Source organism: Pteronotus mesoamericanus, unplaced genomic scaffold (assembly GCF_021234165.1).
Source record: "Pteronotus mesoamericanus isolate MK-2021 breed Mesoamerican mustached bat unplaced genomic scaffold, CSHL_Meso_final contig_181, whole genome shotgun sequence".
NCBI classification, from domain to species: domain Eukaryota; kingdom Metazoa; phylum Chordata; class Mammalia; order Chiroptera; family Mormoopidae; genus Pteronotus; species Pteronotus mesoamericanus.
In genome coordinates this window covers 4,604,833-5,181,548 of record NW_026555077.1, presented here as the reverse complement: position 1 = coordinate 5,181,548, position 576,716 = coordinate 4,604,833, and the positions used below count along the sequence as shown (strand labels likewise).

Sequence of the window (576,716 nt, the reverse complement as noted above, 5' to 3'; positions counted from 1 at the left end):
CCCTTTCCTATTTTCCTTAATTCCAGTAGATGAAATTAGAACAAAATTAGAAGTAAAATTTAAAAAATAAAAATAAAAAAGAACAAATTTCTGAACTTGAAGGCAAAAGAACTACAAAGACCAAAAAGTTCAGAGATGCTATTTCAAATGTCTTTTTATATTTTTTTAAAAGGACATCAACTACTAAAGAGCTGAGAATAAAAGTAGGGATTTGATAAAAGTGGTGATGGTTTGGCATAGCAATTATGAGAAATAGGGAGGAAAATAATCAGAAACAAGTAAAGAATTACTAAGTCTCACTGACAACTCAGCTGAAACCAGAAACCATGATGAATTGATATTCATTTTATTCATTTCTTCATATTTTATTAAGGACCTTCCATATGCCAAGACACCTTTTTAGGTACTGGGAATACAGAAGGAACAAAGATCCATGCCTCACATACTTTACATTCTAATGGGGAAGATAAAATTTTAATTTTTTTAAATAATTAAAAACATTTTAAAAAATATCAATACTATATAGAATGTTTGATGGTGACGGGAGTTAAGTAAAAGTAGGGAAGGGAATTAAGGAATTAAAATTTTAAATGGGGTGACCAGAAATGGAAAGTTGAGAAGTGACATTTGCACCATGACCTGAGAGAAAAGGGGGAAAGCTATGTATATATGTGAGGGTAGAATATATCAGGTAGAGGGAAATTTTTAAAATGCTGGGCATCTTTAAGGTGCTGCTGTGTCAAATGATGTAGTGGGGGAGGTGAAAAGGTTAGGAGGTAGTCTGAGAAATAACAGGTGGCTAACTTGTGTAGATATGAGGGAAGGTGAGAAGCCACTTGAATTTTATGCAGAATGTCCGGATAGCTTTGGCTTCTCAATTAAGAGTAGAGTGGGGAAGGAGAGTAAGGACTATGAAGAATGTAATTGAAGCGGTTTGGACCATGATGCAGCAGCGAAGGTACTGTTTTATTTATTTTAAAGGTAGAGTCAATAGGATTTCCTGACTAATCATACATGGAATATGAGAAATATCAATGACTCCCAAGGTTTTTCAGCTTCAGAAAATTTAAAGAACAAAATTGCTATTTACTACAATAGGAAGATACAAGAGCTGGAGAGGGAAATTGAGTTTAATATTGGGCCTATTGCCTGATCAGTGTAGCTGAGTTGGTGGAACCTAGTTCTGCAAAGTAAAAGGCCACCAGTTCAATTCCTGGTCAAGGGCACATGGCTGGGTTGTGGGTTTGAGCCCTGGTCAGGGCATGTATGAGAGTCAACCAATTCTCTCTCACCTCAATGTTTGTCTCCCTCCCCATCTCTCTAAAAATAAATATTTTTAAAAAATATTGGACCCATTAAGTTTAAGATGCCTATTAAACTTAAAAATGGTAATATTTATAGGCAACTGGGCATAAGAGTATGGTATTTAGAGAAGCAGTCCAGACGGAAGATAAAAATTTTGGGAGTAGAAATGATCTTTAAAACCGTAAGACTATAAAAGATTATATTAGAGTGAATGTCGATTTAACAAAAAAAAAAAAAAGGCCCAAGGACAGAATTCTAAGGGTCACAAATGTAGTAATAACTATTACTAAGAAGATGGGGTCTCTCCTTTTAGCCCCAGATAAATCTTAATTATTCAAAACCAAGTATGATACTTGCTAGTGTAAGACTGTGTGATTCAGCTCTGAGTCCAAGCAGTATCCAGAGGAAGGGGGTCAAAGAAAGAGAAGAAACTTTCTTTTTCCACTTACAATTATGACTGCGTAATACTGGGAACTGTGGCAACCATTATGCAATCATTAGTGGTACTAAACCACATACTAAAGATGAAAAAAACACTATACCTTTTATATTGTTGAGCTGCTAAGTCAAACAGTCCTAGAGGCATTCTGCATTTGGATTTTCTGGTTATTATTTAATAAGGATTTTCATTATGTACAGACAATAGTATCTGGATACAATAATGTCATTTAATTTTCATTACAATGCTTAGGGTATGAAAGAACAAGCTGAGACTCAAAAAAATAAAGTTAAACTTGGTGAAGTTAATTAACTTGCACTTACATAGTCAACGGTGAATTGAAACTCATCTAACTCCAAAGTATTTCAAGTGATTAATAGTAGTGGATTTAAACAGTAGACACAACTAAAAGACAAAAAAGAATTATCTTTTTAACTTTATTTCTTTATCTTAAATGTTTTATTTATTTATTTTTAGAATGAGGGGAAGGGAGAAAGAGAGGGAGAGAAACATCGATGTGCAAAAGATACACTGACTGATTGCCTCTCCAACATCCCCAGCTGGAGACCTCACCAGCAACCCAGGCATGTGCCCTGACTGGGAATCGAAATGGCAACCATTTAGTTTGCAGGCCAGCACTCAATCCACTGAGCTACACCAGACAGGTTTAAAAATAAATAAATTGTATTTATTTTTAGAGAGAGGAGGGAAGGAAATAGTGAGGGAAACATCAATGTGAGAGAGAAATATCACTAATTGACTGCTGTATGCACCCAAACTGGGGAAGGAACCCACAACCTAGACATGTGCCCTGACCATAAATTGAACCAGTGACCTTTCGTTTTGCAAGATGGTACCGAACCAAGACACACCTGTCAAGGTAGGAGCTGAGAATTTTTTTTAAATTATATTTTATTGATTATGCTATTAAAAGTTGCCCTGATTTTTCCCCTTTTGTCCCCTTCCACCCAGCACCCTCCACTCCCTCAGGCAATTAACCCACCATTGTTCATGTCCATGAGTCATGCATACAAGTTCTTTGGCTACTCCATTACCTATACTCTACTTTGTATCACCTTGGCTATTCTGTAACCACCTATTTGTACTTCTTAATCCCCTCACATTTTCACCCATTCCCCCGCACCCACCTCCCTTCTGACAATATTCAAAACCCTCTATCTATGATTCTGTCTCTATTCATCTTTTTGCTTAGTTTTTTTATTCAATTGTCGATCGGTATGTATTTTTTGCCATTTTATTGTTCATAGTTTTGATCATCTTTTCCTTAAGCAAGTCCTTTTAACTTTCATATAATAATGGTTTGGTGATGATGAACTCTTTTAGATTTTTCTTATCTGTCCTTTGATTCTAAATCATAGCTTTGCTGGGTAAGCAATCTTGGCTGTGGGTCTCTGCTTTTCAAGACTTTGAATATTTCTTGCCAATACCTACTAACCTGCAAAGCTGCTTCTGAGAAATCACCAGACAGTCTTATGTGAACTCCCCTGTAGGTAACTAACTTCTCTTCCTGCTTTTAAGATTTTGTATCTTTAACCTTTGACATTTTAATTATGATGAGTTGGAGGGGACCTCTTTGCATCCATATTGTTTGGGACTGTCTATGCTCCCTGGGCATTTGCATGTCTATCTCCTTCACATTAGGGAAATTTTCTTTCATTATTTTTTCAAACAATTTCCAATTTCTTGCTCTTTCTCTTCTCCTTCTGGCACCCCAGTGATGCGAATATTGGACCTCTTGAAGTTGTCCCAGAGGCTGCTTATACTATCCTCATTTTTTGGATTTTTTCTTCTTGTTTGATTGGTTGTTTTTTGCTTCCTTATGTTCCAAATCATTGATTTGGTTCTTGGTTTCATCCAATCTACTATTGTTTCCTTGTATGTTGTTCTTTATTTTAATTAGTGTATCCTTTGTTTCTGATTGATCTTTTTTATGCTGTTGAGTCTTCACTAAGTTCCTTGAGCATCCTTGTAACCAGTGTTTTGAACTCTGCATCCGATGGATTGCTTATCTCCATTTCATTTAGCTCTTTTTTCTGAAGTTCTGATCTGTTCTTTCATTTGGTCCATGTTTTTCTCCTTGTTTTAGCAGCCTCCCTGTTTGTCTCTATGTATTAGGTAGAGCTGTTTTTACTCTGTGTCTTGGTAGTGTGGCCTAATGTCATACGTGTCCTGTAGGGTCCAATGGCACAGACTTTCCCATCACCCAAGCTGGGTACTTGAGGTGCACCCTTTGTGGGGGCTGAGTACTCTTTGTAGTTGAGCCTTGAGTGTCAGATCAATGGGAGGGATTTACCCAGGCCAGTCAGCTGCGAAGATTGGCTGTGGCCACTTACCACCAATCTTCACCATCCATGGAGGATCAGCTGTGCAGGGGCAGGGTGGCCGTGCCCCAGTGTGGTCTGTAGCTGTGCACTGGATGCGCTTGCCTTGCGGTTTCCTGGGTGGGGCAGGTTGAAGTCAGGTCCCACTTGTGTTCTGCCCAGGACCACCCTTGCCTGAGCTTTCAAGCAATCTGAGGTGGCTGCTGATTGTGTTGGGCTTGGAGATTTCCAGGCAAAGCCAAGTTGTGAATCTAGGCTGGCTGCTGCTAGTGCTGGGCCTAGGGCTCCCTGAGGCCAGTTGTTGCTTGTTTGAGAGGATTTAGGAAGTTGTGTACACGAGCCAGGACCCGCCACTCATATGGAAAAGCAGTTTGAGTGGGACCATAAGTTGGGTGGGGCAGAGTCTTTGGGGAACTCCATGGAGAGTCAAACAATGTTGGCCAGGTTCATGGAGTCTCAGAAATGGCACTAGCTTGCTGGTTCTGTGGGGGGAGGGTTTAGAAAAGTAACAATGGCTTCTGCTTGCCTTGATGCCAGTCACTTCAGTTGCTTCCTTTATGCTACTGCTGCCTTTCAAGCTGCTTCCCCAGTGCAGGAGCTCAGAGGGAGTCTGTAGATGAGGCCTATGTAGGTGGGTTCTTTAAGAGGAACTGCTTGGGGTTCCAGAAGTTTCTTCCACTGGCTCAATGCCTGCTGGTTTTTGCAGTCACTAGTTGTGGGGACTTACCTTTCTGGCACTGGAAGCCTGGGCTGGGGGGGCCTGGTGTGGAGCTGAGACACTCCACCCTCGCGATCTCTCTCCCAAATCTTTATCCACCAGGTGGGTAAGGAACCAGCCCATTCCATGTCTGTGCCCTCTCAACAGTCTGGATGGATGTGGTTTCTTTAATTCTCTAGCTGTCAGACTTACGTTCAACTTGATTTCTGAATGATGGTTGTTCTACATTTTAGTTGTAATTTTGATGTGGTTTTGCAAAGAGGTGAGCCATGTCTGCCTACACTACCAGCTTGACCAGAAGTCCAAGAATTCTTGAAGTGACTGGCAAAGTAAGGGCAGGAAGTAATAGAGATTGAAAGAAAAGGGAAGTGCCAAAACACTAGAAGAACGGACGGAGTATATTAGTAAACAACTAAAGTGATAATAGGTCTTTTGAAAGAATACTGGAGTTGAAGATTTTTTATAATCTTCAACTAGACTAGAATGAAGACTAGATGTAGGCTGTAGCCATGAGTAGGGGAGAAATTGCATTTTGAATGGTCAAGGGCTGATTAATATTTACTAACATCTACTATGTGTTACATTATTTTATGTACTTGGTATATAGGGGTGACTACAATAGACAGGTGCCCTGTGAGCTCACACTCTGGTGTGAAGAACAGACAATAAACAGTAATAATTATAACTTTTTGTGTATGAAGTTTTAGGCCAGCACAGACACATTCAGAGATACGTTTTCAGAAGCAGATCTCTGTTGGTGGCCTGGCTACAAACTGAGGCCTTAACTTGAGGTTACAAACAGAACAGAAGAATGAATGACCATTGGGAAGACAATAATTATTTATGTAATTTCAAATAATTTGACATACTTACACTAGGAAAAAATGTTTAATGAAAGAATGAACTAATTACTAAGTTTCTCCTATTCTAACTCTTCAACACATTGCTTAATAAAGTACAGATTATTCTTTTTTAGGCTGATGCAAGGAACTATGTGAAAACAAATTCAGAGTCTTTGAAAAGTGATTCATGGTTTTATTCAACACTCACTAGAGTAAGTTCCATGAGGGTAACGATATCATCTATTTTGTTCTCTGCTGTATATCCAGCACCTAGAACAATGTCCATCATTTTAATTGAATTGAGTAAATGAATAGATTAATAAACACCTACTGGATGCCAGGTATTATGTTAATCTTAAAGGTAAATAATCCCTGCCTTTAAGGAGATTAGCATTTAAAGACTCTTAACTAAAATCTCTTGATCTTCACTTATATCAAAGCACAGGGTAGGACAAAAGTAGGTTTATAGTTGTTAAGTAGGTGAAAGTTTATTCTTGTATCGCTATTTATTAATTATTGTATGATTTTCCATATGAACTGTAAACCTACTTTTGCCCAACACTGTATATAGTTAAGGAGCAAGGTTGTTAATGTAAAAGTAGTAACTGTCCTCAAAAAAAAAATTTATTTTAGACTTCATATTTTTAACTTAGAAAATAAACTACCATTCTATTTTGATAAATTAGTACTTGTATCATTAGGTACCACAACTGGATAACCTGTTATAAACAATGATTATGATAACTCATAGGAAAATCATAATTTCAGGTGCTGTTTCTAAAAATTTTAATTCCTTCTTTTCCTTCTCAAGTTCTTTCAAATACATTTTTTAAAAAAAGGAAATGAGAATATCAGTTAACATGAAGCAACATAAAAGAACAAACAGAATCAGAAGGCAAATTCCAAAGAGATCACTGCTATAAATAGACATGGAAATGTCAGAACAGAGAGGAAAAGTTCCATGAAAAAACAACAACAAAATCGTATGCCAAGTGAGTTTTACATCTCATAACTGTCCATTATTAAAGATTTCATTTGCAAATAATCTAATACTCTACTTCAAAAGCTAAATATGAGTAAAGATAGATGTCTTGATTACAAAAGTCAAGATAATTTTGGTTCTGCATAGATTTTTCTTCCCCTGGTACCTAAGGAGCAGAAAACCTCCATCTGAAACTTAACCCAATCACTGCCGTTTCACAGAGAATTTATTTCATGAAATAAAGAACACTGATTAGGAACCTAGTCTTGACTCTGCAATTACTCTTTTCACTTTTACATGACACTCAGGCAATCTGGGTCACAATTTCTTCCACCACAAAATGAAAAAAATGAACTACTTGATCTTCAATGCCTTTCTGAGTCTGATATTTTTTTCTACATATTTTAAATACAGTTGACATACATTATATTAGTTCCTGGTGTACGACCCAGTGATTAGACATTTATATACTTATGCAGTGGTCAATCTGATAAACCTACCTGACACCATATAGTTATCACAATATTACTCACTATATTCCCTGTGCTGTACTTTAAATCCCCGTGGCTATTTGTGACTACTTTGTACTTAATCCCTTCCCCTTTTTCACCCATCTATCCATACTCCCTCCCATCTGGCAACCATCAAAATATTCTCTGTATCTACGAGTCTGTTTCTGGTCTGCTTGTTCATTTATTTAGTTTTTAGATTCCACGTATAAGTGAAATCATATGGCATTTGTCTTTCTCCATCTGACCTAATTTCACTCAGAACAATACTCTCAGGTCCATCCACATTGTTGCAGATAAGTTTTTTTTTTGTTTTTTTTTTTTTACCTGCTGAGTCATATTCCATTGTATATATGAGGTCTGTCCAGAAAAAGCCCAGCCATTTTTAACTTAACAAGAACAGTGTGTGTGACATTGATGTAACCTGGAAGCTGAGGAAAGGGGACTGGAATGCATAGGCCTGAACAATGACAGCTTCACCATACTAGTCAGTGGAAGTGGGAGTGGGAGTGAGTCCCTGTACTGTGTCGCCACCTTATTCAAAATGACTGAGCAAGCAGAGCAATGAATCTGCATCAAATTTTGTATTTAGCTTGAACATTCCTCCACAGAAACTATCCAGATGATTCAGAAGGCCGCAGTTATGGGCAACTGGCATTGGCAGCTTCATCACGAAAATGTGCCCACGTTTGCATCACATCTCATAGGGTTTTTTTTTGGTGAAACATCAAAACATCCAGGTGACTCAACCCCCCTACAGCCAAGTTTTGGTGCCCTGTGACTTCTAGCTTTTCCAAAACTAAAATCACCTTTGAAGGGGAAGAGACTTCAGATCGTTGATGAGATTCAGGAAAATATGACGGGGCAGCTGATGGCGCCTGGGACAACTGTGTGAAGGCCTAAGGTGTCTACTTTGAAGGGGATAGAGACATGTATCACATAGGTGCAGTGTTTTTTGTATCTTCTTCAATAAATGTCTCTACTTTTCATATTATATGGCTGGATACCTTCTGGACAGACTTCGTACACATCTTTTCTTTATCCATCATCTATTGATGGACAGTTAGGTTGGTTCCATAGCTTGGCTATTGTAAATAATGATGAAATGAAGATATGGATGCTTATTCTTTTCAATCTACAGTGGAACCTCAGTTCTCAAACTTAACTCATCCTGGAAGGCTGTTTGAGAAGTGATTTGTTTGAAAACTGAATCATGTCTAACAAACCCATGACTAATAATACAGGTATCAACATTAAAGTGTTGTCAGGTCAAAAACTGCAGTTTTGTTTTACAACTTAGACATATTCTCCAAGAACAACTTGGTCAAGAACCAAATTATTTGAGATAGGGAACATTCAAGAACTGAGGTTTGGCTACAGTGTTTGCATTTCTTTGAATAAACATGCAGAAATAGAATTGCTGGATACTTTATTGTCTTGTTATAGCCTTAATTTTAAAGCCTATTATGTCTGGCATAAGTACTGCTACTCCAGCCTTTTTAAAAAATCCATTTCCATTTTCATTACATATCTTTAAACATCCTTTTACTCTCAATCTGTGTGTCTTTTGATCTGAAGTGAATCTCTTTGTAGACAGGGTATGTAAGGGCCTTGTTTTGCTATTCATTCAGCCATGTGTCTTTTGATTGGAGCACTTAAATCTATTTGCATTTAGAGTAACTGTTGATAGATATTTATTGCCATTTTGTAACTCAGCTTTTGATCTTCTTGAAGATTCTTTAACATACTGGTTTGGTGGCAATGAATTTCCGTAGCTTTTTCTTGTCTGGGAATCTTTTATCTGTCCTTCAATTCTGAATGCTGGGTAATAATCTCAGCTGTAGGTCCTGGATTTTCATTGTTTTGAATATTTTTGTGCCAATGCTGTCTGGACTGCAGTCTCAGTTAACAAATGAGCTGCTAGTCTTAGTGGAGCTCCTTTGTAGATAACTGCTTTTCTGTTGCTGTTTTTAAGAGTCTCTGTCTTTTAACCTTTGGCATTTTATTTATGATGTCTCAATGTGGGCCTCTTTGGATTCATCTTTTCTCTGCATTTCTTGGCATTTTTCACCAGGTTAAGGAAGTTCTCTGTTATTACTTTCTCGAGTACGTTTTCAATTCCTTGCTCTTTCTGGCACCCTCTTGGTGCAAATATCAGTACACTTGATGTTGTCTCAGAAGTCCTTTAAACTATACTCGTGCTCAACTTTTTTTCTTTTTGCTAATCTGATTGGGTGTTCTCTGCTTCCCGATCTTCCAAATCACTGATTTGATCCTTTGCTTCATCTAGTCTACTGTTGATTACCTATATTCTTCATTTCAGTTATTGTATTCTTCATTCCTGATTGTTTTGTTTCCTATCTCCGTTTTTACATTTCCTGTCTGTTGAAGTTCTAAGTTCATCTACTCTTCCCTTAAGTTCATTGAGTATCTTTAAAATCAGTTTGGTTTTTTTTAAGTTTACTTAGAAAGTTATGGAGGTAGCACAAGTAAGCTAGCTAGGCTGCAGAAGCTCAGGAAAATATAAATTTAGAAGCAAAACAAGGGCCCATGGAGCTTAGGAGAGGGAAAAGCGAAGATAAAGCACCTGGAGGGAAGAGGGGGATGGAAAAAGTATGGGATGCTCCCAAGAGGGAGAGCACCTATAACCAGTGTTTAGAACTCTACATCTAGTAGATTGCTTTTCTCCATTTTGTTTAGTTCTCTTTCTGGAGTTTTGTTGTTCTCTTGGGACATGTTCTTTTGTCTCCTCATTTTCACTGCCTCCCTGCATTTGTTTCTATGTATTTGGTAGAGCTACTACCTCTCCCAGTCTTGGCAGAGCAGCCTCATGTGCTAGATGTCTTGAAGGGACCACTGATGCAACCCAGTCACCTGAGCTGAGAACTGCAGGTGCACTGCCATGTGGGCTGCATGCACTCTCCTGTTGCAGTTGAACCCTGATATGCTGTTGAGACGAGAGGAATTTACCCATATGCCATCAATTTCAAAGAATGGCCAAAACCATAGCAGAGCATCTGCTATACAGGCATCGACCCCATGGAGTAGGAATCACCTAAGCAGGTCACTGGTGACCCATGAGCCTGTCCCTTGAGTGTGCCACCCATGGAAGTGGTTTGGTGGTACTCTGGCTTGGTCTGAAGCTTGGTTTCTGGCTCTGGAGCCTCCCAGGAGGTGCAGGCCAAGGCAAGCCACTACCTATGCTCTACCCCAGGCCACCAGGCATGAGCTACAAAGCAATCTCAGAAGGCTGCTACTTGTGCTGGACTTGGAGGTACCCAGGAGATGCCAAGCTGAGAACTAAGGCTGGCTGTTGCTAGTGCCAGACCTCGTGCCGCTTAGCAAGGTACATGAGGCATGCCAAGGCCAGATGCTGCTTATTTGGTGTTTGAGAGAACCTTTGAAAAGATTTTCAGAAAGTCCAGAGTATGAGCCAAAACAGCACACTTGTATTTAAGACACTAGAAGAGGATTGGGTGGTCTCTTGACTTGGGTGGGGTGAGGTTGATGGAGACTCAGATATGCTACCCACCTTTGGGATCTGTGGAAGGCTCGGCAAAGATACAATGGCTTCTGTCAGCACTTCTGTCTAGGAGAAAGCTCCCCCTGCAGCTCTTGCTGAACTATACAGTTTTTTCCTCCTATGTTCCTGGTGCCTTTCAAGTTGGAGCTCAGAGTGAGCAAGTCCAAGTAGGTCAGTGATCAGACTCCTTAAGGGAAATGCCTAAGACCCCAGAAGCCTTCCTTCTCACTCACAATATGAAGACTTCTCTTCCCAGCACTGGTACCCTAGGCAAGGGGGCCTGGTGTGGTGCTGAGACCCCTAGCTTCACAGGCAGACCCTCTGCAGCTAAGATATCCACCCCCGCCTCCACATGTAACTGCCACACAAGTATGGGACCAACCTATTCAGCATCTCCTCCCCTCCCACCAGTCTCTCTGTGGCTTCTTCTTTATATCCTTAGCTATAAGACTTCTGTTCAGCTAGATTTCAGGTATTTCTGAATGATGGTTGTTCTGCAGTTTAGATGCAATCCTGATGGGAGTGCCACATTTACCTTCCACCACCTTGACCAGAAGCATCCAAGTCTGACATTCTAAGAAAAGTTTAAGTAAAGCTGCTCTTCAGTGCCACCCAGCCTCAAAGGCCCCCAATGTTCATAATAACATACTCAACAATTTGTTGATCTCAAGCTTTCAGGAAAGTTTAAGTATAATAACAAAGAACTGAATTTTATACTTATTAAGCTTTTACCAACATAAAAGCACTAAGCCATACTGAGAAAATCACGTAAGAGCTAGTATTTGACCAGCCCTTTCTTGAAAAGTGGAGAGGACACAATCTCTGTATTCAGAACATTTACTACAATGCAGGTTGTGAACAGCATGGTACCAGCATAAAAACTGACTCCATATATATATATATAGAACAGAAGAGTCCAGAAATAAACCCACACATTTATAGCCCATTAATATTTGACAAGGGAGGCAAAAACATACAATGGGTAAACACCGTCTATTCAGTAAGTGGTGTTGGGAATACTGGACAGAAATATGCAAAATTGAATAAAACCAGACCTGATGGGTATGTCTCAGTATGTTGGGAACTGTCCTGCAAAGTAAAAGGTTGCTAGTTCAATTCTGTTGGGGTACACACCTGGGTTGTGGGTTTGGTCCGTAGCTGGGCATGTACGAGAGGTCAATGTTTCTCACACCAATATTTCTCTCCCTTTGTCTCTCTCTCTTTGTCCTTCCCTTCCCCCTCTCTAAAAATAATTAAAATCTTAAAAGAAAATAAATACTGCCCTAACCTAGACCAACAAAAAGCTGATTTGGTTCAAAAGTAGAAAATGTTTCTAGACTAATGTCTCAAGAATATATGCCCACAACTAGGGAATAAACTGTACGTGTTTATTAAAAATATGCAAAAGTCTCACAAAGTATGTAGACTTGTAATATTTCAGTAGTTCTCAAGTGTGGCTCAACTTAGTATCAACCTAGGAAATTTTTACCGATACAGGTATTGATCAATTAAATTACTCTCTGGGAGTAGGGGTTGGGGCTCAACCTTCACATTTAAAAATAAAACGTGACCCTGTATCCAACGCAGTTAACCACTGAATGAAGTAAGAGATTGTGGGAATTAGTCAGTCTGGTTGTTATATGAAAAAAGGTGATTTTTAATCTGGATCTTCAGTTGGCTAAGAATTCATGAAGATAAATGTAACAGAAGTGAAAGAACTGATGTATAAATATATGATCCAAGAAAGGAAAGAAAAAAATAAACATTTTTTAAACCACAAAATAAATGAATAAGAGTACCTATATTAATTTATTTTACTTTTTTTTTTGAGGCAAAATGTAAAATGAGTTTTGGAGGTAGCTGCAAATACTGGTTTGGAAACACATTTGGGGAATAAATACAGAACCAATTTAAAACAAATTATGAAACTATATATATATTCTGCAATTTCATTTTACATTCTGCTTTATTATAAGTTATTTGCATGGTGAATGTTTGCTGTAGAATTAGCTAACACTGCTCAAAAACTGTAGTAGAGGCCAGTTTTTTGTTTTTTTTTTTGAGACAAATGCCTTCTGGAATACCAAATTTTCAACATAGCATTACTTTAAAGTAATGGGAAGTTGGGAGTATTATGACTTACCAGCAAGGGCAGGAAGATCTAAACTTTTCTCAATAAACATTGATTCTCAATTTCTTACATATTCTATGATGCTGCATTTCGCTTCCTATGATCCCGGTCAAAGGACAGATCCTGCTTATAGACAGGATGCCAACACATGTGAGTAACTAGCTAAACAAGCATTCTATATCCATTCAAAGAGGCTCTCTGCATGATATAGTAATGGGAGTACATTTTTTCATTAGATTTTTAAAAACCCTTAAGGTCAGGAAAGGTACTTTGGCAAACCCCTCCCTCCCACCTTTACTGGAGAGGTCCTAAAGGGCAGACAAAACTTATCTTTTAACAAAGAAGCTTTGTCTCCAAAGTTAATTGTTCTAAAAGATTAAATTATAAAGAATTTTACTCAGAATTCTCAGAAGAGTCTAACCTAAAAACTCTTAATTCTTTTGGTAGATGAGCTACTTTGTAGAGAAATCCAATATGCAGAAAAACAGCACAAAGACTACATAGGTGCTGTGTGGTAATACATGAAGAAAATGAAAATTAGTTAATCCTATCCTTGACTTCAAGAAGCGTAAAATCTGCTCAGTGATGTGGACTAACAAACAAACCCCTTGAATAATGTACTTGAAAAATAACACGAATCATCATCAAATACCTATGTACACTTATGTATATATATACATACTATAGGTGTATGTATGTATGCACAACATAAAGTACTATATACCATAGGTTACTAATCCACCCAATGCAATTAATACAAACAGCTTCCATCATGCTATAAAACACATGGGTTCTTTAAATTTTGTAAGTAATCTACATTTATTACCTTACATTGAGAGATGTCTTTCCATGAAGAATTTTGGCCTAAGTCTTGATAAAAACTAATGCAAATGTTTTAAAAATCCAAGTAAGAAATAGTAAGTTGTGAACCATATCCTAGAAATTATAGAGAAACATTCATTACTTGACTTTTTATAAATCTTCCATTCTTCCAAATCAGGCTGCCTACGTTCAAATCACAGTTCTAACACTTACTAACAGGTGATTTTGGGCAACTTAGTTAACTTATTTGTACCTCAACAAAAGGGAAATTATAATAGCACCTATCTCATAAATCCATTGTGAGAATAAATTACATACATGGAAATAAATTACATAAATGGAAAGCATTTAGAACACTGTCCTATACATAGTGCTATTATTAGCTATTGTTATGTTTTAGAGTGTGCTATACAGTAAAGGCACAGAAATAGATGTAGCCCTTACTGTCATGGACCTTACAATCCAGTGGGAATTTCAAATAAACAATAAATGATTTTATGGTATTATTACCATAATATTGTACATAAGAACAAATAGAAATATCTAAATTTGAGAGTTTTAGACAGGCTTTCTGGGGGAAAAAAGAAAAAGTTAATAAGCAATAGTAAAATGGAAGAAGTGAGAAATGTTCCTGACAAAGAGAAAAACAGGCACAAAGGCTCAGGGGCTCTATGGTTAGGAATAAGCGGGAATGACAGGGAGGGTAAAAGGCTGGATAAAGGGCAAATCAACGGTCGCAAGTAACATCCTGGTATTCATCAATCCTCTAACAACCCTTCAGTCAGGACACACCATCAAATCTGGTTTCCAAATCATAGAAGAAATTTCTAATTTAGGGTGAGATGATACTCTGAAAGGGAAAACAAAAATCACTGTAAAACATAACACTTTAAAGTTCTTTACTGTTGGCTACTTTTCAGAAAAGATTAAATTACCTCCTTTTTGGTATACTGGTAATAGGAAGTTGTGTGACTTACCAAAGGGCACATGGGTTAGATTTCAATCTAGAGCTTCTGGAATCAAGTCCAGAGTCCTATATATTATATGGAACTGCCTCCAGTTTCAGATACTAGTCAAATTGTTATTTTCCACAATGTTCCAAAGTTACATTTGTGTTAGCAACTCTGTCCTTTAAAATGAAAATATTTCCTGCTTCCATTCATACCTTAGTCTGAAATAGAATCCTAGGAATTCAATCAGAGGAGATATAAAGGTCATTAAGACCAATGACCAACGTAACGATCAAATATCCGAACAGTATCTTGGACTATTTAATTTGAAGTGGCTACTTTCCTCCTATCTATCCTGAATTTGTTGTGACTATGCACTGAGAAAAAACAGGCTTGGTTTAAATGACACATAGAGTACAGCATGAAGTTACCAGATACTTCTGGCTACAAGTGTTGGGAGGTAGGTGATGGGTGAGTGTAAAGGTTGAGGCAGTAAGCCTGTACAATCTTGCCATTCCTCAAATGCCTTTTTAAAAAGCTGTGTTGGATGATTTTTCTCCAAAAGCTATAAATAAGCTATAAATCTGTTATTACTGCACACAGATTTAGCAAATCCAATAATGAAAAGCTGCACCAAGAAAAGATAAAATGAAAAACCTTGCCAATATATTTAATACCCCAATTTTTACTATCTTTACTAATCTTTTCCTTATTTGGCAAATCTAAATGTTCTCTGCTACACTTCTGTAAGCTCAGAAACACTGACTTTTGCTTCATCCTGAGGATGAAATATGGAATACCAATTTCTGTGATAAGGGTGTGACTATAATATATAATTCAGCTGAGTATTTAGCCAACTCTTAAAGCACAATAAACTAACTTTAGGTCAGTTATGATACATCCACTATTAAGAGAATTTACATTGCAAAGGAAATAAACTGAGTCAAGTCTGATTTCATCAGTTATGAAACTATCCAGAATAATGAGCAAAATGCAAATGGCTTTGAAATTGAGTGGACTCAGAACAAACTCACATGTAGCCTAATCAAAAGTCACTGGTTACAGTTTTTGCAAAACTAAGATTTGAAGATAGCCATTTAATCCCCAAAACTTACAGAAGTAGAGTACCATGGAATGGATTATCTTTTCAACATTATGACATACCAGAAGCCAAATGTATGTTTAGTAATACCAATTTCCATTTGCATAGCATTTTAGTTTCTGAAACGCTCACAGATATCTTTCCAGGAGAGCAAGGCAGGTTATGATTATTATGTAAATAAGATCCAGGCTCAGAGACTAAGTCACTTGCCCAACATCACAAAACCAACTAAAATGTAGAGGCAGATTTTTTTCAACATTCATTCACTCAACAAATATCGATAATGCTAAGACTTTGTTTTAGGGCCTGGTCAATGGTAGGGATATGTAAGGTCCTTGCCCTCCAGGAGTTTATATTCTAGTAGAACAGAGAAAATAATCAAGCAAACACATTAAAACATAAGATTTTTAGATAAATGCTTTAATTTTAGATACATTTTAAATAAATGCTATAAAGAGAACATGTTAATGGGATACATTGGTATCTCTGTGCAAGTGGCAGAATAGTACAACCAGAGGTCAGACATGATCTATGGAGGTGACATCTGAACTAAAGTCTGAATTAGGAAGACAAATCACCCATGAGGTCTATAAAGGCATTCTAGGCCGAGGAAAAAGCAAGTATAAAGTCACAGAGGCAGGAAAGATGATGAACAAAAAGGTGGCCAGACAGCTGAAGTGGAGTAAGAGGGAGGAGGGGAAAGAGGAAAGAGGGCACAGAGACAGTGGGCTGGTTACATGGAGCCCATAAGCCACTCACTCCAGGAGGCAGGATTTAAGGTGAAACTGAAGATACAGGTAGGATGATCTAATCTGCATTTTAACGAAATCATTCAAGCTGTCCTAAGAAGAAACAACTGTAATACAATCAGCAGGATCCCTGAAATTCAAAAATTCTAGTAACAGTCTACTTCTAGCAGAATATTTCTGGAGAGTGGATATGTAGGTGCTTGTTACCTTTGAGACTTTATATGTATATTATAAACTTTTCATATAAAATTCCGTAATTTTTTAAAGTAAATTGCAGAGATGTAAGGGTGGAAGCAGAAAAATCCCCTGAACAGTCCAGGAATAAGGTGATGGTAATTTTGGGAGTACTAGAGGTGAAAAGTTCATTAATTTGCAATATAGTTCAGAAGTATGGTAAATAAGTCTTCCTGATGGATAGAGGTAGAGGCAGGAATCAAAGCTAATCAGTGGTTCTCAATGTGGGATGATTTTGTCTCCCAGGGGACATTTGTAATGTCTGAAGACATTTTTGGCTGTCACAATTGGTTGGAGGATTGGGGAGGTATGCTACTGGCCTTTATGGTTAGAGGCTAAGGATGCTAAACATATTACAATACACAGCAGTACTTCAAAACAAAGAATTACCTGGCTAAAAAGTGTTAATAGTGCTGAGGTTGAGAAATTCTGATCTAGACTGATTCCAACTGGTTCCCATCCTAGCATATTCACACTTCCATGAGAATCTACAAAAAAACAAAAACAATAAAAATAACAAAACACCCATACACTTAGTGTCCTTGCTTATTTTCAATATTTAGACAACTAAAATTGTTCTATATGTGAAATAAAATTTATTTGTTTTTAGATAAATTGTATCACTCTGTGGTTAACTCTATGCTGATTAGAAGGTCTGACTGGAACGTAAGACCAATGAAAGATGAAAAAAATCAAGTACTGATTAATAAATGCCATTTTTTGAACACTTTCTCAAAATGCAACTAGAACACTATTTAGCAATACCACACAACACTGCTTTTTTTTAACCAGCTTGTTTAACCTGTTGTCCAATACATTCACTACTTTTCCAAATAAAAATTCCTCCAAAATCTAAAAGGATGGCTATGAACACTGTATAACACTATATAGTTACATACCAAAACTATATAAATGGATACGATGGTAGAAAAGCTTGAGGAAAATGATAACCCCTTTGTACGTATGTGCATATAACTGTTTAGTTATTTGTCTTATTTTAGGCCTTGAGCAAATGCCTAAGTTTAGTTTTAGGTATCAGAAGACTGCAGCATGCATTACTCTCAATTACTCCAAGGCCAGCAGAAGAAAAGTACTTTTCTTTTAGACCTAATTAATAAAACACAAAATGCCAAATTTGTAAATGTTCATTTTACTTCATTCTTTGTTATCTTAAAAAAAAAAAAAAAAGAATTAGTAAAAAGTCACTGTGATCATCTCCTAGAGCATCCTCAAAATCTGGAACTATTAAAGCTGTAGATTACGTGCCACGATATGCTCGGCAAGGTCTGAAGATATAAAAGTATTTGATAACTGAACTAGATAACAGAAAATGCGGAAAAAATTATCTAGTCCTAAAATGACAGTTCAGAACATTACCTTTCATTTGAATTCCCACAAGGCGGTGCTGGGGGAAATTTTTTCCAAGAAGCTACAAAGTCAATTTGGGTTAAGAAAGGTATGCTGTTCTTAATTATAAGGACAGCAATAAAATTGGACATACGCAATACTAGGTTAAGTCTGGTTAAAACTGAATTTTAGGAACAATTACGTTTTTAACAGGTAAAAGGGAGTGCCAGTCATTTTGCCACAGCCTCGACATCCAAAAATTTATAAATCAACTCCAGCACTAAGTGGCCTCCAGCCTGAATTCAGGCTAGAATTCACCTCCACTTGCGATAAAACTCAAAACTCTGACAATCTAAAAGTAAAATACAGGGACACCTTACTACCCCGAAAGTCATGCCGAGTTCCCACTAGATCAGGCGGACGTTTTCCGGGACATCACCTCGCCGCGACCCAAGCGCGCGTTTCCGAGGCGCACCCGCGGATGCAGCGCTCTCAGGACACCGTAGCGTCGTCCTTACGCTCGTGACGTCACCCTCCTCCCCAAGGATTCGAGGATTTACGCCTGGCGTAAAATTCACCGACACTAACTTCCTTCGGCAGTGACCGTTAAGAAACACTTTTCTTCAGGCTTTCAGAAACTCAAACCTACCGCGGTCGCCACACCAACCTTAAACTCCGCGGCAGAACAGCCACACAGCCTTAACATGCGAACACGCTGTGAAGAGGCGCCAAAATAAGTCATATTATCGCGAAATCTAAACACAATACAATTCTCGCGACACCGCTCTGCCTTTCTTTTTATTTGAGTCCCGCCCCCTACAGAGCCCCTGCTTTAAAAATATCGCGAGATTTTCTTCTTCGAATCTCCGCCCCTTTACGGCACGATGGTCGCACAAGAATGTGATACAGTCTCCACGGCCGCCATTTTCTTTCTTTCTTAGCAGTTGGCTGGGAGAAGGTCTCTGCGAAGAAGCGTTAGCAGGCACAGTAGGTTAGACATGGCAGACTATTCAACAGTGCCTCCACCTTCCTCTGCCTCAGCTGGTGGTGGAGGCGGCGGCGGCGGTGGTGGAGGAGTTAACGATGCTTTCAAAGATGCGCTGCAGAGAGCCCGGCAGGTAAGTCTGGATCGCGCGGCGGGATCCCGACAGCTCATGGTAATTGGCCGCTGGCTGAGTAGGCCGCTACTTCTTCGCGTGAGGAAGAGGAAAGACCTGCTCTTCCGGGCTCTGAAATGTGCGGACACTCACGTTTCTCCACGTTGGTAATACCGGTTAGAGGCTGAAGCTCGGTTTCGTGTTCCTGCTCTCTGAACCAGTTGGAACCCCAGCCCGAGCTATGCATAAATAGATGACTTTAGGTCTTCCCACCGCTGCTGCGGCACTCGCGCCTCTTTCTCCAAGTAGTTAGCATTTCCTTTTCCTCAGATTGAACATGCTCCTTGTAGGATGAAGCGCGCGTAGTTTTACACAATAGTATGGAAGGTTCTAGTAATGAGTTTGGGACAGAACTAGGATCTGCCCTGACGAGCGCTGATAAGGAAAGGTATGTGTATGTCCTTAGAGCAGTCTTCAGAGTTTATATAGCTCATTCGAGCTCCCTCTTTGCAATTAATCGTTTGGTATAGTTCACTTTCACACTTAGAGCTCTAAATCCCGGATTGGAATCCTTCCTCAGGGCGGGATTTACGTGTCAGTGTGTTAAACCAGTCCTTCCCCCTTGTGTCTCAAAATGGCTTCAGGCCCATTTTACTCCAAGTTTCAATTTGAATCTGCCTCTCTGTTCAGAGTCGTAAATTGACCAGACCTCTTTGTATTACGTAGGTGCATATATTTGCCCTGAAGGCCCTTCTTTCACAAACGAAAGCTGTGAAAAAAAGCACGTGTACTTTAGGAAATTTAAAGATGTCTTAATTTGAACTTCATCTTTATTAAATAGTTCTTTATTATAATTATTACTATAAAATATACGTTGGTGTGGACTTGTATGCAAGCAAAAGTGAAAATCTTATCGTTATGACGCTATGCATAATAGATGCTAGACATTTTTTAGACACCAGTGTTATCGAATGGTAATCAGAAACTAATTTTGTGCTATGCTTTGCGTTAGGAGTTCACTTCGTTAACTTTTTTTTAACCCTCCAGTTACAGGATTCGTGGAGTCAAAATCCATAAAATCGGTAGTGATGTAACAAATTGCTTTTATTTTTATAACGTGAACACATATTAGATAAAAATGTGCCTGTACTTGTGTATTATAAGAATATTCAGGAGAGTCAACGAAAAGTCATCATTAATACTAGTGCTTCAGTTTTTTCACTTCATTTTTATGTATTCTGAACAAGTTTAGTGTAGCAACTGAAACATATATGTAATAACCGGACTGCCGTGAGTGGGGTTTTATTAGATTGGGTTGGAAGACTCCCCAGAATTTTTATTCAACCAGTATATTTAATTGATACGTACCACACACTCTACTTAGATAACAGGAGAATATTTAGATGTGTGGAATTGGATTTCTACCTTCTAGGAAGCTACAGTGCAGTTAAAGGAACCAAATGGATATGAATTGTATCTGATTTAAAGCTTTCAGATAGGAGTGGACAAAATACATACATTGTTAGTCTACTCGTCCTGTAAACATTTACAGAGTTAAGCACTGTGCACATCACCAGGGATTTATTGCTTAACTGCCAAAGTAAACGACTGAATTTTTTTTTTAAGCAAGGCATTAAAGAATGAGTGAGTTTGACCGGTGGAGAAAAGATGCAGCATGTGCAAAGGTATGGGGGTTTTGCAATGACAAGAGCCTACAAATGAAGTCATGGAGGATAGTGTTGGATGAGGGAAGAAGGGTGAAAAATGAAGTGAAAAAAGGTACAGAAGGATACAACTTCTAAAAGACTTTGGGTTGCCATGCTTTAATAAAAAAGTGCGCTTCGTTATTTGGCTGAACTGTAATTTCCTTATTTAGACTGCTTGTTTAATAGGAAATTTTCCTCCAACTATGGAACTTTTTGGTACACTCTATATGCCAGTAGGTCAGCTGCCCCAATTGCCCCTGCTGTAATGATTCTTTATATTTGTATTTGCTATAAAAATTTGATTGTTTCTTTACAGAATTGATTTTAATTCTGAGATATCCATATTTAGCTTTTGAGTTGAATTAGCCCTTAGGATTACCTTTGAGGATGCCTATTTGTCTTATAAGTGGGATGTAGGGAAGAGTACTTGGGCTGAAGGAACAAGTTAGGTTACTGTTCAAAACATTTTTTCCTGAAAATTACTGAATTACATTTCTAAAATTCCAACCTAACCTTAAGTTTCATTTCTTTGTCCAAAAGAATGCTATGTCCTTTGCAAGGAAGAAGTGTAAGAACAGCTTCTTGCTCTCAAAAGAGCTGTGTACTAATGGGGATGCTATTGGAATTTTAGCTGGACAGTTAATTATTATTCAGGAAAGCAGGATTACTGATTAGGATCCCTGGTTCCTACCTAGTAACTGGTAGCTTTTACTCTAGCTGATTGTTGCCATCTGGTCATTTGGACCAAGTTGCCAAATCTTTTTTTCTAGAAAATCCTAATTATTTTTAATATGAACCTTACAGATTCTTGTAATACTCTGAGCTCAATCCAGCACAGAGGCACCAGATCATTTCTCTAGTTTAGGGTTTCCAATCTGTACACTTTAGAAATTTGCATTTTTGTGTTTCAAGTAGTAACTCCAGAGTATGAGGTTGGGATTCTTAGATCTTTGGTGATTACAGTAGATAACAAATTCTATCTCTGAAAATTGGATAATTAAAATGTACCTACTTTTTTTTTTTACAAGGCCATGTGAAAATAGAAGTGAATTGGATAGAGGCTAAGACTAGATGAGTAGCATGGTAGATCACAAATTAGCCAAAATATCAAACTTAATCCATTCTGATCAACTAGTAAATTAGTTATTAAGTACTCAGTTATTTTTGAAATGTATCCCTTGATAATTGTAAAAGTGATTCAGACTGTGTTGTGTTTTTTAAATGCAGTAAAAATTTTATAAAGTACAAATGTTGACCTTAAAAACCATTAATCCCTTCTGTGAAAGCTAGCATTTGAGTATTTTTTTTTTAACATTTTGTGATAGAATAGCAAAGTTTGGTTATGACAATAAGCAAAAGTTCCTGTATTGTAGGGAGTGGACAATGTTAATAAAATGGTGGCCTAGTGATATTTCAAGTGTCCTTTACACACCTTCACGTTTCTTGTGCATGGGAACCATCCAAAGCTGGCCTATGGTGTTCAGTATTTATTGAGTTGAATCAAGAAACATCTTTAATGAAGTAGTAATGAAATTTTGTTTTGAAGATAAATTCTTGCAGAAATTCATTTTTTTGAATGCCTACAGTGTGGTTATGTCAGATCTTAGGGATGTAAAGAGAAATTATATACCTTATTCTCCCACAGGCACAGTTTTCACAAACGGAATGTAACTATATATATCCTCAGCAGGACAAATCCTTAAAATTTTAAAATCAAGTATTTGAAGTCAAGTAGATTCCGCTTTATAGTGGAATTATACTAATTTGTTGAAATAACTAGCAATTTATATACTATTTAGCCTTTGTGCTAAACTTGTGTTCATTTAATTCTCATAACTGTCCTACAAGGTAAGTGTAGAAACTCTTTACTCCTTTGTATAGGCAAGGTGAACAAGGCACAAAATGCATAGGAAAATTTGGCAGGGACCCACAGCAGTTGAACCAAAATCACAACCCATCCCAAATCACATTAGTACTTCAAAGACGAAGCATTTTGTGGACTGAAAATTAGAAGTTTATCATCTTGGGCTTTTAGGTAGTTTACTTCTGAGAATCAGTTTTTAATTAAAAAAAAAAGTCTCTAAGGTGGTATGACTAAATTTCTGAAATTTCCTTTCAACTCCAGAAGAAAGGTGGAAAAATGCTAAGACAAAAAATTTTTAAAAATTTAGTCATTTCAGAAGTAACCAAGGTATAAATGGGAAGGTTTGAATTATTGTAAGTTAATATCAAAGAAATGGATTACACTTAATTTTATTAATAAGAATTTTATATAGTTGTAGGTTGGATTTCAGTAACTAGTATTTCTCTTAAATAAATGCTCCTTGTAATGACTTGGGACAGTGATTTTCAACTGCAGTGCCACAAGAATATTATAAAACACGCAATACCTGAGTAGTTAGTCAAGAGACACTGACCTTGTCACCCTTAGATCGTCAAAAAATGACAACAGCCAACATAATCGCCCTCTGGTGTGAATGAATCAAAAGTACACTTTTTCTGTTTGTCAGATTGGCAAAAAATATTTTTTTGTTGTGCCATGAAATTTTGGTAATTAGTTTATGTGTGCCATGAGATGAAAAAGTTTGAAAATCTCTGACTTAGAAAATGTATGTTTCCTGTTTATGTTGGAGAATGGATCAAATCTGTATTGGTAGTATTTTTACTAAAAGCTCTTCTCTGATGTCTTTGTATTACTTCTGAATTTTTGAGATGGTGTTCCTGGTTCTTTAGACTGAACCAAGTATCAACTTTCATTTTCATTTGGATAGTTTTAGAACTATTCAATGACTAGGGAGGCATAAATAAGTCTTTCTTTCTTTGCAGAAATTCCTGCTCTGCAAATTCATGGAGCATTTATAAAAGCTAACTATAGAAAATTATTCATAGCCTAACTAGGTATTACTGTTTTCTCTGACCTGGAATACTTTCCTTAACATCAGTGCTCCTCTACACCTGGAAGTGTATTTAAGTTCCTAGAGAACAATGCTAAATGCTTTAAAGCTTAAGGGTGGACAAAACTGTCTGACACAATTTGAGCTTGGTGTAGCAACAAAGTCTAACATATTCCAATGCTCTCTCCTTTCTGAGACAAGGTGTACACACTTCGGAGGGTGGGGAGACTTACAGAAAGAAAAAAGGCATTGTTTTCAAGTGTGATGAGGAAATCTTTCAGAAAAGAAATAAGATTTTAACTAGGTACTCAAAGATGCAGACAGGCTTTTGAGACGTGAAAGATAACTAAAGAAGGTTAGATTGTTTTATCCAGCATTTTTATACTTAATTCTAATATGCTTTGCTATAGGTGTCTGCATGTACAGATGAGGAAAGGGAAATCTAGGAACGTTAGGAAATAAAGTTGATACATAGAAACATATATATACACACATATATATATATATGAATGACTCGATTGATATGTACTGGATTTATAACTCAAGTTGCTGAATATACTCTTGCTTTCCCTCGTTTTCTAGCTATAATGAAACTTCAGGTATAACGATTTAGTTCCACATTAGGGTATCTTTGGGGGCATTTCAGTCACCAAGTTAGATTTTCCATTTAATATTTTATCGAAAATTTCAGACATACTCAAAATTGAAAGAATAATATAATATGGACTCTTATGAGCCATTCACCCTCCTATAGTAATTCTCATGGAACTGTATAAATTGGAACATTACCGTTTACTTAACTATGTAAATTAACCTATTCAGATTTTTAAAACTGTAAAGTGGATCGCTGTCTCATTCTCTACCTCAAAGGGTTGTTATTATTACTCAATGACAAAATGAGTGTGAACATCTTATAGTGTGGAGTTTGGCCTGTTGCTGGCACTTCGCAATATTCCATATCCTCTTTCATAGAAAAATACACCAAATATCCATTGATTGAGCCCTACTTGTGACTTGAAGCTGGCGTTTCTTGTATGTTTGTTAGTCAAGTGCCAGCAATTACTTGCCTCACTCTAAAGTTAAGTTTTTAAGGATAAAATGACTTCAGGCTTTATTTCTGAGACATCTTGCCAGACTCCCCCACCCTGTGTTTCCTTGGAGCAGTACTGTCCAATAGGAATATAATTCAACTCACATTTTATTTAATCCAACATACCTAAAATATTACCATTTCAATGTGTTCAATATAAAAAAATTTTGAGATGTTTTGCTTTGTGTATTTTTTAAAAGATTTTATTTTCAGAAAGAGAAGAAGGGAGGGAGAAAGAGTAAAAAACATCAGTTGGTTGCTTCCTGCTCACCCTTAACTGGGGACCTGGCCCACAACCCAGTCATGTTGCCTGACAGGGAATCAAACTGGTGACCTTTAGGTTCGCAGGCTGGTGCTCAGTCTACTGAGCCATACCAGCCATAGCTGCCTTCTTTATATTACTTTCAAGTTTTCAATATCTGTATATTTTACACTTCAGAGTACATCTCCAATTTGGGCTGTTTTTACAACCCAAAACATGTGGTTAGTGTCTGCCCTTTTTAATTAGACAGCACAGCCTTAGAGTCTCACAGGGTGTTCACAAGGTTTTCACATCCCTTATGCTCACACATCTTTTGAAGAGTCATGGGAGACAGTTGTGACGAAGACAGAATTAGGAGCAATATTTTCTTCAAAATTGCGTTGGTCAGTCTTCTAAAGGTTCCTAATTGATTACTTCTCTGCTTATTCTTACAGAGATGCATCAGAAGATTAATTTGAGATGATTTTAAGTCTGTGGAGTTACTAGTGGTAGTAATGAACTATATTTTTAATTTGTCTATCAGTAATTTTTATGTGATAGATATTTGGTGCATATATGTATTAGGAATTGTATGAAGAAATTGAATACTGAATAGTGCATAGTAGTTATTGCTATTCTTAATAATAGTATGTTTGTGTTTTCTAAGATTGCAGCAAAAATTGGAGGTGATGCTGGTACAACACTGAATTCAAATGACTATGGTTATGGGGGACAAAAAAGGCCTTTGGAAGATGGAGGTAAGTTTTAGCCATAAGTATTTTAATTGTTTTATACAGTTTAGTTGAAGTAGTTTTTTATTTTTTTCAAATGTTCTTTTACTGAAATACTAGTTTTATCATATGGTTCCCAAAATTGTAAGGTTTATAATGGCCTCAAAAGGAAAGGGGGGAAAAGAGACCTAGACAAGGTAGGTAAAATGTGAGTCAACCAGCCAGTTTTGACTTACTAGAAAAACATCATTTTTCTTCTTTTAAGATTGTGCCAGATTGACAGTTTGCACAGACAACTTGTTAACATACTGTGGGGGTGGGGAGGACAAAAATATAAACAAAATGCTTAGGAGGCATTTCATAAGTTTTTCTCATCATTCATGAATTAATCTTTATATGCTGTATATTCATTGTTTTGCTACTTCAGGTTTCACTTTAAGGGTTGAAGTTGCTTTAGTTTGCTACTCTAGTGTGTTGCAAGTTATACCATTTTTTGTTAATTTTTGTTTGTTTTAGTACCTTGTTTTGTGTTTCAGGTTTAACTCAATGTGGCTTAAAGCAGTAGATTTACAGTGCCTTGTATTTAAAAAATATATATAAATAATAATAGTAATTGTTGAAGCCCCCAAACTTAGAAGTCAGCACATACTTTTGTTTTAGATTTGATGTATGAATTTTGATACAATTTCTTTTTGCCCTTTTATTTTTATTTTTTTAAAAGGAGGATTCTGAATGAGCCTATCGAATGTATTTGTAGCTTTTGAACAGGAGTACTAGGTTTTACTAAGTGACTTTCACATATAGTGAGGTTTTAATATACAAAAAAAATGAGCTAATGATGCTTCAGATGTTGTATGTAATGTATTCTTTTTATTTTATGTGTAGATGGCTCTTGGACAAGTCCGAGCAGTACAACACACTGGGAGGGAATGCCCTCTCCTTTTAAAGGCAGGAATTTTTATTTATTACCTGTGTTTAGTATGTAAACGTGAAATAAACCAGTGGATTCTTATATGGACACAATATTTCTTGGATTATGTGTCTGAATTTTTGCTGCACAACATTCTGATGTTTAATCATTTAAGTTTGAAGGGGGGAGGAGAATGTAGTACTTCGAGCTATCAGTTGTCTATTCTAAGGTATGCATTGTATTCATCTGTGTAAAGGATGTAGATGAAGGTAATTGTGTAGTTGCTTTGAGTTTCTGCTGAAGTTTATGCCTTGAAATGTTTGGTGAAGAACAGCAGAAGAGTTTAGATTGAGATTGCCTTGTAATGTCATTTTAAAATTTATTTTGCATAGCTTTGTGGTCACTGTCAAATACACTCAACTTTGATATGTCAAATATTCACATTTTGATAGGTTTTTTTTTTCTTCCAGTCTTCAATTTCTACAGTGAGAAGCATCATTAGCCTTTAGCATGTGATATTTTGCTAGTAACGGACCTAAATACTTTGTCTTGTAACATTCTAAAGTGCTTAACATACATTAAGGTCAGTGATTTGATACAATCCAAAAGAATGTTTTTTAAAATGTCTGTGCATTTTAAATGTGAAGAACTTGGGCTGAGTTTTGGCACTTTTGGTTCAAGTGACACCATACCCTCAGCTATCTCAATAAATGTTTATATTGATATTTATTCTTGCTTGGGCAGGGGGAACTGCGTCTTATATTTGTACTTACTGGCAAAAAATTAAAAGGCTCTTAATTTTGCAGATCAACCAGATGCTAAGAAAGTTGCTCCTCAAAATGACTGTAAGTATTTATTATTTGAAGCTGGGTTAAAAAATAAAGTAATGGGATTTTAATCAGGGTTTTGTTACTTTTGGGAATATCTTTGAAGTTGGTTGAAAACCATGAATATTATTTTAGAATGAATTTATTTGTAAATATGTACCTCCTGTCTGTGTGATCTCCCACTTCGATTATGACCAGGTATATATTAATAAGGTGTGTCCACTAAATTGTTTTATGTAATTTATTTTATTACTCCCAATTCTTAATCTGTGTTTTGACCCATTGAAAACAGACAGTTTTCTCCTACCTACCTACCTCCCCTCCCACCCGTCTACCCTCACATCATTGCTAGTGATGCCTGCCCCATCACTGTCTTTTTTGCCCACTGGCAGTGTTGATTTAAGTATTCTGCATAAAATTTTACTCTCTTCAAGGTGTTGTCTGTGCATCAGGGAAAGATTTCAGAATTGCTTGATAAGATGTATTATTAAATATCTGTGAACTTAAATTTAAAATTTTCATTTCTTCTTTAATTTTTTGATAGCTTTTGGGACTCAGTTACCACCGATGCATCAGCAGCAAAGGTATAGTCATATGCTCTGCAAAGAGAACATTGCAAGTTTTAGTGTGACTGTATGTAAAAAACACAAATCATGTTGGTTTATGGTGAGCATATGTCTGCCTCTGTTTTTTTTTGTTTTTGGTGGTGGTGGTTTTTTTTTTTTTGTATATATAGTTCATTTCCTTTGGCTTAAGAAAGTAATACAGAATGATCATTTTTGTTCTTGAGTGAGGTACATTTATAGTTTGGAAGGATGGGTGTAACTAGCCATATTTTAGAAGAACTAAGGCAAATTAAAATACCAGTTAAGATAACATTCCCCAAACTCCAACTTTTTTTAGAGAGGGGCAAGTGTGGGAGAGCAACATTGTGTCGTTGCCTTTTGCGCACCCCCTACTGAGAACCTGGCCCACAACCCAGGCATGTGCCCTGACTGGAAATCAACTTGAGCCCCTTTAGTTTGCAGGCCAGAGCTCAATGCACTGAGCCACACCAGGCAGGACTTCACTCCAGCTTCTTTGCATGCCTTCAGACCGTTTAATCCACCATACTCTCCTCACTTGATCTGTGTCACCTTAAGTAAGATTCTGATTTTAACTTCTCAATACATATTTTAATTACAAACATGTTCCTGGAACCCTGGTTTGAGCCATTATGAGCCATCAGACTTCCATTTTTATCAGTACAGCACCTCTTGTAGGTAAACAGATTACCTTTCTTTGAAGGAAAATATTAGTTTCTGTTCTTTTTTAGCAGGTCTGTAATGACAGAAGAATACAAAGTTCCAGATGGAATGGTTGGATTTAGTAAGTAACCTAATTTTTAAAGCCTTGAAAACATAATCAAAATGTACCTTACAATCTTTCAAAAAATAATTTTTTTTCTTATTAGTAATTGGCAGAGGAGGTGAACAGATCTCACGCATACAGCAGGAATCTGGATGCAAAATACAGATTGCTCCTGGTAACATTTTCTTGCTATTTTCATACTGAATAGAAAACTAGCATATTTTTTTAAGCTGCTAGTGAAAATTACGGTATCTGTTAATCTTTTCTTAGCCTTAAACATTTTTTTGTTGTTTTAAATTGTAGACAGTGGTGGCCTTCCAGAAAGGTCTTGTATGTTAACTGGAACACCTGAGTCTGTCCAGTAAGTATGAAAATCGTGCATCTGAGGCCAGCCCATTCTTAACAGAGGGACATTGCCTTAGTAATTGAACCCACTTTCTCTGGCACTATTAATTCCTCCCCTGCCTTCTAGATAATTTCTAATGGCATAAAGATATGCTTGAAATATCTCCATCTTAATCAAAACTATCCCTGGACCCCACATTTCTTCTGTTCCCTTTTACAACAGAACTCTATTGTATTTGCCATATCATTTGCCTGTTTTCATTTTCTCTTGAATTCATACCAGTCAGACTTTTATTCCACTGTTCCACTGAATGATGATGACCTCCTCCTCATGTAGCCTGTCAGCATTATTTGACACAGTGGACCACTTTCCTGGAGATACCGGTTTCCCTGCATCTCTTTCTCAGTCTCTCTTGGTTGTCCGACCTAATCTTCTGGTGCTGTCAACATGAAAGTGCCACAAAATTCAGTCCCCCTATAGTATGTATCTATACGTACTCTTAAAATGATTTCATTTACTCTATTAAATTTCTTTTAATATATAGCTTTATATACCATGGATTTTATGTTTTTCTAAATTTTTATCTTCAGCCTTGATCTCTCTTCCTGATTTCCAGATTCATATCCAACTGCTCAGTGCCTCCACTTGAGTGTCTATTAGGCATCTCAAACTTGACATCATTGTTAAAAAATGCAGTTGTTTTACACCCCATGCCCAGCCTGCTTTTTTTTTTTTAAACTTACTCTGATTTGTATGGCAACTCTGTTTTAATACTTTTATCTTTCTCTTATTTCTCATTTATCCATAAGCAAGTCTTGGTTATTTTTTCTTTGTAATTTATTTGAAGTCCAGCCTCTCTTTGCCACTTCCTTTACTATCACGTTATTTGTGATGCCACTTGCCTGTATTATTGCAATATGTCTCCATTCTTTTTAGTCTTGTTCAACAATAGTCTGTTCTTACAATAGTATAACAAAAGTAATTCTTCTAGAATGTTAGTTTATAATACTACTTTGTTCAAAATCCTCTAATGTTCCTTCAGAGTAGAAGTCAGAATATGTCATGGTCTTCTCACCTGCCACTTTTTACCATTCTTCTTCCACGTCACTCTGTTCTAGCCTCAGGTAGCTTCTTTCCTATTCTTCATCAATCATACTTCTCATTGGACCTTTGCACCTCCTGCTTCTTATCTCTGGAACGTTTTCCTCAGGTATTTTCATAATCCCTCTCCCTCTTCCTTCAGGTCTTGGCTCAAATGTCTTCTTACCAGTAAGGTCTCCATATCTATTTTCCCTGAAGTAGCATCTCTTCACACACATATACATATTTTGTCAATCTTACTCTGCTTTGATTTTCTTTATAGCACTTCCCAATGACATGTAATTTATTTAACATCTTTCTTTTACTTATTGAGTGCCAGCAGAATCTCATTTTGTTCATTGCTATAACCCCACTACCTAGAATAATACCTGGCGTCAGCTGACATTTCTTAAATATTTATTCAGTGAACATTTGAATGACCCAAGTGATGGTTTAAAAACATAAATATATGAACAAAATAAAAATAGAGGCATAGGTACGTGGAACAGACTGACAGCTGTTGGAGGGGAAGTAGATGTGGGGGGACTGGATGAGAAAAGGTGAAGGGATTGACCAAAGAACATGCATGCATGACCCATGGACTAGGACAGTGGTATGGGCATTGCCTTCGCGAGGGGTGCTGGGTGGAGATGGGCAAAGGGGGGAAAGTGGGGACAACTGTAATGACACAAACAGTAAAATTAATTTAAAAAATAAAAAACAAATACTTAGTTTTTGTAGGAATCAGCCTAATAATTGTGATAACTTTCTAAGTTGAGTGCTACTTTTTAGAAATTTGGGTTCTCAAAAATACTGAAAATTGTATACCTAGAAAATTTATTGAATAGTTTCACTCCTTGACACTGATGGCATTTTCTTATAATTAAAATTGTTAAAATTTAGATTTAAGCCACCTACATTGGAATTAGAAGGAATAACTGATTATATTTTGTATTTTTATCTTTGGATAATCTTTGGGGCATGCGCCAACATTTTTGACTGTTAATTTGTTAACAGATCAGCAAAACGGTTACTGGACCAGATTGTTGAAAAAGGAAGACCAGCCCCTGGCTTCCATCATGGTGATGGACCAGGAAATGCAGTCCAAGAAATAATGATTCCAGCTAGCAAGGCAGGATTAGTTATTGGAAAGGGGGGAGAGACTATTAAACAACTTCAGGTATTATTGTTTATAAAATGATGATCTTACATCTGTTTTGAAGCCAGTTTCCTTCCATTCCCCTTTTACTAATATGTATGGTTTTTATGATTAACAGGAGCGGGCTGGAGTTAAAATGGTTATGATTCAAGACGGACCTCAGAACACTGGTGCTGACAAACCTCTTAGAATTACAGGAGATCCATACAAAGTTCAAGTAAACTTAAGTTTATATTTTACGAAGAAGGGCTTGGGGAGGGTGCAGAATGAGCAAACCATGTATGAATACATTGCAGTGTTTTGAGATATGCTTTATAAATCAGGTAATTTTTTTCCTTTTTTTACTTCAGCAAGCCAAGGAAATGGTGTTAGAGTTAATTCGTGATCAAGGTGGTTTCCGAGAGGTTCGAAATGAGTATGGGTCAAGGATAGGAGGAAATGAAGGGATAGATGTAAGTAAAAATACTCACTCATAAATGTTTGTATGCCAATTAATGAGTATACTAGGTTTCCTATTTTGTATTACATAGGCTCCTCTAACATTGTATCCTCTTTTTTCCTTCCACATTCCACCTTAGAATATAGTAGTGTATTTTGCGTCTTATTACCGTATTGTATATAAACAGTGCTATATACATGACTTGAGGTAGCTTGATTTTTCTGGAAATGGCTTTTGTAATACTCAGTGTTCTTTGCATAAGGTCCCCATTCCAAGATTTGCTGTTGGCATTGTAATAGGAAGAAATGGAGAGATGATTAAAAAAATACAAAATGATGCTGGTGTTCGTATTCAGTTTAAGCCAGGTGAGTACATACATTTAGTTTTCTAAGTGTTGCTCACAGTTACTTCTGACCCACATTTAATGCTAAATTAATCCATTTTTGGTTTTGTTTTAAAGATGATGGAACAACGCCTGACAGAATAGCACAAATAACAGGACCTCCAGATCGATGTCAACATGCTGCAGAAATTATTACAGACCTTCTCCGAAGTGTACAGGTGTGATAGAACACTGTTTTGTTTTCATTAAATCTGAGAGTGCCCTCCCTTTATTTTATATCAGAATCTATTTGATGATACTTTATTATAATAATTAAAGTGCTTTGTGGTAGACATACTGGACCAGCAAAGCAGCTGCTTGAGTGCGTTTCATTATTAGTTCCAGCATACAAAGAATAAATGGTGGTTATTATTGACTGATTATTTAGGCCAAGTTTTCTCCCAGCATTTCTAAATTTATGATTTAGGAACATGAAAGTTGAGGAAAATAGACATGTAATAATTTTATTGTGGACGAAAGAGTATATTTTTATGCTGACTTTGTTTATTGTCTTTCTCCTCTTAAGGCTGGTAATCCTGGTGGACCTGGACCTGGTGGTCGAGGAAGAGGTAGAGGTCAAGGCAACTGGAACATGGGACCACCTGGTGGACTACAGGAATTTAATTTCATTGTACCAACTGGAAAAACTGGATTAATAATAGGAAAAGGCAATGTGTTTTAACTCTTATTGTTTTAATGTATGGTTAAAATTTTAATATTACTTAATTTTTCTGGGTGCTATTTCTGTTGCTGTTCTAAACAAGTAGCAGTGATTTTTTTCCCTGCACTGTATTGTAGTAGGAAAGTGTAACATTGATGTGTAACGTTGATGTGTAACAACTAAAATACAAAGGAACTATTCTATATATACTTATATAAAAAGTATATAGTTTGATTCACATTAACTTCTAAGGGAGACAACAGTTAAATTATTACTGAAAAACTTCTTTTGATCACAAAAGTTGTTTGGGTGTTTTTGTTTTACTTTGCTATTTTCTGATCCACAGAGTTTTAAAATTTTGAATTTTTACTAAGTGTGTTAAGTTCATATTTACATTGTAAAGGCAATTTAATTGAAGCAAATATTTTGATAACTTATCTATTTTAAAGTTAGGTAGAGTTATACTAAGTTATGTCTCAAAACATAAATGTATTTTAGAAGCATGAAATGCTTTATATAATTTTAATTACTTGTTTTTAAAGTGTATTTTATTGATTATACTATTCCAGTTGTCCCATTTTTTTCCTCTGCTTTAATCCCCTCCACCTTGCACCCCACCCCCCACCACCATTCCCCCCTACACACTTAGTTCATGTCCATGGGTCCTACATATAAGTTCTTTGACTTCTCTTTTTCCTATACTATTCTTAACCTCCCCCTGTCTATTTTGTGCCTACCAGTTATGCTGCTTATTCCCTGTACCTTTTCCCGCCTTCTTCCTCCCACCCTCTTCTTGATAACCCTCCATGTGATCTCCATTTCTGTGATTCTGTTCCTGTTCTAGTTTTTTGCTTAGTTTTTTTTTTTCAGGTTCAGTTGTTGATAGTTGTGTTTGTTGTCATTTTTTTTGTTCACAGTGTTTGATCTTCTTTTTGTTAGATGAGTCCCTTTAAAATTTCATATAAGGGTTGGTGATGATGAATCCTTTTCACTTGACCTTATCTGGGAAGCACATTAATCTGCCCTTCCATTCTAAAAGATAGCTTTGCTGGATAGAGTCATCTTGGATGTAGGTCCTTGTCTTTCATGACTTTGAATACTTTCCAGCCCTTCTTGCCTGTAAGATTTCTTTTGAGAAATCAGCTGATGGTCTTATGAGAACTCCTTTGTGGGTAACTGTCTCCTTTTCTCTTGCTGATTTTAAGATTCTCTCTTTATCTTTAATCTTCAGTGACATAATTATGTGCCTTGGTGTGTGCTTCCTTGGGTCCAACTTCTTTGGGACTCCCAGAGCTTCCTGTACTTCCTAGAAGTTTATTGTCTTCTCCAGATTGGGGAAGTTCTCCTTCATTGTTTTTTTCAAATAACTTTTCAATTTCTTCCTATTTTTCACTTCTCCTTCTGGCACCCCTGTGATTCAGATGTTGGAATGTTTAAAGTTGTCCCAGAGGTTCCTAAGCCTCTCATTATCTTGAATTCTTGTTTCTTCATTCTGTTCTCATTGAATGTTTGTTTCTTCGTTCTGCTCCAGATCGTTAATTTGAGTCCCGGTTTCCTTCCCTTCACTGTTGGTTCCATGTATATATTTCTTGTATTTCACTTTGCATAGCATTCACTTTTTTTGCAACCATACTCAACCATTTCTGTGAGCATCCTTATCACCAATGTTCCTGAACTACGCATCTGACAGGTTGGCTATCTCTTTGTTGCTTTGTTCACATTTTTGGAGTTTGGTCTGTTCTTTCACTTGGGACATAATTCTTTGTCTCGTGGCTCCTGGTATATTGTAAGGGGCAGAGCCGTACGTATTCACCAGGGTGGGGCAACCTCCACTCCTCCTACCAGTCTAGATGAATTTCTCTTCTTTAACTCCTTGGTGGTTGGACTTCCATTCAGTTCCATTTTCTGGCAGTTCTGGTTTGTTTGTTGGTTTTTTTTTTTTTATTTAAGTAAAATTTTATTTCATTTTTTTATTTTTTAAATTATTTTCTTCTCGATTTTTTATTTTTTTAATTTATAAATCATGTTTATTATATTACAGTTGTCTCAATTTTTCTCCTGTACCCCCCTCCACCCATCCTGTCCCCACCCCCGACTCCCACAGTCAATTCCCACTCTGTTTTCCATGTCCATGGGTCATTCATACGTGTTCTTTGTCTAGTCCCTTCCCCTTCTTTCCACCATTGTCCTCTTTCCCCTCCACTCTGGTCTCTTTCAGTCTGATCCATGTTTCCATGCCTGTGGTTTATTTTTTCATTAGTTTATTTCGTTGAATAGAGTCCACTTAGAGGTGAGATCATATGGTAATTGTCTTTCATCAACTGGCTTATTTCATTTAGCTTAATATTCTCCAGTTCCATCCATGTTGTTCCAAAAGGTAGGCGATCCATCTCTCTGTATTAAAAAATTTAAAACCATTATAAAGACTCAGCAATTAAACCAACAGGACTCCAACACAGAAATAATCAAGTAGAGCAGTGAAATATAATGAACGTTCTAGAGACAAAAACATATATATCTGTCTAACAATATATGATTAAGTCGATATTTCAAATCAATGGGTAAAATAAGGCTTATTCAACAAATAAGGTGCATGGACCACTATTACTTGAAATAAAACAAATATAGAGCCCTATTTCACACATTGTACAAGAAATATTCAGGTGAGTTAAAAATCAATACGTAGAATCTAAGGAGTTTTAGAAGAAAATAGAACTAATATTTTTCATGACCTGAAGTAAACTATTCAACCCCAGAAGCTATAAAGTAAATATTGACAATATGAGTATATTAAACCTTTAACTATATAGTAATATACATATAAAAAAGTTACAGGACAAGGAATAGAAAAGTATTTGCAATACATCTAAAACATGGTTAAAAGGGGGTTTTTTTGTTGTTTTTTTGTTTGTTTTTTAGGGAAAAAATTTCTACAAACTTTTAATCAATAAATAGATAAAGAATACCAAAAAGTCATTTAGAGCTTTTTTTAAAAAAATAATAGAAATAGGCAAGACGTATACTAAAACAGGTTTAGTTTCAACAATTAGTAATGGAACAATTAAAATAACATGATTGTTACAATCAGATTAATGAGTATTAAAAATATTGGTAATATCAAGTATTGGCAACCCTGAAAGGAACTGGTATTTATAGAAACTTTTTCTTCATCTTAAAGCAGCCCCTTTAGCATATTTTGCAGTGCTGGTTTGGTGCAAGTGTAGTCTTTTAGCCACCTTTTGTCTGGGGAACTCCTTATTTTGCCTTCCATTTTAATTGAGAGCCTTGCTCGGTAGAGCAGTCTTGGTTGCAGGCCTTTGCTTTTCATGACTTGGCCTATTTCTTGCCACTCCCTTCTGGCTTGCAGTGTTTCTGTTGAGAAGTCAGATGCTAGCCATATCGGGGCTCCCTTATATGTTACTACCTCTTTCTCCCTTGCTGCCTTTAGGGTTCTGTGTTTGTCTTTGCTATTTGCCATTTTAATGATGATGTGTCTTGGAGCGGGCCGCATTGGGTTCCTCTTGAATGGGACCCTCTGTGCTTCCTGGACTTGTGTGACTTTTTATTCTCCTCCAATTAGGGAAGTTTTCCATCATGACTTGTTCAAATAGGTTCTCTATTCCTTCCTCATCCTCTTCTCCTTCTGGTATCTCTATTATACAGATATTATTACGTTTCAGGTTGTCCTGCATTTCCCTGAATGCTTCTTCATTCTTTTTCAGTCTCTGATTTTCTTGCTCTTTCTGGGAGTTTTTTCTGTCTTGTCCTCCAGCTCGCTGATTCAGTCCTTGGCTTCATTGAGCCTGCTTTTGATTCCTTCTACTGTGTTCTTCAATTCAAAAATTGTATTTTTCATTTCCTCTTGTCTCTCATTGATAGTTTCTATGTCCTTTTTCATGCTGATATAGTTTGCAGTAATTCTCTCTGAGCTCATTGAGCTTCCTTAGAACCATTGTTTGGAACTAAATATGTGATAGTTTACTTGCCTCTATTTCATTGAGTTCTCTTTGTGGGAATTCCTCCTTTCCCTTCGAGTGGGGCGTATTTCTTTGTCTTCCCATTATTTGTGAGACTCTTCTCTTTTGCTTCTGCTTCTTAAGTTGATCTGTCTTGTTTTCCTGACTTTGTGGTATAAAGTTCTATGGTTGGAGACCGCTGTTTTTACTTTCTGGATCTGCCTCTGATGATGTCAGATGTTGATCCTGTCTGACCTTAGGCAGTCTGTTCGAGACTTCCAGGAATCTCCTGTTTGTGGCTGTCTCCTTCACCTCTTAATCTATTCACTGCACTCAGCAGGGCACCTTAGACAACTTAGGGCAGAGTCCCTCCTGGTGGTGGGGTTATTCGGTCCACTCACACTGCTGCCATATGGGGGAGGAGTCAGCACTGGGATTCTGCCAGCTACTCTTTCCGTTCTCTCCCCAAAGCCTCCATCCCCGGCTGCCTCAAGTGTCGCCAGACCACTCTGTACCCGCTTTAGACAGGAATCTACTGTGTGTGGCTGCCACTCTGCACTCAGCAGGCAGCCAGCTTAGCACTGGGCAGGGGGAATCCCACCTGGGGGTGGGGCTATAGGGTCCTTTGATGCTGGTGCCACTCAGGGGGAGTGGTCTCTGCCTGAGCAAGATGGCTGCTGTTGCATGTTCTTTTGTTTCTGTGAGGAGGTAAAGTGTATCTACCTATGCCTCCATTGTGGCCAGAAGTTTCACTTTATATAATTTGATTTAAAGTATAAAACAAATGGAAAATCATAGTATAATATCGGCAGATGGACTACTGGTCAGAACTTAATAGTCTGTTTAATAGTAACTTTTTTTTTAAAGTTTATTGAGGTAGCATTTTTTAATGACGATGTAAATTTTAGGTGTACATCATTATAATACATTGGTATATCCTCTTCATGCTCTGTACCCAAAGTCTACTCTCCTCTATCATTGTTTGACCCCTTTTGCCCAGCTTGCCCGTCCCCTTCCCCCTCCTGTAATTACCATCTTGTTTGTATCTTTGAGTTTGTTTTTGTTAGTTTTTTTATTACTTCCATTTTTTAAATAGTTCCTCTTGTATTTTTTGACTCCTTAGAGAAATTATTGTGTTTTGATTTTAGGAGGTGAAACCATAAAAAGCATAAGCCAACAATCTGGTGCAAGAATAGAACTTCAGCGAAATCCTCCACCTAATGCAGATCCTAATATGAAATTATTTACAATTCGTGGCACTCCACAGCAGATAGACTATGCTCGGCAACTCATAGAAGAAAAGATTGGTGTGAGTATGCCTTAAACTTCAATTTAGAGCATAGATCCTGTTAGTTAAATAAGACATTAATTCAGATGCTCCTGAAAGTGCTGTATAGAGAAATGTCAATTTTTCATTTAAAATTATAGGTTTTATAACTATTGTAATAAATAACATGAAAATAGAAAAGATTTTTCCAGTAATTAAAGTAACCTCATTTGATACAGCTACAGGTGTTCAGGACCTTCTTTTTGGGTATGTGTAGATAAGAGAATAGCATTACTTGCAGATACATTAGGGTTGTGAAACATACTTGAAGGATATAGTTAATGGGAATTCAGTGTTTATTAAGAGCTTATTATAGCAACCCTGGAGAGGCAAAGAGAAATCAGATGCATCCCACTAGAAATTTATAAATCCTAAATCTTATACAGTCATTTGGGGAGTTTTAAATATAGACTTCTTGGGTGCTTTCCACCTCTACACATAACACACACAGTTGTCATTTAGAATGTCTGGAACATAGGGTCCAATATCTAACTTTAGAAAGATCTTTCAGGTCATTTTGATGTCTGGCCACACTTGAAAAATTTTCCACTAGAAAAGTTTGCTGCTGGTAGTACAAAAATGTATGAAGATCCTCGATTGTTTTTTCTAGTAAGTGAGATAAATAGTGCTTACTGTGTTCTTTTTCTATAAAGAACTAACATGTAGTGTGAGCAAGCATCTTAAATTATTACCAGTGATTAGAATTTCTTAGGAAAATTCTTGATGTTTGTCGTGTTGTGTATGGGGCACAAAAGAAATTTGATACTGTTTCTGTCTATCTGAAAAGTCAGGAATAGATATACAAAAAAATACTTGAAAGAATATCATAAAAATAAACAGAAACATTGTTGGTTAATATATAATTGTACAGATATGAAGGAAATAATTGATTTAGTAATTGCATAGGTAGATGCTAGAAAAATGAATAGCACATCCTGGTTTGAAATTTAGTATTAGCATGTATGGATCAGGATTTCCTCTGGATTGGTGGACAAACAAGATAGATTGAGCTAGAGATGCAATTTAATATAGTGGTTAAGAGCATAGACTCGAGTTAGGCTATTTGGGCTCAAAATATTCTGAATCATTTACTAACTGTGACCTTGGGTGACGTTATATCTATCTTTTCCTCAGTTTCTTCCTCTGAGAATGAGGATAATAGTAGCTCCTTTATAAGGTTGTAGGAATTATTTAAGTGTGTATCACTTAAAACAGTGCCTAGCACATATCCCTATAAAAATGTTGCTATTTTTTTCCGTAATCCTGTTTTACTATTTGGAAAGGGTAAGTTATGGATAATAAAAGTGAGGAATAATGACAGAATTAGAGACTGAAGGAGACAAGTTAATAAAGGGGGGGTGGGGGGGGTGTTCCTGTGTGTTCATGTTCGTTCCTACCAAGGCTTACTGATTTTAGAGAGGGGGATTGGTTGAGGGGGGGGAGAGAAACAAACATCAACCGGTTACCTCTTGTACACATTTCAGCTGGGGGGTGAACCCACAACCTAGGCATGTGTCCTGATGAGGAATGAAACCCACACCCTTGTGGTTTACAGGACAGTACCCCAACCAAGTGAGCCACACAGGCCAGGGTGATAAAAAGGGACTTAAAAAAATCATGAAGTTTAACTCTGGATGATGTGCAAATTAGCTCAATTTGCTGGTCTGCAAAATGAAAGGTTGCCAGTTTGATTCCCAGTTGGGGCACATGGACATTTTCGTACAAAATGTCCCATGGTCAGTCCCATAACTGAAATGAAAGGAGTGTTTTAGGATAGTTAAATCTAGTGGTCTTTACAAATTGGATTAATCAAAAAAGGCACCAGGTAGGAATTATTAATTATGTTGTAGCATAATGTGGGTATGAAATATGCTGATTTGTTAAGTCAATTTTAAAGGACGTTTTCATGGTTTTTAGGAAATAAAAGATAAAAGACAAGGGGCAAAATGAGTTTAAAATATTGATTTAAATGGGGTTCTGTGACAAAGTTTGTGAGGGAACTTTAGTTTGTTGAGCAAGAACTAGTTGTTACATTATTGGTAAAGTAGTAAATAGGTCACAATACAAGACCTAAGCAATTTGGGAAATATATTATCAAGATGGCTATAATTATTGGTAGGAGAGTAGATGTGAATGCAGAGAGAAAGAAGAACTAGAAATAGGATCTGATATTTTATAAGCTTTCATGATTAAGATGATAAATACTAGTAAAAGTAAGAATTATGAAAGAGAATAATGTGAAAGAAGAGAAGTAAAATGTTTGAATTCTTTGCTCTTGCTATTGATTTTAATGAATTTTGCATGTCTCAGTAAGGTAGAATTAAGATAGTTTTTGTATTGTTTGTGGCTATATAAGAGCATAGAAACGGAAAATTATTTGAGTTGTTCAGCCATTGCTGTTTTTCTGATTTTTGTGTGTCTTTTTGCTTTTGCGCAGGGCCCAGTAAATCCTTTAGGGCCACCTGTACCCCATGGGCCCCATGGTGTCCCAGGCCCCCATGGGCCTCCTGGGCCTCCTGGGCCTGGAACTCCAATGGGACCTTACAACCCTGCACCTTACAATCCAGGACCACCTGGCCCTGCTCCTCAGTAAGTATTGGGTTTGTTTCTCTGCCTATCCCCAAAGATTCTAGCTTTGGTAAATTGTATTTTTATATTGATTTCTATTTTTTCAGTGGTCCTCCAGCTCCTTATGCTCCCCAGGGATGGGGAAATGCATATCCACACTGGCAGCAACAGGCCCCTCCTGATCCAGGTAACAGATGCTCATCATCCTTCTGTAATCTGTATTATTTGTCACTCCTGTTACATTCTTAAATTTTCCTGTGTTGTTTCTACATTATGTGCTATTTTCTGCACTTAAATTTCACTTCTTTCAGCAGGAGTTTTAAGTTGTAGTTCTACCACAGTATGTAAGATTGGTGTGAATATGGTGTTTTTCATGGAGCTTTTTTCAATCTGCATTTGGCTTTCTCTACTTTTGAAGTTATACAACAGAGTGCTAAAAGCCAAAAGCTACAGGAAGAAGTACAGTGTCTTTAGGTTTTAGGTACCAGTGCCATTAACATGTATATAATGTGTTAAGAGTCTAAATGGGACATTTAACACTTGGGCACTAAACTCCTAAGTTCTTAAATAAGATATAAAAGTTGTTTGTTTTAGTATTCCTGGTACAGTAATTTTACCTGTTAGTAAAAATTAGGCTTGTATTTAATATCTGCATGTTAGAACTCTTAAAATACGTTGTTACTGCTCAGGTTTGGATTTTATATATATTACATTCTATTCAATTCTTCATCTCCCACTGTGCAGTTTTCTTTCCACCAGTAAAAAGGGCATTAATCAAAACCAATTAACATTTCTTTATTATTCTTTTTTCTTACCTACTACCTACCTTTTAGGCCTCTTTCACTGGAGTAGTTTCAAGGAAGGTACTAAATCATGGATTTCTTTTCCACACTAGTTAATAATTATATTTTTAAAACCCAAAATAATTGATTTAGATGAAGTATTCTGGTACTTAAATGTGGCCCCATATTATATAACATGGTTCAGTTTCATGGGACATGTGTTCTTTGGAATATGATGACACATAGCAATCACCCAGTAACCCCACAACATCCACTCATTTGAGAAACAACTTGAGTATGCTAGAAGATGTGTATGCAAAGAGTAGTTTAAATTCTGTAGCAGAAGAATGCACTCCAAGTGTTAGCAATACTATGATAAAAGGACTTACAGAAGAAGAGTCATATTTTTTACTGTATAGTAATCTAAAGTTAGTTTTTTCAGAATAAAAGGACTTTCTTTTCCCTCTTATAAGCTAATTGGGATGGTGTGATAAGCAGAGGGATCACCATTTAAGAGATTGATTAGGTTGATCAAGTTAAGGGACGGGTTTATATTTGGTAACTTGGATCTGTAGAATTGCACCTGTGAGCAGCACTGTCTGGGTAGGTAGCATGATTAAGAAAAATGGGAATAGAGAAGTGGTCTCTACCACAATCTCATTTTCCCACTTGGAGGAGTAGTAAAGTCAGCAACTGTAAGAATTGGTGAATGAATAAGGTTTTCAGCATTGCCTTTGGGAAAGAACCCATTTAACTGAAAGATAGCTATAATTAGATATTGCTTATGTTAGACTTAACCTTATGTAAACATCAAATAATTGATTTAAATGAAGTTGTTTTAGTGAATTTGATTAAACATTCTGGTATTTAAATGTGGACCTGTATTGACAGTAAAGCCAGTGTTCTGAACTAAAACCTGTTTCTATAAAAATCTGATGGGCTGTTAAGGATTTATGTAGCAATCAAGAACTTAGACTTCAAAATGAGGAATACCTAGGTAAATCCTAATCTTAAAACTTACTAATTGTGGTATACAACAAGTTCTTGAACCCCTCCAGATGTTTTCTTATATGTAAAATGGTGATACATAAACGAATGAATGTTATGTCAAATGAATATTGGTAAGTTCTCACTATGTCTTAGGTATATGTAAATATGAGGCCAGTTTTCTTTTTTTGACTTGTATAGCATCTTATTTTCTTTACTGTTGTTTTAATGGACTTTAAGACTGGTTTTCTTTTATAACATTGTTTCAGGAGTACCAGTATCACTTCCTAAAGTTTTTAATCTCACTTTCTATGTCTAGACATGGTGTCAAGTGAAAATATTTTTATTAACTAGTATACAGGTAATGACACTATTGAGACCTAAATATCGAACATAGAAAAGCAGTATATTTCTTACTGAGAAAGGTTAGGAGGGTGGTGTAATGTCTTAGAACTGTATCACATTAGAATTATATCATTCTAAACGTCCTTGCTTCTTTTTTTCCCCTCAAACTTCATTCACTTTTATTAAGCAGTTGAGAATCGCTGCCCATTTGGGACAAAGGCTATAAACAGATTGCATTGTAGATGCTTACTCTGGCTAAGGAAATTACATTCTTCTTGAATGTAATTAATGTAAATTAATAAAGATATGCCTATAATACCATATGATATTTCTAGTTTAAAGGACAGAATCAATAAGAGGATTTCTGTTTCTGACTGAGAGGTCTCAAACTTGTTAATGCATTAGTTGATTTTTGTGAAGATGAATCAAGTACAGAGGAAGCATAACATGCTCAAAGGCCCAGGTGTGAGCATGGTAACTTCTGAAAAGTACAAGCAGTTTATTGTGGCCAGAACATGAGTGTTAGAAAAATGACAGAGGGGAGGTGAGGCTGGAATGGAAATGATAATCCAGGGGGTCCAGATCATTAAAGATACTGAATAATATGCTGTACTTAAGATCTTTGACAATCCTGAGGACTCTAGGGAATAAATGAATTTCAAGTAGGGCTATGACATCAAGTTTATGTTTAGGATAATCATTGTGAAATAGATGAAATATGGCTAATCTCTTTTTCAAAGATTTTTAAGTTCTCTTTTTATTGAAAACGAGACAGGACAGAGTTCATAGTTCTGTAATAACTGTTTCTTCCTTGTACAGGTTAGTCCCTAGAAATCTCTTTCTTTAGTCATTTGCCACAGAGAACCGTTGTGCTTGAGACAAAACTGATTAAGAAAAAACACACACAAGATGTTTTGAGACAAAGCACTGGATTTGGAGCCAAAAGATCTTTATTCCTATCCCAATTCTGCCACCAGCTAGTTTTCTAGGACCTAGGAATGACAATCTCTGAACCTCAGTTTTCTATAAAAGCTAAGGTTAACAGTGAAAATAATAGAATTTGAAAGTTTCCATTTACTATTTTTCATGTCTAGTTAATTTTTGGGTCTGTATATTTACCAGAGGGTGTGGGTGGGAGTGGGAGGGAAAAGATTAGATAGATAGATGATAGATGGCAGATGCAAACATTGAACTTGTGTTTATTCTAGCTAAGGCAGGAACTGATCCAAATTCAGCAGCTTGGGCTGCGTATTATGCTCACTATTATCAACAGCAAGCACAGCCACCACCTGCAGCTCCTGCTGGTGCACCAACTACAACCCAAACCAATGGACAAGGTAACTATGGTAACTAAACAATTTTTTTTTTATATGTATACCTGAAAACCTGTGTTTGGAATTATATATAAGTGCATGTATGATATCTAAAAATTCCTAATATTCAGCTGTACCTTCAGGAAGCAGATTTAAACTTTTTAAAAATAAGTTACTTTGAAATATTTGCAAACTTGCATGACAGTTTTAAGATATATTAGAGAACAAGAATTCCCAGATAACCTAGTTATTAGTGTTTAATCCACGAATAACACCACCATTTTCTGCATAACCCTCTTTATCAGGTGACCATGTCAGTTATCATTAGTCTTTGTCAGGACCATTTTATAACTAATCTGTAGAAATGATGCCCCATCATTTAAATACACCTTTCTGTAATCAACATAACCATCATCAGCCCTCCACATCAGTTAATCATTGATACGTTGTCACTGTCCCAGTACACGGTCTTTAATTCAGACTTCACCATTTGACCCAACAATTTTTATTCTGATCTAGAATCCCATCTAGTAACATGTTTTTCTATTAGTTGTCAGGTCTATTTAGTCTCATCACTCAGGAATAATTTTGTCTTTTTCCTGTTGTAAAGAGTATATTTGTTTTGTGGGATGATAATCAATCTAGGTCCCTTCAACCTTTTGTCATGAACATGAGGTCATGTTCACAAGGTCCTATTAATGGTTTGGCAAGAATGCCTCAGAAATGATGATGTGTGCTGTGCTTAGTGTGTTACATCAGTGATCCTATGTTGACCTTTTTCATCCCTCAAGATGGTATCTATGATAACTTGGTAATACCGGTTTATGCCAGGTTTCTATACCATAAAATCTTCATTTTTATCTTTCAAATTAATATTTTTTTGAGAGTTACAGTGAGACTAGACCACTATTCGGTATCTCATTGAACTTCTACCCATGGCCTTCACCTTCATTGAATAACACCTGCTTCATTCAGCCACAGCTATGGTAATTTCTGTTTCCCTCATTCATTTTACATTTATTACTTGATATATTTACTATGAGGAAGAGCTTTTATTCCCTTCCTGTTTCTATCAGTATGGATTCCTGTTTTATTCAATGGATGGGTTGTATTTTATTTATTCATTTATTTTTACTGTATTTTTATTGTTTACACTATCACAGATTTTTCCATTCCCCTCATCCCTTCCCTCAGGCCATCACCACATTGTTTTCTGTGTATATGGATTATGTATATATGCTCTTTGGCTAATCCCTTCACCATCAATAGGTTGTGTTTTAGGCTGTCTTTATTATTTTGATTACCAAATTATCCTAGATTTGTCCAGTCAGGGGTACCTTCAAGATGGTTCCTATATCCTTTTGACATCCCTGTCATTCTTAAGCACTTTCTTGCTTTCTTGCATAAGATGCTCATTTTGTGCTTTCTGGTCTCCAGCCCTGGAATCAGCCACTTTTCCAAGAAGCCCTGATTCCTTTTAGTAGATGATGGTATTTAGAAACCAAATTCAGCATGTTTACTGAGGCATCATTTCTTCTAGCTCCTTTCAGCATACATAGCTATGTAATTTACATACATGCATTCCTACATAAACATAACACATAAATACCCATATATATTTTTTTTTTTACACTGTACAGTCATATCACCTACAATTATATTCTTGCACTTCAAGGTTCTCTTCTTACTTTTTCCCTTTTAATGTTTATAAGTGGTGAAGGACCTGGTATCCTTGCTATGTTTTCTTATTTGACAAGTGAATCTACTTATATGCTCAATGTAAGTACTCTTCCAAATACATAGACCATCTTCTCTGTCCACAAAAGCTGTAACCCAGTGTACACCAGCAGGGATACCACTCACGCAGCACTTCCCCTCCCTCCCTCTCTCCGTCCTTCCCAATGGCAGACCACTTCCAGTTCTCCCACTCAAGGAATAGGAGGGTAAAGGTCAAAATTGTCTTTTAAAATGTTGATCTTTTTTTGTTTGTTTTTCTTGAACAAGGAGATCAACAGAATCCAGCTCCAGCTGGACCAGTTGATTATACTAAGGCTTGGGAAGAATACTACAAGAAAATGGGTACGTTCTACATTTCTTTTTTTTATACATTAAATTGTTATGCAGTCACAATTAATTAAATTGAAATATTCATAAATATCACCCTAGAAGGTTGAAGATATCAATAAAGCTTGTTTGTATCATGTTTTTATTTCGACTTTCATTAATTTTAAAATCTTAAGAGAGTAATTGAGCAAGAATTCATTCCAAAATCACTCAACTTCCAGGCATTTCAAGGTCATTTTGAATAATAATTCTTAAATTTGTGATTGCATAACAAGGAAACATTTTTATTTCTAAATCCTATTTGTTAACCACTTACTAATTAAAAATCAAAATTTCCCTGCTGGCACATATAACATTGAATATTACCTACGTTTTTGTCAAAAGACAATTATATATACGTTAGTAGCCAGAATAGCATAGGTTAAATTCTAGAATTGCAGAGAAGAATTGGTTGCAATATTACAGTAGTATCGCCCCGTAATCCACAGGGGATACAATACATTCCAAGACGCTCAGTGGATGACTGAAACCAAAGATAGTACTGAACCTTATATATACTATTTATTCCTATACATACATGTCTGTGATAAAATTAATTTATAAATTTGGCACAGTACAAGATTAACAACAGTAATTAATGACAATATAAGTAAAATAAGGATTACCTGAATACAAGCACTTAAAATACTGTGACAATTGATCTCATAATTAAGATGGCTACTAAGTGACTAAGGTGCAGGGAGCATATACAGTGTGGATATGCTGGACAAAGGGATATATTTCACATGCTGGGTGGGAGTGTGATGGCTCTAGATTTCATCACGTTACCCAGAACCGTGTGCAGTTTAAAAACATGGTTTGTTTATTTCTGGAATTTTCCATTTAATATTTCTAACCATGGTTGACTGTAGATGAGGGGGGATATTGTATTTTTGCTCCAAAATAATCAGTGAAGTAACTTAACAGTGACAGAGGAAGTTACTTTAACATTTACATGTATGGAAGAAGAGAAATAATCACCTAGAAAGACCATTTTCTTTTAGTAACTGTAGAAGACCGGTAGATACTTAGAATGTGATTGCAGGAATAACAGCTAGGAATCTTGCCCCTCTGGTTGTTAAGTTCTAGTGGAGCATACAATTATTAAGTATTTTGCAAATATTAATATAAACTGCTGTGAATTAAAAGAACTGTATCTTTACTGACACTTTACAGACTGAGAAACAGGTCACAACTAAGTGGTGGAATCAGACTTTGATTTCTAAGAGGATCTAAATCCCAAGCATGTCTCCAAAATTTGCCTTTTTCACAGACTATTTAGAATGTGATATTTTACTTCCAGACAAGTGGGATTTTTTGTTTTATTTTGTTTTTCAGATGCTTATGCTCCTGGTCATTTACAAGTAACACAACTTATACCATAGCCAGTGGTCATAAATGAAAGCTAATCAGATAAACTTGCCCACCCTTCACTGGTATAGAAAGAAAGTATACAGATAATAGAATTTTTTCATAAGATACAGTCTACTTGTGATTCTCAAAGTAAATTTTAATGTCCTTTTCCACAGAAAAATATTTCCAAAAGGGTAATTATATTAATCTTTATATAAAGGTACATATACCTGGTGATAAGGATTTTTTAAAGAAAGAAAAATAATTGTTCCTGTTAGAATGACTTTTTGGGAAAGTTAGGCTGCATGTTATTCTTGACGCTATAACAGATTGATTAATATATGTTTCTTGACCCAGCTTATTTCAGGCTGTTAATTTTATGAGTAAAGTGGACTAGTGGAGTAATTCCCTGTTGTCGTACAGGAAAAATTAGATTGTCAGATTTTTAATGATAGATACAAGGTCAATTTATTTTTTCCCATTAAAGTTCTTTTTGTAAATGATGGGTTGCTTAAATATTCTAATAACAAGGTGCATTGCTTGTCCTTAAGATCTTTTTAGAGTAACCACAAATAAGCCTTAAAGCATTGAACTAATAACAGTTCAATCTTTGAGATTTTTAAGTGAAATGAAAGAAGGAATGAAATATCAGAGGACAAAGATATTTATCTCCAAACCTAACTCCTTTATTTGGAAAGGCTGAGTTTTACTTTCCTGTGGCAGAGCTAGGATTTCCTAGGATTCTGCATGTCCCAATTCCCAGTTAGTGCCCTCTTGACCAAGTGAGGCAGGCTTTTGCAGCTTTTGAAGTGTAATTTCAGCTTTTCTTGTCAATAGAAAATTTGTCACCAAATTTTCAGCAAGAACACCAAATTTGTCATTGTTGCTTCTTAGTAAATAAACCTCTGTTGAAACATGCAGGGTAACTTTTTAAATTAGTTTTGCTTTCTGAAACAATTTTAAATTTCCAGGCTAACTCTTAAGAGAATTGAGGGGAGAAATTCTTAAGGATGAGATTCTAGAGAGTTAAGAAAGGGAATTTTAAGTCGTATAAGCAATGGCAGCATTCCGGTGGGGGGTTGGTATGGATATTGTTGAAGCTAGAATGAAGGAAGCTATTTAAATAACATTCTAAAGAGAACAAACAGGTTTTCAAAGTAGACAGTCAGTTCCTATTTAGAAGATCGTAAGTGAAGGCATTTTGGAAAAAAGTTTGACCTGAGAAAGGCCTTTATAATGTTAAGGACTGATATGGTGGGCTTGAACTGTTAGCATGTGGTATATCAAGCTTAAAAGTGGGGAGAGAGTAGTTTGGGGAACAATGCTGGTGTATAGAGATAAGTGAGAGTGAAAATCTGTTCAAGGCTGGCTCTTGGGCTATAATAGAATGTTACAAATGAATTGTAGAGCAAGTCTTACCTGTTAAATGAAATTAGGTTAAAATAAAACTATATATTGTGAAGCTATATGTGAATATTGAGTGATAAACTACATTATATAACATCAAAATATTTTTTTGAACTGAGGAAAAGAATAAAGGGGGAGCAAGTTAAGGACATACCCAAAAAACGGCAGAGGGGTACAAGAGACTAAGGGACAGCTAAATCATAATTAGAATAGATAGGAAGAGTTCTTTCCCTACTTTCTGCAGGACAAAAATGAATTACATTTACCATTCAGATCTGAGGAATGAGATAAGTTTTTTTTTCCTTAAGATGGCTTCATTGGAAAGCCAAATATTTGATAGCCTACCATGTGTTTCTTTTTCACGTGGATATTTGAATGTTTTCTTTCTCCCCAATTTTTTATTTCAAAAATTTTTATGCCTTTAGAAAAATCGGAAAAGCAGAACACCAAGTACTCATTTATATTTTCTACCACATTCACCATTTTTTTTAAAGTTTGCCATAGGTATTTTGTGTGTGTGCATGTTTTTTGTTCCTGAGCCATTTCAAAGTAAGTTGCAGACTGTTTGCTCTAAATAAGTTATTTCAATAATAGGAACACACAGACCATATTTATTTTTCCTGGTTGTCAAAAAAGTGTTTCTTGTAGCTATTAGTGTGTAGGAATTTTGTTTAAATCTGGAGCTTGTCTAAGGTTCATGCACTACATTTGGTGGTTATGTTTCTTCAGTCTCTTCAGAAAAGTTGCCCTACCTAGTAAAAATACCTGCTCATGAAAGCTCTTGAATTTTGTTTCATTGATTTTGTTGCTTAGGACCTCTTCGGTAATTGTTCTTTATTCCCTTCATAAGACTATTTTTAATAAAATTGTGTTGTAATTTGAACACACTGTATTAAAACTTTAAACATCTTATTACAGAGTTTCTTAAAGGTTAGTCTTATGTACATAGTTTATAGGTTACTAATCAGGAAACAGAAATCTTAGCCAGATCTTAAAATAATAGTCTTTAAGTAATAGCTTTTAAGTGGATTATTTGGTTCCTTAAAAAATATTTTTTCTCTATTGAGGATTTGCATTTTATATAAAACCTGTACTGTAGCATATCCAAATGAATAAGAGATCAAAAAAATAATGCCCTCCAGTCCACTAATCACTGCGAGGGAACCATAGACTGCTTACATGAATCATGAATGTTTAAAAAAAAATTATAGCTGGCCATGAGGTACTTTTCAAACTCAATTTAGAACATTAATAGTTACATTATGCCTACATTTTTACCCTTGTTAGTTAAAACTATGGATGGTGGATGGTTTTTGTTTCTAATAGCAATAAGTAGGGTAAGGCAAAAAAAAACAAACATTCTAAATTTTTTTTTTTAATTACAGAGTTGTTTTCTGACACTAGTGAATACTTAAAACAGAAGCCATTTTGATCCTCTGATTTTTGTCTTTATCAACTGTACTTACAGTAGATAAAATTTTGTATTAAAATTGAACAGGGCTTTTTTTAGGTCAGCAAGGGCAGACACAGGATTATTCAAAGGCTTGGCAGGAGTCTTACAAGAAGCAAGGTCTTGTCTTTACTAGAAATGAGCTGCTTTTAATTTAGGCTTTTAATTTGTAAAACAAAGTGTTCTGTTTTTTTCAAAGGTCAGGCAGTTCCTGCTCCTACTGGTGCTCCACCAGGTGGTCAGCCAGATTATAGTGCAGCCTGGGCTGAGTACTACAGACAGCAAGCAGCCTACTATGCCCAGACAAGTCCCCAGGGAATGCCACAGCATCCTCCAGCACCTCAGGTATAATAAATTTGCTGATATGTTAAAAACTCCAATCATGTTTTCTGCATGTTTACTGTCATGTCTGTTTGGGATTATGTTTGCCTTTTTCATTTAAATATGGCAAAGTATAACTAAATGAAGGACTGTCATATACTGTTTGGGTTTTTGGTTTTTTTTAATAATGCTTTCTGGCATCTGAGTGCTGAATATTTGTATAATGCCTTTCATTTTAAAAATAAATTTTTTTCCCCCAGGGATTTGCAAATCATGCAAGAAGCCACCACCATTTATATTAACCAGTTTTTCTTTCTTAAAGGATTCACTCCTGAGTTAGCTCCATTTAAAGGATTTTCTTTAACTTTTTGTGTATTTCTTATGTATCTCTTCTGCACAGGGCCAATAATAAGAAGTGGACAATACAGTATTTGCTTCATTGTGTGGGGGAAAAATACCTTTGTTAAATATATGGATGCAGACGACTTGATGAAGATCTTAATTTTGTTTTTGGTTTAAAATAGTGTTTTTTTTTTTTTTTTTTTTTGAAAATGTACAAAAATATCTATCACTACTGATAGGAGGTTAATATTTCTGTGTAGAAATGAAAATTGGTTTGTTTTTAGTATTTAGTGTAGATGTACACATTCCAGCAAATGTATTTGCAACTATTATGTGGTCAATGCTTTGTGATATAAATGTACTTTTTCAATGTATACTTTCACTTTTAAAATGCCTGTTTTGTGCTTTACAATAAATGATATGAAACCTCCTGTGTCGGTAAGTTGGATATGTGGGTATTTGAAGGATTCATAATTTCTTAGCAATGATAAGATACATAAACACAAATATATAAGCTTTCCCCATGAACTATTAATTGAATTTTTAAACACTGGCATGTTTTTTCCCCCTTGCAGTATAGAAATAGATTGGAGACTCTTTTCCATTTATTATATTTGGCTGTTTCAGCACAAGTAATCCTGATATCTTCATTTTTTTCCTTCTGTTTGGTTAAAAACTGCATGTGTGTACAATGATCTTTTGGCATACTTCCATTGCATTAACAGTGAAATTTCCTTTTATACATGGCCACTGTTTCAGACCTGTACTGCTGCTATAACAGTTAACCTTTCTGTTCTTAATTTGATAATTACTTGATTTCCAAGACTGTTTCAGCATAACTAATTTTAAACAGTTTTCAGATAGTGAATATGAGTAGCTTAATAAGAACAGTTCTTTCATGTAAAGCAAGTCTTTCAATGTATACGATATTAGTATGTTTCTTCCTAAACTTAGGGTAGAAAAGTGAATAGTATGCAAAAAGTATAATAGCTACAATGCATCTGCCATTGAAATACTATTGGCGTATGGAAATGTTCGAGCTTTTTTCTTTTCTTTATTTTTCTTTTTGCAGTATAGATAAGCTTTGTTTTGTAAATGCACAAGTCCAGTCATTGAATCAACTTAATTTTTTTATGTATTTGAAATCATTTTATAACTCTAACACTCATGCTGAAGTTCTGATATTTTGTTGAAATCCATTGTTTTACTCTGCATATTTGTTGGCTCTTTGCATATTAATATATTAGACTACATGCAAATACAGTCTGTCTTGCCATTGTCTGTTGAAGTGCAGGTTTGATCCAGCCAGTATAGAACTAGCTCTGTAGGGGTGAGGAGGACTGTGCTGTGTATCATCCTTGATTGTGTTCCTTCAAGGAGCATTGCACTGTAAGTACATCAGAATGACAAATTGATGAACTGCAACAGTATCTTTTTGTCAATGTTCCACATAATGTAAATGCCATACTTTGTGTGAATATTATGTTGGAATACAGTGCTGATATCTTGGAAAACCATAACTGCTTCTTAATTTAACATAGAATAATACATAGGTCTGTTTTTTTTTTTAAAGTGAGCTTAATGGGTAAGTATTTTTTATATGCTTTAGCTATAGCTAAAGAAAATTGATCATTAACAAAGTTGAATAGTATTACTCATTGGTGCTCCTTAAATATATTGTTTTTCAGTGTGAAATATGCATATTTTATATATTAATAATGAAAGAGTTGAAATGTATCAGACAGAAGTGGTTTTCAGTTTGCAAATATTTAAAGCAATGTAGCAGTTATAACACCATTTCATAAATATTTATTCTTTCATTGAGGGGGAGCACCATTTGTTGTTTTGAATATACTGTAAAGGAAGATGTACAAGAAGATTAATGCTGAGATTACCTAGAGTAGAAAATTAGCAGTACAGTTCATTGTGGATAATTTGAAATGTTTTTGATTGTTTTGTAGAACTTAGAGTGACTTCCCTTACCCTTACGTAGATATGGATATGTAGTTCTAGTTTGAAGCTTTACAGTTAAGGAGTTAGTTATCTGTTATCTTTAAAGAGTAGGGTATTGACATGAACAATTTCAGTATTTTGCATGATACTGTTTTATAGATGACCTTTTAGGAAAGTGGTACCTTTATTAATTAAACTGAAGAAATAGTTCAGTTGGATTCAGTATCATAACTCACAAATTGGAGGCTGTTGATTTTGATTCATTTAAGGTTTAAAATCTTTATTAATTGCAAACAGTGCAATTATTTATGCTTCACAGTGCCTTCCCAGACCTTCCACCTTAGGTTCTGCTGCAAAAAGCAACAGGTAAGCACAACCTAAGGACATATATAAATAAATATTTCAGTACATTAATGTTGTCCCTGTGAGGTTTTTGTGGTTGTGTATTCAAGAGCAATCTGCTACTGCTTCCCCAAAGTGTATTTTGTTTATTTATGCTACTATTTCAGTGGAAAGTCTGTAAGTTGTTAAAACAACTGTTTACATTTCTGGGTAATGTTTTTTTTTTTCTTTTAATTTTTTTATTAAAATGAAAGAAATGAGTGGATTGCTGCTGTAATTGAACTACATCCAAACTTTTTGTAATCTTTTCCCAAATATAGTAGAATTGTTAAAATTAAGAAAGGACAATTACATAGATTTTAAGATTTAGGAAGTCACTTGGTCAGAAACTTCAACAGCCTTCACAATCTGTTTAAGATTGACAGGACATTTTCTTTTCCCTCCAAAGAAATGGAGTCTGTTTTTTTCTTATTCTTGAACTAGATTCAGTAAGGACATTATGGGTGAGAGTTTTATTGTGACTCCTTTTTAGACAATTCGGGTTTTATAACTTTTATATACACTGAAAAAGGAAAAAATTATAAAGAATACTGGCAGTATGTTTTGATAAAAGGCATGTGCATCAGTGAAATGTTAACTGTATAGCAAATAACTTTTCATAATCTGTATAGCAACCAGTATTTTTCTGATTTATAATACTTTAATAACTGACGCTGAATTTATTTCATTTTTTTTTTTTCTTTTTGCCAGTTTAAAATGTTTGTGTGTTCTTATAGATGATTTTAACTGGTACATATTTTGAGTTAAGATGAATGTTTTAAAGCAGCATCGTATCAATTTTGTTTATTCAATTTCTAAAATGTGCTGATCCTTTTAAAACTCCTGCTTATCTCTACAACAAAGAAAAATATTCAAAAATACTGCCTTCATTTTCACACACAGTGCTGAAGATGCTGCAAGCACCAAATCATAGCTCATAAAATCAGGTCCTGAGATAGTTACCCATAAAGAGGAATCCTTTGAGTGTATGCCATTGGTGAGCCGATGAGCATGGACCATAGAAGGGCTCAATGTAGAAGGTAAAATTGGCGAATCATAATTGAGAAATATGAAATGTATTCCCATACATAATATGGTATAGGGTGTAATGTACCTGCTTTTGATCACTTCATTTTTAAGTGCTATTCACTTGCTCTTAAATGTTCCATGAACTGTTAAGTTTCATAAGTTATGTAGTTTGCACCACATTTGTGTGTGTGTGTGTGTATGTGTTTTGATAGTCAATGATAGGTATGTTAAGATTGATGATATGAAGGAGCTCTTTGAACTTTAAGAGCTTGTCAAGATGGGGTTAGCTGTAGTTTGCATTTTTACAAAAGAATATATAGATGAATGCTAATAGATATTGGGGCATTGTTTCTGTCTTACGAGAATTTTTTATCATTACCATAAGCCTTCACTGATACTGCAAGCATTTTTTTTAATGGCGCTAATCTTAACCTTACAATAAATGGAAAGCAGAAAAGGTGAGCCAGTCGGTTTGAATGCAGTGGATGTTAGGAGTGTTAGAAACAATGTTTAGTTTAGATTGAAATTGAACTGATTTATTTTATTTAGCACTTAAAAACTTGACAATGTGTTTTTTTTTTCAAGATACCTTAGTGTGGTGGTGCTTAGAATTCTTATGTTTTGATGTTTCTTTTAGAAATGAGAAGTATGCTTTTATTTTTAATTAATGAAAATGGTTTTAATACTAAAACTAGTTATTTAATATTAGTTGTTTCTAAACATTGTAAAATATATCCTTAGACAAATACCTTGGTAGTTAATTCATATGGGTGGGTTTGGGTAGGAGTAGCAGAGTTCCTTAAGGGGGAAGTAGGAATATATGCAGAAGAGATAACATTTCATTTGTGTGAATACTCTGCCAGAGGAATCGGTTCTATCTGCAAAGTTATCTATGTCTAAAATAGGGGTGTAGAAATTGCTAATCAGTGAGGATGTATTTTTATTTTCTGAAAATTCTGCCTCATTTTAAAATGTATTTTAACAATACCTAGTTAATTTTGACTCTGAAAATAACCTTATTTTTTGTTTAGTCACTTGAGTTTTATTGCCACAGTATAAACTTCTGAGGAATTTTTTTAATTGGTTTAAATTGGTGCTTCTAGGAAGCACATAAATCCTAGGGTTTTATTTTCTTCATTGATACCCCTATAGAAACTCTTATATGTATTTGCGCATATATATATTTTTTCTTATGCATGCTCAATGCATTTTCGTCCTGAGAAAAGTGTTCTCTACAGAAACTACCCGTGTGTAAAAAGAAGATTGGCTTAAAATGGCTACTGTGATGGGAACAGTGTCTTAGGGAGATGCAGCTTGGACTTGAGGTAAATTGAATACTTTACAAACTGTGGTTTAGAGTTTGCTTTAATGACATTGTATGTAAAAGTACACATGATTGCTGTAATCTTGTTATGGTTTACTCAATAAAAAAATAAATGTACATTGATTAATATTATAAGGGAGTGTTTTGTCTCTTTTCTAAAATACTGAGACTTTTTTTTAATATAGAAGTTACTTTATTATGGGTTTACATTGTAAAATAAAACTTTCCAGAAAATTAAAATATAAAACAACTTGATAATAGAACATGGTAGCTAATTATTTACAAACTCATTTAAAGGCCAGAATTGAAACGTAAAGATTTTGCCTTTTTTTTCCTTAATCTAATCCTCATAGATCTTGAAACCTTCAATTACGTTGGAAGTGGTTTTTCCTGTATGACTACTAATAAAAGTTTCTCATTGAAATATAACTTGTTCAGGCAAGGTTCAACATCAAGTCTGAATATATGTTACACACATTTGAAAAGTACATTTAATATTATTTTCAACACTCAGAACTGTGTATCAGCAATGGTTTTCATCTAATTTTCTCTGGCATTTGTTTCTTAAAAATCTCTAATTTTTGTGTTTTTCTCCATGAATGATATACCCCATCCACCTCATACATCGGCTTCAGAAAGACTGAAACTATAACAGTCAAAATGATGTGCCTCTGAGGGAAAACTCCTACTCAAATTGATAGGTTCCAATTCACTGTCTCATCTCTTTCAGACTAGGTTTAGGTGTAGATAGCTCATAAAAGGCATTCTTTCATGCAAAATAATGTGTTTATGATTTTTAAACATACTGCTGTGAACTTACAGGAAATGCACAGCTTTTATAGTAGGATCTGATACAACATTTGAGTACATTTCCCCCTTTTCCTGTTAAATACACATTTACTTCTGCTTAATATGATGATGAGTCTGGTACTCATTTGGAAAGGAAAAAGGTGTTCTTTAGATGAGCTTGTGTTTTGAAGACTGTTATGAAAAGGAATAAGAAGTCAACTGGTTTCCTTTTTTGGCCCCGCCACATAAAAGATGGATGTAGTAAGAAAGTCGGAGAGAGAGAGAGAGTTCCAGGCAGAGGGAAGGGGAACTAGTAGTCGTCAGCTAAAAAAGAAGAAGAAAAGGGATTTTTTTTTTAAGGGAAAAAAAACCTTTAAATAGAATGTAAATATTAGATTAAAAGAGTGATTAATTCTTACTTTCAATTGTAAGAATACAGGTACTAGCTGCAGAGCCTTTATTGTTGACCGCTTTACACATATACTCTCCTTCATCTTCTGGGAAAGTTTCTGGTAAATAAAGGCAGTAAGTTTCTCCTCTTTCAATATATTGATAGTCTTCTCCATCCTGCAACATTTCTCCTTCAAACCACCATGTAATTTCTGGTTTCGGTTCTCCTGTTACTTTAACCGTAAATCTGACAGGCTCACTATCTACAACGGATACGTTTTTTAGTGGCTTCTTGAACCACGGAGCTCCTGATCTGGTTTGCTCTTCATCTTCAGTAGTGGAGCCATTCATGATGTTACCCTCTTCTTCTTCCTCCTCTTCTCTTTTCTATATTAAAATAAGTGCATTCAAGTTATCATTTACACTATAACAGCATTTTCTGGACAGTGGTTTAATGAGTCTTGAAGGTAAATGTATTTTTCCCCCAGAGTAAAGAGCATGTAGTATGATTGTGCACCACTTAACATCGGGGTATGTTCTGAGAAATGCATCATCAGGTGATTTGGTTATTGTGTAAACATCTTAGAGTACACTTACACAAACGTAGATGGTATAACCTATTGCTCCTAAGGTACAAACTTGTATAGCAGGTTACTGTACTGAATACTGTAGGCATTTGTAACTGGTATTTGAATATGTAAGCATCTAAACATAGGAAAGGTACAGTAAAAATAGAGTATGAAATGTTTACAAAACATTTCAGTGACTTAATAAAATGGGGTTTTTTAATCCCTCACAACTATGGTTTTTAAGACCATTTTTGAAAAATAAAGTATATGTTTGCCTGGTACCTTCTGTAGTGCTGCATCAATTTCCTTCTGTTCAAACTGCATACGTAGTAACTTTTGTTCTTCAATTCTTCTTTGTTCTTCTTCTTCTCTTGCCTTAGCCATTTGTTCAAATCTAGCTTTCATATTCACTTTATGAGTAAATGGAGCCTCACTTCTTTTTGCAGGCTTGACATCAACATCTTCTTCCTTTACAAAAGTGGGCCAAGAAAAAGAAACACTTGTTTTCCCCAAACCACTAAGAACTAAAGTGTTAATAGTTCTGAAGTTGTCATTTGTAGGCACAAAATAATTAACATTTTGTATGCACATCTGTGCCACACTACAGTCTTGAGATTTTCACTATGCTTTAGTTCGGGAAAGATAAAAGTTTTATTTGTGAAACCTTCTCTTTAATAATTAGAATACTTTTCTCCCAATGTAAAGGCCATACAGTATCCATGGAGTCCCAGTGTCTATTGCCCAAGCATCAGTGCTTGACAGTACTGAGTAACAGAAAGGGGTGGGGATACTATATATTCTAACAGAGGACTCCCTTTCCACGCCATAGTTTTTTTTGTCATTTTACTCAGTTAATTATTGTGTCTTTTAGATGAATTCCATCTAATAAATTTATTGATCAAATGGCAGAGAATAGTGCAGGTAGAATAAGTGGGAGAGTAACTTGAGAGGCAGTGGCAGACTAGGGGAAATCACTGGGATGAAGAATGGTTATGAGTCACCTAGGGGTAAGAATTGGGAACTGGAAATAATTACAATTGAGAGTGAGAGCAGTTTCAACCATCTGATGGCCTTAGAGAGTTCTAGTAGAGTGGTCTCATACAGAGCTTGTTAATTCATGGTTTCTAAAGTACTTTAGTCTTATTGGACAGTGTCAAAACCGCTTAGGTTTTCTGTGGGTCTGTCTGGAGATGTCACTATTTCTACAGTACAGAATGAGGAAATTGCTTCAGGGTTCCACATCCAACTAAAGTTTGAAACAAGCTATAAAATAGGTGCCTGTAATAATAAAAATCTTAATACATGAATGTTTTACATGAGTTTGAGATAATGCACCTCAGTTCCAATGAATTTAGAGGGAGGAATTAGAATAAGTTGGATAGTTTTCTTGTAATTAGATTTTTTTTTTTTAATGTCAGAAAATCCTAAGCATCAAATGCAGCCTGATACCTAGTGGGTAAATTTTATTATATGTGTCATAAAGAGACTACAAAAATAGATGTTAATGATAAGAATTCCTCTTAGGCTAATTGGGGAAAAAGTTATGAAACGTCTGTTATTTAGTACAATTGTTGCCAATCCCTGAAAAGCCAGGTTAAAAAGTGTTTACAGGAAATCAATCTCCTTAAGAGAATCATAGTAAAAATAACTTACTCTCTAGGTGCACTCTTAATAGGACATCAATACTCCCAACATGTGAATATTAAAGACAGTATAATTAGTAAGTACCAGATGAGTGGTACAGGTTAAGAGTGATAGCTTAACCTGAACTGAAATGGGATTCTTTGATTAGGGAAGGTTACGTGAATGAGTTCTTGAAAGATGTTGAACATAAACAGGCGACATTGACATTTTCTAAGGAAAAAGTAGACATAAGGTCAGATGGGGTGAGTTTGGGTCCTATTCTAGGAGTTGATTGCCAAAACTATGCCAACACAAGATTTTAAAGGATATCTCAATGACCGTTAATCTATAGGGATATGATCAGAGGAGTGTCAACATCCATCACAAGGAGCACCATTTAGGACATCCTCATGGGCTATAAATCAACCATGTCCTATTCTCATATCCTTTTACGCAAAGAAGAGCCAATAATAGCAATAAAACAAGTCACTGCCTCATTTCTTTTATTCCTACCTTCCATATTTTATAGGGCTAGGTATTACTGCTCTGAGGTTTCACTACCTTCAACCAAAATAAAAGCGGGGGAGGCTTGGGAATCAAGTACATGCTTATGGAACTTTGCTTTACCTACTATGACACATCTTTCTAAAGAGAATCAACAGATCTTACAGCCAAACATCCATTAAGTGTTCATATTCTCCAGAGTTTTAGCATTCATCTTCAAACTATTAGACTCTGAAGATGGCTTTATCACCTCGATACTTTTCAAATATTCTTAGCTCCTGCCTTTCACCTGACTTCAGTACCTGTTTTTAATGCATGAATCTAAAACCATCTTGAGATTCAGCATGATCTAGCTATAAAAATGCCAACTTGATAGCACTCCATGTTTTTAAAATCCCTTCGATGCACCCCAATGAAAGTTCTTTAACATGGCATCTATGACCTTCCATGGTCAACTCACTGCATACTCATTCGCTGTTTTAGCACTCTGCTTGTCTCAATGAGTTGCTTAGAGTCAAGAATTTGGACATAATTTCCTTTAAATTCACAATCTCTTTGAAGACCCTTCCAACTTCCCACACCTGTTTTACTAGTTGAATATTTGATGAAAATGGGTTATTAGAAGCATATTGGTTAAATGCTGTTAAATATTACAACATGGCAATTCTGGCAGAAAAGTATTCCAGATCTTATTTAAACCAATATTCATAATCATGGAACTAGTCCTCAAACTCGAAGGGACATTATATTACAGGTCATTTAGTGATTGCCTCATTTTACATTTGGAGGTACTTTAAATTCATGTTATTTGAGTTCAATTTTAAGCTCTGCCATTAAGTTACTGCATGACTAGGCAGGTCATATAGGGTTGATGGGCTTATCTTTAAATAAAGTGTGAATAATAGCTGGAATTTAACTCATATACACTGGTTCTACTAATTCAACTAAAAGGTGTGCCAGTAAATACTTTGAACCCCCCCCCCCCCCCCGCCCAGAGTGAAACGTGGCATTCACTATTGTCTTTAATACAAGTATGAAACAATGGTAGAATGGGGAAATAGTTCAGTCTCAAGATCTTAATGTGCTTTTGCTACTTAGTTCCCAAATTATTACATACACCTATGGTTAATTTTAAGTACCAAAACTTATTTCAGTGTTACACATTATCATTACTGTACCATGACTGTTAAATGTAAAATAGTATACCTCATGAAAGTTTTCTGCTTCTCGCTCTTTAATTTCAAGGTCAATAGCTCTCCTTCTTGCTCGTTCTTCTTCTATCTTTTTCTGTATTTCTTTTTCAGACAATTGTCCAATTTTTTCAAACTTGCTTTTTAGATTTTTGGCTTGAATAGAGCCACTCCTTTTCAATTTGATTAATTCTTCATATTCCTTGCTCAATTCAAAGGTTTCACCTTCTTCCTCTTCCTTAAAAAAAAATCGACATTTTTATATATTAAACTCTAGAAAATTAGTTTTTACATTGAACCATTCCAAAAGTGTTCACCATTTTCTATTTGAGACAAAAAAAAAAGGTTAAACCCTAAATACAATACTTAAATTTACTAATTAAAAGTACTGCCACAAATTTAAGACTTTAGGTAATATCTTCATTTAAAATATTTTTCATTAGGGAGTGTGGCTCAACATCTCACTTTACATTTCATTGTAACTTGCAAAAGTTAAAACATGCATATCACAATTAGCTTTTACTTGGAATTGTAGGAACATCTTTAGGGGCAGATGAAGAAAATTGAAAAAGACACTAGACTAGGTGTCAGATACTAAGTTCTAGTTCTGGCACTCATGCTGTGCAGCGTTTGGTTAAATCAATTAACTCACTGTACATGATTTTTTAATCTCTATATAGGATCAGAGTATCTCAAATTCCTCCTTAGATCTGATGAGTCTAATAAAGTAATATATTACACTTAATACTCAAGTTAACTGAATTAAGCACTTCTACAGATACAGTCTGGTAAAAATCCCTACAGCTTCGCTACATATCCGTTGTATTCTCGAGGGGAAGAGAGGAAGAAAAACATCAGTGTGTGGTTGCCTCTCACATGCCCCCTACTGGGGACCTGGCCTGCAACCCAGGCCTGTGCCCTGACTGGGAATCAGACCAGTGACCCTTCAGTTCACAGGCCAGCACTCAGTCCACTGAGCCACTACAGCCAGGGCTCAATTTTGTATTTTGCCAAGAAAGAAAAGGAATCAACCAAAATAGGCATCTAATTTTTTTACACCATTTTATCTTGAATAATATTTTGAAATCAGGTTCCTTTCTGTTGGCTTGTCACAATTTTTTTTTTGTACTTCTTAACACTATACCCTAATTTCACTAAGTGGAGTGGTAAAATACTGCAATTATTCCTAGTATTTCTGGAGAAGACCTAGAGTTCTAGGCTGAGGGGGAAAAAAGCAGGGCGGCAGGAGTTGTCACAGTGGATGATGTGACCTAAGTTATTTTCTTGGTTCAACCTAAGTGGGGAGGAACATTTCTTTACACTACCTAGGCTTTTTCATCGGGGTGTGAAAACAACTCAAAACACCAGAAACTAACACAGTTATGATATACAGCATATCACAATGGTTCCCAAATCATTCTGATCAGAATTATTGAACTAATCAACTACAGTCTAGGTGATCTTGGAATTGGTGTGCTACTTGCTCAAAAACCCCCGGACATGGTGGGGTAAGTCACTCAGTAGCTTCAGAATGTGTAACAGTTATATTCTGCCAGAGTTTATTCTTGCATTGTTATTTGTTTTCCATACAATTATAAACCTACTTTTGCCTACCCCTATGCAGATTACATCTCAATAAAATACTGAAATACACTCATTTATAAATTTTTCTAGACAATTTTCCACTTCATAAAATAAATGCAATTTTTTAAGGTTAGATGTTGGAATTTTTTTTACAACATTTGTATTTTATTACCTGTGTATTTGTACAGCATTTATAGTCTCTTGGTCAGTGAGAGTAAGGAAGTAAATATTCTCACTGGCCCAATGCCCCAACCCGTGACAGGGGAACCTTCTGAGATTGCAATGTCTGCATAGGAACCCACTCAGTTCAGAAACTGGCAAGATGTTCCCACCAAATCGCCTGCCAAGCATACTCTGTCACTGCCAGTCAGACTGGGACAGCCACTGCTCCCCTTGCCCCAAGTGAGGCTGTGTGCTCTTCTCCATCCCTGCTCATGTTGCTGCCAGCCCCTCACATCCTCCATTAGTGGCCAATGGAGAGGGTGGAATGCTGGCGTCCTCTCCTTTCTCTGCCTGTGCAGCTGATTGGCCATCCAGGTAGAGGGCTCTAGCATCCCGGGGTGGGAAGGAGAGAGAGACTTGGGTGGGGGGGCATCAGAGAGTGGGAAGAAGGCTGCTGAGAACCCGCCGTGGGGAGGCAGGGAGACAGCAGGATAATCTGTGGTTGAGCCAAGGGACCAAGGCTTGAGCGCGTGCGTGTGTGGGGGGGAGGGAGAGAGAGTTCGATACTGGAGAAGTCATACTAAAATATGTAACAGCATCGAAGTTCTATCTTTAGTAAAATAAAATCATTCAAAGACTTGCCAACTGATGTTCCTGTTAGTATCCATGGTACTCCTCTAATTTCATTTTATTTTGATTAAGTTTAACAGTTTAATTCTATTTGTTTCAAAGATAGTAGCAAGTATAAATGGGTATATTAAGTACTCCAAAACACCAACTTTCAACGGTGTGCTGGAAGAATTTTTAAACTTGCAATACCTATTTAGTAGGGCACTGACCTGTTTTCCCTTAGACTGTCAAATTAAAAAATGACAACCATCTGGAGTGAATAAATCAAAATTGTACCTGTTTTCATCAGATCAGCAATAGTATAATTTTTGGTGCGCCACAGAATTTTAATAATTAGTTTATGTGTGCTATGAGAGGAAGAATGTTGAAAATCACTGTTCTAAAATAACAGTTCTCAATCACAACTACAGATAATTGTGAGGTCTATAGGAATACGTATTTACTTAAGACACTGTAGTACTATCTCAGTCACTTGTAATCTATATTTTTTAAACTAGCAAGAAGTACAGTGATGGCAGGCTAGAACATGCACATAACTGGGGAAGTTTATGTCAAGTGTCTCATTCGAATATGTTGCATGTCCTTTATGTGAACAATACTAACAAAGTTGTAATGTAATACAGGTAAAATACTTAGATTAATGAGTATTTGTGGAATATGAATGGATATTAAAATCTTACCTCTCCCATTTCTTGCCTCAGTTGTTCAAATTCCTGTTTTTCCATTTCTAGCTTATGCTTCCTTTCCTCCTCTGTTCGTCGTTTTTCTTCTTCCATTTTTTGTTTTAATAATTCTTCAAAATTAATTTCCAGCTTTCCCGGTGTAAGAGATTCTTGAGAGATTGTTTTATACATCTCTGGGGAGTCATCATCTACAACCTATTTAAAATAATTCTTTTATCACTCTTGCCAGAATTATACATACTAAAAAGGAAATTTTTTTTTTTTTGTAGAAACTGATTACTGGAGTACAAAGGTTTCACACTGAACTAAAAACCAGGAGACCTAAATTCTCTTCAAAAGTATAAAACAAAGAAGGGGAATTATTAGAAAATTTAAAACTAATGTATTTTGTGATTACAGAGAAAATGACCATCTATTCTCCATTCCAATGAATGCAAAGAAATATCCAATACTTTGATTTTATACTATGGATAATTTGAATTAGACATTAAGATTTTCTAATATTGAACATTTTTAAATTGGAGTAAAATGAACCTCTGGTAATTAAAGCATTTCAGTTCAAATCACCATTTTGTCTGAATGAATTAGATAGCCCATCATGATCCCTTCATAATCAGGCAAAAATCACTCAATGTTATGATTTTATACTGATATATTTACATTCAGGCTAATTAAATAATAAGTAATAATAGTTAATACTTACAGCTTCCAGGTACAATTTTAAGCGCTTACATGTGTTGACTTATCCTGTAACCCCACGAAGTAGGAATTATTAATATCCCCATCTTACATAAAATGAGGCACTAAAAATAATTTGTTCAAAGTTAACACAAATAACTAAGTGGCAAAGGTGGAATTCAAAACTCAAGAATATTTCTATAATAAAATTATAAATAATGATTTAGACTTTTTAAATAATGAATTTCTTGTCTGCTATTTTTTTCAGGAAAGAACTTTTTAAAATTGAATTTATTGGGGTGACATTGTTAATGAAATCACATAGGTTTCAGGGGTGCAATTCTATAATACATCATTTGTATAATGCATTATGTGTTCACTATCCCCAGTCAAGTTTCCTTCTGTCACCATTTATCCATGCTATACCCTCTCCTAACTCTCCCCACCCCCTTTTCCCTCTGGTAGTCACCACAATGTTGCCATTTAGATGTGACTTCGGGTTAGTTATCTAGCCAACGGCTGAATTTACTAATCTGAGACAACTTTCACAGAGTTGTCATGAGAACTAAATAAAGTTTGGGAATCACTTAGTGTGCCTGACACCATAGTAATAATAAAATGGCAGTTTTATTATTACATTATCATTTTCTGTATTTAGGCAGTCTCTAAATTGCAATTAGAAATTTTGCTTTTAAGTCATTGACTTGAAATACATTTTATCATGACAGAGGCAAAGGGTAATTATTTTAAGATTTATGCATATATATGACAGGCTTCACCAAAGAACCAGTTCAACTCAGAAACAAAGCTTATATGGTCTTATAATCCAAAGATTGCCAAAAAATTTTTTTATTGATATATGGACTAACCCATAATATAAAATTATAATTCTTGACCCTGGATAAGAAAACAATATAAATAAAGGGAAAACTTTCTTTTTCCTGATACAGAAGTGTCTCTAGGAAACTAGACTTTCAGTTTAATACAGTTTTCCTTCCCTGCACTTTTCTACTAGTGAATCATGGTAAAAATGTAGTTTTTGGCCCAAAAATCTGCCCTGAAGATTAGATCTCCTGATCTCACAGCTACTCCTCACCACTTGCTCATTCTACAAAAATTAAGAGCTTTTACAATGTTTGAGGGTTTTGTGTAGAAACCATTTGTGAAGCAAGGATTATCTCATAACATAAAATAGCTTTAATATCACTTATTCCAGAAAAATTTATAGGAAGTTTTTTATTCTAGAATGCATTGTTCCACATGCTTGACGAACTGTCTCAGCCTCACTGAGAGCGAGCGATGACCATAAGCAACAGCACTTGTGCTATGCCGGGGGAGACTTAAATGTCTTAAGAACACAGAAAAGGAACACCTCTTTGGAACTTGGATTTTCAGGAAAGGCTTCCCAGAGAAAATAGAATATATGAATAGGAGATAACAGAGCATAAAGAAAGATCAGAGGGGCATGCTTCACACAACATTTATGAGAGCATAGCATTTGTAAGAACTGGAGAGAAATGTAGTATGTTTGGCGTATTAAAGAATAATCCAAAAATAAGAAATATACAAGGGCAAGATTAAAAAGAAATTTATTTTTTTGTTTTTGTATTTTTGCTTAAGAGAAGTGGAAAGTTTTTAACAGGATTAAATTTACTTTTTTTTTTTTTTTTTTTTTTTTTAAGAAAGATTACTCCTGCACTGCTTGGGTGGCTCGGTTGGAGCATCATCCCATACACCAAAAGGTTGCGGGTTTGATTCCCGGTCAGGCACATGCATAGGTTGCAGGTTCAATCCCCAGTCAGGGTACAAAGAGGAGGAAACAGATTGATGTTTCTCTCCCTCTCCCTCTAAAATCAAACATATTCTCAGGTGAGCATTTAAAAAGGTCAGGGTGGGGGGCAGCAGAGGGGTACAGGGAAGAATGTATAGTAGGCAACAAAGCCAGTTAATTAGGAGTTGGCCCAAGGCAAGGTATAACAGTGACCTGGATTATACTGGTGGAAGGGGGAAAATGGGGAAAAACTGACAGATTTTTAGATTGACTTAGGATGTAGAATTAGTGAGACTTAGTGAATGACTGGATGTGAGGCATAAATGAGAAAGTGGAAGTGTTGAAGGCTCCAAAGTTTCTGATTTGAGTATCTGTGTGAGTAATGAAACCAAATAAACACTTGCATATATGTGTCAGAAGCTCACCCAGACGTAAGAAGAAAGCCAAGTCACTGAAGCCAATTAAAGTGTTTTAAAAAGGAGATGTAATGTTCACATGTCACCTTTCTTTAAAGTTTGTCATGTAACGGTACATTTTACAAACATTAAAAAGGTACACAAAGCATAACTTTGTGAAAATTAAGTTTGGTAGCAACATCCAGCAGTGATGGGTGAGCATTTTGGAGTTAAAGAATTGTGATGAAATGGCGTTGGTCATTTGCTGTATACTGGATGAGATGGAAATTGAAAAGAGAAAAAGGAGAGGAAGGAGGAAAGGTGGGAAGAGAGAGGAGAATGGAGAGGAGGGAAGGAAAGGTGGGAGTAGGAAGCTTTATTTTAGATACTTAGTTCTGGAAAACATGCCTTCCCAGAGAAAGAAGAAAATATTCAACCCTCTATGTCAGGCATAACGATTTAATCAGAACCTTCTCAACACCACATTCAAGCAAACACATTTAACTGACAGGTGTTACGCCCAGGAGATTTTAAAACTTAGTTTCTATCACTACTATTGGCACAAATTTCAGAAATAATAGGATATTTTCCAAAGTTTCATAGTTTCTCTTAACATACACTAAAAACCTGAATGAGTCCTAATGGAATTCTCTAGTTGCATTCTGTCTTACCATGCTTCTTCGTGCTTCAGCGAACGCCTTCTTTTCTTCCTCTATTCTCCTCCTGGCCTCTTCTTCTGCTTTCCTTTTTTCATCTTGTCTCCTTTGTCTTTCCATTTCTTCAAAACTGAGTTTGAGTTTACCAGGGCGGTACTCTTTGAAAATATTTTCTGCCTCTTGGTTTTCTTCCTCTTCACTTACCTGACCAAGAAACAACTCACTACTGAGAACTGAGATTCATCCAAGACAAATGAATTGTCAATCAAAAGGCACAGAATCAACCACCCACCTCACACAGGAATGTCTCTTTGTCCTTAACATACTTAATCAAATCCCCTTCTTTTATAAAATCCCCTTCTTATATGATAACATATTCTAAGTTGGAGAAATTCCAAATAAAGATATACTCAAGAATTCTCAAGCAAGTCAAATTTTTAAATAAATCGGATGAAGCATTTAAAAATTTTACAAGGTCATTTAAGAGTTATTAACTTTCCCAGAACAAATATAATGTGTGTGTGTGTGTGTGTGTGTGTGTGTACTGAAATTGATGTTCAAATTTACCTACACAGATTATCTTTGATAGTAAAATAAAGTTTTCATTCTATAATTTTCATGAATCTTTTATTATGATCTATGGTACTTTTCATTATACTTATCAGATCAAAGATTATTACCTGGAACAATTTTATATAAAACTCAAATTTTATGATTTCATAATTAAAATTCTAATTTAATATTAAGTGAATAAAATATTCGTTAAAAGTTATAATTTGACTTCTGGTCAAGATGGAGGCATGGGTAAATATGCCTTGCCTCCACAAAACATCTAAAGCAAAAATATACAACTAGACTACAAAACAAGTACCACCCAGAATTGTCAAAAAATTGACCTGTGTAGAAGTCTGACAGTCAAAGATTAAAAGAAGCCACATTCATCCAGACAGGTAGGAGGGGTGGAGATGCAGAGAGGCACGGAATGGCATGGAGACGCATAGTGGTGCAAAGAGGTAAGGAGCTGGGAATGGGAAGTCCCACATCCACATGAGGTGGACAAAGAAACGGGAGGGGTACCTTAGGAGCAAGGTATCCCAGCCCCTGTCCAGACCACCTAGCTCAGGGTTCCGGTGCCAGGAAGACAGGTCCCCATAACTAATGGCTATAAAAACCAGTGAGGGTTGGAGTGGTGGTACCATAAACACTGTGGGATTCTCAAGAGACTCCTCTTAAAGGGCAAACAATAGGACGTAGATCCACCCCCTCTGGGATGCAGCACCAGGGTAACAGCTGGAAGGGCACCAGGGACACATGGGGAGAAAGAAATGTGAGTGCCAGGAGAGAGCTTCCTCCCAGGCACAACTCCAGAGGCCAGGCAGCAGCACTGTCTCCTCACTTAAGACCTCCTCAACACAAGCAACAGAGCAGTGACACAGGGTGCCCTGTCCTGGCAATTACCTAAGGCTCTGCCCAATACAACTTAACAGTTGTACTTTTCTACAATAGGCCATGCTACTAAGGGAGTCAAGCAGCTCTACCTAATGCACAGAAACAAACACAGGGAGGCTGCTAAAATGAGGAGGCAAAGAAATATGGCCCAAATGAAAGAACAGAATAAAATCCCAGAAAAAGAACTAAATGAAATGGAGATAAGCAACCTACCAGATGCACAGTTCAAAACACTGGCTATCAAGATGCTCCAGGAACTCACTGGGTACTTCAACGACACAAAAAAGACCCAGGCAGAAATGAAGGTTACATTAAGTGAAATAAAAATCTACAGGGAACCAACAGTGGAGGGGACGAAGCCAAGAATCAAATCAACGGTTTGGAACACAAGGAAGGAAAAAGCATTCAACCAAAAACAGCAAGATGAAAAAAGAACTTAAAAAAAATAAGGGTAAGTTTAGGAACCTCTGGGACAACTTTAAACATACCAACATCCGAATCACAGGGGTGCCAGAAGGAGGAGGGGAAAAGCAAGAAATTGAAAACTTTTTTGAAAAAGTAATGAAAGAAAACTTCCCTAATTTAGCAAAGGAAATAGACATGCAAGTCCAGGAGGCACAGAGAGTCCCAAACAAGATGGACCCAAAGAGGGCCAGACAAAGACATATAATTAAAAAGTCAACAGTTAAAGAGAGAATCTTAAAAGCAGCAAGAGAAAAGCAGAGAGTTACTTACAAAGGAGTTCCCACAAAACTGTCAGCTGATTTCACAAAAGAAACTTTGCAGGCTACAAGGGACTGGCAAGAAGTATTCAAAGTGATAAAAAGCAACGACGTACAACCAACTCTATCCAACAAAGCTATCATTTAGAATGGAAGTTCAGAAAAAGTGCTCCCCAGACAAGGTAAAAACTGTGTAATTATAAATTATAATTAAATGACATTAAATCATGTATAATTATAATATAGAAATGTACAAATATAATTATACATATCATTATATATAAATGCATGTGTGTGTGTGTGTGTGTGTGTGTGTATGCTTGTTTTACCATTTGTCTCCTTGCTTCTTCAAAAGCACGTTTCTCTTCTTCTAAACGTCGTCTTGCTTCCTCTTCAGCTTGCTTCCTTCGGTTTTCTTGTCTTTGTCTTTCTAATTCTTCAAATGTTAGTTTCAGTTTTCCAGGAGAAACTGATTCTTTTCTTGCCTCGTTATCCAGTTCATCATCCTAAGAAAACATTATGAAACCCATCTGTTAATCATAAAGGGAAATTCTGCTAACCAGCTCAACTACTTTGATTTGTTCCTTAAAAAAAAATATTACCATGACCAGTGAAAGACACTTTGCTTCCTTGAGAGATCGTCGTTGTTCTTCATACTTTATTCTTTTATCTTCATCATACTTGACCCCTTCTCTTTCTTCTCTTTCTTTTTCTAGATCCTCAAAATTCTTTTTTATTTTTCCAGATGTTTTATGTGATTTGACAGGCACCACAGTTATAAGTAGTGAATCATCTCCTTCCTGATTTATAAAATAGATAATTAGCATATTTCTTCCATATCAAAATTTAGGTTTCATGGGATTTTACCTCCATCATTGGTGAATTTCATTGCATTGCCATCAATGTTATGAAGAACAAAAATTTATATATTTTTTTACAGGTTTCTGTTAAATAGCACTTCTCCCAAAGTCATTATACACGAGTTAGTTTCATGCAAATCCATTGCTGATAAGGTTCAAGGATCATAAAACAGAATGACATTATCTGAATTTAGCTATCAGCGCACTAATCCCAGCAAAGATATTATGCATATGAGTGTACTCTAAATCAATTTGATGGTGGATGGATTCAGTTTAAACACACATAAAAAGTTTCTCCATATGATTTTTCTCTCCATACAAGTTTTAAAATACTTAGTAAAACTAACATTTAGTGAGGAAAAAAACAGTATTTTCAAGTGATTTAGAAAGCATTTTTATATTATAAACAAAACTCATATTTGATCATAGTAAAACATTCTTAAATTTGTTTTTTTAATGTATTCTAATTACTTCTATGACATGATCTGCTGTTGCCTCTGAACTTTTTTGAAAAATAAAGCGAGAAGTTATAATGTGTAACATATGCCCCTAAAATAAAATTGCTTCCAATTTATGTGGCTGTAGTTTTAGGCACACCATCAAATTGATTGGTTTTCAACTTTCTGTTAGCTAAAAAGGGCTGACTAAAATTTTTGTGACTGTTAAACATTTCTTCATGGTAACAGATAATAGTGCACTCCCTCCAAATATGTGATAATCAAAACAAACTCTCAGGAACTCTGAGGAAAGAAGATAAACAATGGAAAGAAAAGTGTCTTTTTAATCTATTAGCTTTCAACAATCTCTACTACTAGTAACCGTTCAAGAAATACGTAGTCTTGGCAGACTATCTCAAACTGAGACTTACAGTCTTTCTAACTATGAAAGCAAAAACACACTTCTTTAAAAACACTAAGCTACAGTGTTCAAAAGTGCAAAAATATGATCCTGCTTTGCAAAATATTTTTGTCCTTTTTGTTGTTGCTGCTGTATTTATAATAAAAAGAATAAAAACTTAATTCTAATTAAAAGATTGTGAGCCAGATAATTTTAGGTGAATGTTTCATTAAAGTAAATGTCTTTACCTCTGATGTTGATTCAGTTCCCGTATTGTTTATGTCCTCAATCTATTGAATGAGAATTTCACGTCATTACATTACATCAGATTGCTGTTTTTTGCTTTTAAACATACAATGGAAGAGTAATTTAGTTGTGACTTATGGTAAATTTTCAATTTATAATTTTTGATATATTTTTATGTTGTTTCAAATTAGCCAATTATATCCCTTTAAATGGAGATTAAACCTTATGTTGGTTTTTGCATGTTGATATCAATATCTAGGGAACAATATATTAAGAAAAAAATAAAATAAAGCCTACTGTTGTAATTCTGGAATTTGGATAATTGACCATACTCTTATGACCTGACAGTGAGCTTATATAAGTAGCATTTATTAATGAAATTATCCACTTAAACTGAGATACAGAAGCATTTCTTCATTCTTTATCTCTCTGTCCCAGCAAAAGGAAAACCTATCATTAGCAATCAAGTAACCACGATGACTGTATTTTACAAGAGAAATATATAGGAAAAATATATCTGACCACAATAAAGTGCGGTGAAAGCTGTAGGTTTTCACATGACTAGTTTACAAACGGAAAAAAAATTTTGGAAGTCGTAACTGTTTCTATTTTGAACAATTCTAGGTAAAAAAAAGGCTCTCATTCAAAGGGAGGGTGCTGAATTTGGCCATTACTCATAAGAAACATCACTGCCAGCTTGAAGCGCGGGCTAATGTACAAAACAGAGAAATGAAAGAAGATAGGTAATTTAAATAATGCAATGTTTGAGACCTCAGAAAAATGAAACATGAGCAATGGGAAAAGTTATAAAGTAAAAATTCAGATTTTTTTACTATTTTAATTTTATTTTTAACACTAATGAAAGAGCGTGGAAGTAGTTGGTTCCTCACACAGCCTAAGGGAATTCTCGTAAATTGGTGCACACCAGGAACGGGGCTGGCTAAGTCCCTGTTCTGACATCTTCCCACTTTTCTATGTTCCCTGTCAAGGAAGAAGTACGTTTTATTAAGATACCAAATTTCTTGAAAAATAAACTACCTGGAACAAATTATTAAATAAATCTGTTTTATATTTTAATTGTTTATTTTTAATAGCTTTGTTCAGAATTATTTGTTACAGAATTATCACACTGATTTGCTGTGTAAATGGTGGCTGTTTTATTAAACAATGTATTATACTAAGAAAAAATTTAACCGATCTATATTAAAATACCCACTAAATTATTTCCCTTCAAAAGTATGTTAACAATTCCTCTACAACTCCCATTAATTTCAATAAAAAGTTCCAGGAGACATGGTGAGAAGGCAGACATTCAGTGTATGGGAAAATTTTTCCTCAGCCACCCTTCTGACTCAGGAATCCCTTTTATAGCATTTTGTAATATGGACTTGTGCACGTAGATTTTTCAAACAAACATGAAAACTGGTTTTGACTACCTGTGTCATACTTTACTTCTTATATTCACAGATAGATTAATTTTATTAGATTTGAGCAGAAAACGTACGTAATGAGGGTTTAAAATTAGGCTTACTGCATTTGCAACATGAAATTGCTATTAATAATTTATTTTGTTCTGCCTAAATAAATATTCTCAAATAATTTAATAGACAAAAAATGTCATTAACCAAGATTCTGTGGCATCCTGCCATGTAGTATCAAGGGTTACCAGAGTGGTTCTTTTCCACGATTATATAATATTTTATTTCCATCTCCCTCTGAATATCCTATGTATTTTTCCTGTTCAAACGCACCTCTTCAACATATACTAGTTTTGTTTTGGGTTTTTTTTGAGAAACCACTACCTACATGTTCAGTGCTTGGGGTTGTGATGGGTCTTAAAGTCTAGTGAGTAATCAGTGCTTTTTGAAAAAGGACAGAAGACTTAAAAGAGGTAGACTAAGCCCATGTGCATATCCACTATATGCTGCCAAGCACTATGTATTTTAATTACATATCTTACTACCTTATTGAATAATTTATATTATAAATAAAAATTACATATAGTTATTTATCTTACCTTTATAAATTTATAATACTTATGGGATGGGTGGAGGAGGGCAAAGGGGGAAAAATTGAGACAACTGTAATAGAATAAACATGATTTAAAAATAAAATAAAAACATTTATAATATTTATTTGTTATAATTGTATTCCTTTGTGACATTTCATTACAAAATGTATACTAATCTTTGATGACTGGAGGTGGCAGAGGTAAATTACATACCACCCTTTCCTCAGATAAAGTGGTACCTAGTCATAAAATACAGGAATTTTTAACTATTGTCTATAGTTCCTCTGGCATATGTCACTATTTGCCACCATGCAAGTGGTTATTGGTGCCACAGAAGTGGTTATTTGCAACATCTGGGTAAATAAATGTCTTTGACATGCAAGTATGGCAGATGCTTTACTTTCTTTGTCACTTTTCTTTTAGAAAGCTAGCAGAAGCTGAAAGGAGCACAGCAAATAGGTTTAAGGCACTTACAGAGTAGGCAAAAAAAAGAAAGCCAAGTGCAATCTCACAATTAAAAATTTTTTTAAAGACAATATACTGTGAAGACTATGTTACAATATTTGTTAAAATTCTGATGAGAGAAAGAGGGAAATCAAAATGGTTCCATGATGTTTTATCTGTATGTATTATTATTTAGGTGAAATAGTGAATATTTATAGCCCCCATACTTTGTACCAGGCACTGTCCTAAGTGCTTTGCATTTATTAACTCACATAACCTTATTTACAACTCTAGGAATTACTGTATTTGGCTGTGTATAATGCACACCTACATTTTTGGCCCAGACTTTGAGGAAAAAATCTTTCATTTTAAGTTTTTAATTCAATTATTTACTTATTTATTTATATTTAGAAACAAAACAGATTCTTGTATTCCAGGGTATTATTTTGCATACAGATATTGTTATTGCTTTCTGGAGTTACACTTTTAATGCACAAGCATAAATAAAAGAATTAAAAACATTTCTATAGATATGGAATTAGTACTGCCCATGTATAATGCACATCCTTATTTTCCCCTCAAAAATCTGGGCAAAAAAGTGGACATTATACATGGCAAAATACAGTAAATATCACTATTATCTTATAAAACTCAAAACATTGATCATCTCTTTTGAATTCCCAGTGAAATACATAAACAATATAACTATCTTCTGTCATCTTTTCAACTCTATGAGTACAGGTTATTTATAATGTAAGATAAATATCAATATATTAAAAAAATTTTGTGAATCCGTTTATTTAAAATATAATTATGACTATTAGAACTGCAGGTATTTGAGAGATTTGCTCTGTCTGGTTATCAGAGTCATGAGTATTTCAAAAATACTTACCCGCCTCTTCGTTCTCATACTCCTAGCTAAAATACATGGGAATTCAAAGTTCATTAAGAGACTATGTAAAATCTCAGTAATAATATTTTAATTCTAATTTGTCATCTGTGGCTATATGCATCAGTTATATAAAGTAAATGGCTGGCATACATTTGCTCCCCTCTCCTATTACCACCCTCAACTGAAAAAAATTAAACTAGTTAATAATACCATTATTAAATAAAATGTGATTTAACTGGTTTCAAAGTCTCGAGTAGAAAGATATGCTAATTTATGCTTTAGGGTTTGATAATAACTAAGTATTTATTAATTACTATTAGAAGACCAGCATTTTAAGTTCTTGTGGATAGTTTATATGTGAAATTGCCCTATATCTTTATAAAATTCTCTAACATGTCAAGAAAAATAAATAATGTGAACAGCGTTAGGAATATGGAGAGAATAAGAAGAATGATAAGATGGTATGTAACAAAAGCCATCTCAGTATTCAATCTTCATGTAGGCACATTCTGACTTTCCAGGTATTTGGTATTAAATATTTGTGCTTAAGATCTTGTTTACAAGTTATCTGCTATTTAATAGATTCATGTTATATGAAAATATTTTAATTCGGCAACATAATGATTAGTTTTACTCTGTAAAATTAGTTTCTAAGGCAAATACCAACTTAATATTTAGTGTATACCTGCTCAGCCCTTTTGGCTAATTCACGTTGTATCTTCCTCTTTTCTAACATATCCTGCTCAATTCTGCGTTTTCGTTCCTCCTCTGTTCTCTTCCGTTGTTCCTCTTCTCTGTGTTTCTCCATTTCAGCGAATTTACCTTTAACAGTTCCTAAGAATATATGAAATATGCTCGATATCTTGCTATTTTCCTTTTTTCAATTTCACTGACAAATTACCCTTCAAGTTTCTTACCTGTTAGCTTTGGAACATAAGCTTTTTCTACTTTAGAAGATACCTCTTCCTCATCATCAGAAGCAAGCATTTCTTTAATCTAGATGGTTAAATAAATCATATGAATATGTCACAAATTTAGTCTAAACGACATTATATGCAGATTTTGAAATTAGTTTTTAAATACAGAAAACTTTTAATTATAGAAATGTGGTTAATGTGAATAATAAAATGTAAATTTATAAGATGAAAGTGATTATTTGCACAAGAATAAAATATAACAACCTCCTGCTTTCTCCTGTTCCATTCTCTCTCTCTAATATATTGTTCTTTTCTTCTTTGCTTTTCGTCTCTAGATCTCCTTTGATTTCTTTCTTCCCTGGCTCTCTGCATGGCTTCAAACTTATCCTTTACATCACCTTTGCCAAGTTTTGGCACATAGGTTTTTGGGACAGGTTTAGATGAAGAGAGCAGAATCTTTATTAGAAGAAAATAAAGAGAAGAAAGTTAAAAAAATTAGATAGGAAGAAATTAGGTAAAGATAGATCAGAATAAGCAATACAAGAAATACTTGTTGAAACAGAAAATAGAAATGAGTTTGAAACTTTTATTTGAACCCATTAGAATCTGATTAGATACTTTCTGAGTCTAAGTATAAAAATAAATTACAGGAAATATGAAAATAAAAATTTTATTAATATATCGTACAGAACTTCCATTTTATAAGTGCATTCCACTGAAGCTGAAGGCTAGTAAAATATAAAAATGGAATACTGAAGTTTAATTTAAAACAAGCTGTATTTCATCCTACTCTCATCACCTGCCTAAAAGATACCAAGACTAATTTCAATAAATTAGATGAAGTTGAAACTAAAGCAAAAGTTTGGGTTTTAAAGTTTAAAGCTTCATTCACATATTAATGTTCTTACTTGTCCTTTATTCCTCATTTATGACTGAGGTGTGCCAGGGTCTTTGTGCACAAGCAGTGACTTACGTTGTTACTGCTGCTATGCCCATCTAGAACTTCTATAAACCAACATTAAAAATGTGTAAGAATGCTGTATCATTCCCAGTAGGATGAGCTCTAAGAGGAAAATTCACACATTGCAAAAGAGCCCCCCAAAGAAGAAGGCATCTGGTAAAAGACTGGAGAAAAGACTTTCCTCCACTATAAAATTATTTTCATCATTTTTGAAAATTAAGATGATCTCTAAAATAAGTTTCAGTAAATAAAACATCAATGTCTCAGAACACCCAACCCCTGCTAATATTAGTGGCAAATTACTTAATTGATCTGTGACAGACCCAGTCTCTATTTTATCACTTATGATGTCATTGGCCACTTAAGGTTTTTTTAAGTGGCCAATCTGGGCCACTTAAATCTGGGGGTGTCACCAAACTTGGAGATGAGCACTTCTTACTACAACTCTCTGTAACTGCAGCCAAGGATCAGAAAATGGCTACAAGAAGTTTTATTGCAGCTGCTAGGGGAGGTGCTCAGAAGGACCTTCCCCTGACAGTGAATTTATCACTTTTTCCTAAGAGTGTATGTTAAATCCACTTCCTTAATATTGGAAAGAAAAAAAACCTTCTAAGACTTAACAAGATATTAAAACTCTACTCAAAATGCTGCCTATCATATCCACTTAACTATCATCCACAAATTTAACAATCATGATTCCTAGATGAGAACCCAAATGAAAATGCTGGGCCCAAGCCTATGAATGTGCCCTCTTCGTATGTTTTATATCTTGGCATTATGTTACCACGAACTTCTCAATACTAAACAATTGCCCTTCCAGCAGTTCTACAACCAACCTTATGTTTCCCCTATTCTTTTTTAACTTTTGAGACTTACCTCAGCCTTTTGGGAAATATCATTCATGGTCAGTCTGTAGTTTCAGGGTGATTATAAAGCTTTGTATATTTCTGCACCTGAAAAAAATATTGGTATTGAATAAGAATTTTTAATGGCTTGACTTAAAAAATATGCCATGCATTTTTGTAAACAGTAGTAATATATTAATTGACCCTTAAGAAATACTGACATTATCCACGCAAGTACTAAATTGTGATAACCCTCAACTTCTTTTCCTAATATTTAGGGTACAGAAGGTACAAGATGCACGGTATTAAAAGATCTTTATAAGCTTATCATCCAAAATACTTTCCTGAATATATCTAGTATAATTACAAAAAATTTATATTCTGCAGTTATTAGGTGTATTATTCTATAAATATCAACAAGTTCTGGGAGGTTGATCGTGTTATTTAAATTTCTATGTCTTCACTTCTTTTTTTATTTTTTGCCTACCTTTATCGGTCTTGGACTTTGTGGAATTGTTTATTGCTTTTAATTCTATCATTTGTGTCTCATGTAATTTCATACTTGTTTAAGTGCATATACATTATGATTACACTATCTTCTGCTTGAATTGACCCTTTCATCAGTATGAAATTTCACTCTTACCTCATTGCCTTGAACGTATCTGATATATTAAAATAGCCACATTGACTGTAGCTGGTTCTGGCCAAGATGGAGGCATAGGTAGATACACTTTGCCTCCTCACATGACTAAAAAAAGGACAACACATTTAAAAACAAAAAATAACCAGAACTGCCAGATAATTGAACTGTATGGAAGTCCGACAACCAAGGAGCTAAAGAAGAAACGTGCATCGAGACTGGTAGGAGGTGCAGAGACAGGCTGCCAGGGTGGAGGGGACGTGTGGCAAGGCAGTGGTTGGAGGACAAGGCAGGTGAGGAGGCAGCTGGTGGACTGGGCGTTCCCACATTTGCATGTGGATAAACCAGGAGGAATAGCTGGGGAGACAGACTGCACAACCCAGGGTTCCAGTGCAAGAAAAGAAAGCCTCAGACCCTCTGGCTATAAAAATCTGTGGAGGTTACCACAGCAAGAGAAACTCCCAGCCTCACAGGAGGGTCCACTGGAGAGACCCATGAGGTCCTAGAGCATACACAAACCCACCCAGCCAGCGATCCACACCAAAAGGGCCCAATTTTCTTGTGGGTAGCGGGGAAAGTGACTGAAAGCTGGTTGAGAGCAGAACAAGTGGTATTGTTCCCTCTCAGACCCCTCCCCAACAGACAGCATCACAACTCAGCGACCTGGGTTGCCCTGCCCTGGCAAATACCTAAGGCTCCACCCCTTAGAAGGAGCCATGAGACAAAGAAATATGGTCCAAGTGAAAGAACAGACCAAAGCTCCAAAAATAGAACTAAACTATGAAGGGATAGCCAACCTATCAGAAACACAATTGAAAACACTGGTAATCAGGATGTTCACAGAAATGGTGGAGTATGGTTGCAAATGAAGGGAAAAGTGAAGGCTATGCAAAGTGAAATAAATAAAAATATACAGGGAACCGGCAGTGAAGGGAAGGAAACTGAGACTCAAATCAACGACTTGGAGCAGAAGGAAGAGATAAACATTCAACCAGAACAGAATGAAGAAACAAGAATTCAAAAGAATGAGGAGAGGCTTAGGAACCTCCAAGACAACTTTAAGTGTTCCAAGATCTGAATCATAGGGGTGCCAGAAGGAGAAGAGGAAGAGCAAGAAATCGAAAACTTTTTTTTTTTCCCCAAGGGTTATATCTTCTTGTTGGATTCCTTTCTTTATCATTATGTAGTGCCCTTCTTTGTCTTTTATTATTTTTTTGTTTCAAAGTCTTTAAGTCAGATATAAGTAGTCTATCTCAGTTTTTTTTCCCTTTCAATTTGCATGAAATATCTTTTTTCCATCTCTTTACTATTACACTGTGTGTATATTTCCATTCTGAGGTGGGTCTCTTGTAGATAGCATATGTATAGGTCTTACCATCTTATCCTTTCAGCTACTCTATGTTTTTTGATTGGAGCATTTAAGCCATTTACATCAAAAATGGTTATTGATAGGTGTGCATTTATTGTAATTTTATTCTTCTAACTATTCTTCTCTGTTTTGTTGTTGTTGTCCTACTTCTTAAAGCAGGCCCTTTAATATTTCTTTTTTTTTTATTAATTTATTTACTTTTTAAATACATTTGTCTCTGCCTTCCCCCCACCTCTTTCCCTTGCCCCCTCCCACCTTCCCTCCCTCAGCTTAATTGAAAAAATAATGAGGGAGACAAGGAGAACTTCCCCAATCTGGCCAAGGAAATAGGCTTCCTGGAGATCCAGGAAGCTCAGAGAGTCCCAAAGATGTTGGATCTAAGGAAGCACACACCAAGGCACATCATGATTACATTACCCAAGATTAAAGATAAGGAGAGAATCTTAAAAGCAGCAAGAGAAAAGGAGACAGTTACCTATAAATGAGTTCCCATAAGGCTACCAGCCGATTTCTCAAAAGAAACTTGCATACAAGAAAGGACTGGCAAGAAGTATTCAAAATCATGAAAGGCAAGGACCAACATCCAAGATCACTCTATCCAGCAAAGCTAACATTTAAAATGGAAGGGCAGATAAACTGCTTCCCAGATAAGGTAAAGTTAAAAGAGTTCATCATCACCAAGCCCTTATTATTTGAAATGTTAAAGGGACTTATCTAAGAAAAAGAAGATCAGAAACTATGAATAGTAAAATGACAACAAACTCACAACTATCAACAACTAAACCTAAAAATAAAAAAAACAAACTAAGCAAACAGCTAGAGCAGGAATAGAATCACAGAAATGGAGATAAGAGTGGAGTGGGAGGGAGAAGAATGGGGGGAAAGGTACAGGGAATAAGAAGCATAAATAGTAGATACAAAATAGATGGGGGGAGGGTTGTTAAGAATAATATAGGAAATGGAGCAGCCAAAGAACTTATATGTACTCATACCCATGGACATGAACTAAGGGGGAAGCAATGCTGGTGGGAGGTGGGGATGCAAGGTGGAGCGGAATAAAGGGAAGAAAAAATGGGACAAGTGTAATAGCATAATCAATAAAATATGCAAAATAAAATAACCACATCAACTTTCTTAAGTTTCGTTTGCATGGTATATAATTTTCTAGACATTTATTTTCAACCCACCTCTGCCTTTACATGGGAAGGATGTCTCTGGGACACAGCATAAATCTGGACTTTGCTTTTTAAAAAAATCAATTCTGATAATATCTTTTAATCACAATGTTTAGTTTATTAACATCTAATGTAATTATTTATATGAATGGACTTAGATCTACCACTTACTATTTGTCTCTTATTTGCCCCTTCTTTTTTTTGTTCCTCTATTACTCTTTCCCTGCCTAGTTCTGGGTTAATTGAATAGTTTTTAGAATTTTATTTTCATTTATTTGCTTTAAAAAGTTTTTTAAAACCACTTTACTAAGATATACAATAAACTACACTTTTTAAAGGTACACAATATGATAAGTTCTGACATATGTATGATCCATGACACCATCAGCACAATCAAGATAATGAATATATACATCACTCCCCAACATTCTCTCAAACCCCTTACCTCCCTCCTCTTCTTGCCTCTACCACCCCCATCACAAGGCACATATGCTTTGTGTCACTGTAGATTAGTTTAAATTTTCTAGAACTGGAATCATATAGTATGTATTCTATTGTCTGCCTTCTTACACCCACCATAATTACTTTGAGGTTTGTCCATGTTTTGTATGTACCAATAGTTCATTCCTTTTTAACCTGTTTATGGACATTAAGGTTGTTTCCAGTTACCATTACAAATAAAGCTGCTATGAATATCCATGTACAAGTCTTTCTGTGGGCATGTGCTTTTTTATTTCTCTTGGGTAAATAAAGTGTATTGGCTAGGCCTTGTAGTAAATGTTTAACTTTTTAAGAAACAGCTAAATTGTTCTCAAAGTGCTTGTACTATTTTATCTTCCCATCAGTAGTGTATGAGAGTTATACTTTCTCTTCATCTTCACCAACACTCAGTATGGTCTTCTTAATATTAGATATTCTAAAGGTAAATAGTGACATCACATTATGGTTTTAATTTACATTTCCCTTATAACTAATGGTATTGAACATCTCTTTATATGTTCCTTTTCTATCTGTAAAAATTCTTTGGTGGAAGTATCTATTCAAATCTTTTGCCCATTTTACCACTGGATTATCTATTTTTCCATTTTAAGTTATATATTCTGGATACAAGGCCCATAACAGATATATGACTTGCAAAATTTTTTCTCCCAGTCTTTGACTTGCTGTTTCATTTTCTTAAAAGTGTCTTTGAAAAGTGTAAGTTCTTCATTTTGAAAAGTACATTATACCAATATTTACTTATATGATCTGTGCTTTTAGTGTTGCATTGGCCTAACCTTACAACCACAAAGAACAAATCCTACATTTTCTAGAAGTTTTATAGTTTTAGGTTTATGCATTTACGTCCCTGATCCATTTTGAGTTAATCTGTGTATACGGTGCAAGCTCATATGGATAACAATTTTTCCAGGACTAGTTTTTGAAAAAAATGTATCACTTCTCCGCTGAACTGCTTCTTTGTTGAAAATCAGTTAATCTCTGTGTATGTCTGTCTCTGGTCTACCCTCCATTGTGTTCCATTAATCTATTTGTCTCTCTTGATGCCAAAATACGACACTGTTTTCTTTCTTTCTTTGTTTAAGTGATCACTATGCCTTGATTAGTGTACCTTGTAGTCTTGATTAGTATGTTTTATAGTGTGCCTTGAAAAAGGTAGTGTAACTCTGACTTTGTTCTTCAAAGTTGTTTTGGCTATTCTGGGTCCTTTGTATTTAAACATAAATTTTAGAATCATATTTTCAATTTCTATAAAAGTACCTGCTGAGATGTCTATTGGGATTGAATCTGTAGATAAATTTGGGAAGAACTGACATCTTGATAACATTGAGTCTTTTGATCCATGAATACAGTATATCTCTCCATTTATTTACATCTTCTGTAATTTTGTCTCAGAAATGTTTTGCAGTATCAGTTTGCAGGTCTTCCATATATTCTGTGAGATTTATCCCTAAATAGTTTCATATTTGTCAATGGTGTTGTAAATGGTGTCGTTTTTAGATTTCAATTGATAATTGTTTATTGCTAGTATATAAAAATATAATTTATTTTTTATTCTGACCATATATCCTGCTACTCTGCTCAAGTAAACTATTAATTCCACTGGGTTTTTTTAGATTCCATCAAATTTTCTATATATACAATTATATCATCATTGAACCTTTTTTTCCTTTCCAATCTGGGGTTCAATTATTTTTATGGCTGGGTTGTACTAGCTTGAACTTCCAGGACAGTGTTAAATAGAAGAATGAGAGCAGACTTCTTTCCTTGTTCCAAATTTTAGGGGGGAAATGTTCTTTCACCATTAAGTATGATTTTAGCTATAGATTTTTCCTTAGATGTCCTGTATCAGATTAAGTTCCTTTCTATTCCAATTGTGCTGGAATAATCTCAGGAATGGATGTTGAATTTAATCTAATGTTTTTTCTGTGTCTATTAAGATAATCATATGGTTTTTATCTTTATTATGGTAAGTTAACTAATTTATTTTCAAATGTTAAATCAACTTTCTATTTCTAGGATAAACTTCATTTGGTCATGATGCATTATCCTTCTGACATACTGATAGATTTAATTTGATGAAATTTTGTTAAGAAGTTTTGCGTCTGCCCTGATTGGTATGGCTCAGCGGGTTGGGTATTGTCCTGCAAACCGAAAGGTCATTGGTTCGATTCCCAGTCAGAACACATGCCCAGGTTGCGGGCCAGGTCCCTGAGTTGGGGAGTGAGAGAGGCAACTGATCCCTCCCTTTTCCTTTCTCTGAAAAAAATAAATAAAATCTTTAAAAAAATAAACAACTAAGTTAAAGAAAAGTTTAGCATCCATGTTTTCAAGGGATATTGGTCTGTAGTTTTATTTTTTTGTAATACCTGCTATGGTTAACAGAGTAATACTTCTCTCACAGAATGAGTTGGGAAGTATTTTCTCTTCTTTAATTTCCTATAAGAGCGCATGCAGAATTGGTATTATTTTTTCCTTACGTGTCTGCAGTGAAGCCATCTGGGACTGAAGTTTTCTTTGTGGGAGGAGACAAGGTGATGGCAGCGAGTGGGTCTTGGTTCCATGTAACTATTAACAAGACCCTAACTGTCGTTGTTTAATGGGTCTGCGGGTGCTTATACATTATTAACAACAGTTAACTCATAAAAGCAGACCGTACACGGATGAGCATGTGTCACTAACCAACATTTATGAGTAATCTAATTCTATGTGCCTGAGATAAAATTCACAAATAGTTCTAGTCCTGTTCGCTTACCTGAGTCAGTCCTATCCGGAGTTACTTATCAGACATTTCTTGTATAACCAACAAACCTACTCTTAATTCTCATCACTTCTCAAACCTTAGAGTTATTTCCAGTGTATAGCTCCTAAATTTTAACAGATTATCAAGATTTGTGAATGCTGCTTTCAAATCTGTTCTCCCGCATTACCCCGCTTCTGCCCTGCCCCCATACTAACGCAAGCCTTCACCTCGTGTTTTGGTTGCCGCAATCTGATAATCAGCCCTAAATCCAAATTCCAACTCTGTTGCTTCCTAGTTAGGAATAGATGAAATAATGCATGTAAAGACTCTAGAAACATACTTAACATTAGTAGGTACCAATAATTTTGATTCATTTCTTTCCTCATGGTCTCCCTCACTACAATGTATCCTCTTCAGTAAAAACCTACATTTTACTGCAGGTAAGTGTACCCTGACGTATTGTTTGTGTAATTTTAAAAAATAATACCAAAGGGTACAAAGAAAATTTGAGTAATCTCTTATGGGCATATAAGGACTGGTAATTTTAGCCGAATTAATTGGCCAGCGTGAACTTCAGGAAGACTTTTTTCCCCAGCGAAATGAAAGAAAATTGTGAGCCTTGGCGACAGTGAAGAATCAGCCTGTCAATTGGGAGAATGAATGGATCAGCTAGCTCTCTTCATCTAATCTTTTTTAAACAAAATCTTCAAATTATATCTTGATTTATTTGTAGAATTAGAATAAAATGAGATTACTTTTTAAAGTGTACAGAGTAAAACCACTTAGAATAGTTCTTTAAATGTCATTTCAGTATTTTGAGCTCTTGTTTTAAAAGTCTGCGAAAACTTGAACGGGACCAAACCTTAACTTTTTTGGTTAAAATATAAGCAAGTGGCCCTTTGTCACCAATTTGCTGTGTTCTACCTTTTGAGGATAAAAAAAGTTTTAGCAAAATAAGTTTATTAGCTTTTTGTATTATGGAATTATTTTTTAAGGTGTAGATTGCAAACTAATAGGACTCATATCTCCTACACAGTTTTAGGTTGAAGAAAATAATTTCAAAATCAAGCAGAAAAATATTATAGGATTACTTTATAGATAATTTTTAAAAGATGTGACTCTGCCTGGTAGAAACAACAGAGTACTTCAGTTGTTAACTCAGTTGTCTTTCTATGCTAAACCAAGGTTAAAGGTACAAATCATATTGTCTAATCTAAACCCCTATCTCACTAACACACCTCTTGGTCACAATATGAAAAAAATAGACGATAAAAATGATCCACGCTAACATTTATTAAGCATTTACTGTATGCCAGGTAATGTGCCAAATAGTTAACAAGCATTATTTCATTTATTGCCCACACTAACCCTTTAGTAAGATTCTATTTTTCAAACTCTGCCCCCCCAAAAAAAATCCAAGCCTGGTAATTTAAAATTTATTAAAATATTAGTACAAGACTAATGTCTTAGAGTTTATGTAATAGGATTTAAAGTCTGCAAAGCTGGGAAACAGAGACTTAGAAAAGTCAAGTAAATTGCCTAAGACCACACAATTAATGAGCGGCGGACATAGATAACAAGAGTCCGCACTCAGCATCTGCATTCTTACCCACCATATTATGCTGATGCCAAGAAAGCACAACTGATGTGTCTGGTGAGGAAGGGGGTGTGGGGGGGAACAGCAACTAGTTTATAAGGTTTTACCTACTAGTGTAATCGACAAAATCTTTAACCCAATTATTTCAGAACCACAATTCTGAGCAGTAGAAATACATTGGAAGCCCAAAAAAGCATGCTTGATATTATTCTCTATATTTAGTGAATTTGTACTCTTTAGCTGGCAATTAGCAGTCGAACAGGGTGTTGGGTAACTGAGAAACGGATATTTTGCCCCATGTGAGCAGCAGAGTTTTTATTTAAGCACTTTATTTCCTTTTAAATTGATACATGCTGGCAGTTATTCTCTTGGAATTACTTAGAGTTAAGCAGAACACAGAGTTAGGTTTTCAAATGATTCTCAGGTACTAAATGCAATGCAGCTATTTTAGATGGTTGTGGTTCACTTAGTGAACTCATTCATGCTTGATCAAGTTCAGGGCTGTTCTGTCTCTGATTATTAAAGTACCCAAGTCAGTGACATGCAATTAGCACTCTTACTGTTTTAAATAATGACAGTGAAGAATCAAGTAACAATATTCACACATATGCCATTCTTTTGATTAAAACACGATATATCTCATAATTCTGCTAAATTGTCAAAAGTACAGAAAGCTTCTGAATTTCTCATCTAACAGAACATTATTTCACAGTACAGAACGAACATGATTTAACATTATTTAACATTTGGTACTCCTAGAGCAACGAAATTCACTTTTAGTTGTATAATGGCAGTGAGAATTTTAGTTTTATGAAGGCTTTTTAAGGTATTAACTGATTCCAACAAAGTCATGACATGGACTCTGAAATATTCAAGCATTAGTTGAATGTCATACATTTTAGTGAATCTCAACAATAAATCATAAATCCATGATGGAAGTTTTAGTGGAAGGGAGTCACAGACACTGACCTGTGGTCATGGAATGAAACCATAATCCTCTCTAAACTGTAGCTGAAAATTTTCAGTTCCCTCAAATCCTCTGCTGTCTCCTTCTCCACCCTCACTCCACAATGCCCTAAATACTAATGTTTGGCCTCCCAGAATGGTACTCTCAACTTCTACTCTGCTAAAGGTATCTCCCTCTCTCTTTCTTTAAAAAAGATTTTATGTATTTATGTATTTATTTGTTTATTTATTTGAGAAAGAGGGGAAGGGATGAAGCAACACAGAGACAGAAACATCAGTCAGTTGCCTCTCACACAACCAGGGACCCGGCCCACAACCCAGGCACATGCCCTGACCAGGAATCAAACTGGTGACCTTTCAGTTCACAGACCAGCACTCAGTCCACTGAGCCACACCAGCCAGGACAGGTGTCTTCCTTTCTTATATCAACCAACTAGGGACCATGCCTTGGACTAAATAATAGCTGTTTAATATATAAATGACCATAAATATTTGTGGATGAATGTGTATTATGAAATAAAAATTCAGAACAAATGACATATAGTTTCAATCTTGTCATAACTTTTCATAAACCTCATACAAAAATTTACAAACTTTTGCATTTTTAAAATTAATAAAAAAATTTAAAATAATTTGAAATTGACCTTTATAGTAAACTATTCAGAATTATAAATATAGCCTAATAATAATTTCTCCATTAGTTGTTGATTTTTCAAACACATTAAGGTAGCGATGATTAGAAGCAGTGGAGTTACGGCCTGAAAATTCGAAATAGAGTTGCTGTTTAGGTCACTTTTTAGATGTATTGCCAGGTAACTTCTGTGAACTTCAGTTTTATATGTAAAATAGGCATATTACTGATTTTCTCATTACATTGCCAAATAAAATGGACAGTTCCGTCCTGGGCCTCACTGCCGAGCCTCACCGCTACGTCTAACTCTCTCGGTCACTCCTCCCTTCTGGAAATCCTCCTTGCCTATGGCTCCATTCTCTCCCTGCGCTTTCATCTCTTGGACCATTCCTTCCCGGTCTTCTTGGAGGGGTTCGTTGCCTCTCTCCACTCCTCAGATGTGTTTGGCCCGCGTTTCAGTTTTTGCTCTCTTCTCCTCACTCTATACTTTTTCTTCAGTGACTCAGTACACCTTGGCCATTTAAATTACCTCTTTATCCTCATCCCTCCGCTCATCCCTCCCACTCTACCACCCATGCTGAAATACTGGCTCACCTGAGCCTTTGCACAGCTGGCTCCCCCAGCTTAATGTTCTGCCCATTCCCTTAATCCCTTAGCTAGTCCGACTCATCCTTTAGATCTTAGGTAAGTGGTCACTTTCTCCAGAAAGCCTTCTCTAAGTTTACAAGACTAGGTGAGGTGTTTCTCCTGTGGGTTTCTTATAGCACCCCCTGCTTACCCTGATTGTAGCATGTGCCACAGTGTATGGTAATGACACCTCCATTACCAGAGTGTGCGTTCTTTGGTACTAGAGACCATATTTTGTACATCATTGTACCTACAGCACTTAATATGTGCCTGGCATATAGAAGACTCATATATAATAATTGTTTACTGAATAAGTAAATCCTGCCAGTTTCAAGGTGAAGCACTCTATAAACAGTTAAGCAGTGTCTGGATATAATGTATGACTATTATGATTATCAGTATGCAGAAATATGGCAGAAACAGAATATGCCATTCATTACACAAATATTTATTAAGCATATGCCATTCATTACACAAATATTTATTAAGCATCAATTATGTGCCAGGCACTCTGCTAAGCATTGAGAAATACAGCACTGAATAGACAGACACTATCCCTATTCTCATGTTAACAACTTCTTGGCAAAAACTTTCAACAAAAGCCTTGGAACAGGATTTGTATTGGTCCAGTCTGCTTTGCTACCTGCAAATGCAGGTAGGGCTTTAATCCATCACACCTGATACAGATCAGAAGACAACGTACACCATATCCCAATCTTCCAGTTAGATGCCCAATATCAACGAATTCCATTCTCAGTCCACACTTCGCATTTATCTTACTTCCACCCAGACTTTCCTCTGTACATCTGCTCAACTTCATGCTCCCTTCCTGGACTACAGGGGATTGGTTCCTTTCCAGTGCTTGCTCAACACTCGTTTAATAAAAAGCCCAAAAGCCATTGAGGAAAGATTTTCAATATCTACATAGTAATTATCAGAAATGAGAAGTCTAAAAGAACCCATTCTTTTGACTCAACTTTTATTCCCTTAATAAACTGCCTGTACTCTATTTTTAAATCTGTTACTGGACATTTACAGAAATTTTTAAAATTAATCTTTTGGAAACTCTCAGTTTCCAAATATTCAATTTTTCACTCCTTATCCCATCGCTCACTTTCATATTTTTTACATACATTAGTCAACATTTAACCTACTAGTCTATAAACTTATGTAGAATTTGCTGCTTTATTCAGCACACAGTCCCTATCCCCTCCTCCAATCTCATAATTATGCTTGCAAGAAACACTCACATATATATTCATTTGTATCGCTATCATTTTAACAAACTTACAAAATGAGAAGCTATAAAGTTCAAAGTATTAACTTTAACAGTTTTCTTCAGAACCCTGATAAACATTTTTGAATTATGCAACCTTTCAATAGGTACCAGAATCCAAGTGTGGTGAGGATAAAGTTACTTCAATAGCTATAGGGAAGCTATTTTAATGCAGTTCTTTTGAAGTTCTTAACTGATAAATATTATCAGAATAATGATTTTAAGTATGCGTTAGTAAAATGAAGTTTTAAAAGTTCCAGAGTAACTTTTAGCCATGGTTCTTTTAATTTCTTCTTACAGAGAAAACAGTTCACCGCTGTTTCTGCCTTCACCAGGCCCACTAGTCTATCCAGTCCAGGTGCCCTCTCTACCTCTCTGTGCTCCTTAATTCTAGTGTATACTCCAGGTCTGAGGATACAAACTGCACAGTGCGTCATAGGTCAGAATTAAAATTCTCACCTGGGCTTGGCAGGCCTTCTGCATGTTCCTGCACACTCTCCAGTTTCTCTTGTCTCCTCCCATTCCTTCATTCTCTCATGTAGAAAATAGGTATATATGTATATTTCATTGATTGTTATTAGAGTTGTCCCAATTTTCCCCCTTTGCCACTCCTTTGCCTGGTACCCCCTATTCCTCTGGCAATCCCCCCTCTTTAGTTCATGTCCATAGGTCGTGCATATAACTTTGTCGGTTTCTCCATTTCCTATACTATTCTTAACATCCCCCTGTCTACTTTGTACCTGCCAATTATGCTTTTTAATCCCTGCACCTTTTCCCCATTCTTCCCCTTCCCCCTCCCAGCTGATAATCCTCCAAATGATCTCCATATCTATGATTCTGTTCCTGTTCTAGTTGTTTGCCTAGTTTGTTTTTGTTTTTAAAGTCAGTTGATAGTTATGAATTTGTTGCCTTTTGAATGTTCATAATTTTTATCTTCTTTTTCTTAAATGAGTCCCTTTAACATTTTATATAATAACGGCTTGCTGATGATGAACTCCTTTAGCTTTACCTTGCCTAGCAAGCACTTAATCTGCCCTTCAATTCTAAGTGACAGCTTTGCTAGATAGAGTAATCTTGGTTGTAGGTCCTTGCTTTTCATCAGTTTGAATACTTTCTGCCAGTCCCTCCTTGCCTGCAAAGTTTCTTTTCACAAAGCAGCTGATAGATTCATGGTTACTCCTTTGTAGGTAACTCTGCTTTTCTCTTCCTGCTTTTAAGATTCTCTCTCTCTATTTTACCTTTGGCATTTTAATTATGATGTGTCTTCGTGTGATCCTCTTTGGGTCCAACTTGTTTGTGACTCTCTGTGCTTCCTGGATTTGTATGTCTATTTCCTTTGCCAAATTAGGGAAGTTTTCTATCATTACTTTCCCACAATTTCTTGCTCTTCCTCTTCTCCTCCTGGCATCCCTATGATTCGGATGTTAGCACTTTTGGAGATGTCCCAGAGTCGTCTTATACTATTCCCCCCCCTTTTTTTTTTTTTTTTGGAATTCTTGTTTTTTTCTTTCTGTTCTCATTGGATGTTTATTTCTTCCTTGTGTTCCAAACCATTCATTTGAATCCTGGCTTCCTTCCCTTGAGTATTGGTTCCCTGCAGGTTTTTCTTTATTTCACTTAGTGTAGCATTTGTTTCTTCCTTTATGCTGTTGCCGTACTCAAAGAGTTCTTTGAGCATCCTGATTACCAGTGTTTTGAACTCTTAATCTGATAGGTTGGCTATCTCCTTTTCATTTAGTTCTTTTTCTGAGGTTTTGATCTGTTCTTTCACTTGGGCCATATTTCTTTGTCTCCTCAATTTGGTAGCCTTCCTGTGTTTGTTTCTGTGTATTAGGTAGAGCTGCTTCAACTCCCTGTAAAAGGCACCTGTAAACTGTGTGGGGCAGAGTCTTAGGTAATAGCCAGGATGGGGCAACCTGCTTCACTACTTTGTGGCTCTGTGTCGGGGGAGGGTTCAGAGAGGGGACTGGGCCAGTGCCTGTCTTCTGGAGTTTGCCAACCACATACTCCATTTCCTGTCACATTACCCACTCCCCGTATGTGACTGGCCCCCTTCCAGCTGTTGTCCTAGTGTTTAAATACCGGAGTGGGTGAGTTTGTGTATGTTTTAAGATGGTGTGGGCCCTTTTAAGAGACATTTCCTGAAAGTCTGGCTGTTTCTCCCACTTCCCTGCCCGTCTCTGGTTTTTACAGCCAGAAGATAGGAGGATTTACCTTCCTGGCGCTGGAACCCTGGGCTGTGTGGTCTGGCCTGGGGGTGGATCGTTGGCTCCCAGCATATCCCTCCAGATTTTTATCTGCCACAAGTGAATGTGGGACCACCTGTGCCTGCCCTGATGCCGCCACCACCTCTCTGTGCCATACCACATCTCCTTGCCGCTCCGCCCCATCTCCACACTCCACCCCCCTACCCATCTGGATGAATCCTTAAATCCTTGGTTGTCAGGACTTCCATACAGTTCAATTTTCTGACAGTTCTGGGTGTTATTTGCTTTGTGATTTAGTTGTAAGTCCTTTTTGCAGTTGGGTGAGGAGGCGAAGTGTGTCTACTTACATCTCCATCTGGACTGGAAGACCTCACATAGAAAAATATATTCAATAGCCTTTTTCCATCTTCAAGACAATTCTTAAGCCTCTTCTTCACCAGTGATGTATTTTCCCAAACTAATTACAATAGTTATGGTGGCCTTCTCCATTTTTACCTAAGCATGGATATGTTTTCTCCTTCAGCCTCTGATACCTCTAAATATACTTAGTCTTCTAAATGTATCTGGCATAGAAATAAAATATTTTTTGTATCATTAAATATCTCAGATGTATCAATCTTATTTATTGCCTTTAATATTTTATTATGAAATTTCAGATATATACAAATTAGGAAGAGGAAGATAATAAACCCCCATATACCCATCTCCAAGCTTCAACAATTATCAGTATTTTCCATGGTCTTTAACAATACAAGGTCTATTTTTTTTATTTTGTGCAACATCTATTTCAGCATAATACACAAGCACTTTATGATGCTTTAAATCTTATTCCAGGTGCAACCACCATATCCTAGGTACTATGCAATAGATCCTCCTATCCCCTCCCCTAATTATGTCTAGAAGCAAGCCCCATTATCTCTTGCTTTTTTTTTTTAAATTTTCTTTAAAGATTATACCTATCTCTAGAGAGAAAAGAAGAAAGGGAGAAATAGAGGGAAGAAAACATCACTGTGTGAGAGAAACATCGATTGGTTGCCTCTCGCACGCACCCTGATGGGACTGAACCCACAACCTAAGTATGTGCCCTGACCAAGGGACAGAACGGGTGACACCCAACCAACTAAACCACACCACTCAGGGCAACCTCTTGCCTTTTAGTCTCTCTGAGGAAGACTTTAAGGTAACCACTCAAAAAAAAACTGGTAAATTCACACTTGGTGAAGCCTTTAATAAAATTAACTTCCACATACAAATAAAATGTAAAGATTTTTTTAAAAAGCTACAATATATTAGAGGAAAGATCAGGAATCTCTATACTGAATAAAGGAAAATAATAACATTTTTGTACACCTTTTAAAATTTTTTTCTACTTACTTTTATTGTATTTTTTTCCTTTGTATGTTTTTTTTTAAAGATTTTTATTTATTTATTTTTAGAGAGAGGGGAAGGGATGGAGAAAGAGAGGGAAACATCGATGTGTGATGGCCTGTCACACACGCCCTACCAGGGGGACCTGGCCTGCAGGCGTGTGCCCTGACTGGGAATCAGACCAGTGGCCCTTTGGTTCACTGGCCGATGCTCAATCCACCGAGCCACCCCAGCCGGGGCCATCTTTTTAATATCTAGCTTAATAAAAGACAGGTACATTCTCCCAATTTCTTCTTCATTAAAATTACTGTGATATGTTGTTTTGACTGAAGCATATAAAGAAAACATGGCCTCACAAAGAAATGTAATTGGAAACAGAAGGACGTCATGGGCACCTAAAGGATTTGGGGGGGTTCCCAGGCATTCTAAAACCACATTCTGAGACTTGCTCAATTACAGTAAAGAACATTCTATCAATTCACATCAGGTTTCACTCTGAAAAGGGAGTAGTTAGACTTAGTACTCATTCCCTTACTGTATTTTAAAATGCTAAATGAAGATTCTTTTAATAACTTAATTCCTATACTCAGTATCCTGAATGCCAAAGGATTTTATATCTAGAATCTCACAGACTTTTCTTAATCTAGTATTGCGTGACTTTTCTGTCTGAGCAGGCAGATGCAATATTCTTGGCCACCTTAAAGGGGCAGCAACAATGCAATTCAGTCCCCTTGCACTTTTCTAAGTGTCTAAAATCTCAGGCAAAACAGTTGAACTGTTACCAAGAATGAGTGGAGAGAGTATCTAACACTGAGTAAAGTAGGTAGATGTTACACTCACCTCCTCCCAGGACCAAATTGGAATTACAACTAAAATATAGAGCAAGAAACCTGAATAACCAACTGAAGACTAGCTGAAGAGAAGTCTTGTAACCAAGCATTTACAGAAGAAGCCACATCAAGACTGGTCGGAAGGGCGGAGACACAAAAAAGGCTGGCCCTGCTCCCACAGGCAGCGGCTGAGACTCCAGAGGGATATCTCAGCTGAAGAGGTTCCCCAAAAAGTATGGGTCTCAACCCCAAGCCATGCTCTCCAGCCAAGAGTACCAGAGCCAGGAAGAGGTGCCCACATAACATAGCTGTGAAAATCGGTGGGGATTCTGTCTGCCAGAGAGAGACGAAAGTCTGGTACACACAGGTGTACTCTTAGAGGGCTGATGCACAGAATTTCATTTGCAGTCACTCACCCTGGGCTCCAGTGGAGGGAAGGTGGAGTGGACTACAGTCTCATGAGGAGACACTGGGAGACAGCTGAAGGGACGGCCTCCAGGATCCCTGTGCTGAGTTATTCTCTGATAGCCCAAATGCTATCTTGCTTGGATAGCGCATTCCCCTCCATATGGCATGAGCCTGGAGAAAAGCAAAGCCCCACCTTCTGAACTCCTTGCCCCACACTGCAAAGCTTGTGCACTGCTGAGACGTCAGCCGCTTGAGCCAAGGTGTAGAGGTCTGGGCAGGCTCAGTGACTGAGCTCTGTGGCTTTGGGGTAGGGGCCATTCCCCTCACTTTCCTGTGAAACTGACTGATGCCTCCCTCCCTCTCATGGTAGTTTTGCCATGAGGGCTCCCAGTAGCCCCACCCTTCAGAGTCCCGGTGGCTGCACCCTGCCGAGGTCTGGGCAGAATCCGGACAGACTGTCGTGAAGCTCTGAGGAGGGAGCCACTCACCCCACCTTCCCCACGCCTCACAGGCCCCTCATCCTCATAAGAGATTCACTAGCCTCCCTGCCCCTGCTCCTGACTCCCAGCAGCCATGCCTTGCTGAGATCGGTCTCCTGACAGAAACTGAGACAGACTGAATTTGGTGGCTCTAGGATGGGGGACATTTTTTCTTACATGCCCAACCAGTGCAGAGCCCTCCCTTCACATGGCCAAATCTTCTCGGTCTGTTTGAGCCTGATAAACTCTGCTGGCCTCACCCTGATGACTCCCTGTGATCCTGCCCCACCACAAAAGTCTGTGGGCAGCCAGTGGGAGGGCAGCTAAAATTGCTATCCCCTGGGACATTTGCTGGGTGGTCTCAGACCCAGCACTGGCACTGGGTTTGAACCTGTATCAGTCTGATGAATACCACTCGTGCTTATGTGGTGACACACTGAGAACCTACCTCATGCAACTCAACTGCTGTCCCAGGTGCTTTCAGTGACTGAGCCTGACAGGCAGCTGACAAGCGACAGGCAGAGACAGGTGGAGGCAGATCTCAGGGCGCCTTGGGACTTTTGCTCCCAACAAAGCTACTTGATTTCACAGGATATCTCATACATTTTGTATCCTCTCCTTCTCAAACTATTCTAAAACATTGAAGAGGAGGAAAGACTCCCAAGTTCATTTAACAAGGCCAGTGTTATCTTAATTCCAAAACCAGATAAAGACACTACAAAGAAAGAAAATTATAGGCCAGTATATCTGAAAACATAGACACTAAAATCAAACAAAATATTAGCAAACCAGATCCAGAGCTACATTAAAAATATCATACAACTTGAACAAGTGGGATTTATTCCAGGGATGCAAGGTTGGTACAATATCCACAAATCAATAAATGTGATTCACCACATAAACAAAATTAAGAGTAAAAACCACATGATCATATCAAGAGATGCAGAAAAAGAATCTGATAAAATCCAGCACTCATTTATGATAAAAAAGTCTCAGCAAAGTGGGAATAGAGGGAACATACCTAAACATAATAAAGGCCATATATGACAAACCCACTGCCAGCATCATACTCAATGACCTAAAACTACAGCCATTTTCCTTAAGATCAGGAACAACACAGGGATGTTCACTTGCACCTCCCTTATTCAGCATAATACTGGAAGTCCTAGCCAAAGCAATCAGACAAGAAGAAAAAAATAAAATAAAAATAAGAAATAAAACTGCCATTATTTGAAGATAACATGATACTGTATACAGAGAACCCTAAAGATTCCACCAAAAACTACTAGAACTGATAAGTGAATTCAGTAAAGTAGCAGGATAATAGGCTGTAGAGAGATGAAAGTAAATAAAAAGACAAATCCCTTTCTCCAGGGCACTTACATCGTAGTGGGGGCATTATTCCAGAACTTTGGCCAATTAGATTTGAAGGCAGAGAGGTGAGAACAGAAATTCTATAAAGAATTAACCCAAGGTTAATTCTTAGTTTAAGCAAATGGGCTAATCAGATTTGAAGGCAGAGAGGTGAGGACAGAAATTCTATAAAGAATTAACCCAAGGTTAATTCTTAGTTTAAGCAAATGGGTGGACAAGAACACCATTAATTGAGATTAAATTTAAAAGCATGTTTGAGGGATCAGAAAATGAGTGCAGTTTTGAACGTGTTTTACTACGTGTTGGAATTACATTTGGGGTCTGGTTATACACGTATTTTTAGAACTTATTATCTAATGACCGTAAAGGTCACTTAGTCCAATCATTTCATTTATCAAATGAAAAAATGGGAGGCACAGAGAGACTCCATAACTTATCCAAGGTTGCAGGCTGTTCAGTAGCAAAACAAGCAACTAGACTCCAGGTTTCCTGACTTTTAGTCAGCTACTCATTTCACTCTGTCATTCTCCATAATATGTGTATTATGTATATATACAAAATATCCAACGGTAATACTAATTTGTATGAACTAGCATAGCAATTAGTGAGACAGGCTTTAAAAAGTTTTTGAAAATGACTTATGGCCTGATAAAATGTTTCAACAACATAGAATACTATCAGGCTGTTATAAAATAGTTTCCAGGTTGAATATTAAAGCATGAAGTTCAAGGTGTAAGACAATATGTAAGTCCCATAATAGAATACAATATTAAGTACAAGAGATTTATCTAAAAATATATATGCTGATGTTCCTGTTATAGAATTTCATTGAACCTATGTTACACCTCTAAATTGTCTGAATGTAATTAATTTTCCTTGGTTTTTGATATGCAATTCAAATATTTCAAGAGCAAATAAAGCAGGAATCGAAAGAATTTTAAATCACAGCTCTCTGTCATTTACAATAACTGTTTCATTGTATTAAAAATGTATTAACTCAAGGAGAACAGAATTGTCAAGACAGTGACAGATTTAAATCTATTTCAAGTGCACACTTTGTCTCAACTTTTAAGGTTTTAGACAGAACACCTAACTATAAACTACAAGTAACTTAAAACCTACCTCTTCACAATCTGGAACAAACAACATTGTTTTGAGCTTCACAAAATGTGAGCCTAACTTTTTATCATTTTTCACTTGAACAAGAAACATAAACTTAAACATAATGTAATGTTATTAAATGTAATTAATAAAGGTGTAATCTTATACTTTAAAAATTATATTATAAAACCTATCATAAACCTCATCACAATTCAAAAATATGAAATTAGATCCTAGTTTACCTATTAGACATAGTAACAGCTTTTTCCTTACTGATACACAATTCATTGTTGATAACCAAGAAGTTTTCTTTCAACCTGCCTTGACAGTGTTCTGTATTAATAATATATAATACTCTGCATTCATATGACTGTATGTGATATTTTTCAAAGAGCATTCACCATACTTATGAGCCCCTGAAATGTCAAAACTGTGCTTTACTCTGTTCTTTATCCTTAATGTCTAACACAACAACTATGACACAGTACAAACTCAATTCATATTTGAGTGAGTGGATAGATGACAAAGAAATAACAGGACAACCGTCCAATCCAAAATCAACCCAAATAAAACTTATGATTGAGATCTCCGATAGGAAGGCCTGTGATGGGTTTATATGTATGAATGAATGAATGAATGAATGAATGAATGAATAGAACAGAAAAAAATAGAGTTTACGTTAAACTAGATATCATGAGAAACCAGCAAGTTAGGTCTTTAGGAAGTTGGCTTCCCAAGCCAATGGATGTGGTAATCTGTGGAGGAGACTGCGCCTCCTCGCCCTCTCTGCAAGTGGAGGATGGCCTCTTAGTGAAGGACATAGCTGGGAATGGGTGCAGTGGGGGGACAGAGTACTAGCTAACTCCTGTCTGGCCAATCTCTAAACCCTCCTAAACACTTCTAGTGGGGAGAGAGTTATAAGGGGACTAAATGGTAATAGAAAAAAAATACAATAAAGACTTTTTAAAAACACTTCTAGGATGGGAAGGAGTAGGATTATTTAAGAGTTTCTCGGAAAGATTTCTTTCCCAAAAATATCTCCTCTGTGCTTTCTAAAATCCCATCCGTTAAAATATTTTGTTTTCGTTAACAATACATGGTCTTTTCCAATTCAAATTGACACTAGCAATTCGTGTCAATGAATGTTAACTTCTTTCCACTCCTATGATCACACTGTTTAAGAGAAGGATTAGTAACCTCAATATATCTAAGACACTTAAAGTCCGGGTTCCTAATGCAAACTCCAGCAGACTTTCCACCATATCATGACTTCAGACTTGCCCTAATACTTAGAGGGACTTCATCAAGTGTCTAGCGTCAGGTAATGTAAATTAATGTTATGTAGTGGAACTGACAGGTAATGTAACTGAGTGATGACTAGATGTATTGATAACACAACAGGGAATGGTGGAGTTTATGTGAAAAAGGGAGTCTGTGCCCTGTCTGAGCAGGGAGGCACTGCTTAGCTCCAGGGTGTTTTTTAAATGCAGAAATGTGGACCTTGTTTTTGCCAAGTTCTTCCAATTTTTCAAGAGAGGCTGGGAATCCATATTTTAATATAAAATGTACCAATTTTTAAGCATGTCTGTGGCTGAAAGTGGGGTTTGGACTGCCACTTTGTGGCCCCTGAGCTAAATAAACAGGCAGCACTAAGAAAATGAAGACAAAGGAGAGGCCAATTTTGGCCAGAAAGAGGGAAGCACAGTCAAAGTGGAAAGAGGCACAGAAAAGATGGAAGTCAAATCCCACCAACGTCAAACCTGAGCCCCAATCCACCTGTCTGTTAATCTGAGAGCAACAAGGAAGAGATAATGAGGAAAAAATGGGGGTGGAAGGGAGAGCCAAAGAACCAGCTATTGAACAGCTACTAGATGAAAGATATTGCATCAGATGCTTGTACATATGGCAATGCAAGAAAAAGAAAATCATACCCATAGGGTAAAGAGGGAAATACATCAAAATACTAACAGTGGGTGTGTCAGATTTTGAGATACACCCCCTTTCCATTCTTCATAACCATAAAGATAGCATGGTTGTATTAACTTTATAATAAAAAACAAATTTGACTAAAACTTAAATTTTTTAGTTAAATTATTGGGTAAAGATCCACCCATTCTGGAGTGTAGAAAGTATACTACCACAAGTCAAGCCAAACTATGCCCTGAATATTTAAATAGAGAAAGAAAATATAGCAATTCCAAGTATATGAATATGTAATTTTGCAATTATAAAACCAGAAGGAAGAGAACATGACAGAAACCACCACACAGGTGATGTAGATCACAGAGTGATTAAATAAGAACAGAAATATATGAAGTTGTTAGGAATGTTGTAGATAATTTTCCCTTGAAATTACAGACTTCCAAGGTGTTGTGTGTGTGTGTGTCCGCATGGCCTACGTACTATAAAATGTACTGAGTCCTCTCTTTTGTAAAAACTTTTAGTTGCCGCCCATCTATTATATACTTTTCTACATTTACTGCATTGTTTTCTTTCTTTTAGGCATGTATTTTTATTTAAACAATACTTTTATTTGACTTAAGGGTGTTTCAAAGGTAACAGGACATTTTACTTCTTTTCTGCATGAACTGTGTCATTCCTATCCACTCAAGTTCTAAGGAATAAATCCCCAATTTTATATATATATAAAAATATATAAAATCAGTATTCATTTTGTTCACAAATGAAAGCCTAACCTAAATACTTCAAGTGTAATTTCAGGGGAAAAATACTGTTCAAAAACCTAGATAATGCATTCCTTTGTTGATACTAAATATAGTCATCTCAAGATGACATACATTTTGACAATGATCAGTCTTACATATCAGATTTTTTTAAATGGCACAGATTCCATTGTAAGGTGAGCAGGAAAAATGACTATTCACCACATTTCAATCTTTAATGGATTTGAATGTGTGAATCTTCTTTTAAAACTGAATTATGTCAATACTGTATGGAGGGAAATTGGATTTAAATAATTTTGTGGTTTTTGCTTAGGCCTCTTTACGGGGGTTGTTACAGATAAATTATAGAATTGTGCACATTTTTCTTCAAATTGTTCCAGTTGAAAAATAAAATATCTTGAAAAATGAGGGGCTGAATATCTGTGAGGAAGAATCTCAACTAACTACATAAAATAATCAAAGTTAATTTATAGTAAATATGCTTCCTAAAAAAAAACCCCTGTCCCTAAATTTGATTAATTATGCCTTTTTCCACCATACCATGCTTCAAAACTCAAAAGAATTTCAGAGACTTAAGTGTATTCTGAGTTTGTTTTTTTTAAAGGCAGCAATTTAACCTGTAAAAGGATTAGGAGGGAAAATAAATGTGGTTCAGTAAATGTTCTGTGACTAAGATAGTATAAATACTTAACCTTATTTAAACACACTACCCAACACATAGTTATGTTGTGACTCGCAGGCCAATGGGTCTGTTACGTGAACTCATTAACAAAATTTAGCTGATGAATGATGCTCCCATTGCTTTGCTCGTGGAACTAATTTATGTTTTATAAATGGCTTATGCTTTTCTCTACCTGCCTCTTTCCCAAGGACAGACATTTTGTTAGGACATAGCCTTATGCTATTTTTACCTTGTTCTCTCTCTCTCTCCCCCCCCACCCCCCCCCTTGTTCTAGTTATGGACCTTTAATAAATATAAAATAAAGATCTTATTACGCCATTACAATAATCAACTCACCTCTTAACTTATTTTCTTTACAAATGACAATAACAATACATTTTTAGCATTTGTAGAACATTTCATAGTTTACACGATTGGAATGGCTTGGCGTTTTCAAAAAAAAAATATATATATATAGACAACAGAGGTTTCAAGATGTAACTACACGATTCACTTCAACTGCCAGTTCTACTTGCACAGCCCTCAACATCCCACCTCGGACAGAATGGCGAAAGAATAGTTTGAAAGGAGGGGTGGGTTTTAAAATCGCATTTCACTCCCCAGCCTCCACAGGGAGAGAGAAGAATAATTTCGCTTAAAAATTACAGCCACAGCTGGCAGAGACCGAGACCGTGCCTGGGGCACGTGGTGGCGACGACACTGAACTTTACCTGCCTGGACCCCCGGAGTAGAGCTCAAGAACGAGCACCCACTCCGCTCCTGGAGGGCTCTTCCCCTGCGGGAGTGGAGAAAGCACTCCCCGAAACTCAAGGAACAGGGCGCAAGGGGAGCTGAAGCAGGGCAGAACGGGCAAGGAAATCGCCACCAGAGCCAGGGGCCAGTTGACGCGGAGAGACAGCAGGGCTCACCCAGCTCTGCACTCCGCCGAGGCCGCGGTCCTGCGCGTAGCCACACCGGGGAGAGGTCGGTGCGCTCGGGGGCCACGAAGAGGCGGGCCCGGAGCCGTGGCGGGGAGCGTCTCCGTGCAGCCCCCACCACCACTGGGAGACCCGACACCTCCGCCACCCTCCCCCACGCCCCATGCTCCCCCCGCGACTCCTCTCACCCTCCTGGAGCCCGCGACAAGCGACTGCCCTCGTGGCGCGTGGAGAGGCTGTGCGCGTCCTACGCCTGGGTGTGGGCAGGGGTCTGGGCGCCTCCGCCTCTGCTGCTCCAGTCGCTAGGAGCCCTCTGGCTGTCGCCGCCGCTGTCTCCAGCAGCAAGTTTCCATAAAAGTCCTGGTGCGCAGCCTGTTCCCGCATTCCAGGCGGGCCCAGCGCCGGCTGCAGCTGTTCCAAAACACAAGGCTAGTCCCCGCCAACACCGCCGCCCCCCCTCAACCTCCGTCGTATCGCCCGGAGAGGGGTGGAGAGTCGAGGAGGAAGGCAGGCGAGGGGGGGCGGTGGCTGCTAACTTTCCGCTAGACCTTGCCAGTCTCACGGCTCGAGGTCCTCCCCTGTGGGAAAGGGAAGATCCTGGAAAGGAATTGCTAAATAGGCTGAACTGGCTCCCAGTTACCCACAGCCAGTTTGCCCTGGGGCCCCATTCTCTCAGCTATTTCACCAGCCCAGGTTTCTAAGCGTTAACTGACCTCGCCAACTTTTTTCTCTTATTACTGAGAGTGTAGGGCAGCAGTCTGGGGGCCGCTTTATCTGCCCATTGCTCACCTTTTCTTGACACCGGTCTTTAATCCAAAGAGAACGGCCCATAGAGAAAAGTGGAAGAAGAGGAGGAGGGAGATGGGGAGGAGGAATAAAAGGACATAATAATTATATAATCTTCCACCTTTCTTTAATTGAACGCAGAAAGACATCTGAGGGGCTTAGCACCCACAGAACATTTCAACCTAGACCACAAGCCTGTCAATTATACCCATCAAACGACCAATTTGAAAACCTGAAATGCTCATCCAGAGAGGGCATTATTCTGGTGGGAGCGATCAATTGTTTACTCCACGCAGAAAATGAATATAAACAAATTAAATAATTTAAAAATTGGACTAGCATCCACACTGATAAAACAGGGACAACCATTTCTGACTGCCAGCCCTGAGCAGACAGTAGGGCCCAGGTTATATTTTCAGGGATGTTGATAAAAACCTGCTCTTAATTACAACTTTTCCTCTCCAACCCATCCCCATTCACTATTTTCAAAATGAAAATCTTTTGTGTAAGCCATTCCTTCTTCGATTAAAGGTCTAGAATGGTAATTAAAACAGCTGTTTAAGTTTAGTCTAATACAGACAGTGGTAGGTGGCCTGGAAGATCTCCCTCACCCCCTTGCGCCCTTCAGTACCATCACCTTGACCGTCAGTTCACGGAACCATACATGGTCATTCTGGCCCAGGACCTTTGCACAGACTGTTCCCCCTGCATGAAATCCTCCTTCCCCCACTCTTTACCTACCAAACATCAACATAAGCTTCTGCTGTCTTCTTAAATGTTGCTTTCTCAAAGAGGCCTTTCACTCCAATCTATGTGTCTGCTCTGTTATAAAGTCATCCCATCCTTTCTCTCTACTCTTAGCAATTTATAATTACACATTTATGTTTATGATTTAAATGATTGTAAGTTTTCTTAACTGATTTCCTCTCACCAGATTCACCAAATTAAACAAAACTCTCCATTCTTACCATAAAACTGGCAGCTACCCACAACATGCAAGGTCTGTTTCTCCCATCAATCCATCATTCATTCAACAAATATTCAATTCTAGATACTGAGGATATAGTACTGACAAATAAAAAACCCTGCAATCATGGAACATACATTGTGGTGGAAGAGGGCAGACAATAATAAGCAAAGAAACAAACTATGTAGTACTTAGTGATATGCAATATGGGAAAGACCAGAGTAGGGAAGTGGGGAATGCTGGGAATGGGGTGGGTGGATTTTGTACTTTCAGGTAGAGTGGCTAGGAAAAAGTCTCATATGAGTAAAAGTTGAGGAAAGTGAGACAGTGAGCTACGTAAATATCATGAGCTATCTGGGGGAAGAGCAGTCCAGGGAGAGGTACAAAGGCCCCAAGGGGGAGCCTATCTGATGTGTTCTAGGAAGAGTGAGGTGGCTTGTGTGGGTGGAGCTGAGTAGGCTGAGGATGATCTAGTAGGAAGTGGAGCTGGGCAGGAAACGGAACGTGGAGAACCGTTTTTGTACCTTTTTACTCCGAGGAAGATGGGCGGCCATTGGTGGATTTGGAAGAAAGTAGTGACACGATCTGACATTTTTATCATGCTCACTCTGGCTGATGTATTACAAATACACTAAATGAAGCAGGGAGACCAATTAGGAGGCTTCCAAAATAATCAGGATGACAGGTAATAGGAGATTGGATCAAGGCTATAGCTGTGAAGATAATTAAGAAATGCTAAGCACTTTTTTTCCTCTTGATACATTTTTTAAAAAGTAGAACTAGTAAAATGTTGGTACCATTGAATATGAGGTGTGCAGAAAAGAAGTTTTTGGCCTAAGGATCTGGAAGAATGAAGTTGTCACTTATTGGGATGAGGAAGATTGGAAGGAGGAGGCTGAGGTAGGTGTGGTCAGGAGCTCAGTTTTAAACATGCCAAGTTGCAGACCGCTATTAGAAATCCATGATCTGCCCATTTGTATAAACATTCCTTACATATTTATTATGAATCAGTTGGGTTCATTCTCCAACTTGAATATATAAGTTGCATGCTACTGAAATTACATCAAGTAAATGTTACAAAAAAATATAAAAGCTGAGAGTTAGTTTTTTCTTAAAGCTAAGTTAAATGCTCTGAAGACAATAAAGTCAAATAGCTTACAAAAATTGCCATTAAACTAGGTGTGGGGAAGACGAATGTCAAAGATTGGGTACAAAATTATAAAAATCAAGGGGAATCAGCAGTTACCCCTTTCAAGTAAATTTTTTCCTTTTAAAAGGGAAACTGTAAATCACAGATGATTTACAGATGAAATTTATGCAACAAAGATATTTCAGGATACCAGGTAGGTCCATATTCTAAGACCTTGACCTTACACCAAAAGATTAACCAAAGAATGTACACTCATTCACTTAAAATTAAAATGTCTACACTATCTATGTATAATTCATTGACTCCCTGCTGTGGTATCCAGCCACCAAGGTGCCCTCAAAGGCTTTGTCTCCTAGTATTCATGCCCTTGTGTCATCTCCTCTCACAGTGTGTCAGGGTTGGTCTGTGAGACTAATAGAATAGGGCACAAGATATGGTATGTCACTTATAAGCTTAGGTTATAAAAGGTTGTGTGTTTTTTGCCTTGATAGCTCTTGGGTTATTCACTCTGGGGAAAGCCAGCTGCCATGTTTTATTTATTATGTATTTATTTATCCTCAACCCAGGGTGTTTATTGATTTGAGAGAAATGTCAACATGAGAAACATTGATCAGTTGCCTCCTGTATGTGCCCCAACAGGGGATCAAACACAGCAACATTTTGGTATATAGGACGGCACTCCAATCAACTGAGACACCTGGCCAGGACAGCCACCATTTTTTAAAGATACTTAGGTGACTCTGTTAAGAGGCTCTTGTTGCAAAGACCTGAAGTTCCCTGACAACAGCTGTGTGAATAAGCAAAGCTGGGAAACAAATCCTCCAGCCCTAGTCAAACTTTCAGGTAACTGCAATCTTAGAAAAAACCCTGAGCTAGAACCACCAAAACCCGTCATTCCAGGATTCCCAACCCTCAGAAACTGTGTGAGAAATGTTTTAATAAAGAGGTGTATTTGTTGCTTCAAGCTGCTAAATTTTGGGATAATTTGTTATGCAGCAATATATAACAAATACACCTGCTTTAACCCATTTTTTAAAATTATTCCTCTTCTATCACATTAAACACTCAGTCCTGTTTTTAAGTCCCGGGGCCTTTTCTCTCACATAGTGATATTAAATAAAAGAATTAGCAAAATGCTGGGGGTCATATATTTCAAATGTCAAAGTGCTTCTCTATATCCAAGTATTATTTCAAACACAGCAAATTATAAAAGTTCTTCAATCTTCTATATATAAATGTGCATTGTGAAAGGCTTTGCAACACACATAAGAGACAGTTAAAAGCAAAACACTGTGGTGGTGTTTGATGTACCAGTTGCTTTGCTGTGGCTTTTAAGTAAAAAATAAAGTGTCATAGAAGAAAAGTTTGCTTTTTTTTCTGTACCGAAATCAGTCCTTTCTTGCCCAAACGATGAAGGATAACCAAGGGTTCTGACTGTGCAGGTGTAGAAAAAACAAAAAAGAACCTCAGCAAAAGAGCTGCGAAGCCTATCAAAGATGTCAGTAGCATAGGAGAGAGAGAGATTAAAGGCGAACTAGCAGGGTGAAGTATCACAGAATACAGGGTATAGGAATAAACACTCCATAAAAAAACAGAAGTCAAAAGTGGCATAAGAACAGTAAGAATGACAGTGGATAAACTGAGTTTATAAAGATTTCCTGCAAAGTCCCACAAATATCGTTAACAACAGGACACTGAGATACCTGCAGAGAAGTATTTTAAACATACAGAGAGAAATGTTTATTTTTTTTAAAAGACTATTTTCAGAGGGAGGGAAAGGGAGGAAGAAAGAAAGGGAGAGAAACATTGATTGGTTGCCTCTCACACGCCGCTGACTGGGGACCTGGCCTGCAACCCAGGCATGTGCCCTGACCAGGGATCAAACCAGTGACCTTTCAGTTTGCAGGCCAGCATTCGACCCACTGAGCCACACCGGCCAGGGGCAGGGAGAGATGTTTAAAGTGCAAACCATTAAGTTTATGCAGTGGAATCAAAGAAAATGGCATGAGACGACAGAGTATGGCAGATGGCAAAGGAAACAGAAGATGAGATTGAGATTCTCACCTGGTTTCCCAGTCTATTTCCAACCCTGCAGCCTAGCTAGGAAGCGATTCCACTCATATTTGTATGGTTTGCTTATTAAATTACACATTTCAGTTTGTTTAATAGTTTAAAAATATAACCATATATATTTTATCTATGCTGTACATATTTAATCATCCTAAAAAACATCTCTTTATTAAAAGCCCCAAATCAAGAGTGCCATTTTTATATACAGGTAAACCCTTCTTACCATCCAGTGTCTACTGTGTATCTGGGCAGCACTACACTCCTTGACTAAACGTATCTGAATACTAACCAGGCAGTGGTGGGAAAGGGCAATGTCTGAATAGGGATGGATGCATGTACATCAATAGGATAAATTTATATTGTGTTTGATGGTGCTATTAATCAAAACACTTTAAATTATTAAAATGCAAGTACTTTGACTTTATTCATTACAAAACTGTCTTTTCTCCCAGTTAATACATAAAGAAAACATTTACACATGATTTCATTGCTTCTCCAGTTATCTTCGTTCTCTATGCCTGTATGAGAGGCTTATGGCAACTTCAATGCGCAACAAGAATGACCTTGAGATAGATAAGCATTGTATAAAATACTCACTACACCAGCAAGATACATCATCGCTTTTTTATTTGGCAGTAGTAGAAATACATCCATGTTATAGTGCTTATTTCGGATAAAGAGCCAATGCTATCTTTTTCTGCTACTGTAGTGTTTCACTTTTACATAAACTAGTTAGTGCAGTCCTTACATTTAGGAAATAGACAAATTCACTGATATCAGTCAAGTAAAGCTAACACATGGTTATTCTCAAACTAAGCAAAACAACAGCACAATATAATCATTAGGAACAAAAAAAATGGGTGCCTTTATTTCCATTAATCATAGATTATACAAATTCCTAAGTCTCACATACAGAGATATTTCTAAATTTGATTAATCTAAGCAAATAACCAAAATTTTGAATTCAGGCTGAATTGTAAAATACTTTGAAATACTTCCAAATAATTCCATAATGTGTTCACATTAAAATAAAAGCAAATTAGTTTACAAACATAATTTAAAATTTCTGATTATGAGAGGAGTATATTAAATGTTACTTTGGCATTCCTATTCCATATATTTAAAGGAGATAAAGCATTCTTTTGTAATGCAAATAATCATTCCTTAGCTAATCATTTAAGTACAAAATGTTACATATTTAAGGCAAGAGTTTGTAAATATTTTTATAAAGTCAATTCAACAAATTAATATAATCATAGTAAATGGATGCAAATAAAGCATACTGCAGTAGGAGAGAAAGTTCTTTGGAGCTGACTATAACAGAATGAAAAACTTGGCTTCTTTTTAAAAAGATAAGCTCATTTTGACATTTAATAAACATATTGTAAGTCTCAGAGAAGAAATAACTAGCTTTTTAGTTAAAAATTCAGAGATACCAAAATAGAAAAAAAAAAAGCCAAATATAAATCACCTGAACACTCATCTTTATTCTTCCAGAAAACAGAAGAGGAAAAAAAAATCTGTTTTCTCAGGACTAACTCAAGGCCCACTTATAATTTGCATATGGAGGTGGGCGGTAGGACTTACGTGGCAATGGCAGTTTTCTGATAATACTACCATGAGTAAATGTTAAACAGGGTTTATCCTAAAAGGGTTAAAACTAGTTTAAATCATTTTCTTTTCTTTTTAAAAACATTAACTGTTTAACCCAATTTCAAGGCAAATTGCAATTGGTTCCAATGTCTTAAGTGCTCTTCTGTGGTCAAAAACATTTTAAAGAGATATTTCTTTTAAAAAGGTGAAGATTCTTCTCTTATGATAGTTTTTTTCCTATACTTATTACCCTCAAATTCTATTTGGTCACTCTGGACTCTTGTTAAAGGCCACAAAGAAAGCACTTACACAAGCAGTAGCTATTGAACTGACCAGAAACTAATCAAACTCAAGCCTGTAATTAGACAAATCAACCTCTTGAATATGGCCAACTTTTTTTTTTTTTAAGGTGAAATATAAAAGAAAAAAGAAAAACACCTTTGGGAAAGCCATTCATCTCACCTGATGAAATAAATTCTTCAGTTATTTTACATAGTAGCAGCATTATTAAATAGTGCAGTTCTTCAAAATAGATTTCAAACAGTATCTTCCTCAAATAAAAGAGTAATCAAATTTACTTATAGCTTTGTTTATAAAACCACAGCTTAAAACCTTTAGCACCCCCCAAACAGTAAAATTAATATAAACAATAACTGTCTTGCCTACATGATCATGGTAATGTGTGTGTGTACATATGTGTGTTTGTGTGTGTGTGTGTGTGTGTGTGTATCATTCAAGGCCAGTGGTACCTCAACAAGAAGCTAAAAATACAAGATATAAATCAAAAACTAAAATATTACATAATGAAATTTTTAGCTTTGATATTTCTAATAATAATATTCCTCCATCAATAACAAGAATTATAAAGAGCCAATTCTTAAATTAAGAATATATGTAAGAAAAGTCAAGGAGCTATATACTCAAAAATTATTAGAGCAATATGTCATATCATTTAATGCTATAACCTGAAGATTATGGAACATAGTACATGCAAATAGCATGAAGATGTTGAATCTCATATTTGTAACTACTGTTAACTAACCATGGCGTATACATAAATTTAAAGCCTTAGGAGATTATGCTCCCCCTACCACACTTTTCACTTTCTATTCATTAATTAGAAACGAGACACTTAAATCTAAAAATGCATTTAAAAAATATTTTTAAACCCTTCTGGGTAACTCACTCCTAAAATGAATAAAGCCCACTTTAAAAACAAAATCAATCCGATCCATTGACATACTGAGTCAGCCACTCCAAGTAAGTGGTGTATGATTTAGACACAAAATTAATACAACTCTGAAAGTATCTAATATACTCTAACAAACCTTACTTACATGAACAACCCACTTGTTCATATATTCATCATAAAGGACATGAAATATACTTCTACACCATTAAAAATAATTTGTCTCAGTGTCCTTTGATGGAAGATTGGATAAAAAAGGTATGGCACATATATTCTATGGAATATTACTCAGTCATAAGAAAAGATGAAGTACTGCTATTTGTGACAACACGGATGGACCCTGAGAACATTATGCTAAACGAAATAAGTCAGTCAGGAAAAGCTAAGGACCATATGATTTCACTCATATGTGGAATATAAAACTAACACTCCTAGACACAGATGCTCATAGGTAACCCACAGTATGGTGGTTACCAGAGGGAAGAGGGTGGGAGAGTAGTAAAGGGTAAAGGAGGCCAAATACACGGTGACGGAAGATGATTTGACTGGGTGATGGGCACACAGTGCAACAGACAGACCATGTATCACAGAGATGTGCACTTGAAACCTCTATGACTGTGCTGACCGGTGTCACCCCCATAAATTTAATAAAAGTATTTTGTTGTATATTCACAGGGGGAAAAATCCCTTTTTTAAAACCTCACTGAGATTGAAAGTATGAATATTTTTAAAATATGGACATAACATGACAAAATGTGCTACGTTCTCTGTGAGAATAACTAAAAACCAGTTTTGTAGAAGGAGTAAGGAGAAATCGTTTTTCCCATACCAATATTCATAACTTCAGATGTTGGGAGATAGTCTAAAAACTACACAGAAAATATTTTAACTGCCTGTCATAGTTAATAAATGTTATCTTTTTAATCATATTCATTTAAGAGAAAAATGCTCTAATCCATAAAGATAAAAGAAATTTCTTTAGTGTCTCTATTGTAACTTATAGGGCCAATAGTAATATGTTTTGGAAACTACAGTAAATCTAATATAAACTTATAACTTGTAAACTTGTCAGTGTCAATTCATTTAAATGTTTTATAACAATACTCAGCCATTTACAATTTATTTGATTCAAATACATAAGCAAATGCACAAGCTATAATGTAAACAGTACATATTAAACACCACGACTGTCTAAACTTGATTAAACAAATGAGTAACTTCACAATTAAAAATACATTTTCAGGCAAAGTTGAGTTTGTTGACACTGGGAGTAATACATTCCTGTATATGTGGGCCACACATGTCTTAGTTGAAGTGTATAATTGCAAGGTGCAAAGCATAAAAACAGAGCTCTTGAGAATGATACTGGGTATTTCAGACAGCTTCAAGACGACAAATCAATTAACTTCCAAGTACTGGTTTCAGTTCAAGCAATATTTCTGTAAAATATGCAACATCTCACGACTTAAATTATTACCTGAAGACTGTAAAAAGCTGCTTTGGATACACTACACAGGGATTCAATGACAGAACTTCTGTGTAAGTACAGTACGGTCACTCATTCTTTACTAGATTGTTTTCCCTCCCTGAGTCCATATCTACCAATTCTGTGTAATGTTACAGAATCAATAGTTACCTTAAAATAGTTCACAGCACACTCAAATTGTCTGATTTTCATGCTTCTTATAGCACTTTGGCTTCCACTAGGCCCCCGGACAGAACGTGACCATGACTACTTGTACAACTATTTGTATGCCTCAGTGCATCGGCTCCAAGGTAGGCCATTAAAAGTTCAGTGCGGCGAATAAGTAACTGCATGAGGTCTTCAGCCAAAGTCTCTATACTGGAATAGCGTACTTTCTCAAAGTCAAATATGTCTTTGAGAAAGAAAAGAACCTGATTCTGCAAAATAAACACAAAACAAATTGGCACTTATTAAACCAAAATTTTATTAAATCTAAATAGTTATTAATGTTGTAACATGCATTAAATTAGGAGTCAGGAGGCCTGAGTTCCGTGCTAGTTTCTTTAAAATTTTTTTAAAAATTTATGTATTGGTTTTAGAGAGAAAAAAGAGAGGGAGGAAGATGGAGGGGGAGAGGGAGACGGATAGAGAGGGAGATCAATTTGTTGCTCCCCTTATTTATGCATTCATTTGTTGGTTCTTGATTCTCATTTCATCTCCCAACTGGGGACGGACCTGGAATTCTGGAGTATGGGGACGATGCTCTAACCAACTGAGCACCCAATCAGGGCTCCAGTGCTAGTTTCCTATCTCATTGGAAAAGGGACACTGAACAAGAGATTAAATCTTTTGGGGGCCTCATTTTCTTTTTCTGTAAAATAAGGGGCAATACTTCTTGCCTTTTTTTTACTACTCAGGGATGATGTTATGATCAAAAAAGAAATCTATAGAAAATGCCCGAAAACCCTAAAGCACTGTATAAAGATAAGGGACTAATGTTAGTCCTTTCCCAATAACTAAAGTTTTCAGTGTTATCTGTGAGTACTGGTACTACTTTAGGACAGAACAGTAAACTATTTCCAATAATTATAACTTACAAGTTTTAAGTGTAAGTTTTTCTGTATATAAAAGAACTTAAGATACATGCAGAATAATTTCAGGTCCCAAATCAGTGAGAGAATGAAGAATGTTTCATTTCACTACGTTAATACTTATGCCCAGACTCATTTTAAGAAAGTTGTAACAAGTCTCAGGTTGTTATGCCATCATGAAAATAAAAATAATTTTAAAGAGTAAAAAACAGGAATATTTCATTTCTGTCCTAGAAAAATCAAATGTTAAGACGTACTAAGAAGGCACGCCTCTTAAGAGTCACTGGATTTTATAACAATCAACCTGTCAATCTCCCTCATTTTATAGATGAAGAAAAGAAGGACAAAGCATCATTTGCCCAGAGTCAGATTGTTCACTCATGATAGACGTAATCCCCAGTCCAAATTTTTCCCATTAAACATATACTTTAAGTTACATTTGGAGGATTAAGTAAACTAGTCAAAAACTCTATACTGATGAGTTTTGAAAGACAGTACAATAAACACCTCCTAAATCATGTACATAAATGCTACATTAACAGCACATAAACAAAATCTTATTTTTTTAATAAGGTTTTATTAAAGGGTGTAGCGAAACCTCGAAACTTTCAAACATCAAAAAATTTCAAATTCGTACTTGCTTATATTTACATTTTTATTTACTCCTTGAAACTCTGCCTGAACTCAAGGCTATTAAAAGAGTGAGGCTTTTCTTGGTACTGTGCCAAGCAGAAAATTCTGCAATGACCTATATAATGTGTGTTTTGGCAAATTTAAACGGCTAACATTGGGGTACAACTGTAGACTCTCATGTTATTTCTCATGACTGGGATTTTATCATTCATATTGCCTTGGACCATGCACAGTGCCTTCTTTCTAAATTGCCATATGAGGAATAAAGACAAATATTTATTTCATAAATTGCAAAAGCATCCAGGCATGAAGAACAAACTGTCTACAGCAATTTGACTACATCGTAACTCCATCCAAGAACATGCATCTGCCACAGAGGGAACTGAGAAGTTATGGACTTGCATCTATTCCAGGGTAAAGCACCATGTCTATATAATACTGATCCATGGGCATTTAAACACTGAATTTAGGTGACTTTTATAACTTTACCTTTAAATACCATTCTTTCTTCTACAAACGCACAAACAAAACAGAGTAATACCTTACTGGCTTTTTGACTTAGAAAAAAGAGGTGATTCAATTACTGGACATACCTTAAAGAAGCAGCATATATCATAGAGAGAATTTCTAGGACCCAAAAAGCCCCAGGCTAGGACAGGGCTGATATGTTCACAAATGGCATAAAAATGGGCGAAAAATCCATCTGGGATCTGTTGGGAGGTAAAGGAGAATTGAGTTATTTTTACCTTTTTGAATTTTCTTTCTCTTTAGGAACTTAAACTGCTATCCATCATATGACCTGCTCTTTCTGAGGGAAGACCAGGGTCAGTGATGAGCCAGGCTAAGAAGAAAGTTAATAAACTTACAAGTAGCTTTAGTCACAGAATGTTTTCTGTAGATTTCATAACCCAGCCAATAGTGTCAAATATGCTGAGAAACATTATTTCGTAAACGCATCTTCACTTCATAAATATACTTCATAAAAAAGCAATCATATCAATGTTGTCACCAAGAAAAAACAAGAATGGAACAGTGTTCCTTAGCAGCATAATTTTTAGGATTAATGAGACCACCACGGTTTCAGCTATTAAAAAAGTCTGATAAGTCACTTAATTAGATTATCTGAAAAAGACTAAAACAAATTTTAAATTATTAAGCACACAACTGTGTTCACTAGAATCCTAACTTTTAGTTAAGAAATGAGATACTATTTAAGCATTTAATTCTGTAATTCCCTCTTCTTGTGAAATAGTAACACACGCAGTTGTGATTTAGGAAACTCTCTAGGTTTATCAATAACTTTCTGAATGTCCCTGGTTAAATATGATCCCGTGGGATTTGTCATATAGCATTGACTGGGGATAACTAGGCCTTAAGATTTTTTTCTCTTGGAGGGGTTATTTTCTATTTTATAGGCACTAAGATATCTCCTAAGTCTCAACTTAATAAACATATTATAGCAGCAATAGCCATTTAATGAGTACTCATTATATTCCAGATACTGTGCTAGAGTTTATTTAATAAAATGTTCCTGAAAATGTAGGTCATGTCAACATTTTAATATGTAAAAAGTGATACTTCAGAGGGATTAAATAACCTGTCCTAAATCGCCCATAGCTAGCCAGCGAAGGCCAAAAAGTTATCAGTGAAGCACTGAACTTATTACTCTAGTGTAAGAAATGTTCTGCATAAATTAAAATTCTAAACCTTATACAGACTCTAACTATATTAGGAGTTCAGACAGGTAAGAAGTTAGCATGGGCTGAAGAAGAAGAGACATGCTTCACCAAGGAATAGTTATTGAGCTGAACCAAATAGCAGGTAAGATTTATTTTAGTACAGAGGATAGAGTATGGCATTCCGGGTATAGGAAATAGTTCCCCAAGAGGTGAGATACATAGGTTTCTATGGCTACAGAAAGGCTAGTCTAAGGCAAAAAATTTATGCTGAGAAAAAATAAGGTTAGATATAACAATAATATTATAATTATGGAAACTACCACTTATTAAACTTTAAATACTTACTCTTAATTTTGTTTAAATTAAGCGTGTTGATACTATTTCACTCCATCCTTACAGCAGCCCTATGAGGTAGACATTAACTGCATTTTGCATATGGGAAACGTGAACATCAGCCATAATAGTAACTGCCTATCATGCTGCCTGTGTCAGACTCACACCCAGTCTACAAGGCTGTTCCTCGCCCTAAACCAGCGGTTCTCACACATGACAGTTTATAATTATCATTTTAGGGAACTTATTTAAAACACTGGGCCTCTGGAATCATTTTAAGTAAGAACCACTCAAATACATGAACCCTGAAATTACTTTAATTAGCACCTTCTGAAGATGCTGTGAGACTGCTTTGGAAATACTGCACTTGGCAGTGTTACAAAGATCAAACTGAGAAGTGTGGTTATGATAAAATACTACAAGTTGGTGGGCGAATATAGTACCAACAATAATATAATAACCAACACTTGCAAAATGCACTATACCAAACACTGTTCTAAGCACTATACATTTAATCCTCAGAAATCCCATGGGATAAATACTATCCCCTTTTTCAGCGATGAGGAAACTGGCGTAGAGAGGTGAAGCAACTTACTAGAGGTCATGGCTAGGGAGTGGTATTTGAAACCAGGCAGTTTCAATCCAGAATCCATGCCACTGGCTACGGGAGTGAAAGGTGAGAGCAGGAAATAGGGGTGAGATGGGCTGACGGGTGTACAACATGGAGGCAGGATATAAATTTTGAGACTTCTTTTCGCAGAGCCTCTCATTTGAATAAAACAGCTATTAGAATCACATCATTATTTTTCAATCGGAATGCATGAAGGGCAAACCACTATATTAAACAATTGTCTAAAATCTTAAAACAGCATTAAGTGAAAAAGCAAAACTCAAAACCCTATTAGGGATGCTTCCATCCTGGAGCCCCCTCCCACTTAGTAGAAACCCCACACATGCCTCAAGACCTGCTATGCCGAACTCTAAGGGATGTTAAGGAAAAGGGAAAAAAGAATTCAGAAAGAAGCCAACCATGTACCAATAAGACACTCCTCTTGCTTGAGGGACAGTCCTTATGACCTGCCCTTCCCACCTGAGAACTGACTCAGATGCTTCTTAGACAGGGGCCTCAAATTACTTAATGAGGACGTCCAAGGTATTTTACCTTCATCTGCTGCCTCTTCTGTTTCAGCACCGACCAACAACTTGAAGCCACAGCCTAAAAATACGCACAGGAGAAAGACAAGATTTAAATTTATAACTATGTAAACTTTCTATTAGAAAAGAGTGATTTTTATTAGATATTTAAAGTTGATGGGTCTAAATGTTCAAAACAGTAACTACTAGTAAGAAGCAGTCCAGGTGTCTTCTATTGTTTGTAAATATTAATGAAAAGGTATTTTGTTTTTATAAATTTTAAAATTAAGTATAAAAGTCTCTAAAGAAAAAGCTGAACTCTGGTACCAAAAAACTTGGCAGTTAGAATTCAGCTGTCATGGTTCTTAAATTGTGTTCCTACGGGAAAAAAGTAAAAATCTGTATACATAGATGTACATACACAATAAAGGTTTTATGTATAACAATGAAGACTAAGCGCTCCCCTACTCTCCAAGAATAGTACTGCTGGGTAATTGTGGGTAAAGCTAAGTTTTATCCAAATACAGAAGTAAAAAAATAAAACCATAATGATAGGGACAATACACCCAAGTGGATACTGAAGAAATCTGACCCTACTCTAGCATGACCCAACTTGAATCAAGGTCCATTTACCAAATTAGTGATGGAAATGACAAGAACATGTACCTTTTAGGGCTAAAACACACTTTGAAGGAGAAGTGGATTTATTAAAACTTAAAATTTAGTATCAGGAATTTGCAAAATAATTGCAAAACAACCCATTGGAACATTTTTAAAAAAGCATTCAAACTTCATCATGGATATCTATTCCCACCTACTTCCACATATACACTTAAAGCCCAACAAAAAAACAATGTCAAATAGAGGTCTGAATACAAAACCCAACAGAAACGGAAAACATTGAAAGTACAGAACACGGTGTAAACCTGTTTTTGGATGGGGAAGGGCACATGCTTATTTTTTTTCTCCTCTAATTTTTGATAGTATTTAGGAACATAAATCCCCATTATTTTTCTCTAAAAATATAGATTGTCTTTTGACTGCAACTGCTACATTTCAGTTTAGACATAGAGCCATTTCAGTTATGGACAATTTTCTGTTAGGCCTGAACTCATGTGACACCTGAGGTGTTTTGTTTTTGTTGTTGTTTTTGTTTTTAGAGCTAAAGAAATATTGAATATTTCAGGTCAAGGCAAGGACTGACAGAAGAACCAAAAAGGAAATTTCTTCTGAAGACGTTATCCATTATACACAGCTGATCCTCAGTGTTCACGCTAGTTACACTATAGGCAATATACATGTAAATCTTACTAATCTTCCCATTTCTGATTTTTCATTAAATTTACATGGTTGAGAAAGATAAACTGCCACTTACAGTTTCTTTGAAGGAGGAGTTTAGCCAGCGATTATTTACTACGTTCTGTATGGATGTGGGCGGGTTTTCTAAGTCTTCAAAGGAATCCATTAATATAAAATCCAGAACAACATCATAAAAATTTAGAATATTCACCTGCATTAAATGATGAGTTAAAACAGAAATTGTTATTACATAGAGCTAAAATAAAGTTTGAGCCAGGGCTTCATACTTTATAACAGCTGGCTGTTTTTTAGTTTAATCAGATTATATCTCTAACAAAAAGAAGAGGAAGAGGAGAGACAAACATGAAAACAACTCAACCCCAGCAGTTACAATTCACATGACACCTGGTTCTTCCTTGATCCCAACAGGTGGCATTAGGTTCTCCCTTCACTCTACTCCAGGAGTCCTTTATTCGTGCTTTTGCTAAGGTATCCCAAAAATCATTCTGCTTTATCACTGAGTTGTTGGTACATCTCTCTGTCTTCCCCACCACATCATAAACCTCTTGCTCTTTTGTTCATTCATGCTTTATTGGACTACTTGCTGTACCAGGTGCTCAGACTTCTACAGTAAGCAAACTAAATGCTTCGAGTTTAGTGGGGAAAACAAACAGCAACAAATAATCCCACAAACACACAATTACAAACTGTGATAAACACAGTAAAGGAAAACGTACATGGTACACTGAGAGCTTGCGACGGAGCTTCTAAACTAGACTGGATGTCCCAGAAGGCTTTCTTCAGGGAGTAAGGCATGCAGGTAGGTACAGGAAATACCTTGACAAGGACTTGAAGGTAAGAAGGAACACAGTGGCGATGAGTCAAGGAAATCACAGCAAGTGTGCTGTAGCGCACTCTCGCCGAGAGCACAGAGGGGAGACAAGGGGGAAGGCACAGCTCCTGCAGAGTTTATGACCTGTGGTCATGACTCTGGATTTTATCTTCACAGGAATTAGGGGTGTCGTGGTGAAGAGGAGATGGATGATCAGATCTGTACTTTTAAAGATGGGTTGGGTGGCAGTGTGGAGAGTGGAATGGAGAGGAGAAAGAGTGAATGCGGGCATGGGAGGAGTAGGCCGGGAATCAGGGAATGCAAAGACTCTGAGGTAGTCCAGGGAAAGATAACAGCCATCAGGCAATAGGAGGGATGGCAGAAAGGGAGAAAAGTTAAAGAAATTGAAAGATATTTAGAAGTTGAAGTTGACAAAACTTAAGAAAAGAATACAATAAAGTAGGTGAGGACCAGGGAGGTATAAAGGAAAAGCCCCAGGTTTCTGGCCTGCACAACTGAATGGGGACCGATTCCTTAGCCAAGTGAGAGAACACTGGAAAAGGCAAGACTATATGCCTCTATGTCTCTGTACCTACTGCTTTCCCTGCCTAGAAAGCCTTGTAGCCCCTTGCCAACTCATTCCTTAAGATTCCATGACAACAAAATGTTCCAGGCTCACCATGTACTTTCCCTATCCCAGTGCTGAAACCAGCCATTTTCCCAAGGAGTCCTAGTTCCTTTTAGTGCAGACTGGTACTTAGAAGCCAAGATGCATGTGCCCTCGAGGAGTAATTTCTTTGGAGGTGCTGCTGCTGCGCCAGACCCTCTCTGTGAACAGAGCTGGGAAGTACATGTATGTTTGTGTGTATGCAAGCCTTTATATTTATTTCTATATCTATTATAAACTCTGAATTTATACCGAGAGCTCCAAATCCAATCCTAGCTTTTCATACCTCCGTTCTCCAACGGTAAGAAGCCTGGATCCAATTGTTCTCAATGTATTTGTTTGTTTAATCCTGTACATGTAGTCAATGCCCTGGCCCCAGTGAACTGCCCATCTGAAACCATACACGCACAGGCCACCATTTCTGCCCTGCTAGGGCCTGCTCTTGACTTTCAGAAGTGATGGGGGGAAGAAAAAGACTTTTTAAAAAGCAATTATTTTCAACTGTTGCTCCAATGTATAAAAGCCTATGGTTGCTATTATGACTCTGTCATAACCATGACCACACACTGAGATTTTCTGTAAGGAAACAGTGGCCTCAAATTACGTAAATATTATGTGTAAATAACTAAGGGGAATAAATATTATAAAAAATTTGAACTTACTCCTCTAGCAGCAAGTTCCATTTCAGTACTATCCCAGTGGTCAGTCTGCTCTAAAAAATAGATCATTTCATCAAAAACATCTTCAAACTTCTTTGGATTCTGCAGAAGAAAACACACTTTAATACTAAACTTAACTTTTTTAAAAAATTAAATATTTTATTGTTGTTCTATTACAGCTGTCCCACTTTTCCCCTGTTGCTTTCCCCTGCCCGACCCAGCCCACCTCTGCTCCCACAGTCAATCCCCACCCTATTGTTCACGTCCATGGGTCATTCATAGCTGTTTCTTGTTTAGTCCCTTCCCCTTCTTTCCACCTTCCCCCCTGCCCCCACTGTCAGTCTTTTCCTTGTTTCCATGCCTCTGGTTTTATTTTGCTAGTTAGTTTATTTTGTTCATTAGGTTCCTCTTATAAGTGAGATTTTATAGCATTTGTCTTTCACTGACTAGCTTATTTCACTTAGCATAATATTTTCTAGTTCCCTCATGCTGTCATGGAAGGTAGGATTTCTTTGTTTTCTGCTGCATAGTATTCCATTGTGTAAATGTACCACAGTTATTTGATCCACTCATTCATTGATGGGCACTCAGGCTGTTCCTAGCATTTGGCTATTGTAAATAGCGCTGCTATGAACATTGGGGTGCTTAAATGCTTTTGAATTGGTATTTCAGGATTCTTAGGGTATATTCCCAACATTGGAATTGCTGGGTCAAAAGATAGTTCCATTTTTAATTTTTTAAGGAAATTCCATGTTTTCCATAGTGGCTGCACCAGTCTGCGTTCCCACCAACCATGCACTAGGGTTCCCTTTTTTCCACTTCCTCACCAGCTCTTGTTGTTTGTTGATTTATTCCTGATGGCTATTCTGACAGGTGTGAGGTGATGTCTCTTTGTGGTTTTGATTTTCATATCTCTGATGGCTAGTGATGTTGTGCATCCTTTTATATGTCTATGGATGATCTGTATGTCCTCCTTGGAGATGTGGCTATTGAGGTCCTTTGCCAATTTTTTAATTGAATTGTTTGACTTCTTGGTGTTGAGTCATATGAATTCTTTATGTGTTTTGGAGATCAAACCCTTGTCCAAGGTGTCATTGGCAAATACAGTCTCCCATATATGGTCAGTACCCTTTTCATTTTGACGATGGTTTCCTTAACCGTGCAGAAGCTTTTTAATTTGATGTAGTTCCATATTTTTATTTTTTCCTTTATTTCCCATGCCCTAGGAGAGATATTGGTAAAAATATTGCTATGTAATATATCTGAAATTTTCCTGGCTATGTTTTCCTCTAGGACTTTTATGTTCTCACCACTTACAATTAAGTCTCTTCTTCATTTGAGTTTATTCTCATGTATGGTGTAAGTTGGTGGCCTGTTTTCATTATTTTTCCATGTACCAGAACAGTTTCCCCAACAACATTTATTGAAGAGGCTATTTTTACTCCATTTAATACTTCTGCCCCCTTTGTCAAATAGTAATTGACCATAAAGACATGGGTTTATTTTTGGGCTCTCTGTTCTGTTCCACTGATCTATGTGTCTGTTCTTATGCCAGTGCCAGACTGTTTTGATTACAGTGGCCTTGTACTACAGTTTGACATGGGGTATTATGATCCCTCCTACTTTGTTCTTCTTTCTCAAGATTGCTGAGGCTATTCAGGGTCTTTTTTGAGTCCATATAAACTTTTGAAATATTTCTTCTAGATCTGTGAAATAAAATTGGTATTTTAATAGGGATTGCGTTGAATCTACAGCTTGCTTTGGTAATATGGATATTTTAATGATGTTAATACTTCCTGTCCACGAACACAGTATGTGCTTCCATTTATTTGTATTTTAATTACTTTCTTCAGTGCTCTGTAGTTTTTTGAGTACAAATCTTTTACCTCCTTTGTAGAGTTTATTCTTAGGTAGTCTATTTTACTTGTTGTTATAGTTAGACTCAACTTTATAACAAGGCTTAAACCTACAAAGAAAATAAGTTACTCTTCAAGCAAATTTGTTAGTTCTTCATTCTGTTTAGTTACTGAAATTAAAATACATTTTCAAGGTATGCCATATTCATTCAGTTTAATAGTTTGTTGTTCCAACATGTTGAAGAAGCCAAGACTAAGAACATTTGTAAAATGTCATAAGCAAGGAGTCTACTACCGAAATATGCTTATTTAGGCCAGTCCTTAGATAAAAACTTGGTTGCAGAAGATACCCTCTGATGCTTTTGATACAGTTCTATTCCTTTAGGAGGAACTCTAGTTCAAACCACCGGGTTTATCTGCCATGGGAAGGCCACAAAAGCAACATAAAATTAACATTGGGAATGGCAAGTTGTTAATATCACCTTTCACTTATTTTGTACTTTGTAATAAAAATTTGCTTTCCTGCTTATCATTTATTTAATCATCATTAGAACCCTCTGAAACAGGGTACTATAAATATAATTCTATTATATTTATTCAATGGGATTGAGGTTAAAATAGTTTAGGTCTGAAAACCAGGTGTTTGAATGGTTCAAGGAAAGCCTATTTTATTTTGGTTTCCCTCATTATCCAGACACACCTGCATACAAACAAGTGGTTCCTCATAGTCTTAAGGAAGTTCTTTTCATTGCCTCTGCCTTATTCAGTCCCATGAAGATGAATAAACATAAGAGGCAGCTCAATTTGTATTTCCAAATTTCTGAGATCTATACTATTTCCTGGAACCTCCTCACTGAACAGAATTAAGGAAGGCAAGAGGAGGGGTATTAGAAATAATAACAGTTGTGATTGTTAGAAGATGTAATGATGATCCTCACCATGACATTCACAGACTTTATGGCAAATTGAGAATAACATGAAAAACAACAGGATCAAAACAGAGTGAGCTTTATACATAGAAATAATTCAGCCCAAGCAGATATCAATACTCTTTAGAGTATCGATTTTCAATATGTGAACTTTTGCGACTATCTACAAAAACTGTTTCTTCTATTAAAAATTTAATATATTTTAATCTTCAATAAAAACAATAAAAAACTTGCCAACAAAACAAGTTACCTTTCGTGCTTTCACAATTAAGGCTGATAAAATTTTCCTTCCACTCTCAGCAAGGAATATCCTGTTGGCTCTTTCTGAAAGAATGACCTAAAAAAAAAAAATCCATAACCAAGCAAAGAAAAAAGAGACCTGTAATTAATTTGAATGCACATTTAACTTTATAGCACATCTATGCACAAATAACCCCAATGCAGTCAATGCATTGTATGTGGCACTATTTCAGCAGGCAGACCACAGAGAAAGTTCTAATTTACTAAAATGAAATGTGCTCTTGAAACCTATAATCAAAAAAGATTAAAGGGAGATATATCTGAATTTAAATTCTGTTCAATTTAATATTAGAAAGACCAAATTAAATGGCACACTGCCCCTAAACATTAGAAAATAAAGATAATTTTGTTGTCTAATGACCTTACTTCATTTTAGGAAATCAATATTTTACAATTGATTCAAATAATAAAAAAAATCTAGAACACATACTAATTGATAGTTAAAATGGAAGATATTTTACACTGCTATTTGTACACATCTCCAGCATCAAAATATCCTGTTTTGACAAAGTCTGGTGGACATGGAAGCCATGGGAGAGGACAATGACAAATGATGCCAAATGAAGGGAAACAGCAGGCGGGAAAAAATAAACTTGGTAGACTTTATATTTGCCATTAAAAATAAGAATAACAAAGAGCAAAGAGCTGTCCTGTTTATATGCAGCTGGACTCTACAGCATGAGGGTGGGGATGAGTGGCTGGGTAAAGTCACTTAATGTTAGAAAAAAAAGTACCTGAAAAGCCTGTCGAATACAGTGGAGCTTGGCAAGAAAATCACTGTCTCCTAGGCACTCCAGCATTTCAGTTCTATGTAATAACAGGGGAGAAAACTGTTACACTGCATTCAAGAGCAAGCCTACTACAAATTTGGACTCAAACAAGGCTTAACCTCAGGACATTAATATAAAACACATGTCTTTTCAACACTGACAAAATATATTAAAAAAATTTTTTTAGCCTAAAAATATACTTTCCCCTATTCTCATGAACATTTTTAATAAGTATCATACAAACATAGCAACAGCACCTGAATATTTTTCATAAACATAAGCAAAACTGAAATGGTACCTAAGCACTCTTGAGTAAATTTTTCCTTCCTCAACTAAGTGCATGGCTTCTTCGTAAAAAGGGCAGTGGCAAAGAGACTCCAGGCTGTAAGTATGCCGTACTTCTCTGTGTTCTGCAAGCTAAACATTACAGCAGGTTACATAGAACAGACTGCAATGATATATGAAAGAAAACTACAGAAGACAGAAAATAGGATCCCACTAACATCAGAATACACTCCATTTATTAAACCATAAAAATCACACAGTAAGATTTTATAGCTAGTAAAAACTGAATTCATTTATTTCAAAATTTAGGTGAAAAAAGAATAAAAGCTTATAACAAGCTTAATTCACTTTAAATCCAACTACTTAAATCCACAGAGTACACAGAAAAGCAGTTTAATCTTATAGTTCACCAACAAAAATAATTGAAGATGAAGCATTGGAAAACAACGAGAAGATTTTTATCATCCATCCAAAGAATGCTTAAAAGTATTTTAACTCACAATCATAAATGAAATAAAACTTTCTACAAAAACACTGAGATAATCTCAATTTCGCTAATTCTAATGAATTTTGATTATGTGTAGCTTTGACTCACATTTGTACAAATAGTCATGTACCTCTGGCTAGTATAACAACTCTACAAATGCAGTTCCAGTCTTTAGACAGTTTATTAAAAAACAACTGCAAACACTAAACTCTTCGGAATAATTTATTTTTCAATACCACACGATCCATTTAAAAGGCACACCATAGGGTTTTTATTTTTTTAATAACAATTTCATTGAGATATAATTAACATACCATAAAATTCACCATTTTATATGTACAATCTAGTGGTTTTTAGTACAGTAGTTTCCCCTTATCCACGGCTTTGTTTTCTGCAGTTTGTTATTTGCATCAACCATGGTTCAAAAATATTAAATGGCACATTCCACATATAAGCAATCCATAAGTTTTAATTTTTAATCTTCACCCGAGGACATGCTTCTACTGATTTTAGAGAGAGGGAGGTAGAGGGAGAAGGTGAGGAAAAAGGAGAGGGAGGAGAAGAAGAAGAAAGAGAGGGAGAGAGAAATAGAAATAGAAAGAAACATTGATGTGAGAGAGAAACATTGAGTGGTTGCCTTCCCTATGTGCCCCAACCGGGGAACAAACCTTCAACCTAGGCATGCGCTCTGACAGAGAATTGAACCAGCAACCTTTGGGCTCATTGAATGACATTCCAACCAACTAAGGCACAGGCTAAGGCCATAAATTTTAAACTGCTTCCTGTTTTGAGCATCATAAGGAAATCTCACACTCCTTCCACTCTGGACATGAATCATCCCTTATTTTTGTCAAATTCCAACTAATCATTTTTTCCTTTTGTCTGCCTTAACTCCTTAACTTTTACTTCCTGCTTGTGCAGAACATAAAGACACCAAGGTCAGAAGGCCTCCAGTCAAGATGGTGGATAGGTAAATGTGGTACTCACATCCTCCCACAACCACATGGAAATTACAACTAAACTGCAGAACAACCATCATATAGAACCATCTGAAATCTGGCTGAATGGAAGGAAGTCCTACAACTAGCGAATTAAAGAAGCCACAGTGAGACTGGTAGGAGGAACAGAGACATGGAATGGGCTGGTCACACATCCATGTGTGGCAATAAAAATTGGGAGGGATAACTCAGCTGCAGAGGTCCCCCCTGAGGAGGGAGGGGTCCCAACCACATAGCACACCCTCCAGCCCAGGGCTTGAGTGCCAGGAAGAGAGTCCCCATAACTTCTGGCTGTAAAAACCAGTGGGGTTTGAGGCAGAGGGAGATGGAGGATTTCTAAAGGCCCAAACAGTTTCTTTTAACAGGCCCACACTCATTACTCAGACTCACTCCTTCTCAGGTCCAGCACTGAGGCAGCAGCCTGAACGGCACCAGAGACATACAGGGAGCAAGTGAGTTGTCCGGCATCACGACAAGAGATGGAGGAGTGCAACTTTCTCCCAGGCAGAGGTGCTGGTAGAAGCCATTGTCACTGTAATGAGCCCTCCTCCCACAGAGCCAGCAGGCTGGCTCCATTTCAGAGACTCCATTTACCTGGTTCACACTCTTTGCCCTGGTCTGGTGATTCCCTGAGACCCTGCCCCACCCAACTTTTGGGCCCATTCAAGTTGTTTCTCATGGCTTTTTCCAAACAAATGGCCTGTCTTCGCTCATGCTTCATGTTTTCCCTAAAATCTCTCAAATGGTACCTCTTGTGGCCCTGGGCCTGGCTGTAGCAGCAGCCAGCCTCGGTTCACAGCTTGGCCTCACCTGGGCACCTCCAAGCCCGGCACAAGTAGCAGACACCTGCATTGCTTTGTAGTCCATGCCAGGTGGCCCCAGGCAGAACACAGGATATGGCTGAACTTGGCCTGCACCTCCCAGGAGGCCCCAAACCCAGCACACCCAGTGGACAGCTTCAGACCACATTGAAGCATCACCACCCAACCACTTCCACAAGGAACACACTCCAGAGACAGACTCAGAGGGCATCAGAGCCCTCCTGAAGAAGGTTGTGCTCTATGCGGCAGGCCACTGCACAGCTGATCCTCCACCGTGGTCAGAGGTCAGTCAGTGGTCAGTGGTCACAGCCAGTCCTTACAGCTGACTGATCTGGGGTTAAATCCCTTCCACTGATGTGCCGACAGCAATCAAGGCTCAACTACAACAAGAGGGTTACACAGTCCACACAGAGGGCACATTTCAAGTGCCCAGCTTGGGTGATCAGGAAGCTGTGCCACTGGAGCCTATAGGACACCTACTACAATAGGCCACTCTACCAAGACTGGGAGACATAGCAACACTACTTAATACAAGAAACAAACACAGGGAGGCTGCCAAAATGAGAATGCAAAGAAACATGTCTCAAATTAAAGAACAGAACTCCAGAAAAATAAAACAAAACAAAATGGAAACAAGCAAGATTCAGAGTTCAAAACACTGGTTTTATGGTGGTCAGTGAAATTAGTGAGAGCTTAAATAGCAGAAAAAAAGGACTAGTCAAAAATGAAGGCTACATTAACTGAAATGTAAAATAATTTACAGCGAATAAACAGTTGTGTAGATAAAGCTGAGAATGATCAGCAATTTGGAATATAAGGAAGCAAAAAACACCCAATTGGAACAGCAAAAAGAAAAAAGAATCCAAGAAAATGAGGATACTGTAAGGGGCCCCTGGGACAACTTCAAGTGTACTAACATTTGCACCATGAGGGTGCTGAAAGGAGAAGAGAGAGAACAAGGAATCGAAAACCTATTTGAAAAAATAATGATGAAAAACTTCCCTAACCTGGTGAAGGAAATAGACATACAAGTCCATGAAACACAGACAATCCCAAACAAGATGAACCCAAAGAGGCCCACACCAAGACACAAGATAATTAAAATGCAAAAGGATAAAGACAAAGAGAGAATCTTTTTCACCTAAAAGGGAGCTCCCCTTTTAAGACTGTCTTCTTATGCTGATTTCTCAACAGAAACTTTGCAGACATAAGGGAGTGGCAAGAAATATTCAAAGTGATGCAATACAAGGACCTTCAACCAAGATTACTCTAACCAGCAAAGCTATCATTTAGAATTGAAAGACACAAGGAACATGTATAAAGGACCCATGGACAAAGCCAAAGAGGGGTAGGATTGAGGGTGGGAGGTAGGGGTGGGTGAGGGACAGAAATTGGTGGCAGGAAAATGGAGAAAACTGTACTTGAACAACAATAAAAATAAATAAATACAGTAATATAAATAAAAATTTAAAAAATAGAATTGAAAGACAGATAAAGAGCTTTCCAGGCAAGAAATAGCGCAAGGAGTTCATCACCACCGAACCAGTATTGTATGAAATGTTAAAGGGTCTTCTTTAAGAAGAAGAAAAGAAAGATCAAAAATATGAACAATAAAATGCTAATAAATGCATATCTGTCAACAATTGAATTTAAAAACAAAATAAATGAACAAGCAGACCAGAAACAGACCCACAGATACAGAGAACATTTTGACGGTTGCCAGATGGAGGTGGGGGTTGGGGAGATGGGTGAAAACAGTGAAGAGTTTTAGAGTACAAATTGGTAGGTACAGAACAGCCATGGGGATACAAAGTACAACATAGGGAATATCGTTAATAATAATGTAATAACTATGTATGGTGTCAGGTGGGTACAAGACTTATTGAGGTGATCACTTCGTAAGTTATTTAAATGTCTAATCACTATGTTGTACAACTAAAACTAATATAATATTGTACATCAACTGTAACTGAAAACAAAAACAAACCACCAAGGTCAGCCAGAGTTGAAAGGTTAGGGACTTCTAAATTTTTCCTGGACACATGCATAGCTCACCACTCAACCACTTCTACAAGGAACACACTCAAGAAACAGACTCAGAGGGCATCAGAGACCTCCTGAAGTAGGTCCTGCTCTATGCAGTGGGCTGCTGCATAGCTGATCCTCCACCGTGGTCATATGCTGGTGCTTTTCAAAGACCCTTATAAACATCTCATTGCCCTATTTTTCCTATTAAGTTTCTTGGTCAACCTCTTGTTAGCCCCAGCTGGTATCACCATCTCAGGCAGCTGCAAAATTAAACAATTATCACTGATTGTTTTCAACAAAGGCCCTAGGGATAGGACTCTTTGTACAGAGTAAGCTCTAAGTTAGGTCAAATAAAGACAAGCCATGAAAATGGAGTTTTGCAGGTTAAATAGTGGCAATTCTCTAGGGATGGGGCTTTTGAGAAGCTCCAAGGCCACTAAGTTTATTCCGGTGGCTGCCAGGCCTCTGGTTTTCACTGTTACCATAGTTGTTAGACATTGGTTTTAAGACTACTGTGGAGAAGGGGATGGAAATAGAGCAAGTTAAATATTCACAAAGTTCACTATTCCTAAGGAGATTCAGCCATTTTTCTTGAACAAATGCTCTTTGAATTCTTACAAATCTTTAATTAATTATTAGAGTTCTATTTTTTTTATTTGAGAAAGAGACAGATGGACAGAAATTGATTTGTTGTTCCACTTATTTATGCATTCATTGGTTGATTCCTGTATGGGCCCTACCAGGGATCAAGCCTGCAACCTTGGTGTACTGGGACAATGCTGTAACCAACTGAGCAACCCAGCCAGAGCTAAAAATTTTTACTTTGACAAATTTTGCACTTTTGTGGAGATTTTTAGGTGTTTTTACTCTACTACTCTGGAAGTGCTTTTTCATGCTATAGGTCTGGCACTTCATATGCACCCATTGCTGTGCTAGATGTTTTAACCTGATTACCTCATTTACTCTATCCAACAATTCATAAAGTAGCTATTACTATTATCTGCATTTTACAGGTAAAGAAACACAGATTTAGATTAGCTAGCACTTGCTCCAAGTCCCACAACTAAATAGTAGAAGTTAACCCCAGAGAGTTATTCCAGAGCTTATACTCTTAAATATGAAACAATACTCTATCAGCCTTACCCAGAAAGCCAAGGGGAAAGAAGTTTAAGCATCAGCATATATTTAAGATAGTATAAATGTGTCTATTTGACCAGTAGCAAAAGAAAAAAATTGTAAAAAGAAATAAAAATACCGGCCATCATATATTTTCTGCTTTAAATAGTATTTCTCCTCATAGTTTAAGGAAAATATGCTAATGGAAAAGTGTTTTCATTTTATTTAAAAAAGATTTAAAAAATAACATAATGGAAATTTTTTAGATATTAAATAGTCTAAAGTCTGTACCACTGTCAAAACAAATAGGATCTATGTACATTTACCAGTAGGAAAAAATCCTAAGGAGGAAACTGAAGCACCAATTAAACTCTCTATGTATAATAACTTATACTAATAGAAGTGAACAATGCCAACAATGAAAGATTCCAGAGTCAAGTGTTGATTTATTGGTCTACCTTGCTCATGTGTTGGTTTGGCTGTGGTGATCATTTAAAAAGGTCTCTTAAAACAGGCTTGCAGCTGTGAAAAAATATATCATACTGGAGATTTGATGCTAGATAACATCATCAACTCTCCATAAGAGACAATGACAACTCAGAAACATTCATTAAAATCATGAATCTTAAGTTTTTCACACCAAAAAACAAATCACTAAAAATATGACTTAAATTCTCACTTAAGAATATAGTTTATAGGACGGATTTTTTGACAGTATTTCCAAAAACTTTAAAAAGTTTGAGAAAAAGATTAACATTTTATGAGAGCTGAGATGTTACTTAAGAAGCAGACGTCAGTAACGGTTTAATCTCAGCATATGAAAATGGGCAATTTACCATGGAAAATGGTCCTTTCCTTTCCTTTTCTCTCTCTCTCTCTCTACCCCCTTCCCTTTTTTCTTTTTCTCTCTCTTTCCTTCCTTCCTGAGACTTTTGAAATGTCTTTTATTTCTAAGTCATTCATCTACCAACAGGGTACATTTCAAAAACTCATTTTAAAATTTTCAAACAAAAAAGTAATACTATGTTGGTTTCCACCAGAGAGCCACCCCGCCTTATTAGTTACCTCCCATAGTTCACCAGTACCACAAAATGAACATGTGAGAAGTCAAACAAGTCAATCACAACAACAGCAACAATAACAACAGACAAAATAGATAAAACCCAAGATGTACCAACCAGTAAAAACAATGTTTTAGGATTAGCTGAAGATTTCATACATCCCAAATTACTTCTCCCTTGCCCTCCATGAGACGCCACAAGAGGGGCTGAAACTTATCTTCCTTGGCAAGCAGCGATTGTGCTGAATGTAAAGTAATATTTTTAAAGGCTTACTATTTTTAAAAGCCTCTGAACAACCATAAAAGCAAAGTCCAAAGTCTCAAACTATGATAAGCTGGGTCATGAAATAAACTAAGTTCGACTTTAATATGTACTATTTTTTACATTTACATTTTCCTTTCAGATCAACCACCTAAAATTACAAATACATCTTCCAATTAAAGAAAGTAGGCTGACTGTATACCCTATCTCACTAATAGAAAAAAATTAAAAAGGAAATAACAATCCTCCAAAATGACCCTCAATGATTGTAGTGTCTCCTGGCAATATCTCATTCCATGCTGAATAGCGCTACCGTGTGTAACCAACGGGATATTGTAGAAATGATGGAGTGTGATTTCGGAGGGTAGATCATAGTAGTCATTGCTTCCATCTCACTCTTTGGACCACTTCCTCTGGGAGAACCTAGGTGCCATGTTGTGAAGATACTCAAGTAGTATGACAGAAAAGTTAATGTGGTGAGCAAGTTATGTTTTCTGCCGTAGATAGCACCAACATGCCATTCATGTAAGTGAGCTATCTTGGGAACAGGTCTCTGGCTCCAGTCAAGCTTTCAGATGACTGTAGCCCTAGCCAACATTCTTGACTACAGCTGCACAAAAGACCTCAAGCCAGAACCACACAGATATGCCACTTCCAAATCTTGACCCTCGGGAATGGTGAGATAGTAAATGTTTATTGTTGTCACTGCTGTTGTTCATGAATGGGAAAAGAATTTAGTTTGTTTGGGGTGTCCAGTCTCAGAACTTCAGGAACTGCTTTTCGGTGCTGGCACACCAAAGCAAAAGGTCTTGCTCAGGGACAGCACTCACCAACCATGATATCACCCATCTGGACATCCCTGAAACAGCGGGACAGGCACATGGACATGATTTAATAGCACTACTCCCAAGTGTTTGTGCTTTTAGTTGTAGTGGAGGTAGTCTGTGGATGACAGCGGTCCTCCACAGCTTCATCTTGGTCAACACACCAAGCAGGATCCACCCTCGGATGGAGACAGAGCTTGTAAAGGGACTTTTCTTGTCAGTGTAGGTGTCTTCAATGGCCTCCTTGGGCATCTTAAAGATCAGACCAATATTCTTATAGTACTGGGGGAGCTTCGTCTTGCTAGTTTCTCCAGGTAGGACCCTCTTCTTACTTTGAAAGATGGTGGACTGCTTTTGGTAGGCATGTTCAGTCTAGGAGTCACTTCTTATTTAATATATGCGACTTCAGAATTAAATACCAAAGCAACAGGCTCCCTGGATTAGCTCCTAGGACTCAGTTATCACAGGACTAAGTGTAAGGCCCAAGACTCCAGGAAAACAGCCCACAAACCTTAAATTTTAAGAAGGCAACTCCTGTAATGCTTGAGCCTCGATGAAACTCCAAGCATGGATCCCTCAGGACTTATAAATTTTTTAAATGTTTTATTGTTAATGCTATCACAGTTGTCCCATTTTTCCCCCTTCACCCCCCTCCCTCAGGATTTATATCAACACAAAGACATGTACCCTCTGCCTGACAATCTCCAAAATGGAGTGCAAGGTCTCGCTCTCAAGGATGCACCCATGAGACCCAGGGCAGGCACCTCAGCCTCAGTACCAGCCCCAAACCTGCACCTGAACTTTATTATTGGTTTTTTAAAAGATTTTATTTATTTATATTTAGAGAGAGGGGAAGAGAGGGAGAAAGAGAGGAAAAGAAACACCAATGTCTGGTTAACTCTCATGCATCCCCAACCAAGGACTGGGCCTGCAACCCACGCATGTGCGCTGACTGGGTATTGAACCAGTGACTGCTTGCTTCGCAAGCCAGCACTCAATCCACTGAGCCATACCAGCCAGGGCTATTATTGTTTTAAGACACTAAATTTTGAGTACTTTATTATACAACAGACAACTGATATAATAGTAGAAACCATACTAACAGCAACAAAAAGACACACAAATATCCCAAAACCTGGAAAGCAAAAGGAAATGTGTGGAATGTGGACAGATGAAACAGATGAGGACACCACAGTCTAGAATAAATTCAAGAGGAGATATATTTGTCAAGAGTAACACATTTGCTAAGCAGAAGCTGTAAAAAAGCAAGAGGCCTGGAGTTGACAGGTATGCGAGCAGGACTGGAAAAGTGGGACTGAAAATGGGAGGTTAAATGAAAATCTGTTTCCAAATACTACAGTAGTCCCACATCTCATTCTACTCCCTGCCCCTTCCCCTCCATTCCTGAACAGGAAGGCAGCTTGTAAGAAATGTTTAAAAAATCAATCAGCGGACACTTCTTTTTAAAAAGTATTTGAACTGCCTGGAGAAAGTCAGCTGGGGTGAGTGATGGGTCTCCCAGAATAAGGCCCTCTTCATTCTACATCCCGGTGTGCCTTGCCTACTAGGCTATTTCCAGAACATTAATCCTAAAGGAAAGCCTGCCAATTGACATACCTCAGAGAAGTAAATGAACTCAGTTTGCTCTCCTGTTCACCTTTACGTGGGAGAAAAACATAAAACACTGCAAATCCACACAATCTACCTAAGAAAATCATTCCAGTCCTGACCAGCATAGCTCAGGTGGTTGGGTGTCGACTCACAGAGTGAAGGGTGGCCGGTTTGACTCCCTGTCAGGGCACATACCTGGTTTGTGTGGTTTGGTCCCTGGATGGGATGCATATGAGAAGCAACTGGTCCGTGTTTCTCTCTTGCATAGATGTTTCTCTCCCTCTCTTTCTCCCTCCCTTCCCTGCTCTCTAAAGTAAAAAATAAAATCTTTTTAAAAAGGAAAAGAAAGAAAATAAATCCAGTCACCAATCACACATTCAAATTTGAGGAAAAGAAGAAAAAACATCAGCAAGAGAAAGAAAGCCCAAGATAAACAGACAAAATTGACTCCAAAGGAAGTAAAATTATTCAAGAAAAAGAAATTTTAAATGGCTGATATAACCCTCCCTTTTCAGATTATGGGTATTCTTAATGTTTATCCTTGTCTCTTTGTATATTATTGTTAGTGTATTATTTTGGGTTGCTATAAATAAGTGTTAGCAAGTCAGAGGCGAGTGTAGCAAAAGCTTTCCCAGCTTGAGTATGGGTAGATGTATCTGAATTATAAGAAATAAAATTTTCTCTTTAAAGAGCACCCTACAGTTTATATATTAAACACGCACACATCTTAAAGAGGGGCAAATTCTAAGAAAAATGAAATCTAAGGCTAAAAATTAATCTCTCTGCAATATTAAACGGCAATCTCTTTAACAGGTGGGAGAGTTAAGAGAGTGCTGAATGCAGTGGTATCCTAACATTAAAAAGACTTTTCAGAATTTGACAGCATGGTAAGTGAAAGAATGTCAACCACAAAGAAATCACAAATTGTATAATTCTAGTTGTGTGAACTGTCCAGAATAGGCAAATTCATAAAGACAGAAGGTAGACTAGTAGTTGCCAAGGCATGGCAGGGGCAGGGCTAAGTGAGAAAAGGAAGTGATTACTAACAGAGTTTCTTTTTCTTTTAGCAGTGATAAAAAATATTCTGGATTTAGAAAGTGGTACTGGTTGTACAATTCTGTGAATATGTGAAAAACCACTGAACTGTATGCATTAAAAGAGTGAATTTTATAGTATGTGAATTATATCTCAATAAAGCTATTATTTAAAAAACAGACTTTTCCAAGAAAAAAGGCTGTGGTTCCAAACCAATGTTTGGCAAAGCTTATATAGGAAAATCCTGTTAATCACTTTCACAAATGACTGACCTAGCTTAGAGAAAAACCTATGCCAGGACTTGTTTCAATCTAAAGACGCAAGAAATCTTTCTGGTAATTCTGAATAAAGCTTTCAAATAATCACAAACTTTAGCTTCCAAAGTAGTTCTCATCTTATTTTCTTAATAACTTTCTTCATTAAAATAGTTTTCCCTAATTTAAGGGCTTGGCATATAGAAAGTGCAATTAAAAATAATTTAACAAACATTTCTTAGAAAAGAATTTATCTTGGAACATTCATATTCTGAGATCATATATTTATAACCTAGAAGCATTCCTAGGATGTTTCTCAGATATTGAGTCCTTCTTGTGGTATTCATACATTTTGTTTTCCATAAGGATTCTTTAAAAATTTATCAAATCTTTGTGACTTATAACAAGTTCAAAGTTGAGTACCATGAACACTTGGCAAAATATTTTTTAAGTTGTACATTACAAAGAAACTTTAGAGTAATTAGGTACATTGTTCTTCACAGTGAAGAAATGGAACATGACTAGCAATTATTCTCCCTATGAACCATCTAGGACATAAGCATGTACAGAACAAAGAGATAAAAATCATTTGACAAAATACGACATCCTTTTATGACAAAAAAAACTCTCAATAAGTTAGGTATAGAGGGAATGTACCTCAACACAATAAAAACCATATATGATTAGGCCACAGCTAATATCATATTCAATGGTGAAAGGTACATATTCAATGGAGGAAAAGGTTGAAAGCTATTCCTCTAAGAACAGGAACAAAACAAGGGCGCCCACTTTCATCACTCCTATTTAACATAGTAATGAAAGTGTTAGTCAGAGACAATTAGGTAAGGAAAACAAAAATTAAAAAGGCATTCAAATTAAAAAGAGGTAAAACTCTCTGTTTGCACATATGATCTTATATATCAAAAATCCTTAAGACTCCATCAGAAGAACTGTTAGAACTAATAACTAAATTCAGTGAAGTTACAGGATACAGAATCAATATACAAAAATCAGTTGAATTTCTATACATTAACAACAATCAGAAAGAGAAATTAAGAAATTATAATAGCATGAAAAAAGAATAAAATACTCAAGAATAAATTTGGCTAAGGAGGTGAAACAGTCTGTGCACTGAAAACTGTATGGTAAGATGAAAGAAAACAAAAAAAGACACACAAATGGAAGGATATCCCATGTTCATGGATTTGAATAATTAATATTGTCGAAATGTCCATATTACCTAAAGCCATCTATAAATTCACGTGATCCCTATCAAAACTCCAATGGCATTTTTTACAGAAACAAAAGAAACAATCCTAAAATTCATATGGAGCCACAAAAGACCCCAAACAGGCAAAGCAATCTAGAGACAGAACCAAATTTGAGGCATCACACTTCCTGATTTCAAACAGTATTACAAAGCTATAGTAATCACACAGTAGTCTTCTGGCATAAAAACAGACACATAGACAAATAGAACAGAATCAAGAGCCCAGAAATAAACCTTTGCAATAAAGTCAATCAATAATTTTTAATAATTTTTGTAATCCTCACCCAAGGATATGTTTATTGATTTGAGAGAGAAAGGAAGGGAGAGAGGTAAAGAAACATCGATCAGTTGTCCCCCAAAGAACCCCAACCAAGGACTGAACCTGTATCCTGTATCTGTGCCCTGACGTGGAATCAAACCCACAACCTTCTGGTGTACAGGACGATATTCCACCCAAGTCACCCAGCCAGAGCAAGTCAATCAATATATGACAAGGGAACCAATAGGGAGAATGGCTTCTTTAATATGGGAGGAAAACTGGAGAACCACATGCAGAAGAATGAAACTGGATCCTTATCTTATATCACTCAACAAATATTAACTCAAAATGGATTTAAGACTAAACATAAGATCTGAAACCATGAAATTCTTAAAAACATAGGAAAAAAGATCCTTGACAATGATATATCGGATATGATCACTAAAGCGCAAGCAGCAAAAGCAAAAATAAAGTGAGATTACATCAAACCAAAAAGCTTCTGCAAAGCAAAAGAAGCAACAAAATGAGAAGGCAACTTACAGAATGAGGGAAAATATTTGTAAACCATTTATCTGATAAGGGGTTAATATGTAAGGAACCCATACAACTGAATAGCAAAAACAAACAAACAAACCCAAACAATCTAATTGAAAAATGGACAGAGGACCTGAATACATTTTTCCAGAGAAGAAACAAATGGCCAGCAGGTACATGAAAATTTGCTCAGCATCACTAATCATCAGGGAAATGTAAATCAAAACCACAATGAGATATTACCTCAGACCTGTTACATGCCTATTATCAAAAAGACAGGAGACAAGTGTGGATGGGGACATGAAGCAAAGGGAACACTGGTGCACTGTTGGTGGGAATGTAAATTAGTACAGCTAGAATGAAAACAATAGGGAAGTAAAAAAGTAAAAGAATTACCACATGATCCAGCAATCCCACTTCTGGGTATACATCCAAGGGAAGTAAAATCACTATCTTGAAATATCTGCATTCCCATGTTCACTGCAGCATTTTTCACAGTAACCAAGGTATGGAAAAGACTTAAGTGCCCATCAACAGATGAATGGATAGAGAAGATGTAGTGTATATGTGTGTATGTACACATATATACATATATATATATATACACATTTATAGTATATATGCAATGAAATATTATTCATCCATTAGAAAGAAGAAAATCCTATCATTTGAGACAATATATGCTATATGAACTCAAAGACATTATATGCTAAGTGAAATAAATCAGACAGAGAAAGACAAATACTATACACAGCATCATTTATGTGAGAAAATCTAAAAAGGCCAAACCCACAGAAACAGCAGAATGGTGGTTGCAAGGAGCTCAGGGGTGGGGGAAATGGGGAGATGTTGGTCAAAGCGTGTAAATCTCCAGTGAGAAAATAAGTTCTGGGGATCTTCATGTACAGTATGGCAACTATAGTTAATAATACTGTATTATATACTTAAAAGTTGCTAAGAGAGTAGATCTTAAATGTTCTCACCACACACAAAAAAGGTACCATACCTTGCTGTGTATAATATGCACTTTTTGCTCAAATTTTTGAAGGAAAAATAAGGATGTGCATTATACATGGCTAGTACTAATTCTTTATCTATTTACATTTTTTAATTCTTTCATTTATGCTTATGCATTAAAAGTGTAACTCTAGAAAGCAATAATGATATCCATATGCAAAATAATAACCTGGAATTTGATAATTGGTCTTGTTTCTAAATATAAATAAATAATTCAATTAAAAATTAAAACGAAAGATTTTTTTCCCCCCCGAGAGTTTGGGCCAAAAAGGTGGATGTGCACTATACATAACAAAATACAGTAATTATGTGAGGTGATGGAAGTGTTAACCAACCTTACTGTGGTAATTATTTCACAATATGTGTGTATCAAATCTTCATACTGTACACCTTAAACTTACACAATGTTTTATGTTAATTATATCTCAATAAGGTTGGAAAAATAATACACAAAAAAATAAAAAGAAATATAAGCCTGTCTATATCAAATAGTAAAAGGAAGAAGAAATAGCTTTTCCATAAAACAAGTAGATATATTCTGTCAGTTGAAAACATACAAGTATAAAAATATAAGAAAATATACAAACAATTTAGGAGATGATACCGTAAGCAACAGCTAAAATATAAAGAAAAGTCTTGATAGGATGAAAGATTATAGTTACAAAAGTTTAAAAAATAAAGAATCCAGGCTTAGGTCTAGGGTATTATTTAGAATACCTAGAGCTTTCCATGCTACAGCATGAGTTCACACATCAGTTACAGATGTGTGATACTATTTATATGTTAAAAACAGTATTATATCTGAAATCTACCATAAAAAGGAAATTATTCTAAAGTAAAAGTAGCCACATGTGATTTTTAAAACTGTCTTAAATAGAAAAAAGGATAAAAAGATGACCACTCTGTCATCTTTCTCTTTTGATACAAAATTTAAATTTCAGGAAAAAACATTACTCATAAATTTATAATTCAGTGACATACATTGGTGTATATCTAGCCTTTTTTCTCTCCCTAAATAATTATATATCATACATGTTCCTTTCTTTTCCTATTACAAAATCAGAATCATATTGTCTATATACAGCTTTATATACTACTCTTTTCACTTAACACATGTTCCCATGTTATTAAAAATGAATAGAAATATGTTTATGACATTACAATATTTCAAATTACATATGTACTATAATTTGGCATTAGACTGTTTCTAGTTTTTCATTATTATTAAAATGCCAAAGTAATATTTATATATATGAATCTTTGAATCTGATCACTTCCTTGGAATAAACATCTAGAAGTAAGATTTCTGAGCTAAAAAATCTGAACAATTTTTAAGACTCTCGATATAAGGTCAACTGCTTTCCATTAAGATAATTCCATGACTTACCCATAATCCACAGTATATAAAAGTGACCATTTACAGTATATGTTTACATGTCCACCTCTCTAAAGAGACTATGAGCTCCTGTGGGAAGTTACATTCATGTATATTTATCTTTGTATGCTGGCATCTACCCCATGCTAAATAAATAGTCACTGAACTAATATACAGCACAATGGCAAAACTGTACACTCCAGCTGAAAAAGAATGAGAAACTCCCATTAGAAACATGTATGTCTTACCTCTGCTGCTGAAGCAAAAGAATCAGTTGATGCAATGCTCAGAGTGTCTCGCAGGCCAAAGTCATCCACATTCCCCTTCATAGTGATATCCGTATCTTTATCTTAAAAATAAATAGGAAAGATTTAAAAACTGATATTCCTTGTCACTGCCATATTTCATACTCTATAGTTGGTTTTGTTTTTTTACTCCAGTCTTTTTTTATATAGACTACTGGAGTCTAAAAGGAAAACAATACAAACCGATGGGACACAATCTGAGAAGGCTCTCAAAGTGAATCTTTGTTTAACCAATTCTGAAACACTGCCAAGCAGAGAAGAAAGTTCTATAAAGTAGACAGTTTTGCTTTAAAAAGGGATTAAATTCAATTTTGGATTAAAAAAGCTTTTGAGTATATAATAACTTAAATTGGTATACAATAACTGGAGTTAGGTAATCTACTATACATTGTATAATGAGCATATACCAAAATCAGTCTGAAACAGGGCAATTTAGTTGCAAGTGGCCTTGCTCATACTGAATGAACTGGTAGGTTCATTCAAATTAAATGAATTATTAACATGAAATGTTATCCAGCTTATCAGTTGTGGCAAGCTGATCAATTATAACAATTCAAGAAGATATCTCTGAGTTTTTCTGGTCTTTAAGACCACTTTAAAACATTGAAAGGCCAAAAGTGAAGAAATCTAGGTCTTTCACACCTACTGTGCTTACCTGAGTGTCTAATATAACGGTTCCAATAATTTTAAAGGTCTGGAAAAGTTTAATACATTTGCAAATAGTTAATCTGTCTTGACAGGTTAACTGTTAGCAATACATAACATTCTGAATGTGGATGCCAATGTCTTCACATACTACGGTCAGGAATCTATTAACATTAAACTCCAATACTGAGCTTGCTTACAGAGTGACCACATTGTAGCAAATAACTGATACGCTTCAAAATTTATCACAAGTATGAAAAAGAAAACAACAAAATATATTCAGAGTTTTTAAAATCTTTCTAGCAATGTAATATATCATTAAATTGATATTTCAAATCAATGGGGAAAATGAGACTTATTCAACATGTAAGGTGAATAGATCACTATTACTTGAAATAAAACAACTATAGAGTCTTATTTCAAATATTATACAACAAATATTCAGATGAGTTAAAAATCAATATGTAAACTCCACGGAGCTTTAGGAGAAAATATAATATTTTTCTTACCCTGAAGTAACACATTCAAACCCAGAAGCTATAAAGTAAAATATTGACAATATGACTATATTAAACATTTAAGACTACACAGTAATATTCATGTAAAAAAAGTTAAAGGACAAGTAATAGAATAGGAAAGTATTTGCAACACATCTATAAAAGGGTTAATAGTTGTTTTTTTCTTTTTTTTAGGGAAAAAATTCTACAAATCTTTAATCAAAAACATAGATAAAGAATACCAAAAAGTCATTTAAAGCTTTTTTCAAAACATAATAGAAACAGGCAAGAAATATACAAAACAGGTTCAGTATCAACAAATAATAAAGTAACAAAATAATACATCATTGTCACAATCAGATTAGTAAGTATTAAAAATATTGGTAATATCAAGTATTGGGGACTGTGAAAGGAACTGGGTATTCATAGACTCTTTTTCTTCATCTTCTTAAAGCAGTCCCTTTAGCATGTTTTGCAGTGCTGGTTTGGTGGAGGTGTATTCTTTTAGCCTTCTTTTGTCTGGAAAGCTCCTTATTTTGCCTTCCATTTTAATTGAGAGCCTTGCTGGGTAGAGCAGTCTTGGTTGCAGGCCTTTGCTTTTCATGACTTGGACTATTTCTTGCCACTCCCTTCTGGCTTGCAGTGTTTCTGTTGAGAAGTCAGATACTAGCTGAATCTGGGCTCTGTTGTATGTTGCTACCTCTTTCTCCCTTGCTTCCTTTAGGATTCTCTGTTTGTCTTTGATATTTGTCATTTTCATGATGATATGTCTTGGAGTGAGCCTCATTGGGTTCTTCTTGAATGGGACCTTCTGTGCTTCCTGGACTTGTGTGACTTTTTCTCTCCTCTAATTAGGGAGGTTTTCCATCATTACTTTTTCAAACAGGTTCTCTATCCCTTCCTCATCCTCTTCTCCTTCTGGTATCCCTATTATATGGATATTATTACGTTTCAGGTTGTCCTGCATTTCCCAAAGTGCCTCTTCATTCTTTTTGAGTCTTTTTTCATTTTCTTGCTCTTTCTGGGAGCTCTTTTCTACCGTATCCTCCAGCTTGCTGATCCTCCAGCTTGCTGATTTCGATCCTCAGCTTCATCGAGCCTGCTTTTGAGTGCTTCTACTGTGTTCTTCAATTCGGAGATTGCATTCTTCATTTCCTCTTGTCTCTCATTGATAGTTTCTATGTCCTTTTTCATGCTGATATAGTCTGCAGTAAGTTCCTCATAGTTTCCCTGATTTTTGTAATTCTCTCTGAGCTCACTGAGCTCATTGAGCTTCCTTACAATCGTTGTTTGGAACTCAATATCTGATCATTTACTTGCCTCTATTTCATTTATTTCTCTTTCTGGGGATTCCTCTTTTTCTTTGACTTGGGGATGTTTCTTTGTCTTCACATTATTTGTGAGACTCTTCTTTTTTGCTTCTGCTTCTCAAATTGGTCTGTCTTGATTTCCTGACTTTGTGGTGTGAACTTCAATGGCAGGAGACCGTTGTTTTGGGGTTTTTTTTCTTATTTTCAGATTTTTCTTACATTGATTCTCAATCTGCTAACTTTGTCAGATACTTTATCTTCTTTTAAAAGAAACCAGAACTCTTTTTGGCTTTCATTCATCCAAATTTCTATTCCATCATTTTTCCTAAAATAAAATTCATTACCTTTACCAGAAATTTCCCAAGTCTTATTTAAAGCCCTAAGTACTAGAAAACACAGACATTTTGTGATTCTATACTGGTATACTGGAAGTATAAAGTTTTTAAAAATCCAAACCTTTAATTTAGTTTAAACTCAAAAGTTTTGTAACTAATTTATATTCTAAGCTCTAAGCCAATCAGAAAAGCAAATAAGTCATAATTGGTACAAGGCTGATCCCTATTAAGTCTCAAAAATAACCATACACATAGCATATTTTTTTTACTACTTTATATCTGGTGAAACCACAGTTAACATTTTAACCATTTATCTTCTAAGTTTAAGTTTTAATTGTTTTCAAGTGAAGTTTACAACAATCCTTTTAAAATATCTAACTTGTCAGCTTAAAAATCCTTGTAACTACTAAATGACTAACAGAATCTGAGGTTAAGTTATTCTATTTTCAAAAATACGTGTTCTCTTAGAAATTCTAATTTTTCATCAAATTTGTGGACAAAACAACATAATTGTTTTACATTTATAAAGAGCTATAAAACTGGTATTTTTGGAAACTCAATTATCCAGAAAAATTTAAATTACTCTCCTTTCAGTGCATATATGATCTTTTAAAATGTATACACAAACTGAGACATTAAATGTTTATAAAACTGAACTGACATTTACAACTTTCAAACCTTTAACTTCTAATAATTTTCCATTGTTAGCACTAACTGTGCAAAAAGAAATCACAGTATAATTCTCCCTTTGCTAAAGCACTTTTAAAGCAGGATGAAATTACTAGCCAATTAAGTTAAATCATGGTTCCATATGCCTTTTGCTATTTTCAGAATGGAACACAGACATTTATCTCATGTCACTCTACCTTTCAGACATTACCCATGAGCTGTTAAAAGCCTGTTTTACTTCACTCAACAGAAACTAACTACTCAATGTCATCCAGATCAGTTACCATGATTGTACTTTATTAAAAAAAAAAACAAAAAAACGCTAACAAAAGTAATGGCTCAGAAGAACTGGAAAGATTTATTCATTAAATCCAGCTTTGTAAATCACAGATCATACCTCTCATTTCAGTAATAGTGATGACTTCTGGAACAGCAGCTGAATAATTATAAAGAGAAATAAAACATCTGTTTCTCAGATAAGCCAATAAAAAGTATAAAGAATATTGGGCAATATCTCAAACTAACTGCTTCATGAATCCAATTAAAGTTTAAAATACTTTTTGAAACTAATACAAAATAATATTAAATGTAAACTGTAACTGAAAAATAAAATTGAAAAAAATTAAATACTCTTTCAAAAAAAAATCATCAACTCTTGCCCTGGCTGGTGTGGCTCAGTGGATTGAGCACCTGCCTACAAACTGAAAGGTCCCCGGGTTTGATTCCCAGTCAGGGCACATGCCTGGGTTGCGGTCCCAGTTGGGTGCATGTAAGAGGCAACTGATCAATGTATCTCTCATACATTGATGTTTCTCTCCATCTCTTTCTCCCTCCCTTCCTCTTACTCCAAAAGTAAATAAAATCTTTAAAAATAAAATTATCAACTCTTGATTATGTTATTGAAAGACAAGGACAGCATAGGAAATTGGAGACCAAAGGCTTCATCTTAGTCAATATCTGCAGAAATATTCTCTTACCAAATTTTTCTTAGCAGAAAAAAAGTGCTAAAATCACAATGAGATATCATTACACACCCACCAGAATTACTGAAGTTGGAAAAAATTGCCTTTTTTTTTGGTTAAGGATGTAGAGCAATGGAAATTCTCAGATGCCAATGGTAGAAATTTCAATTGGTAGAACCATGGTGGAAATCTTGGCATTATCTATTAAAGTTCAAGACTACCTTCCCTATGACCTAGCAACTCTCATGATTGTACCCTGGGTGTGTTTTACAGAAATGAATGTTTATGTGCATAAGAATGCTCATAATAGCATTTATAATAGCTCCAAAATGGAAAACTACCAGTGACCATCATGATAGAATACATAAATTGTGGTATAATCATACAATGAAATACTATACAACAATAAAAGTGAATGAATTGCTACTATGTGCAAGAACACAGATGAATCTCATAATATGTTGAGTGAAGAATTATATGTATGATTTCATTCATATTAAAATTCAAAACCAGGTAAAACTAAACAGGACCTCACACTAAGTTGGTAAAACTATAAAGAAAAACGTGGAAGTAACTAGCATTAGTAACAGAACACTAGTTAATTTCGTGTGTAAGTGGAAGAGGATTGATTGGGAAGGAGTACAAGGAGATCTGTTAGGAATTTGGCAATGTTTTATTTTTTTGATCTACATAATAGCTACACAAGAAGGTGTGATAAATTACTGTACTTTTTTTTTTTGTTTTGGGCACTTTCCTCTAAGGGTTTAAAAGGAAAGAAGACAACAAATCTACATATTTTGGCTGCAAATGGGTGAAAGCAGAAAAGACCATGAAATACTTTCTGTATTTCAGTGTTGGCAGTAAAGCTTTACTAGACATGAATTTTACACCCTGGTAGATGAAGCATCTATAATGATGCTAGGTTAAAAGCAAAAAGATCTGATGAGTCTGTTAAATGTAACAGCAAAGTGAAAATAATTTATCTGCACCCTATAAAGGAATAACAGTAGTAGTAACAAAATCAAATGCCACACATGTACCACTTACAACCTTTTTTCTAACTCATCAGTCTTTCTTTGCTATTTAGTGATTGATTTAGAATTTTAAATGGGAATGTTTGAGTGAGGATAATCAATTATTTCCAGTAAAAAGACATGGAAAATAAGAGACGCTGACTATTTAACAATAAAAATGTGGCAAAATTAATAATAATTTATTTTGTACTTACTACTTGCCAGAAATATGCTTTACATATATTATTTCATAGTTCTCACAATAATCCTTTGCGGTAGGTAATATTATTCTTTTCATTTTATATATCAAGAAGCTAAGACACAGAAAGGTGAAGCAACTGGTCCATACTCACACAGTTAAGAAATGGAATGGCAGGATTCTAACCCAGGTCATCTGACACCAGAGTCCATGCTATGAAATTACGGAGCTGTGGTGTCCGGTATGGTAGCTGCTAGCAACATGTGTGTATCAAGCACATGAAATGTGGCTAGTCAGAATTGAGATGTGCTTTAAGTGTAAAATACAAAATGGGTTTTGAAAACTTAGTATCAAAATATGTAAAATATTAATAAATACTGGGTTTATTAATAAAATACATCAGAATTAATTTGACTACTTTCATTTTACTTTTTCATGTGACTACTAGAAAATTTAAACTTACATTTGTGGCTAACATTATACTCTTATTTCTATTAGACAGCACTACTCGAGCATTCCTTGCTCATATCTTATCTTCATTGCAAAGAGCTTACAAGTTTTTTAGAGGATTCAGATTCAATTCATATTTTCTGAGTGACTACTATGTGCCCAAGGCATTCTGCTAAGTGCTTTCAAGGACTATTTATTTCATTCAATATTTGTAACTGTTAAACTAGCCTAATTATGTACAAGGATGCTTTATTTTAACTACAACAAAAAAGCCATTTCCTAATCAAAATCTTCAAGGGCTCCTTGACTGGTTTCCAAAGCTTTCCATAATATTTGTCCACCCCATCTATCTAATCTTGTTTTATATTAATTACTAAAAGACCCCTCGGCTTTAGCTGAGTTCATTTACTATACTCCCACTTCTATAGAGTATTGTATTGGTTAAAAGCTTGGGCTTTGCTGTCAACCAGCAAGTATGTAGATTCCAGTCCTAGTTTTGCTGTTTACTATCTGGGTAAACTGGAAATAACAATATTGATTTCATAGAGTTGTCATAAGGATTAAATGAGAGACTTATGGACACACAGTCCTTGCTAACATAGTAAGTGCTAAATAATTTTTTGCTAGTATTATTATTGTCCTATGAATTCTTTACTCAAGCTTTTGGTTCCTCCTGCCTCTTCTCCAACATACAAATTTATCTCCTTCTGATCCTTTACCCCATGCTACCCAGGAACACATATTGCTTTATAATTTGCAGCTCAAGTACTATCCCCTGCAGGTTTCCTCCAAAAATTAGCTTTATTTATCTTCTTCTTCCATATGACACAGTACAGCAAAAGGGTTAAAATCATAGGTCTGGAGCCATACAGCTTAGGTTCAAATTCTGACACTGCTACTTACATTAGCTGTGTGACCTTGGGTAAATTTTTTATCTTCTCAGTTCCTCAGTGTTCTCATTTGTAAAATGGGAGGAAAATCTACCTCACAGAGTTGTTGAGGATTAAACAAGTTAATATATAATGTAAGCATCAATACATGTTAGCTATTCATATTATTATGCAAAAGACAAGTATGTGCCATTTAATATACTATTTGAATTTTTATTTAACTGTTGCCTGATTACACAGCCTGTCTGTCCAGCTGGAATGACACAAATTAAATGGATGAACTTTCTCAGATTTTTTATTTATTTTTCTTTCTTTCATTTTTCTTTTCTGATGGTTTCTACAGTTCTCAACAGAACATGGAACACATTGCAAACACTTAAATATTTGCTCATATAAACTAAATAAAACTTGTTATTATAAACTGACCACTCCCAATACATAGAAATCCCTAATTTATAAAGTTTCTCATGTATATTTCCTCTGGGTCATTTTGCCTGTTACATGACTTTAACCTGTTTTCAGAGCCATTAAAATTCTTATGTTTCTAAAACTCAGATCTAAATTAGTTGAACTTATAATACTATCTTCTAAAGCTAGAATATGCAGCTTAAGCCCCTTAATGACTCATCGTTAACATTCAATTGCCTAAAACAAAAAAGCTTTCCTCATAATTGGATGATTAAATATAAAAAAGGTGCCGTAAGTTACCACACTGGCACTTGGTAGGGTTGCTCTTTTTTCCCCCTAACATTTTTTTAAAAATAAACCTAAAATTCTTAAAAAATACCAATGTCAACCACTCAGATCTTTTAAAACATTCATGCATAGACAAAAACTATGTTTTTCCTTGGAAGAACACTGAAAGTAGGTTTACTTTTAACTAAATAGTTATATATTTTAGGCCAAAAATCTGCCTGGATTCAAGCCTTCTTCCTTCTTTCACAATCTCCTAATTCACATATTACTTAGGCTTTTTCCAAAGCAGAATTTACTTGAAAGTTAAAAAAGGAAAAAGAAAAAAAAAAACCCCGAAAACCAGAAGACACTTCAGCCCTGAATTGGAACTTCAGGCCTAGATCTATTTCTCTAAATCAATGCAAGCGGGTTTTCTGCATGCCCCATTTTGCCATCACTAGGCACATTCTATTTTCTGTCACTCAGAAGACATCAGGTCTATTTTAACCTCAGCAGATTCTAGCAGAGATTCCAAAGATGCCACTCTTCTTTTAAAATCCAGGCTGTCTACTGTGGGTTTTGTAACACTAGCAAGAAGAGGAAGCCTGCCAAATGTCTCAATATCATCTGACTTCTATGTCAGCAGCTATTCTCCAGATGATTTTTAGCAACTTAAATATGACTTGGAACCTTGTCTTTTCTATGACTTTATTAAAAATGGAAAAGTTCCTGCTGCCCACAAGATAAGCTATTTTTCAAATAGAGTCTGCTATAATCTGTAAAAATAATTAAGAAATCTAGAAAACTATTGTTGCCTTTTGGTTATCTTGTATGACTCTGCCCCACCATACTGTGATATTTTTATTCTGATTTGTCTTAAAATACTATAGTATAGTTTGAGAGAGAAAAAAGTAGAATATAAAAATAAAAAATACAATTTCAGAAGGTGAAAGACCTAAGATATATTTTCTTGATTTTCCTCTTAATGTACCTTAATATTGAAAAGAATAGTAATGAAATACACTGAAACAAAAGAAACTGATCAGTTCTTGATGTGTTATGACTTACACAATTTTGCCCATGTGAAATAATACATGTCCAATAGCAGCCTGCTACTATGGCCCTACCCAAAAGGTGCTTGCATAATTTATCACAACTGGCTTTCCCTATTTATCACAACTTTGTATATGCCATGATTGGCCAACATAACAACTATGAGTCTTAACTGGGAAATACAGCTGCCAATGCAAAATGAGTAACAGAAGTAAAGAGGAAGGACTAAAAGCATTTTCTACCTGTTTTTTTTAGGATAAGGAAGAAGTGACTGGATAACCCGAAGGGTAACAAAAAGTAATCAAGGTTAGGTCTGCAGTTATAAAGATGGTAACAGGGCTACTCAGAATAGCCGATCACTCTGTATACTACACACAGGCGCTGGCTAGTATGACAAGTGGCAGCAGAAGTCCAGCCCATACCTCGGACCTGCATCTTTTTCTTATCACAAAGATGCCTTTCCCAAGGGGCTATAAGGGTCTTTTTCCCAAACACACAAAGGCCTTATATGGGTGAATGAAGGTCCTGCACTTAGAAATCCAAGCTGGTAAGATGTAACAAATACAAAAGAGGCAAAGGCAAGCAGCAGGCTTTTCCCTTGTTTCGGACACCCCCACAATTTTCATACTGCTTTCATCTCTGAACCTATTTTGACTTGCATGTAATACCAATTAGACTTTGCTTTGTAGTATTATTAAATACTTTGAAATTATGATTGTAAGCCTTAATGCATGGGAGAAAATTACTAGGCCAAATTTCTCATATGTTCTACAATTTGCACTCTGTATATTTAGAGGTCTGAGTATACAAGTTAAGCCTGTAATTCATGTCACTCCCTAAAAATAAACCCTCAGGGAGTTTATCATCCAGCCACAGTGATTGTGCACAAAAGGCAAAAAGGACAGAGTCTTAGAGCATCCACTCTGGGCTGTCTGACATCTGACTCAAGATGATAGGTTGAGGTATTTGCTCTTGCTGCCAAGCTCTTTCAATATTGCTACATGTTCTATCTGGACGCTTACCAAAAAAGAAAAATAATGTCTCTCTCGTGGTCAGGAGGTCCCACTTTACAGCTTTTCCTATTCTCTGCCAGAGAATTTGTGGCATCAGAACTAGACTGGAAAAATCTAATTTTCTCTTAGAAGATTTCTCTCTATCTCACCTAAATCCTCTTCATCAAAGAGCAGAAAGAAGGATGGATAAAAATATTTAAATTGCACTGGGCAACCGGTTCTTCCACAATCTCCTGCTAACATATAAGTTGATTGACTTCTTATATTTCCCAGTGGCTTGCCTAATGGTACAAAACAAGGACCTTCATGATTTATTTCCTGACACCTTTCTAGATTTCCTTCCCACACTCTCCTACATATATTGTGTTCCCAAGACATATCAAATGATGTACAGTTCCCTAGGCTTGGAATGGCCTTTTCTCGATGGTCTTCCTGGTGGACCTTCTTCCTTCAAGCGTCACACTTGTGAAGCCTTCCTTGAGCCTCCCATGAGTAATCATTGCTTTTATTTGGTGTTTCCATAGCACCTTCTAAAAACATTATTATAACACTTACTCCACTGAGCTATATAATTTTTTAATGTCTATCTCCAAAACTACTCTGTGTTAACTAAAAGCAAGGATGGAATCTTCTTTATCCTTGTCTCCAGTGTCTTATGCCATGTTTGACATATGGTAAGCAATCAAATGTTTGCTAATAATCCAGACCTAAGAGTCTATGAGTTCATTCTGTTAAAAAAAAATAGATTATAAAGAAGCCTAAACACATAACTGAAACATGCAAAGCAATCTTGTTGAGCTACAAAAATTCCTGGTTTGTTTTTAAAGGCTAAATTTGTTTCTACACATCAGTATGAAAGAATCTCAAAGCCCTTTGCTTCAGCCAAAAAAATAACATTCATAAAGTTATGCCTTAAGAAGTTTCCTGCTAATGCTGCTGTTGCAAATACATACTACTCTTTATAGAAAATGTAAGCATACAAACTATAAAGCCCAATTATTTTTAGAAAAAAATCTAATTAAAGTGCAAATTAATAAGACTGAACTTTATGTGTAAAACCATAACAACTAAACAATGTTCCCAAGAAATTGAGCAAGCTTTGTCGTTAATCAGGTTTATTTTTACACTGGTATTAAATTAAGAAATTTCATCTTGCCCTAATAGCCTAACCAAAGTAAGTAGAGAACAATATTAATTTCTGAATGTACTAATATTGAAATAAACTACTACACCATGTAATTATGCATACCCAGCATGTGATAACAGAAGTCTACTGGAGTATAAATCAGTCCTTGACGTTAGGTTTTAATTCATTTTCTACTAGTCTCTCACTAGCATTTATGACCAACTAAAGTCTAATTTTTACCAAAATAATTTTTAAATTTCTATTTAATATGAAAGATATACTTTTATTGTATAAAATTTGATATGTACAAAAATTACATATTTACCATAGATGTATATTTTTAATCAAAATACTAAAACAAACATTTGTGAATCTACCATCTATTTATGGCCACTTTCCCAAAGTTTACAAAATTATTTACTTAAAATTAAAAATAATATAATCATGCAGAAAACAGTACTGTATCTATCTTTTTATCTGATACACGTGATATATGAATTATAAGAAGTCACAGATATTAAGATATGTCAGTAAAAAACCACAGCAGATAACCAAAGATTAACCACAAGTCCCAAACAAGATGTGTTACTTTTAAGTTCTTAGACTCTTAGGCTGAGCACACTTCAGTTAGGGAGTACTCAGTTAGGGAATTGGAAAGGAAAAATTAAAAGAAGGCTCTTCTACTTTGCGGAGGGAGCTTAGGCTCTGAGCCTTATGAGGTATATACCAACTTACATTGCTTTCTGACTGCTTCAAAAATGTTAGTATTGACTGTCCAATCAGACTAGAAGTAAGCTATAGAAAGGGTTTTCGCCCTTATTTCATCACATGTAAGGCACGCAGTATGATTGGGGGTGGGGAGTGGAGGCAGAGGGGAGGGAGCATAAGGGGTGGAAAAGAAATAAAAAATAAACATGTTATCATCCACAAATACGTGGACTAGATACAAATTCCAAAGTAACCTATGATAAATTACTGGTGGCAGAACTAATAAGCGATCAGAAGGGTTGTTAATAACATTCAAATGCAAAGATCAACATTGTAGATACCAGCAACAAAAACTTATAAAATGTAAGTTTTAAAAAGATAGATACCATGACAACAAAACTATAAGGGACATCAGAGTAAAGATATGTAAGACCTCCATGGAGAAAATTTTTAAGAATTATGAAAGATATAAAATATTTAAATAAATGAAGAACCACACCATATTCATATTGAAAACATCAATATTATAAAAATCTAAATTCTCCCACAGGCTGACCTTTAAATGCAATGTAATAATCAAAATCTCAAAAGGGTTTTCATGAAACTTGGCAAGCTGTCCTAAATTTCACATGGAAGGGCAAGGGCAAAAAGAGCCATGGCAATGCTTCAAAAGGAACACAGTGAATGGACTCACCCTGCCGGGTGTTAAGACTCATAAAACCATATAAAACTACACTAATTAAGACACTGAAGCCAGTGCAGGAATAAATAGGCTAAAGGTGCACATATAAGACAACCTGACATGACAGAGGCATTTCAAATCAGTGAGAATAGGATATGTTATTCAATGAATGGTACTGTGGCAACTAGCAATCCAAATGTTAAAAAACAGTTATAATAATATACATTATAAAAACCAGCTCCTGGCAGATTAAAAACCTAAATATGAAGAGCAAAACTTTCTAAAGAAAATACAAAAGAATTCTCTTTATACCTTCTAAACAATACACAAAAAGTGTAAACCATAAAGGAAAGATTGAAAAATGTGGTAACATTAAAATTAAATATCTTGGTATAACTAGAGAGATGTTAAACAAAAGGAGGATATGAGAAGGAACTCTTGTACACTGCTGGCAGAAGTTTAAATTGGTACAACTACTTTAGAGATTGATTTGGTGCTATCTGCTAAAGCTAAAGACAAGCGTAATTGACAATGTATCAATTCCATATCTATAGCAATGGCTATCATTCTTGTTTGTCCATGATCTAAAGCAACAAATGCATTTTGAAACCCACTAGATAAAAACATATGAATATTAACAAAACAGAAGTTTCATAAAACTACTATATATACACAAATATATGTGTGTATGTATCATACAGGTATGCATGTATTATATGTATGTGTATGTGCATATATAATGCACTCACATATGTGTGTATACACATACTATGTATTTTCTTTAATGTTGGCTGCAACCCACTAAACTGATTTCATGACCATTAATAGGTCATAAACACCGGTTTAAAAACCTTTCCTAGAGGAATGTCTGTAAATGTGCACAGAGACGCACACAGGCATGTTCACTGGAACATGATGTATGTAAGTGTAGGTACAGGTCTATGACAACACCAAAATAAGTAACTCTGGAAAGAAGAAAATAATCAGGGAAAGGTTCATAGGTTACTTCAACTATATCTGCAATAATATAGTTATTTTAAAAATCTGAAGAATATGTGACAAAATGTTAGTATTTGATAAAATTTAAAATATCCTCTATACTTTTTATGTTTGTTCATTTTGTAGAGAACAAAAAGGCATGGGAACTTAAAACAAATAACAACAAAACTTACAGCTATAGAGGCATGAGAATCCTCTATAGAGATAAAAAGAAAAGGAATAAAAGTGCCAGAAATTTCTACAATTTTTTATAGAGAGAGATAGACTTATGGGTAGCAGTGCTTTAACTATATATTTAAGAGTAAAATGAAAAGAGTCATGAATCATACATTATATTTTCCTCACATCCTTTAAATCTTTTAATCTTTATTGATTGATTCTAGAGAGAGGAAGGGAGAGGCAGAGGGAGAGGGGTGCAAGAGAGAGAAATATTAATTTGTTGTTCCACTTATTTACGCATTCACTGGTTGACTTCTGTATGTGTCTTGACCAGGGATTGAATACAAAACCCTGGCATATCAGGACGATGCTCCAACCAACTGAGCTACCTCACCAGGGCCTTTCCTCATATCCTTTAAATAAATTAGTTTTGGTTAAATTTCTACTTAACTAAATATAAGCTAAAGTTCCATATTCAATAATAAACTGAAATAATAACACCAATTTACTTAAATGTACTGCCGAAAATCTTAAAGTCACCCATCTTATCGATTCACCTATCCATCCATATATCCATCATTCATATATTACTTGAAGGCCTCTGAAACAGAAATGCACATGAGAATCATCTGCTGAACTATGAAATACAAATGTATTTCACAATCCCAACCCCAAAGTTTCAAATTCAGTAGATTTGGAGCAAAGCCTAGGAAACCATGTTGTTGAAAAGCTAACAACGGGGATTCTGACTTGCTGAGACCCACAGACTTGATCAGCATCTATACTACAGTGCAGCCACAGTATCGGGCATTGAAAAGAATGTAATTAAATATTCCATCTTCCCACAAGGTATTTAAGGTCTAATATAAGGGACTGGATATGTACATAACTATAACGTGCTGTCAAAAGTAACCAGTGCTATTGGTGAAACTTAAACCTCCCATAACTTCATATTTCATTATCAGACTTCCAATCCATCCTCCAGGAAGAAGTTATGCTGGTTTAACACTTAAAGTTGCTCCCTTCACCTTTTCGTTTGCTCCTCCCTTTAGGAAGAGTAACTTAGCTAATACTGAGAGCCTGAGTAGTCATTAGGCAGAAATAAGATACAGTCACTGTTCACTACACGATTCTTGGTGTGCACTAGCTAGCACTGTCTATCCTCTCTCTCTCATATCTTCTAGAGAAAGGTCTAGTTAGGTCTGCAAACCTATCACTTTTGTGCTGGATCTCCCTCTCCTGAACTGGACAAGTGCTGACAGAGATTATAAAGGCAGGCAGAGAACCTGTATGCAGTTGATGGCCTAAGTGTACCAGGAGTTTGCTCTGCACTTTTACCTCTTCTCCAAAGAATTTTTTTTTTTAGGATTTTATTTATTTCTTTTCAGAGAGAGGGGAAGAGGTGGAGAAAGAGAGGGAGAGAAACATTGACATGTGAGAGATATATTGATCGGCTGCCTCTCACACATCCCTAGGTGGAAACTCAGCCCGCAACCCAGGCACATGCCCCGACCAGGAATCGAACCAGCAAGGTTTAGGTTCACAGGCCAGCACTCAATCCACTGACCCACACCAGCCAGGCCTCCAAAGAATTTTTTTGATGGTGAAGAAGTATAGAAAGCCTTAACACATTATCCAATATAGCCATTAGCAAAAAAAAAAAAAAAAAAGTCCAAAATGAAATTAATACTATTTTATAATCAACACCTGGATCTTCTTGTGTTCTCAATTTATTTGCAACCCGGAGAGTCTGATGAATCTTTAAATGGCATGCATAAGACCAACAAATGACGCTATTATGGAACAGAGAAAGGTATGAGTTTTCCTCTGGCTTGAAAAGCAAAGAAGAATGCACAGAGAAGTAACTTGGAAGAGAGCTGTATTCTACAAATGGAAAAACGGTTCAAAGAATGTTTAATTATGCAGTGAAACAGCATCGGCAAAAGAATGCAAAAAAAAAAAACTTACTAAAAACATGAAGGTAATAATACAGCTGAAATCTCAGAGAAGAATTTTAGTTCTAAAAAAGACCTTACTTAGATTGGCTGGCTTATATGGGAAAAAGTAAAACAAACGGTTAGAAAAGTGGTCTGAGAACCTGACAGTGATAAGATGAGAGCTCTGTACTAAGAAGGGAACTCACCCGTGCGGAGAGAGAATGGAGGCAGGAACCCAGTTGGGAGATCATTAAATCCAAGAAAAACATAATTAGGTTGCAGAGGAAAGAGGATGAATGAGAACTACATTGTGAAGCTGGAATCAACAGAATTTGCTAAATAACTTGATGTGCTGGCAAGAAGGTGTATACCCATTATCATTTTTTGTTTTCCTCTTGTCCATATGACAAGGTGAGGGATAGGAAAGCCAATAATCTTAGCTACATCTAGAATACTTTTGCAAAGTATCTGTCCTTCAGATGAGTTTTCTTTTCTAACACAGAAAAAGTGGATTTATAAAAGCATCCTATTTTTTTCTTGAATAAATAACTTTACACATGGCTTAAACACCTTGTTTCATGAAATGCAAATTTATGTTACTACTATGAGAAAAATTTGAAAAATTCACAGAAATGAACGTTGTCTAGAGGACATGATAATATCACTGTAAAACAAATTATGAACATGTGACATTCATCTACCTATAACCATGCAATTTAAAAATAATCTTAGAGCAGGCCTCATAAAAATTCTAGAATATAACTACAATATAAATAGAGAACAAGTGTTTACCATGTGCCCGTTCTAAAAGATGATACATGTTATTTCATTTAATCTTCATAATTCTATAAAGTTGATCCTAATATAGACCTGCACCTTAGAGCTAAGGAAGCTAAGTCTAAGAAAGGTCAAGGCTTACTTAGGTTTCATAGGTAGTAAGATTGGTAGAGCCAGGATTCGAACTCATGTTTTTTTTTTTTATTTTAAAGCCTACATTCTTAACTACTAAACATACTGTCTATAACTGAAATCGCATCAAAGTTTTTTGGTTGAGACTTCAAAAATTACAATAACGAAATTATATATTAACAATTGCAATTTAACACTTCCTTTAAAAACAGAAACTACAAATAAGCATAACACTTCTAGATGCTGTTAGCTAGAAGAACTTGCACACTAATGGAAATCTACACCGATGGTAAGTCAAGTCTCTGTGCAAAACTTCCACGCTCTGTCTCACTCTGAGTTACAGTAGCAGGTGTATACAAATCATGCCAGAAAAAGAGTGGTGACCTAAATTTACCATATTTTGTCATGTATAACGAGCTTCCATTTATAATGTGCACCCATGTTTTTGTGCACATCATATGTGGGATTATTATACCCATGGTATGTAATCATTTATACCCATGTATAATGCGCATCCTTTCCTCCCCCCTCAAAAATTTGGGCAAAAAAGTGTGCATTATACATGGCAAATACGGTAACTTCCAATGCTTGGAGCAGCACAGAATGGCATTTATGAGTCATAGGCATCTAATGAGTATTATAGATAAAATGTGCTGCCCTCTAGTGATTTCAACACCTCCCATTTAACACTGAACAGTCTCATAAGAAAAAAAAAATTATTATTAGAGAACTAATTCAGATCCTCACTTCTTTATGATAAGATAAAAACAGTAAATAACTATTATTTAAGTTATTAAGGAACAAACTTTTGGCATGTAAGACCAAATACAGAAACATACCCAATAATGATTATTCACTAATTAGAATGGTTAAGGAAATACCAGTATAGAAAATGGCAAAAGACGAATTAGACAGAGTGGTTACATTTTATGCAATGGAGTTATGCCTTAAACCGCAATTCAAACCCTGCCTTTTTCAAAGCTTTTTTCCTATAAGAATAAATGTAAAGAGAGGTTGAAGAACATCACAAATATTGTACTGTATTTCTTTTTCAAGGATAGTTTTAAAACAAAATAAATGACTATAATAAAATCTGTTTTTAAGAATGCTTTAAAAACATAAAGTATTTGTAGTAAGATGTTTTGTGCCACTATGATTTACTTCCCAAATATCAAAAATATTTCCTATTTTAACACACATGATAACTTGGCTTAGGGGTGCATTAGAGTGGTTTCAATTTTAGAGTTGGGATGCCAGAAGATTCTAAATTTAACAATAAAACTAAAAATAACAGCAAAATAATCACCAAAACCACATGTGGAAGTTCCCATGCAAGTAAACAATAGTACAGTTCACAGGATACTGACAAATGATGCTCAGTATTTCTGGTTAGCAGCTAAAGTGGTACCACCTAGAGTAGTAAGGATTTATAATTCACCAGGTCTATGAATTCTGAAACTAAATGATTCCTTATGACATTTTTTTAAAATTTGGGGTACTTGCATTATTTAAAATTTTTAGCATAAAGTGCTCTTTTGCACCATTTCAAATTCACAAAAATTCACTTACTTAAAATTAGCTCAACAGAAACATACTCTATTTTTAACAGCCTTTTTCTTTCTGGTAGAAAACATTACCTTTTTATTTGTTTTGTTTTAACAGTTTTATTAAATTATAATTACATACCATAATATTCCCGTTATAAGCATAAATTCAATGAAGTTTACTAAACGTATAGAGTTGTGCCACCGTCACCATAAGTCGGTGTTCGAATCATATTATATGATTTTTCAAACTGTTAACTTTACCTATCAAAGTAACCAAATAACTCATTATAACTAACAACTCAAAAGTTTTTTGGTGCTGCTATTTTTTAAAAAGAATATAGGTATGACTGACCAATAAACACATTGTTATCTAAAGAAATGCTAAGACTATTTTAAGTATACTAAAATAATCATGCTTAAGAGGATTTAAACTGTCCTCCTATAATCTTATCTACAACATTAACTTGGCAAACTACTCTAATATAGAAAACACAAAATGTAAAATTAAGTACAGTTTATATTTTGAATTCCAAATTGGTGAAATAAGTTTTGAATAAGTTAGAAATAGTTACTATTGTCAATAAAACCTGACACTTGCATCTTCCAAAACTAAGATGATTTGCAACAGTGTAAAACCAGCAATGAATACTTGGGGAAAATACCTACCTGCAATAAAGCTCAGCATTGGCAGTATTTCCAAATAAGAATGTAACCTCTTTGAAAAAAAAGTTTTACATTTTCCTAAGTTACTGCTTAAGGAGATAAATACACATATATTTTTAGTATAATATATAATAAAGTATCCCATGACACCTTCATAGTCAAGATAAAAAATGTGAAAGTAAAGTCAATTTAATTTATAGATGGTTGAACAACAAAGTGTTTTCATAACTCTTGGTAAAACTAACATAATATTGTTGTCAACTGTAATTCAAAATCTTTTTAGAAAAATTTTTAAAATAATCATCCTTGGTGACCTAAGATAACTCAAAAGTGTCATGCTGCAGCCCTGACTGGCTCCATCCACTTTAAGATGTGATATTATAATATAGTAAGTAATACATATTTATCAGCTTCCTGACACAGTGTTCCTAAAACCCTTGGAATTTCCTGAGTGATGTGGGTGACAGGACCACCTTTTATTATTTATAATAAGCCCCTTTCAAAAATATCTGACTTTATGTTAATCAGGTGACTCTTGGAGGGTGGGAAACAGTTGCCAAGGGGATTGGAAGATTGGGACTTTAAGCTCCGCCCCTGACTCCAGAGTGGGGAATGGGGCTGGAGATTAATCACCATGGCCAGTGATTTAATCAATTGCGCCTATTTAGTGAAGCTTTCCTAAAAATAATAAACTACAGGGTCAGAGAAGCTTCCAGGTTGGTGAACACATCCAAGTGCTGGGAAGGCGGTATGTCTGGAGAGGGCATGAAAGCTCTATGCCTATTTTCCATACCTTCCTTATGCCTGTACAAGTGAAATTTTTTACTTAAATTCAAAATGCATAGACATATAAACAACTGAAAATGCAGCTACTTTCAGTACTTTATGTTTAGAAATAAATGTGGAAAAACTTACCACTCATTTTTTTTACTAGAAAACAACAATTCTCTTCATTAAAAAAACTCAAATTATTTTAAACAAAAAAGATATAATTTTGTCTTATTTTATTCTTTGTAGCATTTACAGAAGTTGAGAAAGTGATTTTAATCATTCTTTCCATGGAAGACCTCACTTAAGAAGTCTTTTCAAAGTTCTTTTCTCTTTAAAAATAGGAAACAAAGGCATTGGTATATGATAATGTATGCATTGACTGCTTACATCAAAATCTAGTCTGCGTCCTGACTGGTGTGGCTCAGTTGGTTGGAGCTTCATCCCATAAACCAAAAAAAGGTCGCAGGTTCTATTCTCAGTCGGCGACATGCCAGGGTTGCAGGTTGGGCCCCAGGTAGGGGCACATGTAAGAGGCTACTGATTGATGTTTCTCTCTCACATCAATCTCACACCGATGCTTTTCTCCACCCCTTCCCCTTCCTCTTAAAAAAATAAAATAAAATAAAAAATCTAGCCTGTAATTAAAATGAGGCCCAAGAAATATAATCATTTAAAAATATTTTAAATGTATGTCATAAATTACACGTACATTTCTGAGGTGATGTATCTATATCCCATTTTTATATTATTTTTTATTTTTTTCCACCCACTAGCACTTTAAGTGAAATTCATTCACTTAGAATGTAGTTCTAAAATAATGTCACAACCCTACCTACTATAAGCCCTTGAATTTATATCTTAAAGCATTAAGTTCACTTGAAAAATAAAACTGAAAGAAAAAAAACAATGACTATGGTGGAACTTTGCTCTTTGCTATTTCATAAAAAATATATAACCATATTAATATACTGAAACAACTGATCACAAGAAAATTTTTTTTTTTTTTTCATTTTTTGAGAGAGAGGGGAAGGGAGGGAGAAAGAGAGGGAGAGAAACGTCAATGTGTGGTTGCCTCTTGAGTGCCCCCTACTGGGGACCTGGTCTGCAACCCAGGCATGTGCCCTGACTGGGAAGCCAATCAGTGATCCTTTGGTTTGCAGGCCAGCACTCAATCCACTGAGCCACGCCAGCCAGTGCTGATTACAAGAATATTTTTTAAAGCACACATTTAATAAAAACCACATAAAATACCATCTTACCAATATCATTAGCAAGAGAATTAGGATCAGATGCTCCCAGGGTGGCTTCAAACTCCTCTTGGAGACGATATGCTCTTTGCAGCAGAGCTTCAAGTTTATGGATAAATTCAGTACTAATAATATCCTACAAAGAAAGAAAAAGTACACACAACAAATATTATATTCTAATGTTAAACTTCAAAACAATTTTTCACTTTTAAATAAAAGGCAGAGAAAGTGAGAGATTTAAAAATACCACTATTGGGTGCCGAGAGTACTGTGACAGAAGTCAGAAGGCCTGGGTTCTAGCAGTGACTTTGGCTAAATTATCTCAGTCCCCAGGAGTCAGTGTCTTTATCTGAGAAACTGAGTTGGACTATATCAGGGATTCTTAAAGTAAGGTCCCTGGACCAGAAGCATCAATATTATCTGGGAACTTGTTAGAAATGCCAATTCTCACGACCTACCTCAGCCCCACTGACTTAAAATCCTGGGGATGGGGTCCTCAAATCTGTGTTTTCACAAACCTTTGAGACGATTCTGATGCATGCCCAAATTTGAGAGTCACTAGTTTAGATGATCAGTAAGTACCAATCCAGTTCTAACTCTACGTGATTTTTATGAATATAATGGAACTTAATTAAACCCAAAGCACAAAACACTTTTAAAAAATTCCTTCAAAAATCCTATCTGCTTAATTCAATACATACTTAGAAAATCAGAAAACTGAACAGAAAGAGCCCCCTAAAGAAACAGTTCCAAATAATCCCAGGGGAGAAAATAAACAGCTCTATTAAATGCCACAGAAAGCAAGTGCATGGAATCAGCATTAAAAATAGTTTGATTCCTCCAACTATGAATACCACTCTCAAAAAAAATCAATCATCCTTACATCTACACTTTCTTCAGCAATGGCATCTCCTGCACCCAATTTAATGGAACTACAGGCTTCATCTTCAGCTTGTCTATTTCGAAAGGTTAGAGCTTGTTCCCATCGACGCAATGCCTCTTCAAATAATTCCATACCTAAAATTAAGAACAGAACAATTGTAAATAAGCAAAACCAGTACCAAAATAAAATCATTTGGGATCTGACATGTTTTTCATACAGTTATCCTCAATGGTAAACACAGTGTGACTATAATTTTGGTACTGAAGAATAATTTTATGTTCATATCATTTCATAGTAGAACCTTAATTTCCCAATGTATTCCAGGCCTATAGTTCCAGTCAACCAAAAATCAGAGAGAAATAACTAATGTTTCATTTATTTTAAAAAAAATGTAACTCAAATGTATATGATGTTTGGAACTTTTCTAATATAATATCATGTATTCATCAAAAGTGCAACAATAGCAGCTATTTTTTATAGTCACACAACTATCTTTCAAAATAACACCCTAAGTTAAAAAGAAAACTGATAGGTAAATAAAATAAACTAGTTGATAAAAAGCTATGAGCTTTACAAAAGTTCTCAGAAGGAAAGAATAAAGGTAAGAGGAAATAAAATAGCATAGAAGACTAAAATACAGTCTCTTTTATCTCCCCCCTCCCACCACTAACAGGTGTCTTAAACAAGTAAGATACCAACTTGCTGATCTAGATGGATAAATTGCTGGGCCAGAGTTAAAAATCTCAAAGATTATAGGAAGAACCCATAAAGGACAGTTCAAGTAGGAATTTCATATCCCCGACAATGTGGGAAAGTAGGTGAATATGTGCCTCTTTTCCTTCAAATTAAAATGAAATAAAAAGGCTTACCAAAACAAAAATATTTCAAGACTTTAATTTTTCTAGACATGTAAAAGAAAAAGATCTTTAAAAGCTACTTAAGAATCCAGGCAAGTCATTCTCAAGATGTTTTTAAGATATGATAGTTAAAGAATACCTTGCCTCTAAAACCATTTCTTCAATTACTGGAGAACCTACAACTCTAAGAAAATAAAATGTTCTTAAAATGCAATTTAGATCTTTCCTTCTTCTTTTATTTTTTGGAGCAAAGAATCACTACCTAGATCTTCCTTCGAAGAAATTTAAGCACTTAAAAGACAATTACTGTGTATCACTCTCTACTCTCATTTCTCCAAATTATTCTATTCTAATTCCTTCAGCCCTTCCTCACTCCTTCCACTCTCTCTCCATCTGATTATTTTGGATAAACATTAAGGAAGAAATACCTAACAGCAGAGTTGTCTCTCAGGAAGAACTGGGTCTTACCTCACTGAGGAACATGGCCCAAACTAGCACATAATCCTCAGTTTTGTAACAGAATTCAAACATATTTTGGGTTGGCCAAAAAGTTCATTTGTTTTTTTTCTGTAAGATGGCTCTAGTAGCACTTAATTGTCTTTAACTTCATTTGAAACAATTTTGTTAGATTGTATTGTGACAGCTGTCATATCAGCATTCATTTTAAAAAAATTTACCAAAATTGGTGAATTTTTGTGTAGCTATTTTAATATTGAAAATGGAAGAAAATACATAATATTTTGGCATATTATGGTTTATTATTTCAAGAAAGGTAAAAACACAACTGAAATGCAAAAAACAAAAAAGGATTTTGTTTATATGTATATATAAACAAAAAAGGATGGAGAAGGTGCTGTGACTGATCAAACATGTAAAAGGCGGTTTGCGAAGTTTCATGCTGGAGATTTCTCGCTGGATAATGCTCTATTGTTGGGTAGACCAGCTGAAGTTGATAGCAATCAAATAGAGACACTAATTGAGAATATTCAATATTATAACACGTGGAAGATAGCAGACATACTCAAAAATCCAAAATCAACAAAGTTATTGGTGACAATGAAAAATGTGTCTTTTATTTCCTGGAAAAATCTAAATGGAGTTTTTGGCCAACCCAGTATGTCATCAGCCTTTTTTTATGTCATCAGTCTTGTAAAGGGAATTGAAACAATAGGTGGGTGACCAGGTGACCTATAGAGCTCTTACCAATCCTGATTCTATGGTACTCACTCCCAGCAGCTTCTCTAGTTTTGCTCTATTCCTCATCAATATTCCAATAACCTGTGAGGTAGGTTTACTAGACACAGAGTTATCCTGAAGCACATGGACTTATTTCTCTGAAGACCTTTGGAAAAGTTTGCAAAACAACTACTCTTACACCTTTTCCCAGAGGCGGGAGTACCTACTGTGATACTAGTGGAGATGATTAGTCTTCAACTATTCTAGACTGTGGGAATGCATTCAGAGACACATAGTCCTTCTGCAAGTCATCATCCCCTTCACTTCTCATTGGCCAAGCCTACTTGAAGTTTTTTGCTTTGGTTTTTAAATTAGTATGCATTTCCATTAAAAGGAATATAGCCTGAAATAGAGTAGAGAAGAACAGTGATACCCATTTGAAAAAGTATTTGATCTGACTCAGTGTTACGTTCTCTGGTTTTCTTTCTGAGCTCCTGTGAGACTTTCTAGACATGCTCATGGTCAAGGCGAGAGGAATACTGAGATGTAAAACAAAGGCCTTCTTTCTATTTAAAATTTTCTCTGGATATAAGAATACAAATGATAGCTAGTGGGTTCTGGTAGATTCATTAGATAAGAGTCAAGAGATTAGGTTAAGTGAGTATAATAGACTGAACAATGTTCACCCAAAGGTATCAGGTCTTAGTCTCTGAAACTTGTACATATTATCTTATAAGGAAAAGGGGTCTGTGCAGATGTGATGAAATTAAGGTTCTTAACATGGGGAGATTATCCTAGATTACCTGGTGGGCCCTAAATTAAGTCACAGTTTATGAGAGTAAGGCAGAGGGAGACCTGATATACAGAGAAGGTGAAATGAAGACAAAGGCAGAAACTGCAATCAGGAGGCTACAAGCCAGAAGCCACTAGACGCTGGAAGAGGCAAAAACCATACTCTCCTGCAGAAGGAGTATGGCCCTAATAAGATCACGATGTTAATCCAGGGATAAAAGGTTTCAGACTTCTCGCCTGCAGAACTCTGAGAGAGCAACTTTCTGTTTCAACATACCAAGTGTTAATTTGTCACAGCACTCTGAGGAAACTAATATAATAGGTTGGGTTATATAAACAAGATTCAACAGATATAAGAACATTTTTTTAATTACAGTTGTTTCCTTTAGAACAGTTCATAGCTCTTTGGTTTTTACATTAAATGTGAGTATAATATCTTAAAACTTTATTATGTTATTCTTACCCATCAAGTACAAATTCTCAGGAGTAGTCACAGGAATATTAACAAGTTTAAGATCATCTTCCTCTGCTTTGTCCCAGGAATTAGAATTGCCACAAGCACAGCTATGACAAGAATTGACACTCTGGACCTAAAATTAAGATGGACAAAAGTTACTTCAAAAATCTCTTTTTTAATAGTATTTTGTGACCTTTTATATTTATAAATTACTTATATATATTCTATCCCTGGTTAAACAACCCATGTAATTTCCACCTGAAGACCCTAAAAATTCTAAGCCTTTATTTGCTCAAAAATACACAAGTAGAACAATATTTTAAAAGTAAGTCAGTTATTTCCATCAAAAATCTTTTTTATAGTTTACTCTTTTATTAAGTATTTACTTATAAATTTTATCCACACCTACCAAATTTGATATGAGGTAACTAGTGTTTACCTAAAATTAAAAGGTTGGAGTGACAGGCAACAAGCATCTATTTGAGATCCATAAAATTAGCTAACTCAGGCAGCAATGATTCAGGCAGGAGTATCAGTAGTGTTCTGAGTAGGAAAGGAAGGCAAGGGACCAATTACACAACGAGGAAGGCATTTCTGTCAGTGCAGATAAGCTAACTTTATATAATTCAATCTGGCAATCAGCAGTCTGGTAGTCATAATATCTGATTTCTTGTTTTCTTCGCAAACAGTTATTTGGGGGTACAATGCTTCTTTAGGCCTTTAGTACAAAGGTTATTTTGCCCTGGTTTAACATGCTGAAGGTTTGTGGTATAATAAGACTTGCAGGACAGTTTTCTGGGATGGCAGCTCTGACTCCATTTTAAAGTGGCTCTGTTTGTATCATTTTTTACAATAGCTTATTTTCCTTTTAGAATTTATTACAATGTTCATTCTCTACTAAATGATAACTTAATTAAAAAATCCTCTATCATTTTCCTTTCTCTAGCAAGGTCCACTGAGCCAATCATTTCGGTCACCTCTGTGCAGAAAACTCCCAAATCTTTATCGTCAGTTCTGCGCTCTCTTCAGAAATCTAAATGCACATTTCCATCTGCCATTTGGTGACTACACCTGGTTCTTCTGCTGGCATCTCAAACTATATCAGAAAAGTACAACAAAAAATTTTCCTCCTCTCACGTTCACTAGTAGTACATACTTCAATCCCCATAACTTGTACTTCAATCCCCATAATTTCTCAAACTAGAAAACAAGAAGTGACCTTTAATTTCTCTTCCCACACCTCTCAGATCCAGTTCCCAAGTTCTGTAGACCCTGTCTCCTCCGTTCCACTGCTGTTGTCGTGACCCTCATTTAGGCCTTCATCGAGAGGCACAAATCTGGGTTCACAGACCTAGCAATGGACTCGCTCTGTCAGGGGAGGCAAGTGTAGTAAAGTGACTCTGAAGACTTTTACTCACAATATTATCATGAACTTCATTTTCTCTACCTCCTTGTCAAGAACAGCTTCAATTTTCCATTGAGAAAACTTAAAACAGAGGCACTCTGACATAAAAGTCCAAATTATAGAATGGTCATCTACTTCATTATCCTGCTCAGTTTCACGGAGGAACTACAAGTCTGCAAGCCTTTGATCTAGCTCGTACTGATACAAAACAGCCTTCAAAAAATTATCAGATTTTTAGGCATTTAAGAATGGGACAGCTATATATTTCAACAAAATACAGAACAAAATATGGTGTTCTATAAATTATTTTTTAAAAAGTTTTTTTTTAAATCCTCAGCTGAGGACATTTTTGCTTGCTTTTTTTTTTCTTTTTTTTTTTTCTTAAGAAAGAGAGAAGAAGAGAGAGGAACAATGTGAGGGAGAAGCATCAATTGGTTGCCTCTTACATGCACCATCCTATGCGTCCAGATTTGGGGATGTGACCTGCAACCTAGGTATGTGCCCTGACCAGGAACTGAATTCACAGCCCTTCAGTTATAGGATGATGCTCCAACAACTGAGCCACATGGGCCAGAGTTCTATAAACAATTTTTTTTTAAATGAACAGACATGATGGTAGAGGCATGCATTCACTGAAAGAACATTCATAAGAAACTCTCAGTGTTTGTCTCAAGGAAGGGAATTGAAAGGATCAGGAACACATCTTTCACCGTATATTTTTGATTCTTTATTTACTAGCAAGTGCATAACCTACCTATTTTTAAAAAATAATTTTTAAACTAAACTATATTAGATTTAAACAAACAGTAACTTCATTCCTCACTTATCAATCAATACTCCATTAATTCTCCAAAGACAGGTGAGGAACTCCATACTTGGCTTCAACAAGCCAAACATTTTTACCCAAGCAGGCTCATCAAGTGAGTTTTGTGACCTAGGCTGTATTTAGTCTGGATGCATCTTCCGGCTTTTTGCAGAACATTTGGCTTTGAAGCAACATTTCCATATCACCACCATTTTCAGAGGACCTCATCACTTACTCAAAAAACCTGGAAGCAAACTGACTGAATATTTAGCAAAATGGTAAGGTTACCACCTCAATCAGATTTCTTAAGGTTGTTTCCTTATTAATAACTATCTATAACTGTACAACATTTACACCAATAGGTAACAATAGATATATAAACAAATGTAAAAAATAAAGTTTTTTCTTTACTTACAGAGGCCAAACTCTGTGCAGAATCTGAGTATTTACTGAAAAGTCCTCCATTTGCATAGTTACAAGATTGAGATCCTTTGTCTTTGACAGAACTTAAAGATAAAGTCAAATTCTGTCTACTACTGGAACAACTTGAACCTATCAAACAAACATATGAATATTACAAGTATCAGTAAGTCCAATGATAAATTTCAGATAAAATTTCAAAATTATGTTACATTCATTCAGAATTCTAATTTTAAAATTCCTTTCATTCAATTGTGTAAATTATTAAACATATACCATTAAAATCTACTTCTCTATACATTTTTAACACTATTAAAATCTTCTGAAAATGAAAAATAAAATATTCATCTAATTAATCAGGGTATTGATGGTCTACTGTAATTAGTATAAAAATACTACTATGAACATTTAAATTATAACTTTAACAATATAAGCACTTCCTTTCCTGAATTATAGCTAAACCTTATCCATATTGCATTATATTGTAATTATTTTTTTATATATCTGTCTCCCTTAACTATCATTCATCTAAGACATTGTGTCTTAGTTTATCTTAATGCAGCAGCTAAGACACTCTTTGATTCAAATGCTCATATTTATTAGTTATGTGAACTTGAACAAGTTACTTACCTTTTTCATATCTCAATTTTCTTTATGTATAAAATGGGAACAATAACATTAATTATAGTCCTAATTCATAGGATTGCTATCAAGGTCAAATAACAGTGAATCTATATAGCATTTAGCACCGCACCTGCGATCTAATAAAATTTTAGCAGGCATTGTCATTATTGTAATGTTCGCTGTATTTTGCGCAAAATAGTCACTCATAAATTATTTGCTGTGCAAATGAATCACAAAAACATATGATACACTAAATCATAAATTTAAAAATCATTTCAAAATTAAGGAAATAAGTAATCTAGCATGCTCAAGAAATAAATTTTTATTTTTATTTTAGATTTTATTTATTTATTTTTAGAGAGAGGGGAAGGGAGGGAGAGACACATTGATCAGCTGCCTCTCACACCCCCAGTGAGGGACCAGGGCTGCAACCCAGGCATAAGCCCTGACACGGAGAATCACAATAGCGACCTTTTGGTCCTTAGGCCAGCACTCAGTCCAGTACGCCGCACCAGCCAGGGCAAAAAATTAATTTAACTGATAAAATGTAACAACGTGTACTATATTGGTAACAAAAACTACATGTGTTAATAACACAATAACATTTAAAGTTATTGTATTTCTAGAACTTTATATACTAAGGAAATAGTCAGGCAAACATATACAAAGCAAGGAAAACATCCTAAAGGGAAAAATAGGGAACTGGTTAAATAAATTAAGATTTATTTGGACAAATTTAACAACAAGTACATATTAAAAATGATAACACATAGCAATTGTTTTTGATAAAAAATTAATAAATAAAAATAAAAATTACAGAATATATATTTATCGACCCAGAAAGACATTCTTACATATTGTTAAATATTTTAAGAGCATGTTCCAAAAGGTTATGACCAGAACTTATGAAAATATATAAATCATTTTCTTGCACATAATACAATCGTCCTCCTGCCCCTCCCTCTACCCCCACCACCTTCTCTGCCAGGAATACATTCCAAGACACCCAGTGGAGGCCTGAAACCACAACCCTACATATACTGTTTTTTCCTATACATACATATTGAATACTTTATGGTTTCTCTTTGGCATATCCAAAGTGTATCATTATTCTTGTACTTTTGGGGCCATTAATAAGTAAAATAAGAGTTACTTGAACACAAGCACTGTGATACCATGACAGTCAATGTGTTAACTGAGATGACTACAAAGAAATTAACAGGTGGGTAGTGTATACAGCGTGGATATGCTGGACAAAGGGCTGATTCACATCCCAGGCCGGATGAATTAAGATGGAAGGAAATTTAATCACAGTACTCAGAATGACACACAATTTAAAACTTACAAATTGTTTATTTCTGGAACTTTCCATTTAATGTTTTCTATTGCTTGACTGCAAGTAACTAAAACTGCAGAAAGCAAAACCATGGATACAGGAGACCACTGTATAAAATTGTATGTCTCAATATGATATTTAAATGGAAATATAAATGGCTAGATATATGTCAAAGTATTATCAGTAGTTATTTCTGGGATAACAAAGTTCAGTGATTTTAATTTTTTTCTGTATGCTTATCTGCATTTTCTAATTTTTCTAAAATTGATCTGCATTACTTGTGAATTAAATATTAAGGAAGGAAATTTTGGAGACTAAACTACTGAAATCACTGTATTCCAGTTATGATTTACATATAAAATTTCCCTTCTAGACTTAATTCAGCTATTTCTACATACCTTTGTCTGATGCTGCTCTTTTAGTGTATTCAAGTATGAGGTGCTCTGGTTCCCATGGTAGTATTTTTTCTTTCTTCTTTCCACGTCTTCTTTTAAAGTGATGGGCCAGAAAAATTACAGACATGGTAGTCACTGCAGTTACCACAAACAACTTTTTAGCTACTGGCGAAAATCTGATCTGGAAAAGATGGAGTTAGGTTGAAAAAAATCTTTTATTTGTTCATTAAAAGACATAAGAACGAAAATTACTCTTAAGCTTTCTAAATACTGCCAGGTAATATCATTTTATTCATTCAATGCCACTAGCTCAATTTGAATTTTAGAACAAGCCCTCAGTCCCCCAAAATAGGCAATGCTGTAATTATTACCCACTGCTCTTCAGTTCTCAGGTAAACAATATTACCCAAGATGTCAAGAGGAGTATAAAATGATTCAACCCCATTAATATTTACTGAACTAATGACTAATTCATGCAACTAAATATTCTGTTTGAATCATAGCAAGATTTTTAATTATTGGAATGGTTAAATAAGACCTCAATGAATCATTTTTTTTAACTATCTGGAAATTTGGACGAACTCAATTTCTACAACAAATACCATCTGAAAAGAAGCCTTTCTACTTGTGTATTAATCAACAAATACTCAGCATATTACAATGTACCAATACCGTACTATGAAAATTAAAATAAAGCCTAATTGTTCTAATCATATTCATAAGCATGTGGGAATGCCTTCCATCAATCAGGGAGCACAGGGAATACAGAAGATACAGATCTTGCTTGTCTCAAGCAGTGTGCTGATAGTAGAGGACAGATATATTCACAAGTAACCACAGCACTGCAGGATAAGTACAGTAATATTAGTATATACTAAGTACAAATATCAGAGCAAGAGATAACTTTGTTTTAGGGGGCTGACACTATTAATCACCTAAAATGCAGAACTCTAAAATAAACCTACAGCCTTGGGGATGTAGAGAACGGTAAAGGGTGGTTTTCCAACCTTACAGCAACAAAAAAGCCAGACAAATGGCAAGTTCCCAATTTTTCTTTAAGCCATTAGAATGCTGCTGCCAGAGGGTAATCAGCTCACCCCCAAACTAAGGAGACATGAGCATTTGCAGAGAGAGGAGTAAGACATGCACACGGGCCTACAACAAGACACAGCAGAATATCAGTAAGAAGTGTTCAGCTAGTATAGTGGATAAACTGGTAGAGATTGAGTGTGCACTGGTAAGAGAGGGCAGAGCACCCACCTGCAGGGAGAGCACGAATGAGGTGTGCTGCAAAGGTACGGTAACACACACTTTTTGCAGCTTTATCTTTGGGAATCCTACCAGGCACTCACAGAAAAGATTACAAGAGTCCTACAAAAGTCTCCCTAATGTTTCAGAACTGGGGAATGGAATAACACTTTCTGTGGAGGGGTATATATTGTATCAGTACCCTTCTCTATCACCACAAAGGCTGTTCTTTTTATTAAGCCCCAAACTGTGGGATGCAGCGCTGCCTTCAGAAGGAAATTTATACTATTAAATGCTTATATTAAGAGAAAAAGAAAGGCATCAAATCTGTAATCTGAGCTTTCACCTTAAGAAACTAGAAGAAGAGCAAATCCAAACCAAATCAAAAAGACTAGAAGTAATAAAAACTAAACAGAAATCAATAAAGTGGAAAACCAAATCAATATAATCATGAGGTTTTAAAAAAAGATTTATTTATTTTTAGAGAAAGGGAGGGAGAAAAAGAGACAGAGAAACATCAATGTGCAGTTGCATCTTGTGTGTCCCCCACTGGGGACCTGGCTTGCAACCCAGGCGTGTGCCCTGACGGAATTGAACCAGTGACCCTTTGGTTCACAGGCCGACACTCAATCCACAGAACCACACCAGCCAGGGCAGAAGATTTTTAAAAAATCAATAAAACCTCTAGCCAGTGACCCCAATAAATTCAATTTTTAAAAAAAGCCTTGGTAGGATAGCTTAGTTGGTTAGAGTGTTGTCCAAATGCGCCAGAGTTGTGGGTTCAATCTCTGCTTAGGACATATATAAGAAACAACCAAAGAATGCATAAATAAGTGGAACAACAAATCAATGTTTCTCTCTCTCCACCCCCCTCCTTCCTCTCCCTCTAAGATCAATAAATAAAACTTAAGAAAAGAAAAGAAAAGAAAAGAAAAGAAAAGAAAAGAAAAGAAAAGAAAAGAGTGAGAAAAGACATTAACAAAAGCGGAAATGAAAAAGGGGTCATCACTGCAGACCTCACAGATATAAAAAGGATGAAAAAGGATTACTATGAACAGCTCTTTGCCCATAAATTCAACAACTTAGATGAAATGGATCAGTTCCTTGAAAGACAGAAACTATCAAAATTTACTCAGAAGGAAACAGATAACAATTACTATCCACTAAAGAAATAGACTATGAGGTTAAAACCTTCTAACAAAGAAAACTATAGGTCAAATTCTACCAAATATTTAAGCAAGAAATATCAGTTCCATTGAAAGAAGGAACACTTACTAATCAATTTATGAGGCCATCAAGATATTACAACAAGAAATAGACTACGTGTTGATAACTATTGAGGCTGAATGTCAGGTACACAGAGGTTCATTCTATGATTCTATTTTGTATATGCTTAAAATTTTAGAAAATTATTTTTTAAATGAAAAAAAGTAATACAAACTTTTGAACTATAATGTAATAGTAGAATAAAAACATTTATTCATTACCATTTAAAAACATATGATCATCATGTATGCAGAAAAATCCTATGAAACTCACCAAAAGGTACTAGAATTACGTGAGCTTAATAAAGTTGTAGGATACAAGATCAGTATACAAAACTATATTTTCATAAACTAGTGACATATAACTGAAAATTAAAATTTAAAAAATTTACAATAGCACCACAAAATATGAAATAGTTAAGGATAAATCTAACGTAAGATGTGAAGGACATGTACCTTGAAAACTAACAAATAATGCAGAGGGAAAAGAAATAAAGCCTAAATAAATGGAAATCTGTAACACATTTATAGGTTGAAAGATTCAATAAAGATGTCAATTGACCCCAAACTGAACTATAGCTTCCATGTAATCCTAATGACAAACCTAGCAAGTTTTGTTTTGTTTTTGGTAGAAACTGATAGCTGATTCTAAAATTCATATGGATGTAAAAATGATCTAGAATAGTCAAAAGAATTTTTAAAAAAGAAAAATAAAGTTGGAAGACTAACATTACCTGATTTCAAGACTTACTATCAAACTACAATAAATAAGACAGTGTCATATTGGCATAAAAAGAGATAAATAGATCAATGGTACTGAAGAGGGAGTACAGAAATAGACCCACACACATACAGATGACTAATTTTTAGCAAAGGTACAAATGCAATTCAGTAGAGAAAGGATAGTCTTTTCAATAACTGATGCAGGAAAAACATTGGTGATCCATATGCAATGAAATGGAACTTTAATCTATGTTTCACACCATATACAATAATTCTCATGGATTATAGATATAAATATAAATTCTAAACTATAAAAGTTCTAGAGGAAAGCACAGGAGAAAATCTTTGTGATCTTTGTTAGGCAAATTTTTTTTGATATGACATCAAAGGCCTGATCCATTAAAAAAAGTTGACAAATTAGACTTCAGAAATAAAAGCTTTTACTACTTAAAAGGCACTGTTAAGAGAATAAAGATAATCCACAAACAAGGAGAAAATAGCTGCAAATCATATATATGAGAAAGTAATTGTATCTAGGTCATATAAAGAACTCTCAAAACTTAGAAAGAAAACAAAAAAAATTTGATGGGCAAAAGCTTTGAGCACACATCAACAAAGAATATACAAGGATGACAAATCAGCACGTGAAAGTATGCTCAACATTACCAATCATTAGGGAAATGCAAATTAAAACCACAATGAGATTCTACTATACACCTGTTTTAGAATGACTAAAGTTATAAAGACCGACTATGGTCCATCTTATACTAATGAAATAACCACTTTGAAAGAAGTCTGGCATTTTCTTAAAAAATTAAACATATACCTAATTTATGATTTAGACATTCCATTACTAAGTATTTACGCCCAAGAAATGAAAGCATACATCCCTAGGAAGACTTGTACAGGAATGTTCTCAGCAGTTTTATTATTATTAAAAAACAAAACAAAACGGAAAGCAACCCTAATGTCCATCAACAGGTGAATAGGTGAAAAAACTGTGGTACAATAGAATACTTTCTGTAATAAAAATAATTAACTATTGATACACCCAACACACATAGATCTCAAAGTAATTGGGGTGAGAGAAAAAAGCCAGACAAGACAAAGTACACACTGTATGATTCTATTTACATAACATTCTAGGATTTGCAAACTAAGCTGTAATTACAAAGCGTATCAGTGGTTGCCTAGGGAAACATGGGGGAGGAGCGGTGGACAGGGATGTGCAAAGGGCGAGAATACAAAGAGGAATGAGAACTGTATGGAGGTGATGATTATGTTCATATGCATGTATGTCAAAACTTAAATTGCATACTTTAAATATGTACAGTTTAATGTATGTCGATTTTACCTCAATAAAGCTCTTTCAAAAATATAACATCTTGTTTCTGCACATAAATCCAAAAGAACTGCTCATTTTCTGATGAATACAGAAATGATTTACTTCCATTTGCATTAGGATTTGGCCTTAGTAACTGCGATCTAAAAAATATTTAAAATTATCCTTACTCTACTTGTTTTCCTAGTCTATTTAAATTCTTCTAAAACTATCATGAAAAATTAAAATATTCCACACTGCCTCAGATTTTTTTCTTTTCACAAATTATAAGAATTATTCTCTTCAATAATGTCTTTATTACAGGCATTACCAAATTTTTTTCCCCACTTTTATGTTTTTCCCTCTGGAATCATACCTCCAGTGTTCAAAGCAACAAAATGAGGTTTGGGGAGAAAAATAAAAGAGTTCCTTAAATTTAGATGCTAAAGATCCAATAATAAAATACAAACTAAAAATAAGAGACTATTAGGCAGAGCTTACTTTTCATTATATTTTATAAATTGCCACAACTTCACTATAAAAATATTCTTCTTAGCGCAAATGTAAAGATTAGTATTTATTGCATGAGTAAATGTAAGGTAAAATTAAGACCTTCATAAGAAAATAATCTATTAACACAGGCCCAGTTACAGCAAAGTGATCATGTATTTTCAAATTTAGGGTCCTAGGGCACTGAAGTTAGAGAACTATTAGGAAGCATAAATAGAAAATTAAAACTACTCTGTCAGACTTATAATTGCTTTACTAATATGAATTCAAATACAATGTAATTAATTAACTTTTGTTAAGATCTAAATTCTGTTTATGCTGTGTATTATTTTTACATAAAATACCCATTAAAGTTTATAGTCCTAATCTCATGAAAAAAGAAACCTTTTCCATGACAAAAATAAAGTAAATTTCCCAGGGAAAGATGTTTATCTTAAGTAATCTAGACAACACAAGGCTGGAAAGCCTCTAATATTACTCCTGCCTATCGCTTTTCGTTTGTTACTTTTTTTTCCCCATAGGAAAGTCAATTAATGCTGTACCATTTCCTGGAACACTGGAAATATTAATACAGCATCTCAGAATCCCAAAACTCAGAGCAGCTTTTTGAAGTGATATAGTCCATTTCCTTACCGCCAGACAAAATGAAAACTAGTCATTTGTCCTATTCATTCAACATGCATTGAACATCAACTTAATGGGCCACACACTGAGACTATAAAGAAAGGAATAAGACACTGTTCCTTGTGCTCATATTTCACAATCCTCCCCACTCTATAACCTGACACTACTGTTTAATGTTCTTGTGAAGTTTTCCTCCCTCATCTAACACTCTCTGGAAACAGAATAATTATTTAGTTAATAGTTATTACTCTATTCCTTTAAGTCTAACATAGCATTACCACATATCTTTTAATATATTTCATTTTTTGTGATGGTTCTGAGCTCAATAAGGAGAGGGACTATGTCTATATTTTGCTCAACACTTTGTAACTTCACTGAAACACAGTGATGCTTAATAAATATATTTTGAATAAATAACTGATAACTGGAACACACGTCATGTCACATGCTAACTGTAAACTCTGGACAAATGGTAAGATTAGTATCTTTCTCATAGGGTTGTTGTGAAAGGAGATAACATACATAACAGTAATATCTGACACACAGCAGGCGTTCAAAACACATGAACTCTTAATATTTTATTTTAACAAACACCTTATTTTGGAATAATTTTAGATTTACAGAAAAGTTGCAAACATAGTAGAGAAAGTTCCCATATTACTCAGATTTTCTCTGATATTAACATCATACATAATCAAAGTACTCTTGTCAAAACTAAGAAATTAACATTAGCACAATATTATTAATATAGACCTTATTCTGATTTCACCAGTTTTTCCACCAATTCAGGATACCACACTGCAATTAAACAGATTTTTAAGTGCTTAGTTAATTCTTAGTCTCTCTCTCACTTAACAGGCTGAATTTGGACAATCAACTAAACTACTTACCCCTTCATGTGGTGGTTTCCAACTGAAAAAGTTTGTTTTCAATGATACATTGTAATTCCTTAACAAAACCACAGAAGCTGAAGAGACTTAAGTATTTTGTTTAGAGTATGTATTCATTAAGTAAAGAAAAAACACTTGGAAAATGCATTGTTCCTTGAATAAATGAATGACACAGGGAAATGAAATAGGAGTTAGTATTTGTTGGGATGCTCACTCATCTTTACTGTGTGCTGGACACTAGGTTTTTCATCCCTTTTGTGGATGATAAAAATTGGCTTTGAAGAGGTTAACTTGCCAAAGTTACTCAATCAAATAATTCCACAGTGTTGGAATATGAATCAAAATGCATCAGACAAGATATATTTAAATTCATGCATGTTATATATCATGTGTTGAAATTACTTCAGTCACAAGGACATATCTCACTGTGTAATTAATTATACAATTGAATCACACCCAACATGGACTGTCAGTTTTTTGGAGGCTAAACTAATGAACAAAAAATCTCATGCCTTTTAAAAATAAAAAGTCAGTCCAATTCTAACACTACTGAACTGTCCAAACAAGGCCTCTGAGCATGGCCTGACCGGTGTGGCTCAGTAGTCTGGGCATCATCCTGCAAACCCAATGGTTGCTGGTTCAATCCCCAGTAAGGGCACATGCCTGGGTTGTGGGTCAGGTACCCGGCTAGGGGTGAGCAAGAGGCAGCAGATAGATGTCTCACACATCTATGTTTCTCTCCATCTTTCTCCCCCCCTTCTCCTCTTTCTAAAGTGGTCCTTTCTTGGTCCTTTTATGGTATTCAAAAGTATAGGCTGTTTTCTTAGTACAGAGGTCAAAAAACCTTTTTGGTAAATGATAGGTACTAAATATTTTAGGCTTATGGAACATATGGTCTCCACTGCAACCACTTAACTCTGCTTTTGTAATGCAAAAGCAGTCACAAATAATATATTAGCAAATGAACATGGCCGTGTACCAATAAAATTTTACATACAAAAACAGGTCGTAGCCTTGATTAGTCCCATAGGCTGGGTTTACTGACCCAAATGCATTCCGTATCGTGTAATTAGTGCATTTCATATCATGCAATGAGTTTTGGATACTAAGTTCCATGACTGAGAGTAAAGAATGTATCTTTAAATTTACCTGCAATGATTCTATTATTTTAAAAAATATTCCATGGGACAATAGTCTTTGCCTCAGAAAATTATTCCTAGGATTGAAATGCAGGTGGTATAGTCGAATCAGTATGGCAAAGGATACAGAAATAATTCATAAAAAGGAAATATAAAATGCTAATAAAGATTTTTTTATTTCTAGGCTGCAAAAAAATAGGCACTGTCAAATATTACTAGTGAGACTGTGTTGGTATAGTCAATCTTGAAAGCAATTTACCAATATTAAAAAAAAACAAAACAAAAAAACCCCAGCAAAACCTTCAAAATGTTCATACTCAATACAAACTGCTCTGAAATCTATGAAAAGATGCTCTTCCTAACATATAACAGAAATAAAAATTAAAACTATGGTGAAATACCATTCTTACCTATCACTTGGCAGAAATCCCAAAATTTGGGGAGTATAAAACAATGCTATTCCTATGGAGGGCAATTTAGTAATATTTATTGAAGTTCAAATACATATATACTCTTTGACCCAGAAATCCAAGGTCTAAAAATTTATCCTCTACCTATACCTGTATGAATTGAAGTATATCAAGCTTATTTACTTATTCACTATAACATTGTTTGTAATGATACAAAATCAGAAGCAACCCAAATGCTCAAGTATAGAGACATTATATAGCTGTAGGAATAAAAAAAGAAAAAGATCTACATATAGCATTAATATGGTAAGACATACAGGAAATAACAAGAACAAAAACCAGGTAGAGAGGTATGTTACATTATGCTACCTTCTATAAAAAAAAAAAGAGAAAATAAACATATATAATTGCTTTTGCTGAAATTTGGATAAAGAAATCCTGTAAGATATGAAGTGGAAGGAATTAAGAAACAGTAAAACATCTCCATGTATATATATGTATTTGTGTGTGTGGTTTTATTTTTGAGCCACATAAGTGTATGAGTTATTCAAATCATAGATTTTAAAGAATAATATTATTAAATATTTTAGGATCATTTTAATGATTAAATGAGTTGGTAAATGTACCTGATTTAAAATACATAGCACAGTGCTTTACACAGAGTGGGGGCTGCTATATCTTGTTGCTCGTCTTTTTAAATGTCATCCAAATGGTATGATAATATAAACAAATAAAAGAACAAATACCAAACACTTAGACTCAATATTTTCATCTTTAGGAATCTACCTTACTAAAAATCTAAAAATTGGACAAGGATTTATACATAAATAATGAACTGCTGAAACCCCAAAACACAAAAGTAGAGAAACATTCAATAAGCTATAGTATATCTATGTTCATAAAGAATTTTTAATGACATAAAAAACTCTCAAAATATACAATTTTATAATCTTGAACGTGGGTATTGGGGGTAAAGGCAGTGATAGGGGACAGAGAGACATATGCAGAAATAAAAGATGCAAAGAAAGTTAAAATAAGCTTTTATAGAGATATCTTTGGTAACTTTTATCTTCTCCCTAATTCTTTTCCATATTTTTCAAATTTTACTTTAAGCATATAATCCTTAAAGGAAAGGAAAGAAAAAGGGAGAAAATGGGTTTCAGGATCAAATAGGTACAAGCTCAAATGCCCAAATTCCACATTATATGTGCAATTTTACCTTATAAGTTTATTAAGCTCTTGAAGCCTCCACATCTATGAAATGAAGATACCCAAGTTCCAGGGTTATTTTGAGGATTGGAAACATTATATGTATAAATTACCTAGAATTGTCTAAAACATAGTGAACACTAAGCAGTAACTACTAATATTCTCGCACATTTTATCTGTACAATGTCCTTTCCATATTAAAATTACACTATGTACATTTTATCAATCTAAGAAACTATTCATTTTAAGGAGCAAGCAGGTTTTAGAAATGTTGAAATGACCATCTTGGATTTCATAAAACTTGGTGTACTTTTGGGGAACTAAATTAAATGCAGCTTTCTATGTGTATATTTTTATTTAATATAATAAAGTACAAATTTCACTAGAAGTATTAAGAATAAAAGGACTGTTGCCACAGAAGACATAGAAATGGATAATAAGCAAAAGAAATGATGCTCGACATCACTAATCATTAGAGAAATGCAAATCAAAATCACAATGAAATACTAACTCATATCCAATAGGGCAGCTACTATCAAAAAACAGAAGATAACAAATGCTGGTGAGGATGTTAATAAACTGGAGAACTTGTGCACTGCTGGTAAAAATTAAAAATGGTGCAGCCACTATGAAAGGCAGTATGGCAGTTGTTCAAAAAATTAAAAATAGAATTAGCATATAACCCACCAATTTCACTTCTAGATATGTACCCAAAAGAATAGAAAGGAGGGACTCGAATAGGTATTTGTATAGCCATGTTCATAACAGCACTATTCAAAATAGCCTAAATGTGGAAACAACCCAAGTGTCCAGTGATAGATGAATAAATAAACATAATATAGTATATACATACAATCAAATGTTATTCAACCTGGAATAAAAAAAAATTCTGACACATATCTCAATATGAATGAACCTTGAAGACATTATGTTAGGTAAAATAAGCCAGTCACAAAAAGACAAATACTGCGTAATTCCATTTATGAGGTACCTAGAGTAGTCAAATTCTTTAGAAACAAAGTATAGTGGTCGTTTAAGGGGCTGGTGGGAAAAGGAATGGAAAGTTGCTGGTTTAATGGCTATAGAGTTTCAGTTTTAGAAAATGAAAGAGTTCTAGAGATTGGTCGCACAACAACGTGAATATACCTAATGTTACTGAACCGCACATTTAAAAAAGGTTAAAATGGTAAATTTTGCATTATGCATATTTTACCACAATGAAACAAAATTAAAATTAGAGATTGTAAGAGAGAGAACAGGTCAATCTGAATAACAATTTACTGAAAATAATAATTGTAATGGACAGAGCAAATTCACTTAAGATAGGAAGAATTTTTAAAGTAATACAACCCTTTTTAAGAGTTGTGAATATTATAACAAAAAAGAAAAACCAAAATAAAAAGCAAGTAAGTTTAATCTACTTTAATAAACCTTATGACTAAACCATTTAAAACTTCAATTAAAATTTAAACACTATAAACCAAATATGCTCTGAGCAATAAACTTATTATTAAACTTTGTGTTAGTTTCATTATTTTTTACCTGGGAGAGAGAAGAGTACCAAGACAGAGGGCGATCTAACGCTCTTAGTGCTGCTGTCTTCAAGGAAAACTGCGATTCGCTTACTGTTTCTTCTGACATGACTCCTCTTCTAATCTTCGTTAAATGAAACATAAAAATATATTAACCACAAAGATTTCTGGTTATGCTTCCAAATTAAAATTTAACTTTACCAGCTTTTCTTGCAGTTAATTATTTATGGTATTACACTCAACTGAAGAAAATGACATTCTGAGCCAAATGTACTTGAGCTAACGTTTACTTATTAATCACCAAAGCAGCCAAAAAGAAAATGAGTTAGATTTCAATTTTGAGTTCTCAAGTAGTAAATTTTCCTTAGAAAATTGCAGGTTCTCACCCTGACCAGTGTGGTTCTGTTGGTCAGGCATCATCCCATAAGGCAAAAAGTCGCCGGTTCCAACCCAGTCAGGGCACATGCCTGGACTGCAGGTTCAGCCACCAGCCAGGATGCGCTGGGGCACAATGGGGTACATAAAAGAATCACCCCATTGATGTTTCTCTCTCACATCAATGTTTCTCTCCCTCTCTTTTTCACTCCCTTCCCCTCTCTCTTAAAATAAATAGAGGAGTTCCGGTCAAGATGCCACAATAAAATTACAACTAAAATACAGAACAACCATCTCTCAGAACCATCAAAAACTGAGTTGAATAAAAGTCTGACAACAACATAATTAAAGAAACCATATCCATCCAGACTCACAGGAGGGGCGCAGACACAGAACAGTCTGCTCCCATAGCCACATGTGGTGGATAAATTTTCGGGAAGGATGTATTAGGAGCAAGGAGTCCCAGCCCCACACCAGAACCCCTAGTCCAGGGTTCCAATGCCAGAAAGATAAGTCCCAGAACTTCTAGCTGCAAAAACCAGTGGGGATTGAGTCAGTAGAAGAAACTTCTGGAGGCCCGCTTTAAGAGCAGTTCCTCTTAAAGAACCCACACATAGACTCACCTACTCAGACTCACTCACTCTGAGCTCCAGCACTGAGGTAGCAGCTTGAAAGGCACCAGCAGCATACAGGGACAAAATTAAGTGACCGGCATCGAGGTGAGCAGAGGCCATTGTCCCTTTTCTAAACTCTCCCCCTACAGAGCTGGCAAGCTGTTGCCCTATATGAGGCTCCAACAACCAGGCTAACACTGTTTGACCTGCCTTGGAGATCCCCAGAAACACCATCCCACCCAACTTACAGACATACCCAAGCTGCTTTTCCATATGAATGGTTGGTCCCAGCTCATGCTTCACAACTTCCTAAATCCTATCTAACAAGCAACAGTTGGCCTCAGTGAGTCCCAGGCCTGGCACTAGCAGCAGCCAGCTTAGATTCACAGCTTGGCTTTGCCTGGGAATCTCCAATCCCAGCACAAGTAGCAGACATCTCAGGCTGCTCTATAGCTCATGCAGGGTGGCCCCAGGCAGACCACAGGTGAGGTCTGACCTTGGCCTGCACCACCTGGGAAACTCCGGGGCCAGCACACCCAGTGGACAACTACAGACCACATCAGAGCACCACCACCCTGCCCCTGCACAGCTGATCCTCCATGGAGGGCGGAGGTTGGTAGTAAGTGGTCACAGCCAATCCTTGCAGCTGACTGACCTGGGTAAATCCCTCCTATTGATCTGCCAACAGCAACCAAGGCTCAACTAACTACAAGAGGAGGGTGTACTCAGCCCACACAAAGGGCGCACCTCGAGTACCCAGCTTTGGTGACGGGGAGGCTGTGTCACTGGACCCTATAGGTCACCTATTATGTTAGGTCACACCACCAAGAAACAGTCAAAGCAGCTCTACCTAATACACAGAAACAAACCCGGAGACTGCCAAAAAAAAGGAGACAAAGAAACATTGCCCAAATGAAAGAACAGATCAAAACTCCAGAAAAAGAGCTAAACAAAATGGAGATAAGCAGTCTGTCATATGCAGCGTTCAAAACACTGTTTACAAGGATGCTCAAGGAACTTAGTGAGGACCTCAACAGCATAAGAAAGATCCAGTCCAAAACAAAGGTTACACTAGTTGAAATAAAGAACAATTTACAGGGAAACAAGAGTAGAGTGGATGAAGCAGAGAATCAAATCAATGATTTGGAACATAAGGAAGCAAAAAACATCCAATCAGAACAAGAAGAAAAAAGAATCCAAAAAAATGAGGATAGTGTAAGCAGCCTCTGGGACAACTTCAAGCATTCCCTCATTCACATCACAGGGGTGCCAGGAGAAGAGAAAGAGCAATAAGTTGGAAATTTATTCAAAAAAATGATGAAAGAAAACTTCCCTTGTTTGATAAACACACGCAAGATCAGGAAGCACAGAGACCCAAGCAACATGGATCAAAGAAACCCACTCCAAGACACATAATAACTAAAATGCTAAAGGCTAAAGATAAAGAAAGAATCTTAAAAGCAGCGAGAGGAAAAAAGTAGTTAGCTATCCACAGGGGAATTCCCATAAGACTGTCAGCTGATTTCTCAAAAGAAATTTTGCAAGCTAGAAGGGATTGGCAAGGAATATTCAAAGTCATGAAAAGCAGGGACCAACTGCCAAGACTGCTCTACCCTGCAAAGCTGTCCTTTAGATTCAAAGCACAGGTAAAACAGCTTCCCAGACAAGAAAAAACTTAAGAGTTCATCATAACCAAACCATTATTATATGAAGTGTTAAAGGGTCTTACTTAAGAAAAGATCAAAACTATGAACAATAAAATGGCAATACAAATCTATCAACAATTGAATCTAAAAAACAAAGTAAGCAAACAAGAAAAACAGACAGAATCATGGGTAAGGAGAGCATTTTAAGGTGGCCAGATGGGAGGGCAGTGTCAGAGAATGGGTGAAGAGGTGAGGGAGTTAAGTATAAATTCGTAGTAACAGTGTAGCCATTGCGATGTGAAGTACAGTATAGGAAACGGAGTAGGTAAAGAACTTATATGCATGACTCACGGACATGAACCATGGCGGGTGGCGGGGGGATTGCCTGAGGGAGTGGGTTGGTGCTGGGTGGTGGGGGAAAAGGGAGAGAAGTCAGGGCAACTGTAATAGCATAGTCAATAAAATACAATGATGAAAAATAAAATAAAATCACTGAGGAAGTGATTCAAAACTTAATCACTAAAAACTGAATAACTCTTAAAAACCAGTCTTTCATAAGCTTTCATAAGTATTAATTAAAATCAACATGAAGGTAGTTTCATGATTATTCACGTTTGGGGAGGGCCCTAAAACGGTACGAAAAATATTGTACTATGTTAACATTACTCGCTTCTCTCCTTTTTAACCAGTGGAGAATTAAAAATAAATGTGAGAAATAGAGTTTGCGTCTTAAAGACCCTAAAATTCTATTCTACAACTTGGATTCATAATTCAAACAAGAACGAAAGTCTGAAATGCCTCCCAAAATTTGAAGTGAAGCATAAATCTGTACAACCGAACTATGAGAAGGTACACAGCAAAAATGATCAGTTTCCACAATGATGAAAATAATAATAAAAGTCTGTGCAAGTGCAAAACCCTTTAGGAGTCACCCCTCGGTGAAATATTAAATGACTTCATTTACAGAAGGGCTCCGGCTCAAGAATCCTACACAATCCTCCTGACGCCAAAGCATCTTCAAAGGAAGCGGAACTTTCCTATTCAAAATCCCTGCACCAATCCCTGGAATTCAAGAAGCTTGGAGCACAGCGGCTTCCCCACCTCCAGCGAGACTCCCCACCTCCCACAGCGCTCTCATCTGCAGTCTTCCTTTTTCTTTACCAAGAGGAGCAAAAAAAGAAGCTCCCTCTCGGCTTTAGTGACCTGAGACCCTGAGTCGGGGTCGGAGCGGTCGGGAGCTCACCCCGATTCTGCGTTTCCCTTGCGGGCCTTCCCAGGGGTGGGAAGTCCCCTGGCTTTCGGTTCCTCCGACCGGCGCTCCAAGTCAGAAGGCTGAGGCCGGCGCTGGGACCCTTACGCCGCCCCGCCCCCGCTGCCTCAGCCCGGCGTACCTGCCACTGTAGGCAGGTGCAACCGGCCCAAGCCTGCTTCCCCGCCGCAGCCCGGAGCTGAGCCGCAGCAGCCCGGCCGCAAGGGCGGAGTCCTTCCGGGGTCAGGAGTGGGAATGTGGAGAGAAAGTGGCGGGGCAGTCTAGCCTTTCTGCGTGAGGGGCTACGTGTGAAGCAACTTCCGCCATTTTTGTTTAGGGTAGAGCCCCCACACTCGGTGCTTGCAAGATGAATGTAGAAAATAGGTCAGAAGAATTGCATCCTTTCACAATGCTGCCAAAAGCTACCATCGTGGTTCGTAACCTTTTGTGGTATCTAGGACCATTGTGCTAATCTCGTGGAAACTATGGGGGCTTTCACTCAGAAAAATGCACATATACACGCAATTATACATTCTTAAAAGGTGTATGTGTGTTTGTGTGTGAACACTCAGCGGTGTTGGCAGGTGTGCTTTTAAATCACCAATCATGAAATGGGCAAAGGTGTTTGACAGAGTTTAAAAACAAAAGAAAGAAAAAATTCACTGAAGCCCAAGGCAGCCTCTCACAGCAAGCCAGTCTTTTGGGGATGCAACCTCATATACATTCAGATACCAGAAATGAATTCATAGATTCCAGATTAAGAACTTCTACTACTATAGACCCTCGGCCCCTAAACGAATAAATATCAAGAGACATTCGAACCCTGTATCGATGATGAAGTTATTGATTTAAATTCCTGTTTAGCTTTTCTCCACATTTCCTACTGAATTAGACTACCAAACAATATGTGAATATGGCCAACTATGAGCGATGAGGCTCATAGTTCACTGCTCTGAGGTTCTGCTTAATACACAGTAAACTATTGGAGGGGAGGACAACAAAACGAGATGCTGTTTTTATGTGCAGTCCTAAGCCAAAAGATTACATCAGAACTGCAGATTTAAAAATTATTGTGGTGAAAAGCCAAAATAACTTTTGTAAGGATAGTTAAAACATAAGGTCAAATGTTACTATTCCGATCTAAGGAACTAGAATAAACAATTATTTCTGTTAGTTTTCGAAATTCTTATTTAGTCAAAGTGGAAAATAGGGAGAATAACAATACCAATATGTGATGTTACTAGATTAATAATAAGTAAAAATGCACAGATTGAGTTCTATGTGGAAATATTTTACATATATGAAGTAAATAGTTCTCTTGACATTCGAAAAACCTGGAATCTGTAAGGCTATTTTTGTTTATTCCTCCAACTCTTCTCTTCTGCCTCCTCCCTATTTCCCACAAATTCCAAACATTCAGTCTAATAGGAAGAGCAGTAATAATGATGACTACCACTTAAAGCAACTTCTCTAAGAACATTATCCTCTTTAATTTCCAATAAACATGAGAGAGATATTATTACATACTGAGTATGAATTTTACACTTTAACAGGAGAATAAGAAATGCCATATTCTATTTATTTTTTAAATCAATGTAATTTCCTCCAAGCCTCCCTTTTTCTGGGTTGCCAGAATATTTAATTGTATCATTACTGGGTATACCAAGGTGCTGTTAGCTATGAGGAAAAAAAAATAGTGGCTTAAATTCTAAGATAGGCAGCAGCTGGCCAAAGTCTCATATTTGGACTTGAGGTCTTCTGGTATCCTGGCCCGGGGAGAAAATGGGGCTTGGATTAATTATAAAGGTTTGTCCCTCCCCCAGATAGCTAAAGTCATGTAATGTTCACCAAACCAGGGACTGGAGTTCCTGGAGTAGTACTAGTTCTTTCTACAGTCCTAATACTGAGGTACTTGCTACTTCAACCATTAATGAATTTGGAGGATCCTATATGCATATTGTCAGAACAATGCTGTGGGGTCAGATTGCCAAAGTTTGAATCCTTTCTCTGTCACTAAATATGTGGTCTTAGGCAAGGCAGTTAACCTCATTATGCCTCAGTTTCCTCATTGGGTTGTTGGGAAGATAACTGGAAATCACTAAGATTCTTAGGTAACTTTTTAACTTGAATTACTTGTATCCCCATAGACTCTTTTTCCTTTGGTAATCCTATACATTTTGTTTTATGCACATAGCAACATAACTTTGAGAAGGGGGTCCATAGGCTTCACCAGAATGTCAAAGGGCCCCTTGATACTATAAAAATGGTTAAAAACTTAGTACAATCCTGGCAAATACTTTTAAGATATTGGAATTTTAAGTGGGACTTTTTCATGTCTTTTGGCAGACGCTCCATAGTTGAGAAAAACCGATGCCCAGTGTCTTGTGTATTCTAAAATATGATGCTAGACCTTCCACACAGGATACGTTTGGGGAATGTGAATTCCACTGAGCAATCCTCAGTCCTCACATACTTCCAGGGAATGAAATGGCAAGAGTGATTTTTAATAAAAGACTGGAGAATGAAAATGCTTAGCAGGTAGTTTCCTGGAATGCTGTGCATTTTCCTTCTCTTTACCCAAGAGTGAGGAGAAGAGAGTGCTTATCCCAGCCTATCCCTACCGCAAGCTGAGCGAAGGAGCCTTAAGAAACTCAGACAACTCAACCTCTGTGCACATTAATTTATGTTACCTAGAAAAGTCTAAAGCCAATCGACTATCCAAAGAGGTCTTTGATGACCAAGTAGAGAGAGTGTGTTGGCAGGAAAAGTGGCTTGTACTTGTAATTCTGCAAGAAAATTTTCCTGTGGGCCATATAAATGCCACAGAAGGTAGCCAAACGTGAATTATCTTAAAAGGTTGTATTTTCAAACCCAAAGCTAAGTGGACCATCTAAGTGGTCAGCCACAGATTTTTTCCCCCACTGTTAGGAAATGAAACAGAGAGAGGTCCTCAGCAAGGTGAGCTGTCATTGAGGAGCCCACCAAAGGGCGCTGTAAGGAAAGAGCCAGCAGTCGGGAGTGAGCCACAAGAAGGCACCAAACTCAGATTTAACTACACTGATTGGGTGTATTTGATATTTTATTTAGGATATTTAGGATCACTGCTCACTCCAACTGAGACAACATATGGTCACTGTATTTCAAGAATTATTGGAGGAAACACCACTTATCAAGTAATAACATTAAACATGACCAAAGTCTAGCACTTTGAGAAGTTAAAAAACAATTATATCATGTAAGTAGATGAATTCTTTTAGGTAATTCATATATCCAATTGCCTTTTCCATTATCTACTGAAACCTGGCAGAGTCCCCAGAAATAACCCAGAACCTCATTTCAAATCTGCACAATGCTATAGGGCTTATACTGGCTACTATATCTTTGTTCTCATCACTAGACAAAAGTGTTTGACAGGACTCCTCTACAAGACAGTACTAAGCCAACCCAGCCCTTTGAAACTCAGAGTATGGTTCTAGATGCTCATTTAAAACATCTATTCTATACACATCCAAATATTGCAGATTCAGTTACTTAAAATGTTAAACTTATGACCCAATTCCACTCCTAGATAATACCCAAGAGAAATGAGAACATACAGCTGTATAAAAACTTCTAAAGAATGTGCCTAGCAGCATTATAATAGCTAAAAAAGTGAAAATAACTCAAATGTATGTCAGCTGATGAATTGATAAATAAAATGTGTATATGCATTATGGAAAATTATTTGGCCATAAAAAGGAATGAAGTACTGATACATACTACAACATGGGTGAATTTTGGAAACATGTTACTTAAAACAGCCAGTCATAAAAGATTACATATTGTATGGTTGTATTGATATGAAATGTCCAGAATAGGTAAATCTATAGAGATAGAAAGTAGGTTAGTGGTTGGTTGCCTCAGGTTGAAAGGGCTGGGAGGAAATGGAGGTGACTGCTAAAGAGCATGGGACTAAATTTTGGGGTGGTAAAATGTTCCAAACTTACATTGTGGTACTGGTTGTGTAAATCTGTGACTATATTAAAATATTGAATTGTATACTTTAAGTGTGTGAATTATAAAGTATGTGAATTAAATCTCAATTACGCTGTTACCCTAAAATTTATTGCCATTTCTTAGATCAAAAAATCAAGGCTTAAAGAGATTATGAAAATGGTAAAAGCAAGAGACCCGAGGCCAAAGAATGACCTACAGCATGCTCTCCCTGCACTGCATCAGTAGTTGTCAAAATGCTGCGCTACTCCAGTAACAGGCATGCATTCTTTTGGGAAGCATTTATATTAAAATTTAATAGTAAACAATACAAATGTTTTTCTAGTAAGAGCTTAGGTAAATAAGTTTATTCTGAAGTTACTTTAACATAAAGAACAGTAAAATTAAAATTAAACCACATGGACAAGATTTCCTATTGCACATATTTAGAAAAAACATTTCAAAAGTATTTTTCAAATGTGCTATTTCTAAACAAAATAAATGAAAAGAGCTGCCTGCATCTGCCATCTATATATTTAAGTGATGGACATTTTGAAAAGTGTAAGAAAATTACCCTCTCCCCAAGTTAGAAAATAGATTTTATATTTTTTCATATTTTCATATTCACTCATCTTTTTCAATAGCAAGTTTATCAATTTGTCCATTTCCTGCATTGCGCCGTGTGCTAAATACTGGAAGTGCTAGGATGAGTAAGAAAAATCCCTGCCCAGTTTTGTTCAGGAGACGGAAAAGTGAACAAATCATTGCAGTGTGTATAATGCAGTTGCCTCTTGAACAACAGGAGTTTGAACTGCAAGGCTGCACTTTAAAAAGGATTTTTTCAATGTAGTTGGCTCTCCTCGTTCTCAGGTTTTGCAGTCCCAGATTTAACGAACAGTATTTTCAATCCACAGGTGGGAATCCATGTATGTGGAAAGATGCTTGTATGCACTGTTTTATGCCATTTTATATCAGGGACTTGAGCATCTGTAGATTCCCTATTCCTGTGGATCCCCTATTCCTGCAGATTCGCTATTACTCCAGATGTTTAGGGAGGGGGGAGGTCCTGTAACCAATTCTTTTCAGATATTAAGGAATGACTGTAGTTAAATTTTGGGGGAATCAAAAGTTATACATATACTTTCAACTGCATGGGGGGTGGGAAATCCTAATCCCCTCATTTTTCAAAGGTCAACTGTAATGACATTACAATGTACAATTTATTATTTTTTAATCCCACAAGAAGCCATAACTTTATTAATGATAGAAGCATTACACATTTCAAACCAGGCTGAAATTACTCTTTTGAAATACCAAAAAGTTCCTCATTTTTAGATGGTTACATTGTTAATTCCATAATAGCATTTACAATATTATTACTGTTATTCTTCAGGACTTGGAATACCTTTGCTCTGGACACATTCGCTTGTGACATGACCAATTCTATGTCCTTAACTTCCACTCCTGTTTCTTCAACCTCTTTCTCTTTCACTCTCCTCTTGCACATTTGGAGACTGTTTTCTTGAATGTTTGAGATGGCTACACTTCGAGTTTTGAATTTCTCAGTAGCTGCTAACTGTGCTTGCTGGGATAAATTTTCGAACTTGACTTCCCCCCGCAAACCATGTAGGTATCTGAAGCTGGGCTCTTGTAGACATCTGGTTTTGTGATGACAAAGAGGATATTCTCAGATCTCTGGAGAGGGAATCTAGTAATGCCTGTCACCTACCGAAGACCCTGTTTGACATAGCTTTCCGTGCCTTCTTTTCACTCCAGCTATGTTTTGCTTTACTGAATGGTTCTTCATTGATTCAAGCCCTGCTGCCAGCTGGGCTGGTTGTGTGGCTGCCTGTGTGGAAACTTGATCCTCCAGTTCTGGTACTGATCCATCACTGTCCGATTCTCTTCCAGACCCTCTCGCAGCCTGGGGCTGTGGCAACTCTTGCTCTGAAGCAGGGATGGTTTCTGTGGCTATATGGGGCACTTCGTGGGGTGGGGTGAGGGGAACATGGAACCAAGAAAGAGGGCATGCAAAAGCCTGTTGCACACCCATTGTAGAAGGTACAATTTACAATTTATAATCTGCAGTATAATATCACTAGAAAATATGCCATAAAATGCAAGGAAAGGCCCTCAGGTCCTGGAAGAATTGAAGAAGGCATTTTCAAAGTGGTGACTCTTGATGAGTGGAGGGATGAGTGGAGTTCACTTTTAAAAAGAAGCGCAAAGGGCTAAAGGGCATTCTAGGTTTAGGGTTAAGGTTAGGGTTAGGGAAAGCAGCATTAAATAGGAGAGCCACAAGCAAATGTTTTGCCTTTTAGCAAAATGCAACATAGATTAGAATAGTTGAAGGACAGCATGTTTGATTGGGTGTAATGAAAGATGTGGGAGCAGTAAATTTGGGTCAAACTAAGGCTTTGAGGAACTAGGAAGAGGCAAGCAGGTTGCCTAGGGCACACAATTTGAAGAGGTGCTCTCTGATTCAGGCAAGTGCAAGATTCTTAGATATTGCATTCTAGACAACATGCTTGTCTCATTCTAGGCCCCTGGTGAGAAACAAAACAAAACAAAACAAAACAACTCTGAGGCAACAAGGAGTCATTGGGAGTCATAAGATTGGGTTTGTGCTTTAGAAAGAGTTGTGCTCCTAAGTGTGGCATTGAACTAGAATAAACTGAGACCAGAGTCAGAAAGACATGCTAGGGGAGTACAGACGCAAATCCAGGTAAGAATAAAGAGGATCTGTATAAAGGAAACTTCCTAGTTTCCATCCATCATGTAGTATTTGAAAGTCTACTGATTATATAAACAGTGATGGAAAAAATAAATAAAATAAACAGAAGGTCTACTGATTGTATCTCTTCATCAGTTCTCATAGCCATCTCCACCGATAGACCCCTCCTTTCCCTTGTCTGGATTCTATGCCCTTGCCCATAACCTATGCCAGTCTTTGTTCTCCACGTAATATATCAATCTTACCATGTTGCTTCCTTTCTCAAAGTTCTTTTTGGATCTCTGGAGGAAAAAGTTTACTTAGTAGACAAGGTCACCCTGATCTGCCTCTTCTCTCTAGACTATCTTTGCCCCCCTGCCCTCAGTCTCTGCTCTTATAATACTGAATCCTTATAGGTTCCCAAACTTGATACACCGTCTCTTGCGGACATGCCTTTGCCTATGTTGTTTCATCTGCCTAAAAATCCTCTGGCCTATCAGGAATCTTTTTACTCAGCCATTAAGCCAGTATCAATTTTTTATGATATTGGGTTGACCTGACTATTTTCTCTCCTGGAAACTTCCATTTTATCCAGTCACGTAATTGTCATTGGGGCTTCTCTGTTCTTCTATGACTTTGATCCACTGGCTGAATGCGCCTGGTGAAGATAAGAAATGCATTATTTGGGATTTTTTAAACTAGGAACTCCGTTCTTGGAGAAAACTGTAAGGTGGCAAATTCAAGAAATGAGCACCAAAGAGATCATGAAGGAGTTCTAGTAAGGTTTGAGTTCCTCATCCTAGCTATTCTTCCTCAGAGTCCATGAGCCAATAAATCCCCTTTATTTGCCTAAGAGTCTTTTGACTGGTGTGTCTCAGCTCTCTGATGTACTTCAGTGACGGGCTTCCAGGCACTTCACTGATCGGTTTACAGGTAGGCCCAGAGGGTGATTCCTGCTGGAAATTTCGGACTGCAAGCATTCTTGTCTGTTAAATTCAGTGTGTTATCATTTTTTGAATTATCTTATGTAATAATCTGAAAAAAGTTTGAGAAGCATCAGCCTAGGCTAGAGCAGTGATTCTCAACAGGGAGTGACTTTGCCCCTGGGGGATACTTGCTGATATATGAAGACATTTGTGTTTGTCTCCACTAAGAAGAGGTACTATTAGAATCTAGTGGATAAAGGCTATGGATGCTGTTAAACATCTTACAATGCACAGCAACCATAATCCACAACAAAGAATTATTTGGTCCAAAATGTCCTTATTGTCATTTCTGGGAAACCTTGAGCTAGAATAACCCAAACCCTACCCTAACCTAGAAGTGAACAGATGATAACTGAGATTTTTGGTAAAGATTCCAAAGTTCAGAGCCAAATACCTCCACATCCAAATCAAAGTACCACTATGGGGGTGGGGAGGTATATGCATCCCCTTCAACTCAAGCCAAGTGTGAGGGGCCTTAAGAGGACCATTTTGAAAAGATGACTTGTGTCCCCTGGTATTTTAGAGAGACAAGCCTTAAACTGATTTGCATTTGAAAAGTCCTAAGAGACTAAGGCTGCCTGCAAGCAGAAGGTGCATGCAGGGCTAATTGGGAACAGCCTATACTTCTGTGCAAGATACACGTGATTTTTGTAGACTAAGTGAGGGATCCATGTAAGAGAGCTGGACTGGGTCATCTGAGAGAGCTGTCCATCAAGACTGCTTACATACGTGAGATGATTCCACCTAGGGATGGATTCTGGAAAGCAGAGCACTGAGGTGCATGTCATAAAATACACCAGAAGATAAATTGCTGAGCCTAGAGATTGTAGGTGAGGGTTCTCCAGTGATGTATCAACAAAAACACTCCGTAAGATAAAGGGTCAGTTCAGATCTCAGCTACACCCAGAAATTCTGACAGCAGGCTAAAACTGTTCTAGTCAAGAAAGATTCTTTCAATCCCCATCATCACGAACCTGAAGGGACCCAAAATGAAAAACTAGCCTGGGAAAAGGTAGAACAAGATGCAAGGTGGAGAGCTGGAGGTGGGGGATGTCGTAGGGAGGATATGGCAGAGTATTTTTGAACTGTATGAGTCTGGGATTTTTGACATTGGACTAGACAGGATTATGTAATACCAGGAAAAAAAGGCCATTTGTTTATCACTAGAAAATGACTGGAGGACTTTTTAATTACTGGAGAATAACTGGAAAAGCTAAAGGCTTTGTGTAAAATTTTGTCTCAGGAAGACAGAGAGGTCCTCAGAGATTTTTCAAAGAAAATAAGGAGAAAGAATAAAACTGTTTTCTGTCTGCCCCCTACAAATCCATGTTCATCAAATTAGAAACAACAGTTTGACTGAATTTCTATCACTCGTCACCAAAAATATATTATAAAGCCTCATTTTACATCAGAGTTTCTCAAGAGCGGTACTAAAGACATTTTGGACTCTTCTGTCACATTAATGCAATGGACTATGACTAAATCATTCTTCCTCCAGGCCTCCTCAGGGATATTGCCAAATATCCACCATGGGACAAATATTCATCACCCCAGTTAAGAAACAACAAATACCTGAGTCTGTCAATGCTGGGCTTAATAATATTGTGAATAAGACAGTTAGTCACTGTTCTCACTAAGCTTACAGTTCAGAGGTGGTAGGGAAAAAATTAAGTACACATAAAAATATTAAACTAATTAAAATGTATAATACATTTTTTGAAAGAAACAAAAATGAGAACTAATGTGGTAAAGAGTGCCATTTTAAAGAGGAAATATCTAGATAGGAGCTAATCAGGTAAATGAGGGATAGGAGTTTAGGGTATCTGATAAAAGTGTATCTGACTAGGACTTCTGGTCAAGACAGAGATGTAGGTAAACATGGCTTGCCCCCTTTTACAACTGCAGCAAAAATTACAACTAAACTACAAAATAAGTATCACCCACAGTTGGCAGAAAGCAGAGCTGTATGGAAGTCAGACAACAAAGGAGTTAAAAAAATCACATTCATCCAGATGGGTAGGAGGGGCAGAGACACGGAAATGAAAGATGAGGAATGGGGGTCCCATACCCACGTGTGGTAGATAAAAATTGGGAGGGATACCTTGGGAGCAAGGGATCCTGGCCCCTCACCAGACCACCCAGAGCAGAGTTCCAGTGCCAGGAGGATAAGTCTTCATAACTTTGGGCTGTAAAAACCAGTGGGGGTTGGGGGGAGTGGAAGAAACTGGGATTCTCAGGAGTCCCAGTTTCTTAAAGCACGCACAATAGACTTAGGACTTACACAGACTCACTCCCTCTGGGCTCCGCCACTGGGGCAGCAGCTGGAAGGGCACCAGTGGCATATGGGGAAAACTGAACTGTCTGGCATCAGGGCGAGTGCCAGGGGACAGCTTCCTACTGGACAAAACTCCAGATACCAGGCAGTGGCCATTGTCCTTTTTCGGAGCCTTTTCCCACACAGAGCCACAGAGTGGCAGCACCATGTCTGTGACTCCATTAACCTGGTTCACATGGGTTGCCCCACCCTGGCGATGACCTAAGGCTCCGCTCCATCCAACTTACAGGTGCACTTTTCTACAACAGACTACATGACTAAGACAGGGAGTCAGAGAAGCTCTACCGAATATACAGAAACAAACATGGGGAGGCTGCCAAAATGAGGAGACAAAGAAATATGACCCAAATGAAAGAACAGAACAAAACGCTAGCAAAAGAACTAAACAAAATGGAAATCAGCAACCTATCAGATGCGGAGTTCAAAACATTGGTTATTAGGATGCTCAAGGAACTGATTGGGTGCTTCAACATCATAAAAAAGACTGAGGTAGAAATGAAAGTTACACTAAGTGAAATAAAGAAAAATTTACAGGGAATCAACAGTGGAGAGGATGGAGACAAGAAACAAATAAATGATTTGAGACACAGGAAAGAAAAAAATTCAATGAAGACACCAAGGTGAAGAAAGAATCCAAAAAACTGAAGACAGGATAAAGAGCCTACAGGACTTCAAACATATCAACATTCAAATCATAGGGGTGCCAGAAGGAGAAGAGAAAGAACAAGAAACTGAAAACTTATTTGAAAAAATAATGAAAGAAAACTTCCCTAATTTGGTGAAGGAAATGGACATACAAGTCCAGGAAGCAAAGAGAGTACCAAACAAGATGAACACAAAGAATACCATATCAAGGCATATCATAATTAAAATGCCAATGGTGAAAGATAAAGAGAGAATCTTAAAAGCAGCAAGAGAAAAGCAGGTAGTTACCTAGAAAGGAGTTCCTGTTAGACTGTCAACAGATTTCTCAAAAGAAACTTTGCAGGCAAGAAGGGACTGGCAAGAAGTATTCAAAATGATGAAAAGCAAGAACCTACAACCAAGATTACTCTATCCAGCAAAGCTATCATTTAGAATGGAAGTGCAGATAAAGTGCTTCTCAGACAAGGTAAAACTAAAGGAGTTCATCATTACAAAACCATTATTATATGAAATGTTAAAGGGACTTGTTTAAGAAAAAGAAGGTGATCAAAATTATGAACAATTAAAATGGCAATAAATTTACAATGATCAACAATTGAATCTAAAAAACTAAGCAAACAAGTAGAACAGAAACACAGTCATAAATATTGAGATCATTTGGATGGTTATCTTGGGAAGGAGAATGGGGGGAATGGGGGAAAAGGTGCAGAGATTAAGAAGTACAAATTTGTAGGTACAGAATGGACAGGGGATGTTAAGAACAGTATAGAAAATGGAGTAACCAAAGAACTTACATGCATGACCCATGGACATGACCTAAGGGGAGTAATTGTCAGAGTGAATGTGGGGTACAGGATGGAGAGGGGCAAAGGGGGAAATAGGGACAACTGTGATGTCATAATCAATAAAGTATTTTTCAAAAAAGTATATTGACTGAGGAAACAGCAGTTGCAAAGGCTCATTCAGTTTTGGGTTCATGAGCATCAAAATGTATGTTTTATGTGTTGCTATTTTTCCTTGCCATTATTCAGTTACAAAAATGAGAAGGCATTTGTTTTGATATGACCATTCAATTTTCTTCTTTCCCATTCTCACCAACACTGCATTAAGAGAGCTTTCAGTGCCTGGCCTGATGAACACAATTCCAGGGCCTACATTGCATGCCATGTTTAACACAGATGACATCTCTAGAGTTCTACTCCAGAATCATTGTGATTCTGCTACATCTACACTATGGAATGTAAAATCTCTTCTCTATGAGAGGGGAGTTGATAGATTTTCTGATGATGCTATCCTTCCTTAGAGCTTATCTAAATATTAGTGAAGAAAAGTAAGAGATTGAGGATTCTGGATTAGGGATAAAAGGATAAATGCAAACACCCCCAGGTAGGCAGGGAGGTTTGTAATCCATGGAAGTTATAAGCTGGAGACAGACTGCATTGTCAGAGTGCATTTGCTTCATGAGGACTGGTCCACAGCAAGGACTTGACCACATGAGAAGCACTTGCTTAACTTTCAAATTGACAGGAACCTTACCTGTCTTGAGCAGTCACATCATTTTTTTCCTCTGTGCCCTGGAACCCCTGAAGGAAAGATAAGACAAGAAGGACCTTGATTACCAACCAGGTTGGCAGGTGGACTTTGAGGATGAACTAAATTTGCTCCAACACTGCAATAACAGAACATGTCTGATGCATTTCCAATGCAAGAATTTCTGAAGTAATGACTTTTGCCTTTTAATCTCTTTGATTGTCTGTCTTATTAATTTGTGGATATATATACATATTTATATAAGCTCTTTATCAGTTGATACATATTTTAAATATCTGCTCTTATTTACTGGTTTGACTTTTCATCTACTAACAGTACCTTTTGATGTAAAGTTGAGTTTTTATAGGCAACACATAGTTTTTGGCAGCAAAGTTACTTAATAATGGCAACAGTTTCAAAATGCTCTCTTTACTGCACAGGTTTCTTTCAAAAAGCAGCTACTGTCTCACTCAGTTTTAAAACAGTACTTTTACTTTGAGACCATAGGTTAAGTGTATGCATCAGAAATCTTTTGGAGTTAGCATATTGATGAGAGCCATTTGTTGTCACAGCAAAGATCAGAAAATTTAAAACACTTGATTTTTTTTAAGTAAAGGGAGAGAAGAGAACTCTCCCTTTATGTCGGACAGTACTTCGCCATAAAACATGAGGGAATAAATTATTTTCTTGATCACTCTCTTATCTTTTTTACAAAGGAGTATGAATATTTAAAACATTTATATATTCGATTTTTAAAATAAAAATTAACCACATCGCTGACATCCTATAACATGAAAACTGCAATATTTTGAAATATGCTGAAAATAAAGGGAGAAGTGGTAGCACCACATGCAACCTCCAGATTGTGAAGTTTCATTCTTACTCAGTGAACCAGGATAGGTAACCATTTGTGGTGCAAACTAAGGACTTGGTATTTACCCTACTACATAGAATGTTGGCAAAGGTGCACTTATTTAATTCTTTATCGTAAAAACAGAAGTAAAAACTTCCATGTTTCCCTCTTTCTTTTGAAAATCACCCTTATGGATGAGGAATTGGTCATCATCATACTTGTTAAATATAGGAGGCTTAAAAGTACCAATCATTCCCAGACAAGAAAAAGTTAATGGAGTTTATCACCACCAAAACAGTATTCCATGAAATAAATATTAAAGGGTTTAAGAAATGGTAAAGGGTTAAAGGATTTAAAAAGAAGAAAAAGGATAAAAAATATGAACAATAAAATGGCAATAAATACATATCTATCCACAATTGAATCTAAAAATCAAAATAAATGAGCAAGTAGAACGAAAACAGACTTGTAGATACAGAGAAAATTTTGATAGTTTCCAGATGGGAGGGAGTTTAGGGGGGTGGGTGAAAAAGGTGAAGAGATTAAGAAGTACAAATTGGTTGTTACAGAATAGTTATGGGAATGTAAAATACAGCATAGGGAATACAGTCAGTAATATTGTAATAACTAAATATGGTATCAGATGGATATGAGATTAATCAGTATGACCATTTAATAAGTTATACGATGTCTAATCACTGGGGTGGGCATCTGAAACTAATATAATATTGTATGTCAAATGTAATTAAAAATAAAAATTATTTTTAAAAAGTACCAACAATACATGTTTTTCACAAAGGAACCTACTAGTTTCTGATAGAGGCTGAGCATTTTACACAACTTTTGGCTACAATGCTCCCATTTTGGAGACTAAAAAGAGGTAATTAGATGGAAACTAGCAATTCTAACAATTTTTTAAATTAATTTAACTGTTTTTATCATTTGCATAATAGTCAATAGAATGAATTTTAACAGTTATGTAAATTAGAAGGTCTCTTCCAATGCTGTGGGAACTAATCAAATACTAAGGTTTCAATAAATATTTTGTTTGATCATCTTCATTTTGGCCTAGAAGAAAATGAAGTTCTACTCTACAGATGTGGAAAAGGAAATAATAATTACTTTTAGCCCTGCTCAGTGTGCCTCAGTTGATTGGAGCGTCATTGCTTAACTGAAAGGTTGAGGTTTTGAGTCAGAACACATGCCTAGGCTGCGGGTTCCATCTCTGTATGGCCCTAGGGAAGGCAACCAATCAGGTGTTTGTGTGTCACATTGATGTTTTTCTGTCTCCCTTCCTTTCTCCCTTCTTCTCCCTCTCTAAAAGCAATGAAAAAATATCCTTTCGTGAGGATAAATAGGTAAATAAATAAAAGAGGAGAAGAGGAAAATGTGTTGAATTATCTAATATTTCTTTGCACGGTCACAGACCTAAGGCTCTTTGGTGGTCACCCATAATGCAGATTCTGTAATGCATCAGAAAGACCTGCTAATGGTCATTGTTCGACAGTAGAAGAGACGGAGAACACGTGAAAAAGGAAAAGTACCCAAAGTCAAAAAGTGATATGCATGTATACCGTCCATGCAACTACTAAGAAACTTGGAGGTAGGGACAGTCCAGAGTCTCCTCACCTGGGCCTGGACGTCGTGGCCACGTCCCAGGGGCGGAGCGGGCTCTCCTCGGGCTCCGCCCCTCTCCGCCCTCCGGCGACACCAGGGAAGCCTGCAGCTGCTGGGGAGACACCGGAAGGAGCAGCGGCTGCAGCGGGAAGTGGCCTATGCAGGAGGCGGGCATCCTACGGCTTGCGGTGCTGATCCGTTTTCCGCCCTTCCCGACGCGACACCGCCCCTCGCCGAGGCCTAGGGAGGAAAAGACCTTGTGGAGGTGTGGGCCGCAGGCCACTGATGGCCGCACTGGCGGGACCCGTAGGGAAGGCCGTGGAGGTGAGCGCGTCGCCGCTGGAAGAGGCAGGGCCGGGGGCTGGGGGGGCTGCCATACAGCGCTTCGCTTGTCGCTAGCGGCTGATCTTAGATCTCGCGCTTGTGCGCCGGCTGGTGCGGCCGCTGCAGCGGCTTCCTTTGCTAGTATGCTGTCGGGGAGGACGCGCGGGCTAGGAGAAGGCCGTTCTCAGTGCTCTTTGCGTTGCAGGGATGATCTGGTGGCCCCCGCCGTAGCGGTCAGCAGAGGACGCGAGTCCATCGTAGATTTGAGGAAGGGTCCCCAGGGGGCGCTCCAGTAGGGCAGCGGGAGGAGAGAGGGGTGAAGCGAGTGCCCTGAGAGGGGCCAGGCTCCTTTCTTCGAGGTCTCACCCTTTCAGTTTGCCAGCCTCCCACGGTGGGCGCAGGCGACTGAAAGCCCCGCGGCCCTCTGGCTCCTGGTCCTGGTTTCACTTTGCCGCGCGGTTGGGGTGCTAGGACCCATTCGTGCAGCCCCCAAGGCCCCCGTTATTCATTGTTATGAACGGGTAAACCTAGGTGTCATTGTTCCTGCAATTTTTCTATCACTAGTGTTTGATCCGTAGTGTTTCAGAGGTTATCCTTACGGTATGTCCTTTTCCAGTTTTTGTTTGGGTTAAATTTTTAGAGTGTTGTTTCCCAGACCTTTATTCTTACATATTTACCAACTGTAAAAACGATTTCTTTTTTTTTTTTTTACAACTTACATGGTGCAAGTTGATCTGTTGGATGAGATTCTTTTAGGTGGTTTGCATTCAACTTAAGTATGTTTAGGGTTTACGTTCTCTTATAATCAGTATCAGGCTGGAAAATTGGGCCTGTAGGGAATATCCTGGCAGGAGCATAGGCTCTGAGGATGAATTTTATGCTACAAAGATCTCTAGATTTCTTGCTTACTAGGTGTATAGAATTTTTTAGTTTAATCATTATTTTTCTTTAAGAAAAACCTGTTTGAAGAAATACTGAGATTTACTGGTTTCATTTCTGATTGAGAATCATCTGGAAAAGTCTGACCAAATCAGATAATAGGCTATTGGCTTTGAACTTATGCAAACAAATATTGTTAGGCCCTTGCTGGATAGCACAGAGCATTGGATAAGCCAAGCTTGCATCTTGATCCTGGATCAGAGCATCTACAAAAATCAAACAATGAATGCATAAATAAGTGGAACAACAAATCGATGTTTGTCTCTCTCAAATCAATCAAAGGAAATTAAAAATAACAAATATTGTTAGTGATTTCATTTTACTACTATTAATAAATAAGGGGAAAAGTAGAACTTAATTGAAAGGCAATGCTAAATTAAAGAAAAAGTTACAGTAACAGTTTACACCATGCCAGGAGCTTTATGTTACTTCATTTACTTTAGCAGAGTTGGATAAAAAAACAAAAACAAAAAGTACAAAAAGATATTCCAGGAATAAAATATTTGACTTTCTGCTGTATGCAAAAGGAATAGTCTACTTAAGGTTGCTTCTTAGTTTTGATCTGGTTTTTCGCCAACTTTCAGTTCTTTGTCTTTTGTGAGCTCTTTATAAACTACAAATAACTAACATAACAGTGCTATACAAGACAGGTATTAGATTGTATTGTAATAAATAGTTTTTTGAAAAATATTTGAAATTCTGAGTTGAGATAATTCTTACATTTATGTGTTGCTGTTAGAATTTTTATTGACCTTTCACATACACAATCTTACTAGATCTGTATGCCAATCCTCTGAGTTAGGAATGCCAAGAAGTCAAGTCTTTTCCCATGACAGAAGCATTTTGAGATTGTGTAAGGGTCAGAATTTCCTTAAAGCCCAAAATAATCTTGCTGGAGTAACCTTTGATATAAATTGGAATTGAGATAGATATCAGAGCACAGGGAACTATAGCAAATGACAGAGTGAACTTTTTGCAAGAAAATGAAATACCTAAGTGATAAAACATTTTTGGTGAGAAATGTGAGATGTAGTCATTTCTGAAAAAGAAAGGACTAACAACTTTTTAGTGTAATTTTAAATTTTTTTAAAAAATGTCTATATGTGATTGCAGGAGCAGTTTGATAAATAGCATAGTTCCAAAGAGTCCAAGATGAGTACAATGGTTTGTCTATAAAAAGTAGCATACATTTTATACAAAATAGCACATATATTAAGAGTTATAAAAATAAACATCCCTGTAAAAAGTTACTTTGGAAAGCTAATATCTCAGTCTATCAGGGAGAGCCTTTTGGAAAATAGTAAGGATGAAACATGGTTTCTGCCCTCAAATAACTTGCAGTCAAATAGGGTAGGTTTTCTTTCTTTCTTTTTTAAAAAAAAGAAAACCCTGCAACTAAAGTAAGTGTCTTGAGTATAAGAAATTGAGGTGATTGGGTCTTTGTAGAGATGATATTTGAGATGAGTGAGCTTTGAAAGGTTTTCAATGGGTGAATATTATAGGACATTTTAAAAATGAACAGATCTGGCCCATCTTTGCTTGTAAGCCTTTGTTAAATACGTCTGTCTGCTCCCAGGATCTAGCATAGTCCGGAAATATGGTAATATGGTGAAAATATGGGACTGAATGTGACGTAAAATAAGACCATTTTTTACAGTGTTTAATGATTTATAACATCCCAAAGGAGGAATTTGTTATTTTTAGTAGAAGCATTATTTAGATGAATACATTTTTATTCATTTTTTTAAATAATCACCAATAGCCTTGTCTTAAAAATTGATAAAAATTCTTAGAGTGGTTTTCATTACAATATGATGGTCGAATTTGTTTTTCTGTGTTTCTACATAATCTGCATATTTTTAATACCTGTCTTGTAATGATGATATACTGTTAATCACCCCTTCATCTTTCTCAGAAGTAATTTAGGGTGAAAATTACCATCAGCTGGTTTGAACCTCCTTTAGAACTCTATCACATTAATTTATTCTTGTTCTCACTCTTTATTCCTTTTTGTCCCTCTTCTCCTCTTTCCCTTTATTTTCCTCTCTTCCCCTACCTAGTGTTTGTCACAATCCAGCTAGATAAGGTTATGGTTGACTACTTTGCCATTATTGGACTTTTTTTTCTTTATTGAATATGCTAGTTAATGTTCACAAATAAGAAAGGATTTAGAGTAAGGGCTGCCAGATTGGAGTTATTTTGGATGATCTATTGTGGCAGTGTTAAGAATAGATTCTAGAACAGATAGATCGCCAGTAGAGAAATCAGGAGATTATATAATTTTCTTAATAGATTTCATAAGGCTCTGTCATTAATTAGACTGTTAAGGGTCAAAGAGACATGTTTCTAGGAAGAAGGAGATTAGAAGGTTAGTACTAAATTTCTTTTTCTATGTTACAGTTTGAATGAAAATTCAGAATGATTAGGGGAGGATAGAACTGTGAGATCTGTGGAGATTTGAAGGAGTTTGTTTTCCAGAATATTTGTTTAAAGAAAAGAAACAGTTTTATAAGTACTCATAAGTAGATTTCATAGGTTAAAAGTCCTCACTAACACTTACTATGGATTGATTTAAAAGGAAATAAACTTTTCTGTTTGTTACTATACTCTTTTCACTGATATTTCCACTCTTTTTTTTTGTTTGTTTGTTTTTGTTTTTGGCTTGCTGTTTTGGGTAGCAAATTTCTTCTACAGTAAATGCAGAAAAATTAGCCATAAGCTCATTATAGTGTTGCATTTTTGCAATTAAAGTAATTCTAAAGCCTAATATTTAAAATGGTACATGTGGATGAGTCAGATTAATTATAGTGATGGAACAGTAGTGGCTGAAATTACTGATAGACACATCAGTTTCTCTGTAATCAGAATCTTAGAATTGATTTTAGTGCAAAATGTTGTCCTTTGAAACACCGTCTGGCAGTTGATCATTCAGTCTCTATATTAAAAGTGGTAAGAGAACATTCCACTTCCCAAGGTTCAGCCTTCCACTTGTGTATTGCTCTTAAATATTGAAAACCTTTACCATTGATTGGATTTGCTATTTCTAACCTTTTCAAGTTACATAAAGAAAGAAAGGATCCCTTGCTGAAACTGGAATAGTCGGTATTTGTGCTGCCTGCCTCTACCAGACCTGATAAGTAGAGAAAAGGATTGAATCTTTATGGGTGCTTTATTCAGATGGCCGACTATCTGAAAAGATGGTGGGTAATGTAACCTAAAACTAGTCTTATATTCCATCTCGAGCAGACCTGTTTTATAAGGAAAGGAGAAGTGTAAGGGGTTTGGAATTCAGGAAAAAAGTAGGTAAGGGGTTTGTAATTCAGGAAGAAGGTTAATCAGACAAAAGCTGCAGTCCAACAATTTTCCTAGCATCCTTTCATCTGGTGATTCTGTGTGTCCTGAGTGAGGAAGTTGCTTCCCTAGAGCACAATGGCTCAAATACCATCTTAATTGTCTGCAGTCCTCCTGGGGCACTAAGTTTGAATTGCTTGTGGTCTCCTGGAGTCAGGGTGGGTCCTACCTTCAGTATCGCTTTTTATATGCATTAATTACTAAGTTTATTAACTATAACTTAAAACTAAAAATTTTCCAACTCTTGAGCTTCTCCATCATTACTTGGGTCGATATGTTCAAATAATTGGAACACACGTACCAAGTTCTCCAATTTTTGCCTTTGCTGTCTAAGCACGCATACTTTCGATTATTCCTCATAATTACACACACATCCCCACACACCTCTAAACTCCATCAGGTAGATATTTGTAATTTTCTCGACTTTATAGATGAGGGAATTGAGATTCAGGGAAGTAACTTAAACATGGTCACAAACTTAGGATATAGTGGAGTTTGGATTTGAACCCTAGTAGCCTGGCTTTAGAAACTTTACTTTTAGCCCCAGTGTTGTCTTATACAGCTTTCAAATTATTTATTTTAAGGCTTTCTATGGAAGGCATTCTTATTCTGTAGCTTTTACTATTCTTTATAAATAAAATATTTCAGGCAATCTACTTAGTTTATGAGTACAAATAAGACTGGCTACTTTTAAAATTCTCTAACATTGTTCTGTTGAAAAATCCACTAAGGATTGGACTGTTGTTATATTGTAACCAAGCAGCCTGGGGTGAGGCTGCTTGCTGCCCTGTATAAGCATAATGCTAACATTTGTGAGGAAGGAGAGCGATTTATACTTACAGGGTACCCAATTTGAGGGGGCTGGGAGCATTCCTGTTCTGAGCCAACCTCATCTGCAAAGCATATAAATTTACGCATTCCCAAAAAGATTACAATCCAAACCCATTCCCAGAAGTTCCCCATTACTGCTTATCTGTCCTTTTGGAGTCCCAAGATGGCTACACAGATGGGCTCCAGGCGCGCGCTCTCTCTCCACCTCTCTGGTGTGCACTTGTGGGTTCTAGCATCACCATCGCCTTGCGCAGCTCTCTCTTACTCCTGGGATCTGGGGTGCACTGCCGGATCACTCCAGATGATTGCACAGAGGAAGCTCTCCCTGTGGACCCCCGCCCCTGAGGCTATCTGCACCCCTGGGCCCAAAGACCATTCCCAGCTCACGCTGTGTGCTGCTCCCAGCCTCTGCGCTGCTCTCAGGGCTAGCCCAAGGGCTGGTGCCCTTGCCGCACGCATCCGGCCTGGGACTTGACCTCTGCTACTGGCTCCTACCCGTGGGAGGCCTAAGGCCTGAGTGCTCCCCAACCTGGGCACGGGGCGAGAAAAGGGGCAGAGACTTCTGTCCTCCTTCTGTTTTAAAGTCCCTTCCCAAAATCCCACCGCTGTGAGAGTGTCCAGCTTTTCAACCAATATGCGCTAATGTTGGCCATGTTTGTCTTTGCTGCTTTTCTGGCTGCCCTGTCCCAACAAGGGGGCGAGGTCACCAGTCATGGAGAGGTGTGCAAACCTCTCAGTCTGGAATGGGGCGTCTGGCTCCTGCTGTGGCTTGCTGACCTCTACCATACATGTGTATTTTGACCTTTTCCGCTGCACTGCCTCTGTACAAACTCCCTCAGGCTGGTTCACAAGCTGCTTGGCTGCCGAGGCCAGGCCTGATGTTTTCAGTTGCCTCAGGCAGCCTCCTCCTGCTGTGGCTGTTTTTATCTGCCACCTCTGCATTTCTCCCCACCCTTCTGTTGGGAGGTGCTGACTGTGACAGATAGGGATGCCTCCTGGATTAGGGTCTCCCCTGCTCCCCAGGTATCTGGCCTGGCCAGCGTGTTACGATATGAGTCTCCTAGTGTCTAGAATCTGTCCTATCCATTTTTTTGGCCTCACTATATATAGTAGATTCTTTGAACCCCCCAAAGTATGTTATTACATTCATCCTTCTTGATTTTAGCTTAATTTACTAGTTTATTTTTTATTTAAAGACTTATTTTTGGAATTTTAGAATTATTTAAAGACTTATTTTTAGAATTTTAGAATTTCACTAGCCTGCCTTCTGTATCTTTATCCAGACTTCTGTTAAAAATGTTGAACAGTTCTGCCATCTTTAAGTATAGGTATCATTATGAATTCATATTAATCTGTGTAACTATTAAATTAGTTACTATTTCTCCTAATGGATTTTTTCTTACACTTGCTTGAATATGACTGTTTTTTAATACTAAGTATTTTATTTATATGCTGTTGCCAGTGTATGTAAAATAATTACCCTTGTAATACAGAAATTCATGGAAATTCAGAGAAGTAGATATTAAGGACAGACAAAGCAGAGCTGTATAGTGTGGCACATTATATAGAGATAAGCTTATTGTGCAGGCTTCAGTTTTAGCTGCCTTTCAATATTTACTGGTTCAGGAAAAGTGGTTTAGAGCACCTTCAAAGATTAATTTCACTACAAAAAGGAACGGATTTTCTTGGGTCTGAAGGGATTGGTACTTGAAGATATTACAGTCAGCAGAGGGTCATGTTTAGTATTCTGCAGCCAGAATTGTTTCAGACCTGCAGCTGCCTGGGAAACCTTCATGTGGTTAAGCCCGAGGTGGGAGCTATTAAACCACTTTCTTCATAGTGGTGATGCTGAGGGAAGTAGACTTGGTGCACATGAGAGTCGTGCAGATTCATCTGTAGTGGGTCAGTCGGTCTTGGGTCTGCGGGGCCAGGTGATCGGGGCAGGCTGTCTCTTGATAAATAAAAAAAATTGCTATTTGGATTAGACTGAACATTGGAATATGGGCAGTTTCTCAATATTAAAAGGTTCTCATTAGGTTACCAACTATATCCAGATGTGTGACAAATATAACACAGTTCCTATGTTTTTCTAATATTACTATTTTAATTATCTGCTCTCCTGTTATTAGGATGGCAGGATCAGAGTATTGGGTCTGAAACTTGGAGATTGTACTGCTAAGATAGCCCTCCCCCTACAAAAGTAATAACTTGAGAAGCAATTTATATCTATAGTTGGGCAATTGAGCCTCCAAAGTTGTACATCATAGAGCATGAATGCAATCATTTCAATCTGGAAAACTTTTCAGTTGGTATTATTACCATCATTATGGCTGAGAAAATTTAAAATAGTCCTGTTGAGGTAGATAGAGGAAAAAGTTGCCAGAGAAAAGATTGCAAAATAAGGAAAAATTGAAGTCAAATTATGGAAAGCCCTAATTTCCATGCAAAGCTTGAAATTTCTTGTGCTGCCTAGTGATTCCCATCCTGTGAGCCACATCGTCTAGAGGAGTCTTTGAGTTTTGTGGCGTTTACATCTGTAATGAACAAATAATATTTTCATATACAACTATTATTTTCACTGTCTTCATGCTGTATTTTCTAATGTCTGGTACCTATCTCCCCTGAACAAACTGTCAAACCAGAATAAAAGCATGCATGCCTTCTTTCTTTTGGAGTACACTTTGAGAAAAAATTGAAGAAGCTAAGAATTCCTGTTGTCTGACCTTCCTATATCTGAATAAATCTTTATGAATTAACTGCGTAAAAAATTAGGTAACTAGAATATTAAGGGCCTTCTATTTATATAGTATTGCATTTAATTGTAGGGAATATGAAATAGGTATGGTATAAATTGTCGGCTTTTGTTTACATGCATAATTCTCATTAAATTGCTTAGATACCAGAATATTAAGAGCAAAACAAAGCAAACTTTATGAATTTTCCCTTGTCCCCATTACTTTGCTCTGAGGCTACATTCAGTGTATGTAACCTTCAGGTCTGTATTTTTATGCTTCTGCAGTAGATGTGTACATCCAGGTACAACATGCTGTTTTAAATGTTTACTTCACTGGTATCATACAGTATGCATCATTCTGCGTCTCTCTTTTTTCCCATTCAACATTTATCCTTAAGATCTGTCCATATTGATAAATTATCTATTGAGTTCATTCAGTTAAAATGTGTAGTATTCAGTTATGAATAATATAACATTTATATATCCATTCTTTTTTATTGTTTTTAAAGATTTTATTTATGTATTTTTAGAGAGAGGGGAAGGGAGGGACAAAGTGAGGAAGAGAAACATCAATGTGTGGTTGTCTCTCATGTTCCCCCTGCTGGCATGTGCCCTTACTGGGAATCTGACCTACGCTTTGGTTCTCAGGCAGGCGCTCAATCCACTGAGCCACACCAGCCGGGGCTATATAGCCATTCTTCTAATGATGGGCTTAATACATTTTAAAATCAAAAGTGAGATTATAGACTATGTAGAAAGCAATGAGGAGAACATTTCCATTTCATTGGCTAACCTTGGTATTTAAAGAAAAATGTATAGTTTAAATAATTTTATTATTAAGTAAATAAAAATAAAGAATTCAGAACTTATGTTTAGGGACTAAGAAAATAATACCAAAACCAAATAGGACATGGAGATTAAAGATAAAACTGTAATTGATATAATTGGAAACAAAAAATAAATAAATAGTGGAAAGGATAAATCCCAGAGCTGGTTCTTGGCAAAGACCAATGAATTAGAAACCTCTTAAAGAAGGAAAATTAAAATTGGAGTAAAAACAGACAAGGTTAGGAATGAAAAAGTAAACATCATCATAGACACCCAGATATATGAATGATTAATGGAATTTTATGGAAATCTTCTTTAGAATATTACATGCAGTGCTATGATGCTAAAGTTGAAAATTGAGAGGAAGTAGATGATTTTATAGCAAAATGTGTTCATCAAATTGACCCTGTAAGTGAAAAACTGACCAATTTCCACTAAAGGATCAAAAAAAAAGGATTGAAGATCTGTTATTGGAAAAGGAGCAGATGGTTTCACAACAGTTTCATTTAATTTATAAAGAACAAACTATTACTTAACAGAGTGGAATTCGGCCACCTGCCCCTGAACACTGGCAAAACAGATTAACAGAGAAGGAAAAAGGTCTTTATTAAAAGGGTGCCCAATTCGGGGAAGTTGGGCACTCCCCATCGCTAGGCCAAGTCTTCTGCAAAACAGAGAAGCCACTCAGGGAAGCAGAGTCCAGAAACCCTGCTTCATTCTTATCCATCTTTCTGGGTCCCAAAGCTGTTATGTGAACAGGTGTTCTGCTTCAGGCTAACCCTCCCTGGAGTGCATTTGTCAGGCCTGCATCACAGATGCCTTGCCGCGGCTTCTTCCCGTTCCTTAGGCCCAGGGTCACTGTTAAACCACTGCAACCAATCATGCAGCAGGCCTCCGTCTGCAGGGCCTGATGCCCAAGGCTGCTCATGCCTCTGGGGCTGGCAAATGCTCTGTACTGTGTGTCTGTGCACTGATCTCAAAGTGAGAGAAGGAGCAAAGTCTAAGGACCTATGTGGCTCAGCTGTTAGAGTCCTGCAGGCAGCCACTGGTGGGGGGCAGCCCGGTGCGGGACTTGCCTTTGGCTCAAGCCAGCTCACCCCTCTTTTGAGAAGCAAAAAAAGAATGAGTCCCTGCAAGCACTCTCTAAAAGTCCAGGACCACTGACCCCTGGCCAAGATGGAGGTGTAGGTAGATATACTTTGCATTCTTGCACCGCCAAAAGAAGGAATACAACAATTTAAAAACAAAAAATAACCAGACTGCCAGAAAATTGAACTGTATGGAAGCCCTACAACCAAGGAATTAAAGAAGAAACATTCACCCAGACCAGTAGGAGGGGCTGAGATGGGCAACAGGAGTGGAGAGGACATAGGCAAGGCGTGGCTGGAGGACTGTGTGGGCAGGGTGGCCAGGCGGTCCCACATTTGCATGTGGGTAAACCAGGAGGAACAGCTGGGGAGCAAGACAGACCACACAATCCAGGGTTCCAGCATGGGAAAAGAAAGCCTCAAAACCTCTGGCTTTAACAACCCGTGGGTGTTGTGGCAGCAGGAAAAACTCCCAGCCTCACAGAACAGTTTGTTGGAGAGACCCACGGAGTCCTAGAACATACACAAGCCCACTCACCTGAGAATCAGCACTAGAAGGGCCCAATTTGCTTGTGGGTAGCAGGGAAAGTGACTGAAAGTTGGCTGGGAGCCTAGGAAGCGGCATTGTTCCTTCTCATACCCCTCCCCCATGTACAATGTCACAACATGGCAACCTGGGTTGCCCCACCCTGATGAATATCTAAGGCTCTGCCCCTTCCAATGTAACGGGCTCACTGAGATAAAGAAGTATGGCCCAAATGAAAGAACAGATCAAAGCTCCAAAAATAGAACTAAGTGAGGGAGAGATAGCCAACCTATCAGAAACATAGTTCAAAACACTGGTAATCAGGATGCTCATAGAATTGGTTGACTATGGTCACAAAATGGAGGAAAAAATGAAGACTATGCAAAGTGGAATAAAGAAAAATATAGAGGGAGTCAACAGTGAAGGGAAGGAAACTGGCACTCAGATAAATGACTTGGAGCAGAAGGAAGAGATAAACATTCAACCAGAACAGAATGGAGAAACAAGAATTCAAAAAAATGAGAAGAGGCTTAGTAACCTCCAGGACCACTTTAAACATTCCAACTCCCGAATCATAGGGGTGCCAGAAGGAGAAGAAATTGAAAACTTATTTGAAAAAGTAATGAAGGAGAACTTCCCTAATCTGGTGAAGGAAATAGTCTTCAGGAGATCCAGGAAGCTCAGGGAGTCCCAAAGAAGTTAGACCCAAGGAAACACACACCGAGGCACATCATAATTACCTTACCCAAGATTAAAGATAAGGAGAGAATCTTAAAAGCAGCAACAGAAAAGTAGACAGCTACAAAGGAGTTCCCATATGAGTATCAGCTGATTTCTCAAAAGAAACATTGCAAGCAAGAAGGGAGTGGCAAGAAGTATGAACTACATGAAAGGCAAGGACCTACATTCAAGATTACTCTATCCAGCAAAGCTATCGTTTAGAATGGAAGGGCAGATAATGTGCTTCCGAGATAAGGTAAAGTTGAAGGAGTTCATCCTCACCAAGCCCTTATTATATAAAATGTTAAGGGAACATATCTAAGAAAAAGATGAAGATCAGAAACTATGAACAGTAAAATGATAACAAACTCACAACTATCAACAACTGAACCTAAAAAAAAAAAAATTAAGCAAACAACTAGAACAGGAACAGAATCACAAGAATGGAGATCGGAGGGGTGGGGAAAGGGGAAGAATGAGGGGAAAAGTACAGGGAATAAGAAGCATAAATAGTAGGCACAAAATAGGTAGGGGGAGGTTAAGAATAATGTATGAAATGGAGAGTCAAAGAACTTATATGTATGACCCATGGACATGAACTAAAGGGGGGATGGGGAATGCTAGTGGGATGGGGGGGTGCTGGGCGGAGGGGAATAAAGGGGAGAAAAAAATAGGACAACTGTAATAGTGTAATCAATAAAATATATTTTTAAAAAAGGAAAAAGAAAAGTCCGGGACAAAAATCCCATGTGTAGTGGAAGCATCCAAATTCCAAGCCAGTCTAGGCTAGTGCCCATCATGCTTGTCAGCCTGTGCAGTGTTTCTGCACCCTCCTCCTGCTGCCATGATCTGAATCATTGGTGGGGAGGGTTTCTAGCCACATGCACTATCAGGCCATGACTGCAGGTTTCTTTACCCTTTTCCTGGCAGTATGGAAACTTGTCATTTGCCTGCCTCTGGGGCTTTTTGACCCTTCCCCGACTCTGCAGCCTCTCCTGCTGCCTCAGGGCTCCTACCCTTGCTCCCCAGTGATCTCGCCAGATTCTCCCCAGTAACAATTCCATAGTAAAGAGAAAGGAAAACCTATTCTGTGGTATAGGAGATGCTGAGTTACTCAGTGTATTCTGTCAAGCACATATATTTTTATCCCTGATAAAAATGCTGCCCAAAAAGGCCAATCTCGCTTATGTCTAGAAATACAAAATTTCTAATGCAGTATTAGAAAATATAATCTAGATAGGAAGCAGCAGGCCTATAATAGTAGATTTGACCCAATATTACACCAATGTAAGGCTCAGTTTCAAATCTGTTAATGTAATAGAGTATATCAACAAATGAAGCAAAGAATATTGTAAGCCAACAGTAGATGCTGAGAAGACATATGGTAAAGTCTATCAAGACCATTTCTAATTTTCTCTAGAAAAGACAGAGAACATGGAAACGAAAAGATCTGTAATTGCCAGTGTCTAGGAGTGGAAGCAGGATTCACTGCAGATGCACTGGAGGAAATATCTTGGGGGTGATGAAAAGTAAACTGAATTGTGGCGATGGTTGTATGTACAAACTGTGTATTAGTAAAATATCATTGAACTTTCATCCTTACATTCTTACAGTGATAAAGTATGTGTTATGTAAATTGTAATTCAATAAAGCTGTTAAAAAAAGACTATTTCTAATTTTTGAAAAACTTAAGTAAATTAAGAATTGAAGGAAATGATAGCAGATGCTCCAAGTGGCAAAACCATTAAAATAAGGACCCAATCAGGGATGCCTATAATCACTTTTATATTGAAAATTGCTTTAGAAGTTTCAGTAAATGCATTAAAACAGTACGATTAAATAATTGTTATTGATATTGGAAAATAAGATAAAACTACATGTTTTCTGTATACTCAGAGAATAGCCAATGAAACTGTGAAAAGCAATAGTAAAGGATCTTAGAGTTATCAAAGTATTCTATATAGCCTCTGTATCAGATTAATATGGTATTGACATATTTAGATTTTAGTAGAACAAAATGGAACATCCAGAAATATATTGTATGCAAATTTAATAAAGGGTAAAGATAATATTACAGTTCAGTGGGAAATGGATAGATTATGTAATAAGTGACACTGATTCAATTTTCTGCCTATCTGGAAGAAAATAAAATTGGGTTTCTGTCTTAAGATAAACTCCAGATGGATTAAAGCCTTGTAAAAATATATTTAAAGTCACTGTACAATTTTATATATATAAAAAGACTAGAAACTCAGAAGCCATTATAGAATAGGAGGTGTCTTTGATTTTATAAAAATGAAAACTTTTAATGATAAAGGATACCATAAGAAAGTTAATAACAGTATTAACACTACAGCAGACCTATAGACTAATGGAATAGCATTGAGAGCCCAATAATAACCCTTGCGTAGGGTGGGGCAAAAGTAGGTTAATAGCTGTGAGTGCATGAGACATTTTATTCTTATTATTTATTAATTATTGTATTATTTTCCATACAAACAACTGTAGACCAACTTTTTCTTCACCTTGTATGTGGTGAAATGTGTTTTGTTTTTTTTTACAAGAGTGCCAAGACCATTCAGTGGAGAAAGCAGTCTTTTCTAAAAAAGGGTATTGGGCAAACTGTATATCCACATGCAAAAATATAAATTGGACCCTTACCTTACATCACATACAAAAACTGACTCAAATGGATCAAAATCCTATAGATAAGAACTAAAATTCTTAGAAGAAAACAGGGGAAAAATTTTGTGACATTGGATTTGGTAGTGATTTTTTTGGTTATGACACCAAAAGCACAGGCAACAAAAATAAATAAATTGTACTACATCACATTAAAAACTCTGCGTGAAAGGACACAATCAATTAATAGATTGAAAAACAATTTACAGAATGGGAGAAAATATTTGCAACTCATGTATGACAAGGAGTTAAATATACATAATATATAAAGGACTCCCTAAAACTCAACAGCAAAAAAGCAACCAACCCTATTAAAAGACAGAGAAAAAACTTGAAGAGACATTTCTTAAGGAAGGTATGTAAATAAGTGGCTAACAAACACAGTGAAAAGATGTTCGTTATTACTAATCTTTAGGAAGAAGAAAATCAAAACACAGTGAGATACCACATTATACTCATTAGGATGTTTCCTATTTTAGGAAACGAGAGAATAACAGAAAAGTTAAGTGTTGGGGAAGGTGTGAAGAAATTGGTTGGAACCCTGTGCACTAAACTGGGAATGTGAAATGGTGTAGTTGTATGGCGATTTCTCAAAAAAATTAAAAACGGAATTACCATATAATCCAGCAATTTCACTTCTGGGCATATACACCAAAGAATGAAAGGCAGGACCTGAGGAGATATTTTATAGCCATGTTGATAGTAGCATTATTCACAATAAGCAAAAAGTAAAAGCAGCCCAAGTGCCCTGTGATGGATAAACAAAATGTGATATATACATACAACTGAATGTTACTCAACCTGGAAAAGGGAAGAAATTCTGACATGCTACAGTGGAAGTACCTTGAGGACATTATTCTAAGTAAAATAAGTCAGTCACAAGAAAAGATACTGTCTAATTTCACTTAAGAGGTACCCAGACAGAAAGTAAGATGGTGGTTGCTAGGCAGTGGTAGGACAAAGAATGGAGAGTTGCTGTTTAATGGCATTGGAGCTTTAGTTTTGCAAGATGAAGAGTTCTAGACATAGGTTCAAGAGCCCCGGATGGGGCATGTATGGGAAACAACTGATCAATGTCTGTCTGTCTGTCTGTCTGTCTGTCTGTCTGTCTGTCTCTCTCTCTGTCTCTCTCTCACATGCACACACATCAATAAACATATCCTTGGGTGAGGATTAAAAAGTAAGTAAGCAAATAAATGAGTTAAAAAAGGAATTGATAGCCCGATGGAAGTGGCAGGATACTGAGTAAGACTTGAGACTTACTTGGAAATCACTCTGAATATCAGTTAGCTCTATAATTCATAAAATTTGTAGTGGACATAAAATTTAGTGACATTACAGTTTTCCTCTTACTCTTTTTCTTGTAAGATATTTACAGTATTGCGATGTCTTGGACGAAATTAAGTGGATTGGTGTTACAAAACACTTTGCTCTCTGTTTATTTTAATGGCATTGAGGAAACTTCTGAAGAATATAGGGAAAATTGTAATTGGTTTGGGAAACTACTTCAGTATAAAAGTAGTGGTCTCATTGGGGGAAGGAGGTATTAGACCTTATTGATCATGTTAAAAAAAAACACTGTATAAAGAGATGATGCAGAGTGCGTAATAAAATTTTATTTACATGTGTATATGTAGTACTGCATGCACACTCACACGTGGTATGTACTACCTCATTTAATCCTTATAATAACCTCATAAGTTTAGGTATGCCATTCTCCTCTAACTGGTGTCCTAAGTAGTCCTTGCTCTTACCCAGAAGATATATAGATGAATTCAAATACTAATTCTGCCAAAATGTTAACAATGTGAACTCAGTTAAATCTGCCTATTTTAGCCTTAGATGCAAGTAAAGATAACGGTGCCTACCCCAGGGTTGTTGAAAGGATCGTATGATAATGTGGTTCTCAACTTGGGACGATTTTGTCTCCTAGATGACATAATTTTACACTGTGTAGTGATCCGTTGTCAAAACTCTGAGTGGTGGTGGAGGTGTCCTGTCAGGAACGTTGCCACACACCTTACAATGCACAGGACAGCACTCTACAACAAGAAGTTATCTGGCCCGAAGTGGACAGTGCCAAGGCTGAGAAACTTTGATATAAAGTGACCATCCTTGTCTATTGCTAGGATACCAGACACTGTAATTGATAACATTGGAAGAGGCAACTGCTAGTGTGGAAATAAACGTATCCATTTGAATTTTCTTTCTTTTCAATTTCTATTTCAGCCTAAGGCTTAATCTTTTTTGTTTTTTTAGAAAGGATAAAATACTTAAATTGAATAACTTGAATTTTCCCCTTTTATTTATCTCTAAAAAGTAAAATGAGAGAGACAAGGGAAAATGTAGTGAAGGTAGAGAAACAAACTTACAATGATTCATGGGTGTCAACTTTAATAAAATATTTAGTAGAGAAATTTTCAGTGTTCAAGTTAACTTCAATTATGAAAGTAACCTCGGTATATTTGAAAATACACTCTTCTGTATGCTTCTTATTTTATCTATTATTTTAATATATCAGCTCTTCAAAATTAACTTTTGGCCATTTTTTCCACAGGTATTACCTTATGTGGAAAGCCTTGGGAAACAGGAAAAAATTTGCAACAAGATGTCAGGTTTCCGAAATCATTGTCCACATTTGGATTCAGTTGGTGAAATAACAAAAGAAGATTTGATACAAAAATCTCATGTAAGAAAACAGGTTTTCTTCCCTTCCTTAAAAAATCATATTCATTTTTCTCCTGAATATGTGTTTTTTAATAAATTATTATAATACTCTATGTTCTGGAGTTTAAATTGGTTATATGATATTATTAGTGAAATTTATGTGTTTGGCTCTACCAAGATAATGATAATATTGTCTATGTGATTTTTGTTTCATAGAGTACTTGTCAGGATTGTAAAGTCAGAGGACCAAATCTTTGGGCATGCCTGGAGGTATAGTTATACATGTTTCTTCTCAGATGTTTGATTTAAAAAATTTATATCTGAATAAGTATAACTAGAAGGTTTTGTGACACAAAATATTTCATAAATGAACATTATTGATCACAAAAATTAAATTTCAAGCTTTGGGTTTTAACTTAAAGTACTTTCACAGAGTTTTAGGTAAATCACTAAAATATTTTACACTTGTTTTTTATTAGACGTGACATAACTTTTAGCTTAGAAATATTCTGCTTTTATTCTTCTGTACCTCGTACCTTTTAGTTAAAATAACTATGGAAAGTCAGTTAATCATTAAGTTAAAAACGTGATCAAAACTTAGTTGTAAATGTAATTGCAGTGCTATTAATGTAATGTGACATCTGTTATAAAATACTTAATCTTCCTTTTTTGTGTAATTATTTATAGAATAGATGTTCATATGTTGGCTGTGGTGAATCACAAGTAGATCACAGCACCATTCATTCTCAGGTATGTATATAGAAAATTTTCATGCAAGACCTTTTTCTTTTTCTTTTTTAAAGAAAGCCTGAAGGAGAGGAGAAGCAAATACAACATTATTAATTGAAGTTGTAATTGGAAATTTTGCCCTTTCTTATGTAAGATGAATTAAAGCCTAGCTTATACTCTTTAAAAGCTGGGGAGGGGAATTGCTAAAATCAATATAAAATGAGATTATAATTAAGAGTAATGATTTAAGATGTATACTTCTCTTACGAGGATGTGGGGATTGAAGTTAAGAGTGGATGCCTCAGCTTTTAACACTGCTTGGCTAACTTCAAGTTTAAACTCACATTACTTTTTTCTTGCGCACCCTCAAACTTGGAGTTCCTCGCTATTTCACTGTAGTATTTTGGTGCTCCTGTGTAACTCTGGTGTGCCTCGTTTATAGTGTTAGGTAGAGCTCCCATTCCAAACTGTAAGTTTCTTGAGCATGAACCATTTTTTTCACATTGATGTCTACCGCATCAACTGTTCTTAATCAGGGTTTCTCAAGTGAATTAATTAAGCCTTAATACTCCAGTATATCATTGTACTTGATTAATTTACTTCTGTGCATCTAGAATGATAGTGCTATGCACCATTCTTGGGAGCAATGAGAAAATAGTTAATCAAATCATCTTCCATTGGGTATAATTCTCTTACAGAAATCCAGTTGAGAAAGGCTACAGTTTTATATATCTAAGATCATATATTCACCATTACTTGAGCCATTTGGTGCTTTAACTTGCCTGAACTCTGCTCCGGTGCCTCCCCCCTCCTCCCCACAGCTTCCATGAAGCCCCTAAACAGGTCTCTGATGCCAAAAGTTTAAGTACCGCTGCTTTAACTCATGTCATGTGTGTTCTTCTGCTAGTCTGATCTCCTAGAATAGTTACTGTGTTATTGTGAATTATTTTCTTGTATTATGCTTATTTGCTGACTGCAAAGCAGTCTTAAATAGTGTTGTGTTTTATTTTTATGATGAATATCATTGAAAAAGGACAATAAAATAACTTCTAGAGTAGGCTTAGATATTGTTTCTATTTACCATACTTATCAAAAGAATTTTTTTTGGTGTTCGAGTTTAACTCTTGAGTATATTGTTATTCATCAAAGGCCAGCAATTTATCTTCTCTGCTCTTTTGAAATGTTTTCAATTATGCCTAATTATGGTTCCTCTTCTCTGTCCCTGTGAAATTACATAGGAAACAGAGCATTACCTAACTGTGAACCTTACAACTCTTCGAGTATGGTGTTATGCTTGCAGCAAAGAAGTATTTTTGGATAGGAAATTAGGAACGCAGCCTTCATTGCCTCATGTGAGACCGCTTCATCAAACACAAGAAAACAGTGTCCAGGTAATACTCTGAATCCATTTAATTAAAATATTAAATATTTTCAGATAATAATTTCAGAATTTGTCATGTAGTTTGACATTTAAAAGAACTGTACCAAACCTATACTGTAAATGTCTGAAATGTACCTCTTTTTCTCAATTCAAACACTGAGGCTGGCATTTGTCCTTGGTAGAAGGACAGATTAGGGTGAGCTTGAAGCTCATCTCTCTGAAGATGGGAAAACACCAGATGTGTTTTAAAAACTGGTTTAAATAGTATTTATCCTTTTACAGCAAGTCTGATTCTGGGAGAGGCCTTCTTTGATAGGAATAACAAATACTAATTCAGCTCCCTTTTCTTCATTTACTTCCCCTTTCCATCCCCATTTATATTACTATGAACATTTAAAATTTGTTGAAAACCAGGTAGAATATATTAAGTCTTAGCATCAATCTTTGGTTACAAAATATGTGTAGGCTTGCAAAGATTGACCATTTAATTTTGAGAATTTTCCAGTCATAAAAAATAAGAAAAGGGAGCCTTGGCCAGGTGGCTTAGTGTGTTGGAGTGTCATCCAGTACACAGAAAAGGCTGCGGATTCGATTCCCGGTCAGGGCACATACCTAGGTTTCAGGTGCAGTCCCACCAGGGGATGACTGTCAAGCAATGGGTCAGTGTTTCTCTCTCGTATCCATGTCAGTGTTTGTCTGTCTGTCACTCTCTCTTCTCCCACTCTCCCTCTTTCTCTCTTCCTTCCTCCCACTTTCTGAAAATCAATATTCGTATCCTCGGGTGAGGATTCAAAAAAAATAGAAAACAGGAAATGAAAAAATTAGAATAGTTAGCTTCTAACTTACTCTAGGCATCATTTGCTCTGTATGGTTTAATTAACACGTTAGTGAGTTTTTTTCTTCATATCTATTATTGTATTTCTATACTTGTCCTTGATGCTAACTCTGACTCTCGTAGACCTTTTTGTTGTACGTTTGTATAACATTCTGATAGTAGACATGTGTGGTAATAAATAGCTTGCCTCACACATTATATAAGTTAAAGTGACTAGATTTTACACAAAGTATACTTGTTGCATTTCTAGTTTCAAGGCTGAATGGTTCTAGTTAATAAATCACCACTATTACTGTTTCTCTTATTGATACCTATTTGTTATTCACAAATGTGTCTTATTTTCATTTATGTTTTTTGAGTGTCCTAATAGTTTGGAAATATTTTCTTGAACTCTCTTAAATTATTAACAAAAATGTATGTGGTAACTGAAAGCTTAATCACATAAGGAATCGATAACAGTTTTTATGAGGGCAATACTCAAAAGGTGTCTGAAATAATAGGTGCAGGTAATTCGAAAAGAAGTACAAATAAAAACACATTGAGAAAACGGTCATCACTGACTAAAGAGAAGTAAGTTAAAACAGCTATCTGTTGCCATTTCTGCCAAAAGGGATTGTAAACTCTTAGTAAATGTTGAATCTGGTTGAATAAATGTACTGATACTTTTCTGATGACTTCTAAAGAATTCTCTGGTGAGTTAAATATACAATAAACTAAAGACATGAATTTAATTTCATGAAACTTTCTGATGATCCATTGTTGAATAAATTAGTAGAGGAAAAACAATTATTTGTACAAAATTTTTAGAGATAAAGTTTATTGGTTGTTTGAACCCAATTTTATCAGAGCATTAATTATAAAATAACAGTATTGGAAACCATTCAGATATCATTAAGATTTTTCAAATGGAAATTTTTTTCCGGAAGGTAAGATGTTGAATTACTTTTTAAAAGCTTCTGCAAGTTTCTGTATTTAAATACAACAAAATAGGAATATGGGACTTACTCAGATGTTTAGTATATACAGATGCCAGGAAGATAAAGCAGGTGTATGAAGTGGGTCAGTGTAAGTGAATATGCACACATTATAAAGGTGGAATAAAGCTGTAAGTTGGAGAACTAGAGCACATGCAACGTGCATGCTGCTAATCAGTTTCCTTTTCCAACTAAATATACTTTGATCTTCTACTGTTATAAGAGAACTTGCAAAATCTGATTTTTATGTGAGCTTTCCCAATTTTTAAAATTTTAGCTCAAAATTTTGCTTTTTTGTTGTTGTTATTGTTAAAGTTGTTAAATAGGGGAGGCTACCATTTGATCAACAGGCCACCAGTTGCAACCTCTGACTTAAGTCAATTCTTGGGAATTAATATTGGAATATTTTATTACTATTTAAAACAAATGAATTATTTTACATTCACACAAGTGTGCAAAATAAGTATAGTAACAAGTATCAATAACATCCAAAGCTGACGTAGCTCTAGCAAAATAACATACTTACTATATACCAACATTAATATGTTTATATGCCCCCTCCAAAGATTTATTCTAAAGGAATAAAATAAACGGGGAAAAATTTAAAAGAAAAACAGATTGTGGGAGTCTACAGATAAGTTAGTGTGTTATTACAGAAAAGCTTTAGTATTGTTTTTCTGTAAAAAAAGTTAGAAAAATATATGTGCACCTAGGTCTTTTAAGCTGTCATGTGACCTTACTGAATTGGAATTAATTGTGTTTAAATTCAGAAAAGTTACAAATGACTTTGTTATTCAAGTACATATATTAGTAAAGGTAGAGTAACATGCTTTTACCTAGTATAGGTCCTTACTGCTTTCAAAATACAAATTAAATTTTATTCTAATTGATAATACCTTGAATTCTTACTTAAAATAACATCTTTTAAGATAACATCTACTGATTTTTAGACTGTAGATGTATATGAATAAAATTAATTTTGTTTTAACCTAAGGATTTACTTAAGACTGTTTTCTTTTATCAAGGATTTTAAAATACCAAGTAACACAACATTAAAAACTCCTCTGGTAGCTGTATTTGATGATCTGGACATAGAAGTGGAAGAAGAAGATGAACTTAAGGCAAGAGGTAAAATAATTTTCCTGTGTCACCCTGCTTCGTATGGTACTATGCATTTCTTTAGTAAACTATGTAATGTGAAAATTTCAAAATCTAGAGGTGAAAAGAACTAAAGGTGATAATTACAAATTTAAAAAAAAAAAATATTTGACCTAGTAAAATTGTATTTGTAAAAAATGCAAACTGACAACTTCGAGTCATGCTTGGTTTCTCTGGCATTACTAAACCCACAGTTTTTTGTATACACGGTCTATATAATTTAGTACAAATTTTCAGTTTTGTAATTGACATAGCAAATTTTAATCCTTTTAGTGTATATTTAAATAATTATCTGGAAATTAACACTTTGGCTAAAGTCTGACCTGAGTTCAAGTTGTTATTTTGTATTTCCATAATGTATTTTGTATTTTCTTAACATAGTTTGGGATCCATAATAAGTAACATACATAATTACATATTCATTAAACGCTTATGAAATTGAGTCATTGCATTGCTGAATGATGGCATAACTTATACTTTGTCTTACTAGGCCTTACAGGTTTGAAAAATATTGGCAATACTTGTTATATGAATGCTGCTTTACAGGCTCTTTCTAATTGGTAAGTAGATAAATTAATTTTGTTTTGTTCATACAGCTTTTCAAAGTTACCCTGAGCAGAAAACCATGCTGCTGTAGTGTAGCACAGGAACCCCAAATGGGGAACTGCTGCAGTGTTTGTGATATTCTGAAAAAACCATCCAGTGGACTAGCTGATGTGGACGTGCTGTTTTATTACTCACATTACAGGGAAGTGCACTGATGGTGGTGGGTTGGTGCGAGAGAGAACAGACCTCCTCCAGTTTGAGGTTTGTTATTAGGGGTCCCAGAAAAAGGAGGCACATGTCCTATGTGTGGCTCTAAATTACATTACATTAGTGTGTATGTACAGAAAGAAAAGCTCAAGAAGCAGTACTATAGGACAAGAAGCAGCTCCCAAAAGGAGATAAGGAGGGAGTTACAAAACAATACACATCCCTTTTGGCCTTTGTCACAGGTAGTGGGAGAGCCATGTATTGACCTCACACTTTCCCCCAACATTGCTCTTCCACCATTCTTCGCATTAAATCTTCTGGGAAGGGACCTGTGTGGCGTGATGTTGGCACCTTGTATCTGTATACCACAGATACAGTAAAGGCTACACCGGTGTACTAAGAGTAAAAGTGCAATACAGAAGCCAAAGAGACTCAGGAGGAGGGAACACCACCAATAGCACATAGCAGTCAGTACTATAATGTTCTTGCACAAGGTTGCTGGTATTCACTTCATGAATTGCACAGTTTCATTTGTCCCATTTTTGCATTCAATACATATGGGTAGAGGCTGTCATACTTCTACTTGTAGTGCTGACAGCCACCCCACACTGTCCCAAAATCCGTATGTGCACTATGGTGTGGCTCTCTTATGAGGGAAAACACCTTCTCACATGTCTGTTTGAAGAAGAGGTCAGAAGCCTTCCAGCCTTGCAATCAGTCCCAGCGTGTCTGGTTCACAGGGTGGATCCACCATAGCAGGCCAGCAGAGGCTTAGGTCAGCAACTCCATGGAGACCCAACAGTCTGAGCAGTTGTTCATAGCAGCCAACATTACCACCCACTGGGGGAAGGTGTTGCTTCTGCAGAATCCAGACAGTCCCCAAGAATTTGACCAAGAAACCAGGTAAACAAGGTCAAAGTATACATTCATGAAAACAGAAAGAATACAAAGGTTAATGAACACAGCAAATCATAAACCAGTTTCTGAGTCTGCAAGAGTGTCAGATGAGAAGACTTCCAAATGCAAGGCTTTTGTTGGAATGAAATTAAGCAGTGACAGTCTGCTATATCCTCTTTAGCTGTAGGTTAAATGTCTCTGGTGATATCATCAGGTGCTCAGGTAAATTCTATATGTTTGATACTGCATCAGTAGTCCTCAGTAATTCCAAATCAAAGGATAGAAGAAAAATGAAACATTAGTTTGAAAGAAAGCTGGAAAAATTCAGGATCCAGTCTGGTTCATAGGTGAGAAACAAAACTTTATATATAGTTCACTGATTCAGAGTCTACTTTCCATAATTGTATATAATAGATTTTATTAAAAGACAATTTGCCCCATAAAATTGCCCCCGTTTTTATCAAAGAGCCAAATCAAGACTAATTTGTTTGCTTTATTAGGTCCAGTTTCAATTTGGCCTGATTATTCACATAAACACAATAGGAATAGAAATTGATCATATAGGCTTTCTTAATTGTACTTTGCTGGAGTGTTACAAGGAATTCCTAGATTGAGTTTTAACTAGCCTCTCAGAGCTGGGAAGTCAAGCCACAAAGTTGCCATTTGGCTTTGCCTGCAGTACTTGCAGATTTGGGTGAGTTTCTCAAGTTCTTGACATCTCCAAAATGTTTTGAGGTTCTTCCTTGCCATATTTCAGGAAAGTAGCCTTTGCTTCTTACTTGGAAAAATTGCCATGGGCCATGTGACCAAGCAAGGTACCAGTACCAGGCCACTTCTTCCAAGGGGCTTTTATTGGTCTCAAAGTCAATTTTAATTCCTTACGGCTTTCTGATGACATCCAGAGTCCAGGCAAGACTCCTTTGATCATTACATTTCAGACAAAGACTTAGTTGATAGAACACAATTGCAAACTGGCTTTATGCATTCTGTTATGAAGAAATCAGATTCCTATTGGATTTATGCAAATAAACATAGTGCTGTGGAAAGAAAAATACCTACTCATGAAGAGCTTCCAAATTCCAGTGGAATCAGGTAGGGAGAAAAATATAAATGTCTCAATATTCAACATTGGCTTAGGTAGGTATACTTTACCAAATTGCTTTAGGAAACAGAAAGTTGCCCTAGCTCGGTGAGCCACAGGTGTGGCTCAGTGGATTGAGCCCTGGACTGTGAACCGAAGGGTCACCAGTTTGATTCCCAATCAGGGCACATGTCTGGGTTGCAGGCCAGGTCCCCAGTAGGGGGCACACAAGAGGCAACCACACATTGATGTTTCTCTCCCTCTCTTTCTCCCTCCCATCCCCTCTGTCTTAAAAAAAAAAAAGTTATATCTGAAACACAAATAATTAAAACTTAGCAATATTTTTAACAAAAAGCTATAAAAGCCACAATTATCTTGTTTATTATGTCCCATAATTAATTTCTGTTTACCCTGATCATCTGCAAGCAACTCTGTACATCCAGTCTATTCACAGAGGTCCAACAAGCTATACTCAGTTCAAAGACATGATCTGAAAATCCATCCTCAGAAATATGCAATCCAAAACAAGTCAGAGTCCTCTCCATGAACCCCTCCCAAATGCAATACATATTTTTGCATATGCATTAGAGCAAAAACTGACTGTTTATATAAATGACAAAACTTAATATGATTATAGAGTTCAGTATAATTCAGTTTACAAAGGAATTTGCTTGCCTGCAACAACATTTAAGATAAATAAAATTACAAATGGAAGTATATCAGAACTCATAAAATCTCTAGATTTTAATAGTAAAAATATGTGTATACAAATAGAACATATTTATTATTTCTTTTACAAAGCTTCCCTTATACTTTAAACATATTAAATAGGCCTACCTAGTCCCAGAATTTTTCTTACAAAAGAGGGAGAACATATCCTTGAAGTATTCTAGGGGCCCATTGGAATAACCTAAAGTCATTTCTCAATTAAAGTCTCTTAAAATTTGAACTTTGGGAAGGCTGTCAAGCAAACTTAACGAAGAAATTATAAACTTTGTAAAACAACACATTTTTTATGGTAATAACTTTTAAAGATGGTAATTAAAACTGGTTTTTATATTAAATAATTTTTCCAGATCACAGGATCCTATTTAATTTACATGTTTACTTTCTTTAGGTCAATAAAATATTATACCCTAATTATGCCATCTTTAGGCAGAAAACACATAGCATGTAATATACAAACACATATCACATAAAGATCATACAGATGAAGACTGAACACAAAATCTATACACATAATTTGACTTACTAATTTGGGTAGAGCCCTGCCTAGTGTGGCTCAGTGGATTGGATGCTGGCCTGCAAACTGAAGGGTCACTGATTTAATTCCCAGTCAGGGCACATACCTGGGCTGCAGGCCAGGTCCCCAATTGGTGGTGTGTGTGAGAGGCAGCCAATCAATGTATCTCTCTCGTACACTGATGTTTCTCTCCCTCTCTTTTAAAAGAAAAGAAAAGAAAAAAAATTTGAGTAGAGAAAGCGCATGATGTTCTTACTTGCTTGTCTTTTTTGCTTCCCCCTATACAGTCCTTCTGCGACTTTCCTAGTCCCTTTGAACTCATCCAGAAATTAAAACAATTTACTTTTATTTCCTTCAAAACATACTGCTGTAATTTATATCACTTATTATAAAGCCATATATATTTTTTCCAACTTAAACATAAGTAATTACCATTCTTTAGATGGACAAATTCATGAATACATTTCATAAATCTTACCCCGTTTACTAGACCTTTAGCAAAACAATTCTAATTAGTCTAAAATGTGGCCTAAGCTGCTCCTTTCCAAAACAGAAACAAAACAAAATCTAAAGCAAAGGCAAAATTTCAAGAAGAGGTTAGTACTAGACTTAGAATCTTATTTCCTTATTTTTCTCTCTAATTTAAGCTCACCCTCTAACTGCTGTACTTTTGCTTCAGCTGCTCTTCCTTTTTCCCCATGCAGGTCCTCTGCAAGGTCTGTGTGAACATTGGGGGCATTCCCCCAATACTGGCACACCACCTTGGGATTACCCCCTCTATTTCCAGGATTATATCTGGCCTCCGCACCCGACATGTTATCATATGCAGTCTACTCAGCAAGGGTATTTTCCAGAATATCCTGTTCATGACACCAATTGTAATGCAGGAGCCCCAAACCTGAGAGCTGCTTAAGTGCTTGTGATATTCTGGAAAAACCATCCCGTGGACTAGCTGAGGTGGACATGCCTTTTATTACTCACATTACAGGGGAGTGCACTGATGGTGGTGGGTTGGTGCGAGAGAGAACACACCTCCAGTGTGAGGTTCAGTATAAGGGGACACAGACACAGGAAGCACATGTCCTATGCATGACTCTAACCTACATTACCTCGGTGTATACATGCAGAAAGAAAAGCTCAAGAAGCAGTTAACAGGGCAGGAAGCCACTCCCAAAAGGAGATAAGGAAGGAGTTCTAATCCATTCCCAAAATAATACACATTCCTTCTGGCCAGGGGCCCCCTGGCCAGCCCTTGTCACAGGTGGTGGGAGAGCCATGTATTGACCCCACATGTAGTATCAAAAAAAGGAGTGAGAGTAGAAAATAAATACATATTAATATAATATGGGAAAGAGTTGACAATTCTATTCAATTCCCTAGCCAACAGAATTCTCTATAAATCCCTGGCTATACTTTTTCCCTTGCCCTGCCTCAACAGGTAGGTTTTTTCCTCCCATTTTCTGAAATGCCCCTGTTTAGAAAATTGTGTGGATTAACTAAAACTAAACATGTTAATAGTGCTGAGCAGTTATTTCCTCTTGTTGAGTAACTCTTAAGATAGAGTAGGTAAGAAACTGGGTTGGATGGAATGTTCTGTATCTGTCTGTTAGGGCCATCTGGTGTAACATGTAGCTTCGGTCCAATGTTTCCCTATTGATTTTTCTGATTAAATGGTGTATCTGTTGTTGTAAATGGAGTATTGAAGTCCTTTACTATTACTCTGTTGCTATCTATTTTTCCCTTCAGATCTGCTATTATTTGCTTTATATATATATAGGTGCTCCTGTATTGGGTACGTGCATATTTACAGATGTTATCCTCTTAATGAATTGATCCCTTTATCGTTATATAGTGACCTTCTTTATCTCTTTTTACAGCTTTTGAGTTAAAGTCTATTTTTCTATTGGAAGTATAGCTACCCATGTTTTCTTTTGGACACTTGCATGGACTATCTTTTTATGGTAGCTAATTAATTGCAGGCCAGGATCTGGTTCTTTTGCCCAGTTAGTTTCCTGTAACTGAATAGATTCATGGGTGTTTCCTCAAGTTATTTGAGCTCATTGCCCTATAAATTGCTCACTTGAGCCACTGGATATATAGAGAAACCACTTACTAGGATATAGAAGCTTGGAGGAAGCAGATTCACTAGAAAGTTAAATTTTGAGTATGTTAAATTTGAGATGCCCAAGACAGCCATCTGTTAGGCCATTTGATATAAATCTGGAGTTGAAGTGAGATGTTTGACTTGTAAATTTGACTGACATTGGCATATGTGTGAAAATTTAAGATCACCCAAGGAAAAGTGTATGTAGGGAAGAGAGGAAAAGTTACAGAATCAAGTCCTGAGGCTCCTTGGCATTTAGATACCTGGTAAGAGCAGAAAGAACAATGAAGAGGGAAAAGAGTTGTCAGAGAAGTAAAGAGAAAACGTACATTACATTGGTCAAGAGAAGAGTTGCTCAAGGATGAGGGGTTAAGTCACTTGTGACAATATTAACTGGATCAGACAAGATCGTGGACTCTGATATGATGGAGTCAAACCTGGTTTCAATGGGTTGAGCTAGAAGATGAAAAGGATATGAAGCTATAAATGAGAGCAAAAGTAAACTAGATACAGGGCTCTATGAGCTGTCGGTTCATTGGATCAAAAGATGGTAATCAGTGCTAAGCTTGATTACACTCTATTATATTTCTTTTTTTTAAAATTAGCCCACCTTTGACACAGTTTTTTCTTGACTGTGGAGGATTAGTTCGAACAGATAAGAAACCAGCCATTTGTAAAAGTTATCTCAAACTGATGACAGAACTGTGGCATAAAAGCAGGTAGGTACTTAATATGTCTGTTTTCTTTATTTTTAAATGTATATCATAAGTATTAAAAGGATACAGGCGCATTCGTGGAGCTGAAAATTGTAGAGGAGACAGATTTGAGAGCAAGTTCATTCTGGGGCATGTTATGTTTGAAACTGAACTCCCAAATGTTACTAAGCTTTTGAGTTTAAATGCAGGAAAAGGCATTCTCACAATGCTAAAATCAGACCGTAGATACCTCTACAAATTTTCTTTTTTCTCCTTATGTTTATTTGCTCTAAAGTGTGGAAATAGAAGAATAATTGTGTGATATAATATTTTACCACGTTTCTTATAAGCTGTTCAGAAAATTGCTTTTACTCTTCGTCATTTTTAATGGTTCCTAAGAACTACCCAACTTTCCACTAAGGAAACAATCACCAAAGCTGTCTTTTTAAAATCTTTTTAAAAAAACTTTGCTTTTATGTAAGGCTTTTGAGATCTTAATGATTTCTAGTGTAAAAATTTCCATATTTTTCAAGTTTTAACATTCTTATAAGTGCCTCAGTTTTCTTCATGATATTTGACACCCTACTTTAGTATTAAAAAATACTAAGAGTATATTTAAGTTAAACAAAAATTTGTTGCTCCTGTCATTTCAATATTTCTAGGAAAAGAGAAAGATTTTAATGAGTTCTTTTGGGATGTGAAGGTAAATGTTATTTACATCATTGACATGAAAGAGCCAGAACCCTTGATTGCTGAAAGAACCCTGCATAGCTGAAAGAAACCTTTACTTCTATGTTTAAGCTTCTTTGCCTGAACTCAACTGTAAACTTAACATAGACTTCTAAGTAATTAAATCTCATATATTGGTTTACTTTTCATTCTTTCCAGGGTATTTGATGTCTGGTTTAAAAATTTTATTTAGATCATATACTAGGTACACTTACCTGAATTACCTGAGAAATTTTAAGTAATTGTTTTTGAAACATTATATAGTTGAATATGATCATTTTATTAGGGAAGAGAACAATAACATTTGGCGTAAAAACTGGTAATAAGCTGTACTAACAAGCTTATGAAACATAATACTAAGCAATTTTGAATGACTTTTTTAGGCAGTGACACTTTTCAATTTAATACCTTCAATTCTTGATTGCTAATTTCTAAAATAAACAAAATGACACAGTTCTCATTAAAAATGTTTTGTTCCTTAGGCCAGGATCTGTTGTGCCTACTAATCTGTTTCAAGGAATTAAAACTGTAAATCCGACATTTCGAGGGTATTCTCAGCAGGTTAGTCTTGATTGCTTTTTATTTATAATATTAACCTGTAATAAATTTGTTAAATGCCATTATGTATTATGCTATTATGTAGTCATTTGTATTTCTTCTTCTATAATTTATTTGTTCATTTGTTTATTATTTTCCTTTCCTTGTGTCTTTATTTCCCAAGAATAATCTTTTATCTATTTTTTGCTTATATTTTTTCATCCTTATTATAATCTTATATTTTTTCTAGAAATATTTAATTGTGGCATGAATAAATATATCAATATATTTCTTCTAGTGCTTTTAGCTTTGAGTAGTTCTATACCCAGAGATAAATTTTCACCTGTATTTTCTGTATTTTATGCTTTCATTTTTTAAAAATTTAATTCTTTAATGTGTGTTATTTATTTCTCATTACAATATGATCCAAATTTTATTTTTCACAAACAGCTAACAAATTGTATCAAACTACAAATTTAAGACATGTTAAATATGATTTAAAAAATTTCTCATTGAGGTTTTTTTTTTTGCTTACATTAATATGTAAAACAGGGTCTGTTTCTGGGCTTTCTAATTCATTTCATTGACCTGTATTTTTTTGTATTAGTACCAATGGTAGTTTCAATTATTATATTTTTATATACTACCTTTATATTCATACCTGGCCCTCACAGAATCTTCTTTTCCAAAGCAATACCTACTCCCTGTTAATTTTTTCTGGTGCAAATTCCTGGATCATCAGAGACTGTAATTTTGTAGATGTGAGTTGAGGCCTACAAATTTGTATTTTTAATAAGCATTTCAGGTTTATTAAGGATTTCTTTTTGAGATACAGTACAAGATTGGATAAAGCTTTAATTTTAAGCTAAACTAATAAAATTGGATTCAGGACATATCTCTTAATCATCATATGAAGCAAATCCATGTTTTTTAATACCTTCCTCCTCCACTTTTTAAAAACAGCACTGCTAAAGCTGATATCTGCATCAGCTTCAGTTTTATAATTACTTTTCTTTTATTTACCTAACTTTTTAGAACCTGTGCTTTCCATACCTCCAGTGCCTTATATTCTACAAAGTTGTATTTCCACATTCAGTTGATATCTGTTGATAGCCATGTTCTGTGTATTTTTCCTTAAATTTCTACATATAAACATTTTTAATGAATTCGTAATATCTACTTTGCTTTTATGTTAGGATGCTCAAGAATTCCTTCGATGTTTAATGGATCTGCTTCATGAAGAATTGAAAGAACAGGTCATGGAAATAGAAGAAGATCCTCAAACGATAACAACTGAGGAGACCATGGAAGAAGACAAGAGCCAATCAGATGCAGATTTTCAGTCCTGTGAATCTTGTAGCAGCAGTGATAAAGCTGAAAATGACAATGGCTCTAGAGGTTTTTCCGAAGATAATAATGAAACAACAATGTTAATTCAGGATGATGAGAACAATTCAGAAATGTCAAAAGATTGGCAAAAAGAGAAGATGTGTAATAAGATTAATAAAGTAAATTCTGAAGAATTAGATAAAGATAGAGACTCTGTGTCTGAAACAGTTGACTTGAACAACCAGGAAACAGTCAAAGTACAAATACACAGCAGAGCTTCAGGTGACAATTTTAATAATTTGAAAATGCTTAGTGTTTCATTGGTCCACAATTGGTGTAAGAATAATATTTATATTTAAGATTATGTTTGTAATTTCAACATTTTCAGATTTTTTGAGGAAAAATTAGTGTGGCATATGACTAAAATCAGAACACATTTCTAATTTGTATGCTAATGTTCACAGTTTATATTTAGCATAATAAAAATTAAATACAACAATTGATAACTTTAGCTTAATGTTTTGGGTGTAGTATATGACACTATAGTTCAACCATGCTAATTTGAAGAAAGGGTGAATTAAATAGTTATGTTTCAGCTTTCTAACTAGTCGAGTTTAGCAATATATGCATGGGAGTGTTGAGCTAATGTTATTTTAAGGAGATTTTGTTAAGATCCTGGGAAAAAGCAAAATAATCCAATTGCTGTTTGGTGAACTCATGCACTATTAGGTTTAGATTGCTGTCATTGGAGTCACATAAGCTACAAAATATTTAGTATATGTTTTAGTGTAGGAGTTTAACTATTGTGAACCTCATTACGATATATTTTACTACTAGTCAGTGTTCCTTTGAGAAAGGGCAAGAGGTTCAATGAAAGATGTTGAGCTAAATCGCTTTGCATTTTATATTTACTTCTTCAAGAGTTAACTTGTCTTGGCTTAATGTGGTCTTTAGTTCTTCAAAACACATAAAATTAAACCATCAGAGGTTCAAATCTTCCAATCTTAAGTGGCAAACAAGTTACATAAATAGTTATTATCTTCTGTAATTACTGTAGAGTGAGAACTGTTAAACAATTTATTTAGATACTTGAATGAATCCAAATTCTTTCTTAAGAAAAAGGATATATCCTTAAACAGGGGAATATTTTGGGTTTACCTATGTTCAGTGCATAAATGCCTTCTAGTCAGGAAAATATGTTAGGCTCCGTAATTATACTGCCCTTATGTTTAGAAGTTTAGATGTTTTTAGAAGTTGCATAGTTAATAAATACATGAAATATCAGCATTGTAAGACAGCTTAGACGGCTTTCTAGTGCTTCCTTGTAAAAAGCCTGGTTAAGGAACAGACTTGCTCTTCATTGTACGCTAGCAGGTCTGTTCTTATACATAGTAACTTATTGATGACCTAGAACAGGAATCTGAGCTTTTGCATTTTTAAAGATCTGATTTTTAAAAAAAGTGACAAAGACCATATACAATGGGAGACCCAAAAAAAGATTAGAATTATCTTCTGGAGGGTGGTCCCCTTGTAGTATAGGCTTCCTCCACTAGTGAGTGCTCTGGAAACCCATCTGTATCAGTGCACCAGCTGGTGGTGGTGTGAGAAGCTGCATTGGGCTTCAGTGAATTTTTTTGAAGACTCTTTCAGTGCTTTTGCCCATTTCATAATGGGTGGTTTACAAGCACATCTGCCCACACTGCTCTGAGTGTTTAGCAGTTTTTGACCAAAAAATGGCAGGAATCCCATACCCCACCCTCCCTATTCACCTGATTTCACCCTGAGTGACTTTTTTATTTCCCTGGATGAAAAAAGTCCTCAAAGGGAAACTTTTTGCTGATGTGGAAGAGGTGAAACAAACAGACAAACAAAGGCAGAAGCACTAAAAGGTATCAAAATCCGTAAGTTCAAAAACTGTTTTGAGCAGTGGAAAAAAGGTCTCTGTAGGTTGTATTGCATCAAATGCAGAGTACTTTGAAGGTGACTGAAGTTTAAACATGTAAGAATACATACACAATTTTTTATAAATTCTGGGGGGGCGGTATTTGGGTCTCATTGAATAGCATACAAAACGGAAAATATTGACTATCTGATCCTTTACAATCCCTTACCTAGATCATATTAACTTTATTGCCTAGAGTGAGTGTCCTCCCTCCTGTGCCCCTAAAATTATGCAGTCTACTTTTAGTCATGGTAGAGATAATAAGAAATGCCTATGTGGAACTAATTTATTTTGCATTATTTGGAAAATCCCTGAAGTTATTCTGAATCAGGGTCTCTTAAGAACAATTCTCTTTTCTTTACTCAAATACTTATTGAGCACAGTCCCTTGGATTGCATGTTATATACTGAGAATCCAGCAGCAAACGATCAAGATAGTGCTCATGGCGCTTATATTTTCCTGATTCATAATTTAATTCCAAAAAAGGTTCTTTCCTAACAAAGGGGTCAATTTTCTGCTAGCATAGTAAGAATAAAATAATTTATGATTATTTCATGCCTAAATTCCCTTTTAGATTTTGATTACTTTAGATTTTAGATTTTGATGTTCATTTGGGAAGATAGTCTTTTTTCCCACTTTGTTTTACAAGCTTTAAAAAAAAAACTGTCCTAAATCTCTTTTTTAAAAATACTAAATTAGGACAAATATGATTCTCTGTGGCTTTATATTTCCACTGCTCACTTCCTGAATTGTCTACAACAGTAATGTGTTAGAAACCTTAATTGGAGTTCTAGGGGGAAAATCACTGTTACTTCCCTGAGCACTTTGTCTATCAAGTATTTCACCTGGCATTTATTAATGTGAATTGTGTTAAAAAATCTCAAATGAAGAAACCTTTAACATAATTAACATTATTTAACAGGTAGAATAAAATTACTATTTAAGGTAATAATACAAATTTTAAATATTACAGAATATATTACTGATGTCCATTTGAATGACCTGTCTGCACCACAGATCCTTCCATCAAATGAAGGTGTTAATCCACGTTTATCAGCAAGCCCTCCCAAATCAGGCAATTTGTGGCCAGGATTGGCTCCCACACAAAAAAAAGGTAGATGTTTCAGATGTTTCATTTAAAGTGTTAATTATGAAATAGTATTCAGTCCTTTAAAATTGACAGCATGATTTTACACAACCATGATTTAAAGTTTTTTTTGTATGTGTGGCACAGATTTACAATAGAGCTTACTCTGGTGTAGACTTCTGTGTTTTAACACATGCATAGATTCTTACTACCACCCCACAAACAGAATGTAGAACAGTTCCCACATCCCAAGGAATCCCCTTATACCACTCCTCGTAATCAGGCCACCCCCCCACCGCACCGTAACATTAGTCCTGTTGCTCTCTCCTTTGTTTTAATTGTTCTGCCTTTTCCAGAATGTCACATAAATAGAATCATACAGTGTATAGTCTTTTGAAATAGGTTTCTTTCACTCAGCGTAACGTATTTGTGATAATAGTCACATTGCATGTCTGAATAGTTCCTTTTTATTACTAGTATTTCATTGTATGACGATACTACTGTTTACTCATTCGCTCATTGGAGGACATTTGATTGTTTCCTCTTTTTGGTAATTATGAATAATGCTGCTATAAACATTTGTGTAGAGAATTCTGTATGAACATAAGTTTTCATTTGTCTGGAGTAAATGTTTAAAAGTGGGATTATTAGGTTTTATATTAGTTTCATGCTTCTTGTCATATGAAATGGTTGTCAAGAGTGGCTGTATCATTTTACATTTCTACTAGCTATGAATGAGAGTTCCAGTATTATAAAATGTAAAACTATTAAAAATCTTAGAAGAAAACATAGGAAAAAGGCTTAACAACCTTGTGATAAACGAATAATTTCTTAAAGACATCAAAATCATGATTCATAAATGAAAAAATTTAAAACTTTTTTGGTAGAAGAAATTATTAAGATGGGTAGGAAATATTTGCAAATCATGTAACTGACAAAGAACTTATATCTAGAATATATAAGGAACTCTCAAACTTAATTATAGAATTATTTTTTCAGATATAGCTTTACTTGGAATCAAAAACAAAAAAGTAAAAGCAAAACTGTTCTGATTAAAGTCAAGATGGGGAGACTGAACCCCTATTTCACTTGGTTTCTCTTTTTTTAAACAGTGCTCTTGAATGGTATTTTGACAAATTTCTTAAGCATAGTAAATTTTACTGTTTAAGATTCCAGAGAAAAATGCTAAAGGAACTACTTAGATTTTTAAAAAAATTTTTCAACACTTGTTTCTCAGTCCTAGCTCAATCTGCATCATCCCCAAAGAGAAAAAAACAGCATAAGAAATACCGAAGTGTTATTTCAGACATATTTGATGGAACAATCATTAGTTCAGTGCAATGTCTGACTTGTGACAGGGTGAGTATGAAGGAATTATAATACACAGGAATTTTTTGTCAAATGCTGGTTTAAAAAAAACTGACAAAATGGTATGAAAAGTTTAACTCTTCATTAGTAGCAAGGAGCTGCTGCTGATTATACATGTGTTTCTTGTGTTGATATCAGTAAAATTGGTTCTAGGAGTAGAATTTGTTTTTTGGAAGTAGTAGCAACATAGTTCTTTAAAGATGAGTCTTGACCCATCATTGGATAAGCATGCATTAGCAGAAAGAATTAACTCCATTCTTCATATCTGGTCACAAATATAAAGATTATGCATAGCTCAGCACTAAGAATTGATAACATGCATCTTCTTTTAAGGCTGATGAAATTAATATGCTGGGAAACTTGCTGTTCACAGGTACTAGATTGTGATTGCATCTTCTACATTAGGTTGTATGGGTTGTAAATATTTTCCCATGTTAAGTTTGGGGCTCAGATAATAAAAGTAGTGACAAATTCATGCACAAGGACATACATTAAAATTATCAGTAGTTCTTCATTAATACCTCTAAACTCCTGAGTTCCTTTGAATTTTTCTTAAGAGTGGTTTTACTTCAGTGCAGGAATGAACATGATTACAGAAATTAAAATGACATCTCAAAAAAAAAAAAACCCAAAAGTAAGTTTTCAATTATTGTGTTAAAATCTTAAGTCAAACCTAAGGGTTTTCAATAGAGTCATTTTATGTATGCTAATTTGGTACCAAGTATTTAAATGAACTTATCCTGAAATAGTTTCAGCTATTTTAAAATTACATGCTAAGTTTTACAACTTTTTTAAAATAATATTTAAAAACTATCATGAGCGGTCATTTGCAGAAATAAATGCAGTAGTGCTTGAGAGTTTGGACCTCAAGCTGCAGTGGCTGGAGGTGAGGTGCTTCTCTGTGCTGCAGTATCTTGGACTAATAACATGTTAGTAGTTATCTCATAAGGTATATGCAAAGATTAAATTTAGAGGAACGCTTGGTACAGAGCAAGTGTTTTGCTGTTATTACCATAAAGCAGTTTTATGTTTTAGTTTATTATAAGTTGATTTGATCTTTGCAGTCTAAAATCTATCCTCATAAATATTTGTGCTGGATTATTTTCCATGCCATTCTTAAAACACAAAACAATTTCAGGTGTCTGTAACCCTTGAGACCTTTCAAGATCTGTCCTTGCCAATTCCTGGCAAGGAAGACCTTGCTAAGCTGCATTCATCGAGTCATCCAACTTCTATAGTCAAAGCAGGATCATGCGGCGAGGCATATGCTCCACAAGGCTGGATAGCTTTTTTCATGGAATATGTGAAGAGGTATGTATGTATTCTTTTTTAAATCAATTGATTGTTAAAACTGCTGTTTCTGCTATACTGGCAGAACACTTCCTTTTTTTTTTTTCTATCAATAATGTTTCAGGTTTGTTGTCTCATGTGTTCCTAGCTGGTTTTGGGGTCCAATAGTAACCTTGCAAGATTGTCTTGCTGCCTTCTTCGCTAGAGATGAATTAAAAGGTAAGAAACATAAAAGTTTTCATCTATGGCTAAATTGTGGTGATCTAAAGTACTAGTAGGACTAAATATACAATGCATACATAAAAGTTAAGTTTTAAGTAGCTTAAGTAGTACTTGCCCATATTGGCATGGTATCTACCATGCAGAAAGAGGGGGTGGAGAGAGATATGAATTTGTATTAATTTATTTCAGAATATGACTGGTGGCAAGTCATATTCTGAAATAAATTAATACAAATTCATATAGAATACAACAAGATACTATGTTGGGTGTCTTAAAACTGTTCAGGGATTCAAAGAAGGGAAAATTTAACTAATGTAAAAGACCTTACTTATATATCTGGACTAGTCTGTGAAGTCCTCCATAATATTAAAGATCCTTTAGTATTTTTACATGTCCAGCACCTTGCTTGGACATATCATAGACAGTCTGTAAATTTTGTTGAGTGAGTAAATGGGCCTTCAAGATTGAAAAGAAGGGGAGGTGAAGGGTGCTTTAGGCAAGATAAACTCGAGGGCTGGCTCCTGAGCAGAGACTAAAAAATGCAAGCCTTGTGTTACTGTACTGCCAGGTAAGCACGTGGCAAACTCAAAAGAATTGCAAAACCAAAAGAAAACGCCTGCCTTTTATTTTGAAAGGAATGACCAGGTCTGTTCTATTTTCAGGTGACAACATGTACAGTTGTGAAAAATGCAAAAAGTAAGTGTCATTGACAGTGCTTTCAATTGCATGTTTTTTGTTTTAAATGGTATTTTTTTTTTTTTTTTTGTTATTTGAATTGGGCATGTGGAGTTACAATTCCACTTTATTTAGAAAAATAGAGGCTAGTGAACTTTGTCCTAACAAAAATAAAGAGGGTGGTTGTTCTGCCAAACAAATTTGAGGCAAAAATTTAACAAATTTAATAGGCTTATCTAAGATGTCAAAGTATATTTTGAGGTTTAAAATAAGTACGTAATTCTCCGTAAAACATTTTCCAAACACATTATAAAAGATATGGGGATGTGTAACATACATTTTCATTACATAGAAGTTATGTCATCGTAAATAAGAGGGTGTTCTCCATGTTAATGGACTAGCTTCAGGAAGTGAAAGTGGTTGTAAAGGTATATAGTTTCAAATCTATATAGAATTCAGAAAGGTTGTACCAACTTTGATATTACCTGATGTGTGATGGCAGAATAGAATGACAATTAAGAAAATATGATTTTGTTTCTTTATATCTACTAGTAGTTTTCTTTTTCTGTGTTGTAATAAATTCAGGCTTTGAAGGCTTCTTGGTGGTAAGTTAGAAAAGTAATTGGTGAATTGAAGGCAAATATGTTTGAGATAAAGTAAATTGGTAAGTATCTTTAAAATCTCTGTAGTAGAAAAAAATGGCCTCCTAATAAGATGTAGAATCTTTATAATACAAATTTCTGTCTGTTGGCAGTAACCACAGGGCAGTGTTGATCTGCAGCTATTGGTCCTCTACATGAGAAACAGGAATAGTATATTTGGTCAATAAGGATGAAAGGCTGCCTTGTACTTGAAAAAAATTGCACTTTTAGAGAATTGGAAAGCATTGTCAATTTGTCCTTGAAGCAGTATCTAGCTGAAGAGGGTGTTGGCCTAGAATGGGGCACCTGCTTTGGAAAAAAACCCACAGCTAAGACAAAGATAATGCTGATAAAGAAGGAAAAGAACCTTGCATCTACTTCAGCCTTTATTTATCTCAAGTTCTTTCCACATTTTAAGAATAAAGGTTATATTTGTGAAACATGGATGGATCTTGAGAGTATCATGCTAAGCAAAATAAGTCAGATGGAAGAGCACAAGAGCCATATGATTTTTCACTCATGTGGGATACAAAACAGAAAGCAACAAATGTATAAACAAACCAACAAGCAAATTCATGTCAGAGGGGAAGGAGGAAGGAGGGAGGATGAAGAGGGTGAAGGGGGTCAGATACATGGTGATGTCAGGAGACTAGGGTTTGAGTGGTGAGCACATGATGTTTTATAGAATTGTACACTTGAAACTTACGTAATTATCGACAGGTGTTATCCAATAAATTTAATTTTAAAAAAAGTTATACTATTTTGACCTGATCAACCAAGTCTATGAAATTGGGATTTTATTTTACCCAGTTTTGCTTGATAATCTGGATGTTACTAAAGGCATAGCCAGGCCATAAATAGGACTTCTGTCTTAAAAAAATAATTTTTTTTCAATTACTGTTGACATTCGGTATTACATTAGTTTCAGGTGTACAGCATAGTGGTTGGACAATTTATGTAATTTATGAAGTGATCACTCCATAAGTTAGTATCCATCTGACACCATTCATAGTTATTACAATATTATTGACTATATTCCCTGTGTTATACTTTACATCCCCGTGACTGTATCTGTAACTGCCAAATTGTACTTCTTAACCCCTTCACCTTTTTCACCCAGTCCCTTAACCCCCCTCCTCTCTGGCAACCATCATTTTGTTCCTTGTGTCTATGAGTTTGTTTCTGTTTTGAGTGCTCATTTATAAAAAATTAATTTTCATCAAAGAACCACCAAACTCCCTAAATTTTTATTACAGATATCTTAGTTTAAGTAATTTTTTACAATAAGGGGCTCCAATGTTTTACTACTGTGTATTTTTTTAATGTGTAGCGTATAATTCAGTAGTGAGCATTTTTGGTGCAATGCCTATTGTCTCTGCATTTTCTAAAAGATCTTATTGAATATTTGAATATACTAAAGCTTTTGTCGAATCATATGGGAAATTGGTTTATTTTAATTGGTTTCCTCTTTTTTCCCCCCTTAGGTTGAGGAATGGAGTAAAGTTTTGTAAAGTACAAAAGTTTCCTGAGGTATGGGCTTTTTTATAACTCAGTTTATTTTATTTGGTAGGAACATAAAACATTAGTAGTAAGTTTTTTAGCATGGGTAAAGAATGGACTGGTTCCTTTGACCAGATGATACATATGCCTTATTAGGATTATCCGTTTTTAAAATACTGAGTTACATACCAAGTAAGTGACCTTACCTGTGAAACTATGTTGAGCACAACTTAATCAAACATTGTAGGATCTTGCAGATATAAAGTGTAAAATTAGGAAACCCATTAGCTGTAAACTTAGTAAGTATCATGTTTCCTTATTTCCACATTTTAACATCTCAGGAATCAGATTATCATAATTGCAGCATGTTGAACCTTGACACTTAATTCGCCATGTATATTTAATAGACAACTTTGTCTAGCATGTAAACAATAGAATCTTAATCTTGCCTTTATCTTTTAGATTTTATGCATCCACCTTAAAAGATTCAGACATGAACTGATGTTTTCTACCAAAATTAGTACCCATGTTTCATTTCCATTGGAAGGCCTGGATCTTCAGCCATTTCTTGCTAAAGATAGTCCAGCTCAAATTGTTACCTATGATCTTCTGTCAGTCATTTGTCATCATGGAACTGCAAGTAGTAAGTATACAGGTTTGACATATGTTCTTAGATTAAATTAAAAACAGTAGACATCTGAGTTGATCTTTCAAGAAAGACCTGATTGAACAAAAGAAAAAAATTGTAAAAATAGATTTTTATTACTTGTTTTTATTTTATTTTGGTTATTAAAAATGTCAAAATTTTAGGAAATTGAATAATTTTACTTTGAAGTTTGTAATACTGGAAATTAAATTTTGTGTAAAGTAAAATAATAAGGACTTTAACATGATCATTTTTACCCTGGGTATTTTAAAGATTCCATTTTCTATCCATACTTACATTTCCTTAAATGGTAGTTGTGAGGATACATACAATACAATAATAAATACTACCATAGTTCTTGCTATTATCTCAGTCTCTGCTAAGAACTTGGAATATAAAAGTAGTTTATCTTCCATTCTTGTGTTAATTGGTATTACTGAAATGATTTAAATTTTTTGCTCTTAAATTCAGGTGGACACTATATTGCATACTGCCGAAACAATTTAAATAATCTCTGGTATGAATTCGATGATCAAAGTGTCACTGAAGTTTCAGAATCTACAGTACAAAATGCAGAAGCTTATGTTCTTTTCTACAGGTAAGGAAGTAACTCACAGATAGGCTATTTTAACACATATGAAATTACATCTCACTTTGGGGTTATCAGTGACTTCTAAGACTTTCAAAGTGGATTGCTGAATAAAAATTAGAAATTGTTTTACTCTCATTTTATTATGTGAGTAAAATAAAATGAAAGGTTGCATGCAGAAAGATCCTTTAAGAAAATGTTAAATCATTTAGTTGAAGGGCAAAGGAATATACAGTTAACCCTTAAACAACATGATTTGAACTTCGAGGGTCCACTTATATGTGGATTGTTTTCATTAAATACCTGTACTGTTTTCAGTCTGTGGCTTGGAGTCTGTGGATGTTGAGGGGTGACTGTATGCATTGATCTATGCCATTTTATATAGGGAACTTCAGCATTCACAGATTTTGGTATCTGCATGGGGGGCTGGAACTAATCCTGTGTGGATACCAAGGGGTAACTAAATTTCGGGGAGTCAAAAGTTATATGTGGGTTTCTGAATGCACAGAGGAGGGGGTGCTGGGTGCTTTAATTCCTTGTGCTGCTCAAGGGTCAACTGTATTTTCTTTTAGGAATGTTGGTTTTAATTTAAAAAATTAGGCACCGATGGTAGCAATTAAGTACAAAATTTTCTCCTAAAATAGGTAATAAGATAATACCATAACAATAAAATCTTATACTAAAAACTACCAATTTTATAAAGGATTAAGTGTTAGCTAATGAAACAGCAAACAGATTAACTATTTAGATTGATTTTACTAACATTTGATAATAAATGTTTATGGAGATACCAGTAGTTAAGATACAGTATTGCCCCTAGGGTTCTATAATGTAGTGTTGGGGATTGATACAAAGTGTATTTCCCTTGAATAATTCCCAAGATCTAATGTGATTCAGAGTATTAATGTGTATGCTAAGTCTAATAAGAAAGAGGAAAAGGCCACTTACTAGTCTAATGGAATGAAATGCATATTGAATTTAAAGAATCATTGTTTTTAATAGGAAGAGCAGTGAAGAGGCACAAAAAGAGAGGCGAAGGATATCAAATTTATTGAACATAATGGAACCAAGTCTTCTTCAGTTTTATGTTTCTCGACAGTGGCTAAATAAATTTAAGACCTTTGCTGAACCTGGTCCTATTTCGAATAATGATTTTCTCTGTATTCATGGAGGTAAGAAATTCTGTAATGGAAAGTAGTGGTAGGGGTTTGCTGTTAAATAGTTTACATATTAGGAAAGACCCAAGAGTTTTCCTCTTCCATTTATTTCTGATTTCCTCATTTGCAATTGAACTTAAATATGTTTAATTTGCTATGCTTTCAATAATATAATATAATCTGTAGGCTCTTTGTAGATCAGATATTTATTTATTAACTATTCCAAACCCTGTTCTAAAGACTAAGAATAACAAAGACATGATTTCTGTTCTCAAAGCTCTTAATTTCATAGTAGAGACATATATAAATTACACATTTTCCTCTAAGAGACACCTAACTATCAACTGTATTTATGGCTTCTGCCCCTTTTGTCTAGATGAAAAAGCTGGCTCTTCTCCTAAGTATAAAAATGTACTGAGAATTTAACAAAAAACCTTGTAGTTATTTGATAAATATAATTTATGCCTTTGTGATTGACTGTGTTAGTGTTTGTTCCCATGAAAAAATGACACTTTACTGTGACACCTTGATTACATTTCATGGTTGAAGGCTTTATATTCTCATTACTTTTTTCAGTGAAACTAAAAGAGATAGTAGGAACATCCTGTATTGGATTTAGAAACCTAAACCTTGAAAATGTGTATGTGAAGTTTTCTCTCATTTCCTAACTTAAACTACTAACATACGGCTTCTCATGTGTTTGAATTTCCCCGTAAACCATTCTGTCATTTACTTGTGCCTGCCTTTTATTCAATAAGGTTATTTATATAAGTGCTTCATTTCTTCTGCTACCAAATAAGCTCCAAGAAGGAAAGATTTTTTTCTTATTTATCTCTGATTTCCTCTAATATTTAGTCAAGGCTTAGTAAAGATTTGCTTAAATCAAATCCTTGAAGATTTTGGTTTACTAATTTTTCTCTATTTCAGGAACTACATGCATCTTTAGGAATATAATCACTAAATGTGCTTATACTAATTTAATTTTTCACCTTTTTTGGAGGGGTTTCAAGAATAATGGTTGAAAGATGCTAGCGATTAAACATTTAAGAAATGAGTATAACCTTTGTGAATAATATAAAGAAATTTAAGAATGAGACAGGCCCATTTAAACTTTTTTCAGGTGTTCCTCCACGAAAAGCCAGTTATATTGAAGACCTGGTTTTGATGCTGCCCCAGAACATTTGGGATAACCTATATAGCAGGTTTGTTTTTCAAATCAGACAATATGATATTGTGAAAATCAGTTTGTAAAACTCGTTAAACGGGGATTGGATTATTTCATATAGTATGCTTCTTGTGCTTTATGTTACTTAAGTAGAATATCCCCTTTTTCCTTCATTTATTCACTCCGAGTGTGTCAGTAGATTCTGTAACTAGTGTGTCCCTAGTTGAGATAATTAATTCTAATTCTTGTGATTATCTGTATATGTAAAAGTATTCTGTGATATTTAACTCTTAAAGTTTTACATTTTATTTTAAAGCATTTCACACAATTTCCTTATGTTTTCCTTAGTGAAATATCAAAAATAACTTATTCCATAAGTTTTTACTTGAGAGGCCAAGGGAAGCCTCTTTCTGAAACAAAGTCGATGAAAAATTTGGCTGCCTGACTAAGATTTATAGGTTGTATGCCAGTTTTTGAAAGCCATTTCTTTTATGTTGTGTTGTTCTTGCCTCAAACATATTTTGTAGTAGAAGTAATTATAAGGGAAAGTTGAAATATAGGTAAAGCAGGTTAGTTAATAAACCGATAAAGTCATTGACTCAGACAAACAAAGTCAAGTCCTTATGATTATTTGATTTTTACAATGGTTTAAATATGAGTGAGAATTTTTCTGTGACGATTTATTTGCTAGGAACTTAGCCATTGACAAAAAGTGGGAGACATTTTCCAGAGCATCAGCTTTTTTCAAGATTGTCATAATTAATAAATTTTTACTCTTTAGGTATGGAGGAGGACCAGCTGTCAATCATCTGTACATTTGTCACACTTGCCAAATTGAGGCAGAAAAAATTGAAAAAAGGAGAAAAACTGAATTGGAAATTTTTATTCGGGTAAAAACATGATGCTTTTCAAGTTATAAATATGATCTAGGATAAAGATAAAGAACTTACAATTATCAGAACTATATTATATAAATGAAACTGTTGGGATGAATGAGTTGTAATACATTTAAGTGCTCTGAGTATATAACTATAGGTCACAACAATGTAGTGAGTTAAGGTCTCTTTTTGTGGGTTTTTGTTTTAATGGATTAGTAATAAATTTTGTTTTATGGATTGGCACTGGCAAGAAATCTCCTTGTTGAAATTGTAAATTATAAATTTTCTTAAGTTAGTGTTTTTCTGTAATCATTTACCAGACCGCATTCTCTATTTCCATTATTTTGTGAAATATAATATTGTTTTGTGGGACTCTCTGTACTTATAAATATACCTAGTTTCTACAGAGTGAATTTATTATGATGTGTTCCTTCATTGCAAGCAACAGAAAGTCTGCTCATAGAATCAGTCAATAGGGAGAGGTGAACAACCAGGTTTCATTGACAAAGACTAGTACAGTCCTGTTTGTCTAGGGTGCAAGAAGTAAGTCTCAAAGTCCTGCTGTCAGTAACACAGCTTTAGCTCTTTACTTTGTGATTCAAATTTGTTGATTATTCCACACACACACACACTCCCCCTCCTTTTTCTTTTCTTTTTTTCTTTTCTTTCCTTTTTTTTTAAGCAAAGGAGTGTGTTGGCATAAAAAAATAACACTAGAGTACAAAACTAGGTGCCTTTGGTGGACTGGAAATTAAGTAGAGTTTCTGAAAAATTATAAAAACAGGATCAGATTGAAAAAATAAACCAGAGTCCACAGGAAATGACCACACAGGCTTCAGGCTTGGAAGTGGCAGATACAAATAACCTCAGCATTCTGCTCCCTGCATTGTGTAAGGTACCAAATATAAAGGTGTCTGTTTGTATAGAGCAGTGAATGTGGACACTTGGGTCTATTAAAGAAGGCATTGTCCTGGCTGTGTGGCTCATGGATTGAGTGTTGGCCTATGAACCAAAGGGCCGCTGGTTCGATTCCCAGTCAGGGCACATGCCTGAGTTGCAGGCCAGGTCCCCAGTAGGGGGTGTGCGAGAGGCAACCACACATTGATGTTTCTCTCCCTCTCTTTCTCCCTCCCTTCCTCTGTCTCTAAAAATAACAATAAAATCTTAGAAAAAAAAATAAAGAAACCATTATCTTAGGTAGGCTACAATACCTAGAAAGGATTATGATTTCCTAAATTATGCACAAAATAAATATTGGTTCTCAGGAGGTGCATAAGGATGTTGTACTCTGAAAACAAAACTCATTAGATGGATTGATTGAATGGCTCTCAAATACTGCTGGAGAACAAATTAATGTACTGAGATCTAGCAAAAGGTTTCTTTCTAAAATGCAGTGCAAAGATAAACAGATGGAAGACAAAAGTTTCAGCGTGTTGGATAGATATAGAGTCCCATGTCTTTCTAATGGGCATTTTAGAAGAGAATAGAGGGCAGGAACTACTTTTAGAGCACCATTTTAGAAAGATTTCTTGGAACTAGAGAAAAACAGGTGCTTTTAAATTAATGGGGTGCTTGTACCTAACTAAAATGTAAAAAATCCTTATCCAGACACATTAAGGAAGAAACATTCTGAAGGTGAAGATAAAGGAAGTCCTAAAAGTATCCAAAACTCATAATGCTATGAATTAAATGGATTTATCTGGCAAAATTAGTCTGACATTATATTTCAGAAATCTCAGTTCTCTATGGATAAGTTGTACATCACACAAAGCCCTAACTTTAATACTATACCTTGAGACAAAAATGCTTTGATTTCTTTGCTAACCATCAGAGACAGCCACATTTTTTATTGCCTTTCATTGTTCTATGGAAGCAGCTACCTCATGTCCCAGAAAGATCCTTGCCCTCAAAGAACTTATATTCAATAAATAACTAGTACATTATATATAAAAAGGTGATGAGTTCTATTTAAATTATCTAAAAATTATCTAAAAGGGTAAGAGAGATCAGAAATACAGTGATAGGTGGGGAGTGAGGTGCAATTTTAAGTAAGGTGATAAAGACAGACCTCATGGAAGAGGTGATATTTAAGCAAAGACCTGAAGAAGGTGAGGGAGATACTCATGTTTGCAAAAATGAAGTAATAGCCATGCAAAAGCTTCGAGAGAAAGGAATGTATCTGCTTGGTCCTGGGCATAACAAAGGTCCATGTGACCACAAGTGAATCAATGAGGAAGAGAGTATTAGAAGATGAAGTCAAATCAGGCCAGATCATGGAGGTACTTCCGGGCTATAGTAAGGATTTTTGAAGACAATGGCAGGGTTTTTATTAGATTTGATTATAGGAGAGACATGATTTGAACTTGTCTTTGTCCACCAATAGTATGTAATATGTGCATTTAATTACTCATCATGAAATATCTTTAGGCTGTCTTTTCACACTATTACAATTAGATGAATTCCAAATACCCTTCGTATTCATCAGGCACTGTTGCCTCTACCTCTCTTTCTATACCAAATTTTCTGCCAGTTGGATTTCTTTAATTGAAAGCAGCAGAAACCAGATGTGGCTAACTTAAGCAAGCAAAACATTTATTGAAAAGAAAAATTGAATAGCCAGACATCCAGGAATTCAGCAACCAAGGTATTCCTAGTACAGAGCTGACAAAATTGACATTGGAATGACACCATTCTAACTATTAGGTTAGTTCTGTGAAGGTTTCCATTTCTAACAAAGTTTTGCCTTGTTTGAATCACATATTTAGGCCTTAGGTCTAGAGGAAGGAATGGAACATGTTCAGGGACTGTGTCACCACTTGAATTTTTATCCTATACTTACATTGTATGCGAAAGGACATATATAAGATTATTCATTGCAGCATGTGTTTGTAGGAGCAACATGTCCATCAATATCTTAAGTAAACACAAATAATATGTAGACAGTGGATATGGTATGTTTAAATAAGTTGTATAATTCAGATTTTTAATAAATATGTGAAGTATTTATTTTTTTGAAGATGTTACCTTGAATGTCTTCACTTATTGTTTTATGTCCCTTCTGTGTGTACTTGCTAAAACTTGAGACATAACTTAGAATTGTTTTTTTTAATAGGTGTTACCATGTATGCTAGTGCTAAGATAACTAAGCATCAATGTACATCACATTCTTGGTGTATGAGAAATTTGCCTTGGCGCCTCTGCTGACCATTAGAAGGAATTAAGCAAACAAACAGACACCCCCCCTTCCCCCCAAAATACGCATATGACACATAGATACAGACAACAATGTAGTGATAGCCAGAGGGAAAGGGGGGTGGGGGAGGTAGGTGGAGGTGGGCAAAGGTGGGGAAATGGGGACAGAAAGGGACTTCGCCTGGGGTGATGGATGCACGATGCATTGTGCAGATGACCAATGATGTCTTATTGAGTTGTCCACTTGAAACCTGTATGGTTTTGTGAACCAATGTCACCCCAATAAATTCAGTTTTAAAAATTTGGCCTTATCAGATGCTGAAGTAGGATGAGTGTATTGTTTTGCTACAAAGCAAGTTCTAAATATTAGGTGACTGATTTCTTCCACCCTATAGCTCAACAGAGCATTCCAAGAGGAGGAATCTCCAGCTACTTTCTATTGCATCAGTATGCAGTGGTTTAGAGAATGGGAAAGTTTTGTGAAGGGAAAAGATGGAGGTAAGTGGTTAACTGAAAAATGAAATTCTTTGCAGATTTTTTGTTTATATAACAAATATTTTTTGAATATCTATATACACTTGGGATTACACCAGTGAACAAGAAAGAAAAGGATCCCTGCTCTTAGGGATCTTACATTATGCATTCTAGTTTATATTCTGGTTCTGGAAATTTTTAATTTTTAAAAACCTATTTCATCATTTATTCATAGAAGGAATAAAGGAACTAAACAAAATTAGTCTGTGATCTTAATATTGAAGAGTTAAAAAAAAAACCCACCAAACAAGATTGGTTAAATTTTGATTTATCCATTGTAATGGGATATTATGTGTACTTTACAAATAATTTTTGTGACAGTATTTAGTAATTTAAAAATAATTGTTCTTGATATATGAAAAAAGGTCACGATGTAGTATTCATAGTTTGAATCTTTTGTATTGAAAAAATAGGCAAACATATGCAAAGACTAAAAGACTACACAGATACTGAAACAATTTGCCTTTAAAAAAAAAAGGTTTTATTTGCTCTGATGGGTGTGGGTCAGTGGGTTAGGTGACAGTCCCACAAACCAAAAAGGGGTTCCCAGTCAGGGCACATGCTTGTGTTGCATGCCAGGTCCCTGGATGGGGTGTGTATGAAAGGCAAAAGATTAATGTTCCTCTCCCTTTCTGTCCCTCTCCCTTACCCTTTCTCTAAATATGAATAAATAAAATCTTTAAAAAATAAAAAAAGGCAACTACAAAATACACCAGCCCATGTGCTTGTTTTAAAAAAGAAAAATTTATTTATTTTAGAGAGAGGGGAAGGGAGGGAGAAAGAAAGGGAGAGAAACATCAACCTGTTGCCTCTCCTAGTACCCCGACCAGGGACCGAACCCACAACCCAAGCATGTTCCCTGATAGGGGAATTGAACTGGCAACCTTTTTCCTAGTGGGATGACACCCAACAAGCTGAGCAACACTGGTTGGGGCTGCCTATTTTTTTATAGCAGGATACATTATATATTTTTTCCTTGTACCTTTTTTTTTTTTACAGATCTTGATAATAAACATTGCACTGTTTGTATATTCAAGGGGGAAACAATAAGGTGTTTTCGTAAATTAAAAAAGCGTGCATTTCGGCTGGGTGAAAAAGTGACACAATTAAGTAAAAAAATATATATATATATAAAATATAAACAAACACATAGACACAGACAACAGTGTGGTGATAGGCAGAGAGGGACGGGGGATGAGGGAGGTGGAAAAGGGCAAAGCTGGGATACACGCGGACAGAAGGAGCCTGGGTGATGGGCATATGATGCAGTGTGTAGGTGATATTTTGTTCAGTTGTACACTTGAAATTTGTAGGATTTTTTTAACCAATCTCAATCCAATAATTCAGTTAAAAAATAAAAATTAGATTTTTTAACATTTTATTTTATAATGTTCTTATTGTTTTTACTTTAAGGACAATCTGGAACAAATTAAGAATTGCATTTTTTTTTTAATTATAAAGGAATTGTTCTCTTACAGCATTAAATGTGCATATTAACCTGTAATCCTCAAATGGATAGGTAAGAAATCATCTATATTAGATTTTGGAAGGTAGTGAGTGAGCCTCTCTCACTGTCTTTCCTGATTTTGTTTTGGGGGGAGCTAAGACACATGAAGGAAGAAGCTCAAAAGGCAGTTAAGAATTAACTATAATAATCCCACTGAAAAGTAATCAATCCGATTATACAGTTACATTGTTCAGTTATTTCAGGCACAGAAATATGCAGTTCTTTGGTGCATTTATTTGAGAAGTTTGCATTTTGATTATTTGTTTTTTCTTTTAACTTAGATCCTCCAGGTCCTATTGATAACACTAAAATCGCAGTCACTAAATGTGGCAATGTAATGCTCAGACAAGGTAAGTCTGACTAACATTTAAGCCTTTACTTGTTAAAAATTTGTCACTTTTAAGACCGTATCATCACTAGCCATATATGCCGCTCTTTTACCCAGGTTAATGCTGTAATTCATTCATGAAGTAGGACAAGTAGTTGAAAAGCTTTCAGTGTTAATTTTCATCTGAGGAAGGGTTTTAAGGCTGCGGATAGGTGCTAGGAAAAAGGATCTGTAACTTCTGAAGACAGACCATAAAGTTGCAACTTGTAACAATGTGGGCTAGTAGTCTGAAGATTTATGTTACGTAAGTTCTCAATTATCTCTAGAGGATTCAGGGGATAAGGGGTACATTATGAAAGCTTTTACAATATGAATTTGTAGATTTGTAAATGTTATTCTTTTCACGCTTAATTTTAGGAGCAGATTCTGGTCAAATTTCTGAAGAAACATGGAATTTTCTACAGTCTATATATGGCGGAGGGCCTGAAGTTATCCTGCGACCACCAGTTGTTCATATTGACCCAGATATACTACAAGCAGAAGAAAAAATTGAAGTAGAAACTCGGTCTTTGTAGTTTTGAGGATATAGAGTAGTCTAATGAGAAATCATTTTCACTTTTCCTGTCATAACACGTGCAGAAACATTCCTAAAAGCATGTTTAATTTCTTGATTTTTAATACTTTTTCTCTTATTCCTTCTTACCGGGCATTATGGAAAAATGTGTTAAAATATATAATATACTACAGGTTGGTATATTTAATGCTTTAACATACCACAGTCTTTCAGTGTAATATTTTTGAAAGAAAGGGATAATTGTGGTCATTTGGTAATCAATCAGTAGGTTATCTTTGATCTTTATACTATGTGCAAATCCACAGTATGCTTTGTAATTTTGTAAATAGTTTTGCTTTGAAAACTTTTTCATTACCCTAAACCATCATAACTCTGACCAATCTTTTCAGTTCTCCAAAGACCTAATTATGTAGTTTTGACACGGCTTCATATCATAAAGAGCCTATTTTAAAGTGAGCGTTGTAGTCAGAAAAATGTTAAGTCCCTAAAGCTCAGGAAATGTTAAGGTGTCACTTCTTTTGCACTGCAGCATATAAACTAGCGTATTAATATTTGCAAAATGTCTTTTTGAATGTATCAAGGATGTATTTAGTTTGGAATTTGTGTTAGCAGATATCAATAACTTATTGCCTCATACTGTAAAATATTAAACTTCAATTCCTACTTATAACCTTGGATAGTATTCATTAATATTAGTAAAAAAACCTAAAAGTTAGTTTAGGGCACTTTTTATTTTGAGAGCATGAAGTATGGAATGTGTCATTTGTTTATAAAGCTGAAGCCACTTGCAAATGATTTTTTAATGAAATGCATAAAGTTTTTGATTAATATAGTATACACTGCTATTTGCTTGATTATGTGATGTCAAAAGTTTAACCATAAGCCAAGTGCAGAACCAAACTGGATTATTTTGAATATGTTGAATAGCATTCATGATGGTTTTGTTTTGGTTGGGGGCATCTGCTGCCAACTAAAAACAGTGTTGTTAAAATTAGTTCAATAAAATTGATTTTAGACTGTGTAACTTGGATATTGAATTTATTTGATAGATATTAATAGTGAAGGCTATAAAGTGTTAATATTAATGTCTTTTTGTTATTTCTTAGAGTATGCAAAATAAGTCATTCAGTGTAAAGTTTTGATGTTTAATGAAATGGTGAGCTTATTAATCAGCCAGTAAGTATATTTGAAATTTTAAAAGTATATATTTGTTTTTAGTTTTCTTCCTCATAATTTGCTATGATCCTCTTCAAAGATTGAATGATGTTAATAATCTGTCTCTGAATCACCAGAGTTAAGTATAACTCTTGACATTTAGGAGATAATCAAAAAAAGTGTTTTTAACAGTGCTTGCCATGTATTGGATATTTATAATGTTCAGCCACTCTACTAAAGTGCTTAATTACATTTAGTCCTCATTACACCCTATGATTTAGGTAAGGTGGCTTGTCCTCAGTCACACAGCAAAGAAAGAAATGGTAGATATGAGACTCCAACTCAAGTCAGTGTAACTTCATTATCAGTGCTCTTATTTACTATGACATATAATCTTCCAGTGAATTCTTTTGCAACAGGTTATAGTATTAATCATATTCATTAATAGCATTTGTCATTGGGATATAGAATGTGATAAAGAATACTGGTCTCTTAAGAGCTTATATAATTTTATTACATTTTAATTAATCATCAAAATACATAACTATATAGTAAGTGGTAGCTGTCCCAGACTCTCAGCTAAAGGTTGGCATATGTGTTGGCAGGTGTGGAATAGAAGACATGGTTTCTCTGAGGACGGTTTTCTTGGGAATACTTAAGCTGAGGAATGAGAAAATCGCAGTAAGGGGATAGTAAGAGTCTACGTGTGTTGAGTTCATTGATTTATAATATGAAGGGGATTAGTTTTTGGACTCTGAAAGCAGTTTGCTTATTCAGTTAACCCGTGAGCAGCACGGGTTTGAACTGCGTGGATCCACTTCTAAATGGATTTTTTTTTCAGTAGGTACTGTGAATATATAATCCCTATGATTTTTGTTTTTTTAAAGTATATTATGGATTATGCTATTACAGTTGTCCCATTTTTTTCCCCGTTGCCCCCCTCTGCCCAGTACCTCTCTTCCGTCCAGCAATCCCACCCCTTAATTCATGTCCATGGACTGTGATGTAAGTTCTTTGGTTTCTCCACTTCCTATACTATTTTTAACATCCCCCACCCCCCTGCACCCTATCTGCCTATTTTGTACCTACCAATTATGCTTCTTAATCCTTGTACCTTTTCCCCCATTCTTCCCTCCCCACTGATAACCCTCCATATCTATGATTCTGTTCTTGTTGTAGTTGTTTGCTGTTTGTTTTCATTTTTTAGATTTAGTTGATAGTTGAGTTTGTTGTCATTTTACTGTTGATAGTTTTTATCTTTTTCTTAAATAAGTCCCTTTAACATTTCATATAATAAGGGCTTGATGATGATGAACTCCTTTAGCTTTACCTTTTCTGGGAAGCACTTTATCTGCCCTTTCATTCTAAAGGATACCTATGCTGAATAGAGGAACCTTCTTGGTTGTCGGTCCTTGCTTTTCTTCACTTTGAATACTTTTTGCATTTCTTCTTGCCTGCAAAATTTCTTTTGAGAAGTCAGCTGATAGTCTTATGGGAACTCCTTTGTAGGTAACTCTTCTTTTCTCTTGCTGCTCTTAAGATTCTTTATCTTTAATCTTTGGCATTTTAATTATGATGTGCCTTGCTGTGGTCCTCTTTGTGTCCAACTTGTTTGGGACTCTCTGCTCCCTGGATTTATCTGTCCATTTCCTTCATCAAATTAGGGAAGTTTTCTTTCATTATTTATTCAAATAAGTTTTCATTTTCTTGCTCTTCATCTTCTCCTTCTGATTTAGATGTTGGCCCTTTTGGAGATATCCCCGAGTCATCTTAATTCTTTTTTTTTTTTTTGAATTCTTGTTCCTTCATTCTGTACTGGTTGACTGTTTATTTCTTCCTTATGTTCCAGTCATTGACTTGAACCCTTGCTTCTTTCCTTTCACCGTTGGTTACCTGTGGATTTTTCTTTATTTCACTTAGTGTAGCCTTCATTTCTTCCCTTATGTGTTTGCCATACCCAATGAGTTCTCTGATTATCCTTATCACCAGTGTTTTGAACTCTGCATTTGATAGATTGGCTCTCTCCGTTTCACTTAGTTCTTTTTCTGGTGTTTTCATCTGTTCTTGGGCCATATATCTTTGTCTCCTCAATTTGGCAGCCTCTCTATGATTCTGTGTATAAGGTAGAGCTGCTTTGACACCCTGTCTTGGCACACCTGTTATGTTGTAAGGGGTGGAGCCTTAGGTATTTGCCAGAGCAGGGGAACCCACTTCACTGTCTTCTCTTTTTACCTTTTATTCTGTATGTTAAATGACAAATCTTTATCACACTATCTTTGTAAATACAGGGGTGGGCAAAAGTTGTTTTATGATTGTGATACAAGTAATAACAATAATTAATAAATAGTAATACAAGAATAAACTTGTGCATACTCATAACTGTAAACCTACTTTTGCCATCCCCTGTATATATTATTTAAAGAGTTCCTTCACTGTCTTTCTTTCAGCTATCACTTCTTTTAAAATGATTCTCACATTTATTTCACTACGCACGTCTCTTCCAAACTCTAGTCTCAAATTTCTAACTTTGCTGAATATATCTATTTATATGTCAGTCACCTAAAACTTAACCCTTTGAAAAGCAATGTAGTCATTAGGAGTATGGTCTCCAGAGCCAGTGCATCAGTTACTTTTGCTACAATTATGCTACGTACATTTATTTATTTTACAAGTCTGTGCAATTCTTCTACTCAGGCCATGGCTGACCTCAGCTGGGCTTACTTGTGTATGTACCGTCCATTGTGGGTTGGCCAGGCAGGTCTTCTGACCTTAGCTGGGCTCACCATGTGTCTTGAGTTGAGCTGATCCAAGATAATGTTTTCTGAGATGACTAGAGCAAAGTGGCTGTTTCTTGTGTCCCTCAGCAGGCTATCTCAGGCATGTTCTCTTGATCACAGAAGAGAAGCAAGTTGTTTTTAACTCTGCATGTCTCACATATGCTACTATTTCATTGGCCAAAGCAAGTTACACAGTGAAAATTGGAATGGGGTTGGCATTTAGATTGTACTTTTCATGAGAAGGCTGCAAGTCACATGGCAAAAAGTGTGGATACAGAGATGTGAACAATTAAGGCCATTAATGCAATCAGTCTACTACAGTAAAATCACTTATATTTGAATACTGACTCTGCCACTTACTAGCTGCGTGACCTGGGCAAATTCTCTGGCCTCAGTTTCCTTATCACCAGAATGAGTACCTCCTTGGGTCGTTCTGAAACCAAATGTTTGAAGATACAAAGTACACAATAAATACACAGTATGACTATTCCCCAATTTTTGGTGCAGATAACCTGCCTGCCCAGATGCGTAAGTCCTGTAGTGCTTTTCATGTTACCAGTGGATACCAAGATACCAGTCCATTCCCCTATATGGATCAAAGTGCTAAGGAGATAATGACTTCAATAATTCATGTCTCAAGTGTATACGTTTGGCAAAATTATGGAGGCATAATTATTTATGAGCAGCTATTCGGGTATAGATTTACCAGACAAGCCCTTTGGGTTTAAGTTCCTTTAGTTCTGTCTCCCACAAAATATGAGCTTTGCTACAGGGCCTGTGAAAACTGAGGGATGAGATTGTGTATGAATATAGGAGCAGGTGGAGTTCTCTAACTGTAAAGTCCTGATGCTTTGAAGCCTCTTGCAGCATAACAACATACCTGAAAACTTACTGGATTAAAACAAAAATTTATTTTCACAATTTTGTGGGTTGTCTGGGTGTTTCTCCTGCTTCATGTTGTGTTGTCTGGAGTCACTCATGGGGTTGCATTGAACTGGCCGATAGGCTGTGCTGGAAAGTCCAAGGTTTCTAACATAGCTGGGGCTCGGTGCTGCCTGTTGGCTGACGCGCTACACTGATCTCCGTCAAGGTCCCTCTCTACAGGGTCCCATCCTTCAGGGCTTCTCTATGTGGCTTCTCTTTCTAGGATAGCCTGATCTTCCTCACTGCATGTACCTGGGTTCCAAGGGGTTGCGCGAAAATGCTGCGGCTTTTAAAGGGTTAGGACTAGAACTGACACAGTATCATTTCTGCTATCTTTTATTGAGAGGGAACTATGTGAGCTCCAAAATACCAGGAGGAATAGTTTACTGGCAGACACCTATATAACCAACTACCACATTTGACCAGCAGAGTAAAGCAAGGGGAAGGAAGCAGGAGAGGGTCATACAGTATCTGGCTGCCTCACTTTTAGTGACACAGGGATCAATTAGTGGGCTCAGATGATGAGAGCCTTATCCTTCCATCATAAAGTTACTGATCTTTTCAACTAATATTTTTATCTATTGATTATTGCCCAAATCAATTATTTCATTACAGGTTGTAAAATTGTGATTTTCTCATTCTAGCATTCATTTTGAGGAACTGTTTCAAAATATTCTTTCAATAAAAGATTTAAGTATTTATTTTTAAAAAGAGGGGAAAGGAGGGAGAGAGAGATCAATGTGTGAGAGATACATTGATTAGTTGCCTCTCACACGCCTCCCAACTGGGGACCTGGCCCGCAACCCAGGCATGTGCCCTGACTGGGAATCAAACCAGCAACCTGTTGGTTCGCAGGCTGGTACTCAATCCACTGGGCCAACCCAGCCAGGGTTCAAAATATTTTTTACCCTGTAAATGAATTGTAGAAAAGGAGAGGAAAGTGGTTCTTGATTTGTGATGTGGTAAATGTTGAAAGCAGTACTAACTTGATGCTCCTAGGGTCAGTTGAGATCAGTAAGAAACTAATATCTATGGACTGTATTAACTTAATGAATGGAGGATCACCTGAAGAATGGATAATTCATTCATTATTTTAAATGTCTTTAACTCTTGTACTAAATCACACTTATAAGAGTTTCTTACCTGGGCTCATGTCTTCCAAGCCTAGAGGACTGCCTTCAGTTTAGATTGAGAGATGTTGTAATCAAGTCCCATAAAAGTGTTGGATTTAATCTAAGGATGCTGTTGAGGACAGTATTTATTATATTAAATTATCTTACCTTGAGAAACTATGGGAGAAATGTATCTTTGGTCTTAGTACTAGGAATAGTAATAGTGCTTTCTTTGAGTAACTGGTTTGTTATCCCACAGATACTGAGACTGTCATAACTGATCTTGTTTTTCCTTGTTAAAACGTCTGCCAGACAGCTTTAAGCAAGTGTTTAGGACCTTAGAACATGTATTTTTGTACATTAATCTTCTTGCTTCTATTTTCCTTTTGCCTGAATTTTCCCATTTTAATTATTTTAAATTCCATTTTACCTGTTATACTATTTTCCTAAGTGACATAGTGTTTTAGAAATAAGCAAGGTATACTTTTTTAAAATATGCCAAACCTACTGACCTTTTTAGTGCTGTACAACATCTTCCCACTAGACAGTAAGCTCCAAAGGGATTCGTCTCATTCGCCCTTGGTGCTTAACATAGTATGTGGCACAAAATAAGTATCTGGTAAATTTGTCTAATAAATTAATGTTGATGACTCCCTCTTTCAAATTTTCTCATCCCTGGTTTTTGTGGATACAATTCTATCCCACTTCTTTTATTGTTCTGAACCCTTGTTTCTCCTGTATAGTTATTACTTTTTTCCTTGCCTCCAAATTTCAGCGTTTCTCAGGGTTGTGTTCTTCATTTTCAGCTCTGCTCACTCTTTGTACATACCTGGATAACCTAGTCTAAACCCAGGGTTCCAGTTATTCGTGGTATGTTAAAGACTCACAAACCTGTACTTCCAGCTTAGACTTAGAGCCTACATCCTAGGCATATGTATGTATCTGACTACTGGGCAGCTTCATTTGGATATATGAGTTAACTTCCAACAGCACAGCCTAACCATTTCTCTCTCTAAAACTGCTCCTACTTTAGTATTTCCTATGGTCATCAGTGACACCTCCATCTCTTGGTCACTCATGCCAGGAATCCTAGACTCTTAATTTATCCACAATCAGCTACCCAAATCTTGGAGAGTCAACCCCCAAAATATCTTAACATGTTTTTAGGCACAAGGATATTTCAGAAAACCAGTCACTTATAACAGCATGACAGTGGAACAGCCCACATGCCCCCAAATACAAAAATGGTTAAGTAAATCACATGATCATCTCTTGAGGTTTTTAAAAACTATTTAATGCCATGGAAAATAAGGGAGAAATTAGAATACACTATTTCATCAGATTTTGTATATATCCATAGAAAAAGTGGTAGTCGTCTTTTTGGTAGCTGTATTGTTAGTGTTAGTAGTAAATTAGTAGTAGTAAGTTCCATCCTCTTAGGGGACTTCGCATCAATTCCTCTGTCTGTGGAATATTTTTCTCAGCCTTTCCTAATTCCTAAACGCATATCCTCACTTTGGGTCTCATTCAACCTGAATATTATTTCCTCAGGAAGACCTCCTATTTCCTTTTATCCAAAAACCTTAGACATGTACTTTTGGCCACAATGGGCACATTCTTATAGCAACTTGCACTTTTCATTCATTTCACTTATCAGTTCGAATTTATGTATCTTTGTTATTTCTTAAATGTCAGCCTCACTCCCTTGGCTACAGGCTCTGTAAGAGTAGGCCCCTGCTTGCTTTGTTCATTTCTGTATCTCCAGGACTTTGTACAGCTCCTGGCATATTTATTGAAAGAATGAATCAACTACATCTATGATTTTCTAAGCATGTTTTGATGCAGCGTGTTACGTACCATACGAAAGGACTGAGGGAAATCTCAGCAGTTGCCCATTCCCAGGTCATCTTTTATTTGGGATAAGTATTGGATTCTGGCTTAAGATTGTGTCTGTAAAAGGAATGCCAGTGTTAACAGGGAATATCGAGATCCCTAAAATGGGAAGTCCCTCACTAACCAGGCTGGGGGAAGGAAGCAGAGCAGGGCTACTGAGAGTTACTTTGCCTGTCTAAAAAACTTGGCCAGTGCTCCAGTAATGCTAATAGCTGTGCCTGCCAAGGTCAGAGCCAGGGAGATGGTGTGACTCTAACCTGTGAATCAGCCAGGAGGCAGTCCCTCTGGTTGCTGCACCTGCAGTGTGAGCCAGGAAGCGGTTTCCCTGCTTCACAGGGCCAAGCCTGCCCAGACTAGCAATGGCAGCTGAGAAGGACAAAAGAGACCAGGGTACTGGTAGGTGCAACCCTTCGTGGGAGGAGTTGGAAATGGGTTTATGGAGGAAGACCTGGGCTGGGAGGAAAAACCCAAACCCAAGTGCATGGCAGCCATTCTCTCTTAGCCATATGGGGTTCTCTGGCACGTGGCTTAGAAAGGAGAAGAAAAGCAGGGTGTAGCAGCCATGCGGGGTCTCTTGGGCAGGCAGCATGAAAGGATGCAGAAGGACCCTCACCAGCCCACCATGCGGGGCCATGCAGTTTTGGATTGAGAGCAGGAGCCTAGCCGAGCACGGACAATTAGGAGAAGCTTGAGCATTAAAATGGGAATCTGCCCAGCTTAGCTACAGACTTCTATTTCTTTTCCTGAGAGACAGTACCTCTGACTGGCCTCCTTTGGCAAGGGGAGGCAGGACTGTGTGTGTTTGTGGGTGTTTCTTTTGTCTTTTAGGGAGAGGGATTTGACAGCAGAATTCTGCCATCATTTTAATCCTGTATAATTTTTGAACAAACAGTTTCCCTGGCATTGGAGTCCCGGGTCTTTCTTGGCGACAGGCAATAGAACCCAGAATGGCTCAGTTTCACCAGTGGTTCAAAAAATATCAAACAAACTTCTGAATTAGATGATCTTAAGTCTCTTCCACCTTCAATATTCTGTGGTCCTAGATGGAAATAAGAAAGGCCATATAGGGATATATTATATTTCAAAAGAGGTTGGTGGTAGTTCATTTTGCCAAGAAGAGGGAAGCTCCTCTTTCCCTCTCTTAGATAAATGAAAATGTGAGGGTCTCTTACCTCTTACTGTTCATTTAGGACCTAACCCCCCGGCCTAGTTTTCTCTCCTTGACTACCTCCTTTGCCATCAATAAACTGTTCTTTTCCCCTCACCCCTTTAGGACATGCTCCAAAGACCCTAAGACCAGTCACTTGGGGCTACTTGTAGTTCTCCTCTCATATCCCATCACACTTCTCATTCATGCAGTTCCCTCAGCTGAAAATGGTCTTTTTTCTCTGTTTTGTGAAGTAATTTTCTAACTCAAATGTCAACCCTCGTAAAAGGCCTTTCCCAAAGCCTTCCTGTTCCCAATATACTTTATATCTCTATATAGAACTTTCTGCAGTTTAAACTTGGGCCTATTTTCTCATCAGAAAAATGTGAATAGTGTCACAGGCTGCATTCTCTAAACAGTAGACTATTACTTGATAAGTGTGCAGATTTGTTAGAAAATGCTCTTGGGGTTACCACTGGTGAGAGGGAAGGGATGAAGAATCCAAGAGAGGGAGAAGTTGAGCTCCGATGCAGTCTTAACCTCAGCTGTTGCAGGTTGTCCTGGAGATGGGATGATTCATCAAACTGTCCCAAGTTGGGGTGAGAAGGCTGGGCCTTTCAACCATCCTAAGATAGATACTGTGTGTAGCCCTGAGCTGATCAGTCATTGGAATGTGGCCCCATTGTGAGGTGACATTATAGAGTGCCAGAAGGGGGCCAATAGTTGAGGGCTATCTGTGGGCAACACTCTTGGCTGTTGGGGTAGTAAGTCTGTCATTCTTGAAGGGAATCTGAGGAGTGCCCATCACCAATAGTATCTAACTCAGGATTGTTAGCAAGTCTGAAACAGGAAAAGGTATAAAAAAATACATAGCATATTGCCTGACACAGGACATAAGAAGTTGTTATGGTTATTATAAACAGAACTTGGCTCTATAATCATAAAGAGCAAGGTAAGGAAACATTGTTTCATTTATTTTTGCGTCTGTAGACCACTAGGGCCTGGAACCAATTAGGTTCAATAAAGGCCTCTTGAAGTGTTAATACACAAATATACTTGTTGCCCTTTGTCTTGAAGCAGACGTTTTGGGTTGAACCAAAACAAATATAAAAAGCCATTTCAACAATAACTTTTTTAGCAAAATAAAAAGAAGCACACATACATACTTATTGGGGGAAAAAAGCTCCAAAGCCAAAAGAGACGAAAGCAATGCAGCAGTACTTGACAACTGAAGAAAAGCTTCAGTTAAAATGGCTTCTACGACTGGATTTTATGTTTTTGGAAAATAATCTTCAAACTATAGACTGGGAAGCAGATTTAGCTCATCTCTTTCATAGCTCATAAATGGTGATGTCGTCAATGGAACTATCTACTCAAAATAAGTATTTAACCTACATTAGTGTGTTGAGCTTTATTTTCCTGTACGCTCAAAATAGTTCCTTTTGTTTAAATAGATTAATTATTGAACACTACTTTGTGCCAGACACAAGTCTGGGGATATTGCAATGAGCACAAGTTAAAAGTCCTGCCTCTAAGGATTTCACTTTCTTGGTGGCAGATGACCAACACATAAGGTCTCCAAATGATAACTCACTAAGCTGAGAAAGAGCAGGACAGCGGTGGTTCAAGTGTGCTCTTGCGGTGGGGGAAGTCTCAGACGTTGACCTTTGAGAAGGGATTTGAAAGATACATTGAACATCCATCTATCAATTAAAAGAAATCTGGAAGACGTGTTCCTGCCAGAGTGAACAGCAAGCACAGAGTCCTGAAGCGGACTGAGCCTGCGTGTTGTAGGAACCGGTGGAAAGCCAGAGGGGAGAGCAAGGGGGGCGTGCGGTTGGGGATGAGGTAGGTAGGATAAACCTACCTCATATACAATACATGCACAGATATTTTTCTAGCCTGAGACCACGCTGTTAAGGGAGGTAGGGTGTACAAATTTCTTAAGAGGCCACATAAGGGCAGGATGAAGAGTATTTCCAACAGCGGAGCTGCTGGGACGCCTTTCCCACAAGAGTAGGACTAAGACTCCCGCAAAGGATGGACTGGGTCCTGCCCTCGGATCAATCCTGGCCCGGGTGCAGGGGCCGATCGCCGGGGCGGACCTCTGCGGTCCCCGGCCTGCCGGCGCTGCATCTGCTGCAGGTACCAGCAGGCGGTGTAGTGAGCTCGCCTGCAGCCTGCGCTGCCCGCCTGTCCCAGCGAGGAGGAAGGAGGGGACCGGAAGGAGCCGCTGGTGCTGAGGGAAGTGGCAGGAGCGGGAGGCGGGGACCCACCTGGAAGCGCCGCGGCCCCGCTGTCGAGCTTCCTGCGGCGGCGGCTACCCGAGCAAGTGCTGTGGCGGGGGCGGAGAACGGCCACGGCGGCGGCACCTCTTTGAGTGGCCCGCGGCGACTGGCCCCGCGAGAAAGGTGAGCAGGCGCTCCGGGCACGTGGTGAGGGCCAGGCGCGGGGGAGGGAAAATGGGAGAGGAGGAGGGAACCCGGGATAGGATCGGCTCTGGGACCCGGATTTGGAGTCGAGCGTTGGGAGGGGGGGTGGGCTGGAGGCGGCTGCGGCTGCGGCGACGACGGCGAAGCCCCCACGTGGGGCAGAGGTGCGCGCGCACGTGTGCTTGGTCGACAAGGGGGGCGGGGAAAGGAACGGACGCGCGCTCGCTCTGTAGTGGCCCACGTGACGGGCTCGCCGAGAATCTGCTTCCACGTGACAGGTTGGCTGAGGCTGGGGGATGCTGTGTTCGTGGTATAACTGGTCTACAGAGGTTTTAGGGTTGTTGCCACTTCCCTTTTATACTAGGGGAAATGAGAAATACAACGCGGAAAAGTTTCACACTTTTTCTTTCCCTGTTTTACACGTTTTTCAGTCCGTTAATGAAACACTTTTTAAGTCCTGAACTACTGATTTTCCTCTACCGCCATGTTGTTCTTGGGGAAACTCGCGAGATGCTAGTGGGTTGGTATCGCGAGATCTCTCGATTCTCGCGGGACTTTGTTGGCAGAGCAGTTGTCCTGGATGGCGGAGCCTTGGGTTCCGGGGGCTTGGGACCCGCAACTCTTTGTACAAGGCAAGTTGTTAGGGAGGGGCCGGGAGCGAGTGCCTCTTGGTGCTGGGAGACGTGCTGTTTCAGCTTCCTGTAGTCTTGAAGGGAATGCATTGACCCCATTGAGGCTATACGGTCTTCTTCCCCCCCACTCCTCCCCTCCCCGGGCGCTACGCCACCTGCAGTATGCATCTCTCCGCCGGGGCACCTTCTCCCCCGCGCAGTAATAGTTCCACCCCCGTCCCAACTCACTTGAAGTCTGGAGCTGTGCTCGCGTAGACATGCGATTCCATTGGATACTGTTCCTCTTACTTTCAAACGTTCTTGTCAGTTTTTCTCCTTGTTGCCATTTTCTAAAGAATTCCAGACCTGTTAACCATTCTGTTGCTTGTTTCTGCTACGGTACCTTTCTCCATTGGCCATTCTCAGACACTTAGAACAGAGTGCCTTTCATTTCTTCTCTCTGCACAGCATTTATTCCCATTTATTTGGACATTGATAATTTCCCCGTCACTTTATCTTTGTATTTACAATAACTTTAGGTAGTATTTGGAAGGACCCTTTATGACTCTGACAATAGTTGATGTCAGAATAAAATTATTTTTTTAATCTTTTTGTACGTACGTGCTTTTTTACTCATAACTACCGATAAGATGTGGATTACTACTTTGTTGCGAGGTTGCCATCTTTGATCAGGAGTGATTGTTTTTGGTTACATATTTAAGGTAATAGTGGAATGTTTTAAGTCAAATTTTTAATTAAAAGCAAACTTCATAAACTGGTATCAGTTTGAATTCATTTTTTCTCAAATGGATTTGAGAGCAAATTGAATTTTCTCCAACTCAAATGTCTTACTAAAAAATTTACAGTAGACATTTTTTCATATTCTTGAGCATTGTTTGGATTTATTTAGTATTCTTAGTGGAGAGTAAAAAGGGGTTCCCTGTTACACTCGACCAAATTGCCTTCCCCTGGCGTAAATCTCTGTGACCACTCTTAGTGATAGCTGTGTATTGGTATTTTCCATGTATTAGTTTGTTTTCTTACCGAAGAGAAGGAAGCGGAGGGGTGTTGTATTAATATACACTATCAACAACATTAACAATCAATAAACTTTTTCCTATCCAAATTTTTATTTAGTGATATATACATATTGTCTTGACTCATGCATTCTTGCTTTTAAAAAAAGTAAATTTTTTGTTTGTACAGAGTTTTGGATGCTGTAGTTTTGTAAAATAGTGAAGAATAGCACTATTATTTATGTGCTAGAAAGTATGTTGGTAGTTTTGTAAGTATAAAGTTCACATAAAATTGGACTTAAAGAAATATTTGTGGTTATTTTGGCAGCATATATACTAAAGAAATATGATTGGGATATATATTTTTATATTCAATATTTACATAGTTACTCATTCATGTTTATATTTTATAATACTTTCTAAATTATAAGTATGTATATAAGAGTTTTTCAAAAGTTTTAAAAGTTATCAGGTCAACTAAAGTGACAGTACTGACTGTGCAACATAGTGAGCTTAGCAGATGTATGGATGATAATAGCAGTAGTTAATAAAAATATACTCAAAAGATGCTGAGCAGTAATTTCCCAATCGTTTTTTTTTTTTTTTTTTTTTTTTCCTTTCAAACTTTACAGCAATATCATTTATTAGATGTCACATAAAAAAAAGTGTTTGCCCTTCTTGGGCAGTGTGGTTTTTCTATTGCAATAATTCGGGTAGAAATATTGGTTATAGTTAACGATGTGGGAAAGGGGAAAAAGAGACATAGGAGTATATAGGTTGATACTAAAATGGAATTGGGGAATTGCAGAGCAGAGAGGAAAGTAGAAAGTTGACAGAGTCATGGTCCAAGAATAGGCAGGCACATTGTAGTTGTTGCAGGGCAACCTGGGTTGACCAGATTTTGGAATCAGTGTTTGAGACAATTTTTTCCTCTTAAATTTTTTTCCTCTTAAATAACTCTTTTCAGTTTTCAGTCCTCCCCTCAAATTGCTTGATATCTGTCACCTATCGTAAAAAGTCAGCAACTAAAGTTGGTATTCAGTTGAAATTATACTTAGGTACAGACCTTGTTAACCAGCATTTATTGAATACATTTCATTATTTTTAAAGGAAGGAAATTGTGAAAAATCACAGTGGATTCAAAGATCACAGCTGTAATGGCCTTTGCAAAGTTATCTGCAAAGTTTTGCTTGGTAACTGGCCTTTGGTAGTTCTCGGGTGCATCTCATCCTCACAATAACATATGTTCCCTACTCTAACAACTTTGTCTTATAAACTATTAATACTTTTGGTAGTGGATCTTGGGAATTACTGGTATTTTACAGGCGGGTACAGGCTAAATTGTCTAAGATACTGGAAAGGAATATACTGAGAAAATCCAAGGAGGAGGAGAAATGTATCTTACATGATTTGAGTGTGCTTGAGCAAAACTTAACCAAGAACTTTTATTTTCCTTTTTCTCAGTTATTAATGTCATATTACTGACAGGTAAATAGCTTTAGTAATCAGAGAAAACCGATAACAGTGATAATACAATACTGATTTGTCGTCACTTGGATGTTTTTCTTACAGTGCTAATTTCCTTAGACCTGTAACTTTGTGAACTACACAGTGTAGTACCTGTGTTACCTATTAGTTGTATCAAGAATATAAATTTTAACCTGGCTGGTGTGCCTCAGTGGATTGAGCACTGTCCAGGTAACCAAAAGGTCACCAGTTTGATTCCTGATCAGCTGGCTTGATTCCCAGTCAGGGCACATGCCTGGGTTTCGGGCCAGGTCCCAGGTTGGGGCATGTTTAAGAGGCAACCGATTGATTGATGTTTTTCTCCCTCTCTTTCCCTCTGTTCTCTCTCTAAAAAATAAATAAATAAAAATCTTTAAAAATTTTTTTAGAAAGGAGTATGTTTTATTTCTTACCTCTTCTGGAATCAGTGTCCAAGAGATTGCAGTAAATGACGACCAGAAACATCAATAAAAGTGTATTGCAGGTGCTTTAAAAACAAATCTTACCTAATTTCATATGAAAATTTAATCTGGATTTAACTAAAAGGATATTTGCTAGAATACTTTTATTTTTATTTATTTTATTTTTTAAAAGATTTTTATTTATTTTTTTAGAGTAGAAAGGGGAGAGAAAGAGAGGGAGACAAACATTATCAGTTGCCTCTTGCTGATCCACAACCGGGGACCTGGCCTGTAATCCAGGAATGTGCCTTGACCAGGAATTGAACTGGTGAACTTCTGATTTGTGAGATGATGCCCAACCCTCTGAGCCAGGACAGTCAGGGCAAGACTTTTTGATTTTTAAAGTAGTATTAACTATAGATGTGGTACACAGTGTGGTGCAAATTTTTGTAGGTTAATACTCTGATAGCCACTGTAATTATACTTTAGAAAACACTATAAATAAATATTTCCCAAAGTCCTAAGCCTTTACTTCTCAAACCATGGAATATGGACTTTACTATTTTACTTGAACTTGTCCTCTGACCTCTTTATGTTTTCTCTCTTTAGCTGCTCTCATTTATGTGGGTAATTTTTGTCTTGTCAGAGACAAGCGAGTTGAGTAGCTTTTTGTGAGGAGACAAACACTGTATTGAGTTACTTTATTATTTATTATTTTTGGAATTCAGGTATATTAGTAATTCAAGGACATTTTGAGTGCTAGTGATGCCAGCTAGCAGGAATCTTGAGCCTTAAAAATAACTAATCAAGTACAATAATCTTAAGATCTTTATTCAGAAATGACTAATTGGAATAACTAATTTCAAATTTTGCAGCCCTAACAGGGTTGATTTCCTTCCTTCCTTCCTCCCTTCCCTCCCTTCTTTCTTTTCTTTTCTTTCTTTCTCCCTTCCTTCCTTCCTTCCTTTCTCCTTTCTCTCCCTCCCTCCCTCCCTCCCTCTCTCTCTCTTTTCTTTTCTTTTTTTAAAGCTCACAGATTATAATCCACAGAATGGGCCATTGGAGTTAACCACACTGATAGCAGAAATGTCTGTTATCTTATTTCCAGGGAAGAGGAAGAAGAGCTATTAAAAAGGAGATGGAATTGTGGAAGTTAATAGTGTCGTAAGGCCATTTCATGGAAGCATGTAGTCTTATTAACTTCTGAGCACATTCCAATATTGTGGAGGTGTGTACACAATGTGTCACAATGATGACCTCAATCATAAGTAAACTTTTATTCCATGTACTGTGTTTAAGGAAATAAGAAATTGGTGTATTTTAAAAAGATTGTTATCAGTGTTCTCAAAGCTTTGTTAATGCATTTCAGTTTTCTAGAAAATTACTTTGCAGGACTCATTTGATGATAACAATAACAATAGTGCTGTTGTGTGGAATTTCTTGTAATTTTATTACCTTTATCTACTTATTTATTTCCTTATTTAATGTTTCAAGTGATTACTTTTCATATAAGGCTCTATTACATTTAATATTTAATATTAGTAGTAATTGACCAGTTGTCTGAAGATGATGTTGAGGAAGGGATTTTCATAGCAGATAATTAGAATTAGTAAATCTCCTGTCTGGACGATTCAGTTCTATAGTTTGAATCCTGATGTTGAGTCTTTATGCCCAGCATACCGCACTGAATGTCCTGAGGTGAGAAATATTTCGTACTGTAGCGAATTTTCTTTGCTTCTTTGCTTGCCTTCTTAGTCTCTTTTAATACATCAATTTAAACCTTGTGTGTGTGTTTTTTAATGATTATAATGGCTAGCTTGAGGATTTTAAATCTTGGAAATTAACTACACTAACATTTTGATATGTTTCTTCATTATTTTAAATATATATGTTGTACATACTTGTACATAAAATATATTTAATTTCATGTGCTGCTTTTTAACCTAATGTTAAGTAACATTTTCCCATTGAATCTTCATAGTCATCATTAAATAATGGCTGTTCGATGTGTAGGTGTATCATTGCTCTATTCTAACTTCATGCATATATAAACAACAGTGTGAAGTGTGTTTGTGCATGTTTTCTATACACGGTATTATTGTCTAGTATATTGCCAGAAATGATTTTTAGGTACATTTTCAAGGCTCTTAAAACCCTTGTCACAGTATTTATAAAAAGTATCAATATAGTCCTGGCCAGTGTGCCTCTGTTGGAGTACAGGTCTGTACATCAAATGGCTGGAGCTTCAATTCCTGGTCAGTGCACATAGTAATTACCCTAGGTTGTGGGTTCAGTTCCTGGTTGGGGTGGGTATGGGAGGCAACTAATCGTTACTTCTCTCTCATATCCTCACATCGATGTTTCTTTCTCCCTGCCTCTCCTCCTAAAATCAATAAACATTTTTTAAGAAGTATCAATTTATGTTTACAATGAAGTTGCTATTGCTCTCTACCTCTTGTTAAATATTTTTCATAATTTTATAGGGTGAAAGTCACACCACTTTTTTTCTTAGATTACTACTGAGGTAAAACATTACTTTATGCTTACATATTTTTGTGAATTTTTAGGATAAGCAATTTTTAAATTGATGTAAATCTTTTGACCTAATTTTGTACTATTCCTAATCTTATGAAATTCCTCCTTCAGAAATGTAATAAGTAAACAATACTGATTTAATACTGTTCTTGAGTTTTTCTAACTTGGATTTAAATAAATTTTAAGTTTTTAACCTCATCTAGTATTGGTGTAAGATGAGAATCTAAATGTTTCCCTCCAAATTGTTAGTTATTTTATTCTAAATAATCCTTTATATTCTCATTGCTTTGTTTCATTTTTACATTTTAATTGTTTATATTTGATGATGATGTTTATTTTTATCCTAAATTTTAAAAAAATAATATTGTTTTTCAGATGATTCTTTGACATGTTTAATATAATTTGCCCTGTTCTCTCTCTTTTTTTAAAGATGTTACTTGTTTGTTTTATTTATTTATTTGGGAGAGGGGAAGGGAGGGCGAAAGTGAGAGAGAGAGAAACCTGACCTCTTGAAGGTCCTCAACTCGGGACCTGGCCAGCAATGCTGGCACATGCCCTGACCGGGAATCAATCAGTGACCTTTTGGTTTGCAGGATGACGCCCAACCCACTGAGCAACACCAGTCAGGGCTCCTCTGGTCTCTTTTTATTGTTTGCTTTCTGATTGATTTTTTAAGAACGCTTTATAGATTGAAGATAATAAAGCTCATTCTGTACAAAACCATGTTTTATAACTTCTTTTTTTATTAGCCCAAATTTGAAATATTCTTTTGCCATTCCCCAGAATTTAGGAGGATTAAATGAAGCAATTTCTCCTTTTTTGAATGATAAAATATGAAACTACCTAAGAGTATAGTACTAGAGGCTATAAAGAGAAAAACTATTTTGGTAGATGTTGTAGAATTACAGAAATAAACGTCTGAGAACTTAATTTAGGGTGTGTGTTTAAGATATTTCCTTCACTAAATACAGTAATGTACAACTTGACTTTATATGCTTCTAATATATTTAATGAAAAAGTGCTAATTGGTAGTTCTAGGACTCGACATAGAATCACAATATCTTCAGCTGTTAAGTACAATATGGCAATGTGCATTTACTAAAATTTAATAATGAATAATCTAAGAAATCCAGGTGACCATTGGTAAGGGCATCCATGCCAAGGAAGGTGTTTTTTAATTTTGAAAGTTCTTACCGTTTAGGAAAGTACATTTTTTTTTTACTTTGTGAAATAGTTATTCAAAATCTTAAAATAATCATTCTAAAAAGTCTGATGTTTGTATTTATTTACATTTTAATGATAGCTCCAAAGCTGCTGTTTTAATATTTTCTGCTGCTTACAGATTAGTGTGAATGCATTAATGCAGGAAGAAAAAAGCATTAACTTTGAGTGTGAAGCCATTGTAAATATTTGAAAAAATGTGTGGTGTGTCCTGTGCTTGGGGATCATGTAAGGAGAATTGCAGATCAGGAACTTTATGTGATGAAGTTTCCTTCTGCCTTGGTTTGGTATGAGATTTAAAGGTATTGGAACATAATTTATACCTTTTATGTCTACCAGAATTCAGCTACCCCATAAAGGGATGAGCTGATTTGTGAAATGGCACTGAAGTAGTCCAGGAAATAGCAGTTGCTAACTGTGTTCTGGCACTTACTTACCCTCCTTTACTAGTTTTGTTTTTTGTTTTTTTTTTTTAATTCTTACCCAAGGATATCCTTAGTGATTTTAGAGAGAGACAGAGGTAGGCAGACATCCATGTGAGAAACACTGATTGGCTGTCCCCATGTGTGCCCCAGCTTGGGATTGAACAAGCAACCTAGGTATGTGCCTTGACTGGGAATTGAACCTGCAGCCTTTTGGTGTATGGGACTATGCCCCAGCCAACTGAGCCCACCTGGCCAGGGTTAGGGGGTTTTTTTGTTGTTTGTTTTGTTTTAATTGGTCAGAAATTTGAGGAAAACATCTGGAGTTTGTGTACACTTCTCATTAAAACAGATTAATGTGTATCATAAATAAAGTGAAATAATGCTTTATTTGGCTTGGCTGTATTATAGAGGGAGATAACAGGATTTTTTCCTCCTGAAAAAGATGTACGTGTGAGATTTATCTACTCATAGTCTTTGAGGAACTTTGTAATACTTCTCTGTATTAACTCTCTTCTCTCTACTGAATATAATTTTTAAATGTTTTTGCAGTAATATGTTTTATTTCCTGAGGGGGAAATTTCCTTTTTCCCCCTCCCTGCTTTTTCAAAATATGTAAGTATGATTAAAATATAATACCCACAAAAAGTTCCCATAAGTGTACAATTCAGTGAATTTTCACACTGTGAACACAACTATGTAATTATTAGTAAGAAGCAGAACATTATCCAAATCCCAGAAACTGCCTTGTGCCCTATCCTGGTCATTAAAACTCCCCTCTCTCCCATGGGAAACCACTATTTTCATGTCTGATACCACAGAACAATTTTGTGGGCTTTTGAGCTTTAATTTCCTTTGTAAACGTAATTGCATTTTTATCCTGTTTTGATATGAGTACCCTGAGAAATCTTAGAACTCAATCTATTTTATACCTGGAGATTTCAGCACTTTGATTTAAACTTTTCTCATGGCATTCATAGTTTTCAAGAACTCTCTAGAAGGTGTTGGACATCAAAGAAAAGCCTTCTTTGCTTTCAGATTGTGTGGTAGACCTTTCTGTGTTTTAATGTTGCTTGGGCAAACAGGATACTTTTTAATTGCTGCGGTTGATGGCCTGCAACAGCACCTCAGCTTTTATTTTATTTTATTTTTCCACTTAAAACTTTTGTTTTGCATACTTTAGTACAGCATTCCTGATCAGCTAATGGCTTTTTGGGCTTTCATCCTATGACTTGGCAGCTTTCTTTTCATTCTTTGAATTCCTTTCGAGCAGTGATTCATTCCCATTCTAATTTTTATCACAGACACCCTCTGGTATCCTGTATTATTTTGGAGAGTATTGTGAATGTCCCTTTCCCCAAGAAAAAAAACCCAGGTTAAGTTTAATCCACTTTATTTCTAAGATACTTATTTTAGATTTATGAACAGTACGACATTGTGGTATGCAGAGTATAAAATCAAATTGTGGGCTACTGAAAAATTGAGAATCAGCTAAGAGCCTTACTTGATACTACTTACTTTCAGGCTGGCTTCAAATATAAGTGCAGCTTTCTTCCCAGAAACCCTCTCTTTGTATCATCTTTTGTATGCCTCCCATTTCACTTTCTTAATTTTAAAGAAAGGCATAATGAAAGATTTATCACTGTGCTCATGCACGTAATTTTTCTTTCAGCTAAGTCACATGGTTAGCCTGGATGTGTATGTTAATTTCCTTTATAAATAAATTTTGGTTACTGTCAGTTGTTAATTTAGGGCCAGTATATTATAAATGGCCTGCAGCTGTTGAAATTAGCTATTTTGTTCCAGAATAATTTAAGCTTAACACATACCTACATTTCATACTCTAGTGATCTTGTATTTGTTGAGCTTTTGTGGAAATTAAATGTCATGCAAAATTTTTGTCTTCTTTAAAAAGGTGTCCCCCCTCCACACCCCACCGTGGAGATTTTAAATGTTTGACTTTGGAGAAACATCATAGTTATAGGAGAACATTATCTCATGAAGAATGAAGTAGACAGTAATTGACTTACATCACGGTTACAGGGTTACCACTAGATTTGAATAAATGCTGTTCTTACTTGGCTAGAGAGTCAGGATGTTTTCCGGTTTGACCTAAGCCACATATACAAGTGGTTAGTTTTCTTTCTGTAGTTAGCAAAATTTCACCAAGGAAATTCAGATTCATTTGTAACTGAAAGCCAGAGGTTTTCAAACTTTAACATGCATCGTAATCACCTGGGAGATTTGTTTGTTTTTTAAAAATAATGGATGGCTGGGCCTTACTCCTAGTGTTTCAGATTTAATGGGTTAAGAGACCACACTTTGAGAACCAATACTGGAATATAGTCAGGGCACATACATTTAATTAAAGAACCACAAACAAATTCCTCACAAGTGATTCTAATATACATCTTAGCTGAGAACATTTGAGCGGTAGTTGTCAAAATATGGGCCTGGGAATAGCAGCATAGCATCACTTAGGAACTTCTTACAAATGCAAATTATCTCCAGCTCTAGGGCGGAACCCAGAAATACTTGCTTTAAACTAGCCATCCAAGTGATTCTGATGTGTGCTGAAGTATAACTATTCTTGTAACTTAAAAGTGCCCTTCCTTGGTACCTTTCTGGGCACTACCTAGAAAAGAAAATTTCAGGTCCCCACCCAGGTCTTCCCGAATAACAGAATCTCTTTTTAACTAGATTACCAGGCAGTTTGAGTGTATGTTGAAGGTTGTGAAGGACTGCTCAAGATAATTTGTGAAACTGTAAAGTAATACTAATCAAGATTTACTGAAAAGTTTCTCTATGCTAGATACATATAAATAGTGTATTCATTATCATTTGGATCTCACAGCTGTTATCTTCTGCAAATGAGCAAGTTGAAGCAGAGAGGTTAAGTATCTTGCTCAATGTCATACAGGTGCTAAATTATGGGTTTGGAATATGAACCCAAGCATTCAGACTCTGTTTTTGGAGTTTGATGTGTTATCATCAGGGGCATTTATGTATATTATTTGTGCCTTTCCTTGTTTCAGGACCACAGTGTATATTCTAGTGAATTTTTTTAATCACATTTTATACTGGCATTTGAATTTTCTTCCAAATCTTATATTCAAGGACTGTTTTAGGCATAAACACAGAACTGGAAGTAGCTATGATGTGGATACTTTGACCTTTAAAAACAGAAATCTTTTTAGTTTTTTCATCAAGGTGTTATTTATCCAAACTCTAACATTCCTGTATACATCTTGTTTTTTGCATATAATTTTAGTAAGGCATTTCTTACTGTTCAGTGTTTTAGATAAAATTTTGCACAGTGGTGTCATGTTCAAGAACTGCATTTATTTAATAAAGAGGATTACAATGTAACTCAGTATCTGGAAGCCCAAATATGCTCAAGTAAGATAACACAGATTTACAGAATAATAGAACTAAATGCTGGTGTTAATTTCAAGGTAGTCATATAAGGGAAGGAGTGTTCTGGTCACCTCAATAATTATAGCTTTTTGAGGGAGGATTTCTGAGTTACAGTCTTTCTGAGTATATGATACAGTGATCTTCAGTAAATTTAGTGTTGTGCAACTCTCCCACAGTCCAGTTTTAGAACATTTTCATAAATCCAAAAAGATTTATTTAGCCTATTTGAAATCACTCTCATCTTTAGCCTATTTTAAGTTTAAAAACACATCACCTGCTGCATTTACAAGTCTTTTAGTATAGTACTATGTTACAGCTTAGTAATAAAACTACTTATGAACTTTAATTAATAAACCTTTCTTTTTTACTTTTAAGAAACTGAAAAATGTATATTGCTTTCTAGCTCTTTATTTCTGACCATTCAGATTAGTTTACTTGATTAGTAGGCTTTAAAGTGATATGAATGGTAGTGTTTAGGCCTACCCACAATCTAATGTATGAAGAGGGAATGAGATGATTAAGAGAAACTTATTTATAGTTTCATGATGTTACAATTGTAGAGTTCTTGTCTATTTGGTAGTTGCTCAGTCTCTGGCAAACTGCTCTTAAGTATTTCTGTGGTCTTGATGTGCATAACTCAGAGAATGACTTTTTTTAAGCCTTTTCTCCATAGTGGTGTGTTTTAAGAATTTTGAGGATGACTAGCATACTCTGCTGAATTAGATAGTTCAGCTTCCTGACTTTTTATGTTACTCTAACCATGGGTTTTTATTTTTGTATGTAAGGTTCTTTTAACAGAAGTATCTTTAAGAATATGGTTGGCATAATATATCACTTTTGGTTTTAATTAGTGGATTAATTAAATAGTGTACTAATAAAGACGATCAGAGTTTTGCTGGCAGTTTAATCTAAAAGTTGAAGAGAATTGCTGGTGTGAAATTGATTCTGACCGACAAGGAAGAGCAGTGAGGGGCATATAGAAATAACTTACTGAATATCTCTTTTGGGCAACAGACTTATTTTAGAGTCACTGATTTGTGATGCAGTTAAAAAAAAAAGAATGTGAGCTTGGAATCAGTCTCGGATTTAATGAATCCCAGCTCTAGTATTGTTTTTTAAAACATTTTATTATTTTTTATTTTTATTTTATTTATTTTTTAAGTTGAGTTTATTAGTGAAGTATCAGAGGCAGATACCCCAAATGACAGAAAGAAAACTGAAAATGTCCGTTTCAAGCCAAGTAGTGGCCTGGCCTTGACCTCCCCAGAAGGACAAAAAACTGGGGGTTAACAACATTCTCTGGCAGCCACCTTGCCAGGGCATGAGTGTCTCAGCCAGGACTGTCTGCCCCCAAATGAAGGTGGGGAGGAGACAAAGGCTGTTTACAGAATCAGTGCAGAGGCAATGAAAAGTGTAAGGGAAGTCGGAGAGAGAGAGAGGTGGGCTCTGAGTGCCTCAAATACATTGACCAGTAGTTCTACAAAATGTTACTGAAAAGGTAAAATGCCTAAAGTTTTCAAGAGTTACCCTGGACTTCTGCCCACATACCATATCATACTGTCAGATGTACATGGCAGAGCCCAAAGGCCACATTATCGAAGAAAGAAAAACAAGAATAAGCCCTGTTGTTCTTTAAGGAGAGAGGAAGAAGTTGAAGTCTGCTGGGGCTTTTCCCATGGAGGCCTGTGTTCTGTAAAGCAACTTCCCAGCAGCAGCCTGGCACAGTTCTAGGTGAGGGTCTCACCTTTTGTCACCCATGCTTCAGTGTACTCTCTTCTCCGTTTGAGGGCTGTCAATTTCTTATTCAGTGTTGCAAGTCTTGAACGACAAGACATACCGAACGAGTTGAGAATGTCCACTATTTTCTTGATGCTGCTGCTGCTTAGCTCAACGTACTCCTGGTTGTCCCAGTCCTGGTGAATTTCCCGCTGCACCAGATCCTCCTGTCCAGCCATGGCTGCCGCCTAAGGAAGAATGACATTTTATTATTTTTTAGAGAGGGGAAGGAAGGAAGGGAGAGAAAAATCAACATCAATCAGTTGCTCTCATACACGCCTCAGTGGGGGACAGAAACTGCAAACTAGCCCTGTGCCCTGACCAGGAATCAAACTGGCGACTTTTCACTTTGCCAGATGACGCCAAGCCATTGGAGATACACTGGTCCGTGTCTGGCTCTCTAGGATTTTGAACTCTGTAACTTTAAGCAAATTATTTATCTCTAAGCCTTGTTTTTCTCATTATAAATGATACAGTATTTTCTACTCATGTATAGAGTATATAAGGTACTTGGTATGAAATAGGTGCTCAGTTAATGCTATTTTTTATTTTATTGATGTGGAAATGGAGATGCAAAGAAGTGTGCTAGTAAATGACAGATACCTGATTCCAAAGCTCATCCTGCTTTTCCAAAACACTGTTCTTTGTTCCCCAGATAGAAATGAAAGTCATGAGAATCAAAAGGTAGTGACTGTTGCCTTGGAGTTTGTATTAGGTAGGGATTCATAGAAAAGACAGTTTCAGAAACTTAGAAGAGAAGATTGATAATGATAATGACCACAGATTGTATAAACAATCAATGTTGATAGAAGGCTCTTAAAAATGAAACCTATTATTAAAATGACAAAAAATTTCCACTGAGGGAAGAAGAATATGTAAGTCACTTAAAGTAATTATGACTTCCACATAAGTCATTTCTGATATTTTTCAAAAGAAAACATCAAGAATACCCACATATGGTATATAAGTGAAAGTTAATACAAAAAAAGTAATAATGCATAAGAAGGGGGAGGCTAGAGCTCTGACTGAGTTCAAGTTTGCAAAAAAAAAAAAATGCTTAAGGACAACAAAGGGCTAGTTTTTGTTAAATTGAAAGCAAGATCAGTAAGGGGGAAAGAGGCCTATTGATTAGGAAGATAACATTAAATAATGAGCACTACTCATCCCATTTTACTTCTTTACAGTTTTCATGCTGGAAGGGAGACAACCTTGTTTAAAGAGGAAATTTTATTCCATCATATGTGATAGAGAACATTAGTTTCATTAAATAAGTTTATATCTGTAGTTGTAATAAATTCTTTATAAAGAGCAATGAAGTTTCATTGTTTCTTTTGTGTGTGGCTACTTTGGGGAATAGAGGAGACCGTTTATAGTTTTTGGTAAAATACATTGAGTAACTAAAATAAATATTAAAACTTGCCTTTAAGTTTTTACATTTTATTCTATTAATAATCTGGCAATTTTAATATAAACTAAGAATAATTTTATTTTCCTGGATGAGGTGGGAGATGACACTTTAATACATTTTAGTAGTTCTAGTTGAACAGATTAAATCTTCCTTAAAATACCCTTACCTGGTAAAATGGCTTTTGTGTTTGTTTTCTTTCCTGTAATATTCTTCTTGTATACGTACTTGCATGGTTTGCTCTCTCACTTAGTTCTCAGATTCAGTTTTCACCTGCTCTAGAAAGGTTTTCCCTAGTGAGAGAGTTTTAAAGGCACATTATTTACATAGCCTTCCATGTGATTGGTGCTCACTCGTGTGACCCTCATGCCATCTAAAATAGTACCTCCTTCCGTTCACTTTCCTCAGTTTTTCTTCATAGTAATTATCATATGTGATATTTATTTTCTGTCTTTTTTTACTGAAATATAAGACCCATGAAGGTTTAAAGTGTGTTTTGTTCTAATTTAATTCTAAGAGCCTGTAATGATGCCTAGTTCATGGTGGATCCTCAGTGATTATTTTTTCATTGAATGAGATTACACTGTAAAATACTTGGAACAATGTTGAGCAGTAGGAAAACATGCTTTGAATGTTAGCTATTAGTACTACTAACTATTACTGCTCCTTAACTTAATTACAGTTCTTATATTTATACATTTAATATACCAGACTTTTATTTTTAGTACTTACCATGTGCTTTATGGAGTAAATGTGAAATTTAAACAAGCAGGACTTTAAACTCTTAAATACTTTTAAATACTTTTAAATACTTAAAACTCTTAAAGTTAATTCATTTAAATATAGTGAGTCACAATTTCTCTTAAACATTCCAAATTTTGCTTATTAACCAAACCAAATAGCTCTTAATAGCTTTAAACAAAGTCACAAGTCTGAAATCAGTTACTATTTTAAATTTAGAATCATGAGGCTGTCAGATTTTATAATGTTAAAATTCTCTTAAATATTACAAGAACTTCAAGAAAAAATAGGTCACGTTTTAAACTTAAAATAGAAATACTAGTATCATGAGTTTGATATAATTTCAGTATTTAATTCTAATTCATTTTTGGAGGATGAGCAATCATGGGAAGTGTTTTGTTGTTTCAAACAAGTTGAAATTTCTGTGACACAGTTTATTATCGGTTACCATATCTTGACAGGCTGATTATCAGCTTCACATTAGCCTTGGAAGCTGCTTTTCCAGGTGGTTTTTCTCATGCTACAAATGGACACATAGAACCTTTAACAAAAATTGTCCCTGTAATTACAATGGAACTCCTTTGGTGTCTTCTGAATGAACGTTTCACCCTTTTGTAAATATTTTTTAACTGTTTTTTAACACTGTTGCCTGATCAAGTTCTGTAAATCCCATTCAGGTTGCTTTACCACTTGCTTGGATTCCAAGAAACCATTTTCTACCTATCTGGCTAATGCCACAGGCTTTAAATGACATTTAAACGACACAAAGGAACTGAGAGGTGTTAATAGCTTTTGTTAATTTGTAGTGACTCAGAGTATGCCAGAAGAGTAGAAACAGATAAAAAGTCTTATTTAAAAAAAGAAAATAGTAGCTTTGGAAATCATTATCTTGTCCTTGGAGAAGAGGTAAATACATGGTAGCTCACAACATTAATAATATTACATTAATAGATATAAAATAACCTTTCTTAAAATGTTAACAAAGGCATCATTGTCAAACTTAGAGATATATCTAAAAAGCTTTTGTTCTTGTCCATTTTAATATTTTTATTAATGCTTTGGATAAATGCATAGTTGTGCTTATAAAGTTTCTGAACAACTCAGTGGGCAAAGGTAGATAACTAAAGCAACTTAAAAAATTTTTCCTGAACCCACAGGCAGAAACCTGCAGTGCCCATTGCCTAAAAGTAGTTCTGTGAGCAGAATTCCATTCAGTTCACCAACATAAAGGTTCTAAGAATAAAAAAGAGTTGCACTGTTTCTCTGAGTAGCCTATAATCAAGGAGGAAATGTAGGCATATCAAACTATACATTTTAAATTCTGTGATAGCAGAACTAACCTTTATTGGGGGTAAGAGAGAGCAGTTAAATCACTGAATTGGGCTTTGAAGAAGAAGAGTTTTTAAATTAGGGGACCAAAAAGTCAGAATCAAGGCTGTGTTTATGAAGTCATATATTTGTGAATAGATAAAGACTAGATTGGAATTAGAGTCTGATTAGGCTATTACACTAGTTTAATGGGATGAAGAAGGCTTGAACTGGAGCAGTAACATTGTTTCTCAAGACATTTTAGAAGTAGAAAAAGTAGAGTGTGTTGATTATACACTGGTGGGAAAAGGAAAGAGTTAAGATGTCTCCCATATCCTCAGGTGAGGATTAAAAAAAAAAAGAAAGAAATTTAAAGCCCTGGCCTGGTGGCTTAGTTGGTTGGAGTATGCTCTGGTACACCGAAAGGTTGCATGTTAGATTCCTGGTCAAGGCACATACCTAGGTTGTGGGTTCGGATGGATGTTTCTGTCTGTCTGTCTGTCTGTTGGTCTCCCTACTCCTCTTCCTCTCTAAAATCAATTAAGCATATCCTCGGGGGTGGATCAAAAAAAAATGTGTCAAAGCTTTTTAGTTTTGGTGGTTAGATATTTGTCATTGAAATTGTTGACACAGGGAGGAAGTAATTATTGAGTGGTAGGAAGAAAGTGACTAGGGATTTGTATTTGCTGAATAGAAGGTACTTTTGGGACATCTAGATTGAGACTTCAGAATATGTTAGTCAGAAGTTTGGGGTAGAGGTTGGGGCTAGAGATATAAACTGTTTAATGGTTAAAATTATCTGAAAGAGCGTTATAATGATTTTACCTATGGAGAAAGGATTAGAAAGAGACATGTACATTTTGACGGGGTGCAGAGATGAAAAGCCCCAATGCATGAAAAAATGGAGGGGAAGAGACTTGGAAAATTTATCCTAATAAGCAACTTTTTAAAAATTTACTGATTTATAGAGGGAGAGAGAAACATCAATTTGTACCGCTTATTTATACTTTAGTAGCTTCTTGTTATGTCCCCTGACCAGGGATCCAACCACAAATTTGGTGTATGGGGACCTCACTCTAACCACAACTGAGCTACCTGGCTAGGGCTGGAAAATTTAATGTATTTGGAAGAAAGAGGAAAACTAGAATAAGTGGAGGTTAAAGATAGTAATTTCAAAAGAAGAAGGGAAGTGATAACTTCGTTAAAAGCTTTAGAAGGTTTAATGGTATGGGACTGAGAAGATAAACCTTTGCATTTAGGGGAAGAAGTAGCTGGATTTGATAGAGACTTTTAGGAGTTTGGTTTTGCATAATCACAGAGATCCAGCAGTATGAGTGGCTTAAATAAAAACCCAGCAACTAAATAATAGGCTGCATTAAGGGAATTCTGTACCTAATAAGGGATATAATATGTATCACAAATTGGATAGAACATATTTACAATGTTGGCCTTACTTCTGGAAAAGACATAAATGAAAATCTGGATGTGTCAAGAGGAGGGCAACTAGATGAAGTGTTTGAGAACCCTTGAAGGAATTGAAAGTGTTTAATGTGGAGAAGGAGTGACTGACTAGGAAGGAATGGGTAGTGAAGAGTGGGAGGAAACAGCTATTTTCAGTTAATAAAGGCTGTAATGAAATTTTCTCTGATTTTGAACTTCATATAAATATTATGTAGTATTTTTTTTATTTTTTACTTAATTTATTGAGGTGACATTGGTTAACCAAATTATGCAGGTTTCAGGTGTACAATTATATAACACATGATCTGTACACTGTATTGTGTGTTTGCCACCCCAGGAATTTTTGAAAGATTTTAAACCGAAACATTTATGTTCTTGTTATGAATTTATAGAATCGTAAAAGTTTTTTCCTTTTGCTTATAGGGAAATGTATTTGTATGACTAGTTTAAAATATGAGTCTGCACTGACTTTTCCATTGGTGTGTAGAAATTTCCATAGCTTTGTATGATGAAATCGATGCTGAGATTTCCAGAGAATTGAACAGAAATTACATTATGTTATTTCTTCTGGGTAAAGATAAATTTTTTTAGTGAAAACTGAAGTCATCAAAAGTGGTGTAATATAAAGCAGGATTTAATTTGGATATTTTATTTAAGTGTTTTTAATAAGATTATGATGGTGTTATCAGAGAGGTATTGTAAACAGATATAAAAAGATAGAGGACTTCAGTGATAAGTGTTTGAAATTAAAATAAAAAATTAGGTTTTGATAAGGCAGGACAGCTTAAGACTTTTTTTTTGTAGGGAAGCTTGATGACGCTTAACGTCTTTTTCCCCCCCTGATGTCCTGTGTTCTTCTGTAAATAATTTTTTACACCCTGGGTTCTCTTACTGTGGGAAATTGTGCCACACATTTAAAACAATGGAATGAAGTGGCTTTTGGCATGATTCCTCAGGAATATGTTTAGTCTTAAGTTCTGATAATCAGGTATTTGGCATTTGACACAGTGTGTTTCTCTGATGAATATTACTACTTCAATGTCAAATTACTCCTGTTTTTCAGATAAGAAAAATTTCCTTAGATAAATTAAAATACCTCAGAATAACCATTGTGTAACCTTCAGCAAAATTTCAAAATGCCTTGTTAGTTTCTAGCAAAGTGTCTCTTTTAACCTTTATTGATTTCTGCTATACAAGGTGGGGCAAAAGTAGGTTTACAGTTGTTTGTATGGAAAATAATAAAATAATTAAAAAACAGACGATAAAATCAGAGGTTGGGAAGATAAGGGAGCAAGGAACACCCAATCTGAAAAGTAAAAAGAAGAAGAATCCAAAAAAAATGAAAATAGCGTAAGGAGCCTCTGGGACAACTTCCTTTGTACCAACATTCACATCATGGGGGTGCCCGAAGGAGAACAGAGAGAGCAAGAAATTGAAAACCTATTTGAAAAAATAATGACAAAAAACTTCCCTAACCTGTTGAAGGAAATAGGCTTAGTTATGAGTCCAGAAAGTGTGCAGAGTCCCAAACAAAATGAACCCAAAGTACCCACACCAAGACACATCATAATTAAAATGCAAAAGGTTAAGGACAAAGAAAATCTTAAAAGCAGCAGGACAAAAGCAGTTAGTTACCTATAAGGGATCTCCCATTATAGACTGTCAGCTGATATCTCAACAAGCTTTGCAGACCAGAAAGAATTAGCAAGAAATATTCAGAGATGCAAAGCAAGGACCTAAAACCAAAATCATTCTACTCAGCAAAGCTATTATTTAGAATTGAAAGACACATAAAGAACTTCCCAGACAAGAAAAAGGTAAGAGGTCATTACCACCAAACCAGTGTTACATGAAATGTGAGAGAGTCTTCTTTAATTAAGAAAAAGGAAAAAAGATTAAAAAATGTGAAAATAAAATGGCAATAAATACATATATATCAGCAATTGAACCTATAAAACAAAATGAACAAGCAGAGCAGAAACTGACTGGTAGATGCTGACAACATTTCTATAGTTGCCAGATGGGAGTGAGGTTGGGGATATGGGTGAAAAGGTGAAGGGATTAAGAACAAATGGCTTGTTAAAGAACAGTTATGGGGATGTAAAGTACAGCATATGGAATATAGTCAATCTAATAACTGTATGGTATCAGATGAATGTGATATTTATTAGGATGATCCCTTGTTATGTTATGTACTGTTAATCACTGGGGTGTATGCCTGAAACCAATATAGTAATGTATGTCATCTGTAATTGAAAAAATTAAAAAAGAGTAATACAGTAAAAATAATACAAGAATAAACTCTGTTTTGTGTGCTCATTTGTAAACCTACTTTTGCCCCACCCTATATTTATGGCATGCAGTCTTCAGGTTTAACTTTTTTTTTAATGTGCAGAAATTATAAAAATATGAGACCCTATATACCCACATCTCCATTTATACTTTCTTTGAAAGGAAGTTTTTTCTTTTTCTTAATCAAAACGTCGGATTAAACATTTTTATTTTAAAAATTGATTAGGTTTATTAGAAAAAAAACCTAAATGAAATAATAAGTTAGTTGGCCTGAATCTAAAATTATATTGCATTAGTAACATGAAAACACTGAAAGCTTTATTGATTGATAGCAAATTAATAAAGCATATTATAAACTTTGTTTTCTATGTGTAAAATGAGCTTCATAAGCATATCTTACTGGACTTCCTTGCAGAATCACTTGAAATAAATTTAAAATTTTCATTAACAAATACAGCTGTATCTTAAAAGCAACATGAAATTGTCCTTCAAGGGCCTAATAAAGGTTATATCCTGTAACCCAGTAAGTATATTGTAAAGAAGTAATCAGGGATGCAGACATTCAGTGTACAAGGATGTTTATCAAAATGTTATTTATAATCAAGTGTAAAAAATATCAGAAGTAGCCTAAATATTATGACAATTGATGTAGTTAAATTAGAGACTTAGAAGGTTTTGTATGGCTGTTAAAAGTTTTAAGACCATGCTCTTGTGACATGTTAAGTGTGTGGGGGGGGCGGGGAGCAGAATGCAAAACTAAGTATATGTGCGAATTTTGCTTTTAAAAACGCACTTAGAGATAAGGATGGAAGGGAATATACCATTTTGTTAAGTGGCTGTTGGAATGGGAGGTATTTGTACTTTATATTAAAGCTGTTGTACAGTAATTATTTATTTAACAAATACGTATTCGGTATCAAGTTCTAGACTAGGCTCTGGATTTTAAAAGTAAAGAAGACAGATAAAGTTTTTTTTCCATTTGAACTTATATTCAAGTTGTGGAGACAGCAAATAATTGATTGAACCTTTTAAAATTGCTGTTATTTGACCATTTTTGACATAAAAATTGTCAGTTTTGTATGGCTTAATCTAATATATTGTCAGACGGTAATAAATGTGGAAAAAACTAAAAGTATGGTAATGAGGATGGAGATGGTGGTTGTGTGGAGGTGGGGAGTGGCTGTCCAAAAATATCGTATGTAAGGTTGTTGGGGAAGCCCGATAATGGTGATGTCTGAGAGAACTGAAAAAAGTGAGGGAACTAACCAGAAAAGTATTCCACACAGATACTGTAAATTGAAGCCCTGAAGGCTTGCTGTTGTGTATTGCAATATGTTGCTAAGAACGCTTTAATGGTTTTGCAGTGCCATGTGTTCTAAACACATGATATACCTTAAGCCAACTATATTATATTAGTATAGTAAATTTTCCTGGGCAGAAGAATAAAGATAAGATATTTTCTATGTGCTTTTTACATGTGTGTATTTTCTGGATAACCTTTTTCCTATAAAAGGTTTTACTCGTTTCCCACATGATTTATATTTTCAAAGGTTTTGTTTACTAAACAAATTGTATTAATCCTTCTGGTCGGCAGTGGGAGATAACTAATGTTCCCATATAACTTTATAGTCAAGAAACATAAGTAGAACTAATAATAGAAATGCAAATAGAGTTTTTTCTTATTTGTAGGTTTCATGTTTACATACTCATCTACTTGTTAAAATCAGTTTGTCACCCAAAGTCAATATTCCTGGAGCTTTTGTGGTTATTCAAAGACATGCACAGTGGTGAAAAATTTGAGTTGCCCAAGGCACAAGTTCCCAGTTGAGCTTAAATAAAGTTATGTTCTGCCTTCTTTCAGCAATCATACTGTAAACAGTGTTCTTTTCATGGTCTATTTAGTGCCACATCTTAGGCATTTTGTGTTTTTAATGGGTGAGATTTTGCTTTTTGTTAAAATGACCCCCAAGTGTAGTGCTGAAGTGCTGTGTAGTGTTAAGTGCAGTAAAGTTGTGATTTATCTAGTGCAGAAAGTTTGTGTTAGGTAAGTTTAATTCAAGAATGAATTACAGTCCTGTTGGCAATGAGTTCAGTATTAATAAATCAACAATGTAAAGGTGTCTTTAAACAGAAACACACATAAAACAAAGTTACGTATTGATCCGCTGATGAAAATGTGTCCAGAGGTTTGTAGGAACTTAGCCTTCCATTTCTCTTAGGAGAAATGGTTCCAAATTGGCTAATTCACATTTTGTGGAAACTTTATAGAACATACTGTAGATAACAAGATTCAACTATATGAGATTTGTCATGGCAGTTGTTAGTTGAAATATTGGAACTAGTTTGGGAACTTCTTAATTTCCATTATGGAATCTTAGATGTGGGGAGTATCCACTTAGAGGTGGATTACTATGCTGGTGAAAATGTTTTGTCCTCTCTGAGCAAAAATGACAGTAAAAAAAATGCAAAACTTAGGGTAATTGCTGTAGATCTGGTAAGAGTAAAGGTCTTTGAATTTAGATATTCAGCCCTTGACATTGATATCAAAAAATATTTATGATGGAAGGACTCTGTCCTGAGAGAGGAATGCTAAAATGTCCTAATTCAATGAATCTTTACATTGGTTTGTCTCCTCTTGATTATATTATTTGTTCTTAAGACCTTTTCTAGTCTTACTTGTCATTCCTGATTGTTGTGTTGATCAAAACCATTGAGAATTTTTAGAATAGATGGAGGATGGCTTTTAGAGAGGGGAAAATAATAATTTATAACTTGTGGTTATTAAAGAAACTGACATTAAACATCCTTAGAGATAAAAGTCACAATAAAATTAGTGACAATTTATCCTTTTTAAAAAATTTTACTAATTGACAAATTAATTTATTGATTTTTTATTTTTAATTGAGAGAGGGCGAGGTTGGAGGGGAGAGAAACATCGATTTGTTGTTCCATTTATTTTATGCATCCATTGGTTGATTTTTCTTGTATGTGCCCTGACCAGGATCCAGCCTACAACCTTGGCATATGGGGATGACAGTCTAATGAACTGAGCTACCTGGTCAGGGCCTAATTGACAAATTCATTGCCATTATAAGTACAGCATTGTAGGATTTGAATTGAAAGTTATTATAAATGTAAGGCTCATTTTTACTATTCTAAAGTAAGCACTTAATAATCAATTATCTGTAAGCATTTAAAAAATGCTATATACAGTTAGGCAGCTATGAAAAATAATGTAGTGAAAAAAATGACAATTCGATAAAAGGAAAACATTTATAAAAATCGAAGATGATAGAAGGATCTTTATATCAGACATTTTACATAGGCTGCTGAATTATTAATATCTAAGTTGCAAGTGTCCATTAAAGAAAAATGGTTTTGCAGACCTGAGATCATGTCTTAGATGGTAAGTGCATAGTATAAAACATGTGCTTAATGTATCTTGAAATGAATCAGTCTTGCTAGTTCAAGAATCATTTCTGAGCTAGTCTGTTCCAGGAATAACCAAGCTAGTTTGTATCTAAGAATGATGCTTTCTCCTCTCATTTCCTGTAAGTCATCAGTCAACTAAGGGTATTTTTCAACTTTCAAAATTGAACAGTTGAGGTTGTTTAGCTACAGGTAAAGCTAAATCGAAGTACTTATATGATGTTCTTCTAGGGCACTTTTTGCCCCTGTTGCTCGGCCATGGAAAGTTTCAGCTGTATTTTTTGCACTCTAGAATCCTGTCTCTTAGGATGCCTCGTTAGCCATATAACAGATCTCACAGAGCGGCTATGATTGGTGCTGCTTGCATCGTAGGCTGTGTGAGTTTGTGTGCATGCAAATATACATGTGTACATGTACATGGGGCCAGCCATGCTTAAATTAACTGTATTATCACATACTAGTTTTACCTGCTCTTGAATTTTATATTAACCGAAACATAGTATGCTCTTTGTATCTGTCTTCTTTGGCTAAACGGTATGCTTGTGAACTTTATATTGTTGCGTGAACTTTGAGCTTATTTTCCTTACTCTATATACTGTTTCATTTTGAATAATCAGCAAGTAATATATCCTGTTGGTGGGCATCGAGGTAGTTACAAATAGTGCTTCTATGAACATTCTTGTACATGTTTTTAGGTAAACAGATGCATGTATTTCTTTTTTTTTTCCCCCACATGTATGCATTTCTATTTGGTATAGGTATATACCTAGGATTGAAATGGTTGGGTCAGCCAGTATGTATTTATTGAACTGTAGATATTGCCAAACAGTTTTCCAAAGTGGTTGTATCAATTCGCTCTCCTGCCAGTAGCATATTAGAGTTCTGGTTGCTCTACATTCTGATTAACATTTGATTTTGTCTTTTTAAAAAATCTTAACTCGTTTTGATTTTCATTTCTTTGATGACTGATGAAATAGACCATCATTACATATTACTGGCTAATTGTATCTCTTGTGTGTGAAATGCTTGGTCAAGTCTTTGCCCACTTAAAAAAAATTAGATTGTCTTGTTCTTACTGGTTTATACGAATTTATAAAATATGTTTTAAACATGAGTCACAAATACTTTCTGCCACTCTGTGGGTTGCATGTTTATTCTCTTAATTGTTGTCTTTTGCTGAACAGAAGTTCTAAACTATAATATAATCCAGTTGATGCATTTTTTCAAATGCTGCTTTTTGTGAATTGTTTTATAATAAAATCTTTGCCTGCTCCAAGGTCATGGAGATGCTCTCCTGTTTTGTTTTGTTTTTTCTTAATGGGCTTTATTTTTTACCCTTCACATTTAGACCCATAGTCTTTCTGAACTGCTTTTTGTGTATGATAGGAGGTAGTAGTCAAAACATATTTTATTCCATGTAGATATCCAGTTAACCCAGTATTATCTGTTGTAAACTTTCTTTTCCACTATACTGTAATTTCACTGTTGTCATTAATAACGTGACCACATTTGCTCATACCCCTGTTGGGTTTAAAAAAAAAAAAAAAGTAGGTGTTCCTTTTAAACACTTAAAAATATTGTCAAGACTAAAACCCAAAGTAAAGGTAATTTTAGAAGAAAAATTGTAATTTTGATTTTAAAAATCTTTTGATCCCGTATCAGTATTAACTATGAAACTGGCTTGCTTCTCTTAAGTTTTCTGTTTTAGGAGATTAATAGGAAATAAATAAAATGATGTGCATTTTTGGTATCAAGCTGTATGCACTGCCTTGTGTTCATGTCTCAGCTCTCCATAGATGGATATCCGTTCTCTGTTAATGAACAAAGAGGGGGATTGACTGCAGGAGAGACTGAATAATTTACAAGGAAGTATAAAACTCTCTTCTGTTAAATGATGTCATTCATTAAGCAAAAAACATTCTACAGGAAATAATAATAGACTTTTCAAAATATCTCCTACTTTTGACTAGCACTGGGCTATTTTTCTAAAGATTTTATTTATTTATTTTTAGAGAGAGGTGAAAAGAGGGAGAAAGGGAGAGAAACATCAATGTGTGGTTGGCTCTTGTGTGCCCCCTACTGGGGACCTTGCCCACAACCCAGGCATGTGCCCCGATTGGGAATTGAAACAGTGACCCTTTGGTTTGCAGGCCTGCACTCAGTCTACTGAGCCACACCAGCCAGGGCAGCAATAGGCTGTTTTTTATTCTTACAGATTTTGTGTGAGGAGTATGAAGTCTTTATATTATCAAGTAAATCTATTTTTAACTTCTGGAAAACTTGAATGTTGACAGCCATTGCGAAGAAGCATCAGTTAACATAAATCACGTATCAATCTATTTTTTCAGGTGTAATCTACCTTATTTTTCCCTGGATGGAGTTCTTTATTCACAGTGTTTATAAAATTAGTAGCATAATGTAGAGTCACAGAATCTTATGGATTGAATTTAGACCAGAGACCTAGGTTCAGGTTCTGGTTCTATTGTGTGATCAGAGGGATTTCTTGAGTTGTTGCCATATTCTGGAAATGAGATGATGTCTAGCCTGTCTACTTTTGAGATTATTGTGAAGGTATGAGAAAGTTCTTTGTTGTTGTGTAGTATTAGTAGAGTGGTTAAGGCTCTTTGCTCTGCCACTTAATTCTCTTTATAATGTTGGATAAAATACTGGGCTGGCCAAAAAGCTCGTTTTTTTTCTGTAAGATGGCTCTAGTAGTGCTTAGTTGTGTTTAACCTCATTGGAGACAATTTTGTTAGATTGTATTGTGACAGCTGCCACATCAGCTTGCATTTTAAAAAAACTTACCAAAATTGGTGAGTTTTTGTGTAGTCATTTTAATATTGAAGATGGAAGAAAATAAGCAACATTTTTGGCATACTACATTATTTCAAGAAAAGGTAAAAATGCAACTGAAATGCAAAAAAAGATTGTACAGTGTATGGAGAAGGTGCTGTGACCAATTGAACGGGTCAAAAGTGGTTTGAGTACCTTTGTGCTGGAGATTTCTCACTGGACAATGCTCCATGGTCGGGTAGACCATTTGAAGTTGATAGTGATCAAAACAAGACATTACTTGAGAACAATTCACATTATACCATGCAGGAGATAGCTGACATTCTTGAAATACCCAAAGCAATAAAGTTATTGGTGAAAATGAAAAATGTATCTTATTTTATGGAAAAAACCATATGGACTTTTTTGCTAACCCAACATTTAACCTTTTAAGCCTTAGTTTTCTCATATACAAGATGGGAATAATACCTCCATAGATTTTTTTTTTTGAGAGTTTTAAATGAGATAGTGCATATAAAGCATGGTGCCTGGCATACTGGACATAATTAATGTTAACAATCATTGTTATATACATATGTTGATTTTACATTATGTACTGGGGTACTTTATATAAATTAACTGCATTTAATTCACAGGACAAGTCTATGTGGTAAGAAGGCATCTCCCCCCATCCCGCCCCCAGTTTTACAGACAAGGAATTAGTGTCAAAACTTAATTGGTCAAAGTCACATAACTAGGAAGTGATTTAGTTTGGATTGGAACCTAAAACTTTTTTTTCCCATTATACTTGGATTCCTTTAAAATATATGCTGTAGCTCTGTTTGTATTATATAGACAAATCACCTTTGATTGTTATGTTTACAGAATTTTTCAAAGACTGAATTTTGTGTATTCCCATGGTTTTCAAATGTCTTCTGTCCGAACATTCCAAGGTTTCTTTAATTTCTTCAATAAGCCAGAGCTTCTATTCCAGAAATAAACATGCTTTGTTGATATATAATTAAGAACAGTTAATGGTTTGTTTACAAACCACTGGACTCCTTGAGTCTGGCTGAGTTAGCTGTGTTACAGAGTAACTCAAGAATTCACCTCTGGAAAGGGAAAAATACTCTTTGATTTTATTCTGTATTTGTGAAGAGCTTACTTGAAGTTAAAGTACAAAACTGTAGTGATGTTGTGGAGACTTATCTTCCTGGCACTGGAACCTGGGCTGGGAGTCCTGGTGGGGGCTGGGAGTCCTGGTGGGGGCTGGGACTCCTGGTTCTGGAGGTATCCCTTCCAAATTTTTATCCACCACATGTGGGTGAGGGAGCAGCCCATTCTGTCTGTGCCCCTTTTACCAGTCTAGATGGCTGTGGTTTCTTTAATTTTGTAGTTGTCAGACTTCCATTCATTTCAGTTTCCAACAGTTCTGAGTGATGGTTGTTCTGTATTTTAGTTGTAATTTTGATGTGGTTGTGCAAAGAGAGGACCCCTGTCTGCCTATGTCACCATCTTGACCAGAGGCCTGTTACTGCTTTCTAATTTAATTTCATTGTGGTCATAATTTATATGACTTGAATTCTTTAAAAGTTATTGTTACTCTTTTCAAGTAACTTTTTCCAAATAACTAAACTACTTTTACCTGTTTTAGATCAGTTGTTTCAAGTGGCTAAAGTGATTATTTGATATAGTTAAATTTAAATCTATCTTGCTGTTACTGCTTAAAAATTTCTCCTGTATGTTTTTTGTTTCCTTTTTCCTCTTATTCTTCCTTCTTTTGGATTGAGTTTATTAGAAAGTATTTTTATTTTCTTTTCTTTGTTGGCTTACTAAATCCCTCCTCCCCTACCCCCACTTCCTTCCTTCCTGTGGTTCCTCTAGGGTCCATCGTATGCATACATCTACAGTATATCTTGAAGTGATAGTATACTGCTTCACATGTAGTAAAAGAGTGTGGCAACATTGTATTCCCCCCAACCTGGCTATTGTGCTATTACTGCATTTTACTTTCATGTATGTTATGAATGTTATGAACATCATGATACATTATTGTCTTTTTTTTTTTTTTGCTTTAGTCAGTTATCTTTTAAAGAGATTAAAAAATTAAGGTATAAAATAGAAAAATCTGTTGGTATTTGTAATCATTTACCATTTCTGGTGCTTTTCTTTCCTTTAGGTATATCCAGACTTCCGTCTAGTATCTTTTTCCTTCTGCTTGAAGAACATCCTTTAACATTTCTTCTAGTGAATGCTTGTGATGGATTCTTTTAACAGTTACAATTTGAAATTTTTATTGTACCTTAATTTTTAAAAATTTTTTTCTAGCTATTGGAATTTTAGTTGATAGTTTCTTTCAATATATTAAACAAACTTTACTGTCTCGTTTCCAGTGAGTAGTCTGCTGTCAGTCTTATTTTTCTTGTGTGTACAATCTGTTATTTTTCTCTGTCTGCTTTTAAAATACCTTTTTATTACCGGTTTAGAGCAATTTAGTTTTGATGTAGTTTGCTATAATTGCCTTCATGTCTCTTCTGTTTCGCTTTATTTATTCTCTTTGACCTGTGAGTATATAATCTACATTGAATTAGAAGATTTTGGGGCCATTACTTTTTCAGATGTTTTATTAATTTTTTCTTCTTTTGGGTATGTCAGTTACCCATATACTAGGGTGTTTGGTGGTATCCCACAGCTCATTTATGCTTTTTCTTTTTTAAAGACTTTATTCATGTATTTGTTTGTTTGTAGAGGGAGGGGAAGGGAAGGAGGAAGGGAGAGAGAGAAACATCATTGTGTCTTTGCCTTTCAGACACTTCCTGCTGGGAACGTGGCCCACAACCCAAGTGTGTGCCCTAACTGGGAATTGAACCAGGAACCTTTGGTTCCCAGGCCAGCGCTCAAGCCACTGAGCCACGCCAGCCAAGGCTATTTATGCTTTTTCTTGTGGTGTTCTCTCTGTTTTATTTTGTATAGTTTCTATTACTGTGTCTTTCTGTTGATTGATTTTTTTTTTTTTTAATCCTCTCCTGGGGATATGTTTATTGATAAGAGAGGTGAGAAAGACATCAGTGTGAGAGAGAAACATTGATCAGTTGCCTCTCCTATGCACCCCAACTGGGGATCGAACCTGCAATCTTGTTGTACAAGATAATGCTCCAACCAGCCGATCCACCCAGCCAGGATATTTTGGCATTTTCTTTGCAGTGGCTAATCTCTTGTCAGTCCAATCAGCATTTTTCATTACTAGAAGAATCAGTTTGTTTTTTTTAATACCTTTCATATCTGTACTTCACATGGTTAATATTTCTGTTTACCTTTTGAACATATAAACTAGTTATATAGACTACAGTTATAATAACTGATTTAATGTTCTTGTCTAATAAATTTGTCATGTATGGATGGGTCTTTTTCTCTTGATTGACTTTTCTCATTATGGATGGTACTTTCCTGTCAGACATCAATTTTACCTTGTTTGGTCCTGGACATCTTTGTATTTCTGTAAATATTCTTGAGCATTGTTCTGGGACACAGTTAAGTTCCTTGGCAATGGCTTTATTGTTTTGCAACTTGTTTTTAATTTTGTTAGGTGGGACCAAAGCTATATTTAGTCTAGAGCTCATTTTGCCCCACTACTGAGTCAATGACCGTTCTTAACACTGCACTTGATGTCCTGTGAATTCTGAGGTTATCTGCTCTGTTTGGTAGGTGTTCATGACCCTATGTGAGCCATGGGCACTGATATGCTAGCGCTTTGCCTAAGTCAATTGTTAAAATGTCAGGAAGTTTGTGAGCCAGTTTAATTCTTAATAGAATCAAATCATATAGGCTTATAATTAAAATTATGTTAAGAGCAAAGGTAACAAATATTCAAAACTCATTACCTCCACTTGTATTATTACATATTATTCTTTTTGTGTTTTGGTGGTAATTTGCTACACTGTATCTCTTCCTAACTTTGCACTTGGTGATATCACCTGATGGATAGGAGTATTGACACTGCAGACATCGTAACACTGTAAACCATTAACTGCAAACCACTCATTGCCCCTAGTTACACATTTTTCCAGCATACCCTTGGCTGTGTGTTTCTTTTTCTGTAGTCCTTATGAATGGTTTTTCAGTGTGATCTGTAGTCAACTCAAGACTTGAGGGGCATCTCTGCAGAGCTTCTGAGGTCTGTCTTTGCTCTCTCCACAGCTCCTACCTTTCTGGTACAGTGTTCTGGAGACCCTGGCTATTTTGGTCTCTCCAGACTCCTCACTTCATCGTCTTAGGGAGACTGCTACACTTTGTCTGGGATAACTCTCCCTGTTCTGCATCCTGGAAACTCTAAGCAGCAAACTGGGACAATTAAAGGCTTAGTTTCATGTTTCTCCTTTTTCATTGATCACTGTTCTACTTTACCTGGTTACCAACGTCTGAAAAACAACTTTTAACACATTTGTCCAGATTTTTAGTTGTTTCAGTCTTGGCCAGAAAGAAGTCTCTAGGAAGGGTTTTAAATAGGAGAGTGACATAAGTGCATTTCAGTAAACTCTGGGACCATGCACTTGTAATGCACAAGACTTAAAGTAGAGGGGCCAGTTACAAGGGGGGTGCATTATTAGCTCAAGTGATGATGAGGTCTAAGGTTGGATATGGTTGATCACACTAGAGAGTTGGGGAAGGATTTGAAATATGAATGGAAGAATTTAGTTCAGGGTTTCTAAAAGGATGAATCATGAACCACTTATATTTGAATCACCTGTAGTATTTGATAAAATTAAGATTCTGTGTCCTGTCCCAAGTTTACTGAATCTGAATTTCTAAGGATGAGGTTTAGAAATTTGCGTTTTAAACAAGTACCTAGAGTAGTGCTTACAACTAAAGTCTCAGAAGAAACTAATGCAGTTTTGTTCAAAACATGATCTTCTTCCTTGGGGGAGCCCCAAGTGGAACTTGGGATGACCTAAAGTGGTTAATGAAAACTATAGATTTATGCATGCATGTCCAGAGTGCTACATCTGAATTTCTGTGGTGGTTGGTTTCAGAAATTTCTTGGGCACCCTAAAGTCTGAAAACCAACAAACTAAAGTTACTTCACAGACATAATCTCTTTTGACCCTCTGAGATGTAGTAGGCATGTATTTTGTCTCTTGTTTTATAGATGAAAAAATGAAGTACAGAAGCACAAAGTGGTTTGATATGGTCAGTTATTACAGGGGCAGAAATCATACTTCTATCTCCTTCCACTAAATTTGATGTTCTTTGTGCTGTCTTTCTCTTGACATTGAAATAGGCTTATATCTAAAATCTGTAGAAGATATCTAAGACACTGGACCTGTGGTTCCAAACAATTTAGGGAGCAGAAAAAGTGCTCTTCTTTGGCCATACTTTGTATCAAATAAAAATTTGATTTGTCACCATCTGTGCATCTCAGTCAGCCCAGAGATCCTGTTGCAAGTTGGCCAAGACCTCACCAAAATGCCCTCCCAAATGGAACATGCCATGGAAACCATGATGTTCAAATTTTACAGACTTGCTGGGGATACAGGCTGCTTAACAAAGGAGGACCAGAGAGTACTTATGGGAAACGAGTTTCCATAAATTTTTGGAAATCTGGCTGTGGACAAAATAATGAAAGACCTGGACCAGTGCCAAGATGGCAGGCTGGGTTTCAGAACTTTTTTTGCAGCTAACTGCTGGGCTCCTCATCACTTTCAACAACTATTTTGTAGTACAGGTGAAGCAGAAGGGAAAGAAGTAGGCAGCACCGAGAAGTTACTCTTACCTTAGTACGAGTTTTCTGCCACACAGCTTTCCCCTGTATTACTCTATGAGCAGATTGGAACCTTTAGAAAATGCACATATAAAATCCCAGCCCCATATGGTAAGAGAAGAAAAGCTATTTAAAGCCAGATAAGCTTTTGATTTTTATGTTGCTTGCATTCTCTTGCCTCAATAAACAAGTTTCTTTTTTAGTTTCTTAAAAAAAAAAAAATTGGTTCAGCTCTCTATAGCAGGTAACTGTGATAAGCATAATTGTCTGGGAAAGGTATTTCTGTCTTTGACCATTATTCCAAATGATTTTTACAGCTGACTTTGAATATTCCTATTTCTTTTAAAATTATTTAAAGGCATAATATAGTGCACATATTTGATATTTTCACGTACAACAACTGAAGAATTGAGTCTATAGTATAACCTTTCTTTTGAGTATTTTCCCAGGATCTTATTAAACTAAAAAAAATTTTCATGAGGGAGGGAAGGAGGGAGGGGGCCAGGGAAAGTGGTGGGGGGAGGCAGAGACAAAAAAGAAAAAGAAAAAAGAAAGAAAAAAAATTTTCAGTGTTGTATAATTTAGCTTAGACTTCACAGTTTTATTTTTATAGTAAGTGGTGTGGCTTATGACTTTGCTATATCACTAGAATTGATAGTTTCTGGTGAGACTTTCTGTAGTCTTTTGAGGTGATTTCATATGTGCCATGCATCTGAGGTCCTGTAATCTATTTGACACAGTAGTACCAGTGTTAACTTGCAAATAGTAGGAAAAGTAATTCTTTTCAGTTAAGATTGGTTTTTGGATTTGCTTTTGGTTCTTGAATAGTCAATGAATTTATTAGTTAGTATGTGAAAACAAGCAGAGCTCTGTGGCAAGGAATAAATGAGAGGCGTTAGGAACAGGATTTAAATGGTTTGTTTCCTGCTTTGTACGCTTTTTAAAAGATGAAATAGCCAGGTTTTTTAAACCTTTGGAAGTAAGTTACTATAGTTAAATGATTCAAATAAAAAATTGTTGTGTAGGTTTTACAATTCAAAGTAGTTTATCTGCTCCAGAACGCATGTGGCATTTGTGCAGAATGCTTAAATTTGAAATGTATAGCGAATGAAATGAAGAATGCAGTGTAGGGAATATGAGTTTTGATTATTTTTAACTTCTTTGCTTTTTACAAGAAAATTTATAGCAACTTTAGGAATACTTAAAACTGTTAATTTTTTATGTTTAATTACTTAAAGTCTTTTAATATGTGAAAAAATGAATAGAGAATTGTTTTAAATGTTTGAGGATAGATGTCAGTGTTTTTTAATTACTATCTAATTTTCTTCTCCCAATTAAAAAAAATTTAAGTATATTTGATATATTACTTTCTACTCTAATGTTAATGAAAGATTTTACTGAGAAGATCTAATGTTAATGAAAGATTTTACTGAGAAAGATTTTACTGAGATCAACTCCAGTAACACGTTTTATCCACAAAACAGCATAAGGCTGTCTACATTTTCTTGGTAGTCTTTTTCTTTCTTTTTATTACATAGGAATTTGGAATGGTATATCATGGTGAATCATTTTAGAATGGCATTCATAGGTGTCTTTCCTTGATACGTATGAGTAAAGTGTGTTTGTTTGGTTTTCTTTTGTGGCTCATTTTTTCCACTAATAAACTGGTAGAAAATTTTCATATGCTGCTTTTTTTCATCATAAGCACATCGATGTGTTTTTCAGACTTGGGGCCTACAACCAAGTTTGTGTTTTTAAGAAGCTGACTTTTAAGGAATATTTATAGTTACAATTTGGTTTATTTCTTCATTGTTTTGGTCATTTTTATTTTCTATTTACTTCCCAAATAATGTTGACAAATTAGTCACAGAGGGATAATCTAACCAAAGCAAAAATATTACTTTAAAAAGCATCAAATATATTAAAGTCACATTTAAGGGATCTTTTTTACTACATTCTTAACTATTATAGATTTATTCTGTAATATTATTGTATAATACAAAACCAGTACTGTCTACTCATGTCTGAGAAATTACATACTTAACAGAAAATGATGTATATTTATGTTGATAGTCAAAAGGAATCTAAGGAGCTCTCAAATTTGTGAGAATTTAAATTCTGAATTAAATTTTGAAATATTTTATGTGGGTACTCTGAGAAACGTTTGTAAGAGTGTTAGCAAATCATCTATCATTGAAGACCATTTTATAGCTAAATATAAGGAATTATTTTTGTAATTAGAAAATGCAATGTGCTGTGTGTTTAGAAATGCCAGTTTTATCCACAGATCTGTAAACAGTTACATATCCATAGTGACTATATTGTGGTTTCCCTTCACAGATACCAAGTTGTGCTAGTACAACCATATAAATAATTAATACCTGAAGTCTCAATGTAACATGGACATTAACAGTGATGACAGATAAATGCAGACGCTTGGGAATCAAATACTAGGCGAAACACTTTTTAAAAGGTAAGAAAAAAAATGTAATCTTAATTAAGGCCAAGTAGGCTGTAGTGTTAGAATTAATTGACTAAGGTTTGTTTTTCAATGTATCAGGCTTTTTCGATACACATCTGCATGATCCTGTCTGTCTTAATACTGGTAGAACTCAGCTGTGAGTATGAGTTCTTATGGGAAAATAACAGTTGCAGATATCCTTGCCTGGTAAATATCATGATGGATGGTATTCCTATAATAAACCCTATACGAAAAGGTAATAACATGGCTGACCAGAACTTGATTGAGTGCTAGAATAGGCGTATCAGTGTATACTCAGACACATTGTATATTGTGGATCATCTTTGTCTCTGATGAATGCCATCAGCACCATGCACTGTAGAATATAATGTTTTGCCATGTTTGTGAAAGGCCTTCAAGATTGGGTACAAAGGAATTGGTAGTTGGAATCCTTGTTCTAAGAGTGAATTTTCAAGTTAAGGATTACTTTTTATAGGACCATGTTTTCACTGTGTACCCTCCTCATGTCAATTTACAACCTTTTTTTTTTTTTTTTTTTTTTTTTTTTTAGTGTAGTATTAAATTCCCTAACTCAGTTTTCCTACCTTGTGCTTTTCAAGAATTGACAAGGCACATTTGGGAGAGGTTGCATCTATAGATATTACGTATCAGCCTTGTCCCCTTTCTAGCTGACTAAAACTATAATGTTTTTACTAGGCAGTAACTCTAGTTTACAAAGCTTGATAATTGCATCAGTTTTAAAATTGTAATCCTTCACCGAAAATAGTGCCACTTTTAGAATACCTAGTTTTATGCTTATAACAGAGGGACAGTTTCCATCATAAACTTTGCTAGTCTTTTTCCTAGTGTTCCTCCGTGTTTTCAAATGGACATTTATAACCCATTTAGGCAGATTCTCTGAAAGGGATATTATAATAACATTATTATAAAAATAAAACTGTAATTAAACATACTGTCCAAGAAATGGAATTTAATTAAGGTAATTAAAATATCTGGCCAACTGGGTAATAAAACCAGAAAATCCTTATTGTTTTTGTCCTTGTTGAAAGTCCATATGCCAAAATAATAGAAGTTTCCTTTTATAATAGTCTCGTAACACTTTAATAATTATCAAGGTTATCATGTAGATATAGGAAACTTGGTTGATTTTTGGTGTGCATGACCTAAATTATTTTTGTTGTTCAATTTCCAGTTTTGTATATGAAGGCCAAAATTTGGAAACACCTCTAGAATAAGAGTTTATAAATTCTGTATGAGGACTCTTATCAAGGGAAGTCTATGGGTCACCTCAAAAAAATAATGCCTGAGACTCTAGAAGAAGAACTGAGTCACATTTTGAATTAAACTAATATTGAGTTGTAAGGATTTAGTATGTGTCAAGCTATTTTTTTTTGTCCTAAAAATCCTGTTCCAATTTCTTAGTATGTCTGAGACTACAGTGTTACCAAGAATTACTAGCAATGTTACTGTGACCAGATATTCTGTTACCTGCTATTTCCTCTTACTATAGAAGGGGTAAATCTATTAGCACAAGTTAATTTGCTTCTTTAATTCTTTCTTTTATTATTTTATTTTTAAAGAAAGGAATTTAGGAGGTTCTAGTATTCTCCATGGCTGAAGCTGAAACTCTGAAATCCTGATGCTTAAGCTCTATTCTAGATCATAGCTCCAACTCCTTCAGGATAAGGAAAAGAGATAATATTTCCACAATGATAGATCTTTGGTTGTACAGGTAAGTTGTTTAGTTTTGCAGTAGTGAAGACAACTACAATTTCATTTTTTTTTTTTGAGGGGGGAGCTTCTTATTTTTCTATAGTACTCTGCATGGGAAATTGTACAGTTCATAGGATTATAGAGTTATAGGGAATGGAGATGAATATTTTCCCACTCTTTTCCCACCAGAGGGATAAAGGAAGTGACTAAAGTACATTAGAATCTCTACAGCATATTTGACACTAGGTATTTTTGATCAAGGGCATTGTGAAATTCCTTGACTTCCCCTTTTTCTCCGCAGTTGTCTCTTTAAGTGTGTATTCATTCAGCTCTATCTATCTATCTATCAACCAATCAATCAGTCAATCATACATCTGTCTCTCTCAATGGGAAAGAAAGAAAAGATCCTTTTATACAAGACAATACATAATAGAGTTCCCAGGCTTCAGAAAGGTGAATATTAAGAATAAGTTGAATTGCACAGGTGGTTCCCCAGTTTCACTGTCCTACTTTTAACCTTTTAGATACTTTTGACCTACTAGAAATAATGTTATTGCTGGGCTGAAGAAAATTGTCTTAAAAGAATCGTGTGACAAGGATAGTCTGAACCATTATTAAACAGTTTATGTTTATATTCTAGACCTTTGATTTTTCAACCTTTTTCATCTCATAGCACAGATAAAAAAATTACTAAAATTCTGCAGCACACCAAAAAAATTATTTTTATTTATTTATTTTTTTTGCTGATCTGACCCCCTACCCTCCAAATAGATGTAATTTTGATTTACTCACACCGGACAGCCATTGTTGTGTTGACTGTTGCCATTTTCTTTATTTGATATTTCTAAGGGAAAAGAGGTCAGTGCCCCTGACTAAATAGTCAGGTAATGCATGTTTTAAAAATTGTTGTGGCATACCATTGAGCCTACCACAGCACACTGGCTGAAAAATTGCTGTTCTAGACAGACAGAAAAAGAATCTTATATGGATAACACTTCCCAATTGCTCTTGCTTCTTTTGCTTTGCACTTTGGTTTGTCTACCTGTTACCATGACCAATTTCCTAAAAATATCCCATTTAATAAAACTAAATATTATAATAAAAATCAACTAGAACAGTGATGTTAATGGATGATTACCAGTCCCTCAATCCCCAAAATAAACTATACTACCTTGGTAATTATAATAGGAGCAAAAAGTTATAGGCACTGTCTTTCAAATACCATTTTGAGGTTTATTTTTCTTAAGCTGATAGCTGGAGTAGTATTTCATTAGATGGACCATTTTAGTTTAATGTTTATTTTTCCCACTACTACTTATTGATATACTTCTGCAGATATGATCATGGGGTCTAGAAATTTTCATTCTGAAACATAGCTGATGCTATTTCAGAGAGTGCTTCAGAACCCTAGTAAATTTGAGGTAAAAATAGATTCAAATTTGGGGGAAGGTTAGTTCAACATAAATAAATGGGTGAGGTATGTGGAATTATAGGTAGGATTTGGGGCTTACTATGAATGGAAAGGCTGAGAATTGGTTGACTGCCACCCTTCTCAGATAAGTCCTCCAGTAGGATGAAAACAATAGGGTCGGGAAGAGAGGAGAGTCTGTTTAATTCTAGTGAATCATTATATTCTCTTCCCCCTATTCTAGAAAGTGCCATATTCATTAGGGGTGGATAACATATGAAAAACTTCATTCTAATTGCTAGATTGGGTTTCGCTCATATGAATATGTTAACTTAACAGTTTCCTTTAATTCTAAGACTAGAGTGATTGAATTTCCAGTTCCAATTGAGTCTGGTTAAAGATTTCACCATGTGCCTCCTATTTAGTTAACTAGCAGGAGTCTTTTCTGAGATACTAGTTTGAAACTGAGTTTCTTTCTGTTCCTTTGGCAACGTAATTTTTGTCAGGAATTTTATTTTGTGCTTCAAAGAAATTCTCTGAATTTTTTCAGTGACTGTATTATGCAGTTGAAATGAGGAAAACAATTGCTTTAGTCTGTAATGCTTTGCTAAGCATGGCAAAACAGTGTTTAGACTTGGTTGAGATAATCAGGACATTTTTAGTCCTGTTTGGTCATTGAATTTTGTATTCGGTTTATCAGATAATTACAGAAAGTATATGCCTTTATGTATGCCTGTCTAAAATAGAAAAGATGAAGAAAAAGGGTAGAACAGAAGAAAATCATCAGGGAGAAGGGTTTTAAATATTCATTTAACTCTACTCTTCAGAATTTTAAGCAATTTATTACCTTGAGTTCATGCAGTATGTTAATTTCAGGCAAGAGATTTTTATAGTTCTCTGCCAAAAGATCATGGCTTTATTTATAGATTTTTTTATTATTAGGATCAAATAAGAATTAAAGGATATATTATAAATAAGTTTAATTTACCATATTTTGCTGTGTATAATTTGCTCCCATGTAAAATGTGTACCCATGTCTTAGGCCCAGACTTTTCAGGGGGGGAAAAAACCTATTGTTTAAATTTTTTATTTCAATTATTTTAAATTTTTTATTTCAATTATTTATATTTAGATACTTGTTTCTTTGTTTTGTAAAGGGATTTTAGCACTTATTTTGAACATACTATGGTACAAGAAATTTTATGTAATAAATAATTACAAAACACAACAACAGATAAAAGGTATTTCAGGTACTACCCATATATAATGCACATCCTTATTTTTCCCTCAAAAATCTGGGCAGAAAAGTGGTTATTATGCATGGCAAAATACAGTAGTTTGAAACTTGATAACACTATTATTTTAATAAAACACTGTCTGGATGCAGTAGACTAAGGCACTGCTTCTCAAACTCTCATAGGCAATAAATCACCTGGGAATCTGATTAATTGATAGGTCTGGGGCAGGGCCTGATGTTAATGCATTTCTAACAATCTTGCAGGAGATGCCCATGATGTATGTCCTCTGGGTTACAAGGGTTTGAGATACCAGAAGGTCTGCATTATAAAACAGTTTCTCTTTAAATATTGGCCCAAAAGCACAGGATTTGAGAATTGCAACACTTTGGCTTCATTGTATTTGTTGAGTGGAATAAAAACATTTTTAGCAAAAGAAACCAAAGGGTTTAACCTTTCATATGGCTCCGTGTTTTGATCACTGAAATGGTGAAGAAATAAAACAGGCCCTCACCAGTGGTATTTTATAATGATATATATGTTTATAATACTTCTGGGTACTAATAATAATAGGCTTATTTCATTAATAATGACAGAGCAGGGATTTTGCTCTTATTTGTATTGGAAAGAAAAGAAAGGATAGGAATGCCCGTGAGTGGAATCATTTCAGATTTATATGTCCTTAATTGGCATCACATTTTAAAAAGTAAAGATTACCAGATTGTTTTTATGTTTTTGTAAAATATTGCTCTTTCCAACATTACGGTATTTTGCCATGTATAGTGTGCTCCTGTGTATAATGTACACCCATGTTTTTGGCCCACTCTTTCAGGACAAAAACTATTCATTTTAATTGTTTTTTCAGGTTCTTAATGTATATTTAGAAACAAAACTAATGACTATATTCCAGGGTTATTATTTTGCCTGTGGATATCATTATTGCTTTCTAGAGTTACACTTTTAATGCATAAGCATAAATAAAAGAAATAAAAATATTTCTATAGATATGGAATTAGTAATACCCATGTATAATGTACACTCTTATTTTTCCCTTAAAATTTTGGGCAAAATGGACATTATACACAGCAAAATATGGTATATTTGAGCCATAAATCCTGAATATAATAAAATTTGCATCAAAGATATTTGCATTTATTTTTGTAAGTAAAGTTTGTTTTCTTTGTATATTTACATAGGTATTTAATATTTAAAAATCAGTTACTTTTAAGTTTGACAGCTCCAGATTTGGGTACATGAAACAAATTTATGTTAATATTTTTCAGTTTTTGGTCTTTTGATACATTCAAAGTTTAACTTAAACTTTTTGTAATTAAAAGTGGATATTTATGGGTCCTTCAGTGTTTATTATCCGAGATTGTAATCTTCGTATAATTTTAACAAAAGAGAATTACATGTCAGGTTCCTCCAATGAACCCTAAAACAGTAAATGTTTACTGTGAATAATTGATTTCTAAGTTCTGATTGGTGTCTCACACTTAACTGTTCATGTGATTGCTATGGAATTCTCTAGAACAAGTTATGTTTTAATCCCAGAGCTGGTTTTGTGATTCTTGTAAGATATTTTAAATTGTTAATTAAAAATTTAAAAGTATGCCATACTTTAAAACAAAACTAAATTCAACCAACTTACATATGTTTCTGGGTACTTTCTCAGTTCATTTGCCAGTAGGCAGGGTAGCAAGACAATTTCTTTTAATATTTCTTTTTCTGTGTGTTGTAACATGTTGCTGTGTCTTCTGTGGTCCTTCCTAACCTTTCTACTGTTAGATACTTCTAGTTGAGGCAAAGGACAGATTGATTTGTGGGGGCAGGGGTAGAATGGTGTTTGGGGGGTTGCAGGAGAGGGAACCTGTGGTAAGGATGGCAGAAAGGAAGAGGGGGGTACTATGAAACTTTGTACTGCAGCCATTATTGGTTTTTTTCTCTGTCTGTCCTGCACCCCATTTCAACTTAGACAGTGAAGTGACAAAGTATCTTCTGAAAGGTAAACAGAAGAGTAGAAGAATGGAGACTGGAAATGTTAACAGCTACTTTATTCTACTCGATGAGAGAGCCTTTGGACAATAACCACTAAACCCCTCAGTTTATCCTAATGGATCAGTGGGGATATTTTTCAATTTTTCTCACGTTTATCTTAGAAATGCCAGTCTTTCCCACCAGAAAATGCTCATCTCTCCAAGACACCTTGAAGCCAGCATACGCACATGTATAGCAGTTCTAAGAAGGAAAGGATGGGGTTATATGTGTACTCCTGATTTCTTAAGTGTAGTATTTGCTTCAGGGGCTTCTTTCCTTTTTTCTGTTCCCTTTAAAATACTTTCTTTCACTTACCAATTTATGGCCCTACTTCTAGGGACTAGGTAGGCTTGGCTTTGCTCTGTTTGGCTCTTAGCCACTGCAAGCTAAGATTGTGATTTCTGTCAGTCTCCTTAATTACAAAAAAATCTACTGCAACCAGATTTTTTTGGATGCCACATAGTTATGAGAGGATTTGACCTGAAACTCCTTGTACTAAGAGTGACTTGAAAAGAGCAGTTCCTGCCTTTTTATCTCCCAGGAATATTTTGAGAAAAAAATGAGAAATGATTGGGAAGTTTTTGTGAGAGTTGCTATATAAATTCAAAATTATTATTTTAATAACCAAGATGAAATTCTGTCTTTTGGGCCCTTTGTGCCTATGTATCTGAGAGGCAGAGGCACAGTGAAGCAAGTTAAGAGCTTGGTCTCTAGAGCCCTGCCCTGCCACTTAGCTTGTGTGGCTTTGGACAGATAACTTAAAATGTGTGTGGTTCAGTCCTCTCATTTGTAAAACAGGACTGATAATAGCTCCTGTTGTAGTCGTGAGACTTAAGTGAGTTAGGGTATATAAAATGATTCTTGGGACATAAGTGCCATATAATGAATGGTTAGCTACTCATAGCATTTTTGAAATGTTAATACAATAAATTATATCATGTAATTTATTAATATTGGCTATACTTGGATTAAAAAGTTGTAGCTTTATACTTTTGTTTTAGGTATATTAATGATTACCTTTTTCTCATTATTTTGTTTACATTTTTGAAGGTTTCCCAATGAGTGGATCATGATGACCGTATTGTAGGGACTTGCCATAGTATGGCTGCTTCCCGATCTACTCGTGTTACAAGATCAACAGTGGGGTTAAACGGCTTGGATGAATCTTTTTGTGGTAGAACTTTAAGGAATCGTAGCATTGCTCATCCCGAAGAAATATCTTCTCATTCTCAAGTACGATCAAGATCACCAAAGAAGAGACCAGAGCCTGTGCAAGTTCAGAAGGGAAATAATAGTGGAAGAACTACTGATTTAAAACAGCAAAGTACTCGAGAATCATGGGTAAGCCCTAGGAAAAGAGGACTTTCTTCAGAAAAAGATAATGGAGAAAGGCAGGCTGTAGAAAATTGTGAGAAAAGGCAAACAGAACCTGTTTCACCAGTTTTAAAAAGAATTAAGCGTTGTCTAAGATCTGAAGCACCGAACAGTTCAGAAGAAGATTCACCTATAAAATCAGACAAGGAGTCAGTAGAACAGAGGAATACAGTAGTGGACAATGATGCAAATTTTCAAGGGACTAAACGAGCTTGTCGATGTCTTATACTGGATGATTGTGAGAAAAGGGAAATTAAAAAGGTGAATGTCAGTGAGGAAGGGCCACTTAATTCTGCGGTAGTTGAAGAAATCACAGGCTATTTGGCTGTCAATGGTGTTGATGACAGTGATTCAGCTGGTATAAACTGTGATGACTGCCAGCCTGATGGGAGCACTAAACAAAACAGCACTGGTTCCTATGTGTTCCAGGAAAAATCAGTAGCTGAAAATGGGGATTCCGACACCCACACTTCAGTGTTCCTTGATAGTAGGAAGGAGGACAGTTATATAGACCATAACGTGCCTTGCACGAATTCAGAAGTGCAGGTCAAGTTGGAGGACCACAAAATAGTAACTGCCTGCCTGCCTGTGGAACATGTTAATCAGCTGACGTCTGAGCCGGCTACAGGTCCCTTTCCTGAAACTCAGTCATCTTTAAGGGATTCTGAGGAGGAAGTAGATGTGGTGGGAGATAGCATTGCCTCAAAAGAGCAGTGTAATGAAAACACCAATAACGCCCTGGACACAAGACTTGAGAGTATGCCAGTTTCCGGAGAGCTGGAACCATCTTCTGTTCTAGACTGTGTTTCAGCTCAAACAATGTCTTTGTCAGAACCTCAAGAACATCGATATACTTTGAGAACTTCACCACGAAGGGCAGCCCCTACCAGAAATAGTCCCACTAAAAACAGTTCTCCTTGCAGAGAAAATGGACAGTTTGAGGAGAATAATCTTAGTCCTAATGAAACAAATGCAACTGTTAGTGATAATATAAGTGAGTCTCCCACAAATCCTGATGAAATTTCTCAGAATGAAAAAGGGTTATGTTGTGACTCTGAGAATTACGGGAGTGAAGGACAAATTAAGCCACCCTCAGAGGCAAGACTCAATATTGGAAATTTGCCATCTGCCAAAGAGAGTGCCAATCCGCACATTGCAGAAGAGGAAGATGATGATCCTGATGTTTATTACTTTGAATCAGATCATGTGGCACTGAAACACAACAAAGAGTATGTGTAAATATGGTAACCATGAATTCTGCTTTGTTTATTATTCCCCTCAGTTTCCAGTATTCATAAATGTCTATTCATAGCATTTAGTGCTTTAGCTTAAGTTTTAGGTGTAACATTTTTCAGCTCATTAAAAACACTCCAAAAAAGACTTTAAAACTCAACTTTTACTTTCTCAGTGGTGATATGATTTTCTAGTTTTGGTATTTCAGCACGTCTCAATTAGAAGAGACGTGGAAACTTGTTGGTGTTTTTGTTTTTAAGTGTTTTATACCATTTAATTTATAAAATGGGAGCATCTCTAGTTACCACAGTACACTTTGATTTATAGTGTCTGTGCTTTCTAGGTAGTGTAGAACAATTAATGAGTGCTTAGATCTCATTCAGATAAGGTAAATCTGGTGGGCTGCAGATCTACTTATAGTTACTTATCTGATTTCCAGTTACAACTTTTGATTTTAAAAATGTGCTTTATGCATCGTTTTTTACTTTTGTGATTTAGGAAAGTCGATACTACTATTAATACTATGGCAGCTAGTTGTATGTTGTAATTAGAATATTAACAAGAGTCTGCTCTATAGTTGTCTATAGTTGACATAAAATATTTGAGATAGGTTTTTCCTAATTCTAAATTTTAAGGGGAGACTGTATCTTTAGTTCCTGACCTTTGTGATGAAGGCACTTTTTAGTTTTAATCCTCATTCAAGAACTTTTAATTGCTTCTGGAGAGAGAGAAGGGAGAGAGAGAAGAGAGAGAGACAAATATTAATTGGTTGCGACCTGCACACGTCCCAATTGTTGATTGAACCTGCAACCTAAGGATGTACCCTGACCTGGAATGGAACCCACAACCTTTCCATGTATGGGATGATGCTCCAACCAGCAGAGCCACCAAGCCAGGGCACTTTTTAAAAAGAATTCAGAGTCCAAGCTTACCACAGTTTTGCTTAGATTTTCTTTAAAGTATTGGAGTTAATTATGTCTAATTAATCCTGAATGGAACTGTTGAAATATTGGAGTTATCTATGTCCAGTTATTCCTGAACAGAACTGTTAACACTGTTTATAAGTCAGCAACAGTAAAAGATATAGATAGATAGATAGATGCAAATCATCTGTACTTTTATAGAATAGGCTTTTGAATTAATATGATAGTCAGATCATATAGGCTGTGTAAGAATACTGATTTGAAGAAACTTTTTTGTTGTGACAGTTACCAGGTCCTGGTATGTATCAGAATAAAGCATCAAATCTGGTTGTGAACATAAATCTTTTTGCTATGCATTATAGATCATTCATATTTGTGTATATGATAATACAGTGGCCTTTTAGCATAGGCCTCCTTTGAAAATTTTCTCTCGTTTTTTAATATTTTAATACTAAGATTAATAGAGACATCATTTTATTTGAGCATTTCATTCATTATTTTATAGAACTGTTTAGCATTTCATGTTTTTGAAATGTTTGAAGGCCCATTTGAGATAGAAAAACAACTCAATTTAGATTTTTTAAAATTTGAGATAAGTTGAGTTTTTACCATTGGTATTATGTAACAGTTTTTAAAAGTAGAGTTATCTACAGGTGCAAGGAAAACAGAGCATTTGCCTTGGGAAAATACCAAAAACTCAAGAAATGTGCAGTTTTACAAAATATTCTGTTTATTCTTTTCTTCTTATTGGTTCTTTGGCAAAAGAGATGCTCTCTGGAGGCTTAGCTGATGATTGATGATGTAAAATATTTCCCCATGAATTCATTGATGTTACTTTTTGATAATAGCTCCCCTCATAATGATTGTGAAGGATGATGTTTCTGTACAACAGTTGTTAAAGAATGATGTTCCATATTCCTAAGTCTTGAGAATGAGAGTAATACAGTTTCATAGGTTCATCAGGATATACCAAGTCCTTTGAATTTGAATACTAGTGAATTTACTAGGACAAATGTTCTCAAATTAATGCCTTATTGGGTGACTTTGGCCAAAAAGCAGTCACTCCTTGCTTTTTTTCTTTGTTCCAAATCTTTTGATAATAGCACCTTTTGACACTTCGCTTTTAACCCCACCTCCACCCCACACCCACCCAGGGAAACAAATTAAGAGAACTGAGATGGAGAGGGAGCCTCTTCTTGATTAACATTTTGGTTAAAGGCAATTTAAGGAAAATTGGGAGAGGGTGTTTGATCATGTCATATGTCATCTGGCTCAGTAAAGTCCCTATTTCTATGTTTTTTTTTCTAGAGCCAAGAGATGGTTGGGTACAATGTTGGCTCCTTTTAACCCAAATTGTCATTGTTAAAAATAGCATCATGATACCTATCTGTTTTCAAGTCTTTAAGTAAATTTCTGGAAGTTTAAAATTGTTATTAAAAGGCATTTTTGATGTAAAGGGGAAAAAATACACGTGGGGTAGATGGATTGCTGTTCTCCTGCACACACAGATGCACATATGACACATCAAATATTTTTTTTTTTCTTCTTTATTCTCTTGCTGGAAAATTGCTCTAGATAATTGCATTTGGAAGCTAGGAAATGGGCATTGCCCAGCCTACACATGAATGTCTTTATCACTAGTGAATAAGTACTTCCTGGTAACCCATTTTAAAAGTATGTTATTAATAGAAAACAATGAGCATGACATAGTTTTTTGGAGCCAGGAAAACATAGCTTTTCTTCAGTTGCAACTCTCCTCTAAATTAACATTGATTAATTAAGTAGCAACATGCTATCCTAGCATTCAGCCCGAAATTTATCCAACTTGTTTGCCAGGGTATCACATATAGGGTCATCTAAAACTTGTGAGTGTTTGAAAAGATACTGTATAGAGTCTTTTACTTAGACCCAATTTATGGTAATGAAGCCATTGGCCAGAGAAATGAATCTGTACTTGTTCTGGGTACTTGTACTCTGTTTGCTCTCTTCTCCAGGACATAAATCTACAGTGTGCTTTTATATATTTATTTTTCCAAATGGAAAACTCCACTATGAGCAAGGAACTAATGAGAATCTTTTTCTCTGGCAAGATTCCAGCTGTGGATTGTTTTACCAGATGTACCTTCTCAAAGATTAAGGAGTGGGGAATCAAAAGAAATGTATTTTATCTCAAATGCTTTGATCTCAAGGTTGATGAAATCTGTTACAGTTGTAGATAATACCCTTCTGGACCTAAATAGCCAGACTGACTGAGATCATGTACTTAACTGGATTGCCCATTCTGTTTGTGAATTTACCTTTTGCTGATTTTTGATTCAGAAGAACTGAAACTGCCCTCTAAATTTTAAAGTTCTGGCTATAGGGAGAGCAGGTGTGGAAGAGTTTACGTACTGGATTTTGACATTCAGAGCTGCCAATTTACAAGGCAATCATTGGAAAATAAATTTTCAGTTGAAAATATGATTTGGTCTTTTACCTCTGGATTCTCATTGTACAAGGATATTTTTTTTAATATATATTTGAAGAGTCTTGGAACTCTTCACTTAATGAAGTTGCAGCCTTTCATGAATAGATAGAGGGTGAAAATTCAGCTTTCAGGTTTCTAGATTCTTGAGGTCTTGCAAAAGATTAACTCATTGGTAACACCGCTAATGTTTATACCAGTTTTTTAATTTCTAGAGAATGAAAGTGTAAGAGTAAGATGGTTAGTGCTCCTCTGAGAGTGTTGCTCATGTAGTCTTCAAGTAAGAATCTTATTTTCAAGCCATATTAAAGAATATTTACAAGAATTATATTCTTAAATTTGATCCTCTGAAAATGTTAATGTACTAAATGATTATGTCCTCCTCGTGAACCATGCTTAAGACGAATCATTTGATATCTTCATGAGTTTCAGAAGCCAATAGAGAAAGTCCTCACAGTTTTTTAGATGCAGTTCCTATGATACTACTGTAAATGTTTGTCAAAGTAAATTCTTTCAAGGGGGCAGAGAACTCCAAGTTTAGGGATGGCTTTTGCTTAGAAAGCACTAAAGGAGTCATCCTGGGTAAAATAATTTTACATTTGTACTGTACTTTATAATTTACAAAGCAGTTTCGTATTTGTTATAACGACTTGGATGGAGACAACACAGGTGGGATTATATAGTTCCCACTTCCTAACTCATCATTAAGATTTTTAGGTTGTTTAAAGAATCATGATTAATTGCTGGTAGAAATAGGATTAGAGCTCCCACCTTCTCATTTGTAATCTGAACCATACATGGTTAACTCATCCACTAAGGACTTATTCCATGGACTTTCAGGTTTCTAGGTTGAGTTCTCATGGAGCAGATCTCGGGTACTCAGTTCTCAAAATTATTTAGCCCTGGTTTATACTCTGTAATTGTCATCATGATTATATGGTTTTGTCTGTCAGAGAAGCAGTATTATGGGTAAGTAATCTGTTCTGTTTATTAAATTAAACATGTTCATGATCGTAGTAAAGAACATTTTATTAGTATATCTGTGAAGAATAATTGACTTGTACAAATTGGGAAATTAAAACTACAGCTATAGCTTGATTTTAAATAGAAGATTTGGATAATCCAAAAAAATACTTTGGGGGAGGAATTTAGAAGCAGTTAGGTGTATTAAAGTCAGAGGTTAATAGGGAAAACTCATGCTTGGTATACTTTTCCAGCTCTTTGGAAAAGGCTGTGGAATATAATAGCCAGATTGGCCCCAGGAGTTTGGCACAAAGATTAATGGCAGAAGGGAGATACCTGTTCTAAGTATAAAATTTTTGGTTGTAAGTGGAGTAAGCTATTGACTTATAAAGATATTCAGTGAATTTTTTTTCCTTTGAATACCAATCTTTTTTTTTTTTTTTAAGGGTTTTTTTTTTATTGTTCAATACCAACATGTAAAATTTCTACTGTCAGTGTTTTCTAAAAGTGATTTCTCTGCCGTAATCCAGGTATATTTGTACTCAAGTATAATTAAATCTTTTCTTCTTGATTTAGGGTCATGTTTGCTGACGTAAGTTATGCAGTGATACTTTTCTCACATCATAGCTAGAATTGGTCTGTTTTCTCCAGTATTAAATGGTTTGGGCTTCTCTGCTTTTTTAGTTTTTATAATTTGGCTTTTCTGTGTTCTTTTCCAAGTTCTGTGGCATCTTACAATTCTTTTCTCCATTTTTGTTGGCTTTCATTGGTCACTTATGTTATCAGGTCCCTTCCTCTAATAACTCATCTTTCCTTCCTAATTGACTGCTTTCAGTTCTCTTTAAACTTGGAAACCAAAACAACCAAGTTTGTCAGAATTATGTCTCATGATTCTTGAGTGATGCACTGAGGAATTTCTCTTTGAATGGATAGATAAGCATTAGTGCATGAAATGTATATGTTTCTTTGTTGTTCTTTTTTTTTCCCAGTCAGTGAAAGGGAAACTATTGAGGCCTCAGGGTCTGGGATTCAGGCAGAAGACTGCCCTGCAGACCAGAGAAGGTGGTGTAAGGGTCCTTTTTTAACCTTAGGGTGCAGGTTGGTGTGACTGCACATCTTTTTGGTCAGTAGACAGTGTCGGGGTGCAGTTGGACAGAGCACTTGTTGCAGATCATCTTTTCTAGTTGTACTACTGGGCAGGCTGGAGGAGGGAAGACTCAATGATGCTACCTCGCAGAGGAAGCACCCAGTGCAGGGTAAACCCTTCCTGAATGTTGTAGTCAGAGAGGGTGCTGCCATCCTCCAGTTTGCTCACAAAAATAAGACAATACTGGTCAGGCAGGATGCCCTCCTTGTCTTGGACCTTAGCTTTTACATTCTCAGTGGTGTCACAGAAAACCTGAAGGGTGATGGTCTTGCCAGTCAGGGCCTTCACAAAGATCTGCATCTTTGTATCTGTTGGGGAGGTTGCTCCGCTGCCCTCTCCCCCGCCCCCTGGCCCCCGCCATTAAGAAGAAAAAGTTGGAATGTTTATTTTGAGTGGTTTTTTAAAATTTGCTTGCTTTCGGGGTTCAGAGGCTCTGTCTTATGTAAGTTACAAAATATCTAAATTCTGAATGGAAAGGTAATAGTTTTTTATTTATATATGACAATAAATACTCATTGGCAATAAAACCCATCTAAAACAATTACCATTTATTTGAGACTTAATGGAAGTTTTAGCCTCAGGAACTTTATTTCAGTAATGGTTCATGTCAACAGATATAATATATAGTAATTAATAGGAAGATCTGTCTTGTGACTTTTAGATCTCCTCTTCCCCCCTCGTGTGGGGTCTGTTTAACCCTGTTTTATTTACATTATTATGGAAAGCTGCTTCTACTTGTCTCTTTAATCTCTGATCTTAACATAGGGAAATTTGTAGAGTGGGCTCTATCAGTAGGCAGAATTTCTACAATATTAATTTTCACGTGTCTTAATATTTTTATGGTAGACACTTGTAAATATATTGTTGAGGGTCTGGATTTTGTTCTCTTTCTTTAAAAAGTACTGAAGTTTGTTCTGACAGGCAGTTGATTTACTTGATAATAAGCTTGATCCTTTTAAGGCTTGCTTTTATTTGTGTTATGGGAAGTCCAAAATAGCCTGTATTCTAGGTTTAATTTACTACTATATCATGGCCTTCTTTGCGTCGCATTTAAAAATATCCTTACTCTGCCTGGTTGAAACCTGAATGACTCTAATTTCCTGAGAACACTCGTAGTTGTTCCATGTATAGTTCTTTGTTTGGTTTTTCGTGTGCAGTTTTACATTGAGCCAAAGGCTCAGGGGACCTCTACGCAGATTGCTGTGTTGTCCGTCTTTCTCTCTTTTGCTGCTTTCTTTCTGGTGCTCTGTCCCTCATGATATAGCTACTTCAATTTCCCCAAACTGTTTTCTATCTCTGCTCATCAAGACCTGTTCCACAGTACTGACAGTACCTTCATGTAGAAAGTGAATATGATCATAGGACTTACCTCATTTGTTTACCCTCTTTTATGGATAACAGTCTTGCAGTGTCTCTTGTCCAATGTCTAATAAACGTTTCTATATTTTCTCCACTTTCCTGGTTCTATGTGACAAGAGGGTATTCAGTGTTAATTATTCTGTCATGAATGGAAGTGAAAATCTCTGATTCGATTTTCATATGTGTTAAGTGTGTTTACTTTATGACACTCATCTCCGCTCTGCTGGTTGACAATATGGAAATCATTTTTTTCCTTGTTAATTTTTAAAACATTTTTATTTTTCAGTTAGAGTTGATGCACTATATTATATTAGTTTCAGGTGTACAACCCAGAGATTTGCTATGATTACTCTGATAAATCTAATACCTAACTGACATCATACATAATTACAATATTATTCACTGTATTCCCAATGCTGTACTTTACATCCCATGACTGTTCTGTAACTACCAATTTGTACTATTAAATGTGCTTACTTCTTTCACCCATCTGCCTAACCCTCCTCCCATCTTGCAACTCTCACAATGTTTTTTGTATCTAGGAGTCTTCTGTTCTGCTTATTCATTCATTTTGTTTTTTAGATTCTACATATAAGTGAAATTATATGGCATTTGTCTTTCAATGTCTGACTTAACTTCACTCAGCATAATGCCCTCTAGATCCATCCATTTGGTTGGAGATGGTAAGATTTCATTTTCTATGGCTGAGTTATATTCCATTGCATATATATGCACCACTTCTTTATCCATTCATCTGTTGATGGACACTTAGGTTGCTTCCATATCTTGTTGTTTTTTTTTAAGTAATGCTGCAGTGAGCATAAAGATGTATATGTCTTTTCTATTTATAGTTTTTGGGTATCTTCAGGTAAATATCCAGAAGTAGAATAGCTTTGTTTTTTGTCTCTGTGATAGCCTTTGCTTTAAAGTCTCTTTTGTCTGGTATAAGCATTGTGTCCACAGTGTTTTTTTGTTTCCATTTTCATGAAACATATTTTCCCATTGTTTAACTTTCAGTCTCTATGTGTCTTTCTATCTAAAGTGAGTCTCTTGTAGACATCATATGTAAGGGTCTTGTTTGTTATCCATTCAGTTACCATATGTCTTTTCACTTAATCTATTTGCATTTAAGGTAATTTTTGACATATATATGTATTTATTGCCATTTTATACAAATTTTTTACCTTTTTTCTTTTTGAAGAAGACCTTTAACATTTCCTGTAATATTGGTCTAGTGGTAATGAACTCTTTTAGTTTCTTCTTGTCTGGGACGCTCTTTATCTGTCCTTCAATTCTAAATGACGACTTTGCTGGGTAGAGTAATCCTGGTTGTAGGTCCCGTCTTTTTTATTCATCACTTTGAATATTTCTTGCCAGTCCCTTCTGGTCTGTACAGTTTCTGTTGAGAAATCTGCTGACAATCTTATGGCAGGTAACTTACTGCTTTTCTCGTGCTGCTTTTAAGATTCTCTCTTTGATTTTAACCTTTTACATTTTAATTATGATGTGTCTTGGTATGGATCTCTTTGTGTTCATCTTGGTTTGGACTCAATGCACTTCATGGACTTCTATGCCTCTTTCCTTCACCAGGTTAGGGAGGTTTTCTGTCACTATTTTTTACAGTAGGTTTTCAGTTTCTTGCTCTCTCTTCTCGCCTTTCAACATTCCCATGATAGAAATGTTGGTACACTTAAAGTTGTTCCAGAGACTCTTTGCACGGCCTTTTTTTTTTTTTTTTTTTGATATTTTTGTTTTTTCTTTTCTGATTGGGTGTATTTTATTCTTTTATATTCCAAATTGCTGATTTGATCCTGTGCTTTATATTACTGTTGATTTCCTGTAATGTATTCTTGATTGCAGTTACTGTATTCTTCATTTCTGACTTTTTTTTATGGTTGCCATATCCTTTTTTTAAGTTGTTGAAGCTCTCACTAAGTTTATCTAGTCTTCCCCTAAGTTCATTGAGCACCCTTATAACCAGTGTTTTGAATACTGCATCTAGTATAGATTGCTTGTTTCCTTTTGTTTAGTACTTTTTCTGGAGTTTTGTTCTATTCTTTCATTTGGGATCTGTTTCTCTATCTCCTCATTGTGTCAGTCCACCTATGTTTGTTTCTGTGTATTATGTTTTAGGTAGAGCTGCTGCATTTCCTGGGCTTGGTAGAGTCGCCTAATGCAGTAGGTGTTTTGTGGGGTCCAGTGGCATAGCCTTCCCCTTCAGCAGAGCTTGGTGCTCCAGGTGTGCCTCTTCCTTCTTCCCTGTGTGGGCTGTGTATACCTTCCTGTTGTAGTTGAGCCTTGATTGCTGTTAGCACATCAACGAGAGGGATTTACCCCAGGCTGATCTATTGTGAAGACTGTTCGTGACCACTGTGACCGCTGTGGAGGATGTGACATGGGCTTAATCCATGGAGCAGGACTCGCTTCAGTGGGGCTTTGGTGCCTGCTAACTTTGACCCTTGAATGTTTTGCCCTTGACATGGTCGGGTGTTCATGCAACATGGTTGGAGTCTGTCCACTGTGTGTGCTGGCATTAGGGCTTCCCGGGAGACACAACCCAAAGGTCACTTGCTGCCTGTGCCCTGCGTGGGTCCATCTGGCATGAGCTACAAAGCAATTTGCAGATGACTTCTACTTGTGCTTGGTTTGAAGACTCCTGGGAGAAGCCAAGCTGTAAACCAAGGTTGGCTGCCACTAGCGCCTGACCCGGGGTCACCAAGCAAGAGATCTGAGACATCCTGAGACCAGATGCTGCTTATTTGAGAGAGTTTAGGAAAGTGTGAAGCATCAGCCCAGATTAGCTGTTTGTATGGAAAAGCCACTGGAAACAGCTTGAGTGAGCTGAAAGTTGGGTTAGACAGGGTCTCAGGGAATTAGTCACTAGTGTGGAGATTCAGATATGTCACCCACTTGCTGGCTCTGTGTGGGGAGGCCAGCAAAGAAACACTGGCCTCTGCCAGCACCTCTGTCTGGGCAAAACCTGCCTATCCAGCCCTCCCCCCTAGTCCCAGGCAATTTAGTTCCTCCTTGTATGTGCTTGGCACCTTTCAAGTTGGTACCCTAGAGCTAGAACTCAGGATGAGTGAGTCAGTCAGTTAGCAAGTCTATGCATGGGCCCTTTAAGAAACACCTGGGACTCCAGTAGTCCTCTGTCTTACCCAGTCACAATCTGCTGGTTTTCATAGCCAGAAGTTATGAGGGCTTATGTTTCTGGCACTGGCGCCCTGGCACACCTTGGTGTCCTGGTATGGGTCTGGGACTCCTTGAACTTCAGGGGGGACCTCGGCAGCTGAGAGATTCCTCCTGATTTTTAACTGCCGTGTGTGTGTGTGTGTGTGTGTGTGTGTGTGTGTGTGTGTCTCTCTCTCTCTTTCTGTCTGTCCAGCTCATTCTGCCTCTGCCAGTCTTGATGATCAGGCTTTTTTATATCCTTAGTTATAGGACTACTGTTCATGGGGCTTGTTTATATCTTCAGTTATATGACTTCTTTTCAGGTAGATTTTAGGCAGTTCTGGATGATGGTGGTTTTGTGGTTTAGATGTAATTTTGATGTGGTTTAAGGAGGATACGAGTACTCAAATTACTTAACTTCACCATCTTGACTGGAAGCTCTGAAAATTATTTTTTTGTTGACGTTCCTGTGACAATGAGGGATAGTTTTTATTTATATCTTAAAATTCAATTTAAGCAGCTTTTTGTCAAAGAAGCCAAAGTCAGAGAAATTGGAATAATACCAATTTGAATTAAAAAATGAAGGTGAAGAGACTTGACATTGTTTTAGTTGTGTTGATTAGGTGTTTATTTGGTTGGAGCAGCTGTAAAAATTCAGTCACTGGGTCAGATGCAATTAATGAGGATGAGTAAAAGATAAAGTGACACAGAAGATATAAAACAGTGTTTACTGGATTTGAAATGTTCACCTTAAGAGATTAAAGAGTAATGTATTTGGGTTTTAGTTAGCTATTTTTCTTACTCTTCAGGTTTTTTTGCTGGACCAAATTTGCTGTATTATATTTTTCAGAAAGCCATGGTAAGTATGCTTTTTTTAAAAAAAATTTTAATCCAGTTTCTTGCAAACATTTTTTAAGTAAAATTAAATGTAGAATATTTTGCAGATACATTTTTCCTGGTACTATAATTTTTTTACCATTTGTGTTAAGTTGAAGAACTTTTAATCAACTTTTTTTTGGCTACGTTTTACTCGTCCTACATTTTCTTTCCCTTTTATTTATAAATGTATTTCTGTCATATTTTAGGTAACAGTTCTGAGAATATAAGAGCATAAGATAATTTTGTTATGTTTAAACTTTTAGTTGGAGAGAAAGGGTCATGTTAATAGTTTATTGCCACTGAGGCTAAGAAATGAGATTGAAAAAGACTACATCAAAACCTAAAGTATGTCCTTAGTAAACATTTCAAAACATGGATGTGAAGAGTTAAATGATACATAGTATTTTGTCATGATTAGTTTTTTTAAGTCACTAAACATCATGTTTCTGTTTTTAAAATGCTATCACATGTAAATCTAGAATCTCAATATTTAACAAGTTTTTATTTGTAAATTTTTTACAAAGGTTGGGCTGGATTTGAGGAGTGCTTCAACTCCCTTCCATCTCCATTTTTAGCTGGCAGTATGATTCTGTGGAAGTATCTAACTTTCGTTGTTGTCACTTTTCTCATCTATAAAGAAAAGTTGGCATGATTTGATTTCCGTAATTCTAATTTCAGTTCTCTTTCTCTGCCCTTTCCTTAATTCTTGGCACTGCTCAGTTTTTGACTTTCTGTTTATTTTGCATGCTGTATCTGGGTGTTCTCATTGCTGTAGCTTAAATTACCATCTATATACTGAGAAGATTTCCAAATGTATGTTCCCAGTCAGATTAATCTTGAGCTTTAGACCAGTCACCAAGATATCTCCATTTATGTGTCCCACAGTAAACTCAGTGGAACATGTCTAAAATTGAACTTCTTGACACACACCCAGTGTTCAACACTATCTTTTTACTTAATTGATAGTGTCTTTCACTTGTCCGGTGCAGAAAAGTGCGGGTAGTACTGTGGCATTACTCCCTACTCTCCCATCAGTGTTACGGCTTCAACTTTATTTCTTATTTCTCAGTACAACTTTCTTAAATTTGGGTCACTAACAGCTCTTTTCTGGATTACTGGAAGTGCTTCCTTAATTGCTTTCTGTGGTGCTCACATACTGTTTCCCTGTTAGACTCCTATACTGTAGATGGAATAAATCTTCTTACAATAAAATGTACTGTTTAAAGTGAATTATTGCGTGATGTTTAAACATACTTTTTCTTTTACTGTTTGCCTCTCACTCTCTCTCTATATTTTTAATCCTCACCTGAGAATAAGTTTTATTGATTTTAGAAAGAGAGGAAGGGAGAGAGAGACATTAATGAGTTGCCTCACATATGCACCCTAACTGGGGATCGAACTTTCAACCTAGGTGTGTGCCATTACTGGGGATCGAACCCATAAGCTTTTGGTATATGGGATGACGCTCCAATCAACTAAACCACCTGTCTAGGGCTCACTCTGTTTTCTAAACAGATTATACCTTTTTGGTTCCTTGACTGCTGTTCTACTCTAGACTTTGTCATATGCCTAACTGCCTGCTTTCATCCACCCTTGCCCCACTTCCTGGTTATCTGCCTTCCTCTTTCTGCATAGGGAAAAGGCTGTCTCAGTTTAAACAGTGTATTCTCTGATAAATCTTTCCTGTCTTTCCAAGACTGATTTAATTGGTCCATATGTGCTCTATCATAGCATGTTATACTTTTCTGTAATCATGTACAATAGACCTCAGTGTCTTTGAGGGAACATGTATTTCTAGTTGGCTGATGTATCATCAGAGAAGTGTGAAGCCTTGTCCTGCTGTGAAAATTTCAAAGAAAAATTTAGCATGCTTTTCATAGTAGAAATTTTTTATACCATTAGTTTGACTTTTAAGATTGTAAATTTGATGAGTTAGTTTAGGTGATTTCCCTTTTTTACTTTAAAAAGTCTAGATTTTAGATTTTTAAAAGAAAAAATGAATAAGAAACATACCTGATCACATAGTTCATTAAATCACATAGTTCATTAAACTCAGGAACTGGGTAGAGATAATGGTGGGTGACATAGACGGGTTTATTTCATTATCAGAGATGGTTGTCTGAATGCATGGCCTGATGGTAAAATAAAGTTTTTACATGACCATGTAAAATGTAAGCTCAGTTATTAATACCTGACCCCAAAAAGGGGAAGTTGCTGCACTGTGTTATAAATGTACAAGTTTAGTATGATCAGTATATTTTACATGGTTTCAGATATATTTTTACACTCTAGTTTTGCCTTTAGGCTTTAGAATGCATACAGAAAGATAAGAATTTTGTCGGGGTTGTCTTTGTTGAAGTGAAAAACTTGAAAAAAAAATTTGTGTCCCTGTTTATTTGTGGGTCTGTCCTATTATTTAAAGATTTTCAATAGAAGACATTATTCAGCTTTTTCTGTATAAATGTATATTTTTAAGTAGATGTTAGAAATAATTAAAAAATTACAAGACATGTCCTGTGCCTTTGAAATTATTGTGAAATGATCGTATGTAGATAGCGTAACAGGTATGTATTTGTCTATATTTGAGGTATGTTGTCTGTTAGAGCACTAGTTTATAATTAGAAATTACTGTTTCTATTATATGAAACTTTTATGTATTTGCAATTCCAGAATAGAAGGTAAACTTTTTAGATGTTATAGGGGATTGTTTTCTTAGAATGGATAATCTATAACTGGAGTAGAGAAAATAATGTGACTCTTGATCTGACTGGTGGTCAGGATTTTTTTCTGGGCAGTTGTGCAACCTTTATAGTATTGACCACAACACAGTCGCATTCAGCTTCCTAATTTAACAGGGAATACTCAAGAATTCTGTGAATAGATTAAAAAAAACAGGTACTAGGAAGATGTTGAAAGGTCACCTCTTAAGGTTTATTACCACGAGAAATCTAGAGGACAGTGGGGAAACCCATTGTTTGAAGAAAATGTGGATTTAAAAATTATTGACATGTAAAAATTTTCCCATGAAAGCCTTTGTATGGTGCTTCAAAAGGCATTTAATTTTAATACAAGCTGTTCACATACAGTTACTAGTAAGGAATCTCTTTACTTTAAAAACCTGCAAGAGAAATAAAGTCCAGATAGTCAGAACTTGTTTTAGTAAGAGCTTGTTGATTGCAGAAATCAGAAACCAATTCAAAGTATGTTAAATTTATAAAAAATTTTCATTTTAAATAAATACAATGTTATGAATATTCAAGTTCAGGAAATAAAGTCTAACCAAGCCTCAAAAAATTATAACCTGTCACTATTTAATTACTTCTGCTTCTCTTTGTGCAGTGCAGACTGGCTTTTCTCTTTTTACTGATAGTTTTTGCACACTTTTCATTTTCCCTGATAAGTTCAGTTTGCAAATGGCAATGACTTCCCACTGTGCTTATACTGGCCTGAAATACATGTGACTTTTCTTCTCCAGAACCTCTTCACATCCTATAAAGAGAACTTGGTAATACTCTCTTGGGTCAGGTTTCCATCCTTGGCAAAATGACAAATGGGGATGGGGGGCGGGGGGAAGGGAAAATAAAGTCTATTTTGGCATATTCTTTCCCCAAGGATGTCTTCCAGAAAAGAGGTGGGTGGGCTGTCAAAACATGCCCATTACGGACCATTTTGTGTTTTGGGTTAGACTGTATTCTTGAGCTGTTAGTTGTCTGTAAAATGGATAATGGGGACGCTTATACATTGCTAGTGGAAATGTAAAACAAAATGGCGCACCCATTGTGGAAATCCATTTGTTGGTTTCTTGATAAGTTAAACAAAATTACCGTATGATCCACCAGTTCTACTGAAAAGAATTAAAAATGAGTATTCAAATAAAAACTTGCATACATGTGTTCATCGCAGCCCATTTCACAGTAGTCAAAAGGTGGGATCAATCCAGTTGTCCATAAACTGATTAATGGTGAGACAAAATGCGGAATTATCAATACAATGGAATAATACTAAGACATAAAAAGGAATGAAGTATTTCTACATGTTACAACATAGATGAATCTTGAAAACATTATGCTGAGTGAAAGATGCCATACATAACAGGCCACATGTGATTTTATTTGTGTGACATATCCAAAGTAAGCAAATTTATATCTGCAGAAAGCAGATTAAAGGTTGCCAAGGGCCGATGGTTTCACAACATTGTGAGTGTACTAAATGCTGCTTAATGTAATTATATGCTTTAAAATGGATAAATGGTGAGTTTTAACATAAAAAGGTATCGATGAGGTCTGTGCATACAAGGGATGTGAGTAATAGTAAAGCATAATTTTTAAGTATATAAATGTATGAGAAGCAATGCCAAAATTTTTAGTTGTTTTTTTTAACAGGAGTTGCTTACTGTAAAAAATAGGGAAATTGGTGTTTTTAACAAGGAAAAGTCATTTACCAATCAATCATTAATTGTTTGCTTTAGTATTTAGGAGTTTTTAAAGATAATACCAGGTTATTTCTTGAAGTAAACAGGTTATATTGTAGAATCCTAATATGTTTAGAGAAACTGTAGTGCTCAGCAGGCATTCACTTAGCAGTCTTGAAACTAACTTGGATTAGCTAAATTTTTATGATTGGACATTTTAACTATGACTGTTACTCCTAAGAACACCAAAGGGTTCTTGGGAATTAGAGATTTGTTAATACTCTTAATACTGCACCTTATGAATATTCTTCATACTGGAGGCTGTGAAGCCAGTGGTACTAATGATAAATACAAATCCTGGGTATTTAAATAAAACTCAACTATTGGGGGAAAGGAATTACAATTTTTGCGAAGGGCAGGGATAGGAAGCATGCCTGGCCAATTAATGAGAATTCTTTCACAGATAAATTGCTAGTAAGATAAAATCAGAGTGTAAAATGTATGTAGATTTTAAAGCCCTTAGGAAGGTTTCATGTTACTGTGATGGTTTTTCAATGTGATTAAAAAATATTTAATTTTGGCAGAATTCACATGCAGGTATTACATAGTAGCTATATTAGGTAGCATGTGACTATAAGGTAGTACTATTGAATTGTTAAGTTTTATTTTAAAAAGCAAAAAGAGCTACAATGTTTTTCACCTTAGTAGTGTTTTTCACTTTGCTGGACTCAACCGCCATTGCTCAGAATGTTTTTGGAACTCAACTTTTTGAACAGTTTGCAGAATATCCTCAGTGGCAAACATTTTAAAGGATATTTAATTTTTACTAAGATTCTTAATAAGTTTGGTATAGAAATATAACATGGAGAAGTATATATACTTTGTGTCAAAAATAAAATTACAAATAAAGAAACTGATGTTCTTTAATCTCATTAACCTGAAATAAACATGACTCGTAAACTTGGCCGTGAACAACTCATTTTGCATATGCATCATTTAGCACTTAATACACAATGGAGCAACTGTTAATCATCATCTTTCCCAGATTGTGAACTTTTTAAACTATGGATCAAGTTTATTGTATGTGATAGTTTCTCCACATTGATTTAGTCATTGCTATCCTTGTTAAAAATCTAGAACATGTTACAGGTATTTTTCCCTTCTCTGTCTCATTTTTCTAATCATCATAGAATGCTCATTGATTATATTCTGTTGTTATTCATCTGTTTAATTTTGAGTGACCCCTGACTATCCCAAGTTCATTTACTGTGGTGGTGGTATTGCAATTTTTTTGTTAACCAGAAAGAAGGCTTCCTTGAATTAGTTCGTCTGCTGATCATGAGAGTGAAAGTAAAGAGAGAAAAAGATGAGGGAGCAACTGTGGATGCACCTGTGGAGGCTCTGATGGCTCTGGATGCCTCTACTATGGCCGCCATGCTGTATGGTCTTCATTCCTGTGACCCCGTTCATTAATGCTGCTCTGAAGAATTTAATTTTCTTTTTACATTTGATTTCATTAATATTAGAAGTGGATTATAACTTTGGTCATAGTTAGAATCTGAAGTTATGTTTTGGTTTGAAAACAGATAAATGTTGTGTCGGGTTTGGAACTTTAAGCTAGGCACATACCGGGCTCTTCTCTTCCACTTCCCCTTCCCAGTCATAACACTATTCACTGGTGACTTTTACAAACATTCTCATTACCTTTATTACTTCTTTGCTACTTTAGAATAAAAATACAGTAGTTAATAAGTCATTTAATTAATGGAATCTAGGGTGGATCTAGGGTTTTCAATAGTGGGAGTCAACTCCTAGGAGAAGTAGCAAAGAATATTACTCTAATTGTCCATGTAATTTAACCTGACATTTTATTTTTCTCTTAGAAATTAGAGGTACAGCAAAATTCTTTGTTAGTGTTATGATCTACTAAAGAGATTTATTCCAACACTTTACAGTTTGTTTACTGATTATGGTTTCAGAGGCTGTTTTTATCCTCCTCAGTATATAGGTATAAAAATCTAGACCAGAAAAGATGAGTCATTCAGGATTTCAAAACTAGTGGCAGATTTGTGACTTACTCCATGTGTCCTGACTCTCAGGTCAGGTATTTTATACCTTTGATTTCTTATAAAGTTTTAAATTCTTAACTTTTTGCATTTCAGCCTTGAGGGTATGTTAGTAAAATTTCACCACCCTAATGAAAAAAACCATAAAGCTTTTCTCTGTTTTTTAAAGGACTTTTATTTTTAGTACAGCTTTAGGTTTACAGAATTAAGAAATCCAGGGAACTTCCATAAACCCTGTACCTAGTTTCCTCTATTAACATCTTACATTATTGTATTTCTTTTAATTAGTAAACTGATATATTATTAGTAAATATATATGTCCTAATTAATATATATAATATGAAGTCCACACTTCAGAGTTCCTTAGTTTGAACTTAGTGTCCTTTTTCTGTTCTGGAATCCCATCTAAGTTACCACATTATGTTTAGTTTTTTTGTCTCCTTAGGCTTCCTTTGGCTTTGGCAGTTTCTCAGACTTTCCTTGTTGATGGCCTGTGCAGTTTTGAGGGGTACTGGAGGTGTTATATGTGGGTTTCTCTCTATCGGAAGTTGATGTGTTCCTCATGATTAGACTGGAGTTGTGAGTTTTGGGGAGGAAGACCCCAGAGCTACAGTACCATTTTTATCACAGTGAAATAAGGGTATATACTATGAATATGATTTCTTGTTGATGTTGACCTTCAGTGCCTGGCTAAAGTAGTATTTGTCAGGTTTCTTGGCTATAAAGTTACTCTTTTTTCCTCCCTCTGTCCCTAGTATATTATTTGGAAAGAAGTCACTGTGCACAGCCCACACTTAGGAACAAGAAGTTAATTTTCTCCCTTCTTGAGGGCAGAGTATCTACTAAAATATTCGGAGTTTTGTGTGGGAGATTTTTTGTTTTCTTGTTGTTACTTCATTCAATTATCTATAGCAGTATGGACTCAAATACTTATTTTTATACTTTGGGTAATAATTTAGTACTACTTTGTTGCTCAGATTGTTCTAGCTTTGGCCATTGGGAACCATTCTGTTGGCTCATGTGTTCCTTCAATGTGGGTGGGTGGTGGTCTTTTTTTTGTTGTTAACCTGTGTTTGTATTTTGAGCAATTTCTTACTATCAGGCACTTTAAAATGTGCTAGACTCATCTTGTATATTTCCAACCCCCATTCTAGAATAAGCTTGCTCTCCAAGAAACTCTTGTGTCCTTTATTCCAGAGCAGTGTTAGAAACCAGTATTTTGGTATTTTGTATGCTCATTGCTACTGGGGGGTGTTCTCGCTTTTATTTAGCTGTCTTAGCTGACAGCAAGGAAATATCTGTGTGTATACTAATTTGTGTATATGCACATCTATAAATATCTATATGATAATCTCTACTAAGCTAAACATGAATTCATATTTTTACTGCTAATCTTCTGTATTTCCACATGGATCATTCTTTGCTTATCTTTAAATTTCCTCTCCAGTACTGGCAAACTTGGACATCCACAGCCCATTTATTTGTTTAATTCTATTATGTATGTATTGGAGTATTAGAATTGTTAACTCCTGCCATCATGGGAAATTATGTTAACTAGAAATAGTGCTTTATGTACAGTTCTTTTTGCCTTTATTCTTAGAGATGTCACTCATTTCCACAATAACTTAGGTCAGAAGCTTTCCTTCTACCCCTCTCAGTGAAGCTGTTTCATACATTTATAATCCAGTTAAACCTTTGTGTCACATTCCTTTCTAGGATCTCCTAACCTTGTAAATGATTTTTTTAAATTTGCATACATTAAAGTTCATTCTTTATGCTTTGAAGTTTTTGGGTTTGACAAATGTTTAATGCCATCCATCCAACATGACACAGAATAATTTCTGTATGATTATACAGAATATACATTTTATGGGTTTGATAAGTGTTTAATGTCATGCATCCAACATTATATAGAATAATTCTGTATCATAATTTCACTGATATAAAAAAAGTTCCCTTTGTATCATATATTCTACCCTCCACCCTTTCCCCAACTTCTGAGAACTACTGATCTTTTTACTGTCTCTATAGATTTACATTTACAAAATGTCATGTAATTGAAATAACGTACATCCTCTTTAGACTGAATAAATTTATTTTTAAATGCTCTTTCCTACTACCCTTAGAAATTGTCTTGGAATGACCTTGATGGAAGTCTCGACCAAAATTTCACCTAATACAACCCCTCTGCACCATCCTCAGTATGCATTTGAACTTACTAGTTAGTAACAGGAACTCAGTACGTTATGAAATCTTTCCTTGTATTGAGCCTCAGAATCCTTCCTAAAACCTCTGCTCAGTGATGCGAGTTTGACTTTTCATAGCAACATCTCATATCTTGAGGACAGTTTTAATACGTTCTCTTCTGCTAGCTATGTTCCTTTAACTTTTCTGCTCAGAATTCCAGCTGGTTGACCACTTCTGGGTATACTTCAGTGTTGGAAGATAGCATCAGAATGAAACCTGAAACATCAGTTGCCTAGCTTTCTATGTTGTTGCCATTGCTATTTTCATCTCAAGTCTATCTTATCCATTGCAGCCATATTAGACTTCCAAATGCAAATGCTTCTGTCATCATTTTCAAAACTTGAAGTTGCTCCCTATTGCATTAGGGTGGTACTTATTTATGCAGGATATGTTTCAGAATAATCTGTGGAATTTTTTTTTTTTTAATACAGATGTATAGGCTGTACTTCTAGGGATTCCTGAAGAGGAAACTGATTTTCTATTTTATTTCTTTAAACTGTTCCAATTAAAAAAAAAAAATGTGATATTTAGAGACTCTTTATTTTGTAGAAGAGGAAATTGAAGGCCTGATTTGATCTTGACCATGGCTTGTCAAAATGGAACTGGAACCCATATCTCTTGGTCTCATCAGATTTACAGCCCTTTTTAGTGTCATTTAAAGCCTTAGTGTTCTCAACTGGCATTCATGTTATATTTTCTCCATACTATCACAATTTTGTCAACCTGCATCACACTTAGGCTGCCTCTGTTCTTTTCCTTGCACTGTTATTCTACCTGGTATGGTTTAACTGTCTTTCATCTTTTGGTTGAAATACCACATATTTTTCAGGATTTAATTTGGTTTTTACTTATGTGAAATATTGCTTGGGTCTCCCTGAAATGATCACTTTGTTCATAACATTTACTCATCATGGTTAACTAAATTTTATGTATGTCTTTGTTTCTTATAGTATCTTAATCATTATAATTCTTGTAAACTTTAGGAATGGACTACTGCCAATATTCATGTGCACACCCTCTTACCTAAATTGTAATGATTTTGAGGGTAGGGCTGTTGATTATACTTAAATCTGTCAGAATGGCTGAGGAAGTGCTATGGACAGTGAATATGCTTGGTAAGTGTTTCAGTGTGTTTAAATAAGTTCAAGCTAATGTTACAGTTTTTAAAAATGCAGACTTTGTTATTTTTTTAAAAATATTTATTTTTTGCTTTTAGAGAGGTGAAGGGAGGAAGAAAAAGAGGGAAAGAAATATCAATGTGTGGTTGCATCACGTGCATCCCCTGCTGGAGGCCTGCCCTGTAACTTAGGCATGTGCTTTACACTGGGAATCGAACCGGTGGCCCTTTGCTTCGCAGGCCAGTTCTCAATCCACTGAGCTACACCAGCTAAGGCATATTACATATTTTGAGCAGCTACTTTACACTTTAACCTGTAATTGACTTAGGAGCAGCTGGGAGGCTTACAATTTTTTGTGCCTGTTTAGGCAATTTCATGCTGTCCTGTAGTTGTCTTGATTGTTTTGTAGTTCAGTTCCACCTTTTTGTTTATGTGATTAAATTTCATCTTGTTTATGTGGTCTCAATTTCATTTATTCTAACATGCTAATTATTTTTCATCCTGAATTTTTTCATCTACAATATTTGCTGTCCTCAATTGCACATCATCCATGAATTTGGTATGTCTTCCCCTCTTATGTGTCCATCTAAGTGTTATGTTTTAAAAAGGATTCAGGCTATCTTTAGCATGCCTGAAGAACTCACAACACACATACCATTCAAACAATGTTCTGTATACAGTTGTTTAACCATTGAAAAGCCATCCACCCAAATAACTATTCAGTTTATGTTTACTTTTGTGGTTTTTGTTTTTATCTTTGTCTTTTGAACCTTAACATGCTGTGGTGCAGTATTAAATAGAAAAATGGCTTTCCTCTCAAGGATTGCACAATATAATAAATTAGACCCAAGACATAACATTTTAAAAACTAGAGGAATAGGTGTACTTAAAAATTCCTGTCTTTAGGAAGTATGCTCTTCAGTGAACTAGGGAACAGCCAGTTCCTCTATAAACCACAGCCATTGTATTCCAGGTAATTTCTTTTTGGAAGTATTCTCTGTGAGAGAAATGCCATTAATGTGTCGTGAGTGGATATTATGAAGTAGAAGAACTTAATCTCTTGGACCTTTTTAAATACTTTTCCTCGCTGAGAGCAGTTACTTGGCATATTTCTCACTATGGGCAGAGCTGATAAACTCTGCTCTCAGGAAGAAAACAGTCATTTAATGCTGTATGTATGTATATAATATAAAGTGAGTTTATTTTTAACTCAGGAAGAATGTATAATAATGAGTGACCAAAGCTCAACAAGTGTCCTACAATTCCAAAATGTTTCACTTTAAAAAAATCTTTTGGCAATCACTTACCTGGTCCATTCTCATTCATGGTGGAGGAAGCTAAGACTCAGGGTATAATGATTTGAATGAGGTCCTATAATTAGTTGCTGAAAGAGTTGAGACTAGAAACAGGACTCCTGTGTCAATTTAAAATAAAGTTCTAAAAGAGTAGAAGTGATCTCCCTGTAACATTCACTTCCTCAAAAATTTTCCCTTTTAAAAAAATTGTGCAGTATCTCATGCATGTGAAAATAATGAAATATTTACATACAGATATAGAATAATTATGAAATCAAACAGCATATAATTGTTTAACCACAATCCAGATTGTGAAATAACACTCTAGAAATCCCCAGTGAATAGTTCCTCAGTTACACCCCATTCCTATTCTCAAAGGTAAACAGACCATTATCTTTTTCAAAATTTTTCTTCGCTATTTTAAAAGGTTAAGCCACCTATGTGTGTGTCCCCAAACAACAAAGCTTAGTTTTTTGAATACTGCTTATACTCTTTTGTGATTCATTATGTTTTTGATATTCCCTGTGTTGATATAAATAGATGTAGTTTATTTTCATCGCACAGTATTCCATTGTATATGTATACCACAGTTTATCCATTCTGCTTAGATGGACTTTTGGGTGGTTTCTGAGTTCAGGTTACAAATAAGGCTGCTATGTTGCTGTGTATATTCAAGAGTTTCTTGAGGTTACATACCTATATGTGGGATATCTACATATATGCATCTTTAGCTTTATTAGTTAATTACAAACAGGTATTCTAATGCTGTCTGAAAGGGCTGTTTACTTCCTGTTCACATTATTCCTAGGGTATAGCCCTTTAGGGTCCCCGGTCAAAGCATAGACAGGTTTCCTGGGGCCTCTACGTTGGTTAGCCCTAGACTCTACCTTTGATTTTCTACCATTTCAAGCGATCAAAAGCAGTGCTCAGCCTCTCAGCCACTTCTTTTGGATAAGTAAATTGCTCCAGGGTAGAAGTGTCCCCCAAAGTGTTTTAACTTTCTGGTTTCCATCTTCTCATAGATCTTGACCTGGTAATACCTCATGATCTCTTGGGTCTTTGGTGCTTTTAAGTACTTTTTTTCCAGCTTGTCTTTAATAAAGGATTTGTTATTTGCTCTATCTACGTTTTTAAGAAGTGGAAATTTGTTTCCACTGAGCTTTTCATTTTAATTGTATTTTTTAAATTTGAATTTGCTTTCTTATCAAAGCGACATACTCAGTATTTTTAGTTTCCTACATACTCAGTTTTTGTAGTTTCCTATTCCCTGTAGCTGTTTTCAAGCTTGTGTTTTTTCTTAATTCTGTGTCTTGTTTTCTTGTATGCTTGGTAATTTTAAATGTGAGGTGTTTACTTTCTTTGGAAAACTATTGGTTATCTTTGAGGCCTACAGTGGAGATGTAATTCTCCAGAGAAAAAAGCTTCTGTGAGTATCCTGGCAGGGGATGCTGTGTTTGTATTAGTTCAGAAGCCTTGCTTTAAACTATAGTCATGGCTTTAGTTCTTTTAGGCCACCCAGATAATAAGATACCGGGCAGCAGATACATAGATTGTTTTGTGGTAACAGCTTTCTGTGGTTGAAATTTTTATTTGCTTTTTCCTTCAGTTACAAAGCAGCTCTCCTGTGGGATAGAAGTGAGGGGTAGGGTTGCGACTTGATGGAGGAGTGTCTCCTATTAGACTGTCTACCTTGGTTGCTTTGCATTCCGTTCCCTGACCAAGAGAAATATAGGCAATTGAGCTCAAGCTTGCATGTTTCAGCACCTGCCCTCAAGCCCAAAGCAGTTTTGTGCTCCACTTGACTATCCTAAAGTATACCTTCATTTAGATTTTTGCCTAGTAATAAAAAAACAGTATTACTGGTTCTTCCATGCTTTTAAAGTGAACAAGTACATGGTTTTTTTCCTGTGTTTAATTCAACATTTTTAGTTAATATAGAGTTGAACTTTATACCTGAAAATAGGAATTATCAGAAGTTGAGAGACTAGTTTTTCTCTTAACATGGAATATCGTAAGAGGCTTATTGGTTACCTTCTAATGACTTCTTCATTTTCATGGAGAGTGAGTGAGAGGTGAATTTTGAATTTACAGTGAATTTATAGATCCTGTAGTTTCAGCATTTGAAGGCTTTCGTGGAAAAAGAAAATACCAATTATATAGGTCCTGTTTTACCAAATTTTTTAAATGTGTGTGCTACTCACATGAAAATTTCTGTTCAATCATGTATTACACCTAATTAACTCAATATTTTGCAAAAGGAGAATTTTCACACTTGATTAAAATGATTGTGTGGTTGGATTGAGACATTTTTCCCCTAAATTACTTTACACTGGTAAGTTGCTAAGATGGAATATGTTATCACAAATGAGTGGCCTGGTGGTGGTTATTTAGAACCAGTTAACTACATAGTTTTATCCTGTTGAAAATGAAGTCTAATGTACGTCTTGCTCTTCTTTCTCTTATTTCTCCCTGCTCATCAATGCATACATGTGTTCATTTGTGTACATGTGTGCATAGGTGAAAACATTGGTTAACTCATCTGATTTTAAGTGTTTCTATATCCACTTCCCTTTACTTGCAGTGGAGTTAAACTTACACATTTATTCTCATGTCACCTTCTGTCCTCTAGTTTTTTTCATTGTGTTTAATCAAGGTCAGTACTCATAGGATAATCAAGCTACTCATTTCCAATAGCAAAGCATAATGAATAGCTTCTTCATTACTCAGTGTTTACTTAGGAAAATTATAAAACTTAGGAAAGCCAAAAGAATATTACGATAAGCATCTGGTATGCCCTTCAAATATATTCATCAGTAAACAGTTTAACATTTTGTAATATATTCTTTAAGTATATTTTATTGATTATGTTGTTACCGTTGTCCCATTTTTTCTCCCTTTTATTCCTCTTTGCCCTGTATGTCCCCTCCCACCAGCATTCCCCCCCCCCCAGCATTCCACTCCCTTCCCCCACCCCCTGCTTTAGTTCATGTCCATGGGTCCTACATACAAGTTCTTTGGTTTCTCCATTTCCTATACTATTATTAAGCTCCTCCTGTCTATTTTGTACCTACTATTTATTCTTATTCCCTGTACCTTTTCCCCCTCTCTCCCCCAATAATCCTCCATGTGATCTCTGTTTCTGTGATTCTGTTACTGTTCTAGTAGTTTGCTTAGTTTGTTTTAGTTTTTGTTTTTTTAGGTTCAGTTGTTGATAGTTGTAAGTTTGTTGTCATTTTACTGTTCATAGTTTTGATCTCCTTTTTCTTAGATAAGTCCCTTCAACATTTCATATAATAAGGGCTTGATGATGATGATGACCTCCTTTAACTTAGCCTTTCTGGGAAGGACTTTATCTGCCCTTCCATTCTAAATGACAGGTTTGCTGGATAGAGTAATCTTGGATGTATATCCTTGGCTTTCGTGACTTTGAATACTTCTTGTCAGCCCCTTCCTGCCTGTAAGGTTTCTTTTGAGAAATCAGCTGATAGTTGTACAGGAACTCCTTTGTAGATAAGTGTCTCCTTTTCTATTGCAGCTTTTAAGATTCTTTCCTTATCTTTAATCTTGGGTAATGCAATTATGATGTGCCTGGATGTGTGCTTCCTTGGGAACCTCTTTGGGACTCTGAGCTTCCTAGATCTCCAGAAGTCTGTTTCCTTGGCCAGATTGGGGAAGTTCTCCGTCATTACTTTTTCAAATAAGTTTTCAATTTCTTGCTGTTCCTCTTCTGCTTCTGACACTCCTGTTATTCGGATGTTGGAACATAAAGTCCTGGAGGTTCCTCTCCTCATTTTTTTGAATTCTTGTTTGTTTGTTCTGGTTGAATGTTTCTCTCTCCCTTCTGCTCCCAATTGTTGATTTGAGTCCCGGTTTCCTTCCCTTCACTGTTGGTTCCCTGTATATTTTTCTTTATTTCACTTTTCATAGCATTCATTTTTTCCTCTTATTTTGCAACCGTACTCAGCCATTTCTGTGAGCATTCTGATTACCAGTGTTTTGGACACTGCATCTGATAGGTTTGCTGTCTCTCTGTTGCTGAGTTGTTTTTCTGGAGTTTGGACCTTTTCTTTCCATTTGGGTCATATTTCTTTGTCTCAGTGCTCCTGTTATGTTCTAAGGAGCAGAGCCTTAGGTATTCGCCAGGGTGGGGCAACGCACACAGCTGCGTTGTGATGCTGTGTGGGAGGGGAGGAGTCTGAGAGGGAACAACGCCACATGCTCTGCTCTCAGCCGGCTTTCAGTCACTTCCCCCCATCCCCACAAGCAAATTGGGCCCTTCTGGTGCTGGTTCCTGGGTGGGTGAGTTTGTGTAAGCTCTGTGACCCCATGGGCCTTACCAAAACACTTCTGTGAGGCTGGGAGTTTCTCTTGTGCCTGGAACCCCCACATGTTTTTATAGCCAGAGGTCTTGAGGCTTTCTTTTCCTGAACTGGAACCTTGGGTTGTGCAATCTCTCTCTCCCCCAAGTAGTCCTGGTTTATCCTCACACAAATGTGTGACCATCAGCTGTCACCTCACCCACCTTGTCTTTGAGCTGCCACCCTGCCATGCATCCTTTCTGCCCGTCCTGCTTCCCAGCTGTTGATCTCTGCCCTTCCTAAGTCTAGATGAATGTTTATTCTTTAACTCTTTGGTTGTCAGACTTCCATACAGTTGGATTTTCTGGCAGTTCTGGTGGGTTTTTGTTTTTACATTGGTGGTTCTTTTGGTTGTACAAGGAGGCAGTGAATCTCCCTGTGCCTCCATCATGGTCGGAAGCTAATACTTGTTTTCTATCTTCCTTTTTCCCTCATCCTCCTTTTCACCCCATATACTGTGAAACTTCTTTTTTGTTGAGTCACTTAAAGGTACATTGTAGACTCATTACCCTTATACTTGATTATCTATCTCCTAAAAACAAGGCCATTCTCTCACCTAACTTTAAATAGTTTATTACACCCCAGCAGGTTGGCATAATACAATAAAACCCACAAAAGGGCCAGATAGTAATATTTTAGGCTTCGGGGATCAGCTCTGCTTTACAAAAATTTCACTCTCAATTGTAGCTCTAAAGCAGCCATAGATAATATGAAAACAAATGAATGTGGATATATCCCAATAAACTTCATTCATAAAAATAGGTAAGCCATAGGCTGTAGATCCCTGATCTAGAATAGCCTTTTGGGGGGGGGGGGGGGGGGTCATTAATGACCCTAGTGGCTATTTGAAGAATCAGGGCAATTTTTTTGGCAGGATGTTGCTTAGCCTGGGTTTTTTAAAATGTTTACTTCATTTTTTTAAGATTACAAATGCCATGTAACCTTAAAATTTGTTTTTACAATAGAAGTAGAGAATGTATTCCTTGAAAAAAGATTCTGGTTTAGTTAAAAATAAAATCTTTCCCTCCCACCCTACATTACAGTGTGTGTGATAATACTGCCTAGAAATTGGACAACAAAATTGTCCAGTTCTGGACAGTTAGGGACAAATTGTCTGGATTGCTAATTCCTTGGTATTCTATTCCAGACATCAGAATTTTTATCTATAATACTCTTTCATACAAATGTTTTTATATTCTCAGAAGTAAATAAAGAATTCAGGAGGACTTGGATAATAAAGTGTAGTGAAAATAGACACAGACTTGAGTATTTATATTTTATCCAAATATCCATAATATAAAAGCTAAAGTTATTTTATGTTTAAGACTTGAAATAAAATAGAATGAATAATTCTTTGCCACAGGTAAGCTTACTGTACTTGCATCCTTTTTAAAGTATATACCTTCAAAAAAATTATTTCATTTTCTTGCTTGGTTCTATGAGTATCAAAAGTGAAAGTAGCATGCTACACTGGAATTACAGAGTTTTGGGATTTTTAGTGCTTGGGTTTCTTTTAAATATCTGTATGAAAATCTATGGGTGATTGGATGCTATCCTGCCAACTTTTATTGGTTTTGACTGAGAGAAGATTTTTTTTCATATTGTGCAGTTACCACATTTTGATTCTGGTTTATTGAATAAAACAAGTCTGTTTTCTTTTCCATATGGCTGTATGTGAAGTAAAGATTGAAATAATTTTCTGTTGGAGGTTTTTATTTCTTGGCTAAATATTCTCAAAGTCTTTAACCATTCTTCACATCACATCTGCACAATAAATGACTGGTCTGATTTTGGTGAGTTTCTTAATCTGTGCCTTGGTTTCCTGTAAAATAAGGGTAATGGTTTTTTAGCTTATAAATCTGTGAGAATTGAGTTATTACACTTAAAATACAGCAATGTCCAGAATATAGGGTATGGCAAAAGTAGGTTTATAGTTGTGAGTACATGAAACAGTTTATTCTTATATTACAGTTTATAATTGTTTTATTTTCCATGCAAGCAGCTGTAAACCTGTTTTTGTCCCACCCTGTATAGGACCCATTCAGGAAATGTGTTGTAGTATTGTTTTTTCTTATTACATAGTTTCTCATCTGTCTTGTCTGTTCATGAACCTATTTGTCTTAAAGAAGAGCTGAATATAGTAGCAGGTGTGATCTTACCAGCCCAGGAAGAATGCAGTGGTCATGTCCTCCATTGATAGGGACTAATGTTGGAGTTTTCCTTTTATTTCATTTTGAAGAATCTCAAATATACAAAAAGTGGACAGACTAGTATGATGGACTCTCCATGTCCACCCTCTAGCTGGAACAACATGGCCAACCCTGTCTCATTTACTCCCAACTAATTCTTTTTCTGCCTGTCTGGTGTAATTGTAGTTCCTCTATTATACCTAAGCTCTGTGCCTGATTTACCGTGGTAATTACTAAAGCTTTTAGGTTGGTATCTTCTCTTGGTGAATAATTACTGAATTAAGGAAAAAATTAATCTTGTCTTGACCCATGCCTGCATCAGCTTCCAGTAGTTTGCTTATGAGGTAAAGTGTGTGAGTGGGTGGGATTGAAAATAGATTTGTGTTTATCATACTGTTTTTTTAGATGTCATCCAAGTTTTTAATGATTCCTTCCGTTTCTGTATAGAGATGTATGTGGTAATCTTACCAGTAAAGTCTCTTGAGTACTCTAGGAAACAGTTCAGATTAGCTGGGCCAGAAGACTTGAATTCACTGTTTTATTAGTCCTTTTGATTATTCTGGACTTTAAGTCTTTACCAGTCTTTATCTTAGGCCTTTCAGTCTGTTAATCATTTTAATTAGATTAAAGAGAAGCAAAATAGGGATTGAAAAGTTATACTTTCTTTGTCATCTCTGTTGGAATTTTTACTTAAAGAATTTTGTAAATTTATTGGCTTCAGATAAAGTCCTTTCTTCCCAGTGTTAATAACTGACTATAGCACCGTTTTCAAGCCTCTGCTTGTTTTTTTCCATAACTGTATTCTTAATTCCTTATTGATGGTTACTATACTTTCAGCAGTTACTGAAATGTAATATACTCACAGTCATTTTTATACTGATGATACAGACATGTGCAACTCTTGTTTAACAGGGGTCAGTCATATTACAGAGATGCTCTGGCAAGTCTTTGGTTACTCAACTAGCAAGGTAGGAGTTCTAGAGATGAAATATGGCATTTAACGGTATTATAGAGGGCAGGTTCTAGGATTCAGCTCACTGCCGTCCCCCTGAGATTGAGACTGGGTGAGCCTGCTTGGTAGAAACAGCCAGCAGAGGCAGGGTTTGTACACTCCATCCACCTCAAAGCAAACAGGCTTAGGGATCGTGGTTTTGGATTTAACCCCTGTGATTTACCCAGGAGTGACTTTACGGCTTTGCTTTCCAGCTCAGTTCTAACTTTTAGTGAAGTATCTCCAGCTTGAGATGAGTCTCACCCTTCAGGGCTGACAGTTTTTAATCTTAATTATTAAACATTTCACCTAGGATTAGTTAACAGGGAACTTGAGAACAAGAATAAGACCATGTGTTGAGCAGGGAGCTGAGAAAGCATTCTGATGTCATGTCGTAGTTACGCTGTTTGTGAACTGCATTGTTTTACCTTCGAAATTTCTGCTAGTTTGCTGACTTCTGAACTTGAAAGGTTTAGTATACTTTTTGATTGCATAGAACATCTGTCCATTTGTTCATTCAAAAATATTTCTCATACATCTCTATGCTGGGAAGTGTGCTGCACACTTAATAAACAAAACGGTGGACTTTTCAGATGTATTTGCCATTATGGAGTTTACAGTCTAATGGGAAACAGAATGAAATTTATTTGAGGCCATAAAGAAAAATTATGCTTGATTAGTAATTTAAGGACTTAAAATCACTTACTTTGAAATGAACCTGGAGTGACTTTTTCTTGATTCTTTTTGCAAAGTAAATTTGAGCATTTAGGGCTTTGGGGTCAACATGGTTACATCTGTGTATCTGTATGTGAAGTTAGATCTAAGAGAGGCAAGACAATTTGACCTGGTGGGAAATCTACATAGTGAGATTTCAGAATAATTACAGGTAGTAAATAGATTTGTGTGGGTGAAATTATGTTAGCTCTGCTAAATGGACTTTTGTAGGAATGGAAGTTAAAAAATATATTTAATGTCTATCTTTAAAAAATATTTAATACTTCCCCTGGCTGGTATGGCTTAGTGGATTGAGTGCTGGCCTGTGAACTGAAAGTTCACTGGGTCAGTTCCCTGTCAGGGCACATGCCTGGGTTGCGGGCCAGGTCCCCTGTTGCGGGGGGGCAGGGGGTGAGAGGCAGCTGATTGATGGTTCTCTTCGCACATTGATGTTTCCTCTCCCTCTTTCTCCCTCCCTTCCCATCTCTGTAAAAATAAATAAATTTTTTAAAAAGTAAAAATATTTAGGAATTGACAGGTGTAGTAGAGCAAATGAGAAGCATGATGTGTAAGATCATGTTGAATTATGTGACGATTTCCTGTAATACCAAGCAAGAAAATGTACCTCAAGTCCCTTAGTCCAGTAGAGTACAACAGAGGGGCTGAATCTGGTGATCCCTCCTAGTGCTAAAATCTTAGTTGTAATTTGTTTTTTTTATTTAGCAGTTTCTTGATGACTTTGGTTCAAAAGTCACAATACTTTCATATTTTCTATACTTGCTCAGCTTCAAGAATTAAAAAATGGGGGAATAAGGCTTTGCTTTCTCTAACTGATATTTTCTGACTAGGTACTTCGTAACTAAGGAAGACCTCATTTATTCCCAGTAATATGTTTTACTAAACTCTTTCAGGTAACTTTTAAAAAGACTGTGTGACTTAATAGTAGATTATGGCTTGAACTCAGTTTTTATTTATTGTTTTTACCAGAAAACTTTAGTGAGGTATTTTTCTTTGTCTCTATAGTTATCAGAGACTATTGCAGACGATTGCTGTCCTTGAGGCCCAGCGTTCTCAAGCAGTCCAGGACCTTGAAAGTTTAAGCAGACACCAGAGAGAAGCACTAAAAAATCCCATTGGATTTGTGGAGAAACTCCAGAAGAAGGTATGTATTGAACACTTTATAAGGTTTACTGACATATATTTGGTATGTTTGTTTTTTTTACAAGGCATATACTTTTAAAAATGTTTAATTTTTTTCTCCTTCTGTAATTAACCATGCTACTGAAGGCAGAGTACTGCCTTCCTTTACCCCCATCAAATATACACAAAATATATCCCAGTGAAAATAGCTAGTAACTTTATTTGGATGCACATATTGGAACCTGATATCCTGTTTCCTAGCCAGTTTTAGGATCTTTTCCTGTTACCTTCCCCACCTTAGAGTATTTTCCCTCTTCTGCTCTCCTGATTTAGGATTAGTGAAGCTTAAAAAAAAAAAAAAATTCAGGATTGATTTATTCCTTTAGCTTCAAGTTACTTTTGTAACTCAACACAGTGAGATAAAAAACAGTGGTGATAAAAACAAAAAATATTTTAAATATCTTTAATGTTATGGTAGCCAAGTTCGTGATGCAGAGGTATAAATTTTACTTAGTTTTAAAGTGCACTTTATTTTAGTATAAAAATTCCTTATAATTTTCTGTTTTCCTTAAAACACAATTTTCATGTTTAACAGTTAACCATATAAAAGTGATTTAAGTTTTAATAACAATCTTTGGTATATAAATATGGAGGTAATCTAGGTGTGCCTTTATGCCATACTATGTGTCTTGAATTAGGGGTCCACTAATCGTTCAATAAATTCAGGAGTCATAATACTAAGCAGCATTGTGTGAAAAGATTAAAACTGAAAAACTATGAAAAAGAATTCTTTACCTTAAAAAACAAAAACTTAGCCTGTATAGTATGACAACTTTAGTTGTTATTGGTTACCCATTTTTAATGAATCACAAAGATGATCAACGAGTGCCTGGGTGGTGTGTCTTGGTGGGTTGGAGTGTCATCCCACCCGCTGAAAGTGGTGGGTTCAGTTTCCGGTCTGCGCACACACCTAGGTTGCAGGTTCATTGTCTGTTGAGGAATGTGCAGGAGGCAATGAGTTGATGTTTCTCTCTCTCTCTCCCTCTCTCTCTCTTTCTTTCTCTCTGGAATCAATACATATAAATTTTTTAAAAAATTATTTAACTACCAGGTGTTAAGGGAGCAGCCCTGGGGACTTTATTTCATTTAGATGTATTTGGACTTCTCTAGCTATAATATTTATTTGGCAAACATTCCTTTTCTTTATGCTTTAAGAACACTGAATATCGTAATGGATATAGAATCTACATATTGATTTGTTAACTTTTAATGTTTCTAGAACCCTATTGTATCCTCCTTGTTATAGCGGGCCCAATTAGGTGTTTATTGACACAGCATTACTGTTATTAAACAATTTACTGTTGCAAGAAGATATATTATTACTATAATTACTTAAAACAGTTCCAACTAAAACAGATGGTGTCAGAATAGTAAATAAAAAATTGATTAAACTTAATTTTATTTTATTCATGTTTCTATGTGGGCAGAAAATATAGTTAGGCACACTTACTAGAGATGTGTACAGTTGATGTATGCTGCCGTTCCATTTCCAGGTTTAGTTATTTTCTTTTCCAATCCATGAATACAGTGTATCTTGCCATTTGTTTAGTTCTTTAATTTCTCCTAGTAATATTATATAGTTTTCAGTGTTTTACACATATTTGGTGAAGTTTATCCCTAAACATTTCACACTTTTGATGCTATTATAACTGGGTATTGTAAATGGAATCTGTGTTTGTAGCTAGCACACAAAAATGCAATTAATTTGCACATATTGGCCTTGGATCCTATGATTCCACAATCTCTTATTAGTTCCAGAGGCTTTTTTTGTTGATTCTCTCAGATTTTCTATCATGTTGTCTGAATAAAGATAGTTTTCCTTCTTTATTTCCATTCTTTATACCTTTATTTCCTTTTATTGCCTACTGCACTGGCTTGAACTTCTAGTACAATGCTGAATAAAAGGATATACTGTTCTATAAACATTGATTTGATAAATGTGTTTTATAGTATTGTTAAAATAATCTCAATTTTTATATTTTTTGTTGTTTTATTAATAATAACGAGGAGTGTTAAAGTCCCCAAGTGTAACTGTGGTTTGTCTGTTTTTCAGCTCTGTTTTTAGGTACATGCACATGTAGGATTTCATGTATTCTTGTTTGTTTGTTTTTTTTAAAGATTTTATTTATTTATTTTTAGAGAGAAGGGAAGGGAGGGAGAATGAGAGGGAGAAGAGCATCAATGTGTGGTTGCCTCTCAAGCACCCCCTTCTAGGGACCTGGCCCACAACCCAGGCATGTGCCCTGAATGGGAATAGAACCTGGGACCCTTTGGTTCCCAGTCAGCACTCAGTCCACTGAGCCACACTAGCCGGGGCAGGATTTCATGGATTATTGATGAACAGGTCCCTTTATCATTGTGAAATGCCTCCCTTCATATCTGGTGATATTCTTTTTCATTTGCTACCTTTTTGCACGGCATATATATTGTCTATTCTTTTATTTTTAGTCTTTCTGTGATATGTTCAAAGTCATTACTTGGAGACAGCATGTAGTTGGATCCTTATTTTTTCCAACTTTTTATTTTCAAATAATTATAAATTTACAGGAAGTTAATAAATAAATTTACAGGGAGATTCTGTGCACCCTTCTCCCAATGTCTCTCAATATTAACATCTTACATTAATATAATGAAGTATGAGTACTAGAAAAACAACATTGGTGCAATCCACAGAGCTCAGTCAGATTTCTCCAGTTTTACACGTATTCAAATTTGTATGTGCGCTTCAAATTTTATCATATGTGTAGCTTTGTGTGACCACTACCACCCCCACATCAGACTGTACCGTTATCACCACAGGGCTTCCTGGCACTGTCCTTCCTAGCTCCCAGCCCTTCTCCTCCCAGTCCTTAACTCCTGGCAACCAGTCAATCTCTTCTCCATCTTTCTCATTGTATTTTCAAGACTATATTATATAAATGAAACCATTCAGTATGTAACTTTTGAGACTGAGTTTTTTCATTCAGTAAAATTCCCTTCATGTTCTTTGAAGCTGTTGAGCGTATCAATAGTTCATTCCTTTTTGTTGCTGAGCAGTAGTCCAGGGTATTGCTTTTTAAACCAGTCAATCTATGCATTTTAATTGAAGTGTTTTGTCCATTTACCAGTACCATCATGTTATTTTTCTCATTGTCCCATCTCTTTTGTTTTGTGTTCTTCTTTTCCTTTTATCCTACCTGTTTTAGGTAAATTTTTTTAACATTTGATTTTAGTTCTTCTATTGGCCTTTTGGCACCCTTCTTTATATTGTTTTTTTCCAATGTTGTAGGGATTTCCATATCCATTATTCAGTTAATATAATCTACTTAGAATTAACGTTATTACAGTTAACATAAAATGTGTGAATCTTACAGCAGTAAAATTCCATTTATGTGCTCCTCATCCTTTGTACTACTTTGGTTTCAATTTTATATTTACGTACATAATGTACCCCACAAAACAATGTTACTATTTCAATGTACTTAAATTAAGTTAATAATTCCTCTTTAATGTGTTTTTCTTTTTTTAATTCTATTTTCAATTATAGTTCACTTTTAATACTATTTTGTATAAAGTTCAGGTGTTAACAGCACAGTGTCTAGACAATCACATGCTCTACAAAGGTTCCCCCAATACTTCCAGCACCCACATGGAACTATACACAGCAATCACAACATTAATCCAGGTTTCGTTTAGAGCTGAATTTCTTTTTATTTTACCTCAGAAACAGCTGTGATGTATACCATGTTAAGAATTTTTTACAAAAAGTTTACAGTTGTATATTAAGTTTAGATACTTTAGTAATTGTGAAAGACTTGTTTCTTGGAAAGAAATTTTTCTACTGGATTTACTTTAGATGTTTGTCTCATTTTTTTTGGTGTTTATTCATGTTTTCTTAATTTGCCTGTTTTCTTTAGATTTACCCTATAAAGTTGTTGACATGTGATCTGCTTTAGTGGACATCTAGAAACTCATTAAAACTGAGGAAACTTATGGTATATATTAGTATATAGGATGCAGGGAATATTTATGGCTTGTTAGCTTTCTTTGATACTACCATTGTTACTTTAAAAGACAGTCTAATTTTGCAGAAGTAGAACCTTAAACATATAGATACGATTATGATAATGATTGTGGTAATGTAATATATATAGGCAAAATAAAAATTAAGAATTCTGTGTCACAAAGTGGATTTTGCTTTCCAGCTTTATAATTTATGACCTGATTTTTTTTCTTAACATTTTATTATGAGAAATGTTAAGTACACAAAAACATTGAAGGTATTGTAATTAGTTAACACATAATCCACTACCTAGATTCTACAATTATCATTTTACTGTATTAGCTTTATCAGATATCTATCAATCTTTAAATCCATCATTCCATCTTATTTTAAGATAGTGCTTTTGATGTTTTTCAGAGTTGCAGTCATATATTATTAATTTCATATCAAAACACTTTAGAATGCATATTGTTAACTAAAATTCTTTTTAAAACTTTTTTAAAGATGAAATTTTCATTTAGTGAAATTCGCAAATCCTAATTATCATTATATATCAACAAATGCATATGCATACTTATGTAACCCAAATCCCTATTAAAAAATATTGATCATAGTGACCTACTTGTCGTAATTATAACAACTAATGACTTCTCTAAAGGTGGTTGGTAAAGTAATTGAATTACAAGTAAATTAAAGGTGTAATTTTGATTCACAAGATGTCATAACTTTTTTTACATGTGATAAAAATATATATTGTAAAAATAACTCATGGTGGTACATTTAAAATAAACTGTTGCAGTCAAACATATTTTATATGCTATTACTAAACATTAGAACCTCTTTGCTAGTTATGTTTAAAGTATGTTAGTGATAATGTACAATATGCCAATATAGTTCAGCTTTAGAACTGTAAAAAGAGTGCTTATGTTTTGTAAAATTCATTCTTCTTTTTATTGCTATCACCTTTACCATGTAATATTTAGACTGCATTATCTTAACTTCATTGCCTATTGGATTTCAACAGTAACTAGAAATGCCCAGTTAATTATTATTTCGATTTGGAGTCATATGAAATTGGGCAATAATTGATAATTTCTTGAATTAAATTTAGACTATTTTATTTTATCTTTCCCAGGCTGATATAGGGCTTCCATATCCACAGAGAGTTGTTCAATTGCCCGAGATTGTATGGGACCAATATACCAATAGCCTTGGGAACTTTGAAAGAGAATTTAAAAATCGTAAAAGACATACTAGGAGAGTTAAGCTGGTTTTTGATAAAGGTAAGAAATGATATAAAAATTTGAGTAGAGAAATACTTGCAAAGTCTTGCTTTAATTATCCTACACATTTTTTTTGTTTGTTTGTTTTTTGGGTTTTTTTTAGTAGGTTTACCTGCTAGACCAAAAAGTCCTTCAGATCCTAGGAAGGATGGAGAGTCCCTTTCATACTCTATGTTGCCTTTGAGTGATGGTCCAGAAGGCTCAAACAGTCGTCCTCAAGTAAGCAGTATAGAGTATTTGAGTAGGAAAATTTGAATTGTAGACAAAATATTTAACCTTTTGTGATTTGTATTGTTGAAGTTCAAGCATTCATTTCACGGAAGATAGCAGGGACATGAATTTTAAAGTTTATAGAAAACTGGGTTGTTGGAATCCTAACTCTAACCCTTCTACCTGTGGAACTTCAAATGTCATATATATGTTAAGGTCTCTAAGCTGCTGTTGTCGCATATAAAATACGATTAACATTCCCTGTGTTGTTGAGTTGTTTCAAGGATTAAATGAGTAATATGTTTAATATGCCTAGTACAGTGGTTTTATTTCATAAAACCAAATGAAATAAAGAAATGTGAAAACATTTTATAAACAAAACATTATGTACACATTTAAAAAATTAACTTACTAAAATATATTGAAATTAATAAAAGTGTTCCATAGTTTGTGTTATTTTGCTATATCAGGGGCTGGTCTTTGTTATTTTCTCTTTGACAAAAGCCTTATTTTATATATGCAGATGATAAGAGGACGTCTGTGTGATGATACCAAACCTGAAACCTTTAACCAATTGTGGACTGTTGAAGAACAGGTAATAGATATTTCTGAATTGTGTGGGTTAAAAAAAAAGTTAAGATTAGGACCAGTATTATGAATAAAGTGTATATTGTATATAATCCCTCCTCACCATGAATTTAAAACGTTTAAACTTACTTCTGCATACTTTGTGCACACTTTAAGAATTTTGGATTTTGAGAATATGAAATCCTGTTTGGGATGATTTTTGAAGAAGGAACCCGGGTTTTGGGAGGGAGACTGAAAAAGCATGGCTCTGTTTGTTGGAACATCATCCCTTAACCAAAAGATTGCAGGTTTGATTCCTGGTCCAGGCATGTTATGGGAGGCAACTGTTCGGTGTTTCTCTCGTGCATCAATGTTTCTCTTTCTCCCTTCCTCTCTCCTTTCTCCTCTCTCTCTAAAAGCAGTGAAAAAAATGTCCTTGCGTGAGGACTAAAACTTTTTTTGAAAAAAGATAGTGAAGTGCATAGAATAAAATTTTTGTAATTCAGTTTTGGGAAAGAGAAAAACTTGGGGCCAAGTCAAGCTGTGCCTCTGAGTGAATTCCTTTTTTTGTTGTGGAGGAAAGCTGCCAAAGCCAGGTCAGAGTGTTCTGTCAACATTTCACCATATAGCTAGGATTGTTTATGGGTAGGGTTTGAGGCACATTTCTGTCTCATATGAGGATTGATCTCAAATTGTAATGAGTTTATTAAAAGCTTAAGAATCTTTACTTCAGACATCCAGATTATTCTGCCTCTTGAGGACTATTGGAGATTTTAGAAATAGGTCAGAATATTAAAATCAAACGTTTGAATGTAAGACCACACAAAGAAAGGAAAAGTGTCTTTTTCTGTCTAAATCCAAATGAATTTATATGTTTTTGTCGAGTGTATAGAGGTGAGCCTAAACATAGTCTAGCAAGAAAAGATGGTCAGTCGGAAAAAACCAAGATGTATAAAATACTAATTAATTAATGTTTTTGTGCTGTCTTTTTACTGAAGCGAATAAAGAATGTTTATAAGGTCTTCTCTAGGTTTATTCTCTACTCTCATTTTCCCTGTGAAGCCTTTTAAGTTGCTTATGAAAAATTTTTCTTACCCTGAGGGTTTCTAGTGCTTAGCTAACCCCCAAAGTTGGGGAGGAAATATTATAATTTAAAATGAAATGTGAATGTGTTTATTTAGAAATTTGGTATTAAACTTTCTTAAATGTTGTCTTGGATTTGGCTTAGAAAAAACTTGAACAGCTGCTCCTGAAATACCCTCCTGAAGAAGTAGAATCTCGGCGCTGGCAGAAGATAGCAGATGAACTGGGCAATAGGACAGCAAAACAGGTAATTGATGAGATGGCCCCATAGTTTGGGTACATTTTTCATAATTTTTTAATAGAGAATAATGCAGCTGACAGCAGTGGATCTGCAGCATAATTTTATTTACAGAGTGCTATAGAATGTAGGGTTTTCTATTAGCATTGTATATTTTTGTGTTGATTTCAGAAACTTGAGATAATCCTGCTTTGAATCATTAATAAATACTAAAAAATAAAAAACGTAGTGGACTTAGTGTCTGTTGAATGCTTAATGATGCCCTAGTTAATGTACTTTCCGGTTAGACTATGGAAACAGATTTGTGGCGTGGCCTTAGTATTGTCTGGTTGTCTCTTAAAAAAAAAAAAAAAAAAAAGGCAGTTTTCGCCATCACATTTCCATCAATATTAATAGATGAGTTTTTATGTTACAAGCATGTGTATTCACAGGCTGAAAATAGATTTTAGTCTTGTAATCAAACATTTTTAGAATATATCTCTTTGGTGGCAGTTTAAAATTGCTTCTAGATTTATGATAAATTTTAAATTGTTAGCATTCATTTAGATACACACAGTAATTTTTAAAAACTGTTCAGGTATTATATACATGGTTGTATGCTGAAGAGAATGATCCAGTAGAAAGGAAATAAATGATGGTGTAAGATAGAATGAATAAGTGTAGAACATTTAGCAGTGATTCCTGATTTGATAGTCCTTCAGGACCTTCTACACCTGCTTTCAAGTAACTTAAATTTTAATGGAAAGTATATACACTTAGATAAATAAATTTCAAAATGGTGCAAAAACAAAAAACTGTTCAGGTATTGTCATGTCTTGGGATTATGTTAAAAGGCTTGTCATGTTTCCATAGGTTGCCAGCCGAGTGCAGAAGTATTTCATAAAACTAACTAAAGCTGGCATTCCAGTCCCAGGCAGAACACCAAACTTATATATATATTCCAAAAAGGTAAGAAAACAGATGAAAATAAACTTTAGATCTTAGATTAAACTCGTCCAAGTCAGAATTGCTGTATAAAAATATATACATATATTAAAACACAGTTGTTTTATTTTTAAAATTTGACTTACTCTAAGTGTTTTGTTATATTGGGCATAAACACAGTGTAGGATTCCATTATTGCTACAAAGTTTAATCGAATGAGCTTTAATGATGTTTGTTCATTATTTTCTTAGGAGTAGGTTATTTTATGTCAATGATTCTACTTGAAAGATTTTTAGATCGAATGTACTCATATGTCCAAAAGGCCTTTGTGATGATAAAGTTTTTAGGGTGTTTGACTCTTTATAATAAACACAATCAGTTACTGTTTATTAGATATGCTCCTTAAATTCAAGAATAGAAATATTTAAGCCCCTCATCATGATTCTAGGAGTATAAGTAATACTACCACCTTCACTTTACTCATAATAATATAGTAGCTAGCTGTTAACTCTCACTATTAAAGGCTCTGCGCCAGGTGCTGTTGTACAACCTTTTTATAGGCGAGAAAACCAAGTCTCAAGATATGTTGAGTAAATTGTCTAGTCACATAGCTATTAAGTCCGGGAACCATTGATCCCGTCATTCTTATCTCCAGCCATGTCCATTGTTCTCTGCTTCTCTCCAACAGTGAAAGAGTTACCATCCCTGTCCTACACAGAACACTGCGTCAAATTGTAGCCAGGTTTTTTGTTTTATTTCGTTTTGTTTGCTTTAATTATAAAAAATAAAGCACATAATGACCTAATTTTATTTTCTTAGTAAATAATCCTGATACCCTCCTCTTCCACTTCCATCCTTCACATAAAGTGAAGCTAAGTGTATATCTAATGCTGTACCCTTATTGAAGCTATTTTACATAATTTTACGTTAAGAATATTGTCTGTATAGTTCTGTGTTTTGTAAGTTTTGTTTTTACCAAGCTTTGGAAGCTTGTTTTAATTTGTCAGTTGTTTTAAATAATCTGGATTTTATTTTCCCCTAAATACTGCACTACCTTTATTAGATAGGTAGAGTCTATACTGTAACTTTGGAGTGTTGGAACCTTAATAACTAATGTTAAACTTAACAGCTCTAATTTTTATGGTTAATTTTGAAGTTAACCTTAGATGTGTTGTGTACTTTATACTTTCATAGCTAAGACTAGATGGTAATAACAAAAGAAATAATAAAGAAACCTAAGTATGTTTCCTCCTTTGGATGCAAAGAATTTTAAGTTAATAGACATTTTTACTGTAGAGATACAGCCCAGTCATAGACACAATGATTCCTTGCTTTGGTTAGACGCTGAATTTTGAAACATGAAATGGCTTTCTGTGTAGCTGAGGTTATTTGTTGTGTCTGATGAAGTGAGAGTTTGTGATGTTGGTTCTTCCACTGTTAAGCTGCAACACCTTGCACAAGCAGCTTGACCTCCCTGTGCCTCTATTCTTTCATCTTAATTTAGAGGTGATAATAACTGCTTTATAAGAATGATGTGAGGATTAAATGAGATTGACATAGAGTAAGCAATGTAACAGTGTTAGGTACTATTTTCAGATATTCATCATGTTGTGGAAATTTTTCTTTTATTTGATAGTTTTCTATCTGGTTTAGGCTACTTTATATTCCCTGATTTTCTGTAAGAGGGGTGTAAAAAAAGCTCAGTTCAGTATTTGAATACCAAATGATAAATGCTGGGTGATACAAATAGAAGCTAAATAATGAGCATGTGGGTCTTTTGTTGGGGTACTCCCCCTACATTTGGTTTTTGGGTTTTTTAAGGCTAGTTGTGCTTTAAAAATCCAGATAACCAAAAAACCAGACACATAAGAATATGATGAAAGATAAGAGGTGAGATTCCTCTAATTGATAGACATAAAAAAAGTAACATTTATATTTTTATCTTCTCGATTCTTTTAATGATTACCCACTGTTTCAATTAAAAATTTGCTTTTTCATTTAGTCATCAACAAGCAGACGACAACATCCCCTTAATAAGCATCTCTTTAAACCTTCCACTTTTATGACTTCCCATGAACCACCAGTATACATGGATGAAGATGATGACCGATCTTGTTTTCACAGCCATATGAACACTGCTATTGAGGAGGCATCAGTAAGTTATATTTATACTATTTGTGTATGTTTATCTATGCATTGTACAGATTAGGATACAGAAGGAGAGCACTAAGATTTTCTAAGTTATTCCTATTCTTCAGAGAAAGTTGGTTACTTTTTTTTAATTAACAAGTCAAATTTATGAGTTAATTTTTTTAATTAATAGGTCCAATTTTTTCATAAGTAAAGTAGAATAGTATAATAAACCCACATGAACCCATCACCAAACTTGAACATTGTCAATTTGTGGCAATCTTACTTTCATCTATACTTGCTACCCATCCCAACTTTGTCAGTTCACATTTCCCCAGTTTTAAATTGCAATATATTTTCTCCTTCTTTCCATCCTTCACTCTCTCCTCCCCACTCTTCTTTTACCCTCTCACAATTTTTTTGTTGTCAAAAAACTGAGTCATTTGTCTTGTAGGATTTACCACCGTGTGGATTTTATTCTTCACATCTCCTTGGTGTCATTTAACCTTTCTCTGTTCCCTGGACTTCCTGTAGATTAACAGGTCTAAATAATGGCTCAAACTAAGATTTCTTTGTTTGTTAGGGTGGGCAGGACTATTTTATGTGTACTTTCATCAGTCTGGTCAACTCTCTTTTTATTGACATTAATAGCCTTCGATTGTTGCCTAAATCAGTAAATTCATTAGATGTTACAAAATAATGATATTCTTTCATTTCTTCTTTACTTATTAGCTAGAATATAAAGTGAACTCTCTTCATCAACTATTTGATTATCCTACATATAGAAAAAGACAGTATAACTACTGGGGGGAGGGTGGGGGAAGTAGAACTATACACAATAAACTATTCACACAGGTTATTTGAGGGGAAGTAAGGTAAGATTGGAAGGAGCTTTTTTTTATTTTTGTTTTTAATATGTGCAGATACCTGGACTCTTTGCTTATTATAGTGAACATTTATTACTTTAGTAATTTGGAAAAAAAAACAACTTTGAAATCTAGTCCTAGCCACCAACATGAACACTGGACAATTTTATGTATTTAAAAAAAAAATTTTGTAGCAAAATTAAAAAAAAATTCTCACCTGAGGACATGCTTATTGATTTTAGAGAGAGGGGAAGGCAAGGGGGAGAGAGGGAGAGAGAAACATCTATCGGTTGCCTCTTAACTTGCACCCCTACTAGGGATGGAATCTGAAACCCAGGTAGGTGCCGTGATCAGGAATTAACCTGCTACCTTTGGCTTTTACTGTGTGACACTCCAACCAACTAAGCCACACTGGCCAGAGCTATTTTCTTGTTTTTAAAATAATGAGTTTATTCTCTAATATTCTCTAAAAATAACTGCCGAGTTTTTAAATTTTGTATTCTTAAGAACTGTTGGACTTAAATATATGTAATGTGTTTTCAGTACATTGAATAGTTGTAACCTATTCAAGTTGGATTTTGAATTCTTTTAACAAGACACTGATAGTCTTTGATAGCTTGTTTACTGTCTCGTATGTCAAGGATGTTATTGGTCATTTTGTACATTTCTTTACTCTGGGAATGTTACTTGCTTTTTGGTTGATCATTTTTTCTAGGCCTATTTTAGCGGCCAGAGCTTGGAAAAGTTATACATTTGTTCAAAGATAAAACACATCAGAAGGTCATATTTTTATTTCAAATTCAACTTAAAAATTATGGGGATTTTATTTTTCCCTATTGACCTTATATATGCATCTCCTTTGTCCCACTTTGAAGATCCCAATATCAGTAATATCAACATAATACTCACTGTCTTCATCTTATACTGCTCACAACAGTCTCAGAATGTACTAATACTACCATCAATGATACGATTACTGAAAACAGGTTTTTTGTTTGTTTTTTTGTTTTTAGTTCTCTTTTGCTTCAAGATATATTCTAGTATAGATGTAAAGTCAAATTACACTTTTTAAACCCTCTTGGAATAATTCCTCACTATTTGATCAGCCGGATGCTAATTTGGTTAATTCATTTCACTTTTTATTTATAGCTGTTTCTTTTTATTGCTGTTAATATTTTTTTATCCTGAAATTCATTTTATCCATAATTAACATGATTCTGATTCCTTACTTAAAGGACAAAAAGATTACCTTATATCTTTCTTAATACTCTGGTTATGTATAATTGGAAAAGGAGATTTTAATGAAAAGTCAGCAAATAAAAGTAAGTCTTTGTTCTGTTTCTAGATTAATCAAATACTGATTGTATACTTTGGTATCAAACTACTACAAAATGCCTATTCTTTAAAAAAGTACTTAATTTTAACTTGTCTTTTGAAAACAACTAATCTCTGCTCTGTCTTAGGATAAGCCATTTGTATGTAATTTTATACTTTGTGACTACTAGCATTATTTGTTTGGGAAATATTTATTTACATTGAATGTATATCAGGCTCTGCTAGAGTTCAGCTAAATACCTGTAGGTGTAAACGGAGAGTATCTGTGATCTTTGCTCTCATAAATTTTGGTCTTGTGAGAGGATGAGAGGACATAAATGTATACTTATATCAATAAATTACAGATTGTAAAAAGTACTTCAAAGATATGTGCTAACATCATTTATTTAAGAGGCGCTTAGTTTAGACTGGGAGTTTAACTGGGAGATCCGAGGAGTGACGGTCAGGCTGGCGTTGGGAGGGTGAGGAAAGTTCGGCCAGCAGAGGAGTGATGGCGGCGGGAGGGGGCGGGGGGGTATTTAAAAGAAATATACTTTGAGAGCATTGGCAAAATATAATATAGTAGAGTTAACTTTTGTTTGGTTGACTTTATTTATTTTAAATGAAGACCAGTTCAAATTACCCTAATTATTTTAAAATAGTTGTTGAAATGTATACAGTAGTCCCCTCTTATCCTCAGGGAATATATTCCAAGACACTCCTTTCTCCCCCAGTGGGTGCCTGGAACCACAGATAGTGCCAAGCCCTATAAATACTGTGTTTTTTCTTGTATGTACATATTTGTGATAAAGTCGAATTTATAAATTAAGCAATTTCACAGGCGGAGGATTTGTTCTTACTGCAGATGTTAGTAATCCTAGTGTAGGATATTTTTTCTTTCCTCATTAAGTTGAGAATTTTCACCTTTTTACTTCAAGGAAACACTTTACAGCTTCGTTTTGGCATATCCAAATTGCCAGTATCACTACTCTTGGGATTTGGGGCCATTATTAAGTAAAATAAGGGTTACTTAAACACAAGCCCTACAATACTCTGAGTCTGATACCTGAAACAAGTTCTAAGTGACTAGCAGATGGAGCATATATAGTTTAGATACACAGGACAAAGGAACAATTTATATCCCAGGCAGGATGGATTGGGATGGTGTGAAATTTCATCATGATCCTCAGAACGGCACATAATTTAAAACTACTATTGTTGATTTCGGGAATTTTCCACTTAATATTTTCAGACTGCAGTTGACGCTGGGCCACTGAAACCATGGAAAGCAAAAGTGGGGATAAAGGGCATCTACTGTATTTATGAAGCCTCTAGTGCTAAAGTATGCAGATTTTCATTTCTCTTTCCAGAGAAACAAGAGCTAAGAGAAACAATGTGATTACATGTATATACTTCCTTAGTTCTAAATTTGTACATTTTAGCCCCACTGGAAATTAGTTATATTTTCCCTCTAAGTAAATTTAAAATAATTATAACTAGGAAAGCTGTTTATGGGTGAGTAATTTTTTTGGAATTTTTATTTTTAATATGGTCAATATGCATAACATAAAGTTTACCATTTTACCAGTTTTAAGTGTGCAATTCAGTAGTATTAAGTACCTCCATATTACCATGCAAACTTCAGAACTCTTTACAGTTTGCAAAACTGAAACTCTACATCCATTAAAGATTCCCTCCTTCCAGTCCCTGGCAACTTCTAAACTACTTTTTGTCTCTGTGAATTTGATCTAGATATTTCATATAGGTGGAATCATACAGCTTTTGTCCTGTGACTGGGTTATATCACTTAGCATAATGTCTTCAAGGTTCCTGTATCTTGTAATGTACCATAATTTCCTTCCTTTTTAAGGCTGAATAATATTCTATCATATATACACGCCACATTTTGTTTATCCATTCATCTGTCAGTAGATACTTAGATTGCTGCAACCGTTGCGTTATAAATACTGCTATGAACACAGATATATAAATATCTATTCAAGCCCCTTCTTTTACTTCTTTTGATTATATACCCAGAAGAGAATTGCTGGATCACATGGTAATTCTGTGTTTAATTTTTGAGGAACCACCATACTGTTTTCCATAATGGCTGCAATATTTTCACCAACAGTGCTCAGGGGTTTCAGTTTCTCTACATCCTTGCCAGTACTTATTATTTTCTGTTTGCTTATTTGTTTGTTTGTTTTTGTCTTTTGATAGTAACTGCCCTAACTGGTGTGAGGTAATTTAACTTCTCTTAATCTAAGTATTGTTGACCAAATTCAGTAATATCCTTAGACTTAAAGATGCAAATTTAAAAAATAAAAATGTAGCAGAGTTTTTACTTTGTATTTGCTTAAAGTATCTAAATTCAATAAATTTCATTATAAAAACTCTTACTGCAGTATTTATTTAGGTCACATATTAGTGTTATGTATTACAGTACTTATGTTGTCTAAGTGATGACATAGGAACGCAGTAGCTATTATTTAGTATCTTCAGTTGATAAAAATTTGAACTAGATTAAAGATAGGACCTTATGGTAGATGAAGTGTGATGTTGTAGAGAATCTTTTATCTAGCTAAGGACTTTGGATTTGATACTGTAGACAATCAGGAAGTCTGTGGGAAATTTTAAGTAATGGTGGGGGTACAGGAGGGAATAGGTGCTATGGAGGGGACTAAGCTGAGAGAGGTATTAGAAAGTGTTAAATAGCGACAGAATTTGTTGGATTAGATATAAGACTGAAAAATTAAGGATATCTCTTTTAGTTAGGCTTTGGGTTGCTGAATATGTAAGGAGTTCGGAGTCAGACAAATTGGGTTCACATCATCAGAGTCTACAACTAATTAGCTCTTTGACCTTGAGTGGATATTATAATTTCTATAAAGGCCAGTTCCCTTGACCTAAAATAAACATCACAGTTTAATAATACCTAACACGGATAACAAGAGGGATGAGATGGACAAGGGCTGTCTTGTCCAGGATTGGGAACTGATAAAATACGGGACCAGCGAATTGGGTATACTTCCACAGGAGCATTGTGGGAGTTAGTGACTGTGGGATGAGTCTAGAGGTAACAAAGGAAAGAAAAGGGTTCTAGGTGACAGAGCACAAATAAATAGAATAGGAAGCAGTGGCTCATCTATCAGCTTCAACTTCATATATTTATATGGCTTTTATTACTCATCTTTGTGACTTGTTTCATCCCCTTGAGTAAGAGAGAAATGTAATGCCTTGATCATTGGGAGTACAGAAAGCAGAGATTGGTTTACTTAATGTTAATAAAAAGCCTTATTTATGTGAGGAAGCATCAGGGTACTCTCAGATAGACACAGATGTGTCTGGACGGAGTGAGTCTGCATTCGTGTTTGACAGAAGTGGGAGTCGTGCCATATTCCCCGGTACTTGCATTATGAGGTAGCATATAGTAGTATACTATAATCCAGTATTACTCTTGAATTAAGAAGCTCTCCAAAAGTATTAGTCTGAAATATTGCTAATAGCAACCCCAATTTTCTATGCTTCTAATTTTCTAAAAGAGGTGGTGTCTTAAAAGTGAAAAATCTTGTTGATAGAAAAACATTCTACGTCACTATTTCTTATACTGAGTTCATTTTAATTATTAAACTAACATTTTGTTTTGTGTTTTCTTATTTCAATAGGATGAAGAAAGTATTCCTATCATGTATAGGAATTTACCTGAATATAAGGAACTATTACAGTTTAAAAAGTTAAAGAAGCAGAAACTTCAGCAAATGCAAGCTGAAAGTGGATTTGTACAACACTTGGGCTTCAAGGTAAATACTGCTTGCCATAAGCTTATTATTTATTTATTTTTTGAAAGGGGATCAGAGATATTTAAGGTAGTTTTGGAGCTTTAAATACCACAGCTTCCAAGAATACAGGTAAAAGTAAATTTAGCTCTTATCCTGTTCATTTATATAAGGTAATGTGTTATAGTTATTAGAGAGAAGACAACCATGCAGATCCATGCTTGGAGGTAAAATGTGAGGTGAGAAGTTTTTGTCCAGTTATTATTTTTTTTTGAGGTATAATTGACAAAAATGGTATGTATTTAAGGTATAAAAAAATGACTTCACATAAGTTACCATTTTTTTGTGTGATGAGAATACGTAAGATAAACTCTTTCAGCAAGTTTCCAGCGTTCTATACTTGAAAATTATTAACTGTCATCGCCATGCAGTCCGTCAGATCCCCAGAGCTTATTTATAATTGAAAGTTTGTACCCTTTGGCTAACATCTCCCCACTTTTCCGATCCCTACTCCCCAGCCCTGCTCTAATCTTTTTCTCTGAATTTGACTTTTTTTAATTCCACCTATTAAGTGAGATCATGTAGCATTTGTCTTTCACTGTCTTGGCTCATTTTAATTTGCATAATGTCCTCTAGACTCATCCATATTGTCACAAATGGCAAGATTTTCTTCTGTTTTATGACTGAATACTACTTCAAAGTTCATGCTTGTGCATGTGACATCTTCTTTATTCATGTACCTGTGGAGATATTTCTCTTTTGCTGCTGCTGTTTGTGGATCAGAAGTTTATTTTCCCTTTTAAATTCAATTTTCTTTGCTATTTTTTTTCCAGAGGCTACGAGAAATATATTTATTCATTCCACAAAATTTTGAAATACTTCTGTTTCAGGCACTTTGCTTAGTGCTAGAAATTCAGCAGTAAACAAGACAGTTTCTTAGTCTGTTTTCATCTCAAGGAATTTAGAGAAGTTAAATAAGTAAAATAGTTGAATACTAGAGTGCATAGTGAGAGTTGTAAGGGGCTAGGGTTTTTGAGGTGCCTTGGACATTTTGCTAAGGAGTTTAAACTGTCCTAAAGCAGCAGTCCCCAACCTTTTTGGTACCAAGGACCAATTTCATGGAAGATGGTTTTTCAAAAAGACAGGAGTGGGGAGGGATGGCGTTGGATGATTCAAGCTCACCTTCTTGCTGTGTAACCTGGTTCCTAACCAGCCCAGACGTGTACCCCTGTACTGGTCTGTGGCCTGGAGGGTGGGGACCCCGGTCCTGAAAGATTGAGGAACCATTGAAGGATTTTTCAGCAGAGAGTAATACGAAATTTGTATCTCAGGAAGGTCTTTCTTAAACTATCAGTAATGAAGTTTAGTCACTGCCTGCCCAAGGAAGGCAGTTGGTTTAGAGTGGATAATTCTTAATTTCTGACTACTATGTTGTTAAATTTTTTAACAATAATGTATTCATGGATGTTATTTATGTAATTGATAAAAATTAAATGAAGGCAAAAAAGATCATTATGTCCTTAGCATTAAGAATGGATGGGAAGAAAAGAAGGCTGGAGGCAGGGAGACTCTGGTAGAGATGCTTTTGGTAATACAGACAAAAAAATGGGAATTTCCTGAATTTGCCTGGTGACGATGGAAATAGAGATTGACAGATTTGAGACCTCTTTAGGCATTAGAATTGACTGTACTTGATGGGATTGGAGGAAGTAATAGACCATGAACTATAGATTTGGTGGTAGTGGTATATATGAAAATATTGATGTATTATGTGACTGATATCTCTGGTTTTCTGGTGTGGCCATTAGTCAGACTATATTAAATGATTTTTCCCTTTGATTTCTCAGTGATCCTACTTTTCTTTTAAAAATGTTCTTAATGGGCAGCTTTGGCCTTTCAAGAGGGAACTCTTCTCATAATTTTGCTGCAAGACCTAGCTGTGGCTTATTGGCCAGTCTGTCAACCATTCTAGCTGGCATGATCATCAGAGGAACTAGAAATGAGATTTACTTTGATTTCCAAAATAACACAGGACACACTGAGGGCTACCACAGTGCCACCTCACTGTGAAATAACTATGTCTTCCTTTTTCTCAGGATGGTCATTGGTTTTTGGAGGTTTTAGACTTTGGAGAGTAATCAGTAAAGTAAAAATTCAGAGAGGAATTTTGTGTTTGCTTGGGTTTATGTTAGACATAGTAGTTCTGTAACATATTTGGATGATTTTAACTGGTATTGAGTGGTTCTCAATCATAGTCACTATGCACTAGTAAGGTATTTTTCAAGTGAATAGTTACTAATCAGATATCAAGTTTGTAGATAATTTATTTGAAATCTTTAAAAATAAATTAAGACATATTAAAGTTATTTTGTATAATACCCCTCTCACCCACCTGTAGCTTGGTCTTAAATGGATGAAATTTCAGCTAGTTTGCTGGAAATTGTATCTAACATATCACCATTTTTGTGTTAGACCACTGTCTAGTGCATGGGAGAGAGAAGACATCTGTGTGCACCTCATGTGTCTTCCAGAAGCAAAAAGATTTCGGAACAATACAGTTTAATACTCTTTGTCTCTGAATCTCTTACAGTGTGATAACTGTGGCATAGAACCTATCCAGGGTGTTCGGTGGCATTGCCAGGATTGTCCTCCAGAAATGTCTTTGGATTTCTGTGATTCTTGTTCAGACTGGTAAGTGTTTCCTACATTGTAAATTTTAAATTTTGACAAGTAAAGAGCATCTCAGCAACTAGTGAGTTTGATTTACAGAATCATTAGAAAATCATCGTATCTAGTGGATTAAAGTTTGTTGTTCTAAGGCAGTGATTTTCAACCTGTGCGCCGCAAGAATTTCTAAAAATATTTTATTTATTTAGATAGAGGGGTAGGGAGGGAGAGAAACATCAATGTGTGGTTGCCTTTCGTGCACGCGCCCCCCGCCCCTGCCCCCGCCACTGGGGACCTGGCCTGCAACCCAGGCCTGTGCCCTGACTGGGAATCAAACCACAACCCTGGTTCACGGGCCAGCACTCAGTCCAGTGAGCCACACCAGCCAGGGTGTCGCAAGAGTATTTTAGACATCCAGGATCTGACTGTTCAGTCAGTGGCACTGACCTCTTTTCCCTTAGACTGTCAAATAAAAAAAAACGACACCAGTGAACAAAACAATAGCCAACTGGTGGGAATGAATCAAAATTATACTTTTTTTAATTTTTATTTTTAGTCACATGAGCAAAAAAGATTTTTTTGGTGTGCTACAGAATTGTAGTAATTTATGTGTGCCATGTGGTGGGAAAGGTTGAAAATTGCTCTTCTTAGGTGATAATGGAAAATAACTAACTTCCCATTAGAGATTTTTATAGATTAATGGATTTAAACCAGTTGAGCTGTGAAGAAATTTTGAAATATTTAGGGCAAAATGCATCCACTGCCATGTAATAATGTGTTTGTGTGTGTGTTTTTTCTTCGCAGCCTACATGAAACAGATATTCACAAAGAAGATCACCAATTAGAACCTGTTTATAGGTCAGAGACATTTTTAGACAGAGACTACTGTGTGTCCCAGGGCACCAGTTATAATTACCTTGACCCAAACTACTTTCCAGCAAACAGATGACATGGAAGAGAACATCGTATACTAGTCCTCTTCAACACATAGCAATGGTATCATTGTGAATTATGTGCACAGTTTGGAAAGATTCTCTGCTTTCCCTGAAGTGACACTCACAGCATGACAGCTTCCTGAGTGTTCTCGTCAAGTCCAGCTCTGCACTGTTGTGGCTCTAGATCACTGTTCAGCAGCTGAACATTCCTGGTGAGCTAAGGGTTTCTTGGTGAATTTCTCACCACCACCTTAAAGTCTTTTAGGTGGCACTTAAATGGGTGAGACAGAAATGAGAGCACACATTAAAAAGTGAGTAAATTCCAAAGGTTTCGAAGAACTTGGTCATAAATATGATAATAAGAAGACAAAAGTATTTATATAAAACAGTTTAGTAGCTTTCAGTTTTGTGAAAATAGTTTTCAGCACAGAAACTGACTTCTTTAGACAGAGTTTTAACCAATGAAGGTGTTTGCTTCTAGAATATACACTTAAAAAAACTCACTGTCCCGGTGGCGGCCATTGATGGCCTTTAGTAAATTGGAGCTGCTTAACCATATTGATGTCTAATTTCTTTTAACCACAATGAACTGTCCTTATTACCAACAGTGAAGCACTACAGGAGGCAACGGTCATATTGCTTCCTTAACCAGCTCATGGTGTGTGAATGTTATAAAATGGTCACTCAGATATATTTTTAAATGTAATGTTATATAAGATGATCATGTGATGTGTACAAACTATGGTGAAAAGTGCCAGTGGTAGTAACTGTGTAAAGTCTCTAATTCGCAACATTAATTCTTTTGAAATACACAGCCTTCTGCCTCTGTATTTGGAGTTGTCAGTGCAACTCATCAAAGAAAACTGCCTAATATAAAGATCATATATATGGTAATAATTTCCCTCTTTTGTAGTCTGCACAAGATCCATAAAAGATTGTATTTTTATTACTATTTAAACAAGTGATTAAATTTAGTCTGCACAGTGAGCAAGAGTTCACATGCATTCTTTTATACTGCTGGATTTTGTTGTGCATCATTTAAAACATTTTGTATGTTTCTTCTTATCTGTATACAGTATGTTCCTGAATAATGTTTATTTGTCAGGAGAACTGTGAGAAATAAACTATGTGGATACTGTCTGTTTATATTGTAGAATGCCTGTTGTGACTTCCTTTGGTTGAATTTGGATTTTTTTTTTTTTTTTTTTTTTTTTTACTGGTGTTAAAACCGAGTTTTTTTTCTTTTTTTTAAAGAATTTGCTTCACCTATCTGTCCTAAAAAGAGTAGAGACTCTACTATAGAAAAGAGGGTGAACTTGAGAAGCTCTGTAAAAGATGGTAATGTTTTCACTCAGTGTGTGCTGAAACACTAAGTTAAACTAAGTTACAAAAGAACATATACTGTGGTTAAAGAAAAAGGCAATTGTGTTCAGATACGAAAACTAAACAGGTTGAAAATTTTACTCAATTCTTTTTTATGAAATAAGCCCCCCATGTATTTAATATAAGTAGGTGGTTTTTGAAAATCACTGTATTCCCTGGAAATTATTGTTGACTCTTGGAAAAGACAGTATACATATTGATTACTTATTATACTGACGCAGTATTGAGTCTCCTGTTGTTTCTAATTTTAAATTAAGGGAACATTATTTACTAGTCCTCTTTACCACATTGTAGGGTCCTAAAATCATACCCTGAATAATTTTAATTCAGAAAAATAATATAATTTTAAATATAGAAATATGAGAATTTTAACATAATATATTAATTAAAGATTACTGATCATGTTGATAAAGTATATTGTTATCAGAAAGAAAAAGGAAATGGACTTGAGCTTAACTTCTCAACCTGGAATTACGAGTTGGGGGAAGAAGAGGGGCTTCATTAGAATTCTGAGCATTTTGATATTAAATGTTAAGTGAATATACCAGAAGATCTACCTTCGGCTTGTACCAAAACAGTAGCACTTGATGGTAACTTCTGTAACTTCTGTGTTTGTATAGAAGTAATACCGATTAGTTTTGGAGAACCATTCAGATCCATTCAGAAATCCCACAAAGTATGAATATGCTTTGGAAGAGGGCTGTGAGTGATACAGTTGTTAAGTAAATGGAATAGACAAAATAAATCTACTTAAATGTATTTTTCAAGGGCAAAGATTTGGAGAATTTTGAGTAGTAAAGAGGATTATTTTCTGCTTAAGCAAAATGTGTGTGTTTTGCATTTTTTCAGCTCCAAGCAAATAGTCCTCATAGCTTTAAAAGGGTTAGGAGTAGTGGTAGGTAATGTGTTCTTGTTTTAATTTGAGGACTGCAGGAGTGGGCAGAGCTCTCATTTGCTAGTAGGCCTTCCACGTCCTACAAAGAAGTATTAGCTGTAAGAGACAACAGAGACCTACTTGTTAAAGCACTGCTTATTAAGTAGTACTAGTTGGTCAGAGGTAGTATTTCCTGAAATAATGTGCTCAAGTTATTTGATAAGAACTGAAGGAACTTTTAATGACATCTAAAGCCACAGCTTTAAGGTTTTTAGGCAGAGGAGGTTTTGACTGCTGTTGATGTGCACTTAATAATAATAGCAAAACACTGATACAGTGCTTACTATGTGCCAAGCAAGCATGTAGTAACGGATTTAATTCTCACAACCTTATGAGGCAGGTTCATTTACTCTGTTTTCATACGGGGAAATCTAGCCAAAGAGGTTACATAATTTGCCCAAGGTCATATAGTTAGCAAAGTGGGGATGCTTGGATTTTAACCTAGACAGATTGCTCCAGAGTCAGCGTCTGCCTCATTACCCTATTTACCTGTGTGTCAGGCATCACTAAGGTGATGGAGCTGGAGGTGTGCAGGGGTTGACTTTCATGCATTCTTCCTGGTGTGGTGTAGTTCCCAGAGTACAAACCTGAGCACATGTCCAGGTTTATAGCACAGAACGGAGAAGCATATCTGTGGATAAGGGAAAAGCACCGAAATAGTCTCCCATGATGACTTAGACACACACACGTTATAATTTGCATATCCTAATTTGGCAGCAGACATGTGACCATGAGGCTTTAGGCACAGTTGGAACTAAGACTTGTGTCTCCTGCCTCAGGTAGAATTTTTTTCCAGGCATATTTGGTGCCTCTCACTTAACCTAATAGTATGCCTTGTTTGTTTTTGAACACAACAATTTTTGGAGGTATAAGAAACATTAAAAAAAAAAAGAAATAGAGAAAGTAGTACATCACATGTAGTAAAGATAAATGTTTTGTGAAATGGCTTTTTTAGTTATAATGTGGCATGCTATATAGCTACTTTTCACTGTGGATAGCAAAGTTGGAAGGCCATTGTTGTAGGTGCACCATTCAGGGTTGGAAATGTCCAGATAACAAGTAGGCTCTTTCACAAGTTTATAGAGGCATTATCCCTTTTAGGCTGCAAAGTATTTATTTCTTACCTGGATGAAAAATGTGTTTCTGTTTAGTTTCCAGAAAAAGAAACAAAAAAAAATTTTTTTTCACAGTTAATGTAGTTTATTAAGTGGATTTTTGAGAGTGGTGTCCCATTTAGCTCCATGAGGACAGAGACCAACCACATCTGCCTATTACTAGGGCCTGGTTCTTAAATTCTCAATAAATATTTTTGGCAGTACAACCAGTGTTTTGGTGAGTTACATTTTTTTCTCTCTAGGAAGGTAAGAGACACCTCCTGTGTCTGAGCGTGTCTATGGGGACCCGCAGAGGGCTTACCTCAGGAGATCGCCGTCACAGGGCTCTGTGAGGGCTGAAGAATTGTGTCTTGTCTTATCTGGAGGATGTGGTTACCTTGGTGGCCGGGAAGATATGGGTTCTCACTGGGACCTCAGTTAGGCCATGGTTTTAGGCTACTGTAATAGAAAGGGCACTAGAATGGAAATTCTGGGTCCTAGTGCCGATTGTGGAAGTGAGGCACCCAGTAAATGTGGACAACCACCTTTTACTGAGCACTAGACACTAGTTAATAATTTACATGTATTACTATTTAATCCTCATAACACTGCCATAAGGTTCCTTACTATTATTATCTCCACTGTATAGATGAGAAAACTAAGGTTTAGAGGATTAAATGTTAGCTTCCAATAATTCCTGTGTGTGGGACTGAGCATACAAAGCCTTGCCGTTGTGGAGCATATTAGTTTAATTCAGAAGACCAACAATAAAAAAATGTAGTTTTAGGCAGAGATGAATGCTGTGAAGAAAAATGATGGAAGAATGGGGACCATTCTGTCATTTTAGAAGGAATAGTGAAAAAGCACATCAATGATAAGGGTCAGTATAAGCAGAGACCTGAATGGATTAACCTTGCAGATACCTAGAGGAATAGGCAGGAGAATAACACGGGTCCTGACCAGTAAAGAGCTTGGCTCGCTCAGGCAGTATTGGGTGGGCTGTTGTAGCATTAGTCAAATGAGCAAGAGGAGAGAGGTAACTGATGGGGTAAGAGGGTACAGGGGCAGATCAGGTGAGGCTTTGAAAGCAGACCATTGTAAAGGAGTTCGGATCATGTTCTGATGTCTATGTACACACAAGCTCTTCTACAAGACAGAGACCTCTAAGGTCCCTTCCTACTTTAAAATCCTATGACTTTAAAGTTGTGATGTCATTTCAAGCCATTTAGATCAGTAACGTGCTCTGGCAGTAGTGTAGAAGACTTGATTTGCACCTCTAGATACTCTCCAGTGGCAGAGCCATTTAGCCCTGCTGATATTTTTTCAAGAGTGCAGCCAGCTCCAGTTTGCTGCCCTGATAATCTCATTTCACTTACCCAAGCTGTCAAAGCGATGGTGAGCATGGACTGTGTTTGCCAATATGTGCTACGTGTTTCAAAGAATGTTAATCCCTACAAAGAGTCAAGTCATTTTGTGTTTTCTGGTACAACTGATAATTTTCACCCTGTAACTGTCTTTTAATTTGCTCAAATACTCCTTGTGCTCCCCTATAAATTGTATGACAACTTGGGGTAGTAATAAAGTATTTGACAACTGTGTGAATGGTAGGAACATGCCCCCTTTTGTTGATAGAGGCATAATTGTAACCAAAGAAGTTTAATTTCTTCTTTAGCAAACACTGACATTTCTGTTTAAGAATGACTGCTAGAAAAAAAGGAAATAACGAAAATTACCATGTATCATGAATATACTGAGAGTTCTTTCTGTAATAGCTCAAAACTGATCTATGGCCAAAATTAAAACCATATGAGCATATCGTAAATCTCAAATATTACTGTGTTTGCTTCTAATTCTGTTTGGAATAAGGCTTCAAATGCTTTCCGGAATGATGTGAGTTACAAATAAATAGAAAAAGCATTATCATGTGTTCCATTTACTTTATTTGTACATATATTTCAAGAAAAAAATGACTTTAAAAATACAGCTTTGGCCCAGAAATGGATTCTTATCTGCACAACCATTGAAGAAAAATAATCATGCAAACGGAAACTATGGTCTCTTGTAGTGACTGAATAGAGGAAGATGCAGTTACTCCAGTAGAATACATAAGAAACTCTGATTTTGGCAACTGATAGCACAAAAAGGAACCCATACTTCACTGGTTTGTTGCAAGGAAACAATTTTACATTTCGGTATGATAAGGTTTGCGAACCCCTGGAAAAGGCCCGTAGGAAACAAACAATAGCATCAGGACCTGTTAAGCATTGTGTACTGACATGCTCCTCCCACCCACATCAGCTTTCTTACTGTAATTCTTAGTTGTCTGGCAACAATATTAAGTAAATAGATGATCACTTAAAATCAAAACAAGTTGACATTAGTCCAGTGAATGCAATAATAAACCACCTTATGCTTTTAAATTACATTTGGTTCGTGTTGATTTATAATTTCCAAAATATACTACTAGGTATAGAACAGGTCAGTTTTCTCCAGTTTGTTCTCTTAGCCATTATGATAGCATTCCAAGTAGCTAGATTCATAAAAATGAATAGAGAAGTGTTACTGGTGACTAATCTGGGTTTTGCTGTCTTGGAAAAGCTATACAGTTTCACATTTTTGCCTTAGGGTTTTCAAATTGAATCAGATTTCTAATGAATAATTGGTATCGTCAACCTGATCTCTGGCTCTGAGCGACTTGAGGAAACAGTTACCAGAGGAAGATGCCCTGGCTTATTCCCCCTCCAACCCCCACCCAATATGAAGGGCCTTCACCAGGCAACAAGCATGTACATCATCGCGAGAGGAAGGAAGATAGGATGGGGAAGTTAGGGATGCTGACTGCCTGTTTGGTGAGAGGAGAACCCAATGATCAGACTCTAGCAAGTCCTGAGGGCATGACTGACAAGACGCACTGCACTGCTGTCCTCATTCTAACTTAGCTCTGAGGTGCTACCTGCAGAGAGAAAAGTGCGTGCTGCGAGTGCAGACAGCTGTCTGAACTGTGAAGAGGTTGGGTAATGCCAAATACACCATGCATGGTTTCCAGACGCCTCAGACAGTTCAAGCTGGGAAGCAAACAGCAATGTCAGGATTTGAAAGGGACACAAAAAGTTTAACCTGAAACATATTGTTAAGGTGTGAACCTTTTAATGTTTTCCTGTCTCCACTCTCCTTAATGTACATGCATTTGTCTTCAGAAAATAGAGTCAATAGCTGTGCAGAGTTGAAGAAAAACTTCCTCTGGTGTCCCCTCAGCATTGATCTGTATTTAAAAGGGAAAAATAAAAGGAAGTCTTAAGAAACGTTTGTTAATAAGACCATTTTTAATAATAATCTATAACTTGCCCAAAATTTTAATAAGACACCAAAACCAAAAAGGTTAAAAAACTATGTGCCTGAATTAAAACAACAATGTATACCACTACATGCCTATTAGAATGACCAAAATCCAAAGTACCAACACCACCAAACGCTGGTGAGGATGTGGAGAAATAGGAACACGCTCAGGCAGTATTGGGCGGGCTGTTGTACTCCTGATGGGAATGCAAAATGATGTACAGCCACTTGGAAGACAGTTTGTCAGTTTCTTAAAAAGTTAAACGTTCTTACCATGTAATCCAGCAATTGTACTCCTTGGTATTTACCCAAAGGAGTTGAAAGTATGTCCACACAAAAACATGCACAGGAGTATTTAGGAGCTTTACTCATAATTGCCAAAACTTGGAAGCAACCAAGACATCTTGCATTAGTTGGATAATCAACCAGACAATCTATTTAGTGCTCAAAAGAAATGCGCTATCAAGCCATGAAAAGACATGGAAGAAACTTAAAATGCATATTACTAAATGAAAGAAGCTAATCTGAAAAGGTTACATAGCATATAATATTCTAGGAAAGGGAAAACCATGTAGACAGTAAAAAATTGGGTTGTGGGGAGAGAAATGAATAGGTGGAACACAGGATTTTTGTGGTAGTGAAACTACAGTGGTAGATACATGCCGTACGTTTGTCAAGACCCATAGAAACTGGACTTTTCTCTGATCATATGTTGATGTAGGTTCAAAGATTGTAATAAAGGTACCACTCTTGGTGTAGGATGTCAATAGTGGAGGAGGTTATGGGTATTTGGGGATGGGTATATGAGACCTCGGTTTTGCTGTGAACCTAAAACTGTTCTCAAAAATAAAGTCTGTTTAAAACAATAACAACTAGGTGCCCTGTTGAAGTATTGTGAAGTGTCATGGAAAGATGGGAATTAGTTGAAATGAGATTTGTGAGTGTTCTGCAGCATTTGGAGCAGGGTAGGTAGGAATGAGGATAGAGGTGGAGGGATGTGGAGCAAAATGAGGGGAAGGGTTGTAAAGCAAAAGCTGGGACCTCAACTTGCAGGTGTGCCAAGGACAGAGTCCACCTGGGGGTGGTTGATACACCAGTGCAAGGAGCCAACAACAGAGGACATTGGGAGAGGGCTGATTTCCTGGGCATGAAGGCACTACTACCTCTTGCTCTCAAAATTTCCTAACATGCCAACCACTGAGATTTGTCCCGTCACACGTAACATCCACAGAGAGCAGAGGCTTGGTGGTCCACATGATGAGACTCGTGGGAAGGGAGGAGCGAGTAGTGAGCTTGTTCAATGCAGCTTTTTCGGGCTTTATCTTCAGAGGTTTTCATTTGGTAGGTTTGGGCTGGATCTTCTAAACTGCGTATGTAACAAATTCTCTAGATCAGGGGTGTCCAACACAAATTGTATGTTTATGTAAAACATGAGATGATTTTGTGATTTGCTTGTTGTGATGTACTTAATGTGTGGTCTAAGACAACTTCTTCCAGTGTGGTCCAGCGCCACCAAAAGGTTGGGCTGCCCTGCTCTACATGATCCTGACGTGAGCCTTCTTGGACCCCACTTCGAGAAACAATGATTTCTTCAACTCCTGTCTACATTCTTTGGGCAAACTAGCTTTGACTTCACAACACTAGAGATTCACTGATTCCAGTGGTAGAGTAAATTCTTAAAACGTAACAAAATACATTTGAATGTCCTAGAGAATATATACATCAATGTTTACAGAAACACTGTAATAGCCCCAAACGGGAAGAGCTGCTAAAGTCCATTGGCAGTAGATGGATAAATAAATCATGGCATAAACTCCTGCCTGAATGAGGGCAGTAGGAGGGAGAGAAGACAGCTTGAGAAATGGAAAGAAGGCTGCCACTGAAATGGTGCCTGAGTATCAGTGGGGACCAAGAAGGACACCCCGTTTCCGGCTTGAGCACCAGGGGGTTCCTCTAAAGGCCAGAGAATGTGGGAGAAGCAACACGTTTCAGGGGGAACAGATGAGCAGTTAAGTTTTAGACAAGTTAAGGTGCCTGAGGAAACCAAGGAGTGATATCCTAAGTATATCTGACTTAAAGTCTTAGCTCTATTTATAAAATGAAATGTTCCATCTTTAAAAATAAAAATTGTGGCATAGTCATATAATGGAATACTGAAGTAATGGGGAAAAAAAAACAAAACTAGAGCTACATTCAACAACATGGGTTAATCACAAAATTGAGGAACAGAAGCAAGTCTCCAAAGCATACCATATGACTGAATTCATAAGGTAAAAAAAACATGCAAAGCTAAGTAAGAATCTGAAAAGTTAGAATCGTGGTCACTTTTTGGAAAGAGAACAGAAGATGTGATCAGGAGACATGGGGGTAGGGGGGAGGGGACCTCTGTGATGTTCTATTTCCTGACCCTTGTGGTCATGGCACGTGTTCATTACTGTTCCTCAAAGTGTGTGTTCCTTGTATGCAGTCCTGTACATATACTTCTCAAAGAAAAAATTAAAACTGAAAAATATTTAAGCCCACCTACCCCCCATAAATGTGTCATTCAAAAGACTGCCATCTGCAAGTTGTCTTCCTGGCTTGAGGGTCTCTGTCTGGGGGGCAGGGTCTTAGACTTCGTCATGGTTTTTCCCTCATAGCACCTTGCCGATTGCTTTAATTCACCCTCCTCTTCCTTTCAGCCAACAGACATTTCCTGAGTGCAAACAATGTATTATGTGCGGAGGTACCAAGATGAGCAAGACACCACAGTCCTGCTCTCAGGAGCTCATAGCTCAAGGGCAGAGACAATTAACCAGAACTGACACTATTAGGACAAAAGCTTATAAGCTCAGGAGCTAAGCACCTTACACAGTCTTGGGAAGGCACAGAAGCTTCCTGAGGAAAATAATCATAATCATCCTTTAAAATAATAAACTTTACCACTACTGAAGCCTAAGTGCTTTTTACTCATTGATTTACTTAAAAAAAAAAATCACTTCCGCCCACACTTGACAACTACCCTGGTGTGCGTGCTCCCCCCCCTTCCCTCCCTCCTTCTTGGAGCCCATTTGCTGCCCCACCATCTGGACTTTATATAAGGGCATGGGATTCTCTTCGAAAACCCTGCAACTTGATTGAGAAACAAGGGCTAACAAGCACAAGTGCTCAAAGGGCAAAACTTGGTGTTTTCTGAGGGCTTGGGAGGTGCGGAAGGCTTTAGCTGGACCATTTCCCATTTTTCCGTTTCCATCCCAAACCGCACTACTCATTTTGCTTTGTGGCGTACATATGGGAGTTATTTATTTAATTAAATTTTTTTTAAAAAGCTTCTCATTGTCACTCAGCCACGTGCTGTGCTGTGAGCCTCTGTGGAGCCCAAGGACGTGAGGAGATTTAAAGACAAAAATCAAATAATTGGGCTTTCTAGGAGGAAAAAGCAGCCTTTGACTTAAGTGAGTGGGAAATCTATGAAGCTATCTGGGATCCTCAATCCCAAAAAGCACAGTTCTGAGAATAAAATTCTAGAGGCAGTGAGGCAACTTTGAAAAAAAAGTCATAAAAAGCGTTTTGTGTATGCGGCGTGTGCATGTTGGGAAAAGTATGGATTGGCTTTTTATGAAGCAAAAGAGCACCCAGTTAAACTGGTGGGGCCAAAGCCTTCTGTCTACACTCCAAATTTTTCCCTCAGTTCTCCACAGATTACCTGGACATTTCCTGAATCTCAGTGTGAATTCTGCCCACTCATCTAATTCCCACATGGGAATATTTTGGGAGAACAGTATGTGGATTTTCATATGTAACTGTGTAACTCCAGGGAAACGGAAAGAAATCCCACTTACTAAGTGCTTTCTAAATTACAGGAACTATTCTCACTGCTTACAACGTCAGTTAATTTAAACCAGCTAATGTTTAACATCCTTAGTGCACAGATAAAAATGCTGTGTAATTAGCATATGGATTGTTTACTGTGAAGCGGGGTTACAACTTGAAAATAAGGTGTCTTGTCACATACAGTAAATTTTTGCTCCATAATCAATGCTTGTATTAATTTACAGCAACCTTCTTTTCCTATGAATAGGAAAAATAAGTTTCATCATGTCCTTTTCCCAAAAGATCTCCAGTTCTGAATCATCAGAGTCAGAATGTATGAGGTTTTAATGTGTTTCACTGAAAGCTAGGTAAGCGGATTTGCTTCTGACTTTTAAGAACTTGCCCCTTTTGGTCTGAGACTTGATGTTTTTAAACAATGTCCTGACTGGTATACAAAACGATTTTTAAAAATAAAATAGCTAAAAGCAAGTGAACAGGAAATATGGTGAAATTTCTGAGTTTTCACCTGACTTGTGAAGCAGAGCGGTCAGTCCTGGGAACACTGCTAAATCAGGAAAGTAGCCACGCCACTTTTGGGGTTGTGTGTTATGCCTTTCTTCCTCTTTAGTTCTATGTATTTGAAACCATAAAACAGTTGGCTGCTTCAAACACTGCGCAGACCTAGTTGTGTTTTTCCTGAATTTTCCCACACTTGAAAAGATTGCTTGATTTTTAGTTTTGCTTTTGATGTACTGGCACCATGGGGCTTCTGGGACAATTGTGAGCTGTCACAGAGCTGTCTTCCTCCTCCTTCCTCTCCTGATCTCATCCTCTGTGAAAGCAGAGCTTCATACCACGAGGATCCCTCACAGCCAGGGGACAGCAGCGGGGGCCCAGCCAAGGCAGGTGTCCTTAACAAGCAGCACCTGGGCACCGTTTGCGGCCAAACCTTAGCTGCATGTTTCAAATTTAAGGTTATGTGAAGATGTCTCCTGGGGAATCACCATTTTACATACCTGGTCAAGCCATGCATTTCTCATTCACAAGGCCATGAAAGGAAGGACTATATATATACCTTTACTTTAAAGAGATTTAAGGTCAAGTGTTAGCAACAATACGAGGGTGGATTAACCTGCACGTTTACGGCTTCTCTGTGCACTTCCCAAAGCACAAGCAGTTTGTCTAGTTAAAATGTTACAGGGCACTATCTTTCCTTCTCTCTCGCTTTTCAAGTCTGTCTGGAGTTTAAATTTGACAACCAGATCTTCTCACAGACATGAAAAATCTATCCTTTCTCAAAGTGACCTTCCTAAAACATAACTAATGAGTCATTTCCTGTTTAAAATGGTCCCCTCCATTATCTGCATATTTAGCACAAACTTTCTAGGATGGTCTAGAGCTGTGTTATCCAATACAGCAGCCAAAGGTGGCTTCTGGGCGCTTGAAAGGTGGCTAGTACGACTGAGGGATGGAATTTTCAATACTATGTAATTAAAATTAATCTAACTTTTAAAACCGGGATTTAACTCAGTTATTAGAACATTCAAATATGTGTTGTAACAACTTGAGAATGTGAAATCTATCATTTCAACCATAAATTTTATGAAATACAAATGCGATGCTAGTATTTCTGATGATAATTTAGCATCTTAATTAAGATATACTTAAGTACCAAAATTTGAGGACATAGTTAAAAAAAGAACGTAAAAATACCTCAATAATTGTATGTTGATTACATGTTGAAATGATAATACTTAGAATATATTAGGTTAAACAAAATGCATTATTAAATTAATTGTATTTGTTTCTTTTTACTTTTCTGCTGTTGTTACTGTGACTACTAAAAAATTTTAAAATACATATGTAGCCCACATTATACTTCTATTGGACAATGCCAGTCTAGAAAATCCATCCAATGAATGCATGAATGAATGGACTCAAGGCCCTTCACAGTCTTGCCTTAACCTTGCTTTTTAGTCTAGTCTGCTACTACATTAATTCATCTGTTGGCACCCCGTCTTGTACTAACTGGGCTCTTTTACATGTCAGTGCCAGTGCCCATCTCCATCTGTTGTGACCTTGAACTCATCATTTAGGACCCAGCTCAAATATCCTCCTCTCGGAAGCCTTTATCTGCCTTTCCAAGACCAAGCTCTATGCTCCAAAGGCCTGGAACATTCTGTGCATCCTAGGACTATATTTCCCACCTCACTGTGGGTGCAGAGTTTCATAGGTCTCTTTCCCCTTTGAATTCCGAGCATTAAGCACAATGCTTTGGACATTAGAGATGCCCCGTTGGTGTCTGAATACGCCAGGGGCCTTGAATGGAACGGCCCCAACTCTCTGCCACTGGAATCCACGGCAGTGGCTCTTGGAGAAGTTCTGAGTTAAAGTGAAGTAAAGGGACTGACTGCCCCGATATGAGCAAAAGCAAAACCCGCCATGTAATTAAAGCAACCACAGAGGAAGAAAATCAAGAATGTGCACAGAGGAGGACAAAGGTCTGGCATTCTCTTCTGCCTGCTGTTCTGGGAGGGTACAAACACGGGCTGAGCACAACTCATTTCTACAGGACCACCGGGGTGCGAAGAACATGGCAGCGAGTCAAAAGCTGTTTGCGGGAATCTAGTGAAGTCCTGAGAGTCAGGAAGGGAGGGGTGGAGAGAACACTATTTCAAGCAGAATCATAAAGGAGTTTTGTAATTCTCTCAGAGGCAGATGGAAGATTTATGCCTCATTGGTCAAGTGAGAGGACAAACCTTAAGGCTCCTTGAAGCCTTTTCTCCTTCATGAGCTTCTTTGTTACTGGGCGGCAGGCAGGAGGGAGGGTCCCCTCCAAATCCAGGTTGCTAGTGGCACTCAACCCGGGCAGGGCCGGATTGAATCCAGACTGAGGCCTCAGGCTTGAGACTGAGACATTAACAAAAGGGAGGTGGGGCATTGATAAAAGGGGCCAAACCTCTAGGAAGTGGGACATCTCAAAGCTTTTCTCTATTCAAAGACTTCTTCTCAGGGCAATGTGGAGAGAGAGCAAGGAAAGTAGAAGCAAATGGGTTTAAAGAAAAAAAAGCCTCTGCTTAACACAGCTGTGTCTCTTCAACTAGAAACAGAAGCCTTTATACAGGTGTTTCTTTACTGCATAGTTGCTAGTGGTAGACAAATAAAACCAGACTGGAAATAAACTGGTAAACTATAGAATATCCACATTATGGAATATTACATAAGTATTAAAAAGAAAACATGACTGCAATATGTATTGACTTCCAGATATTTCAGAGAAATGTGCACACGATGGTAGTATTAGCCTATTTGATCTCCACAGAATCTTGAGGGAAATCCACCCCCCACCCCCTTGCCTCCTGGGGCGTGGGCATCTGGCAAGCATCTCTTCACAGGGCCTCTCCCAACGTCCCAGTAGAGCACCCACGGAGACCCAGGAGACGTGAATAGTCACGGGTATTCCGACCTATTGCCAATGGAAGTAGATTCCATTCTGTGTTCCTGACTTAGAGAATGACCAGAAAAAGCAGGAATCTGTCTTTCTGCTACATGGCCATGACTCTTGAGAGCAAGAGTTGTTCTCCCTATGCTCCGCAGCACCCCCAGACGTCTCTTTCGATATCTAAGTTAAGACTGTATCACCAAAAGAACAGCTGAGGACAGAGGGGGAACGCAGTCCAAACTACCACGCGTGCTGCAGGGGGGGCAAGCAGGAAGAGCCCTGGGTGGATGCACGCGGAGGGGTGGAGGGGGCCCTGCTCGGCACACCTCAGCCCCCAAATTTGACATCAGGTGCGGGGGAGCAGACAGGGAGCTGTGCGCCCCAGTGTGCCTTCCTGTGAAGATGGGGCGTGAGCCCTGAGCACCGTGGGTGCTCAAGGGCACAGAAAGCGAAGTTGACGATAATCTGCACTTTCTGTGTGTCTGGAGGATTCCCCTCCGTCTCCGCCCTGGAGCTGAAGGGTGTGGCAGGGTACAGTTTCCGAAGGTGGCTGCAACAGTATCTCCTGCCCCACATACTCTTCTGAATGTGACCTTGCCATTTACCCGTCAAGGGATGAAGTATAATCTCCCTCCCCTTGAACCTGACCTTAGAGACATTCTTGTAGCCAGTGTAGTAGAAGCAATGCTGTGTGACTTCCTGGGCCAGGTCAGGAGACTGGCAGCTCCTGCCTTGGTCTCTTGGAACATTCATTCACTGGAGGCTCGCATTGGGGCGCCACCTGTGACAAGCACAAGCTATTCTAGAGAGGCCACATGGGGGTGCTCCGGTTGACAGTTCCGGCAATGCCCTCCGAGCCCAGGCACCAGACATGTGAGTGAGGACAGTCTCGGAAGTGGAAACAGCAGCCTGCACCGTGTCAGCCGCCCCAGCTGAGGCTCCAGACACCGGGGAGGAGAGAAGCCACCCCCACTGTGCTGCTTCCAAATTCCTGACTCACAGAAGTCACTACAGCCAAATCAGGGTTGCTGTCTCATGATGCTACATTTCGGGTGGTTTGTTCTACAGCAATAGATAACTGGGATAGATAATAAATTAACTTAAGGCAAACGGAGGTTTTTTTGGAGGGGGGGAAGCCCACAGGGAAAGAAAAAACCTACAGTGACTCAGAAGGTAAGAAGACCTCTAAAAATCATAAAAAACAAACTGGAAGATTTTCAAATAAAAATTTTTCAACACTCAACAAAAAATACAGGGATGGGCAAAAATAGGTTTATCACTGTGAGTATATGAAGCAGTTTATTCTTGTATTGTTATTTATTAATTATTGTATTACTTTCCATACACACAACTGCAAACCTACTTTTGCCCACCCCTGCATTTCTTGAGTAGCCCCCTGCCACGCCCACCCCGGCGGCACTTGCAGCAAGCACTGCGCAGCACGTGGCGGATAGAGCTGTGAACAAGACAGACGTAAAACACATTTTCCATTGGTAGCCATAGAAAAGTAAAGACGGAATTATAACAAAGCATGATAAATTCAAAGATGAAGAGAGAAACAGTACCATGAGACCACACAGGAGGGACAGGTAGGGTATACTGTTGTTGGTTTAAACAGTGCACAGACATGGGAAGCTTCAACAGTAAGAAGACATGGTAGCTTTTAAATAAGGGCAGAAAGTCATGAAATGAGAACAGACTTTCACTGAAAAGACAATGGCATGAGATGAAAAGAATACGCTAAGGTAAATAAACAAGGTAAAAAATAAACAAACAAAAAAAAAACCCCACATGAGAATTAAAACCAATATTGGTAGCTAGGAGAACAGGAATGATGGTATGAAAAACTGAATTGATAATAGGAAAGACAAATTTGGGATTTCTCTCAGGAAGAAGGTATAACATTTTTTTTTAAAGAAAGAAATTAAATAATGGAGTGGGTTATACAACAGAGACAGAACTGTGTCCCCGCAGAGAAGTCCCTGCCCCGTGTTGCTAGGGAGCCCCTGAGAGGGGCTGCTCTGAATTGAGAGGCGCTGTCAGGGTAAAACACACATCGGATTTCAAGACTTGGTAAAATTAGTGTCACCAGTTTCTTCTTATTTTTCAAAACGTGGCTACTAGAAAACTGAGAATTACATATGTGACTCACCTTAAATTTCTATTTGTCAGAGCTGCTAGAGCAGGAAGAAAGAAGAGATCTAAGAATTTTGAGTTTTTGAGGAATTTTGAGGGAAAACAAAGAACAGTGGTACATCAAGATAATCAGAGGATAATTACAGAACATTTTTTGAGGGGTTAAAAATGTGCCTATGCCAGTGAAAAATCAGTGAAAATAGACCTATATCTGGACATGGATTTTGAATTACATGAAAAAAAATTTTTACATTTCTTTGAAGACACCGATTGAAAAAAGGTGTAATTCCAAATTTGTCTCTGTTTTTCTCCCACAACACCAACTGCTTGAAGACAGTTGAGCAATGCTTACTGATTTCTGATAGAAAACTATTTTGAAGCTGTCATTTATGTGTAAAGCCACAATAATGATATTCTCAGACGTGCACAGAGAAACTGAACCTAAAATTAGTGGGAGTTATTTTAGCCAACTGAAAGAAAAATCAACATTAAGAGTTCAAGTATAGAGAATTCAGGTATAAAAGTAATTTGGGGTTTTTCTTGACTTGTGTTTGGCTCCAAACTTAGGAATCCAGTTGATCAAGGGTTATCAATCAAATTTTGCATTCAAAGGCTGAAATTTGACTTTACGGTGCCTTTTTCTTCTTTTTAAAAAATCCTCACTCAAGGATATGTTTGTTGATTTTAGAAAAAGAGGAAATGGTGGGGAGGGGGAGAGATCGATGCCAGAGAGAAATATCAATGTGAGAGAGAAACATCAATCGGTTGCCTCCGGTACGTGCCCCTACCAGGTATCGAACCTGAAACCTAGATATGTGTCCTGACTAGGAATCAAACCCGTAGCATTTTGGTGGATGGGATGACGCTTCAACCAACTGAGCCACCCGGCCAGGGCTTTGGTGCCTTCGGCTTCCCCTCCTTCCACGGCAGTACCGGGAATTGCGCTGCTCTCCCTCAGTTCGGGGAAGTCTCCCATCAGGTTCGATGACCACCCAGAACAATGACGGCACTGTTGTTTTTCAGGATATGCTAAAAATGGCTAAACTATTTACAAAGTTGGGACACTGCAGCAGAAAAACTGCTGAACAAAATGTTTATTTTCTCCTTTACAAAAGCAGAGCTGCCAAAGAATTTTGACTTTCTGCATGTGTAAAATGCATGTTTCATGAGCGATTGGCCTCTCTTTTCACTTACTTAATGGTTAATGCTAGTAAGTAATGCAGGGGCTGATACCACCTGTATCGGGCACCCTTCATCAACGGCCTGGGGTGTTTCTGGGCCAATCATATCAAGAGTCACACACATATACAAAATGGAGAAAGAGAAATGTAAGAAATCATATCAAAAATGTTCATGAGTGGTTATCTCTGGATGCAAGAATTTTGGATAGTTTTTTATCTTGATATTCTTAAATTTCCTAGTTTGTTTCTTTAAAAAAGACATAGTTGTTTTTATACTTAGCAAAAAGAGAGGTTTTAAATATCAATTTATACAACTTTGTGTATGCCACTTATGATAGCTATTTCTGGGTTTCCCCCACGTTCACAACAAGCTCTTCTCTTCTGGGAATTTCTTGTCTCTCACCCAATTCCAAGGGAAGAGTCCTGGAAACCATGTTTATATCTGTCAGGTCTTAATTCAAATGCTACCTCCTCAGAGACTTTCCAAACCACCACCTAAAATACTCACCCTCAACAACTCACTCTATTTTGTTTTATACATAGAGCTTATCCTATTGGAAATTATTTAACTTTCTTGTCTACTGTTTTTCTCTTTTCAGTGGTGGGGGGGGGTTGCTTTTCTGTCTCGTTTACTGCTGTGTCCCAGCACCAAGAATAGTATCTGACATGTAGTTTACACTCAAAATAATATCCACAGAACAAATGAAAAGCCCCATGTGACCCCATGTGTCTGGCCTTCGCTTAAAGGACAAGAAAGAAGACCCTGAGAAAGCAAGACCAATCAGAAAATTTCTAGAATTTGGAACTTTTGTGGTAAAATGTAAACACGGGAGTCGCAGGGTGGCCTTATTCTGGCTCCTGAGCCAGAGAAGGAGAAACCTGGATGACAGAGCGAGAGAAAAGACACGTGTGAGAAGCCGGGGGAGCGTGGCCCCACAGCCTTGCTGGCCTGCTGCCTTTCAGCCTGGGGTTGCATAACTTCATCATTACGTTCTGCGTTTCTGGTGAGGCCAGTTGGAGCTGGTGCTGTCACTGACAACCAAGGAGTCCTAGTTAATATATCTATGGTCACAATCATGTTTTGAAAATTCATTGCACAAATATCTTTGGAGGAAATACTCCAGAATGGTTGCCTCTGAGCGGTGGGATGACCTAGTTTCCTATGTTTTCTAAAACTAGCATGTGTCGCTTTCATGACGAGGACATAATACATAGATTTTTCTGAGAACCCTAGCGTGATAGGCTCCAGTAGATCATGTCAGTCTGTCCATTTAATTTTAGGACGTAGAGCTGCGCGGTGAAGCGATGAAATGACTCACCCGCGCGCACCAAGCTCATTCACACCACTGTGGCCCAGGCTCTCTGACGGCCAGGCCGGCCTCTTCTCTCCCAGGGACCCCTTGGCCAGTCATTGTGCTTTTCATCCTGACATGCTACATTTCTATTATTTTCTCAATAATTAATTGTTTCATTTTGTTAGAAGGGAAAAAAGCTTTCCTTATGGGCTAACTCCAGTGAATTGGGTGTGACTGTCTCATTGCCGTGTTGAGAAAGTTTCTACAGTGACACTGAGGAAGGCTCTAGACTGGGTGGGAAAGAAGGGCCGCCGCTGATGGCTGGCGTCTGCCTGAGTGCAGGGAGAGCGGGGGTGCGTGGGGAAAGTTCTGTTCTAAAGCTGTCGGGCGCAGGCAAAGCTGGCTTTCTGAGGGCGGGGGAAGCAGCTGCAAACTCAGGGTATCCATCGGTATCACACAGGCCTCTGTCTCTCAGTCTATGTTAAGAGAAGTTCTACTGTTACTGTATGATGATGGCATAATAAGGGCATAAAGAATGAAGCAGTGGCTGTATAAATTATGCTTTGCCTTTTTTTTATTACCTTTGTTTGAAATTTCATTTCACTTTTTTTTGGCTAGCTTGTGGCCAAAGGGGCTGACTGCCATTAGGCTGGGGTGTCAGCGGATGGAGCCACCATGAGCATATCTGGGCGCCGTGGAGGCCTGAGCCAAAGTGCTTGTGGAGGGTAGTCTCCTTCTGGGCTGGACCACGGCGTGGCTCTAATTCCTACATAAGCCTCACTGAGCTACTGATCTGTCCCACTTGTGTCTTGAATTGATTCATTGGCCCCACCTAGTTTTAAGAAAACTCCTTTAATGATCCAACAGCCCACAGGGATGGTGAACAGCACTGTTTTGGGCTCAGTAACCAACGAGACAGAGAGGAAGTGCTAACAGTCCAAAGAGCATCACAGGAAAAAGACAAGAATTGTCACTTGGAATTCAGAGGGAGGTTAAGCTGTTGCAAGAAGACTGGACAGGAGCCCAGAGGCCAGAAAGCACCAAAGGACAGAGGCTTTCCCTTTGTCCACTGGAAAACAAGCCTGTCCCTCCCCTGAGCTGCTGGCAAGCCCCACAGGGGCCCCTGCAAACAATTCTCATCTCCCCGGTTCCTCACTCTACCCTCCCTTTTGCTATGCTAGGTAGAGAGGAAGGGGTTTAAAAAAAATTTCTTTTTAAATCTCCGCAGCTGCGTTGGTGGAGGACAGGCCCAGGCAGAGGCAGCGGGACAAAGCAGCCTCCTCAGGAGGTCCTCTGGGAGTCCCGAGGGCCGGAGCCCACCCTGCGCTGGAGTCAGGGCTGGAGCAGTTTTAAATATTTGCGAAGTGGGTCATAAATGTTACCTCATTGTGGACCCAGCTGCCAGCATCACCAGAACAGAGGGGAAGCTGAACAGATGAGCCAAATGGAACTGGAAACTTCCTTTGCCACTAACTTAGGTATTTCTAAGGATGCCAGAACTCAGATGTGTCTGAGAACTCGGTTAGCCCTGTATGCATGCGCCCATCATTTGCGAGTGTGGTTGGAATAATGCAAGAGAAAGGGCAAAGCGATAGTCTGACTCTGAAAATGGTTAAACTCTGAATTATTTAGGGATTGCCTCGCCTCTATAAATCTTCAAAGAGGGAGAAACTCCCTTCTGTCTGAAGGATTCTGCACATGTTCCAGGCTGCACAAAGTGTGGGAATCAATCTTGGAAAGGCCTTTCCAACCCTGAGCGTGTAAGCCCTTGCTCTGTACAATGCACTTTTTGTTTGCTTGTTTTCAAAGACCCACGTCTTTGTTTTATATGGCAACCCGTGGTTACACAAAGCACAGCAAAGAGGTTTCGATTTGCACACCAAATCCTGTTGGTAGTAGCTGCTTGGAGAGCTGCGCTAAGAAACATTCTGAGGCCACATCTGGATACTGCAGGAAAGTGTGTGACGATGGATTAGCAATGTCTGCCACATATTTTACATCTCTGCATTAAATCAAGGGACACCTTTGAGACATCTAGATCCAGGGTGAAGTTCTTAGATTCTGGAAAATGGAGAATTCATTACCAAACATCTTCCCCCAGGGAACGGATCATTGCAGCTGCCTCAGATACAAGTATCTTCTATATGAATTGATGTCTCTTATGAACTTACTGTGAATAGCAGAAAGTAGATGTTCACTCTCCCCACAGTGCTTTAGAGCCTCAGGGTTTTGTTTCTAGAATCCTCCCGGTGGTCTCAGAGCCTTACCTCCTTGGGATCCGTTCTCTACAAGGCTGATGGGGTGAGCTTTCTAAATGGAAACCCTTCCGTAGTTCCCATCACCCACATCACAGTTATTTGCTCCTACCTAAGGCTCGTATTAATCTGGTCCGTGCTTGCCTGCCAGCCCCTTCTCTTGTCCCTCTTTTCCTTGGCCCTTTGTGTCACAGCCAAGCCGAGACCCTTGTCCCTCCTGGCTTTTTTCACAGGGGGACCCTTCCATGGGGAGTGCCTATGTCCCTTCTATCTTCCCCTACCTAAAGGACCAACCAAGTTGACCTCCCACAATGCTTTTCCTTTCCCCCTAGACTTCGTTAAAGGGCCCTTGTAAATCATTTAGTGCTTTTTTTGACCCTTATGCTGTGACCTAGGTTTGTCTCTATCTCCTCCTAAAGTTCTAAGCCCTTGCAGGCAAGAGCGGCACCTCGTTAGCTGTGTTCAAACCACTAGGCAACGGATCACCATAGGAGGTGCTTGACCCATGTTTTCTAAATGAGCGAATGAGTGAGGGCTGTGTAGTTAAATTCATGGCATTAATGGTGACTTAGCACATTAAGTGGACATGACCCATTTCCCCACAGTATCTCCACTGCTCTCCTGGCCCCATATAACTCTTCTTTCAATAACAGTTACGTCAAGAAATTGGGGCCAAGGAGACAAGTGTCAATTATGAGCTGTGTAGAAATCTAGAAATTCAAAGTCACTGGATCTTAGACCTAGAGGAGACCTGTTAGATAATCTTGTTCAACTCAGGCCTAGAAGACAGAACTGATGCCTCATCCATGCCTCCCTCCACCCCTCCCTCCCTCCCCACCTCTCTCACTCTCTGTGTTGGAAAAAGGAGTTGTTTCCAGCAATTAGAATGGCAGCTGTGAAAACTGTATGACCAGATTTCATGGCCCATATGGGGAAAAATATTTAATTTTGATTGATAACAGAAGTGACCCATATTTTGGCCTAAACTGTGCAGTTCTAATTCCCAGATCCCTTAACCAAAAATGTCTCCTTTTTTTTCTCTTTACTCAAAAAACGTAATGGGGAACTGGCTCGTTTGGAGGGGAAGAGAAGTGGCTCACCTTGCGTAGCTGTGTTTTCGTCTCATAGTAGGCGATCACGGGGATGGCAGCCCGGTAGTAGGCTTCAAGGCGCTTGGCGATGGCAGCGGCACTGTCCGCGCCCGGGCCGCTCTGGCTCCTCTGGAGAAGGCGGCTGGTCATGGTGTCTGCCGAGCAGTCCATGCAGATCACCAAGTGCGGGTCTCCAATCTGGGGTGGGGAGCACAACACGGTCAGATCGTCCATTCTGTGATGCTCTGGGATGGCCCAGGAACCCGAGCCCTTCCCTTTCTTGGCCTTCTACTTCCTATCAAGGTCCTAGAACTACACTTGGCAGAGCTGGGACTGGACGTTGTGGCTCCTTATTTCCAAGTCAGTGGTTTTCCTGTGATGCCTCCGAGTTGTCTCTTGCCTTTGTCAAGTCCTGTAATGCAGGGACTACGTAAAATGTGAACTAATGCGGTCACGTTCCATTCTCCACACTAAGGGGAGGGGCGTGTGTGTACATGGTGTGTCCTCTCGGAAGCTTTCTCTGACCCACTGAGGCAGAGCTAATCACTTCCTCCTCTGTACCTCCATGTTATTCTACACCGGTTCCTACACAGAGCGGCTATGTCTAGGTTCTGTGGGAATTAGTATAGCATAATGCTTGAGCACACAATGGTTGGAATCAGGCTTCTTAGGGTGAAATCCTGGTATGGTGACTTGTTTCCGAGATGGTTTTCATCAATTGTTCTTCCCCCGTTGGTACACAGAGGACATACCTTGAATCTCAGCTGACCTGTAACTGTGTTGACCAACAGAATATAGTGGAAATGATGTGGTATGCTTTTAGAAGCAAGATCATAAAAAATTTTGCAGTTTCTGCCTCGTCAGCTGTCATCCAACATGTCCAGCCATTCTGACTGCCAGCATGTGAGGCAGCACAACCCAGCCATGCGGTTAGAGGCCACGGGGACAGAGGTGCCTATGCAGCCCTCATCTGTTTTAGACTTCCCAGCCCTGGCTCCAGACATGTATACTCAGTCTAAGCCACTGTCCGACTGTGTAACTTCAGTAAGTATTAGCTATTATGCTTATTTCCCTTATTAGGCTACAATCTCTTTGTGTGCAGGGGTTAGAAGTGCTCATCTCCTGATCCCAAAGTCTGACATATAGTAGGTAGGTGATTTTAAAATGCTTTAATGAATGGATAACGATAATATGATCAGTAGTATGAATCTCCCTATCTCCTTATGCTTCTCTTAAATGTTCTTTGCTCCTGACATTTGTGTCTGTGTTGCCTCTACTACCAACCCCAACCCTGAATCAAAGGAAACTGTTGCTTTCTCCTGATCTCGCAATGATCAGGCTGTGAGTAACACATGGAGGCCTGCCACCCCACTGCAGAAAGTGCCTGGGAGCGATGGGAACAAAGTCAGGGTGGGGAGAATTTAGGTAACACACAGAATGGTAAGATGCTAGTAAGTGTTGATCAAACTTTTATCTCCCTCCTCTGATGAATTTACTTTAAGGAACAGAGTGGAAAATTTCTCCAAAATCTAGATGAGTGAAATAAACCTCTGGAACATGTCATGAAACTTCTGCAAAAAAGGCTGGTTGAAGGCTTAGAAAAAAAAAATGACCCGTGTCCACCAGCAGAGGGCGAGCTTGGGAGGTAGCCTAGGGTTCAGTTACAGAGTTCAACTCCCTGGATCAATTTCTGGTTGGGGCTGCAAAAGAAGACTTGGCAATTTTTTCTAGTTGGGGGAGTTTTCAATCCATTCGTGACCACAGAGAAAATAATAAGAGATGCATTCAAGGACCAACAGAGAGAGTGTGTATCTGAGCAGGAGCTGGCAGTAAATGACACTCTGGGCCAAAATAAGCACAGGAGGCAGAGGTAGATTTGTTTCTCACATTGATTCTCAAATTGTGACCCTTAGACCAGCAGAGCGGGCATCATCTGGGAGCTGAGCTTATTAGAAATGCAGTCTCAAGCACAATCCCAGACCTGCTGAATCAGTCTGCAGTTTAAAAAGATCTCCAGGTGATTCTTCACACAATAATTGCTTGAGAAGCTGCTCTACCAAGCCATTTACTTGTGCTGAGACTATGGGGTTTGTACTAACAAAGGTCTCCTGGAATCAGCTCTCCCCTCCTGCATATAAAAGCTACTGAGCAGTCACTCCATTTGGAAGTGGCCTGTACCACTGATGTTTTTCATACCTAAAAATTTTTGAAATGTTCAAATGAAATACCATTCAATTATTTTTTTCAAAGCACTTTGATATATTGGAAGTCTTTTGGAGCAGCTCTCTGGTTCCCAGCTCTGTGTCTTTTTCCACCGGATGTGGCTAGTCTCTAGCATCGCATAAGTGAGAGCGCAGAGAACTCTGCCCTTGTCCAAATGAATCACAGACTTGGGGACAACTCCCTGGCCCCGGCACCACCCTGCTGGTGTCCCTGGAATTCTGCCACAGCAGCAGAGGGTTCTCCCTGACCTTTGGGTATACAGGGGACCTCTGTTCAAGCACAAGTGTGGCGGACACACCATCAGTAACATTTCAGCAGCTAAGGGCTTAATATCCATCCACCCTTTAACCCTTTCAGCACCCAGCTAGGAGGTATCATCTCTACTCTATGGAACAGGAAATGGAGGTTCACAGAGGTTAACTTGCCCAGCGCCACAGAGAACTAGCTTGTTATTGATAGTGATAGTCCTGAGCCAGCTGTGTGTAACTCCAAAGCTTGGTGACGCTGCCCTAGTGCAGGGCACCAGAGCTTTCAGAATGGGGCTCAGGACAGATGACTGGTGGGCCAAGCGGAGCCAGGAGAGGAGGGCAGGAGGCAGCAAAGGAAGAGGGTGGTGTCGGAGGCCGTTTTATTTTCTTTTGTGGAAGCTGGCTCTTGGGATCTAGTTGGGATGAGCACTTGCCTCGGCTGAGAGCAGCCACCACGATGAGGTCAGCTTCGGTGACGGGTGCCAGTGTCTTTGCCTTGGTAATTGCAGCAGGCTGGGCGGGAGGGGGAGCTCACCCTGGCCTCCTCTGACCCCCACTTTAGTTTTCTTTTGATTAAGTGAGGACACCAGCTAGACTGTTTTTACCAGCGGACAGGGCTAACATGCCGCCCAGGAACTCCCCTGTTGAGAATAACAGCTATTTTGTTCTCTCTGGATCTCTCCGTTTCCTAGTTTTTAAATGAGAATAATAATAGTTTCTACCTCAACAGTGATTGCGAGGATTAAATGAGTTATTACAAGTACCTGGCCCATTTCAAGTGCAACATAAATGTGAGCTCGTATTAATTAATGTGGGCCTGGCGAGCCCTTTAAACTGTAAATGCCCCTGGTGGTCAATTTTTAAAAAATTTTTTATATTTCTTTTTAGTTATTGATGAGAGAGAGAAAGAGAGAGAGAAACATCGATTTATTGTTTCACTTATTTATGCATTCATTAGTTGATTCTTTTATGTGCTCTAACTGGGATCAAATCACAGCCTTGGTGTATCAGGACGATGCTCCGACCAACTGAGCTACCCGGCCAGGGCTTCAGTTTGGGTTTAGAAAGAGCCAGAGGCCCACTCATGCTTTTAGCCTAAGTCCAGCACCCTCCCCAGTCCCTGCACCGTGGGGTATGGACTCCTGGCTAACAATAAAGTGGCAGGCCCAGTTCCCATGGGCTCCCACCCTGAGGTACACCCCCTTGGGCAGCCTCCCTGGAGGAGGGGTGTCTGGGCCATTCCAGCATTCCCAAACACACAGCCCTGATAGCAAGGACACTGCCCCTCTGCCATCGGAACTTCTGCCCCCGACACTGCCACTACCCGGCTCAAAGTTCTGCGAAGAACGAAGAGGCAGATGAAGAGAGCAGTAAATCTTAAGTGGAAAATCCCAAGGGCCCTCCAAGGCTCCCCACAATTTTAAACAACTATACAGCACACCAACCAGAATATCCCTTGGCCAGGCTCACAACCTTTTTCTTTCTTTTTTTCCCTAAGAGCTCATCCTGAAGCTTAGAATACATTTATAAACAGAATCACTGACTCTGTAGATGCAAAATTATATGAGATAGTTAAGAGTAGTCAGGCTGAGGGACAGTAATATCATCATTCACGCATCCAGAAAAATTATCATCATATTCAGGTAAAGGGCAGAATTTCAGCTAAGGGGCTCGTGGGAGGGAAAAGCCAAAAGCAACTGCATACACTTTACTTCTGTTAATACATGTTTCGTTTGGCTGTTGCTGAGTAAAATATTGGCCTAATACAGAAAAGCTTTTCAATTTCACCCCGGGGAGCTAGGCTAAGCACACACTCCTCCTGAACACGGTAAGAATCTATAAAGTAGGGATAATAATACCTGCTGAACAGGATTGTAAAGATTCATAAAATGACATGTAACATCTAGTTCAATACCCATTTTAAGTGCTCACAAAATAACAGCTATTATTTTGTTAGTTATGTATTCTATATGATTATAACCATATAAAAACAGGTAGAACAACTGGGGAACAACATATGTCAAAATGTGAATGGGTGTTATCTCTGGTGATTAGTAATTTTTTTATTTTATACTTTCTGAATTGCCTCATAGCTATATAATTTTTATTTCCATAGTCACAAAATACTACTAATTTTGAAAAATTTTTGAACATCATATACAAGCTTATAAATGTGTAAGGCACTTTTCAATGATTCTATCCAATTTTCCCAATAAGCACAGAGGTATTTATGTTCAATCTACATTTTGTAAAAGAGGAAGTTGAGCTCTGTAAAGTTCAAGGCCTTGCCAGGGAGTTATAAAGCCAGGCTCGGAACACAGGTACTATAAGTAGGGTTTCTCAGCTGGAGTGGGAGATGGGGATGGTGGTTAGAAAACCCAGCTTCTCCTTCGTATTCCTTCTGTCTCTGTCTGTCTGTTTCTCTTTTACACACACACAGCCCTGCCGACGCCCTGCCCGCCCCCAGGATACCCCGTTGGATACGGAAGGCACAGATCAATTCAATAGAGGGAAAATAACAGCCTTGGGAATAGAAGATAGAAAGGTAATAGAGCGATCACATACAGACTTAGCCCAGAGCTATGGACAAATTGTAGTTTGTGTTTGGCCTTTAATGATGTCATGCACAGTGAGACAAGCAAATCCTCAAAGGGTTTCACATCTCAGAGAGCTCAGCTATAGGTATGCAAAAGTGTTGGCCTAACTAACTAACTAACTGAACTGGATATTTTTTCGGCAACAGATGGTCCTACGTGTCTGGCATGTCAGTCTCCGTGACAGGGAAAGGCTGGTGAGATGTCCGGAGCCTGGTTAAAACCAATCACAGGCCTGAACGGGCTTCAAGCATAGTTGCATGCTTGATGAGTGTACAAGAAACATTAAAATCAGATGTCTGTAATTGTCTTTGCCAAACTTAAAATTAATTATATGCCTGTAATTTGGAGGGGGTTGTACAAATGCTGGGGTCCCTGTAGGGCATAAATAAATCAATAACAGCTCATTCTGTGTTTGTAGCATCTTTGTTCTTTGGGCCCAGTTTAAAACAAGAGCTTGTTTTAGAGGGTTGTATGTGTTCTCTTGCACACAAGGCTAATTTATATTAGAATCTTCTAAATTTACTGTACCCAGGGAAATATCATCATGCTTGATCTTTGCAAATTCCTCTCAGCACTACATAAAAGACAGTTTTGGTAGATACTTCACTTGAAAGTCATCAGTTCAGTATGAAGTGGCGCACGTGTATATTTTTTGAAATGGCATCACGAATTTTAGCATTGGTTGAAACTGTCCAGTCATCCTGTGGATAACCCTTTGTCACTCCAGAGCTCTAGCTGGTTTCTTCTCTGACCCATTCTTACAATATGAATGAACCTCGAGGACATTATACTGATTAAGCTAGTCACAAAGAGATAAAAACTGTCTGATTCCACTTATTTGAGATACTTGAATAGTCAAATTCAGAGACGGAAAGTAGAATGGTGGTTGCCAGGGGCTGAGGGAGGGGGAGAATAGGGAGTTTAATGGCTGTAGTGATTGTTTTTTACAAAGTTTTTTTGTTTTTTAAATGTTTCTCAATTACAGTTGGACCCGCTGCAGTCACAGGCTCTGTCGCAGGAGTCCGTTCCTCGCCGCCAGCCCCACCCCGCCGGGGGCTCGGAGCCGAGGAGGGACAGCCTGTGGGGTCAGGGCCCAGCCTTGCCAACAGGCCAGGTCATTTTTTTTCTTTGACTCGGGTTAGGGGAAGGTGAGCCACTGTCCCCTTTCTCTAAACATGTAGATGCCATCTAAGGAAGTTAAATAAAACAGAGGCTCAGAGGGAGGTAAAACAAACACCCAGGGGACGCACACGGACGGTTCACCTTAATTAACAGTGCGAGATGGATTGAGATGGGCCTCCGACTCTCAGTCTGACCAGCAGCTGCCACTTACCAGCCGTGTGACTATGGGCAAGTCATGTAACCTCTTTGGGCTTCATTCATCACATTTAACTGGAAGAAAATGCCTCCTCTGTCGAGGCATTTTAATAACCTTTAAAAGGTTATTAAAATATATATAACAAATGACATAATATATATGGAAATGTTTGAAAACAAGTCTACAGAGTTAGTTACATAAATAGGAGTTCTTGTAGGCTCTGGAGTTTTTGTTAAATACCTAGGACAATTGTCTTCCTCTTGACTGGACTCTGTGAAATTAGGGGTGATGCCTGTAAAGTGGGTAGCACAGGTCCCAGCCCGGAGTCGGCGTCGTAAATGATGGCAATGCTGGTTTTTACCTACCTCTGTTCCCCTGTGAGCGGCCCCTCCTGGTGAACAGGGTGCGGCATGGGGCGCTTGTGATGGTGGCAGGTTGCAGTCGTGCCTGTATTTGATTCTGCCTGTCCAGCATCCAGTCCCCTGCCTTCTCCTCAGAACAGTCCTATTTTGCCTCGGGTAATTTCCCTGCCCTTTCTCAGCCCGTGTGGCCCAGGTGTGGCGCCCGTCCTCCCCCCGCCCCCGCCCCCGCCCCCGCCCCGACCTCCAGCCTGCACCAGGGCCCTCCTGGGCGTTCCCTCAGAGGCCCTCCCGTCCCCGCCTTGGCCACCGTGCTTGGTTCAGTGATGGACCTAGGGACCCAGGACAATGATAAACACAACCCTGGGTCTTTTTGTTGGACCCTTTGGCAAACAGAACCACTCTTCTGTGAGGGAATTTAGAGGGTGGAAGATAAGCCTGGAACCAGAAGACAATGCAGCCAACACAAAGGAAAGTCAATCCAAGAACTAGAAAAAGTCAGACATTTGATGAGCAAATTTTAATATATAAATCCAACCCAGTGTGAACCACTCCTGGGCAGTTTAGTTACTCAAGCTGATAACTCCACCGTCACCACCCCTTCCCTTTTTTCTTCTTTTTTTACTACTTGGTGTTGAGTGTCTGCCATTTATGACTGAAAGCTCTGATTCATGTAATTGGGACAGCAATTTTGAATTTATTTCCCAACCTCAATGAAATCCCATGTGTTTCTTCCGGGGCGAGCCCCAAAGCAACACTCACCCTACGTCCGAACTCTTCGCCTTGCTTCACTTCCCGAGGATAGCCCTCGATCAGGAAGCCCCGGGTGTGGCCGAGGCTGGTCACCACGGCTTCCCGCAGCAGCTCCAGGATGACGTCCTGCAGCAGAGGGAGAGCAGTCAGGGCCCGCCTCGCCCACCCAGCGACACAGCATTAGCTTGGGTCTCCCAGTCCCACTGAGCGAGGGAGAAAGCTTCAGACGAGATCAACAGCTGCCAGCAGTACACTGCGCGTCGTCAATTCTGAGCCTCACTCTCCCCCAAACCACGTTCCAGCGTCTATGAAATTGGCAGGTATCTTACAATCTGTGCTGAGCAAAATTTAATTGTTAGTGCTTTTTCTTTCTGGTATGTTTATACTAGTTATGTCTACTGGGATGTCTTAAAATAATGGCATCTTAGATTACATAGAATCTAGTGGCCATATTTCATATGGAAGCACCCCATGAATTAAACATACTGGCCATTTAAAACTAAGCAAGACATGGTATAAAGTGTATTTTAATGTTGACTTTTTCCAGTAAATATTTTATAAAATTTGACACCCACTAAACTGAGACTTTCAGTAGATATGAAGTAGCATTTTCTAGCAATATCACTTTCTCTGTCAAAAACTTTGATCTGACCTTTGCTTATAGCAAATAAAGGAGGAGAGCTATGTGGAAGGTTGAGAATGGATTCAAGAACAATGCAAACAGCTGCACAAATGGGAGGAATCTCCCATGTTTGGCAGAATCTCGGAGAATGCTGCTATCACAGAGGGGCTAGAGGCTATCCCTAGATAATGTTTGATTAACTCCTAATGAAATTTATATCCTAGGGAGGAAAATGGATAATAAATAAATAAATAAATAAATAAATAAATGCATAATAAAGAGCCAGCCAGAGAGAACCACTAGGAACAAAATTAAAGCAGGGGTAAGAGATACAGGGTGGTTAGGGAGGTTTCTTTGATCAACTGAGACAGTAAAGTAGGGACCTGGATGAAGTAAAGGAGCAAGCTATGTGAATCTGTGAAGGAAGAGCCCTCGGGCTGAGGAGATGGCAAGTGCAAAAGCCCTGTGGCAGGAACAGCCTGGCTGGTGGGAGGAGCAAGGAGGAGGAGAGTGGCTGGGTGAGTGTAAGCAAAGTGAGTGGTAGAAAATAGTGTTGGAAGGTAACTGGAGGCCAGAGCCACGGGAAAGACTCGATTTACTTTTAAGTGCAGTGGGGAGCCACTGGAAGGTTCTGGGGAAGGAAATGACACAATTTGAAAAACACTTTTAAGAAGTCATTCTGGATACCACAAAGTCAAGAAATCAAGACAGATCAACTTAACAAACAGAAGCAAAAAAGAAGAGTCTCTATCAAATAATGGGAAGACAAAGAAATACGCCCCACTTGAAGGGAAAGGAGGAACCCCCACAAAGAGAACTCAGTGAAATAGAGGCAAGTAAATGATCACATATTTAGTTCCAAACAACGGTTCTAAGGAAGCTCAATGAGCTCAGTGAGATCAGAGAGAATTACCAAAAACTATAGGGAAACTACGAGGAACTTACTGCAAACTATATCACCATGAAAAAGGACATAGAAACTATCAATGAGAGACAAGAGGAAATGAAAAATACAATTTCTGAATTGAAGAACACAGTAGAAGGAATCAAAAGCAAGCTAGATGAAGCCGAGGACCGAATCAGCGAGCTGGAAGGACAAGGTAGAAAAAAACTCCCAGAAAGAGCAAGAAAATGAAAAAAGACTCAAAAAGAATGAAGAGGCATTGAGGGAAATTCAGGACAACCTGAAATGGAATAATATCCGTATAATAGGGATACCAGAAGGAGAAGAGGATGAGGAAGGGATACAGAACCTGTTTGAACAAGTCATGATGGAAAACTTCCCTAATTGGAGGAGAGAAAAAGTCATGCAAGTCCAGGGAGCACAGAAGGTCCCATTCAAGAGGAACCCAATGAGGCCCACTCCAAGACACATCATCATGAAAATGGCAAATATCAAAGACAAACAGAGAAACCTAAAGCAAGTGAGAAAGAGGTAGTAACAAATAAGGGAGCCCCGATACGGCTAGCATCTGACTTCTCAACAGAAACACTGCAAGCCGGAAGGGAATGACAAGAAATATTCCAAGTCATGAAAAGCAAAGGCCTGCAACCAAGACTGCTCTACGCAGCAAGGTTCTCAATTAAAACAGAAGGCAAAATAAGGAGTTTCCCAGACAAAGGAAGACTAAAAGAATACACCTCCACCAAACCAGCACCGCAAAAAATGCTAAAGGGACTGCTTTAAGATGAAGAAAAAGTTTCTATGAATGCCCAGTTCCTTTTAGAGTTGCCAATACTTGATATTACCAGTACTTTTAATACTCATTCATTTGATTGTGACAATGATGTTATTTTAATTGTTCCTTTACTATTTGTTGAAACTAAACCTGTTTTTGTATATTTCTTGCTTATTTCTTTTTTTTTAAAAAGGCTTTAATTGACTCTTTGGTATTCTTTATCCATTTATTGATTACAGGTTTGTAGAAATTTTTTCCCTAAAGAAAAACAAAACCCTATTAACCATGTTTTAGATGTGTTGCAAATACTTTTCTATTCTATTCCTTTTCAACTTTTTTTATATGTATATTACTATATAGTCTTAAATGTTTAATATACTCATATTGTCAATATTTACTTTATAGCTTCTGGGGTTGAATAGTTTACTTCAGGTCATGAAAAATATTAGTTCTATTTTCTTCTAAAACTCCTTAGATTCTACATATTGATTTTTAACTCACCTGAATATTTCTTGTATAATGTGTGAAATAGGGCTCTATATTTGTTTTATTTCAAGTAATAGTGGTCCATGGACCTTATTTGTTGAGTAAGCCTTATTTTACCCATTATTTGAAATATCAACTTAATCATAATATATTAATCAGATATATATGTTTGTCTCTAGAATATTCATTATATTTCATTGATCTACTTGATTATTTCTGTGCTGGTGTCATGTTGGTTTAATTGTTGAGACTTTATAATGGTTTTAAATTTTTTAAAATATTTTATAATTAACTTTGACATTTAAAAAATAAATAAAATCAATCTGCATTTAAGAAGGAAAGAAAGAGAGAGAGATGGAACTCCTACCTTTTGCGACAACATGGATGGAACTGGAGAATATTTGGCTAAGTGAAATAAGCCAGTTGATGAAAGACAAATACCATATGATCTCACCTATAAATGGACTCTATTCAATAAAATAAACTAATGAACAAAATAAACCACGGGCATGGAAACGTGGAGCAGACTGAAAGTGACCAGAGGGGATGGGGAAAGAGGACAATGGTGGAAAGAAGGGAAAGGGACTGGACAAAGAATATGTATGAATGACCCATGGCCATCGACAATAGAGTAGGAATTGACTGTGGGAGAGGGGGGTGAGGGGTGGGGTGAGTGGAAGAGGGCAAAGAGGGAAAAATTGAGACAAATGTAAGAGAATAAACATGATTTATAAGTTAAAAAAGTAAAAGCAAAAAAAAAAAATCATTTTGTCTGCTGTGAAAAGAGTAAACTGTAGGGAGAAGAGAGTGGCCTCAGGGAAGCCAGCTCAGAGGCAATTGCAATGGTTTGTTTTCTTTCATGAGGGCCATTCTGTCTTCCAGGTGGGAAAGAGACTGCAGCTGGCCGAGGAGGAAGCAGAGTTCTCTTAGCTAATAGGGACTGCACTGCGCACGCACCAAGTGCAGACAGACCCTGGGAGTATGGCAGGACTAAGTACTTTTTGATACCCATGGCATCCAGCTTCTCAGAGGTGGGTGGTGGGTTGAAAAGAAAAAAGATATATAACAAATGATACATAAAAAGATATTCTTTACTTAAACTACACAAGGAAGATACCAAATTTCAAGATAATTCTATCATATCCCCCCAAATAATAGAAACTTTATTTTCTATTTTACAGAGGGTTGTAATTCTAGGTTCTCTTATGCCAGGCTCATCTCTGCTTTAAAGATTTTAATTCCAAAGTGAGGTGAAAATCTGAAATAGGCTAATATTCAAGGAGCTGGCAGGGCAACGAGACAGAAGGAACCTAGGCCTGGACAACGGGGGCCCGCCCGTCTCTGGCCTGGGCAACGGGGGCCCGCCCGTCTCCGGCCTGGGCAACGTGGGCCCGCCTGTCTCTGGACTGGACAACGTGGGCCTGCCCGTCTCCAGACTGCTACGTAAGAGGGAAATAAAATACAGCCATTGTCCTTCTGGGTGTCTTTGTTCCAGCAGCTCAGGCTAAATGCAACCCAACAAAATATCTCCCCCACCCAGGAAGGCAGCCGCTGCTTACTGCAGGCACCAGGTCTCCACGTTCCATGATGTCTCTGATCAATTTGCTTCTTTCAGATTCTGATAACAGCTCGTTACGCAGGAGCTCACCAGTCGAGAGATGTGTAAATCCATATTTTTCCACCAGCTTTTCACACTGCGTGCCTTTGCCAGAGCCCGGGCCACCTACAAAAGTTGTCATGGATCAGTCATGCATCCTAAGCCTGGTGTCTCATTTTCAACTACATTCACCATGGTGGGCAGGTTTCAGTGCTTCATTAAGCATGTAGCACACACTTTTGATTTACCAGGAGCTGTGCTGGGCGGTGTGGATACAATGGAGAATGGGTTAGAGTCCTTGCCCTCAAAGAGCTTTCTGTGCATGGAACAGCGCAGGGGTTACAGACAAACAAGCAATCACTACAGGTGGTCTCGTGGGAGGGGGGAGCTGAGGCTGCTGCGGGGTCTCAGGGGGCCTGCAGGACCCCCGTTTGGTAGAGATGCAAGTCAGAGAGGTTTGCTGGGGAACTGAATCTGCCCATGTCCCTAATAAAGAGTGAATGCTCAACAAATGCTAGCTCTTAATTTTTAAAATTGCTTCACTTTCAAACAACCACAAACTTACAGAAGGCTTAAAAGTAGAGTACAAAAAACTTTCTGAACCATTTGAGAGTAAGTTGTCAAACAGATGCCTTGTTAATATATAGCACTTTTGTGTCATTTCCTTCGCAAAAGGAACCAAGCACGTGCTTCTACATAACTACATCTTCAGACACCGTCCAAATTTCAATGGAATTATCTCATTTGTCCCAATGCCCTTTAAAGCCAATGGATGAAGTTCTAAGTTTTGTGTTGCCTTTCATTGTCACGTCCTTCTGGTCTCCTTCAGCAAGAACAGTTCCTTCGTTTGACACTTTTGAAAATTATACAGTTATTGTGTACTGTCCCTCAATGAGATTTTCTGCTGTTTTCTGGTTAGTATTATTAATTCCAAGTACCTGCCATATTCCTTTGAGGAACATTACACAGTGGACCCTTTCCCTTGCCTCTCCAGCTTCAACTAGTTGCTAAGTTGTAAGATTTTACAACTGAAAATAATAATAGGTAACCTTTGCCAAGAGCTTGAGGTGCCAGTCACTGCTCTAAGCACTTTATGCATATAATTGAAAATAGTCTTAAGAATCAGGCACTGTTATTATCCCCATTTTCCAGACGGGGAAGCAGAGACACAGAGAAATGAACTCCACGGCTTTAGGCTGGCCGGCAGCAAGCTTAAGATTTGAAGCCAGGACTCTGGCAGAGGCGCCCCCTGCGCTCTTCCCTCAGCACAGTTCGGGGCCTCGGGCTCACGGACAGGGCCATCTTTCTGCCTCTGCGTGGGGGGCATGGGAGAGGCTTTGGAGTCTGGCACACCTGCCAGCAGGATGACTTGCTTTAAAAGCATGTCATTCCCAGCTCCATAACATTTAATACCTTCTCATTCCCCACAGAAGAGAATCCAAACCTCTCAGAGGGGCATTCAACCTCCCAGAATCTAGTTGCATTTAACCTCTCCAACCTTTTTCTCCTTTTTTTTTTCCATTTCTCATCCTGGCCCAACATTGTCATGTCCACCACGTACTGTCCTTCAATAAAACACACTTTTCCAGGCCATTGTGCTTTTGCTCTTTGAGATCCTCAGCCTGGAAGGTCCTTCCTCCTCGTCCCTTCTGCCACATACTGGCCCTCTCACCCTCGCCTCTGTGCAGTGAGTGGTTTACACAGCACTTGGGTGCCTTTGGCCTGTCTCACACCTGGACTCCAGGTCCCTCACCAGCACAGCGCCTCACACACAGTAGGTGCTCCACAAATACCTCAGGAATCGAGGTTTTCCTATAAAGGGGTCTCTGAACATTAAAACACACAACATGATTGAGATTTAAGTGTGGGAGTGAGGACTTATGACTTATTCTCCAATTTCCCTGGCTTGCCTTTCTTCATTTTCAAAGCTGCTTTCTTGGGACGTTTGGCAACTTCCCCCTTGAGGGACATTAGTTGTGTTTCTCATTAGTAGAAAGGCCTCTTAGTCCCTCTCCTTTGCCTTGGCAGAAAGTAAAGTTAAAGCCCGCATTTTCTATCTTCTGCTCATCCACACGGCTGCTCTTAGCCAAGTCGGCAGGGTCAGCCCCCTCCCAGTGTTGTCATGGGCAGGCTAGATGTCGCAGGGAAACACCGGTTACGGAGGCTCGCCAACGCAGTGCAGGCCACTTAGAAGGAGCGGGCGATGGCCAGCTAGTGCTGCGTTTGCTCCAAGCGCTGTGGCTCCTCTCTGCTGAGACGCTAGAAATGGAGTGTGTGGGCACACAAGAAGGCCGCTCAGGGAGGAGTGCTTCCAGACACCTGAGTGACGGGAACGAGGGGCTGAACTCCTGCAGAGACCACAAGGGCTTCTGTGACCAGATTTACCTAGAAACTCTTTTCCTGGGATGGCTGGAAGCCAGTCATGTGGAAAAGGTATTTTCAGACTTGGCTTGCAAGGCCAAAATGCTGTGTTTGAATTATTTTTCTTCCTTCACCATCCTACTAATACAACTATTATAGTTTTAGGTCCTCTAAAATGTTATTTAATAAATCTCAACACAAAGGCAATTAAAAATCTTCAGCTCAAATTAACAGCAGCTGTGTGTTAAACAGCAGCTGCTGCCCCGTTAGAAACCTTTCAAACCTTTCGTGGGAGCAGCAGCTGCAAATTCTTAGCATTCTTTGGCCAAATGGTGCAGGCACAGTGGAATTTTAAGTAATCTGCACAATGCCTTGATTCTTCCCATGGCTCCAACCCGGAGAACAAAGTGATTTTTTCTCACTGCAGTGAAGGCCCAATGACTACTGATAGAACTATGAGTTTTCATATACTGTCACTTGCGTGTCTTGGAGGCCTTAACTAATGACTTTTAAATGAAAACCAATAGGGCCTTGATATCCCTCCAGGATAATTTGTTGCTTGGCAAAAAGTCTTCTGAGGTGCCACATATCAGAATGAGTGGGCTGTATTCTCTGGTGACAGCATGATTGATAGCAGATGAAGAGCTGTCACATTTATGCCATCTCACTGATTTTTAGTGTGTCATTACTCAAGGCTTAAGCCCCTGAGCAAACCTATACCCAATATGGCATGATGTGATTCACAAAGAGTGTCTGGAATATGAAATTCCATTTTAAAGGGGTCTGGCAACACTTCCAAAAAAAAAAGGGCGGGGGGGTGAAAAATCTTTACTCTCAACTTCCAGTGTAATTTAACATTTTTTTTTTCATGTGAGGCCAAGGTGCTATATCGTGAGTGTGAAAATACTGTGAACTCCCACCTCGCAGCTCAGTGTATTATTTCCCCCTAAGTTTCCCACAGCACAGGAAGGAAGGAAGGAAGGAAGGAAGGAAGGAAGGAAGGAAGGAAGGAAGGAAGGAAGGAAAGAAGGAAGGAAGGAAGGAAGGAAGGAAGGAAGGAAGGAAGGAAGGAAGGAAGGAAGGAAGGAAGGAAGGAAGGAAGGGGGAAAGGGGCAGCTGCAGAAGATTCGCCAGCCCAGGGGGCCCATGACTGTGTTCTCACTCCAGCATGCTCTTTGAGGTGGAATCGGAACAAGCTGCATCACCTCAGCATGCCCACCTGAGCCACGGTTTCCAGGGTGCCTTTTGTTTACTGGAGCAATCCTCTCTAAGGCGACAGCTCCTGGTTTCATTAGCTGAGCCCCGCAAGAGAAGACCTCCACTCCCTAAGCAACTGTTGCACGGTGCTTGGCCTCTGGGTAAAGGATAAGATAGCAAAGCTGGTTTGTTATAGCACAGTCTGCGCTCAGAAAGCAAGCCCAAATAACATGGTCAGGTAGATAATTAGCTAACCCCAATCCAAACAAATGTATGTATGTACGTTTCTGTTATGCTTTCATTTCTATTTTTTTATTCTCACCCAAGAGCAATGAAAAGCAATGTTTTTCATTGCTTTTCAGAGAGAGAGAAAGGGAGAAAGAGAAGCATCAATTGGAGAAAGGAGCAGCGATTAGTTGCCTCCCATACCCGTGTGGACCAGAGTTTGTACACGCCCCAAGCAGACATTGAATCTGCAACATAGACATGTGCTCTTATTGGGAATCAAACTCACAACCTTTCAGTTATGGTATGACACTCCAATCCACTCAGCAACACTGGCCGCCTATGCTTTTATTTTTAAAGATTTTAAATAGCAATGGTATAGAGCAGGTTCTAATGTCCTTTGTTGACATTTTGTTGTATCTTATTAACTGTAGGATGGAACCTGGAATTAAACATGCGGCCTATTAATACAGCTCTTCATTTGATAACTATCTGGTGGGCAGCTAGTATAGGTCAGACACTGTGCTAAGCACTGGGAATAAAAAGACTCAGAGGCCCTGTCTGTCCAGTCAGAGAATTCACCATCTAATGGAGAGATGACAGGTGAGCCCAGCGTCTCGGAACTGTGACAGGGCCGTGAGCCTGGCTGTGAACACCACTGCAGGAGCCCCAGGACAGGCTCCTCGGCCAGGCAGGGGAAGGGCGGTCGACGAGCACTCCCAAGGACCTTTGCCAACACAGGAAATGAGGGAAAGAAGGGAATAAGACTGAGTTTGGTATATTCGGTAAAGTGACGTGGAACATGGCAGAGCCCTGCGGAGAAAGGCAGGAGGGGAGGATGTCATGCAGTGGTGTCACTGGAACCGAGGCAGGTCTGCCCCAGCACAGTCTGGAATGTGTGGTTTCTTCACTTCATGCAGGAAAGAGTTCACAACTCGAGTCCCAGTGATTTTGAGAGTTATGTTTCTTAAAGCTGGGGACAGTGAAACAAAGTCATGGCTTAAGATAGAAAAAGACAAGATCCCAGCAACAGGAGTGAGTTTGGGCTGGGCTGCCTGGACGCAGGAAGGGAAGTCACAGTAACAGAAGTAAGCCATCTGCGCTGCCTAGATTTCCTTTCCTGAGTCTGGGCAGCCCTGTGTGACTGGGGTGATTCAAGCTACTCACTTTCTGGCTGGGGAGGCAAGGTGTAGTCCATTTGCTCCTAAGTATTCTTGGTTAGGGAAGATAAGACCTTGCAATGTATTAGCTGGCTGTTAATTGCTCAGCCTTTGGTTAGCTATCTGTCTCATGTTTCCCCTCATTCCATTTGTCAAGGAATTGCCTAGCTTGTTACAAAGCTGCTCCAGTGGGACGTGCACAGATGCATCTAGCAATAAACCCTGGCTCTGAGACTTAGTAGTCTTGTGGATATGGATGAGTCTTGTACTTTCCCCGGGCATTAGCTCCCTCATCTGTAAAATGGGTGGGGAGAGACAAGAACCAGCTCTCTGCTCCTTCTACATTTCACTCTCTTCATCCTCCTCTCCCATACCCAACCAGTTGCTAAGCAACTTTGAAAAGTTGAGCCTATGTCTGAAAGTCTCTGAAATCAGTCCCTTTGTCCCAAATCTCGTTGAAAATTTCCCTTGTCCTATCTCTTTTCCAAGAAATTGGTGCTTGGTAAATGCTACTGATAATGAGGGGAAGACATGCATCCCTCTAGCCGCTCCTGAGTTACACTGGAGGCTGTCACCCAGCATATCGAGGTTTGAATGGAACATAATCCAACAACAAGTCTAGGGACCAGCCATCACTTCAAGATGTCCAGACCACAGGCGGGTAAGAAACAAGACACACAACAGTGTGTGTGCCTGTACATGCACACACATACACATTTGACAATATATGTCCAAATACATGAATCTGGTTTAGAAAACTCATGAAGTTTTTCTCTAAGGCACAGCATTCCCTGGGTTTTAATTGCTCTTAGCAAAGCTGTCCAGGCCTTAATTCCCATCTCATTGCAGCCTCAACGTTCTTTAAACATCTTTAGCCCCGATGACCTTCATCACTGACCCGGTTTTAGCTCCCTATGGATTTGGCTGAACCTGAGAGTTCATTGTTATATCAGCCTCTCCTCCCGCTCTGATTGCGTCTTCTTCTCCCTTTCTCTTTCCCCTTGACCTCTTCCTCAACTGTTCGCTAATCTCTTGGTCCTCACTGTGACCTCACTGAGTTGGTCCATGCCCTTTGGGATCCACTTATCTCCCTGGCCAGCTGGACCCCAGGCCCTTTCTAGTAACTCTGAATCCTTTGCTCCCTTTACAGTCTGTCTCACCTGCCCTGAGCACCACCAGCCTGCTCTCTGCCCAACCCATCATTTACTTCATATGCACCTACTCTGGATTGCTAAGAATTCCTTGAAAAAGTCAGAAAACCAAGCCAACTGGGTCACACTATGTAATTTCATAATAGCTTTTAATTCTTCTTGGCAAATATATTCCTCTTTTGCTGATATGAACTTGGATGTCCACGGATGGATTCTAACATATTTCCCCCCTATCCTCAAAGCCTCATAGTCTTATTTCCCTCCTTCTTTTGAATTTTCAGCCTGTCTATTTACTAAAAAGTTAAAGTTATTTTTTCCTCAACATTATCAACACATATGTTTCTTCTTTCTTTTATTTGGAAGACTTTATACAACTATTCAGCTTAAGGCTAACTTCTCTGCTTTGGCTCTTGTAGCATTTTCCTTCACAGCATTTTTCTCAGTATACAATAACTATATATAATATATAACTAAATATAGTATATAATACTATGCATTAGATGTATATAATAACTATGCAGACATATATTTACTTAAAGTCTGTCTTCCACGTTAGACTCTGTCATCCACAAGTATAGGATATGGGTGTGTTTTGCTCACCATGGTGCGCAAACACAGTGACTAAGATGCTGCAGACACTTTATAATGGTGGCTGAAAAAATAAGTAATTTACTGATGAATGGATTCTCTCCTCTTGCCTACTCCAAACTCTTCACCCTCTCTTTCTTGTGCACATTAAATTTATTCCTCTCAGTTGGTACTGTCTCTTCTCTCTTCTGTATAATAACATGCTTAGTTTTCCCCAATGCAAATAAAAATATCTTCACCATTGTCTGCACCCTCTGGTTGTCCTTACAGTCTTTCCCTTCTCTCCCCAGTAGCCTAAAATTGCCTGTCTCCAGTTCCTCCTCTGTTGTTGACTCCTTTTACCCTGCGGGCTACCTTCTACCCTCATCATTCTCTGAAATTGATTTTTTAAAGTTCAACAGTGCCTGCATAATTGTCCTATTATTTACTGACCTTCTTCTAGTTTGTACTATCTTTGACTCTTTAGTGGCATTTAACACCAGTGATAAACTTGAAATTCTCTCTTCCCCTGGCTTCTAGGACACACGGTTTGCCTATATTCTCTTCCTTCCTTTTCCAGGGAGAAGCTCACAGAGTAGAAAAGGCTTTATGTTGGGATCCCCACAGAACCTTGCACAGTGTCACAGGCAAGGACCAATGTCTAGGAGCTGTGTGACCCCACAAAAGTGACAATTCTATTCTCTTTTACATGAAAGCAACACAGGATCAGAGCACTCAAGTTCCAGGTTCACAGCTCAGACCTTTATCTGGTTAGATGACTTTGAGCAAATTACTTATATTCTCTGAGCTTCACCCTCCTTAGTTACAAAATAGGGATGATTATAATGCCTATTAGTTGTGAAGGCAAAATGAGGTAATACATGTAAATTGCTTGGAATAATAGCCGGTACAGTGTAACACTCAATAAGCATCATAATGACTATCTGTTAAATAAGGCAGGTAGTTTCAGTGAAGCTTAACCATCCTCCCAGCTCTAACACTCCACGCTCCTACAAAGATCAGACACAGCATTTTTATATAGCAGTATTGTTTTATCATCTTTAAGGCTGGATAGTCTTCACAGTGATAGCTTGTGAAGGTATCAAGTATCTTTTGCAAATCAAACAATCCTATGCTTAGATAGTTCTTGGAGCTGTTTAAATCCATCAGATTTCTAACCCTTGAAATAGAGGGACCCGCACAAATAATGCTCCCTTTTTTTTTATTACAAACTCTTTTATTACAAAATCATAGCCTGTAATTCTGTAATATAACAATATCATACTTGAGCACACCATATGACATTTTAGGTGAAATGTTCAAATTAAAATGATAAATTATTACACCAATATTATTACCCTACCAACCACTCTCAAGCAGATGTTATTTCTGATGCACCCTGTATTTCTTTCTCTCTAAATGAAAATGGGCTCCAAGGATGGGTTCAGATTATGACGACTTAATGATTCCTTTCAGAGGAAAGCTATTATGCCATCAGATCATGAACTGATTGTGCCTTAGGAATGATCCTCAACCACTGTGGGCCCCTGAGTCAGTCTCTTTGAACATCCTGTGTTTGGGATGAGCTATACCACCCTGCTGAGTTTCAACAGGTTGTTGCTAGGAATTGACTCTCTCTGACCGGAAACAATTAGAAAAAATATATCTTTATCCTCACACAGCATCTCTCTTAGCCTGAAATGTACTGCTTCTTCAGGTTATTTGGTGATAAGATGAAATATGCTAGTGATAAGGTCAGCTGAAGGTTATATGAAAAAACTACATGGGACTGGAAACTTCTTGATGTCAGGCGCTGTGCCCTATTTATCAATGCTGGGTGTACAGTAGGCACTCAACAGTTGTTACATCAATGAGTGAATAGATGCATAGTGAACAATCTGGGAGCTTCAGGGAGGTAGCTCTATATATGACATTGGAAATTAGGGTTTTTTTTCTGGATATCTTTCCTGCATTGGACTAGCTGAGTGATCTTTAAAGAGTCACTTTGTCTCTTTGGATGCTAGCTTCCTTGTCTGTGAATTGAGGAGTTAGGATTAAATTATGAGTTCCTTGTATTATTCTGTATTACTCTTCCTAAATATTCCAGCTTCCCTTCCATTGTGCTCCTTCCTGAGGAAAGACTATTCATCCCCACCTTTCTGAACTTGAGTTCCCAATTGAGTGGCTTTGGCTAATAAAATGTGGGCAGAGGTAGGTAAGTGTCATATTTAAGCAGGGGTGTTTTGTTTTGTTTTGCCAGTGCAAGATTTCCCACATGTCCTTTCTCTTTGCCATGATACTGACAATGTTTTAGATAGCAGGGACTCGATTAGCCTGGTCCCCAGAGGGACGCCCAGGCAACTGCTGATGAGCATGCAACGTTTGTCCAGACAAAGAACAGGAGGAGGAGGAGGAGGAGGAGGGGGAGGAGGAGGAGGAGGAGGAGGGGGAGGGGGAGGAGGGGGAGGATGACGACGACGACGACAACGACGAGACAGCTTTGCTGTTCTACACCACAGAGATTTTTAGGGAGGCTCAATTGTTACTACAATGTAACTTCTAAGTGATACTCTCCCCAAATTAACTGTGTATCAGGATCATGTGGGGAATTAAAAACTGTCTTGAATCAGTCAATCTGTGAACCTCTGGGCTTGAGGCCTGGGAATTTAGATTTGGAAAGTTCCCCAGGGGAAAGGTACAGACAGCTGCACTTTGAAATGTGTAAGGAAAAAGAAGCTGTACTGATGGATGGATAGAGGGCAGATATGTGGTAAAACAAGTTATAGTACAATAAAATGTGAATGGTAGAATCGAGGTGGTGCATGTACAAATGCTAACTATAAAATTCTTTCAGCTTTGCTGAATGTTTGAAATATTTTCATAATAGAAAGATGATCTTTAAAAAAAAAAATTCCCCTGGTGATTGTGATGATTAGCTTGGTTTGGAACTTCTAAGACGAGGAAAGCAATTTGCTGTGAACTCCCAGTGGCCACTGCAGGGAGTCTTTGTTGATATTTAATATTTATAATGTAATAATACTGAGATAATGATTCTATCATGAATTAATACCTGCCATTATGGTTAATAAAAATCCTCATTGCCTTATCAATAGAAGGGCCATTCTGTCTCTTGCAGATGAAGGGGATTTTCTGTTTTCTCAGCATCAAGCCTGAGACAATAGGAGGGGACCAGTGGCCTATTTTGTACCAATGGAGAGACAAACATGTTAGAGATGTCATTGCAGACTGTTCAGATAGAGGTATCTGGTTCGCAACGCTTTTGACTTGATATTTGATCTAATAAGTATCTTCTCTGTGCTCTGTTTGTAATAATTCATTTAATCCTTACCAGTATTTGAAGTATGTGAGATCTGTAACCTGTCATGCAGATGAAAAAACTGTGCCCATGGGCCCGCTGTGCCTGGGTAACTACTAAGCTCTAGAGCTGCTCACGTGAGGAAATCAGACAGGACTCTTGTTCCGAAAGGCTCCGCGGGCTTCTGTCAACCAGGAGCGGGGCTCTCCCCATGGCCCGATGACATACAGGACACGCAGTCCGATACTGCGCGGGACGTCTTACGCCCACACTGTCACTGTGTATCTAAAATTCAAGTGGAACTCGGTGTCCGCACTTTTAGTTGTGAAATCTGGCAACCCTGTCAGGCCCCACCACTTATGAGCCTCGTGGCTTTAGGGACACGATTGCATCTCTGTTTTGACAGCTCTTAACAGTCTATGATTTTGTGAATCACTCAGCTAAAACCCACCACAGGCACAGTGAGGCACGTACAATGTTTAATTAAGACTCTGAAATTGGATTCCACCCTCTAACTCTCACATCAACAGAAGGCAAGGAAGGTTCAGGCCTTGGGTGAGGGGAAAGGGTAGGCACCATGGTGCTGTTTCCTACACATGTCTGCCCTGCGCTCCACCCTAACGCCCCTCCATCATAACCTCATCTCCAAACAGGACGGAGACAGGACTTCCAACCTACCCACGAGGGAACACCTCTAAAAGCCTGTCCTCTGTTTCTTTACCCAGCAGTCTCCAGGGCCTGTTTCAGACACAACTCACCCAGTTTACAGTCTGGAGACTTCCACAGGGTGCTTCATCTGGCTCTGCTTGTTTCGGTCTCTGAATTTTTGGACTTCATTGTTCTTGAGTGCCCTGTCCCTTCCAAACTCTTCTCAAACTACTGAAGCCACCTTATTTCCTTTTTTGGAGCTCCCTCACCTATGACCTCAGGCATGCATTAAGTGAATGTAATTGGCGATTTATAAACTTAGTCTCTCCCTTCTACTTTTCCTCCTTTTATAGAAAAAAGTTTTTCTCCACTGTTGGAGAAGCATATGCTTTTTACTGAAGATATAATTTAGAAAAGTAAAAAGAAAAAAAATTTCTCATGACCTTAAAGGTAACTGATGAAAATACATTTTGTTTTGTTTCTCTGCAGCTTTTCCCCTACATGTTCTCTGGTCTGGTTTTCACTGGGAACCCATCCGCTCTGGTATTTCTCCTCTTTGGGCTTCTGTATTCTTATCTGAAAATAAACTTGCTGGACCTGATAAATTCCAAGGTCATTTCCTGCCCTACCAGTCTATGTTTTGTTTTTTGTCAGAGAACTTGGAGAATATTTGTGCTTACAATCTATTTTCTACTGTAAAAGGAAGTGAGGGTATTTAAGACAGGCAGGAGCATATTTGGTGGATGTTAGTTGGATCACCTCTGGGCTTTTGTGTTCAATTTGGGGCCACACCGCAGAAACTGATTTGTCTATGCTGTGATGAGAATTTAAAATGAGTATCACCTTTCTGAAGGGCAATTTAATAATATAAGTCAAAAGTCTTCAAAGCTTCCACATTAATGGGTTTATCCTAAGGGGGGAAAATAACTGTTTTGGGTCCATAAATATTCATTATAGCATTTTTAATGAAAGCAAAAAAGGTGGGGGAAAATGCACCATGATAGGAATAAATTATAATATAGTAACACAAAGGAACAGTATGCAGTAGTTAAAATGAGGTATTCAAAGAAGACTTACACAAATAAATACATACAGTATGATTCCATTTACATCACGTTCAGAACTGTCTGTGGCCTCCTTCTCAGGGGGCAGCGAATAGAAGGGGGCCAAAGGGAGCCTTCTGGGATGCTGGTTACGCGTTCGTATGAAGACGGCTGTGTCCGCTTAGTGAAAATGCATCAAGCTAAACACTTACATTTTGAGTGTTTTAGTTTAATTACCAAAAAAAAAAAAATCTTTTAAAAATGACATGTTCAGTTTTACAATTCTGGAAAGATGCCTATGGCATTTTGTTAGTGCAAAGAGTATGTTTCAAAGTTGCGTGATCTCATTTTGGTGAGAAATGAAATTTTTGACTGAGTCTTAGGAAGACCTTCCTAGGCACAGAAGCTGTCCAACAGAAAGAGACCCTCTCATCTGCAGGAGAGACCAAGAGACGCAGCCAGTGCCCTCCGCTGGGGCTCAAGGTTAGGACCGTCCCTCCCAAGTTCACTGACACCACAGTGGGGTACGGGAGAGGAGGGCTGGCGTTTCAGGGGCTTTGGCGGGTAACCCAAGAGGCACTGCTGGGCAGCCCCCTGGAGTAGCCTTTCAGAAGCAGGGCTGCAGCCTCTGACCGCCTGTCGGGCTACCGTCCTGGTTTTGAGAGGGGCCTGTCCACGTTGTGGAGGCCCAGCTTAATTCTACTTTCTGTTGCTGCCGTGGACATCGGTGGTAGCTCCACAGACGAGAATCTTCCGTCTATTATTTTGATAAACTCAATCCTACTAGGGATAGTTAAAAAAAAAAAAAAGTCAAACCTACTTTCCAAGCTGCTAGGAGAAGGAGGCCTGTATTAGAATCTGCAGTCAATTTTTCTTTCCCTTTTTTCCCTTTTTTGCTCAATCCCCCACTCCCCTCGACCCCTGAGCTGTCAGCCTGCTCCCCATCAATGAGCCTGTCTCTATGTTGCTTGTTAGTTCAGTTTGTTCATTAGATTCCACATATGAGTGACATCACGAACACGGACAACAGTGTGGTGACTGTGGAGGGGACGAGGGGGTGGGGAGACGTGGAGGAGGGTGTGGGGGTATAAAGAGTAATGGCAAAAATACAATATAATAATAATGTAAAAATAAATGAAAATTTAAAAGAATCAGCAGTAGAGACACAATTTCTAGGTTAAAAAATTAAACTCATGATTTTTAAATGGGTCTGTGGCTCTTTGGAATGTATACATTTACAAGCCTTCCTTGCAGAAAAAAAGTGTCCTTGTGACAGATGGGATAAAAGCAGAAATGGGAAATACGACATCCAGGAAGTGGCCGGAAAGGGAAGAGGGATGCTCTTCTCCCCCACTTCTTCTTTCCTGTTTAAGGGACATAAGTCATAATAGCTGAAACACCAACAGCTAGTTTAGGACATGAGGTGACTCTGGAGACGCCACATAGAAGAGAAATAAAATATTTCCCTATTTCTCACAATGGGTGTTTATTTACCACCACTGAGCTTTGGGAACTTGGGGACAGGAACATTCTGAGCTCTCATCATGTTGCATTCCAATCCATCCATCAGTCCGTCCACCCACCACCTACCCACTCATTTCTTCTAATTATATGGAATGTCTACTAATTGCCCAGTTTCTCGCTGCTTATGATTGCCTTCCCTTCTCAACAACACATGTTGGGATGATGGGCAGTCTCAGGGCTTGCCTCAGTAGCTCCACCAAGACCAAGCTGAGACTTCCAAGAAAAGCAAGACGCTATTCTACATGCTGTCCTGTCCACACCAGTTTCCCATGTGTTTACTACCAGCGCGTGTCCAAGCAGGAAAATATGCCATTGGACTAAATAGATTCTTTCCATTTTAACCCGAGGTCGTTGGGCTGGTGTGGATGGGTGAGTGTGTGGCACCAGCTTGGTAATCAGCTTCCCGGGAGAAGGCATTACTCAAAGCCTGGGAGAACCGTGAGGAACACCTTCAGAGTCAGTGCCCCTGACAATATGAGAAAAAAATAACACATGGGTCACAGGAACCTGTCATGTTAAAGCAAAATCACTGCACGCAGTTACAAGAGGAGTCTTTCATTGCTTCAACCACCTGATGTTTCATTTAAAATATTTCATTTAGAGCTAAAATGATGCCCTGCGACTTTTGTTTCTGGAGCTTGAAGCAAATGCTCCATTTTGTAAGACTGAAACAGCCTCTGTCCCCTGAAGCACTGGCTTGTTATTCTGCTCTATTCCTCAAGGCTAGACAGGTCTCTTGCAGTGAAAACTGTGTTGTTTTGTTGTAAACAACTGCAGGAATGTGTCACAGGAGAAAGTGGCAGCCCACAGGCAGGCTGAAGCCCTAGGCCCAAGAGACACTTTGTCCCGTCCGTGGGCCCTGATCGCAGCCAACCACAGCTGCTCCGGCGAAACCCCACTGAACGGAGAGTGCTGAATTTTAACAACTGACAGCAGAAAACACAGGCACTTGCCTAATCTCTTCACCTCTGTTATGGCTCCCCCAGCTTGTAGGTATCCTTTCTTCTTTCTAATGCCCCCTTTCTCAGGATCCCCTCTTTCTTATCGGTTGTCTCCCCTCACTCTGCATGTAATAGTTACAATGATAGCTAATGCTTGTTGAGTATTTAGGAAGAGCGCTGACATGTTAACTCATTTCATCCTCACATCACCCCGTGACCTAGGTGCGCGCATTGCAGGTGCGAAAACTGTGGAACGGTGGGTATAATAATGTTGCTCAGGTCACACAGTAAGGACCTGGGGGGGAGCTGGGGGATGAACTCAAGTAGTTTATGCTCTTAACAAGACTCTCTTTTTACAAAAATATGAGAGTGCTTGATTCTCTCATATTTTAAACATATTCCACTTTTGACCTTCCTTTCCCTTTCAAATCTGCCCTAAGTCTTCCCTTTCTCAGTCAAGTTTCTTGACAGTGTAGTCTGTACACATCCTCACTTTCTTACCCACTGACCCGAACCCACTGACTTAACTCCCTTCTGTTCCACTGGAATTGCTCGCGCTGGAGTCACCAAATAATCCTCAGCTGCCAAACCCAACAGATGTTTTTGACTACATTTTATTTAACTTTCCCTGGTGGAAACTCTCTCCACCCTTGCCTTCTACAACACTATTTGCTCTTGATATCCCACTTTTCCTCTCTGTTCTCTCCTTTTTTGCTCTGGTCCGGATTTTTCTTAGACTCCGGGTCTCGGTCCTCCTCTAGCCTCGCTCTACCTCAGCTCACTGGGTGACCTCTCCCTCACACATGGCTTCACCAGCCACTGAGATCCGGGGGAACGCTGCATCTGTGCCCACAGCGAGGACTGGTATTTTTGGGTACCAGATCTCAAAAACCTCTTGTTTAACGGACATTACCTCATGAATGTTCTATAAGCATCTCAATCTTAAGATTTTAAAAACATATTTATATCAGCTTTATTTTCTTTAACGTTTTTTTTAATTTATTGATTTTAGAGAAAGAGAGGGGAGGAGAAGAGAGAGAGAGAGACACATACACATAGATTTGCTGTTCTATTTATTTATGTACTCCTTGGTTGATTCTCGTATGTGCCCTGACGAGGGATTGAACCCGCAACCTTGGCATATTGGGACAATGATCTAAGCAACTGAGCTACTTGGCCAGGGCTGTTCAATTTCAAGATGTTTAAAGCTGAATTCTTTATCACTCTCTCAAAACCCATGTCTTTTCCATACCCTTTTCCCTCGAATGGCACCTCTGCTCACCTGGTTATCTACACCAGCCACTTCTGAGTCATGCTAATTCCTCTCATTCACTTTTACACATAATGGATCTTTCCGTCTTAGGGATTCCACTTCCAAAAATCTCTTGGATCTGTTTCTTTTTTCCATTTCAGCGGCTGCTTTGTTCCTCACCTGAGTGACTATCCACATGACCTCCCGACTGGTCTCCCTGCCTCAGCCTAGGCTCCGTCTCACTGCCGACAGAGTTTCTGTCTGAAATCCAAATCTGCTGACAAGCGACTAAAAGCCTCAAAGGTTTTTCAGGCCCCGGACTTGACCTCTGTCTCCAGCTCTGCTTCCCACCCCCGAACCGAACCGCTGAGGCCCTCTCTTAAGCACTGGTTCCCTCTCCTTGCGTGGGCCTGCCCAGCTCTCCCCACGTAGCACTTGGTCAATTCCTTTTCTTCCTCAGGACTCAGTGCTGATTTCCCCTTTCCACCCCGATGGCCCCACTTCAGTCTTTCTCACCGTCACCTACGCCTCTGCCGTTGCATGCGCCAGGCTGTGCCGTTTGCTCCCTCTCTGCAGTAAGAGCTCCTTGCAATTACGGAGCGCCGTCTTCCATCTGTGTAACCTTAGGCCCATCACTTTGCTGGATGGTGTATAGTAGAAACTCAATACATATATATTAAATGAATTAATGAAAGTCACCCAGAGGAATATCCATCTAATGGAAGGATTTAATATAGCAGCGAGAGAATATATTTATAATTAGGGGAGTTTAAGCAGCCCCCTTAAAGTGTATATAATTCCCTGGCTTAGGCTGTTTTTTTCCCCACCTCCATATTAAGCCATTGTTTGAGGTCAGTATGCAGTCAATGAACTCCATTCAACAGAGAACACCTCAGAAGCACCAAGCTTCCTTAGCTCCACCATCATCACATTCTCAAACACCGGTCCATGGCCCTCTGAAATATATTACTTTTGGTGATGTTCATTTAAAAGGTACCCATGATATGTCTTCTTAGTGGAAGATGCAGTGTACATATTCTGAAATCAATGTGTGTTGGGAGGGGCTACAGTAATGGTTCAGAGAGCTTTATGGATTCAAATTGTTTCCTGTTTTGAGGTTAATATGGAATTTCACATAATTGGGAGAAACAAGGCTGGGTCACTCAGATGTCTGTTTTGTTGATATTCACTTGATGTCTTGTTACATTGTTTTAGTTTTCAGACATCCATAGTTAGATATATAGGGACAAAGTAACATAGAAAATTGAGGCTCTTATTCAAATAATTATGGCAAACTCTTCCCTCACCCACTATACTCCCACAGACTCACCTACATTTTGGCCTCTTTGCTATATATCTCCACACACTTTGGGGGCATAAGCTTTGAAGTCTGAGAAACTTGGCCTGAGTCTTAACTCTGTCACTTATTCACTGTAAAACTTTGGGAAAGTTACTTAATCTTTCTGAGCTTCCATTTCTTCATCTATAAAATGGGAAAGAAGATGAGTACTGATTATTGATGTGAGGATTAAAAAAAGGTAAAGACAGCACAGTATCTGGAACATAGTAAGTCATCAGTATATGTTAATTTTAATACAATTTAATATATTAATTATTAATATAGTAATAATATGCATTTATGCATACATTTATTAATTAATAATATATGTGACAAGATTTATTTATTTATTTGTTTGTTTATTAGAGAAGGGAAGGGAGGGAAAAAGGAAGGGAGAGAAAAACATCAATGTGTGGTTGCATTTCACATGCTCACTGCAGGGGACCTGGCCTGCAACCCAGGCATGTGCCTTGACTGGGAATCAAACTGGTGACCCTTTGGTTTGCAGGTCAGCATTCAGTCCACTGAGCCACACCAGCCAGGGCAGTTTTAATATTTTTATGAAGTAATTAATATAAACATTTTGGGGGTAGAAGGTGGAGACTCTGACTTCTCTTTGCAGATCACTTCCTAAGGGCTATGTCTCTGTTGCGCATGTTTCCAAAGAGAACAGTTAACAATGTGTCAGCTCTTTGGCTGCTCAAACTTGGGGTGGACAGAGAACAAATATTATTTTGTTATTTTAAAGGAAACTCAGAGAGCCTAAGGGATTGGACCCACAGAGCTTGGATAAAACACAAGATTCTGGGTGTTCTCATCTCCGCTGCTGTGTCCCTTCCAGAGCCTGTAGCAACTGCCAGTGTCTGTCGGTCACTTTTAGTGGGTTTTAGACCAAGTGAAATAGGCTGTCAGCGAGTTAGGCCTAGAGATGTGGCCTTGACTGAGTTAACAGGCTGAGCACCGAAACTTCCCTAGGTGACTCTGTTGGTGAGTTAATGGTGCTTCCAGAAAGATCTCAACGAATGGGTAGGGAGGCCATGAATGCGAAAGTGTGAGGTCTCCATTCACCTGACCTGGGAAAAGCCTCTCACTCGTGTTCTTTCCTATTTAGCAGTAATTCGCCCTCCTGGATAACAATTAACTCAACAACATTCCTTTCTTTGAGAAAATAATTTAGAAAACATAAAGAAAACCCCACTTCTGCCATGTTGTGCAGTGTTCCAAAGACTGTTTAATGTCTTGTGAATCTCACAGTTCTTTATGCATAGGAAGCCTTTGATCAAGGTCTATTAATTTGGTCTGATTAAATGAAGAGAGTGTTTTGTTCTAGTTCAACATGACTTAGAACCTTTTTGCAATGAGAAGACTTATGTAATTAAGTAGGTTTACTGTCAGCACACAATGCCCACATTTCTCCCACATCAGAAAGACAGCCATGGTTTATAAACGCATTTGAGGCTCTCGTGGAAAGTGGCCCACTGTCTCTCCCCCTTTACTCTCCCATCCTGGACTTTGAAAATACAGATGTAGGCCGAGGAGAGTGCGGAAGGAGCCCTGAGAAACTGAATCCCTTCAGGGGAACAAGAGCTGTGGCAATTATGTGTCTGGGTCTGGAGCAGGGATGGTTTCACAGTGAGGGCTGACCACAGGCTTTGGAGTCAGATGGAAACTCATTTCTCTGTGTGCGCCCAGCCTAGTTTAAAAGCGGCCTATTTTCACTTCATAGTGGAAACTCAGTCAGGTCCAGCCTGGGTTTTCTTAGTCCAGTGCAGTGATATCTGATAGCCTTGATAGTCCAGCTCTGCTACAGGCTGAATGTTTTTGTTTCCTCCAAATTCATGTTAAATCCCAAAGCCCAAAGTGATGGTATGAGGAGGTTGGGGACTTTGGGAGGGGATCAGGGCATGAGGGTGGAGCCCTCATGAATGGAATTAGTGCCCTTATGAAGGAGGCCCTGGAGAGCTCTCTTGCCCCTTCTATCATGTGAGGACACAGCAAAAGACGGCTCTCCATGGACCAGGAAGCAGGCCCTCACTAGTCTCTGACCCTCCGTGTCTGATCTCAGATTTCCCAGCCTCCAGAACTGCAAGAAATAAATTCTGTTGTTAATAAGCCACTAGACCTGTCGTATTTTGTTATAACAGCCTGAGCAGACTTGGACAAGTTCAAAGTTCAGTGTTTATGTCAGGGCTATTCTCCTGCCTCAAGGGTTTTCTTTACCCTTCCTCCCATCCTGGCTTTTCCCTGGGCTGTTGATCCCCTGGGATGTACCCCTTCCGGTTTCCTTCCAGGCCCTGCTTTGGAGTCTCCTGCCGGCCATCCTGATGCGTTCATCCCTCTTTGCTCAGTTCTGACATGCATCCTTTACCACTGGCCACAGAGAAACATTCAGAACTTTTCCGGGCCCTCAGGAGCTCAGAGAAACACGGGCTTTTCGTAGATACAGCCCTTCTTCCCTGACCCCTTCCTTACAATTGCGGGGTTATTTACTCTTGAAAGGACAAGTGAAAACAAAGCACAAGGGGCTCTTTTCCTCCACGGTCTCCTAAATGCTAAGTCTGGGGTTGTATATACCTGCTCCCTGCCCCCACACCCCAATTAATGCTAGGGTAGTGGTTCTCAAAGTGTGGTCCACAGACTGTGGGAATCCCTAATTTCATTACAACACTAAAAACGTGGTTGCTTTTCATGGATGGGGCAAAAGCAATGGCTGTGAAACTGTAGTGCGAATCAAGGCAGCAGCACGCACGTCTACTAGTCACGTATTCTTCATCATTATGAACTCACAGGAAAAGCAAAGAAAAAACGCCACTGTTACTTAAGAATGCCTTTGATGAAGCCGTGAAAAAGATTAATTTAATTGTGACCCTTACACACACCTCACTGTAATATTTTGTGTGACAAAATGGGAAGCACAAAGGCCATACAGCCCACCCAGGTTCACGGTTTTCTCAAGGAAAAGCTCTGTGTGATTGTTTGAGTTGCTTAACTAGTTGCTTTTTTAGCTGAACACCATTTTTACCTTCTGAAAGACGGACTAACAGATGAACTATGGTTTTTCAGACTTCAGTATCTGGCGGACATTTTCTTGAAAAGAAATAAAGCAAGCAGTCCCTTCAAAAAACAAAGCAAAACAAAACAAAAAATTGGCAGCATCTGTTGCCAGGGAAAAAATCCCAATCTTCAAGCCCCAATTCATCACTTATTAGTGAATTATTCAACTCTCTAACGTCTTACTTGTAAAGCCAGGATGGCAATAATACTCCATTGAGTGGACACAAGCATTATTAAATAAGATTTAAAGCATTTTATGTAGTGCTTGGTGTGTGTTAAGTGTTTCATAAACATTGGCTTCTATTATAATTACATCAAGTTAAAACAATCAGATTTGCTTGTATTTTTTCCCCCAAGTTGTTTTTCATTTTTAATCTAACTAAACACATGAGTCAATCCCACCAGAAACATTCTACCTAGGCCTCAAGAAAATACTCTTTAAAAATTCACTGAAATATTGTTTTGAGCAAAAATTCTCATTGCCCCAGTTTTCCTCCAGGAAAGAAACAAGACTAGTTGGGGAGTGATTAAAAATGCCCAGAATAACACAAAAACACCTCTCAAAGCTTACTACTGAAAAGCAGTCTATCAGCACCAATGCTAAGGTACACAAGGCATCTGTGTCCCCAACACACTGAAGTTTAAGGCACTGAATGGTGTCTTGATCATTATGCCATTTAGTGTCAGGCCTCATCAGTGAAGTCAGATGACTTTCCAAACTGAAGCACTTCTACCAAGGATTTAGAGAGAAATTAATAGGAATTCAGGTCATGTTCCATTTTGGGCATAGGCAAGCCATGAAAAGCAGACAAGGGAAAAGAAGCCATAATAGATAATGATCAAGCGATTCAAAAGAAAAAAGAAGATGAGAAATGTACCAGAAAAAGTTGTGAAAAACTGTGGGAGCCTGTGGGTGGGCTATTATGAGAATATTTCTACATTTTCCAAATACTTTTTCATTTTTGCTAGTGATTGATTTCCAGTGTTATGTATTAGCACAGTGCTTGTATCTTGTGTGAATAATTGAAGCCCATTGGACCTTTTTCAATCTCTTTGATCACCAGGCCCTATTCTGTTATATTCTTACCTGCTCCTTGGAAGTATTTCTCTCTAAACAGCTACTGACCTGCTTTCTTCATGAACGAAGAGGTAATAGTCACAAAACATTCAAATGGCCGGCTAGGTCCACTTCCTTGGAACATTTTCTTTTTTTCATTCAGAGGACAGTCAGTGTTATTATCTACCTCCACTTATAACTATTTTGCAAATTAGCAAGAAATAGCACCAGCTTGGAGGGGTGGAGGAGGGAGGGAGTTGATGTCACTTGTCCTCAGTGAGAGGGTGGCAGCTACATGGAGCAGGGAGCGTCTGATGAGACTCATAATTAACCTGAAAACCATCCTGCCAGAAACAGCAATGGCAGCAACCTGCCTGTCAGTTCCATTCCAGGAATTCCAATCACTATTCCGGTTGTTATGGAAACTGGCCACACTGCTTCCTAAAGAATTCATTATCCCAACAAATGTTTGTTCTAGTCTTTCTGGGGTATCTAAAGGAGGGGTGCAGGCACAAGGAATGGAGAAGCTTACAGGTAGAAGCTGGGGACTTCACAGGGAGTTAGAACTTAAACCTGACCTTGGGGCCTGATTAGCCAGGGCACAAGACATTTCAAGTGAAAAGACTGGCAAAAGCGAGAAACTGTTCAAGAGATAATAATGATGCAGGTGGGGTTGGAGCCAAAAACTGGGGTGCAGTGGGAACTAGGAAAGACACACCAAGGCCAGTAGCGAGAGAGCTTGGAAGGCCAGTCTAAAGAGTCTAGACCTTTCTGTGGACAAAAGGGAACTAATGGATACTTTGAAATGGGGGAGTGTGTTTTAGGAATATTACTCTTATTTTATGACTAACAGTGAGGATGTCAACCTAGCATCTGTTAATACTACAGCTTCACTGTGGTTCTGGTAGATGCCAATACAATAATTTAAGAAAATTAAAAAAAAAATCCAGCCATCTTCTCATATAGACAAAGCCACGCTTGTTTCCCTGAAATCATCTGACTCTTGTTTATTAAAACTCACCAAAACTGCTATGGGTGTGTCTATGACATCCTGAGTATTTTCACAAGCTCAAATTGACCTGCAATAATACAGCCCCAAAATACCATTCTGCCATCTGTCAAGGAAGTGTTTGGAACTAAGGCCTTAATTTTCAAGCAGAGTCCAGTAAATACCACAGAAGAACAATTATTTTTCCTCATATCACAGTGGCTTTGTACCTTCTACTGCCCAAATAATAAGCTGAAACTTTTTTTTACTAGGATAGTGACTGACCGATAAGTTGAGTTACAGGAGAGTTTGGTTGGATATAAGAAAAGCCTTTTGCTCAGAGCAGCCGTTCTGAGTGTGAGCTGTGAGCCTTTGGGGTCTCAAGCTTTGTCTGATGCCAAAGATTTTATACTGTGCCATCTGACCTTCTGAAGGGCACAGGACTCAGGAACTGGCGAGCTGAAATCTTTAGCTATCCTAGACAGATAGAAGCAACATTTGAAAATATATTTTGAAATTCAGCTGTGAGTGTTAAACGCTGGGTAAATCTGAAATAATATTAATGCTAGAGACAGTTACAACAACCACAAGATATGCTGTATTATTTTTTGAAGCTGTTTTTGGATCGTATTGATAAAAACGCAAATTTCCATGTGATAACAAAGGCCCATTCCGTGGATTCCTGCACATCAAGTTTAAAGAGTCTCTTCTCTTCCAAATTTGGTCCCTAACATAAAAGCTAAACAGAAGGTATAATTTATTGTGTCGTGGCCTTGATGCCAAGAAAACTGAGTAAGGTTTATGTGGAAAGGGAGGTTTTTTCTGAAATTACAATGATGTGTTCCTCTTTAGTAAGGAGTAGAAATAATGTGCTCCTACTTTCTGAAAAGAATGTCAAATAATTGTGGCCGGAGTCCACCCAGATCCCAAGGTTAAAGTCAATTAGATGCAAGTAGGTCAGAAATAAAAATCACGCTGGGCTCAAGAATTGTTCCGCTTAAGACATATTCCTTGGGCTGGAATTCTTCCTTTTCTCACTTCCCATCAATCCCTTCAGTGGTCCCGATTCCTTTAGTTCCCTGCTTAAATGTCACTTCCACTGGGAAGCCTTCCCTGATCACCCTGTATAAAGTAAAAACTCACTTCTCTCCCAAACACTCCTCGCAGGTTGTTCTGTTTTGGTTCTTGGTAACCTTCCTAATTTTGTGATAATAATTGGATTAATTTTTTTCCGCTATGATGGAGGCTCAGTGATCCCTGTTCATTGCCAGCATGGGTCCGACATGCAGGAAGTATTTGGTCGATGGCTGAATGTGGGCGACAGTGCAGGGTCACGACCCATGCGACTGAGTGGTGAAGTGGGAAGGGCCCGCTGAAAACCCTATGCTGTCTGCCCTGAAAAGATACAAATCCATAAGCAATATGCAACTGTGCAAATAAAAGCAGCAATACAAAAGCATCTGGTTGTTATCTTTACAAAAAAAAAAAGGCAAGACTTCAAAACAGAATGAGAAATGAATAGTTTTTTCCACTATCAAGTTATTATTAGGCAATTGTATTAGAAAATTTAAGGGCTGTTACTCACCAATCACGAAAATAATTTTGCACTTCCTCAAATCTTCCAGGACACCTTTAAAATAAGAAAAATTTGAGTTGGCAAGAAGTACTGTATTGAAACTGTGGTTTTACATGTTATGTAAAAACCAATCTTGTAGTTCTTTTTGATAAGAAGCTTAAAATATATTAAATGTGTTCAGAGGCCATAATTAAAAGGCACCCATGAGCATTTCAGCCTTATTCCCGGATCCAGGTAACACATTTTCATTTAAACACAAATTATTGCCTTTAGGTGGTAAAAGTGAGAAGCCATTAAATAGCATTAATCACAAAGAAATACAATTTTAAAACATTATTCTAAAAATTTCTTAAGTGTCTCAGTTGTGAGTTATTTCACATTTTTAAACATTTATTGATCTCTTTTTGATAACGAGGAGTTAAGACACAAGTAGGGAGTGTGGAAGATGATAATTTAAAAATAGTTCCTATTTACAGAAAATAATGTTATTTTCCACTTAAGGTAGTGATATAAGATTTCCTTTTAAAATAAAAGCATATACATAGTAACAGTGAGCCAGTCTGGTAAAACAGTGAGTCAATCTGGTAAAAATTTTAAGTAAATAATATATTGTATAGTAAGTAGTATAGAGATGAAGCAATACTCATGACGGTGGCAAATGAGAGCTGAATTTCGGGAACAATTGCTTTAAGGCAAAGACATGATTAGAAATTTTGGAAAAATGTGAAACCCTCTAGAATTTGTGGAGCCCTAAAAGATTTTCAATTGTCATGTGGGGCAGTAGGTAGCCATGAGGGATGGGTAGACAAGAGCTACATTTTGAGCCTATTGTCAACGGACTTGACGTAGGCAAATGACTTCTCCTTGCACCTCAGCTTCTCCATCTGTAAAATAAAGGTGTTGGGCAAAATGATCTCTAATGTGGTTCAAATATCCATGACTCTGTGGTTCTTGTAAATGAATAGCCCTATCAGGAAATGGCCCCCTTTGTCCTTGGCCACAGTTATAATGCTATTATTGTTGCATGTTTAAGATACCTTCCTAAAGTAAACCAAAATTCCAAGAGACCTTGGATGAGAGTGAGGTCACCTGAAGAGACGACCACAGCCAAAAACTTGAACTGGGATTGGCTCTGTGAGCTTGAGGTCTCTGGGCTCAGAAAGTGTCAATGGTTACTGCTTCAGTCTGGAAGTAGGGACACCTACTAAAAAAAATGTCTAGAATGAGGATGTGAAGACGGAGGAAACAGCAGTCTTCCTACCCAAGGCTGTTTCACAGACAGGAGCAGAAACAAATCATTCACCCTTGCTTTAAGGCTCTAGAGCTTTATTTATGAAGGTTAGGTTTTACCAGTGATCAAGAGTGGAACCCTCTTGTTGCTGTCACAGCATGAGAGTTAGCCGTCTGCTTACTCAACTGCGCCAGGGCAGGCCAGCCTTCTGCCCTGGAGGTGGAGCTTTTGGGTAGGTCAAGAGTACAAGTGTAGGCTAGTTCAGGATGCTCTGAAGTTTGGAGTGGGATTCAGTAGGAGCCACTTAAAGAGGTACTGCTTCAACCTAAAGGCCAGCCTGGCCAAAGAGGATGGTGAAAGCTTAAAACACAGGCCTTAGGGGAGTCCGAGAAACTCAGTATGTTCAAGTCTTCCTTCAACTAGTTAATTTCTGAGCAGCTTAGTCTAACACCCATGGGGATGATGGTGGGGTGGCAGGCTGATTCCACAAACAAGAATGTTCCGAAATGTTTCGTTGATGTACTTAAGCAAAGGCCAGGTGAAGATTCTAAACCAGCAGGGCGGGTGGGTATGGAGTTAACATTCAAAGTCATGTGCTAATGCTGGACAAACGGAACAACATCTGAAGCAGAATGCTCCTTTTAGCTGGACAGTTGTAGCTACAGATAGAGTAACTGAAGACAATTTTGAATATTATTCTTGTTAATGCTTCTGCTAAGGGAGATGCTTTGCAAACTGAAAGATACATTGAATAGATGCTAATATATTGCAATATGGGATACTGTGATTTGTTTCACTTCATGAAAAATTTGCATGCAGTTTTAGAGTGAAGACTCTAAAGTTCAAAGGTGTTTGGTGTTTTTGTTGGAAGTCCAGGTCCCTGGGGTGTGGAGGTCCCCGGAACAGCCCTGTCAGCAGGGAGGGCGCTGGGGGGCGGGGCAGGACGGAGGCAGCTCTGAGCTCCTCGTCCAGGTGGAGCTCTGGGCTCTTCTCCTGATTCAGGAAGGAACTGCCTTTGCTCATCCTATGGGTGTGAGTTGACTACAACAACAAGTAGAATGTGATAACCTGGAGAGAGAGTGGAAGGTTTTAATTTACCATCTTGAGGGTAAAATTACAATTTTTACACTTTAAGGAAACTGATAGGACTCTGACTTACACTTCATACCTTATACAGATGATCGGTACTTTTGAAAGTTAGATCATTCCTCTTACAGTTATAAAACTTTTAGTGGAATTGGGCTGGTTCATTTATATACACAATTCTACCTTTTGGCAGGAATCCACTATGAGCTGAATGAAAGGCCCAATGAGAGAGAGAGAGAGAGAGAGAGAGAGAACAGACATAAAAATTGGGTTGAGGATAGAAGGGAACAAGACAGGGGAGAAAGAGCTGGAAGTAGAGGAAAAAGTGAATTTGGGGTCTTTGGAATCATTTGGCTTTTATATTGAAGGATGATTTTTTTGTTGTTGTTCTTTTTAATTAAAGAGAAGCTCCCGTCTTTGGTACCTCATCGTGAGTAGCTCATTGTGACTGGAAATGTCTGTTATCTGGAGCTTTCTATTAAAGGCAAAAATACATTGGTGCTCTTAACATGTGGAACCAGATGTCATTTCATGTTCTCTGGACTTCACGTTTACTTTTATCCATTTTCAATCTGGTAAAGATGTTGTGGTTATTAGTATTATTTTTGGCATAGCTGTATCCTATTCCAGTTTTAAAAAAATAGTTATTTTTAAAAATTAATGACGGTACATTCTTGTAATGTAGTCATTACAAATTGAGGTTATAGAGAGTATTTAATGACATGGGAACGTGCTTATGTTATGACATGTCCAAAAATTGGAGCTAATATTTGTATATATGTATTCTCAACTATGTGAAAATAAGTATAAGGATAACATTCTGGAATAAAATGTACTAGAAATGTTAGCCATGTTTATTCAGAGTTCATAAGGTTTTAGATGACTCAGATTTTCTACCTTAAAAAGTTTTCCACAGTGAATATGTGTTAAATTTTATAACCAGGAAAAGAGGAAACTTTATTGGGCAATCAGTCAATCCCTACCCAATTGGGACTGAGTTGCTTATTTGCACTTGGCTCCCATTTATGTGCCTTTCCCCATGAATCACCATGATATCACTGGGTGGCTGAGATTTTCACATACTGCCATTGCCATGATCATCAAATGATACTTTATCTACAACCTCATGCTCATGGATCAGTGCAGGATTAGAGTTGGGGTTATCTAGAAAGCCAAATCACTTGAATGTATTCACAGTCAATATAAACATATTTCCATGTACTATAATTATAACATTTATTACAGAGTGAGGATGTTAGAAGGTATTTTACTTAAGGGAAGCATGAACCTTACCTTTCTTGAACAATCTCAAATTCAGATAGTTTTATCTATTTTCAGTCCTGTGTGTAGCTAATTATGGTTGGATTTTTTTAGTGTCTGCAAGACTTCTAACATGACAAAAATTACAAAGTAGTGTGAATTTGGGTGTTTCTTAGGTTGCATCCCAATGGTACACTGCAGCAGAGTAATTACTATGCAGAAAAAAGACTAGCGTTCCAAAAGATTTGAAGAATGTTCTCTCAAAGATAGCTGGCTCTCTCTGCTGCAGGACTTGTCGGGGAGTCTTGCTGTGCTATTATATAGGTGACTCTTCCAAAGGCGATTGAGTGCTAAGCATTTCTCAAACGTATTTTACCAGAGCATCCTCTTTTCAGTGAGCACCTCAGGGGTCATGTTCTCTGGGCACTGAGGAAATGCATCTCCCAGGCATCCCTTTGTCTCTTTGCATGGACCAAGAGGGGAGAGATGCAGAGTTCCCATCTTAATTGTGTTCTCTGGCTAAGGGGAAAGTATATGTTGTTGGTAGTGTATTCTCTTTGTTGCTATTTAATAAAAAAGACATGCTTAAAGCCACTCAAGTGACAATTTTGGTCTGCTCGGTAAAGAAAACCCACCTCCCACGGTGTCCTCTTCAAACACATTTGACTGGTCATCACCCTGTTTATAAAAATAAAATCAAAATATTAGATCATGATACTAACAGGTATTGTGTGAAACTTCTTGCCAACATTAACACACTTAATCTTCCAAATAACCCTATAAAAGAGGCATTATTACAATCTACCTTTTACAGATGAATAAGCTCAGCTCAAGAAGTTAACTTGAGCAAGGTCACGCAGTAGAGAGGAAAGAGGCCAGGTTTAAACCGGGGCTGCCTATCTTCAGAGCTCATGTTCTTCTTAACTGGTACAATATCCTGCCTCATTTTCTTGGTGCATAACCTATCTGTGGTCAGAAAAGCTGGTTTCAAGAAGGCACAACCCTCGGGTACCTGAAGCTCAGGTAGGTGTAGTCAGAGCTGTTTTACAAACAGCTCTGCAACTTAAAGCTGGACTTGGCGAACTCTCTGTAAAAGGCCAGACAGTAAATATTTTCAGCATTGGGAGCCTTATGGTCTCTGTGCAAATATTAACCGCAGGCCAAAGTTCGCCAATCTCTGAAAGCAAAAGCATGAAATAAGGCAAGTTGGGACAACCAGTCTTCATAGATGTCTGCCTTTTAATTTTCATATTATTTTTTAATCAAACCACTGCTCCATTTTCCTCAGAGAAAAACTCATGGTGACTGTAAGAAATCCAGGAAAAATTTTATAAGAGGGTATTTGGAGAGGAGTGTCGTGGCTGCAAAGCAGAGACCTCAGTAAGGAAATATTTAAATATGCTGCCTTCTGGAAAATATCCTACGAAATCTGGGAAGACATCAGTGGAGGATCAGGGTATAAGAGCCTATGACTCTGAGAAAGAAGATAAAAAAGATCTGAGTGGTTCAGAGAAGGATGTTACTGACATGAAGACTCCAGTAATTGGTAAGCTGGGAAGAAAAGGACTTCTGCAGGAATAGCTGAAGATATGGGGGATGAAGTACAGGATATGCTGAAAAAATTTGGCGCTGACATTAACAATGCTCTTCTTGCAAAGAAAAAAGGACTAGCAATGTATACGATGCCTTCCCTCAAAACCAGTAACCAGAAAATTGAACATATTTGGAAAATCCAACAAGATCTAAGGCACCAGCTTAACCACAAATTTTCTCAGCAGTGGGAGATAGATGTGCAGAAAGCCAAGGAACAAGAGGAAAAACTGGCTAATTTGTTTCAACAACAAAAGGTTTTCCAACCATCTAGAGTTGTTCAGAGCCAGAGACTGAGAACAATTAAACAGTTATACAAGCAGTTCACAAAGAGTACGGAGGACCTGGAGAAGAATCAGGATACTCTACTTGTGCTGGTGCACAAGCTGGACTTAAAAAAAGAAATGGCTATGCTGCAAAAACAAATTATGATAGACACTGTAAGTTATGATATTAAATACTGAAAACCAGCAGCAGGAGATGGCAAATGTTCAAAAGTATCTTTAATCCATGTTATTCTGATGACTCTTTGAAGGAAGAATTTGAGCCTAAGTAATAAGATACAATTATAACATTAATAAGTCTTTAGAGTGGTTTAAAAATTCTAGTTTAAAATATTACATCATGTTAATCATTAGCTTAAGTGCAAGACTCTTCTTTCTGTTAACCTCCAAATGAAATCTAAACAGTTTTGTAAGTAGCAGCAAAAACAAACAAACAAGAATTATATATATGCACTTGGTGAAAATTTTCAATTCTACCTGTCTCCATTCGACCCATTTTCCTACTTCCTCACCCCTGATGGGTAGGTAACCACTCATAGAAGTTTGGGGTTTTTTTTTTTTAATATCTTTTCCTGATACACAGAAACAGACTTTCAGCTATCCATATATACATTTGAAGATAAATATATAATCTTATTGCCTCCATTTTGTACACAGAAAGCATACTAATATTGTACATGCATATGTGTTTATAATTACATGCTAATTTATACTGTTCTTCCCCTTGCTTTTTTACTTATCAGTATTTCCTGGAGAACTTTCCCCATCAATGCAGAATGTTTCTGGCTGTACAGTATTCTGTTGTATACTCCCATAGTTGTTGCTATTGTTTTTAAATAGTCCTTTATCTATGGGCCACTGAATTGTTTCCAATCTTGGACTATTTTTGAAAAAATAGTGTAATGAATAAATTTATATAAAGTCATTTCATACACATATGCCTGGAGGATAAACTCCCAGAGAAGGGGCAGTGCCACCAAAAAGTAAATGCATTTATCAATATAATTTTGATAGATTTTGCTAAATTGCTCTTCCTGCAGAGGTTGTGCCGCTGTGCAAGGACAGCCTCTGGCCTATAATACGCTTTGATGCAAGACTCAGTTAAATGAGGCTGCCTGGTTGCATAAACGCTCCCTTGAGGTAAACTGCCCTGAAAGCACTTTGTCCAAAAACAGAGACTTGCCATCCTTATTAAAAACATGTGCCTTCAGGGCGGCTTTACTGCTTGTCTACTTAGATTTGCCTATGAGGCCAGAGCTATTCCAGGTGAGACAAGAGTACTTAATGGAGCAGCCATTCGGGGGACACATCTAGGTTAATTAACTCCCTTCTATGATTAGAAAAGACTTCAATTATTCCTCAGGGAGCCTCCCCCGACACTTCCCTTGTTGAAATCATTGCCCTTTGGAGCTGAGAGCATAGGAATGATCTAAAATCCAACCCTACCTTCCACCTCTCCCATTTTACAGATGAGGAAAAGAGGGTTACAGAAGGCGTGCGAGGGGCCCGTGATTATGTCATCGTGTCCTTAGTGAGGTCATGGTTGGGGTGAGAGCCACATCTTCCATCCCATGGCAAGGCTCCTAGAAAGTTAGTTCCATCAACTTAGCTACCACAAGATGTCTGTTAATGTCTTGCCGCTCTCCTGGCTGGTGCAATCTCCCAGCTATTGCTAAGGGCTTGTAGGAGTCTGGCCCCTGCCTTGAGCTGGGAATACTCTGGTATAAGCTGTGCCAGAGTGTTCCCCTACAGAGCAGGCTGACCCCTGGGACCATATTTTTGCTCAGCTACTACCCCTGCCCTATCCCATGTCTCTCTCCATCTCCTAGGAGACTCCCTTGTAGACAACTCCCATCTCAGGCTCTGCTTCTAGGACCTCTTTGAAGAAATTAATATGTTTGCCTAAAGTGCAGCTACATAGAAAGAGGCTCAACAGCCTTTGCTGGAAAAGGATTGTTCAATCAGACTTGGCCTATCACTTGTCAAACAGTTACTGAATATGTCCAGGTAACATTAAGAGGGAACCACTTAGTCCTCTCCCTCAGTTTTTAATTGCGTTGTTGAATTATCAGCCTTACACCCCCACTACAGACTATAAATTCTATCAGATCTTTCTTTTTCCTGGCTATCATGTTTTGGGAGTTAGATTAAGGTTAATCTCAATCCATGAAACAATGCATCATGTTTAAAAGGGCCTTTCAGAGCTCTTTGGCTGCTTCAGTCTGGCCTGTTTTTATCCATAGTTCTTATTCAACAGCCTTCCATTCTGTTGACCCAAATGCTTTAAATAAATTCCAGTGGTATTTCTATGAATGCATTGATGGTGAACAGGTTTCTGGAGCACAGAGGCAACTGCCATGCGCTCCAGGCCAGGAATGTGACGCACTGCACTGACTGGCAGGAGCGCCCAGGTGAATGGGATGTTTGATGGGAGGGTGTCATTTTCTAGTGATACTCAAAATAAACCTTCTGATTCCAATGTAAATCTTTTGTAAACAAAATTATTCTGGTGTCTTAAACACACACACACACACACACACACACACACAAAACTAATGAAAGGCAAAGTCTGCTGGTTTTGTTAAAAAAGATGCTGTACAGCCCCTGGAGGATCTTTCTTTGCCAATGGTAGGTGTATTCTACATAAAAGGCATTGCTTTCAGAATGTCAATTATATAAGGAGAAAATTGTGTATAGGCTTATTTGAGGAATATCTGATAAGGTGTTTATATCCTGTTGCATTGTAGCTACATCTTCAGTGAGGCGTATTTTGAGAAAATACAACCCACTGATGACCAAGTGCCACCCTGCATACCTGTGGGTGCTTCTCAGTGTTACAGCCTTTTATTATAGTGTTCTGTTCCATCCAGTCAGTCCTTCGTTGCCTATAAGTCTGAATTGTGGGGTTAGGCTTTGTGAGTACAATGAGATGTAGATGATTATCCACCTAGTATTTAATAACCTAGTATTAAACTAGGTTATTTTGGAGGCAGGATACCATATCTGAACAAACTGACAAAGAGAGATAGTATAAATATAGGCATAGATTTTATGTAAGTGCCACCTATGACTCACAAGCAGGGTGCTAAGACAGCCTTTAGTGATGCAATTAATACTGGAGAAGGTGGGAAAAGCTACAGCAAAACCACTAAAACACACACAAATTCAGGTGGCCACATCTATTTATTCTATATATATAATAATATGTTAGTAACTGATGGGGAAAGATCTAAAATCCTGTTGAAGTGATACATTTAGAACTTCAAGATGGGATTCAACTAGGTTTGAGCTACAGATTTGTTTTGGTCTCTATCCCTCATTCTCCAGTCAAGCCAGAGCCACAGAGAGAGCAAAAGCAATTGCATTTAGCTTTACTGTCCTCTGTGGCGGTAAAGGGAAGCCTGGATTCTGGTTCTTATTTATAGGAAGAGCAGTTAGTTGGTGTGTGTATGTGTTTTCCTTTAGGATCAGAACTCCTATTATCACCGTGAAGTGAAGGAGGACAGAGTGCGGTGAGCAGCTACATGGCACAAGTATAATGAACACTCATGGTGCCATATTGAAGTAGGGTACGTGGCAAAACAGCTGTAAGGAACTGTCAACACGATAGTAGGACCCTTCTCCCCAACAGGATTTATGGCTTAAAAACAGCAGAGATCAGTTCGATCCAACATAGCGACTAATGTCATCTAACGGTAACTCCTAGACTCATTATACACTTATTGCAATACGTTAGCATGCTAAATGACATATCCCAACCCGCCATGATCAGAATCGGAAAGTCCATATTGAGACACAAAATGGCAGGTGCAGCTCTCTGAGAAATCCCCACCCTTTTCCTGGGAAGATCTTGAATATTCCTCCCCCCTCATTGAATACCCTTACCTCCAATTAAATGAACTTTAATAAAAGCAGCAAACTGTGTTAAAGGGTGGCTGCTTTGTCTGTGGAGTAGTCCATTCTCGGTCTCATTGCTTCATTAATAAACTCACTGTCACTTTAAACTCTATGCTGGCTGACGTTTGAATTCTTTCCTGCACGAAGCCAAGAACCCACAGTGGGTCATGAACCCTTGAGTCCCTGACCGCAGGAACACCTCCATCAATAGGTGGTGTTCCTCCAGCAAGTGGATTCATTTGCTAAAAGAGGGACTGAAGTGGCATCATGGTGATTTGAAAGTGAAATTCTCAAGTTTTGCCGGTAAGCTGTGAATGAAGTTTTGAAATTTCTTGGATCTTCAGCAGAAGACTATTGGAAAATGGAAACATAACTACATTTTATCAGCAGGAAGAAGGGAGACTGGTCCTTGAGAAATGTTCTGAGTGTTTACAGTTCTTTGCTAAAGCATGTTTTCATTTAAAGCGATGGGCAATTTTAAAAAAAGTATAGGAAGCAGTATGTAATTTAGTTACACCCAGGAATTTATTTTACAGCCAGTTGCATTTCTCTTTCACTGAAGTATATACAATTAGAGGTCTGCTTGCTGTGGAAGTACTTGTATAATTGAGTAAACAGGGAGGAAAAATATAGGGGATGCTAGACTAACCTTTTCCCAGTCTTATTAAATTGCAGGTTCTTTACATGAACTGCTTTAAATAGTGTTTTACAGATCTAGTTCTCCAGTAGGAGTGGTACTTTTCTTTTTTTATGTATAAATTGAATAGATACATAAAAAAGCATGGGAATTGAAATGTTGGTGTCTCTAATAAGAAATGTTAAAGAAAAATGTTTTTTCCTGCTGTTTCCCTATAAATTCCACTGCTAAAGGAGCATGTGAGAAACACTTCAGTCTCACCTTGATATGCAAAACGCAGCACCAGTGTTAAACGCGGGCTTTGCCAGGCTGGTGGTGCAAAGGAAAGGATGAAGTCCCTATTCTGATTTTGTTTCATTTAAAGTTAATGCTGGCCATAAAGTCACATCTGACTAGAATCTTACCAAAGAGACTTATTTGGCTGTTACCTCCTTGCTTTCCGATTCCTTGTAAAACAGAGATAAAGTGGCAAAGCTTAGCTTCAAGCATGGGGAACCACAGAGCACAATGGCCTGTTTATAGCCATTTTATAAGGTGCTGTGAGAATATAGACTCTTTATGAAATATTCTCAGCAAAATGGAAAATCAGATTAATTAATAGAGTAACATACATTACAAGTGTGTTCATGTTTTCTTCAGGGAGAAAAATACCACCCAGAGGAGACATCTTTTGTCCCATGGCCCTTCTTTAAAAAGGAAGGAAGACAGGGAAGGCAGGTCTGGGTGAAGTGGGCGGGCAGGGGCTGGCAGAACTCTTTGATAACTCCCCAATTCCTCTTCCTTCCGAGTTCTTTGCTCATCGTAGATGCCCTTCAATGCCTTCCCTGCAGTCTGAAGTATTTTTCTCCTTTTTTCCATCAATAAGACATGTACTTGTTTAAAAAAAATACAAATGTTGGCATTGTCCAGAAAAAGTTAACAGGTGTATTTGTAATTGTTATAAAGTTGAACTGCTGAAATTTGTTCATTAAAACGTTTTAACTTGCATTAATGCTTTATGTCCCTGAATTTATATGAAAAAATTCACACACAAATGAAAATGAAAAAACTGCCAGTACTGATTTCTGTCCCATATTTTCCACTTGTAGTCATATACTTAGTTACTTTTTGACCACATTGGGAAAAAAAAATCTAATGTTCAGAACTAACCAATAACAGGAAGAGATTTTTTTTAAAGGAATGAAATGTTTTCCATCAGAGTGGATTCTTAAGCATGTTCTCCACATGTGCAGAGTACTAGCTGGATGTTCTCTGGCATAATTGTTACACATTTGGCATGGATGGCATACAGGTTGGTATCTTCAAAAGGCCAGACAGATAGGTCTCACCTGTCCCCTGCAAAGTACTCTGGAAGCTCAGATCTGGATTGACATCCAAAGCATTCTCTCACACCAGATGCTGGAAGACAAGCTTGTGAAATCAGAAGTTTAGTGAACTACTGATAACATTTAATTGCACTCAGTGCTGTGGTACCAGGCCAGTAATGATGAGATTTCTTCACCCCTCCAGTAGAGGGTGCACTCTTGTGAGAGGCTTCTGTAGCCAGTTGCTTCCTCAGTGCTTTGCCAGTCAATTTGCATGCAGTCTGCTTTGTATGAGCCATGGTATGAAGACCTCCTTACTTACCCCCCTTCTCCTTCAGTTGGAGCTTGGCGAGCTAGAGGTGGTGTTGGCATTAGAGAACAACAATTCCTGAAGCACTTCTTAATGATCACTATCGCCGATGCAACAGACCGTTTTCTAAGGATCACCCCTAGATTTACAGTCTAGCTTTGATCTTTCCCTCCTTTTCTTGCTTTCATTATCCTCCAACTTGAATGACTACATTCAATTCCCTGAGGTTCTAGAGGGCAATGCTGAGTGAGGAGTGGGGCAGGGTTAGTTAGTGGCCATGGGTCATAGAGCAAAGGAGGAGCTAACAGTGACACCCAGCTTGCAACTGTGAATCAAAGAGGCAGGTCAAAAGAACTGTTCTTCTCACTAGAAACAATCTGTAGACATGAGATGATGGGGCTTTTAAATTAGAGTCTGAAGTCTCAGAAAGTGCTCAGGATGAGAAAGATTGATGAGCAGTTACCATCTACAGTAGCATGCTAAAACTTTTATAAAGTTCCTGTGTTTTTGTCCAAGCTAGTTAAGATAAACTCCATGAGATAAATGAATCGATTAATTTTCTCGGAACTTGACCTGTTTTATCTGGCCTCTGGATCCCTGCCCATTATGTTTGTCCAGCCTGGAATCCCTGTCCTTTGCCTTGATTGTATACATCCTGCCTCTCCTTCTGGATGCTCCACAAGTCCGGGAAATGTTTGGTGTTCCCACAGAGCTTGGGCAGGCGCTACAACTGGCAATCGGACAGTTTTCAGGAAGGATGCTTTGTTGCTACTACTCTTAATTTTTCATTATAAACCATGATTGCTTTATCTTCATTATTTTCAATTTAATTTTTTGTGGGTTGTTTACTTAATGCAACCTACCCTGTGTGGTAATACTTCTTTGTACTGACAGTCTTTGGGGACAGACTTTAAGATCTGCAAGTTTGACAAACCTCCACCAGACCACCCCAGTTACAGAATTTACATCTCTAAACAGCACACTCTGCCGGGGCAACAAATGTCAGCACTGTTAGAATTTTCCCAAGACAATGCAGAAGGCAGCTAGCTGACAAGTTGGTTTCTAGAGTGACCTACGTATGTGCCTCCTGGAATATGTTGTACTTGAAGGCCAGCCTTTATATCTCCTCTGTTTTAAAATCTTAGTACAGAGTTACACAGGAGATAACCGGGAAACATTTTGCTATCTTTTGGAAAACCTTTGGCAGAGAGTATTTGGGGAATTGTTAAAAGGCATGATGACATCATATTGGAAAAGCACACATTCACCCGCTACCAAAAAACAAGCAGATGCAGGAGACAAGGAAACCTGTCTATTTTTCCCTACTTCTTAAAATCTCTCCTACAGAAGGCCATACAGAGAAAACAAACAACTGCCAAAAGCAGGGGAAAAAAAGCAACTCTGAAAAGACAAGCCTGTAGAGGATTTAACCCATGAAATCTAGGACTTTCGTAATGCAGGCTGGACTCCTGCTGCAGAGAGAAGGCAGCCCTTCCTGGTGGCGGTGGCGGGAAGCTGGAGGGGGCCTGCCCCTGAGGCACGGCTGCTGGGGTGGGGGCGGGGGGGGTCTGCGGCTGTGCAGTTGTGCGGCTGTGGGTTGTGCCAACAGCCTTGGCTGGGGAGCTCCGTGGGGACTGAATCCACTCACCAACCCATGGTCCCTAGGAAAGTGTGTGCTTAGAGGGTTGTTTTCCAGAATTTGCACAAAGACTTTACGTGGGCTAGCGGTGGCCTGCCTTGAGGTGAGGTTTGATCAATTTTTTCCCCTTAAAGATTTGGAATAGAAAATAAAGTACAGGGTGAGGGGAACAGAGAGAGTTTCACAGCTCTAGCAAATACCACTTCATGGTATCAGTCAGACACCCCCCAGCTGCTCTGAGAAAACATGCACTCTGCTTATAAGCCCAGAGCTGACCAACATGGTCTTGGGCTGGTCCTCTAGCTCTGCTTTGAGCCAATCCCAGCACTTTAGCCCCTTCCCTCTGACTCTTACCTGGATTCATAATACAATATAGAGAATCACCATGTCTTTCTTACTTACATGATGATAGTCTTTCAACGATCAAGTAAGGTCTGAAGGGAAAGGGCAGGCTGTAAATGCAGAATGTATTTACTGTTCTGAAGCTGCTCTAGCTTGGGAGAGGGGCACGACAGGTCATCCTAGACACATCTTATGAGCCATCCCCTTCCCTGAAGTTGTAGGACATGAAACCCTACAGGACAATGGTGATGTTCTAAAGGCGGGAATCAACCCTTCATCAATGCCTCTTCATGTCCTGCGTGAGTACTAAAATTAAAGAATTAAAGCTCTGAAGAAGAATAAATACAAAAGATATTATGCTATGGATTTGACACATTAGTATTTTATAGAAAAAAATGAGTAAGAAATTACCATATGAAATTGGTTAAGGATACGAACTTCCATTTATAAGATAAATAAGTCTTGGGGATATACAGCATGGTGACCAGTTAACCACATAGTGTACAGTGTATTTGAAAGTTCCTAAGACAGTAGGTCTTAAAAACTGTCATCACAAGAAAAAAAAATTGTAACTGTGTGAGAGTGGATGTTAACTAGATTAATCATAGTGATGATTTCACGATATGTACCAATATCAACTCATGTTGTATACCCGAAACTAACAATTTTATGTCAATTATATCTCAATTAAAAAAAATTATCACATGAAAACTGGGTGGTTCATCAATAATTATTTTATGCTGAAAACACCGTTTACCACTGAACGTTAGCATGACAAAAGCACACAGGTATCATCCGCCTTGGCCTCCCCAAAGCGTTGCCCCTGCTCTAGCTCCACTCACTACCTAGCTCTGCACACACAGATCTACAGGTGGACAGAGGGACAACACTCATCGCTCTGAATGTGGTCACGAAACCCTATGAAGGAGGAAAAAAACCCTTCACTTTACGAGAAAGAAAAATGAGGCCCCGGGGGATGATACAACTGTCCCCTGTCACAACCTCTGGCATGTGAAAGAGCATGTGAAATCAGGGGGTCAGACTCCAGGGGCTCTGAGCTTTTCCCTGTCCATGAGGGAACAAATGAGGAAACTTGATATTAATTTCTATGCCTGAGTATGTATATATTCCAGGACAGTTACTATTTGTTACTTGTCCAAATAAGTTCCCCTTGAAGTTAATTTGGTTCCAGACCCACTGTATGTTCTTTAGACCTCAATGTTTTTATTTGTGCAGTGTTTTATACAGTGGAGAGTATTTCCATTTCTAATACCTGCAACATAATGTGGGATGCTAGAAAAGCCGTGGATCCCTAGGAACTTGAGTTTGAGTCCAAAATGCTATGTGTTCTTGGTAACATCCCTGAGGCCTTCATGCAACACTCAGGGTCTGCTCTGCCACGCGCAGGCCTGGGGGAGCTCATGAGCTTCATGTTAAGTTGGGGAAACTGATTTAATTGATAATCATATAAGTCCGTTTATATTTAATATGAATGTATACAAAATAAAGGGCTCTAGGAAAATGATAATGGGAGCTCTGATGTGCACAGGGGTCGGGGAGTAGGCTTGAAGTTGGCCAAGTGGGGAATGGAGGCGAGAGTGGGTGAAGGAAGACGAGGCCACCAGCCTCTGGGGAGACAGCCACCGTCTCCCTGTCCCAGGGAGAGCCCTCAGATGATGCAAAAGCCCAAAGGAGGAGTAGCCCACACCCTAGACAAGCTGACGGCTGGTCAGGGAGGCTGAGCACAGAGACCCAGGAGGATGCTGCCCTGGGATACCCTGCAGGGCCTTGGAGCCTCCGTGTGGGCTCAGGTTTTATCCCAGGAGCAAAGGGAAGAAAGACATTGAGGGCTGTAAGTGGCAAAGTGACATGTTCAGTTCCATCTTTTTATAAATATCACTCTAGATTCTGTGGAACACGGGTTGGAGGGTTCCTTTCGTCTAAAGTGGGGAGAACAATGGCTGCCCCAGAGGCTGGTGGCCAGAGGGAAACGAGATGATGGAAAGTATTTTGTAAACAGTAAATTGTACAAAGGTATTATTACTAACCTTTGTTTATTAGTCTATTAAAATAGGAGTCATTCTCCATGTCCTCAGAAAAATCACAGCTCTTATTTTAGGTTATAAGCTTGGGGTCAAACGGAGTGCTAGAAACCCCTACTATTGTCACCTATTCTTCTAATAAGAGCTCCGCTCTAACACCTTAACAAATAAAAATCTATCCAAGTGGGCTTTGGTGGGACTGGATGTAAGCGGACGTTACCACAGAACATTCTGAGGTGAAATCTGAGGCTCACGTGCTCCTGAACATGGAGACAACAAGCCTAGCATATAGCTCACTATGGAGTGGGCAGGCAGGACATGCTGCCTGAGGCGCGAAGTGGAGAAATGCAGTCTTAGAAAAAGCCTTGGGGGAAATAACTCACCAAACATGACTTTCTTTCTTTTATTTTTAAAGAATGTTAAGCTCAAGAGCAACTATAGTACATTTGTTTCTTCGGGTTTTGTTTTTTTTTCACTTAATTGAGCAGTTGCCATGGCAGCTCAGGAACGGAATACTCATTGCCTTCAATGAACTGCAGGTACACATTTTTCATCTACTGTAAGTTGCAGTGAGCATTTAAAAAAAGTAGTCTTGAGCTCTGTGTGTGTGTGTGTGTGTGTGTGTGTGTGTGTGTGTGTGTGTTCCTGGCCTAATATCAGAATTCTCCTCATTTTCATGAATGAGAAAAATATGTCCTGTGGATAGAGGGTCTGACAATCCCATGAGGATTCACACCTGGCAGCCAGTTGGCAGCACCAAAATGCCACAGCGTGCAGAGGAGGAAAGCAGAGCAGCAAAGGGAAGAGGATGCTCCCTTTTTCTAGGGGTACACCACAACGCCAGCATGTCCTTATGGTAGAGAGCTCCCAAAGTCTGTCTTCAGAATTTAATCCTGGAATTAGGATGAAGGTCTTGCGGACCCATTGTCCCCTGACCTCCTACTCTCTCTCCTCTCATTGATCGCTCTCCTTCTGCCCTGGCCCCAGTCCTTATCAACTGCTCTTGCCTGCATTATTAAAATACCCTCCTAACTAGCCTCCCTGAAACCAGTCTCTTCACTTTGTCCATTCTCCACATGGGTGGCAGCAGTGTATCTCTAAAATGCAGATCCGATGCTGTCTCTCTGCTCCAAGGCTGACAAGCAATTTCCATTGGTGCACATGTGAAGCCCTTCCTGACCTGGGCCGGTCCAGGCCTCCCGGTGCGTCTGTGTCCTTGCAGGCTCCCACAGGTCCTGCTGGCTGCCCCTCATGTGCACTGCATTTCCAACGGTATGTCCAGCCTATTACCATTTCCTAGAATGACCTGTCTAGCTACCTATAACTCTTATTAAGAGATCCATTTTAAGACTAAAGTTACCCTCCTTCCTCCCATTGGAATTAACCTCCCTCCCCAATGTGCTCATACGCCATGTTCCACCTCTGTGACAGTGCATCCCACATCACACTCCATCCTCTATTAGAGTTCGTTGTGTATTTTATTCATCGTTTCATGTTCCACAGTGCCTCGAACATAAATGATGGAGTAAGTGGCTCCCTCCACATTAACCCACAACGCTTCTAGAATTTCTCAGCATAGTGGAATTGAACTCTCTGGCCAGCACTCATCCTGCCTGTAAGATGTAACCCTGGCCACAGGTGATTGGATCAGGGAGCACCTGAACCATGCTGGAGCAATTGACATTGTTCCCTAGGAATTTACACAGAGATTGGATCCTCTGTTAGTGGGGCCAGTTGGTAGACACTTCCAGCACCATATGAATGGGACTAATGGAATAAATATGTCTGTAAAGAGAGAAACAGAAGGTAATGCATAAAGGGGTGCATACATCCAATGGCAGGAAATTCTTAATGGCTTTTTAGCACCTAGCTCTGCATTGTTTCAAATGCTTAGGTACATTCTTCCTTGGATTTGTGAGGCATCCCTCACAATTTATAATAAATAAACCTTTTTGTGGGAGTTACCTTAAACAGGTTTTGTGACTTGCAACCAAAGGAATCTTAACTAAGACATTTACCTACTAAGGGTATGTTTTTGTAACACGCTTGTCTTTTCTAGAAAACTGAGATCTGTAAGGCAAAGACTAAGTGAATCTTCAGTAAGTTTTATAACTCCAGAATCTGGCACAGTGCCTGACATTTAGTAGATGTTCAGTATGTAGTTGCAGAATCGATATATGGTGATTTTCCTGACTCAAATGAGATGATGCACAGAAACCATAAAGTACTAAATCAATGTGAGCCTCCCTTATCATCACACTGACTCTGCTGAACTCTGCCCCTAACTCATTCCTCCCAGAGAAGAAGGGAGAGTGTTTGGGAGAGGTCTCAATTGTTCAGAAGTCAGGCAGGGAGAAGGGGTGCTGGTTATTGGCTCCCCCTCAAACATTATGAGAGAAGAAGTCCTCTCTCTAATATTCTCTTACACCCAACTCATCCATGTTTATGATAATCTCATTAGGGTCAGGATTCTTTGCATGCCATTAACAAAAGGAGTTGGAGTTAACTTGCAAATAAGGCAGCAAGGACACAATTAAACAAGTCAAGGGAAGAAATTTTAAGATAATTTTAAGCATTGCAAAAGCTCTACTTTGCACAGAATCGATACAAATTACTTTTCTCCATTAAAGTAGGGTTCCAGTTATCAATAATCTTCTTAGCCTATCTCCAGAATATTTTCAACAAAGCCAGTTTTATTATTTTAAGGCAGGAAGAATAATGCCACAAATGGAACATCAGAAGATTAATGGAGATGTTCTGGGAACTAGCTGGAAGTATTTAAGAAAGCCTGTGTGTTTGGAAATGACAAGAACTCTTGGATGTTTTGAATAATACTCTTTCTAGAGAAAGAGAGACGATGTGGAAGCACCAGCACACAGCCTGACCCAAAGAACCTTGGTAACTGCCTGTGAAACAAAGGCTGATTGTGGGTCTGTCTTGTTTCCGAGGAAGAGCATAGGGGTTCTGCTGCACATCCTGGGGGCTTAACCTGGCCTGGCCACATGGATGACTGACATTTTGGAGGACTAGCTTATTGATCAATGGACTTCAGCTACTTTAGCAATTAAGGTACACTCTGCATCCTGAGTCACGTGGGACTACATTGATCTCAGTTTGACAGCTCTTATCTCAAATAATTTAGAAAAACAGCCTTATTTAAAAATCTTATACTTCTGTCCCATCTCAATAATCCTTGCTTTATTACTGAAGTACATTTGATTAGAAAGAAGTGGAAATATTGCAATATTACCCTTTATACCCTCTGGCTCAGTAATCTCAGTATTAAGAATCTTTCCTAGGGTAATAATAAGAGATTTGGGCAAAGTTTACGTGCAATGATATGCCAGAGCAGCATTACAGTTGACATTTGAACAGCATGAGGGTTAGGGTGCAGACCCCCTGCACAGTTGAAAATCCATGTATAACTTTTGACTCCCCTGAAACGTAACTACAAATAGCCTAGTATTGATGAGAGCCTTACCAATAACACAGTCAATTAACACATTTTATATGTTATCTGTACTATATATTATATTCCTGCAGTACAGTAAGCTAGATAAAGGCAAATGTTATTTAAAAAGTCATTAAGGAAGAGATACTATATTTCCTGCATTCATTGAAAAAAATCCATGTATAAGCGGACATGCACAGTTCAAATCCATGTTGTTCAAATGCCAACCATATTTATAACAGTGACAAGATAAACAGAAAAATAAGTGCCCTGAAGTAGGGCTATGATGAAAATAAAACTAGTGTACCTATAAAATTATATTTTATACTGTCATTAAAATGTGTTGACTTCCAGTCAAGATTGAGGCATAGGTAAACATGCCTTGCCTCTGCACACAACTATAGCAAAAAATACTACTAGACTACGAAACAAATAGCACCCAGAATTGTCAGAAAATCAAGCTTTATGAAAGTCCATCAACCAAGGATTTAAAGAAGCCATATTCTTTCAAATGTGGGCAGAGACGTGGAGAGGCTCAGAAAGGTGGAGAGGCATGGAGACATGGAGGGGCTTGGTGATGGAAATGCGCTGCCCCGCATCCATGCACGGCAGATAAAAACGAGAGGGATGGCAAGGGAGTGAGGGATCCCAGCTCCAATCCAGACCACCCAGCTCAGGATTCCTGCACCAGGAAGATGATTCTCCATAATTTCTGGCTGTAAACACCAGTGGGGGTCGGGGCGGTGGGAGAAACTGCAGGATTCTCAAGAGACTCTTCTTAAAGGGCCCACAATGGACTTAAGACTCATGCAGACCTATCCCCTCTGGGATTCAGCACCAGGGCAACAGCTGGGAGGACACCCGTGGCACATGGGGAGAAAGTGAAGTGCAAGTGCCAGGAGACAGCTTCTTCCTGGGCAAAACTCCAGAGGCCAGGCAGCAGCACCGTCCCCTCTGTGAGCCCTCCCTCACACAGAACAATAGAGCAGTGTCATGGGTTTCCCTGTTCTGGCAATTACCTAAGGCTCCACCACATGCAACTTAACAGGTGCACTTTTCTACAATAAGCCACACTCCTAAGACAGGGAGTCAAAGCAGCTCTACCTAATACACAGAAACAAACACAGGGAGGCTGCCAAAATGAGGAGACAAAGAAACATGGCCCAAATGAAAGGACACAACAAAGCTCCAGAAAAAGAACTAAATGAAATAGAGATAAGCAACCTATCAGATGCACAGTTCAAAACACTGGCTATCTGAATGCTCATTGGGTACCTTAATAGCATAAAATGACCCAGGCAGAAATGAGGGTTGCATTAAGGGAAAAAAAGAAAAATCTACAGGAGACCAACACTGGAGCAGATGAAGCCAAGAATCAAATCAATGATTTGGAACACAAGGAAGGAAAAAGCATTTAATCAGAGCTAAAGGAAGGAAAAAGAATTTTAAAAAATGAGGATAGGCTCAGGAACCCCTGGGACATCTTTAAACGTACCAACAGCCAAATCTTAGGGGTGCCAGAAGGAGAAAAGGAAGAGCAAGAAATTGAAAATTTATTTGAAAAAATAATGAAGGAAAACTCCAATAATTTGGTGAAGAAAATAGACATACAAGCCCAGGAAACACAGAGAGCCCCAAACAAGATGGACCCAAAGGGGACCACACCAAGACACATCATAATTAAAATGCCAAAGGTTAAGGATAATGAGACAATCTTAAAAGCAGCAAGAGAAAAGTAGATAGTTACCTAGAAAGGAGTTCCTGTTAGACAGTCATCTGGTTTCTCAAAAGAAACTTTGCAGGAAAGAAGGGACTGGCAAGAAATATTCAAAGTGATGGAAAGGAAGGACCTACAACCTTGATTACTCTATCCAGCAAAGGTATCATTTAGAATTAAAGTGCTTCCCAGAGAAGGCAAAACTAAAGGAGTTCATCATCACCAAGCCATTATTATATGTAACACTAAAGGGAATTATATAAGAAAAAGAAGATAAAAACAATTAACATTAAAATGGCAATAAATTTGCAACTATCAATAATTGCATCCAAATAACAAACTAAGCAAACAAACAGAACAGGAGCAGAATCATAGATATGGAGGTCATTTGGAGGGTTATCAGTTGGGTGGAGGAAGGGGGCAAATGTGGGGAACGGTGCAGGGATTAAGAAGCACAAATTGGTAGGTACAAAATAGACAGGCAGATGTTAAGAATAGTATAGGTAATGGAGTAGCCAAAGAACCTATATGCATGACCCATGGACTTGAACTAAGGGGAGTGGGGTTGCTGGAGGGAATGGGGATACCAGTTGGAGGGGGGCAAATGGAAAATTTGGGACAACTGTAATAGCATAATTAATAAAATATATTTAAAAAATGTGTTTACAAAAATTATTCAATGACTTTGGAAAGTCTACATTATCAAATGAAAACATTTGATAACTTTATTAAACCTCTGTCAATCAAGGAAATACTCCAAAATGTTAATATTCTTCTTTATATTTGTTATAATTTTCCAAAATTTTCCATAACATGCAGTTCTGCTTTTACAAATAAGAAAAAGGTTATTAAATTTAAGAAAATAACAAGGCAATGAAGCATATTATGTATCAAAAGAGAAGCAATCACAGACTTTCTCACAATCTTAGACATCTCTTTACATGGCTTGCTCATTTTCTAAGCCTGTAAAAAGATTCACTCCTATGATTGAAAATACTAGGAAGAAAAATACAAGCTGGTTTTTCTTTTTTGACCGGGAATGGCAAGGAGAAGTTTTCTGGGGGTCATTATTATAGATTTTGGGGCAACAGCTTGTCTTATTGGACAGAGGAGACTATTAGTTGTGTTGCCTTGGGGATGATGATATTTTCCTCCCAGAGTCATGGTGAGGATGAAACCAGATCATGAGAGCTCTTGGCACAGGGCAGGCACTTAATAAAAGTTGTTGACTCTGGATTTTCTTCAAGGTTGTGTATATACAGCAAAACCCTGCAAGTGTTAGGTTTTGTTCTCTGCTGGCTTCCCCCTGACAAGATTAATTAAAAAGCAAAGTGGTTTGTAAGGGAATGTTGTTACCTTTATTGGTTAAGACAAAGTGAGTTCTTCATAAGTCATCAAGCTTCTAAAGACAAGAAAAGGAAACAAAAACACCACGCCTACGACCACGGGGCTTGCCTCAAAAGTCCATCCCACCTGCTCCTCCCTGGGCCCATTCCTGCTCCTGAACTCATGGGCAGTTCTAGCAAAATCATCAAAGAGGTAAATAGGCTCTGACTATCTTTGATTCAACTTCACCCCAATGCCCTGTCTTCCTTTGGATCCTGGCACTGAACGTGGTTTCCTCGTTTTCCAAACTGCCCCATGGAGGGCTACCCTGAAGTGGGTCCACAGTGCGGTAGTTAAAACTTAGTCTCAGTGATGTCAGATTGATGAATCCCTGGCATGGTACTAAACTTCTCTGGGCTCAGTTCTATATCTGTAAAACGGGAGTAATAACAAAAGCTCATAAGGTTGTGGCGATGCTTAATGCATGTAAAGTGTTTTGAACAGGGTCTGAAACATAGAAAGGATCAACAAAGTTTAGTTATTATTATTATTACTCTTCCTTCAGGTTCTTGTTCTAAAAATATCTCATAAATACAGGGCCAGAAGCAACTTTCTCAGTTAGGAGGATGTGGAGGTTAGAAGCACAGGTTCTGGCATTGGACAGTGGATAAAATGGAGTGTGTCACTCTAGCTGTGTGACCTGGGGCAGGTCGCTTAATATCTCTAAGTCTCAACTGAAACTTGGGGCTATGGGTAGGGTTGGTAAGATAATGGGACAATGCTTAGCATTGTGCCTGATTGGGGGTAGGTACTTAATACATTTTAGCTATTTACTATTGTTCTAAGGGTATATTGTGCATATCTATTTTGGTCCTCACAAAACCCCCATTGTGCCAAAGTTTCTAAGGAGCAGAGTTACCACTGTCCACCTGCTGATGAATTATCTTGGCAAAGAAAAGTTCAAGGCTGCACAATCAGTGAGTGACGGAACCAGAACTCCAGTCCAGGCAGCCTGACCTCCCAGCCCAAGATTTAACCACTGCGGTCCCCTGTTCACTGGCACCTCTGCTTGATGGTAATGAATTCATTATTTCAGAGCCAACAGCCAATAATGAGCATGTTTCCACTTCTAACAGCGTTATTTCCCTTAGGAAAAAACACTATGACTTTTTGATATTCGATCGTACAGTAATTTTTAGCGGTCTGAATTTAAGTCTGACAAGGGTTGTACAATTAACGATGTTGTAAGATGATGAAAATTTTATTCAGCTGCACTTAGTTCCATTTGATTCGGTGATATAAGTTAATGATAGAAAATGGAAAGAGAGCTTCTAGTGATACAGTATCACCCTCTCCCTTAGATTCTCCAGGGATGAGATGTCCGGAACTAAAGCCGGTTAGTGAGGGTGATATTTAGATATTTCTTGGGTAAGGGTGGTGGGAGTCGATGCTAGGTGCATGCGTCACATGCCCCTTGGCCCTTCTTAAACAGATAGACTCAGAGATGGAAAAGGCCTTCGGAGGCAAATAATTTTCCCACCCACAGAAATCACTGGTTTTGAAAACCATCCCCAAGGAATGGTTACCTAAAATTTGAATATCTTCAACGAGGTAGTCAGCTGAAGAACACTATTTAGGGAACTCCTTATACATGGATCTGAATTCCATCTCTTTGTGATTTCCATCTCCAGAGCCCGATTCGCTCTTATGTAGTAATGCAGAAGCCTAATTCCCTCTTCTAAAATACAGCCCCTTGAAGAACAGAGTTGCTTCGCTGAACTGGTAATTACTGAGCATGAGTCAGGGGCTGTGCAAGGCAGTTGGAACAGAGTTGTGAATAAGGCCACCAACCCTACCAGCCATGATGTGGACAAGCCAGCAAGAGCCTGGTCAGGAAAACGTACTTCTTCACTTCGGTATTTCCAGATCCTTCAACCACTTCTTGTATGATCGTTTTTTTTGGTCCCTTAACATCCTCGCTACCCCCTTTGAAAACATGTCAATTAAAAAAATTGTTTTCATCATTGCCATGTAAATTTGTTTTATTCCTTTTTCTCCATTTACAGTTTACAGAATGCCAGACTTCTTCCCATAACACCCTTTTGAGATTCTTCTTCATTCAGTTAATGGAGAAAATATTTCTGAATTGCCATCCTGTACCTTGTCAGGCATTTTGCAACGAGCTGATGAATTGTAGTGATGTGCACATTAGCTGTGCCTGTAGGTATATTCTACTGGGGGAGAAAGACATAGACACAAATAGCCATAGTCCCTGTGACAAAGTGCTGTAATGGAAATAGGAACAAATGCTAGCGAAAGTAAGGAAAGATGGTTGAAAGCTTTCAAGATGATATTGGAATCCCAAGTAAATTCTTTATTTTCACGATTTTATTACTTTCTTCAGCTTTGTGTTACTATTTAATGTATGTCAAAGAGCGGTCTTTTAAAAATTCTAAGTGGTAACTAAAGCTGTTCTATGTTTTCTATCTACATTGAAAAGAGGATATAAGAAACTTACAGTAAATAATCATTATGTTAAGTTTTTAGGTTTGTATAACCATATGAGTAGTGCTTTATATTCGATGCAAGCCTTCATAGGAATCAGCTCTTTAATCTTCACATTATTTTCTTCGCTTTATAGATTTGGACACTGAGACTGAGAGAAGTAAGTGATGTGACAAAGTGCAACAACTAGAACTCAAACCCACCCAGGACACTAAGCCTGGGGTTTTTTACTTGCTCTAGCCACAACCACCATCTTTCAAAAAAATATGGATTCAACATGAAAATTGAAATAAGGATATACAGTGGGACCTGAAACCCGATAGAAAGAGAAAGGTAATTCATCAGCAGGTGGACAGTGGTAACTCTGCTCCTTGGCAACCGACTCCAAGGAGCAAAGGGCAACTTCAATTACATCCCTCTTCTGCCAGCTCCCATGTAAGTTTGTGTAAGCCTGTGTTTGCTCTTAGACGGGTTTTCAGGTCTCTTTGCACTCTCCCCACCCTTACTTCTGTCAATACGTAATAGTCCCAGAGGGTTATTTGGTTTGTAATTAACAACAGTTTTCTGTCTTAAGGCTCCAGGCACATCAGGTGACAGGTCACACAGCAGTTCCATTTCCTTCCCTTTGTAAGGCAGTGACACTATTGTCTTAGCACAAACGTTTTCATTTTGCCTTCAAAATGGCAGGCTGTCAAGGTTATGCTAGTTAATAAGATGTCATAGGACCTTATGAAATTAGTTATAAATATAACAGGGTTTTGAAAAGAAAAATGCAAACAGTCTCTATTGATCATGTGTTTTTACACCTGGAGTGTCTCCTGTTGCTTCGAAATAAAGAATCCTTTCTATTAGTTGTTATTTTCTTCTGCGAAGATCTGTCTTACAGTCCTGTGATGGAGTATGGCAGATGTACATAGCGATGAGGCATTTATTTTTATGTCTTCAGAGGGTGACACTACATCAAACTCTTGCCTCAAAATGGTAACTTAATGTTGCTGCTTTTTTATTAAATTTAATTATTGGGGTGGCACTAGTTAATACATCATATAAATTTCAAGTGTACAATTCTATGATACATCATCTGTAGTTGCATGCCACCACCCAAAGTCTAGTCCCCTTCCATCAATATATTTTTGGATTTTTTCATTACTTCCCCCCTTCCCCTTTCCTTCTGGTAACCACCATATTGTTGTCTGTGTCTATGAGTTTGTTTGCTGCCTTCTGTTTTAGAATCCACATATAAATGAACTCATATGGCTCTTGTCCTTTTCTATCTATAATGTTGCTGTTTAACATTGAATACTTACGCTGAAAATATGGACAGCCCTGACTTTGCATTCAAGAGTGTGAAACAATATTCTTATTAAATTATGAGGTTTAAAGATGGGACTTGTTTTTCATTTTACAGAATCAGTTAGCTCCAGACTGCCCATGGCCACTGGAGAGAGTCAGGAAGGGCTGGCTTCCTGAACCTGCACCAGGTATTTTTGTTTTAGTGTCTGGGAAAGGCTAGACTTACATCTTTCTGACCTCAGACTCTCTCCAATAGTTTTCATTTTCCCAAAAAGCCACCAATAGTTGTCATCAGCAACTACAAGTGCTGAGTGGTAAATCTGGCTCCTCCGGCTTCCCAGCCTCAGCCAGTCCTTGCGGGACTCACGACAAAAACCGGACTTACCCATCAGTACTGCACTCAGTATGTCAGCTACAACTTGGTAAGTCCCAAAATTATGATCCATGCTGTGTTACTCAAATATCCTGCTTTGGGAATGACACCATTTTAAATCAGCTTTATAAATACAAGCTAACACATGTTTTGGCTAAATGTAATATTTCTTGGTTTAGAAGCTGAATATTACCATGGAAGTTCAGTTAAAATAAGTATTTACTAAATGAATGGAAAAAAAAAAAGAAAAGGACCACTTGGTCAAAATAAACTTTTAGGTGCTAACATCAAATGGGCTCTCAGATTGCTTGTCTATTCTGCTGTTTCCTTAGTTCACTCTCAGCTGGGTTCCACAACTCCATCCTCCACTTGCTTCAAACCTCAGACTCTTAATGGACAGCTCTGCCTCTGGAAATCATCTAAGAGGAATTCATAACTTCCCACCGTCATATATACAAACCCATCCTGTGCTCCTTGTCATAACCCACATGTCGTCTTTCTTCCCCTGGACTTTAGAATCCAGCCCTCCTGCTTTGAGAGGAACCCTCCTCTCTTCTGGTATATTCTCCTGCTCTCTAATGAGTGGATCCGTCCTATGAATTTTTAAACATGGTCAGAAATTCATTACAAACACACACACACACACACACACACACACACACACACACACACACACATGCATAACTCCCCCTAGTAGCCCTTTTGTAAGGTCAGCAATTTCCTCCATGTTTCTATGTACAATGCTCATTTTCCACTCTCCCTCTTCCTTATCCTTTCATCAATATTTGACACTCCCTACTTTTGAAATACTGTTTTCTTTGGCTTTTGGAATCCCACATGTAACTGATTTTCCTTCTCTCTAACAGCTTATTCTACATCTTTTTCTAAAATTTTCATTTATTGATTTTGGAGAGAAAGAAAGAGGGAGACAGAGAGAGACAGAAACATTGATTTCTATCTCGTTGGGGGTGGGGGGATGTTCCACCCATTTATGCATTCATTGGTTGATTCCCGTGTATGCCCTGCCCAGGAACGGAACTCGTAACCTTGATGTATCAGGACAACACTCCAAGCAACTGAGCTACCCGGCCAGAGCTCTTCTCTATTTCCTTTGCTGCCTCATCTTTCTATGCCCAGCCTTTAAGTTTCCTCACTGCTTAGCTTTAGATCCTCTTCTCTTTTCAGTTCTGTTCTCTTTCTCTAAGTACTGCATCTCCACTTATAGCTTCAACTTCTACCAATATTCAGCAGCTCACAAATTAACAAATTTTCCCTCTAAGTACCAGACCTGTATATTTAATTGCTCACTTGAATTCTCCATTTGGACACATTAAGACACTTTAAACTCATCATGTCTAAAATTACACTTTTGCTCTATCCTCATGGAACTGGTGTTTTCTTAGTATTCTTTCCCAGTGAATGCCACTACCATTCACCCAGCTGTACAAGTTAAAAAACCAGATGTCATCTTCAACAGCTCATTCCCCCTTGGCCCTCACATCCATTCCAACATGAAGTCCTGTTGTTTCTGCTTCACAAGTACCCCTCAAACACACCCCTTTCTGTCTGTCTTCCCCAGCGGTCTGGTGCAATGCAGCGCCCATGCTCTTTGGCATGGACCACTGCAGCCTCCCGCTGGACTCCCTACATGCACTCCTGCTTGCCTCCAAAGTGCTGTCCATATTGCAGCCCGAACATTTAAAAAAAAAAAGCACAAATATAATGTTGATACAGCCTTCCACCTCCTTTCCCTGAAACAAAACAAAATTACTCTTCAAGGCTCCCCATTGCTGTTAGGATAAAAATCACAGCACCTAACCTGCTCTACAGAGCTCTGATCTCCAGGCCGATCTCACACCGCCTCCCCCTTACGGAGCGCTCAGCTGCCCTGGCCTTCTTTCAGATGCCGTGCTTCTTCCTGCTCATGCAGGCTCTTTCCTTCCCCAGCCATCCCTTTCGACCCTCTGTCCTTTCTTATCTCACTTCATCGCATATACCTCGTTACCTCTTACTCATCTTTCAGATCCCAACTCAAACATAATTTGCCTTAGAAAAAAGCCTCTCATAACCTCACTAACCACATCTACACATGGCACTATGTACTTCTCCCAAGCCCTGAACCAAGTTTTCACTACATATTTATTTATCTAATAATTATATTATCTATTTCTACTATAAACTCCAGGATAGTAGGAACTGTGTCTTCTTTTGCTTACACTGTATCCCTAGTACTTCATATAGAGTCTAGCACATCAAATATTTTCAATGTTGGTTGAATGAGTAAGTACGTTAATAAAGTCGAAGGCATGGGCAGAGATGAGGCGTCTGTGCAGTGAGAGAAGACTTCTTATGCTGGAACTTCGTCACCAACACAGCATTTTCATGGGAAGGCAGAAGAAGAAAAACCATGTCGAGGTTACGAGAAGACGCAATAGTGACCACAGAGGTGGCATAAGCCAAGGGAGCCAAGGGCTTTGAGAAAGCAGAGAGCGCCATCGGTGCGGGGCCCCAGGCACTGTAAAGACTGAGAAATATTCTCCTAACTTGGCCGGAGTGAGATGATGTTTAATGGTCTCTTAGGGGAACAGAGGTGGTTTATGGGACAGATTGGGAGGTGGGAACATACGATCATGGGAGGTGACTTCTCTTTCACTAAATTTGGGGTTGAAAGGAAGGAGAGAGGAAAGGCAGTTTCCCATGTGACATTTCTGTGACCCTTGGCCACTGTTCATAGTTCCTTCTTTCTTCAAAGTGGGGCTGGCGTAGTGGCAGACAGATAAGAAGAAAGATACTTTGAGGATGAAAGCCTTGAGAAAGATAAAGCGATATCCATCAATAAACCAAGGTCCTGGGGGAGATGAAATAGATGAGATCAAGGACTTGGGTGGACACGGAGCCTGGGAGATACTCTATTGTTAGGTGCATGTAGATTAAGGGTTGTTAGATCTTCTTGGGGTAGTGACCCCTTTATCATTATGTCATGTATTTATCCCTGAGAACTTTCCTCACCCTGAAGTCTGCTCTGCCTAAAATTAATGTAGTTAGTCCTGCTTTCTTTTGATGAGTGTTAGCATGGTAGGCCTTTCTCTAATGCTTTATGTTAATATATGCGCGTTGATATTTAAAGTAGGTTTCTTACAGACAACATATAGTTGGGTCTTGTTTTTTAATCTTCTCTAAAAAATCTGTCTTAATTTTTCTGTTTATATTGCTGACATTTAAAATATTTGTTAATATATATTTGGATTAATATCTACCATATTTGTTACTGTTTTCTATCTGTTGCCTAAGCTCTTTCTTCCTATATTTCTGCCTTTGTGGTTTTAATTGAACATTTTATACAATTTCATTTTCTCTCCTTTCTTACCATATCGGTTATACTTCTTTTTAAACTTTTTTTAAAAGAGGTTGTTTTAGGGTTTGCAATATATATTTACAAGTAATCCAAATCCACTTTCAATTAAGTGGACTGTGTAAGCACCTTATAATAACAAAACATTCCTACTCCTCCTGCCCGGCCCTTGCGTCACTGCTGTCATTCATTTTACTTATACTTAAGCATAGATAACCTAATACATCGTTGCTACGACTGTTTTGAACAAACTGCTGTTAGAGCGATCAAGAACAAGAAAAAGAAAAGTTGTTATTTTACTTTCACTTATTCTTTCTCTGATACTCTTCCTCTCTTTACGTAGATTTGAATTTCTGACATATCATCTTCCTTCTCTCTAAAGAACGTCTTTTAACATTTCTTGCAAGGCAGACCTACTGGCAACAAATTTTGTCAATTTTTGTTTGTCTGAGAAAATATTTCTCCTTCTCTATAGAAAAAAGTTTCTTCTCTGGCTTCTTTCAAGATTTTTTTTCTTTAACTTTGATTCACTGCAGTTGGAGTATGATATGCCTAGGTATAATTAAAAAAAAAAAATCTTTATCCAGCTTAGTGTTCGCTGAGCTTCCTGTATTTGTGGTTTGTATCTGACACTAATTTGGGGAAAATTCTCAGTTATTATTGCCTCTAATGTTTATTCTGTTCCTTTCTTCTCTTTCCAGTATTCCCATTATCGCTATATTATGTCTTTGGTGATTGTCCCACAGTTCTTGAATATTCTGTTCTTTTTTTTTCAGTCTTCTTTTTGTTTTTCAGTTTTGAAAGTTTCTATTGTCATATCCTCATGCTCAGAGGCTCTTTCTTCAACCATGTTCAGTCTATAATGAGCTTATTAAAGGCATTCTTCATTTCTGTTACAGTGTTTTTGATCTTTAGCATTTCTTTTTGATACTTTCTTAGAATTTCCATGTCTCTGCTTACATTATCCATCTGTTCTTGTGTGTTGTCTACTTTTTTCATCTAAGTCTTTAACATATTAACTACAGTAAAAACTTTTTTTGCCCTGGCTGGGTTGCTCAGATGGTTGCAGAGTCATCCCCTACACTGAAAGGATGTGAGTTCGATTCCCAGTCAGAAGACATATTTGGGTTGCAGGTTTGATTCCCAGTCAGGGTGCATGTGGGAGGCAACCCATCAATACTTCTCTCTCACACTGATGTTTCTCTTTCACTCACACTCTCTTCCCTATCTCTCTATAATCAATAAACATGTCCTTGGGTACAGATTTTTAAAAAAAAGCCACACCAAAAAAACTCTCCTCTTCCAGTAAATTGAATGTTCCTGCCATATCCAACTCTTGTTCTGATGCTTGTTTAATCTCTTCGAACTATGTTTTTACTTTTTAATATGTCTTGTAATTTTTTGTTGAAAGGCAAACATGGTGCACTAGGTAAAAGGAACTGCAGTAAATAAACTTCTAGTAATGTGATGGTAAGGCATGGGGAAGGGTGGGGAGTGCTCTGTGAAATGCAGGTAGTCCTATGATTAGTTCTCAGTCTTGTGGTGGGTCTATGCCCCTGAACTGTAAGCTTCACCATGCTCCTTAGGTGTTTTTCCCCCTTAGGCGGGGCAGAATGGCTAGAGGTGGCCAGTGTGGGTATTCTCTTATCCTAGGTAGGTTGCAGGTTAGGTTCTGGTAAAACAGTTTCTCCTGAGAGCCGACCATGTTAAGAAGAACAGAGTGTTCTGGGCATTTCAAAATGGTTCCTTTCTCCCTCCCCTGGCCAGAAGTCTAAGGGGATTTTTTTTTTTCTCTCTTTCTGATATTCACTGTGAGAAAGTGGTCAGGTCCTGGAAGTGAAAGTGTGGGGACCTGAGTCCTCTGAAATTTTTAACTCTCACCCTTGCCCACACTGAGCCTCCAGCAATTTGTCAATTACAGTTTGGGTTTCCGACCCGGGTACTGCTGTTCTGGTAAACTGTGGTTCTCTGAAGCTGCCTGCCTCTTTTTACAATTTTTTAGTGTAGTGGTTTGCCTTGTAACCTCACTTCTCTAACAGACCTAAGAATTGTTGATTTTTCAGTTTGTTCAGCTTTTTACTTGTTGTTAGGGCAGAGCGGCAACTTCCAAGTGCCTACATCCCAGGCCGGAAACCAGAGTGTTCAGATGATTTGCATTCATCTAGCTGAAGATATGGTGACCTCTGCCACCTACAGAAAGGCACCAATTCCTGAAAAGTTCAGCTTAAGTCAAGTTTGGAGGAAGGCAATAAGGGTGTTCACATTTTTGGAGCATTTTTTTCTGTATGAGGTAACTTGTACTCTCTATTTCCCACAATAGTAATTCTTGGTGGAATTATCATCATTTTCTAGAAGATAAAACCCAGGCTCAAAAGAGTTAGCTAAAAAAATCACATATTAAGATCCAGAAATCATTTTATGGGCTTCTAAAATAACGCAAGGTTACTGAGCACATGCTGTGTACCAGGCTGTGTGACAGGCATTTGACACACACACAGAGCAGAACACAGTCGCTGCAGTACAAGAGGATATTACAACACGAGGTTTTATGGGCCCCCTGAGAAGGTGAACTGAAACATCTGACAAGAGAAGGACTTCCTCAAGGAGAAGCTTGGTCTTGAAGAAACGTGAGTACGGGTTATCAGGGACAGAGGTGATGGGGTTGGGGAAGCTTCCGTACAGAGGAAAGGGACTGTGCTAAGCACAACCCATTTGGGGAACTATAAATGGCTTGGTGTGGCTGGAGCATTCAGTGTGTTTTGAAGATTGGCAAGGGGTGAGTTTGGGGATTGACGAAGGGGGTTAGATTCGAAGGTTCCCATGTCCGCGGTAAGAGGCTCCATTTTGATTCTGGCATCAGTGAGGAGTCAAGAGGGTTTTAGGCAGTGGAATGTCATGAATGGCTTTTCTTTGCAGAAAGATGGTTTTGATGGGTGAGGAGCCAGGGAAGGCACGCTGGTTAGGAAACTGTCTCAGTGGTTTCAGGGAGGAAGGCTGAGGGTGCGGACCAGGGCAGCAGCAGGGGACCTGGAGAGGTAAGGGGCGATTCCCGCACAGAACTGACCGGCTTCTTGATCTCACTGATGGAAGGAGGGAGAGAAAGGAAGAAGGCTAGGAAGACACCCTTGTTTTTGGCTTGGGTAGCGGGGAGAATGGTGGTATCACTCACGGAATTAGGGAAAACAGAAGGAAGAACAGATTTTGTGGAGGAAGATGGTGAGTTTGGTTTTGGCTGTGTTGACTTTGAGATGCACACAGGAAGTCCAATCATTGCTGTTTAGCAGGCAGACATATGCAAAATCATGGCTATGACTGTGATTCTCAAAAGAGAACATGTGCAGTGAGGCATGAAAGGGCCAGACACCCACATTTAAATAATGAACTGACAGAGAGGAGTTCAACAAGGAAAGCAGGAATGAACGAGCCAGGAAGTATGAGGAGCAGCAAAAGAGAGCAAGCACATGGCGGGGGTGGGGAGGTGGCAAGAGCTTTGTGGCCTGGCCTGACTTAGTGCTCACGAAATGGATCTCTCCCTTCCTAGATACTAGATGAGCTCCGTTTTCCAGTCTTCTTGCATGTGGAGAGAGCCAGGGGCTGGGAATGTCAAAAGGATGTGAGAGGAGGAAATGTGTAATTACAAGAAGGTCCGTTTTCCTCATGCTCCTTTCCTTCACATCCATGTTCCCTTTGGAAGTCACACGTAAAAAAAAAAAAAAAATTAAAAGGAAAACACTCTGATTTTGAGTTTTATTTGTTACCGTAGCAGAGCCTAGCCTATCTTTCCTGGTCCTAGTTAGCAGTCAGACAGATGGGTTTGAATTGTTTTTACCTTTTGCCAGCTGTGTGACCTTGAATAACTGGCTTAAATTTTTTTTTTTTTTGAGAGAGAGAGAAAGAGAAACACTGATATGTTTTTCTGCTTCTTTTTTGCATTCATTTTTCTTGTATGTGCTCTGATCGGAGATCAAACCTTCAACCTTGTTGTATTGGGACAACGCTCTAACCAGCTGAGCTCCCCAGCCAGGGCCTGAATGGCTTAATTTTTATATGCTTCCGTTTCCTTATTGGGATAGTAATATAACAACAATAAATAATACTATAGTAAATAATAACATATTTTATTATTTTAATAAATGTTTTAAATAAAAATATTTTAAACAATATATAATAAATAATATCTACCTCATATTATTCAGAATAAAATGAGGTAATAGGGAGACATGTGAAAAACTTAGAACAGCATTAACTACTCTAGAAATGCTAGAAGCTGGTGGAGAGGAGAATGTCAAGAATGGGGGGTACGGTGTAGAGATGGGGACAGCAAACTACCGCCTGCAGGTCGAATCTGCTCAGCTGCCTGTTTGTGTCTAATTTCCCAGTTGAGAATGGGTTTTACATTTTTAAATAGTTGAAATAAGTTACATGAAAACTATGGAATTCAAACTTTAGTATCCATAAATAAAGCTTTACGGGAACACAGATATACCATACTCATTTGTTTAAGTGTTGTTATGTCTGCTTTTATGCTACAATACCAGAACATGAGTAACTAATAGAGACCTTATGGCCCACAAAGCCTAAAATATTAACTACCTGGCCTTTGACAGTAAAAGTTTGGTGAATGAATGCAGTATAGGTCAAGAAAGATAACTAAAAAGTATAAATGAGTTTGATAATAGATTACCAGTGACCTTGATAATGGCTTTACTTGAAGTGGTATAAGTAGACACTAGGTTTCGGTGACAGACTAATCAAAATTTGATTCCTGACTCTTCAGCTTGCTAGCTGTGTGGTCTTGGGAAGCCATTTAACTTCTCAGAGCTTCAATGTGGTCAACAGTAAATTGGGGATAAACAGAGCTACCCTCTGGGTTATCGTAAGGATTAGCAACAATGCATGTAATCCATAAAACACAGTATCTGGTTCATAGGAAGTGCTGGATATAGCCCTTGCTTCATTTAATCTGCGCTGCCACCAAAGTTGCTATTCCTTTACAGGTAACACTTTTCATTATTAAAAAAAAAGTTGTTTTGGTTTTTTTTTATCCTCACCCAAGGGCATGTTTTCATTGCTTTTAGAGAGAGGGAGGGAGGGAGAGAAACATTGATGTGAGAGAGAAACACTGATTGGTTGCCTTCTTGTATGGATCCAGACTGGGGATTGAACCTACAACCTGGGTATGTGCACTGACTGGGAATCGAACCCATGATTTTGGTCCATGGGATGATGTTCCAACCAACTGAGCCACACTGGCCAGGGCAGCCTTTTCACTTTTAATATTTTATTTGTCTTCTGTGTTCTGATGTTTTACAATATAGGCCAAGTCTCAGCTCATCATCTCATCTCTTTAATGAGGCCATAGGAGTTAATATTGACCATTCCATTTAATACGAGAAACTGTCCCCTATCCAAGCATTCCTAACCCTTTCATCTTGTTCTACTTTTCCTTTTTTCATACAATCTATTACTTCTGACAACCTAGAGAATTTACTAATTTATTACGTTTATTGTTTACAATCTGTCTTCCCCACTAGAACGTAAGCTCCTTGCTTCTTTTATACCATTATATATTTCAAGTGCCTAAACAGCACCTGGCACACAGTACACACTCAATTATATTTGTTAAATGACTAAATGAAAAAAATATGTGAGAATTTATTTATTTTTTTCAAATCTTGGCTTAGGACTGGATGCACTCCATCAATCTGAGAACTTGTCTTTCATCATCTCTGTAAAATTTTCAACTCTTATCTGGTGAGTACAGCCTCTGCTCCATCCCCTTCATTTTCTCCTTCTGGAGCTCCCTTTAGCATATGCCCAGTCATTCTCTCCTTAGTGTCTCCTAAGTTCTTTCTTATATTTGGCAACTATTTAGCTCTCTATTTTATTCTAAGGCAATTTCCTCAACTCTACCACTAAGTTTCTTTTTAGCTGTGTCTAGTCTACTACTCAACCTTTTAGTTGAATTTTTATTTTTATTTCAATGATGATTTTTTGTGTGCCAAGAATTTCTATTTCTTCCTTTTTCCTTCCTGCTTCTTTTCCATTTTTTTCCCTTTACTTGTTTCAGGATTTCTAATCTTCCTTTTATCTCTTTGATATTTAAAATATTGCTATCTTAAGATTTCTTTCAGACTTTTCTGTTATTTCTAGTTTTGGGGGTGTGAAGCCTTTCCGTTGTTGAATCAGCTGGAAATCTTTTTACAGTTTATTTCTTTGCACAGCCTGTGCTGTTGGATTGTGAGCTCAACTTCAGCAGTGGTGGTTTGGTGTTTGCCTATGCTGAGGTCTTAAGGGTTAGCAACTGAAGAGGCTCCAAAACTGTGCCAGCAAATGGCCTGTCTTTGGAAGCTAGGAATGGGAGCAGGGAATGTGCTTGAAGTTTATGTCCCCACTGTGAAGCTGCTGTATAACTGGGCAAATTACTCTCTGCTTAATTTTCTTATCTATGAAATACACATATAATACTTCCTATTTCCTAAAGATGTTGTGAGGGGTTACCGAGATATTCAAATTAAGAAACTTGGCACAATGTTTAGTATTTAGTAAGTGCCTAATAAATGCTAAAAATGTTATAAGTATACAGTAGTCATTGTATCACTCATCAATAACTTCTTGCTTTGTGACATAAGGAAACTTAATGCTTGTGACAATAGTTTCTGGATATGTATATGGAATGTGTAGCCACCCATTAAATTTGGACAGTGGTCAGATCTGCTTTATTTGTGACATATATTAGTTGAAGGTGGGGAAAAAATCCCAGAACATGTTCACTTGGCTTTCAGCCATTGAAGAGGAGCACTGATGAGAGGTGGAAGGGAGTTTCAGACATTATCCTTTTTTAAAAATAAAGCCCAACTGGAGAATTGGATCATTTGCCAACTATTTTGCATCATTAAAATATAGCAGTAGGGAGAGTTCTTCTGCTGAGAGGAAGATGACCCAGATAAATTTCTTTTATTCAAATAGAAAATACATTCAACTCTCTGGCAGTGTGTCCTTGACCACCAGTCCCTTTCAAAGGTTAGAAATAGAAAAGCAGAGGCCCAAACCTGTAGTCAATGCTTAATAAATACCTTTGGTTTATTACTGGTTAAGGGAGAGAGATACAAGCAAATTCTTGGGCAAGATAACTCATGTAATCTCATTTCTATCACATGGACCGTCTAACTGTAAACTTTTCTTTAATTAATTACCATTTCGAATCTGTGGATAAGGAAGAGCTCAAGGACCAAATTTAATGAATGAAAGCTGTAGGCTACTATGATTTGTCACGGGATATGTGTTACAGTAAACATTTTTAAAAAATGACATAATTCTAATTTTCATGAAACATTAACAAAGGCTAAAATTAAAAATATTTAAACAGAGAAATGTTTTTCGATTCTAATTACCTGATCTTCATAGTCAGATCCTGTATCAAGGACCTCTCCAGTGTCCAGCATCATTGAAGGATCAAGGTCACTTGAACCTAAGATTAGGAAAGAAAAGGTTACCTGATGGAGGCCGTCTATGCATGGTTCTAAAGCAAACAATCTCCCACTAGGTTTCCATATTATCCTTATGATTACATTCACTTTGCAAATATTTCCAGACTATTCCCACCTGCCAGGCACTGTTGGGTCTGCAGATGGAAAATGCGGACGCTGTGGACACTGTCTCTACCCTTAAGAAGACAATCTTGAGAAGGAGATGTGTTTGTCAACAGCAGGTTCAGAAACCAAAAAGAAAAAGGCCACTAATTATGACTAGTAGTGGAGGTGGGATTCTTCACAAGGAACTAATCCATCGGCCTGAACTGTGAGGGTGACAGCGGTGTCCAGAAGGAAAGCTGTTTGGGGGTGTGCAACAGAAGCTGAGGCGGAAGGAACAACATGAGCGAAGGCCAGAGGGTAAGAAGAGCAAGGGGTTCTTAGAAATAAGACATGCTGAGTTTGCTCAGTCCAAGAAAATCTGTTTTTCCTCTAGCCTTTGTATCACCTTAGTCCCTGAAGGTGAGAAAAATCGGGTCAACTTAATGTATTAATAGTTTTTTCCCTCCCTAGGTACTACTGGTTACATTAAATTGCTTACCCAGTAAATCCCCAAGGCTCAAACTTAAACTGGTAATTTTCATAATAGGGCTTCTGCAGCAGAATGGATTCATTGTCCTCATCTAATGACTTTCCTGCTGGGAAATAGAGAGGCGGGCAAAAGTAGATTTACAGGCGCAATGTAAATAAATAATGCAATAAATAATAATACAAAAATAAATGTTTTGCACGCTCGTTACTGTAAACCTCCTTTTGCCCACTCCTGGGGCCATCACCTAACTAGCCAGTGAGAGAGAATTCAGCGCTGCCCATAAACGCTATGCACTCTATGAAGAAATAAGCTCCTCCGCGTTTCATTCTAAACTTGGCCTTGCCGAATAATTCTTGACCACAATATGAAATGAGTAATGTTTAGTGAAGATGGATTTTTAAATAAAAACACCAAGAAACTCACACCCTTCTCAGATATGGACCTTCCCAGAAATGCTTTCATACTTCCTTTTAGAAAGAGAATCAACGTAGGCCCTCACATAGTCTTTTCTCAACTCTTCTCATCATCACTCCTGCTGTTTACCGAAATGACTAACTACTAAGCAGTACCACTATTGTTGTTTGTATCTTTAAATTTTTTTTAAAGGGTCATTAAGTTTTTCAAAGCAGAGATACTTGACCCATCAAGCCATTTTACAAAAGTAACCAATCATGGAGTTGCCACATATAGGTGCATGCGGCACAATTCCAGGGGATACCAATTGCATTGTCGGAGTGGTCCTTGACAATTCCATTGTTGTTAATAAAGTGCTTGCTAGAATGGAGTTGGGAAGACTCTGCACCCCACACTAGTAACAGAGTGAGACTAGAGGGGTGATACAGAAATTTTTATTTTACATGTAATAAAATAATATATATTTTATTTTTTAAAAAGGGGGATTACATATAACTTTTCTATCGTTGTGCTTTTGGTGTTTTTCAAATGAAAGTTTTTGTAAGGTGTGTCTTAGGGCCGAGATAGTTGACTGTCTCAAAGCCCAGTCTAAAGATCAGTTTGTACGTATGTGTTGCAAGGCAGTAAAGATATCAGAAACAAAATGTATATTTTTTCATTGTAAGAGCACAGACATTTTAGAACCAGTGTTTCACAGAATCCCACTCCTTCATTTTAGAACAGAGAAAAATGAGCTGCAGAGAAGTTAAGTAACTTGGCCAAGATCATGCAGAAAATGAGATGAAGACAGAAGCCATAGCTCCCAGTTCTCCTAACACATCCTGCTGACTCCAAGTTCTAAGCAGGAGCCATCCCAAAAGGCCTCATGAGCATGACCTTCCGTTGTAGCACTTGATACGAGAGGACCTGGAGGAGGCTGCTGTCTCTTCTACATTCTGGGAAAATGAGGAGCAGTGAGTGGTTGGTGATGAGGCGGGACCCTGGGTGGCTGCAGAAATGGAACAATTAGAAGTAGAATCAAGGAGTGTCACTCCAGCCTGTGACATTCAAGGGGCTGCTAGTGACAGCATCACTCAAGGTGATGGCAATTTTATTTAGTTTCCATTACTTCCACAGTATGAATATTATCCACCACTGACTAGCGAGAGTGGTGATGGGTACTCAAATGATTCCCTCACCTCGCGTATATTTATAGTGATTCATGTGAGGTGAGCAATGTGATACGAACACAAAGACTTATTAAATGTATACCTGTTATAGTTCCTGTGTCCTACTTACTTTATTTAGTTAGAAACTGTTCTTTTGGTTGTTTTACAGAGAGTATAAAGTGAAGGGCTCTTAAACAACCCAGTAAGAGATATTACACATTAATATTTGAAACTGGAACAAGATTATTAGAAAACTATTTTCAGCGAGAGACTTTGTTAAAAAAAAAGAAAACAACAAAAACCTGTGCTTACAAGGAAGAAGAAATTGACTTTCCCAATAAAATGCTTTTAACAGAAATTTTATTGTATCATAAAAGGATGAAATTTCTTGACAGGTTGTTGCTCTTGGCAACAGTACTAATATATCATAGAAGGCAATAGACAAAGGATGTTATTATCAGCTCAGATAATGACTGAATAGCTTTCATTTTCTTTTGTATTCGTTGCTTGGTTTGCTGAAAATGGGACCTTTAATAACAGCCTAAGGTTTGAGGTACAAAATAGGGAGGTAAATATAGCCATATGGATACATTTTTGCCTTCTTTCACTGGACAGATTAACATACCAAACAACTTTAATGATCTTGTACTCAAAAAAAGAGAGCAAAATTAGGATATTTGAAAAAGTGATACTATGGCTTTTACTTCCCCCAACTTTGAATTTCTTGATTTCTTTTCAGCTTTATAAATATGCTTTCCATAGATCACAGAGGAAAACATGAGCTGAAATAAAATCCCACAGAGAGCACTCAGTGCCACCACTTTTAGATGTAGAATGGCCTTTGGAAATATTATTTTCAGGTTGTCTCCGCATTAAGTGGGAAGACGATACAGATTGGCTTTAGAGGTACCAGAAGGCTAATAACAATGCTTTCAGGGCTAATGTTACAGACTTTTCCTCCTACTGGATCTTGAATCTGACGCTTTAGGAATGTCCTCCTCCCACTTTGAGTACCAGATAAAGAAACACTCCAGCAAAGCAGGACTTCTTGGGCAGTAAAGGATGAGAAAATACCCTAACACTTCATCTGCCCCTTTGACAATAGTAGTCTCTCCTTTGTCCTTTCTCTTCCAAGCAGCTTTAGGTAGGGTATTGTAAGAACAATACTTAGAAATTCTATGATTTGATACATATGAGGTTTTTCTGGAGGAAGTCCAGCCATTGTTAATATAATGAGAACTGTTTGCACGATGCTGATGTAACCTGGCAGCCAAGGAGGGTGGACTGGAATGCACATGCGTGAACAACGATGACTTCACTGTACTAGTCAGTGGAGGCAGTAGATGCCATTGAATGAGCATGTGTACTATGTGGCTGTCACATTAAAAACAACTGAGCAAGTAGAACAATGAACCTGCATCAAATTTTGTGTTAAGCTTGAACATTCCTCTGTGGAAACTATTTGGATGACTCAGAAGGCCGCAGCTGTGGGCAACTGGTGGCTGGCAGCTTCATCACATCAATGCACCCCCTCATGCATCACATCTCATGAAGAGTTTTTTGGCAAAATATCAAATCACCCAGGTGATTCAGCCCCCCACTACAGCCCAGATTTAGCGCCCTGTGACTTTAGTTTGGCTTTTCCCAAAACTAAAATCACCTTTGAAAGGAAAGAGATTTCAGATCATCAGAGATTCAGGAAAATACTATGGGGCCGCTGATGGAGACTGGGAGAGCTGTGTGAGGTCCCAAGGTGCCTACTTTGAAGCGGACTGAGGCTTCATTGTCCAATGTACAATGTTTCTTGTATCTTCTCCAATAAATGTCTCTATTTCTCATATTACATGGCTGGATACCTTCTGGACAGAACTTGTATATGCAGAAGGAGCAAAAAATGAATAAAAGGACAATTACATCTTACTTTTGCAGCTTTTGATCTTCTTCATTCATTCCACAAACATTGAATCCACCATAATAGGCATTTCCCATAAGCATCCAGCTTGAATTCCAGCAAGTGTGGAGAGTGTAACAGTTTGCATTAGAATTTTTTTGAAGAGTACTGTATATTTTTTGGATGGGGGAATTGCTAATAGTATTTGGGACTAGAAGTGAACTCCATGAGGGATGTGGTGTCAGTGGACAGTTCTGGGTGAGAAGGGAAGAGGGATTTTCCAGTTCTTCTATGATGGGGTATGAGGAGGGAGGAAGAGAGAGAGGGAGAGTAGAAGCAGGCCTAGGGAAATGGGGAGGAGCTGGATTGTATAAGATGTGCTCTGCCCTTGTGACTCCTCAGTCCTCAGCATAGTTACCAACATATATAGTCTTTTCAGTGTAACAGCCATGTGCTTTTTTAAAAAGTTCTAACCTGAGGACATTTTCTTTCATTGCTTCGAGAGAAAGAAATGGGGGAGGGAAGGAAGGGGAGTGGGGTGGAGACAGAGAGAGAGAGAGAGAGAGAGAGAGAGAGAGAGAGAGAGAGAGAGATGTGAGATAGAAACATCAATCGGTTGCCTCCCGTCCATGCCCTGACTGGGGATCGAACCTGCAACTTAGGTATGTGCCCTGAATGGGAACTGAACCTGCAATGGGAATTTTGGTCCATGGGAATTTTGGAGCATGGGAACAATGCTCCATCCGAGTCACACTGGCCAGGGAAAAACAGCCATATGTCTTATACACATAAACACTGACTCCTCACAATTCTCTGAGGCTCAGAGGGATTGAGTTCTGGAGCCCGATTGCTCTGCTAGAAGTACTGATGGAGGGCTGCAGAGAGCGGTAGGCACTGCAGGTGGGGCTGGAAGGGTGCAGCGGCTGGCGTAATGGCATTCTATGGCGTGGAGGCAATGAATGTACACTCCGCTCTGGAGACAGAGGCGATTTGGTGTGGCTGTGAGTCATTATACTCAGATGAGTGGCCCAGCTGAGGTGGCCATTTGGGAAAGGCCTGTGAGATTCATGCTGGGTATCAAATACACACACACACACACACACACACACACACACACACGCTCTGTCCTCATGAAGTCTTGCACTCTAAAAAGGGAAATAAATTATTAACAATCGCATTTCTAATTATATAACTGCAAGTTTGGTAAACCACAAGTGTGATAAATACCCTGAAGGAAAGGTGCAGGGTACCACTCGAGGGCTTCATCTTGTCTGGGATGAGGCCTGAGAAAGCTTCCTGAGAAATCACATGGTAGGATCTGAGCCGGTGAAGGATGGGGCTAGGAGCTGGGAGAGCACAGCGATGTCAATGGGGCCAGGCATTTCCAAGTAACTGGTGCAAATGGTCAGGGGCAGGTAATACCTGATATTCATTCAAGGGCCTGGTGAAGCTGCTGTGGGTGATGGGGGAGGTGATGCCGTAGAGGGAACAGGGCCACGTTAGAAAAGCTAAGGATATTTCTGCCATGTTATGAGTACTGGTGCTCAGCATGCAGGAAAGTCATTGAAAGTTTTATTTCTTGTCAGGGATGCAGGCTGATCAGTGCTGTATTCTGTGAGGATCCCCATGGCAACAACAAGATTCATGACAGATGGGAGAGGCCAGGATGCGCAAGGAATGACATAGCCTAGGATGAGTGCCCTGGAGACTGAGAACAAGGACTGGACTTCCAAGGGGTCCCTGAGGGCTGATGATCAGTGTGGGCCGTGAGGGTAGGCGCATTTTTGGCTGGCTCTCTTAACAGAGAAAAACTGCATGATCTTCCTGATATGTGGAATCTAAAAAGGTCAAATAGCTACAAGCAGAGTAGAATGATGGTTGCCATGGACATGCAGGAGGGGGAAGTGGGGAGATGTTGGCTAAAGTTGTACAAAGTGGCAGTTAGGTAGGATGAGTAAGTCTGCAGGTCTAATGTACAGCATGATGACTAGTGTTAATAATAATCTTTGAATACTGGGACTTAGCCAAGAGAATATATTGCAGGTGCCATTGATCACATACAGAAAAGTGGTAAATATGCATGCCAATTAATTTGCCTATAGCAATTAGTTCCCTATGTATACGTATGCCAAACCATCATGCTGCACATCTTAAATAAATATAATTTTTATATACCAAAGTTAAAGGAAGAATTGAATGCTAATCACATAGAGGTGACATGATAGCCATGGGGCAGCGGAGGTTCTACAGAGAGGGACAGAGAAAAGAAAAAAGGGACAGAACTTGGGGGTTGACAATTCACAGAGCAGAAGACACTGATAAGACTTGTTTAATTGGGTGAGGCAGCCAAGTTTTACAAGCCTGGAGATTTCACCGACAGGTGCAGGTTTCTGTTTTCTTTTGAAAGGGAGAAGGACCCAGAAAGGCTGGCCCATTCTTTAATGATGACAATAGCCTGGAGCTGCAAAGTGGCTGCCTCCTGCAGGGGAGGCATTGTTTGTTTCTAGTTTACCACGGTCCCTCCCGGATTCACTTCACTCACCAAGGGGATGTAGGCAGAACACCAAGGGGTTGTAGGTTTGTACGAAGGTGGAGCAGAGGCCAGCTCTCAGGGACTCGAGAGTGGAAGGGACAGGACTATTGGAGTCGGGCACACAAACACCCTCTGCGATAAGCTCAGAGGCTTAGAGGGGAAAGAGTAGGTCCCTTCAAACATCTGCTAAGGGCAGGCACTGTGCACTCTGCCAAGGGAACTTGGAGAGAGTACGGATACAGAACCTGTCCTCAGGCAGTTTACTGACTAGCAGAGAAGCCAACACAGCTGCCTTATTTCAGGATGAGGCCACTTTGGAAAAATGCCACTTAAAAGCCATAAAATGCTGGCAGTTCTGAAGAAGGAGAAGCCTAAATCAGCTACTCCACTGTACTCTATTAGCAAACCGAAGATATCTAGCAATCAGATATTTGTTGTTAGAGGTGTAAATAAGTGTGTTAAATAAAACATTAACTTAAAAAGCACAGGTGTCACAGCATTTTTCAGAGCAGTGGCGGTCTTGTTTACATGATCTTCCATGCTTCTCAACCGTCCATCTTTCCCTGCAATAGGTCATCGTTTGTAAATATCACTGGAAACTTATGCAGGTGAGTTTTTATCAGTTATCTGTGCTCTGTGGGTCTGCCCAGAAGGACTACTGCCTTGTCTTTTTATTCTGCCTTTCTTTGAAGCTACTCTCAGTGGGCTTTAAATATTGGTTTAAAATTTTAAGTGCTAAGCTTTTTTTCTTTACAGCCCAGAGCTTTTTGATCTTTACCCACTGAGGCTTATAACTGAGGAAAAAAGATCAGGACTGGGCCAAGATTTGAGTCATTCACAGAGAATTCATAGTACTCGGGGACAATGAGTTGACCCTGAGAGTGAAGGAGAGTGACGGAAGGGTCAAGGACAGAAGTGTGGGCACTGCCTCCTCTCGGGTGGGATCGCTCTGCATTACCACCCACTGTCAAAGGCCTTCAGACCTCCAGGCGAGACTGCTGGGAAGAGAAGGGGCAGGGCCGCAGCAGGGACTGTGGGTCACGTGGGGGTGGCTCTCCGAACTAAGAGGAGGCTTTTGCCAGGAGGAGAAGGAGAGAGGCCCGTACAGGTTAGGGAGTCCTGGAGGAATTGTAACTTGGAATTCTTGCACAAAGTATGGGCTAGATTAGACTTTTTTCAATTATAGTAATATAGGTCTTACGCTACATTGTGACTTCCTCCTAATTTATGTATGTAATGACTGGAAGAAGAGCAGTAACTTTAAGAGCCAGATGTATAGTCCTTTTTTTTTTCCTTCCGTTTTGTGCCTTTATTTTTAGACCAGAAAATATAAAGCTCACAGGACAGCGTCATCCTTAAAACCTTAGAGCACTTTGTTGAGCTCGAATCTTACTACAAAACCCCAGACACTTGGCACGTGACCAGGACATATTGTTGCCCAAAGGACACAGTGACTTACCTGCTGCAGCCTCTTTGTTTGGAAATAACTTGCTGTCAACTGCCATGCTGATGTCATAGAACACCTCATCCTCGTCTCGGTCAGCATCAAACTGGGGGAAATCAGGACACACAAGTTGGGAACATGAGAACACATAAATTAGTTCATTCCAAAATATCATAAGTGTGCTTCACACAGTTGTATCCTTAATGAAGCAGGACCATGGGAATTAAAGCTCTCCAGCCTTTAATCAGACACTTACCGAGTTTTTTAGGCCAGGCCTCATAGAAAACAGAAAGGGGTATTAGCGAGTAAATTAAACTGGGAAACTAGGCAATGGTACGGTCAGTTATGGTTAAAAAATTAGTAGACTATTCTTAATTTACGAAGTAAGCTTTGGAAAAAAGGAAAACTGAAATTTATTTTGTGTTTTTCTGGCTTACTTTTATTTTTAAATTTAAAAAATCTCATGAAAATATTTAGTTCTAAATCATAGGGAAATGATTTTTTCTCCTATATTGTTAAAAAGAAACCCCAAATCAAATTTTAGTTACCATTCTAGATACTGTAAATAGTAATAGATGTAGTCTATAGACACTATATATTTAGATGTAATACAAATTACAGAATTAAGTATTTATTTTACCATTCCCTAAAATTTACAAAATTTTGAAGAAACATGTGGTTATATTTATAAGTCCTCTATTGTCTAAGCTGTGAAGAGTTTACCTAAACACACTTCTATCTCCCTTGTTTTCAAAAACAGCTTTATTGAGTTATAACTGACATACAATAAATTGCACATATTTAAAGTGTACAGTTTTGACTTCTGTAGACACCTATAAAACTGTAAAAATAAAAATAATGAACATATCCATCACCCCCAAAAGTTTCCTGTGTCTCCATAAAAATTCCTTCCTCCTGCCCCCTGCCAGGTGATCACTGGGTTGCTTTCTGTAACTAAAGATTATTTTACACCTTCTAGAATTTCATACGAAAGGATTTTTACAGGATGCCATCCTTTTGTCTGGATTGTTTCACTTAGCACGATTATTTCGAGATTGGTCAATGTTGTATCCATAGCTCATTCTTTTTTCATTGCTGAGTTGTATTTCATTGTATGGATATACTATTAATCCCATCCTGGATATCTTTCAGCTGAGATATTATAGTTTTCATTTCTAGATGTTTGATTTGAGTGTTTAAAAATATCTCTGTCACTACTTATGGTTTGAACATCTGAAATACAATTAGAGTAACTTTAAAAAATTTTTTCATTGATTTGAGAGAGTGATAAAGGGAGAACATAGATTTGTTGTTCCACTTATTTATGCATTCATTGGTTGATTCTTGTATGTGCCTTGACAGGGGACTGAACCCACAACCTTGGCGTATGGGGACAATGCTTTAACTAATGAGGTACCTGGTCAGGGCCAATTACAGTAACTTTTAATGTCCTTCTCTGCTAATTCTGACATTTGGTGTCAGTTCTGAGTTAGTTCTGACTTACATTTTTTCATTATTTTGAACCATATTTTCCTGTTTCTTTTCACACCTGGTAAATTTTTATTGGCTACCAGGCATTTTGACCATATTAGATGCTAGGTATTTTCAAATTCTTGTAAATATTATTGGCTTTGTTCTGGAATATAGTTTAATTACTTGGAAACAATTTGATCCTCTCAGGTCTTGTTTTTAAAGATTTGTTAGGCTGGACCAGAGCAATGTTTAGTTTATGGCCAATTATTTCCCACTGTAGAGACAGGACTATCGTTAAGTCCTCTCCCCAGTGCCTTGTGAGTTAATAAGTTTGTCAGTTTGACTGGTAGAAATAGGCTCTCTCACTCTTCCAAGCCCGGTGTGAGCACCAGCTACTACTGTTCCCACTAATTCTCTTGGGTGATTTTTCCCCCTCAGGTTCAAGTAGTTCTCTCACACGCATGCCCTGATTAGCACTCTGCTGAATGCTGAGAGTGAACCCTCTGCAGATCTCCGCTGCTCCCCATTCAGCTCTCACATCTCTGATACTTCGTGCTCTGAACTCGAGCTACCTCAGTCTCCTGGACTCTCAGCTCCATCTGCTCAGCTCATGGAGTGCAGCAGCCTGCACAAGGCATCCCTCTCCTGCACGGCAGCCTGGAGATGCTCCGGCACTAAGCTGGGGCAATTGCGGGGCTCATTGCATTCATTTCCTGTCTCTCAGGGAATCATCCCATTGCTCGATGCCCAGTATCTTGAAAATTACACACACACACACACACACTCCACACACACAAGTATATATAATTTGTTTGATTCATGTGGGAGAGAAAAATCCAGTCTCTCTTATTCCATTTTTGTCAGGAGTCTCAATTCTTTAACTTTAAATCTTAATTATTACATTGCAGATACTTAGGAAGATATAAATGATTTATTCCTTTATATTTTTCTATGGAAATGTTTCATCATTATTATTTTTATTATTTTTAATCCTTACCTGAGGATATGCATGTTGATTTTGAGAGAGAGAGTAAGGGATAGAGAGAAATGGATGTGAAGGAGAAACATCATTCAATTGCCTCCTGTATGTGCCTTGACTAGGGACTGAACCGGCAACCTAGGCATATGCCCTGACTGGGAGTTGAACCTGCAAACTTTTAGTTCATGGGACAATGTGCTAACCAACTTAACCACCTGACCAGGGCTGAAGGGTTTCATTATGCTTAGTGAGGGATACTTAGAAACCTAAATTAGGCCATTTCCTTGCCTCCCCTTACACGGTTGAAACACATCTTATATAGTGCTTCAAAGTGTTTCCAGGGGGGTCCAAACTTTTGGTGTCTCTGGGCCACACTGGAAGAAAAAGAGTTGTGTTGGGCTACACATAAAATACACCGCGACACATAATCACACAAAAATAATCTTATAATGTTTTAAGTAAATTTACAATTTTGTGTTGGGCCGTATTTATTGCCATCCTGGGACGCGTGTGGTCTGCGGGCTGCAGGTGGGACAGCCCTGGGCCTTTCGTTAGGTCGCATTAGCTTCTGGGAAATGTAAGGCAGATCGTTTTCTTTCTATTTTACCGGTGAGGAAATATCTGTTCAGAGATACCACAACCTTCTCAGGTTACACAGGTAATAAGCAGGAGAGCTAGGACTTGAACTGAGGATGACTTTCCATCGCATTAGGCTTCATAGACCATGACAGTAAGACAAATACAGCCCTTCCGCTCAGGGAAGTGCTAACACAGCCCTTTGTCTAAAAGCAGCGGGAGAAAAGCAGGTGGTGATCATCAGGGCAGGTACAAGGAGACCCAAAGGTACGGTTAGTGCTGTCTTAACACACTGCTTCCTGCAGGCATACTCCATGGTCGCTCACTGATTGATTGACTGATTGATTGATTTTTAACTTTCACACAGGATTTGCTATAAGCCTTCGGGTCTTCTTGTTCAATCCAAAAGCCGTATTTAAGTGTTGTGGATCCCAGTTAGGGGTGCAAGAATCTGACTTTCTTAAACAAATAACAGTTGAAGAACTCAAACTGAAAGCAAATAACTGCAAGAAGGTATTCATTTCACCTGTGCCGCCTGATCTTGTTGGGTGTCAGCGTTAGGTCTGGCTATCAAAAGAGCTCCCTCCCCTCCCTGCAGGCTCTTGTGTGGCCCACTCGGACAGAGAAGGTTAATCCTGCCAATGAGGCCAAGTACCCCCTGGACACAGTGAAGATTGAGGTATAAATGGAAGCAGCAACTGGTAGAGTCTGCCTGGCCAGGGGATGTGGAGGAGGGCGTCCAGGGGTTAGGCTACAGAGCAATCAGGTATTTTCATTTTACTTCAGTGCCACAGCCTTTCATGGCTGGTGAAAGGAAGGTAAACCTGGATGTTGCTATAAAACTTAGTTTACCGAATCTTTAAAGAACTCAATTTTTTTCTGCCTCTCTTGTAATTTGGATCTCTTCTTATGTCCATTGTACTATATGCAAAGAGGGTAACTAAACAACACCACTTTTAGTCCTTGAATCTATTTCCAGGTTTATGACAGTAACTGTGTTTACATTTTATGATGCCTAGTATTGACAAATGTTCTATCCCTATATTAAACAAATGAATCCAAAGACCTTTATTTGGTGGGTTTTATTTCCTACAATTTATACTGCCACCCGTCTTACATAAATTACTTAACATTATGAAGTCAGGAATTGGGGACAAAATTTAATTGACAAAATAGTTGTTCTGTTTTTAAAACCTGTTCAGTTCTACCAATTATAAAGCCAAATGGGGAAAAAAAGGAAAGTATATAAGATGCTCAGAATGGTACCTACAATGTCATTAGTTGCACTGTACAAAGATCTTCCTTCCTGTTCAGTTGTAGAGAAAACATGTAGAACAAATGAAGATAGAAACACATATTTTACATCCAATTAGCCTGTTTATTTGACTTTCAAAATATGTTAACTATCATCAGTAAAGGGTAACATCTACTAAGAGGGGTATTATTTTCAATTTTTCTTGGACTTCTGAGGGATGGGTGGGAACATTGTCACTTTATAAATGAAAGAGCACACACTTATGTTTTAGCCAGGGATCCCTAGAAAACAGAGCCTATTGTCAAAACTTACAGGCGTGAACCTTTATTAGGAGTAATGTGTGTGTGTGTGTGTGTGTGTGTGCACGCTCACATGTGAGAGGGAAAAAGGGAAGTGAGGCCAAAAAGGAAAGGAAGTAAATTTATGATGGTGCATTACTGAGCTGTGTATCAGTTTCATAAGAAGACACTGCTGGTTGCTGGGTCTCATGACATCTCAGAACAGTGTGACGGGGGAGTAAGGGAGAGGCATTTACGTGCTGGCTCCTTTCAGGTTTTTCTTTCGCTGGCCCAACTTTTCCCTAACAAGGAGTTAGATCCTCCGGCCACTTCTTTGTTATGTTGCCTCACCTCTGGGGCACCACTGGGAAGGCAGGCGCATGCCCTAGAGATCAGCACAGCTTCTGATCTGGAACCGCGGAAAGGAGCCAGAGCCACTGTGGGTCTGGCGGGGCCTGGGAGCCGCCTGTGCAGGGCTCCCATGCGGTGGGGGTGATGAAGTGGCTGGCTGGGGCAGTCAGCGTTGGTGCGGGTGCCCTGGCTGAGGCCTGGGCATGTGGGGCAGGTAAGTCAGGGGAGGCTTGCAAATTGAGCTCAGGGATATTACAACTGTGCCAGAGCTTGATCTGAATTTGTTTCCTCCTGCAGCAGCTGTTTAACCTTGAACAACTTATTCCCTTTGTTCTTAGCATCTCCACAATGGAGTTGCTGTGAGGCCCAAGGAGATGGTATACTTGACACACCAGCACAGAGCTTGGCATGAACTGTGGTCCTTCTTCTTCTTTTCTCCTTGGGTCCCTAGGGCTGAGGGAGCATATCCTATTAGGCATCATTGATTGCTTCCGTACTTTGGACACACACAGGTGCGCGCGCACACACACTTTTTTTTTTTTTAACTTGGAGACTGAAGAATAAGAAAAGACTTCCTAGGAGTTATTCTATCCTTCAATGGATTTGAACAAGAGATATGTTAAGTTCTAACACAGATTAAAGTATCTAATTATTCAATCCAGAAAGCAAAATGCAAAAGGTAAAACACCATTCATAAAAGCCTATTTGCTGAGTAACTGCTGAGCCCTAGTCTTCACCTGACCACTTGGTAGCTTTTGGACAATGAACGGGAGCCCTGAGGAAGGAAGGAGACACCCACAGAGACAACCTGGCTCTGGGATCACGCAGATGCAGTTGAGGCCTGCTGACTCCTGTATCAGGACAGAATTTAATCCAGATTTCCCACTTCTACAACTCCAGAACTAGTATGGGACTCTTCCCTCCAGTCTTTTAGCAAAAAATGTGGCATACAGTTCTTGGAGAGCTTTCTGATTGAGTACTATCAGAACTGCCACCAAATTGGCAAAGGTTTTTACAAAATGGTAACATGCAGTATTGGAGAGGGTGTATATATGGTGAGTGGAGAACTGGCTTTTAAATCATCAAACATTTTACTTATCTTTGTTTTAGAACAAACTGTACACATCAATGGTTTTTCAGCCAGGAGTAATTTTGTGTGTCCTGTCTTCTTGCCCCAACATTTAGCAATGTTGGGAGACATTTTTGGTGGTCAGACTGGGTGGGGACTGGAAGGAGGTGTCCTGGTTAAGGATGCTACTAAATGTCCTACAAAGCACAAGACAGCCCCCTCCAAACAATGAATTATCCAGTCTAAGATGTCAGTAGCACCAAAGTTGAGAAACCCTCACCTATATCAAGGTGTTCTTAGCAATGCATTTTCTTTAGATTTTTTTAAAAAGGTTTTGAGCTGCAAAAACCTATGATGTTAACTTCAAAATACAAAGGATTGCAGAAGTGATAACACTGCAGGGGTAGCATAGGTAAAGGGTGATAAAGATTCTAAGAATAGAAGTTTATTTACATCTCATGGGTCAGAAACAATCTTCCATGGGCAGGAGTGGTTGGGCCCCACTAGGCCAGGTGATGCCTGAGGTTGGTCCCAGCTCTGAGATTCTGTGATTAGACGAGCACTTTCTCTTTTTGGTGACTGATATATAGTCTCTAGCAATCTTAACAAAACTCTTTTTATTCTGAGAAAAAGAACAGAAGACACAGCTGCATAATCTGTTTTGTGTCCTTTAATATAAGAGGACTGGGGAGGTCAATTGGAAATTTCAAAATAAAATGCTTTCCAAATTCCCTACTTCACTCAAATATTTAATTTGAATAACAAATGTTCTAACAGCTTTCAAATTCATACAAAATTTATCTAGATTAGGAATGGAAATTATAGTATAAGGAGTAGGATCCATCTGAGGCACCACAATGACAGCTTGCATCTTTAATGGCAGAAACGAGTTTTTGTTTTTTTTGGCTTTCAGGCTGCAAGAGGCTGCCCAGATCTTCTCTATAGAGACAGGGATTTCTGCTTTCTTACCTCTGGTAGCTAGGAATGGTAGGTCCATAAAACATCCTAAAGGTACTTGAAAGGGAGAATATCAGTTCAGTCTCTCCAGATTCCATCTTTTTGTTAAATTTAAGTCTGTCTCATCATTTCAGAAGGAAATAAATTGGCTCTGTTATTAGTTTCGCCTCAGTTTTATATACCCCATAAGTATCATTCTCTGCACATCAAAGCAGCTTCTTGAATTTTTTACTGCTCCCTGGTTCCGAATAAGGGATTTCGAGTAAGGGATTTCAATTGAGCAACCTCTTCACCAGTGGCTTTCATCACTTACTACTGGAGATCCCTCAACATGCAAGTAACTCACCCTTCAAATTTTCTTTTTTAATTTTTTATTCTCATTCGAGGACATTTTTTCATTTTTGCTTTTAGAGAGGGGGAGGAGGGAGGGAGAGAGAGACAGACAAACAGACAGACATCGATTGTTCACTTTCTTGCATGTACCTGCAACCTGGGTATGTGCTCTGACTGGGAATTGAACCCACAACCCTTCGGTCTGCAGGATGACACTCCAACAAACTGAGGCACACTGTCCAGGGCTAAATCTTCTTTTTTTTATAGGTTTAGAGATTTCCCTTTAAATGTTTGATTGTTTGGTATTTTTTTTCTCCAACAAAATTGGAGATTGTACTAAAATAGTAATAATTTAAAAATGTGTGGTAACTGGAGTGAAATTTGTAGTTATCAGGAATGGAGTGATGATAGTTTATATTATTCTCCAGATCCACGTTTCTAAACCTTCATAATTAATCACAAAATGAGAAAGAGAAACACCTAAGTGGATTTGGGGGGGTGGGTGGTTAGGGACAATATTCTGTCTGAGAAAGCCACGTCAAAACCATGTTTGGATGAGCAGAATTCTTATGGAATGGCCCTGCTCCATGGAGATGCATAGAACATATTTCCTAACAATGAAATAAGAGCAAACCATGAAAGAAGATAGATCAAAAAACAGACAGGACGGGTATGCAAAGCGACAAGAACAAAACATTAGGAAGCTGTGGCTATCTGACTGGCAGTTTCTTCTTTCCTTAGCTTCTTGTACAGAATCTTTATTTCACTGGATATTCAGATTATAGACAGCATCTAGAATTTTGCCAAGAAAAATTCAACACTATTAAGAGATTTCAGAGAAAATGGTTGCAAAAGTTATGAAGTGTTTCAAGAAAAATTTTCTTCCTTAACTTGAAACCTTAACAATTAATGACTGACTTATCCTGCTATAGAGACCTAGGAAAGAGGGCTAAATTCAGATAGTTTTGATTCCTCTTGCTACACTAGCTCTAAAGACATATTTCAGGATCTTCATCAGCACTCAATAACAAAAGGGCACTAAACACAAGGTAATGTTACTATTTTTAAATATCTCTCTTTTTTTAAAGCATTTTTTAAAATCCTCACTCAAGGATATGTTTATTGACTTTTACAGAAAGAGAAAGGGGTGTGGGAGAGAGAGAGGACTGTCAATGTGAAAGAGAAACATCAATCTGCTGTCTCCTGTATGTGCCCCTACCAGGGATGGAACCCACAACCTATGTATGTGCCCTGACCAGGAATCGAACCTGCAACCTTTTGGTGTATAGGACAATGCTCTAACAAACTGAGCTACCAGGCTAGGGCTAAGCGTCTCTTATGTGCCGTGCATTCTTAGAGGGTTTTTGTTTTATACTTTTGTCATTCAATCCCTACAAAGTTATTTAAAGGGGTGTTATTATCTTCAGATACAAACACTGAGCCTCAGAAATTAAGTAACTTGTCATAGGTCATGTAGGTGGTTGACCCAGGACTGAATCTATATCTGTCTACATCAAACGGTGGGCTCCACCACCCACCCAGGCTGTCAGGATCAGCTTGCAGCCTTAGTCTTAGCTGGGCATTTGCAGAACAAATCAGAGCTTTTAGGAGCACTCTCAAGACAAATCTCTAAGAATCTTCAGATGCTAGACCACGCCAGGTTCAGATGTCATATACTCAAATATTCTTGATTTTATTCTCCATTTTGGAGCCATAGTAGGTGATTTAATTTCTCTGTATGATATGTGTACCATGCTAGGTGGCTGTGCTTGTTGGCAGAACCACCCCTCAGGCTGGAGCATCCGAAGGGGCAAGGACAGGCAAAGTTAACCTGATGTAAGAGGCAGATGGAATCCCAACTCCAGATACAGATCTCTCTGGGGAGCCTTTGGACTAAAGCTATCAATTTCACAAGGAAGTTGGCTACTACCTTCTGATCCTCCTCATCTGTTATTGAGCCTAGTTGTATACTTCACAGCAGTCTTCTAAAATTTCTCTCTGCAGACAGCACTGACTTTTAGATTGTTGACAGGGCAAAAATCACCAAGTGTGGGTTTTACTGTTTTCCTCTTATCACCACTCAATCCTCCCTCTGCAATCAAAGAAAGAGTAGGCCTGCCCTCCTTTTAAGAGCCTTTCTGGCACTGGAGAATAGATTTCTGGCGTGGATCTGTCTCTGGCTGGCACTTCCTGTAGCAGCTGCTGTGGTTCCTCCCCACAGCTCCATCCATCGGCACTTGAGGCATGGCCTGGCCCCGCTACTTCTCCCACATCCTGGCCAGGGCCCCAGCTCTGCCCCTGACTGAGAGGCAGCATTCCAGACTCCTTTCCCAGAGCTCCCTGCTCTGACTGTCTCATGAAGGGATGGTGGATCCAAAGCCAGGCCACCCACAGTAAGAAAGAAAGAGGCTGGACCTTAGGTCACAGTATAAGGTTGCTGATGAGAGACAAGGACCAAAGCATAAATAATCCAGTTTGGTGATGAGAACTGAGATCTGGAACAGGTCCTGAGCTGAAGGGCAGGCATTGCAGTAGTTGATTATTTAAATTTTTCAGGCTCAGGTAGAGACCTGGACAGATATCCTCATTCTGACCATGTCCAGATCATAAATGAATATGAAGTGATCGATATTTTGCTCACTGAATTGTAGGCACTATGATAGAACACATTCAAAATTAAGTTGCTCCATGTGGATTAAAAAAAAAAAAAGAAGAGCCAAACTCATAGAAACAGAGAGTAGAATGGTGGTGGTTTCCAGGGGCTGGAGGGTGGGGGAAATGGGGAGATGTTGGTCAGGTGACTAAGATTTGGGATCTAACGTATAGCACGTATAGCATGTTGACTATAGTTAACAATTGTATAGTTGGAAGTTGCTGAGAAATATCTTAAATGTCACCACACACACAAAATAATTATATGAGGCGATAGTGTTAACTAACCTCATTAAGGTAATCATCTCACACTAAATTCATGCATCAAATCATGTTGTACACCTTAAACTTATACAATGTTATGTCAGTAATATCTCAATAATGCTGGGGGCAAAGTGAAACGAAATTAAATTGCCAAATAAGTTAGTAGATGTCAAAGGATTTAATATTTCATCAAGATGATATTACTGTGTGATATATTGCTTCTTACGCAAAAGTAAATGAAAAAATAGATCGAGAACCCTGCAAATAGATTGATAACATGAATTTTGACAAATAAGTACAGTTTTAGAATATGTCTTAGAACCAATATAGATTCTATCCAATCCCTTGTATTACCTCCATGATGCAATTCAGCAAAGATTTATTGAGCCCCTTCTTTGTGCCAGACATGTGCTGAGCACTGAAAATACGTAGAGGGAACATTATATCATATTAGCTTTTCCAGACTTATTAAGACACCAATGATGGCTAAAATACTTTGAAAAGACTTGATAAAGAAAGGTTAAAAGAAGAGAATGGGGAAGAAGACACAAGATATACTCATCGTAGACAAGAATCACATCGTGCAGCTCCTATTTTTTTCTTCAACTCTACCTCGCAGGGCTCTGAGCCCAGCAGTTAGACAACAAATACTCCTCAAACTGAAAGAAGCAGAAAATTTAATTAATGAAAATACCCTTTTTCCTTTTTATTTTCTCTTCTGTCCTCCCTGCATTCCAGCAATTTGAGGTTGTACAAAACTACAAGGTGGCGGGATAAAGATGCAAACCTTTACCAAGAAAGCTTCCAAACTAAAGAAACTAGTCAACAGTCTCAGAAGTCAAACTTCAGCCTCGTGTGACATCTGGTGCCTTTCCTAATTACAGGCTCCGTTTTCTCCAGTGCTCAAGTGTCTTCTGCTGCAGAGCCTTAAGTGGTACCCTGGAAGCCCGGAAAAAAACGCTGTGCTGCCCAAGAGCCAGATGTGTGACTAGGGGCTAATTTAGGCTCTGGAAAGATCAGGCTCATTCTCTCTTTTTAAATTTATCTTTTTCAATAGAGATCAACCCCACAAAAGCCTCAGGGCAAAATGTTAAACCTGAAAAAAACAAAATTTATGCCAAATTCAAATGCAAAAAAGTTAAGCCTGAGAAAAATGAAATGAATGCCAACTTCAAGTGCAATCTTTAGGTTTCTAGAATGAAGCAGCTTGGATCACACAAAAGAAAAGGCAATATGTGAGCTTTTTACAAAATGACCAACTGACTTTGTAGGACATCTAGAAAATTTATCACATCCCACAGGACTACTTTCTTTCTAAGCAAAACTCTTCCTTATCCTAAAGTAGACAACTCACCATTTCCCCAGCAGCCTAGGGCGCCATCACCACACTCAAACTCTCCCAGGATGTCTCTGATCTTTTCTTTCTTCTACTGCAATCCTTCATTGCAGAAGCAGTGAAGGGAGAGGCAGACCCTCATATTTAGCACCCCCAAATAATGGATGAAGAGAATATTGTTGAGGAAACTCCAGATTTAAAGATTATTTGTGGGTATTCCTAGGCCCTGTGTCTTTTAAAAGCTGTGAGTTACATAATCAGTTTCTCTATTCCCTAGTAAATTCTCATGGTTGGTTTCCATTTACTCAACAAATATTTATTGAGTACTTAACATCTGCTGTAGGTGTCATATGCAAAGATTTTTTACTCCAGTATCATATAACAGCAAGGATTGTGTTTTCATCTTTTATGAATGTCCTCTGTCTGAGTAGGAACTTGCTTTATAGGTAAGTGAGAAAGTGATACTACTATTTATAAATATTTTTTTAAAATTTTATAAATTCATTAATTAAAAAAAATGCCCTGGCTGGTGTGGCTCAGTGCCTTGAGTGCCAGCCTGTGACCGGGAGGTTGCTGGTTCGATTCCTAGTCAGGGCATATGCCTGGGTTGTGGGCCAGGTCCCCAGTGGGGGGCGTGTAAGAGGCAACCACACATTGATGTTTCTCTCCCTCTTTCCCCTTCCCTTTGCCTCTCTCTAAAAATAAATAAATAAAAATCTTTAAAAAAGCATTTAGTGTGCACCTACTATATGCCATGCACTGGAGGTTCAGTGCTCAGAAAATAGGACTCTTGCCCTTAAAGATTTCATAGTCCAGGGAGGGGGTCATAAACTTAACACTAACATTAACACACAAAAAGGGCTGGAACAGAGCTATATTGAAAAGTACAGTGGAGATCAAGGGAGAAAGAAGATTAACTGGTCTCTTTTCAGAGAGAAAAGGGCAATTTAGAAGGAAGTATGGGGCGGGGGGCGTTAAGGATTAAAGAAACTAATGAGCAATACAAGGCATTTGACCCCCAAAATTCAGGACTCATAAATGTCCTCATCTGGGTTATTGGCTGCCCCATCAGATTTAGTGAAGATACTCTTCTATATCTAATAACAATTTATGAATCACAAAACATTCAGCCAGATCTACACTATTTTTTATCTGGTAGGAGAATCAGGTTCCTCAATAATGTCAACCATGTGCTATTTGCTTTGACCACATATGATGCTCAAAGGCACAGAGTGAGACTCTTGAGCTAGACCACTTAGATTCAAATCCGAGATCCATTATCACTAGTTATTTAACTTTGGAGGTGTTGCTGATTCTCTAAGTCTCTTTTCTTATCCATAAAAAGGTGATGACCATAGTACCTATGTCACATGGTTGTAGATTGCTAAAAGGGTTAATTAGGAGAATCCATGATTACTGTGGTGGCACCCAGTAAATTTCAAAATAGTGTTACGTATTACCCTATTAGGGGAGCAGCAAATGGCTGTTTACATAGAATCACATTTTCTGCGAGCATTTGAAAATGAGATAAATTCTCTTAGGTCCCAAATGACTTATATATCTTTCTGACAACTTCCTAGGTCTTATTATTGCTTTTGCTTTTTAGTTTTGCCTCAAAAAGGAGTATAAGGTGTTACAAAAACCATGCCCTAAACGCTAGGCTAGATTTGTGTTCACCCCGAAAGCTGGTAATAATAACTGTATCATAAATGCTTTCTTGAATTTTAAAATACTTTAAAAGAAATCCCACCACTATTTCCTGGTTGGGAAGCCAAAAATGGGAGATTGTAGATAAAGTAATGAATTTGGAATGAGAAACTATAGCAATGACATTAGTACTAGATCACCATAATAGTTCTCCACAGAATATAAACAACAGTCCTTTGACCACTAAAAGGCCATTTCCTTTTGGCATAAAATCATGACCTACTTAGCTGTCTTGTCAGAAGAGTCAGGATCATTATTATAAATGTGCAGACTCCAGTTCTGTATTTGCCTCGTCACAATTAACACAGCTGGGTGACAGCTGAGGGGCTGAACATCATCATCTGAGCACACATTGAAAAGAAATCAATATAGCTTCTCTTTTTAAAATCCAGATATGCAATTTGTAAAGATTTGTAAGTAGCCAGATACTTATCACACTTGAAGATAATATTAGTATTCATTTAAAATGTATTATTTGTTTCTTTTATATATCAAGCGAGTTACAATGGGATTTGGCTTAAACTTTAAGTTGGTTATCTCATATATGGCACGGAGCAAATCAGTAATTACCCTGGAGAAGAGTGAAACAACTCCTTAGAAAGGCCCCAAATGTGTGAGAGGTTTAATCTCATAAGATTTATGGGATTTTGAGTTTGGAAACTCGAGTCTGGGAGGAATGCTGAAAAATAATAAACATCCCCTTTAATCTCATACCTTCCAAAAATATTCATAGCATATTTTAAACTACAACCAGGCAAAACATAAACAACCAATTTATAAAGTATAGTTACATACCTATATATTCAATGGTCAATCTATCATATAACAGAAAAAAATACAGGGAGTCTTCTAGATGTTTCAACCAGTCTTCATGATCCAAAGATTCTAGAATTTCTAATTTTTATTCAAGAACCATCTTGGAGTCCAGAAACCTGACCTTTTAGAACGAGAGCGATGTAGCTGTTAATTCTATCTTCTGAAAGGAAAACAAAGCCACTCTATGAAAGTATATATAACCCAAGATAAGTGGTTTTCAACATTTGTTTTACCCCATTTATTTTACCTTCATCATTTCTGAGCATTCAGTATAATGAAGAGGTTAAGAGGGTGGGCTCTTGTATCATACCAGCTATGTGGCTCTGGAAAACATATCCCTCTCAGTTTCTGCAGGTGTAGAATGGGGTCCAGCAGTTTCTCCCTTAGGTAATAATCCATGCATGGCATCTGCACATGGAAATGTTTTATAAATGCTAGTTACTATTATCTGTTTCTTAGTATCTAGTTCTTCAGAGTCTTTTCTGCAGCATCTATCCATGTGTTTATTTACCCATTAGCTATTTAATTAGCTATTAAATTGAACACCTGCTGAGGGCAGGCACCGTGCAACTTTGACAGTCTGAGGACATTTTATGTGGAGAGGGGACTGAGAGAGACAAATATGAGGTCTGTCCGGAAGGTAGCCAGTCATGTAATATGAGAAAGAGACATTAATTGGAGAAGATACAAGATATAAGACACATTGTACATAGGACAATGCTGTCTCAGTCCCCTTCAAAGTAGGCACCTTGGGACCTCACACAGGTCTCCCAGTTTCCATCAGCTGACCCATCTTATTTTCCTGAATCTCACTGATGGTCTGAAATCTCTTCCCTTTCAAGGGTGATTTTAGTTTTGGGAAAAGCCAGAAGTCACAGGTCGCCAAATCTGGGCTGTAGTGGGGGACTGAGTCACCTGGGTGATTTGATGTTTTGCCAAAAAACTCTTCATGAGATGTGATGCATGAGTGTGTGTGTTGTCATGATGAAGCTGCCAGCCACCAGCTGCCCATAGCTGTGGCCTTCTGAACCATCTGAATAGTTTCTGTGGAGGAATGCTCAAGCTTACTGCAAAATTGGATGCAGATTCATTGCCCTACTTACTCAATCATTTTGAATATGACGGCCACACAGTACAGATGCTCTACCTCCCCCACTGACTAGTACAGTGAAGTCCTCATTGTTCACACATGCACATTCCAGTCCACTCTCCTTGGCTGCCAGGTTACATTGATGTCATGCAAACTGTTCTTGTTGTATTAACAATGGCTGGACTTTTTCCCAACAGAACTCGTATATATATATATGTGGTTGGTACACATATTCCCAGTTATGACTGCCTAACCTCTGGGCCCTTGGCTATGGGTGCCACCTGGCAGCAACTCCCATCTCTGAATCTGCTACGATTCGCCCATGGAACTGCTGGCGAGATCAGGTTGAGGTTGGAATGCTCCTGCAACCAATGACTTGTCTGCCTTCTTTTCCTGCCCTCCCGTTTCCCTGTCTCCATGGCAGGTGTCTTCTGAGAATGCTCCCTCAGGTGCCCCCTCAGAATCTCTGCTGCCATAAAATTCAACCCAAGACAAAATATGCCCATGTATTATTTACATAAAAATTTTGATATATACAGCTTTCAAGTAAATAAATCAGTAATGACTAACCAAAATGTTCTAGAGCTCCTTTAAAATGCATTGGTTAAAAAAAAAGCCCTGGCTGTTATGGCTCAGTGGGTTGAGTACTAGACTGTGAAGCAAAGGGTCACTGGTTCGATTCCCGGTTGGGCACACACCTGGGTTGCAGGCCAGGTCCCCAGTGGGGGGGATGAGAGAGGCAGCCACCCATCGATATTACTCTCCCTCTTTTTCTCCCTCCCTTCCCCTCTTTCTTACTATAAATAAATAACATCTTTAAAAAATGGATAAAAATAATCTATTGTTCTTCTAAAGTGACTGAATACATACATTTTAAGTATTCTTACTAATCCTTCACTGTGTCTTTCCTTATTGTCTTAGCTTCTTTAGAATTTCCTTAAGAAAACTTTGAACCTAAGACATCATGCTACATAATGGATATAAAGTAAACAGAATAAAAATTTTATTTAAGAACTTAAAAAAACATTTTTGGGTTTATTTTTATTTCTTATGCTTTTTTTCAAAGCTGAAATAAAAGGCTTTCTTCCTTTTTGGATGGATTGGTGACTTTTATCATCCTCCTGGATCAGTGTTTATTCCCGTTTATTTTTTTCTTACATTCATCACAAGTGGTCTGAGTTTGTGATTCTTTGTAAGAGTAGGCTGTCAGCTTTGTACATTCTGGGATGAAATGGGATCCTCCACTCTCACCTAGGTGTCCAGTGTAACATTTTTATCAACTGTTTACTGATACTGGTAATGAGGCCATCTACGATATCTATCTATCTATCTATCTATCTATCTATCTATCTATCTATCTATCTATTTATCTATCTATATCTTAGATGGCCTCTAAGGCCATAAGGCATAAGATATATATAAAATATATATACATGGCTGGAAAGCCATGTCTCAGTAAAACGTGCTCTTATCAAAACTTCAACATCTTTTTAAAAAAATAAACCATGACAAATAATGCAATTATGAATAATTCTAGGTAAGTGTGGGGTAAAGGTATTTCACAACTGTTAGAGATCATGCTGTGTCAAAGTAGCTTTTTTTAAAAAATGAAACTAAGCTTTACTGATTGTAACTTGGTGTGATATTCAGGTAAGAACAGAATAAATTTAACATTCTGCAACAATCCTATCAGACAGCTACTTCTTCATAACTGGTGGTCCTTCCTCCAATCACAGAACCGCAGAGCTGAGCAGACCTTGAACGCCCCACTGAGGCCCTCTTCTCATTTCTGAATGCAGACAGACGCGGGCTTGAGGCCCGCCTGCCCTGTGCACCATACTCTATTTTAAAAGAATCTGAGAGAAACTGTGTTTCAAAATAATAACAATATGCTACTATTGCTTATAGCATATAACAATATGCTTATTATGCTATAATAAGGTAGTAATAATTTGCAATTATTTTACTCGCCAACTTCTCCAAATTCTTTATTAATCATACTATCAGTTTATTTAAAAAGCAAAAATTCATTTGCTCCGTCATCCTCTTTTCTGCGGGCGCCTTCTCCTTTCTCCCTCTACCCTCCTGCCACTTTGCCGTACTTAGGGAATTCAGCACTTCCGCAGTGCTGGGCAACCTCTGTGCCCCAGATAATGCTGTTTGCTGTTTTTTCTCCTTCTTTCCTACTGTGAATCCCAGAAACCATGCTTGTGGTAGCCACAGTTTGATCTACTTTCTTTCCCAGCATTTAGAATAAGAATCTGCAAATATCTTTCCCACATGTTTTAAAATTGAATGCTACTATTTTTTCCCAACCTCCACTACTTCCTTCTCTCTGGCAGATGTCGTTTCACCAATAGTGCATCACATCAAAGTAATTCAATGGCTTCCCTCTGGAAATATCAGAAAATCACCCTTAGGGTATCTAGCTTTAAAAAGCACAGGAATTCCAAATGCATACGCTTACAACTCGGGCTTTGGCTTAGTCAAAGGAGTCAGTTACTCTCCTCAATGCCATAAGCTTTAAAGATCCTTAATTATGCTCTTTACTCCCAAGTGTTCTATTTTCCAGACAGAATAGTTCACATTCCATGGGCTAGCTTGTCATTGTCCAGTTCTCCCTTCATCTGTTACACTTTCCCTGATATTCTGGATTTGCTTCCTTAATTTATGCTCTGTGACTCAACCTGCCCATTGAAAGAGCAACTCTTCTCGTCACCCCGCTAAAAAGGCCTTGACACTTTCCACTCTCCTTTTGGCCAAGTGGAGAAAGTTCAAGGCTATAATCAATCTTCTTCTTCTTCCTTTTTTTTAAAAAAATAAATCTCATCCCTCCCACATGTTGTTTTCAGTAATGCGTAACAGCTCAGGCTTTATGTAGCTGACAAGATTTTAAAACTATTTCTCCCACACTTCATTTTAAATTGTCATAGTTTCCCATACAAGAGGAATGCTTAATGTGAAAAAAGAAAGATAAGTTCCAGAGTATTTGAGAGAGAGAAAGAGAGAGAGAATATGCATGACTGAAGTGACGATAGTTCAGAAGAGAATACACCTGTTAATTTGCTCCCTAAATGTAGCATTTAACAGGGACAGGGAATCTGTGACTGCTGATTCACTTGTCCTTCCCTTTAATGACAACCATCTGCTAATACAGCAGCTTGACTTTTACCATAAAATATGGACGTCCCTTTAGAGATCTTTGAGGCTGATATGAATAAGCAATTAATACCCCAAACTTGTGATATTCTGTTTGAACAGCCATGACAGAAAAAAAAAGTCATAGAGTAGAGTAAGTGGGATTCAAACCTTCAGTCTGTTTACTTATGTAATGACAATGAAACTTTTAAACAACATGATTATTAATGTTCCATTATGTCAGGATGGATCAAGGAACAGCAATGCTTGTTCTCGTTTAAAATGGCAGAATAATAAGAAAATAAGCAGCTGAGAAATCAATGTTAGAAGAAGTATCCAGGCGGTGGTTTTCGCAGCCAATTTTAACCAGAAGTAATGGTTTATCCTGCCTTAAGCAAACCTTTAATAATGGAAAATCCAGTCTTGAACAAAAGATAAATGAGGGGATCATTATTTGCTTTTAAGCGACTTAAGTTTTTCCATAAAAGTGCTGCTAGTCAGACACCAGGTCCTGTTAGTTCTCAACAGAATGTAACTAATTTTGAACAAGATGCAGGAGGTTTGTTCCGGCTCCATTCTGTGAGTAACATGAAGTGTGATTTGGAACTTGCTGGAGGAGTATCTTCACTTTCAAATGGAGACATTCTGGGTCCAGTCGGTGGTTTTTAACTTGGGAGTCTCCCTGGGGTTTCAGAAAGCCGTGGTAAGTATCCATAGGTTCTTTTCTAGGTGTTTTGTATTTCAGAATGCCTAGTGGAAATTGTACTTTTATCCACAGAAATGCTCTCAAAGCCAAATAAAACTGTGAGTTTCTTTGCTTCCACTTGTCAACTTGGTAAATCAACAGTGATTAGCTCATGCAAATCAAAGGCCCTGATGGGCTGCAAGAACATTCTAGAAATTTCCAGTGTCCACTAGGATAAAAAAAATTCTTAAGTTTCTCGGAGGTGAAAATATTGTGAATACTTACTTTTTCCATTTGTCACATTTTAATATCTTTCCTTTCCATCACCACTGCCCTTGTTACAGTTAAAATCACTCTCGTCTCCTAGCTGGAATATTGCAATAGCTGCTTAAGTCTTTTTTCGGCTTCTGTTCTGGTCTTACCCAACACACCAGCACCAGGCTGAGCTTGCCTACAGCTTGCTAAACAATGTCTGGGGACTTACTTCCTACAGAATGAAGCCCACGCTTGACATGGCCCCTGCAGGCTGGCCTTTCATACCTGCTCCCACAAGCGTGGCGGGGTAGTGTAGGGAAACCAAAAGCTGAATCTCTCTCACCTAGGTGATTTATTTAACCTTTCTGGGTCTCAGTTTCCCCATCTTTAAAACACAGTTAGTAATATCCACCTTTTGTATTTTAGTAAGGATGTGATATAACACCTGCTTTAGATTGCATTGGTTTTCAAGGCCTGTGTGAGAGGCATACTTAAAGCACTAACCCAGAACAGTTATTTATGGTTTTTAGGTGCATGTGACATACAAGTTATCATCTGAGAAATGTCATGCAATGAAAGCATGAATATTAAACAGTATTAACAAAGTCTACCATCTCTCCTCTTTCTGTCCCTTACATTTATTTGTGTTCAAATTTCAACACAGACATATTGCCTATACTTTAAAGTCAGATATTCCCTGCTGAAGCCCAAGTCATAGGTTCATGACATAGAACATGTCCTCCTCCACCCTGAAATTTACTAGATTTGCAGTCTCTCACTGCTACCATGAGGATTATTTGGATCATTAGGAACAAAGGACCTAAATGTGACACTCAGTGATCCTTTAAGTCTATACAGAGAACCTTTGAGAATCTTGGATGCTAATCATTGAAGTGGGCTCTAATCCAGTATAACTGATGTCCTTAAAATAAACTGATGTTTTTATATTAAAACTGATGTCCCTTAATACAAAAGACAAATAATCCTGATATCACTTGTTGTCAATAGAGAAAGGAAACAAGAAACCTCGAATCCCTCTTTTTCAGGGGTCTGTCCCAATGGGGATTAACGAGCTCTGAAAACCACAGTGGGCCGGTCTCCAGAGGGGGTCCTGAGGATGGCAACTGCAGCCATTGAAGCCAGGGGGGACCTTATCCAGGAGGGAGACAGACATCTGGAGCTTTCTGCCAAGGTACACCAGAGCCTGGGGTCTCTGCCTTACATTGCTCCTTCCTAATTAATCACTGGTCCTTTTCATACCAGATCATCCTTGACCCACCAAGGTCAAAGGAAATTACAAAATATTCAAATCACAAGACTGTGGGATAATGCTGCTTGAGTGATTGAGACTGGGGGTGGGGGGAGGAATTAAGACGCATGGTTTTTACAGGGTAGGAACATAGTATATTCTCTCTAGTTCCTGCTGTGGTATGTTTTTGCCCAGATCTCCCAAGACTGTGAAAGCATGTCCATCTCATACAATGCAGCTGCAATAATAACCCACCTCAAACTCTGTTAAACCTCTTCTCTGTTCAAACATATTGCAGTCTGTTGCCTTAAGAAATCTAAAACTTGCCTTCGCCTAGAGACTTTAAGTACTTCCGGCACCTCAATTGCATCAACCCTGGTCCTTATTGTTGCCTTAACAGCTCCGTTATCTTCCCTGAAGAGCTTCCTCAGGTTTTCATACTTCTTCAAGTGTCCTTTCTTCAGTTCATATGATGGTTTCTCCCGATTCTTCATCAATCCAAACTTGCTTTAATATACATCTATAATCAGACTCACCTTCAAACACCGTAATACTGCTTCACATGTAGAGTAAGAACCTTATGACAATATAATTCCAAACCCCACCTCTCATCTTCTGTGCTCATGCATTTTTCTTTCTTTTTTTTTTTTACAGTTTACATTGTCATATACTTTATTCTTACATATGCAATAAACAAACACCAAATACATGCCTATTGTTTTTTAGACAGTTTTTTTTGAGTAATTAAAAATGAGAAGAAAATGAGTTTTCCTTTAATATTTCTTGAATTGTAGGTCTGCTGGCAGCAAATTCCCTTAGCTTGTATTTGTCTGAGGAACTCCTAATCTTTTCATTTTTGAAAGGTATTTTCACTGGATACAAAATTCTTTGTTAACTCTTTTTTCATTTCAGCGCTTTAAAGATTTTACATTACTGTCTTTGGCTTGCAAGTTTTTGACAAGAGGTGCTGTGCTTCTTTGCTCCTCTTTATATAACATGTCTTTTTTCTTCTGGCTGCTTTCAACATTTCCTCTTTGTCTCTTGTTTGCAGCAGTTTGATTATTACATGCTCAGATGTTTTGCTTGTTTTTTAATTTACCCTGCTTGATGTTCTTTTTTCATTTTTTCCCTTCCATGTTTCAGTTGGGTAATTTCTATTGACCTGACTTGATGTTCTCTGCTTCTTTCCTTTGCTGTGTGGAATAAAATTGTTTCATGATTTTCAGAAAAATAACATCATAAAACAACATGATAAGTGCTATCAAGGAGGTATTTACAAGTTGCTATAGGAACACAAAGGAGGAAGGTTTCATTGAGTTAAGTCTGAAAGAATGAGTAGGAATTCTCCAAGAGTAAAAAGCATGCAAAGTAACATCTTTTCCAAAAGCACAGAGGTATGAAAATGCATCCTTCATTATGGAACCATTAGTATTTCAATAGAGTAAGAAAGAAACACGACAGAATAAACATGTTCATGTCAAGGTATCTTCATGTTACACAAGAGATAGGAAAAGAGTGAAAGATTTTAAGCATTTGAGTAACATGAGGGTACATGTCTGGGTTGGAAAAAAGGAAAGCAGTGAGTTATTAGAGCAACACTAGCAAGAAGAAAAGGGGGGTAGGGGTTGGCAGACACAAAGTGAAACCTGTAGCAGCAGGAATTAAAGAGGAGAGGCCAAGCTGAAGATATATCTAGAAGTTAGGATGACGAGAACATGGGCACTGATTAGACATGGGAGTGTATGAGAGAGGGTGGTCAAGGGTGACAGGTTTGTGACATGGTCCTCTCAGGAGATGATGTTGACATTTAGTGAGGGAAGGAATGTAGGAAAAAAAGAAGGTGTAGAAAAGGGCAGAAATTGTAAATTCAGTCTTGAACAAGTTGTGTTAAGTTGGCCTCAGGACATCCAAGTAGAGAGGACCCACTCTCAGGGAGTCTGATATATTGTTTTTGAGCTCCCACAGGGAGCACGGGCAGCAGAGGGGTGGGTCGAGAGAGAAGCCATGAATGACAATATGACACCATCTGAGACGGGAAACAGAAACCATGAAAGATGAGGAGAGTACATACTTTGGGGGCCAGTGATTATCATATTACTTTGAAAACTCAAGTAGAGTGATATAATTGCTTATTTCAACTTAACTACCGAACAATGTTATTTAATGGTGTTGCTTAATGGAAGTGGAACTCATGTTTATTTTTCATCTTATCCATATCCTTTTTAATTTGGCTTTCATTGTGCAACCTTTCTAATAAATACAACACTAAAATTCCAACGGTTCTTTTTGAAAATCAAAGAGAAAAAAAATCAAAGAGAAGACCCATAGGAATAGCTACATACATCACTGATCAAGTCAGTAAAAAAAAGGATAAAAAAGACACGCTTTCCCTGGCACTGAGTGCACTTAAGTTTCCACTTTTGCTTTAGCTGCAGGCAGAGCAGGCTCCTCCCCGCCGGCCATCAGTACCTGCCTCAAACCACTTGCCCTCCCTCTTGATTTGCATTAAGTAACTAAGTGAGTATGATAAGAGAAGGATGGAGTCTGAACCATGTGGCAGTAGACTCTAAATCAAATTATTGTCATGCTCCCTAATTATTGTTCATTGTCTGGAGTCTCAAGTGACACAAACCAGTGGTGCCCTCTTGAGTTTTCGTGCAGCGCCAGAAGTCTGAGGCTGTGGTGAATGTGTTAAACACTGAACCATAACTTTTACTGCTGGTTTTTTCCCATAGAAAACTGTGAAATAAATCAGTAGCTATTACACAAATCTCTAGTAACTAAAATACATAGCTCTTGGTAGTTGACAATATATTTGTAGCTACATGCTTTCACATGAGCATCACAGCAACCTAGTGAAACAGATATTAATATGATTTATCCATTTCCAAAAATGAGAAAACAGGTTCAGAAGTGATTAGGTCATAAATGTGGCAAGTGGTGGGGTTAGAGCTATGCTCAGTCTTCCAAATTCCAAACTGTGATCCTTTCCTTACATGACACTACCTCCTGTATGACATTAAATAACACTTGGGATCTGTTTGATTATTGCAGAGTCTCTGATTAGCTGCATTCTGTTGTGTGGGAATAGAAAAGAAGTGGCTAGTCCTGCGTTAAAATGATCCAATGTCCTAGCCTTACAGATCGCCTACTGTGTAAAATCCCAAGACAGGGACCTAGGAAACAGCTCTAAAGGAGAGCTGAAAATTCAGTCCATCACAATATTTGGGATCTACTGCAATTCAGAAAACAAAAACAAAACAAAAACAAAAATCCCTTCTCACATTGCACAAAACATGAAGAGAATGTAGATGGGGCACAACACATCTACATACAAGCACCTGTCAGACAAAATATGTTGGCATTTCTGCTTTAGGTCAATGATCTGAACTGCTCTGCATTACTTTGCAGCGCTAAGAGCACAGGTTTTGACTGCCTTAAATCACAGAGCTCTTTCTCTTTAGCTGCATCATCCTGGCAAAGTACTTTCAAATCTCTCTGTAGCCTCAGGTTTCTCATCTATAAAGCGCAACTAATGGTACCTTAAAGCAAAATGGTATTGGGAAGACTAAATGAGATAATAAATACAGGTCTCTTAGCTCACTGCCTGGCACATAAGAATCACAGAGTAATTAGTGACCTTATTATTGATGGTACATAAGGCCCATGTAAAAAGGAAGATTAATTTTATGAGTTTGGTAAGAATGCATTTACTAATATAATTAAAATTGAGGAATCAGATAAACTTAATGAACATGAAAATAATGTATTAACTGCTTTTGCAATGATAATTTTTAGATCTCTCTATTATATATTAACTCCATAAACCAAAACTATACTTATGAAAAATAAGTCTCAAGAATAAAGCATAATTGGAAGGGATATTGGTAAATGCGACCTCTTGGCTTTTTTTTTTCTTGGTTCTTAAAAAAGAGCATTACTTCAATTGTCATGAAAGAACTGTAATAGAGAACTTTAACCCAAAAGGAAATTCTTATTTGGGAGGACTTCATGATAACGACTTGAAGAATTAACTGGTCACTTTACAAGCAAACAAGGTAGAAGAGAAAGAATAATAGCAAGCTTAAGGGTATTTTTCTTGGCTAAGAAAACTAAGCTGGGAACTGAACTATTCAAGGACAAATTACCATGGCTTTTCTGAAGTGGTTTAATTTTAAAAGCAATTTGCTTATCAATTTTAAATTATTATGAGATAGTACTGAGAATGGTAAGCAAACAAGAAGTTAAAATTAAACTCCATATTTTTGGCACATGCTTTAGTTGAGAATTGAGATACCAATCTAATTTCAGGTGTGACTCCATATTTTTGGCTCACTAATTTCAGTCCCTACATATCCAAAGTGATTTGGTACATAATTTCTCTGGATCAAAGAAAGAATAGTTTCAGAAATTCGCTCTTAAACATCAGCCTTTTGACATTAGTGAGTTAAATTAGTGAGAATTGAGATACCAATCTAATTTCAGGTGTGACTCCATATTTTTGGCACATGCTTTAGTTGAGAATTGAGATACCAATCTAATTTCAGACTCCAAGCTAGAATTCATTCAGTTGGAAAACGATGGTGTTCTAAATGGAAATTGCACAAATGACAAATTTATCCATATACGTATTTTTATGGGCTAAGAGGCATACATACATTTTCTTGGGCAATTTTTGATGTTATTTAGAATAATATTCTGATATACTGATTACAGTGTAACGTTTAAGATTTAGGAGTTAATTTAAAAGGGGAGAATATATTCATTTCATCAAAAGCATTTTCAATTTACTTCAGAGAGTGTACAATGAAATTTTGAATAATGATCTGGCAATTGGATTACTATCTATTATGGAGTCTATTCAATCATATGTTTATTATTTTATTTACTCTATAATTCAACAGATATTACTATATTCCTATCTGTTATGTTATTATTATAACGATGATTAAGATAGAGTTGTCCTCCTCACGGAACTCACAGTTATAAGGTCAAGAAGACAAATTCTCTACTGAATAAAAAGTGACACTAAATGCCACCTAAGGTCTCTCTCATTTTTAAGTCTATGTCTCAACTATAAAGTATATTTTTAAAATGATAGTGCTCAATCCTGGCAAGAGCACCGGGTGGTGGGGACTCTGTGTGTCCAACTAGTGGCTGTATAAACTGTTAAAAACTTAATTTGGAAAGTAACTGTGCAATTGTATAAAGTCTAAAAAGAACCAGAAATTTCACAACTTGGAAACAATTCTGAAAAAATAATAGTTAAAAATGTGGACATAAATAAACAAAGGTGCTTGTCATAGCTTTATAATGGTAAACACCTGGAATTCTAAACATCAAAGAATAAAAAAATGGCTAAGCAAATTAGATAGGTCCCTAAGACAGAATGCAAAGTAGCCATAAAATGGTATTTATGTGTCATTTTGAATTGGCAAAAAGTCTAAGAACAAAAATTAAGCACTTAATTATATACATGATGCTTTCATCTTATATATGCACATATACTATATTTAGTTATTTATATATTACTTAAAAGAATGTAAAAATGCTTGGAAGTTGTAGCTACAGATTTTTTTTTCTAGTGGCATTCAGGTGGCTAGAAGACTTCCCATGATTTCTTTTACACAATGATACTTTTTGCATGAGTAAATTTCAGTCCCTACATATCCAAAGTGATTTGGTACATAATTTCTCTTGATCAAAGAAAGAATAGTTTCAGAAATTCACTCTTAAACATCAGCATTTTGACATTAGTGAGTTAAATATATTAAAAATGAATCATATTTCTGTTGTAGAATATTAAATGTAAAGATTTAATTACAAGCCCAGTTTTGTCAGAAATTCTCTTTTTTTAATTCCCCAGAATGAAGTTTAGTTATACTTTTCTTTTTCCATGAGAAAGGTATGAGAAAATATGTGGGAAGTCCTTGGATGTTTAATTTTGGTGTTTAATTACACAGAAGAGAAATATTTTGGTGTTTAATTACACAGAAGAGAAATATTGGAATGGCTAAATTCCTGCATTTTCTTTCTTTTTAACTTTTATTAAATATTTTATTGTTGTTCTATTACAAGTTCCTGCATTTTTCTTAATTGTTACCATGAAAGAGAAAATGGCATGCATTTCTCTTTGTTGAGAAATTTTTGGTCTTAGAATTTTTTGAAACACTTTTCTAAAATTCATTCTAAGATTTCAAAGGAAACCTTTTAAAAAAATCTAGTGGTAGCCCTCAAGGTCTGGTGTCAATGATTAAAAATGTATAAAGAGGCTGGTTATTTGTGATTTAGCAAAGAAAAGCTCACGCTAACAGCAGATGCTGCATTAATAAGCATTGGGGATAAGAACAATAAACAAAATGAAGAGCAGACAGGAGAGCTCTGAAGGCTCCGAGGAGCACACGCTCTCGTGGAGGAGTGCGTGGATCACATAGTTCTGTACAGTTCTGTCACTTCAATCCCTCTTGTCCCTCCCAGGACGGATTTCTCCAAGGAATGATAATAAGTATCCAAATTTAATCACTGAAAATTTTACTCCCTATTTTTCCTCCGTTATTTTCTAGTTTGCACACTGAACATGAAGTGAAAATAATAGAGACGTTCATGTATCAGTTATTAAATGCTAGGCTCCTTAGAAAAGTTATCTTTTTAAACCCATCTAAGAGTCCTGTGGAGTAGCAGTCATTTCTGTGTTATAACTCCAGTGGAAGGTAAGCTGCTCCAATGCTATGCGGGGGGCGACAGGGCCACCATCGGAACACGGCCTGTCTGACTTGGAAGCCCCTATTCTTTACACCCACGTGTTCCAAGAGATTCTCAAATGTCTGATGGGTAAGCAGCAGCGAGAATAAAACTGACCCAGATCAGGGGATCCCAGACAGAAAGGGACTTAGTAAAAGCAGGCCTAAAAGTGCCATTGAAATGACTTCCAAACTTGCTTTTGCCATCTCCTTTGAAACCCCCTTTGCAAACAGCACCGCCAGGGCTGTAATACATTCTTTCCATCTGGAGATCACTAGGCTTCAGGGGAAATGATGAAGCTGGGCCCCTGCTCCCTTCTGCCTGCCTAGACAGACTAGACAGCCAACTCCTAGACAGGCTACTTTGAAGTAACCCACATAAGTATGTTCTTGGAAGGCTCTAAGTAATGCCAAGAAAGGCTCCTGGTCATGTGAGAACTAGTTAAGAATAAAAGCATTTGAATCAGAGCTGAAGCAGAATTCTGACTGCGAGAGAAAAGCCACTTAACTGGGTGAAGACATGCGAATGGAAAGCGAGTTTGGATATTTATGTCTCCCCATGTCCACATCCTCTCTTGTTTTGCATAGGATGGACCTAAGTAGTAAAAAGTGACATTCGGCCGTGCATACTTAAAAAAATAAAAAAGCAGAACTGGTAAAGGAAGGCTTTGGAAAGGAGATGTAGAACAAAGTATGACAGTCACTGTTAACATGAGGATAACGATGGGCAGCTGGAATAACCCCAGAAGTCCTTGACTGGTTAAGGAGGCACTGAGCTGTTTTGAAGCAACGCCCAGCCTGGAGGAAGGGCCTCAGAGCCTGCAGCCTAGGCTGCTGGCTGTGCACCGTTTGGCAGGCTTGCGAAACTGCCCTGAGCCAGGGGTTGGAGGCTGGTATCTCACTTCTTGTACAAGCAAGGTAAAATGCTCCTTTCCTTCCACTCTGGCTTTCCAATACAAAATGCTGTGCTGCACAGAGGAATAATCAAGAGGAGGAATGTCATTCAGTATTTCTACACCATCTATTGTCCCTTCTGGCAATCTTGATCTATCTCTGAAGTTTTCAAAACCCCATCCAACTAAGACAGAGTGGATTATTCACTTATCACACGTGAAGTTGGGAAATAAATTGTAATCCAAATTCCGCCCCTGCGCCACCTACCCCCCTGGGTCTGTTTACAATTTCTTCTCCTTGGAGTGAAAGGTTTACTCTGAGAGAGGCTGTAAGGCTTTGAGGCTGCCTGAGGTTTTGTGAGAGAGACAACTTCGGTTTGAAGCTGAAGGGTAGAATTTGCTTCCTTTCAGCTTTGAGATTTGGGGCTTAATCACTTTTCAATGACTTACGGGGAAAAAGAGTCAGGCAGCCAAGCTCACTGCTAGAGTTCTCCGCAAGGCGGGAGGTGAAGTGTGAAAACAAAAGCTGTGTCCCTGTTGCTAGGGACAGAAGTGAGCAGGTGAGAACCAGCGGGGCGGGACCAGAGCCCTGAGGTAGGCATCTGCCTCACCCCTAGCCCTGGACGTTCAGCCAGCTGCTCCTGTCACGTCAGCCTCAGTCTGCAAGGGCAGACACAAGCCGCTGAAAGAAGTTTCCCTTAACAGCATGGGAGGCTGTTTCAGAAAGAAAAGCAATATGGGGAAATTATGTGGCTTTCTCAAAGCAGATATAATTGCTATGTCAGAACAATAATAAATGGCATATTGGAAATGGCATGTACTGGCAGTGGCATCAAAGTGTGTTTTTTGGAAGAGTATGGCTGGACTCTATAAACTCCAGAACTTGTCTATTTTCCTTAAATAATTTTTGATGAATTTATCCCAAATGCTTTCGTCAAAATGCTTCCTGAAACTACTTAAATGTTTACTACCTTGCTCTGGCTGGTGTGGCTCAGTTGGTTGGATGTTGTCTGGGAAACTGAAAGTCGCTGGTTTGATTCCCGGTCAGGGCTTGTACAATCAGAAAACTGATTGATGTGTCTCCTTTGCATTGATATTTCTCTCCCTGTCTCCCTCCCTTCCCCTCTCTCTAAAATCAAAAATTAAAAAAAATTTAACTTAAAAAACATGTTTACTACCTTTTAAATGTAATAATTACTTCTGTAGCAAGATACAATTTCTTTGTAATTCAAATAATTCCAATATAATACGTTCTTATTTTAAACAATTTGTACTTATCATTTTAATATTATACAAAATATAGTACAGTCCCATTTTGTCTTCAGACAGACATGTGGAACAGGCCAAAATCACTGTATCTCTTATGCTTAATTGATAGAAAATATACAAAGATTAAATGTGTGATAACTAAGATGACAACAGAAAATTAATTTGAATAATTTAGGCGAGCCTATGGCATTACAAGAGATGTAAAATAGACTTATGTGAAGACAAAAACCAGGGAGAGAATAAAAATAGTATCTGTTTTCATTGAAAAAACAATTTGCTAATATAACACTTCCTTAAAAATTTAGATTGCTCTCTGTGTTTTAAAAGTAGATCTTGCTAACATGTATATTCTTTTGAATACATTTGAGGTTGTGCATTGGAGAGAGAACAAGCCTTGGAGTTAGATCAATCTTGTTTTGAAATCTGGCTTTATCTTACAGTATCTGATTTTGGAAAGGTCATTTAACCTTTCTGAGCCTCAGCTTTAGCATCTGTGAAAGGGATAACAAACCCTCCTTTGAATGAGAATGAAAATGAGCACTATTTTAATGAACCAAACATTTGATAGCCTGGGATTAAATGCAAATAGTATAGATTGATTAACAAGTAATGAATGACTACCTCTGATTGTTAAATGGAACTGGATCCTTAAACTAAGATTACATCTATTAATCTTTAGAGAGGCATGTATAACAAAGTATTATCACATTATTCAATCAGAAGGAAAAAGAACCATCTATATTACACTTCACGAGTTCTCTTGAGAATAATCAGTTTTGGAACCATAGGCCAAAAGAAAGTCCCCGCAGAGTCTCAGCATTTCTGAAGTTTGATGATACTACGCACACACCATTGACATTTAAACAGTAATGGACTGAGGGCAAATGTGCCTCAATGTCATTATTCAAGTACTGGTAATAGAAAAAACACGAATATATAACCCAAGAGCTGATTTTAAATCACTTAGTAATTTATCAACATTTTTGCCAAGTCCTTAATGGCTCTTACTATCTAATGGGGAGAGGCAGGCAGTGAAAAAAATTAATTAATGTATACCAGAAGGTAATCAATGTCACGGAGAAAAATAAAGCAGATAAAAGGGAGAGGGAGTGCTGGTAAAGGGATGCTGCGATTTTGAATAGTGGCTCAAGTAAGATCTCAACGAGAAGGTAACGTCTGAAAAAGGCTTGAAAGGGGTACGAAAGAACGATGTGGATATCAAGAAGCAGGCACAGGGAATAGCAAAAGCAAGGCCTTGTAGGGAAATTGTGCTTAGGGTACTCAGTAGGGAGGACAATGATTTAACCATGGAATCACATGTTCTGTTAGCTTTTTAAAATGTTTTTTTGGGCTGCTACATGGCTCGTCTGCAGGGGGAAAGGGGCAGGGTTGGAGACCAGCTAGGAGGCTATTGTGATAAACCCGGAGAGAGATGGGGTGGCTGGGACTAGGGTGGGGGTGACGAAGGTTCCAAGAAGCGGTGGGATTTGGAGGAAAGTCGGTAGGACTGCTGACGGGTTGAACGTGGGGTGTGAGATTAGAGGGGGATTAAAGATTACAAAGCTTGAGGTATTGTAGGATAGAGATGCCATCAGCTAAAAGAGAGAAGACTGGAGTAGAGTGAAGTTGGGGGTGTGTGAGTGGTGGGGGACCAGGAAGCAGGAGGTCAGTTTGTACATGTTAAGCCTGAGATGCTTATTAGACACTCAAGTGGAGATGTCAAGTGGGCAGCTGGATACTAAAGTCTAGAGTTCAAGGAAGAGATTGTACTGGGAGAAATAAATTTTGTGGTCAGCAGTGTATAGCGAATTTATAGATGTGAGAGTGGATGAGATCACCAAAGAAGTGAATATATCTTTGATGAATATTCTTATTCATAAACACTTATCCTTATCTGCAGTCATTTCATCAGAACAGATTTCAAGGAGTGAAACTATTAGCTCAAATACTGCCAACTTCTCAAGGTGGCAACAATTTATATTACCAGCCAACACCAAATATTATACTTTAATGTCTTTTAATTGGACACATATAATAATTGTGTCATTTTTGTATTTGATTTTTCTGATAATCAGTGAAGTAAAAACTTTTTATAATGTATTTGTTAATCACTTTTATTTCTTCTGTGCATTGGCTGTTAACATCTGGCTTAGAGTAAGTTTTCTGTTGGGGTACTTTTTAAAAAATGTAATTTGCATAATTTATAGCTTTGTTATTTTAATTATTATTCTATTTTTTTAAGTGTAGGGTAAGGAAGTATAATACGAGCTAAGAAGAGGGATAAAATTGATGCCTAGTGGTCTTTCCAGTAACTCGTTGAGTTGTAACAATGCAGGTCATTTTATATGCTTTGTCAGGTAATGGCAGCTGTGATATTGGGAATTATTATAATAAGAAACACATGCGTGGTCTTTGTTCCTGTTTCTAGACCGGAACACCTAAAACACTTGGAGTTCCTACATGCTGAGAATGGTAAAAGTGTCTTCCGTTATGTTAATAGAAACTTTTGGACCACACCGCAGGATGGGACCTGGCTGTCAGGAGCACCCACCGTGTGATTAGAGGGCTGGAATTTTCAGTCCCACCACAGATCTCTAACTTCCAGGGAGGAGAGAGGGGCTGGATGATGAGTTTAGTCACCAATGGCCAATGATTTAATAAATCATACCTATCTACAGAAGCCAGCATAAGAGAAGAGAACGTTCAAGAGCCTCTGGGTTGATGAGCACGTGGAGATTCAGGGAGAGCGGTGCACCAGGAGAGGGCAAGGAAGCTCCTTGCCGTTTACGCCTCACCCTCTGCATCCCTTCCTTCTGGCTCTTTCTGAGTTATATCCTTTTATAATACGCTGATAATCTAGTAAGTAAGATGTTTCTCTAAGTTCTGTAAACTACTTTAGCAAGTTAATCAAATCCAAGACAGAGTTCATTGGAACTTCCCATCTATAGCCAGTGGATCAGAAGCACAGGTGCTAACCTTCTGAAGTGGGGGTTAGGGGGACAGTTCTTGAACTGAGCTCTTAACCAATGGAATCTGATGCTGTCTCCAGGCAGACAGGGTCAGAACTGCGTTGGATTGTAGGACATCCAGCTGGTGCCAGGGAATTTTTTATTGGTGTGAGGAACACCTCTTCCCCCAAAGCACACATTAGATTTGGACCCAGAACTTTTAGCAGTTTTAAAGTATCAAAATACTGAGTTACAATTGGGGAAGCAAACATAATATAGTCCATTTTAAAAAATACATAATGGAAATAAAAAACAATTCAAAAGAATTCAAAAGAGTTTTTAAAAGTTAAAACATTGTGGACTTTCTGGCCAAGTTGGAAGCATAGGTAGACACACTTTGCCACCTTACACAACCATATGAAGGATCACAACTAAGTTTAAAACTAAAAATAACCAGAAGTGCCAGAAAATCAAATTGTATGGAAGTCCGACAACCAAGCATTTAAAGAAGAACTATTCTTCCAGATGGGAGGGGCAGAGCCACGGAATTGGGGCAGACAGGATGCGGTGTGGCAGCGGTGAGGCAGTGGCTGGTAAAAGGGGTGGTCCCACATTCATATGTGCAGGAGAAAAGCTGGGAGGGACACCAGGGGAGCGAGCCATCCCAGATCCAGGCCAGACTGCGCAGCCCAGGGCTTCAGCACTAGGCAAATAAAGCCTCATAACTTCTGGCTGTAAAAACAAGTGGGGTTCGGGGCTGTGGAAGAAACTACTGGTCTCTCAGGAGAGTCCATTTAAAGGACCTGCATGGTCCTAGAACATATGCAAACCCACCCCCTGAGGGATTCAGCACCAGGGCAGCAGCTAGAAGGGCACCTGTGGCATATGGGAAGTAGGAGAAATGACCAGAAATGAGGTGAGAGCCAAGCAAGGGCATTGTCCCCTCTCTGACCCCTCCCCCACATACAGCACCACAAAGTGCCTAATCAGGTTCCCTGCCCTGGTGAATACCTGAGGCTCCACCCCTTACAACATAACAGGTGCGCCAAGACAGCGAGTCCAAGCAGCTCTACATAATACACAGAAACCAACACGGGGAGACTGTTAAATCGAGGAGACAAAGAAGCATGGCCCAAATGAAAGAACAGGTTGAAACTCCAGAAAAAGAACTAAATGAAATGGAGATAGCCAACCTATCAGATGCAGACTTTAAAACACTGGTGATAAGGATAATCAGAGAAGTTGTTGAATATGGCAAATGTGTAAGGGAAGAAAGGAAGCTACACTAAGTGAAATAAAGAAAAATCCACAGGGAATCAACAGTGAATGGAAGGAAGCTGGGGTTCAAATCAACAATTTGGAACACAAGGAGGAAATAAACAGTCAACCAGTACAGAATGAAGAAACAAGAGTACAAAAACACAAGGAGAGAATAAGATGACTCTGGGACATCTCCAAACATGTCAACATCTGAATCATAGGCATGCCAGACGGAGAAGAGAAAGAACAAGAAATTGAAAACTTATTTGAAAAAACAGTGAAAGAAGACTTTTCCAATCTGGCAAAGGAAATAGATGTACAAGTCCAGGAAGCACAGAGTCCCAAATAATTTGGACACAAAGAGGACCACGCCAAGACACACCATAATTAAAATGCTGAAGGTTAAAGATAAAGAGAGAATATTAAAAGCAGCAAAAGAAAAGAGAGTTACCTACACAGGAGTTCCTATAAGACTATCTATCAGCTGATTTCTCAAAAGAAACTTTTCAGGCAAGAAGAGACTGGCAAGAAGTATTTAAAGTGATGAAAAGCAACGACCTACAACCAAGATTGCTCTATCCAGCAAAACTATCATTTAGAATGGGAAGGCAGACAAAGTGCCTCCCAGACAAGGTAAAGCTAAAAGAGTTCATCATCACCAAACCCTTATTATATGAAATGTTAAAGGGACTTATCTAAGAAGAAGATAAAAACTATGAACAGTAAAATGACAACAAACTCACAACTATCAACAACTGAATTAACAAACAAACTAACTAACTAAACAAACAATGAGAACAGGACCAGAATCATAGAAATGGAGATCAAAAAGAGCGTCATCAGTGGGGTGGGGGAAAAGAGAGAATGGGGGAATAGGTACAGGAATTAAGAAGCATAATTGGTAGGTACAAAATAGACAGGGGGAGGTTAAGAATAGTATAGGAAAAGGAAAAGCCAAAGAACTTATATCATGACCCACGGACGTGAACTAAGTGGGTGGGTGGGGGCGGATTGCTGGAGTGAAGGGTCGTACCCGTCAGAAGGGGAGAAAGGGGAGAAAATTGGGACAACTGTAATAGCATAATCAATAAAATATGCTTAAAAAATTAAAACATTGTGCTCACTAAAGTGAAATTATCTGAAAACTAGAAATATTATTAACATTGCTAGAGGATGAATAGCAAACATTTTAGGCAAACTATTTTTTACTCTTATAATACAAGGCCGTAAAGAAAATAATAATAAAATTTACATAGTACTTAGTCTTTGCTTTGGGCTGTTTTAACTGCTTTATCTACAGTGCCTTATTTTTCGCTATTGCTCCGTTCTTCTCCAGACTCTAATGAGTTAGGAATATGAACTACTCATAGGTTAAGTAACCTGCCCAAGGTGCCACGGGAGAACCTGGACTCTAACAAACACAGTCTGGGTAGAGAGCCCAAACTGTTTCAGTTGCTTTAAACATACTATTTCATTTACTCTTGACCGCAAACTTCAGGGGTAGATTGATCTCCCCAGTCTAGAGATGGAGCATCTAGATACAGGACTTGCTCAGGTCCTATAAGAAGGAAGTGATAAAAGGTGGATTGGACCCAGGTTACTTTGAGATCAAAGTTGGTGTTCCTTCCTCTACCACATGGCCTCCCAGGAAATAGGTAAGAGCCAAAATGTGTGGTACAAGTGTTAAATAGTAAAGGTACTCAGAAATAGGGAAAATCGAGAGAGGCAGGGAGAGCCAGGGAACAACGGTGCAATAATAAGGACAAAAGATAGGATATGAAAGGTAGAGTAGAGGAGAAAGGGAAACAAACAAAAGGAGCTAAGCTAGGGAGGGTGAACTGGAAAAGCATGTGCAGATAATGTTAAGGAGATCGGCCAGAAGAGTTTGCACTGGCTTGTGGTCTTGCACTGGTCTTTCTTAGTCTTTTGGTAATTTTCTTCTGGACTCTATGTTGACATATATTAATTATGTGGCTTTCCGTCTCTTCCCTTGGATACCCTTGCCATAAGCGAGTTTCTATCAAACTGTAGCTTCAGAAAGACAGGGAATTTATCTTGCTCATTTTTTATTCCTAGCCTAGAAGACTTAGCATGTATTTGTTGAATTTAGTTGTATTGCTGGCTTCGATCTCTTCTAGACCTTTGGATGAGGTCTTTAGGGAAGCATACATTCAGAGTCAGTATCAGTCTCTTCCTTTCAGCTCCGTCCTTTTACCAGCATTGAAGCCCACTTAGATCTTCCTTCCCTAAAACTCGAACCATATGATATAAAACCAAAACTAACCAACACACAAACAAATCAAAAACTTTCCTCAAATCCACTTTCCCCTCTAACTACTGCTTTGGTTTTCTTCTTTCCTTCACAGTCAAATGTTTCGAATTTTCAACACCTGCCCATCCAGGTCCAATTTCCCATCTCCCATTTAGCCCTCTGTCTACTCCAATTTGCTCGCTCTCTCTCTCTCTCTCTCTCTCTCTCTTTCTCTCTCTCTCTGTAAATCTGCCAAATGAGCAATGAATGATAAAATTTACCACCTACCTTCCAATTGTTAACACGGACAGACTTTTTTTTCAGCCTTCATCTTACTTGATTTCTCACAGAGGCAAATTGGACAGCTGATTCCTCTCTCCTTCCCCACCCCCCACATCTTTGACTACTTTCTTTTCCTCCCCTTGCCTCATCTTCCTCTACCAGCGTAAGATGTTGCTCCTACTCAAGCTCTCTCTTGCTCTTTAGGCAATATTATTCAATTACAATCTATTCCCCATCAACAATCCACACTTATTGAATTAATAGGCAGACAACCTAGTGCCTTCCTTGGGCCAAGCCCTAAGAAAATGCGTCTCTTTCTCCTTTGTGCTAACTGCTTCATTTGTCCTTTTCCCTATGCTATTCTTGCATTTTCTTCTAAATCTCACTAAATTCTCTACTTGGTCCCAGTACCAATTTCTCCCCGAGCCTCAGCTAACCCAAGAGCCATCCCTCGGTTTGTTAATTCAATTCCTGGCTCTAAGTTATTTAGCTTTGGACAACTTTTGATAGCATTCATTCTCAGTAGACTTCATGGGGGGAGATAAAAACACTGCCACTGAGCCTTGACAGGTGTCTGACATACCATGAAACTGAATAATTAAGAAGAAGTAAAGGTAGTGATTATGTAGGGAGAAGCTTTACAAAGAGTTCACGTAGGCTTATTATGTATTTTCCCCTTATGAAAAACATTTCATTGGTTTCCTGTAGATATCACCTTACTGTGCTTTGTTGATTTAAGCTAAATTTTCCTACTTCTTATTATTTGAACTGGTTACTTACTGTTAGTTTTGATTTTCAAGTGACACATTTTTTAATAATTTTTATTCATTGTATTAGATTATCAACAGAATATATGTTATAGTAGAAAAACTTGTAGACAAGAAGATAAAAACTTAAAGATAAAAAGAAAAAACGATTCATAATTTCATCCTCCACACATAAGAAAACACAAACTTTCTATAGTAACATGATAATTATACAAAAATACTCCCTATACCCTGTGGCAAAAGAGTTTTACTTTTCTGCTATAACATAGTTTAACAGAATATTCAGGAATTTTCTCATTTAAAATTCTTCTTTCCTTTTCTTTTACTCTTATTTTTGAGTCCAGGGGATTTTTTTCTCCATAAAAACACTAGTTTTAATTTAAATCAATCATTATAAATGATCTGAGTTTACAAAAATAGGCTCTTTCCGCTTTTTTTTTTTGATGGGGGCTGGAAATCTACTATTCAACTGGCAAATTACATTATTGTGGGTAAAATTATAATTATGTTTGAGGTAAGAAAAAATAATTCTCTGAAGCATAATTCATTTTAAAATTGGAAGAGACATGGACAGAAGAAATTGAAGATCTGAGAACTTTTTAAAAATAATTAAGGCAAAGTGATATTTTCAGTCAAAAGGAAAGCTTAACCCTCTGCTTTTCTTGATGTTGTTATGTTTTAGCTTCATCTATTGATCAGACTGTAAAATCTCTGGGATAAGGCTCTGTCTTTCCTGGATCCCCTAGTGATCCACAGAATGCTCTGTAGATGTGTAATAAATACTGGCCTTTCGATTCCTCAAGTCATATGGATCAGAATAAATAATAATTTCATTTGTGTGCTCTATAAGTGACTTATGAGGGACTTTTGCATCTCTTCTAATTTCAGTAGAAACACTAGGACATTATTACTGAGGCTTTGAGAGGCTAAATAAATTATCCAACCAATGTCCTGCAAACATGCTTATGATACAATTTAAGTTAAACAAATTTTTAAAACAAAGTACAATATGATTTCAGCCACCATGCTGTCAAAAATCATAGAAAAACATTGTATGGAAAAGACCCAAAATGTTAACAGTGGTATTTCTCGGTTGCAGAATAATGAGTGATTTTTATTTTCTCCTTATAAACATCTACATTCTTCCCCGCAACAACAACTCCAAACACACACACAAACACACACAACCTTTCCATAAATACTACTTGTTCTAAAATGGAAGTGTATGACTTTTACATAAAAAGAATTAAAAACAAAAGTAAATAGGACTCCATTTTCTCTCCTCTTGCTAGAAACTTGAAAGCTGCTCATCCTTCAGGCTGCTCTGCTTGCCAATGTTGAAAAGTAAAATGGTAGAAAATAACATATACACCTGCCAAGACAGATTTGTGGTTGGCATTTCTTCTGAAAAATGTCTCCATTAAAATAAGTAGTTGTTGGCATTGTTTCCCGATTTAGTCATTTTGAAAAGTAATGAGTAGGTTTCAGAACTGGATTTCAGCTTTCCCATGGAAACCCTACTTTGAATCAATATATGTTAGATGTGATTGAGCACATGAGAGAGGAGAATCTATCACCCGCCACATGTCATCTTCCTAAAACATATTTGCATGATGTTCTGCACAGTGAAGCGCTCAAAAAATGTAAGCAATTATACATTGTTATTATTTAGTACGTATTTTGGTTAGACTTCTTTCTGTTTGTTTTATGGAAGGGACTATAGACTACACTAATAATTACAGGCATCATTATTTAACCACTCAGGTATTTGAGTAATTTATTCAAATTACTTCTAATCCTTAACTAGTCTTGCAAGTCAGTTAGCTCCATACCCATTTTATAGATGAGGATACATTCCAGCTTGGAGATTGAGAAACTTGTCAGGATTCAAACCTTGGTCTTTGTGACTTCAAAGCCAGGCTTTGGCCCACCATACCCAACACTATGTTTTGCTTAACGTCGTATTTATTATCGAGTCCTTTGCAGCATTTTCCCTGTGTGGGGTCCCTTTGAATACATTAGAGATTGAGCATGTTTTTGAATGACACAGGCATGAACAAATGTGTGAAACTGGCAGCCCTACCTAACATTGCTGATGTCTACTAAGAACATCCTCAGGGAGATAGAAGAGTAAAGTCAACCAAAAGAATAAAAGCAAAATTGCAAGAAGAAAAGAGAAGAGTGAAATCAATACTGAGAGTCTTTAAAATAGCTTCTGAAGGACTTTTATAGGTGGTGACAGGTTTGGCAACACTTTTTTGAGACTGTTAAGCTGTGTTCAATTTTCTCCATTCATCATATCATTGGAGCGGCAGCAGCCAACTTCCTGAGACTCAAGAAATGCCACTGGAATATAGAAATTTCTTTGTCAGAAATCCAATAGAATAAAAGAATTAGGAAGAGAAAGCAACACAGCACTTGTGGTTGCAATAGCATTAATAATACTTTGGCCAGTAAAGGGGAAATACCATCAAAATAGTCATAACAATAGCCACGTCTGATTAGTACTTTCTTTGTGCTGGGCACTGTGTTGAATGCTTTAACTACCTTTGTAAATATTATGAAATTCTGTTTTCAGGCGTCATAACTGAGGCCCTGAGAGCTTCAGTAGCAACTTGTGCAAGGCCAAGAGCTGGTTATTAGCCTAGAATGATGATCTGCTTTCCTGTGACCCCTGAATTTTGAAATCACTGACTCTGTTTTTCTCCTATAAGAAATGTTCATTTGTCTGGCACGTTCATTTTTTCTAGATTCTTCTCTTTATGACTCCAAATCCAGGATGTGATTACAATGGCGGTTGAAATCTAGGATTTATTCAATAAATATCTATTGAGCAGCTACTATGTGCAAGGCAGTGTTCTAAGAGTTTGGGATATGGTGGTAATCAATCCGCATACTTTCCCTCATTGAGCTTTTACTTCAGTGAAATAGCACTATTTTTTTAAATCTGCATTATTTGAAAAATTCTAATTTACCTTATGAGAGTATGGAGCAGTAAATAAATAAATAAATAAATAAAAATCTTATGTGAAATTTAAGACTTAAATTTTGAACCAAGAGAACTAACACTTAAAAGGAAAGGAAAGCATGTTTACAGCAATGTAAAGACTAGAATTCTTAAAAGGTGTTACCTTGAATTAATTGCATGGAAGATGTGACAAAAGGTTTTTAAGCTGAAAAGTCTATTCCGGCTTTGTTTTTGCTCCCTCCTCTCCCATAAATATTATGTTAAGCATATATATTTAATGAAAGCCATCATATTAATTAAAAACCCATTAATATGGTATATTCACTTAGTAAGTACATATTGGTGAATTTATGGGCTGTGCTGGAAATTTATGGCAGATACTGGAAACAAAATACTGAAGACAAGAGTAAAATTTTAAAGAAAAAAGTAGAGAGTGGAATTATAAAGACAGTAAGATTATGGTAGAAAGATGCTGGAATCATGAGGAAGTAGAATTGTAAAATAGTGTAATAACTTCCATGATAAGGATCAAAAAGGAGTGTTAGGAAAGCCCACATGTGGGGCATCTGTCCCCATCAGGTGGTTTCCAGAGGAAGTTGTCTCAGGCAGGACAGCCCTGCCAGGGCAAGGCAGAGCAGTGGAGTCGATCAGGACGGCAGGAAGAGGGAAACGCTTGGACAACGGGCCCTCGCTGAAGAGGATACAGTCATAGAAGACAATTTGCGCCAACTGGCGTTTCCTATGCTGCTTCTCTTCTGTCCCAGTTTTAAAGCAGGACTATCATTTCACAGGGCACGGAGAAGCGCAGTGCCATTACGGAATTGCCCACCCACGGAATTTTAGGAAATTAATGAACTGATATTGTTAGTACCAAATTTCAGTGTTTTAGAAATTCGGAGTGAATTGAAATGAACAGGCAATCAGAAGTAAGCTGCCGTTATCCAACATTGCTAACGAAGCCAAGAGAATTTTAGCGGGAAATTCTGCTGGAATTTAGTTAAGAAATTACTGCTGAATCCAAACAGTAAGGAATGGTATCATTTTGGACTTCTGTCAGACCTAAGTTGTCATGAACATATGAACTCTAAAATCTTAATAGAAAAACTACAAATAAACATTATCAAGTATTTATCAAGTGATGGTGATGTCTGTATTCAGATTTTTAAAGAGAAATTTCAGGGTAGAAGAAAAAGCATTCTCACATTGCACAACAATCTCTATATTTTCAGGTAAAAATAGGATTCTTTACAATATATCTACTGTTTTCTTTTTTCCCCTTGATCCTGAATTTGACAGCAATTGTTCAAATTGTTTGAAGGAGCACTCTGATATTTTCTGAGAAATCTCTCACGGTTGCTGACACCTTCAAATAACTTGTGAATTGGAGTGGTTAGAGGCCAGACCCCAGGGGAAAGCCTGAATTTTTGAAAGACTGAGTTTAAAATACTACCAAAAATCTACCAACCCAACCCAAACAAATGAAGTCTAAACAAGGTCTTGCTGATTCTCAACTTACTAGAACTATTTCATTCATCCCACTCATTCATTTATGTGTTAATTCAACAAATACCGTTGAGCACTCTACGTATCCGGGACTGTTCTGGCTGCACAGTGTCTGCTAAGTTAGTTACTGAAGACAACAGCCAAGGTCATGCTGCAACTCGTACACATCAAGCTTCTTTTCTGCAAAGATCCTTTTAAACTCAGGGTTGTTTCGTTACTTAACCTAGGGGATCTGAAAGCCAGAAATCAATGTCTTCATTAATATTTGAGCACCCCATGTTAGCTAGAAATTTTGAAACTGCCTTAAAAAATTGATGAATGAGTGTGCGTGTGTGTGTGTGTGTGTGTCCTCACCTGAGGATATATGTATTGATTTTTTTGAGAGAGACAGAGACAGAGAGAAAGAGAAACATCGTTGTGAGAGAGAAACATCAATCGGTTGCCTCCCATATGCACCCTGACCGGGGATCGAATGAGCAACCTAGGTATGTGCCCTGACCAGGGATCAAACTTGCAGCCTTTTTAGTGTATGCGATGATACTCCAACCAACTTGAGCCACCTGGCCAGGGTAAATATTTTTAAAGGTTATTTTATTCTGTGCTAAGTGAATTACTAAATTAGGGCTGGGGGTCTCAACAGGAAATTAAAATGGTTACAACAGAATTTCTTTTATTTCCCTGTTTCTTCCCTGGCTGTTTAGCCTGATTCAGTCATTTCTGTCCACCTATTCCCATTTCCAATCCTGAACTTGGTAGTGATTGTGACTCCTTTCTCAGTAATTTCAAATACCTGATTACTTCTCTGATTGCATGGAATAACCTCCACAGATTGTCCAGAGTGTTTTGTGTTCACCCAGTCCCGTGAGAACTACCATGGAGAAGGCTGATGCAATTTACTTCATCTTGTAGCCCTTTCTCCATCCTTCTATCATAATATGGTAGATGCATTGAGGCCATTTATGTCCTCTCCTCCCCTCTCTACATGGGCTCCTTCAGAGCAGGGGTGTGTCTACATACCCATATATAATCCCACCTGCTAGGTCAGGGAAAACTAAGTGGAGGCACCATCTTTGGTCAGGGATGTGCCTGAGTAAGAGCCTTCCAGAGGTTGGCTGGGTGAGAGGCAGAATGATGAGGGAAGCCAGTCACAGCAGATGAGACCACAGCACATGCTGAATCTGTGGGGTAAAGCAGGGCAGACCAGAGAAGGAAGACTAATGTCAGAGTGAGACAGGGGTGCGTAACACAAGAGACAGGTTGTACAGTTTAGGATTTATCTGAGAAAGACAGCAAGCTCTTGTCCTCACCTGAAGTGACGTAATTTAGGTGAAACACCTGGCACAGAAAAGGCATGAAATAGTTTTAATACTACTTATCTTACAGGGTTGGGTGATTAAAAGAGGTAACGTTTGTAAACTGGTTTAGCATTTCATGCAGTATGTAAGTTCTTAATTTCTCCTAGAATTAGATTTCTCAGCCACTGATATCAGGCGTTTCACAAGATGGCATTATCAATATCTTTTCTGACTGTTTTTTTCGGGGGGTAGCTCTTTGCTTGCATTTAAGTCTGGCTCAATTTCTTATTATTAACTGAGCAGGCTCTGTGAGACAGAACCTATTTCAAATCTCAGCTCCCTCATTTTCTTCCTCTGGCATCTATGGCGTGTTCTTGAACCTCTCAAAGCCTCTTTCTTTTATTAAACTTTAAGAACAATTGTGAGCATTAAGTATGAAGTGAATACAGATCCTGGAATACTGAATGGAAAGTACTTACTGAAAAGTAGCTGTTACTGTTGAGCAGAGATTCTTTTTACTTTAACCATTTTTTGCTAAAATTACTAGCAAATGTATATTCCCATACCTTTTTAATCCAAGAAAACTAAATGTTATTTTTTTTAAACCTTGTAGTGGTTATTGTAGGTTGGTTTGTTCCACATTTATTCTAAGTCCTTTTGACTTAGTTTTCCTCTACATTAGAGGCTGGAAAGCTAAATAATTCATTTCCCAGTCTTCCTTGAAGGCAGAGAAAAACCTGTGATCCAGTTTTACTGATGAGACGTATGTGTGATTCAGTGAGGGTGAGAGGGGCGTTTGTGGAAAAAGTCTTGCTTTTCTAATGAAGGGTAATAGATGTGGCTGCCCAGCTGTTTGCCCAAACCCCTTTGTCCTATTTAGACTGTGGATTGACGCAGCAACGGACATTTTGTTACTATGAGGAAGCACATTAAAGAGGGTGGAACAGAAAGATAGGAGGCGTATGAGTCCTTGATGATACCAGTAAGTCACTGTACCAACACTGGATCCTCTGTCTTCACTCATTTTATGCAAGTCAAATGTATTTAAGCCAAAGATATTGGGCTATTCTGATAGCAGTCAAAACACATCTGTAATAGATATGTCTTTTTTTTTTAATTTATTCCTTTTTTATCCTTACCTGAGGACATTTTTTCATTGCTTTTAAAGAGAGAGGAAGGGAGAGAGCAAGAGCGAGTGAGAGAGACTGAGAGAGAGAGAGAGACCAATGTGACACCGATCGGTTGCCTCCTGCACACGCCTTGACCAGGGACTGAACCTGCAACCTGGGTATGTGCCCTAACTGGGAATTGAACCCATGGCTTTTCAGTTTATGGAATGATGCTCCAACAAACTGAGCCACATGGGCCAGGGCTGTCTTTTATTTTTGATAACTGATTGCTGTTTAGTGCTTAATGGAGCTATGTCCCCATACCTATAAGACATGTCTGTGTACCATGAAACTAAATGTTCCAGATAGGTCTATGTATTTTTTTTTACTTAATTCATTAATTTATTCACTTGATGAGTTATTTTGAAACAATTATTTGTAAAAAGAATAACTGGTGATTCCTCAGTTATCTCTTCGCTTAGATTTCAATGTCACTTTATAGTTCTTTGGCTAACCACAGTCCTTAATACATCACTTTTCCCTTTCTGTGCCTTTTCCTTTCAACTCTGCCATGAATGCTACCCAAAAGGGAAATCTAAATGGTTACACTGGGAAAACTTATGTTACATGCCACATGCAGGTGATTTATTAGTGTTATTTTCCTCAGAGCACTTTCTCATTTGCTCCCATGTTTATAGTCGATTCCAATAGTTTGCAGATCCTGCCCATGGAGAAGCAAACCTTGTGTCACGCAGTCACCATGCCAGTTTAGGCCCTTGTCAAATCCTTTCTAGAGGCTTCTTCCATTCAGTTTTTTACACATGGCCACCGGCTTAATATTTCTAGTCATGTCATTCCCTTGCACAAAGCCTTTAAGCTCACTGCTGCCCACAGAAGCACCTTCCTCCTTGGACTCGCACTTCAGCGCCTTCCCCACTTTGATGCCAGCACACCTGCCCCCCTCCTTTCTATTTCTCACTACTCCATCATAGACCCTGCATGTCATGTGTCTGCCTATAACACCCTTCCTCCCCACTTCTGGGTTCCAACTCTTACCTGCCTGTCAAGGGCCCAAGTTTCCAGTAAAGCCTTCCCTAATCTTTCCCGGAGGAAGTTGCTCCTCTGCCCCTGACTCTTCCGGACCTATTACATCTCTGTGTGCAGCACTTCCCTCTTGCTCTGCTGTAGTTGAATTATTTATGTTTCTATCGTTGACTACACATAACGCCATGAAGCCAGACCTGCCTCCACTCCACATCTTCATATTCCCTACAGTGCCTGACACGGTTCCTTGTACAAGGAAAAGTTATTGTCTGGCCTGCTGTAGGCCCTTGATAAAATTGAAGGGATGACTATAAAAGGACTGGCATAATAGGGAAGAGGAGCTGTAAGACTCAAAGGACTCCAAGGCCTATAACAGAGCTGCAGTCATGGTTTTACATTGGATTTGCAGGATTGGGCAAGGTGAGGATATCGTGGGTAGTGTAGCTAAACAACAACAACGACAGGCCAGTAATCAGCCATTCGTGGTAAAATTTCCCTCTTGTAATAATATGCTCAGGTTAATCAATTTCAGGAGTTATCTTCATTATTTTAGATCTGTAACCAAATAAAATTACTCTTTAAAAACCTCTCAATGTGATGCACCAACGGAATTAATTTCCTTATCCATTCTTTCCTGAGAAACAGAAATGAAGAGACTACAGCTGAAGAGAGGTGCTTATCAAACAATATATGCCCGGAGAAAGCAGTAATGCCCTTTCTTCTTTAAGACCCAGAGTGCGTAAGTGTGATGTTTTAATGAAGGGACGGCACAGCAATCACAAGTGCCGCCCCTGGGGTCAGCGTCCTGGGTCTGTGCTGAGGCTCCAAAGCTCTTGTGAGACCCTAGGCAAGGTTCTCTATCATGTGCTTCAGTTTTCTCATTTACAAGATGGACGCGATGATAATACCTGGAGATTTGGTGAGGATTAAAGACTCACCACAGAAGCAGCTTGAATAGTACCACGCACATATTAACACTCAAAAATTGTGAGCTATTGTCTTTTAAGACATCACCTATTTCTTGTATTTTCCTGATTGGCACATCTCACTGGCCTGTCCTTTTTTTCTTTTATTTTCTTCCTTTTTCTCATTTGATTTAACTATAATGCCATCTCTCTTTAAAGACACTGATCAATCCCAATTAGTTTGGTCTGAAGCATGAAAAAAATTTAGTCCAAGAACTTTACCAAAAATATTAATTTCTGACTCATGTTCCCCAAAAGTCTCAGTTTAACATATGAAATTAACTAAGATCTAATTCTGGAAGTGTCAAATATTTGTTGACACCACTGTCAAAATTATTATTCTGATCACAGAGTGTCTCCTGGAGAAATGGCCAGCTGCAAAGGTATGTGTTTACGTACACTTTCCTGTCAGAAACTGTAATGCTGAAACAAGTTTATCAGGAAGCTGCCAGTACGACATGACATTCAGCTACCAACTATCTACTAATATTTTATTTCTTTTGAAAATTACAAATAAGGCAAGCTATTGTGAAAGCCAGTCTCATGGAAATGGTACACGTCTTAAGTAAAGTATTCTTAGATAGACTTGTCAAAACAGTTCTTGAAATTTTCCTAATGTGAATCTTCTAAATGTGTTTACTTGAATATTATCTGGCTTTTATCCACATCATTTAATTTATGGTTATTATGTGAGGACCCTACTTTATACTTAAGATGATTAAGAAGTTGTTCATGGGGCTTTTTGGACTCTATTTCATAAATGTGTATAATAATAAAACCAACAGAAACATGTTTTACATCTTTTGGGGAAAGAAATCACCTTCATTCTTTACGTTCCTCCTCATTTTCCTGTAAACACCTGTATGAAGTATCACAATGAGAGTAAAGCAATGGAGGGAGAGCTCTTATTGTCAGGCCCTGACAAAAGGGTTGCCATATAATCAGCATCAATCTCCCACTTTGGAAGGAGATGCACTGGCTGAGTCATTTGATTTGCCCTCCGCCTGTGGAGCATGAACAGAGCTGACACTGAGAGAGCTTTGAGTATGGAAAGGTTGTGAGTCAGGGTGCTTGCTTGTTACCGAGACAGAGATAGAACCCTAGCATTAGTTATGAATACGGTATCTGCTCATTCTCCCTGTTGCCTCGATGCTGTTTAGGATCCAGCATAATCTGACCCCGAATTGCGGGTCTAACTTTGCTCTATGTAGGTTGCCACTTTGTGAGCAAATGGCTTTATCTTTCAGCGCCTTTATTTTTCTTTCTATACAAAAGATTAGGGAATGAAACTGGTATCATAGTATTTTAGTTTTTAAAGCCTACGACAGTTCATGAATGTAATCAGAGTCACTTTTAAATTGAGTTCTGGCTACATCTAAATCAGGATTACAAAGATCTATGTTAATAGGTAAATTAAATAAGCATCACCAATCCAGAGATGCTACCCCCCTAAGGAAGCAGGAGCGCCTTCCCCAGGGCAGTGACGCCTCGCCAGCTCTGCGCTGAGCAGGATGTGGTAAGTGCTCGCTGCCCAGACAGTGTAATTCCTTATAAGCTGCTCTTCTTTATATAAAAAATGGACATTTCTCACGTTACTTCTGGGCTCTTCACATTGAGGATCTATCACTCTCAGGTTTTGTGCCAAAAGGTCATGTCTACTTAGTATATGAATACTTTGGGCAACTGAAAGACAGTTAGGAGAATCATATATCCAGGCTCACATATATGCCAGCGTCAGCCAAGTACCTTCCAGAGAACAGCCAACAGCCTTTCCTTTTTATCAGCCTTTGAAAACTCCTTCTTGACTATTCTGTCTTAGTTACTAAATCCACCGAGTAGGATTCAGTTACATGACACTGGATGTTCAAACGGGATATTAGCAGTGGCAGTACTTAGAGGACATGCAGCTTCACTGTTACATAGTACAAATTCATCAACCTGATAGTTACTGCAAAGCAACAGAATTTCCCTCCTAGGAGTTTTCGGAGAATGGGATCATTTGGGTAAACTGTTATCAACTGTTTTCGTTGCCTTCCTTACGTTGAGGTGAGTTTTAGAATCTCCTGAGGTTTATTGTATTTAAATTTCTTTTCACCACTCTGTGCAGTGATGCTGGTGGAGGCAGGAATAATTAACCAGTGGCTACGTGCTGGACATTTAGGGATAAGTGTTCTTGTATTTTAAATGTTAGTGCTGATTCTTAGGAAACTTGACGTTAATTAACAACTATCCAGTAGTTCTGTCTAAAATTAACTTTTATTATTTTTGTTTATTTTCTCTTTGGCTAAGAGTGTCTGGTGGGATGGGCATGACCCAGTTTTGGTGGCAAATTTGAAGTACACAAAGGGGATGTCCCCAAATTTGAAGAAGGTGACTTGGGGGAAAGTTAGCAAATGAAATGTAAATGGGTGATCTGGAGCTCAGAGACAATATATGATGAATCAATAATCATGTGGTTTTGATAAGGATGGCGCTCTATGCCAGGGATTCCCCGGTACTGACGTCAGCTTATGAAGTGTTCCCTAATGCACATCAAAATGAGAAAAATAGGGTAAATGTTGGGAGTTTTCTTAAAGCCAAACTGGTTCATTTAAAGACTTTATTTAAAATCATGTCATTCCTAATTTCTTTTTGTGTTAAAAATATTCCTTTAAACAACGGCAATAGTAGATTTTTTTCCGAATGCCCTCACTTAGTAAAATAAAAAAAGCCAACTTGGGCAATGTGAATTAAAACAATAATAAGGTACCAGTACACACCTATTAGAACGGCCAAAACCTGAAATGCGGACACCACCAAACCCTGCTGAGGATGTGGAGCAGAAGGAACTCTCATTCATGGTTGGTGGGAATTCAAAATGGTACAGCCACTTTGGAAGGCAGTTTGGTGGTTTCTTATAAAACTAAACATACACTTATCATATCATCCAGCAATCATGCTCCTTGGTATTTATCCAAATGAAGTGAAAACTTATGTCCACACAAAAACCTGCACATGCATATTGATAGTAACTTTATTCACAACTGCCAAAAGTTGGAAGCAACCGAGATGTCCTTCAGTAGGTGAATGAATAAATAAATGGTGGTACATCCAGACAATAAAACATTATTCACCACTAAAAAAAAAAGCTATCAAGCAATGAAATGACATGGAGGAAAATTAGGTGTGTATTACTGAGTGCAAGAGGTCAATCTGAGAAGATAATATACTGTAAGAGTCCTACTGTATGATATTCTGGAAAAGGTAAAACTATGGAGATAGTGAAAAGATCAGTGGTTGCCAGAGGTCAGGATGGGAGTTTGGGGGGAGATGGGGAGGTATGAATAGGTAGAGCAGAGAGAATTTTTAGATCAGTGAAAATACTCTGCATGATATTGTAATGATCGACACATGTTACTATACATTCCTCCAAATCCATAGAAAGTACACCACCGTGAGTGAACCTGAACCCTAAGGTACACTATGGATTTTGGGGTAATTATAATGTTAATGCAGGCTCATCAGTTGTAACAAATGCACCACCCTGGTGAGCGATGTTTTTATTGGAGGGGGCTATGCAAATGTGGGGGTGGGAAGTACAGGGCAATCTCTGTGCCTTCCTCTCAATTTTGCTGTGAACCTATAACTGTCCTAAAAAGTAAAGTCTTTAAGAAAAAAAATGCCAAATTCATCTTAGCCTCATTAAAAGTTTTTTCTGCTTTATTAAGCATTAGGCAATCACTGGTCTATGTGGCCTTGCTATATGCCAAGGTGGTTTATATTTAGTCCCTTGTCCACTTCCCCAGAAAAACTGGTGTTGGTGAACAGATAATCCTGATTTTAACATTTTTCAGCCTATGCCTTTCCTGGCCGAAGAGACCCAGTGGGTTAATCTGGGTATTAATCAGTAGGCCTCTTCATACATTCTATGACTACAGCTTCTCATTTCAAAGTATGCTTCTCCTGTAAAAAGTCCAGAAGAAGAAATGCCCATTTTCTTTCCTCACAGCCTAAAGTTAAATGTGGACTTTCACTGATTACCACCCATGTTAAGCAGTATTTGTTCAATGAACACAATAGTGTGACCATTCCCTTGGCAAGTTGAATGTGTTACCAACTGAATAGAATACCCAATGGCACAATGCATTTTGGAAAATGATAACATGAACATTACGTTTTACCCTATTATTTTCCAGGTATTTAAAAAAGAACACATTCATAAGAAAATAAAACCACAGGTATTTTTTTAAAAATTCATCAAACTTACAAAGACTTGCTCTGTCTTAACTATTGCTGTTTCTTAAATAAGGGGTTCCAACTTAGTAAAGATGATTAAACAAAGGTGAATTATTTTTTTCAGCTTTAAAAATTAAGATAAAAATTGTCATTAAAATACATATCATTGAGGATTTGAGCAATTTATGAAAGGGAGTTATTGTTCATGAGTTGCATAGTTTCATCAAGTCCAAGTGCTCCAAAATGTCATAAGACACAGCCTATTCAGTGAGACTAAAGGAGCAGCTTTTCTGGTCCCAGTCATACTCAAACTTCAAAGAAAAACTTTTAACAAATTTTGGAAACTCACAGCATCCTAATATTTAATTAGAAGCATAATACTGTAAAGGACATGATGAGCAACTACAACCAACCTTATGATAATTTTTAAAATTATGTATAAGCTGGTCTGAAAAGAACCTATGAAGTCCAAAAAGAATCTATTAGGTCCAAAAGGAATCTATGAAATCCCTAACATACTAGCCTGTCATTTCCTACACTTAATTCACAGATGCACAGATGGCTGTATATAGGAAATTATAATAAAAAATGAAAATAAAGAGATGCACATGATGGGAACCATGTCAATAAGATACAGTATTCAGGCAACAGCATGTTTCTCCTAGCTATTTTGATTAGGTTTTCTCTTAAGTCATACTGGGTTTGTTCTTTAGGCAAATCTGCCAGCAGACACAGTAAATGATGAGGTAAAAAAGGAAAAAGAATGGGTTGACATTTGTTACAGCTCAACCACATTATTCAGACAGCCATTTTATAGCTCGATTACATGGATGACATAGAAGTTAAAGTAAACCCTGACACAATGTTATAACTAATTAACAGACACTTTTTAAAGAAAAAATGAATTTGACATGAAGGGTTTTTTTTTTAATCCCCACCCAAGGATTTACTTATTGATTTTATAGAGAAGGGAAGGGAGGGAGAGAAAGGGGCAGAGAACCATCTATGTGAGAGAGACAGATTGATTGGTTGTCTTTTTGTATGTGCTCCACTGGGACCAAACCTGAAACCCACGCATATGCCCTAACCAGAGATCAAACCCACGACCTTTCCATCTGTGAGACAACTGAGAGACAGCCACACTGGCAAGAGCTGGCATGAAGTTTTTAAAACCTAAATTCTTCATTTTGAATTCCTTCAATAATCTATGTATTGAAGAAAAGGCAACACAGTACCCACAAAGAGCACAGAATTGTTGGTGGCAAGAATAGGTTCCAAAAGATAGGCATTAGAGCGGGGAGGAAGAGAGAGAAGTTTAAAAAATTATGAAAGAATAGCTGTCTTTGAATTTGCCCTCACAATGTTCCAGGCACTGTTCTAAGTATTTGACATCCATTTCTTCCTCACAAATTACACTGTGGTGGGATTGACGATTATATTCACTTGACAGGTCAGCCACCTGAGTCACAGAAAAGATAAGTAGCTGTATAAGGTCACAGGGTGACAGGCGGTGCAGCTGGGTCCTGAAGCAGGCAACGGGGCCATGTGGCTGCCCGGTGCATGCCAAGCAGGACCTCTGCATTGCCCTGGGCTACTGTGTCACACGCGTTCCCTCATTCCGCCTGGGCAACATTACATGGCGGGTAACACCCCCAATTCAGTGATGAAGACCAAGTTCGAGAGCGTCATGAATGTATTAAATGTCAGTGGAGCTGAAATTCCAAGTGGGAGATTTCAGACTCCAAAGCCCTAGAGAGGAGGAGCGACAAGATGACGTTTCTCATCTGGACTGAAGACAGAAGTGCCCTTTGTGGTCCTCAAGGTCCTGGAACCAAGAAAAATACTTGTGCGCACCTGCAGGCGGGCAGAAGGTCTGTTCTATTCATGATGGGGATTCCTTTGCAACAGTCATCACATTTAACAACTCATTGTTTAATATCATGTTTTCCATACCAGCCGTCCCCAAACTTTTTGGCACCAGGGACCGGTTTCGTGGAAGACAATTTTTCCATGGACCAGGGAGTGGGGGTGGGGATGGTTTCAGGATGATTCAAGCACATTCCACTCAAGCTCCCCTCCTGCTGGGCAGCCTGGTTTCTAAAAGGCCCAGACCAGTACCTGTCCGTGGCCTAGACGTTGCGGACCCCTGCAGACTGTAAGTTCTGTTCATTTACTGTGCGCACATACTATATACCAGACAGGTACTGTTCTAGGTGCTTGGAATATGCCAGCGAATAAAATAAAGATTCTTACTTTTTGCTTATTTAACTTTGCAAGCCTACCTAGCAGAAAGCCTCAATAAATATTTAATGAATGAATAAATGAATAAGTTAGGAGGGGCAGGTAGAAACAAAAGAAAAAGCTACAGAGAAAAGGAAGTATCTGTGTTTGGTCTATTTATCCAAGATTTTTATTAAAATCTTAATATGCTTGTGATTAATAAAGATAATCATTTTTATTATTTAGCTCATCTTTAAAAGTAGAAGTGCTACCAAACATATTTAATTCCAAAAATGAACTATGATCTAGGTTCTGAAGGAGAACGCGGTTCAGGAGGCAGCCCTTGCTCTTTGTCAGACTAAATTTCAAATTATATTCTCCAGAGCTTAGCCTGTGTTTGTACTCACTGCTTTTCAAAAGGTAACTTTCCAAGGCAAGTATTCTCCCAGTAAATAGAAGTGTTTGTCTTAAAGCTTATTTGTTTAGCAATGAGGTTACAGGCTGGTATCCACATTGTTATCAACTCCCTTGATTAGAGGCAATGGCATTTCACCTCCATGCAAAATATTAGTAAATTAACAATCTCCACTCTGCATTCATTGGGGAAATCTGCTGTGCTTGTGATGACGAACACGAAAAGCAGGGAGTAATCAGAGACGCTCTGGTAATACCTTTAAACCTTGCAAACATCAATTAAAATTCTGGCTTTCCACCTCGCCTTTGAGGTTTGGTCTGTGGGGTCAATTTGTTTTTTTTCATGCAGAAGTCAGCGCTGGTAATTTGCAAGAGAAACAAGTTGTAACCCCAACAAAAAATAGCTCCAGAAACATCACTCCGATTTTCTAAAATCTTTCCTATTACTACTCCGTGTCTCTTTTAGACCATAAAATAAACTGGCATTGTGAATTATTTTCAGATCAGATTTACAATTCTCTGACATGACAACTTTTGACTTAAGGTGCAAATCCTAATAAATATTTCTTTATAGTGCTAAAAAGACTGTGAAGAGATTGTTATTCAAATGTTGTGACTGTCTCTTAAGGATTTAAGGGCACTTTCGTCTAATGAAGATATTTTTAACCCAGTAATTGTTAGGTCCTTGGAGCTCTGCGGATGGGCTTCAATGGATTCACCTAAAGTTTGTGAAACACATTTCACATGTATTTTATTGGGATGGGCATGGTCACTTTAGTCAGATTCTCTACGGGGGCTGTAACTCCATTAGAAAAGGCAGGACCCAAGGGCTGAGGGGAGGCTTCTGCTGCGGCCTGCCACCATCCAGCTGTCATGGAGCTGCCCCAATTTTAGTGTCTTCTGTAAAATGCCTTCTTCAGATGACCTATAATCCTCTTGTCTCCTCTATGTGCAATATTTGAATCCATGATGTTATGGGTATAATAAATGTAGCTGGATTTTCACTTTTAATATTCTATATTACAGCAATTATATTCAATGATTCAGCCTCAGTCTTCATTGGCACTTGGAGTGTCATTAGCCATAAAACAAACTAAACATTTATGAAAATATTAATATTTGCATTGTATCAACGGAGCAGAAAGATCAGCACCGTTTTGAGATATCACTCCTTCATGGACAAGTCAAACCCTTAGAAAACATTTTTATGCCATGAGAATCTTATTTATTTATATGGTACATTATGATAAAACCTCACTTATAATTTAAGTCTAATATAATACTATGCTCATTATGTATTTTTAAGTCTATCAATTTTACTAGGTTCCAAAGACAGAAGAGTTGAGAAGCTGGGAAAGTACTGCTTAAATAATTAAGATAATTATTTCAAAATCCTTTTTTATTTGGGGGCTATGGAATTCTAGCTAAGGTGAAAAGTACCTATTTTTTTTTTACCAATTGATTGGTAAAATCTATTACACTAATATGAAAGTATTTTATCAGTATGGCTTAATAAAGGCAAATCAGGTCAACATTATCATTTTTCTTCATTGCATTTGAACTCAAGAAAAGCCACTTTTTTAATGTAAAGAAGATATCTAAACCACAAGGGCTGGAGAAATCTGAATGATCGTTCTTGTACTAGACACATAAAACTATAGCTAACTTACTGTCATGATGAGCCCCTTTTCCTGGAAGTATTTAACCAACGGAGCAGCATTCTGCTTGAAGTTCATCAGTCTTCTCTGGGTTGCTTTCAGATTGTCATCAGGCCGCCCCTGTTGCTCTGCACGCTTCAGTAATCTTTCTTTGAGCCTCTGATTGGCACAAGCCAAGAATACCACCAAGTCGGGAGTACAGATCTGTGGAGAGCATCAAACAAGCAGACAGGCATTCAACGTACCAACCAATGCAAAGGGCAGGCAATGGCATTCACCTCTTTGGTTCTGCTGTGGCTGCTGTATTTTTGGCCCTCTATGTTTTATGCGAACACATTTCCAAGGCAGTCACTTGACAAAAGGTCAGGAGGAGCCATTGCCATTACCGTTCATGTAAATGGCATACCCACAGCCATATGCAATAGCCCTACACATTCCAGCAATGTGCTTTTTGTTATGCTCAAATATGTGTCCTAAGAACAATCTGGGCCAAACTTTGCCAAAAGTATATGTGACCTGACTTTAAAGGAGCAATGACTATCGGGGCCACAGATGTTGTCTACAATTAATAAGTACTGCTGCTATTATTAGTAGTTGCTACCCTTTTAACAGTACCTACTGTATACCAGGCCCAATGCTAAGTTATTTCCTATTTCCTATTGCTAAACTTTACAGTAATCTGCAAGATAAATATTACCTTCATTTAACAGATGAGTAAACTGAGGCTCTAAGAAATTAAGCGCTTGTCTGAAGTCACATGGTCAGTAATGTCAAATCTGGTATTTGATCTTAAATCTCTCTGGCATGAGGCCTGAGTTTCTTCCACTATTATAAAGCACCAAATGGCTTAACTTTGCTAAAGCTTCCCTGTCCTCATCTGTCAATAGAGACATGCAAATCTACCTCTCTGAGGATTAAATAAGATATTGTATGTAAAATACAGAGCACAGACTTGATCCATGTACTCAATATATTTTAGCCATGTTTATAATCAGTTTTCATGATTCTATGCTGTCCTGGTTCTCCTTTATCTTTTTGTTTTTTATTCTGTTTTGTTTTTTTCTTCACTTAGATTTTTTGCTTCTCAAACTCACAAGTTGGGTGTTACCCCTGGCTTAGATTACCTTTTTCCTCCTCTTCAGATTCTAATTTTTTTCTGATTCTCTGAGTTCTCTTCTACTTTTCTGGTTTCAACCACTACCCTTTGTTAATGGATTTTAAATCTACGTTTCAGCACTTTCAACAGCACTTAAATCCTGTACTGTCAAATAGGCCACATGACAACTCTGCTTGTGAGTCTTAACGTTACTTGTGACTCACAAAGGCCAATATCAATCTCAGCACATTTTTACCTGAATGAAATTCCCATCTTGTTTGTTGGTATATTTATTTATTTTTATGATAGCAACACTACTTTCCTAAATCTCTCGGCTGGAAGCCACAGTGTCACTTCTAGCCCTATTAAAACTTAGTCTCTCTGAGCTATCACCATTGCCTAAGGATTCTGCCTTTGAAACACCATTCAGACTCCTCTTTGCTCAATTCCTACACCCACTGTATAAGCACAGGTACAGACTGCATAAATGACTAAGAGCATGAATTTGAACCTAGAGTCTGCCATCTATTGTTGTTTGTCTTTAGGCAAGTGATTCAATTTCTCTGAACCTCTATTTTCTCACTGTAAAATAATGGGAAGCCCCCAACCCCACCTCAGTAGCTTAGTATTTTCCCAGTTTTTTAAAAAAAACTTCTAGTAGTTTTTGAGAAATCTTAATTTAAAAAATCACTTTGTAATTTTTGCATAATATATGATAGAGTGGTATAGATATTATCAGAGGTTAAAAGTTTTATCAAATGTAATATTATAAAGTTAATATTTAATAGAATCTTTGGTAATATTTTCAGCTTTACCCGATAAAAAAAATGACATCCTTTTAAATTTTCTTTAAATAAATATTCAAAGAAGACTTTTTTTAATCCTGACCCAAGGACATTTTTCATTGCTTTCTTTTTAGAGAGAGAAGGGAGGGAGGGAGGGGGAAAAAGAAGGGGCGGGAGAGAGAGAAACATCGATATGAGAGAGAAATATTGATTAGCTGCCTTCTGTACGTGCCTCGACCAGGGATCGAACCTGCAGCCTAGGTATGTGCCTTGACTGGGAATTGAAACTGCAGCCTTTTGGTGTGCAAGAGAGTGCTCCAATCAACTGAGCCACACTGGCCAGGGCAAAGAAGACAATTTTTGACAAATAAAATGATATTTTATTGTGTTTGATTTGGTCATAATGTATATTGAAATATGGAAAAAAACAAACAACAAATCCTGAACTACATGATTGGTATTGAATGCAGATAAAAACTTCTTGCAGTTTGAAATTCTTGCAGTTTGCACTTAAACAGATTGCAAGGTAAGTGTTCCTCTCTACATAACACAAATGTATAGTGAGGACATACATTTGTAATCCTCACTATATTTTGCATTTTACTATTGGCTTTTGAAATACAACAACTTAAAATTTAAGATTTCATACACATTGAATAAAATTGCACTTTATTTTTTAAATTAATAGAACTTTTTAGAAAGTAGTTTTAGGTTTACAGAAAACTTGAGTGAAATATCTAAAACTTTTGGTTAATAAATGCAACTTCAGGTCTGATAAAGATGACTTTGAAGTGAATCTGCAAAGTTATTTAATTTTATAATTGTGATTAACTTGCTGTCTCCCCTTGGCATAAATTAAACAATATATAGTTAGGAAAAAACATTAAAATGCAGAATAGACTAGCCCAGTCCAACTGCTAGGAATAACCAGCTAGTTCCCTACAGAGTGACTATAGCCACAAGCACACTCATCTGCATCCTAGTAACCCCTATATACGTCCACTCATTGGGGCCTTCTGGGTTGTTGTTGTTGTTTTTTTAACAGTGTGCCATTTTAAAGGAAAAAGGATTTAAATTGTTTGCTTTTCCCAAAAATGCAAAATAGCAGCAGATGTCATTCTTTCCCAAAAGATGTAAAACTCCTATAATGTTTTCATGAAATTCACTTGTGAAATGTTGAGAAATTTCAACAGAGTGTATCCTTCTTAGCCTATGTTCTCAAAATATATGCGCTGATTGAATGATTGAAATGTTAAATAAATGGGAAAAAACTGAGATATTGCTTTTGTTACGGACGTCAATTTCCCATTTACTGATATTGTTCCTCCCACTGACTCAACTAAATCAATCTTTTTTTTCTGTCATTATATAGTCAAGTCAATCTTCCCCTGCCCATTTTCTTAAAGTCTCTACCTGAGTGATTACTCTGTTAAAAAGAAACTGTGATTACTTTTGATAAGCAAAAACATATTCACTGTCCCAGCCTACAAAGTGAGTTTATTGTAATACTCCTGTTCTTAACTGTCAGTATTCTTTATGAATACTGACCTATTCCTCATGAAGACGTGTTAGAAGGCCTAGACTCCATAATTCAGATCACACTGTCAGACACCAGGAAGTAAAGTACTTAAAAGAAAGAGAGAGAAGATCACAGTTGGAAAAAAAACGTGGAATCACAGAAACTCAGAGATGAAAAAAACATGCTGGTTATCTAACCCAAATGAATGCCAAACCTGTAATCTCCACAATCTCTTCACAAGTGACTTTTAAGTTTGACCATTTAGACTTGAAATTCTTGTGAGCATTTCTTGTAACGGGCACTTGCTTCTTAAGAGCGAGTCCCTTTCGTTATTGGGTGACTCTAATAATTGGGAATTTCTTTCTAAGACTCTAAGAGCTCTAGAAACTACTACTGCTGCTCCTACCCCAGGCTTTTGGTTGGAATTCTAAAGGGCTACACTACCCACGTATATGTGAACCAGCCATCCTAGGACTAAATCTCATTTAGAATCATCCCAAATACTTCATATATTGTGGTGATTAAATGTGTTTAACAGCCAATTAGGCATAGCTGAAAAAAGAATTAGTGAACTAAAAGGTCAGAAGAAAATTCCCAGAATGAAGCAATGGGGTAGAAGGTGCTGGAAAAGTAAAGATCAAAAGAGACATATGAGTCAATGGTTTAAAAGTTCTAGAAGAAGAAGCAAGAGAATGAAGACTCAGTCTTTGAAAATACAGTAGCTAAGAGTTTTTCAAATTCAAGAAGTGACATAAAAATCAAGAAGAAAAAACAGAAAACTCAGATCTAAGCACATCATTGTAAAACTGATCAAAGTCTAGACAGGCCAAGAAAAACATTTAAAGCAGCCAGAAAAAAAAGAAATAAAAGATTACTTTCAGAGGAACAACAATAAGACATATAGCCAACTATTCAAAAGAAACCATGACAGCCAGAAAACAATGAAAGGATATCTTTAAAGTATCAATACAAAATAAGTGTCAACCTATGTTTCTATTTCCAGGAAAAATATCTTTCGAAATTAAATATAGACATTTTCAAACAAACAAAAACTGAGAGAATTTGTGGTCAGGAATTCTACACAAATGGAAATATTAATAAATATTTTTTATGTAGAAGAGAAATGATCCAAGATAGGAAGTTGACTCAGAGAAATGAATAAAGGGAAATGAAATGGTAAATACGTTGATAAACCTAAATGAATATTGACCAAAAAAAAATACTGAAATACTTTGTGATATTTAAAAATAGAGATTAGCCATGAGGCAGGTAAATGAAGTTCAACTGCCATAAGGTCTTGTTCAGAATGTGGTAAAAGTATTGATTTACATGAGACTAATAAATAAATGATGCGTCATAATCCCTAGAATAGGGTCAGCAAACTTTTCCTGTAAATGGCCAGATAGCAAAATTATTAGGCTTTGCAGCCATGAACGGGAAAGCAGGGAGAGCGCTGAGAAGGGCAGGCTGTTGTAAAGGTGCAGTATTGACTCGGGATGCTGAGACAGGCGACTGGGACTCCATGCTGCTGGGCCGACCTGGGCGGGCAGCTTTTACCCGTTAGATCCTGCCTGCTATTAGTCAGTGGTTGCGCCTTCACATGTTACCTCTGTCATACTTTCTCATTGAATGTGCGAGTCACAGGGCTCTGCCAAACATACGCAGTGAATTGCTGTACATTCCACTGGCACAGCAACTTTCAACCAGTGCACCCCAAGAATTTTTAAAACATGCAATGCCTGTTATTCAGAGGCACTGACTTCTTTTCCCTTAGGCTGTCAAATTAAAAAATGACAACAGTCAAAACAGTCGCTGTCCGGTGTGAGTGAATCAAAATTACATTTTTCTTTTTGTCAGATCATTAATTAGTTTATGTGCGCCATGAGGTGAAAAAGGTTGAAAATTGCTGCACAGGCACAAGCAGGTCCCAGCAGCCGTGCCAAGTAAAAGGTGGGCTCATAGAATATGAAGTGGAGCATCAGAGGTGTTTGAATATACACATTTTCTTCCTGTTACTGACTCCTGCATCTCATGCTGCTGAAGTCCCAAGTTCTTCATTATTTCTGTTACCTGGGGCTCCATGTTGCCTCAGGGTCCCCCTCCTGGCCCATGTTGAGCCAAGGGTGCATTATATCTTCCAGGGTTGTTCTTTTGCTGGAGTGGAAGGTCATTAATTTTAAAAAGTATTTGACATTCTAGAGACGTACAGTATGGTGGAAGAAGTGCTCCCTCAGTATCTGCTGTTTCAGTCCCCTGCAGTACCCCCCGCCCCCCCATACATGGCAGGGTGCCCGTCACCATCCTGTAGAGAACTAGCACCAGGCTCTATACATCAACCTTGGGGCCATGATATGTTTGGTGCTGCAAGACCTCTGGGGCGACATAGGAGAGGGTGCCACAAAACATGTTCAGTTTATGGTAAGTAAATTCACTACTGAGGCCAAATTTAGTCTATGTTTGACATTTAGCTCCCCATCGATAAGTACGTTTTCTGGTTTCAGGTCCCTGCGGAGGATGCCCCTTTAGTGGCAACTGTACTGATACCAGCTGCCGGGACATGGCTTGAGCCTCCTTTTCGGTCACGCAGCCGTGGTCCTTCAGATAACCAAATAAGTCCCCTTTGCTTACATGCTCCATAAAGAGAATCAATTTTTCCTGGGTGGCAATCACTTGAAATAACTTTGTGATGTTTGGGTGATTTAAGACCTTAAGACAATGGACTTCGCAACAAACTGTAGAGGAGCCCCAATGATTCTTGACTATTACAGCCACCTCTGTCTCAGCCAGCGTGTGCTGGCCCAGTCTCATCTGGCGAACGATCCCTTGCCGGTGCTGTTCAGGAGCTTGTAATCACCAATGTGGTGCTCCTTGTTGGCAGAGAAAGCTGCAAAGTCCTTGGACGTGGTGACTTAAAAATAAGAACAAAAAAATTGAGAGAGAAAAAAAAAACAAAAGAAAAGAAAAAAAGAAAACCAAATAGGAAAAATAAAAAAGGGATAATTATAAAGAAAAATGAGAAAAGGAGTAAAAATTAAGAGAAAAACAGAAAGAAAAAAACCCCCCGCTAACTAGTCCAACTCCAACAGGTCACCACAAATCAACTTCCTGGGCTCCAAAGGACAGAACCCTGGGGCCAGCCAGGGCCTTGTACAGGAGTTGTTTGTAATTCCACCAGTGGTGTCTTGTGAGAGCAGAGGAAGAAATAGACCAATCATGACTGACGATAAACCACAGCGGTTTTTCCTCACTTTATGGTCTCAAGCTCCTTTTATGATGGGAGAAAAAAGCAACCATAAAGAGCTTTTCTTTTCATTTATTTGCGATATTAAAGATTGATATTTACTTTATTAGAAATGAAAATCTGTAAGATGCAATAAAAAAGAAAAAAGAAAAGTCTGACTTATTTTAATGCTCCAGATCTCAGTTCAAATATCAGCTGCTTAGAGAGGGCTTCCCAGATCCATCCATTCCTACCTACCTCACCCAGCTGGTTAACATTTGTCATCTTCTGCACTGACCAAGCTGCATCTGATTGTTTACTCTTTCTCATGAAGGAAAGAGCATGGCTGTAGTGTTCTCTGTGTCTAGTACAGTGACTGGCAACAAAACAAGTGTTTAATAAATATTTGTTGACTGGATTAATGGAAGAGTTTCAGGAAACAAAAGAAGATATGGCCAACTACTTATTTAATCAAAATGATTTATAAAAATCTGAAAAGAACAGTCATGTTCTGTCCTCATTCAGCTTTTAGGGCAGATAAGATAGGAAAGAAGAGGGCTGAAGTCTGGGTTTCCAGGTATGCATGTACTTGTTGAGGCTAAAGAAAGGCCAACTGGTAGGAGCCCTTCTGTGAAGATTAAGTTATTCTTTCCTCCAGTGGTACTTGGCCATAAAAAAGAAAGAAATTTTGCCATTTGCTTCAGCATGGATGGTCCTAGAGGGTATTATGCTAAGTGAAATAAGTCAGAGAAAGACAAATACCATATGATTTCACTTATATTTGTAATTTAAAGAGCACTATAAATAAATAAACAAAACAGAAACAGACTCATAGACCCAGAGAACAGACTGATGGTTGCCAGGGGGTAGGACCAGGTGAAAAAGGTAAAGGGATTAAGAAATACAAATTGGTAGTTACAAAACAGTCACATGGCTGAAAGTACAGCATAGGGAATATAGTCAATAATATTGTAAAAAAAAAAATACAATACAAAATGGAAATGTCAACTACTTCCTGAAAAAAATATTTGCAGCACATACAACCAAAAAAGCACTTATTTCAAAAATCTGAAATCTTACAAATCAAAAAGAGAAAGAGAAAAACAATAGAAAAATAGACATGAGACTTAATCAGGCATTTTTACAAAAAGAGGATATCCAAATGACTAATGAATTGAAAAAGTGCCAACATCATTAATAATCTAGAGAATACAAATTTAAACTACCCACCCACTAGAATGGCTAAAATTAAAAAGACCAACAATTAAATTAATTTAATTAAAATTAAAAAGACCAAAGGTTAACAAGAATATGTAACAAATGAAGTAAGTTTTGTGACCAAACAGCACACTCATAACCTGTGTACCTATCATGTACGTGCTAGATTCTATTGTACACACCAGGGACTAACAGTGAGCACAAATCAGTATGCACTTGCCCTGGTTGAGCTTACGGCCAGTTGCTGAAGACAAATTTTAATCAAAGAATTTTACATATAGGTATAAAGTTGTAACGGTATTGAGTGCCACAAGATAGCGAAGGCATGGCTGCTACTATGAGAACATAAAATAAGGAGATCCAGCTTCATCAGGGAGGTCATGAAAAACTCCCATGAGGAACTGACAATTGAGCTGTGATCTGGAGATAAGGAAGGAGCAACTAGACAAAGAAGTGGAGGGAAGAGTCACCTTTCCAAGAGAACAGAAATTCTTAAAGAGCAGGCACGTGTCCTAAGAATGCAACACCCAAATTTTGCATGAAGTACGCAGCTCACAAAATGAGAATCTTTTAGAGAGGGGACAACCTAAATAGGTAGGCAATTTTTTTCCAGGATACGGGAAGCACTTAATGTCTTGATGGAAGATTTCTCTAAATTAAGTTTGTGGTTTACAAGTGGAAGATTCTAGACATAGGAACACATGAACTAAGACCACAGTAACATCAAGTTATGTCATCTGTTTTCTTTGTCTTCTCGATTTTTTGCCAATTAACAAACATGGCTCTGCAAACACACAGCTTACTTATAAACCCCACGACCTGAAGTGTTAAGATCCTTGGATTTATAAGGAAGGATACCAAGTAGGAGAATGTTAATTTTTAAGGAAAGCAAGTTCAAGACTTCTCTTTCATTGTTCCCCATTCACCTCTCCTCACTTCTGAGGAGAAAAAGTGTAACCCAAAGTGAGTCAGAGCAAGGTCTTTCACAGAACTATAGTTCTAAGTAAGGTTGTGGTTTCTTTCACCTGGGACCCTCTCATTTATTTCCAAACAGGTAGAGATGTAATATCCATCTTTCTCCCTGATGCTCATCATTCTTTTTGAATTTGCTTCTCTGTCTGTAGCTAGCGAGGTTTACTGGCCCTAACTGTCAGAAGGCCTGCATTGAGCATCTTTAAGAACCAGCACAATTTATGATTTTCTGGCTCTCCTTCCTGTCTTCTCCTCCTCCACTCACAGATCCAGTTTCCGTGACAATAGTGGGACAAACTGAGGCTCGGGGGAAGAGAGCAGGGTTGGAGGACGTCTTCTGGCCTGCTTTGGTCCTAGCATCTAGGCTGCTGGTAGCCTGGGTAGAAGGAAGTCTCCATGTGACTTAAAGAGGAATCTTGGGCTCCAGTGGGTTTAAATTTTTTTTTTACATCCTCACCTGAAGATATGTTTATTTATTTGAGAGACAGACAGACAGACAGATAGGCTGACCAGGGAATGATATGCAACCTAGGTAAGTATATGACCTGACTGGGAATTGAACCCAAAACCTTTTGGTATATGGGACATGCTCCAACTCCCTGGCCAGGGCAGGCTCCAGTTGGTTGGTTTAGAAACAAAGTTTCACAGTACAGGATTTTTTTTTTTTTTTTTTTTTGCTGTGAATTGCCGTCCCTGCGTGTATCAATTTAAGGATCGTGATGGAGGACTGACAAACTGACCATAAGATTTATTGTTCCTCAGATATTTTAATTTCTCATGATTCCAATGATCAGTACTAGGTATTAGGCCCTGATTAGAAAGTGGGATAAGGTATTCCCAGACTTTAAGGAGCATATAATCTGAGGCTTGAGTGAAGAGATAATTATAATGCAATATGTTCAGCACAATGTTAAACATTTTTTTTAATGGGAAAAAAGAGGAGGGCCACTCCCATATGGCAATTCTTACAATCCCTGGTGTCAGTGAACATATATATCCTCCCGAAGTGTTCTATTCTCCAAGACAAACACCATTCCCCTTTCCCATTATTGTTACACTCATGACACACATGAATTAAATGAAAGCTGTTTTGCTGATGCAAATTCTGATAACAATGTGAAGGAGGCTGGACAGCAATGTTCCTGAAAGAGCAGTCCTTACATTCATTGCCCGGCGTGGGCACTCCCTGGAAGCTTGTTAGAGATGTAAATTCATGAGCTCCACTCTTTCCACTGGATCAAAATCTCTGGGGATGGGACTCAGGAAGCTTTGTTTCAACCTCTGCTTTATGTTATTAGAAACCCTATGTATAGAAACATGTGCCCAAAACAGGAGCTTATTGAAGTTGCAGGGTCTTTAAAAGTTAAATGACAACAGCAACAATGAACCCTGAAGTGAGTCAATATGATTAAGTACAAAAATGAAAGAAAAAAGGAGATAACAAATATTTAAACCTTTTTTTTTATAGTCTGGGAATTTCTTGTTCAAAAGCTATATATTTTATCTAATTCTAAGACCCTGTAGTAATCTCTTACAGTCCACTGTTTCTATTACTTTATTTAAATAGTATCTAGATTATTCTGTTCTTTCACAATTTGTCACAAGCCAAATTAATCATATCTGCTGAAGAGAGTATATCATTAATGGTTTCAAAAAGATATAATTAGATTATGAAAAGTACACTTCTGTGGTTTGATTTTTATGGTGCACATCTTCAATAAAACCAGTTGGAGTACATTAAGCGTCAAGACATAGAAATTTAATGAAGAGGACAAGATTAAGGTTTTATTTAATATATACCAGGCCCACAATATGAAAATGAATGCGAATTTCCAATTCTATTTTTTCCAAGACATCTTTTCTTCACCACTGATTTGATTATTCAGGCAATTACTTCATTCATGTATTTAGTCTTTCATTTAATATTTACTAAGATCTTATTATGAACAAGAAGTTGAAGTTCTGGAAAGGTAGACTGAGACTCCATGGACTGGCATTGCCTTTTCTGCTAAGCAAAAGGGGTTTTACCTTATAAACAGGGGAGTATATTTCATTTTGTGCCTTAAAAGGAATGCCAATGGTTGTGCAGAGGGAAGGCTGGAAGCCGAGAGACTGGAGGCAAGAGGATTGTCTGGAACAGCTAATGAGCCTGAGCTCTCTACAGTGAAGCGTCCCTTTATGGGCAGAGGTCTAACAAAACATAATGTAAAACATCGTTATTCTTAATATTGTCTTTAGAGATGAGCTTGATTTTAATGATCATTTGGGAAATCGCGGGAACGAACAGTGCCAGCATTAGGCAAAGAGCCCTGAAATAAAACAAAAGGACTTCGGTGGGGCGAGGGGAATGATGGCAAATGGACAGAATTCCAAAATACGTCAGCTCTTTGTACACCTGTGACATGAGCCGTGCCTGCCTGATTCACAGTGGTCAGTGAACGGATTCTTCATCACTGGGGCCTGTGATGCATGACTGCTGAGAAACAGTATCTGTTAACCAGAAGTCAAACCCAGCCCAGACAATCGCCACTGAGACAGACCTTAAAGTGTACGATCTCAAACACTTAGCCAACTTCTAAACCAGCTTCCCTCTATACCTTGTCTCTTTACAAACATTTAACTTTTAAATATATAGTATTGACAATGAGAATAATTATCCATGAGATCCAGTCGTTATGTTTTCTACTATGTTCTAAATTCATGAAAGCAAAGAAGCTAGGGAAGGATTTTTACAGGTCATGTGGTCCAAATCCCTATTTGATCTGCATAGCAATTGGTTTATAAAAATTATTGAAGCTAAATATCTGGTATAGTTTTAGTTGTATCAAATAAAATATATTCATTAAAAAAGCAAGAACAGTGTAGTTTCTCCCTGACCTATTTTTTCTTTCCTTTTTAAAAATTTTATTGCATTTATTGGGGTGTCATTGGTTAATAAAATTACATAGGTTTCAGATGTACAATTCTATAATACATCATGTGCATATTGCATTGTGTGTTCACCACCCCAAGTCAAGTCTCCTTCCATTACCATTTATCCCCGTTTCGCCCTCTTCTACCATCCCCATTCCCCTTTCCTTTTGGTATTCACAATACTGTTGTCTGTGTCTATGAGGATTTTTTTCCTTTGCTTAATACCTCACCATTTTTAACAGCCCCCTAACCCCTCGTGCCTCTGACAGCTTTCGGTCTGTTCCCTGTATCCATGAGTCTGACTTATCTATTTTAGACAAATGGAATTTACGCTTTGAGACATAGTACACCCATTCACAGGAAATATTAGAAAAGTGGCTTAGAAATTCTTAAAGCGAGAAGCTAATTTTCAAATCTTTTAAAAGCATTTCTTGGAGAAAAATGAATGGGAATATAAAATAGATAAGAAATTATATAATGGTTCCATTAATGCTACACGCATAGACATACTGAATGGAAAAATAGGCTGAAAATTCACCACAAATGCCATTAATAAAGATCTTTGTTTGAAGTTTAGATGGAAATGTTTTTAAAAAAAAAGTTGGCATCATTCCAAAGAAAAACATTTTTATTAGGTGTAAGTTATCTTTCTTTGTACGGCAGAAAGAAGCTAACACTTCAAAAGAAGATGCATACCTAATGTAGTTCTGTTTCACCCTTATCTAGGTGGATGGCTTAGCATTCACTCAAATACAAATTTCCAGGGAAATTAAAAGAAAAACTATTAAGTTATCAATGACTGGAGTAGGAATAATACTATTCCATTCTATTCTTTAGACATTACTATATCTCTTTGCTTATCTCATCCTAGAATAACTCTTCTTATTAATATTGATAACAAAGAAAAATACTTTAAACCCATATTCTCAGACACTTGAGGCATTAGGACTCTAACAAATTCTAGCCGGAACCTTGAGGACATATTTTCAGAACATCTTGTTTTCAAGATTTTTTTGAACATCCTAAGTATGAGAATCACTAAGGAAAATTTCCTCATTCTGTCATTTATTCAATCTACAAGTGTTTATTAACTATTTTAATACTTGCTTACAAGTAGTTAAACTAGGTCCTTTGTTCACTTCTTTAAAAATAAATCTTCTGATTATCGGGTGATCACTTTGTAAGTTACATAAATGTTTAATCACTATGTTATATACCGGAAACTAATATAATCTTGTATGTTAACTGCAATTGAAAAATTTTTTAAAAATCTGGTAAGGACAGTTTTAGCACTACTTGGAAGTGCATATATAGGTGTCCACTTCAGTCCAACAAACATTTATTGAGCATCTACTACGAGCTAACTACCATACTAGACAAAAAGATATGCAAAATGGTCAAGACATGGTACCTGCCCATAAGAATCTCCAAATCCAAGTCTGGCCACGTTACTGAGTGTTGTCCTGTACAAAAGGTTGTGGATTTGATCTCCAGTCTGCACACATGTGAGAGGAAACTGATGTTTCTCTCTCACACCTATGTTTCTCTCTCTCTTTCTCTCTCTCCTGCTCTTCTCCCTCCCTACCTCCTCTCTCTAAAACCAATAAGCATGTGAGGATTAAAAAAAAATCCCAATCCAATGTGGAAGCAGACACATAAAATATTATTTCAATACAGTAAAATTTATGGAGATTTCACTCTATTGGAATACAATTCCAAAATAGAAGCCAAGGGGCAGGGTACAACAAAGGGGTATAAAGGACCTAGGGTTCTGGAGACTCTGGCTCATGTGAATGCCATATGACTATCTGGAATGGCTTCTTTACCCAGAAAATTTCCCGGGGTCTGCTTCTCCTGGGGAAAATGTGTAGGGAGAGGAAGGAATGAAGAAGATATACCCAAGTCTATGTTTCGCAGGCAAAAATGGGTCTATGAGAAACCCTGCTGATATAATCAAACTATTCAATCACTCTCTCATGCACTCATTCTCTTAGTGAGATTTTGTTGAGTACCACTAAGCACCAGAAGTATGATAGTTGCATTTTGCATTAAAACAGTAGCTCATTATCTGGCCTCCAGCTCTAAATTGCTTTGGTGTTATGTGATGCACTCAAGGTTAATTTTAGAAGTTAATGGTCTGGTAGTCATCACATGCACAGTAGCAAACTAAGCTGAAAGAACTACCCAATGAAGTGACCAGCAGAATACGTGAGATCAGGATTCTTTCTGACAATCAGACCGCCGTCCCACTTCATGCTCCTTCAAATACAACCCCACTTCTAGGATGAGGGTAAAAGTTTTATTTTTTTCTATAAGATAGCTTGGTAGACTCAGGATTCCAGAACATTTGAGATGGGAATTCAAAGTGTTATGATCTGCAGTCTATACACCACAGATACAGCCCATCCCAGAGACTTTCTATCTGGGATGGGCAAAGAATCATCATGGCTAATGATCATAGCACTCTGGATTCAGCTTCAAAATCCTCAACACTGCAGACCAGGGAGCCATTACCACTGGAATGTGGAACCCAAGATAAAATCTTTTTGCCACTGCTGCCTTATGCACTCTAGTGAGGTGTCTCCATAAGCCATACATGAAAATTAGTTTCAGTCTCATTCTATAGCCAGAGTGAATCTCTCTCTCTCTCTTCCCTCCCCCTTCCCTCTCCTTCAATTAACTGGACTTCAAGGTTAAGTAGTGGTATTTTTTTTAATTAAAAGCAATGAAGTTATTTTCCAAAATTGTTGCTGTCCACTTTTAATGTTCTACTCAGCATTTTGAGTGGACAAATCTTTAGTTTACTTTCCCATTAGTAAATTGTAAATGGTCAATTTTTCAAGGCTGTAAAAGGTACCAGCTATTGTAAGAATGGATCTTTTCAGATTGTGCTGGTGCCATTGATGTGTAACCAGACTTTCAAGTGTCTTTTGGCCAGAGCAGCAGCAGCCTTCACCTTGGCCTTTCTATTCTAATAATGAGCCAGAATACTAAGATATAATTATTCTAATAGAATATTTTTAGATTATTAATTTAGTGCTTTGAAATGTATGAGTGATTTGGGCATAAAAAAATCTGAGTTGGAAACCCTTTCCAAATATTTCTCTCTTGTGTATATTTCTCTCTCTCTCTCTAATGTAGGCACATACATACACACACATACACACTGCCTAAAGAATAATATTTATTAGAATATTTGGCAGTCTAAAATATACTTGGAAGAATTTTTAGAAGGATTATTAAATTTTAATAGAAAACAAAGAACCATAAATATGGAAAGGCCCACCAAAGTTTAAACCATTTACCATTTTATTATTCACTCATTCATTCAGTAAACATTGAGTGTTGAATGTATGCAAAAATAATATTAAAGAATTCTTTAAAACCTCTGAACAAGAAGAAGCAGTGATTGGCTCTGCTAATTTGTTCTAATGTTTAACAATTGGTACTTTTAAGGATATTTTTCATCCTATATAATTCAAAACGACTCTCTTATGTACAAATACATTTACTCAGCAAAGGAGAACCAAACAATACGCTATTTATAAAACTCAGACATGCCTGGAACGCAGTCATGAGATGACGACTTGATGACAAACAGTGATTTCTATCAGAACATAACAGAACTTGTAAAACTGAATCTGCTTTCTCCTTCAAACAGACCCTTCGGGAAATTAAAAATTCATTTTAATATATTGTCCACTTGTCAAAAATTTTTGGGACTGCCTTTTGGATCCACCTCAGCAGAGGTTCTTTTGAGTGGTAAATCCTAGTCCTTGGAGACTAGGCTCAACTGTTTTTTATTCTCAGAGAGACAATATAGTTGGGTGGAAAGAGCCCTGGACATAGGAGTGTAGGTTGTTTCTTCTGGCTCAGGAGTTTGGGTTGCTTATTATAGCTCTACATTAACTAGATTTGTGAAATCTAGCCAATCACTTAAACTCTTTTGGCCTCAATTTTCTCATTTACAAAATGAGGTTAGTAGCTAACAAGTATTTTTAATTTAAAAATTCTTTTTAAAGGTTTTTTTTTATTCTAAGAATTTCCATGTGTCAAAAGCTGTCCTTTTCCTGTTAGCTGATTGAGAAAGTGCTTATTTTGCCTAGTTTTGTTTGTCTCTGCAATGACTCAGCAACCCTCAGATGCAGGGACCACAAGTTACAAGATGCAGGGTGCAGAGCCTCTAAAATTTGTGCTTCCCTGAATCTATGTACTCATGGAGGGCATTATTTAAAACATGAATGAGAAGATATTTTTTGGCTGTGACTCATGGGGAAAAAAAGAACTGAGGGCTTATAAAAGATTAAATGCAATAATCAAGGACTACTCACCACATTTGGAAATTAGTCACTACCACTTTTTGGTTGCAAACATAAGTATAACCCTCTACCCCATACCTGTATACAAACAAGTAGCAATAACTACATATTCAAATAATTCTATTGATAAGGAATCACTGTGGGAAGTTAAACAATAAGTGAGAGGTGGTGGCTTGCCTTGTGATTTTCGAATACATGGAAACTTGCTGTCAGTATGTTGAACTACAATTGATTTGTACATTAACCTTGTATTCTGTGACTTTGCTCAAATTATTAGTTTTGGTAGTCATTTTGTAGATTCCTTAGGATTTTCACTGTAAACAATCATTTCATCCACAAGTACAGTTTTACTTCCTCCTTTCTTACATTAATGCCTTTTATTTATTTTTCTTGTCTTAATGTACTATTTAGGATCTCTAGCCCCAGCTGGTGTGGTTCAGTGGATTGAGTGCCGGCGTGCAAACCAAAGGGTTGCTGGTTCAATTCCCAGTCAGGGCACCTGCTTGGTTTGCAGGCCAGTTGTGAGAGGCAACTGTGGGTTGTGCCTCTCACACGTCAGTTTCCCTCCATCTCACTCTTCCTCCCTTTCCCTCTCCCTAAGAATAAATAAATAAAATCTTAAAAAAAAAAAAAGGAACCTCTGGTGCAGTGTTCAATAGAAGTGGTAAGAGTGGACATCCCTACAGTTCACAGTATTAGTGGGAAATCACTCAATATTTCATCATTAAATAAGATATTAGCTATAGTTTTTTCCTAGATGTCTCTTATCTGATTAAAAGAATTCCCTTCTATTCCCAATTTGTTGACTTCTTTTCATGACCTGAAGTTGAATTTTATTTTATTTTTTTGGCATTGTGGTCAAAGAACATATTCTACAAGATTTCAAGCTGTTAAAATTTATTAATACTTGTGTTACGGCCTAGTGTACAGTTTATCTTGAAGATCCCATGTGTACTTAAAAACAATGTGTACTGTGCAGTGGTTGGATATTGTGTTCCTGATATATTTATTGTTCCTCAGATCTTCTAGGTTCTTAATGTTATTGTGCCTAGCTTTTATATAAAATACTGAAAAAAGAATTGTTAAAATTTACAGCTATGAGTGTGGGTTTTACTATTTGTGGATTTCTATCCCTTTAATTCTGTCAAGTGTTTGATTCATGTATTTTGAAATTTTTTATTAGGTATATATACATTTATTATTTTTATGTCTTCTGATGAATTGATCCTTTTATCACTGTGAAATATTCCTCTCTAACTCTGGTAATACTCTGTGTCTTCAAGTCTACTTTATCTAATATCACTGAAGTCACTCCAGCTTTTTTAGGGTTAATATTTGGATGGTAAGTATGTTTATGTCCTTTATTGTCCACCTATCTGTGTCTATATTTTCAAAAAGCATCTTTTATAAAAATAAAGTATGTTCATTTCTGCTCAAATAATGAAAATCCCAGGTGACTCTGTCTGTAAAGGTAAAAGTCCTGTAGTATAAAAAATTACTCTATTTACTCATTTTTCAAGTTCAGCATCTCTGACATTTTTTCTTAACATGGGACACACTTGTGCATTAACTCTCCACAGAATGTAATGTGTTTATAGTCAGTAAGTCTAAATTGGTAGGATCTGAGAATAGTACCTTGGCTCCCAAAATATAAGACAGCCAATTTAATTTGAATTTATATATTTGGTAATTACTTAGGAGATTCAAATTATAGCTGTATCTGCATTTTCTCAAGGAACTGGCTTTTTCTATTAAAGACATTAAGGGAATTGAGCCTAGAAATTAAGGAAATACAGTAGTTTATGTTTGAGTGAATCACTGTACAAAAAAAATATAAAATGTTAACACTGGGAAAGCCTTGGCACTCATCCTTATCAAACATTCTGGGGAAATAAAACCAAGGCATGCTGGCAGAAAAGATTAAAGATAGAGTTACTTAACTCCTATTCGCAGTATACTGTAGGGCTGTGAGAAAGACAAAAACAGAGGCCAGATTCTGCTTTAATACATTTGTGACTGTGTCGTACATTTTCCTTTTGCCTCTCTGGCCTCATGACCACCATCCTTACCCCAACTCTGTGCCCTGGGTGATTCACTCTTTTGGAATGAATCCATGGGTTCGCTTGCCCTCCAGCTTCCAGATGTTTTTGGCCTTAGTAAATATCAGCCAGCAGATCAGAAAAAGGGAGCGGAGGAACATGTGAATATTTATTCCCTTGCCTCTTGTCCTTTGGTGTCATCCAAGGCTGGCTACTTCTCTCTGCTGAAAGTCAAGGCTCATATAAGGAAAGCTTCTTCATATATCTGTCTTTTTTTCTAGCTTCAAGTAACTACACCCCCATCTTGAATGTGTAGGCCTAGGGATGGTAGCAGATCCCATTTTTACCAGCTTCATGATCTTGAGCTGCCCTTTGTAGTGTCCTCATGCTTTATTTACACCTTTTCAACAGTTCCTTTATTAAAGACTCTTCTGCTTAACCTATTTGAGCGCACCCGTTCTTTCCCATTGGAACCTGTTGGACGCAGCAATATGATAAAAATAATAGTTAACAATTTAAGGTACTATATGAAAAGTGCCACATAAATGTTACAGACAGTAACGTATTTTGCTGAACAAGCTGAGACTAGAGAGAAATCGCCAAGGCTTGGGAACCTATGGGAAGGTGTCCAGGAGAAGGTGAGATATGACAAGCAGTAAAAAAAATGACTATCGAGGAGACACAAATACTGAGAAAACAAGGACAAAATGTGTTCAAGGGATGTAGTAAGACAGGCCAGGTCTGAGTCAGGTCACACTGCATGGGAATTCCACAGAAACACAGTAACCTTATGACATTAATACCGGAGAATATATCTTATGTGAAATTCTTCACTTTCTTTGTAATTTTGTTCTCACTTGAGAAAGGAAGTGTGAAAATTAGTGAAGATGACATTATTGGGATGACTGTGGGTGTGCTCTAATTTCAGTACTTTGGTATTATTAGTAACAGCTTGCTTGCTCCATAACTATGGCAACATGGATGGCTGAACACTGAATTAAAATGGGCACATTAGTGTGCTTAAGAATCAGCTTTGTTAAAGGTTGTTAACTTAGTAACATGCAGGCTCTTAGGTTCCACTCACCAGAAATTCTAATACAGCAATTTTGAGAAGGGACTTAAACAATCTCATTTTTTAACAAGGCCTATACCTGATTCTAATACAAACCACGGAAGGGGAAACCTGTTTGTGGACAGTAAGCGGTATTAAAGGTTTTCAACCAGAGGAATGAATTAATGACAGTGGCCTTTTCGATTAATCAGGACATGAGACAGGCAGGACGTGGAAAGAGTAAGGGCCAGACAGTTAGGTAAGTGAAGACTCCAGCGGTCCAAACAGGCTGGAGTGAGCACCTGGCCTGGAAAGACTAGGAAGAAAGGAAATGAAGGGGCAGTTCTGAGCACAGTGCAGAACGGGCAAGGATTTCTTCACTGAGAGCCATGGAGTGGTGGTTTAAAACATGCTGACAAGTTTTGTGTTTTTTAAACTCCTTTTATAAAAATATAGTGGGTTCTAGTCCCCCTCTCCTTGATTATGGGCCAAGCCTAGGGACTCTAAGGAACAGGAATTGGTACCAGTGGGAAGTGGCTTTTGAAAGATAGAAAAGGTGATAGGGCCTCCTTCTGGCTCTCCTGGGTCACATGCAGCTGGGGCCCTGGGCTGTGGTGAAGTCCAGCCGCCCTGAGGGCTCCACGTGGCACGACAAGAAGGGATAGATACCCACGGAACTCGAGCTGTTCTAGTCTTCGGCTTTTTTGAGTCTTCCAAATCAAGCATGAGACATGTAAGAAGCCTAACTCCAACCACCATTTAAATGCAGCACCACTAGATATCTTTAATCAAAACCAACCACCTGAGCAGTTCTTAATTTCCTGATCCATAGAAAGCATATGAAATGATAAATATTATTGTTCTAAGCCACTAAGTTTGGGGTGATTCGTTATGCAGCAACAGTGCCTAATTTATATGGCAAAGTAAGCAATAACTCTGATGCTTTTTGTATGGAATTTGTCATTTCACTTTATATACAGCAATTATAAAAATCTCACCAACCTTTTAACTTTAACGGTGTTTTATAGTCACACCACATCACAATAAAAATAAGTGAATAATCATCTAGTAATATATTCTCAATTTCACAACTTAATTATTAAATACTTTATTATGAAATAAATTCAAGGGAATGAATGCATCAACATTTTCTTTAATATTTTAAATGAAAGTACTAATGCTTAGGGGAAAAATGTATAATTAAAATTAAGTCACTCCCTGTTATGAGCAAATCAAATTTGCCCCCAAAGGAACAGCAAATCAAATTATGAGTCTTTCAAATCAATCCACTATGCAAGTACGATAATAACCCTCTGAAGACTGATTTCCTTTGATCTCTAAGATTTTCTAAAAAACTATATTTAATGGAGAATTTTTCATATATTCTCTCTCACTCAAACTCTGAACTTAACTGTTTTTAGATTCCTTTTAAATGGCAAAGTTGAGGTTAAGTTACAGGTCCTATGGAAAATCACTATTAGAAAGAGAAAAAAGTTTAAAATAGTCCTATGTACCTGCTCCAGCAGGTCTCACCCTCCTTTTTGTCTCCCAATGCATTGATAAATGGAACTTACAAGGGCCAAGGGCCCTGGGGCCTTTACTTCTCATTCAGGAAGCCTGAGGAATTCAAATGAGTAAGAGTAGCACTATTATAGGGATAAGCTGGGGTCCATCATTTAAGTTGAAATAAATACTCTACCCCCTGAGCACTGGTGAAAGCTAAGGTATCTTGGACGGGGGCCTTTAAAATCCCTTCTTTACTTCTCTGATTGACCACTCAGGTACAACCCAAGTAAAATGCTCAGTGCCTGCTTTTACTAGACATCAATACATTAACTAACAGCATCACAACTCAAAACTACGAATAACCTACATCAGAAATATAAACCATGGTGAACTGCTGATTTAAACAAGAGTTTGGAATTGTGTTAAAGGAGCCATTACTTCAGTTCTTTCCCAAATGATCTCTAAGTGCTTTAATCAGACATATTTAATTTCCTAGTCCGTGATTCCTTAAGAAGGATACACGCACACCAGGAGGCTGGCTCAAGATAAATTGGAGTGCAGGAAGAAATAGTAGATCTCCCGTTTAAATTAATTTTTAAAAACCTGACAAGCAGGAGAAATTAAGCTTCACAAATATTTAATGTGTCGGCTGATAAAGTGATCCTCACAAACACCTAATACATAGGCTGATGGAGTGACCCTCCCTAGGTCAGACAGCTGTCAGTCATCTATGCAGGGCCTGCACATCATTGTGAGGTATTTCTCTGTGTGTGTGTGTGTGTGTGTGTGTGTGTGTGTGTGTGTGTGTGTGACAAACAACAATTACCATCAGGCACGGCTGTGACAAGAGGCGGACTAAAGGCACTGTAGGGTACAGACTCCACTGTGTTGCAGGGACCAGGCTGGGGTGGCGGTGGGGGTGGGGGTGGGGGTGGGGCTGCCGTGCACTAGAGAGCTCCTACACTACCTCATGACAGCAGCACTTTCAGATGCAGGAATGCGGCCTGGGAGCACCCAAATCGCCACAATTCCCAAGACAAGCCAGAAATCTGCTTTTTAACATGAAATCTCTCAATTTTAGAATGTGGTACACATTTTAAAAAATTGTTTGAAGCCCACATTTAGCCTGAGTGTTTCTAGTCTATGACTTCAAGATTAGAGAAAGCTAGTGGTCTAGAACATCTGTATCCCCGCCCTTGGAATCTTAGTTCTGTCTTCACTTGCTGGTGGCTTTAGACAAGTTTTTTGTCTGAGTCTCAGCTTCCTTACCTGTAAGTGGAATAACAACAGCTAATGTTGGGGAGTAAAGTGATGACACAATAAAAATCAATTCTAAAATATGTGTATTCAAATATAAACTTCAAGAAACAAGACACTTTGCTTGCACTAAAAACAAAGTAAAAAGTATATGAACAATGGAAAAACCAGGTCAGTTGAACATCAGTTGGTATCTATAAATACAATAGAAAGTAAAAGTCTGGATTTTTGGGATATCTGGTTCACAGGAGCATAAAATATATATTTTTATTATACTTGGAAGAAAATCAACCAACGTTATCATCAAGGAAGTTCTGCACAGGTGTCACACCAGAGAGCAGGGCAGAGAACCACTCCCACATGGAAATCACAGGGAGTGGACACACAAGCCTGGCCAGGAAGGGGAGGAGGCAGCTCTGCGGGACCACTCTTGAGGAGGGACAAACTGGGAGGGCACCTGGGGGGAATCAAAAGAGGGACACAGAATGGAGGGAATTTTGGTTTTGTTTAAATATGTAAAACCAAGATGCATTCTGAGACCACCACCACTAATCAGCGGGCTTCCACCTGCTTCCTGCCCCACAGTGTAAATGTCCCAGGACTCCCGCTGACAGGTCAATGGAGTGGTTTCCAGCCATTTCTAGCAGGACAAATTTCTTCCAATTGAGTCTGACCTGGAATCTCTGGACATAAAATAAAAGCAGAGCTGTTCTGGGCTGTCCTAATACCTCAAGGTAGTCCCTAAAGGCTCCAGCAATAAATTTTTTTAAAAATAGCCCCTAGAAGAAATCTGAAGGCTCCTTTACCTTCAAACCCTCTAACAAAAAAGGAGAGAAGAGTGGCGACGGCCCTCTCACTGTAAAAACCCACAAAGTGTTTATCCTCAACATGTTGCATAGTCATGAGCACTTCCTCTGGGTGGGTGGTTACTCTGAGTCATAAGCTGTGCCAAAAACTACAGGTACTGACCTTATATAATCTTAACAACAGTCCTGTGAGGTATGATTATTCTCATTCTTCGAAGGAAAATACTGAAGTTTCAACAGAGTCAGTAAATTAGCCAAAAGCACATAGTAAGTGAGAGCCAAAATGCATTGTACTCCATTGGTATTATAACCAATTCCACTGATTTCTAGGAGGATCTGAGAAATTGAGCTCAACATCACTTTTTATGCAGTCACTTGGTTCCTTCCCTTTCTGGATATCTATGTTTGTTTATTTGTCTATAGTTTATTTTCTCACCACTCCAACTCAACGAACATTTCATAGAACCCAATATAGTAAATGAATGTGCTAAGGTAGCAGGGCAGGTGTGCGGGTCAAGTGGTGAGAAAGGAAGACGAATGAAAGTTTACAACATGAATGAGGCAGCTCTGCCCTAAAGAGAACAGAATAGGAGCCTGTTTGTGGGCGAGACAGGCAGACGGACACATTCACAAACTAATTCTACAAAGATCAATTGAGCACTAAGAAGAATTGATTAGAAAAATCAACAGCTCATTCATTATAATAGCAAAACTATAAACTATTAGGGGCAAAGCTAACAGAAAGTGCACAACTTTTCCATGGAAAACTATAAAACTTTATTTACTGAAGAACATCAAGCAAGACCTGAATAAATGGAGTGATACGGCAATGCTTATGGATGGGAAGACATCAGTTCTCTGAAAATTATATGTAATATAATCTTTTGAAATTTGAGTAAAAATATGAACAGTCTTTTATGGGCCTGACAAATGGATTCTAAAATTTACATAGAGGAGTTAAGCACAGTCTTAGGCAATTTGGAAAAGAAAAAGAAGGGGAGAGGGTTGGACATCAGGTTATAATTTAGAGTTCTACAATTGAAACCATGATATTGGCACAGACAAAAGAAGCAAGGAGAGAAACCATATAACAGACTGCTATCTATACAGGAATAAGTCATTTCAATGGGGAAAAGATGTACCAGTCAACAAAAGAGCTTTGGACCCCTGAATGTATTTTTCATATACATTTAAAACATACAATAAAATTCCATCTCTACCTCACACTATATGCAATAATTAATGCAGGTAAATACCCAAAACTTCAAAATAAAACTAAAATAACCAAAAAGAATGTAGAAGATTCTCATGAGAGTACTGGGATCACTTTCTTAAAGAGTGAATGCAAGAGGTAAAAGTAAAATACTAATAACTTTACCACACTAAAATGGGAAACTTCTGTAGGACAAAAGATAGACCATGATTCAATAAGAATCATGTTTCTCAAATACAACTGAGAAAGATATAAGTGAAAGGAAATATTATCAAGATATGTAGCAAAGGATTAGTATCTAGAATGTTCAAATCCATAGTAAAAACACAAACAATCCACCAGGGAAAAAAAGGGGGCTGAGTTTATGCTTTGGTAATTCTCAAAAGAAGAGATACAAAGGATCATTAAACACATTTTCAAAATGTTTCAGTTCACTAGTGATTAGGAGAATTCAAATTAACATAGCAATACAAAAACATTTTTAATCCATCAGATAACCTCAAATAAAATTATCTGAAATTAAGTATTGGTGCAATGTGGGGGAAAAAGGGAAAACATAACTATAAATTTATAAGAATACTTTAATATATTAACAAAATCTAAAATATATATTTAAAACCACACACACACACACACACACACACACACACACACACTTTCTCACCCCTTCCCTCTATCCTAGAAAGTCCAGTTCCAGGAATATTTCTGAGAGAACTTCTTGGCAAATGCAAAGAGAGATGTGTATAATGATTCTGGCCATAATGCTGTTGGTTATAGCAGAAATTTTAAAGCAACCTAAAAGTCTACTAATAAAATATATTTATAGAATGCAGTATTATGGAGCAGTTATAAGAATCCGTTAAGTCTATAAGTATCAACACAGATACAGCACAAAAACAGAATGCACAGGGAAACAAGCAAGTTATGGGATGATATTAATAGCACTGAGAAAATAGCTTAGCTAGAGCAGGTCACTGTGAGAAACAGAAGTAGTCTAGCATGTAGAATGCATATAGAGATACATAAAACTAGAAAATTAGCTGGGGCAGACAGTTGAAATACTATATATATACATACACATATATATATGTATATATGTGTGTATGTGTATGTGTGTGTGTGTGTGTATTTAAGTATAGATTGCAGTTTTCCCTCCTCCATTTTCAATAATAGCACCACAGAGTTCTTATTGGTTTTAGCTTTTTTTACTGTTCAGTTAATAAATCCTCAGTACAGAAATCTAGCTATTCTTCCCACTTCTATCCGGCAGAATATGAAAGTCTTCCTACAACCTTTAAGCAACTTGCTTAGGTTTTGACGGTGGACTCTGGCTATCAGGTGAGCTCTTCGCTCTGCGGTACGTTCAGCTGGTGGTGGAGAGATCTTTCACTTCCCACTCTTGCCTATCTTGGTTGCTTTCCCCTCAGTAATCTGTTCTCATTTCAATAATCAGGCCAAAGGTAAAAAAGAATTTCCGAAAGGAAGAAACTACTATAAAATACAAGGAGGAGAACAGGAGCCACGCAGTGATAAGGAACGTTCCTCTCCCCTGCCCTTGAAATGGCAGGCCTGGGAGTGGGAGGGCTTGGACTGAGAGACGAGGGTGGCAAGGAAAGTTGGAGCTATGCACAGCATGTCACTGTGGTGGGAACTGCTAGCTGTCTCTCAAAATCTGTTTTCCCTTCTTCCTTAATAACAGCTCTGTAGCCAGGGCTATGCCTGACCAGGAGACTATATTTCCCAGCCTTCCCTGCAGTTAGGATACAGTCATGTGAGCTAAGTTCTCCTCAGTGGGTGGTGAGAAGGGATGTGTGCTGCCTGGAGGTCTGGGCTTTGAGAAATTGAGGCTGTACCTGTCACTATGGCTGTAGACTGTTGAAACCGTTTCATTACAGGAAAACAGAAGAGGAAAGAGGACTAGTGTAACAAAAACTGATCAGAGCCAGCCTGAACCAAAATGGCACTGAATCTGACTGCCAGGAGACCCTGAACCTCATCATATCCTGATTATAATACACTGGCATGTTAATCGACTCACCCACTGGCAGCGTGCCAGGTCCCACTTGGATCATAGAAGGGAAGAAAAGGCTTCATGGCCCAATTCTGAAAACAGACTGGTCCATTCCCTGAAAACTAATGCATATGACTGTAACAGGGAATGAATACACTATATTAATATAAAGCTACCCTATTAATCTTAGTAACTAATAACCCAGCTTGTTTCGCTAACCCGATTCTTCTCTCACAACTAAAGTTTACATGTTAAAAGTTTCTTTTCTAAGTTTACTTTACTAGAATCAACAGGTTCAGTTCCTGTGTAAACCTAAGAAACACCCTGACCTCGGAATCCCGCTAAGCTGACAAAAACCAGATGGCCGACTCAAGGACGCTGACCATAAAGATGCTTGTTGGGACCAGCATGGATACTGCCTGCATGTCCACAACCCCTCCCCATGATCTCTTTGTTCTGTTTTTCCTCTCCTCCCTCCTCATAAAAACCTCTGCCTGCACTAAAATGTTAAGTTGTAACTATGATTTAGTATGTTCTAGCTAGTAGTCAAACTTATGTATTCTGTAATAAATCAAAGTATACAATCAACCCTGTGCCTTCACCTCTGGCAGTTGTGAGACATGCTGATGCAGGCAATAAACCACAACTAAAGGGAAACTAAACTAAAGTTGTCCTAAAGACACAACTAAAGGGTGTCTAGGGAAAGGAGGAACTCCAAAGCCGGCAGTAAAACCACAGAGAGCCAACTGAAGCAAATTGAAAGATAACATTGGAACAAAGGGAGTAACCATGAGCAGCAGCTGTATGATTCCCCTTCAGTCCCCTCCCCTTTCTCCTGCTTCCTTCTCTCTAGAGAAACCGCACGTCCATACTCCCCCTGGGAAGTTTCCCCCTCCCAAATTCCCACCAACTCCTTCTAAGAATCACTGGCTTGACCAGAGATTAAAATGGCTTTTTGAGGACTGGAGTCCCCCCATCTTCTTGAGATGCCAGTGGTCAAATAAACCACTTTTCTTCTCACCAGCACCTGTCTCACGAGCTTGGCTTTCACTGCGGCAGGCAGCCAAACCTGGGTGAGGTTTCATGCCTCTCCCTCGTTATGTCTCCACCCCGTAGCAATCTCCCTTAAACTTCTCTAGAACCAGAAGTTGATCTGTGAGCTCAACTCCTTCTTCTCCATTCTCTGGCCTTTGAATTAAAGCTTGTGCTCCTGACACCAAATGGAGAAAGAGCCCTTACAGGGGTGTCCAAACTTTTGGTGTCTCTGGGCCACACTGGAAGAAGAGTTGTCTTAAGCCACATGTTAAACACATTGTGACACAGAAGCGTGAAAAAATCTCATAATGTTTTACATAAATTTATGATTTTGTATTGGGCTGCATTCATGCTCATCCTGGGCTGCGTGAGGCCTGTGGGAAGCAGGCTGGACACCCCTGTTAGGAGGACAGAGGGTCCTTCTGGGGGCCTGGGTCCCCACAACAGGGGCCTGGACGATCCTAGGTTGGTAACATACCTTCTGCATTCTCTTCCCCTTCCGACAAACTGGAACCTGGCCACGGCAGTGACCCAGCTTCCATCACACTGATGTTAACCATGTTCCACGGCAGTGTTTCCAACGTGTGCCCTTGAGACCCCTGGGGACTGCTGGGACCCTTTCAGGAAAGCTACAGGTCAGAGCTATTTTCACATTAACTCTAGGAAATTATGTGTCTTTTTTACTGTATTCTCTCACAAATACACAGTGAAGTTTTCCAAGGTTTCCAAGGGATATCACAGCAGCTGGAATGCAAAAGCAGACTAAGAATCCAGCTCTCTTCCAGTATTCTAGAAATTAAAGAGGTTTTTAAAAATGTAAAGGCAGTGCTCTCTATTGCTGGGTTGGTTTTTTTTGAAAATATGGTTGCTTTTCATAAAAATGTGTTATGTATGTTACCCATATGGATTTATTATTAAGACAAATTATTATATATTTTTAAATTTCTGTTTCAGTTTCCTATCTGGTAAATATCAACAGGTAGAGCGCATGTAAATGAAAGCTTTTTGAGATCTTTGATAATTTTTAAAAGTGTAAAGGGGTCTATGATCAAAAAACTTGAGAACCATTGCCCAGGGATCAGAGGAACAATGCCTTGGACAGAACCTGCGGTGTTTCTGAAGGAATGTGGGGACTGAAGCTGCCCCGCTCTCAGTCACGGTGAGGCTGTTATGTGTAAGGGACGTAAGTTCCTGTGTGATGTCACTATATCATTTTGCCTTTTTAGTATAGCATCTTGTACTTACTCTGAATAATATATACACATAAACAATATTCCTACACGTGGGACACTATCTAAAACTAAAATACATGGCATTAATTTGCATGGGCAGTAAGGGCACATATATTTTAGGCTAGAAAGTTACTAACCCATGTTATGTCATTGCAAAATATTTAGTACAATTATTATTTGTGATAACTTGGAAGGCAGATGATGTTCCTATGGAACCCATAGCTAGAAAAGAAGTGACTAGAAAGAACTAGAATGTTAGTATGTGTTGATTGCACTCTGTTGCATTTAACAGCATATTACTATAGGTAAACCCAAGAAAAAACTGACCAATTTGCAAGTAGATAAAGAGTAAAGAAAGTGCTTGTATACCTCCAAACAAAAGGGACAAAGATATTATTGCTCAAAAGACTCCCATAAACCCCCATTCCACTCCCCCCCCCAAAAAAGTAGGAATCAGCCCTTTTTTTTTGATGATTTAAAGCCCAGACTATGGATGTTATCTTCCTACCCAAGCCTGTTTTTTTTTATATGGCCTCAAGGTAACCACTATCAAAATAGGAAAACAAAGAAATAAGGTAGTTTAAATCCAAGAAAGAACTTTGGGTGTGGTTACAGGCATTGGAACTAAGTGGACACAAAAAGAGAACAAGTCTACCATATTTTTGAGGAAATGGTTTTTCCCAACTAATCAAACCTTGTATTTTTTCAAGCTAAAAATAGCTCCCAAGGAATGTAATCACCAACACGCAACTTTGATGGGGCTATGCAGGACAACAGACAACAGGAAAAGCTTCTCAAAGGGCTGGGGGCCTCAGAAGACAACAGACAAAGAGTTACTCCATGAGAGCAGAAGCAGGAGTTGCCAGTGGACTAGCCCAGGAAATCATTCCTCTGCCCAGGCAAGAATCCTTAGAATCCCTGCCTCACACCATTTGCTATTTGCTATGGTTCAGTGACTCCTATGTACAGGGTGGGGAAAAAGTAGATTTACAGCTGTTCGTATGGAAAATAATACAATAATTAGTATATAATAACATAGGAATAAACTCTTTGTTTCATGTACTACAAGTGTAAACCTACTTTTGCCCACCCTGTATCTTGCCAAACTTCCCTTTTCCCAACAAGTGCCTTTATTTCACTCCTCCTGGTCTTGTTCTTTTGCTGTTTATTGATGGCAGGAGGGGAGGACAAGTTGATGTTTAGTTTACAGGTGGCTGAGTATGAGGAGTTAAACTGGGACCAAATACAGAGAACTGACCTGTACATCATATAAGGAACAAATGGAAGAGTTGTAGAGGACAAGGTATGATGAGAATGGGCTATTCCTGACTTGTATCCATTATAATAAATTGGTAAATATAAGTGTTTTCCTGAGTTCTGTAAGTTGTTCTACCAAATTATTGAAACTAAGGAGGGTGCTGTGGGAACTCCTGAATTTATACCTGGTTGGGCAGATGTTTAGGTAGCCTTTGAGACTTGCAAATGATGTCTGAAGGGGGGCCATATTGTAGGTCTGAGCCATTAACCTGTTAGGTCTGTGCTAACTCTGAATAGTGTCAGAGTTGAAGTCAATTCTTGGACACCTAGTTGGTGCTGGAGAATTGGTGTGGGACATACCCCACCCATTTGGTGTCAGAACTGGTACCAGAAATAAAACATACCCAGGAGCTTACCTGCACATGGACTGCGGGACCCTAACACTTAGCTTTACATAAACACTTCAGCTTTGCCTCCGCACCCTCTGAACTGCAGTCAGCAATGGAGGCATTGACCTCAGGTACCACGGTACTACCCACAGTAGCCAAGAACCTCTAGGCTGCCATAATGCAAACCTATGAAAATGTTAAATCGATGTTTTCCAGATTCAGAGTGTAGTTGAGAATAGCACATGCAAGTGACTGCACATTCTAAAGAGAGATACCAAATGATCCTATAGATCTTGTTAACAGGGATCCCCAAACCAGTTTTGTGAAGCTTGGCCCATTACCCATGTCCTGGCTGTATAAGAGAAAGGGGAGACTGATCAGGCATACAGAGAGAGTTCTTGGAGAGTTACATATTTTCAGCCCCTTTTCTCCTACCTGCCCCATTATAAGCTACATGAGGAAGAATTTCAGGATTTTGAGATGACACTTGAGGTTTCTGAGCCTGAACCAGGCCCAACCTGAGGAGAGCAGACATATATTAAGTTGATGAGACATTAAAGTCTTGATTTAGATTAAATAGCTTTTTTAAAAATTAACTCTCCCCTCCCCCGCTTTATTGCGACATAATTGGGGACTGGGCTTTTTAATACCTGTAAATAAGATTAGCTGTTAACATTTTTAAAGCGGCCAGAAAAAGCTATGGGTCTCCCTTAGTTACTATCCAGAGTAGGACAGAGAGCCATGGTGTAGCATGTTTGAAAAGCAACAGAGACAATCAAATAGTTTTTCATGCCTGTGCTCGCCAAGTGCATCTCATTCAATACACAGGGTGGGGACCAGGCTGGGTGGGAATGCCTGTCCGTATGGCTGTCAGGCTTCCACCAGGAGCCAAGAATCCTAGGGAATGGCTGCCTAGCATTTTCAATAGCAGTATCATGTGGCAGTAATAACAACAAAACAATGTATGTTTCTAGTTTTTCTCTCTTCAAGGCCAGAGCAATTACAGCCAAGCACTTAAACTGAGTAAGCACCAGAGGATGTGGACTAACGGTGGGAGGAGGAAACCTGAAGAGGGGAGAAAGATGCGGGAGCACAACACAGTGATGTGGAAGAGTCAAAGAAAGGCCTTACGAAGCTATCTTCTGGCCTTACATTCCCTAACTCCACGCTTTTCTCATATGAGACATAAACTTACATTTTATTTGACTTAATCTTCTCTGATATAAGATCTATAATATGTTAAACACTTCTTTAAATAAGTAAAAAAAAAGAGAGAGAGAGACATAAGTCTGTAGAAATATGGGCAAAGAAAAGCCAGTAATTCACACAGGAAATATAAACGGGCACTAAATATCTGAAAATATACTTAACCTAAGTAGTAACTCAAGACATGTAAATTTGAAAAATGAAATATCATTTTTTATTAGGTCAGCAAAAATTTTAAATATGAATTATATCTGGTTGAAAATAATAAGAATTATATCTGGGAGCAACAGAGTCTCTCATTCGATGTAGAGAGGACTATACTTGGAAAGGCTTTTTGCAGGACAGTCTGAAATAATTATGAAGGTTAAAAATGCATTTGTATGTGAATATGTACACATGTGCCTGAGTGGGTGTGTGTTTAACATACAGAAAAAAGGCCTGGAATATACATAACAAATGTAATAATGTTTTTGTCAGGAGAGGAAGGTCAGTGGAATAGAAGAAGGGTATTAATGAACTTTCACTTTTTATACCATACTTAAAATGCTCATAATCATACATTATTTTGTAATTAAATATTTCAAATGAAAAATTAGTTACACTAGTTTTTCAAAAAGATTAAATTTATATGCAAAAATGTTTTCATTGATTTATTTCCCTTTAAAATAGATGTGTTGGGTACAGAGCAGGCATAATCTACTCCATTTTGAGTAAATTTTGGTAACCTGAATGCTACTTTATTATAGATAACCAGTTTAGTATTTCACAACCCAAAGAAGGGGGCTTCTTTAATTGGTAACAATGCAAATGGTGATGTTTTATATACCTGGGCAGTACTGAATAAGACTTGTTTTTAGTAATTGAAGATCAAAATACAATCATAGGGATTTGAAATAAAGGTTACAGAGATTAGCATTTTTAATAAAAACAATTAATTCTATTATTAGTTTTTGTCTTTTCTTTTTGGCAGAGACTGTCTTCAGTTTTTAAGCTTGTGTGCCAAGGAAATGACCTTCTGCCACCTCCTAATGAAGTGCTTGCCCGTTTTCAGACCAGAACTCATTCCAAGTAACAGCTAGCCTTCCAAGAAATCTTTTTAAAAAATCTCAAAGTTTTCGGTAAAAAGTAGGTCATTTAAAATATAAGAAGACATTCTTACTTGGTCCTCAAAAGACAGAGCCTGGGCAACATCTCTTGGAAATCCATCAATAACAATGCCCTCTTCATCAGGTATCTGCATCAATTTTTGTTTTATCTCTGTAATTGTTGTTTCCTTTTATAAAGAAAATAGGATGAAAAACCACAGTGAAACAGTATACTCACAACTGGTATAAAAAGTACAGAATTATTTTTTTAAAAAGCAAATTACACAGCAGTACCTGTGGGGCCAATTCTCCAGTTGTAATTATTTTGGCAATAAGACTCCATTTCCTGTTGCTGCTGGCACTGTGGATCTTCTTTCTTAATAATTCTCCCACTGAAATGTATTGGAATCCGTAGCGTTCTGCGATTTTCAAACTTTGAGTACCCTTTCCACTTCCTGGACCACCTATTATTTAAAACAGGCAAATCTGTGACCTGATATAATAAGAAACTTCCTTTTATACAACAACTACCTTGCTCTTGAAATGCAGCTTCTAGACCAACAGTACCAGGATGAGTGACTATTCCACTTGTGATATTCTCAATCCCATTCCTGATTGCAGAGCAAGGTGTAAATTAACCAAGGAAAAGGTAGAACTGTCGTGATCAACTGCATTAGATGAAAGAGACAGTTTTTCCTTGCAGTTGAAAGAAACCTTCACTATTTTCCTACGTAAAAACTCATTTTTTCCTCATAAACAGAGAAAAATCTACAGCATACAAAGGACAATGAAATAACAGACATATGTTTCATGTCAACAAAGAGTTAATGTACAGTACAGTGAAATATAACAATTATTTTTGAACCAAAGGCAAACCAATATTGACATGACTTATTTAATTTTTAAACTTCTTCTGTTCATGCATGCCCTTTCCTTATCTTCTGTAAGTTTGAAAGAAGTTTTATGCAGTAAATATGCAGAGTGAATAAAATAGATCCCTAAGGTAGAACAATTTTACAGAAATTATAATAATTTTGATTTCATGATACATTAGTGTGAAATAAGCAACATTTTGCAATATAATGCAATACTAATCATTGGTAGTTGTCACTTATTTTTAAATACATAAGTACTAAAATAATTATAAATATAGTGCTCAGATTTTATATCCAAATCATATTAGATTTTTTTAGTTAATTTATATTTCTAAATAACCTAGATGAATTGGAGTCTAAAGTCTGAACTAATTTCAAAATAAAACACAGAGCAACCAGCCCAGTCTGATTAATTTGCTGACAATTATCAAAATGAAATGCTTTCAAATATTAATCATAAATTATTGACTATAGACAAAATCTCATTATAAGTCAATGCCTAATAAAATGCTTTGGTAATATTCACTGAAATATAATTGTAATTTATTAAGCAATATTGAAAATTAAAATTCAATAGAAAAGTGAGTTGTTTTACCTACTAATTCAATATATTAAGGGGTTTTTTTGCATGTAATTCATTTTATATATAACTATTTAGTTGATTTTTTTTATTTTTGTTGCAAATAATGTAAGTAAAAAAAGAAAAGCAGGTGTTTTGTTTTTTTATAAAAGGGTTTCAACTGGGTAGACTTAGCTGGCCAGGGTTTATTTCCTCATTAAAAAATTTAATGTGCATGTATCTAAAATCAACTAATATAATGAACACCATTTCTTAACCTCAATCCCAAATAACGTACCTAACAATATCTGGCTTTCACCTTTTTTTTTCTTTATTAAACTTAGGATAGGAAATTCTTTTAATTTTTGATCATTCTCTTTCTAAGAACCTCTAAATTCTATCCTATTAATTTAATGTCACGGACTATTACCAGATTAAACTCATTACTTTGCAAATCGAGAGTTAGTTTTGGCTCTAAATACCTGCTGTTAGCCTGTTAAACTATGGGTAAACCATGGATTGGCTTGAAGAAATGAAATTATATGAACACTCCATCAAAAAATTCAAACTGATTTGATCCCTGACGAATGGAAGTTATGTTTCATAAGTTGTATTTTCACACTTAATCTCACAAACCATCAAATTAATATATTATAAAGTCCACTGAATTAAAAAAAATTAAACACTGTGAAAGTTACAGCACCTTCACAGAAAAAGATTGTTTTTTGTCAACTAATGGAGGCAATAGCAGACAGTAAAAAAAATTTGAATACCACAATTGACAGAGAATAGCATTAACTTATTGGATGAGTTTGGTTACTTACTAATTTATTCTTAGTAAATTAATTTTTCTTTCTTCTCTCTGAACTCAGAGTGAGCTTAATTTTGTTCTACTTATCTCTAATACTTATAAATATTAGGATCCATCTAACTCTTAGGTTTTATGATTACATTAACATAGGAGAGATTAGTATCTGTGCCAACAAGAGTACCTTTAAAAGAAGTTCTCTATCTCTTTTAAACAGAAGGGAATTTTTGTTTGTTTGGGTGTAATACCATTTAAGTATCTATACCTCCCCCACCAGTTTTCCAGGTTGGAAAATAAAAATGTGTAAGGTTAAGGCACAATAATTTTAAAATTCCTCAAAACTCATAAAATTGCCCCATTTTTTTTAGATAACCTAACTTTTGGCTTTTCCTTTCTTCTTTTATCTCAATTTTCTAAACGTTACTTATAATCATTGGTTTTGTATGATTCTTATAATACATAAAATGTTATAATATAGCATGCAAGTCTAAAACCAAAAATCACACCCTTGGAATATAAATTGATTTTACTGAGTAAAAAAAGAAATCAAGTGGAGAAGATTTGAGAATTTATATTCTCTCCAAAGATCTTCGTTTATTGAAATATTTTAATGATTTTTATTTAAAATTCACAGTTACAAAACATTCGCCTATGGACTGTTTTACACAACAGCAATTTGGTAGGTATTACACTTTTTTTTTATGGTGAATCAAGCCGCCTTTGTTCATTCCATTAATAGTCATTTAATTATAAATTTAAAATAATTTCCAATTATTCTATAGTTCTTCTAATAAAGCATTTCCTTGTCTTACAGTTAAGCATCTCAAAATTTTAAGCACACACACAAAAATTCCATTCTTAAGAACAGAGAGAAATTTATGACATGAGTGACTCCATACACTATAAGAATATTTTGACTTTTGGAGAGTCATTTTCTGTATTTCCTTTCTATTACATTATTTTAAACAATTCAGGGTTAAATATGTTTGGGATTTCATTTTCATTACACTTAGAGATATACAAATGTCACTCCTCCTAGTCTGGTGAACTTAAATTCTTCCTATAGCTTGCTGTGTTTATTTGCACGCTTTTTTCCTAGTTGCCATCATCATTATATTTTCTAGGAGCAGTGCTTTGCCTGAAGGCTGTACACATTTTGCCCTCTGTTAATAGTTTCTGGATAGAACAGCTTTGAGCATTCCACATTAAATTTTTCCTTTCGGTGGTCCCTGTGTAAGCTTAGTCAAACTGGAAAGTGAGACAATAAATACATATATTTCATGTTTACAGTCTCTTCATAATTTTTTATAGGGTTTGAGGAAATCAGAATTTGCAAGAGTGGCCAAGATGTGCATACTGGAAAAAATACTGAGAACATTTTCAATATGTATTCCTTGTAAATTGCATCAGACTGATATTTCTATATTCAACATAAGGTTCATAGTGGCAATTAAAAATTAACTATTATTGTTACTTTTTAAATTAATTCTCAGATGTTATATGCTGTGTAAAACACTACTCATTTAGATATGCTTTTCTAATAACATCAAAACTTACATTTTATTGTAGTTGCCAGTTTACCATAAGGAAGATTCACTTATAAGTCTTTACCAATTTATTACTGTTACTATTCCCTCTAACGTTAATAGTGAATAATATTAAATTTGTTGAATTAAAGGAAAAAAACACATCATGCTTAGAAAACTTTTAATAAATCCAGTTATTTACATTAAAAATAAAACAAAAAAAAAACAGAAGACAAAAAGTTTTGAAGGGGTTAGTGCTTACTTTCAATTAATTATATAGAAATATGTTTAATGGATTCAATAAAAGTACAGTAGCATTAGATTATATAACAATTTCTGGTTTATTGAAAATTATGCTAAAATATTTCCATCTATTTGTTTCTTGAGCTTTTATTTGTATCGTTTGTCATTTTTTTAATCCAACTAAGTATTTGCAAATGTGATACATAATTGACATAATTTTTTGAAATGTAAATATATAAATCAAGCTAGAAATAGTATGAGATAGTAGGAAATAGTATGAAATAGCATTTTGCTTTCTGTCCTCATACCTATGACAAGAATGATTTTTGGTCGAGGTCTAGCAGGATCAAAAACTTCATATTCTTCAATTAACTCCGCAGTCTCGGAGAGGTCCGTATCACTTTCTATGGAGAATTGATGGATTGGAGGGAGCCGATCATACCGCCGATATGGAAAGTTTGAATTTTCAGGCATTACTGCAAAAAAGTAAGATAACTTTGAAATGGAAAAAAATAGCAGAACAAAACTTTTTTGCACCTATTCAATTAGTAGAAAACATTTAAAAACTAAATGAGTTTGATTTTTTTTTTAACTTGAGGATGACCCCATCTCATTAAATGCTCAGCAAACCCTTTGTTAAAGGATCAGATAGTCCATAATTTGGGCTTTGAGGGACATACCGTCTTAGACTCAACTTGGCCACAAGAGGAGGAATGCAGTCATAGACAATATACAGGGTGGAACAGAAATAGGCTTACATTGCTTGTATGAAAAATAATGCATACTTAATAAATAATACAAGAATAAACTTCATGTTGCACATACAACTGTAAATTTATTTTTGCTACACCCTGTATGAACAAACTGATGTGCTTGTGTTCCAATCAAACTATACTTATGAAAAGAGGCAGTGAGCCAGAGTTGGCCCATGGGTCATGGTCTGCCAACCTGTGCCTGAAGGAACCTTCTTAAATACTGCCTGGTCTTGCTTGGTCACTTTTATACATCCTGGTCTCTGCAAATGATATTCACTACACTTGTGTAATGCACAACTATCACAACTTTCACAACCATATGTAGCTATCCAAGGAGTCAGTGCTTATGCATAACGTATTTTATTTATTTAATAAATATAGATACACAATCACTATGACCCAGGCACTGTAGTGTAGTCCGGTGGAATGGCTTGGTGGCATAATGCACAAAAACACAGGGAACTGTTATAAGACAGGGAAAAGGGTAGCAAACAATTTCTACATTTAGAATGTCTTTCAATAAGAGTGAATTTTAATTTCCCAATATTGATTATCATTAACCTCCTTGATTTATAAATGTAACTATGAAGATTTAAGTTTACGTCTACAATAGCAGGAGTTCAATGAATGGGTAGACCCATTTGGGTTGGAGTGGCTGGAAAGGACTTGCAAAAGAGGCACAACCTGAACTTTGAAAGACAAGCATATCTCAGTTGGTGGAAACAAAACCCAAAGACTCAACGGTGAAAAATACAAATGAAATATTCAAAAGGACCACAGGACAGAGCTGGCAAGCCCAAATCAGGCAGATAGTCTTAAGCAGTTGTCAATATATAATTAATATATTATATTAATTATAATATAATTCCAGGAGGCACAGAGAAGCCCTAACTACCCAAAGACACCTGCATAAAGGAGACAGAAGAACACCTGGCCTTCCATGAGGGGACTACTGGATTTTAGTGTGCCATAATGCTTATACCTCCTTCCAGGGTGTTGATCAGGTAAAAATTTCCATTCTCTGTTTATTCGATAAATGAGGTCACTGACTACTGTCCCACTGGACTCACTTTATTTCCACAAAAGGAATGGAGTAGTTCTCAGATAATGGAGAATGTTCTTTCTGAAGAGACATTCTTCAGAAAGAATGAAAATTCTGGGAAGGGCTATGTCCAGGAAGGCACTGATGACAGTATCCTGCTCTGCTGAGAAATTGAATTACTTCTCCCAGCATAGGGCAATACTAGGCATTATCCTTGATTACTTTTTTCCTCTCACTCTTCACATCTACTCCCACTGACTTTTCTTTTTAAATTTAATCTTTATTGCATTTTTCCTATTACCATTTAGCCTCCTTACACCCACCTCACCTCAGCAATCACCACATTGTTGTCATGTCCATTGAGCTTTTTACCTTTTTGATCAATCTCTCTACCCATTAACCTCCCCCTCACTCATTGTCATCTGCTCTCCATCTATGAGTGTGTCCCCATTTTCCGTTTTAGTTCAGCTTGTTCACTAGATACCATATATGAGTGATGTCATATGGTACTTATCTTTCTCTGACTGGCTTATTTCACTTAGCATAATGTTCTCCAGATCCATCATACTGTTGCAAAGGGTAAAATTTTCTTCTTTTTTACAGCTGAGTATAATTCCAATGTGTTAATGTCCCACAGTTGTTTTATCCACTCATCTACTGATGGACATTTGGGCTGCTTCTATATCTTGGTGATTATACATAACACTGCAATGAACATAGGGGTGCTTATGTTCTTTTGAGTTAGTGCTTTGGGTTTCTTTGGATATATTCCCAGAAGTGGGGTCACGGGGAACAAAGGCAGATTTATTTTTAATTTTTTGAGGTATCTCCATACTGCTTTCCACAGTGGCTGCACCAGTCTGCATTCCCATCAACAGTGTCAAAGGGTTCCCCTTTATCCACATCTTCATCAGCACTTGTTGTTTGTTGATTTATTGATAGACATTCTGACAGGTGTGAGATGATATCTCATTGTGGTTTTAATTTTCATTTCTCTGATGACTAGTGATGTTGAGCATCTTTTCATGTCTACTGGCCATCTGTATGTCCTCTCTGGAGAAGTGTCTATTCAGGTCCTTTGCCCAATTTTAATTGTTTGTGTTTTTTTTTTGGTGTTAAGTTTTATAAGTACTTTATAAATTTTGGATATTAACCCCTCATCAGATGTGTCAATGAATATGTTCTCCCATTTTGTGGGTTGTCTTTTTATTTTGATAATGATTTCCTTTGCTCTGCAAAAAGCTTTTTAGTTTGATGAAGTCCCATTTGTTTAGTTTTTCTTTTGTTTCCCTTGCCTGGAGAGATATAGCTAATAAATTTCTGTGAGCAATGTCCAAGATTTTGCTGCTTATGTTTTCTTCTATGACTTCTATGATTTCAGGTCTAACATATAAGTGTTTGATATATTTTGAATTTATTCTTGTGTGTGGTGTAAGAAGGTGGTCTAGTTTCATTTTTCTGTATCTGTCCAATTTTCCCAACACCATTTATTGAATAAACTGTTTTTAGCCCATTGTATATGCTTGCTTCCTCTGTCAAATATTGACTACGAAGGTGTGGGTTTATTTCTGGGCTCTCTATTCTGTTCCATTGATCTACGTGTCTGTTTTTATGCCACTACCAGGCTGTTTGGATTACTATGGTCTTGTAGCATAGTTTGATATTAGGTAGCATGATTCCTCCAACTTTGTTCTTCTTTCTCAGGATCACTGTGGCTATGTGGGGTCTTTTGTGGGTCCACATAAATTTTTGAAATATTTCTTCTAGTTTTGTGAAATATGTCATTGGAATCTTGAAAGGAATTGCACTGAATCTACAGATTGCTTTGGGTAGTACTGACCTTTCAATGACGTTAGTTCTTCCTATCCATGAATACAGTATTTACTTCCACTTATTTGCATCTTCTTCAATTTCTTTCTTCAGTGTCTTATAATTTTCTGAGTACAGGTTTTTTACATCCTTAGGTAGGTTTATCACTAGGTATTTTATTATTTTTTTAAAGCAATTGTGAATGGGATTGTTTTCTTAATTTCCCTGTTAGTTCATTATTGGCATATAAATATGCAACTGATTTCTGGACATTAACTTTGTATCCTGCTACTTTGCTGAATTCATTTAACAGATCTATTAGTTTCTTGGTGGAATCTTTGGGGTTTTCTATGTACAGCATCATGCCATCTGCAAATAAACACAGTTTTACTTCTTCCTTTCCAATTTGGATGCCTTTTATTTTTTCTTTTTGCCTGATTGTCGTGGCTAGGACCTCCAGTACTATGTTGAGTAAGAGAGATGAAAGGGACATCTCCATCTTGTTCCCGATCTTAAGGGGAATGTTTGTAGTTTTTGCCCATTGGGTATGAGGCTGGCAGTGGATTTGTCATATATGGCCTTCATTATGTTTAGATATGTTCCTTCTATTTCCACTTTGCTAAGAGTTTTGATCATAAATGGATACTGGATTTTATCAAAAGTTTTCTCTACATCTATTGATATGATCATGTGGTTTTTATCCTTCGTATTGTTTATGTGGTGAATTACATTTATTGATTTGAGAATGTTATATCAAACCTGCATTCCTGAAATAAATCCCATTTGATATGGCGTATGATCTTTTCGAAGCATTGTGTATTCAGTTTGCTAATATGTTGTCTAGGATTTTAGCATCTATGTTCATCAGGGATATTGGTTAATAATTTTCATTCTTTGTAGTGTCTTTATCTGGTTTTGGAGTTAGGATAATGCTGGCCTTATGAGTTTGGGAGCCTTCCTTCCTCTTGGTTTTTATGAAGTAGTTTGAGAAGGAGAGGTTTTACTTCTTGGAATGTTTGGTAAAACTCCTCTGTGAAATCATCCAGTCCAGGGTTTTTGTTTGTTGGGAGTTTTTTGATTACTGCTTCAATTTCATTAGGTGTAATCTGTCTATTCAGGTTCTCTAATTCTTCCTGATTTAGTTCGGAAGATTGTATGTTTCTAGGTATTTATCCATTTTATCAAGGTTGTCCAGTTTGTTGGCATATAGTTGTTCATAATATTTTCTTATAATACTTTATATTTATTTGGTGTCAACTGTTATATCTCCTCTTTCATTTCTGATTTTATTTATTTGGGTCTTTTCTTTCTTTTTTTTCATGCTGAGTCTGGTTAAATGTTTGTCAATCTTGTTTATCTTTACAAAGAACCAGCTCTTGGATTCGTTGATCTTTTGTATTGTTTTTTTAGACTCTATTTCATTTATTTCTGCTTTAATCTTTATTATTTCCTTCCTTCTACTCACTTTAGGCTTTGCTTTCCTTTTTCAAGTTCCTTTAAGTGTGAAGTTAGATCATTTATTTGATTTGCTTCTTCCTTTTTTTAAAGTATGTTTTATTGATCATGCTATTAGAGTTATCCCAACTCTTTCCCTCTTTGCCCCCTCCACTGGAACCCACCTTCCCTCCAGCAATCCATCCCTTAGTTCATGTCCATGTGTCGTCATATAAGTTCTTTGGCTTCTCCATTTCCTATACTATTCTTAACATCCCTCTGTCTATTTAGACTCTACCAATTGTTTCTTAATCCCTGTGTCTTTTCTCCCATTGTCCCTTCCCCCTCCCAGTTGATAACCCTCCAAATGATCTCCATTTCTATGATTCTGGTCCTGCTCTAATTGTTTGCTTAGTTTGTTTTTGTTATTGTTTTTTAGATTTAGTTGTTGCTAGTTGTGAGTTGTCATTTTAATGTTCCTAGTTTTTTATCTTCTTTTTCTTAGATAAGTCCCTTTAACATTTCACATAATAATGTCTTGGTGATGATGAACTCTTTTAGCTTTACTTTGTGTGGGAAGCACTTTCTCTGCCGTTCACTTTGAATACTTCTTGCTAGTCCCTTCTTGCCTGCCAAGTTTCTTTTGAGAAATCAGCTGACAGTCTAATGGGAACTCCTTTGTAGGTCACTCTGCTTTTCTCTTGCTGCTTTTGAGATTCTCTTTCACCTTTGACATTTAAATTATAATGTGTCTTGGAGGATGGGTACATAGAGTATCGCTAAAATGTGGAGACCTTTAAATACCACGTCCTCTATGTGTCCAGTTATTTTGGATTCTCTGTGCTTCTTGGATTTATATGTCTATTTTCTTTGCCAAATTAGGGAAGTCTTCTTTCACTATTTTTTCAAATATGTTCTCAATCTCTTGCTCTTCCTCTTCTCCTTCTGGTGTTCCCATGATGCAGATGTTGTTGTTTCCTCTTGTCCGAAATGTTTCTTAAACTCGCCTCATTTGTTTAAATTCTTTTTTCCTTTCGTTGCTCTGCCTGAGTGTTTTTTTCCTACCTTGTCTTCCAAAACACTGATTCTATCCTCTGCCCCATCTAACCTACTGTTTATTCCTTCTGGTGTATAATTTATTTCAGAAATTGCATTGTTTTTTCTGACTGGTCCTTTTTTTATGGTTTCTGTGTCTTTTTCATACTGTTGAGTATCCTTATAATCATTACTTTAAACTCTCTATCTGATAAATTGCTTGCCTCCATTTCATCTAGTCCCTCTTCTAGAGAATTCTCTTATCCTTTCATTTGGGGTCTCTTTCTTTGTCTTCACATTTTGGCTGCTTCTTTGTATTTTTCCATCTTAGTTGTTAAACTAATAAGTGATATAGCCTTAAGCTATAATCAGCAGCCCAGCATCACAGGTGGGGGCAGAGTAATTCCCATGGGCAGGACTTTTGCTTTCCTGAGGCTGCTGTCATTTGGAGAGGACTGCTCTGCCTGAGCAAGACGGCTTCTGCAGTACGAGGAATGACTCAGCACAGGGATCCTGGTGCCTGTTCCTTCAGTTCTCTCCTCAGATCCACAAACCCCAGACTCTCTTTAGGAATCTCTAGTCCATTCTGCCCTCCTTTTGCGGGAGCCCAAGATGCAAACAAAATTTTGTGTGGTGGCCTTTTAAGAGGCTCTCTGTGTCTCCAGATGTCTGTCCCTGGTAGACAGAAACTCTGCTGCTTTTCACAGCTGGATGTTATCTGGGTTCCTTTCTGGCTCCAGTGCTATAGGCCAGGGAGCCCAGCTTGGGGTTTAGACCCCACACTTCTCAGGGGGAACCACCTAGTCGCTGAAATATCCCTCTAGCACTCCAGCTGCTGCCCGTGGGAGCCAGCCAGCCCTCTCGCATCTCGTCTGCACTCCCTTAGAATCATGTTGTGGTGAAGTGGTTTATTCTGCCTGTCTGTGGTTATAAGGCTTCGCTCCAGCTAGTGTTAAGTTGGTTATTTTGGGTGATTTCTCTAAAATTCAGTTGTAATTCCAGATTGGTCCTGGGAGGAGGTTAGTGTTAGTGTACTTCCACTTACTCCTCCACTATCTTGGGTCCACTCTTACCCTAAGAATACTCCCATTGACTTTAGCTCCAAAACACATCCCAAATCCACATCCACTACCACAACCCTTCTCCAAGCCACCATTATTTACCTGGACTACGATAATAGGGTCTTGCAGGTCTGCCTGCTCTCACACTTGTCCCCACAATTCATTGCCTAAAATGTTCTTCCTCTGTTGGTCCCATGGCTGACTTATTCTTGCCATTCAAATCTCAGCTTAAATGTCACCTCCTATAAAGAGGGCTTTACTGACATTTTAACCTAGATAGGCCACCCAGTTAATTTCAAGGACATCACTCTAATAATGCTCTTCACAGCATCTACCACTTCTCCACATGAGAGGTCTCTAACTCATTCATTGTTTGTCTTTTCCCATTGGGATATTATGTTCCAGGACAGCAGGAACCTTACCTAGTTGGAGCTCTGTATCCCTGGGATCTAGAACTGTGTTTAGCACAATGTCAGTGTCCAATATTTATTGAATTAACAAAAAAGAGAACAGCTTTGTTGAAATTGATGGTTTCCAGTGGGGAAAAGCCAGAGGATGGGTACATAGAGTGTTGCTAAAATGTGGAGGGCTTTGAATACAGAAGTAAAGGTGTTTAGCTTTAATCTGGTAGAGAGCCAGTGGAGGGTTTTGGGGGAGGGGGTAGACAAGTGACATAATAAAGTATGAAACATTTTTAGGAAAATTCCTCTGGTGGTGGTTAGAATGGATTTGAGTAGGGAGAGACTAGTAGCAGAAATAATAGCAGCTAAGAGGCTGTTAAAATAACCCACAAGTAAGAAGTTAGAGATTAGATTAGATTAGATTAGAGGGGTAGTACAAGAAATGGAAATGAATAGGTGGATGTGAAGGGCATGGTTAGAACTGGGACAAGAGAAATGAAAGGAGGTGACAGTTCAAAAACAGATGCCATGTTTCAAGTCTAAAAGAGTAAGGAACACATTGTACTTCCTATAGTATCTTTCTGCCATCTCTTCTCTGTTCCAGAAATACTGAGCTTCTCTCGTTCCTGTCTATACCATAGCCTCTTCTCTATGCCAGGAACTTCTCTGTCTGTTCCCTATACTTCATTCTCATCCATCCATCTCTAGCTAACACCCAATCAGCTTACTGTCTCTATCAACAACATGTCACTTGTTCCGGGAAACCTGTCCAGAACCCCAGTCTAGACTGGAATCATCCTCCTGTTAATATGGTCAGTTCTATAACTTATGACATTTCCTATGGCACCTACTGTGCCTCTAATTATATTTGTAATGCCTGAATTCATTGCTAGACTGTAAACTCAATGGGGGAAGGTACCATGTTTGTTCTTTCTTGGTGACTACATGCTCAGTCGTAAAAGAGTGTCTGACACATAGCACTCAATAAACGGTTATTTTATTGCTCAACTGACTCAATGACTTCATGGAAATAGGAAAAGGAGAAGGGAGTGTTGGTTTTGAAGCAAATATGGTATGTTTGTATGTTTGATTTTAGATATGTTGAGCACAAGATGACAATGAGATAGTCCAGAAGATAAGCCCTATGTACATTTGAAGCTATGGGACTAGAACTCTTATTCATAAGCAATTATTTGTTCAATTGTATACATATAGCAAAAAAAAAATAGATGCTCATGTCACATTTATAGTACAATGTTTCAAAGAACTGTCAGCCAAATTTACCCTTGCTTTTTATCATGTTTTTACTTAGGAAAGTAATTTGCTTTCAGGAGTATCCAACCTTTTGGCATCTCTGGGCCACCCTGGAGGAAGAAGAGTTGTCTTGGGCCACACATTAAATACACAAACACTAATGAAAACTGATGAGGAAAAAAATATTTTAAGTAAATTTATAATTTTGTGTTGAGTTGCAGTCATAGCCATCCTGGGCCACATGTGGCCCACTGTCCACAAGCTGGACACCCTTGGGTCTTAAATGACTAAAATGTTTATTTCATAGAAAATTTTTTCATGATAACTACATATCAGCATAGCTCTATCAAAGTTTTACCAAGAATGCATGAATCACTTTTTATTCATAGAAATAACCATAATGCTTTAAATTACTGTGAAGGTAGCTATTTTGTTGAATTTAAAAACTATTCCATGAATTATAGCTAAAACCTTCAAAGAACAAATGTGTAAAGCATTTCCTTAAATAAAATGTTATTATTACAAGACAAATCATTGCCTGTCTTTTAGCACACATTCTAGAAAAAGGACAGTGTGATAACAACATTCTTGTCACCATCATACATAGAAAGGTTCTAAATGACGATTAAATAAAGGTCTCTGAGTGGGAATTCTGGTGAAGTATTAACAGGTATGGAGACTAAAATTTAAAAGCCATTTTAATTCTAATGAAAGTCAAGCCTACATTTTCCATCCCTATTTTAGCTTGTCCTCCAGGAGTTAAAAACTGATCATCTATGGGCCCAATAGAGCCCCCTAGATGTGTTTTATTCAGCTTAACATTGTTCCAAAATTTGTTCTTGCCTTTAGATGATGATTATTCTCTCTAGTTTTGCCCTCTAGTTTGACTACACTTCATACCATTCTCTCTTACACACTGGTCTGCCTGGCTTCTGTGTATAATCAAACCAAGTAACAGTACAAAATATAAATTTCATTGTGTTGCAAAACTATCACTTTATATACCCAGTCTGAGAGTGGCTTTTCAACCAAGAGTATGTCATATCCTTTTAGATTCAAATTTAAATACATAAAAATTTCTTAGACTAAATCCAGTAATATCTGAAGTTTGTTAGTGCTTAAGGTTTAGAAAGCAGTTAACCATATTTGTCTCACTTGGTTTAACTAGGGCATGGGGCATGTATTTAACATTGAGACAGATTCTAACAGTAAGACAACACCCTGGGAAGTAAGTCCGCCATTTTGGAAATGTGTATGAACTCCTCAGACCCATGAGCAGATCCTGTTCACTGAAGCATGAGTTGACCAGGTGGCAGGCCACAGCAGCAATTGGCTAAAGGCGCTCCCTTGGGCACCAATCCCAAATCACCTAGTGATGACCCTGGATTGGAGAGGAAAGGAATCTTCTCCTGTCTGGAGATGTTTCCAAGCAAATGTTGTTTCTGCTTTCCCTCTGCTTGTGTTTCTTAAAAATTAACACATTTGTCTTTTTCCCACACAGCATTCATATAAAATCTAAGTGGGTTATGACTAAATAAGATAAACTAAGATTTATTTACCCTTGTATTTATTGCAAATAGAGTGATCTCCACTTCTATTTCTGTTTTTATAGTTGAAACTTTTCATGGTGCAATTTTTGAGAATGTTTTAAATTTGGAAAACAAAATGATCTTGGCTAGGGGGGAAGAACTAATTTAGTTTTCCCTAATTGGAACTGATTCCATTTTGCATTTAATATTATACTTCACAATTTTATCCAGAGCCTAAAAGGCTGGTTGGCTGATGCTGAACCACTCATTTTGATAAGCACATATTTCAGAAAGCTATCAGAATACCATGAATCTCCTCTTGGAAACTCTAGTTCTTAGTTTCACACATTATTTCTAAAATTTTTAAACATGTTCATGTCTCCTACTTCTTTTATAGCACCCAAATACCTAATCTAATGTATTATGTTCAGTAGCTGCTTAATAAATCCTTGTTGAATTAACTAGTATAAATTTTACATGCATTTATGCAGATGCATTAACATCAGCTCTGAATTTGGAACCATATTAATAATGAAATCTCTTCCTAGCTAGCAATAACTATCAATTTTGTCTGTCATCTACTTATTTATTTGGAAATGTCTTATTTGCAATTTTAAGAACAATTCATAGTTTGCAAATGCAATTCATTTCACAAAATAATGAAGTCAGTAATATAAAATTTCTTTTACAGTGAAGTGCTGGACAATGGTATGTAATTTTGTTTGTCTTACCATAGCGGTGATTAGAATTAGCAGCAGAGAGAGATGAATCATGTCGCAGGGCCAAATATCCTTCCAGGAGTTTGGAAATCTAATGAATTACATCACTGCCTACAGTCTATACGGTATGTTTTACGGAGAACTGCTATAACTATGAACTGTCTATTATTCTGCATATACATTACCAGTTCTCAGAAAGGATCTCCGTGACTGTCCTCCATTGAGCGGAGGTAAGGTCTTCTTTTCCTGGCTGACAAATGTATCCCATTTCACCTTGTCACAGCCGCCTAGTTCTTTTACTTTCTGTAAACAACTTTCCAAGTATTCTACTGGGTCTTCGGGCTTAGAACACATCAGTCCATTCAAAAGGCTCTGAAACACAACAAAATGTGCCCACATAGGTTTTAAAACCACCTGTGTTAAAATAGTGTATGTCCCAGTTCTAAATTCTGGGTTGTTCCTCTTCTTTGCATTTGTCTTTTAACAATTAGAGTTGAAATTATGATCTGATTTACTAAGATAACCCTTTAAATTTTTACGCAGTTTTCAGCTTGCCATTTTTGCTGACAATGGACCAGTTTTATCAAAGTGAGTAAAATACAGTGTGTAAAAATACCCGTCATTATTGATCTCACTCCTACCCATCCTTAAAGTCTCTAAGCCTGTTTCTTCCTGTGTAGAATGGAAGTAATAATACCCATCTCAGAGGGGTTTTTAAAGGGCTAAATATTTAGTATTTGTAAAATGCATATTTAGTGCCTGACCCATAAAAAGTGCTCAATAAATGTTGCTTCAGTTACCATTATATCATGTTAAGGAAATATCCCCTGAGTCCTCAGGTTGGCTTGGGGAACTCTTCTTCTCTGTTCCCAAGGTACCCAGAAAAAAATCTTACCTATCATTTATACCGAAATCATTGGTTTATGTGTCAGTCTCCTCATTTAAACTATAACCTTTTAACATGCAGTGTGAGTCTCATTTTCTTTTCAATCTCCAGCCCCTGACTCTTTCCCTGGCACATGGTAGGTGCAAGTTTTCAAACTAGGAAAAACATTTCACTCAAAACATGAAGTCTGAGACTCAAAAAAAATGTTATTTGATATATAATGTCACTATAAGATCCACTGAGGTTACAGAGTGGGGGGGGGGCGGGGAAGCACGATCCCATATTGCTTTTTCTGTTCCTGGTGTCTGGTGTCTGATGTATCACATGTACTAGTTTCTAAAAATGCTACAAATTTGGAAATGCTGACTCCTGGGAACTGGACTGGTGCAAAATACTTTCCTTTAGAGTATTTCACAGAAAAAGCATTTGAGATTTTTATCACCAATGTACATTATTAATGACAAAAAACACACCCTTTGAAAGGCTTACACCTTTCCTAAATACAGTGTTTTACTTTCAAATTATTCTTGTGCAATTTGCTCAAAATTGTAGGCAATTCTTAATAGGTACACTTGTTCTCTAAAATTCTAAATAGTGTAGGCTATAGTGTTCAATCAAAAAAGTTCAATGGCAGATGGAGGGAAAAAACTAACTCAGACATCTACCTCCAGTTTGTGTGTGTCAAAATCTGCTCAACACACATACACACACACACGCTGTATTTAAATTCTCACACTCCTTTATGTTAACATAGTGAATTCTTAGGCAGCGCTTAGTCTTGTGTTTTTGCACGCATTAGCTTACCCAAAGCACTCTCAACCCTATGCAGCATTATTATCCCCATTTTATAGGTTAGGAAATCACGACTCAGAGAGGCCAGTGAGTTGATCAAGGTTCCTCATCTAGAAACTCATAGGCTCAGGATTCCAACTCAATGTTTCTGATTCAAAAGCCCATATAGTGCTCAATATATATCTTGCAAAAATAAAATATGGGATAAAAAAATGGCAGATTATCTGTGCCCCATTTGCATAATCCAACTACAATATGAATTATTTGTCCTTTTATTTTTTTTTTTATCATTACTGTGGCCTAAAATGGATATACTTACTGAACAAAGTTTGTTGTCGTTGTTGTTGGTTTTACTGGAAAATATACATTTCCGCCCTCTTTAAACAAAACTGATTCCCTACAGGGTACTGATTTTAGAATGGGGAGGATGGATTCTACTCCTTCATGGATAATTTAAATCCTTTCTTTTAACAGCCAGCCACAGTCACAGGTCCAAGATAACCAGTAAACACTATTGCTCAGTCTCTTTGAGTTAATAGTTTGATAGATACCTAATTGATAATTTTAATATCTAAAAACTCTGTTTACCTATATGGTAGTTTTTGAAACAGAAAATCCATTTTTGGAAACTTAAAGCATCTGGTTTTGCTGTCTACCCTCATTACGTGGAGAAGAGCCAGGTTTTAGACTTCTGTGACTGCTGTGCACACACACACAGTTTTTGCTGGAGGCCTTTGGAGGTCACCAGCAGTCTTTTTCCATCTCCCATTGTCCAGGACTGCATTTAAGTACACTGTATTACTGCATTCTCCCAAGTGAGTTTACCTCCTTTTCTGGCTGTGAACTACTTGAAAATGTACTCTTCATATGCAGAAAAGACAAGGAAAGGAAAGCAGAGCACCTGAGCAACAGCAGCAGAACCCTGACATTACTTATTAGCATACACAATGTAGATTTTCATGAACAAACTATCAAAATTCTCTGTGGGTTACCTTCCATCAAGGAGGAAAAACAATACCCACATTTACTTATAGGAACACTTTATAGTCAGGTGGCTCTCCTGCAGATGTTTCTAGTTATTCTTTTAGAAGTGTAGGAGTCAAACTGATCTCAGCAGTAGTATTTATGACAAAACCTTCAACTCTTCACCTTCATACTTACTTTTTGAAAATAAAAAAACAAACAAAAAGTAAAATTCTTAACAAGAAGTCTACATATCCGCAAGACCTGCCCTTACACAGCACCTCTGGATTATTTTCAAGAACGAGTAACACACTTGATAGGCTTGGGGCTTCACATACCCGGCTGTGTTAAGCGGATGGTTTACCTGGAAATCTTGGCTAGACTAGAAAGGGTGGCTTACAGAGGTGAAGAAAAAAATGAAGATCTGTAATTATGGCGGCCAATGTTAAAGATAATTTGGAAAACAGAGACAAAATTTTTTTTCCCAAGTGGTGTCTTTTAAGATTTCTCTTAACAGAAGAAACCTCTCCAAATAGTAAAAAGGGCAACTCATAACCTTTAGGTAACGATATCAGTCCATCGTTACCACCTTTCAGAAATGGGGAGCAAGGTTTGCAGTGAATGGATTTCTCCTTTCAGGTCTCGCTCTATAAAGCTTGGCTCAGTTCCATTCTTTTTCTTATTCCTTTTTTTTTTTTTTTTTAACCCAAGCAAATTTTTAAAATTCAAATACTGAGAGAAGGAAAAGGAAGCAAAACGGTCAGCGACGGAGACGGTGGTTTAGAACTAACCAAGGTTCCTTTAGTTCCTCCAGCCTCCTCTTCCACATTCTCCAAGTGTCCCCGCCCCCGCCGCTTCCCGGCCCCTGGTGCAGATGCTGCTGTGATGCGGTTTTAAGACACAGCAACAGGAGGAGACACGCCCGTCTCGCCGTCCCCCTCCGACCCGCATTCTCGGAAGGGTTGGAAAGGGCTGGCGAAAGCTGCGGCCGGGGAGGCGACGAAGAGAACCCTCCCTTCCACGGAGACGGAAAAACGTGCTCAGGAGTTCATTCACCGAAAGCGCAGAGCAGCGCTGGCTGCCTGCCACCCCGGAGGTAGCGCGGCACTAGATGGGTTTGGATTTGTTTTTGCATCTTCATCCCTCTGCTCCAAGCTGTCCCCGGCGAGGGCTGCTTTCGTTCACTCCTCCCCTTCACAGCGGGGACCCCGGCCCTCGGCGCGCGGAAGGGTTAGGGCTCGTGACCCCTCCGTTTCCAGTCCTGGCTCGCTCCTGGGCGCCCGCGCACCCACCGAGCCTGGCCCTACCCTCCAGAAAGCACTGCCGGCCGCTGCCTGTAGCCCACCCAGGGTGTCCACTTCCGAGCGGGGCAGCCTGCTTCCAGAACCCGCTGGAAGGTTGAAACTTGATCTGGGAGGTGCGGGATTCTGAGCCCAGCCAAAGGACAAGGAAGGACCCCGGCAACTCCCAGAAAAGGAGGCTCCCCCCTGGGCGAGCGGGAGGGTGCGCTTCTGCTAGTCCCTTCACTTCCCTGCCGCGTGTCGGCAAGGCGGGACGGGGCGCGGCTGCCTCACGCCGAGCCTCCGGGGTGCACTCCCTGATCCCCCCCATCCTCCATCCGTCTGCCAGCCTTAGCCCCTTACCTCGAAAAGCAGAGGGATTTCCCTCCGGGCCAGATATTCCTTGGCATCGTTGGTGTTCATGGCTGTGCCGCGCGTGCCTTGGGCGCCGGCGGGGAAGCTTCCGGGCTGCGGCTACCTGGGCTGGAGCTGGCGGGCTCCGCGCTGAGCAAGGTGCAGCCCGCGTTCTCACGCGCCAACACACGCTCAGCTCTGCCCTTCCAGGCCAGGACCCCCGCCGCCTCTCCCCGAGGGCTGTGGTCTCCGCGCTCCCTCCGCCCCCGCCTCGGTTCTGGCCCCCGCACCCTGGCTGCGGGCTTGGAGTAGCGGTTTCCCGGACTCCCAGGCAGCGCGGCTGTCAGGGGAGGGGCGGAAGGAGTGGAGGAGGGAGGACCGAGCGGCGGACGCAAGGCAGCAGCCCGCCCGCCTGCCTCTCCCGCTCGGCACGCGGCGCTCTGCGCCTCCCGGAGCCCTGTCTGCCGCGGCGGTCAGCCCGGCTGCGCGGGCGGGCGCGGGATGCGGGGGTGGGCACGCGCCCGCTACGGGCTCCCAGTCATACCCCTCCCTGCGGTCCCGGGGACACAGCAGCTGGGGACCAGGTGACCAAAGGAGCAGAGTGGGGGGGGCTGTAACAACCTGCGACCTTTTCTCCATACCTTCGTCTGCACACACACCCACACACATCCCACCCACACCCCCGTGGTTACTCATGCGTCCCTAAGGAACCCCCAGGAAGAAACCTGATTGTCACAGAACTTACTATTTATTTCTAAGATCACGGTCTTTCATAAGAAGAAGCTGGGGATAAGGAGGAAAGAGGGAATCGAGGTGTGGAATCCATGCCCTTTAGATAAGTTTCAGATCTTGGGTATTTCTGTCTTTCAGGAGAGTTTTGCTAGCTGGTTTCAAATTTTTTTTACCTGTCAGTGTCCCAAGTCCTTACGGATTTTAGTATAAAGCCTTAGAGTAGCCTGAAATCTTAATCAACAAAAGGATTACTAAGTAGACAACTGATAAATTTTCTCTGTAGAGAGGAATGGGAAGGGAGAGGGTAAACGCGGATTGATAGTGGAGAGCTTGAAACCGCTGCAAGTGGAAACGTGATTAGTAGGTGGGGTGGGTGGCATCATTAATTAGATCTGAGGAGTGGGCCATCAGAGCGCCCCAGGGAGAGTATGAGTGGGAGCATTAAGGCAGCGATGTAGGTAAAGGATCTTATTGCAGACCATTACCAAGGTGTAGCCATCTTTCCCCTACAAGATGACTCACTTCCTCCATTAAAATATTTTTTCATTGACCGTTTGAAAGGTGGTCCATGCCACCCTAAGAATATGATCTTTAACTGTGTGCAGTGCCTGACTCTTTGGGAGGGTGAGTGAGAGAAAAGGAGGCTCTGATCGGAACTGACATCTGGGGTCTGGCCAGAGGGAGAAGCAACGCTGCAACGGTTTCCAAAAATCAGTGTCCAATGTCCATTTCAAGTTCAATCTTTTCTTGGTTCTCTTTCTCCTCGTGCAAACATCTGCTTCTCAAGCTTCCACTGTAGCTGTAGTTTTTGTTTTACTCAAGGGAGGAAAGTCAAGAATTGAATTTTGTAAAGTAAATGAAGTTTCTCTGAGCACTTGTGAAACCATGTGTCACATGATAGTCTTAAATGAGGCAGGTGCTCCAGTTCCGGGAAAATGGGCCTCTGCCCTCAGAATACACCACATCCCTTACAGCCCCAACTTCCATTTCTTTATTTATGGTAAGTAGTGAAAGCATTGCCTCTTCCCTATGCAACTGTACTTGAAAAGTACCAGTGTCTATGGCATAAAGGCTTACTTTGTGAACAGGCACAGCTGACGTGAAGCACTTTAAGACTGAAAAGGCCACTTTCTGCAGGACCTATCAAGGTCATCCTTTACAGAAGAGAATGGATATGTGATTCTAAATGCACATTAATGTAGTTAAGCGAGAATGGCAACTTGCTTGTATAAAGAAAGTAGGTAAGAAATGCTGCATTGCACTAAACATTCCCGATAGCCTGAAAAACATAGTAACTGGAGATATGGCAGGTTTTTAAGTAACCTTATGTACTGACAATCAGTACTTTTTGGTGTGTTCCAGATGTACGGAAGAGACAAGATGTTCATCATTACTTTTGCAAAGGGAGTGGTGGCCTGGTAGAGAAAGGGTATGTGATGCTTACAGGAGAGGAAAGAGAAAGGACAAGGAACAACAAATATACCCTTACCATGGGAAAGCGGGCCCACTCTTCCCTGGTATGAATTTCTAAGGATGAGTGTATAAAGGGTTCATGGCCCTTTGCCCTTTGTTTACTTGGGGGTGCAAGTGCTAACAAATCAAGATGCTTGCTTCATGTCTGGTGTCTCCACATAGAATCTCTCCTGCTCCCATGTCGGGAGAGAGTGCTGGGTTCTGAGATACTGCAGTGAGTAAGACAGACATGATCCCTGCTGCCCACGAACTTACATTCTACTGGAGAGTGCATGTGAATAAGCAAATAAAAATGCATAAACAACGTTAGGTAGAGATAAAAATAACCCCCCAAGACATAAGAACATATCAGATAACGATTAATCTAATGATGAAAATCAAACAGACTTAACTGTTGATTTGAAGCAAAGAGGCAGGGTTCGGATTTATTTGCTGAATGTGGCAGAGGAAGTGGGAATGGGGATAACCATGGGGACAATAACTAGAACTTTCCAACGGTCCAGACATCCTTGAGGAGGAAGATCTTGGTGGGAATGTTTCTCTTGATGACTCCTAAAGAGGACTCACTGCTGACATAGAAGCTGTGTATGTCTCAGCAAAGTGCCTAGCCTGCTCTGTCCTCATTAATCAAGTGTCTGTGAGCAGCGGTCACGCTCCATCCACACAAAGAAGGTTCAAGGGCTCTCTACCCAGGACAGCACTTCCCAAAACCCACAGATGGCTGGAGCCTATGCTTATACCCTCATCCACTCCTAATAGATACTTATGCTACTGTAATTTAACTGGGGCCAGGTTAACTATAGGAAATTTTAGCAGTAAAGTGCTCATGTTGCAATTCCTTCCCCCAGGAGAGGATCCTAGTGGGATCAGGTGTAGGTCCTGATGCAGTTGATAGTAATGATGTGATGATGGGTTTGGCCATAATACAAGGTAAAAATATATTGAGTGTTTGTTAGGAGTCAAGCACTGTGATAAACACTTTGTAAAGTATTTACAAAGTATGTATATTACATATTTATGAACTTGTATGTCATATTTGTATATTACATATTTATGAACTTGTATGTCATATTTAATTTTTAATCACTCTGTAAGATATGTATTGTTCTCGTTATATAAATGAAATAGAGAGTCTAACTTCAAGATAATACTAACAGTGTCTGCCCAACGGCAAAACCCTATGCATCCACATCTCTTAGGACATCTTCATCATATTTTTTAAGTTTACAAAGTACTGCAAGAATATTACCTTTGTATCTTTCAGTGTTTTCTAAGGGTCCTTCCATTCTTCCTTTCCTGTTTCCTTTTTTCCCCCCAGTGGATGTCCTTCTGTGTTTCAGTTGTGTGTGTTATTTAAAACGCAAGCACAACAAACCATGTATAAACAAGTTTATCTCAGTAGATTTTCTAATTGTTCAAAGTCCTTTTCTGTTTGAAAGTTTTTGCTTGGTTCAGAGGATGAACAGACAATACAACATTTCGATTTATTGAATTCTTGAGTGTTGACTTTTTCTCATTCAGCACACAAACCCTGATTATTCTCTTACCCTCACTAATTGACAACCTACTGGGCCATTTGTATATTCTGGGCAATTTGTAAATATTTTGTTTACCAGGAAAACTAAATATGTGTGTACATTGTCCTGATAAATACACCCCTTGTTTACATGTATTCTTCTTAGGAGGTCTCTCTGAGGCTTTTAATTTTTTGTTAATATGGAGTGTACACACTGGACCGTGAAATCTGGGATAAATGAGGGCTGAAATAATGGTGTATAACACAATTCTTTAGCCAAAGCAGAGTTTCCCTCTGCTCCATTTCTCCACCCTGGCTGAGGGGCTGAGCCAGACACTTGGGTTCTGGACATTAAAGACCCCTAGGAATTTTCGAGTTAGATGGAGTTAGAGTTAAAAGATTTTAAACTCTCTCCCAATGTCTGAAAGCATTAGGAAAATTACCAAGTATGTAATAATATATATAAGAATAGCTAAGATTTGGAAAATACCACTTATTTATCTGTTTATTAATTAGTACATTCATTAATCAAGCAATTATGAAATAACCTTTTAGGTCTCAGGCCTATGTTTGGAGTTGGGATGCAAACAACAAGACTCAAGAGGTTCACTGTCTAAAAGAGAAGAGATAATTAAGCACAAATAAATGTAATAATATGTTTTAATATGATAGTAGATATGTGAAGGAAGTTTGTTACGGTGGGGACATAAAGGTATATGACTCATATAAATACGTATATGGTAAAAAGCATTTAGGAAGTTTTAAAAATAGACTTTCTTTCAATGTTTCTTCACCACCGTCAAAAAAATTATTCAGTTTTTAGCCATCCTCCCTTCCAATCCCCACCCCCACACCCCAGATACATAGCTTTTGAGAAACATTGTTAACATGCAATCACACACATTTCCTTGCTCTGTATCAGGGGTTCCCAACCCCAAATTCTTGCTGTGGTGAACTGTGCCACACAGCAGGAGATAAGGGGAGGGCAGGCAAGCAAAGCTCCATCTGTATTTACAGCCACTCCGCATCGCTGGCGTGACCGCCTGAGCTCTGCCTCCTGTCACATCAGTGATGGCATTAAATTCTCATAGGAGAGGAAACCTTTCTGTGAACTGCATATGCAAGGGATCCAGGTTGCGTGCTCCTTGTGAGAATCAATGCCTGATGATCTGAGGTGGAGCTGAGGTGGATGCTGGTGCTGGGGAGCGGCAGCAAAATACAAGTTATCAGCAAAGAGGTTTGACTGCACACAGACCATAATAAAGCAGTGCTTGCTCATCAAAACTCTGTCAGTGAGTGGCAAGTGACAATTAAGCTGCATCTGGTGGTAGGCTTTATTGTGGCAAGTGAGTGATGTACTTCAGTTGCACAGCTAGTTGAATATATTTAGGCTTTAAGTCAGGATCTGACACTTATTTTAGTCCACATGTTGGCTCGTCCATTATTTTATTTACCACTTTCATCCGCACCATTTTCCCCGCACTGCGCACTTGTCTTGGTCACAGTTTTGGTAAGCCCACGTGCTAACCCTAGCGAAAATGAGTAAAAAACAAATGTTGTGGGCTCCCGCTGATTTTGCATTGTGGTGAGTTGTATGATGTGCTTGAATCATCCTGAAACAATCTCCCCACCCGGGTCCATGGACAAATTGTCTTCTGTGAAACCAGTCCCTGGCGTCAAAATGGTTGGGGACCACTGCTCTACGTAGCCACTTTTTAAAATGGCTTTGTGAGGAGCTTTGACATAGCAACTTAACCATTTCCTCCTGTGGTTGCAGATTTTGGTTGCTTCCACTATTATGCCACCTTAAGCAATTCAGATATGAAGAACTCTGTGCACATATTTTTACATTTTACATTATTACTCAGAAAAATTTCCAGAAGTAGGTTACTGGATACAATGGAAAATGCATTTGGTGGTTTTTTATTTATTTATCAATATTCCAGAAGGATCTAATCCATTAACAGTGCCATACACAAAATTTTGCGTGTGGTTGAGAGAGTTTCGGTTTCACTGCACTGTCACTAATAAGGAATTCTATTCTTTAGTCTTATTTTTACCTTACTAAATTAAAATTACATATTTAAAACAATCCATCATATCTTAATTCTTATCTACCTCGCTAAGTCCTACCTTCTGTAATTTCCCTTCTGACTGGAGTCCTTTTCTTTATCTTTTTTTTCTTCTATTATTTATTCCTCTGCTGCTCTCCCATGATCATGCTTTTGTTTATGAGTCTATTATAGCACCTATCATATTGTGCCTTAGAGAATAGTCATCAGCACCTTGTAGTAGGATTTCTTCTGTGTACCTGCTGCAGTGCCCAGTGCAGTGTCTTACACATTGTGAGGCTTAATGTATGAAGCACTTCACCACATTGTCTCTTTTAACTCACACAATAACTTGGGCTAGGCATTTTTTCCCACTTTTAGATAGGAATAAAATGAAACTTAGTAACAAATCACACCAGTAAAAATTGACTGAAATATATACACAAAAATCAGACTACATGAAGAGTAAGAGCTTCTGTTCCTCAAAAGGCATACCATAAAGAAATGAAAAGGCAGTCTATTGAGTAGCAGGAAATATTTGCCATACATATATCAATATAATGAAGGACTCAAATACCTAAATAACTTCCACAGATCAATAAGAAAAATGCAATCTAGTAGAAAAATGGACAAAGGATTTGAGCAAACATTTCACAAATTCAAATGGCCAATAAAAACATAAAAGGCAATAATTTAATTAGTTATCAGGAAAATGCAAAATAAACAATGTGATACTACTATACCAAACTGGTCAATCTGAAAAAAACCCCAGTAAATAATAGTGTTAGTGAGGCTGTGTAATAATCAGAACTCATGTACCCTGCTGGGGAAATGTAAACTTGCATAACCACTTTGGAAATCTGTTTGGAAATACCTATTAAAAATGAACATACATATTTTTGTATTCACCAAAAGATATGTATTAGAATCTTCATAGAAGCATTATTCTAAATGTCCCCAAATTAGAAACTCCAATATTCAACAATAGAACACATAAATTGTGCGATATTCATAAAATGAAATACTATAAACAATGAGAATAAACAGTCTACAGCTACATCTAACAGTATGGGTGGGTCTCACAAACATAATATTGAGAAAGCACCAGACACAAAAGATACGAACTATATGACTTCATTTACATAAATTACAAAAACAGGCAAAACAAACCTATGCTGTTAGAAATCAGGAAAGTGATTTACCAACTGGGGAGCGAATTGACAGGGAGAGAGCTCAAGGAGGGTTTTGGGGATAATTCTCATGCTCTGCTCCTTGATTTGGGTGCAGATTACATGGGTAATCCCATCTTGTGAAAACTCATTCAGCTGTACAAATAGGATGTGCAGTTTCTGTATGTTATACTTCAATAATGAGATATATTAAGCAGTAAAAGATGGTGAAGTATGGGATTCAAACCCAAAATGAAATTTAAGATCTCATTTTTAAATTTCATGTCCTAATGGGAAAAAATACAATAAGAAATTGAAAAATAAATAAATTCCATGTCCTTATTTTTCTTGCTGTTTTTTGATAAGCAGATCAGAAGTGAATTTGCAATCAATGGCCCTTGGCTTGTGCCCTTATTATTGCACTTAGAATCAAATTGCTGCTCGAAACACTGCTGCTTGCTTTTAAGGAATAATTTATTTACAGTTTGGTTTCTCTTCCTCTGAGGTTCTGAGCTCCTCGTAAGCAAGGACTATGTTCTAGAAATCTTTTATTTTCCCAGTGCTTTGGACAAACCTTGGTCTAAAATAGATACATATGAATGCAAGAATGAACTATCTATATCTGTATCTATGGAGTACTTTGGACTCGGCCCAAGAAGTTTAAAAAGATAACCTAGAAGGAAAAAGTAAACTGTCTAATATTTTAAAAAACAACATGTTGAGGCCTTTTAAAAATTATACCATGACAACTTGAAAGAGTTAATGCCATTTATAAGGATTTCTGGTTTACCATTTGGGAGTATCTTTAGGAGCTGAGAAAATCTAGTTCAAGCAATGTCTTTGTGATGTCTAGAAATATAATGGTTTGTAAATACATTATTAGGCTGCACAAAGTATAATGAGCCCTAGCTGGCATGGCTCAGTTGATTGGAGCATCAGCCCATAAACTGAAAGGTTGTGGGTTTGATTCCTGGTCAGGGCACATGCCTAGGTTGGAGGTTCAGTCCCCAGGTTGGGGCATGTAGGAGAGGCAACCGATTGATGTTTCTTTCTCACATTGATGTTCCTCTCCTTCTCTCTCTCCCTCCCCTCCCTGGTCTCTAAAATCAGTAAGCAGCCCTACCTGGTGTGGCTCAGTTGGTTGGGAAGGTGCCTGTTCGATTCCTGATCAGGGGCATATGCCAGGGTGTGGGTTTGGTCCCTGGTCAGGGTGCGTATGAGAGGCAGTTGATTGATGTTTCTCTCTCACATTGATGTTTCTCTTCTCTTTTCCCTACCTTCCCCTCTCTCTAAAAATAAATAAATAAAATCTAAAGTCAATAAGCATGTCCTCAGGTGAGAATTTAAAAAATTACAATGAAAATAGTGTCTTATGATTCATTCAGTCAGTTATTTCTTGAGTATTAACTATGTACCAGGCACTGCTGGCACTGCTGTGCTGTAAGGCACATTGGTAGGTAAAACGTACGCACGGAACACACAGCATGGGGCAAAAGTAGGGTTACAGTTGTCCGTTTGAAAAATAATACAATAATTAATAAATAATAATCCAAGAACAAACTGTGTTTTGCATACTCACAACAGTAAACCTACTTTTGCCCGACCTTGTATATATAGGAGAGGGAAAAATAAACAATATATCATAATTAAGTATATTATGTATTAGAAAGTGATAAATGCATAAAATAGAAAAAATAGAGGAGAGTAAGGAGGGGCAGAAGCTGGTTATAATTTTGAACAAAGTGGTGAGGGAAGGTGTCATGGAGATTACATTCCAACAAAGATTTGAGGAGGTGGGGAGTTAGCCAATATCTTGGGGAGCAGGCCGTTCAGATGTCCTAGGGAAGGTGCCTGACGTGTTCTGGCAACAGCAGGGAGGCCTACGCGGCTGGAGCAGGGTGAAGGAGGGGAAGGGCAGGAGGAATGAGGCCAAATCACATAGGACCTTGTACATTGTGCCAAGTTCTTGGACTTTTACTCTGAACGAAACAGGAAGTTAGTGAAAAGTTTTGAGCCAAGACTAGCATGATCTGATTTACATTTTAAAAAAAAACATCTATCTGATGATTTAGGAAGAAGTAAGAGAACAAAGGCCGGAGCAGAGAAAGCAGTTGGGAGGTCGTGTGATTCAGAGTGATGAAGTCAGGAGGGGCAATGAGAACCAGGTATGATTTTTAGTTGATTCTAAGTATGTTTGGAAGATAGAACAAACGGGATTTCTGGACAGATTGGAATGTGGTACATGAGAGGAATAGAAAACATCAAGGATGACTTCATGTTTTTTGGCTGTAAGATAGTAGGAAACTATTAACTAATTGGCCACAAGTAGCTTCCCAACTTACAAAGGCAGATACACAGAAAAGAACTCTAACTTGCTCTGAAGGGGTCTGACACAGGGTGGGTTCTCCCTGCTACTTACCACATTTCCCTTTCCATCCACAGCCTTCGGCTTCTGGCAACCGTCTGAGCTCATGTTGTACAAGTTAACCTCTTGTACAAGTAGAAGAGAGGGATTTCCACTTTTTTGAGGAATATACTTGGAATTTAATGTTTCAGAATTTGTGTTCATTCATCTGAATAAATGTTTTACCTACCAAAGGCAAATCTATAATTCCATCAAATCTAGGCATTATCACGTCAACCTAATTTGGCTGTAATAAATATAAATAAGGAAACAGCATGAATTCCAACAAGCCTCTACATTTAAAAGTTACAGCTGAAGTACATACAGAAGCATTTTTATCTTGATTCAAATAAATGTTCTGAAATATGTTTTGAAATAAAAGATTTTTTTAGTTTATTATAAGCCCCAGAGAAAAACAAGCAGATGACATCAACTTATTTTTTAAAATTTGTTTTTGTAGCAAATAACATATTTGAGTTTTTATTATTCTTTTTTATCATTATTGACAAATGGCAATTCTGTGAGCCTAAAGGCCTAATATTTCTAAATCACACATATGCATCAGAAACATTATGGCCTTTTGAGTGTGTACATTGCTTATTTTTGTGTTTTTACAGTGTCTCATGAACTAGTAGTAATGCATGCATTAATCAGTTTAGGATGAGTAAAATATAATCTTTTCACCCAAGGAATGAAATGTGTTGTTTCCTAACAGTGAGAAAGCATTCTTGTGTGTGTGCTAGAAATTTTAAAAACTTACAAGAACTCACCATCTGCTACTGTTTTTTTCTTTTTAATCTATTCCGTTTAGCTATGTTTCCTCTATTAATTGTTTTTTCTGGGATACAATCAATTAACATTCACATTGTCTTTCTAATTAGAAGAAATCATATAACTAAAAATCTAGTGGATGGTACGTGAGCAATAATTAATTTAAAGAGGTGTCTCACCTAAATAAATCAACATGTTAGATTGTGCAGAGGAAAACTGTTAAAACATTTGTCTAATCATGTCACTCTCTTGTGCAAAAATTTTAGTAGTTAGCATTTTGTGCATTGTCCACTATGGTTCCCACTATCCAATGTGATTATTTAAATTGTGCACATTAATTATTTAGTAATAACTTTAATACAATAAAATTAAGACTTCAGTTTCTCAGTTAAATTAGTCACATTCCAAGTACCAAATAGCCATATGTGGCCAGTGGCCACAATGTTGGATAGTGCAGATATAGATCATTTCTATTATCATAGAAAGTTCTATTGGAAAGTGCTGGTTTAGAGAGTAAATTGAAAATTGTTTTAGCATAGCTTTTCAAGCCTTTCATAATTTCATTCCCATTTCCATTACTTGGTGTATCTTACACTAACTACACCGAGCACATGGAAACGCATGCATCTTACACTTTTTCTAAATTTCTAAGCCCTCACTTATTTGAGTCTCTCAGCTTATAATTAGTTTCCTCTGTTTTACACTTAGTGAAATAGTTCCATGCCTGTCGGATCCACTTAAATGCACCTCCTTCAAAAAGGCCACCTTTATTCAGCCCTAAATACTTTGTGCTCTCTGGAATGTTCTTGTATCTCTATCATAACTTGTACCTTAGTTATGTATATTTTTTTTTCTGTTATGGGCTTCATCCTCCAAAACATGCCTTCATGATTGTATCCCTGTGCAACTTACCAGTGTCAGGTACATAATAAATGCTCTAAAATGGTGATTTGAGTAATTTATAAATTTAAGTATTCTGATTTGTGAGCATTTGCAGCCCCATTGTTTGATGTGTTTTGAATTTGTAAATGTATTTGCTCCATTATTCTTTAGGAATATCATTTTCAAAGGCCATCTACACTGATTAGCCTAGGTGGGGAATGGGGTGTGGGGGTACCAATTGCATAAAGTTATAGATGCAAATTTCTCTTTTCATGACTGTAATTCAGTGCCTGAGCATTTCAGTTGCCTTAGCTATTATCCCTCATGCCAGTTACCAGAAAACAAAATGAAATTTAAATCAAACAAACAAACACAGAGTGTCTGCTAATCCCTGATAATCAGTGCCAGGTAATAGATGTCTTTCCAGTCAGCTGCCTGTGGTCCCTGGTTTCGCAGAATCATAATCATCAGGACAGAAAAAGCTTATTGTGACCTTGTTCATGTCTTTCTGAAAAAAACTGTTGGCCATAGCTACACTTCTGATATTTAAAGCGAAACAATGTTGCTCATTAGTTAATCTATTATACTTCCAAATTTTAAACTCCAAATGGATCCTCAGAGGTCATTGCTCCTCTCATCTGCAGAAAATACAGCACAAAGACCACGGCCTATTCTTTCAAAGGAAATTTCAAAATTGTGTTCCTCTTGTTTTCTACAACATTCTCATTTGTAATTTTCAGAAATTGGCAAATGTTATTTGTGAAGATTATTTGGTGCTAAGGAAATGTTGCAAATCCCAATGTTGGAGCTACCTCTGTGAGTGAGAAGGGAGAGTGTTTGTGTATCTCTGTGATCCTGAGGAGCCACTTTCAAGAGGTATGTCCTAACCTGGCTTGCTCTCGGGGGTGTGGGTGGGGGCAGTCATCCTCATATCTTTGGGTGTTGTACCTTTCAATGAGAGTGGGAAGAGAAAGTATTATTATGCTCACCCAGAAGTCAGTGTAGGCATTATATACTCTTTAAATTTATTATAAATACCCCTTCAAACTCATCTACCTTATACCTACACCAGGTGACTTCTACATTTGTGTATCTCCAGCCTTGGCCTCTCTCCTATGTTCCAAATCTGCCAATAAACTGGTTTGTTACATATGCATTCTTTTATTCAGTTAACATTTAGTGATCACACACTGTATGCTAAGCACTCTGCTAGTGTTTTAGGAAACAAGGACGTAGCCAGTGTGGCAAAATGCTCGTCATCTCCACAGGAGAAAAGGCTCCTAAACCCAAGATGACAATGCAACATTGTAATGTGGAGGGACATTACAGAGCAGAGGGAGCATGAGCTGTGGGTGGGGTCAGTTTTCAGCCTTGTCTCTCTCTTCCCCAGAGAGAGCTGTGATGCCCACCAGTTTTCCACAGTCTGAACTTAAGTTGTCTCGCCTGTAAAAATGGAAATATTATTCTCTAAGCCACTGAGTTATTGCAAGGATTAATTAAGCTGGTAAATGCAGAGTTGAAACTTAACCTAATTCTCTGCCTTCCAATTCCAGCTTGTTGCTGATTGAATTTCTTACTGTATCATGTAAGACTCTGATGCTAATTATCAATTCTTTCTTCTCCCACATTGTAAGCTCAAATTAAATTGGTTTGCTTACTGTTCCTTGGATACATTTGTCTGATGCCTCCTTGCCTTTGCTAAGGTTCTTCCTTCTGCCTGGCATGGTTCCCCAGTTCAGCATGTCTAAATTCTTTCAGCTCCAAGGCTCTCAATGAAACAGAATCGTCTTCATACAGCTTCCTTTGGTTTCTGCAGCATGAAGTAACTGCTTCCTGTAAAATCCTGTAGCATTTTGTTCAGACTTTTAAATAATAAATTATGTTTTTATCAGACAAGTTTCATTGAGCACTAGAATGCATTGAAATGTTGTAACTTCGGGAATAGTTTGTTTTTGAGTTTGAGGAAAACATTGTGGCATCATCTTACCTCTGAAATGAAAGGAAACTAATGGCGTGTCGAACAGGTTTGCTCACCTTTCCCCATATCCAACCCTAGTGTGCACACTATTCTCACTTCATCACTTTTACTTCCTTCTTGTTGTCTTCAGAAAGCTGCTTATATGTTTTAAAGCAAATTTAAAATGGTGGTAATGAGCTAGACATAAAAACTAGCTGATATAAGTCTTTGTGAACAACTTCAAGGAGGACATTTTATTTTTTATTTTTAATATTTTTATTTTTAAATTACAACTGACATAACATGTACATTAGTTTTTAGGTGCACAATCTCATGATTAGACATAATGTAATTTATAAAGTGATCACCCCTATAAAGCTAGTGCTCATCTGACACCAAATATAGTTATTACACTATTACTGACTATATTCTCTATTCTATAACTACCAATTTGTCCTTCTTAATCCCTTCACCTTTTTCATCCATCTCCTCACCTTCCTTACCCCAAGCTGGCAACTGTCAAAATGTTCTCTGTATCTATGAGTCTTTTTGAAGTAGGCAATTTAAAGCCTTAGCTGTTACCCTGGTTCTTGGTAAACCTGAGTTTGTTGGCTTATTTTTCCTTGAACCAGCTCTCGAAACTCTTGAATGTTTGAAAAGATATGAATCTTTAGAGCTTCAAACTCTTTTAAATATTAAATAAAGAATGGATTTCACAGGTGATCTCAATTGTTTTATATGCCATTAGACCACCAATCAGTAAATATCTTAAAACTTTGCAAATAAGAAATATTTCCTACAGCAGCAATTTAGTCCCTATTGTAAAGTTTGATAATACCTAATGCATTAAACTATTCATTGCCAAAGTAACTTCACTTTCTGGGTTTGTGCAAAAACTAGTAAAGTGCATGGATCTCTGTTAAACGCCTAAAGCTCTCTGACAAGTAAATATGATTTGATGGTGAATTATGGCTACTGTTGTGGTAGTCATCAACAACCAGGCAGGGAGCAGAGGGTGCTGGGCCCAAATGAGTGGGTAGCCTGTCATTTTACATGCCCAGTGATACTGCCAATTGTGTCTTCCTTTGCAAGAGTGGCCATCAACTCCACTTTTTCATTAATATGAATATGTATGAGTTATGATGTACAATATGAATGTACATATGAATATGAATAGGTAAAAATGGTTTTGATGAACTCTGTGAGTGACTCTATCTTATTACTCCTAATTTGCAGATATACTTTCACGCTCCATGCAATGAAACAAACGAGCCTCTTCTGCTTCATTCATTGTTTCTGCCTCATTCATTGCTAGAAATTTGAAAACACTGTTCATTTAGCCTCTCTAGACATTAAATTTCAAAATCTTGGTCATCTTATCGGTCTCTGTCAGCCAGGCTGCAGTCTGCATAGCATAGATACTTCCTCTTCTTTTTTTCTTGAGACTGCCACAGACTTTAAATTCTTTACTGTCCAAGTTGTTTGGATTTTTTTTATATCTGTTGATAGCAAAAGGTTTTTGTATTGAATATCTCTGCTCCATATTTTTCACATTCTTTGACATACTATTTTTCTTGTTTATCTGATCTCTTTATTTAACCAGAATTCTG

At 37.4% G+C, this 576,716-nt stretch overlaps 8 protein-coding genes and 3 pseudogenes across 26 annotated transcripts in view; 5 read left to right on the top strand and 6 right to left on the bottom strand.

Moving 5' to 3' along the window:
* Positions 1-18,752, bottom strand: part of DNAJB4 (DnaJ heat shock protein family (Hsp40) member B4) — a 52,674-nt gene extending 33,922 nt beyond the window's left edge. The window contains exons 1-2 of one of the 2 annotated variants that reach the window (XM_054566893.1): positions 18,663-18,752; positions 17,039-17,136 (exon numbers count right to left, since the gene is read on the bottom strand). The gene's annotated coding sequence lies outside the window, so the exon portion shown is untranslated. Of the gene's footprint in view, positions 1-17,038; positions 17,137-18,370; positions 18,472-18,662 lie in introns of those variants that run through there. The other variant, XM_054566895.1, reaches the window with a different exon arrangement.
* Positions 18,753-18,906: 154 nt separating this feature from the next.
* On the top strand, positions 18,907-55,941 carry FUBP1 (far upstream element binding protein 1). Of its 9 annotated transcripts, XM_054566890.1 has the most exons (22): positions 18,907-19,113; positions 25,691-25,781; positions 26,640-26,702; positions 27,471-27,509; positions 28,036-28,075; positions 28,810-28,859; positions 28,945-29,016; positions 29,145-29,202; positions 31,285-31,447; positions 31,545-31,643; positions 31,777-31,878; positions 32,128-32,230; positions 32,326-32,426; positions 32,774-32,915; positions 38,013-38,173; positions 40,629-40,780; positions 40,867-40,946; positions 44,082-44,210; positions 46,191-46,265; positions 50,699-50,844; positions 53,435-53,481; positions 54,400-55,941. In XM_054566890.1, exons 1-22 carry the CDS (start codon positions 18,994-18,996, stop codon positions 54,428-54,430), a joined length of 2,064 nt encoding a protein of 687 aa, XP_054422865.1. In that variant the 5' UTR covers positions 18,907-18,993; the 3' UTR covers positions 54,431-55,941. The 9 variants fall into 9 exon arrangements, with proteins under 9 accessions (XP_054422865.1, XP_054422866.1, XP_054422860.1 ...); XM_054566891.1 differs by lacking the exon at positions 26,640-26,702; XM_054566885.1 differs by lacking the exons at positions 53,435-53,481; positions 54,400-55,941 and adding an exon at positions 51,221-52,569 and having other exon boundaries at positions 28,807-28,859.
* Positions 55,942-56,019: 78 nt separating this feature from the next.
* NEXN (nexilin F-actin binding protein) lies at positions 56,020-101,591 on the bottom strand. Of its 3 annotated transcripts, XM_054566881.1 has the most exons (14): positions 101,418-101,591; positions 77,689-77,765; positions 76,116-76,307; positions 75,852-75,930; positions 75,620-75,768; positions 71,590-71,631; positions 70,247-70,444; positions 69,974-70,150; positions 67,489-67,677; positions 63,971-64,168; positions 60,931-61,152; positions 57,880-58,065; positions 57,058-57,415; positions 56,020-56,962 (listed from the first exon to the last, which is right to left on the bottom strand). In XM_054566881.1, exons 2-14 carry the CDS (start codon positions 77,713-77,715, stop codon positions 56,949-56,951), a joined length of 2,031 nt encoding a protein of 676 aa, XP_054422856.1. In that variant the 5' UTR covers positions 77,716-77,765; positions 101,418-101,591; the 3' UTR covers positions 56,020-56,948. The 3 variants fall into 3 exon arrangements, with proteins under 3 accessions (XP_054422856.1, XP_054422855.1, XP_054422857.1); XM_054566882.1 differs by lacking the exon at positions 56,020-56,962 and having other exon boundaries at positions 57,047-57,415; positions 101,418-101,590; XM_054566880.1 differs by lacking the exons at positions 71,590-71,631; positions 101,418-101,591 and having other exon boundaries at positions 77,689-77,730.
* A 5,119-nt stretch (positions 101,592-106,710) lies between these two features.
* Positions 106,711-182,770, bottom strand: MIGA1 (mitoguardin 1). Of its 4 annotated transcripts, none has more exons than XM_054566878.1 (16): positions 182,679-182,770; positions 178,663-178,771; positions 167,785-167,962; positions 165,422-165,558; positions 162,803-162,929; positions 159,515-159,648; positions 158,644-158,767; positions 138,116-138,216; positions 122,930-123,048; positions 122,596-122,668; positions 121,812-121,898; positions 118,780-118,878; positions 116,695-116,829; positions 115,348-115,401; positions 112,767-112,883; positions 106,711-110,886 (listed from the first exon to the last, which is right to left on the bottom strand). In XM_054566878.1, exons 2-16 carry the CDS (start codon positions 178,759-178,761, stop codon positions 110,668-110,670), a joined length of 1,803 nt encoding a protein of 600 aa, XP_054422853.1. In that variant the 5' UTR covers positions 178,762-178,771; positions 182,679-182,770; the 3' UTR covers positions 106,711-110,667. The 4 variants fall into 4 exon arrangements, with proteins under 4 accessions (XP_054422853.1, XP_054422854.1, XP_054422851.1 ...); XM_054566879.1 differs by having other exon boundaries at positions 178,663-178,776; positions 182,679-182,769; XM_054566876.1 differs by having other exon boundaries at positions 178,663-178,776; positions 182,531-182,736.
* A 5,127-nt stretch (positions 182,771-187,897) lies between these two features.
* Positions 187,898-188,561, bottom strand: LOC129065594 (nascent polypeptide-associated complex subunit alpha-like; annotated as a pseudogene).
* Positions 188,562-197,315: 8,754 nt separating this feature from the next.
* USP33 (ubiquitin specific peptidase 33) lies at positions 197,316-248,626 on the top strand. 2 transcript variants are annotated; one of them, XM_054566875.1, is made up of 24 exons: positions 197,316-197,511; positions 213,768-213,899; positions 214,094-214,147; positions 214,565-214,627; positions 215,845-215,997; positions 218,822-218,924; positions 219,445-219,514; positions 225,638-225,751; positions 226,939-227,017; positions 228,190-228,604; positions 231,238-231,378; positions 232,589-232,710; positions 233,858-234,030; positions 234,158-234,228; positions 234,894-234,927; positions 237,032-237,077; positions 237,510-237,690; positions 238,165-238,291; positions 239,285-239,454; positions 240,560-240,641; positions 241,386-241,494; positions 245,070-245,172; positions 246,997-247,065; positions 247,461-248,626. In XM_054566875.1, exons 1-24 carry the CDS (start codon positions 197,473-197,475, stop codon positions 247,616-247,618), a joined length of 2,808 nt encoding a protein of 935 aa, XP_054422850.1. In that variant the 5' UTR covers positions 197,316-197,472; the 3' UTR covers positions 247,619-248,626. The 2 variants fall into 2 exon arrangements, with proteins under 2 accessions (XP_054422850.1, XP_054422849.1); XM_054566874.1 differs by having other exon boundaries at positions 234,134-234,228.
* A 10,282-nt stretch (positions 248,627-258,908) lies between these two features.
* ZZZ3 (zinc finger ZZ-type containing 3) lies at positions 258,909-355,258 on the top strand. Of its 4 annotated transcripts, none has more exons than XM_054566870.1 (14): positions 264,270-264,289; positions 293,469-293,601; positions 295,191-295,342; positions 301,054-302,606; positions 333,929-334,067; positions 339,223-339,370; positions 339,477-339,589; positions 340,104-340,175; positions 341,376-341,477; positions 342,321-342,416; positions 344,395-344,547; positions 350,368-350,502; positions 353,069-353,169; positions 353,950-355,255. In XM_054566870.1, the coding sequence occupies exons 4-14, from the start codon at positions 301,105-301,107 to the stop codon at positions 354,092-354,094; spliced, it is 2,706 nt and encodes a 901-aa protein (XP_054422845.1). In that variant the 5' UTR covers positions 264,270-264,289; positions 293,469-293,601; positions 295,191-295,342; positions 301,054-301,104; the 3' UTR covers positions 354,095-355,255. The 4 variants fall into 4 exon arrangements, with proteins under 4 accessions (XP_054422847.1, XP_054422846.1, XP_054422845.1 ...); XM_054566869.1 differs by having other exon boundaries at positions 339,474-339,589; XM_054566872.1 differs by lacking the exons at positions 264,270-264,289; positions 295,191-295,342; positions 301,054-302,606 and adding an exon at positions 258,909-259,036 and having other exon boundaries at positions 339,474-339,589; positions 353,950-355,258.
* LOC129065627 (protein BRICK1-like) lies at positions 271,776-272,159 on the bottom strand. Its single transcript, XM_054566873.1, has one exon. The coding sequence runs from the start codon at positions 272,139-272,141 to the stop codon at positions 271,914-271,916; it is 228 nt and encodes a 75-aa protein (XP_054422848.1). The 5' UTR covers positions 272,142-272,159; the 3' UTR covers positions 271,776-271,913.
* LOC129065626 (protein S100-A10-like) lies at positions 290,710-291,185 on the top strand (annotated as a pseudogene).
* A 4,443-nt stretch (positions 355,259-359,701) lies between the features above and the next one.
* On the bottom strand, positions 359,702-562,319 carry AK5 (adenylate kinase 5). Its single transcript, XM_054566867.1, has 14 exons — positions 562,161-562,319; positions 558,062-558,248; positions 547,146-547,313; positions 543,121-543,290; positions 542,901-543,014; positions 510,710-510,901; positions 456,449-456,539; positions 448,334-448,410; positions 415,513-415,555; positions 411,310-411,354; positions 387,864-388,027; positions 383,527-383,643; positions 376,029-376,217; positions 359,702-360,753 (listed from the first exon to the last, which is right to left on the bottom strand). Exons 1-14 carry the CDS (start codon positions 562,218-562,220, stop codon positions 360,685-360,687), a joined length of 1,686 nt encoding a protein of 561 aa, XP_054422842.1. The 5' UTR covers positions 562,221-562,319; the 3' UTR covers positions 359,702-360,684.
* On the top strand, positions 416,276-416,989 carry LOC129065624 (synaptonemal complex protein 3-like; annotated as a pseudogene).
* Positions 562,320-576,716: the final 14,397 nt, after the last annotated feature.

Coding starts and splice junctions, on each gene's coding strand:
- AK5 (XM_054566867.1), bottom strand. CDS start 562,220: ATGAACACCAACGATGCCAAGGAATATCTGGCCCGGAGGGAAATCCCT. Junction 558,249..562,160: donor AAATCCCTCTGCTTTTCGAG/GTAAGGGGCTAA, acceptor GTTGTGTTTCAG/AGCCTTTTGAATGGACTGAT. Junction 543,291..547,145: donor AAAAATCATTCTTGTCATAG/GTATGAGGACAG, acceptor TTTAAATAATAG/GTGGTCCAGGAAGTGGAAAG.
- ZZZ3 (XM_054566869.1), top strand. CDS start 301,105: ATGGCTGCTTCCCGATCTACTCGTGTTACAAGATCAACAGTGGGGTTA. Junction 339,590..340,103: donor GCTCAAACAGTCGTCCTCAA/GTAAGCAGTATA, acceptor TTATATATGCAG/ATGATAAGAGGACGTCTGTG. Junction 340,176..341,375: donor TGTGGACTGTTGAAGAACAG/GTAATAGATATT, acceptor GATTTGGCTTAG/AAAAAACTTGAACAGCTGCT.
- FUBP1 (XM_054566890.1), top strand. CDS start 18,994: ATGGCAGACTATTCAACAGTGCCTCCACCTTCCTCTGCCTCAGCTGGT. Junction 25,782..26,639: donor AAGGCCTTTGGAAGATGGAG/GTAAGTTTTAGC, acceptor TTTTATGTGTAG/ATGGCTCTTGGACAAGTCCG. Junction 53,482..54,399: donor TCTGCTGCAAAAAGCAACAG/GTAAGCACAACC, acceptor TTTCACACACAG/TGCTGAAGATGCTGCAAGCA.
- NEXN (XM_054566881.1), bottom strand. CDS start 77,715: ATGAATGATATTTCCCAAAAGGCTGAG. Junction 75,931..76,115: donor GGAACAGGAGAAAGCAGGAG/GTTGTTATATTT, acceptor TTAACCATCTAG/ATTAAAGAAATGCTTGCTTC. Junction 57,416..57,879: donor TTGATGCAGCACTACAGAAG/GTACCAGGCAAA, acceptor ATTTTAATATAG/AAAAGAGAAGAGGAGGAAGA.
- LOC129065627 (XM_054566873.1), bottom strand. CDS start 272,141: ATGGCTGGACAGGAGGATCTGGTGCAGCGGGAAATTCACCAGGACTGG.
- USP33 (XM_054566874.1), top strand. CDS start 197,473: ATGGCCGCACTGGCGGGACCCGTAGGGAAGGCCGTGGAG. Junction 214,148..214,564: donor ATCTTTGGGCATGCCTGGAG/GTATAGTTATAC, acceptor AATTATTTATAG/AATAGATGTTCATATGTTGG. Junction 228,605..231,237: donor AATACACAGCAGAGCTTCAG/GTGACAATTTTA, acceptor TAAATATTACAG/AATATATTACTGATGTCCAT.
- MIGA1 (XM_054566878.1), bottom strand. CDS start 178,761: ATGTCAGAAGAAACAGTAAGCGAATCGCAGTTTTCCTTGAAGACAGCA. Junction 123,049..138,115: donor CTTTTGCTTCAGCAGCAGAG/GTAAGACATACA, acceptor TGTAATGTTTAG/CTTGCAGAACACAGAGAAGT. Junction 112,884..115,347: donor AGAAGAGGCAGCAGATGAAG/GTAAAATACCTT, acceptor ACCTCCCAACAG/ATCCCAGATGGATTTTTCGC.